The following is a 576,716-nucleotide window of genomic DNA, read 5'->3' on the forward strand; positions in this document are numbered from 1 at the left end:
GGTGGGCACTTTCTTCACAGTCATTTCATTATGACACTGGGTACACTGTTTATTTAAAGGCACCACTACTAATCACATTAGAAAATGTACTTATGCACACCTTCATATATGCTGGCAATATTACACTATTTTGTGGTATTCTTCTAATTTTCATACGGACCGTCCACGAAGTTAGTGGGAAAGCTCCAGGACCGACATCAGGAGAACTACGATCTATATCACATGCTTGATATCCACATGGGATGCGGTACGCATATAACTATTTAAGTTTTGCACTTGGAGTTTGCATAACACAGAAGGCGCTGGGTTCTACCATTTTGCATATATATATATATATATATATATATATATATATACTACTGTTGTCTTGCTATACTGTTAGTTTAACTATTTTGCCCAGATCTAACATTTTCTAAAACCGTCAAGCAAGCAAAGACAAAAAAAAAAAAAGATTTAAGTGTCCTGCCCATGTTATCAGATGGGTGGAGCAATTACAGACAAGTCTTACTGCACTTTGTGGTATGTGTCTTTCCTTCATGCTCCTGGTCCAGTGATCTGAGCTCTGGTGAGTTACTTACTGCATGTCTGTTCCTATAACCCTACAAAGTGCAAGTGATACACACAATAAGATAATGGAGTTCTGTTATGTTGTACACAATGAGGGAATAACTTCCTTGTAAACTACAGTATAGACAATTGATGGCCACCAGGACTACCTATTGGCTGTCTGATGTTATAGTTTCATTTCTGTTCAAAAACAGTGTTAAATTTTCACTGAGGTTTCTACACATATTAACAGCTACATGAATCCGCAAAACAAATTTTCAGAAGATTTATGCTCAGATAGTATCGATTAATTCTTAGGGATATACAGTATGTATTTATTTATGTTGGTGGTTTCAAAGTGCTGGCAAAACTATGGAATCTCACAGCCATCACGCACAATTAAATTTCTTCCTAATAATCCAATGAGGAATGTACTATTAATGAGGAAATTTAAAATGAATGTACAAGGCACCAGAATGTGGGTACTGAAATGTAAGAAATCCACCTACAAACTCTAAATGAATGTTTTCTGCCTTGTTAGACATAGAAAATGTCAGTTATATTTGTCATGTACGCAGTACACTATACTAGTGTTACACACTATTTATTGCAGTTTATTTTTCCTTGAATCTGTAATCTGAGTATTGTCGTTAATCTATAGATCTCTCATCGGTGTGTTCCCTTCCTGTTCTTTTCAAAGTGCCTTAATGAGCAATTAATAAATTAGGGGTCTATTTACTAAGCCTTGGATGGAGGTAAAGTGGATGGAGATAAAGTACCAGCCAATTAGCTCCTAACTGTCATTTTTAAAACCCAGCCTGTGACACGGCAGTTAGGAGCTGTTTCGCTGATACTTTATCTCCATCCACTTTATCTCCATGCAAGGCTTAGTAAATAGACCCCTACATGTGCATATTTCCCTGAACTCGTTCTCTCACCAGCTAGTAAAACTGTAAGAGCCCCATCCACCATGCTTAGGCCAATCATGATGTTCCCCCCACCATCATCTTCAACCAGTGATTCTCCTCAAATTGTTCAACTATATATGTAAAGAAAGACTTTCTGTGGATATGTTACATTTTTGAGTAATTGTGTCAGATCTTGGCAAAACATTCACATTCAGTGTTACTTTTATATTTCTTCATTATTCGTTTATTGACAGCATTGATGGCTTCACAGACATCTTTCGCTCCTATCTTTGACCCTCTGCTTGTATATTGCAGAAGACATGGGTCAGCGGCAAGCAGTCAGCTCAGCACCAGAAGAAATAGATGAGTCAGCTGTATTTGTGGGACATCTGGAAGACTTTAAACAATCCAAGAGGGTCCGAGCCCCAGTGAAAGATAGAGAAGTAGTAATATTTAATCACCTGGGGAAATTTCATGCTCTGGATCTCCGTTGTTACCGTAAGTGCATTCTATAAACATTGCCAATATTTACCGCAAGTTAAAGACAGAGGTAATGAAACAATCTTCTGTACTTTTATTTTTATTGCAGATGCTGGAGGCCCATTACATCTTGGAGAAATTGAGGTGAGTTTTTTGAGTGATGCAAGTATGTCTAGATTTTAGGTTTGATCAAATTAAGAAAAACATCTGAGATGGTGGGAGTCCTTCCCTTTGCATTAGCATATATTCATCTGAGAGCACTATGGGTGGGGGTGGGGGTGGGGGGTCTAAATTATCGAGAGCGATCTGCTCAAATTGCATTTTTCATGAGTTGGTTACACAGCCATGGATTTCTTAAAGTCAAAATTGCCAGAAAATTACTGAAAAATTGCAATGATCAAAAATAATTTGCTGCAAATTGCCATCCCTCTTTTTTGTTGCTGTTCTGAAATTGATTATGATGGGGATTCACAAACAGCCACCAAAGCACCCGAAAGCATAATCACCAGAAAAAAAGAGGTACCTCTGGCTGGGGATCCGGTCTGAAGATCGACAGTGTCTAGGTCGACAATGTTTAGGTCGACCACTATAGGTCGACAGTCACTAGGTCGACATGGATGGAAGGTCGACAGGGTTTCTAGGTCGACATGTGCTAGGTCGACAGGTCTAAAGGTCGACATGAGTTTTTCACATTTTTTTTCTTTTTTTAAATTTTTTCATACTTAACGATCCACGTGGACTATGATTGGAACGGTAAAGTGTGCTGAGCAAAGCGGTAGCGGAGCGAAGGCACCATGCGAGGGGACGCGGTGCACTAATTTGGGATCCCGGTCACTCTACGAAGAAAACGACACAAAAAAAAAAGAAAAAATCCTCATGTCGACCTTTAGACCTGTCGACCTAGCACATGTCGACCTAGAAACCCTGTCGACCTTCCATCCATGTCGACCTAGTTTCTGTCGACCTATAGTGGTCGACCTAAACATTGTCGACCTAGACACTGTCGATTTGATGAACCACACCCCTCTGGCTGATGGGATTGTTTAAACTGCAGAGGGAGAGCTGTCAGGCCAAAAACTTATAGGAAGCCATAGTCAGCACATGTTTCAAAGTGGTAATCATTAATATTTAATTAAGGAGCTAAAACAATCAAAATATTCATATGGGTACAATAATTGGATGGATTTATTATTGGGCCAATTGACTAAATAATAAAAAGGTAAGATTTTTGTCATTAAATGGACAATATCATGTTTAATAGTATCAATGTTATTAGTAAAATAATGAAAAGGGGCAATCATATATTTTTTAATTAGGGCTATAATTTTTTCAGTAGTAATGAAGTGCACCAGTTATATATATATTACACATGTGTGGCATTAATTAATTAAAATGGCCTTAGTTAACAAAAAAATATTATTGTCCCTGATAATGAATTGTTGACATTGGCCCTCATTCCGAGTTGATCTCTCGCTAGCTGCTTTTAGCAGCAGTGCACACGCTAGGCTGCCGCCCTCTGGGAGTGTATCTTAGCTTAGCAGAAGTGCGAACGAAAGATTAGCAGTTCTGCTATTAAATATTTCTCTGCAGTTTCTGAGTAGCTCCGGACCTACTCCTAGATTGCGATCACTGCAGACTGTTTGGTTCCTGGTTTGACGTCACAAACACGCCCTGTATTCGGCCAGCCACTCCCCCATTTCCCCAGGCATGCCTGCGTTTTTGGCTGGCACGCCTGCGTTTTTTAGCACACTCCCGGAAAACGCTCAGTTACCACCCAGAAACACCCACTTCCTGTCAATCACTCACCGATCAGCAGAGCGACTGAAAAGCGTCGCTCGGCCCTGTGTAAAATTGCATAGTTTTGTGTGAAAGTACTTAGCACGTGCGCCCTGTGGCCCATACATATGCGCAGAATTGCCGGTTTTTAGCCTGATCGTAATTCTGCTAAAAACGGCAGCGAGCGAACAACTCGGAATGACCCCCATTGTTCGTGAGGGGGGAGGGGGGGGGAGAAAGACGACATACTTCATTAAAGTCTTCCCAATTTCAATTGGTGGTATACTGCTGTGCTTAATAAAACCTGCATATTGTAGTATCTTATGTTGGACAGAATAAAACAAAGTGTACCTGTATTGTATGTTGAAATCATCTGGAAGGCAGAGCCATAACTAGATTTTTTGGGTGCCCTGTGCCAGAGAGAGAATTGCCCCCCCCCCCCCCCCCCCCCCTTCATTTTTTCAACATTTCTCAACATATTGTCATTAATAAGGTGCATGCTTTGTTGGAAAGGGGCATGACAAGATTGATCCCAGAGAAAGCCCATGATATGATGCCCCTTCCCAATTTGGACACAAAGCCTCTTTATACCACATTAATGAACTTCACTTGAGAGCTCGTTGTTATTCCAGTTACAGTACCCTTTATTAACATTTCAATATGGTGCCATATCCAGGATTCAAACCTACAATCAAACCTATATTGAATTCTAATCAAACACCCTACTCATTGAGCTATTTGATCCTGCAAAAACTATGGACACTATATGAAGCTACTGGTACTTTGTAAAAAAATAATCAGCATTGCAAATGAGCAGATCTACATAGTATGCAGCCACACATCCAATCTCTTGCAGCCACACACTGCATAGATCTGCTTAGCTGCAATGCTGATCATTTTTTCACAGAGTACAGGGTAAGCTTCAAATAGTTAGAATTCACTAGCTTAGAATTATCTACCTTTCTATGCAAGGGCAGATACTGTAGCTCAATGAATAGATTGTCTGACTGCAATGCCACAGGCAATGGGTTCAAATCCTGGGTATGTCAGCACCTTGAAATGTAATAAAGGACAGTGTGACTGATTAACAAAGAAGTCTCAAGTTAAGTTCATGAATGTTGTACAGGTATTAGCGACAGAAGGTGTCAGGGGTGGTCAGGAGATGCTGGGCTTCAAAAAGGGGGTAAGCTGCAAGTAAAAGTAATGAAAACAGATGATTGCCAAGTACTGCCAACAGCGCCACCTACCCTGCAGCGCTATGTGCGGTGCCCCCTCCGCACACACCTAGTTACAGCCTTGCTGGAAGGGTCCGTCATAAAAACTGTAAATAGCATTGAATTTGTTTTTTCACATACTTTTATGATACTCTTGTGGTGTTATACTGTTTCTCCTGTTTTTATTCTGTTTAGCTGTTTCAATATGATTTATTTCTTATAAACGGCATCATAGTTGGCAACTGTCAGTAGACAAACAATAAGCTCAAATCAACATCTTGCTTGTTGGTAACCATAAACTATTGAATGGTAAAATGAATACCATCTGACTGCAAAAATCACCAGACCCTCAGTTTTGTGTCCGTATAGGATTAGAACCCACGTATTTTTAGTTGACCTTGTTTTACCCACATATTGCTATAATTGTATTAATAGTGTGTTATTTAAAATGTTAGCAGTCAGTACATTTTATAGAATTGCCAGTAATTCACTGCACAGTACATGAAGCACCTGAGGTTAGTGCAGGCAGGGCCGGTTCTGGCGCTCTGTGCGCCCCGGGCGGCAATAGGGGGCGTGACTTCGTACAGGGGGCATGGTCATTTACGCCCCCTGTACAGACTGAAATTATGTGCGGTGCGCGATGACGTCATCGCGCACCGCACAGCAAAGGTCCTCTCCACGAAGGGAAACTAGACGCATATGCGTCTAGTTTCCCTTCACAGCGGCAGCGAGGGGGGGGGGGGGCAGCGGCAGCAGGGGGGCAGCGGGGGGCACACAGCAGCAGCAGTGGATCTTGCCCTGGTGCGGCGCCCTCCGGATGGCGCCCTGCGCCCTCCGGAAGGCGGCGCCCCGGGCAAAAGTCCTGCTTGCCCGTGGCAAGATCCGCTACTGAGTGCAGGACATCCTGTACACACAATATCAGTGAATTGGGAGATATTTATTAGTGCGAGATCATGTAGGAAATGTTATGTTCCAGTAATATTATGCAATCTGGATAGATAAGAGGTGGTGGTGAGGGAGATAAACACTTAACAGGAAAGAAAAGTAGGAGGGTTTCTTATCTCGCTGTACAGACTCAAGCAATGATGGCAATGTGTGTAATCTCTAGCAACATGCTTAGGCTGAGCATGTTCTACATGTGTACAGTAGCAGCCAATCACACAGGCGTGAGATGCTCTGACAAGTTCTGTACATGTGTGAGATATATTGTACCAACCTTTGTATTGAATATTATTAGGACCGAGTTGACCAACTTTACAAGTTTCCTTTTACAATTTGCTCTGCAGTCACATTTCACAAGATTTATATAATACTTTTCTATGTTAGTTTTAATAAAGACTTGAACACCAATGTCAGCACCTGATGTAAAAGAGGCTTTAAAGACAGTTAGCAATGCTGTCCATCTACCCTTTTCTATAGTTTCTTCTTATGAATACTTGAGCATCTGCCAGTATATTGTACAGTATGTTGTCAAAATTATCCAAAGATAGCAACTTAGTAAAAGCAAGTTGCAGATAAAAAAAATTCTGGCAAAATTAATATTTGTTTCCATTTTGTCTGCAAAATAGAGGAGAAAAAGAGACATCTGCTCAGGACTTATTTCACTCTTAACAATGCTACCACCAACAACAAAGATTCAAGTAGCGTACACACTAGGCGATATTTTAAACGATATCGCTTATTTTCACCTTTCTGGGCGATATTGTCTGTAATATTGCCCGGTGTGTACGCTATGAACGATGAATGTTGCACGCTCCTGCGTTAACGAGGTCTTCTGTTGTCTGTGCATGCAGCTCAATTTTGGCTATGTTGTTAATAATAAGGTGTATATCGTTTAGTGTGTACCATACAAACGAAGAACAATGAACTTCAAAAAACCCCTATGAAATTCCTACCTGATAAAACCTAGTATCGGATGACTCCTGTATATCATTGGTCGTTTGTAAAAATCGCTTAGTGTGTACGCTCAATATCTTTTGTCCGGGACTCTGGGAAGTTCAAGGGAAATCGTTCAACGATATTGCTCACAGAGGGTATCGTCTAGTGCACAGGTTCTCAAACTCGGTCCTCAGGACCACACACGGTTCATGTTTTGCAGGTCACCTGTAGATTTTTAAAATGTGACAGTTGGTGATACACAGTGCACCTGCCGGGTGACATGGAAAACGTGAACCATGTGGGGTCCTGAGGACCGAGTTTGAGTACCACTGGTCTAGTGTGTACGCACATTCAGTGTTTCAAGGTCTATGGCCTGGTAACTGTCACGTTGGTGGTGGTGCTCTCTGGAGTCAAAAACAAGTTGGTCAAAACTGGTGGTTTACTAGTAGGATGAAGAGAGAACTTCTTTTTAGGTGCACTCTTATTAGTGCCTCTCTGCACATGTTACATCTGCCCCACCTGCAGTGCAGCATGGTTTTGCCCATTTGTGTGCTTTTTTTGTTTGCTAACAAACCTGAATAACCCCCTAAGTTTGCATACATTTGAAAATCATAATTTCTAAAGCTACTGTATGATGTTGTGTTTTAGCAAGTGTACTTTATAGTTGGTGGTTATTTGCCTTGGCTGGTTTGGAATTATTACAAAAGAGTGACAATGACTGAGAAGTGACTGTTGTATCTCACAGATTTCTACAGGTGTAGTCCCAGAATTACCAAATGTACATTACTATCACCCTCATCGATATCAGCAAAACCAATAACACTAGGGGCAACTAGAATCAAATAGAAAAGGGAGCAATTTGCTCCCAGTGCAAACATAAGGCATTGTAAGGGGTGCAAATGCATTTATTGTTTTTGCATGCAGGGAAAATATGAATGTTGCAGATAAATACTGGGCAGCTTTGTTTTTAAACATACATTTAAAATGAAGCTAAAATACATCACTTCCAAATCTGCCCCATCCCCTGCAATGCAACAATGTTTATTCAAGTTGCAAATCAAATGTACTACTTTATTGATTTGCTACAAACTTTTCCTAAGTCCCTGGATGTACAATTTGTATGTATTTTAAATTTCCTTGGAATTTCCACTTTTGGTTTTATTTCTCCCATAGTAAACTGTGATGATTTTCCATATATACGATCAAGGCCGGAATTTTGTTCTCTGGCCAGCTGGACTGGCCCTTTTTGCACATGCTACTCCACTGATGAGGAACAGGTGACCCCAGGGCAGCATTCTGTCCTCCGAGCCTTCCTTTGCAGCCCCCACCTTTCTGCATTTGCAAGTTCCCATTGCCAGGTATAGGGTAACATGCCATCTCTGAATTGCAGTAATCCTTCATCTCCATTGAGGTCTATTAGTATGGAGCTAAGCAGCACAAATTAAGTGAGTACCAGAAAAATCTCTGATTTCTCAAGTGTTCATTTGTAAATAAATTGAGAAAAGCCCCTTCTCTTGTGAAAACATAGGAGAAAGGTATTTTCTCATTTTAATAAGTAAGAGTGATTAAGGTTTCATAAGCTCTTTTCTTATATGGACTACCGACTTGGGCCAAGTGGTCCATAATTTCATATATTTGACTCATCTACAAAACTACTGATTTTGCTGGGGGTGAACATACTGTCTGCTGATAGTGACATTTGCAGAAATAAAATATTTATGCACCAGTGAGTGCATTGTAAAAGATACACTAATATCACTAGTAAACTAGTGAAAAGGCAATGGGCCTGATTCATGTTTGTAAGTTATAAAAAAAATAAAAAAAAAAGACAAGTAACTGTGTCTGGAACAAACCATGTTGCCATGAAAAGGGAGCAAATATATTTATATTGTTTCTGTGCAGGGTAAATACTGGCTGCTTTTGCATGTAGTCCACAAATGATAGACAGCTTTATTTTTAAACATCAACTTAGATTTCAGTTTAAAAACAACCCATCTAAATCTCAGCTGTTTAAATTGCAAGGAATGTACTTCATGGGTATTTGACCACCCCTCAAAACAGATATTATTTCATACAGTGGGGGAGATTCAAATGTTTGAAAAGTCAGTTGGGTGTCTGTTTTTTCCTATCTCATAGACAGGAAAATGCAGACACCCAACCGACTTTTCAAATATTTGAATTCCCCCCATTAAGTCCAGAGAAAAGTTACAATCTTGATTATTGCTAATTGATATCTTTCAATTCTGTGTGCTGTGGTTGGTCCAATTCACAAGGGAATTACTCAGCAAATCTTTGGTAGTGATGTACTGATTTGCTCAAATTTTAAAATCACCAGGACGTACACTGCAACCTGTAGGACAAAAGTTCTTCTGACAATGAAGGTTGACTGTATTGTAGTATGCATAAATTGTTAGGAGAACTGGACTAGGGCTTTTAAATCAGAAAATAACGTTTCCATGATCTGTACAGACTGATAATGTGACTCTGTTTGTGTGCAGGATATCGATGGAAAGGCCTGTGTTGTTTGCCCTTGGCACAAGTATAAAATTGCTTTGGAAAATGGAGAGGGTCTATATCAAGGAGTCAATCCCCAAGACCCAAATAAAACCAAAAAATGGTACTCAAGAGGGGTAAAGCAAAGGACCCACAAAGTGACTGTGAGAGATGGTGCTGTCTATGTAACACTGTCAGATGCTACTGCTATCTTTGACTCTGATTTCTATGCAAAAGAAAAGTTTAATGATGCAGACCGCCCTAACCCAGAAACATAAGTTTATATTTGCCGTTATCAAAGTTAATTCTATTAATAGACTTTATCCATTCATTTGCTGCCCTGTTCTTTTATGTAATTATTCAGTACTAAAATATCCTGGAAATTTGCTGTAACTCATATAAATATGGTATAATGTCACCTGCCATCAGAATATTATTTTATCGATTTCTGAGTAAAAATATTTTTGTGGGACTTATTTAATAACATAGTGCAACATAATAGTGTTGTCTGGTTGGCTTGATGTTTGCTTTAATTTATAAATGGCTAGAAATGACAGGTATAATATGATAGATTACTGTTACTGGTTTATTAAAATCCTACATTGTAATATGTAGTTGACTGTTTACTAATACACTCATAGACATGTATTGTATGCTAATCAGCAGGGCTTAAAGTGGTCCTGGTGAGGTGGTGGAACTCATGGAGGAGGACCATGGAGGCACCAGGACCTGAGGAAGGAGTAGGTGGCTGCAGCTCATCAGTAACACTAGTGCCGCCTGTATCATTAATTGACGCAGATGATGGGGTGGGCTTTTCGATTGGAACTACTGTGCAGGGCAATGGAGATGGTGGAACTAGTTCCCCTTACCATTACAGGTGGTGGAACTCAGTTCTACCTCGTTCCCCCCCACTTTAACCCCTGCCAATCAGGAATCCAACATGATCTCTGTAAAATTAGTTTTTTTGTGGGTAGATCTTATTACATCCTACATTTTTTCCCCAGCTTTTTTTTTTTTTTTCAATACGGACAGCTACACTTACATTAGTAGTTCTGTATATAAACTCTTCATTGTAAAAGCACTGCTTTGCAGAGATGTGTAAGAAATGCTCCTTGCAGTTGAGAAGACAACTATTATGGGCCTAATTCAGATCTGATCACAAACGCAAAATCTTTCTCTAATGGGCAAAACCATGGCCCTCATTCCGAGTTGTTCGCTCGCTAGCTGCTTTTAGCAGCATTGCACACGCTAGGCCGCCACCCTCTGGGAGTGTATCTTAGCTTCGCAGAATAGCGAACGAAAGATTAGCAGAACTGCTACTAAATAATTCTTTGCAGTTTCTGAGTAGCTCCAGACCTACTCACAGATTGCGATCAGCTCAGTCCGTTTAGTTCCTGGTTTGACGTCACAAACACACCCTGCGTTCGGCCAGCCACTCCCCCGTTTCTCCAGACACTCTCGCGTTTTTCCCTGACACGCCTGCATTTTTTAGCACACTCCCGGAAAACGCTCAGTTACCACCCAGAAACGCCCCTTTCCTGTCCATCATTCACCGATCAGCAGTGCGACTGAAAAGCGCCGCAGGATCCACAGCAAAACTGCTAAGTTTTTAGTTAAATAACTAAGTGCATGTGCCCTGCATGCCTTGCACAATTAGCAACAAATCGCAGCATAGCAAAAATCAGCAACGAGCGAACAACTCGGAATGACCCCCCATGTGCAGTGCAGGTGGGGCAGATATAACATGTTCAGAGAGATTTCGATTTTGGTGGGTTATATTGGTTCCCTGCAGGGTAAATACTGGCTGCTTTATTTTTACACTGCAATTTAGATTTCAGTTTGAACAACCCCCACCCAAACGTAACTCTCTCTGCACATGTTATATTTGCCCCACCTGTAGTGCACATGGGTGGCCATTCCGAGTTGATCGCTAGCTGCATTTGTTCGCAGCGCAGTGATCAGGCTAAAAATTGCAGTTCTGCGCATGCATATGCGGCGCAATGCGCACGCGCGACGTACGGGCACAACAAACGATGCAGTTTTGCACAGGGTCTAGCGATGCATTTCAGTCGCACTGGTTGTCGCAGAGTGATTGACATGAAGTGGGCGTTTCTGGGTGGCAACTGACCGTTTTCAGGGAGTGTTCGGAAAAACGCAGGCGTGGCTGGGCGAACGCTGGGCGGGTGTGTGACATCAAATCCGGAACTGAATAGTCTGAAGTGATCGCAAGTGCTGAGTAGGTTTTGAGCTACTCTGAAACTACACAAAAAAATTTTGCAGGCGCTTTGCGATATAATTCGCACTTCTGCTAAGCTAAAATACACTCCCAGTGGGCAGCGGCATAGCGTTTGCATGGCTGCTAGCAAGCGATCAACTCGGAATGACCCCCATTGTTTGGCCATTAGAGAAATATGTTGCTGTTACGATCAGATCTGAATTAGGCCCTATGACTCCTCTCATAAATGGGACTGGATGTATTGGAATGCAAGATGGCTGGAGCTCTGATACTCCGGCCGAACTTGTAAGTTTTTTGAAAGCAGCAAACGTTTACAAGGCAAAACCAACCTGGTTTCCAGTTCTGATCATCCTGAGGTTCCTGTCCCGGCATTGGCGTTTCTCTAATGGGTGCAATGTGTACGGTGCACACCAGGGATGTGCAGCGAGCTAAATGGCTCAGGAGTCACTGGCAGGCGCCAGAGCCAGATTTACATGCAATATATGAGCCAAAGGGTACATCTGGGCATTATACACAGGTGCAGCACTATAAACTCCTGAAAATTTGGTGAGTTTTGATCAGAGATGGGCGGAATAGATAGGAGGGTGAGGCACTGCCTCATCTGCCATCAGCGCTTAAAGTGGTCCTAGAGAGGTGGTGGAACTCATCCCTCCCCCACGCCTTTGCAATAAAGGGATTGAACGCGCTGCTAAAAGAGGCATGGTATCAAAAAGAAAGGTGCACGGTCACCCAATAGCATCCCCAATTCAAATTATGCCGCACAGAAGCACAATCTTATTCACATTACACCACATAGTAGTGTCCCTTATTCGTATTATGACACACATTAGTGTCCCTTATACACAAAGCCCACAGTAGTAGCACCCCAAATACACATAATGCCCACAGTAGTAGTGCCCCTTATACAATGCCCTCAGTAGTACTGTCACTTATGCAATGCCCACTGTAGTGGTAGTGCCCAAGTTGTAGTGCCACTTATGTAGACCCCATAGTATTGGTGTCCCTTATACAGTGCCCCCAGTAGAAGTGTCCCTTATGTCCCCAGGAATGATGCTCCTTATTAAGTGCCCCCTATGCAATGCCCTCATTAGTAGAGGCCCCAGTAGTTATGCCCCAAGTGGTAATGCCCCAGTGTAGTTATGCCCCCAGTAGATATGCCCCCTGTAGTTTTAGCCCCAGTAGAGATGCCCCCAGTAGAGATCCCCCCAGTGGAGATGCCCCTGTAGTTATGCCCAAGTAGTTATAGCCCCAATCGAGATGCCCCCAGTAGAGATGCCTCCTGTAGATATGCCCAAGTAGTTATAGACCCAGTAGAAATGCCCTCAGTAGATATACCCCCAGTAGAAATGCCCCCGTAGTTATAGCCCCAGTAGAGATGCCCCCTGTAGTTATGCTCCCTGTAGATATGCCCCCTAGATATATTCCCTATAGTTATGATCCCAGTAGATATGCCCTCTGTAGTTATGCCCCCTGTAGTTATACCCCCAGTAGAGATGTCCCCTGTAGTTTTACCCCCAGTAGAAATCCCCCCAGTAGAGCTGTCCCCTGTAGTTATACCCCCAGTAGAGATATCCCCTGTAGTTATACCCCCTGTAGAGATGCCCCCAGTAGGTATGCCCCCTGTAGTTATGCCCCCAGTAGATATGCCCCCTGTAGTTTTACCCCCAATAGAGATGCCCCCCGTAGAGATGCACCCAGCAGATATGCCCCCTGTAGTTATGCCCCCAGTAGAGATGCCTGTCCCTGCATTGGCATTTCTATAATGGGTGCAATGTGTGAGGTGCACACCAAGGACGTGCAGAGAGCTAAATGGCTCAGGAGTCACTGGCTAGTGCCAGAGCCAGATTTACATTCAAGATATGAACCAAAGGGTACATCTGGGCATTATACACAGGTGCAGCAGTATACTGCAAACTCCTGAAAATTTGGTGAGTTTTGATCAGAGATGGGCGGAAAAGATAGGAGGGTGATGCACTGCCTCATCTGCCATCAGCGCTTGAAGTGGTCCTATAGAGGTGGTAGAATTCACCCCCAACCCCACGCCTGTGCAATAAAGGGATTTCGTGCACCACAAAAAAGCGGCATGGTATCAAAAAGAAAGGGGCACGGTCACCCAATAGTATCCCTAATTGAAATTACGCCGCACAGTAGCACAATCTTATTCACATTACACCACATAGTAGTGTCCCTTATTCATGTTATGACACACATTAGTGCCCCTTATACACAAAGCCCACAATACACATAATGCCCACAGCAGTAGTGCCCCTTATGCAATGCCCACTGTAGTGGTAGTGCCCACAGTTGTAGTGCCCCTTACGTAGAGCCCATAGTATTAGTGCCCCTTATACAGTGTCCCCAGTAGTAGTACCCCTTATGTCCCCAGGAGTGATGCCCCTTATTAAATGCCCCTATGCAATGCCCTAATTAATAGAGGCCCCAGTAGTAATGCCCCCAGTGGTAATGCCCCTGTGTAGTATTGCCCATGTAGTTATGTCCCCAGTAGATATGCCCCCTGTACCTATGCCCCCAGTAGAGATGCCTCCTGTAGTTATAGCCCCAGTAGAAATGCTCCCTGTAGATATGCCCACTGTAGTTATGTCCCCTGTAGAGATGCCCCCTGTAGATATGCCCCCAGTAGAGATGCCCCCAGTAGAAATACCCCCAGTAGATATGTACCCAGTAGATATACCCCCTGTAGTTATGATCCCAGTAGAGATGCCCCCTGTAGTTATACCCCAGTAGAGATGTCCCTTGTAGTTATACCCCCAGTAGAGATGCCCCAGTAGAGATGTCCCCTGTAGATATGCCCCATGCAGTTATGCCCACTGTAGTTATGTCCCCAGTAGAGATGCCCCTTGTAGTTATGCCCTTTGTAGTTATGCCCCTGTAGATATGCCCCCAGTAGAAATACCCCCAGTAGATATGTACCCAGTAGATATACTCCCTGTAGTTATGATCCCAGTAAAGATGCCCCCAGGAGATATGCCCCCTGAAGTTATGCCCCAAGTAGAGATGTCCCTTGTAGTTATACCCCCAGTAGAGATGTCCCCTGTAGTTATACCCCCTGTGGAGATGCCCCCAGTAGATATATGCCCCCTGTAGTTATACCACTAGTAGATATGCCCCCTGTAGCTATAGCCCCAGTAGAGATGCTCTTTTTAGTGATGACCCCAGTAGAGATGCCCCCTGTAGTTATACCCCCAGTAGATATGCTCCCAGTAGAGATGCCAGAGATGCCCCCAGTAGAGATGCACCCAGTAGATATGCCCCCTGCAGTTATGCCCCAGTAGAGATGCGCCCAGTAGATATGCCTGTGCCGGCATTGGCATTTCTATAATGGGTGCAATGTGTGCGGTGCACACCAGGGACGTGCAGTGAGCTAAATGGCTCAGGAGGCATTGGCTAGCACCAGAGCCAGATTTACATGCAATATATGAGCCAAAGGGTACATCTGGGCATTATACACAGGTGCAGCAGTATAAACTCCTGAAAATTATGCCCAGTGTAGATATGCCCCCTGTACTTATGCCCCCAGTAGATATGCCACCTGTAGTTATGCCCCCTGTACTTATGCCCCTGTAGATATGTGTCACTGACCTAGGTTGGGGGTGTTGTGAACTCGGGGGTTCTCCCGATGGTAGGGGAGAGGAACCACAGTTGGGTCGGAACAGGGATGGCTTGATATAGGTCTTCATCATACAGGACTCTGACAGAAAAGCTTGGTGAAAATATTAAAGGACTTTATTGCAGGAAGAGAGCAACACAATGTCACATAACAGAGAAGGAGTGTATGGAGAAATGTCCAGGAAGTACTTGTGAGTGACGGTAAAAGATACTGGTGACTGAAGAACTTGAGAGCGGTGGTTAAAAGACACTGATGATTTGAAGAACTTGAGAGCGGTGGCTAAGACTCTGATAATTTGAAGAACCCGAGAGCGGCGGTTAAAGACACCGATGACTTGAAGAACTTGAGAGCGGCGGTTAAAGACACTGATGATTTGAAGAACTTGAGAGCGAGGGTTAAAGACACTGAAGACTTGTATACCTTGAGAGCAAAGGTTAAAGACACTGAGGACTTGTATAACTTGAGAGCGAGGGTTAAAGACACTGAGGACTTGTATAACTTGAGAGCGACGTTAAACCTGCAGCCCACGCTGACTCCAAGAAGCCCTGGTGACTAGAGCGCAGTGGAACCCAGCAGCGGCTGGGAACGCTGGAAGCTGTGCAACATCTGACACCTGGAAATGCCGGAGACACTGGGGTATGCTGCAGAGAGATCCGCCGAGGACAGAAGCACTGGCATCCACTTCAGGGGAAAAGACGATACTCAGGCGCCGAGGCGCTGCCAGGCGTCTGCCTTTGAATCTCCCGCCTCCGCTGGATTGGCGGAATAGTCTGATGACGTCACCTGCTCCCCGCCCACGTGATGCCGGGTGTCATGGCGGCGCCCCTGCCCCGGAGAACCGCCGGGAGCTGCGCCAGCCAGGCCCTGGAGCCCGTGGACCAACGAAGGCGGAGGCCACAACACAGACCAGCAGGCACGCAGGGGTAAGCGCGGTGAACGTCGCCTATGGCGTGTGACAGTACCCCCTCCTCCAGGAGTGGCCCCCGGACACTTTCCAGGTTTTGTTGGATGTCTGGAATGGAAAATCTGCACCAGTCGGGGAGCCATAACTTCAGTAGCCTTGACCCAGCTCCTCTCCTCGGGGCCAAAACCTTTCCACTACACCAAATACTGTAGATTCTTGTGAAGATAACGAGAGTCAAGAATAGCTTTGATTTCAAAGTCCGTTCCAGCTTCAGACTCTGCAGAGGTTGGCCTTGGGGACTTTGAATGGAACCGGTTTAAAATAAGGGGGCGAAGGAGAGAAACATGAAAGGAGTTTGGTATCCGGAGGTGGGAAGGCAATCCCAATTTGCAGACAACTGGGTTCAGGACTTGTAACACGGGGTAAGGACCAATAAACTTTGGGGCGAACTTCATAGTGGGCACCCTTAACCAGAGGTTGCGGGTGGAAAGCCATACCCTGTCACCAACCTTGTATTGGGGAGCTGCTCGTCGCTTCCTATCCGCAAAGAACTTATAGCGGCTGGAAACTCTCTTGAGATTAGCATGAACTCGACTCCAAATTTGGCTGAAGTGCCGAAGAGTAGAGGCTGCAGCAGGAACCTCCTCCGGAGGACAAATGGGTAATTCAGGAACTTGAGGATGGAACCCATAATTAATGAAAAATGGGGACTCACCAGTCGAAGAGTGGTACAGATGATTATGGGCAAACTCGGCCCATGGCAACAGTTCCACCCAATCATCTTGCGAAGGAGAAAGATAAACACGGAGAAAAGTCTCTAAATCTTGATTGACGCGTTCAGTTTGCCCATTGGTCTGTGGATGGTAAGCGGATGAAAACTTGAGTTTTATTTGTAAGGCCGTAAAGAGAGCTCTCCAGAATCTTGCAGTGAATTGTACCCCCCGGTCAGAGACAATTTCCTGAGGTAAGCCGTGCAGGCGGAAATGTTCTCGGATAAATAACAAAGCCAACTTGGGAGCTGATGGTAACCCAGTCAAAGGTACAAAATGTGCCATCTTAGAGAAATGGTCGATAATTACCCAGACAGTATTGTGACCCTTGGAGAGGGGCAATTCGGTGACAAAGTCCATAGAGATATGGGTCCAAGGCCTCTGAGGAATGGACAGTGGATGCAATAACCCCGCAGGAGGCAAACGAGGAATTTTGTGCTGAGCACACTGAGGACATGAGTTGACATAATCTTGAATATCCTTCTTCATAGTGTCCCACCAGTAAGACCTTCGTAGAAACTCCCACATCTTTTGAACTCCAGGATGACCGGAAAACTTGGAAACATGAGCCCACTGCAACAACCTTGGTCGAAATTTAGCTGGCACAGACATTCTCCCAGGAGGAGGACCCAAAGCGGTGGGAGCCGCTGACATAGAAACTGGACTGAGAATCAAAGCCTTCTCAACGGAATTCTCCTCATCCGAAGCTGTTAAGGAATGGGATAAAGCATCAGCCTTGGTGTTAAAAGTCCCAGCCCGGTACTTAATAACAAACGAAAACCGGGTAAAGAAGAGCGCCCATCTAGCTTGACAGGGATTCAAGCACTCTCGAGCAAAGAAATAATGTATTCCACCTTGGACCGATCAGCAGGGAAGTCATGTGAAAGCAGTTCAAAATGTACCCCGCACTGATTGAGAAAACCACGGCAATTCTTTGGATTCCCATTATAGCGAGAAGGAGTAGGGAGCTGAAGGCGTGACCTGGTTCCAGAGGAGGATGGAATATTACTAGAGACAACCACTGTAGCGGGTACTGGAGCTGGGGCCGGTACTACTGAGGCCAGAGAAGTCTGTATTTGATCCAGCCGACCAGAAAATTCCTGGAGATAATGCATCACCTGGCCCTGTGCTGCTTCCTGACTTTGTACTCGAGAAATCAAGTCCTGGATGGTACTTGCCTCTGGGCTCCGATCCCCCGGGTCCATGAGGCCTGAGTATACTGTCACTGACCTAAGTTGGGGGTGTTGTGAACTCGGGGGTTCTCCCGATGGTAGGGGAGAGGAACCACAGTTGGGTCGGAACAGGGATGGCTTGATATAGGTCTTCCTCATACAGGACTCTGACAGAAAAGCTTGGTGAAAATATTAAAGGACTTTATTGCAGGAAGAGAGCAACACAATGTCACATAACAGAGAAGGAGTGTATGGAGAAATGTCCAGGAAGTACTTGTGAGTGACGGTAAAAGATACTGGTGACTGAAGAACTTGAGAGCGGTGGTTAAAAGACATTGATGATTTGAAGAACTTGAGAGCGGTGGCTAAGACTCTGATAATTTGAAGAACCCGAGAGTGGCGGTTAAAGACACCGATGACTTGAAGAACTTGAGAGCGGCGGTTAAAGACACTGATGATTTGAAGAACTTGAGAGCGAGGGTTAAAGACACTGAAGACTTGTATACCTTGAGAGCGAGGGTTAAAGACACTGAGGTATAACTTGAGAGCGAGGGTTAAAGACACTGAGGACTTGTATAACTTGAGAGCGACGTTTAACCTGCAGCCCACGCTGACTCCAAGAAGCACTGGTGACTAGAGCGCAGTGGAACCCAGCAGCGGCTGGGAACGCTGGAAGCTGTGCAACAACTGACACCTGGAAATGCCGGAGACACTAGGGTATGCTGCAGAGAGACCCGCCGAGGACAGAAGCACTGGCATCCACTTCAGGGGAAAAGACGATACTCAGGCGCCGAGGCGCTGCCCGGCGTCTGCCTTTGAATCTCCCGCCTCCGCTGGATTGGCGGAACAGTCTGATGACGTCACCTGCTCCCCGCCCACGTGATGCCGGGTGTCATGGCGGCGCCCCTGCCCCGGAGAACCGCCGGGAGCCGCGCCAGCCAGGCGCCGGAGCCCGTGGACCAATGAAGGCAGAGGCCGCAACACAGACCAGCAGGCACGCAGGGGTAAGCGCGGTGAACGCCGCCTATGGCGTGTGACAATATGTCCCTGTAGTTATAGTCCCATTAGAGATGCCCCCAGTAGAGATGCCCCCTGTAGTTATGCCCCAAGTAGTTATAGCCCCAGTAGATATGCCCCCTGTAGTTATAGCCCAAGTAGAGATGCCCCCTGTAGTTATGCCCCAAGTAGTTATATCCCCAGTATAGATGCCCCCCAGTAGAGATGCCCCTGTAGTCATACCCTCAGTAGAGATGCCCCCAGTAAATATAGCCCCAGTAGTTATGCCCCCAGTAGTTATGCTCCCAATAGATTTGCCTCCAGTAGTTATGCCCCAGTAGATATGACCCCTGTCATTATACCCCCAGTAGAGATGCCCCAGTAGAGATACCCCTAATAGAGATGTCCCCTGTAGTTGTACCCCCTGTAGAGATGCCCGCAGCAGATATGCCCCCTGCAGTTATACCCCCAGTAGAGATGCCCCCTGTAGTCATACCCCCAGTAGAGATGCCCCCTGTAGTTATACCCCCCAGTAGAGATGTCCCCAGTAGATATGCCCCCTGTAGTTATACTCCCAGTAGAGATGCCCCCAGTAGTGATGCCACCTGTAGTGATTACCCCAGTAGACATGCCCCCAGTAGAGATGCACCCAGTAAATTTCCCCCCTGTAGTTATGACCCCAGTAGAGATGCCCCCAGTAGATATACCCCCTGTAGTTAAGCCCCCTGTAGTGATGCCCCCAGTAGAGATGTCCCCAGTAGAGATGCCCCCTAGTAGCGCCGCTTACACACACACACAGAAAACCCCACACACACAATTCTCACTAGCCCTGCTCTTGTTTCTGGACTGCTGACCTCCGCCTGGCTGCCCGCCCGCTCCTTGGATCTATTGGAGAGATGTCAGGACATCTCTTCCATAGCGCACAGCCGCACACTGCCAGAGCCGGAAGCCGGAGCTCAGTAGTGAGCTCCTGCCTCCGGCTGCTGCTGTAAAGAAGGAGCCGGCGCCCGCTGCTAACACAATCTCAGCAGACGCCGGCATCCCATGCATCTCCCGGCATCTCCCTGTGTTAGGTGAGCTGGAGGAGGTGGAACTGCGTTCCATCTCCAAATGGAACTGATGGAACACAATTCTGCCCCATCCCGGCTCACTTTAATCTCTGCCCGCCATAGACTTTTTATTCCATAGTTATGGCTATAAAAGTTATTAGAATAATGCAAAGAAGATAGTTCAAACAAATTCTTTGTATTTTTCATATAGTTTATACAGTCAAAACTCTGGCACAAATGTTAGTATGACAGGAAAGGTTTTGCCTCACCCCACCGCACGTCACTGTTGCACATGGGCCCCTGGGTCCACGGCAGTGGCGTGCGGTGAGGTCAGTGTCTGGTGAGGCACTGCAGCCATAATGTTCGCTGAGTACTGCCGATGATGCGGAGCATGGAGGGCAGGATGGGAGCTGTGGTGCTGAGCACAGGGGTCAGGATGGGAGCTGTGGTGCGAAGCACAGGGGTCAGGATGGGAGCTGTGGTGCGGAGCACAGGGGTCATGATGTGAGCAGTTGTGCGGAGCAGGGGGGCAGCTTGGTAGTGAAAGGTACTCGCTCGCTAAGTTAAACAACAATCTCACCTGCTCCCTGTAGCTCTCGGGTCCCGGTTGCTGTCTATCCCTCCGTGGACCTCTCTACCAGGGCCGGATTATAGGAGGGGCGACAGGGCCCCCCACACATTAAGGGCCCCCACACTCTGCTATTTAAACTGGAGTACTCCACAGCCGTATAGCAAAGAGGGGAGTGGTGCCCTGCGCTACCCTACAATGGAGGGCAGGACTCCTGCTCCTGGCGCTGAGTGCAGTTACACAGCCTTACAGTCACAATGGGGGAGTGACCGTCACTAAAAGAACGGCATATCCTGGCGGACACACTACTCCCGCCGCCATCGTGGCTCACCTCTGAAGACGTGACTCCCTCCGTTCAGGAGGATGTGCCCCGCTGCCCGCGGATTATCACTGTCTGTCCACATGCTGGAAGCACCTGGCTGACCCAACCCTCTATGCTCCTGCCCGTTGATGTAAGTGAGTCACTGCCCCCCCCTCTCAATCCGCAGTGGCCGCCCTGTCTCCCTTCTCACTGTGAGGCGACGGACCCCATGCTCGCAGTGTTGGAGCTGTATGCCCCTGCTGTGTGTATGTACACAGGTGTGTTTGGGGGGGGGGGGGGAGGGGAGTGCTGTGTGTCTCTGTTGTACAGTATGTGCACAGATGCTCCTGCTGTGTGTGTGGGGGGGTTTCTGTGTGTGTGGGGGGGTTGCTGTGTGTCCCTGCTGTGTGTGTGTGTGGGGGGGGGGGTGCTGTGTGTCCCTGCTGTGGGTGTGGGTGGGGGGGCTGTGTGCCCCTGCTGTGGATGTATGTGTGTGTGTGGTGGGGGGGCTGTGTGTGATTAGTGAGGGCCTCCACAACTTTGTTACCCCTGGGCCCCCACATGCCCTAATAGAGCCCCGACTGCTCCCCACAGCGCCCAGCCATCTTGGCTCCCTCCGTGGACTGCTCCCCGCTCATGCTTGCTACCGGTCACTGTCGTTTAGGTGATAGTGCGTTATAGTGGAACCTAACACATGGGGCAGCAGTGAGTCTGCAAACTTGTCAAATGTTATCTTTTCAGACTGATGTGGGGTCGTACTACAATCAGGGATGTCCCACACAGGTGCTCACCTCTATTCTAGTCATTGATGCACTGGAGGACGTATTTCTAGGATCAACAAATCCAGAACGACAAGGCACAAGACACAATCCAGGAGGTCTAGGAGGAAGTACAATGTGCAAGTACGGTCCTACCTCTGAGACGATCGCAACACCATACTGGTATGATACGCTACAAAATAGGAATTTTGGGAATAAGTGGAAATAATTTCTGGCACTTTTGGCCTGAGATGTGAACTTCATCTATGGGTGCAGAGGGGAAATTTATTTTTCACCACAGTAAGGGGCCCACTACTGCCCAGAAGACATGAAAGAAAGGAAAAAGGCAGCAGAAACACAAAGGTTCTCACCAGCATTATTTTTGCAAGGAAACAGCACTACCATACAGGGCATTAACCTAAGCTAATGTGTCACAAGACTAACTGCACTACTAACAACAACATACAAGGCCCTCGACTCAGTGGCCTAACATAATATATCAGCACGTGCAATGCATATAAACATTAATACATTTATCCTGCAAGGACACAGCAATAAAATACTAAAATACTTTAACACGGTACAAGAATAACCCGAGAACCGACCAAGGTACTGTACTGTCACTTTAAAACCCTCCTGCCTACGCAGAGCTGGCCAGATCCTTCTTACTTTAAGGACCTTGTGTCAGTACAGCATCAAGGACCATATAAAAGGAATTTACTTTTTGCAGGAAGAAAGGTGCCATGTAGGCCAGACAGCCCTCCACTCCCTAGATGGGGCGCCAATGGTCATGGTTTCACCAGTGGGGTGCTGTTTAAGTGACCTGGGCCTAATGCCCAGGCTCACTAATGAGGGCATTGTTTATTTGGTCTGGCCCTAATGCCCAGCTTATTAATGGGGCCTTAAGCCTGATGTCTGCCTAATTGACAACAAAGAGTAACCTGGGCTTAATGCACAGAGTCACTTTCACGGGCTTAGGCCTTGTGCCTGCCTGATACTAAGTAATTTGGGTATAATGCCCAGGGTCACTTACAGGGCCTTGTACCCGCCTATTAGGTATCAAAGGCCTGGGGCCTGAATGTGCTCCCAATAGCCCTGGTAGTCTAGGGGGAGTTATAAATAAATACGGGTAGTCCAAAGCCAGGGGTGTCTGCAGTGGGGAGCTGCATTTGGCTCTTTTTCTTCCCACCACTGCAGGCCTCTATGGTTCCCTGCTTCATTCTTCTGCTTCTGCTGCATTCTTCTGCTGCTGGGTGGCCCTGGCCAGCAGCGCCTTTTCATTTCTTCATCCAGCCGGCACTGCTCAACTTCATTCTTCTGATGGGGCTTCTTGCTTGGCTGGCTCTTCTTTCTTTTCTTCTGGAGGTCTTCTCTCCTTCCTCTCTGCTGCTGAACTGCCTGCCCATTGCTCACACTTGCTAAAGAAAGCCAGTGCGAATGGATAGAGCGATAATGCAGTGAGCCATATTGGCTTCCGGTCTGCAAGCTGCAGTATGATTGGCTCTCGGCTGGTGCCAAATTCATAAGGCCGACATTGTTCCTTCACAGCTGCTGGTTCGCGAGCTGCGGATAGATTGTGGCTGACGCCAAATCCAAACTGCAGTGGCCACCGATATGTCCACAGCAGCACACATCTCCAAACAATGCTGTTGTTGCTTTTTTGGAGCTGGGATCCGACACTGGGTCGCTAGCAGGACATATCTCCCAAACGGCTATTTTAAAGCCACTTATTTTTTTTATTAGAGCCAGGGCCGGCAACAGAAATCTTGGGGCCCCATACACTGATATCTCTGGGGGCCCCCTACCCCCTCAACTCTTCCCCTCAATATAAATGTGTAAATATATATATATATATATATACACATATAAATATACAGTATATACATACACACGCACACATATACATACACATATACAAACATACATATATAAGCACACATACATGTACATATACTACACAGACACAAACATACATATATAGAAACAGACCCACAGATTGTCACAACGGTGAGGGAGATTGCAAGGACCCAGGAGGGACTGACCTTGTCTATAGGGACATCACATTGATAAAGCTGCAGTCGGCTGCTGTCTGATATTCCCAGTCAGTGTGCCTGGCAGTGCTGTGCCGCTCAGCTCCTCGGAGTCAGCGGCAGCAGCAGGGACAGGCTGGCGCGGGTTCATGCGTAGTGACGCCGTGACGCTGGCAACACAGCACGGGACCAGCTCAGACTAAGTGATGGGGTATGTGGCGGGGGTGGTGTTTGTATTGGGAAGTAATTGTCTGTTAATTGACGCATGGGCGTCCCGGAGTGCACGGGAGCCACAGCTTTCATAGGGGCTGCCTACACATTTTTTGTGCCCCTGATGCTCGGGGCCCCCCTGATCCTTGGGGCCCCATACGGGTGTCCCCTTTGACCCCCCCTGTCGCCGGGCCTGATTAGAGCATGTAGTAGTTTTATAAGTGTTCATCTTGTGTAAGCATGACCTTTACAAAAGAAAAGAAAGATACAAGAAGGTAAGTTTTAGGGAACAATTCCACATGATTCAGTACTCAGGTCAAATATAGTTTGCATAGAGCGTGTACTTTGAGAGAGTGGTTAAAATACATTTCAAAAGGGATTATTAATATGAAAGCTTTCTTTAGAAAAAAAAAAAAAGAGCTCTTAGTGGGAGTGCGCTGAGCAGTCTTGTACTGCGGCTCTGGGCTGCTGTTGATGTCAGCATTTGATGACAGAGTACAGTGTGAAGTATGACTACTTTCTCTACAAGTCACATCTGCATTGTTACAAAGCATCCTGTGGAGTTTAATGTTCTTGCTGTATTTAGTGGTATTGCTATTCATGGTTTGTTTTGTTTTTTGCCAGAGTTCACTTTAAACCTATTGTGATAAAAGTTGAAATAGTACATAATTTCTAGCCTTCCGCTGGGAACATTGAAGTACATCAGAATCAGAATCAGAATCAGCTTTATTGGCCAGGTATACTTGCGTATACTAGGAATTTGTCTTCGGTTTGCTATACAACAGCCAAGTAGGTAACAGGTAAGCAGGTGTGTGTGTGTGTGTGTGTGTGTGTGTGGGGGGGGGGGGGGGGGGGGGGGCAAGTAAAGTTACACAGATAGGTATACCGTAGGGACACAAGTTAGTTACATGTACGTCTAGTCAGTCAATGTTCAGGAGTTCAGCAGGCGGACCGCTTGGGGAAAGAAACTTTTGAGGCTTCTGGTGGATCTGGCGGGGACAGCCCTGTAACGCCTGCCTGAAGGAAGCAAGTTAAACATGCTGTGGCCGGGGTGTAGCTGGTCTTTTACTATCTTCATTGCCCGCTTTTTAGCTCTGGACAAGTACAGGTCCTGGACTGAGGGAAGGTCGGCCCCGATGATCTTCTCTGCGGTACTGACCACCTTTTGGAGCCTGCATCTGTTCCTCGCGCTGGCGGAGCTGTACCATACGAGTATCGAGGAGCACAGTACCGACTCCACAATCGCGGAGTAGAAGAGGAGCAGAAGCTTCTGTGGGATGTTGAACTTCCTTAGTTGCCTGAGGAAGAACAACCTCTGCTACACTTTCCCAACAGTGGCGTCAGCGTTGGACCCCCATTTAAGGTCCCTGGAGATTGTGGTCCCTAGAAACTTGAAGGAGTCCACTAGCGATACCACACTGTCAGCAATCGTTAGCGGAGGTGCACTAGATGACTTCTTCCTGAAGTCCACTATCATCTCGACAGTTTTGAGGGGGTTGAGCTCAAGGTTGTTGTGGATGCACCACTGGGCCAGCCGGTCTACTTCCCGTCTATAGGCCGATTCGTCCCCATCCTTGATGAGGCCGATGACGGTGGTGTCATCGGCGAATTTGATGATCCTTACTGATTGCGCCTCTGAGGTACAGTCATTTGTGTACAAGGAGAAGAGCAGGGGTGAGAGGACACAGCCCTGAGGGGCCCTGTACTAATGGACCGCGCTTGAGAGGTGAATTCCCCCGCTTTCACCACCTGTGTCCTATCTGTCAGGAAGTCTATTATCCAGGAACAGGTAGCTTCTGGGACCCCTAGGCGAAGTAATTTGGGGTGGAGGATGCTGGGGACGATTGTATTGAAGGCTGAGCTGAAATCGACAAACAGGACCCTCGCGTAGGTACCGGGAAAGTCTAGGTGCTGTAGAATGTAGTGCAGGCCCAGGTTGACTGCATCCTCGACACACCGATTCGAGCGATAGGCGAACTGCAGGGGGTCCAGTTGGGGGCCAGTCACAGTTTTCAGGTGATTCAAAACCAGACGCTCGAACGTTTTCATGACCACATACGTCAGTGCTATCGGCCTGTAGTCGTTCAGGTTCGTGATAGTGGGTTTCTTGGGGACCGGGACTATAGTAGACCTTTTGAGGCATGTACTCTATGGGGGTATCCAATTATCCTCAATGCTGTTTTGGTCAATAAAAACGGCCGGTTATCGTGATTAATGACCGATAGCCATTATCGCGGTATCCAATTAGAGGCTGTTTTTGTCTGCTGAAATTGTACCCGCGATTATGTGATATGGGAACAGAGATTAGTCCCCGATCCCATGTGTTATCGCAAGAGCAGTTTGTAGACATTTTGGCTCCCAGTGCGAAAAGACTACCTTACAGGAAAGAAAAAAATTCCACCATATTATGCTCCACACAGTAATGCTCCTTGTACCATATCATACATCACACAGTAATGCCCCTGCACCATAATATGCCCACACAGTAATGCCCCCTGCACCATAATATGCCCCACACAGTAATGACCATAATACAGTATGCCCCACACAGTAATGCCCCTGACACTTTATTATGCCCCACACAGTACTGCCCAGCACAACTTATTATTCCCCACAGTTATGCCCTGGCCTGCCCCAGTATTGGTACCATTTTGCTTGTTGCCAGGGGCCTTCACACCGTGGTCCATCTCCCGTTTGGCATCCGTGGTTACTGTAAAATCTCCCCAGCATCTACCCGGCGGCTCCCGGCACTTCCAGATTTCGGCGTCCTCTTCCCTGACAGATGCTATAGGTAGTAGCATCTGTCTCCTCTATGTGGCGGACATTTTGGATGGGACATGTCATCAGTATTCTATGTCGTCTGCTGGAATACTGCTGCAGACACCGGCCGCACCCCTTCCCCCAAAGAATGGTGTTCAAATGGGTGCACACTGCACACCCTGCCCTCATGTTCTTCAGTATTTACATCCCCGGAGTCCTATGCCAGCAGTTTCAGTGCTGCACAAATCACCTGGAAAATGGGCAGATGGCTATTTATTTCCCTTGAACTGCTTATGCGCAGTAGACAAATCTCCTGAAAATGGCACAGCGCCAGTGTCTACTTAATTATGCAGCATGCTAGGGAGAGGGTGACCCGGGCAGAGACTCCACACGGGCCCCCACTCTCTTAATACAGCCCTGTACAGAAAGCATTCTAGTGACCAATGGGGGTCATTCAGAGTTGATCGCTCGCTAGCAGTTTTTAGCAGCCGTGCAAACGCTATGCCGCCGCCCACTGGGAGGGTATTTTAGCTTAGCAGAAGTGTGAACGAATGGGTAGCAGAGTGGATACAAAGTATTTTTTGTGCAGTTTCAGAGTAGCTCAAAACCTACTCAGCGCTTGCGATTACTTCAGACTGTTCAGTTCCTGTTTTGACGTCACAAACCCACCCAGCCACGCCTGCATTTTTCCTGGCACGCCTGCGTTTTTCCTGGCACGCATGCGTCTTTCCGAACACTCCCTGAAAACGGTCAGTTTACACCCAGAAACGCCCCCTTCATGTCAATCACACTGCGGCCACCAGTGTGACTGAAATGCTTCGCTAAACCCTATTCAAAACTACATAGTTCGTTGTGCTCGTACGACGCGCGTGCACGTTGCGCCGCATACGCATGCGCAGAACAGCCGTTTTTTAGCCTGATCGCTGTGCTGCGAACAACTGCAGCGGGCGATCAACTTGGAATGACCCCCAATATACAGTACAAGGAGTATTCTAATGTACAATACATGATACACAGAGTATTCTAGTAACAAATATACATCAACACAGGGAGCATTCTAGCAAGATCTGTGCACTACAGGGAGCATTCTAATGACCAATATACAGAATATTCTAGTGATCAACATATGTAATATACACAGCTTTGTTTTTGGGCAGAAGGAATAAAGTGACTGCAAAGAATTAGTTCACATTGCCTCTACAGGTTCTATGCTTATAATGAGCTTTCTGATCTACAAATATAGGGCCTAATTTAAGGTTGATTGCAAAATAAATTATTCCCCTAATGGGCAAACCCATGTACAGTGCAGGTGGGGCAGATATAACATGTGCAGAGAGAGTAAGATTTGGGTGGGTTATATTGTTTCTGTGCAGAGTAAATACTGGCTGCTTTATTTTGACACTGGAATTTAGATTTCAGTTTGAACACACCCCACCCAAATCTAACTCTCTCTGTGCATGTTATGTCTGCCCCACCTGCAGTGCAACATGGTTTTGCCCATTAGAGGAAAATGCAACCAACCAACCTTGAATTAGTCCCATAATGTACTTGTACAATAATAATAATAATAATAATAATAATAATAATACATAATAATAATACATAATAATAATAATAATAATAATACATAATAATACATAATAATAATAATAATAATAATAATAATACATAATAATAATACATAATGTACTTGTACATAATGCACAATGTAATTATGGCAGGTACTTTCCTCCACATACTCTTAGTACAGAATGTAATGTAATGATATTGGGGGTTATTATACTATCTTAGCAAAATCTGTAGCCACTAAAATCACATGCTGGGGGTCGCCCAGCACAAGGCAAGGCCGTCCAGCATATATGGCACCACAATTCAATAGCAATTCAATTGTGATTGCATCACAAAAACCTCAAATAGAGGTTTACTATTGCCGCGTAAGCAGGGGCATCCCGCCATGTTTCTGATCACAGGAAATGCAGGCGACATCATTGGCCAGCCCCTGCAATTCCTACTCTCACACCCCCAATGCGCGTTGCTGCCCCTGGATGCTTGCTTCCTGTCAATCACTATGCTCTCTAATCCTTCCGATGTGATCGCATAGTGAAGGGTAGCGAGCGCGTATCGCTGTTTGCAATTTTCAGGACACTGCCCGGGGCAACTTAGGTAAAATAAAGCCAGTTGTGCAAGGTCCTTCAAATTGCCACTTTTTCCTGCCAGTATACATACGGACTGTCTGACATGCCTACAGTGGTGCTGTCACAGATATAAGCCTCCACCATTCTTTCAATGGTGAAAGCATCATATGCAGTGACAGTAGACATGTCAGTAATCGTTGGCAGGTCCTTCAGTCTGGACCAGATGTCAACACTTGTTCCTGACTGCCCTGCATCACCGCCAGTGGGTGGGCTGGGAAATTGTATTATTTTCCTTGCAGCCCCAGTTGCGGGAGCAAATGAAGGAGGAGCTGTTGACGGGTCACGTTCCGCTTTGAGTTGACAATTTTCTCACCAGCAGCTCTTTGCACCTCTGCAGACTTGTGTCTCCGGTTAGAAAGATACAACGTATGGCTTAAACCTAGGATCGAGCACAGTGGCCAAACTGTAGTGCTCTGTTTTCAACAGATTGACCACCCTTGAATCCTGGCAAAGCGAATAAAGGGCTCCATCCACAAGTCCCACATACTTTGCGGAATTGCTCCGTATTAGCCCCTCCTTCCATTTCTCTAGCTGCTTCTGCAAAAGCCTGATGAGTGGAATGACCTGACTCAAGCTGGCAGTGTCTGAACTGACTTCATGTGTGGCAAGTTCGAAGAGTTGGAGAACCTTGCACAACATGGAAATCATTCTCCACTGCGCTTGAGTCAGGTGCATTCCCGCTCCTTTGCCTATATCATAGGTGGATGTATGGGCTTTAATGGTCTTTTGTTGCTCCTCCATCCTCTGAAGCATATAGAGTTTTGAATTCTACTTTGTTACCACCTCTTACTTCAGATGATGGCAGGTCAGGTTCAGGAGTGTTTGCTGGCGCTCCAGTCTTTGGCATGCAGTCACTGCATGTCACTGTAATGCACGCACAATATTGGTGGCGTTGTCACTTGTCAGATATCACAAATCCCCAGGAGAGTCTAAGTGGGGTAAGCTATTGTGCGATGATGTCCCTTAGTTTCCGTAAGAGGTTGTCAGTGGTGTGCCTCTTACGGAAACCGGTGATACACAGTGTAGCCTGCCTAGGAACGAGTTGGCGTTTGTGAGATGCTGCTGCTGCTGCTGTTGTTGCTGCTGAAGGCAATACATCTACCCAGTGGGCTGTCACAGTCATGTAGTCCTTAGTTCGCCCTGCTACACTTGTCCACATGTCCGTGGTTAAGTGGACAGTGGGTACAACTGCATTTTTCAGGACACTGAGGACACTTTTCTTAATGTCCCTGTATAGTCCGGGAATCTCTTGCCTAGTGAAGTGGAATCTAACACCAGTTGTTAGTTGTTATGGCCTCAGTAATCTGCTTTGCAACAGGGTGGCTGCTGCCATATTTCATCTTCCTCGCAAAGGTGCGAGTAGAATCCCAGGTCGCACCTACAAGCCTCTGATTGGCCGATCGGGGCTGCCTGGAGGCACAATGGACAATTTTCTCTGTACCTGCTTTGTTACAGGTGATGTGTGGTTTAGTCACGGCCTGATTAAGTGTTCCAGTCACCATAGGCTAACACAGAAATTGCCCCTCCCCCAATTTATTTGCGTATTACAAAAAAACAAACAGGTGCCTGTGAGTGCTGCCGGTGTTTGAATTACGGAAGTGAGGTGCTTTGCTTAGTACTGTACCTTCATGAATGGCACCTGTGCATTACTGCATTTTAACAAGGAGTGCCGATCACTTGAGTGTGTGTGTGTGTGTGTGTGTGCGTGTGTGTGTATATATATTAGAGATGAGCGGGTTCGGTTTCTTTGAATCCGAACCCGCACGAACTTCACTTTTTTTTCCACGGGTCCGAGCGACTCGGATCTTCCCGCCTTGCTCGGTTAACCCGAGCGCGCCCGAACGTCATCATGACGCTGTCGGATTCTCGCGAGGCTCGGATTCTATCGCGAGACTCGGATTCTATATAAGGAGCCGCGCGTCGCCGCCATTTTCACTCGTGCATTGAGATTGATAGGGAGAGGACGTGTCTGGCGTCCTCTCCATTAGAATAGAGATAGATAGATTAGATAGAGAGAGATTGTGCAGAGTCGCAGACAGAGTTAGTTTACCACAGTCAGTGACCAGTGCAGTTGCTAGTTAACTTTTATTTAATATAATATATCCGTTCACTTCTCTCTGCTATATCCGTTCTCTGCCTGAAAAAAAAAACGATACACAGCACAGTCAGTTACACAGTGTGACTCAGTCTGTGTGCACTCAGCTCAGCCCAGTGTGCTGCACAGTCATCAATGTATAAATTAAAAGCTTATAATTAATTGTGGGGGAGACTGGGGAGCACTGCAGGTTGTTAGCAGGAGCCAGGAGTACAATTATATTAATTAACAGTGCACACTTTTGCTGCAGGAGTGGTGACCAGTGCCTGACCACCAGTATAGTATTGTTGTATACTACTAATATCTCTTTAAATATCAACCAGTCTATATTAGCAGCAGACACAGTACAGTGCGGTAGTTCACGGCTGTGGCTACCTCTGTGTCGGCACACGGCAGGCAGTCCGTCCGACCAGAATTGTATTATTTATTATTATATACCTACCACCTAACCGTGTTTTTTTTTTCATTCTTTATACCGTCATAGTGTCATCCTAATTGTTACGAGTATACTACTATCTCTTTATCAACCAGTGTACAGTGCGGTAGTTCACGGCTGTGGCTACCTCTGTGTCGGCACACGGCAGGCAGTCCGTCCGACCAGAATTGTATTATTTATTATTATATACCTACCACCTAACCGTGGTTTTTTTTTCATTCTTTATACCGTCATAGTGTCATCCTAATTGTTACGAGTATACTACTATCTCTTTATCAACCAGTGTACAGTGCGGTAGTTCACGGCTGTGGCTACCTCTGTGTCGGCACACGGCAGGCAGTCCGTCCGACCAGAATTGTATTATTTATTATTATATACCTACCACCTAACCGTGGTTTTTTTTTCATTCTTTATACCGTCATAGTGTCATCCTAATTGTTACGAGTATACTACTATCTCTTTATCAACCAGTGTACAGTGCGGTAGTTCACGGCTGTGGCTACCTCTGTGTCGGCACACGGCAGGCAGTCCGTCCGACCAGAATTGTATTATTTATTATTATATACCTACCACCTAACCGTGGTTTTTTTTTCATTCTTTATACCGTCATAGTGTCATCCTAATTGTTACGAGTATACTACTATCTCTTTATCAACCAGTGTACAGTGCGGTAGTTCACGGCTGTGGCTACCTCTGTGTCGGCACACGGCAGGCAGTCCGTCCGACCAGAATTGTATTATTTATTATTATATACCTACCACCTAACCGTGGTTTTTTTTTCATTCTTTATACCGTCATAGTGTCATCCTAATTGTTACGAGTATACTACTATCTCTTTATCAACCAGTGTACAGTGCGGTAGTTCACGGCTGTGGCTACCTCTGTGTCGGCACACGGCAGGCAGTCCGTCCGACCAGAATTGTATTATTTATTATTATATACCTACCACCTAACCGTGGTTTTTTTTTCATTCTTTATACCGTCATAGTGTCATCCTAATTGTTACGAGTATACTACTATCTCTTTATCAACCAGTGTACAGTGCGGTAGTTCACGGCTGTGGCTACCTCTGTGTCGGCAGTCGGCAGGCAGTCCGTCCATCCATAATTGTATTATTATTATAATATATACCACCTAACCGTGGTTTTTTTTTCATTCTTTATACCGTCATAGTGTCATACTAGTTGTTACGAGTATACTACTATCTCTTTATCAACCAGTGTACAGTGCGGTAGTTCACGGCTGTGGCTACCTCTGTGTCGGCAGTCGGCAGGCAGTCCGTCCATCCATAATTGTATTATTATTATAATATATACCACCTAACTGTGGTTTTTTTTTCATTCTTTATACCGTCGTCATAGTGTCATACTAGTTGTTACGAGTATACTACTATCTCTTTATCAACCAGTGTACAGTGCGGTAGTTCACGGCTGTGGCTACCTCTGTGTCGGCAGTCGGCAGGCAGTCCGTCCATCCATAATTGTATTATTATTATAATATATACCACCTAACCGTGGTTTTTTTTTCATTCTTTATACCGTCGTCATAGTGTCATACTAGTTGTTACGAGTATACTACTATCTCTTTATCAACCAGTGTACAGTGCGGTAGTTCACGGCTGTGGCTACCTCTGTGTCGGCAGTCGGCAGGCAGTCCGTCCATCCATAATTGTATTATTATTATAATATATACCACCTAACCGTGGTTTTTTTTTCATTCTTTATACCGTCGTCATAGTGTCATACTAGTTGTTACGAGTATACTACTATCTCTTTATCAACCAGTGTACAGTGCGGTAGTTCACGGCTGTGGCTACCTCTGTGTCGGCAGTCGGCAGGCAGTCCGTCCATCCATAATTGTATTATTATTATAATATATACCACCTAACCGTGGTTTTTTTTTCATTCTTTATACCGTCGTCATAGTGTCATACTAGTTGTTACGAGTATACTACTATCTCTTTATCAACCAGTGTACAGTGCGGTAGTTCACGGCTGTGGCTACCTCTGTGTCGGCACTCGGCAGCCCGTCCATAATTGTATATACCACCTAACCGTGGTTTTTTTTTCTTTCTTTATACATACATACTAGTTACGAGTATACTATCTCTTTATCAACCAGTCTATATATTAGCAGCAGACACAGTACAGTGCGGTAGTTCACGGCTGTGGCTACCTCTGTGTCGGCACTCGGCAGCCCGTCCATAATTGTATACTAGTATCCAATCCATCCATCTCCATTGTTTACCTGAGGTGCCTTTTAGTTGTGCCTATTAAAATATGGAGAACAAAAATGTTGAGGTTCCAAAATTAGGGAAAGATCAAGATCCACTTCCACCTCGTGCTGAAGCTGCTGCCACTAGTCATGGCCGAGACGATGAAATGCCAGCAACGTCGTCTGCCAAGGCCGATGCCCAATGTCATAGTACAGAGCATGTCAAATCCAAAACACCAAATATCAGTAAAAAGCCTCTTTTTTTCTTTGCGTCATGTGCTGTTTGGGGAGGGTTTTTTGGAAGGGACATCCTGCGTGACACTGCAGTGCCACTCCTAGATGGGCCCGGTGTTTGTGTCGGCCACTAGGGTCGCTAATCTTACTCACACAGCTACCTCATTGCGCCTCTTTTTTTCTTTGCGTCATGTGCTGTTTGGGGAGGGTTTTTTGGAAGGGCCATCCTGCGTGACACTGCAGTGCCACTCCTAGATGGGCCCGGTGTTTGTGTCGGCCACTAGGGTCGCTAATCTTACTCACACAGCTACCTCATTGCGCCTCTTTTTTTCTTTGCGTCATGTGCTGTTTGGGGAGGGTTTTTTGGAAGGGACATCCTGCGTGACACTGCAGTGCCACTCCTAGATGGGCCCGGTGTTTGTGTCGGCCACTAGGGTCGCTAATCTTACTCACACAGCTACCTCATTGCGCCTCTTTTTTTCTTTGCGTCATGTGCTGTTTGGGGAGGGTTTTTTGGAAGGGCCATCCTGCGTGACACTGCAGTGCCACTCCTAGATGGGCCCGGTGTTTGTGTCGGCCACTAGGGTCGCTAATCTTACTCACACAGCTACCTCATTGCGCCTCTTTTTTTCTTTGCGTCATGTGCTGTTTGGGGAGGGTTTTTTGGAAGGGACATCCTGCGTGACACTGCAGTGCCACTCCTAGATGGGCCCGGTGTTTGTGTCGGCCACTAGGGTCGCTTATCTTACTCACACAGCGACCTCGGTGCAAATTTTAGGACTAAAAATAATATTGTGAGGTGTGAGGTATTCAGAATAGACTGAAAATGAGTGTAAATTATGGTTTTTGAGGTTAATAATACTTTGGGATCAAAATGACCCCCAAATTCTATGATTTAAGCTGTTTTTTAGTGTTTTTGGAAAAAAACACCCGAATCCAAAACACACCCGAATCCGACAAAAAAAATTCGGTGAGGTTTTGCCAAAACGCGTTCGAACCCAAAACACGGCCGCGGAACCGAACCCAAAACCAAAACACAAAACCCGAAAAATTTCAGGCGCTCATCTCTAATATATATATATATATATATATATATAGATTAGAGATGAGCGGGTTCGGCTATCAGAGAACCGAACCATACCGAAATTCACAAATCGAGTCCGGTTCCGAGCCAGGCTCAGGTTCTCCCACCTGATTCGGAAACCCGAACGAGGCAAAATGTCATCATCCCGCTGTCGGATTCTTGCGGGATTTGGATTGCATATAAGGAGCCGCGCGTCCCCGCCATTTTCACTCTGTCATTGGAGAGTGTACAGAGAGGACGTGACTCCGTTCTCTCAGTGTCCTCAGTGTCCGTGACTTGTGCTGATTCTGTCCAGTCACAGTGCTTGTGTCCTCTGCTGCCATATGTCCAGTGCTGTCCAGTGGTGCTGTGTTGTACTGCATAAGATCAGTGGTGGTGTGTTGTGCTGCATCAGTCACAGTGGTGGTGTCCTTTGCTGCCATATGTCCAGTGCTGCTGTATAATAAGTCCCTTACAGTGTTGCTGTGTTGTCCTGCAGCAGACCAGTGGTAGTGTCCTGGGCATCAGTCAGTCCAGTGACCATTCACAGTGGTGCTGTCATCTGCTGCCATATGCCCAGGGGATCAGTACTAAAGGCCGGCGGTCAAAATACCGACGCCGGAATCCCGACCACACAATCCCGACAGGGGTGGTGAGCGGAACGCAGCACCTTGCGGGCTCGCTTCGCTCACCACGCTGCGGGCACGGTGCCTCGCTGCGCTCGGCACACTATTATATTCTCCCTCTATGGGTGTCGTGGACACCCACGGAGGGAGAATATGTCGGGATTGTGGCGGTCGGGATTGTGGCGGTCGGGATTTCGACCACCGGATTCTGGCCGGCGGCATCTTGACCGCAACCCATGCCCAGTGCTGTTGTATAATTATATGTGTTGTCTGGCATCAGACCAGTGCTAGTGTCCTGTGCATCAGTCAGTCCAGTGTCCATTCACAGTGGTGGTATCCTTTGCTGCCATATGTTCAGTGCTGCTGTATAATAAGTCCCTTACAGTGTTGCTGTATTGTCCTGCATCAGACCAGTGGTTGTGTCCTGGCCATCAGTCATTCCAGTGACCAGTCACAGTGGTGGTGTCCTCTGCTGCCACATGTCCAGTGCTGCTGTATAATAAGTCCCTTACAGTGTTGCTGTGTTGTCCTGCATCAGACCAGTGGTTGTGTCCTGGCCATCAGTCATTCCAGTGATCAGGCAGTCACAGTGGTATACGCTGCTGCTATATGTACACTGCTACAGAATAATAATAATAATAACAATAACAATCACAAGTCCCTCACAGTGTTGCTGTGTTGTGCTGCATCAGACCAGTGGTAGTGTCCTGGCCATCAGTCATTCCAGTGATCAGGCAGTCACAGTGGTATATGCTGCTACTATATGTCCACTGCTACTGTATAATAATAATAATAACAACAACAACAAGTCCTTCACAGTGTTGCTGTGTTGTGCAGCATCAGACCAGTGGTAGTGTCCTGGCCATCAGCCATCAGTCATTCCTGTGCCGCATATTGTGTTATATAACTCCAGAAACATAATGGAGAACAGTCACAGTGGTATACGCTGCTGCTATATGTCCACTGCTACTGTATTATAATAATAATAATAATAATAATAATAATAATAATAACAACCACAAGTCCCTCACAGTGTTGCTGTGTTGTGCTGCATCAGACCAGTGGTTGTGTCCTGGCCATCAGTCATTCCAGTGACTAGGCAGTCACAGTAGTATACGCTGCTGCTATATGTCCACTGCTGCCGTATTATATCAACAACAACAACAACAACAAGTCCCTTACAGTGTTACTGTGTTGTGCTGCATCAGACCAGTGGTAGTGTCCTGGCCATCAGTCATTCCAGTGACTAGGCAGTCACAGTAGTATACGCTGCTGCTATATGTCCACTGCTGCCGTATAATAATAATAATAATAATAATAATAACAACAACAACAAGTCCCTTACAGTGTTGCTGTGTTGTGCTGCATAAGACCAGTGGTAGTGTCCTGGCCATCAGCCATCAGTCATTCCTGTGCCGCATATTGTCTTATATAACTCCAGAAACATAATGGAGAACAAAAATTTGGAGGATAAAATAGGGAAAGATCAAGAACCACTTCCTCCTAGTGCTGAAGCTGCTGCCACTAGCCATGACATAGACGATGAAATGCCATCGTCGTCTGCCAAGGCTGATGCCCAATGTGATAGTAGAGGGCATGTAAAATCCAAAAAGCCAAAGTTCAGTAAAAAGACCAATAAAAATAAATTTAAATGGTCGGAGGAGAAGCGTAAACTTGCCAATATGCCATTTACGACACGGAGTGGCAAGGAATGGCTGAGGCCCTGGCCTGTGTTCATGACTAGTGGTTCAGCTTCACATGACGATGGAAGTCCTCATCCTCCCGCTAGAAAAATTAAAAGAGTTAAGCTGGAATAAGCACGGAAAAGAACTGCGTTCTGAGATGGTATCACAAATCCCCAAGGAGAGTCCAAGTGTCGGCGATTGCGATGCCTGAACTTCCCAACACTGGACAGGAAGACGTGGCTCCTTCCACCAGTTGCACACCCCCTGCAAGTGCTGGAAGGAGCACCCACAGTCCAGTTCCTGATATTCAAATTGAAGATGTCACTGTTGAAGTACACCAGGATGAGGATATGGGTGTTGCTGGCGCTGAGGAGGAAGTTGATGATGAGGATTCTGATGGTGATGTGGTTTGTTTAAGTCAGGCATCGGGGGAGACACCTGTTGTCCGTGGGATGAAGAAGCCCATTGTCATGCCTGGGCAAACTACCAAAAAAGCCACCTCTTCGGTGTGGAATTATTTCTCCACAAAAACAGGTGTCAAGCTGTTTGTTGCATCTGTCAATCTGTAAAAAGTAGGAGTAAGGATGTTAATCACCTAGGAACATTCTCCCTTATAAGTCACCTGCAGCGCATTCATCAGAAGTCAGTGTCAAGTTGTGAAACTTTGGGTAAGAGCATAAGCAGTCCACTGACACCTAAATCCCTTCTTCCTCTTGTACCCAAGCTCCTGCAAGCCACACCACCAACTCCCTCAACGTCAACTTCCTCCTCAGCCATGAACGGCAGTGTGATGTTAGTGTATTAGAATGCTTAATATTTGTAGACACTCCCTTACTAACATGTGTAAGCCTGAATCTTCAGTGATAGTCCCTAGGACCAGGGGGATGCTGGGAAGTGGGTGGTCCAGTGTGCAGTGTGCCTGGAGTTGGTGGTGGAATAAACAGCACAGCAGTAAACTCACATGTCTCTGTGTCCTGATGACTGGATTTACAAACATGAACAAAACATGGTGTCAGAAGAATTTTAACTTGGACTGCTAGTGCTCTCAGAGTGTGAAAGAATCTTGCAGAAGTCTGTAAGCCTGTGATACTCGGTGTCTGCAAAGCCTGCCGTGTGCTCCTCTCTTCAAACAGTGAGTAACCATGGATAAACTAGCTCCTCCAACCGGCATGCTGATGTCTGGTAACTTGTCTGAAAACTGGAAAAGATTTAAGCAAAGGTTTAATAAATATCTTGCTGCATGTGGAGCTGATACAGAGGCTGACAAAACAAAGGCATCCATTTTCCTTCATGTGATAGGAGAGGATGTGCTGGACATTTATAATAGTTTTCAGTTTGCTGAGGGGCAGAATATGGTGCTATCTTCTATAATGCAAAAGTTTGAAGATTACTTTGTGCCAAGGAAAAATGTGACATATGAAAGATATAAGTTTTTCACATGTGATCAGAAGTCTGTAGATGGATTTGATCAGTATGTTACAGAGCTGCAATCACTCAGTAAAACCTGTGAGATTGGTGATTTAAAGGATTAACTAATTAGAGATCGTATTGTCTGTGGAATACCTGATAATGGATTTAGAGAGAGATTGCTGAGAGAGCAAGACCTAACACTAGAAAATGCAGTGACTATGTGCAGATCTGCAGAAATAACTAGATTTCAAGCCAAAAAGTTACACAAGGAAGTTGATGCTGCTGTCCATGTAGTGCAGAACACAGAGCCAAGCAAACCTCCATTCTCAAGAATGAAGCAGTCTAAGCAACAGTCTAATAAGGAAATGTGCAGTAGATGTGGAAATGCTTACAATCCTAAAATGTGCCCTGCTTATGGTAAAACCTGCATGAAATGTGGTAGACTTAATCATTTTGCCAAATGCTGTAAAATGAAAAGGAAACAAGCAATGTGCATGCTGTTAAACAGAGGAATTCTTTGTGGATTGCATTGAACTTTGCAGTGCAGATAAGAAAGAATGGATTGTCCCTTTAACTGTGAACGAGATTGTCATTCCCTTTAAGCTTGATACTGGCGCGCAGGTGAATTTAATATCATTTCAAGACTATAAGACTTTTAGAGTAAAACCTAAAATTCATCCAGCCAAAGTGAAAGTTACAGGGTACACTGGGGAGGAAATTCCTGTGAAAGGTACATGCTTAGTGACACTGAAATATAAGGGACAACAGTTTAAAACATCTCTACTGATTGTGGATAAAAATGTGCAACCGATTCTAGGATTAAGTTCCTGTGAGAAACTAAGCTTGCTAAAGAAAGTTTTCATGGTGACATCACAAGTAGAAGATGACTGCAAATCAATGTTTACAGAATACAGAGACTTGTTTGAAGGTCTAGGTTGTTTGCCTGGAGAGCATAAAATAAATATAGACACACAAGTTTCTTCAGTGATACACCCCTGTAGAAAAGTTCCGTTTGCGCTGAGAGAAAAACTGAAACAAGAGTTAAATCGCATGGAAGCCTTGGGTGTGATACAGAAAGTTGATGAGCCTACTGAATGGGTAAGCTCCTTAGTAATTGTTGAAAAGAAAAATGGACAATTCAGAATATGTCTAGACCTCAGAGATTTAAACAAAGCTATTAAACGAGAACATTTCAAACTACCAACCAGAGATGAAATCATGTCGCAATTTGCGGGAGCAAAATGGTTCAGTAAATTGGACGCATCTTCAGGATTCTGGCAAATGAAGCTAGATGAGGCCAGCTCAAAGCTTTGTGCATTTAATACACCAGAAGGTCGATACAGATTTCTTCGACTACCATATGGAATATTGTCTGCTCCAGAAGTATATCACAAAAAGATACACATGATTTTTGAACATATTCCAGGTGTTGAAACAATGATGGATGACATTATTGTCTGGGGATCTACATAGGAAGAACATGATTCTAGATTGAGACAAGTAATGGAACTTGTCAAGAAAGTGAATCTAAAGCTAAACAAGGACAAATGTGAATTTGGCGTGAATACACTTACCTTTATGGGCGACTTGGTCTCGGATCAAGGTGTAAAACCAGACCCAAGGAAAATATCAGGCATAGTGAACATGGAACGTCCTAACAACAAAGACGACATCAGAAGATTCCTAGGAATGATTACTTACTTAGGAGAGTTTATTTCTCAACTCTCTGAACGAACAGCCTCTCTTAGATGGTTGTTGGACAAAGATAACGAGTGGATGTGGTCACATGAACAAGAAGAAAGTTGGCAAAACTTGAAACAGATCATTACAGAGCAACCAGTGCTAAAATTCTTTGATCCTGCGAAAAGAATAAGAATTTTAGCAGATGCTTTGCAATTTAACCTAGGCTCAGTGCAGTTACAAGAACATGAGGATACATGGCAACCAGTAATCTATGCATCAAGAGCACTGACAAGTGCTGAAACAAGGGATGCTCAGATAGAAAAAGAACTTCTAGCGATCACATATGCATGTGAGCGATTTCATCAGTTTGTGTTTATGGTCAAACATTTACAGTGGAAACTGACCACAAGCCATTGGTAGCTATCATGACTAAATCATTACATGACTGTCCCATGAGAATTCAACGAATGCTTATCAGACTACAGAAATATGATGTACACTTGCTGTATTGTCCCGGCAAATACATGTACATTGCTGATACACTTTCTCGTGCTGTGGACAAAAGTGAAGGTTCCAAAAGTCTGATGGATGAAGAGATAGAAGCCTATGTTAATTTGATCGTAGCTTCTCTACCAGTGTCTCTTGCAAGACAAGAACAGATTAGGAAAGAAACTGAGACAGATGACACAATGAAGTGTTGAAAGATATCATTCTGAAAGGTTGGCCAGCAGAAAAACATGCGTGCCCGCTGTCTATCCATGATTATTGGATGTACCGCAGTGACCTTACAGTTGTCGATGGTATTATTTACAAAGGCAATAGGTTTGTAATACCTGCACGACTAAGAAAAACTATGCTGTGCAAGATACATGAAGGCCACTTAGGAGAAGAAAAATGTAAGCGGAGAGCGCGTGAAGTTATGTATTGGCCAAGAATGAACCAAGACATAGCACAGACTACAGCTACATGTGAATTATGTCTTACGTATAGACCGAAACAACAAGTCAAGCCTCACGCAGTGCCAGAGAGACCGTACCAGAAAGTTGGCGCATATTTGTTTGATGGTAATGGGAAAACATACATTGTCATGACTGATTATTACTCTAACTACCCTGAGGTGAAGACACTACATACAGCTACTAGTATAGCTGTAATCAATTGCATGAAGTCAATCTTTGCAAGGCATGGTGTTCCTATGGAAGTGTTCACTGACAATGGTCCTCAGTTTTCCAGTGCTGAATTTAGACAATTTGCTGATGAGTGGGAATTTGTCCATACTACTGTACGTCAAGTCCCCACTATCCACGCTCAAATGGGTTGGTGGAAAGTTCAGTAAAAACTGTAAAGAGTCTCATGAAAAAAGCTCAAGAAGGTAAAGAAGATTTCTACAAAAGTCTTTTAATCTACCGCAGTACACCTTTACAGAATGGACTTTCTCCTGCACAAATGCTGATGGGAAGGAGGATTAGAGCAAATCTCCCGATACATGATTAACTGCTTAATACACATAACTCAGCGTTGATCAGCCTGAGTAAGGAACGTCAACAGGCGAAACAGAAACTGTTCATGACAGGTGAGCAAAAAGCTTATCTGATCTAAAATCGGGTGACCAAGTCCGTCTCAGAGATCACGAGAAAGGTATTTGGGTGCAGAAAGGTATTGTGCAAGCACAAGTAGCACCAAGATCTTATACTATACAAACAGAGCGTGGAACAGAAGTAAGAAGAAATCGGGTGGATTTAAGATCTCAACCTAACCATAATGAAGACAACATGACTGAAGAATACCCTTCATCTGACATGTATGATGATCCTGATAATGTTGAACAAACCACGATTCTAGAAAGGTCCAACATGGTCGATGAAACACAGACTGTGTATGAAAGACCCAAAAGGGAAATACGCAGACCTGAGAGACTCATTGAAACGTGAAGGATGATGTTCTTAATATGACATTGTTCAGTGGCGGAACTAGCGAGCGGTGGGCCCAGGTGCGACAAAATGCTTTGGGCCCCCCATCCCATCCAAGTCCACCCCCTCACCCCTGGAGAGGATCTGGTGAGGGGGACCTGCTCAGGGCCAGAGAAATGGATACCTAGCAACAGTGCCGTAACTAGACATTTTAGCACTGTGTGCAAGAAACGGCATCGGAGCCCCACCCCTGCATGCAAAACTAGGGCAGCGCGCGCCGTAGGCGCGCGCAAAAATACATAGTGGCGTGGCTTCGTGGGGAAGGGGTGTGGCCACAAAATAATACCAATTCATAAAACGGTGCACAGTAGTCTCCATTATTCAAATTATGCCGCACAGTAGCACTACTACACCAGGTAGAGACTCTTTTACACCTTACGGCGGACAGATGCCTCTTTTTACACATTACGGCAGACAGCGTCCCCTTTTTACACATTACGGCAGACAGCGTCCCCCTTTTTACACATAACGGCAGACAGCGTGCCCTTTTTACACATAGCGGCAGACAGCGTGCCATTTTTGCACATAACGGCAGACATCGTGCCCTTGTTACACATAGCGTCAGACAGCGTATACTTTTTACAAATAACGGCAGACAGCGTGCCCTTGTTACACATAGCGGCAGACAGCATGCCCTTTTTACACATAACGGCAGACAGCGTGCCCTTTTTACACATTACGGCAGACAGCATCCCCATTTTACACATTACGGCAGACAGCGTGCCCTTGTTACACATTACGGCAGACAGCGTGCCCTTGTTAGACATTACGGCAGACAGCATCCCCCTTTTTACACATTGCGGCAGGCAGATTCCCCCTTTTTACACATTGCGGCAAGCAGATTCCCCCTTTTTACACATTGCGGCAGGCAGATTCCCCCTTTTTACACATTGTGGCAGACAGTCCCCCTTTTTGTAGAAAGAAAGAAAGAAAAGAAAGAAAGAAAGAAAGAAAGAAAGAAAGAAAGAAAGAATGAATTAATTATACTTACCCTCTCCGCTGGCTCAGGCTCCTCGGTGCAGCTTCTGGTCACTCACGATTCCCGGGCAGGAGAGAAGGAGGAGGAGGGAGGTGGAGGAGGGAGCCGCAGCAGCGCTGTGTTATTGGTGGAGGCGCTGCTGCTGCTGGCCCTCTGCTTCACTATAGGCTGTTCTTGGAAGACAGCCTATAGTGAAGCAGAGGGCCAGCAGCAGCAGCGCCTCAACCAGTAACAAAGCACTGCTGCGGCTCCCTCCTCCACCTCCCTCCTCCTGCTTCTCCCCCGTACCGCTGCTCTTCTCCTCTCCTGTCCGGGCGGCTGTGTGCTGCGGGCAGCGGTTGCCCGCAGCACACAGCGGCATGTAATGAGTCAGTTTGACTCATTACATGCTTTGGGCCCCTGGACAGAGGCAGGCCCCAGTGCAACGCACTGGTTGCACTGGCGGTAGTTCCGCCTCTGACATTGTTAATTGTTGCATTGAAGTGTATATGGCTTATCTTTAAAGAAAAGAGGATGTGATGTTAGTGTATTAGAATGCTTAATATTTGTAGACACTCCCTTACTAACAAGTGTAAGCCTGAATCTTCCGTGATGGTCCCTAGGACCAGGGGGATGCTGGGAAGTGGGTGGTCCAGTGTGCAGTGTGTCTGGAGTTGGTGATGGAATAAACAGCACAGCAGTGAACTCACATGTCTCTGGGTCCTGATGACTGGATTTACAAACATATGAACTGTCACGATCCGGGTATCTGGACGCCATTTCTTACCCATCAGATGCCTCCTAAGGCTGGCTCAGCGCTCCAGGACCGGATTCCATCTGTTATCCTGATGTGTACATTCCTGTATCCTCTCCTGTCACTCTGGGACGCTGTCACAGTAAACGCCATATTACACCTGGCATGGCGTCTCCCGCGGCCTCCGCCGCCGTCCCTGAACTTCTGCATGCAGAGTGTCTGAGTGGCGATTACGTCAGCCGCGGCCTCCGCTGTGTCCGCGTGGTTGGATGTGCATCTGTCAGCCTGGCGCCTCCTGTCTCCGGTGGCCGGCGCCGCCATTACTGTTTTCATTACCACATGGATTACAAACCAAACTTCCCTCCAAGTGTCTGCATGGGCGCAGCCATCTTGGATTCTGTCAGCTGATCATTTCCACCAATCTGTTCTCAGTATTGATAATCTGCATAATTGCCTAGCCAATCCCTTCCTTGCTGCAGGTATAAATACACTGTGCCTGAGCAAGGAAGGCGTCAGTGCTTTGGTTGTCAAACCTAGTTCCTGTTTGTCTCTCTCCTGTGATTGTCTTCCAGGTTCCAGCTCCTGTCTCAAGACTTCCACCATAGAGACCCGCACCAGCATTCCACCTGCGGTGTAGCCTGACTCTCCAATCCATTGTGGATTCATCTGTTTCCAGCTACAACATTACCTGCTTCCAGCTCAGCTTCCAGCAGAGTACAGCTTCCCTTAAAGGGCCGGTGTCCTCTCTACACTTTACCACTCTCCACCGGTATTATTATTTCTCCGCTCTCAAGTTCTACATTTCAGTTCATATTTCATCGCTCCCAAGTTCATTTATTATTTAACTGGTTCCAGCCAGTATCCACTCCGTGCTAACAACAGTCTGGTTCCAGCCAGTATCCACAGCAGCTGTTTTATCTTCAGCAACCCAGCTTTTCCTGGAACACCAGCTGGCACAATCCTGGGTTATCTCCATTGCTACAGTCGGGCCTGGTAAGGACTTTCCATCTAGAAGATCATAAGAACTATCTCACACTACCAGTGCCCTGTGGCTCCTGCCATCCTGTAGTACCCAGGAACTGTATTTATTCTTTGCTGACTTTTACGTTTTCTTTTACTGCTGCTGTGTTGCGGAGTTGTCATAATAAACATCATTGACTTTTATCCAAGTTGTCGTGGTCACGCCTTCGGGCAGTTATTATTCATGTTACTTACATGTCCAGGGGTCTGATACAACCTCCCAGGTTCCGGTACATCTCAGCCCCTACAACTGAGGCTGCCTCCCGTCAGCTCAGGCCCTCAGTTGTGACAGTAAGCACTGACCTAATGAATCCAGCCGGAGACCAGGATCAAGCGGCCAGGCCGATGCAAGAACTGGCAGCCCGACTAGAACATCAGGAGGCTGCACAGGGCCACATCATCCGCTGTCTCCAGGATCTCTCTACTCGGCTGGATGGGATTCAGACAACTCTCCGTGGATCAGGCGCGTCTGGTGCGTCAACCACAGTGACTCCAGCTATAACCCCACCCACCTTACCCATTTCTGCTCCACGTCTTCATCTTCCAACGCCAGCAAAATTTGACGGATCTCCAAGATTCTGCAGGGGATTTCTCAACCAGTGTGAGATTCAGTTTGAGCTACAACCTGGCAATTTTCCCAGTGACCGTACAAAAATTGCCTACATTATTTCTCTTCTCAGTGGCTCAGCCCTTGATTGGGCATCACCGTTATGGGAGAGGTCCGACACCCTGCTATCTTCCTACACTGCCTTCGTGTCAACATTCAGGCGCATCTTCGACGAGCCAGGCCGGGTAACCTCAGCTTCATCCGAGATTCTCCGTTTACGCCAGGGGTCACGTACTGTAGGACAATATCTGATACAGTTCCAGATCCTGGCATCCGAACTGGCATGGAACGACGAGGCCCTGTATGCTGCATTCTGGCATGGCTTATCTGAGCGTATTAAAGATGAGTTAGCTACCAGAGACTTACCTTCTAAGTTAGATGAGCTAATCTCACTCTGCACGAAAGTTGATTTACGTTTCAGAGAGAGAGCAACTGAGCGTGGAAGATCATCTGCTCCAAAATCTTCTGCTCCTCCTCCTCGTCAACTGTCACCATCTAAAGATGAGTCCATGCAACTTGGCCGTTCCCGTTTAACTCCTGCTGAGCGCCGAAGACGTCTCTCCGAGTTTCTCTGTCTCTATTGTGCAGCTCCGTCTCACACCATTAATGCCTGTCCCAAACGTCCGGGAAACTCCAAATCCTAGCTCGCCAAGGAGAGGGCCGGCTAGGAGTAATGATCTCCTCTCCATCTCCTCAAGATTGTAATCTCCCAGTCTCGCTTCAAGTTGCTCAACGTTATCGGAACGTCATTGCCCTCCTTGATTCCGGAGCAGCTGCGAACTTTATTACCGAAGCCTATGTTAAACGGTGGTCCCTACCCACCGAGAGACTTCCTTCGTCCATTTCTTTAACTGCCGTGGATGGCAGCAAAATTTTTGATGCAGTTATTTCTTTAAGGACTCTACCAGTTCGTCTGAGAGTGGGAGTTCTTCATTCCGAACTTATTTCTTTTTTAGTGATTCCAAGAGCCACACATCCTGTGGTCCTGGGCCTTCCATGGCTCCGTCTTCACAATCCTACAATTGATTGGACGACTACGCAAATCCTGGCATGGGGTTCCTCCTGTGCTGAGACATGTTTGTTTAAAGTATTGCCTGTCTGTTCTTCCTCCCCCAGGTCGTCTGATGTTCCACCTCCTCCATATCAAGATTTCACGGATGTGTTCAGTAAAGCTTCTGCTGATATCCTTCCTCCTCATAGAGAATGGGACTGTCCGATTGATCTCGTTCCAGGGAAGGTTCCACCTCGAGGCCGAACTTATCCGTTGTCTCTGCCTGAGACGCATTCTATGGAGGAATATATTAAAGAGAACCTAGCAAAGGGGTTCATTCGACCTTCTTCTTCTCCAGCCGGCGCAGGCTTCTTTTTTGTAAAAAAGAAAGATGGTGGTCTGCGGCCGTGCATCGACTACAGAGGTTTGAACGACATTACCATCAAGAACCGTTATCCTTTACCCCTGATTACTGAGCTCTTTGACAGAGTTAGCGGAGCTACCATCTTTACAAAGCTGGACTTGCGAGGTGCATACAATCTCATCCGGATCCGTGAGGGTGACGAGTGGAAGACCGCCTTTAACACCCGTGACGGACATTATGAGTACCTCGTCATGCCCTTCGGATTGAGCAATGCTCCAGCTGTCTTCCAGCATTTTGTCAATGAGATCTTCAGAGACATTCTATACCGTCATGTCGTGGTCTATCTAGACGATATCCTCATTTTTGCCAACGATTTAGAGGAACATCGTTTTTGGGTTAAAGAGGTTCTGTCCCGTCTCCGTGTCAATCATCTCTATTGCAAATTAGAAAAATGCGTCTTTGAAGTCAAGTCCATTCCGTTTCTAGGGTACATTGTGTCCGGTTCCGGACTAGAGATGGATCCTGAGAAACTACAAGCAATCCAAAATTGGCCGGTACCCTTAACCCTCAAAGGGGTCCAGAGGTTCTTAGGGTTCGCCAACTATTACCGAAAGTTTATACGAGACTTTTCCACCATTGTGGCGCCTATTACTGCTTTCACTAAGAAGGGTGCTAACCCGTCCAAGTGGTCTGAAGAAGCCATGCAAGCATTTCATCTTTTAAAACAAAGGTTCATCTCTGCGCCTGTTCTGAAACAGCCTGACATCGACTCTCCTTTCATCTTAGAGGTGGATGCCTCCTCCGTTGGAGTAGGAGCGGTGTTATCTCAGAGGGCTAAAGATGGCCATTTACACCCTTGCAGTTTCTTCTCCCGGAAGTTCTCCCCAGCTGAGCGCAACTATGCCATTGGCGACCAGGAGTTGCTAGCCATCAAGCTCGCTCTAGAAGAGTGGAGGTATCTGTTGGAGGGAGCTTCTCATTCAATCACCATACTTACAGACCACAAGAACCTTTTATACCTGAAGGGCGCACAATGTCTCAACCCTCGTCAGGCCAGATGGGCACTTTTCTTTTCCAGGTTCGACTTTAAACTCCAGTTCTGTCCGGGCTCTCAGAATCGCAAGGCCGATGCCCTTTCCCGCTCATGGGAGCAAGAAAATGAGTCAGAATCTTCAGACAAGCATCCTATTATAAATCCGTTGGCATTCTCCACGGTAGGGATGGACTCTACGCCCCCATCAGGGAAAAGTTTTGTGAAGCCGATGCTAAGGAAGAAGCTCATGCATTGGGCCCATGCTTCCCGTTTTGCCGGACATACAGGTATCCAAAAAACCCTGGAGTTTATCTCTAGGTCCTATTGGTGGCCAACTCTGAAAAAGGACGTCTTGGAGTTTATTGCATCTTGCCCAAAGTGTGCCCAACATAAAGTATCCCGCCAGTCGCCTGCGGGGCAACTGGTTCCACTATCCGTTCCCCGTCGACCATGGACCCACTTGTCGATGGATTTCATTACAGACTTACCCATGTGCAACAAGTTCAATACCATCTGGGTGGTAGTTGACCGGTTCACCAAGATGGCACACTTCATTCCTCTCACCGGTCTTCCGTCAGCTTCCAAGTTGGCTCAAGTATTCATACAAGAGATCTTCCGACTCCACGGTCTTCCTGAAGAAATTATCTCAGATCGAGGAGTTCAATTCACAGCCAAATTCTGGCGAAGTTTATGTCAAGTCCTCCAAGTCAAGCTAAAGTTTTCCACGGCTTACCATCCTCAGACCAATGGTCAAACCGAGAGGGTGAATCAGGACTTGGAGGCCTTCCTCCGCATCTATGTGTCCTCCTCTCAAGATGACTGGGTTCAATTACTTCCCTGGGCCGAGTTCTGTCATAACAACCAGTATCATTCTTCATCTGCTTCAACACCATTCTTCACTAACTTTGGATTCCACCCTAAAGTCCCTGAGTTCCAACCGCTTCCAGCAACTTCTGTTCCCGCAGTGGATATCACCTTGCATCAGTTTTCCAATATCTGGAAGAGCGTACGATCAGCTCTGCTCAAGGCATCGTTCAGGTACAAGAAGTTTGCGGATAAGAAGCGTCGAGCAGTTCCTGCTCTCAAGGTGGGTGATCGGGTATGGTTATCCACGAAGAATTTGAGGTTAAGAGTTCCCAGTATGAAGTTTGCACCTCGCTATATCGGTCCTTTCAAGATTGAACAAGTCATCAATCCTGTTGCTTACAGACTCCAGTTGCCTCCCTTCTTAAAAATACCCAGGACATTCCATGTTTCCCTGTTGAAACCGCTGATCTTGAATCGGTTTCATTCCTCACTTCCTCCAACTCCGAAAGTCCAAACTCAACGAGGCGTTGAGTATGAAGTGGCCAAGATCCTGGACTCACGTCACCGTTACGGTCAACTACAATATCTTATTGACTGGAAAGGTTATGGTCCTGAGGAACGTTCATGGACCAATGCTTCTGATGTCCATGCTCCTGCCTTGGTCCGGAGATTCCATTCCAAGTTTCCTCAAAAGCCAAATAAGTGTCCTGGGGCCACTCCTAAAGGGGGGGGTGCTGTCACGATCCGGGTATCTGGACGCCATTTCTTACCCATCAGATGCCTCCTAAGGCTGGCTCAGCGCTCCAGGACCGGATTCCATCTGTTATCCTGATGTGTACATTCCTGTATCCTCTCCTGTCACTCTGGGACGCTGTCACAGTAAACGCCATATTACACCTGGCATGGCGTCTCCCGCGGCCTCCGCCGCCGTCCCTGAACTTCTGCATGCAGAGTGTCTGAGTGGCGATTACGTCAGCCGCGGCCTCCGCTGTGTCCGCGTGGTTGGATGTGCATCTGTCAGCCTGGCGCCTCCTGTCTCCGGTGGCCGGCGCCGCCATTACTGTTTTCATTACCACATGGATTACAAACCAAACTTCCCTCCAAGTGTCTGCATGGGCGCAGCCATCTTGGATTCTGTCAGCTGATCATTTCCACCAATCTGTTCTCAGTATTGATAATCTGCATAATTGCCTAGCCAATCCCTTCCTTGCTGCAGGTATAAATACACTGTGCCTGAGCAAGGAAGGCGTCAGTGCTTTGGTTGTCAAACCTAGTTCCTGTTTGTCTCTCTCCTGTGATTGTCTTCCAGGTTCCAGCTCCTGTCTCAAGACTTCCACCATAGAGACCCGCACCAGCATTCCACCTGCGGTGTAGCCTGACTCTCCAATCCATTGTGGATTCATCTGTTTCCAGCTACAACATTACCTGCTTCCAGCTCAGCTTCCAGCAGAGTACAGCTTCCCTTAAAGGGCCGGTGTCCTCTCTACACTTTACCACTCTCCACCGGTATTATTATTTCTCCGCTCTCAAGTTCTACATTTCAGTTCATATTTCATCGCTCCCAAGTTCATTTATTATTTAACTGGTTCCAGCCAGTATCCACTCCGTGCTAACAACAGTCTGGTTCCAGCCAGTATCCACAGCAGCTGTTTTATCTTCAGCAACCCAGCTTTTCCTGGAACACCAGCTGGCACAATCCTGGGTTATCTCCATTGCTACAGTCGGGCCTGGTAAGGACTTTCCATCTAGAAGATCATAAGAACTATCTCACACTACCAGTGCCCTGTGGCTCCTGCCATCCTGTAGTACCCAGGAACTGTATTTATTCTTTGCTGACTTTTACGTTTTCTTTTACTGCTGCTGTGTTGCGGAGTTGTCATAATAAACATCATTGACTTTTATCCAAGTTGTCGTGGTCACGCCTTCGGGCAGTTATTATTCATGTTACTTACATGTCCAGAGGTCTGATACAACCTCCCAGGTTCCGGTACATCTCAGCCCCTACAACTGAGGCTGCCTCCCGTCAGCTCAGGCCCTCAGTTGTGACATGAACAAAAACAGTCAGTAGTCCTGCAGGCCATGTCCCTGGCAAGACTGAGGAGTCCTCTCCTAACCGGGATTCCTCCAGAGGATCCTTGAGTGGTACGCCTGCTGTTGCTGCCACTGCTGTTGTTGCTGCTGGGAGTCGATCGTCATCCCAGAGGGGAAGTTGGAAGACCACTTGTACTACTTCAACTAAGCAACTGACTGTCCAACAGTCCTTTATGAGGAAGATGAAATATGACAGCAGTCATCCTGTTGCAAAGCGGATAACTGAGGCCTTGACACTTATGTTGGTGTTAGACGTGCGTCCGGATGCCCTTGCACTAAACAGGCTTTATTTTACCTAAGTTGCCCCCCCTCCAGTGTGTACTCCGAAAGAGTGTTTAGTGCAGCCGGTCACCTTGTCAGCGATTGGCGTAGGAGGTTACTTCCACAAAATGTGGAGAAGATGATGGTCATCAAAAGTAATTATAAATTCCTCCAGGAAGACTTTGACCAGCAATTGTCTCCGGAAAGTACACAGGGACCTGTGCTGGTGGATTCCAGTGTGGGCGAATTAATACTCTGTGAGGAGGGGGATGTACACAGTGAAAGGTGTGAGGAATCAGAGGATGAGGATGAGGTCGACATCTTGCCTCTGTAGAGCCAGTTTGTGCAAGGAGAGATTGATTGCTTCTTTTTTGGTGGGGGCCCAAACAAACCAATCATTTCAACTTCAGTTGTGTGGCAGATCCTGTCACTGAAATTATTGGTTTGTTAAAGTGTGCATGTCCTTTTTATACAACATAAGGGTGGGTGGGAGGGCCTAAGGACAATTCCATCTTGCACCTCTTTTTCTTCTTTGCATCATGTGCTGTTTGGGGACTATTTTATTTAAAATGCCATCCTGTTTGACACTTTTGTATATGTCCAGTGGTACTGCCATTTAATTCCAGTAATTTTGCCGTATAATTCCAGTGATTTTGCTGTATAATATCAGTGATTTGGACGTACAATTCCAGTGATTTGGACGTATAATTCAAGTGATTTTGCAATTTAATTCCAGTGATTTTGCCATTTAATTCCAGTGATTTTGCCATATAATTCCAGTGAATTGGATGTATAATTCCAGTGGGAATTGTTTGTGTCGCTTGGCTTAGTCATACAGCTACCTCATTGCACCTCTTCGACATCTCTGCATGAGGTGCTGTTTTGGGGCCTCGTTTTTGAAAAGTGCCATCCTGTCTGATACTCCTGTATGAGTCCAGGGGTACTGCTGTATTAGTCCTGGGGTAATGCTGTATAAGTCCACCAAATGCAGATTTTTTTAAAAATGACAGGGGCATACAGGAGATGTTGTCAGTGGACTGAACAATTGCGGCCCACTTTCGACATTCAGCCACTGCGTGACACTACTAGATGGGCCAAGTGGTTGTGTCGCTTATCTTAGTCATACAGCAACCTCGGTGCACATCTTTTTCTTCTTTGCATGATGTGCTGTTTGGGGCCTTTTCTTTGGATATCTGCCCTCCTGTCTGCCACTGCAGTGCCACTTCTAGATGGGCCAATTGTTTGTGTCGCTTGGCTTAGTCATGCAGCTACCTCATTGCACCTCTTCTACATCTTTGCATGAGGTGCTGTTTGGGGCCTAGTTTTTGAAAAGTGCCATCCTGTCTGACACTGCAGTGCCACTCCTAGATGGGCCAGGTGTTTGTGCCGCACACTTGTGTCGTTTAGCTTGGTCATACAGCCACCTCGGTGCAACCTTTTGGCCTAAAAACAATATTGTGACGTGTGAGGTGTTCAGAATAGACTGGAAATGAGTGGAAATGAATATTATTGAGGTTAATAATACCGTAGGATTAAAATTACCCCCAAATTCTGTGATTTTAGCTGTTTTCATGTTTTTTCCCCAAAAATCATCCCGATCCAAAACCAAAACCCAGCCAAAACCAAAACACAAAAGTGGAATTAGAACCAAAACCAAAACCCGCACATCTCTAGTAAAAGGGTGTGCAGTCCAGACCCCCCTTCATCCCCCCACCCCCTTTCCCCTCCGTTTTTTTTTTAACCATTGAAAGCACCAGCTCCATGTCAGGTGCAGAATCTCCATCAGAGCATGGCCCCCAATGTACACGATTAAGCATCTGTCTGCAACCACAGCTGCGGCATGCCCGCAACATTCCGAATACAAACGCATCAAGCAGAAGATCTGTGTTTGTGTGTCTGTTGAGCCATCTTCCAGTCACCATCCAGGAATGCCCAGTACAGTAGCAGTGTGGCTCAATCGGTATTGCAGTGGAATGCAATACTCCATACAACTTTTTGGGGGGATTTTGACACATGTGTAGCTGCAAAAAATACCAAACTTGCATTAATAGACTCAGAATCAGGCCCTTTCTATTAGTTTTATTTTTGCATGTGCATGTTTATGACATGTGTGGTGAACATTGGTAGACACAGCAATTGCAGCAGTTATAGGGGGGAGATGTATTATGCCCTGGAAAGTGATAAAGTGGAGAGAGACAAAGTAGCAGCCAATCCGGTCCTAACTGCCATGTTACAGGCTGGGTGTGAAAAATAACAGGAGCTGATTGGCTGGTACTTTATCCCTCTCCAGTTTAGCACTCTCCAAGGCTTGTAGTACGTATGCTCACAATAACATATAGAATATAAAGGTAAGTCGCTGCCATCTTGATGTATCAACCCATTTGTGATACCCACCCATTCACAGATGGAAACATAAGTGGTCTTAGGGCCTAATTCAGACCTGATCGCTAGGCTGCGTTTTCGTAGAGCGGTCGATCAGGTCTAAACTGCATATGCACCGCAATGTGCAGACGCGTCACACTGGTACAAAGTAGATCGCCGCTCAGTGATGGGTTTGTGGGAAGGATCCATTCGCACGGGCGATCGCAAGGAGATTGGCAGAAGGCATTTGTGGGTGGCAACTGACCGTTTTCTGTGAGTGTTTGGAATAACGCAGGCATGTCCAAGCGTTTGCAGGGAGGGTTCCTGACGTTAATTTCGGTCCCGGACAGGCTGATGTGATCACAGCGGCTGAGTAAGTCCTGGGCTACTCAGACTGCGCAACATCTGTTTGTACATCTCTGCTACACATGCGTTCGCACACTTGCAAAGTGAAAATACACTCCTCTATGGACAGCGACTATGCGAATGCAGGACTGCAAAAAAAGCCTAGCGAGCTAACAGGTCTGAATTAGCCCCTATGTACTAAGCCTTAGAAAGAGATAAAGTGGATGCTAACAAAGTACCAGCCAATCAGCTTCTAACTGATTGGAACAGCCTCCCATTAGAGGTGGTAGAGGTTAAGGTGGTCATTCCGAGTTGTTCGCTCGTTAGCAGTTTTTAGCAGCCGTGCAAACGCTATGCCGCCTCCCACTGGGAGTGTATTTTAGCTTAGCAGAAGTGAGAACTAAAGGATCGCAGAACGGCAACAAAGTTTTTTGTGCAGTTTCTGAGTAGCTCTAAACCTACTCAGCACTTGCGATCACTTCAGACTGTTTAGTTCCTGTTTTGACGTCACAAACACGCCCTGCGTTCACCCAGCCACACCTGCGTTTTTCCTTGCATGCCTGCGTTTTTCCGATCACTCCCTGAAAATGGTCAGTTGACACCCAGAAACAACCACTTCATGTCAATCCCTCTGCGGCCAGCAGTGCGACTGAAATGCTTCGCTAAACCCTGTGTGAAACTACATCGTTCGTTGACATAGTACGTCGCGTGTGCGCATTGCACCGCATACGCATGCACAGAAGTGCGTTTTTTTCCTCATCGCTGCACAGCGAACGAATGCAGCTAGAGATCAACTCGGAATGACCACCTAAGACTGTAGAGCAGTTTAAACATGCTTGGGATAGGCATATGAAAATTCTTACGAAGAATTAAGGTTCAAAAAGGGTTGAGATTACCTAAAGGATAAAAAAAAGGGGCAGACTAGATGGGCCAAGTGGTTCTTATCTACCACCAAATTCTATGTTTCTGTGTTTCTATGTAACTGTTATGTTACAGACTGTGGCCAGTATTTACTAAAAATCCGAGTTTGTCCGATTTGTGTGTTTTTTTTCTAAGTCCCAATCCGGGAATTCACTAAGCACAAAACTCGGCAGTGTTTGGACTATTCGTAATGGTTTGAATGACAACGTTCAGAAATACGAATGAATAGACCATTGGTCAAACGCAGCTGTTATTACATAGATCACGGTAATTCACTATTCATTCGTATTTGGGTGTTAGTCTCTGAGTGCTCAAATGCGGTCGTATTTTTTTGCGATTCGTTAAAAAAAGCGGAAAAAAAATAGACCTGCTTTTTTCAGGCGTGTTTACATGTGTTGCAAATGAAAAATCACTCACACCTGATTTAGGATGCCTATAAAAGGATCTTAGGCCCATTTCACTCCACCTACACTCAGAAATGGCAGCAGGACTGTGGGCCAGTGATATTTTGATTACTGTGGGATTCCTCAAACTCAGACATCAGCCTGTAAGTACCCAGGGCCAAGAAACTGAACATGGTTAGCAGGTTGTACAGGTTCCGCGGAGGCTGCGCAGGCCTCGTTTTTTTAGGGGGCGTTTAAACTTGAATGCATTGTCCGATGATAAGGTCATACAGATGTTCCGTCTAAATCGTAACAACATTTTCCGTCTGTATGACCTTGTCAAACTGGGCCTAGACCCTGAGACAGCACGCTCTCGCTCTGTCTCAGGCCTGCACAAACTCCTGGCTGTGTTGCACTTTCTGGCTACTGGCAGCTTTCAGGCTGTGTCTGGGGATGTCATAGGAATCTCACAGCCCTCATTTTCGAGAATATTAACCCAGGTGATGTATACCTAACTACCCACTCTGTTTTTGCTTGGATTTAATTACTTGGTAGCCAGTTCTGTGCTAAAATCTCATGTATAATTTTCTATCAAATATACACACAGGTGTTGGCTGTTTTGCAGCCCCACATCGATGCCTGAATCTGCTTCCCTACCCAGTAGTCTCAGTGGCATGCCGTCAGGGTAGATTTCTATGAGCTGGCTAGCATGCCCAATGTGCTTGGAGCCATAGATTGCACACACATTGAGCTGAGACCACCTCGGGGCAGGCAGCACAACTACACAAATAGACATCTAGAGCACTCCACAAATGTGCAGGTGGTTTGTGATGCAAGTCTCAAAATAATGAGTATTGTTGCTGGTTACCCTGGGGTCTGCCATGACTCCTTCATCCTCAGTCAGTCATCCCTCTTTGACAAGTTTGAGGACGGACAAATGCCAGATGGATGGCTGCTGGGTATGTAATTTGATATGTGTAGGCCTGTGTATACTTTGTCCAAATACAGGGGCAGATGTATTAACCTGTAGAAGGCATAAGGAAGTGAGAAACCACTGATATGTGCAAGGTGATAAAGGCACCAGCCAATCAGCTCCAATATGTAAATGATTATTTAGGAACAGATTGTCCGCTGCCTTTATTACCTTGCACATATCACTGGTTTATCACTTCCTTATGCCTTCTACAGGTTAATACATCTGTCCCACAGTGTTACTTATGTGTTGCTGTATCTAAACATGAATCACGTTACTATATCTGTCTTTTAGGTGATGGAGGATATGGCTGTTTCTCTTGGCTTCTAACTCCATTGTCCCGACCTTATACCCCTGCTTAACACAATTACAATCATGCACATAAATCCACGCGGAATGTGATAGAAAGATGTTTTGGTGTGCTGAAATCTAGGTTTCGGTGTCTGGATAAGTCTGGTGGGCTTTTGTTGTATAGTCCCTCGAAGGTGACTCAAATTGTGTTCTGCTGCTGCTTTCTTCATAACATGTGTTTGCAACAACATCTGCCACATGTTGAGGAGGAGGAGGATGAAGAAAGCAGCCAGCAAGCAGAGGAATTAGAGACATCTGGTGATACTTGGACTACAGATGTAGGGAGGCAGGTTAGGCAAGAGCTCATCACTCGCTATTTCTAAGGTAAGTTTGGTTTGCTTTTTTCATTTGTTGTGTAATCATAAATAGATGTTTGGCCATTTTTATTGTAAAAGCCATTACTCAGAATGTGTCTGTCTCCTTGAGACATACAAACATACCCTCGCTTTATGCAAAACAAATGTCGCATGTGTATTGTGTTTATTTTAAAAATCAAAACAACAGATTATGAGTGGCATGCATTAAGTCTGGATGACTGTTCCTAAACTTGCACTGAAAATTTATTACAAGCACACATAATCCACATAGTAATTTATTTAGTATTTTACTTTATGATTGTGTGTAACGTCCTAATGCACAGGTTCTCAAACCCGGCCCTCAGGACCCCACACAGTGCATGTTTTGCAGGTAACCCAGTAGAAGCACAGGTGTATGAATTACTCAGACACATTTTAAAAGGTTCACAGGTGGAGCTAATTATGTCACTTGTGATTCTGTGAGGAGACCTGCAAAACATGCACTGTGTGGGGTCCTGATGGCCGAGTTTGAGAACCTGTGTTCTAAATAAACACTCCTCAACATATAATATGTTAGCCTTGAGGAATACATGTGTCCCTATGTGTGATGCTCCATCATATTTAAGGGACACAAACTTACTGTCATCAAAAATAATTTATTTCGTAATGTTTGCTGCAGTAAACTTGCTGATTTGTAAGTAAATACACAGTTTGCCACAAATATACATTATTATACACATTCTTTTGTTTTTTGGTAAAAAATATTTTTTTGTTTTGTTTCTGCATCGTGTAATAACAGTATTAATAATTTTTAACACACACAAACATGTCCCAACAATAATGACAGTCATTTTGGCAATGAATTATCTCAATTCAATGCCAACATATTAAAAGTTTTTTACGCAACTCAATTGTCTTATTCTTGTAATGTTGTATAGAGAAGAAAGGTAAAATAGTGAACAATCACATTGTAATTTGGATTGGCTGCAGGATATGAGAATGATTGGAATCTAGAAAGAGTAATGATTTGAAAAAAATCAAGTGTTCTGGTTACTTCCTGCAAACATGTATGTGGCTGCCTGGCAATGATTGTGTGTGCAGGAGAGGAGAATAATTGGAATCTAGAAAGTGTAATGATTAGAAAAAAATCAAGTGTTCTGGTTACTTCCTGCAAACATGTATGTGCAACTCCATCAACATTTTCTGCCTCCAAAAATTTTTAAAAGATGTTAAAGAATAAATGTGCGTACAAATTTTATGTTGTTCTTTGTAGCACTTATAATTAATGATGTTGTATAAATTGTCAAGGAGCTAAGTGTTATATATATTTTGCCAAACATACACTTACTAACTAATTTTATTTTCTTATCAGAAATGTCTAATTTGTGTTTTATGTTATTTTTTTGGGGTGCCTGCTTGTCCTGCCCTTTGCCTTTAGCACTGTCATGTTGTCGTGCTCTGGTGGAGCGTCTTGGTGGTGATGAGACTGGCGTGATATTTGGAGTAGTCGTACCAGAACTGCTGCTTGTTTGCTGTTGGTGCATGGATCTGAGTGTTTCATTCAGGTTAGTGAGGGTGACATTGAGTTCACGTGTAGCAGCATTTTGATTGTCTACAATTCGGAATAAACTTTCATTAATCTTTTGATTGTTTAGAAAAATGTTCATATAACTTTGCTGTTGCCTGTGCTGTTCTTCCATTATTCTGTGCTGATCTTCCATTATGCGCTGTAAGTTGCCCATGACCTGTGTAATGTCTGTACGCATGAGTTCCATGGTATTGCCAATTCGGGTTGTTTGTTCATTTTGTCTACTCATATTTCTTGTTATTCTTCTGAGGTGACATGGTAGGCTTGCAGCTTGCAAACATTTGTGTCTGCCTACGCAGGCAATCTTCATTAGTGGCCTGCTGTCTAGCCCAAATGGTCCAAAACACCTGATCAGGGCCTTGTGTTACTGGTGTTGTTGGACTGTGTTGTTGTGGTGGTGTGCTTTGCTGTGGTGGGGTACTCACAGGTGCTGGGGGGCTGATTCCTTGGCTTAATGGCTGCATTTCTAAGATGATTGTCTCCTCCATGTCACTGTGTTGCTGTTGTTGCGGAGGGATGCTGTTACCAGGACTAGAAGCTGAAATGTTGAAAAAATCTCCGTTAGCTATCCATATGTTTGATAAATGTAAACAAATCACTACACATGGAACACATGTCATTCACTGTTCCTTTCAGATATTCTGCCTAGCAACATCTTCACTCATAACTTAAATACATACATATGCCTGTTTTTGGCAAATGTGTCTGGTTACTTAATTGTGAAAGCAAACACTTTAGTTTTATTGTAGATCAGACATACTCCACCATAAAAAAAAACATTGTAATCCATAATGTGTTACCTTAGAGCTTTTCTTAAAAAAACATAGTAATGTTTTTATATGTATTTGGCAATGTGAGCTCAAACACAAATGTGAAAATTTTAAAAACAACCTTACTATTTTCAAAAATTAAACATGATTTTCTGTTGCAGCATCTTACACACAATGTGCTACTGTATGGCTCAAGTGGACATACATATCTTTACTGGATGTGGACAAGGCCATTTTGCTTGGATTCCATTTCATGATTTACTTACTTCGGTAAGTATATAAGTTTTTGATGTGTTTTGACTTAATGCGGTAAAGAAAAAGTTGGATTACAATCTGAAATTGTTTACATTTATTTCAGTATGATACTCACAATCAAGATGAGGGGAGTGTGGATGACGTCTTGGAGGTGTGTCCAAAATTTGGAGTGGGGGGACCGAACATACTGTCGATAATCTTCGTGGTCGGGTAGCCTGCTGTGGTTGGCCCTGGACATCACACCTTGCTTTCTTTGCTGCCACAGGTTTTTTGTGGTGGTGTCTTACAGAAGTCCCACTTCTGCTGCTCCAGACTTCTTTTGATGGACATATTAATGAAAGTGAAATTTTGTTATGGACATTCCTTTACAAACATACCCTATACTACAATGGACACTTTGCCTGCTTCCGCAGCGTCATCATCATCAGATGTAATGGGAGTTACTGGACGACGAGTAGTACTGCTTTTTTCAAACACTGTAAAAAAAATAATAATAATCATGTCTTCATGCTATTGTTGATACATCCACCCATTATGCTTATAAACATTTATTCTTTAAGAAATGCTTGCTTTATTTATATTAAAAACATAAGGACCGGAAACAAAAAAAAACACTACATAAAACAATAAACATTGTCCCATAGCCATATGCACTATGGAATGTTCTACACAGGAAAACATGTACATGACACTGACATAGGCCACAAGTTAAAATACATACATTAACAACCAAAAACACACACATCTTCATTTTGTATTGAAAGGAAAAATATTACAGATGCAATATATAAATTGCTCTGTGATGTGGCACTCCAAACACACATTACCACTATATGAGCCAAACCAAACAAAAATACACATTAAAAAATTACACTGCAGTGTTGTGTCACGGTACAAATACAAACTCAAACTGAACAAACAAATAGTGGGATTTTTTTTTTTAAATATTACATTCTGTAATAATTACATTACACATGTAAGTGGTTACCAAACCACTTTCCACTACTCCAGCCTCTAACATGACAAACACTGTTTTAGAAACATTGCACATGGATAACAAAAATATAAAACATAGTCCAAATTTAAAAAAAAAAATGTCCAAAAGGAAAACATTATTGCAGGACAATTCAATGACACACCAAGTCCAAACTACACATGCAAAATATACTGGAAAAAACCTCATGACATACAATAAAGTAAGATGTTACATTGGCTTTTGTATAAAATATTAACCAAAACAATGTATTTGCTGATGCACACTTGAAACGGGAGTAATATGCAACGTGACATGACACACATTTAAAAATATTTAAAAAAAAAGGTCATAGAATGTTAATGCAAATACACGTGCTCACCATTCTTCCTGGGCCTATCTGAATCCCGGACATGGGTTGCAGAGACTACTTCAGGAGATATTACACTCCGCATGGGCTCCTCATACTCCAGATATCTTGCAATATAGGGCTGGCCACCACCGGTTTTTCTAGCCGACTTCGCCTCCTTGGCCATTTTGGACTTGACACGTCGCTTTATGTCATAGTACCGTTTGCGGCACGTGTCCTCCGTCCGCTTGACCACCCCCTCACTATTTACAGCAGCAACAACTTTCGCCCACAACACCGTCTTCCTCCGTGTTGGCACCTTGGCGGACTCAGGCCCAAATAGCTGCCGCTGATACTTCATCAGCTCACGCACCAATGCCACATTTTCAGCAAAACTAAACTTTACATTCCGCCCAGTCTTAGTAGTGGTGCGTGGCTGCGGAGCTGTCTGACTGTCACTATTACTTGAGGCTGCTGCAGCAACCTCACCCACCTCCTCCACCTCACTAACCTCACTCACCTCCTCCACCTGACCGACCTCCTCCCCCTCACTCACACCCTCCACCTCACCCACCTCTGAGTCACACATAATTGTGTGTCTAAACACTTAACACAGAAAAAACAATAGACAAACACACTCCTCCACTACCACTACACAACACACACACACACACACACACACACACACACACACACACACACACACACACTGACAAGGGACTATAAAGAAAAATAACTTGGACTAAAAATGAGACAAAACCACAAAATACAAGACTACAAGAATGACAAGACGACTTTCAAACACAATACCACACTCAGAAATCGCTACCAACACTCCTCACCAAACCACAAATTCACCTACCTCCACAGCACAACCTCCCTCCTCCTCACCACTAACTAAACCCACGAGGTGCGGACGGTTTGGGGCGTATTTATATGGTTGCGCACAGACACTCCTACATCTGAAACACAACCAATCACGAACGGAGATGAAAAACGAAACTAAAAGTGAAAATACGGCCGGGGTCTTAAAAAAACCCTGCCGCGTTTAACTTAGAAAAAATACCGGTAAAAACAACCAAAAGCCGTACGCAAATGACAATGACGGCCGAGAATGGTCCAAACAAAAACGACTGGCATCGACATCGGAAAACACGAACACAATAAAGTCGACTGCTTCGTAACTTTGCGTATATGGATTCAAAAAGTTGCATGAAAATGCACCCGATACAAAACGAGTTTAAACACTACACAAACCGACTCATACACGAATATTAGTAAATTTCGCCCTGTGTTTGAGAAATCACAGGTATGAGCTGATTGGCTGGTACTTTATCTCCATCCACTCTATCTCTCTTCAAGGCTTAGTACATAGGCCCAAATGTATTAACTCTTAAAAACAAATCAGCTCCTGTCATTTTTCAAACACATCCTGTAAAATGGCAGTTAGGAATCTGATTGGCTGGTACTTCATCACTCTTTACGTGCTCCACTTTATCATTTTTTAAGGTTTAATACATTTGGGCCAGAGACCCCTAAGAAATGACATGCCATCCCATAGGATATTAAATAGCAATGTGTACATGGTGACTATACACAGCTTGGCCCTCATTCAGCTTCAGTTGCAGTTATGCAATTTTAGCAAAACTGCAACTGGCTGCGATTGCATGCTGGGTGCCGCTCAGCACAGGGCAAGACCACCCAGCATGCAAATACCCGGCAGTGATGCGATCACAATCACTGACTTGTGGATTCCCCCCTGCCTCCACAGTCAGGCTGCGAAGGCAGGCACAGTGCCGTAATTTTCCAGGTCGCAGTGGCCGTGTGTGATTTCACGTGGCCGCCCCAAACCCACCTCCATTTTCCACACCATGCCCAGCCAGCCCTGCTTCATTGCCCCCGCAATGCCGCATCGCTGCCCCGTACCGCCCCACAAAGCCCTCTGCTGTCAATCGGGCGCCATGTTGCCAGAGACCTGCGCATGCGCAGTAGACTCTGGCACAATGCCCGAGTCTACTGCACCCAAAGAGAAGAGGGGGCCCAATCAAAGACTGCACATGAGCCCCCTCCTCTCTTAGAGTGCCAAGTGTCTCTACCCTTCCCTTACCTGCTTAATCCTCTCTGCCCTTTCCCTGTCTGTGCAGGCCTCTCTGCCCTTTTCCTGTGTGTGCCATCCTCTCTGCCCTTCCCATCTGTGCCAGCCTCTGTGCCCTTTTTCTGTCTGTGCCAGCCTCTCTGCCCAAACCTTGTGCCAGCCTCTATGCCCTTTTCCTGTTTGTGCCAGCCTTCCTGCCCTTCCCCTGTCTGTGCCAGCCTCTCTGCCGTTCCCATGTCTGTGCCAGCCTTCCTGATACACATACCATTGTGAAAAAAATCCTTTAACCACTTGCCTGTCATGGTCTCAGCAAGTGGTTTATCTGACCTGGTCACATAGGATGCGACCAGTCAGATAAACAGTGTTAGCAGCGACAGGGAAGGGAAACTTCCCTCCGCCGCTGCTGCCCTCTGCCTTCCTGCACTCTCCCCCAGTGTTTGCTGTGCTGTCGATCACTGCTGATCGATCAGCACAGCAGGACCCCCCACCCAGCAGCTGCAGACAAAGAGCCTAATTCAGACCTGATCATAGCAGCAAATTTGTTAGCAGATGGGCAAAACCATGCTGCACTGCACGGGGGGCAGATATAACATGTGCAGAGAGAGTTAGATTTGGGTGGGGTGTGTTCAACCTGAAATCTAAATTGCAGTGTAAAAATAAAGCGGCCTGTATTTACCCTGCATAGAAACAATATAACCCACCCAAATCTAACTCTCTGCACATGTTGCATCTGCCCCCCCCCCCTTCCTGCAGTGCGCATGAATTTGCCCATCTGCTAACAAATTTGCTGCTATGATCAGGTCTGAATTAGGCCCAATAGTAGCTGCCGGAAAAGTGTAACCCAACCCCGCCGCCTCAAGCAGGGCCGGTTGTTGCCCTTGTGGCGCCCCGGGCAAAAAATATAGGGGTGTGGCTTCATATGGGGGCGTGGTCAGTTACGCCCCCATTTTTCCCCCTTGAAGCACCGCTGAAAGAAAAAAAAAGAAAAATTTATACTTACGATCCCCGCTCCTGATTCCAGACCACTGCAGACCTCCGCCGGCGCCGCTCTTCTCCTCTCCTCTCCTCTCCTCGGATCTATGGGAACGTCTCTCCCATAGCACAGCATAGACACTAGAGGTCAATTATGACCCCTAGGGGTTTATTTACTAATATTCGTGTTTGAGTCGGTTTGTGTAGAGTTTAAACTAATTTTTTATCGGGAGCATTTTCATGCAACTTTTTGAATCTATTTACGCTCATTTCGAAGCTGTAGAGTTATTGGTTTTGGTGTTTTCCAATGTCTGTGGCAGTCGTATTTTTTTGGCCCATTTACGGCCGTCATTGATGTTTGCGTTCGTGTTTCTGTTGTTTTTACTTGATTTTTTTCAATGTTAAATGCGGCAGGGTTTTTTACCAACCACGGCCGCATTTTCACTTTTAGTTTTGATTTTCATCCACGTTTGTGATTGGTTGTGTTTCAGATGTAGGAGTGTCTGTGCGCAACCATATAAATATGCCCCAAACCATCCGTACCTCGTGGGTTTAGTTAGTGGTGAGTAGGGAGGTTGTGCTGTGGAGGTTGGTGAGTAGTTGGTTTGGTGAGGAGTTTTGTTAGCGATTTCTGAATGTAGTATTGTGTTTGAAAGTAGTCTTGTCATTCTTGTAGTCTTGTTTTTTTTTGTTTTGTCTCATTTTTTGTCCAAGTTTTTTTGCTTTTGTTATGAACCACAGGTAGTGGTTCATTCCTATTTTATGTTTATAAGTAGTCTTGCAGGCCAGGATTTCCCGTTGCTCTGGTTTAAGAAGATTCTTGTTTGCTGCCAGTGGTGAGTCTGTGTGATTGCAGCTTGTTCCCATGTGTTCAGCCTCACCTGTCTGTTGATTGCACCTCTCAGTTGTGCAGCAGGGCAGCTGCACGACATAATTAATTAAGACTCTGTTATATGCTGGCTCAGTGCAATTCACAGATGCTGGTGATATTTCCAGATTTCCAGGTTTCCTGGGTTTCAGAGTTCTTGAGTTCTGAGCTAGTCCCTGCCAGTTCCTGAGCTCCTGTCTAGCAGTGTCTGTCTAGCTGCTTTGAGTGTCGGTTCCTGTGTCGATTCCAGTGTTGATTCCAGTGTCTGATCCTGTGTCCTGCCGTGAAGCGTTCCTGTCCAGGAGTCCTGTGGCTTTGTCTGTGCCTGGTCGAATATCTGGCTTCTTGGTGTCGTTTGGGATTCTGCCTGTCCTCCAGTTCTGAGAGTCTGTGTCGGCTACATTGGGGGTTCCTGTCTGTTTGCCAGTATTTGTACCGGTTCCATGAGTAGCGGCTTTGCCGCGTCCGTCGGCTCAGGCCGCAGTATTCTTTGGTTATAATTTGTTTCTGGTGTTTTGCAGAGGGTTCTGCTTGTGCTGTCACCGCCGGTACACAACGGTATTGTGTCGGCGAGTGGACAGCATTTCCTTTGTTGTTCTTTTCCTTTGGCGGCGTGCCGCACATATATTTAGGTTTAGGGTTGTTAGTAGCCCCTAGCCTTCTGTTTGTTTTAGCTAGAGGTCCCCTTGTTTTTATCCTGTCTCGGTTCACGCCTTGTCTCAATCTAAGACCTGGGGGCATCGGAGTTGGGCAGACCTAATCCGCCCTTCAAACGCGGCTGCCGTGGGCCCAAGAAACCATAGTCACTCAGGCGTGAACGGACCACACGGGTGAAACAACGGAGGTAGGGTGCTAGGGGCTATTTCCACACCACACCTCGTTTCTGCGTCACGTTCTGGTGCTCAGGACTCACTACGCAACATCTCCCTTGTTCTGAGCACCAGGAACCTAACATTATCACCAGCCATACAACAAAAAAGAAATAAAACTTTTTCTTTTTTGGCCCAGTCCAGTGTGTTGTCTAGAATCTAGTCCTGTCTAGAATTCAGTGTGCAGAATCCAGTCCGGTGTTTAGAATCCAGTCCTGTCTAGAACTCAGTGTGCAGAATCTAGTCCGGTGTTTAGAATCCAGTCCTGTCTAGAATTCGGTGTGCAGAATCCAGTCCGGTGTTTAAAAATCCAGTCTTGTCTTGTCTAGTTTAAAAATCCAGTCCAGTCTTGTCTTGTCTAGTCTAGTCTAGTCTTGTCTTGTCTAGTTTAAAATCCTCCTATGCCAACTATGCAAGCCCTGCAGGCGTCTCTCTCAGCCCTGAACTCTACTTTCAGTGCTTTGAAACCTGAGCGGCTGGAAGTTTTGCAGCAATCCTTAAAGCAACTGCAAAACCTTCTGACCAAAATTTTGCTTATTTTTCCAGAAGTTCTTGAGAGTTCATTCTCTAAAGAGACTCTTGTTCACAGTATGGTGACAAGTGAATCCTCAGGTTTAATTAGAGAAAAAGTTTGAAAGTTTTCTGCGGCCCAGGCTCTCAGAAGAGGAGCGTCTGCGTCGCAGAAACTTAGATTTATGCCTATATTGTGGGGGTTTAGGCCACTATCTGCAGACCTGTGAGTTGCGCAAGCCAAAGTGTGGCGACAAGTCCTGCCCTCTGGCCAAGTTGAGTCAGGATACAAGACCTACTCCTGTCTCTACTGTGGCAGAGGTACTTGTCACACAACCCACATTAAAAAGCACTCTGTCCTATAATTGGGGTCCTTGGGCTAGGGAGCCCCATTATAGATTCAGGAACCAAAGGAGAATGTTTCTCTCCTCTCTTTATTTTCCTGTGAAAGCAGAGTTGCAAACCCCTGGAGTGGTGCTCGATGCCCAGGGTCCTGGAGTGGTGCCCGATGCCCAGAGTCCTGGAGCGGTGCCCGATGCCCAGAGTCCTGGAGCGGTGCCCGATGCCCAGAGTCCTGGAGCGGTACCCGATGCCCAGAGTCCTGGAGCGGTACCCGATGCTCTAGGTTATAGAGGGACATCGAATATTATTGCTCAGGTGTCAATACCAGAAGGGGTCTCAGAAGCTGTTACCCCAGGTAGAGACTTGAAAAGCGCAACTCCAGAGAAGGTGTCTAAAACCATAGTTCTAGAAGGGAACTCGAGAAGCAAAACCCCAGAAGGGATCTTTGAAGTAATATCCCCAAGTGGGGTCTCGAGAGACGCAGCCCCAAAGAAGGGTCTAGAGGTTGCTTCCCCAGGAAAGGACTCAAGCAGGCATAGCGTTAGTGGAGGTTCTGAAGGTTATAGCTTCAGCAAAAGTCCCGGAAGTCTTAGTCCCGGGAGAAGTTTTGATAATTATCGACTCAGACGGAGGCCGACGGCTCGGTCCCAGAGAGGGAGGCCGACGGCTCGGTCCCAGTGAGGGAGGCCGACGGCTCGGTCCCAGTGAGGGAGGCCGACGGCTCGGTCCCAGTGAGGGAGGCCGACGGCCCGGTCCCAGTGAGGGAGGCCAACGGCCCGGTCCCAGTAAAAGAATCCAAGGTGCTGGCCCCAGCGGGGTTCCCGAAGGCCACTGCCCCAGCGGGGTTCCCGGAGGCCACTGCCCCAGCGGGGTTCCCGGAGGCCACTGCCCCAGCGGGGTTCCCCGAGGTCACTGCCCCAGCGGGGTTCCCGGAGGCCACTGCCCTGGGTGGGGTTCAGAAAGTCACTACCCCGGGTGGGGTTCAGAAAGTCACTGCACCGGGTGGGGTTCAGAAAGTCACTGCCCCGGGTGGGGTTCAGAAAGTCACTGCCCCGGGTGGGGTTCAGAAAGTCACTAACCCGGGTGGGGTTCAGAAAGTCACTGCCCCAGGTGGGGTTCCGAGGGTCACTGCCCCAGGTGGGGTTCCGAGGGTCACTGCCCCAGGTGGGGTTCAGAAAGTCACTGCCCCAGGTGGGGTTCAGAAAGTCTTAGCCTCGAGTAAGGTCAATAGTGACCAGGTCCTAGCAAAGCACTCTAGTCAGTCAGATGGGAAGGAAGCAGATCCTGACTCTGTTGATATCTCAACATCTATAATCTTTGATGGGGACTTAGTCCAATTTCTGGCGCTTTACAAGCACTATTACACCATTTTGTTGTTTAGACCATTTCTGGGCATCACTTCAGAGAACCTTGTGCTCTATCTGATATATTCCTTTAGAGGAGAGCCTTTTGAGTGGGCAACCAGCCTAATGAAAGCTGAAGATCCCATTCTTCAGGATCCCCCGGCATTCAGTGATGCAGTTATTAAGAGATATGGTTCCAAAGAAATTGGTTCAGGTTCCTCTAGGTCACCCGTCTTATCTGCTGAGAGTTCACCGTATTCTGTAAATTCGGCACAAGAGTCTCAGCCCGTTGTTTTGACTGCAGGATGTGCTTTTCTCTCTTCTTCTAATAGTAGTACTTTGCCTGAAAGTTCAGCTCCCAAGGTTAAGAAACCAATCTCTGATTTGAACCCAGCCTTGCTGGGAGGTACCATCAGTTCAGACAATGTTTGGGGAATTACCTTGGTCAGACCTCAAGAACTTTGTAAAAATAAGAAGAAGAAGAAAAAGAAATGATTATTGACTCTTGCCTTGTTAAAAAAAAAGAAAAAAAAAAGATTTTTTTTTCTTTCCTTGTCTTGTGTCCAGTGGCCACCGTCAAGGGGGGGGGGGCACCGTTACAAGCTGTTATCATAGCTTGTTTCTGTTAGACCAGTGTGCCAGGTTTTTTTTGTATCCCTTGTTTTGAAAAGTCTGAATTTTGGGGTCCTTTGACCCCTCCTCAAGGGGGGGGGGGTAATGTTATGAGCCACGGCTGTGGCTCATTCCTGTTTTGCATTTTTGGTTATGTATTTTATGTTATACTTCTGTTTCTGTTCCCCGTGGGTGGCATGGGGTGTTCGGAGCCCACCCTTAAAGAGAGGGTACTGTTATGAACCACAGGTAGTGGTTCATTCCTATTTTATGTTTATAAGTAGTCTTGCAGGCCAGGATTTCCCGTTGCTCTGGTTTAAGAAGATTCTTGTTTGCTGCCAGTGGTGAGTCTGTGTAATTGCAGCTTGTTCCCATGTGTTCAGCCTCACCTGTCTGTTGATTGCACCTCTCAGTTGTGCAGCAGGGCAGCTGCACGACATAATTAATTAAGACTCTCTGTTATATGCTGGCTCAGTGCAATTCACAGACGCTGGTGATATTTCCAGATTTCCAGGTTTCCTGGGTTCCAGAGTTCTTGAGTTCTGAGCTAGTCCCTGCCAGTTCCTGAGCTCCTGTCTAGCAGTGTCTGTCTAGCTGCTTTGAGTGTCGGTTCCTGTGTCGATTCCAGTGTCGATTCCAGTGTCTGATCCTGTGTCCTGCCGTGAAGCGTTCCTGTCCAGGAGTCCTGTGGCTTTGTCTGTGCCTGGTCGAATATCTAGCTTCTTGGTGTCCACCGGTCTGTCGTTTGGGATTCTGCCTGTCCTCCAGTTCTGAGAGTCTGTGTCGGCTACATTGGGGGTTCCTGTCCGTTTGCCAGTATTTGTACCGGTTCCGTGAGTAGCGGCTTTGCCGCGTCCGCCGGCTCAGGCCGCAGTATTCTTTGGTTATAATTTGTTTCTGGTGTTTTGCAGAGGGTTCTGCTTGTGCTGTCACCACCGGTACACAACGGTATTGTGTCGGCGAGTGGACAGCATTTCCTTTGTTGTTCTTTTCCTTTGGCGGTGTGCCGCACATATATTTAGGTTTAGGGTTGTTAGTAGCCCCTAGCCTTCTGTTTGTTTTAGCTAGAGGTCCCCTTGTTTTTATCCTGTCTCGGTTCACGCCTTGTCTCAATCTAAGACCTGGGGGCATCGGAGTTGGGCAGACCTAATCCGCCCTTCAAACGCGGCTGCCGTGGGCCCAAGAAACCATAGTCACTCAGGCGTGAACGGACCACACGGGTGAAACAACGGAGGTAGGGTGCTAGGGGCTATTTCCACACCACACCTCGTTTCTGCATCACGTTCTGGTGCTCAGGACTCACTACGCAACATCTCCCTTGTTCTGAGCACCAGGAACCTAACAGCTTTATAGTCCATTGTCAGTGTTTGTGTTTGTGTTTGTGTGTGTGTGTGTGTGTGTGTGTGTGTTGTGCAGTGGTAGTGGAGGAGTGTTTTGTTTGCCTTATTTTTTTTCTGTGTTAATTGTTGAACCACACAATTATGTCTGACTCAGAGGTGGGTGAGGTGGCTAAGGTGAGTGAGGTGGAGGGTGTGAGTGAGGGGGAGGAGGTTGGTCAGGTGGAGGAGGTGAGTGAGAGTGAGGTTAGTGAGGTTGAGGAGGTGGGTGAGGTTGCTGCAGCAGCCTCAAGTGACAGTGATAGTGACAGTCAGACAGCTCCGCAGCCACGCACCACTACTAAGACTGGGCGGAATGTAAAGTTTAGTTATGCTGAAAATGTGGCATTGGTGCGGGAGCTGATGAAGTATCAGCGGCAGCTATTTGGGCCTGAGTCCGCCAAGGTGCCAACACGGAAGAAGACGGTGTTGTGGGCGAAAGTTGTTGCTGCTGTAAATAGTGAGGGGGTGGTCAAGCGGACGGAGGACACGTGCCGCAAACGGTACTATGACATAAAGTGACGTGTCAAGTCCAAAATGGCCAAGGAGGCGAAGTCGGCTCGCAAAACCGGTGGTGGACAGCCCTTTATTGCCAGATATCTGGACTATGAGGAGCCCATGTGGAGTTTAATACCTCCTGAAGTAGTGTCTGCAACCCATGTCCGTGATTCCGATCGGCCCAGGACGGATGGTGAGCATGTGTAATTGTCTTAACATTCTATTACATTACTTCTGTCTTAATGTTTTTTGTAAATGTGTGTCATGTGACGTTGCATATTACTCACATCTTCAAGTGTGCACCAGCAAAGACATCGTTTTGGGTAATGTTTTCAACAAAAGCCAATGTCTCATAGTACTTTATTGTATGTCATGGGGTATTTTTACAGTACATTTTCCATGTGTAGTTTGGACTTGGTGTGTCATAGAATTGTCCAGCAATAATGTTTTCCTTTAGCACATTTTACAGTTTGAAAGTAGGACTATGTTTTTTATTTCAGTTATCCATGTGCAATGTTTCCAAAAAAGAGGTTGACATGTTAGAGGCTGAAGTAGTGCAAAGTCAATTTGTAGCCAGTTACATGTGTAATTTCATTAGTACTGAATGTAATCTTGTTTAAGGCAAACCCACTATTTGTTGGTTCAGTTTTAGGCTGTATTTGTACCCTGACACAACACTGCAGACTTAGGGGGTAATTCCAAGTTGATCGCAGCAGGATTTTTTTTAGCAGTTGGGCAAAACCATGTGCACTGCAGGGGAGGCAGATATAACATGTGCAGAGAGAGTTAGATTTGGGTGGGTTATTTTATTTCTGTGCAGGGTAAATACTGGCTGCTTTATTTTTACACTGCAATTTAGATTGCAGATTGAACACACCCCACCCAAATCTAACTCTCTCTGCACATGATATATCTGCCTCCCCTGCAGTGCACATGGGCCCTCATTCCGAGTTGTTCGCTCGTTATTTTCCTTCGCATCGGTGCGATTTTCCGCTAACAGCGCATGCGCAATGTTCGCACTGCGGCTGCGTCAAGTAAATTTGCTAAGAAGTTTGGTATTTTACTTACGGCATTATGAGGATTTTTCTTCGTTCTGGTGATCGGAGTGTGATTGACAGGAAGTGGGTGTTTCTGGGCGGAAACTGACCGTTTTATGGGTGTGTGTGAAAAAACGCTGCCGTTTCTGGGAAAAACGCGGGAGTGGCTGGAGAAACGGGGGAGTGCCTGGGCGAATGCTGGGTGTGTTTGTGACGTCAAACCAGGAATGAAACTGACTGAACTGATCGCAGTGGCAGAGTAAGTCTCGAGCTACTCAGAAACTGCTAAGAAATTTCTATTCGCAATTTTGCGAATCTTTCTTTTGCAATTCTGCTAAGCTAAGATTCACTCCCAGAGGGCGGCGGCTTAGCGTGTGCACTGCGAAAAGCGGCTAGCGAGCGAACAACTCGGAATGAGGGCCAGGGTTTTGCCCAACTGCTAAAAAAAATCCTGCTGCGATCAACTTGGAATTACCCCCTTAGTTACCTCACCATTATTATGGGTTTTTTTGTTGTTTTTGTTTGTTTGTTTTGCTCATATTGTGCTAATGTGTGTTTGTAGTGCCACATCACAGAGCATTTTCTATATTGCATCTTTCATTAATTACATTACATTTGAAAATTAAGATGTGTTTGTTTTTGCTTGTTAGTGTATGTATTTGTAATTGTGTCCTATGTCTGTGTCCTGTACATTCTTTCCTGTGTTGCACTTACCATAGTGCATATGGCTATTGGCCAATGTGTGTGTTTGTAATTTTTGTATATATTTTTTTGTGCGTAATTGTTATTCCATAAATAAAGAACCATTTTTGTAAGATGTAATGTTTATAAACATAATGGGTGGCTGTATCAACAATAGTATGAATAAATAAGTTCTTTTATTTGTTTCATGATTTACAGTGTTGAAAAAAAGCAGTACTGCTCAACCTAAAGTCACTCCCATGACATCTGATGATGATGATGCACCGGAAGCAGGTAAAGTGTCCATTGTAGTATAGGTTATGTTTGTAAAGGAATAGCCATAAATTACACTTTAAATCCTAGGTCCATCAAAAGAAGTCTTCAGCAGCAGAAGGCGGACTCCTGTACCACACCAACAAATAATTCATGTGGCAACAAAGAAAGCAAGGTCTGATGTCCAGTCCCAACCACAGCAGGCTACCCCGCCACGAAGATTGTCTACAGTTTCTTCGGTCCCACCACTCCAAATTTTGGACACACCTCCAAGACGCCAACCACTCTCCCCTCATCTTGATTGTGAGTAAGAAACTGTAAATAATAAAAAAAATTAGTCATCTCGTAATAATCTATTAAATTAGACTAATTAACTCAAAATCCAACAACATCTGCTATACTTACCGAAAACACTAAAACATCAAATGGAATCTGAGCAAAATGGCCACATCCAGTAAAGATATGTATGTCCACTTCAGCCATACAGTAGCACACAGGTTCTCAAACTTGGTCCTCAGGACCCCACACAGTGCATATTTTGCAGGTAACCCAGCAGGTGCACAGGTGTATTAATTGCTCACTGACACATTTTAAAAGGCCCACAGGTGCAGCTCATTATTTCACTTGTGATTCTGTGAGGAGACCTGCAAAACATGCACTGTGTGGGGTCCTGAGGACCGAGTTTGAGAACCTATGCAGTAGCAGATTGTGTGGAAGATGCTGCAACATAAACACGTGTAAGCTTGGCAAATAGTAAGATTTTTATCCTCAATTTCACATGTGTGTTTGTACTAACATTGGCACCAACATGCAAAAACATTACTATGTGTTTGTTTTAAACACTATAAGGCAACACATTATAGTTTAAAGTGTGTTTTTATGGTGGAGTATGTCTGATCTACCATACAACTCATGTGCTTGCTTTAAGAATGAAGTAACCAGACACATTTGCCACAAACAGGAATATGTCTGTATTTAAGTTCTGAGTGATGATGGTGCTATGCTGGATATCTGAAAGCACCATTCAAATACATGTGTTCCATGTTTATTGCTTTGTATTAATTTCTCTAACATATGGCTAACTAACGGCAAAATTATTCTAATTCCAGATTCTAGTACTGGTACCAGCATCCCTACGCAACAGCAGCAACACAGTGACATGGATGAGACAATCATTTTACAAATGCAGCCAGTAATCGAAGGAATCAGCCATCCAGCACCTGTGAGTACACCACCACAGTAAAGCACACCACCACCACAACACAGACCAACAACACCAGTAGCACAAGGCCCTGATCAAGTGTTTTGGGACAGTTGGGCTACACAGCAGGCCACTAATCAAGATTGCCTGAGTAGGCAGACCCAAATTTTTCAAGCCTACCATCTCACCTCAGAAGAACCAGCAGAAATATCAGTCGCCAAAATGAACCAACCACCAGAATTGCCAATACCATGAAAATCATGCGTGCAGACATTACACATGTCATGGGCAACTTACAACGCATAATGGAAGAACAGCACAGACAACAGCAAAGCTATATCAACATCTTAGAAAACAATCAAATAATCAATTAATCTATCACCAGAATTTTAGAAAATCAAAATGCTGCAACACGTGAACTCAATGCCACCCTCACTAACCTCAATGAAACACTCAGATCCCAGCACCAACAGCAACCAAGCAGCAGTTCTGGTACGACTACTCCAATTCTATCGCCAGTGTCCTCACCACCAAGGCGCTCCACCAGAGCACGCCAACACGACAGTGGTAAAGGCAAAGGCCAGTCCAAGCAGCCACCCAAAAAAACATAAAAAATGTAGACACCGATTTCTGTATAGAGAAGAAAATAAACACAGTTAGTAAGTGTAGGATTGTCAGAATATATATAACACTTAGCACCTTGTCAATTTTTACAGCATCAGTAATTATAACTGTTACAAAAAACAACAGTATTTTTTGCATCACATTTAATCTTTAACATCTTTGTATTTTTTTGGAGGAGAAAAATGTTCTTTGAGCTGCACATTGATCTTAGCATGCAGAAACAATGCCACTTGATTTGATTATCTAATTAATATTTCTTGAATCCAATCATTCTAAGATCCTGCAGACACCCTAATTGGCAGCCATGCAGAATGTCTTTAGCATGCAGTAACAATACCACTTGATTTGATTATCTAATTAATATTTCTTGATTCCAATCATTCTAAGATCCTGCAGACACACTAATTGGCATCCATGCAGATTAATCCATGACCAATATAAATTACAATGTGAATTTTAACTCTTTTACATTTCTTCTCTAGACGACATTACAATTATAACACAATTGAGTTTGCAAAGAGTGTCCTAATATGTTGTCAACAAATTTAGATAATTAATTCCCCAAATGATTGACATTATTGTTGTGCCATGTTTGTGTGTGGTAAAAAGGAGTAATCAGATTCTAAAACATGATGCAGAACCTAAGTAATTGTAAATATTTGATTCCAAAAAATAATGTGTGTAATAATGGATATATGGTGAAAACTGTGTATTGACTTACAAATCTGCAAATTTACTCCAGCAAACATAACTAAATAAATTATTTTTAATGAGACTAAGTTTGTGTCCCCTTAAATCCAATGGAGCATCACACATAGGGACACATGTATTCCTCAAGGATAAGATATTATATGTGAAGAAGTGTTACATTAGGACGTAATACACATTCCTAAAGTAAATATCATATTCAATTACTATCTGGATTATGTGTGTTTTAATAAAAAAAATAAAACAATGTTTTTTAACACTTATCCAGACTTCATGCATGTCACTCATAATCTGATGTTTAGTCAATTTAATTAAACACAATACACATGCTGCATTTGTTTTGCATAAAGCGAGGTTATTATTACTAGGTCTGAAGGAGACAGACACATTCTGAGTAATAGTTTTTAAACGAAAAATTTACAAAATATATTTAGCCTTATTGAAAGAAGCAAAACATACTTATGAAAGAAGCAAAACATACTTACCTTAAAAATAAAAATTTATAAGGTCTTGCCTAACCTGCCTCCCTACATCTGTACTCCAAGTGTTGCCAGATGTCTCTAATTCCTCTGCTTGCTGGCTGCTTTCTTCATCCTCCTCATCATCAACATGAGGCAGATGTTGTTGCAAACACGTTATGAAGAAAGCAGCAGCAGAACACAATTTGAGTCACCTTCAAGGGACTATACAACAAAAGGCCACCAGACTTATCCATACACCGAAACCTAGATTTCAGCACACCAAAAGATCTTTCTATCATATTCCGTGTGGACTTATGTGCATTATTGTAATTGTGTTCAGCAGGGGTATCAGGTCGGGACAATGGAGTTAGAAGCCAAGAGAAACAGCCATATCCTCCATCACCTGAAAGACAGATGTAATAATGTGTTTCATGTTAAGATACAGCAACACATAAGTAACAGTGTATTTTGCTGTAGTATACAAAGTCCTACACATATCAAATTACATACCCAGCAGCCATCCATCTGGCATTTGTCCTTCCTTAAAATTATCAAAGAGGGATGACTGACTGAGGATGAAGGAGTCATGGCAGCCCCCAGGGTAACCAGCAACAACACTCATTATTTTGAGATTTGCATCACAAACCACCTGCACATTGGTGGAGTGGTCTAGATGTCGATTAGTATATATGTGCTGCCTGCCCCTAGGTGGTCTCAGCTGAATGTGTGTGCAATCTATTGCTCCCAGCACATTGGGCATGCCAGCAAGCTCATAGAAATCTACCCTGATGGCATGCCACTGAGACTACTGGGTAGGGAAGCAGATTGAGGCATCGATGTGGGGTTGCAAAACATCCAACACCTGTGTGTATATTTAAAAACAAAATTAAACAGAGATTTTATGACATAACATCATCACTGGCCACTGAGAGTAATTAAAACAAACAAAAATCAGAGGAGGTAGTTAGGTATACATCACCTGCATTAGTATTCTTGAAAAGGAGGGCTGTGAGATTCCAATTACATCCCCAGACATAGCCGGAAAGCTCCCAGTAGCCATAAAGTGCAACACAGCCAGGAGTTTGTGCAGGCCTGAGACAGGGTGAGAGCGTGCTGTCTCAGGGTCTAGGCCCAGTTTGACAAGGTCATACAGATGGAAAATGTTGTTATGATTTAGACGGAACATCTGTATGACCCTGTCATGGGACAATGCGTTCAAGTTTAAACGCCCCCTAAAAAAACGAGGCCTGCGCAGCCTCCGCGGAACCTGTACAACCTGCTGACCATGTTCAGTTTCTTGGCCCTGGTTACTTACAGGCTGATGTCTGAGTTTGAGGAATCCCACAGCACACAAAATATCACTGCACCACAGTCCTGCTGCCATTTCTGAGTGTAGGTTGTTTGAAATGGGCCTAAGATCCTTTTATAAGCATCCTAATTCAGGTGTGAATGATTTTTAAGTAGCAACACATGTAAACACGCCTGAAAAAAGCAGGTCTATTTTTTTGCTGCTTTTTTTAACGAAGCGCAAAAAAATACGACCGCATTTGAGCATTCAGAGACTAACACCGAAATACGAATGAATAGTAAATTCCCGTGTTGTATGAACAAACAGCCGCGATTGACCGATGGTCTATTCATTCGTATTTCTGAACTTTGCCATCAAAACCATTACGGAGAGCCCAAACACTGCCGAGATTTGTGTTTAGTAAATTCCCGTGTTGACACTTTGAAAAAAAAACACAAATCGGACAAACTCGGATTATTAGTAAATATAGGCCCTAGCGTCTGTGCCACAATGCTGTGCGGTGCGCAATGACGTCATCGCGCACCGCACAGCAAAGGTCATCTCCACGAAGGGAAACTAGATGCGTAGCGTCTGGTTCCCTTTGCAGCAGGGGACCAGCAGGAGGCACTGCGGGGGGCACAGTGGCGGATCTTCCTATGGTGCGGCACCCTCCAGATGGCGCCGGTGCCCTCTGGAAGGCGGCGCCCTGGGCAAAAGTCCTGCTTGTCCGTGGCAAGATCCGCTACTGCCCTCAAGCCACCCGCAGCACCCCCCCTATGTACCTGGCAGCTGTCTGGGGTGTAAAAAGTAACGTTGCGATGGCCGCAATGTTCGAATGTTACCGATCTTCCCGACCAATGTTCCAATGTTTGAGAAAAATAATAAAAAATAATTTTTTTTATGTAAAATCTTCTTCACCAATAGACATGTTTACAAAGTAATACCCTACTGTACATGGCTGTTGAACTTATATTTTATATACATCTCCTGGGTCTTAAGACAATGGTATTCAATTAAGAAGGGTATCTATAAAAAATAAAATAAAAAAAATCACAGATAAGCGTACTGTACTGTACTGTATGTTTTTTTTTTATTTGGTACCAGGACATATTTACCCTATATATAACTAGATGGGCCAAGTGGTTCTTATCTGCCATCACATTCTTTTGTCGAAGTCAAAAAATATTACATAGAGAGAACATACAGACTCCACACATTATGAGTCGCTATGCTTGCAAATACGCGCAGCGAGCACAGCAATATATGGTAACATAGACATTTACACAGACATGCCACAGAGATAGATTCGACACATATTTCATACAGCACATAATTATAATAATATCAAGCGCCAGACATCATAATGATTTAAAATTATATAATGGAGTAACGTCATGTATGTGTATTATTGGTACGAAGCAAGATAGACATGTCGTGTTTGGTATTACAGTAACCAGATTAATGTGTAGATTCATTTGATACTTGTTATTAAGTTGTAGGACATTGCTATGAGTAGTTATGATTAAATGTATGAAAGCCAAAGTCACTCTTATTAGAACAATGGACATTCCAAGCAGGTGGTGGACAGGAAACTCAGGCCAGCCCTTTTGATGTCTTCAAGGCTGAACCTTGTTAGCATATGAACAGACCAGTGACTCATCATGAATGCGAAAGTTCCCTCCCTTAGACTAGTCTGTGCACTTCCCCAAACTACATAGTACATTGCTGATCAGACACACAGGAGTTGCTGTTTTGTCCCAGACGATGGTGGAGGTGCTGCCAGTCCAGTGCCTACATGATTTTACACAGAGAGAGAGAGAGTGATATGGAGGGAAGACTTTATATGAGAAAGATATGGTGATGTATTTGCTGGCCTGTAACTGTATGTATTTGATTTAGTTTGTATTAACTGCTTACTGTATCAATTGTAACCATGTATATTACTGTTGTTCTAATTGTAAAGCGCAACGGAATATGCTGTGCTATATAAGAAACTGTTAATAAATAAATAAATAAATAAATGTAACTATATGTATACTGTACATTGTGATATATTGAATACATATCCTTTTAATAACAAATATATACATCAATGAGCTTTGGAACTCAGATAATGTGTGGGTGTATTGTTTTCTCTTATGGGATGCAGTGTTTTGCGACGTACAGCGCACTTTTATCGTATATGGTAATAAGATGCGCCTGGCTTCTACAGTATAAATTAGAGCGGGCATTTTAAATATTTGTTAGAAAGCAATTTGGTATTTACAGATGAGGGCTGCGTCCGCGATATCACGGTCTTAATGATGCACTGTACATTACAAAAGCGACGCTGTGGTCGATCAGCTAATGGTGGCCGCATCGTGACGCTGAGAAATCACATCCGTGTGTTCTGTTGTGTTATTAGTAAGCCGCTGATATGAAATTCAAGGGACAATGTGTTTCTCATAATATTTAAAATGCTAAAATGTATTTTTATTGTTGCAAAACAAAGTTCAAATAAGTCATATTGTGTTTGATTCAGATTGGATTGTTTATCTGTTAAGTAGAATTTAAAAGTACATTTAAAAGTTGCTGCATATCCATGATATGGCTGTGTTAGCATGCTGAGAAATTTTGTATACTTTTTAAACTCAGGCCTAAAGTAACTTTAGTGCCTGTATATGGTGTAATTTCTTTGTGACAAAGGAAGCCGCATGGTCTATCCTCCATTTTGGACTAACCACATGGCCTGTCCACCATCTTGTGTAAACCTCATGGGTGTGGAAGGGGGAGGAGCAGTGGCCATTTTAGGAAGGTCACTTTCTAAATAGCTGATTTTCAGTCTGCTCAGAACAATCAGTTTCCTTTGTCACATTCATAGCACCATTTATGAGTTACCAATGAATTTATTTAACCCATGCCATAGTCAATTACAAATAGTTTCAATTGGGCCTAGTGAGAGAAATGGTGAGATAAGTGTTTTTTTTCCTTCTTGTCTGTGAAAAAAAAAGAGTTTTTTTTTTTTTTTTTTTTTACTTTCTTTTCTTCCCAAGACTTGTGAAGGATAGCCATTGAAATGCAAATAAACCTTTTTTTAGTAGTGAACAGCAAATATCTTTGATATGCAAATTAGAGGCAGTGAAGAGGTAAGGTGTCTCATAGGAGGCCAGTGAATGGTACATATATATAATATTATTGTAATTATGTGTATATTTATATCAGTGTATGATCTGCAAGATAGCTATCCAATCTGAATCATAGCATTTAAATTATAGGTTAATAGTCATTATAGATCTGTGTGAAATCAGATACATTTGTTTGCTATATAGATAAATTTGAAGTAAATGTATTTAAGGGAGTAATTATAAAAACACAAAACGCAGTTCTAGCCCAGTCACAAAGGGTTTACATGGAACAAATGTGGGTTGTGTTGTGAGCAGTTATAGTTTGTATTGCTCACATTTATAGACACTGTATGATTTGTTTTATTGCAGGCGCACTTTGTACACGTGCTCCGGACAAAGACAGGTGAGCGCACGTGGCGTAAAAGACACGCTGGTCGCGTGATTACGCAAGGTTACATAGAAGTGCGGACGCTAAGTACAAAGCACACGATATTTGTTCAATTAAGGTGGGATAGTAGACATTTAATACAATAGCACATAACGATTTCAAAAGCAGGTTACTCTAAATTTAGTTTAAAAACTGTAACCATCTCTGGAATAAAGCTGCTGACTTAGGGGAGTAAAACAATTTTCTGTATAGAAAAACCAGGTATATTTGAGTGAGTGAAAGCGGAGTGAGTGGAGCTGATCCCGGGAATTCGGGATCCCGTCGTGGTACACTGGGTTAGTAGAGGCCCGGCGGCGTAGGGTTCGCTACCTTGTGTGATCAGAACTAGGTGGTCTAGATGATCTAGGTGGTCTAGGTGTCCCAAATCTAGGTGGTCTAGAGTGGACTAGGTGTTCTAGGTGGTCTACAGCAATCGTAGGGCATATAGATAACTAATATCTATAGGCTGTGTGATTGAATCGCACGTCCGTGTGTTCTACCCAGCACAATGTGATGCCATTGCGTCATAGGCGCTGTGGAATAGCATACGCAAACGTGATTGTATAAGACAAAGGCAGGGTCGGACTGGCCCACAGGGGTACAGGGGAAACCACCGGTGGGCCCCACTGTCTGAGGGCTCACTCCTTCCTCTAGGGATCAGGTTCCAGATACTTGCACTTGTATTATACATGGTAGATATGTTGCATTACACAGCACAAGACTATTGTGCATTTCAAGCCTCTGTGGAGGCTGGCCACACCCCCTTTGTAGGCTGGTCACACCCCTAAGTATGGGCCCCTATCACTGCATTCCCCCGGTGGGCCCTTCATACCCCAGTCCGACACTGGACAAAGGGGTTTTTCTTTGATAACGTCGGGAAATCTCCCTGGTGGACTTCCATTGGAAAGGGTGAACAATAGTTATCTAATTTCTCTGTTTTTCACCCTACAAAAAATTCCAGTGGAAAGATACCGAAAAGGAATTTTTCGCTGCCCCTCTCAGGAAAATATTCCAACAGAACCTCCACCGAAAGAAGTTACGGTGCTGTAAGGTCTTATAGGAGCCCTAAGTTGGGTACATTGTGATCCACTATCGACAGTATATCGTAGTACGGGCCAACGTGGGCGAGAGTGGGTGAAGAGCGCTCGGAGAACTTTCACTGTCTGCTTGCATTGAGTATTTTGGTGTTTGTGGGAACGGCCGAGAGGGCAAGACCAACAAATATGGGAGACAGTTGCTCAAGTAAGAGACGTATGGTAGCCAGGGATCAGGCTGAAGTTATTATGCTGAAGTTATTATGTGTGGGAAATATGGTCCACACGCAGAGACTTTCTGGTTCTGAATGGGTACGTATGACTGCGGAAGATAGGGCATCATTCCCTAGGATGGGCAGCTTTGAGCCAGAGGTACTGCAGAACGTAAAGATTAGAAGATGTCTGATAAAATCTAGAAAACAAAGGGTCAGACATACAAATTGTTTAAACCTGTGGCAGCAAGAGGGGTTGGTGAGTTTGATCCTAAGGTATTGCAAGTGGTATGTCTAACCAAAGTCATATAAGACAAGAATAGAAATATAAGAACTGTTTGAACTTGTAGCAACAATAAACAAGTAGGAAGAAAAAGAGAAAGCAAGTACACCGCCATATGTAGATGTGGAAGCAGTTACGGCCAGCATACAAACTATAGGAAATAATAAAAATATGAAAAATATGACTGTAACCTATATATGTACTAATGAATGTTGAAGTTTTATTTAGGAGGAGAAGGCGACCTGATTGGTTTCAGCCATTTGTCATGCACTCAGAGGAGTATCCAGCCAGTAAAAGAAGAGCAGTAGCCTGTGGGGGAAGTGGCTGAGACCAGTGGAACTGGTAAGTATGGTATCATTCGTGTACATATATAGTAAAACCAATAAAAATAAAATAAAAATCAAGAAAGTAACGTCAGAAATGGAGAAAAACCTGTCCGCACATTAGTATTTGCCAGTAGGAAAGCGGACAGAGACAGGGTAACCCCCGGGTATTTCTTTTAGTTACCATATAAGAAGTATTCATTCCTAGTAATGCCCCTAGTCAAGATGAGCTCGGAAATGTTTGTTGAACCATGTACAGACCCTTAAGAAGGGATGAGAAGGATTGAATGAATACTTTGCATGACCTAGAAGCGTGTTAATTTTTTTTTGTCTTTTGCAGTAATAGAAAACTCTCCTTCTGGATAAGATCACTTGTAAACACTAATTTGGCAAATGGGAGGTGGCTGTCTCTGTGCTAATGGACGGGCTCAATAAGGCATTGAGGGTCAGGGTGCAGACTTCTTTGCCAAATTGGAAAGGTGCCACAGTAGCTAATCTTAGAGAGTGCGCTATTGAACATCACAAGAATATTGCTAGGCGCAGAGAACAACAGGTGGAGAGGTTGAGGACGGTAAGTATACAGGCACATACAGGAAAGACCCATCAGTCCAAACCCCAGATCCCTAATGGTAAGTCAAGGTCAATAATATGTTACACTTGTAGGAAGGAAGGGCATTTTGCCAGAGATTGTAGGAGTAGTAGGACACATAGTCAATATAGACCCCCTAGACAGAAAACACAAGCCACATTATTAAACACATAGACGGGACCAAGGGACGGAATCACAAGTCATATAGAAAACACAGATTCGGCTAATGGGAAGAACAAAATAAATGCAACATTACCCTTTGACAAAACTTCCTGGGGTTAAGATGGAGCCTCTAAACTTTTGCTTCTTTTTCCTAGCAGAAATGGCCCCTGATTAACTTAACAGGAGCTTTGTTAGATATGATATACATATAATGTGCTCCCGCTCAGGAAGTAGAAAGTATGTTAGACACCCACGAAGACTAATGTTACATTTCACTGTTCTAGATGCATGTCCATCACAGGTAGAGGAAATTATCTCACAGATACCGGGTTCCCTATGAACTTAGGATGGACAGGACACTGGATTGATGGCTGGGATAATCCCAATAGCGATAGAACAAACACAGATTTTTTTTTAAGGGGAGTAGACTAAGTAGAGAATCACTTCCCCGTAGTGTCCAATCCAGTTGTCAAATTTTAATAAAATCTTCTCCACCTCTACAAACTCATCTGTCACCAACCTCTATTCTGTTTCTCCACAGTTTCCTCTTCATCTTTTGCGTTCACACAGGGTGGTACAATACATGGACCCGATTGCAGTTCAAACACTACATGCCTAATTGGTCCTTCAGAGTTCTACCCGAACCAGTATATCTCACCAGCATGATAACACCAGTATTACTGCAGTGTGCCTTGTCATGCACAAAGGGTGGAGGAAGGATGAGAATACTGGTAAAGGGAAATTTTGTATAGACACTGATATGCCTGTTGGTGAATGGCAAACCTGACATTTTTTTTTTTGACTTATGCTCATGGTACTCTACATTGCAAACACACAACGACTTCGTACAGTTAACACCCTTTAGGAATTATTGTTATGTGTTGGTGTGCACTGATGTTTTCTCAAACTGGGTAGAGGCATTTCCTGCTGCCACGGATGCTGCTGTGTTGCGCAGAAATTTGTGTGTAGATAATAATACCCCTAGAAGTAGGAGCAAAGCTTGGAATTGGACTATTGTGATCATAGATACTGCCACTAGTATTATGTAGCATCGGAACCACTCCCAGATCTTCACTTAACAAATCACCCTCTTCGAAATTTGTTTTTGTTTTGTTTTTGGTATTTGTGTTTTTTTTGGTTTTGGAAGACAACCTCATGTCATGATTGATCCGCACAATGATCAGAAATACACCAATGAGGTGACAGTACAGTACTTTATCGAGATGAGCCAGCATTTGAGAACTTGACAAAAGAACTTGAAACTGTTGATTGCTGGTATGCCAAATACTAACTGTCTTTATTTTGAACCAATAGACTGTGTGATTGTTCTTACGCTCAGGTTGCCTAATAGACAGGTGGAAAGGACCGTACCAAGTTTTGTTGACAGCACTATCCCAGTGAAAGTAGCTTGGATCCACGATTCCCATTGCAGGAAAGATGGTAGTCCGGAAGGAACTCGTAAATGGAGTGAGATCGCAAAAGTATCACCAGAGTCTGCTCCATGAAGACTGAGAGGCGGCACTGTTGAACACTACCTGAGCATGCCAAAGGATCACAGAAAGGCCAGTCGTTGCAATTGATTTGCTATGGACAAGAGTTGTTTTGTTCTATTTCTCTTTTCTCTCTTTCCCGCTGACAAACATTTTTTTTTCAGGACATTCTATTAATGCAAGGTTTTTCATGAGGAGTCAAGTGTGGGACTGAAACTGGTTCTGGAGGAAGGAGTGATTTCCTTATAGGATCCCAGGATTAGCCGATCAGTTTGTTAAAGCCAGAGAAAAATCAAAGGTCTAGTAGTTACGGAGTTCAGAGGTAACGCGATAGGCTATTGTCTGAGGAATACTGTATTTTGTAGTTATTGTGACACCATATTTGAAGATGATAAGCATCCAGAGATGTCAGTCTAGCAATAAGGTGACAGACATCCCTTGAGTGATTACCACTCACTAGTGGGTAAGGTCTTAAACCAAACGGAATGTTGGATGTGCTCACAGGTACCTCTAAGACGAAAAGATGCAGGATAAGTGCCATATTTTTTTTAGAGTTAGCTGAGGTACTTGAGTTACACGGAAGGGGGAGGGGACCGGAGGACAAAGAATATAATATAACTAGACCCCCTAGCCTTAAGATCCACCAGTACCATAGATAAATCCTTGGTATGTTTAAATCTCACCAATTTCAGGAAATTGGGAGGTAATCAGGAACAATCAGACAATGGCTATTCACACATTGCAGATAAAGAGCTCATTAATATATGTGGAAGAAAGGTTTATGAGTGGCTCTCCCCGAACTCCGAAGGTTTATGTTATTTAGGAAGGACACTACTTATAACCCTTGTTCAATGATTAAACAGACCTAGCATACGTTCCAGAAATGGACAATGTTCAGAAAATGATAGGAATATGTAGATCATGAAAATTTTATATGTCACTTTAACGATTTGTTTGTGTCTTCTTCATCTACCCAGCAGAACCTCAATCGAATCCGAACATCAGTGTACAAAGACGTAGGTACATGTATGTGTGAAATGTTCGTCCAAATCAGACGTTATGGGCCAAAGCACTGTCCCAGCATACTCTATAGGTTGAATGTTGTCCCACACCCAACCAGTGGTCCCGTGACCGCCGAGTGCATATAGAGGATGTCTCGTCCTCCTCCCTGTCTTCGCCAAATATAGTAAAATGTCTGATTTGTGAAATGAATACATACGTGTGTCTAGGTCACCGATTATTGTCTGAAATATTTTTCTTATGTTAATAATTGATGGCAATTCTTGTTTACTGCCAAAGGGTGGACTGTCGAAGTCAAAAAATATTACATAGAGAGAACATACAGACTCCACACATTAGGAGTTGCTATGCTTGCAAATACGCGCAAACGAGCACAGCAATATATGGCAACACACGCATAAGCACAGACATGCCACAGAGATAGATTCGACACATACTTCATACTGCACATAATTATAATAATATCAAGCGCCAGACATCATAATGATTTAAAATTATATAATGGAGTAACGTCATGTATGTGTATTATTGGAACGAAGCAAGATAGACATGTCGTGTTTGGTATTACAGTAACCAGATTAATGTGTAGATTAATTTGATACTTGTTATTAAGTTGTAGGACATTGCTATGAGTAGTTATGATTAAATGTATGAAAGCTAAAGTCACTCTTATTAGAACAAGTAGTTCCCTCCCTTACACTAATCTGTGCACTCCCCCAAACTACATAGTACATTGCTGATCAGAAACACAGGAGTTGCTGTTTTGTCCCAGACGATGGTGGAGGTGCTGCCAGTCCAGTGCCTACATGATTTTACAGAGAGAGAGTGATATGGAGGGAAGACTTTATATGAGAAAGATATGGTGATGTATTTGCTGGCCTGTAACTGTATGTATTTGATTTAGTTTGTATTAACTGCTTACTGTATCAATTGTAACCATGTAACTATATCTATACTGTACATTGTGATATATTGAATACATATCCTTTTAATAACAAATATATACATCAATGAGCTTTGGAACTCAAATAATGTGTGGGTGTATTGTTTTCTCTTATGGGATGCAGTGTTTTGCGACGTACAGCGCACTTTTATCATATATGGTAATAAGATGCGCCTGGTGTCTACTGTCAAAGTCGAAAAATATTGTAGTACATACACCACATACTAACCACACACACATGCCCGCTGCGTGTGCACTTGTTCCGCCGTGCGTGCACATATCCGCAATTTGCGTATGATCGCTACCGCGGTCCTGCGCGTGGTATGGGTATTTACGGAGGAGTTTGTGAGCGCATAGAGGGTTATCAAAACATTACATATTTAATCTAAATAGTGCACATTGTACACATAGCCCCCTGCACCACATCAGCAAGTATCAACAGTTTAAATGATTCCAGGACTAAGGGGTTCACCTTTGCATGATAGGAAGGGACAGACTAAGGTTATAAGGTGATGTCTAGTATCCAGCTGTAGGGTATTTTAAGGGTAACATTCCGGTGTTGGTTAGAGGAAGATCGAATGTTCCTGCGTATAGTTATGTGCAGAAGTAGAATATAGATATAAACTGTATTTACTGTATATTATGTATGCGGCGGGAATCCAGAGGAGACCACCTACAAGAGCAGTTGAGAAAGACATCGCCCACCTTTTCAAATCAACCTATGACCTCTCCTGTAATGTAAAGATGCATCTCTTTATCCAATGGACAAAGGGATTACAGTATCCATTGTATTGCTTTTGGAAGTAGTGTATAAAAAGCCTGTTGTTGCCTGGCCGGTCAGAAGACTCTTAACGCTATCTACCTGATTAACGGAGGACTGGACCAGGTTGCGCAAGTGAATATTCTCACGTATGTACATTGACTGTAGCCATTTACTCTGTTGTATATTGTAGTGTATAAATTGTATTGTTATCCCCTTCCAGATATATATGCTGAGGTGTCGGAGCCCAGTGTTTAACTACACATCGGTGTTGTGTCCTCTTTTCCCTGCTAGGGTTTAAAGCATATTACATTACCCAACTGTATAAGGTTTAAAAGTGTATTGATAAGTTGTGTACGCGCTGCGGGTACTTTGTACCGTCAGCGCTGCATAAGGTTTAAGGTGTAACATTATTGCAGTGCTTTGCTGCATAAGGTTTAGAGTGTAATAATATCATTGCATTGCATTACGAATAAGGTTTAAGGTATATCGAGAGTGTGTGCACGCTGTGTGTACTTTGTACCCCCAGCGCGGCGTTTGTACGCTAAGTCCATACAAGGTACGGGACTCTGTACGCAAATAGCATACAAAGTACGTAGCGTGTGTATTAAGTCTAGCGGCCGCAGTGGCTCCATGGTAAAAGTGTATTTAGAGGTATAGCTTTATGGTTTAAGATAATATCGACATTATCAATTGGGGACATCGTCCGGTTTTTCCTCATACCCGCAGCCTAGCAGGTTAAAGCAGACTTTATCTATCAGCAAAGGGCGGACAGGTATCCCACGTAAGCCTTCTCCTAGTTGGTGGATACACTGGTAAACCCTATCTCATTGTTGATAAGATGGCGTCTGCTCTGCATGGTTTGTAGGGATGCTGGTGGGATCCGTAAGGTAAATACGCAAAGCTATTTTAAAAGTCTGTGAATTTCTGTTTGGCGCCAAATACGCACACAACACAAGCATACACCTGTACTTTGTACTTTGTATACCTGCTCGCATTGTTGCCATAAGTATTGATTATTAGATTCATTTTGACCTGTGCTGAGAAATTTGTTGCTATTTAGTTAAAACATAGACTAAATATTAAGGAAGTAAACGTAAAACACAAATACAGTCTGGCCTAGTTAAACAGGTTTATACAGAAAGAAACTGTGTTGTGTTAAGTAAACGATTATAGGTAATATCGCTTACATTTATAGAAGTGTGGGATTTGTGCTATTGCGGACGTACGGTCTTTGTACACGTGTCTCGGACAAAGTAAGGGACTGCGTACGCAACGTAAAGACATACGCACGGTTGCGTGTTTACGCAACGTGCGTAAGGGTACGGCCGCTAAGTACAAATTACACAATAGCATTGTTCAGTTTAGGCGCGGGACGGTAGCCACGCGACAATAGCACAAATTGCTCAGATTCCAAGATTTAGTTTAAATAAAACCTTTTTTACTGTATTACCTCTGGTACTAAGGCTGTTTATCTGAATGAAAGTTAATTTTCTGTACAGAAAAACCAAAGTGTATTTGAGTGAACGAACATGAGTGAGCAAACATAATAAAGGTGTTGTGGACCCAGGGAATTCGGGATCCCGTAGAAGTGGTACATCGAGTGAGTGGAGGCTCGGTGGCATGAGGCAGCTGACTCATGTTAATATAAATTGAAGTACAAAGGAGCAAGGTAGCAGAGTACTGCAGGCCAGAAGGTTAGCGAAGGTTTAGAGTACCGCAGACCAAGGGTCAGCGAGGTTTTAGAGTACCGCAGCCCAGGGGGTTAGCGAAGATACCCATTTAGTTTTTTGATTGATACGCTCCGGCTGAGGTTTCGCAGCCTGAAAAAATCGATTCCATTGGTCGTACGGCGGATAAGTAACAGTTACCTATACGCTGTGCGATTGGACCGCGCGTTCGTGGGTGCAATACTTAGCGCAATGTGATACCCTTTTTACGAGCTTTGCGTAAAATCGCGGCATCATTAGCGCTGGATATAGCATACGCAAGCGTGATTTGTGCATAATAAAGGTTAAGGGAGGTTTCGCTGGTCTCTCTCAGGAAATCTCCAACAACCAATATTTACTGGAAAGGGTAAGTCACTCCCAGATACTTCCAGTAAATAGAGGTTACATAGGGGCCCTAGGTTGGGTACATTGCCTGCGCTATCAACAGTGTATGGTAGTACTGGCCAACGGTGGCGTGAGTGGGTGAAAGCACTCGGAGAACTTTCACCGTTGCCTTATATTGAGTATTTTTTTTTTTTTTTTAGGATTAGCCGGGACGGCAATACCTGCAAAATATGGGGGCCAGTTGCTTAAGTAAGGGACGTGCAACCAGGGTTCAGGTTGACATACCGCGACCCAAAGGGTCAGCGAGGTTCATAATGTGTGAGAAGCATGGACCACACACACAAATTTTGTGCAATGAATGGGAACGTATGACTGCGGAAGATAGGGAACCATTCCCTAAGGGTGGCAGTTTTGAACCAGAGGTATTGCAGAATTTAAGGATTAGGATATGTCTGATAAAATCCCGAAAGCAAAGGGTCAGACACACAAACTGTTCAAATTTATGGCAACAAGATGGAGATATGCAAGGGAAATTAACATATGCAGCCGGTTCCAAACCTAGCGGGAATGAGAACACAAACACACCATTGTCGACACAGGTCGAAGGGGAACAGAAGGCTACAGTCAATGATACATCCGTAAATTATAGTAATATGAAAGAGCAATGTATTAACCCTAACTTTTGCAAAATGTATCCTGTTTTGAAGTCTCTCCAAGGTTTTAAGTCACAGGGAGATGAAGGATTCAGCCAAATCGCAGCTCTCCTCCAAGCAGTCATGTTGCAGGAAACTCAGGTGGGACCTGTCCAACCAGGTAGTGCAGTAACAATATTCCCCAATGAAAGAACGGGTGAGGTCACAGCTACCGGTAAGTATGAGACAGTTCATTGCACAGAAACAACAACACCACACAGTAAACAGATTAGGAACGGAATGGTAGGATTACACCCTGTCTTGGAAATAGTAACTCCCAATGGGGGAACCGATAGTCAGGAAGTAGTCCTCACCAAGAATAATGCAATGTATTGCCCGTGGCCCAGAGATGAGCTGCGATCAATCATTTCAGAATTCCCCGACCCTCGGAAGCATTTAGCCAGATGTTAGAAATTTATCAGAGATCTGGGTAATGCGTATGAACCGACAAACAAACACTGGCGGATATTTCTGAAAGTGTGCCTACCCCCAAATATTGACACCAAAAAATTCACCACTGATTGTAGACTAGAGTCGGATAGTCCTATGACTGACAGAAACAATCAGGAAAATATAGAACGAATTAACAGACAACTAGAGTTGTATTTCCCCACAACTGCTAAGTGGAGGAAAATGTACTCCATAAAGCAGAGGGAAAATGAAATGGCATCTGAATATTTCCATCGGGCCCTGCACATAATGGATAGATACATAGGGGTATCGGATGCAGGGAACGATAAAAATTACAGAGAGGTGGCTGTCTCTGCGCTGATGGACGGACTCGATAAGACAGTGAGGGACAGAGTACAAACCTCTTTGCCTGGTTGGAGAGGGGTCACAGTAGCTTGCCTTAGAGAGTGCGCAATTGAACACCATAGGAATATTGCTAGGCGTAGAAAACTGCAAGAGGAGAGGCTGAGGATTGAAAGTATGCAGGCTCTTACACCAAAGTCTCATCAGCCCAAGCCCCAAAACCCTAGTAGTAACAAAAGACCGAGGATATGTTACATTTGTTAAAATAAAGGACATTTTGCTAGAAATTGTAAGAGTAGTACAGCACATAGCCAATATAGACCCCTAGACAGAGTAAATAAGCCACGTTATTAAACACATAGACGGGATCAAGGGACATATAGTAAGGAATCACGATACAGTATAGAAAAACACAGATTCGGTTAAATGGGAAGAACAGAATAAATGCAACTTTACCCTTTTGACAGAATTTACGGAGATTAGGAGGAGGCCTCTAAACTTCTGCTTCTCTCTCTAGCAGAAGTGACCTCTAAGTAATTTAACAAGAGTTTTGTTAGAGATGGTATACATATAGAGTGCTCCCACCCAGGAAGCACAAAATATGTTAAAATACCCACGAAGACTAATATTGCATTTCACTGTTTTAGAAGCATGTCCATCACAGGTAGAGGAAATTATCTCAAAAATACCGGGTTCCCTATGAACTTAGAATGGACAAGACACTGGATTGATGGCTGGGATAGTCCCAGTAGAGATATAACACACATAATTTTTATTTATTTATTTTAAAGGGGAACAGACCGATTAGGGAATCATTCCCCGTAGTGCCCAATCCAGATGTCAAACTTTGTAAAATCTTCTTTGCCTTTACAAACTTATCTATTACTAAACTCTGTGATTTGTCTTCAAAGTTTCCTCTTCATCCTCTTACGTTCACTGACAGGATTACAGTTCAAACGTCACATGCCTACTCGGTCTGTCAGAGCTCTGCCTAAATCCAGTATATCTCACTAGCATAGGGACACCAGTATCAGTGTGCCTGGTCATGCACAAAGGGTGGGAATGGGAATACTGGTGAACATAGACTGTGCATAGATACCGATATACATGATAGTGTGACAGCCTGATGGTGAACGCAAATCTGACAAATTTTCATTTTAGTATTCCCCCCCCCCCCTCTTTTCACTTTCCAAAGATGGTTTACTTGATACAACAGTTAAACACATTGAAATACAAGATTTATGTTCCCTACAGAAAGGTCGCTGACTCGTAGAAAACATCGTATCACTAACATCGTATCACTGGAGTGTCTGTTCCGGGAAGATTGAGAGGCAGGACTGTTGTCACGGCACCTGAGTGCAGAGAACAACAAGACCAAGAAGCGGTTGTCGCACCAGTTTTTCTTTTTTTATTATTATTTTCTCCATCTCCCACTACCCTCCTTATCTCCTTCCCTTTTCCTCCCCCCTTCTTGTTTCCTTTCTCTTCCCTTAACAAGATGGACTTACCCCAAGAGACTGCGTTCCGGGTTTTCCTGTTAACTCTGTTGTTGACCAGAACAGTCTGTTTCGGTGAGAGTCCCAGAGAGGTCGAGATAGGATCTGGAATGGGTTCTGATGGCGAGGATGGATTTGTAGAATTCCAAGAGCAACACATCACTCGAGCAAAGGCGAGTATCAGAAAACGATCTGGTAGTCAGGGAACTAGGAGGCACTGTGAAGGGTTATTGGCTGAGGAAAATTGCATTTGTAAAAATTGTGAGAACATAGTTGAGGATGGGTGCATCCAGAGATGTCAGTCCAGCCTTAATATCAACATGGACCGTCATCCATTGAGTGATTACCACTCACTAGTGGGTAAGGTTTTAAACCAAACAGAATGCTGGGTGTGCTCACAAGTACCTCAAGGTCAGAGCAAGTCAGGATTAGTACCGTACCCTTTAGCAATAGATGAGGTACTCGAATTACGGGGTGGAAGACCGGTGGACAAGAAATTTTATATTTCTAGGCCCCCTAGTTTGAAGCTCCACCAGTATCATGTAGATAGATCCTTATTATGCTTCAACATTTCCAATTACCGAAAACCAGGAAATTGGGAGGTGACATGGAATAACCAGACCATGGCCTTTTCGCATAGAGCTGATAAGATACCCATAGACTCGCAACTTGTACGCCAAATAGCCAACAGTGGAAGGTATTTTCGGTATAGATATACTCGGGAAGCAAGACCATGTGGGTTGGAGAAGTATCACCAGGGTACTGTGCTCATATCATACAGCCTGATACTTGTACTGAACAGATGAGAGAACTAGGAATTGGGTTTTTCACTTGGAAAGTTTGTAATATGGTAATGTCATATTCTGTCCCATATGTTCTCCCCGATGATGCCTATTTCATATGTGGGAGGAAGGCGTATAAGTGGCTTGCCCCAAACTCAGAGGGATTGTGTTATGTTGGAAGAGTGTTGCCAGAGGTCATGACCATAACCCATGATAAAATGAAAGACGTTCACCGCAGTGCTCAGGCTCCTTATACTCATACTCACTATGAACACATCGTTAAGAGACACCTCATAGATAGGACAGAGCACGTAGCCTCTGATTTGATCCACGAATCCACCGGGATTCAATTCCTTCTCGCATTAGACATCACCCGTACTGCCAGAGGAATTATAAATTATAGGTATATCCATGCGCTAGCGAACTTGACAGATAATATCACTGAGATGTATGATGACACCTTCAGGTATACGGGTAGGGAGTTGCAAGCTTACAAGACAGAACTGATCCAGCATAGGATGGTCCTCAATTATATCACAGCCGTGACGGGTGGGTACTGTGTCACTTTGGCAACTCAATATGGTGTGAAGTGCTGCACGTATATAACAAACAGCACTGATGACCCAACCGAGATCATCGATCAAAAGATGGACGATATCTTGCAGTTGAAGTGGGGGTTCCGAAGGAGACACAACCTTACCCTGACTGCTGTGAGTAATGAACTGACCGGCTGGGTCTCATGGTTGAACCCATGCAATTGGTTCTCAGGTTTAGGAGAATGGGCTCAAAATGTTATTATGAGTGTAGGGAAGTTTCTCCTTTGTATCCTGGGAGTCGTCATAATTATTGGTATGATATTTAGGTGTGTTCGAATTCTAACACGGCGCAAGCACGGCAAAAAATTGATGAGTCTAAGGAGCGGGGGCATTGTTACAGCAGCAGATTTAATTTATGACCCATCCATAGAGACAGTGTTATGATAAGGATTGCAAATGAATTCCATGGCCCGTTTCTTTCACCCGTTTTACCTTTGTCTCCCCCTTTGCCCAGATACATCGATCCGGAAAAGACATCGACTACACCCAAGAATGTTTATGAAAATGTTATGTAAATGTATTTTAGATATATGTCTTATCTTCATCTCTACAACCTTCAGTTAGTGACACACATAGTCGACAGGTGATATCCACATATATTAGCACTCACATATGTTCCCCCTCCATGTAACATCAACTAAATGTGCACCCCATTTGTTGGAACAAGAAGCCGAAAAGAGCTCGGTAGTGTTTGTTGGCCCACTTACAGACCCTTAATACGGGATAAGAAGGATTTAATGTATACTTCGCAATACCTCAAAGCTTATCTAGAACATATACGGCACGATGATACATGCCCCTCAGACATGGATTCATACATACATGCTTTTACTATCCCACTAGCTCATACATTTCCCGCCTACACCTCTCCTCCTACCATCCAATCATCTGTAGATATTGTATTGTATATTTTTCTGTTTAGTGTTTAGATAGTGGCAGTTATTGTTGACTGCCAAAGGGTGGACTGTCAAAGTCGAAAAATATTGTAGTACATACACCACGTACTAACCACACACACATGCCCGCTGCGCGTGCACTTGTTCCCCCGTGCATGCACATATCCGCAATTTGCGTATGATCGCTCCCGCGGTCCTGCGCGTGGTATGGGTATTTACGGAGGAGTTTGTGAGCACATAGAGGGTTATCAAAACATTACATATTTAATCCAAATAGTGCACATTGTACACATAGCCCCCCTGCACCACATCAGCAAGTATCAACAGTTTAAATGATTCCAGGACTAAGGGGTTCACCTTTGCATGATAGGAAGGGACAGACTAAGGTTATAAGGTGATGTCTAGTATCCAGCTGTAGGGTATTTTAAGGGTAACATTCCGGTGTTGGTTAGAGGAAGATCGCATGTTCCTGCGTATAGTTATGCGCAGAAGTAGAATATAGATATAAACTGTATTTACTGTATATTATGTATGCGGCGGGAATCCAGAGGAGACCACCTACAAGAGCAGTTGAGAAAGACATCGCCCACCTTTTCAAATCAACCTATGACCTCTCCTGTAATGTAAAGATGCATCTCTGTGTCCAATGGACAAAGGGATTACAGTATCCATTGTATTGCTTTTGGAAGTAGTGTATAAAAAGCCTGTTGCTGCCTGGCCGGTCAGAAGACTCTTAACGCTATCTACCTGATTAGCGGAGGACTGGACCAGGTTGTGCAAGCGAATATTCTCACGTATGTACATTGACTGTAGCCATTTACTCTGTTGTATATTGTAGTGTATAAATTGTATTGTTATCCCCTTCCAGATATATATGCTGAGGTGTCGAAGCCCAGTGTTTAACTACACATCGGTGTTGTGTCCTCTTTTCCCTGCTAGGGTTTAAAGCATATTACATTACCCAACTGTATAAGGTTTTAAAAGTGTATTGATAAGTTGTGTACGCGATGCGGGTACTTTGTACCATCAGCGCTGCATAAGGTTTAAGGTGTAACATCATTGCAGTGCTTTGCTGCATAAGGTTTAGAGTGTAATAATATCATTGCATTGCTTTACGAATAAGGTTTAAGGTATATCGAGAGTGTGTGCACGCTGTGTGTACTTTGTACCCCCAGCGCAGCGTTTGTACGCTAAGTCCATACAAGGTACGGGACTCTGTATGCAAATAGCGTACAAAGTACGTAGCGTGTGTATTAAGTCTAGCAACCGCAGCGGCTCCATGGTAAAAGTGTATTTAGAGGTATAGCTTTATGGTTTAAGATAATATCGACATTATCACTACAGTATAAATTAGAGCGAGCATTTTAATTATTTGTTAGAAAGCAATTTGGTATTTACACTATGTTTCTGTGGGGTGCAGGGGTCTACCTGAAAAATTGGGAGTCTCCCACAGCTTAAAGGAAAATAGGCAAGTATGTGCATATTGCATAATTGCCCGTTGCCACACCATCATAAGGGGCTACGCCCCCTTAACCCTTGCATGCCCTAGTGGCGTGCAATATTTGTATTATGTGGAGTATTACCTCCAATCATAAATGTGTGAGTGGTTAAATGTTGCACAGACAAAGGGCATGCAATGGTTAAGGGGTCGTAGCCCCTTGCAACGGCATGAACAGCGCACGCAGGGCCTGGTGCTGTGGTTGGTGGAGTGGTGGGGGTGGGGGAGATGCGGATGGGGGAAGGGGTCCAGGGGTGCCGCGGGTGGGGGATGGGTGGTTGCGGGGGTGCCGCGGATGAGAGAGGGAGGGGCTGGTGTGGTGGTGCCGCGGGCGAAGTAGGGGTGGGTGCTTGGGTGCCTCAGGTGGGGGTCCAGAGCCACCATGGGTGGGGGAGGAGCGGTTGTGGGGGTGCCGCAGGTGGGGGAGGGGCGGGTGCTGTGGTGCCGTGGCTGGGGGAGGGGCGGGGGTGCTGCGGGTGGGGGTGCTGCGGCTGGGAGACAGGGTCCTGAGCCACCGCGGGTGGTGGAGGGTGGGTGTGGGGGTGCCACGGATGGGGCCCGGAGGTACTGCGAGTGGGGGAGAGGTGGGTAATGCTTCTCCTGCTTCTCCTTCTGGAAGCAGCATAGCTGCTGTCCTCCCTTTGGCAGTGGCTCTCCTGGAGACTCACCAAGCAGCCAGTCAGTATTGTTAGTGCCGGTGTCCCAACGCACTGCATTATAGGAAGAAGATGCACTCAAACTACAGCTCCCAGCAGCCCTTAGCGCCGGAATGCTTCGATGCTAACGGCTGCCGGGAGCTGGAATTTATTTAGTGCGTCTACTTCCCTGTAATGTGGCGCACTGGGACACCGGCGGTAACAATAGTGACTGGCTGGCAGAACTGACTGACTCGCTGACTCAATGTAAAAGGTGAGAGTGCTGTTCAGTGTCAGTGACACTGTGCACCCACTGCACTGCACTGCACAGCACTGTCACCTTTTACAGTGATTCAGCGTCCAGACATTACCCTCCTCGATATCAGCCACTCTATCTGTTACATTAGCCATCTCGGGACTTCCAAGCCAGCAGCCCAGGTGGTGTGTTGCGAAATTAGGTCCTCGGGGGACCTGGGTGCGGCTGTGGTGGGGAGGCACTCCTGTGACATCATGCGTAGAGGATGATCCGGGGCTCAGAGAGTAGGGAGGGCTATGAAAGCCTTCTGCTGTGCCGCTTTCATACACATCTATGCTGGTGGCCACAGCAGCTTTTGTTCCACCTGCGCTAGGGAGTGGGGATTGTTGATGCCGTAGGGGGCAGACGGACTGGCAGCAGGACATAAGACGCTGCAGTAAAAGGATTCCCCCCCCCCCCTATCTACAGCGCAGAGGCATGCTGCACATGCAGTGGCATATCCTCCAACTGTACCTTTTTGGCAGGTACAGTACCTTTTTTTTATGGTCTGTACCGATTTTTGGTTCTCCAAACTTCCATAGAAAGTATAGGAAAAGGGGCATGGCCACACCACCTTACCCGTGGCCACACCCCTTTTTGAATTTGTAGCTATTTTTATATGTAAATTGTTGGAGGTTATGTTGCTGCAGATGCAGTGGGCCTATCTTGGGGTGTGGACCTGGAGCTGCAGCTACATCAGCCCCATTGTTAATCCTGCTTTGGGAACACACAGCAGCAAATGGGCAGAGCCTCCCATTGGATGTAACCTGTGTGGGAGGGCGTTTCTCGCCCAATCAGCGGTAGATTGGGTGTGATAGACCTGCTGCTAACCCAGTGAGAGCTCCTAGCCATGCCCAGCGTTAGCCCACAGTCCTAGCCCACAGTCACTCTGGGCTATTATATGGAGATGTGCACTTATGTGTGACATATACTAACTCTAGATGGCATATGTTTTGTACTATTTGATTTCAGATCATCTTAGCAAGATGTACAGCTGCCATCAGCGACAAAAAGCTGCCACCTAATGTTGAGTTAAGGTATTATCTTTCTGGACCATGGCATAGGAGAACTTTGTGTACACACAAACAATTTGTTATTTATTCATTATTTTATTTTGTATGCATTTTTTATGTTTGTTTAAATGCCTTGGCTATTCTCCCATTCTATATTATATATACAGTTTTAAGACTTTTTTTTGTCTGATACACAGGTATCACAAGCTTTATTTAATCAACATACACAACATTCTTCTGTTCTTTGTTTCTTTGTATCATTTATACTTATTTCATCAGATGTTATCACTATGTTACCAGTGTCGGACTGGGGCATGTAGGGCCCACTGGGGGAATGCAGTGGTAGGGACCCATGTTTAGGAGTGTGGCCAGTCTGCAGAGGGGTTGTGGCCTGCCACCTCATTGGTTTGACTAACCATTAGAGAGTGCAATGTCTGAGCCCCTTCATAAACATATACAGTAAATTCAGCTGCTGCATGCATGATAATGTGCCAGATTAATAACAGATTAATAACAGCAATGCACTGTCGAAAAAAGACCATAGTCCAGTATAAGATAACATATGTATAATGTATATGCACAGTCTGGAACCTGATCCTTAGAGTAGGAGGTGGGCCCCCAGGCAGTGGGGTCCACCGGTGGTTTCCCCTCTAACCCTGTGGGCCAGTCCAAGCCTGTATGTTACAGAGTTACAGAGAGTTTACACTGGCTCCAGCAGAAGCAGCTGTAGCTGTAGCCTAGATGCAGGGAGCTTGTTTACAGGACATATGTAAGCTATTTTTGGGATGCTGGGTACAGAGGTCACCTGTCTCAGGTCAGGTAGCTCTCGAGCCTATGATAGGTACAGCAGAATGAAACCACCACTAACTAAATTGTTGGCTGTGTTACATTTCTGTGTCTGTGTCATTACAGACCACAGTCACAGTGATGTCCCAGCGGATGTCACACACTATTCATCTAATAAAACAGGTCATATGATTATTCCTTTCACATATCATCCAGTTTATTAAATTGCAAAAAGATGAGGATTTTCTTTTACTGATAAATATGTTTTTTCATACAGTAATACTGCTCATTTTGTGCATGTTATAAAGGAAATGAAAGTACACGTGTAGCCCTTGTACCAATCTTTCACAATCAGAAACATTACCATTACATCAATGGGGGTCATTCCGAGTTGTTCACTCGTTGCCGATTTTCGCAACGGAGCGATTAAAGCAAAAATGCGCATGCGCATGGTACGCAGTGCGCATGCGGTAAGTATTTTAGCACAAAACTTAGTAGATTTACTCACGCCCGAACGAAGATTTTTCATCGTTGAAGTGATCGGAGTGTGATTGACAGGAAAGGGGCGTTTCTGGGCAGAAACTGGCCGTTTTCTGGGAGTGTGCGGAAAAACGCAGGCGTGTCAGGGAAAAACGCAGGAGTGTCTGGAGAAACGGGGGAGTGGCTGGCCGAACGCTGGGCGTGTGTGTGTGACGTCAAACCAGGAACGAAACGGCCTGAGCTGATCGCAATCTGTGAGTAGGTCTGGAGCTACTCAGAAACTGCTAAGAATTTTCTATTCGCAATTCTGCTAATCTTTTGTTCGCAATTCTGCTAAGCGAAGATACACTCCCAGAGGGCAGCGGCTTAGCGTGTGCAATGCTGCTAAAAGCAGCTAGCGAGTGAACAACTCGGAATGACCCCCAATGTACAATGTATATGTGTAGTGTGTCTCCACATCTGACTTCCCATGACTCCTTCATAATTCATGAAGCCAATGCTATGGCAAATATTACATTGGCACAGTGAACACAGCCAACATACCTGGTAAGTAAGGGGTAAATTTACTAAGGTGTGAGTTTTTTTAGAAGTGGAGATGTTGGCCATAGCAACCAATCACATTCTACTTATCAGTCATCGAGCACCTTCTAAAAGATAATAGTGAGAATCCGATTGTTTGCTATAGGCAATATCTGCACTTCTAAAAAAAACTCACACTTCTGTAAATTTACCCCTTAGTGTGCAGTGCACTCACTCGTGTTTAATTTCAGCAAAAGAAAAAAAAAACTGTTGAAGACAATAAGCAGAAGTTTACATTGTTACTTGGTGTGTAGAAAACATTTGTTGGCAAATATGGAGAAGAACATGTCCTCCTATCGCAGAAGCAAAAGCTCATGGTAAAGAAAAAACTAGTTTGCAGGAATCTATGACCTGCTAATTGGTTTTGTTCTAGGGGATGGATTGCTACCTAGCAACAGCAGGTGGGGTAGGAGCAAGCCTTCCCGGAATTTGCTGAGGCAGAGGGGATACGGTCACGTGCACGCTTGTAGCTACGTGCACGCGCACGCCGCGTCCGCTGATGAGATTTTTCCGGAAGCTCGCTGGTGGCAAACCCTTCCCCTACAGAGATAGTAGAGAAGAACAGTAAGTATTTGCCTGACTATTGACGCATACTGAGTGTGTCTATCAGGACCGAAGGAAGGAAAGGACACAGTTACTACCATGCATGCAAGCAAAAAACAAACGTTTATTAAACTTTGAATGCAAGCTAAAGAACTGAGATTGCATGTTTGTTCAAACTGGAAGGTAGAAGAACTGTGAAGACAACATTGGCTTTAAACTGCACAAAGTAGTCCCAATGCTGGGAAGTGAAGGTTACTTCTGCTCGTTACTGGTGGGTGGTTAAGGCTTCTTTTAGCCTTTCGTTGCGCCTCTAGGAGCAATAAAGAAGAAAGGTATTAGAGACTGACCCAGTCTTTTGAAAACAGTATAGTAGGGTGGCAAACGGGTGGGAGCTGTTGCTAGGTGGCAATCCATTCCCTAGAACAAATCCAGTTTGCAGGTCATAGATTCGTGCAAACTAGTTTATTGTTCTTCGGGAAGGCTTGCCACCTAGCAATGGCAGGTAGGTAGACTACCACATACGTGGTGGTTGCTCTGAGAAACTTGATCTTTTGCACATCGGTCACTCTCCAATAATGCTTAGCAAAGGTACGGGCTGAGGACCACCTTGCTGCAAGCATGATTGATTATAAAGGTATACCTAGAGCTGCCGCTTTTATGGCTACTGCCCCCCACAGGGAGTGGCATTTGAATTGGTTAGTATCTATTCCTGCCTCTTTCATGGATGCTACAATCCACCCTCTGATGGTAGAAGAACTTGTGGGGCGAAATTACTTTCTACAAGTGATGAAAAGCTGGGTGATCTCGTCTCTAACAGGGGCTGTGAGAGCCAAGAAAGAGGACAAGCAAGAGACTACACATAGATGAGGTTCTGTAAGATCCTGTACAATGTCGAATTCGACTATAGGATTATTAAATAAGGAGGTTTTAGTATGACCCTTGAGTATTATATGATAGCCTGTTGGGGTCTGTGACAACCATGGGTCAGATATGTGAATCAGAGCCAGTTCGGCTCCCCTGGCCGCTATGGCCAGAGCCAATAAGGACGTCAACTTGTGAGATAGGAGGTAAATGTTGGAATCTGCGTCCCAAGATGCTAGGAAGGAGAGGAAAGGCTCAATGTCCCATGTGTGGGTGTATTGGTAAAATGGTTCTGGAGAGGTATATACCTCTTAAAAGGTGGATATACAGTTTACTGTCTGTTAGGTTGGGGATCATGATGGCCAGAGCAGACCCATATGACTTAATAGTAGCTGAGGCTAAACCTGACTGGTATTTTGATGCTAAGAAGTCTAGTGCCATGTGTAGCAATGATGGTTGGCTGGTAGAAGGGATTTGTGATCGCCAGTGGTTAAACTTCTTGATGATTGTGCAGTATCTAGCTCTCATACGGGGCCTCAAGGAGGCATTGATAACAGCTTTTGTGGAGATGCTAGTGCAGCGCCCATTAGCAACCCAGTAATATTGCCATCCACATGCACTGGGGAAGTGTTTGAAGAATGTCCGGGGTTCCCCGGAAGCACTCTGTGGATAATCCTAGGGGAATTATCGGTTCTATGTGCAATTGGTTGATTAGGGGAAACCAGACCCTGGATGCCCACACTGGGTATACCAACACAATCCAAGGAACCTGGTCCTCCCTGATCTTTTGTAAGACCTTCAGTAGAAGAGCAGGAGAGGGAAAGGCATAGGGGCAGGATAGGTCTGTCCAGGGAAAGGACATTGCATCCATTTTCGAGACTCCCTTCGTCCATATTCTGGTTACAAAGCGAGGGGTCTGCGCATTGGTGAGGCTTGCAAACAAATCTATGTCCAAGGTTCCGAAGGTCTGGACTATTTTCTGGAAAAAAAAATGTGTTTTCAGTGCTAATGAATTCAAGGATATTTTTTCGCGAGATAGGGAATTCGCTAATTCATTGAGCTCCCCTGGTATATAGGTATCTGTCAGAATTATGTCCCTCTGAACTGCCCAACTCCAGACTCCTAATGCTTCCCTGCATAGAGATATTGACCTGGTACCCCCCAACTTGTTTATGTAGGATACTGCGGTAGTATTGTCCAAACATAGTTGGATGCCTACCCCTCTGAGATGTCTAGATACCAGAGCACTGAGAGCTAATTTCGCTGCTCATAATTCCAGAACGTTTATAAACAGTCAGGATTCTTGGTCTGACCAGGTGCCTCTGTCCGGTGTCCTGTGAGAACCCCCTCCCCCCCCCCCCCAACCGGTTAGGGATGCATCTGTTGTAATTATCATTGAGGGTGCATCGTCTATGAGGGGGTGAGGGTTAGGAATGGGAAGACTGTTCCATGTGGACAGTTCTTGTTTTACCCTTTGGGAAACACGTATTGTAGCTTTCCAGGAGTATTTTGAGTGAATTAGAGTCCTGAGAAGACTCTGCAATTCTCTGCAAAAGAAAGGAACATGCTGAAAGCCAGGGGACATTGCAATAATTTTTCCAATGATCCCTGCCAAAGTGCGGAGGGACATTCTGCATTTTTGGGAGATTGTATGTATGTAGTTTTTGTCTCTAGCCATTTCTGTATTGGTACTCTTGGTGAGAAAGAATGGGTATCTATATCGTAATTGTTTTGGTTGGTATCAGTACTGACTTTTGCACATTTACTATGAACCCCAAGCTGGTTAATATGGAAAGGGTTAAATCTCTATGCCTCGCTAAGGTCTCGAGATCTGAGTGCATGAGCAGCATGTCGTCTAGGTAGATAATGCAGTGAACGCTCTGTTGATGTAGGTGAAACACCACTGCTTTCATAACTCGTGTAAAGGTATAAGGGACGGAGGAAAGGCCGAATACCATAACCGTCCATTGATATATTCCGTCTCTCCAATAGAATCTGAGAAGACGTCTGTGATTGTGGTGTACCGAAATAGAATGGAAGGCTCTTTTAAATCTATTTTTATGCAGAACCAGTCCCTTGTGAGTAGATACTGAATGTCTGCTATCCCTTCCATACGAAACCTCTTTGTTTTTAGATAGCGATTTAACGCTTTTACGTTCAGAACCGGTCTTATTGAACCATCTTGTTTCGTAACCGGAAATAGGTGGCTGGTCCAGCCTTTTGCCACAGGGTCTGCAAGCTCTATTTTTCCCTGTTCTAGGGCTTTTGTCAGTACCTCATCTAACAGAGGACTGCAATTTCTTGAACCCGTAATTCGGGGTATTTGGTGTGGGAAGCGATTTAGGTGGAGACATAATCCGGATCGAATTGTTCTTAGTAACCACCTGTCTGTGATAATGTTCAACCATTCTGGATATGATTCCCTGAGAGTTCTGTGGGGAGAAAGGCATATGGGTAAACTTACCGTAGTTGTTGCCTTTTCTGGCGTTGTTTTAGGGTCCAGTGTGTGGAATACAATTTTAAGTAGAAGCTTTTCCTGCTAAAGCTACTCTAGCCATCTGTATTTCACTAAATTCTCCACGCTGGGATGAGGCAGATGTTCTCATGACTTCCTCTGATTCCCAGTCTACTGTGGAACTATGTTCAAGGGAGAGGTGTGACTCTCTGGTAGGTGACCCCATAATCTGACTACGGGCCCCTTTGGACTGTTGGCTATGGACAGAAGTGGTTGCCAGCTATGGGCAGAAAGTGTGTGCTTGCTCCGAGCACTAGATTATTGTCTGCTTCGGACAATACCAGGGAATGGGGGAATATCACCTGAACAGGTGTCCCTGGGGCAGTGGCGGAATTTGCGCCAGTGCAGACGATGCATTGCACCGAGGCCCGGAGCAGTGAAGGGGCCCACCGTCAGTGGCATATCAATGAGTCACACTGACTCATTTACATGCCGCCGCCAGCGCTGTGCCGCCCGCCACCAGTACCCCACACTTGGTAATGCTGCGCTGACATCCATGTCAGCAGCACAGCAGTCCAGCCCCACTGGAGGGGAGGATGAGCTGTTCCCCCTTCTCCTCTTAGCTCCTCCCCTTTCCTTTATTTCCCCGGTGCCAGCTTCCTCTCTGTTTCTGAGTCCGGCGGGAGAGGGGGAGAGAAGGAAGAAGGAGGAGGAGGGGTGATGTCATTATGCTGCGCCCGCGCTGGCCCTTCCCGTCTGTTCCTGCCACCATGGCCACCTAAGTAGAGCAGCAGGGCTGCAGGAGTAGGTGAACTTAACTGAGAACAAACAGCAAACTGCTGCACTGCACGCATCATACAGCAGCTGTAGGCACTGGAAGACACTCTACCCACCCATGAGGCAGCCGCAGCAGTCAAGAAGAGGGACAATGTGTAGCAAGTAACCTCTCTATTCTCATACTAATGAAATATATATACTTTGTACAGTAGATCAGGATGGATTACAGAAGTTTTAGCTGTAGCTACTACTAATATATATTTCAGTGTTTCCTTAGCTGTTTACCTTACCTTCCAACATTAAGTCACTTCCTAATTTGGGCTAAAATCCTTTAAAGCAGCTAGCAATAACATATGGGTCCAGTGGCGGATCCAGGGGGGGGGGGGGCACTCGGGCCCGTGCCCCCCCTGTCATTTCTGGCCTCCGTTCCCGTTCTCCCCCTGCGCCGCACAGGGAGATGACGGGCGCCCGCTGAGATTGTGTTACCAGCGGGCGCTCGTCTCCCTGCACAGCGGCAGCCGGAGGCAGGAGCTCAGTACTGAGCTCCGGCTTCCGGCGCTGTCACTGTGCGCCGTGCGCTATGGGAGAGACGTCAGTCATGACGTCTCTCTCATAGTGCTGAGTGACTGAGGAGCGGACGCCCAGGGAGGAGGAGGACTGCAGCGGCGCGGGAACGGGGCTCGGTAAGTATGTTTTTTTCTTCCTTAATGCAGCGGGGTCATCTCCTGGGGGCAAACTACGGGGGACATTACTACTGGGGGGGCATCAACAAGAAGCATTACTACTGGGGGGGCAAACTACTGGGGGCATTATAACTGGGGGGCATCTACTGGGGGCATCACTACTGAGGGGTCATCTATTGGGGGCAGCTACTGGGGGACATTTTTACTGGGGGCCATCTACTGGGGGTATTACTACAGGGGGGTCATCTATTGGGGCAAACTCGTAGGGGGCATTATTACTGGGGGGTCATCTATTGGGGGCAGCTACTGGGGCATTATTACTGGGGGGCATCTACTGAGGGCATTACTACTGGGGGGTCATCTATTGGGGGCAGCTACTGGGGCATTATTACTGGGGGGCATCTACTGGGGGCATTACTACTGGGGGGGTCATCTATTGGGGGCAGCTACTGGGGGACATTTTTACTGGGGGGCATCTACTGGGGGCATTATTACTGGGGGGCATCTACTGGAGGCATTACTACTGGGAGGTCATCTATTGGGGGCAAACTCATAAGGGGCATTACTACTGGGGCAAACTACTGGAGGACATTATTACTGGGGGGCATCTACTGGGGGCAAACTACTGGGGGACTATTACTGGGGGCCAACTACAAAGGTGCCAACTACTGGCGGCGTAACTACAGGGGCATTACAACTGGTGGCTTAACTACAGGGGCATTACTACTTGGGGGCTAAACTACAGGGGGGCCAAACTACTGGGGGCTTAACTACAGGGGCCAAACTACTGGGGGATAACTACAGGGGCCAAACTACTGGGGGCATTACTACTGAAGGCTAAGCTACAAGGGGGCATAACTACAGGGACTAAACTACAATGGGGCAAACTACAGGTGGGCATTACTACTGGGGGCATTACCACTGGGAGGCTAAACTAAAGGGAGGGGTAAACTACTGGGGTCATGACTGCAGGGGAATTACCACTGGGGGCATAATGACTGGGGGCATTACTACGGGCATTGCAAAAGGGGCACCACTACTTGGGGGTCTATATAAGGGGCACTACCAGTACAGTGGACATTGCATAATGAGCGCTACAACTGTGGGCATTGTATAAGAAGCACCACCTCACATGCACCGAAGCCGCACGCAAATGTACTTGCCCCTTCCATGGTGCCCCCCCTATCATTTTCTTCTGGATCCGCCCCTGTATGGGTCTGTACTGTACAACCGTTTTTTACATCTCAAGTACTTTGTATGTTCTCTCCCCACATTTTTAGTTATTCATTAATTATTCTAGATGTGTCACTTTTCCACGGAGTTTGTATGCACTCTCCATGAATTTATAGTCTTCCATCCATAAATTGTGGTGTGTCACCATCACTCTCTGCATTCTTTTAAATGGGTTGGAGCTGAAATGCGGTCAGAATACCTTCCACTGCATCTCCCTGTTTAGAATCCCAACAGGGGTTGGGAAGCAAGCTGCCCCTCACACCCTAACCCTCCCCCCTCCCGTAGCCTAACCCTAACCTTCCCCGGTGGTGCTTAACCCTACCCCCCTTCCCGCAGCCTAACCCTAATATACTATTATGTACTCCCCTTTCCTTCCTCTTCCCTCATTCCTCCCTGACTCTTCCTTCCACTCTTATAGACTACCTCTTTTCTTGCTGCCAGCGGTGAGGATCTGATGCAATCTCGATCCAAAGTGCGAAACCCCAACAAGAAGCCTCCCTGCACATGCTGCAGTTTTACCATGGTACAGTAGGTGGTAAGTAAATTAACTTATAATATGTCACCCACTGGCTGTCCCCGTCACCATCTTTCTCCCTATAACCCACAGACTCTCCCTTTCACCTCTCCATCACCCTCTGCCTCTACCTATCACCCTCTCCCCGTTACCCACAGCCTCTCCCTTTTACCCACTCACCGTCACCCTCTGCATCAACCTATCACCCTCTGTCTGTCACCCTCTCCCCGTCACCCTCTCCGCATCTCCAACAGGCTCTCCTCATCACTCTCTACCTCTACCTGTCACCAACTGTCTCTCCCTGCCACCCTCTCCCCGTCACCCTCTCCTCGTCCCTCATAGCCTCTTCCCATCACTCTCTACCTCGCCCTGTCACCCTCTCTTCGTCCCCCACAGCCTCTCCCCATCACCTATACCTCTCCCTATCACCCTCTGCCTGACACCCACTACCTCTCCCTATCACCCTCTGCCTGTCAACCCACTGCCTCTTCGTCACCCTATTCCTCTCCCTGTTACCCTCTCCTTGTCCCCAACAGCCTCACTCCATCACTCTCTACCTCCCTGTCACACAATGTATCTCCGTCACCTTCTGCCTGTTATCCTTTGCCTCTCCCCATCACAGTTTGCCTCTCCCTGTCATCCTCTGAATATCTCTGTCACTCTCTACCTCACCCGGTCACCCTTTGCCTTTACCCGTTACTCCCTTCATTGCCCTGTCATCCACTGCTTAGTGGCATATTATTACCTTGGGGTGGGCTGACGGGGGCCCAAAGCATATTTTCGCACCTGGGCCCACCACTCACAAGTTCTGCCACTGCCCTGGGGCATAGTTGCCGACTTTTGGGCTGCTCTCTCCGGGAGAGAGCAGCCGGTCGGCTCAGCAGGGGGGCGGGCAGTGAGGTGAAGTGAAGAGGGGGCAGGCCGGAGGCGGACCAGAGGTGGGATGGGGCGGTCAAGAGGCGGGACGGGGGCATGGCTGCTGGATCGCGTCATGTAAGCCATGCCCCCACTGTGTAATGCAGCAATTACCAGCATTATACAGCGGGGGGCGTGGCTATGTTGACGCGATTCAACAAGAATCGCGTCATCGCCTGCCTGGACCGCCCACTTCACTCGCTAAGTGGGCAGCCGGGCAGGGGGTGACCCCTGAAATCGGGAGACTTGCCTGCGCTTCCGGGGGGCCGGGAGGGTCACCCGATTTTCGGGAGCCTCCTGGCCATTCCGGGAGGGTAGGCAAGTATGCCCTGGGGTAAAGTTTAACTTTATTTTTACTTTAATCTTTCTCTTATGTATCTTCGGACTTCCAGAACTGGATGATGAGATGGTAACTTTCTGAGGTTTATTATTTACCTCAGACTCTAAAGAGCTGCAGGAGTGCAAGTCCGTAACTGGGAATACCTTTTTCCTTTTATAGATAATAATTCCATCAGAGGAGTCAGAAGAGGAAGGGGAAGACCTTGCCCTTTTATGGGCTCTCTTCCCCTTAACACTTCCAGCAGCAGAGGACATATTAAATGAATCTGTCGCAGTGACGGAAACTGTGTCCTCCATTCTGTGCGGACAGGAAAAATCTGATCAGTAGACCCGCGGGGAGTGAATTTATTTTTATTCACTCCCCACTGCCTCAGCAAATTCCGGGAAGGTTTGCTTCCTGCCCCACCTGCTGTTACTAGGTGGCAAGCCTTCCTGAAGAACAAAGAGGAGGACATAACCAGCTCTGACAATTAATTGATTAATACATAAAGCACAAATCCAGAAGCTGAAACTGATTCATGACAGATTGTGGAGAAACTAAACGTTTATTTAGACCCAATAAAGAGAAAATCCTTAGGGTTATTATGGCTAAAACCAAGTTGGAGAAAGGACCTCCAACGTCACCAGGTTGAGGAGCCATGTCACAGGGTTACTAAAGGCATACCTCCCAACTTTTCATTTTTCTAAAGAAGGATACACACACAGTAAAGCCGCGCTCTCTCCTGGAAAAGGGGTGTGGCCTAAGAAAAGGGGCGTGGCTTCACAGAGGGCCCACGGTCGCAAGCCACGCCCTGTTTTTGGCATTGAGGGGGCATGCCCAGCGCTCTGTGAGCCGCTGGCATGCCCCCTCTCCCTCTGACTCTGGTGAATAGACGCTGTGCGCATGCGCACAGCGTCTATTCATTGCTGCTCTGCTAAGCAGGGCAGCGAGTGCATGAGCCTCCCAACTGCCTCCCCTACCCCACCGCGGGACACTGCGGCCCGCGAGTGGGACAGCGGGACAGTCCCCAAAAAACTGGACTGTTGGGAGGTATGCTAAAGGGAGTAGTTAGTGGCTAGCTCCTCCCCCTAACATCAGAGGTGCTTTCTCCAACTTGGGGGGTATTTCAGACCTGATCGCTCGCTAGCGTTTTTTGCAGTGCTGCAATCAGGTCAGGACTGCGCATGCATATGCACCGCAATGCGCAGGCGCATCACACAGGTACAAAGCGGATCATTTCTGTGCGATGGGTTTTACGAATAATCCATTTGCACAGCTGATCGCAAGGAGATTGACAGGAAGAAGGCATTTGTGGATGGCAACTGACCATTTTCAGGGAGTGGTTGGAAAAACGCAGGCATGTCCAAGCATTTGCAGGGCGGGTGTCTGACGTCAATTCTGGTCCCGGACAGGCTGACGTGATCGCAGCAGCTGAGTAAGTCCTGTGCTACTCAGAAACGGCACAAGATCTTTTTGTACCGCTCGGCGGCACATGCGATCGCACACTTGCACAGCTAAAATACACTCCCCATTGGGCGGCGACTATGCGAACGCAGGATTGCAAAAAACAGCTAGCGAGCAATCAGGTCTGAATTACCCCCTTAGATCTAGCATCTACTAAATCCTTAGGGCACTGATGTGTACCGAGCAAAGTAAATACAAAATAAACAAGACTTCCCTTTGAGCATACCTCCCAGTGAAGGGGAGGTTGGAAAGGCCCCCTTTCACCCACTGCTCTGATTGGTACAGGCATGCCCCCAGTGTGATGAAAATGGGGTGTACTGTATGACTCACGTACACAGCATTTCGTCATAGGCCATGCCCCCTGCTGTGAGGCCAAACCTCTTTTACAGGTCGACAGATATTCTCAATTTTCAGAAAAATAAAGGGAATCTACACTAGTGTAACACAGTGCTACAGTATTAAAGCCTGTATTCAGGCCAAAATGGAACAGCAATCTATAGGTGATAAAATAATGTGTATAGGTTATAAAAAAATGTCAGAGGTGGTATTCAGGATTAATAGCCCCTTAGGCAATTTACATGCATATAGTAAGGATTCAAGATACAGTATGAATCAGTTATTACTTTGTAGACGGGAGACAAATCACATATAGGGCAGTGTGTACTGTAATGCAGTGCGAGATGGCTGGAGCTCCGAGATTCCATCCAAACTCATACATTTTTCTCTTACGTCCTAGAGGATGCTGGAGTCCACATTAGTACCATGGGTTATAGACAGGTCCACTAGGAGCCACTGGCACTTTAAGAGTTTGAGAGTGTGGGCTGGCTCCTCCCTCTATGCCCCTCCTACCAGACTCAGTTTTGAAAATGTGTCCGGAGGAGCCAGTCACAGATAGTTGAGCTCCTAGAGCTTCCTTAGTTTTATCATTTTTATAAGAATAAAGTTAGGTACAGGGAGGCTGCTGGCAACAGCCTCCCTGCTTCGTGGGACTTGGGAGGGGGGGGAGGGGGGGGGGAGTAGTGTCCGCCCTGAGGGGTTTTGAGCCACTATCTTCGCTGACAGGACATTAGCTCCTGAGGGTGATGATAGATAGCCGCCCCAGGCGACCGCTCACTCCCGCAGCATGCCGCCACCCCCTAACAGAGCCAGAAGAATTCCGGTGGTGAGTGAGTTACGGGCCCCCTCAGCAAGCAGGGAGTTGGTGTGAAGATGGCGGCAACAGGGTGGGCGGAGGCTCAGCGGTACATAGTGCGGCACTGTGAGGGGCACCCTGAGCCAACGTCGATGCCCTACACTCGTCAGCAAGTCTGTCAGGGACCTCAGTTACACTGCCAGCAGACATCCTCAGGCCAGTATAAAGAATTGAAGAGCGGGAAACAGCGCCATGTTCAGGGGGCGGAGCTTCTCCTCAGAGCGGACCCAGCAGCGTTCAGAGGATGGAGGAGCAGCAAAAGGCCATTCAAGCCTATACATCTGCCCACGATATAGGCAAAGGAGGTGGAATGCACCTGTCTCAAGCGCAGTGGAGAATGATTTCAACGTTGTGCAAGGTTCTGCAACCTTTTGAACTTGCCACACGTGAAGTCAGTTCAGACACTGCCAGCCTGAGTCAGGTCATTCCCCTCATCAGGCTTTTGCAGAAGAAGCTGGAGGCATTGAAGGAGGAGCTAAAACAGAGCGATTCCGCTAGGCATGTGGGACTTGTGGATGGAGCCCTTCATTCGCTTAACCAGGATTCACGGGTGGTCAATCTGTTGAAATCAGAGCACTACATTTTGGCCACCGTGCTCGATCCTAGATTTAAAACCTACGTTGTATTTCTCTTTCCGGCAGACACAAGTCTGCAGAGGTTCAAAGACCTGCTGGTGAGAAAATTGTCAAGTCAAGCGGAACGCGACCCGTCAACAGCTCCTCCTTCACATTCTCCTGCAACTGGGGGTGCGAGGAAAAGGCTAAGAATTCCGAGCCCACCCGCTGGCGGTGATGCAGGGCAGTCTGGAGCGAGTGCTGACATCTGGTCCGGACTGAAGGACCTGCCAACGATTACTGACATGTCGTCTACTGTCACTGCATATGATTCTGTCACCATTGAAAGAATGGTGGAGGATTATATGAGTGACCGCATCCAAGTAGGCACGTCAGACAGTCCGTACGTATACTGGCAGGAAAGAGAGGCAATTTGGAGGCCCTTGCAGAAACTGCCTTTATTCTACCTAAGTTGCCCTCCCTCCAGTGTGTACTCCGAAAGAGTGTTTAGTGCCGCCGCTCACCTTGTCAGCAATCGGCGTACGAGGTTACTTCCAGAAAATGTGGAGAAGATGATGTTCATTAAAATGAATTATAATCAATTCCTCCGTGGAGACATTCACCAGCAGCAATTGCCTCCAGAAAGTACACGGGGACCTGAGATGGTGGATTCCAGTGGGGACGAATTAATAAGCTGTGAGGAGGGGGATGTACACAGTGAAAGGGGTGATGAATCGGACGATGATGATGAGGTGGACATCTTGCCTCCGTAGAGCCAGTTTGTGCAAGGAGAGATTGATTGCTTCTTTTTTGGTGGGGGCCCAAACCAACCAGTCATTTCAGTCACAGTCGTGTGGCAGACCCTGTCGCTGAAATGATGGGTTCATTAAAGTGTGCATGTCCTGTTTATACAACATAAGGGTGGGTGGGAGGGCCCAAGGACAATTCCATCTTGCACCTCTTTTTTCTTTCTTTTTTCTTTGCGTCATGTGCTGTTTGGGGAGTATTTTTTTGAAGGGCCATCCTGCGTGACTCTGCAGTGCCACTCCTAGATGGGCCAGGTGTTTGTGTCGGCCACTTGGGTCGCTTATCTTAGTCACACAGCTACCTCATTGCGCCTCTTTTTTTCTTTGCGTCATGTGCTGTTTGGGGAGTATTTTTTTGAAGGGCCATCCTGCGTGACACTGCAGTGCCACTCCTAGATGGGCCAGGTGTTTGTGTCGGCCAGTAGGGTCGCTTAGCTTAGTCACACAGCTACCTCATTGCGCCTCTTTTTTTCTTTGCGTCATGTGCTGTTTGGGGAGTATTTTTTTGAAGGGCCATCCTGCGTGACACTGCAGTGCCACTCCTAGATGGGCCAGGTGTATGTGTCGGCCACTAGGGTCACTTAGCTTAGTCACACAGCTACCTCATTGCGCCTCTTTTTTTCTTTGCGTCATGTGCTGTTTGGGGAGTATTTTTTTGAAGGGCTATCCTGCGTGACACTGCAGTGCCACTCCTAGATGGGCCAGGTGTTTGTGTCGGCCACTTGGGCCGCTTATCTTAGTCACACAGCTACCTCATTGCGCCTCTTTTTTTCTTTGCGTCATGTGCTGTTTGGGGAGTATTTTTTTGAAGGGCCATCCTGCGTGAAACTGCAGTGCCACTCCTAGATGGGCCAGGTGTTTGTGTCGGCCACTAGGGTCTCTTAGCTTAGTCACGCAGCTACCTCATTGCGCCTCTTTTTTTCTTTGCGTCATGTGCTGTTCGGGGAGTATTTTTTTGAAGGGCCATCCTGCGTGACACTGCAGTGCCACTCCTAGATGGGCCAGGTGTTTGTGTCGGCCACTAGGGTCACTTAGCTTAGTCACACAGCTACCTCATTGCGCCTCTTTTTTTCTTTGCGTCATGTGCTGTTTGGGGAGTATTTTTTTGAAGGGCTATCCTGCGTGACACTGCAGTGCCACTCCTAGATGGGCCAGGTGTTTGTGTCGGCCACTTGGGTCGCTTATCTTAGTCACACAGCTACCTCATTGCGCCTCTTTTTTTCTTTGCGTCATGTGCTGTTTGGGGAGTATTTTTTTGAAGGGCCATCCTGCGTGAAACTGCAGTGCCACTCCTAGATGGGCCAGGTGTTTGTGTCGGCCACTAGGGTCTCTTAGCTTAGTCACGCAGCTACCTCATTGCGCCTCTTTTTTTCTTTGCGTCATGTGCTGTTTGGGGAGTATTTTTTTGAAGGGCCATCCTGCGTGAAACTGCAGTGCCACTCCTAGATGGGCCAGGTGTTTGTGTCGGCCACTAGGGTCTCTTAGCTTAGTCACGCAGCTACCTCATTGCGCCTCTTTTTTTCTTTGCGTCATGTGCTGTTTGGGGAGTATTTTTTTGAAGGGCCATCCTGCGTGACACTGCAGTGCCACTCCTAGATGGGCCAGGTGTTTGTGTCGGCCACTAGGGTCTCTTAGCTTAGTCACGCAGCTACCTCATTGCGCCTCTTTTTTTCTTTGCGTCATGTGCTGTTTGGGGAGTATTTTTTTGAAGGGCCATCCTGCGTGACACTGCAGTGCCACTCCTAGATGGGCCAGGTGTTTGTGTCGGCCACTAGGGTCGCTTAGCTTAGTCACACAGCTACCTCATTGCTCCTCTTTTTTTCTTTGCGTCATGTGCTGTTTGGGGAGTATTTTTTTGAAGGGCCATCCTGCGTGACACTGCAGTGCCACTCCTAGATGGGCCAGGTGTTTGTGTCGGCCACTTGGGTCGCTTATCTTAGTCACACAGCTACCTCATTGCGCCTCTTTTTTTCTTTGCGTCATGTGCTGTTTGGGGAGTATTTTTTTGAAGGGCCATCCTGCGTGACACTGCAGTGCCACTCCTAGATGGGCCAGGTGTTTGTGTCGGCCACTAGGGTCACTTAGCTTAGTCACACAGCTACCTCATTGCGCCTCTTTTTTTCTTTGCGTCATGTGCTGTTTGGGGAGTATTTTTTTGAAGGGCTATCCTGCGTGACACTGCAGTGCCACTCCTAGATGGGCCAGGTGTTTGTGTCGGCCACTTGGGTCGCTTATCTTAGTCACACAGCTACCTCATTGCGCCTCTTTTTTTCTTTGCGTCATGTGCTGTTTGGGGAGTATTTTTTTGAAGGGCCATCCTGCGTGAAACTGCAGTGCCACTCCTAGATGGGCCAGGTGTTTGTGTCGGCCACTAGGGTCTCTTAGCTTAGTCACGCAGCTACCTCATTGCGCCTCTTTTTTTCTTTGCGTCATGTGCTGTTTGGGGAGTATTTTTTTGAAGGGCCATCCTGCGTGAAACTGCAGTGCCACTCCTAGATGGGCCAGGTGTTTGTGTCGGCCACTAGGGTCTCTTAGCTTAGTCACGCAGCTACCTCATTGCGCCTCTTTTTTTCTTTGCGTCATGTGCTGTTTGGGGAGTATTTTTTTGAAGGGCCATCCTGCGTGACACTGCAGTGCCACTCCTAGATGGGCCAGGTGTTTGTGTCGGCCACTAGGGTCTCTTAGGTTAGTCACGCAGCTACCTCATTGCGCCTCTTTTTTTCTTTGCGTCATGTGCTGTTTGGGGAGTATTTTTTTGAAGGGCCATCCTGCGTGACACTGCAGTGCCACTCCTAGATGGGCCAGGTGTTTGTGTCGGCCACTAGGGTCGCTTAGCTTAGTCACACAGCTACCTCATTGCTCCTCTTTTTTTCTTTGCGTCATGTGCTGTTTGGGGAGTATTTTTTTGAAGGGCCATCCTGCGTGACACTGCAGTGCCACTCCTAGATGGGCCAGGTGTTTGTGTCGGCCACTTGGGTCGCTTATCTTAGTCACACAGCTACCTCATTGCGCCTCTTTTTTTCTTTGCGTCATGTGCTGTTTGGGGAGTATTTTTTTGAAGGGCCATCCTGCGTGACTCTGCAGTGCCACTCCTAGATGGGCCAGGTGTTTGTGTCGGCCACTTGGGTCGCTTATCTTAGTCACACAGCTACCTCATTGCGCCTCTTTTTTTCTTTGCGTCATGTGCTGTTTGGGGAGTATTTTTTTGAAGGGCCATCCTGCGTGACACTGCAGTGCCACTCCTAGATGGGCCAGGTGTTTGTGTCGGCCAGTAGGGTCGCTTAGCTTAGTCACACAGCTACCTCATTGCGCCTCTTTTTTTCTTTGCGTCATGTGCTGTTTGGGGAGTATTTTTTTGAAGGGCCATCCTGCGTGACACTGCAGTGCCACTCCTAGATGGGCCAGGTGTTTGTGTCGGCCACTAGGGTCACTTAGCTTAGTCACACAGCTACCTCATTGCGCCTCTTTTTTTCTTTGCGTCATGTGCTGTTTGGGGAGTATTTTTTTGAAGGGCTATCCTGCGTGACACTGCAGTGCCACTCCTAGATGGGCCAGGTGTTTGTGTCGGCCACTTGGGTCGCTTTCTTAGTCACACAGCTACCTCATTGCGCCTCTTTTTTTCTTTGCGTCATGTGCTGTTTGGGGAGCATTTTTTTGAAGGGCCATCCTGCGTGAAACTGCAGTGCCACTCCTAGATGGGCCAGGTGTTTGTGTCGGCCACTAGGGTCTCTTAGCTTAGTCACACAGCTACCTCATTGCGCCTCTTTTTTTCTTTGCGTCATGTGCTGTTTGGGGAGTATTTTTTTGAAGGGCCATCCTGCGTGACACTACAGTGCCACTCCTAGATGGGCCAGGTGTTTGTGTCGGCCACTAGGGTCGCTTAGCTTAGTCACACAGCTACCTCATTGCTCCTCTTTTTTTCTTTGCGTCATGTGCTGTTTGGGGAGTATTTTTTTGAAGGGCCATCCTGCGTGACACTGCAGTGCCACTCCTAGATGGGCCAGGTGTTTGTGTCGGCCACTTGGGTCGCTTAGCTTAGTCACACAGCTACCTCATTGCGCCTCTTTTTTTCTTTGCGTCATGTGCTGTTTGGGGAGTATTTTTTTGAAGGGCCATCCTGCGTGACACTGCAGTGCCACTCCTAGATGGGCCAGGTGTTTGTGTCGGCCACTTGGGTCGCTTATCTTAGTCACACAGCTACCTCATTGCGCCTCTTTTTTTCTTTGCGTCATGTGCTGTTTGGGGAGTATTTTTTTGAAGGGCCATCCTGCGTGACACTGCAGTGCCACTCCTAGATGGGCCAGGTGTTTGTGTCGGCCACTTGGGTCGCTTAGCTTAGTCATCCAGCGACCTCGGTGCAAATTTTAGGACTAAAAATAATATTGTGAGGTGTGAGGTGTTCAGAATAGACTGAAAATGAGTGTAAATTATGGTTATTGAGGTTAATAATACTATGGGATCAAAATGACCCCCAAATTCTATGATTTAAGCTGTTTTTTAGGGTTTTTTGAAAAAAACACCCGAATCCAAAACACACCCGAATCCGACAAAAAAATTTCGGTGAGGTTTTGCCAAAACGCGTTCGAACCCAAAACACGGCCGCGGAACCGAACCCAAAACCAAAACACAAAACCTGAAAAATTGCCGGTGCACATCACTATAACGCCACCTGAGCAGGTTGAGGAGGCTTACTTCACTGACAGTAAGAAAGCCTCGCTAACCTTCCCAAGGTTGCAAAAGAATTAAACGCTATATTTGAAAAATCCTGGGAAAACCCGGAGAAAAAATTCCAGATCCCAAATAGGGTTCTGGTTGCTTTTCCCTTCCCTGAGGAGGATAGGAAAAAATGGGAAAACCCACCCATAGTTGACTCATCTGTCTCCAGACTGTCTAAAAAGGTGGTTTTACCTGTTCATGGATCTACCACGTTAAAAGAACCGGCTGATCGTAAGATTGACACTATGCTCAAATCCATGTACACTGCTTCAGGAGTGGCTTTGAGGCCCACTATTGCCTGTGCATGGATTTCTAAAGCCATAGTAAAGTGGTCAGGCACATTACTAGAGGATTTGGATACAATGGATAGAAGTGACATTGAATTGTTTCTACGTAACATACAGGATTCTGCGGGGTTCATGGTGGAATCCATGAAGACCTGGGGACGCTGACTGCACGGTTATCTTCCAAGTCAGTCTCAGCTTGCAGGGGACTCTGGCTACGCCAATGGTCTGCAGACGCGGAATCCAGGAGAAGTGTGGAGTACCTACCCTACACAGGTCAGGCTCTTTTTGGGAAAGCATTGGATGCGTGGATTTTCAAGCAACTGCGGGTAAGTCACCTTTCCTTCCCTCTGCTACACCTTCTGCGAAGAAACTATTTCCTTCAGCTGTGTCGCAGTCCTTTCGCAGTCCTTTCGCAAAAAAGTCCAAGCCTCCTACCACTTTCTTTAGAGGTGGTCGTGCAAAATCCAAAAAGCCTGCACCCCCAGGCTCCCAGGACCAGAAACCTGCTTCTGGTTCCTCAAAATCCTCAGCATGACGGTGGACCGCACATCCTGGAGGATGGGCTGGTGGGTGCAAGACTCAGACATTTCAGACACATCTGGGTGTTGTCCGGCCTGGATCCTTGGGTACAGAATATTGTGTCCCAGGGGTACAAACCATATTAATTGCCATACTCCTGCATTTCCACAGAAAGCAATGGGGACTGTGCACGATCAATATTTATATTTATATAGATGACATAAGCAAAGCAAAGCTCCTTTCATCTTTTGTGTAAAACATAATGTCAACTCTGGATGTGTGGCTTAACAGCGTGCCTGGACTTTGCATTAGTAAAATCCTTGACTGAGCATTACAGATTACACATGTGCAGTCTGAAGAACGCTGATTGATCTTGCGCATGTAAAAGCAAATAAGTTTGCTGGTTCACACACGCACCATGCAGAAGGACTTGAAGTAGGGATGGATATCGGAAGCCCGGCATAGAATGGTTGCCGGGCTTCCAACATCAAATCCAGTGATGCGATGGCCCTAGCCTTCGCATCGCAACCATCCGACTTTGCACATTAGCAGAAGCAGTCATAGCTTTGCGCATGTGCATTAGCTGAGCTCCGGACACCACTTCCGGTTGTCCGCAGATGAAAAAAGAATAGTCAGCCATCAGATGTCCATCGGAAAGTTGCATCTGATGGCTGGCAACTATCGGATTCCCCCAATTCGATGGGAAAAGCTTTTTCATTGAATGTGAAACATCGATGGTTGCTAACCATGGGATTCCGCTATCATTCCCTGAATTCCTAACTTGAAGGGAAGGAAAAATTGGCTTCACATCAGCATTATTTTGATGCTGGGCTGCCAAAACCTTAAGTTTGAGCTAATACTTCAATTTAAAATAAAGCAAAGAACTTTTTTTTAAAAGTAGTGTGCTTTATACAAGATGGTTTAGGGCAACCTGACCTGTTATGTTTTGCTAGTGCTTTTACTGTGGAGAAACAGAAATCTGTAATGCAGTAACTTGATTCTGAAGCCATTTATTTGCAATGGTGTCCTTTGCTGAAGAGCAGCAATAAAATCTGTGAGTTAGAGAGAGTTGTGTTGAATTAAAATGTGGAGTGCATTCGAATGTTCTTGTGGCGTGAAACACCACATGGCGGGATGCTGAAATGTACATCGCAAAGTACATTTTGAATGCCCACAATATAAATCTGTACATTAGAATGCTTTAGAGTGCACAGAACCAGCCAGGGACAGACTGGGGCCCAAAAGCGGCCTTGGCATGCACGTGCATGTGAAAGGGGCATGTGTGCAGTGAAAGGGGGCACACGGACACTATTCACAGGAGTGTGCCGCGAGTCAGGAGGGAGCGAACTCACGGCATGCTCTCGTATTTCCTAGCAACCAGCACTTCGGGTGAGCCCCTTTAACACATTATGCCAGACAGAGCTCCCTTTTACACATTACGCCATACAGAGCCCCCTTTTACACATTACGCTAGACAGAGCCCCCTATTACTCCTTACGCAAGCAGAGACCCCTTTTACACATTATGCCAGACACATCCCCTTTTTACACATTACAGTCATGGTTTACTCACTCAGAACCTTTCAGGCTAATCCGCACTCTAGACAGAATTTTCTTTTGAAGTACAATACAGTGCGCACAGCAGCAGGCGGTGCAGGTATTAGAATAAAGGTTCTTCCCACCTCTATAACAATGTATGCAATTAACTGAATAATACCTCTCCACAAGCGGTTATATACCACAGGAGTAACTGCGGTATGTTCCACTTTCCATTGTCAAGGTTGCATTATTTTCTATTATAACAGAACAAGTTAGTTTACTGCAAACGCAAACTGTGTTCATTTGCGTAGCGCACCTCCGGTGCGGGTGTACGTACGCTAATACCTTAATAAACAGAACACGATAATATATATGTTCTGGTATTATGGTCCAACACACAATACGATTTAATTAGCAAGACAAAGAATGAATCACAGGTATAGATAATACACAAGTGCAGGTATAACAAACAATGGGGGTAATTCTGAGTTGATCGCAGCAGCAAGTTTGTTTGCAGTTGGGCATAACCATGGGGGTCATTCCGAGTTGTTCGCTCGTTGCCGATTTTCGCAATGGAGCGAGTAAAGCAAAAATGCGCATGCGGTTAGTATTTTAGCACAAAACTTAGTAGATTTACTCACGTCCGAACGAAGATTTTTCATCGTTCTGGTGATCGTAGTGTGATTGACAGGAAGTGGGTGTTTCTGGGCGGAAACTGGCCGTTTTCTGGGAGTGTGCGGAAAAACGCAGGCGTGCCAGGAAAAACGCGGGAGTGTCTGGAGAAACGGGGGAGTGGCTGGCCGAACGCCGGAGCATGTTTGTGACATCAAACCAGGAACGAAACGGCCTGAGCTGATCGCAATGTAGGAGTAAGTCTCGAGCTACTCAGAAACTGCTAAGAAATTTCTATTCGCAATTCTGCTAATCTTTCGTTCGCAATTCTGCTAAGCTAAGATACACTCCCAGAGGGCGGCGGCCTAGCGTGTGCAAAGCTGCTAAAATCTGCTAGCAAGCGAACAACTCGGAATGATTCCCCATGTGCACTGCAGGGGGGGCGATATAACATTTGCAGATAGAGTTAGATTTGGGTGGGTTATTTCATTTCTGTACAGTGTAAATACTGGCTGCTTTATTTTTGCACTGCAATTTAGATTTCAGTTTGAATACACCCCACCCAAATCTAACTCTCTCTGCACATGTTATATCTGTCCCCCCTGCGCTGCACATGGTTTTGCCCAACTGCTAACAAATTTGCTGCTGCGATCAACTCAGAATTAGGCCAGACTTGCTAACTCTCCCGCATTTAGCGGGAGGCTCCCGTTTTTTACTTTACCCTCCCGCTGCCCCGCAAACCCTGCTAGTCCTCCTGTTTTTTTTGTAGAGTCCCTCCATGAGATTTTGAACTGCGCATGTGCGAGCCACCTACTAGCACTGATCCAGCTTTCAGATCCAGGCTGTCTGGCTCTGGCCATATGCTGCAGCTCCACCGCGGCCCAAGCCAGTGCAGACTCTTACATCCCCCACATGGTAGAACCCCGTTAGAGAACCCTGGTAGTACCCGAGGGTGCCTCTAAGGCGCTGGACTGGAGTCAGACGCTGAGAGTCCGGCAATGATCCAGAGGCTCTAAGGAGGGGGCCGTCACCCACGGAGCAGGAGCATGCAGTAATCACTGGGAGCTGCTAGCAGTGTGAAGCTGATGCTTGACCGCCGGAATATGGAAGCAGCAGGCAGCAGGAGAGACCACGGGTCGCTGACAGGGTCCCGAACTGAAAACTCTGGACCCTGTGACGAGGTAGGCCAAACGCAGTACAATGACAGGACAGGCCCCTCATGGTCAACAAACAGTCCCCCGGGGTACAATCGGAGGAGAACCCACAGAAAGGCTCAGGTGAGGGGTAATAAGCCCCCCAAAAAGCAGGCACAAAGCTGGAGCCAGGCCATGCTCCCATAATTATTGCAATTTATTTATTTGTACTGTAAAAAATAATCTCAGCTTTTTACACCATTCTAGTGCAGTATTTTCCTGACCAAGCTACTGCCTATAAAGAACTTCCCTCTTAACAGATACAAGCTTGGGTTCCCATCTTTTTTTGGATAAGTATACCATATGGTACAATATGGTCTGGATGCCGGCACCAAAACTCCAATGCAGATGCCACAATACCAATAGGCATCCCCAGGGACAGTTAGGGTTTGGCTGTGGTTATGTTTAGGCTGCGGGAAGAGAGGGTAAGGCTTAAGGCCCGTACACACTTGCCAATATATATCGCGGGTCCGTCGGCCAGTGTGTACGGCCGATACGTCTGTGAACTCCGTCGTTCACAGACGTATCGCGTCGGCCCTGCAGCACAGCCGACGGCCAATATATCTAATGATATATTGGCGCGTCGCTGTGTGTGTACGGGCGGTCAGCCAACCGCCCGTACACATGCTGCGGCAGCTGGTGGTGATTGATAGCTGAACTGGGCGGCTGTGTGTACACGCCCGCCCAGTTCATGACGTCAGTCCCTGACAGATCGGCCAGTGTGTATGCTCAACACACTGCCCGATCCGTCCATAGATATATCTGCCGATCAATTGATCTGCAGATATATCTTTCCAGTGTGTACCCACCTTTAGGCTGTAGGGGGAGAGGGGGGGGGGCAGAGCCGGCCCTAACCAATATGATGCCCTAGGCAAGATTTTGGCTGGTGCCCCCTAGCAGGAGATGAGTCAGCTGGCAGCTCTGCTAACGTCGGGCGCTTTTGTTTATGAAAATGCATCTTATTTGCAGTACTATGTGGCTAGGATGCACAAGCAGCTTCTGCTGATTAAAATGATATGCTGCATGCCTTTATTCTGTGTTCAACTGCGGCTGTATCTGCATACGAAATGCTACATTACAGTAATTTCCAGGAATACACTGCAACGTAGCATTTCGTACGCAGATACAGCCAGAGTCACACACAGAATATAGGCATGCCGCATATCATTTTAATCAGCAGAAGCTGCTGGTGCCCCTAAGCATACCAAATGCCCTAGTTTGCCTATGCCTAAGGCCGGCTCTGGGGGGGGGTTTAGGCTGTGGGGATGTGAGGGTTAGGGTTAGGCTGTGGGGAGGGGTGGTTAGGTTTAGGCACCACCGTGGAGGGTTAGGCTGTGGGGGGAAGGTTAGGGTTAGGTTTAGGCACCACTGGGGAAGGATAGGGTTAGGTTTAGGCACCACTGTGGAAGGTTAGGGTTAGGTTTAGGCACCACTGGGGAAGGTTAGGGTTAGGTGGGTATCGGGGGAGGGTAAGTATAGTTACCTAGCCCCTGTCAAGATTCTCTCCAATGGGATGCTGCGGTTGGACTTTGTTCTGACCCCCAGCATCCTGGCCGCCAGTAATGCATATCATACCCTATAAAGAAATATAGGGAGCGCTAAGTGGGAATATAAATTTCAATTTTAACTTCTTTAAGAAATTACTGGCTATTAAAAAGAATATTTCTTTTTTTATTAGCAAAAATCAGGTAAAATTGTTTGGTCATGTAGAAAAGATAAAATATAAGTTTTCTAACACACAAGAACTTTGGATATAGTTAAATTATGATTCAAAGCAACCTGTGCTCATAAAAGCAAGGGGGCGGGATGTAATGCCGTCTGAGTTGACCGGAGGTGCGGGTTGCAGGCTGAACTCGGATGTTTTTTTAAAGTGCCAATCATTTACAAGGCATGGTTTTGCCTTGTAAATAATTGCCACTTTAAAAGAAAAAAAAAATTCCAAGCTCGGCCGGTCAACCTGCACCTTCGGTCAACTGAGACGGCATTACATCCGGGACCAGATCCTTAATGGGGAAAAAAAACATAGACAATATAGTTAGTGCTATGTCGGCTAGAAAACTTCTAACATCAAGGACTGTAATCCCTATGTATAAATGATTTACAAATAATCCTTAATAAAAGACACATATATGCAACAATGTATTATAGACAGTGAGGAGATACATAGGTAACTGTTTCTGTATTCTCTGTGGGTCTTTTGTAATACAATCAAGATGAATGGGATAGTTTTTCTATCAATGTGTCATTTTTCTTATAAACCAATCTAAAATATAAAATGTAACATCAGGCTGTTTGCTAGATGGAAACAAGTGTAAATTACCAGCAATCAAAAGCACATTTTTATTACCATTATTTATATAGCGCACACATATTCCGCAGCGTTATACAGAGAATACTCAGCCATTCACATCAGTACCTGCCCCAGTGGAGCTTACAATCTAATTTCCCTACCACATGTACAAGAACACACACATTCACGCTAGGGGGAATTTTTTGTTGGATGAACCTACCGGTATATTTTTGAATTGCGGGAGGAAACCAGAGTACCCAGAGGTAACCCATGCCAGCATGGGGAGAATATACAAACTCCACCCAGAGCCATGGTGGGAATTTAACCTATGACCTCAGTGCTTTGAGGCAGTAATGCTAACCATTACACTGTACGAGCTGCCCATAGATATGTAGACAACTAATTAGAAGAGAGGACACCTTAATGGGCCGAAAAATAAACAAAACAAGGATGTGTAAAATATAGTCCGCTCATTTAGGAGTTCTGCAGGGCAGCAAAAACACAAAACAATCACTATAAATAATAGTTTCAGCTGTGCCCCACTTATCTTTTTCTCCTACCGGTAAGGTTATGAGTGAACAGCCAAGAAAAACGTCTGCAATCCCAGTGCCCATCGGGTGAGTTTTGTCCTACTGCACTGATCCCAATTCCCGGGTGTGCTGACAGCAGCGGCAGGGGGGGGGCGCAGATGGCGGCGGCTGGTGGGGGGAGTAACAACGGCAGGGGTAAGCTGGGAGGCGGGGGTAGCTGAGATTGGTAGCCGGCGGGGGGAGCTGGTGGTGGGAGGACATGTCTGCGGTGGGGGGGGAGGCGCTGCAGGGAGAGAGGTGCCTGGCCAGGGGACGGCCAGGCAAGGTACCTCTCATCCCCGTAGCCCGCAGCACCGCTCCCCGTCTCCTCACCTCAATCCAACTTGTTTTCAAGTTGGATTGAGTTTGTCGGAAAGGGGGCCAAAACCTATCTGATTTGGCCCCATTTCCAACAGAAACTCGCGGATCGGCTGCTATTCCGCCGATCCACATGTTTTCTGACAAGTCGGGAATTCCCGTCTTGTTGGAAAAAACTGCCTCTAATGAATAGGACGGAACCCCTGCCGACCTTTTTCTGTCGGAAGCTGCCATCTTTCCGACAAGATGGCAGCTTCTGACAGTTATTAAATACACCCCTATATGGACAAAAGTATTCGGACACCTGACCATTTCACCAGCAGGGACTGTAATGACATTGTATTCAAATACATATACTTTAATATAGAGCTGGTCCCCCTTTTGCAGCTATAACAGCTTCCACTCTTCTTGGAAGGCTTTCCACAAGATTTTTGAGTGTTTCTGTGTTACCATTTACTCTGTAGAGAATTTATGAGATCAGGCACTAATGTTCGACGAGTAGGCCTGGCTTGTAATCTCCGTTCCAGTTCATCCCAAAGGTGCTCAATGGGGTTGAGGTTAGGGCTGTGTGTGGGCCAGTCAAGTTCTTCCACACCAAACTCCTCAAACCATGTCTTATAGTCCTTGCTGTGTGCACTGAGGCAGTCATTTTGGAATATAAAAGGGCCTTCCCCAAACTGTTGACATAAAGTTGGAAGAATAGCATTGCCCAAAATGTCATGGTATGCTGAAGCAGTAAGATTACCCTTCACTGGAGATAAGGGGCCTGGCCCAAACCCTGAAAAACAGCCCCATACCATTATCCCTCCTCCACCAAACTTCACAGTTGGCACAATGCAGTCAGGCAGGTAACGTTCTCCCCAACCCAGACTCGCCCATCTGACTGCCAAAAAGAGCGTGATTCGTCACTCCACAGAACACGTTTCTACTGCTTCACAGTCCAGTGTCGGTGTGCTTTAAACCACTCCATCCCACGCTTGGCATTGGACTTGGTGATGTGAGGCTTGCATGCAGCTGCTCGGACATGGAAACCCATTTCATTAAGCTCCCGCCACACAGTTTTTGTGCTTACATTGATACCAGTGGAATATCAGAATCAGCAGAGCGTTGGCGACTTTACTCACCACGCGCCTTAGCAGTTGTTGACCCAGCTCCGTGGTTTTACGTGGTCTTCCGCTTTGTGGCAGAGTTGCTGTTGTTCCTAAACGCTTCCACTGTCTAATAACATCACTTGCAATTGACTGTGGAGTATCCTGCAGGGATGAGATTTCACAAACTGTCTTATTGCAAAGGTGGCACCCTATCACAGTACCACGCTGGAAGACACTGAGCTCTTCAGAAAGACCCATTTTGTATCACTAATGTTTGCAAATGGAGGCTGCATGGCTAGGGGCTTGATTTTATACACCTTTTACAGCGGGTCTGATTGAAACACCTGAATTCAATAAATAACAGGTGTGGCTGAATACTTTTGTCCATATAATGTATTTTGTGATCCCTCTTCATATAGTGGCCAAAGTGGATATTAGAATATTGAAATATTGAAATATGTATAATAGACCATAGAGATATTGCAATATAGTAGGTATAGATAGAAAGCTTTCTATTATTGCCTTTATCTATTGTGGAAAAATATATACTTTTATGGGAAACCTGTTAGAGAACACTAAAAGAGTGGTTTTTCGTAATGGCAGGCATTTATTAAGTTATAATGATAATAGATTTATGGTCATTGGGGAGTGCATGAAGGATCAAATATAGGAGGTGTTTTACTACAGGCATCCTGGAAACCCTATATTACAGAAGAAAACAAGATCAAAATCTATATTCAGACCTAGGGGATGGAGAGTTTTAAGATGATAGATCCACTTGGATCTTCTTCCTTGGATATCTGGGCTACATAATCCCCTCCTCTCCATGGTTTTGATACCTTCTTGTTTCCAAGGAATTTCAAGGCAGTTACTCTAGGTCAATGTTGTGGACTTCTGCAAAATATTTTGACACATGCACCATGGGAGTGGTCTATTTGTTGGAGTGCCCTTGTGGCCTCCAATACCTAGGCAGCACAGTTAGAAAACTCAGTGTAAGATGGGCTGAGCACACAGTATTAGGTATGTCAAAAAAGACAGAGGGGAGAGAAGTGAAGGAAACCAATAATGAGGTAAGAAAAGTGTTGAAACAGTTGTAAAAAGGGGAGACAGGAAAAGAACCGGGGAAGATGGGAGGAATAGGTGGAAGAATAGGGGGAAACAGTGGAAGGGAAGACAGTAGGAATAGTGGGAAGATTTTACACAGGGTCTGCACAGGAATGTTACAACATCATGACATGTGATATCATGTTACTTAACAGCAAGCCACCAAGGGTTGTGGGTAGCAGTGGCCGCCAGCTAGCAGTGCACAGCAGAACAGTCTGAGCAGAGACAGCAGTGGTGGCCTCTTCTCCGCCACAGTGGACAGCTTAAATGTAAGGGAATTACACCATAACTGGGGTCCATGGTGGATGGGTAAGAGAAAGGGAAGAAAATGGGTGCTGAGTGTCACAGGCATTAACTGCACTCTGAAAGGGCACTCACTGATAGCCATCCATGACTCTCTCTGGGGGCAGGTAATGTCTGCGACACTCGGCACCCAGTTGCTTCCCTTTCTCCTGTCAGCATTTGGGTCTTGGGTTAGTGTAAAAGGAAGCCAAACTCTCCTTCAGTAGCCTCACTTAAAAGGAACAAATGTTATTTGCAAATTGTACACGCAACTTCATACTATAGTTTTCATGTGACGCTGCAGGACACACCCCTGAGTGGCAATAGATACGCCCATAGGTGGAGCTAGACCCACCCCATCAGTGGCACAGCACATTCTGCTAACACCTAAAATCTCCCTGAAACTACTTTTCAAAAGTAGGCAAGAATGAATTAGGCCAAATGAGAGAGATACAGTTACAGCCAATATACTGTACATACACATGCGCCCCTGGATCCAGGTGAACAGTCTTCAGCAAGAGGACTTCCGAGATAGGAGATCTGCCCTCTGTCTCCAGGGGCTCAGTATTTATACCCTTTATCCAAAGGCATACAATACATCAAGCAAAGTCTTTTTGCATTGGTCCAGGGGTGAGGCATCTCTATAACTAGACGGCCCATGCAGTAGGTCAGTCCACAAAAGGGAGAAGGCTTCGCTCCTTGAAGGAGACACACATGTTTGCTCTCAGGGTCCCGCTGTGAAAGTGGCTTGAACTGGCTAATATACACACATTGCTCTGCACATTTATATATATATCTATATCAAATATTTCTCATATCTTTCGATCTCTGTGTGCGACAGTTTGTTCGAAATGACTGGGTTACTGCTAATAACATGCTGATCAGTATGACACTAAATATGGGGCAATAATGTGATTTTAACCCTGTGATATGTGTAATGCTGGTTTACTGGTTTATTACTAATGTTGCTATATATTATAACAGTGCTCTGGATTTGTAGTGACTATGTGTACTTTATGTGATTTGTAAGAATGTATTTATGTGTAACATTATGACTTTTCTCAAGCATTTCGTATTCTACCGTAATGCGTGAAGTGCCGTAATACGCAGTGGGCTAATTCAGACCTGATTGCTGCTGTTGCTACACAGCTGGTAATCAGGTCTGAACTGTGCAAGCGTATGCACCGCAATGCGCAGGCGCGACGGTCCGCAGCGATGGGATGGTGCTAAAAATCCGATCGCACCGGCGATCGCAAGATGATTGACAGGAAGAGAGCGTTTGTGGGTGGCAACTGACCGTTTTCAGGGAGTGTCTGGAAAAACGCAGGAGGATTTGTGACATCTGCTCTGGACCCCGATCATCGCAGCGGCTCAGTAAGTCCTGGGCTGTTTGTGCAGCTCTCCTGCACAGGCGATCACACACCTGCACAGCAAATTCCCCCTCTCCCTGAAGGCAACGACTACCTGATCGCAGGGATGCAAAAAACGCACCCTAGCGATCAGGTCTGAATTACCCCCCAAAGTGCATACGTACGCAACCGCTAATAAATGCCACAATGTATTCTAATACAGAAATGCAATTCTGACTTTGACACCATATATCTCGTTTCTCTGTGTCCCCTCAGTGGATAGTTGACCAGGCAGTATTTATTAGTGATGAGCAGGTTCGGATCCTCGGAATCCGACCCGCCCGAACTTCACCTTTTTTTTACACGGGTCCGAGCGACTCGGATCCTCCCGCCTTGCTCGGTTAACCCGAGCGCGCCCGAACGTCATCATCCCGCTGTCGGATTCTCGCGAGACTCGGATTCTATATAAGGAGCCGCGCGTCGCCGCCATTTTCACACGTGCATTGAGATTGATAGGGAGAGGACGTGGCTGGCGTCCTCTCCGTTATAGTAGAACACAGAGTGACTTAGTTAGTTATAATTGTGGGGAGGATTGGGGACGGGGAGCAGCTGTTAGGGAGTACAGTGCAGGGTTTTGATTATACCACCAGTGAGTTTAATCCTTTGTTTCTCTGCCTGAAAAAAACGCTCCGACCACCATATCTGTGCTCACTCAGTGTGCTGCACTGCTGCATGATATATCTGTGCTGAGTGCACTGCTCAGTGTTCACACTGCCTAATTGTGGGGACTGGGGAGCAGTTATAACAGGAGTACAGTGCACAGTTTTGCTGACAGTGACCACCAGTCCAGTATACGTTTGTCTGCCTGAAAAACACTCCTGTGGTGGCTTATTTTTTCTTCATACTAGCTTAGCAGTCTGCTGACAGTGTCCACCAGGTCCGTTATACAGTATATTATATATATAATAATAATAATAATAATAATAATTTTTATTTATATAGCGCTCTTTCTCCAACAGGACTCAAGGCGCTTTACAGACATCAAAAACAATGCACATAATACAGAGGATTTGAGTAATACAACAATAGACAAGCAACACAGACATAAAAGAAAACCTTAAGCCCACAGAAAGCATAACGCAGGATTGGTGCAGGCATTTTGGGTAATAACTTCCAAGGGTTGTGTATTCCACCCTTATAGGTACCAAGTGCAGCAGCCGTCTTGGGCGCTAAGCGTAGGATTACCCAGGGTGGAATAGTCCACCCCTAGAAGAGATGACACAAAATGGGGGTGATTTCAGAGTCCTACAGTTTAGAGTAGGGTTCCAACAAAACCACAAGGTCCATGTATTTTTCATCCCATCCACAAGTGTACCATATGGGGCAGCCATGTTGGGCGCACTTTGAAGGTTACACTGTGGGAGGTGAGCCATACAAGGGCCAAGTTCATATATGGGAAAACTGATGCTTATGTAGTAGTATGATGTACCCTGCATGTAGGGCACAATGGCAAAGTGTGCAATCAGTGGAGGTAAACATTACAGGAAAAACACATGGTGGGGTGAAGCGAGCAATGGAAAGAAAAAAAAACATAATAGCAGGTAACTAGTGGCAGAAGTAGGAGTGGGATAACATTTTGATCAGATCTTAGTTCGGGTGGGTAGGAGAATGAGGGGGGCATACTCAGACGCAATGGGGATGTCCCTGCTGATCCTGGTCCTGGTGCTCTGCCCCCACAGTTCCCTGTTCATCTTGATGGTTAGGCCCAGGGGCAGACTTGATGTTCTCAGCCAGAGAGGTGGTAAGCCTGGTCTTGGTGTTCTCATGTTTGAGGCGAGGAGAGGCCACATAAAGTTCCAGAGTTTTTAGGTTGTAATGCAGTCCTTCTGTTAATTTGTAAGTTTGTTTGACTTCTGTTTTCCTTCGGTTTAACACAGGTATAACACTGCTATTGATATTAGCTGCCACTTAATAACTAGCCACTTTATACACTAGCCACTGCAACGTCCTTATAGGCCTGACGTCCTATACTATACTGGTTAAGTAAGTCTACAAACACATGCTCTTTGTGATTAAAACCCCCTCCCCCACACAGCAACCCTCCTCCAAAAGGTGATAATCAACTACCAAATGTGAAATCTAAGCCCCAGTCAATCACAAAGTTTTTGCTGACTACAGATATTAATCCACTTAACAATTTACCAAATATATCTTTTTAGCAATAAACACACAGTGATCAGCTCTCTGCTGTAGTTACCAAATATATCTTTTTAGCAATAAACACACAGTGATCAGCTCTCTGCTGTAGTTACCAAATATATCTTTTTAGCAATAAACACACAGTGATCAGCTCTCTGCTGTAGTTACCTGTTGGTGAAAAGGAGAGACAGGAGTCAATTCCAAATATCAGTTGAAGATGCAACCAATGAAACACAGGTATAACACTGCTATTGATATTAGCTGCCACTTAATAACTAGCCACTTTATACACTAGCCACTGCAACGTCCTTATAGGCCTGACGTCCTATACTATACTGGTTAAGTAAGTCTACAAACACATGCTCTTTGTGATTAAAACCCCCTCCCCCACACAGCAACCCTCCTCCAAAAGGTGATAATCAACTACCAAATGTGAAATCTAAGCCCCAGTCAATCACAAAGTTTTTGCTGACTACAGATATTAATCCACTTAACAATTTACCAAATATATCTTTTTAGCAATAAACACACAGTGATCAGCTCTCTGCTGTAGTTACCAAATATATCTTTTTAGCAATAAACACACAGTGATCAGCTCTCTGCTGTAGTTACCAAATATATCTTTTTAGCAATAAACACACAGTGATCAGCTCTCTGCTGTAGTTACCTGTTGGTGAAAAGGAGAGACAGGAGTCAATTCCAAATATCAGTTGAAGATGCAACCAATGAAACACAGGTATAACACTGCTATTGATATTAGCTGCCACTTAATAACTAGCCACTTTATACACTAGCCACTGCAACGTCCTTATAGGCCTGACGTCCTATACTATACTGGTTAAGTAAGTCTACAAACACATGCTCTTTGTGATTAAAACCCCCTCCCCCACACAGCAACCCTCCTCCAAAAGGTGATAATCAACTACCAAATGTGAAATCTAAGCCCCAGTCAATCACAAAGTTTTTGCTGACTACAGATATTAATCCACTTAACAATTTACCAAATATATCTTTTTAGCAATAAACACACAGTGATCAGCTCTCTGCTGTAGTTACCAAATATATCTTTTTAGCAATAAACACACAGTGATCAGCTCTCTGCTGTAGTTACCAAATATATCTTTTTAGCAATAAACACACAGTGATCAGCTCTCTGCTGTAGTTACCTGTTGGTGAAAAGGAGAGACAGGAGTCAATTCCAAATATCAGTTGAAGATGCAACCAATGAAACACAGGTATAACACTGCTATTGATATTAGCTGCCACTTAATAACTAGCCACTTTATACACTAGCCACTGCAACGTCCTTATAGGCCTGACGTCCTATACTATACTGGTTAAGTAAGTCTACAAACACATGCTCTTTGTGATTAAAACCCCCTCCCCCACACAGCAACCCTCCTCCAAAAGGTGATAATCAACTACCAAATGTGAAATCTAAGCCCCAGTCAATCACAAAGTTTTTGCTGACTACAGATATTAATCCACTTAACAATTTACCAAATATATCTTTTTAGCAATAAACACACAGTGATCAGCTCTCTGCTGTAGTTACCAAATATATCTTTTTAGCAATAAACACACAGTGATCAGCTCTCTGCTGTAGTTACCAAATATATCTTTTTAGCAATAAACACACAGTGATCAGCTCTCTGCTGTAGTTACCTGTTGGTGAAAAGGAGAGACAGGAGTCAATTCCAAATATCAGTTGAAGATGCAACCAATGAAACACAGGTATAACACTGCTATTGATATTAGCTGCCACTTAATAACTAGCCACTTTATACACTAGCCACTGCAACGTCCTTATAGGCCTGACGTCCTATACTATACTGGTTAAGTAAGTCTACAAACACATGCTCTTTGTGATTAAAACCCCCTCCCCCACACAGCAACCCTCCTCCAAAAGGTGATAATCAACTACCAAATGTGAAATCTAAGCCCCAGTCAATCACAAAGTTTTTGCTGACTACAGATATTAATCCACTTAACAATTTACCAAATATATCTTTTTAGCAATAAACACACAGTGATCAGCTCTCTGCTGTAGTTACCAAATATATCTTTTTAGCAATAAACACACAGTGATCAGCTCTCTGCTGTAGTTACCAAATATATCTTTTTAGCAATAAACACACAGTGATCAGCTCTCTGCTGTAGTTACCTGTTGGTGAAAAGGAGAGACAGGAGTCAATTCCAAATATCAGTTGAAGATGCAACCAATGAAACACAGGTATAACACTGCTATTGATATTAGCTGCCACTTAATAACTAGCCACTTTATACACTAGCCACTGCAACGTCCTTATAGGCCTGACGTCCTATACTATACTGGTTAAGTAAGTCTACAAACACATGCTCTTTGTGATTAAAACCCCCTCCCCCACACAGCAACCCTCCTCCAAAAGGTGATAATCAACTACCAAATGTGAAATCTAAGCCCCAGTCAATCACAAAGTTTTTGCTGACTACAGATATTAATCCACTTAACAATTTACCAAATATATCTTTTTAGCAATAAACACACAGTGATCAGCTCTCTGCTGTAGTTACCAAATATATCTTTTTAGCAATAAACACACAGTGATCAGCTCTCTGCTGTAGTTACCAAATATATCTTTTTAGCAATAAGCACACAGTGATCAGCTCTCTGCTGTAGTTACCTGTTGGTGAAAAGGAGAGACAGGAGTCAATTCCAAATATCAGTTGAAGATGCAACCAATGAAACACAGGTATAACACTGCTATTGATATTAGCTGCCACTTAATAACTAGCCACTTTATACACTAGCCACTGCAACGTCCTTATAGGCCTGACGTCCTATACTATACTGGTTAAGTAAGTCTACAAACACATGCTCTTTGTGATTAAAACCCCCTCCCCCACACAGCAACCCTCCTCCAAAAGGTGATAATCAACTACCAAATGTGAAATCTAAGCCCCAGTCAATCACAAAGTTTTTGCTGACTACAGATATTAATCCACTTAACAATTTACCAAATATATCTTTTTAGCAATAAACACACAGTGATCAGCTCTCTGCTGTAGTTACCAAATATATCTTTTTAGCAATAAACACACAGTGATCAGCTCTCTGCTGTAGTTACCAAATATATCTTTTTAGCAATAAACACACAGTGATCAGCTCTCTGCTGTAGTTACCTGTTGGTGAAAAGGAGAGACAGGAGTCAATTCCAAATATCAGTTGAAGATGCAACCAATGAAACACAGGTATAACACTGCTATTGATATTAGCTGCCACTTAATAACTAGCCACTTTATACACTAGCCACTGCAACGTCCTTATAGGCCTGACGTCCTATACTATACTGGTTAAGTAAGTCTACAAACACATGCTCTTTGTGATTAAAACCCCCTCCCCCACACAGCAACCCTCCTCCAAAAGGTGATAATCAACTACCAAATGTGAAATCTAAGCCCCAGTCAATCACAAAGTTTTTGCTGACTACAGATATTAATCCACTTAACAATTTACCAAATATATCTTTTTAGCAATAAACACACAGTGATCAGCTCTCTGCTGTAGTTACCAAATATATCTTTTTAGCAATAAACACACAGTGATCAGCTCTCTGCTGTAGTTACCAAATATATCTTTTTAGCAATAAGCACACAGTGATCAGCTCTCTGCTGTAGTTACCTGTTGGTGAAAAGGAGAGACAGGAGTCAATTCCAAATATCAGTTGAAGATGCAACCAATGAAACACAGGTATAACACTGCTATTGATATTAGCTGCCACTTAATAACTAGCCACTTTATACACTAGCCACTGCAACGTCCTTATAGGCCTGACGTCCTATACTATACTGGTTAAGTAAGTCTACAAACACATGCTCTTTGTGATTAAAACCCCCTCCCCCACACAGCAACCCTCCTCCAAAAGGTGATAATCAACTACCAAATGTGAAATCTAAGCCCCAGTCAATCACAAAGTTTTTGCTGACTACAGATATTAATCCACTTAACAATTTACCAAATATATCTTTTTAGCAATAAACACACAGTGATCAGCTCTCTGCTGTAGTTACCAAATATATCTTTTTAGCAATAAACACACAGTGATCAGCTCTCTGCTGTAGTTACCAAATATATCTTTTTAGCAATAAACACACAGTGATCAGCTCTCTGCTGTAGTTACCTGTTGGTGAAAAGGAGAGACAGGAGTCAATTCCAAATATCAGTTGAAGATGCAACCAATGAAACACAGGTATAACACTGCTATTGATATTAGCTGCCACTTAATAACTAGCCACTTTATACACTAGCCACTGCAACGTCCTTATAGGCCTGACGTCCTATACTATACTATATATAAGCTATATATAAGCAGCAGTACGGTAGGCCACGGCTGTACCTACCTCTGTGTCGTCAGTGCACTCGTCATCCATAAGTAATATAATACTATACTATCCATCCATCTACATTGTATACCTGTGGTGTTTTTTTTTTCTTCATACTAGTTTAGCAGTCTGCTGACAGTGTCCACCAGGTCCGTTATACAGTATATTATATATATAAGCAGCAGTACGGTAGGCCACGGCTGTACCTACCTCTGTGTCGTCAGTGCACTCGTCGTACATAAGTAATATAATACTATACTATCCATCCATCTACATTGTATACCAGTGTTGTTGTTTTTTCTTCATCCTAGTTTAGCAGTCTGCTGACAGTGTCCACCAGGTCCGTTATACAGTATATTATATATATAAGCAGCAGTACGGTAGGCCACGGCTGTACCTACCTCTGTGTCGTCAGTGCACTCGTCGTCCATAAGTAATATAATACTATACTATCCATCCATCTACATTGTATACCTGTGGTGTTTTTTTTTTCTTCATACTAGTTTAGCAGTCTGCTGACAGTGTCCACCAGGTCCGTTATACAGTATATTATATATATAAGCAGCAGTACGGTAGGCCACGGCTGTACCTACCTCTGTGTCGTCAGTGCACTCGTCGTCCATAAGTAATATAATACTATACTATCCATCCATCTACATTGTATACCTGTGTTGTTGTTTTTTTCTTCATCCTAGTTTAGCAGTCTGCTGACAGTGTCCACCAGGTCCGTTATACAGTATATTATATATATAAGCAGCAGTACGGTAGGCCACGGCTGTACCTACCTCTGTGTCGTCAGTGCACTCGTCGTCCATAAGTAATATAATACTATACTATCCATCCATCTACATTGTATACCTGTGGTGTTTTTTTTTCCTTCATACTAGTTTAGCAGTCTGCTGACAGTGTCCACCAGGTCCGTTATACAGTATATTATATATATAAGCAGCAGTACGGTAGGCCACGGCTGTACCTACCTCTGTGTCGTCACTCGTCGTCCATAAGTAATATAATACTATACTATCCATCCATCTACATTGTATACCTGTGGTGTTTTTTTTTCCTTCATACTAGTTTAGCAGTCTGCTGACAGTGTCCACCAGGTCCGTTATACAGTATATTATATATATAAGCAGCAGTACGGTAGGCCACGGCTGTACCTACCTCTGTGTCGTCACTCGTCGTCCATAAGTAATATAATACTATACTATCCATCCATCTACATTGTATACCTGTGGTGGCTTTTAGTTGTGCGCAAAATATGGAGAACAAAAATGTGGAGGTTAAAAAAATAGGGAAAGATCAAGATCCACTTCCATATGTCATAGTACAGAGCATGTAAAATCCAAAACACAAAAGATCAGTAAAAAAATGACCCAAAGATCAAAATTAAAAGCGTCTGTGGAGAAGCGTAAACTTGCCAATATGTCATTTACGACACGGAGTGGCAAGGAACGGCTGAGGCCCTGGCCTATGTTCATGGCTAGTGGTTCAGCTTCACATGAGGATGGAAGCACTCATCCTCTCGCTAGAAAAAAGAAAATACTTGCGGCAAAAGCACAGCAAAGAACTGTGCGTTCTTCAAAATCACAAATCCCAAAGGAGAGTCCAATTGTGTCGGTTGCGATGCCTGACCTTCCCAACACTGGACGGGAAGAGCTTGCGCCTCTTTTTTTCTTTGCGTCATGTGCTGTTTGGGGAGTATTTTTTGGAAGGGCCATCCTGCGTGAGATGGGCCAGGTGTTTGTGCCGGCCACTAGGGTCGCTTAGCTTACTCACACAGCTACCTCATTGCGCCTCTTTTTTTCTTTGCGTCATGTGCTGTTTGGGGAGTATTGTTTTGAAGGGCCATCCTGCGTGACACTGCAGTGCCACTCCTAGATGGGCCAGGTGTTTGTGTCGGCCACTAGGGTCGCTTAGCTTAGCCATCCAGCGACCTCGGTGCAAATTTTAGGACTAAAAATAATATTGGCCCTCATTCCGAGTTGTTCGCTCGGTATTTTTCATCGCATCGCAGTGAAAATCCGCTTAGTACGCATGCGCAATGTTCGCACTGCGACTGCGCCAAGTAACTTTACTATGATGAAAGTATTTTTACTCACGGCTTTTTCTTCGCTCCGGCGATCGTAATGTGATTGACAGGAAATGGGTGTTACTGGGCGGAAACACGGCGTTTCAGGGGCGTGTGGCTGAAAACGCTACCGTTTCCGGAAAAAACGCAGGAGTGGCCGGGGAAACGGTGGGAGTGCCTGGGCGAACGCTGGGTGTGTTTGTGACGTCAACCAGGAACGACAAGCACTGAAATGATCGCACAGGCAGAGTAAGTCTGGAGCTACTCTGAAACTGCTAAGTAGTTAGTAATCGCAATATTGCGAATACATCGGTCGCAATTTTAAGAAGCTAAGATTCACTCCCAGTAGGCGGCGGCTTAGCGTGTGTAACTCTGCTAAAATCGCCTTGCGACCGATCAACTCGGAATGAGGGCCATTGTGAGGTGTGAGGTGTTCAGAATAGAGATGAGCGCCTGAAATTTTTCGGGTTTTGTGTTTTGGTTTTGGGTTCGGTTCCGCGGCCGTGTTTTGGGTTCGAACGCGTTTTGGCAAAACCTCACCGAATTTTTTTTGTCGGATTCGGGTGTGTTTTGGATTCGGGTGTTTTTTTCAAAAAACACTAAAAAACAGCTTAAATCATAGAATTTGGGGGTCATTTTGATCCCAAAGTATTATTAACCTCAAAAACCATAATTTACACTCATTTTCAGTCTATTCTGAATACCTCACACCTCACAATATTATTTTTAGTCCTAAAATTTGCACCGAGGTCGCTGTGTGAGTAAGATAAGCGACCCTAGTGGCCGACACAAACACCGGGCCCATCTAGGAGTGGCACTGCAGTGTCACGCAGGATGTCCCTTCCAAAAAACCCTCCCCAAACAGCACATGACGCAAAGAAAAAAAGAGGCGCAATGAGGTAGCTGTGTGAGTAAGATTAGCGACCCTAGTGGCCGACACAAACACCGGGCCCATCTAGGAGTGGCACTGCAGTGTCACGCAGGATGGCCCTTCCAAAAAACCCTCCCCAAACAGCACATGACGCAAAGAAAAAAAGAGGCGCAATGAGGTAGCTGTGTGAGTAAGATTAGCGACCCTAGTGGCCGACACAAACACCGGGCCCATCTAGGAGTGGCACTGCAGTGTCACGCAGGATGTCCCTTCCAAAAAACCCTCCCCAAACAGCACATGACGCAAAGAAAAAAAGAGGCGCAATGAGGTAGCTGTGTGAGTAAGATTAGCGACCCTAGTGGCCGACACAAACACCGGGCCCATCTAGGAGTGGCACTGCAGTGTCACGCAGGATGTCCCTTCCAAAAAACCCTCCCCAAACAGCACATGACGCAAAGAAAAAAAGAGGCGCAATGAGGTAGCTGACTGTGTGAGTAAGATTAGCGACCCTAGTGGCCGACACAAACACCGGGCCCATTTAGGAGTGGCACTGCAGTGTCACGCAGGATGTCCCTTCCAAAAAACCCTCCCCAATCAGCACATGATGCAAAGAAAAAGAAAAGAAAAAAGAGGTGCAAGATGGAATTGTCCTTGGGCCCTCCCACCCACCCTTATGTTGTATAAACAAAACAGGACATGCACACTTTAACCAACCCATCATTTCAGTGACAGGGTCTGCCACACGACTGTGACTGATATGACGGGTTGGTTTGGACCCCCCCCAAAAAAGAAGCAATTAATCTCTCCTTGCACAAACTGGCTCTACAGAGGCAAGATGTCCACCTCATCATCACCCTCCGATATATCACCGTGTACATCCCCCTCCTCACAGATTATCAATTCGTCCCCACTGGAATCCACCATCTCAGCTCCCTGTGTACTTTGTGGAGGCAATTGCTGCTGGTCAATGTCTCCGCGGAGGAATTGATTATAATTCATTTTAATGAACATCATCTTCTCCACATTTTCTGGATGTAACCTCGTACGCCGATTGCTGACAAGGTGAGCGGCGGCACTAAACACTCTTTCGGAGTACACACTTGTGGGAGGGCAACTTAGGTAGAATAAAGCCAGTTTGTGCAAGGGCCTCCAAATTGCCTCTTTTTCCTGCCAGTATAAGTACGGACTGTGTGACGTGCCTACTTGGATGCGGTCACTCATATAATCCTCCACCATTCTATCAATGTTGAGAGAATCATATGCAGTGACAGTAGACGACATGTCCGTAATCGTTGTCAGGTCCTTCAGTCCGGACCAGATGTCAGCATCAGCAGTCGCTCCAGACTGCCCTGCATCACCGCCAGCGGGTGGGCTCGGAATTCTGAGCCTTTTCCTCGCACCCCCAGTTGCGGGAGAATGTGAAGGAGGAGATGTTGACAGGTCGCGTTCCGCTTGACTTGACAATTTTGTCACCAGCAGGTCTTTCAACCCCAGCAGACTTGTGTCTGCCGGAAAGAGAGATCCAAGGTAGGCTTTAAATCTAGGATCGAGCACGGTGGCCAAAATGTAGTGCTCTGATTTCAACAGATTGACCACCCGTGAATCCTTGTTAAGCGAATTAAGGGCTCCATCCACAAGTCCCACATGCCTAGCGGAATCGCTCCGTGTTAGCTCCTCCTTCAATGTCTCCAGCTTCTTCTGCAAAAGCCTGATGAGGGGAATGACCTGACTCAGGCTGGCAGTGTCTGAACTGACTTCACGTGTGGCAAGTTCAAAGGGCATCAGAACCTTGCACAACGTTGAAATCATTCTCCACTGCGCTTGAGACAGGTGCATTCCACCTCCTATATCGTGCTCAATTGTATAGGCTTGAATGGCCTTTTGCTGCTCCTCCAACCTCTGAAGCATATAGAGGGTTGAATTCCACCTCGTTACCACTTCTTGCTTCAGATGATGGCAGGGCAGGTTCAGTAGTTTTTGGTGGTGCTCCAGTCTTCTGTACGTGGTGCCTGTACGCCGAAAGTGTCCCGCAATTCTTCTGGCCACCGACAGCATCTCTTGCACGCCCCTGTCGTTTTTTAAAAAATTCTGCACCACCAAATTCAAGGTATGTGCAAAACATGGGACGTGCTGGAATTTGCCCATATTTAATGCACACACAATATTGCTGGCGTTGTCCGATGCCACAAATCCACAGGAGAGTCCAATTGGGGTAAGCCATTCCGCGATGATCTTCCTCAGTTGCCGTAAGAGGTTTTCAGCTGTGTGCGTATTCTGGAAAGCGGTGATACAAAGCGTAGCCTGCCTAGGAAAGAGTTGGCGTTTGCGAGATGCTGCTACTGGTGCCGCCGCTGCTGTTCTTGCGGCGGGAGTCCATACATCTACCCAGTGGGCTGTCACAGTCATATAGTCCTGACCCTGCCCTGCTCCACTTGTCCACATGTCCGTGGTTAAGTGGACATTGGGTACAACTGCATTTTTTAGGACACTGGTGAGTCTTTTTCTGACGTCCGTGTACATTCTCGGTATCGCCTGCCTAGAGAAGTGGAACCTAGATGGTATTTGGTAACGGGGGCACACTGCCTCAATAAATTGTCTAGTTCCCTGTGAACTAACGGCGGATACCGGACGCACGTCTAACACCAACATAGTTGTCAAGGCCTCAGTTATCCGCTTTGCAGCAGGATGACTGCTGTGATATTTCATCTTCCTCGCAAAGGACTGTTGAACAGTCAATTGCTTACTGGAAGTAGTACAAGTGGGCTTACGACTTCCCCTCTGGGATGACCATCGACTCCCAGCAGCAACAACAGCAGCGCCAGCAGCAGTAGGCGTTACACGCAAGGATGCATCGGAGGAATCCCAGGCAGGAGAGGAATCGTCAGAATTGCCAGTGACATGGCCTGCAGGACTATTGGCATTCCTGGGGAAGGAGGAAATTGACACTGAGGGAGTTGGTGGGGTGGTTTGCGTGAGCTTGGTTACAAGAGGAAGGGATTTATTGGTCAGTGGACTGCTTCCGCTGTCACCCAAAGTTTTTGAACTTGTCACTGACTTATTATGAATGCGCTGCAGGTGACGTATAAGGGAGGATGTTCCGAGGTGGTTAACGTCCTTACCCCTACTTATTACAGCTTGACAAAGGGAACACACGGCTTGATACCTGTTGTCCGCATTTCTGGTGAAATACCTCCACACCGAAGAGCTGATTTTTTTGGTATTTTCACCTGGCATGTCAATGGCCATATTCCTCCCACGGACAACAGGTGTCTCCCCGGGTGCCTGACTTAAACAAACCACCTCACCATCAGAATCCTCCTGGTCAATTTCCTCCCCAGCGCCAGCAACACCCATATCCTCCTCATCCTGGTGTACTTCAACACTGACATCTTCAATCTGACTATCAGGAACTGGACTGCGGGTGCTCCTTCCAGCACTTGCAGGGGGCGTGCAAATGGTGGAAGGCGCATGCTCTTCACGTCCAGTGTTGGGAAGGTCAGGCATCGCAACCGACACAATTGGACTCTCCTTGTGGATTTGGGATTTCGAAGAATGCACAGTTCTTTGCTGTGCTGCTTTTGCCAGCTTGAGTCTTTTCATTTTTCTAGCGAGAGGCTGAGTGCTTCCATCCTCATGTGAAGCTGAACCACTAGCCATGAACATAGGCCAGGGCCTCAGCCGTTCCTTGCCACTCCGTGTCGTAAATGGCATATTGGCAAGTTTACGCTTCTCCTCCGACAATTTTATTTTAGGTTTTGGAGTCCTTTTTTTTCTGATATTTGGTGTTTTGGATTTGACATGCTCTGTACTATGACATTGGGCATCGGCCTTGGCAGACGACGTTGCTGGCATTTCATCGTCTCGGCCATGACTAGTGGCAGCAGCTTCAGCACGAGGTGGAAGTGGATCTTGATCTTTCCCTAATTTTGGAACCTCAACATTTTTGTTCTCCATATTTTAATAGGCACAACTAAAAGGCACCTCAGGTAAACAATGGAGATGGATACTAGTATACAATTATGGACTGCCTGCCGAGTGCAGACACAGAGGTAGCCACAGCCGTGAACTACCGTACTGTACTGTGTCTGCTGCTAATATAGACTGGTTGATAAAGAGATGTCTATGTAACTATGTATGTATAAAGAAGAAAGAAAAAAAAACCACGGTTAGGTGGTATACAATTATGGACGGACTGCCTGCCGAGTGCAGACACAGAGGTAGCCACAGCCGTGAACTACCGTACTGTACTGTGTCTGCTGCTATTATAGACTGGTTGATAAAGAGATGTCTATGTAACTATGTATGTATAAAGAAGAAAGAAAAAAAAACCACGGTTAGGTGGTATACAATTATGGACGGACTGCCTGCCGAGTGCAGACACAGAGGTAGCCACAGCCGTGAACTACCGTACTGTACTGTGTCTGCTGCTAATATAGACTGGTTGATAAAGAGATGTCTATGTAACTATGTATGTATAAAGAAGAAAGAAAAAAAAAACCACGGTTAGGTGGTATACAATTATGGACGGACTGCCTGCCGAGTGCAGACACAGAGGTAGCCACAGCCGTGAACTACCGTACTGTACTGTGTCTGCTGCTAATATAGACTGGTTGATAAAGAGATGTCTATGTAACTATGTATGTATAAAGAAGAAAGAAAAAAAAAAAACACGGTTAGGTGGTATACAATTATGGACGGACTGCCTGCCGAGTGCAGACACAGAGGTAGCCACAGCCGTGAACTACCGTACTGTACTGTGTCTGCTGCTAATATAGACTGGTTGATAAAGAGATGTCTATGTAACTATGTATGTATAAAGAAGAAAGAAAAAAAAACCACGGTTAGGTGGTATACAATTATGGACGGACTGCCTGCCGAGTGCAGACACAGAGGTAGCCACAGCCGTGAACTACCGTACTGTACTGTGTCTGCTGCTAATATAGACTGGTTGATAAAGAGATGTCTATGTAACTATGTATGTATAAAGAAGAAAGAAAAAAAAACCACGGTTAGGTGGTATACAATTATGGACGGACTGCCTGCCGAGTGCAGACACAGAGGTAGCCACAGCCGTGAACTACCGTACTGTACTGTGTCTGCTGCTAATTAGACTGGTTGATAAAGAGATGTCGTAGTAGTATGTATGTATAAAGAAGAAAAAAAAACCACGGTTAGGTGGTATACAATTATGGACGGACTGCCTGCCGAGTGCAGACACAGAGGTAGCCACAGCCGTGAACTACCGTACTGTGTCTGCTGCGACTGGATTATAAAAAATATATATATATCACTACTGCAGCCGGACAGGTATATATTATATATTATATAATGACGGACCTGCTGGACACTGTCTGTCAGCAGAATGAGTTTTATTTTTATAGAATAAAAAAAACAACAACACACAAGTGAAGTCACACGACGAGTGTTTAACTTTTTCAGGCAATCACAATATAAGTATACTACTAACTATACTGGTGGTCAGTGTGGTCAGGTCACTGGTCAGTCACACTGGCAGTGGCACTCCTGCAGCAAAAGTGTGCACTGTTTAATTTTAATATAATATTATGTACTCCTGGCTCCTGCTATAACCTATAACTGGCACTGCAGTGCTCCCCAGTCTCCCCCACAATTATAAGCTGTGTGAGCTGAGCAGTCAGACAGATATATAATATATATAGATGATGCAGCACACTGGGCTGAGCCTGAGCAGTGCACACAGATATGGTATGTGACTGAGTCACTGTGTGTATCGCTTTTTTCAGGCAGAGAACGGATATATTAAATAAACTGCACTGTCTGGTGGTCACTCACTATATAATATTATGTACTCCTGGCTCCTGCTATAACCTATAACTGGCACTGCAGTGCTCCCCAGTCTCCCCCACAATTATAAGCTGTGTGAGCTGAGCAGTCAGACAGATATATAATATATATAGATGATGCAGCACACTGGGCTGAGCCTGAGCAGTGCACACAGATATGGTATGTGACTGAGTCACTGTGTGTATCGCTTTTTTCAGGCAGAGAACGGATATATTAAATAAACTGCACTGTCTGGTGGTCACTCACTAGTAAACTCTCTGCACTCTCTACACTTCTACAGTACTCCTCCTAGTCCTAAACTCCAGTAAATCTCTCTCTCTTATAATCTAAATGGAGAGGACGCCAGCCACGTCCTCTCCCTATCAATCTCAATGCACGTGTGAAAATGGCGGCGACGCGCGGCTCCTTATATAGAATCCGAGTCTCGCGATAGAATCCGAGCCTCGCGAGAATCCGACAGCGTCATGATGACGTTCGGGCGCGCTCGGGTTAACCGAGCAAGGCGGGAAGATCCGAGTCGCTCGGATCCGTGTAAAAAAAGCTGAAGTTCGGGCGGGTTCGGATTCCGAGGAACCGAACCCGCTCATCTCTAGTTCAGAATAGACTGAAAATTAGTGGAAATTATGGTTATTGAGGTTAATAATACTATGGGATCAAAATGACCCCCAAATACTATGATTTAAGCTGTTTTTTAGGGTTTTTTGAAAAAAACACCCGAATCCAAAACACACCCGAATCCGACAAAAAAAATTCGGTGAGGTTTTGCCAAAACGCATCCGAACCCAAAACACGGCCACGGAACCGAACCCAAAACCAAAACACAAAACCCGAAAAATTTCAGGTGCACATCACTAGATTTATGCAGTACCGGAAAATAAAGATAAAAATATATATAGTTCGATACCATTTAAAATAGCACACAATTTAATTCATTACATATAATAGATCAATAAAACATGTGCATAACATCCACACTAAAAAAGGAAAGAAAAGGATCTGCGAGCGGCTGGAAAAGAGGCCAGTTACCGGCTAATGGAGAGAACTGGCATGTAGGCCTGGCGCTAGCCGCTCAGCAATGAGATGCAAAGCAGGGAGGCGCCAGGCTAGAGAGGGGCTCTCCCTGCTCTTCATCCCCGTGCTGAGCTGATGTCCCTTCTGCTGCTGGCTTCTGCGCCTGTCACACTCAGACAGGCAGCGGCGTCGGCAGCATAAAGCCTCCTCTCCCCCTCCCCTGTGACAGTGCAGTGTGCACATTGGCCCTCATTCCGAGTTGTTCGCTCGCTAGCTGCTTTTAGCAGCATTGCACACGCTAAGCCGCCGCCCTCTGGGAGTGTATCTTAGCATAGCAGAATTGCGAACGAAAGATTAGCAGAATTGCGAATAGAAATTTCTTAGCAGTTTCTGAGTAGCTTGAGACTTACTCAGCCATTGCGATCAGTTCAGTCAGTTTCGTTCCTGGTTTGACGTCACAAACACACCCAGCGTTCGCCCAGACACTCCCCCGTTTCTTCAGACACTCCCGCGTTTTTCCCAGAAACGCCAGCGTTTTTTCGCACACTCCCAGAAAACGGCCAGTTTCCGCCCAGAAACACCCACTTCCTGTCAATCACAGTACGATCACCAGAACGATGAAAAATCCTCGTTATGCCGTGAGTAAAATACCTAACTTTTGTGTAAAATAACTAACCGCATGCGCTCTGCGAACCTTACGCATGTGCAGTAAGCGACTAATCGCACTATAGCGAAAATCGGCAACGAGCGAACAACTCGGAATGAGGGCCATTGTGGAACCCTAAAAGGGGGCGGAGCTACACAGGAAGAAGGGGTCAGGGCTACACAGGACCAAGCTGCAGCCTGCTACACAGGAGGATGAGCTGCTACAGGTCCGGCCTACTAGACTTCATTAGGTAAGTGTGTGTATTTATATGTATACAGTATCTGTGTATATGTACTGTATGTGTGACTGTGTATATGTGTAATATATGTACAGTGTGTATGTGGTGTGTATAAATGTGTGACTGTGCGGCATAATGTGTGTAAGCGTCATTGGTACAGGGGGCGTTACGTGTGTAAGCATCATTGGTACAGGGGGCATTATGTGTGTAAGCATCACTGCTACAGGGGGCGTTACGTGTGCAAGCATCTCTGGTACAGGGTGCCTTACGTGCAGAGCCGGATTATGGGAGGGGCGACATAGGCGGCCGTCCCGGGGCCCCCACACATTAGGGGCCCCCACAAACCCCTGCTATTTAAATTGAAACCCTCTCTCGCGGCCACCGAGGAGCTCTGGATACAGCCAGGGTCGGAATGGCCCACAGGGGTACCAGTGAAACCACCGGTAGGCCCCACTGCCTGACGGCCCACTCCTTTCTCTAGGGATCAGGTTCCAGACTGTGCACTTGTATTATACATGGTAGATATGTTGCATTACACTGCACTAAACTATTGTGTATTTGAAGCCTCTGTGGAGGCTGGCCACACCCTCTTTTTTAGGCTGGCCACACCCCTAAGTATGGGCCCCTATCACTGCATTCCCCCGGTGGGCCTTTTATTCCCCAGTCCGACACTGGATACAGCACACGCCGGCGGCAGCCGCTGTAGAGCTCTGTATACAGCACACTCTGGCGGCTCAATCAGTGTCTCTGGGATTTCCCTTCACTATCCCGCGAGACACTGACTGAGTCGCCGGCATGTGCTGCTGTCACCTGCCAGGCTGAGGCACGTCCAGGGTGAGTGAGAGTGTGTGTGTTGGGGGGTAATCTGTGGCAGCAATTGATGTGTGTGTATACGCGCTGGTTGGGGGCATTTCATTTACCCCCGGGGGTGGGGGGGTGCCTCCCAGGAATGTTAGAATTTTAGTAGTGCGGGGGGGGGGTGTCTCCCTGCAATTTTAGTAGTGGGGGCCCCCACACATTTGTCGCCTGGGGCCCCCACCTGCCTTAATCCGGCCCTGGTTACGTGTGCAAGCGTCACTGGTACAGGGTGCATTATGTGTGCAAGTGTCACTGGCAGAGCAGGATTAAGGGGGGGTTCCTGGTGGTAAGTACCCCGGGCCCCCCTTTCTAAAAGGGCCCCCTGTCAGCAGCCACAGCTGATCCGAGCTGCAGCGCTCCTGGATCCCCGCGGCACTGGCAGGCAAACTCGTACCCACCAGCGCCGCATAGAAGACAGGACAGGGCAGCTGAGCCCAGCAGGAGGCGAAGGAAATGGCCAGCCTTCTGCACTTATAGATGCTGCTCCCGTCCCTGCCGGAGACCCACCGGGTGCCCATGTGCGATGTGACCTGTGCACGTCCCTGCTGCCGCCAGGCTCCCACATGGGGTGCGCCCTGCTCCTGCCGCCACCGGGCTCCCACGTGGGGTGCACCTGGTTCCTGCCGCCGCTGGAGCCACGCAGTGCGCCCACTGGTAGGTTTTATTATTAAATCAAAATCATCAAGATGTTCCTCTCCCACCCTACACCCCCTCTCACCCTGCATTCTTACCCACCCTGCACCCTACACCCCCTCTCATCCTGTACACCCCCCTTTCACCCTGCGTTCTCTCTCACCCTGCACACACCCTCTCACCCTGCACATCGCCTCTCATCCTGCGTCCTCTCCCACCCTGCACAACCCCCCTCTCACCCTGCATCCTCTCCCACCCTGCACAGCACAAACCCCTCTCACCCTGCGTCCTCTCCCACCCTGCACAACCCCCTCTAACTCTGCGTCCTCTCCCACCCTGCACAGCACAGTCCCCTCTCACCATGTGTCCTCTCCCACCCTGCACACACCCGTCCCACCCTGCACAACCCCACTCTCACCCTGCGTCCTCTCTCACCCTGCAAACCCCCCTCTCACCCTGCGTCCTCTCCCAACCTGCACACCCCCCTCTCACCCTGCGTCCTCTCCCACACTGCACACCCCCCTCTCACCCTGCGTCCTCTCCCACCCTGCACAGCACAACCCCCTCTCACCCTGTGTCCTCTCCCACCCTGCACAACCCCCTCTCACTCTGCGTCTTCTCCCACCCTGCACAGTACCCCCCCTCTCACCTTGCGTCCTCTCCCACCCTGCACACCCCCCTCTCACCCTGCGTCCTTTCCCACCCTGCACAACCCCCTCTCACCCTGCGTCCTCTCCCACCCTGAACACCCCCCTCTCACCCTGCATCCTCTCCCACTCTGGACACCACCCTCTCACCCTGCGTCCTCTCCCAACCTGCACACCCCCTCTCACCCTGCGTCCTCTCTCACCTTGCAAACCCCCCTTTCACCCTGCGTCCTCTCCCAACCTGCACACCCCCTCTCACCCTGCGTCCTCTCCCACACTGCACTCCCCCCTCTCACCCTGCGTCCTCTCCCATCCTGCACAACCTCACTCTCACCCTGCGTCCTCTCCCACCCTACACAACCCCCTCTCACCCTGTGTCCTCTCCTACCCTGCACAACCCCCTCTCACCCTGCACAACCCCCTCTCACCCTGCATCCTCTCCCACACTGCACACCCCCCTCTCACCCTGCGTCCTCTCCCACCCTGCACAGCACAACCCCCTCTCACCCTGTGTCCTCTCCCACCCTGCACAACCCCCTCTCACTCTGCGTCCTCTCCCACCCTGCACAGCACAGCCCCCTCTCACCCTGCGTCCTCTCCCACCCTGCACAACCCCACTCTCACCCTGCGTCCTCTCCCACCCTGCACAACCCCCTCTCACCCTGCGTCCTCTCCCACCCTGAACACCCCCCTCTCACCCTGCATCCTCTCCCACCCTGGACACCACCCTCTCACCCTGCGTCCTCTCCCAACCTGCACACCCCCTCTCATCCTGCGTCCTCTCTCACCTTGCAAACCCCCCTTTCACCCTGCGTCCTCTCCCAACCTGCACACCCCCTCTCACCCTGCGTCCTCTCCCAACCTGCACACCCCCTCTCACCCTGCGTCCTCTCCCACACTGCACTCCCCTCTCTCACCCTGCGTCCTCTCCCACCCTGCACAACCCCACTCTAACCCTGCGTCCTCTCCCACCCTACACCCCCCCCTCTCACCCTGTGCCCTCTCCCACCCTGCACAACCCCCTCTCACCCTGCGTCCTCTCCCAACCTGCACAACCCCCTCTCACCCTGCATCCTCTCCCACACTGCACACCCCCCTCTCACCCTGCGTCCTCTCCCACCCTGCACAGCACAACCCCCTCTCACCCTGCGTCCTCTCCCACCCTGCACAACCCTCTCTCACTCTGCGTCCTCTCCCACCCTGCACAGCACAGCCCCCTCTCACCCTGCGTCCTCTCCCACCCTGCACACCCCCCTCTCACCCTGCGTCCTCTCCCACCCTGCACAACCCCCTCTCACCCTGCGTCCTCTCCCACCCTGAACACCCCCCTCTCACCCTGCATCCTCTCCCACCCTGGACACCACCCTCTCACCCTGCGTCCTCTCCCAACCTGCACACCCCCTCTCACCCTGCGTCCTCTCTCGCCTTGCAAACCCCCCCTCCACCCTGCGTCCTCTCCCAACCTGCACACCCCCTCTCACCCTGCGTCCTCTCCCACACTGCACTCCCCCCTCTCACCCTGCGTCCTCTCCCACCCTGCACAACCCCACTCTCACCCTGCGTCCTCTCCCACCCTACACACACCCCTCTTACCCTGTGTCCTCTCCCACCCTGCACAACCCCCTCTCACCCTGCGTCCTCTCCCAACCTGCACAACCCCACTCTCACCCTGCGTCCTCTCTCACCCTGCAAACCCCCCTCTCACCCTGCGTCCTCTCCCAACCTGCACACCCCCCTCTCACCCTGTGTCCTCTCCCACACTGCACACCCCCCTCTCACCCTGCGTCCTCTCCCACACTGCACATCCCCCTCTCACCCTGCGTCCTCTCCCAACCTGCACACCCCCTCTCACCCTGCGTCCTCTCTCGCCTTGCAAACCCCCCCTCCACCCTGCGTCCTCTCCCAACCTGCACACCCCCTCTCACCCTGCGTCCTCTCCCACACTGCACTCCCCCCTCTCACCCTGCGTCCTCTCCCACCCTGCACAACCCCACTCTCACCCTGCGTCCTCTCCCACCCTACACACACCCCTCTTACCCTGTGTCCTCTCCCACCCTGCACAACCCCCTCTCACCCTGCGTCCTCTCCCAACCTGCACAACCCCACTCTCACCCTGCGTCCTCTCTCACCCTGCAAACCCCCCTCTCACCCTGCGTCCTCTCCCAACCTGCACACCCCCCTCTCACCCTGTGTCCTCTCCCACACTGCACACCCCCCTCTCACCCTGCGTCCTCTCCCACACTGCACACCCCCCTCTCACCCTGCGTCCTCTCCCAACCTGCACACCCCCCTCTCACCCTGTGTCCTCTCCCACACTGCACACCCCCCTCTCACCCTGTGTCCTCTCCCACACTGCACACCCCCCTCTCACCCTGTGTCCTCTCCCACACTGCACACCCCCCTCTCACCCTGCGTCCTCTCCCACACTGCACATCCCCCTCTCACCCTGCGTCCTCTCCCACACTGCACACACCCCCCCCCCCCCCCCCTCTCACCTGGTGCTCCTCTCCCATCCTGTGTCCCCCCTCTTCCTCTTTCCCTGTCCCCAACATGTCCTATTCAAACCCTGCGTCCCCCCTCTCACCTGGTGCCCCTCTCCCACCCTGCAACCCTCTCCCACCCAGTGTCCCAATCCCCAATATGTCCCACTCCCACCCTGTGTCCCAATCACCGACAATATGTCCCTCTCCCCACCTGCATCCTTTCCCACCCAGCATCCCCCCCTTCCTCTGTCCCTCTCCCTATTATGTCCTCCTCCCACCCAATGCCCCCATCCCCCTCGGTCCTTCCTCCACCATGTGTCCTCCCTCTCATCCAATGCCTCTTAAGGACACGCCTCTTTTTCAGCGCGCGTGCCTTTGACGTGCGCAACAGTACACCCCAGAGTGGACACTATACCCCTTTAAATTTCCATACCCTCACTTCAAAATTCCCACTTCGACCACTATATACTTTATTAGGGGCCCCATTGTCTGAAGTGCCCCGGGCCCCCTATAGCCTTAATCCGGCACTGGTCACTGGTACAGGGGGCATTACATGAGCAAGCATCACTGGTACAGGGAACGTTACGTGTGCAAACGTCATTGCTACAGGGGGGGGCATTGCATGTACTAGCATCGCTGGTACAGGGGACATTACGTGTGCAAGCATCATTGGTACAGGGGGTGTTACGTGTGCAAGCGTCATTGGTACAGGGGGCGTTTGTGCAAGCATCACTGCTACAGGGGGCGTTACGTGTGCAAGCGTCACTGCTACAGGGGGCGTTACGTGTGCAAGCATCACTGCTACAGGGGGCGTTACGTGTGCAAGCATCACTGCTACAGGGGGTGTTACGTGTGCAAGCATCATTGGTACAGGGGGTGTTACGTGTGCAAGCGTCATTGGTACAGGGGGTGTTACGTGTGCAAGCGTCATTGGTACAGGGTGCGTTACGTGTGCAAGCGTCACTGGTACAGGGTGCGTTACGTGTGCAAGCGTCATTGATACAGGGGGCATTACGTGTGCAAGCGTCATTGGTACAGGGGGTGTTACATGTGCAAGCGTCACTGGTACAGGGTGTGTTACGTGTGCAAGCATCATTGGTACAGGGGGTGTTACGTGTGCAAGCGTCATTGGTACAGGGGGTGTTACATGTGTAAACGTCACTGCTACAGGGGGCGTTTGTGCAAGCATCACTGCTACAGGGGGCGTTACGTCTGCAAGCGTCACTGCTACAGGGGGTGTTACGTGTGCAAGCATCATTGGTACAGGGGGTGTTACGTGTGCAAGCGTCATTGGTACAGGGGGCGTTACGTGTGTAAACGTCACTGCTACAGGGGGCGTTTGTGCAAGCATCACTGCTACAGGGGGCGTTACGTCTGCAAGCGTCACTGCTACAGGGGGTGTTACGTGTGCAAGCGTCACTGGTACAGGGTGCGTTACGTGTGCAAGCGTCACTGGTACAGGGTGCGTTACGTGTGCAAGCGTCATTGATACAGGGGGCATTACGTGTGCAAGCGTCATTGGTACAGGGGGTGTTACATGTGCAAGCGTCACTGGTACAGGGTGTGTTACGTGTGCAAGCGTCACTGGTACAGGGTTGCGTTACGTGTGCAAACGTCACTGGTACAGGGTGTGTTACGTGTGCAAGCGTCACTGGTACAGGGTTGCGTTACGTGTGCAAACGTCACTGGTACAGGGTGCGTTACGTGCGCAAGCGTCACTGGTACAGGGTGCATTACGTGTGCAAGCGTCACTGGTACAGGGTGCATTACGTGTGCAAGCGTCACTGCTACAGGGTGTGTTACGTGTGCAAGTGTCACTGCTACAGGGTGTGTTACGTGTGCAAGCATCACTGTTACAGGGGGATGACAAGTATTTACAAGTGTGCAGTCAGCAGCACACTTTGTTTTTGGGGATAGCCAATACCCCCAAAAACAAATTAGTAAAGGATAATGATAACCAGCGCTGGCTGTATATATATATATATATATATATATATATATATATATATATATAATGTAGAAATGCCCGGCACTCCCAGTGTGCTATGGCAAAAACCGGATGCCCTCCGCAGTCAACAATAATGCAGGAAAGGAAAGAAGCAGCGGCACTCCGTCGTTGTAAACAATCAAATATGTATTCAAAAAGACATAACAGTGGTCACATACAAAACCAACGTTTCGGGGTCCTGAGACCCCTTTGTCAAGGCGTGAACAGTGATAGAAAGAGACCCACTTACCTTTATAGCACCCTGGTGAATCCCGCACGTGGAGGAAGACACAGGGCCGGCCTTACTATTAACCTCTCCCTCTATCTCCCCTGATAATTCTCTCCTGCTTTACCCTTGGCAATTGCTTCATTGATTATAGTGATCCTATAGATTTCACATAGTGTACTCATTATGCAATTTAACAACATGCTTCCGCATTACCCATGTATGGGGTTACATCTCTTCCTCCATCTACATTTCTTCCCCCCTCCGTCTACAGCTCTGCCCCCCTATGTGTTTATTTTACACTGTGCCCCCACTATTGCTGCTGCATCTTTAGTTTCACTGCTGCACTTTCTTTCTTTCACAGAGCCGGCGCGGGTGCTCCGGGAAGCGCCGCTGGTTGCTATGGCAACCACGCCGCATACCCGACACCACGTCATCTCCTGGAGACGCCGGAGGACTTCCGGCGACCCCCGTGATTGACGGCGCCCGGCCCTGTGTCTTCCTCCACGTGCGGGATTCACCAGGGTGCTATAAAGGTAAGTGGGTCTCTTTCTATCACTGTTCACGCCTTGACAAAGGGGTCTCAGGACCCCGAAACGTTGGTTTTGTATGTGACCACTGTCATGTCTTTTTGAATACATATTTGATTGTTTACAACGACGGAGTGCCGCTGCTTCTTTCCTTTCCTATATATATATATATATATATATATATATATATTAGAGATGTGCACTTGAAATTTTTCGGGTTTTGTGTTTTGGTTTTGGGTTCGGTTCCGCGGCCGTGTTTTGGGTTCGACCGCGTTTTGGCAAAACCTCACCGAATTTTTTTTGTCGGATTCGGGTGTGTTTTGGAATCGGGTGTTTTTTTCAAAAAACACTAAAAAACAGCTTAAATCATAGAATTTGGGGGTCATTTTGACCCCAAAGTATTATTAACCTCAAAAACCATAATTTCCACTCATTTTCAGTCTATTCTGAATACCTCACACCTCACAATATTATTTTTAGTCCTAAAATTTGCACCGAGGTCGCTGGATGACTAAGCTAAGCGACCCTAGTGGCCGACACAAACACCTGGCCCATCTAGGAGTGGCACTGCAGTGTCACGCAGGATGGCCCTTCCAAAAAACACTTCCCAAACAGCACATGACGCAAAGAAGAAAAGAGGCGCAATGAGGTAGCTGTGTGAGTAAGATAAGCGACCCTAGTGGCCGACACAAACACCTGGCCCATCTAGGAGTGGCACTGCAGTGTCACGCAGGATGGCCCTTCCAAAAAACACTCCCCAAACAGCACATGACGCAAAGAAAAAAAGAGGCGCAATGAGGTAGCTGTGTGAGTAAGATAAGCGACCCTAGTGGCCGACACAAACACCTGGCCCATCTAGGAGTGGCACTGCAGTGTCACGCAGGATGGCCCTTCCAAAAAATACTCCCCAAACAGCACATGACGCAAAGAAAAAAAGAGGCGCAATGAGGTAGCTGTGTGAGTAAGATAAGCGACCCTAGTGGCCGACACAAACACCAGGCCCATCTAGGAGTGGCACTGCAGTGTCACGCAGGATGGCCCTTCCAAAAAACACTCCCCAAACAGCACATGACGCAAAGAAAAAAAGAGGCGCAATGAGGTAGCTGTGTGAGTAAGCTAAGCGACCCTAGTGGCCGACACAAACACCTGGCCCATCTAGGAGTGGCACTGCAGTGTCACGCAGGATGGCCCTTCCAAAAAACACTCCCCAAACAGCACATGACGCAAAGAAAAAAAGAGGCGCAATGAGGTAGCTGTGTGAGTAAGCTAAGCGACCCTAGTGGCCGACACAAACACCTGGCCCATCTAGGAGTGGCACTGCAGTGTCACGCAGGATGGCCCTTCCAAAAAACACTCCCCAAACAGCACATGACGCAAAGAAAAAAAGAGGCGCAATGAGGTAGCTGTGTGAGTAAGATAAGCGACCCTAGTGGCCGACACAAACACCTGGCCCATCTAGGAGTGGCACTGCAGTGTCACGCAGGATGGCCCTTCCAAAAAACACTCCCCAAACAGCACATGACGCAAAGAAAAAAAGAGGCGCAATGAGGTAGCTGTGTGAGTAAGATAAGCGACCCTAGTGGCCGACACAAACACCTGGCCCATCTAGGAGTGGCACTGCAGTGTCACGCAGGATGGCCCTTCCAAAAAACACTCCCCAAACAGCACATGACGCAAAGAAAAAAAGAGGCGCAATGAGGTAGCTGTGTGAGTAAGCTAAGCGACCCTAGTGGCCGACACAAACACCTGGCCCATCTAGGAGTGGCACTGCAGTGTCACGCAGGATGGCCCTTCCAAAAAACACTCCCCAAACAGCACATGACGCAAAGAAAAAAAGAGGCGCAATGAGGTAGCTGTGTGAGTAAGCTAAGCGACCCTAGTGGCTGACACAAACACCTGGCCCATCTAGGAGTGGCACTGCAGTGTCACGCAGGATGGCCCTTCCAAAAAACACTCCCCAAACAGCACATGACGCAAAGAAGAAAAAAAGAGGCGCAATGAGGTAGCTGTGTGAGTAAGCTAAGCGACCCTAGTGGCCGACACAAACACCTGGCCCATCTAGGAGTGGCACTGCAGTGTCACGCAGGATGGCCCTTCCAAAAAACACTCCCCAAACAGCACATGACGCAAACAAGGAAAAAAGAGGCGCAATGAGGTAGCTGTGTGAGTAAGCTAAGCGACCCTAGTGGCTGACACAAACACCTGGCCCATCTAGGAGTGGCACTGCAGTGTCACGCAGGATGGCCCTTCCAAAAAACACTCCCCAAACAGCACATGACGCAAAGAAGAAAAAAAGAGGCGCAATGAGGTAGCTGTGTGAGTAAGCTAAGCGACCCTAGTGGCCGACACAAACACCTGGCCCATCTAGGAGTGGCACTGCAGTGTCACGCAGGATGGCCCTTCCAAAAAACACTCCCCAAACAGCACATGACGCAAAGAAGAAAAAAAGAGGCGCAATGAGGTAGCTGTGTGAGTAAGCTAAGCGACCCTAGTGGCCGACACAAACACCTGGCCCATCTAGGAGTGGCACTGCAGTGTCACGCAGGATGGCCCTTCCAAAAAACACTTCCCAAACAGCACATGACGCAAAGAAAAATGAAAGAAAAAAGAGGTGCAAGATGGAATTGTCCTTGGGCCCTCCCACCCACCCTTATGTTGTATAAACAGGACATGCACACTTTAACCAACCCATCATTTCAGTGACAGGGTCTGCCACACGACTGTGACTGAAATGACGGGTTGGTTTGGACCCCCACCGAAAAAGAAGCAATTAATCTCTCCTTGCACAAACTGGCTCTACAGAGGCAAGATGTCCACCTCATCATCATCCTCCGATATATCACCGTGTACATCCCGCTCCTCACAGATTATTAATTCGTCCCCACTGGAATCCACCATCTCAGCTCCCTGTGTACTTTGTGGAGGCAATTGCTGCTGGTCAATGTCTCCACGGAGGAATTGATTATAATTCATTTTAATGAACATCATCTTCTCCACATTTTCTGGAAGTAACCTCGTACGCCGATTGCTGACAAGGTGAGCGGCGGCACTAAACACTCTTTCGGAGTACACACTTGTGGGAGGGCAACTTAGGTAGAATAAAGCCAGTTTGTGCAAGGGCCTCCAAATTGCCTCTTTTTCCTGCCAGTATAAGTACGGACTGTCTGACGTGCCTACTTGGATGCGGTCACTCATATAATCCTCCACCATTCTTTCAATGGTGAGAGAATCATATGCAGTGACAGTAGACGACATGTCCGTAATCGTTGTCAGGTCCTTCAGTCCGGACCAGATGTCAGCATCAGCAGTCGCTCCAGACTGCCCTGCATCACCGCCAGCGGGTGGGCTCGGAATTCTGAGCCTTTTCCTCGCACCCCCAGTTGCGGGAGAATGTGAAGGAGGAGATGTTGACAGGTCGCGTTCCGCTTGACTTGACAATTTTGTCACCAGCAGGTCTTTGAACCCCAGCAGACTTGTGTCTGCCGGAAAGAGAGATCCAAGGTAGGTTTTAAATCTAGGATCGAGCACGGTGGCCAAAATGTAGTGCTCTGATTTCAACAGATTGACCACCCGTGAATCCTTGTTAAGCGAATTAAGGGCTCCATCCACAAGCCCCACATGCCTAGCGGAATCGCTCCCTTTTAGCTCCTCCTTCAATGCCTCCAGCTTCTTCTGCAAAAGCCTGATGAGGGGAATGACCTGACTCAGGCTGGCAGTGTCTGAACTGACTTCACGTGTGGCAAATTCAAAAGGTTGCAGAACCTTGCACAACGTTGAAATCATTCTCCACTGCGCTTGAGACAGGTACATTCCACCTCCTATATCGTGCTCAATTGTATAGGCTTGAATGGCCTTTTGCTGCTCCTCCAACCTCTGAAGCATATATAGGGTTGAATTCCACCTCGTTACCACTTCTTGCTTCAGATGATGGCAGGGCAGGTTCAGGCGTTTTTGGTGGTGCTCCAGTCTTCTGTACGTGGTGCCTGTACGCCGAAAGTGTCCCGCAATTCTGCTGGCCACCGACAGCATCTCTTGCACGCCCCTGTCGTTTTTTAAAAAATTCTGCACCACCAAATTCAAGGTATGTGCAAAACATGGGACGTGCTGGAATTTGCCCATATTTAATGCACACACAATATTGCTGGCGTTGTCCGATGCCACAAATCCACAGGAGAGTCCAATTGGGGTAAGCCATTCCGCGATGATCTTCCTCAGTTGCCGTAAGAGGTTTTCAGCTGTGTGCGTATTCTGGAAACCGGTGATACAAAGCGTAGCCTGCCTAGGAAAGAGTTGGCGTTTGCGAGATGCTGCTACTGGTGCCGCCGCTGCTGTTCTTGCGGTGGGAGTCCATACATCTACCCAGTGGGCTGTCACAGTCATATAGTCCTGACCCTGCCCTGCTCCACTTGTCCACATGTCCGTGGTTAAGTGGACATTGGGTACAACTGCATTTTTTAGGACACTGGTGAGTCTTTTTCTGACGTCCGTGTACATTCTCGGTATCGCCTGCCTAGAGAAGTGGAACCTAGATGGTATTTGGTAACGGGGGCACACTACCTCAAGAAATTGTCTAGTTCCCTGTGAACTAACGGCGGATACCGGACGCACGTCTAACACCAATATAGTTGTCAAGGCCTCAGTTATCCGCTTTGCAACAGGATGACTGCTGTGATATTTCATCTTCCTCGCAAAGGACTGTTGGACAGTCAATTGCTTGGTGGAAGTAGTAAAAGTGGGCTTACGACTTCCCCTCTGGGATGACCATCGACTCCCAGCAGCAACAACAGCAGCGCCAGCAGCAGTAGGCGTTACACTCAAGGATGCATCGGAGGAATCCCAGGCAGGAGAGGACTCGTCAGAATTGCCAGTGACATGGCCTGCAGGACTATTGGCATTCCTGGGGAAGGAGGAAATTGACACTGAGGGAGTTGGTGGGGTGGTTTGCGTGAGCTTGGTTACAAGAGGAAGGGATTTATTGGTCAGTGGACTGCTTCCGCTGTCGCCCAAAGTTTTTGAACTTGTCACTGACTTATTATGAATGCGCTGCAGGTGACGTATAAGGGAGGATGTTCCGAGGTGGTTAACGTCCTTACCCCTACTTATTACAGCTTGACAAAGGCAACACACGGCTTGACAAATGTTGTCCGCATTTCTGTTGAAATACTTCCACACCGAAGAGCTGATTTTTTTGGTATTTTCACCAGGCATGTCAACGGCCATATTCCTCCCACGGACAACAGGTGTCTCCCCGGGTGCCTGACTTAAACAAACCACCTCACCATCAGAATCCTCCTTGTCAATTTCCTCCCCAGCGCCAGCAACACCCATATCCTCCTCATCCTGGTGTACTTCAACACTGACATCTTCAATCTGACTATCAGGAACTGGACTGCGGGTGCTCCTTCCAGCACTTGCAGGGGGCGTGCAAATGGTGGAAGGCGCATGCTCTTCATGTCCAGTGTTGGGAAGGTCAGGCATCGCAACCGACACAATTGGACTCTCCTTGTGGATTTGGGATTTCGAAGAACGCACAGTTCTTTGCGGTGCTTTTGCCAGCTTGAGTCTTTTCATTTTTCTAGCGAGAGGCTGAGTGCTTCCATCCTCATGTGAAGCTGAACCACTAGCCATGAACATAGGCCAGGGCCTCAGCCGTTCCTTGCCACTCCGTGTGGTAAATGGCATATTGGCAAGTTTACGCTTCTCCTCCGACAATTTTATTTTAGATTTTGGAGTCCTTTTTTTACTGATATTTGGTGTTTTGGATTTTACATGCTCTGTACTATGACATTGGGCATCGGCCTTGGCAGACGACGTTGCTGGCATTTCATCGTCTCGGCCATGACTAGTGGCAGCAGCTTCAGCACGAGGTGGAAGTGGATCTTGATCTTTCCCTAATTTTGGAACCTCAACATTTTTGTTCTCCATATTTTAATAGGCACAACTAAAAGGCACCTCAGGTAAACAATGGAGATGGATGGATACTAGTATACTTATGGATGGACGAGCGACTGCCGACACAGAGGTAGCTACAGCCGTGGACTACCGTACTGTGTCTGCTGCTAATATAGACTGGATGATAATGAGATGAAATTAATATATATATAATATCACTAGTACTGCAGCCGGACAGGTATATATATTTATTATGTAATGACTGATGACGGACCTGCTGGACACTGTCAGCTCAGCAGCACCGCAGACTGCTACAGTAAGCTACTATAGTAGTATGTATCAAGAAGAAAGAAAAAACAAAAACCACGGGTAGGTGGTATACAATTATGGATGGACGAGCGACTGCCGACACAGAGGTAGCTACAGCCGTGGACTACCGTACTGTGTCTGCTGCTAATATAGACTGGATGATAATGAGATGAAATTAATATATATATATATATATATATATAATATCACTAGTACTGCAGCCGGACAGGTATATATATTTATTATGTAATGACTGATGACGGACCTGCTGGACACTGTCAGCTCAGCAGCACCGCAGACTGCTACAGTAAGCTACTATAGTAGTATGTATCAAGAAGAAAGAAAAAAAAAAAACACGGGTAGGTGGTATACAATTATGGATGGACGAGCGACTGCCGACACAGAGGTAGCTACAGCCGTGGACTACCGTACTGTGTCTGCTGCTAATATAGACTGGATGATAATGAGATGAAATTAATATATATAAATATAATATCACTAGTACTGCAGCCGGACAGGTATATATATTTATTATGTAATGACTGATGACGGACCTGCTGGACACTGTCAGCTCAGCAGCACCGCAGACTGCTACAGTAAGCTACTATAGTAGTATGTATCAAGAAGAAAGAAAAAACAAAAACCACGGGTAGGTGGTATACAATTATGGATGGACGAGCGACTGCCGACACAGAGGTAGCTACAGCCGTGGACTACCGTACTGTGTCTGCTGCTAATATAGACTGGATGATAATGAGATGAAATTAATATATATATATATATAATATCACTAGTACTGCAGCCGGACAGGTATATATATTTATTATGTAATGACTGATGACGGACCTGCTGGACACTGTCAGCTCAGCAGCACCGCAGACTGCTACAGTAAGCTACTATAGTAGTATGTATCAAGAAGAAAGAAAAAAAAAACCACGGGTAGGTGGTATACAATTATGGATGGACGAGCGACTGCCGACACAGAGGTAGCTACAGCCGTGGACTACCGTACTGTGTCTGCTGCTAATATAGACTGGATGATAATGAGATGAAATTAATATATATATATATAATATCACTAGTACTGCAGCCGGACAGGTATATATATTTATTATGTAATGACTGATGACGGACCTGCTGGACACTGTCAGCTCAGCAGCACCGCAGACTGCTACAGTAAGCTACTATAGTAGTATGTATCAAGAAGAAAGAAAAAAAAAACCACGGGTAGGTGGTATACAATTATGGATGGACGAGCGACTGCCGATACAGAGGTAGCTACAGCCGTGGACTACCGTACTGTGTCTGCTGCTAATATAGACTGGATGATAATGAGATGAAATTAATATATATATATATAATATCACTAGTACTGCAGCCGGACAGGTATATATATTTATTATGTAATGACTGATGACGGACCTGCTGGACACTGTCAGCTCAGCAGCACCGCAGACTGCTACAGTAAGCTACTATAGTAGTATGTATCAAGAAGAAAGAAAAAAAAAACCACGGGTAGGTGGTATACAATTATGGATGGACGAGCGACTGCCGACACAGAGGTAGCTACAGCCGTGGACTACCGTACTGTGTCTGCTGCTAATATAGACTGGATGATAATGAGATGAAATTAATATATATATATATAATATCACTAGTACTGCAGCCGGACAGGTATATATATTTATTATGTAATGACTGATGACGGACCTGCTGGACACTGTCAGCTCAGCAGCACCGCAGACTGCTACAGTAAGCTACTATAGTAGTATGTATCAAGAAGAAAGAAAAAAAAAAACACGGGTAGGTGGTATACAATTATATATATATTATATACAATTAAATATATATATATATATTAAACTGGTGGTGATTAATTAAACTGGTGGTCAGGTCACTGGTCACACTATCAGCAACTTGCAAGTAGTACTTCTAAGCAGACAATCACAATATATACTGGTGGTCAGTGTGGTCACAATGGCAGTGTGGCACTCTGGCAGCAAAAGTGTGCACTGTACGTTAAAATATATACTCCTGCTCTCAGACTCTAACTGCTCCCCACTGTCTCCCCCACAAGTCAGATATACAGTCACACTATCACTTCAGCAAGTAGTAGTACTCCTCCTAATGCTCCCCAAAATTACTAAAGTAAATACTGTGTCTCTCTCTACTCTAGTCTCACTCTCTTCTCTATAAACGGAGAGGACGCCAGCCACGTCCTCTCCCTATCAATCTCAATGCACGTGTGAAAATGGCGGCGACGCGCGGCTCCTTATATAGAATCCGAGTCTCGCGATAGAATCCGAGCCTCGCAAGAATCCGACAGCGGGATGATGACGTTCGGGCGCGCTCGGGTTAACCGAGCAAGGCGGGAAGATCCGAGTCGCTCGGACCCGTGTAAAAAAAACTGAAGTTCGAAGGGTTCGGATTCCGAGGAACCGAACCCGCTCATCTCTAATATATATATATATATAAAACGGCCTGTTTATAAAAAACACATTTATTAAAAAAGCATATTCAATTAAAAGAATTCACAAGGTACAAATCACATACCGGTAGTGTAAACATATGATACAGATAAGAATACCACTAAGGATGCCACTGGATTTTATCTGGCCAAGATTCGTAACATTTAGAGTATTGCACTTAATAGGAAGATTGATAATCAGTGGGAGTCAGTTTTTACTAGGTCCCAATATTCATATAGGAGGTCTGTTGGCTATAGTTGAATTTTCCCCATAAAAGGTCATTTTGCAGTGAATCCTTTCAATGCAGGTGGGGTGAACAAGTTCATCCAAGGTCTTTCATCATATAGCCATCTCCATAAATAGTTAGAAAAGTCCTTAGAATGGTAAATTAAATTTTTAGGACCAACCTTGATTATATCCAGAATCTAGAATACCCCCAATGCTGTCAGGAATAATTACCAGGCGGCACTCCGAGGTTAAGGAAAAGATGCCCTAAACAGCCGACTTGTGTCATCTTTTCCTTAACCTCGGAGTGCTGCCAGTGGAGGGATATATATATATATATATATATATATATATATGAATATATATAGCCAGCGCTGGTTATCACTATACTTTACTGTTACAGGGGACGTTATGTGTGTAAGGGTCACTGATACAGGGGGCATTACATGTGCAAGCGCCACTGTTACAGGGGGCATTATGTGTGCAAGCGTCGCTGCTACAGGGGGTGGCCTTTCGTGTGCAAGCATTGCTGGTACAGGGGATGTTACGTGTGCAAGCATCATTGGTACAGGGGGCGTTATGTTTGTAAGCGTCACTGCTACAGTGGGTGTTACGTGTGCAAGCATCACTGGTACAGGGGGTGTTACGTGTGCAAGAGACACTGGTACTGGAGGCACTACGTGTGCAAGCGTCACTGCTACAGGGGGCGTTACGTGTGTAAGCGTCACTTCTACAGCGGGCATTACATGTGTAAGCGTCACTTCTACAGCGGGCGTTACGTGTGTAAGCGTCACTTCTACAGCGGGCATTACGTGTGTAAACGTCACTACTACAGGGGGCATTACGTGTGTAAACGTCACTACTACAGGGGGCATTACGTGTGGAAGCATCACTACTACAGGGGGCGTTACGTGTGGAAGTATGACAGGTACATGGGCGTTACATGTTGAAATGTCACTGCTACAAGGGACATTACAACGTGTGCAAAATGTCATTGCTACAGGGGGCATTACGTATGTAAGCTTCACTACTACAGGGGGAGTCTTGTCCAAGCGTCACTACTGCAGGGGGCGTTATGTGTGTAAGCCTCACTGCAGCGGTGGGCGTTACGTGTATAAGCGTTACTGGTACAGAGAGCATTACGTGTGTAAGTGTCACTACTGCAGGGGGCGTTATGTGTGTAAGCCTCACTGCAGCGGTGGGCGTTACGTGTATAAGCGTTACTGGTACAGAGAGCATTACGTGTGTAAGTGTCACTACTGCAGGGGGCGTTATGTGTGTAAGCCTCACTGCAGCGGTGGGCGTTACGTGTATAAGCGTTACTGGTACAGAGAGCATTACGTGTGTAAGTGTCACTGCTACAGGGGGCGTTATGTGTGTAAGTGTCACTACTGCAGGGGGCGTTATGTGTGTAAGCCTCACTGCAGCGGTGGGCGTTACGTGTATAAGCGTTACTGGTACAGAGAGCATTACGTGTGTAAGTGTCACTACTGCAGGGGGCGTTATGTGTGTAAGCCTCACTGCAGCGGTGGGCGTTACGTGTATAAGCGTTACTGGTACAGAGAGCATTACGTATGTAAGTGTCACTGCTACAGGGGGCGTTACGTGTGTAAGCGTCACAGCTGCAGGGGGCATTACGTGTGTAAGCGTCACAGCTGCAGGGGGCATTACGTGTGTAAGCGTCACAGCTGCAGGGGGCATTACGTGTGTAAGCGTCACAGCTGCAGGGGGCATTACGTGTGTAAGCGTCACAGCTGCAGGGGGCATTATGTGTGTAAGCGTCACTACTCCAGGGGGCGTTACGTGTGTAAGCGTGACTGCTACAGGGTTCATTGTGTTTATAAGCAGCACTACTACAAGGTTCATTATGTGTATAAGCCGCACTACTACAGGGAGCATTATGTGTATAAGCCGCACTACTACAGGGAGCATTATGTGTATAAGCGGCACTGCTACAGGGGGCATATGTCCCTTTGTAAAGTATGAGAGGGTGCAAATTTATAGTTTGCATGAGGGCGCCGAACACCCTAGCACTGGCCCTGCCGGCATGTGTCAGTTCTTATAAGCATACAAAGTCCAGAAGGAACTCCCCAGCTGTAGCAAAACGGGTCCTCCTGGTCACAGTTCCCCTCCTCTTACAAAACCGGCTTGGTTCCTGGTTCCTGAATTCCACTGCCTGATGTCCTGGATCCACAAACACTACGAGCACTAACGCGTATCGATCCTCCCCAGGTCTTTTTCAAAGTAAGCTCTAAATTATGAATGTTTATTTCCCAGGCTGCGCATTTTATATTGCCCAGTTCCATTCCAATTGGCCCCTGCACAGCGTATTTCTAATAGCTTGTGATCCTGTGTGCTGGGTGACCACATAGACCCACCCCCGTTGTCACGGAAACACCAACCGTCTCTTCCTTCTCCTGGTCACATGATTACGCTCTTGTTGTTATTAGTCAAGGTGACTGATAAAGGACTACTCAATGTACTTCCTGATCATTCCGCACACGTGACTTAGCTTTGTATCTGTTCATCGTCACAGCGTGCCGGGATTTCTAATACTTTGGAGGAAGCACCTTAGATTTGAATAATGTTGCGGGTCTAAATTAGAGTAACCCAAATGTATTAACGTGGTATATGGAATATCTACAATTGACAAAAAAAAAATATATATATATATATATATATATATATATAATAAAAGCATAATAGGATGAATGTGGGGAAAGTTCCTATTAAAAATATATGAAGCAACCCTCACAGAATTTTACAAAAACTCTGCATTCTAGCTGGACATGTCTCAGCGGTATTTGGCTTCTCAAGATGGCTGCGGCGTCCGCACTTCTGCACAGGACTGTGATGTTCCGGCCTCCCGGCTGCGACGTCTCACACCCACTCTAACGGTTCTCTCATCTCCTGGAAGCACCCCACTGCTCTCACTCTGCAGTGCTGCTCTCCACCGCTTAGTGTGAAACCCGGTCTGCACCAATTCAGCTTTTCCCGCTCCGCTCCTCACAACGCTTCCAGCTTCCAGGGTTTGGGAAACTACCCGAAAAGTAAGGAGTCTTCTGCACATTCTGCGAGAGTAGGTCAGTATGCACTGGAAGTGTCGGCAGGGTTCCATATATAATATCGACATTCGCAATGTCAACAATTATAATGCTGATGTGAGAATGTTGACATTTTCATAATGATGACAGTGAGCATGTCAACCTGGTCAAAATGTCAACAATGTCTGTTTCAGGTAAACTTTACCCTTAGCTTGACCCTAATCAGGGGCGTCTTAAGAGAGGAGGGGACCCGCGTGCAGCCTCCGTCGCGGGCCCCCTCCTCTCCGGCAGCTAGTAGACTCTGGCTTAAAGCTCCGTGTCATGAAAGTGCCTGTGCAAGCATGTCTATGGGAGCGCTGGGATCCCGACAACCAGAAGATCGAGTGCCTCCCTTTTGGGAGACATTTGGGCTTATAGTGTTGGAAGTGAACACGCTCATATGTCACTGGCCACACCTGCGCAACATTAGCCATACCTCCTCAACTTCTCACAATAGGCCTTTGATCATTTTCAGCCCCAGTCCCATGTGGACCTTAATCCGGCCCTGGCCAGAGCACTGTGTGGACATGATGAGATAAATGATTTTGCCAATGGACATGCCTCCAAACTGTCCCGATTTTTGCGGGAGAGTCCTGTTTTTTTGGGACTGTCCCACGGTCCCACCCTTGGGCCGCAATGTCCCGCGGTGGGAGGAGGGGGTGGGCTGTTGGTGGCTCCTGTAGTCTCTGTGCATCTATTCATGGGTGACAGAGGGAGAGGGGGCATGCCAGCAGCTCACAGAGCGCCCGGCATGCCCCCTCAGTGATGATATATGGGGGGGGAGGGGGGTTGCTTGCGATCGCGGTACTCCCACGAAGTCACGCTTCCTTTCCTGTAGACCATGCCCCCTTTCTGTCCGGCGCATCTTTGCAAGTCCCTCTTCTCCATCTCCCAATGTTGGGAGGTATGCCAATGGATACTGAGGTGGAGAGGCAAAAATATACTATGTCTTGATAACCCAAGAAAATATCAAAAAGCTGAAGCAAATCTTTTCTATTGTTAACTCTTTAAAAGTAGCAAAGTTGTCCGTTTGTAATTATCAGCAGAACATGGTGTTACACTGACAACAGAAAACTGCCCTATACCAAGCTTCATCACAGCATGATACCAATAAATGTCAGTCAGCGCTTGCAGAGTGCTTTTTCCTGCGTAATTTACCTTCTTTGTCCTACAAATGACATGACTATTTGTATGAAATATCTGACAGCTGTGGGCTTATGATAAGCAGTACAACAGCACGGCCATACACATCACTGGATTCAACAAGTCAACTGGATTGAGTCACGTAATTGTACTTTTTTTTAGCTTATATTATATCTTTATTGGTATAAGTTATACAAACAATATGAATACAATGTAGTAACAGATCTTCTCTTATTATAAGCAAATAGGAAAAACAAAAATCTTTTATAAAGGATTTTTTCATCAAATATTTACAGTAATAGCCTATGTTGAAATAACATTAACGAAACAACATCTAACAAAGTCAAGGTTCAATTAAAGGTGTTCATTTACCTGGTCCTGGATATTCCTATTGATTGTTGCCCTACTGTATATAATGAGGTATCTGGACTATAGATCAGCACTAAAAAGGTCTACAGTAAATAGGTCTACCACTAATGGTAGACATGCATTAGGTCGACAGGGTCAAAAGGTCGACATGCAAAAGGTAGACCGTTCAAAAGGTCAACAGGGTCAAAAGATCGACAGGGTCAAATGTTCAACATGACAATGGTCAACACACATAAGTTAGACAAGTTTTTAATTTTTTCTTCATTTTTTTCTACTTTTTCCATCCACGTGGACTACGTTTGGGAATAGTAACCTTGCCTGAAGCATGGCAGGGTACGTGGTACGCTAATGGGGCTTGTCTGTGACAGAAAAGTGAGATAACACCCCCACTCCCGAAAAAAATATTTTGTCGACCATTTACACATCAACCTTTTGACCCTGTCGATCTTTTTACCCTGTCGACCTTTTCTACTGTCTCTCTATTCTATGTCGACCTTTTGACCCTGTCGACCTAATGCATTAGTGGTCAACCTATTGACTGTAGATCTTTTTAGTGTAGCTCCAATAATCCACACCCACTACAAAAGTAATTCCTGACTGTCAGTGCTTTGTTGTCTACACACCTGTCTACGACCTGCTGTGACCTCTGCTGAGTATCTCTCTGTCTAGCAGCTTGCTAGGGATGGCCATCAACCATCGATGATTCAAAATCATTGATGGTCTGTGACTGATGATGAATACTTTTACCATCGATGTGGGCGAACCAGATGGTTTCCCACCATCGATTGCTTCCCACCATCAATGATTCAGTGGTACAATTTTTTCTTCTCAAAGTGTCAGGGCACGGAGCTTAGCCACGCCCCACGATACCGCAAAGCCACGCCCCTGGGCTCTGATTGTTCAGTAATGCAGGGTGACCATCGATGGGTAAAACCCATCCCTTCCAGATGGTCTTACACCATTGAGGTTATCCATTAATTCTACCATCAATGGTGACTATCAATGGATAACCCACCGATGGCCATCCCTATAATTGACTCCTGTGCAGTTACAGATATGTGGTCCTACATGCATGCTGCAGTCACGTTAAATATGCCTTGCCGTGACTCAGTAGTGCAGTGCGTCTTTATGTGCGACTTTACAGTTTAAATGCATCTAAATTGTTATGTGAACAGGACGCACAAGCAGCTTGTGCTTATTAAAATGGAAATCACTGTAACATAGTATTTCATATCCAGATACAGCTGCATTCGCACACAGAATACAGGCATGCTGCATATCATTTTAATCGGCATAAGCCGCTTGTGTGTCCTAGTCACATAGCGATGCAAATAAGATGCATATTTTTGCAAAAAAAAAACCCCAACATTAGTAGAGCTGTCCAGGAACTGCCGGCTAACTCACGCCAGGCATCTCCTGCTAAATAGCGTATTAAGGCAAGATGTATGAGGACACATCTGTAACTCCTTAGCACCCACTGACTCCATCCAGCAATCCTGAGTAGCTGGTTGTGCTCCAGCAATCCTGTATAGCTGGTACTCCACTGCAACCCAGCATCCAGCAATCGTTAGTAGCCAGTCATTCTGATAGGTATGTGCAGCTAATTTTATTAGGGGGTGCGCCGCAGGAGGGGTGTGTCTAGCACTGTCCTTTCGGCATGTCTAGCACCGCCCACGGACATGTCTAGCACTATTTTACATTCTCTCAGTAAAATCACATGGCTTAATCTAATGTCTCCTTAGTTCCTAATAATAACATAGATATAATACACCCCAGAAAAATTTAAAAAAACACAATGGTACGACTACCGTCCGGTACTGCCTGTTACGGCATAACCCTGAGTCCTAGCTGCCGCTGCAAATTATTGATGTGTACACTTCCCCAACCTATCCCTGATCCAACGACAGAAGTAGAGAGTGGCGGGCCTAAATGCATATGTACCCCCCCCCCCCCCCCCACACACACACACACACCACTCCTTTCACCCCCAAGTACCTACCCTCTCATTTTGAGTGGGACATTCTGTAAAGTAAGGGAGTTTTTGGGGGCCGAAAATGTGAGTTTTAATTTAACACAAATACAGTTTAAAATGTACACTTATGCCATCACAGCCACATTTGCCTCTTTCTATGCCATTAGACTCCTCCTCTGTAAGACACCAGCATTTGTCACACATGTATCCATGCTCACCAACTACTGACAGTGGTGCCCCTTATTCACATTATGCCACACAGTATGAGCCGAAATCCACATTATGACACACAGTATGAGACAAATTCACATTATTCACACGGTATGAGACAAATTCACATTACGCCACACGGTATGAGACGAAATCCACATTATGCCACATAGTATGAGCCGAAATCTACAATATGCTACACAGTATGAGCCGAAATTCACATTATGCCACACAGTATGATACAAAATTCACATTACACCACATGGTATGAGCCAAAATTCACATTATGTCACACAGTATGAAACGAAATCCACATTATGCAAGACATCATGAGCCAAAACCACATTACGCCTCACGGTATGAGACAAATATATATATACAGTAGAGGTGAGTGACCCCTCCCCCTCATACTGACATCATGTCTGCACACTTCCCCCCCTGACCTGCAATACTGACATCCATGACTAAATACAACATTCCCCCATACTGACATCCATGTCTACTCTGCATATTGCACCCCTCAAATACTGACATACATGCCTTCATGCGGTGGGATGTTGGCCCTGCCGGCGGCTGTACGCAGGGGTGTAATGGTTGGTCTTTCTGAAATTCTGACTATATTTTGTGTCTCTTTCAGCCAGCAGCACAGATTGCCCCTGTCAGCCAGGCTCCGCTGTCACTCAGAGGCAGCGAGGAGGAGACGGGGTCGGAGAGAGATGAAAGAGGAAGCCTCCATTGCTCCTCCTCCTGACCCCTGGCTAGTTTGTGTCCACAAGGTACCGGGCGAGCATTTTCGTCTCGGCTCACATAGCGGCGCGGACCCCTCCCCTTACCCAGCAATACCCTGCTCACCCGACACTTCTTACGCATCTGAGTGTGGCAGCGCTCAGCAGACCCCTGGTGGTGGCCGGTGCAGCGGAGGGGAGATTCACACTGCCAGGAATGTGCAGCAAGCTGGGCTCGGCGGCGGGCCGCGATGATCATCACTGTGCAGGCGTGTCGTGCGGGGAGTGTCGGACATTAGGGGGTGCCTGTGCGCACCAGGCAGAGGAGGATTTACCACAAGGCAACCAAAGCAGCTGCTTAGGGCCCTGTTGGTCTGAGGGGCCCTGCTTGTCCCAGGGGGCCCACTGACAAGGCTGTATAAAGGGCATTTCTGGCAGACCACGAGCTTCACCGAAATTGTCAGAGAGCTGAGCTGGCTGAATACTCCCAGCAGGCTGTCAGTAATTAGACAGCTGTTGGGTGCCAGCTCCAGCGCATGTCTGTGTCCCCAGTACTGCAGTACGGTGCGTGTGACCAGTCATGACATGAGTTCATCCAAATTCCTATCAGGTATGAGTGGGGGATGTGTTATTTTAAGTAGAGATGAGCGCCGGAAATTTTTCGGGTTTTGTGTTTTGGTTTTGGGTTCGGTTCCGCGGCCGTGTTTTGGGTTCGACCGCGTTTTGGCAAAACCTCACCGAATTTTTTTTGTCGGATTCGGGTGTGTTTTGGATTCGGTGTTTTTTTCAAAAAACCCTAAAAAACAGCTTAAATCATAGAATTTGGGGGTCATTTTGATCCCAAAGTATTATTAACCTCAAAAACCATAATTTACACTCATTTTCAGTCTATTCTGAATACCTCACACCTCACAATATTATTTTTAGTCCTAAAATTTGCACCGAGGTCGCTGTGTGAGTAAGATAAGCGACCCTAGTGGCCGACACAAACACCGGGCCCATCTAGGAGTGGCACTGCAGTGTCACGCAGGATGTCCCTTCCAAAAAACCCTCCCCAAACAGCACATGACGCAAAGAAAAAAAGAGGCGCAATGAGGTAGCTGACTGTGTGAGTAAGATAAGCGACCCTAGTGGCCGACACAAACACCGGGCCCATCTAGGAGTGGCACTGCAGTGTCACGCAGGATGTCCCTTCCAAAAAACCCTCCCCAAACAGCACATGACGCAAAGAAAAAAAGAGGCGCAATGAGGTAGCTGACTGTGTGAGTAAGATAAGCGACCCTAGTGGCCGACACAAACACCGGGCCCATCTAGGAGTGGCACTGCAGTGTCACGCAGGATGTCCCTTCCAAAAAACCCTCCCCAAACAGCACATGACGCAAAGAAAAAAAGAGGCGCAATGAGGTAGCTGTGTGAGTAAGATAAGCGACCCTAGTGGCCGACACAAACACCGGGCCCATCTAGGAGTGGCACTGCAGTGTCACGCAGGATATCCCTTCCAAAAAACCCTCCCCAAACAGCACATGACGCAAAGAAAAAAAGAGGCGCAATGAGGTAGCTGACTGTGTGAGTAAGATAAGCGACCCTAGTGGCCGACACAAACACCGGGCCCATCTAGGAGTGGCACTGCAGTGTCACGCAGGATGGCCCTTCCAAAAAACCCTCCCCAAACAGCACATGACGCAAAGAAAAATAAAAGAAAAAAGAGGTGCAAGATGGAATTGTCCTTGGGCCCTCCCACCCACCCTTATGTTGTATAAACAAAACGGGACATGCACACTTTAACCAACCCATCATTTCAGTGACAGGGTCTGCCACACGACTGTGACTGATATGACGGGTTGGTTTGGACCCCCCCCAAAAAAGAAGCAATTAATCTCTCCTTGCACAAGCTGGCTCTACAGAGGCAAGATGTCCACCTCATCATCATCCTCCGATATATCACCGTGTACATCCCCCTCCTCACAGATTATCAATTCGTCCCCACTGGAATCCACCATCTCAGCTCCCTGTGTACTTTGTGGAGGCAATTGCTGCTGGTCAATGTCTCCGCGGAGGAATTGATTATAATTCATTTTAATGAACATCATCTTCTCCACATTTTCTGGATGTAACCTCGTACGCCGATTGCTGACAAGGTGAGCGGCGGCACTAAACACTCTTTCGGAGTACACACTTGTGGGAGGGCAACTTAGGTAGAATAAAGCCAGTTTGTGCAAGGGCCTCCAAATTGCCTCTTTTTCCTGCCAGTATAAGTACGGACTGTGTGACGTGCCTACTTGGATGCGGTCACTCATATAATCCTCCACCATTCTTTCAATGTTGAGAGAATCATATGCAGTGACAGTAGACGACATGTCCGTAATCGTTGTCAGGTCCTTCAGTCCGGACCAGATGTCAGCATCAGCAGTCGCTCCAGACTGCCCTGCATCACCGCCAGCGGGTGGGCTCGGAATTCTGAGCCTTTTCCTCGCACCCCCAGTTGCGGGAGAATGTGAAGGAGGAGATGTTGACAGGTCGCGTTCCGCTTGACTTGACAATTTTCTCACCAGCAGGTCTTTCAACCCCAGCAGACTTGTGTCTGCCGGAAAGAGAGATCCAAGGTAGGTTTTAAATCTAGGATCGAGCACGGTGGCCAAAATGTAGTGCTCTGATTTCAACAGATTGACCACCCGTGAATCCTTGTTAAGCGAATTAAGGGCTCCATCCACAAGTCCCACATGCCTAGCGGAATCGCTCCGTGTTAGCTCCTCCTTCAATGTCTCCAGCTTCTTCTGCAAAAGCCTGATGAGGGGAATGACCTGACTCAGGCTGGCAGTGTCTGAACTGACTTCACGTGTGGCAAGTTCAAAGGGCATCAGAACCTTGCACAACGTTGAAATCATTCTCCACTGCACTTGAGACAGGTGCATTCCACCTCCTATATCGTGCTCAATTGTATAGGCTTGAATGGCCTTTTGCTGCTCCTCCAACCTCTGAAGCATATAGAGGGTTGAATTCCACCTCGTTACCACTTCTTGCTTCAGATGATGGCAGGGCAGGTTCAGTAGTTTTTGGTGGTGCTCCAGTCTTCTGTACGTGGTGCCTGTACGCCGAAAGTGTCCCGCAATTCTTCTGGCCACCGACAGCATCTCTTGCACGCCCCTGTCGTTTTTTAAAAAATTCTGCACCACCAAATTCAAGGTATGTGCAAAACATGGGACGTGCTGGAATTTGCCCATATTTAATGCACACACAATATTGCTGGCGTTGTCCGATGCCACAAATCCACAGGAGAGTCCAATTGGGGTAAGCCATTCTGCGATGATCTTCCTCAGTTGCCGTAAGAGGTTTTTAGCTGTGTGCGTATTCTGGAAAGCGGTGATACAAAGCGTAGCCTGCCTAGGAAAGAGTTGGCGTTTGCGAGATGCTGCTACTGGTGCCGCTGCTGCTGTTCTTGCGGCGGGAGTCCATACATCTACCCAGTGGGCTGTCACAGTCATATAGTCCTGACCCTGCCCTGCTCCACTTGTCCACATGTCCGTGGTTAAGTGGACATTGGGTACAACTGCATTTTTTAGGACACTGGTGAGTCTTTTTCTGACGTCCGTGTACATTCTCGGTATCGCCTGCCTACAGCAGTGGAACCTAGATGGTATTTGGTAATGGGGGCACACTGCCTCAATAAATTGTCTAGTTCCCTGTGAACTAACGGCGGATACCGGACGCACGTCTAACACCAACATAGTTGTCAAGGCCTCAGTTATCCGCTTTGCAGCAGGATGACTGCTGTGATATTTCATCTTCCTCGCAAAGGACTGTTGGACAGTCAATTGCTTACTGGAAGTAGTACAAGTGGGCTTACGACTTCCCCTCTGGGATGACCATCGACTCCCAGCAGCAACAACAGCAGCGCCAGCAGCAGTAGGCGTTACACGCAAGGATGCATCGGAGGAATCCAGGCAGGAGAGGACTCGTCAGAATTGCCAGTGACATGGCCTGCAGGACTATTGGCATTCCTGGGGAAGGAGGAAATTGACACTGAGGGAGTTGGTGGGGTGGTTTGCGTGAGCTTGGTTACAAGAGGAAGGGATTTACTGGTCAGTGGACTGCTTCCGCTGTCGCCCAAAGTTTTTGAACTTGTCACTGACTTATTATGAATGCGCTGCAGGTGACGTATAACGGAGGATGTTCCGAGGTGGTTAACGTTCTTACCCCTACTTATTACAGCTTGACAAAGGGAACACACGGCTTGACAAATGTTGTCCGCATTTCTGGTGAAATACTTCCACACCGAAGAGCTGATTTTTTTTGTATTTTCACCAGGCATGTCAACGGCCATATTCCTCCCACGGACAACAGGTGTCTCCCCGGGTGCCTGACTTAAACAAACCACCTCACCATCAGAATCCTCCTGGTCAATTTCCTCCCCAGCGCCAGCAACACCCATATCCTCCTCATCCTGGTGTACTTCAACACTGACATCTTCAATCTGACTATCAGGAACTGGACTGCGGGTGCTCCTTCCAGCACTTGCAGGGGGCGTGCAAATGGTGGAAGGCGCATGCTCTTCACGTCCAGTGTTGGGAAGGTCAGGCATCGCAACCGACACAATTGGACTCTCCTTGTGGATTTGGGATTTCGAAGAACGCACAGTTCTTTGCGGTGCTTTTGCCAGCTTGAGTCTTTTCAGTTTTCTAGCGAGAGGCTGAGTGCTTCCATCCTCATGTGAAGCTGAACCAATAGCCATGAACATAGGCCAGGGCCTCAGCCGTTCCTTGCCACTCCGTGTGGTAAATGGCATATTGGCAAGTTTACGCTTCTCCGACGACAATTTTATTTTAGGTTTTGGAGTCCTTTTTTTACTGATATTTGGTGTTTTGGATTTGACATGCTCTGTACTATGACATTGGGCATCGGCCTTGGCAGACGACGTTGCTGGCATTTCATCGTCTCGGCCATGACTAGTGGCAGCAGCTTCAGCACGAGGTGGAAGTGGATCTTGATCTTTCCCTAATTTTGGAACCTCAACATTTTTGTTCACCATATTTTAATAGGCACAACTAAAAGGCACCTCAGGTAAACAATGGAGATGGATGGATACTAGTATACAATTATGGATGGACTGCCGAGTGCCGACACAGAGGTAGCTACAGCCGTGGACTATTGTACTGTACTGTGTCTGCTGCTAATATAGACTGGATGATAATGAGATGTAGTATGTATGTATAAAGAAGAAAGAAAAAAAAACCACGGGTAGGTGGTATACAATTATGGATGGACTGCCGAGTGCCGACACAGAGGTAGCTACAGCCGTGGACTACCGTACTGTGTCTGCTGCTAATATAGACTGGTTGATAATGAGATGTAGTATGTATAAAGAAGAAAGAAAAAAAAAACCACGGGTAGGTGGTATACAATTATGGACGGACTGCCGAGTGCCGACACAGAGGTAGCTACAGCCGTGGACTACCGTACTGTGTCTGCTGCTAATATAGACTGGTTGATAATGAGATGTAGTATGTATAAAGAAGAAAGAAAGAAAAAAACCACGGGTAGGTGGTATACAATTATGGATGGACTGCCGAGTGCCGACACAGAGGTAGCTACAGCCGTGGACTACCGTACTGTACTGTGTCTGCTGCTAATATAGACTGGATGATAATGAGATGTAGTATGTATAAAGAAGAAAGAAAAAAAAACCACGGGTAGGTGGTATACAATTATGGACGGACTGCCGAGTGCCGACACAGAGGTAGCTACAGCCGTGGACTACCGTACTGTACTGTGTCTGCTGCTAATATAGACTGGTTGATAAAGAGATGTAGTATGTATGTATAAAGAAGAAAGAAAAAAAAACCACGGGTAGGTGGTATACAATTATGGATGGACTGCCGAGTGCCGACACAGAGGTACCTACAGCCGTGGACTACTGTACTGTGTCTGCTGCTAATATAGACTGGTTGATAAAGAGATGTAGTATGTATGTATAAAGAAGAAAGAAAAAAAACCACGGGTAGGTGGTATACAATTATGGACGGACTGCCGAGTGCCGACACAGAGGTAGCTACAGCCGTGGACTACCACACTGTACTGTGTCTGCTGCTAATATAGACTGGTTGATAAAGAGATGTAGTATGTATGTATAAAGAAGAAAGAAAGAAAAAACCACGGGTAGGTGGTATACAATTATGGATGGACTGCCGAGTGCCGACACAGAGGTAGCTACAGCCGTGGACTACTGTACTGTGTCTGCTGCTAATATAGACTGGTTGATAAAGAGATGTAGTATGTATGTATAAAGAAGAAAGAAAAAAAAACCACGGGTAGGTGGTATACAATTATGGACGGACTGCCGAGTGCCGACACAGAGGTAGCTACAGCCGTGGACTACCGTACTGTACTGTGTCTGCTGCTAATATAGACTGGTTGATAAAGAGATGTAGTATGTATGTATAAAGAAGAAAGAAAAAAAAAACCACGGGTAGGTGGTATACAATTATGGATGGACTGCCGAGTGCCGACACAGAGGTAGCTACAGCCGTGGACTACTGTACTGTGTCTGCTGCTAATATAGACTGGTTGATAAAGAGATGTAGTATGTATGTATAAAGAAGAAAGAAAAAAAAACCACGGGTAGGTGGTATACAATTATGGATGGACTGCCGAGTGCCGACACAGAGGTAGCTACAGCCGTGAACTACCGTACTGTGTCTGCTGCGACTGGATGATAAATAATGATATAAAAAATATATATATATCACTACTGCAGCCGGACAGGTATATATTATATAATGACGGACCTGCTGGACACTGTCTGTCAGCAGAATGAGTTTTTTATAGAATAAAAAAAAAACACCACACAAGTCACACGACGAGTGTTTAACTTTTTCAGGCAATCACAATATAGTATACTACTAACTATACTGGTGGTCAGTGTGGTCAGGTCACTGGTCAGTCACACTGGCAGTGGCACTCCTGCAGCAAAAGTGTGCACTGTTTAATTTTAATAATATGTACTCCTGGCTCCTGCTATAACCTATAACTGGCACTGCTCCCCAGTCTCCCCCACAATTATAAGCTGTGTGAGCACAGTCAGATATATACATAGATGATGCAGCACACTGGGCTGAGCAGTGCACACAGATATGGTATGTGACTGAGTCACTGTGTATCGTTTTTTTCAGGCAGAGAACGGATTATATTAAATAAAACTGCACTGTCTGGTGGTCACTGTGGTCAGTCACTACTAAACTCTGCACTCTCTACAGTACTCCTAAGCTCCAGTAAATCAAGTGTCTCTGTCTCAAATCAATCTCACTCTCTCTCTTCTAATCTAAATGGAGAGGACGCCAGCCACGTCCTCTCCCTATCAATCTCAATGCACGTGTGAAAATGGCGGCGAATTATATAGAATCCGAGTCTCGCGAGAATCCGACAGCGTCATGATGACGTTCGGGCGCGCTCGGGTTAACCGAGCAAGGCGGGAAGATCCGAGTCGCTCGGACCCGTGAAAAAAAACATGAAGTTCGGGCGGGTTCGGATTCCGAGGAACCGAACCCGCTCATCTCTACTTTCAACCCCAGCAGACTTGTGTCTGCCGGAAAGAGAGATCCAAGGTAGGTTTTAAATCTAGGATCGAGCACGGTGGCCAAAATGTAGTGCTCTGATTTCAACAGATTGACCACCCGTGAATCCTTGTTAAGCGAATTAAGGGCTCCATCCACAAGTCCCACATGCCTAGCGGAATCGCTCCGTGTTAGCTCCTCCTTCAATGTCTCCAGCTTCTTCTGCAAAAGCCTGATGAGGGGAATGACCTGACTCAGGCTGGCAGTGTCTGAACTGACTTCACGTGTGGCAAGTTCAAAGGGCATCAGAACCTTGCACAACGTTGAAATCATTCTCCACTGCACTTGAGACAGGTGCATTCCACCTCCTATATCGTGCTCAATTGTATAGGCTTGAATGGCCTTTTGCTGCTCCTCCAACCTCTGAAGTATATAGAGGGTTGAATTCCACCTCGTTACCACTTCTTGCTTCAGATGATGGCAGGGCAGGTTCAGTAGTTTTTGGTGGTGCTCCAGTCTTCTGTACGTGGTGCCTGTACGCCGAAAGTGTCCCGCAATTCTTCTGGCCACCGACAGCATCTCTTGCACGCCCCTGTCGTTTTTTTAAAAATTCTGCACCACCAAATTCAAGGTATGTGCAAAACATGGGACGTGCTGGAATTTGCCCATATTTAATGCACACACAATATTGCTGGCGTTGTCCGATGCCACAAATCCACAGGAGAGTCCAATTGGGGTAAGCCATTCCGCGATGATCTTCCTCAGTTGCCGTAAGAGGTTTTCAGCTGTGTGCGTATTCTGGAAAGCGGTGATACAAAGCGTAGCCTGCCTAGGAAAGAGTTGGCGTTTGCGAGATGCTGCTACTGGTGCCGCCGCTGCTGTTCTTGCGGCGGGAGTCCATACATCTACCCAGTGGGCTGTCACAGTCATATAGTCCTGACCCTGCCCTGCTCCACTTGTCCACATGTCCGTGGTTAAGTGGACATTGGGTACAACTGCATTTTTTAGGACACTGGTGAGTCTTTTTCTGACGTCCGTGTACATTCTCGGTATCGCCTGCCTAGAGAAGTGGAACCTAGATGGTATTTGGTAACGGGGGCACACTGCCTCAATAAATTGTCTAGTTCCCTGTGAACTAACGGCGGATACCGGACGCACGTCTAACACCAACATAGTTGTCAAGGCCTCAGTTATCCGCTTTGCAGCAGGATGACTGCTGTGATATTTCATCTTCCTCGCAAAGGACTGTTGGACAGTCAATTGCTTACTGGAAGTAGTACAAGTGGGCTTACGACTTCCCCTCTGGGATGACCATCGACTCCCAGCAGCAACAACAGCAGCGCCAGCAGCAGTAGGCGTTACACGCAAGGATGCATCGGAGGAATCCCAGGCAGGAGAGGACTCGTCAGAATTGCCAGTGACATGGCCTGCAGGACTATTGGCATTCCTGGGGAAGGAGGAAATTGACACTGAGGGAGTTGGTGGGGTGGTTTGCGTGAGCTTGGTTACAAGAGGAAGGGATTTACTGGTCAGTGGACTGCTTCCGCTGTCGGCCAAAGTTTTTGAACTTGTCACTGACTTATTATGAATGCGCTGCAGGTGACGTATAAGGGAGGATGTTCCGAGGTGGTTAACGTCCTTACCCCTACTTATTACAGCTTGACAAAGGGAACACACGGCTTGACAAATGTTGTCTGCATTTCTGGTGAAATACTTCCACACCGAAGAGCTGATTTTTTTGGTATTTTCACCAGGCATGTCAACGGCCATATTCCTCCCACGGACAACAGGTGTCTCCCCGGGTGCCTGACTTAAACAAACCACCTCACCATCAGAATCCTCCTTGTCAATTTCCTCCCCAGCGCCAGCAACACCCATATCCTCCTCATCCTGGTGTACTTCAACACTGACATCTTCAATCTGACTATCAGGAACTGGACTGCGGGTGCTCCTTCCAGCACTTGCAGGGGGCATGCAAATGGTGGAAGGCGCATGCTCTTCACGTCCAGTGTTGGGAAGGTCAGGCATCGCAACCGACACAATTGGACTCTCCTTGTGGATTTGGGATTTCGAAGAACGCACAGTTCTTTGCGGTGCTTTTGCCAGCTTGAGTGTTTTCAGTTTTCTAGCGAGAGGCTGAGTGCTTCCATCCTCATGTGAAGCTGAACCACTAGCCATGAACATAGGCCAGGGCCTCAGCCGTTCCTTGCCACTCCGTGTGGTAAATGGCATATTGGCAAGTTTATGCTTCTCCTCCGACAATTTTATTTTAGGTTTTGGAGTCCTTTTTTTACTGATATTTGGTGTTTTGGATTTGACATGCTCTGTACTATGACATTGGGCATCGGCCTTGGCAGACGACGTTGCTGGCATTTCATCGTCTCGGCCATGACTAGTGGCAGCAGCTTCAGCACGAGGTGGAAGTGGATCTTGATCTTTCCCTAATTTTGGAACCTCAACATTTTTGTTCTCCATATTTTAATAGGCACAACTAAAAGGCACCTCAGGTAAACAATGGAGATGGATGGATACTAGTATACAATTATGGATGGACTGCCGAGTGCCGACACAGAGGTAGCTACAGCCGTGGACTACCGTACTGTACTGTGTCTGCTGCTAATATAGACTGGATGATAATGAGATGTAGTATGTATAAAGAAGAAAAAAAAAACCACGGGCAGGTGGTATACAATTATGGATGGACTGCCGAGTGCCGACACAGAGGTAGCTACAGCCGTGGACTACCGTACTGTACTGTGTCTGCTGCTAATATAGACTGGATGATAATGAGATGTAGTATGTATAAAGAAGAAAGAAAAAAAAAACCACGGGTAGGTGGTATACAATTATGGACGGACTGCCGAGTGCCGACACAGAGGTAGCTACAGCCGTGGACTACCGTACTGTACTGTGTCTGCTGCTAATATAGACTGGTTGATAATGAGATGTAGTATGTATAAAGAAGAAAGAAAAAAAAACCACGGGTAGGTGGTATACAATTATGGATGGACTGCCGAGTGCCGACACAGAGGTAGCTACAGCCGTGGACTACCGTACTGTACTGTGTCTGCTGCTAATATAGACTGGATGATAATGAGATGTAGTATGTATAAAGAAGAAAGAAAAAAAAACCACGGGTAGGTGGTATACAATTATGGATGGACTGCCGAGTGCCGACACAGAGGTAGCTACAGCCATGGACTACCGTACTGTACTGTGTCTGCTGCTAATATAGACTGGATGATAATGAGATGTAGTATGTATAAAGAAGAAAAAAAAAACCACGGGTAGGTGGTATACAATTATGGATGGACTGCCGAGTGCCGACACAGAGGTAGCTACAGCCGTGGACTACCGTACTGTACTGTGTCTGCTGCTAATATAGACTGGATGATAATGAGATGTAGTATGTATAAAGAAGAAAGAAAAAAAAAACCACGGGTAGGTGGTATACAATTATGGATGGACTGCCGAGTGCCGACACAGAGGTAGCTACAGCCGTGAACTACCGTACTGTGTCTGCTGCGACTGGATGATAAATAATGATATAAAAAATATATATATATCACTACTGCAGCCGGACAGGTATATATTATATAATGACGGACCTGCTGGACACTGTCTGTCAGCAGAATGAGTTTTTTATAGAATAAAAAAACACCACACAAGTCACACGACGAGTGTTTAACTTTTTCAGGCAATCACAATATAGTATACTATACTGGTGGTCAGTGTGGTCAGGTCACTGGTCAGTCACACTGGCAGTGGCACTCCTGCAACAAAAGTGTGCACTGTTTAATTTTAATAATATGTATGTACTCCTGGCTCCTGCTATAACCTATAACTGCTCCCCAGTCTCCCCCACAATTAAGCTGTGTGAGCACAGTCAGATATTATACATAGATGATGCAGCACACTGGGCTGAGCACAGATATGGTATGTGACTGAGTCACTGTGTATCGTTTTTTTCAGGCAGAGAACGGATTATATTAAATAAAACTGCACTGGTGGTCACTGGTCAGTGGTCAGTCACTAGTAAACTCTGCACTCTCTAGTACTCCTAAGCTCCAGTAAATCAAGTGTCTCTGTCTCAATCTCACTCTCTCTCTTCTAATCTAAATGGAGAGGACGCCAGCCACGTCCTCTCCCTATCAATCTCAATGCACGTGTGAAAATGGCGGCGACGCGCGGCTCCTTATATAGAATCCGAGTCTCGCGATAGAATCCGAGCATCGCGAGAATCCGACAGCGTCATGATGACGTTCGGGCGCGCTCGGGTTAACCGAGCAAGGCGGGAAGATCCGAGTCGCTCGGATCCGTGTAAAAAAAGCTGAAGTTCGGGCGGGTTCGGATTCCGAGGAACCGAACCCGCTCATCTCTAATTTTAAGTACAGTGTTCAACATTTGCCTGTGACAGTCATGGCTGAGGAGGAGGCACATACTGACTGGTGATATTAATATGCTATAATACTCTATTTTAAGTACTACCGTGTATGGGAGATGCCTGCTACAATCTGTGGGCCTGGGGCACTGATATATAATCAATACAGTCACTCTGACTGAGGGGTGTAATAATGGGTATTATAAGGGTTGGGGGACCTACTAGGCTGCTGCAATCAGTAAGGGGGGGGGTGTAGAGGCACTATAATGCAGTCAACACTAATGTAACTGGGTGTAATAATAATAAGTAATATAAGGTATGGGCACCTGCATCATATGTCAGTGACTCTGACTGTATTGACTATACATCAGTGACTTTAGTGTGACTCCATTATACGAGGTCTGACAATTAAGTTAGCGACCTGGCTACCGTGCAGTAGCGGATTCACCAGCAGGCATCCAAAGCAGCCGCAAGGGCCCGGCGGAACCCTGGGGGCTCGCCGACAGATTATGGAGTCAGGAGGTCATTTCTGATTTCTGTGAAAAATGTCAGAGTGCTTGTCTGGCTGAATACTCCCAGCAGGCTGTCAGTGACTAGATAGCTGCCAGGTGTAATTTTAAGGGCAGCACTGACGGTGTAATGGTTAGCATTACTGGCTCACAGCACTCAGGTCATGGGTTCAATTCCCACCATGGCCCTATATGTGTGGAGTTTGTATATTATCCCTGTACTTGCATGAATTTCCTCGGGTACTCCGGTTTCCTCCCACAATCCAAACATATACTGGTAGGTTAATTGGCTCCCAACAAAATTAACCCTAGCATGAATGTGTGTGCGTGTACATGTGGTAGGGAATATAGATTGCAAGCTCCACTGAGGAAGGGACTCATGTGAATGGGCAAATATTCTCTGTAAAGTGCTGCAGAATATGTGTGCGCTATATAAATAACTGATAATAATAATAATAATAATCAATACACTAGTACAACTATCATCTGCCTGCTATAATTGGCTATGGGCAGATTGGGGAGCATACATTGACTTGGGGGCAGCAGGACCTGGCTGCTACAATTGGTGGGGGGAGGGGCACACAGAGTATTGTTTGAGGAAGGGGGGCCTCAAATTGGTGTCTTGCTTAGAGCCCCATGAGGTCTAAATCCGCCTCTGGCACCAGGTACCCCCCGTGCGCATGCCTATGGTCATTCTCTAGCAATCCTGTATAGCCAGTACTGCTACACAGCAGCATCTAAGTCTAAGTAACTAGTTGCAACCCAGTAATCCTGAGAAACTAGTACTACTCTGCATCCCAGCACCTGTGTCTAAGTACCTGGTCATAACACAGTAATCCTGAGAAGCTGGTACTGCTTTGCATCCCAGCACCTGTGCCTAAATAACTGGTCATAACCCGGTTATCCTGAGTAACTGGTACTGCTCAGCATCTAAGTCCTTGGGGTAAATTTACTAAGATTCGTATTTTCCCGTTTCAGGTCAAAGTTCAATCACGAATGACATCGAAAGTGTAAAACTGCAACTTTTTGAATTTGTTACGATGGATTTACTAAGCTGTCGTATTCTGGTTTTTCTTTTCTTCCGATGTCGATGTCATTCGTGTTTTTTTTGTGTTTTTTACGGCAGTGATTAGCAAAACACTGCCGACTTTTTTACAATTAATCTCGGCCGGATCTGTGTGATCCGTGCTGGGGTTCTATTTTTTTTTTTTTTTTAATTAAACACTGTAAAATTTAAAAAAAAAATTGCGTGGGGTCCCCCCTCCTAAGCATAACCAGCCTCGGGCTCTTTGAGCCGATCCTGGTTGCCGAAATATGGGAAAAAAAATGACAGGGGTTCCCCCATATTTAAGCAACCAGCATCGGGCTCTGCGCCTGGTCCTGGTCCCAAAAATACGGGGGACAAAAAGAGTAGGGGTCCCCCGTATTTTTAAAACCAGCACCGGGCTCCACTAGCTGGACAGATAATGCCACAGCCGGGGGTCACTTTTATATAGTGCCCTGCGGCCGTGGCATCAAAAATCCAACTAGTCACTCCTGGCCGGGGTACCCTGGGGGAGTGGGGACCCCTTCAATCAAGGGGTCCCCCCCCCAGCCACCCAAGGGCCAGGGGTGAAGCCCGAGGCTGTCCCCCCCCATCCAATGGGCTGCGGATGGGGAGGCTGATAGCCTTTGTTGTAAAAGAAAAGATATTGTTTTTAGTAGCAGTACTACAAGGCCCAGCAAGCCTCCCCCGCATGCTGGTACTTGGAGAACCACAAGTACCAGCATGCGACGGAAAAACGGGCCCGCTGGTACCTGTAGTACTACTACTAAAAAAATACCCAAAAAAAGACAAGACACACACACCGTGAAAGTATAATTTTATTACATACATACATACACACATACATACATACTTACCTTAAGTTCCCACGCAGGTCGGTCCTCTTCTCCAGTAGAATCCAAGGGGTACCTGTTGAAGAAATTATACTCACGAGATCCAGGGGTCCAGGCTCCTCGGGAAATCCAGGGGTAATCCACGTACTTGAAAAAAATAACAAAACGGTGTCCCGACCACGAACTGAAAGGGGACCCATGTTTGCACATGGGTCACCTTTCCACGAATGCCAGAAACCCACTTTGACTTCTGTCTAAGTGGGTTTCTTCAGCCAATCAGGGAGCGCCACGTTGTAGCACTCTCCTGATCAGCTGTGTGCTCCTGTCCTCACTGACAGGCAGCACACGGCAGTGTTACAATGTAGCGCCTATGCGCTACATTGTAACCAATGCTGGGAACTTTCTGCCCTGCGGTTGACCTAAAGTGACGTCACCGCTGAGCAGAAAGTTCCCAGCATTGGTTACAATGTAGCGCATAGGCGCTACATTGTAATACTGCCGTGTGCTGCCTGTCAGTGAGGACAGGAGCACACAGCTGATCAGGAGAGTGCTACAACGTGGCGCTCCCTGATTGGCTGAAGAAACCCACTTAGACAGAAGTCAAAGTGGGTTTCTGGCATTCGTGGAAAGGTGACCCATGTGCAAACATGGGTCCCCTTTCAGTTCGTGGTCGGGACACCGTTTTGTTATTTTTTTCAAGTACGTGGATTACCCCTGGATTTCCCGAGGAGCCTGGACCCCTGGATCTCGTGAGTATAATTTCTTCAACAGGTACCCCTTGGATTCTACTGGAGAAGAGGACCGACCTGCGTGGGAACTTAAGGTAAGTATGTATGTATGTGTGTATGTATGTATGTAATAAAATTATACTTTCACGGTGTGTGTGTCTTGTCTTTTTTTGGGTATTTTTTTAGTAGTAGTACTACAGGTACCAGCGGGCCCGTTTTTCCGTCGCATGCTGGTACTTGTGGTTCTCCAAGTACCAGCATGCGGGGGAGGCTTGCTGGGCCTTGTAGTACTGCTACTAAAAACAATATCTTTTCTTTTACAACAAAGGCTATCAGCCTCCCCATCCGCAGCCCATTGGATGGGGGGGGACAGCCTCGGGCTTCACCCCTGGCCCTTGGGTGGCTGGGGGGGGGGACCCCTTGATTGAAGGGGTCCCCACTCCCCCAGGGTACCCCGGCCAGGAGTGACTAGTTGGATTTTTGATGCCACGGCCGCAGGGCACTATATAAAAGTGACCCCCGGCTGTGGCATTATCTGTCCAGCTAGTGGAGCCCGGTGCTGGTTTTAAAAATACGGGGGACCCCTACTCTTTTTGTCCCCCGTATTTTTGGGACCAGGACCAGGCGCAGAGCCCGATGCTGGTTGCTTAAATATGGGGGAACCCCTGTCATTTTTTTCCCCATATTTCTGCAACCAGGATCGGCTCAAAGAGCCCGAGGCTGGTTATGCTTAGGAGGGGGGACCCCACGCAATTTTTTTAGAAAAAATAAGCACTTTCCCACCCCTTCCCACTGATATACATGCACGGATCTCATGGATCCGTGCATGCCTATCCAATCACGAATAAAAAAAAAAGGTCTGTTTTTTTTTAGCACTTTTTTACGAGTTGTAATTTTTCACGGCAGTGTTTTTTTTTTTTTTGCTTTGCACTTCTTAGTAAATGACCGAGATTCATACTTAAACAGCCGCGTTTTGACCGATGGTGGGGTAAATTTACTAAGATTCGTATTTTCCCGTTTCAGGTCAAAGTTCAATCACGAATGACATCGAAAGTGTAAAACTGCAACTTTTTGAATTTGTTACGATGGATTTACTAAGCTGTCGTATTCGGGTTTTTCTTTTCTTCCGATGTCGATGTCATTCGTGTTTTTTTTGTGTTTTTTACGGCAGTGATTAGCAAAACACTGCCGACTTTTTTACAATTAATCTCGGCCGGATCTGTGTGATCCGTGCTGGGGTTCTATTTTTTTTTTTTTTTTTTAATTAAACACTGTAAAATTTAAAAAAAAAATTGCGTGGGGTCCCCCCTCCTAAGCATAACCAGCCTCGGGCTCTTTGAGCCGATCCTGGTTGCCGAAATATGGGGAAAAAAATGACAGGGGTTCCCCCATATTTAAGCAACCAGCATCGGGCTCTGCGCCTGGTCCTGGTTCCAAAAATACGGGGGACAAAAAGAGTAGGGGTCCCCCGTATTTTTAAAACCAGCACCGGGCTCCACTAGCTGGACAGATAATGCCACAGCCGGGGGTCACTTTTATATAGTGCCCTGCGGCCGTGGCATCAAAAATCCAACTAGTCACTCCTGGCCGGGGTACCCTGGGGGAGTGGGGACCCCTTCAATCAAGGGGTCCCCCCCCCCAGCCACCCAAGGGCCAGGGGTGAAGCCCGAGGCTGTCCCCCCCCATCCAATGGGCTGCGGATGGGGAGGCTGATAGCCTTTGTTGTAAAAGAAAAGATATTGTTTTTAGTAGCAGTACTACAAGGCCCAGCAAGCCTCCCCCGCATGCTGGTACTTGGAGAACCACAAGTACCAGCATGCGACGGAAAAACGGGCCCGCTGGTACCTGTAGTACTACTACTATAAAAATACCCAAAAAAAGACAAGACACACACACCGTGAAAGTATAATTTTATTACATACATACACACATACATACATACTTACCTTAAGTTCCCACGCAGGTCGGTCCTCTTCTCCAGTAGAATCCAAGGGGTACCTGTTGAAGAAATTATACTCACGAGATCCAGGGGTCCAGGCTCCTCGGGAAATCCAGGGGTAATCCACGTACTTGAAAAAAATAACAAAACGGTGTCCCGACCACGAACTGAAAGGGGACCCATGTTTGCACATGGGTCACCTTTCCACGAATGCCAGAAACCCACTTTGACTTCTGTCTAAGTGGGTTTCTTCAGCCAATCAGGGAGCGCCACGTTGTAGCACTCTCCTGATCAGCTGTGTGCTCCTGTCCTCACTGACAGGCAGCACACGGCAGTGTTACAATGTAGCGCCTATGCGCTACATTGTAACCAATGATGGGAACTTTCTGCCCTGCGGTTGACCTAAAGTGACGTCACCGCTGAGCAGAAAGTTCCCAGCATTGGTTACAATGTAGCGCATAGGCGCTACATTGTAACACTGCCGTGTGCTGCCTGTCAGTGAGGACAGGAGCACACAGCTGATCAGGAGAGTGCTACAACGTGGCGCTCCCTGATTGGCTGAAGAAACCCACTTAGACAGAAGTCAAAGTGGGTTTCTGGCATTCGTGGAAAGGTGACCCATGTGCAAACATGGGTCCCCTTTCAGTTCGTGGTCGGGACACCGTTTTGTTATTTTTTTCAAGTACGTGGATTACCCCTGGATTTCCCGAGGAGCCTGGACCCCTGGATCTCGTGAGTATAATTTCTTCAACAGGTACCCCTTGGATTCTACTGGAGAAGAGGACCGACCTGCGTGGGAACTTAAGGTAAGTATGTATGTATGTGTGTATGTATGTAATAAAATTATACTTTCACGGTGTGTGTGTCTTGTCTTTTTTTGGGTATTTTTTTAGTAGTAGTACTACAGGTACCAGCGGGCCCGTTTTTCCGTCGCATGCTGGTACTTGTGGTTCTCCAAGTACCAGCATGCGGGGGAGGCTTGCTGGGCCTTGTAGTACTGCTACTAAAAACAATATCTTTTCTTTTACAACAAAGGCTATCAGCCTCCCCATCCGCAGCCCATTGGATGGGGGGGGGACAGCCTCGGGCTTCACCCCTGGCCCTTGGGTGGCTGGGGGGGGGGACCCCTTGATTGAAGGGGTCCCCACTCCCCCAGGGTACCCCGGCCAGGAGTGACTAGTTGGATTTTTGATGCCACGGCCGCAGGGCACTATATAAAAGTGACCCCCGGCTGTGGCATTATCTGTCCAGCTAGTGGAGCCCGGTGCTGGTTTTAAAAATACGGGGGACCCCTACTCTTTTTGTCCCCCGTATTTTTGGGACTAGGACCAGGCGCAGAGCCCGATGCTGGTTGCTTAAATATGGGGGAACCCCTGTCATTTTTTTCCCCATATTTCTGCAACCAGGATCGGCTCAAAGAGCCCGAGGCTGGTTATGCTTAGGAGGGGGGACCCCACGCAATTTTTTTTGAAAAAATAAGCACTTTCCCACCCCTTCCCACTGATATACATGCACGGATCTCATGGATCCGTGCATGCCTATCCAATCACGAATAAAAAAAAAAGGTCTGTTTTTTTTTAGCACTTTTTTACGAGTTGTAATTTTTCACGGCAGTGTTTTTTTTTTTTTTGCTTTGCACTTCTTAGTAAATGACCGAGATTCATACTTAAACAGCCGCGTTTTGACCGATGGTGTATTCATTCGTAAATTTTTACTTGGACTTGCAAAAAATTACGAATGCCCTCATCTCTGCCGTGATTAGTGTTTAGTAAATTACCGAGATGACACTTTGATGAAAAAACGGCATCTCGGTCAAAATCGGGAGCTTAGTAAATTTCCCCCGGTGTATTCATTCGTAATTTTTTACTTGGACTTGCAAAAAATTACGAATGCCCTCATCTCTGCCGTGATTAGTGTTTAGTAAATTACCGAGATGACACTTTGATGAAAAAACGGCGTCTCGGTCAAAATCGGGAGCTTAGTAAATTCCCCCCCTTGTGTTACAGCAATCCGACATAGCATGTTGGTTCCACACTTCGTGGTAAGGCATATATTTATCAAGCCTTATAGAGTGATAAATTGCATGGTGATAGAGTACCAGCCAATCAGCTCCTAACTGCCATGTTACAGGCTGTGTTTGAAAAATGACAGATAGGAGCTGATTGGCTGATACTTTATCACTGTGCAATTTATCACTCCCCAAGGCTTGATAACTCTGTGCCTAAGCACTAAACCACCTTATCTTTCTTCACTCTCCTATGCTACATGAAGAAGAGTTATATTAAGCCGCCTAGCTTATGACCCAGTCTTCCACGCTCCACTCCCATAGCAATCCCTAGACCCACATACAAATCCTAGCCTGACATTGTAGTGTTAAGTAAATGTATTTTTTATAGCTGGTAATAAGATTCCACCAAAGGAATTATGTTATATCAGAAGACTACCTGTATAGTCAGTGTCACAAAGTGGGTACTTAAATCTTCTTACCCATGTTAGCTGGCCAGTCATGTAAGGATTCTCCTGTAGCTGCAGTCTAGAGCAGCAAGGGCATCGCCATCTTGCCTAAGGTCAACTGTAATTCCAGCCAAACACAGCGTTTCTACTCGCACATGACTTACACATGACAAAATACATTAACATTTTCAGTTTTTGTTACTTTTCAGGCTGATAGTACCAACACAAGCATCCAAGTGCCGCCCCACGTGCCTAATGGGAAATTTGCTACTGAGTCTCCTAGGATTCCTGGTTACAGTGTACAGTGACACACACACAGCTGCGCCCTGTGAGGGGGATAAGAGGAAGCTCTGACTTCCCCGCAGTCTGATCTGAACCTGCTGCTTAAGGTTACTGGCTCTAAGATGCGTCCTATTACTATATAGCGACTGGGTGGGATCAATTTACATATGCGTGGTTGGCTCTCCTGTCCTCTCCCCTCTGCTCCTGTGACTGTGGCCATGTCCTGCTGCTCCCCACCGACACCTGGAGCTTCATCTGCGCAGGTATTGTGTCTGCTCACTGCTCCATCCCTGGTACTCTCCACCCATCCGTCTCAGTACCTGGAGCTGTTCACATGGCAACTGCTGGGGAAGGTTCCATCCTCAGTGAAGGGCAGCAACTGGGGGAGAGGCAGTCACCCCTATACTGTGTGGGGTACAGCATGGTGGTATATCAGTTGGTAGGGGCAAGTCTCAGTGTCGCCCTCCCCAGTACAGTCACCTCTATAGTGTGGGGGTGCAGCTATGGGCTCAAGTTTAGAACATGGGATCTCTTGGCTAGCATAACTAAGTTGCCTCAGTACACTATGGTGGTCACTTTTTGCTGCTCGTGCGATCAACTTGACGCCACCTAATGGGGAGTGTGTTTTAGCATAGCAGGGCTGCGATCGCTTGTGCAGCCCTGCTATGCTAAAAAAACTTTCCTGCAAAACAAGACCAGGGTCAGATCTACTTACCCTGTGCGACGGATCCAGCGACAAAGGTCCCAGGATTGACGTCAGACATCCGCCCTCCAAACGCCTGGACACGCCTGCATTCGGATCTCCACACCCGGAAAACGGTACACCTCCCCGCCGTCATTCTTCTTGCGATTGCCGCTGCGATCACTTTCAGCGCTGGCAGAGTCACTGCCCGGCAACGACCGTCGCCAGGCAATGACCATCTCCAGGCAACGATGCGTGTGCGCATTGCGAGCGCCACGCAGCCGCAGTCCCGACCCATTCGCACCGCAGTGAAGAATCGATGCGTGCAAAAGGGTCGGAATGACCCCTTATGCACGTGAACATCTATTCGAAATAGTAACCTGTGGTGAATGAGGCTACACATTTAATGGGTATGTACAGTGCTTAAAGTGGGCCGGAACGGGGCGGAACTGCGTTCCGTCACTTCAAATTGAAGGCGGAACCAGTTCCGCCTCCGTCCGGCCACTAGCGTCTGCTCAGTGTACTTGGAAACTTGCAGCAGCCGCCAGCTAATCCTGGCTCATGGGCGGACCGGCTGCCAATAAAAAGAAAGCAAGGCTTTTTTTTTAAAAAAAGTGGGTGAGCATGTGAGCCAATCATGGCTCGCGCACCGCCAGCCAATGAGAAGCTGCCTAGTGGCACCTTCTCATTGGCTGGCGGTCCGCTAGCCGTGATTGGTGCACAATCGGCGCCATAATCAGATTCAAAGAGCGGCCTCTTCTTTTGATCAGCAGCCGGTCCGCAGGAATGGCTGACGGCTGCAGACAACGTCAAACCTCACTACAGCTGGGACCCACTGACGCACTCTGCTACTCCTCCGTCCCACTGACAGAGGTGTACTCCCTCCTCTCTCCCGCGTCTAGCAGTCCCCGGATAGCTGCCTCCCTCCAGTGCAGTGCCACCGGCTGTCCCCATCTCTATGATGCCGGTGGACAGCACATTTCACAGTTCAAGCTTGAGGCTTCTCTCACAAATAAATAAACAATAATCATTGCACTGCGATGCAGGAGGACTGCCAGGCAGACCCATCGCAGTGCACCGATTATTGTTTATTTTTTTGTGAGAGAAGCCTCAAGCTTGAACTGTGATCTGTGCTGCCGCGGCACAGCTCCGTGCAGCCCTTTCATTTCCCAAGCAGTGCAGGGGACACTCACTGCACTACTCATCGGCAGGAACTCCCGTCTTCCTCGGCTCCAGTCCACAGCTGCCAGTGCCTCCCATAATTACACTTACACAGGTCAGATGTGAGCTGCTGCTGTCACTGGGGAAGGAGGGAGAAGGGGGAGTGTGTGTGTACTATCTGCAGTCCCAGCATATGTGTGTGTGTGTAATTTGCAGTCCTATTGTGTATGTGTATGTGTATGTGTGTGTGGGAGGGGGGGGGGGGGATGAGCATGTGTGTAATGTATTCTGCAGTTTAAGTGTCTGTGAGTGTGTGGGGGGGACAGTCTGCGGTCCCAGTGTGTGTTTGTAATTTGCAGTCATGGTGTGGTGGGGCAGACTGCAGTCCCAGTGTGTGTGTGTATGTACAGTCTGCAGTCCCAGTGTGTGTGCGGGGGCATTTTATTTATATATGACACACACACACGCCCCCCACCCTTCCAAATCCTGTGTTTGCCCCTGCAGTGGACGATGAGGGTGCAGCTACAGGAGCTCGGAGTTGTTGCACTGCTGTTCGGGATCTTTCTGTGAGTACCGGGACTGAGACCCCCTCGCTGTGTTTATATAGTGATACTGCTCTGTATGTATCCAGCTGGGGTCCCCTACCCCCATCTTGGCTGTGCATTGGGTTAACTTATATGCTTCCCAGGTTGCAGGTGTAGTTTTAGGCTGGCTCAGTTTTTTCATTAATGTTAAAGTAACAGTGATGTAATTAGGTGTAATGGAGCTGATTTTTAATTGGGGGTACTATTGTGTGACCACGCCCCTTCTTAGTGAGGCCACACCCCTTTCTGCGGCGCGCGCCTACGGCGCGCAGGTGATAGTGGAGATGAGTTCCCCCACCTCTCCAGGACCACTTTAAGCCCTGGGTATGTAGTTGTGTGACCGGCGGTTAATGTTCTGAAACAGTTTAGTTATGCTAACCCAGGGGGTCCCATGTTCTGAACTTGAACCACAGGTGTGATTTACCAGTGGGGAAAGGTAATTTCCTGTATGCCCCCTTACCAGGAAGTGGTGCAAAGCAGAATCCATGGTCCCCATCAGAAGTGAAAGCTGTTGAACATCACATGATTCGGTTCATTGACTCATGAAAGGTGCCGGGAAAGAATGACTGCGATGCGTGCCTAAGGGCTGAACCACAAGCGCTGAAGGCTCAGAACTGGCTCTCGGTTAAGTTTTACATTACGAACCGAATTACTGCTATAATGAGAAAGAGCCTGTCCTGAATAAAATTTGTTCCGTTCCAGCATACATGTGTCCTCTATCTCTGGTCAACCCCAAAATAAATGAGTTATGTGGGTGTCCTCACGAGGCTGGTATTCCTGAATAGGTCCCCATGAGGTCCAGGGTCCTTCCGGTATTTGATATTGATTTATCGGTCAATTTAATATGGTGTAATGTGAATGTGATTCCCTCGGTAGGTGCGGACCCCCTGGTCATGCTTCTCGGGTGTAAGGAAAAGCGTGTCCCCATGAGGGGGGTTCCAGACATGTGTCCCGACGAGGTTAGAAAACAAGTATGTGTGTGTTTGTGTGTGGCTAGGGGGGCAGTGTATGTGTGAAATTGCATGCAATTGAGGGAGGGATGCCCCAAACTGATATCTTTCTTAGGGCCCCATGAGCTATAAATCACGCTCCGGGTACATTACAAACTCAGAATCTGACAGAACTATCAAATGATTTTTAGATTAAAATGTTATTCTTTACCATAGCTAATAGTGACATATATTGTTTACGTAAAGCTGGACTGGGGTGAAATTGATTGTGTTTGGTCCTTAGGTTGCACAGACAAATAAAGTGCCTGAGTCAGATGTGGTTGGAGCTATCACTACAGTTTCCTTGGAAGCAGCAGTGATAGCGCTGTATGGTGATGCAACAGGAGACATCTATTACAAGCAGACACCTCCTACTGCAGTAATGATCCCAGCTGCATCCTAGGATTCCGCACCGGATCTCTCACCCAACGGATTCTGCACATGTGCAAAGTACCGATAATCAGGTCTGAATTAGGCCCCATGTACGATTTGTACCATGCTCAAAAACAAACAAACAAAAAATTTAAATAGCGGGATTGGTATTACAGGATTGTGGGTGGCACCTTTTCACCAGGGATAAAAAGCAGAAACCATTATACTGTAAGTAAAAACATTGGTGGTCAATTGTTTTTAATTCTTACCAAAACTCAAGACTCCGGCTGCTGCTTGATGGCTTCCTTTCCTTCCTCCGCACAGTGTGAAAAGAGGAGGGGTCAGGGTGTGGCCGGGAAGTGGCTTGGGTGACGTAAATCGGGATCGCAAGGCTTTTCAGTACACACGGTTACTTGCGGTCTGATCACATCACATCTGATCACACGGAGGGACTGCACATCGGCATCGCAAGCCCTGTACACACAGTGCAATATGTACCATATTCGATGCAATTTAAACCATTTGGTTTACACCTTTACATGCTTGTGTTGTACCTGCATTTCCTTCTTAAAACAGCTTTTAATAACAACCATTTACATTATGTAACTTTAGTTTTTCTCTCCACTGAATTATTAATGTAACCATTGCCAAGCTGTAATGTTCCAGAACTAATGGTTGGGTTAATATTATAATTACTGTTTTTAAAATCCCACCTTACTCCAGGAAGCATATTTCAGCACAAGTGAAAGCATATATCCTATTAACCTCAGTCTTCTATTAACTTGGAATAAATGACCAGAAATATAACACAATCTTCAAAGCAGCAGAAATAGTCAATTTAAACTATTAAATTTATTCTGTGAGACTAATCTCTGACTGTTGATGAAGATTCTTCACATTGGTGCTGTTCTGTCAGTCTACAGACCAGTAATGGCAAGTCATGGTAGAGAGACTTTGGTGACACACAGAGGCGTAACTGTGGGAAGTAACAAAGTCACTGCCGCCGGGCTCCTGCTCTGAGTCTGTAGGGGTGCACCTCCATACCTCCCAACATGACCCTCCAGGAAGAACAAAATGCTCTGCTTCTGGACTTTTCTCTTTCTCTATTACCGCATTCAGACCGCAAATGCCGGATCCTACCCGGTAAGACAAACGTGTACTTACCGGGTGGGATCCGGCATTTGCGCTCCGCTGCTGGCTTTCCGACCCGGCAATATACCGGGTCGGTTGCCATAGCAGCGGAGGGAGCAGCAGCAGCAGGGGCGGGGGTGGAGGCGGCGCCGGGAGATGAGCTCATCTCCTGCGCCGCCTTTCCCTATGCTGTGAATGGGAACCGTGTCGCATCGACACGGCTCCCATTCACACCGCACCTGACCCGGTAATCAACCCGGGTAAAACCCTTCTTTTTTTACCGGGTTGAATTACCGGGTCAGGCGACCCGCTAAATCGTCAAAGGACCTTTCACATCGCACACTGACTCGGTTCGACATGGCAATATGCCGTGTCGATACCGGGTTATTTGTGCGATGTGAAAGGGGTGTTAGATTGCCGGCACCTATGTTGTACAGGTTACCGGATAAGAAAGGTGTTTCAGCACAGGTGATGGCAATCATAAATTAAGAGGAAAGTCCAGGAGCAGTGCATTCTGTCCCTCCTGGAGAGGGTCATGTTGGGAGGTATGCACCTCTCTGCCCGTTCCATGTGTTCAGCAACACCATTCAATTAAGTTAATTAATAGCCACTGCTATCTCTTCCTCCCTACACCTTACACCACACCCTCATTATTATAGATATACATTTACAAGTGTCATACCCAGGATTAGAACCCGTGACCTATTACACTGAAAGCAGACATCTTACTGATGGAGTTATTTGCTCCTGTAGAGGAAGCGTGAGAATTCTAACTATCTGAAGTTACGTGTAATTGTCAGAGAAGCAACTTCATATAGTTAGAATTATCATGTTTCCTATACAGAAGCAAATCGCTTCATCAGTAAGGTGTCTACTTCCAGTGTAATAGGTTGTGGGTTCTAATCCTGGGTACGACACTTATAAAATAATTGTCAGCAAAATAATCAGCATTGTGAGTGAGTGAGCAGATCTATGTAGTGTGTGTTTGCACACTACATAGATCTGTCTAAAGTGTCTGCTTCAGTGTAACAGTTCACAGGTTCTAATACTGGGTTTGACTGCTAAAAAATGTGTTATTTAAAATAAATGATAATGAAATATGTATGCTTTTTTTTCAGAACACTCTCTCTCTCTATCTATATATATATATATATATATCTATCTATATATATCTATATATATATATATATATAAAATTGTTATTATATAATATATATATATCTTTATATATAGGGGCGGCACCAATATTTATCTTGCCTCCGGGCAACTGGGATGAACTTATGCCACTGGTGACAAAGATATGATTTGTGTCAAAATGTATTCTGTCTAATTAATTACTATCAAAACTCAACATTTCCAGTCTCTAGGCAGTGAATGTTTGTCCATTATATATGGGTGATTCAATATGAATTAATTATCTTAATAGCGGTTAAGGTGTTTAAGGTTAAATGTCATTATGGGTAGTTTTAGGGTTATTTAAAAGCTAGCACGGTTTCAGCAATTTCTCCCTTGGAACCAGGTTATACTAACAGGGGAATGCTCTATGATTATGCTTTTCCCTGTCACACAGAAATGAAGCTCAGAAAAAGTTGCTTACACCCATGTGACGGTGAAGCATAATCAGCCTGTTACCACAGGAGCAATTAAGCATTTCTGAATGCTGCTGCTTTCTAATCAATAAAGAACCAGCATTTCCCTTCTTCACTTGTCTCTTAAGGGCCCCATACACTAGAACACAGGTTCTCAAACTCGGTCCTCAGGACCCCACACAGTGCATGTTTTGCAGGTAACCCAGCAGGTGCACAGGTGTATTCATTACTCACAGACACATTTTAAAATGTGTGCAGGTGGAGCTAATTATTTCACTTGTGATTCTGTGAGGAGACCTGAAAAACATGCACTGTGTGGGGTCCTGGGGACCGAGTTTGAGAACCTATGCACTAGAACGATATGTCTGATGGCTGAAGTCGGAGACGATTTCCCTTGAACTCTCCCGGGAGCTTCCCAGGAGTGGTTCCACATGATTCCATACGATTTGGTACATGTGTGACTTTTTTGCATGCGATATATTGTATGCGATGTGTCACGCGGCGACATATCGCATGTGATTTATCGCAAGGCATTCACATGTACTATAAGATATATCTGATGGGCTGGATTAGGGTGCTAGGGGGGCTGGCCCAAATAGGCATATAAATAGCAGCAGCCATTTTGCATTGCTTTGTTTGTTTTTTTCTGAACAAAGTGCTCTTTATCCTGTTCTGTGATGGATTCCTACAGTTATCAACGTCTGTTAGCCGGGTGGTCTTCAGTATGCCGACTGTCGGGATCCCGGCGCACAGTATACTGGTGCCGGAATCCCGAAAGCCGGCATACCGACACTTTTTCTCCCTCGTGGGGGTCCATGACCCCCCCTGGAGGGAGAATAAAATAGCGTGGCGTGCGTAGCGCGCCACCGTGCCCGCAAGGGGCTCATTTGCGCTCTCCACGCTGTCGGTATGCCGGCGGTCAGTATGCCGGTGGTCGGGCTCCTGGCGTCGGTATGCTGGTTGCTGGGAGCCCGGCCGCCAGCATACCATACTACACCCTTGTTAGCCTATGGCTATATGAAGCTGAAACGTGACAGGGATCCGAAACGGAAGAGGGTGAGGTCTGTTTGGAGCAAGGAGTGGCTGCTGAAGAGGGGGACTCTTTCTCACATGTCGCTCCTGACCGAGATTAGGGATAATAACTTATCGCAACTACCTGCGAATAGATGAAGATACGTTCCAGGAGTTGCTTGGCCTTGTGACTCCCTACATCGAGAGGCAGGACACCAAGATGCGGAGGGCCATCCCTGCTGAGGAGAGGCTGACTGCTATTCTGAGGTTCCTGGCTAGAGGGCGGTCGTTGGAGGACCTGAAATTCGGGACCCTCATCTCCCCCAGGCTTTGAGTCGGATAATCCCTGACACCTGCCAGGCCATTGTGAAGGTGCTGCAGGACCAGTATTTAAAGGTAATAAAATACACACCACACCTGTTTAGTTACTTTTAAACTGTTTATAGAAAAAATTAGTTTTTTTTTTCTTTTAAACAACTGTGCAAAAACTATGTAATGATTTGCCAATATGGCACATAGAAATATAAAACATGACATCACAATTTGGATATATATATATATATATATATATATGTAATAAAATAATGAAAATTATTAGATAACAGTTTATTTTAATTTGAATTCCCAATAAATATGGTGTGGTACTTTCACTCCTAAAATGGAGGGCTATATGGTGTTTTGGGCACAGATTTGATTAGGAGAATACACACATGCTGTAAAGTGCTGAATGAATGGGCCCGACCCCATTATTATGCACCTACAGCATGCGTGTATCCTCCCCAAAAAATCTGACCCCAAAACCATACTTGCCTACCTGACCCTCTCCATGAGGGAGAAAATGCTCTGCTCCTGAACTTTCCTGGTAATGTATGATTGCCATCACCTGTGGTGAAACACCTTTCTTATCAATTAACTAGCTCACCACAGGTGATGGAAATCATACATTACCAGGAAAGTACAGGAACAGAGCATTTTCTCCCTCATGGAGAGGGTCAGGTAGGCAAGTATGCCCAAAACACTGTATAGCCTATACCACACCATATTTATTGGGAATTAATAACGTTAAAACAAGACCCTTAACAATGTTCTAATTCCCAATAAATATGGTGCCGTACTTTCACTCCTAAAATGGAGGACTATATGGTGTTTTGGGCACAGATTTGATTGGGAGAATACACACATGCTGTAAAGTGCTGAATGAATGGGCCCGGCCCCACTATTATGCACCTACAGCATGCGTGTATCCTCCCTCAAAAATCTGTCCCCAAAGCACCATATAGCCTGTACCGCACCATATTTATTGGGAATTATAAGATGCCTACAAAATTTCAAACTGGGGCATTTCCTCCTCTGCCTCCAGCATAGCAGAGTATATGGCGGAGGAGCAGGTGGGTGAAGGAGTAGGCTGTGGTTGGGTGAGCGGAATAGGTTGTGGTTGGGTGCCGCGGAATGAGATGGGGTTGGGTGGGCAGAATAATATGGGGTTGGGTGGGCAGAATAGGATGGGGTTGGGTGGGAGGAGCAGTGACAGGAAGGCGGTCGAACATTATGACATTATCATGGAGTTTAGCTTTTCAGGCCTTGTTAATCATCTTTAAATTTAGACGCTCAATCTGCTCCGCTTGCCCAGGTGGCAGGTTGCACATGGCAGAGGCCAAGAATTCCCCAAATCTTGTGTAGTGGTTGGGGGGCTGGGCAAGTCTTGCCTTGATCTCCTCAAAGATGAGGTCTTCGCCCTCCTGGCCGGTGTTTTTTTTGGGGGGGTTCTCTTCCGGGGGTGCAGCGGAGGAACTGGTGCTGCAGAGGTATCAGGGGTAGCTGGTGCTTCAGGGGTCTAATCTTGGGTCTGGGATTCCTCGATATCCAGGATGAGACAGAGGTCTGGGGTGGTGGGAATCTCTACACTTCCACTCTGTAGTAGATTTTTTTTTAAATACACTATTTAAATACATGTTTTAATTTTGTATTTCTATATTTTATAGCTCCCTGCAAGTACATCTGAATGGCAAGCCGTGGCCAGGCCCACCATCAGGGGGGTGCTGCGGGCACAGCAGGCTCGGGCCCAGCCTCTCTACAGAGAGGGGAGGGCCCGGGCCACTCATGCCGCAGCCCGCCCGCTGCCATCCGTCCTCCTGACGCCGTCCGTCCTTCTGCCACCGCCGCTGCCCGGCTCCTACAGGCTATCAAAAAGTCCCTCTCAAGATGGCCGCCACCTCAGAGGAGACAGTTATTAAGGATACTAGAGGAGGAACAAAAACAAAAACAATAGAAAGCGCTGGCAAACCGTGTATTAAAAAGGCTTTTTTTATTATTTATTATTCCTTTCTATAACATCCTAAAATAGGAATTTCTATATTTCACACATAAACTCCAATATGGTTTTAACACATCATATACAGCAGTTGTTATAAAAAGCATACACTATTATTTTATTCCTCCAAGCTCCAGAGATCAAATTAGATCAAATAAATTCAGTAATGCTAACAGCCTCTGCTGAGCCTGGACAAATAATAACACATTTGTTGCAACTTATGTTCTAACCAAACATCCACATCTAAAAGAGATATTATTAACCACTTCATAAAAGATATATTGTGTCCCCAATACACTCCAGGGGAAATTAGCCACTCTGGGCAGTGTCCTATGCTAGGTGGTTTTTCTGTGCAAATAGTTATGCAGAACACAGCACACAGTCACCACCCAATCTATCTTCTCCACCTGCAGATTGATAGCCGTTAGGAATATGCGGAAGCGGCTAGACAGAATGCCAAAAGTGTTCTCTACAATTCGGTGTGTCCAGAATAGCCTATAATTGTAGATGCGCTTCTCCCTTGTCAGGTGCCTTGGGGGTACGGCTTCATAATGTTCTCGTGGAGTGCGAATGCCTCATCAGCCACGAAAACAAAATTGAGGCCGTGCTTAGTTTGCTTCCTAGATGGCAAGTTCAGGGTCTTTGTGGTGAGCCGCTTGTAGAAGGTGGTATTCTTCAGCGACCCACCGTCTGATACACATCCATTTTTGCCAATGTCAATGAAGATGAATTCATAGTTGGCATTCACTACTGCCATCAGCACGATGCTGAAATACCCTTTATAATTAAAATAAAGGGATCCTCTGTTCGCAGGAGGGTTGATGCGGACGAGTTAGCCATCTATCACTCCCCCACAGTTAGGGAATTGCCATCAGAAATTACGGGGCCCGGGACTGGCAAAATAGGCAGGGCCCTCCCATCAAAATAAATAAATAAATAATAATAATTAAATAAAATTATATACAGTTGTGCTCATAAGTTTACATGCCCTAGCAGAATTTGTGATTATCTGCCCATTTGTCAGAGAATATGAATGATAACTCACAAACTTTTCTTTCACTCATGGTTAGTGGTTGGGTGAAGCCATTTATTGTCAAACAACTGTGTTTACTCTTTTTAAATCATAATGACAACAGAAACTACCCAAATGACCCTGATCAAAAGTTTACATATCCCAGTTCTTAATACCGTGTATTGCCCCCTTTAACATCAATGACAGCTTGAAGTCTTTTGTGGTAGTTGTGGACGAGGCTCTTTATTTTCTCAGATGGTAAAGCTGCCCTTTCTTCTTGGCAAAAAGCCTCCAGTTCCTGTAAATTCTTGGGCTGTCTTGCATGAACTGCACGTTTGAGATCTCCCCAGAGTGGCTCAATGATATTGAGGTCAGGAGACTGAGATGGCCACTCCAGAACCTTCACTTTAGTTTATTCTGCTGTAGCCAATGACAGGTCGACTTGGCCTTGTGTTTTGGATCATTGGTGGTCATTCCGAGTTCGCTCGTTGCTGTTTTTTGCAACGGAGCGATTATGTAGAAAATGCGCATGTGCATGGTACGCAGCGCACATGCGCTTAGTTATTTAACACAAAACTTAGTAGATTTACACAAGCTCGAGCGACGTTTTTTCCTTGCTCGAGTGATCGTAGTGTGATTGACAGGAAGTGGGTGTTTCTGGGCGGCAACATGGCATTTTCAGGGAGTGTGCTAAAAAACGCAGGCGTGTCAGGTAAAAACGCAGGAGTAGCTGGAGAAATGGGGGAGTGGCTGGCCGAACGCAGGGCGTGTTTGTGACGTCAAACCAGGAACTAAACGGACTGAGGTGATCGCAATCTAGGAGTAGGTTTGGAGCTACTCAGAAACTGCAAAGAATTATTTAGTAGCAGTTTTGCTAATCTTTCATTCGCTATTCTGCTAAGCTAAGATACACTCCCAGAGGGCAGCGGCCTAGCATTTGCAATGCTGCTAAAAGCAGCTAGCGAGCGAACAACTCGGAATGAGGGCCATTGTTATGTTGGAACGTCCAAGTACGTCCCATGCGCAGCTTCCGGGCTTCAGTTTCTAGTGCCTTTGTAGCTCACACATCCCCAAAACATCAGCGATCCACCTCCGTGTTTCACAGTAGGAATGGTGTACCTTTCATCATAGGCCTTGTTGACTCCTCTCCAAATGTAACGTTTATGGTTGTGGCCAAAAAGTTAAATTTTGGTCTCATCGCTCCAAATGACTTTGTTCCAGAAGTTTTGAGGCTTGTCTCTGTGCTGATTGGAGTATTGTAAGCGGGATGCTTTGTTGCATTTGCGTAGTAATGGCTTTCTTCTAGCGACTCGACCATGCAGCCTATTTTTCTTCAAATGCCTCCTTATTGTGCATCTTGAAACAACCACACCACTTTTTTTCAGAGAGTCCTGTATTTCAGCTGAAGTTATTTGTGGATGTTTCTTTGCATCCCGAACAACTTTCCTGGCAGCTGTGGCTGAAATTTTTGTTGGTCTACCTGACCGTGATTTGGTTTCCACAGAATCCCTCATTTTCCACTTCTTAATTAGAGTTTGAACACTGCTGATTGGCATTCTCAATTGCTTGGATATCTTTTTATATCCCTTTCCTGTTTTATACAGTTCAATTACCTTTTCCTGCAGATCCTTTGACAATTCTTTTGCTTTCCCCATGACTCAGAATCCAGACACGTCAGTGCAGCACTGGATGAAAGATGCAAGGGTCTTTCAGGAGTCCAGAAACTCACTGACCTTTTATACACACACACTGATTACAAGCAAACAGATCACAGGTGAGGATGGTTACCTTTAGTAGCCAATCCAACCCGTTTGTGTCAACTTGTGTGCATGTTATCAGGCCAAAATCTCCAGGGTATGTAAACTTTTGATCAGGGTCATTTGGGTAGTTTCTTGTCATTATGATTTAAAAAGAGTAAACACAGTTGTTTGACAATAAATGGCTTCACCCAACCACTAACCATGAGTGAAAGAAAAGTTTGTGAGTTATCATTCATATTCTCTGACAAATGGCCAGAAAATCACAAATTCTGCTAGGGTATGTAAACTTATGAGCACAACTGTATATAATTTTATTTAATTATTATTATTTATTTATTTTGGTGGGAGGGCCCTGCCTATTTTGCCAGTCCCGGGCCCCGTAATTTCTGATGGCAATTCCCTAACTGTGAGGGAGTGATAGATGGCTAACACGTCCGCATCAACCCTCCTACAAACAGAGGATCCCTTTATTTTAATTATAAAGGGTATTTCAGCATCATGCTGATGGCAGTGGTGAATGCCAACTATGAATTCATCTTCATTGACATTGGCAAAAACGGACGTGCATCAGACGGTGGGTCGCTGAAGAATACCATCTTCTACGAGCGGCTCACCACAAAGACCCTGAACTTGCCATCTAGGGAGCAAACTAAGCACGGCCTCAATTTTGTTTTCGTGGCTGATGAGGCATTCGCACTCCACGAAAACATTATGAAGCCGTACCCCCAAGGCACCTAACAAGGGAGAAGCGCATCTACAATTATAGGCTATTCCGGACACACCGAATTGTAGAGAACACTCTTGTCATTCTGTCTAACCGCTTCTGCATATTCCTAATGGCTATCAATCTGCAGGTGGAGAAGATAGATTGGGTGGTGATTATGTGCTGTGTTCTGCATAACTATTTGCGCAGAAAAAACAACTAGCATAGGACACTGCCCAGAGCAGCGCCAGGAGACCCAGACCACCCAGAGGAGACTTCACCATTTCCCTCTGTGGAACCACCTCTACTCCATTCTAGGGTGAGTCTACGGGCAAAACAGGTCAGGGACGAGTACCTGGCCTATGTTAACGGGGTGGGTGCAGTCGATTGGCAGAAGGACCACATTTAAATGTACTGTGTTGGACTGATGATGGAACTTGCAAAAACTTTAAAACTTCAAAACAATATACTTACAGATACAGACAAAGATAGGTCACCATCTTCAGGCTCTGGTGTGGCAGTCCGAGGGAGGGACATGAAACCTGTCCGGGTAGCCTCCTGGTCTAGAACAAACTCCAGCATGGGGTGGTACCAGAGCAAGGTCTTGTAGACCTGGGAGGAACCTGCTCCAGATCTTTTGGACTGTTCCTTTTTTTGTGTTCGTTGAGGAACACCGTACGCGGTTCCGGTATGAATGGTCGACCATGTTATGGTCGACAGTCATTAGGTCGACCACTATTGGTCGACATTGACATGGTCGACATGGACACATGGTCGACACATGAAAGGTCGACACATGAAAAGGTCGACATGAGTTTTTTTACTTTTTTTGTGTCGTTTTTTGCGTAAAATGACTGGGAACCCCAATTAGTGCACCACGTCCCCTCGCATGGCTCGCTTCGCTCGCCATGCTTCGGGCATGGTGCCTTCGCTCCGCTGCCGCTTCGCTCGGAACAGATTACCATTCCAATCGTAGTCCACGTGGATCGTAAAGTATGGAAAAGTTCCCCAAAAGTAAAAAAAGTAAAAAAACTCATGTCGACCTTTTCATCTGTCGACCTCTCACGTGTCGACCATTTTCATGTGTCGACCATGTGTCCATGTCGACCATGTCAATGTCGACCAACAGTGGTCGACCTAATGACTGTCGACCATAACATGGTCGACCATCTGAACGGATACCCCGTACGCAGGTTCTGTATCTTTTTCTTTACCCAGTCCTTGTCAGCACCGGACACAAAAGGCCTGCTGTACTCCACTAGCTCCTCCAAGGCCGCATTCCGTCACACTTTATCTGAACAGCCCTTGGCTTGGATTTTCCATAAACATTCATGCCCACGGTACATTTCTAGTAGGCCAGTGATGAAGTCTATATCTTGATCCAGGGACCTATCTATAATGAAAAAAAAGTGGTGCACAAACTGTTATATATGTTGTGTTTAAAAATGGTTTTACTTTAGGTATATGGTTAAAATGGTTATATGATTAAATGGTTATATGGTTAAAAGGTTATATGGTTATGGTTATATGGTTAAATTTGGTTAATATATGGTTTTAAAATAAAGTGTTTTTTTTCTTTTTCAAAATGGTTTTACTTAAGTTTAAAAATATACTTTAAAATGTTTTGATATATGGTCTAATTTGGATTATATATGGTTTTAAAATGAAGTGTTTTTTTTTTAAATAGTTCCCTCATTACCCAAATATCAATGGTGCAGCATTGGGGTACAGTGGCAGTGATAACACTTGGCCATTTGGGGGTTAAAATGACTTTGAGACCAGAGAAACACAAGGTGCAGCATTGGGGTACAGTGGCTGTGAAAACACATGGCCATTTGGGGATTAAAATTACTTTGAGGCCAGAGAAACACAAGGTGCAGCATTGGGGTACAGTGGCAGTGAAAACACATGGCCATTTGGGGGTTAAAATAGGATTTTGGTTACCTATCAGTAAATCCTTTTCTTGTAGTCCGTATAGGATGCTGGGGTCCACATTAGTACCATGGGGTATAGACGGGTCCACCAGGAGCCATTGGCACTTTAAGAGTTTGAGAGTGTGGGCTGGCTCCTCCCTCTATGCCCCTCTTACCAGACTCAGTCTAGAAACTGTGCCCGAGGAGACGGACATCTTCGAGAGGATTTTACAGATAGTGGCGAGATTCACACCAGCTCACATATACAAAGCAAACCAAGCTAACTAGCTTGAAACGCAGCAACCGCAGAAACATTACTTACCAAGTAACAATGCAGTACTCAACTAATACAAAGCTGTACTGAACCAAATAACGATAGCAGGAAAACGAAGCGCTGGGCATGCGCCCAGCATCCTCTACGGACTACGAGAAAATAATTTACCGGTAGGTAACCAAAATCCTATTTTCTCTTACATCCTAGAGAATGCTGAGGTCCACATTAGTACCATGGGGATGTACCAAAGCTCCCAGAATGGGAGGGAGAGCGCGGAGGCTTCTGCAGAACTGATTGACCAAACTTCAGGTCCTCAGCGGCCAAAGTATCAAACTTGTAGAACTTTGCAAATGTGTTCGACCCAGACCAAGTAGCCGCTCGGCAAAGCTGTAAAGCCGAGACACCCCGGGCAGCCGCCCAGGAAGAACCCACCTTACGAGTAGAGTGGGCCTTAACAGACGTAGGACACGGCAGTCCTGCCGTAGAATACGCATGCTGGATAGTGAACCTGTTCCAACGAGATATTGTCTGCTTGGATGCAGGACACCCAAGTTTCTTGGGATCATACAGGACAAACAGAGAGTCCGATTTTCTGTGACGAGCAGTCCTCTTCACGTAGATTTTCAGAGCCCTTACAACATCCAAGGACTTTGATGAAATTGAGGAGTCAGTAGCAACTGGCACCACAATAGGTTGGTTGATATGAAATGCCGACACTGCCTTCGGAAGGAACTGCTGACATGTCCGAAGCTCAGCCCTATCTTCATAGAAGATCAAGTATGGGCTTCTACAGGACAAAGCCCCCAACTCCGACACACGTCTAGCAGAAGCTAAGGCCAACAAAGTGACAGCGTTCCACGTGAGAAACTTGATCTCAACCTCCTGTAGAGGCTCAAACCAGTACGACTGGAGAAACTACAACATCACGTTAAGATCCCAGGGCGCCGTAGGCGGCACAAAGGGAGGCTGGATGTGCAGAACTCCCTTCAAAAAGGTCTGAACCTCAGGGAGGGCAGCCAACTGTTTCTGGAAGAAAATGGATAGGGCCGAAATCTGGACCTTTTATGGAACCTAATCTCAGGCCCATATCCACACCTGCTTGGAGGAAGAGGGGAAATCGTCCAAGTTTAAAATCCACCATAGGAAACTTCTTGGATTCACACCAAGACACATATTTTTTCCAAATGTGATGGTAATGCTTTGACGTTACTCCTTTCCTAGCCTATATCAGGGTAGGAATAACCTTGTTTGGAATACCCTTCAGAGCTAATATCTGGCGTTCAACCTCCATGTCGTCAAACACAGCCGCGGTAAGTCTTGATAGGCGAACGGCCCCTGCTGCAGCAGGTCCTCCCGAAGAGGAAGAGGCCTCGGCTCTTCTAGCAGTAGATGCAGAAGATCCGCGTACCAAGACCTTCTTGGCCAGTCTGGAGCAATGAGGATCCTTTGAAACCTTGTTCTCCTTTATGAGCTTTTGCACTCTTGGGATGAGTGGGAGTGGTGGAAACACGTACACTGACTGGAAAACCCATGGAGTCACCAGGCCATCATGTCAATTTGAGGTACAGCCCAAAGATCTGTTACCTCCGTGAACACTTCCGGATGGAGTCCCCACTCTCCTGGATGGAGATTGTTTCTACTGAGGAAGTCCGCTTCCCAGTTACCTACTCCTGGAATGAAGATTGCTGACAGCGCCAATGCCTGTTTTTCTGCCCAGAGGAAGATTCTTGTTACCTCTGACATTGCCGCTCTGCTCTTCGTTCCGCCTTGTCGGTTGATGTAATCCACTGTCGTTACATTGTCCGACTGCACTTGAATGGCCCGGTTTCTCAGAAGATGGGCCGCTTGGAGAAGACCGTTGTAGACGGCTCTTAGTTCTAGAATGTTTATCGGCAGGACGGCTTCCAGACTTGACCACTTTCCTTGGAAGGTCTCCCCTTGAGTGACTACGCCCCAGCCAAGGAGACTTGCATCCATGGTTAGAAAGTTCCAGACCTGAATCCCGAACCTGCGGCCCTCCAGAAGGTGAGGTAGTTGCAACCACTAGAGGAGTGAAATCCTGGCCTTTGGTGACAGACGTATCCTCTGGTGCATATGTAGATGGGATCCCGACCACTTGTCCAGGAAATCCAGTTGTAAGGACCGAGCATGAAAACTCCCGTACTGTAGAGCCTCGTAAGAGGCCACCATCTTTCCCAGAAGGCGAATGCACTGATGAACTGACACCCGGGCTGGCTTCAGGACATCCCGGACCATTGTTTGTATCACCAACACTTTTTCCTCTGGAAGAAACACCCTGTGCACTTCCGTGTCGAGGATCATTCCCAGAAAGGACAACCTCCTTGTTGGTTCCAAATTTGATTTTGGAAGATTCAGGATCCAACCGTGTTTCCTGAGCAGGTGGGTCGTGAGAAGGATGGACTGTAACAGCTTCTCCTTGGATGCGGTCTTTATCAGCAGCTCGTCCAGATATGGAATTATGTTCACCCCTGTCTGCGGAGGAGAACCATCATTTCCGCCATCACCTTGGTGAAAACCCTCAGTGCTGTGGAGAGGCCAACTGGCAGAGCCTGGAACTGATAGTGACTGTCCAACAGTGCGAATCGGAGATAAGACTGATGCGGCAGCCAAATCGGAATGTGGAGGTACGCATCCTTGATATCCAGGGATACCAGGAATTCCCCCTCTTCTAGACTTGATATCACCGCCCTTAGAGACTCCATTTTGAACTTGAACTCCTTCAGAAAGGGATTTAGCGATTTTAGGTTCAGAATGGGCCTGACTGAACCATCCGGTTTCGGTACCACGAAAAGGTTCGAATAGAAACCTTGGTTTTGCAGATGAGTAGGGACCGGTACAATAACCTGTGGCTCCACCAACTTCTGGACCGCTGCCTGCAGGACAGCCCTGTCCGCCAGCAAAGCTGGCAAGCCTGATTTGAAGAATCGGTGAGGAGGAAGATCTTGAAATTCCAGCCTGTACCCCTGGGACATGATATCTTGCACCCAGGGATCCAGGCCGGATGACACCAAGACGTGACAGAAAAGCCTGAGTCTCGCTCCCACCGGCCCACCTCCGGGGCGTGCAGTCCACCGTCATGCAGAGGACTTCGGCGTACCTGAAACAGGTTTCTGTTTCTGGGAACCCGCCGCAGCCGGTTTCTTGGATTTTTGCCGGCCTCCCCTAAAGATGGTGTTAGACGGCCTGGCCTTTTGGGGCTTGGCAGCCCGAAAGGGCTGTGATGCAGTTGAAGAAAAGGGTTTCTTCGTAGCAGGTGCAGCTGAGAGAAGAAAAGGTGACTTACCCGCCGTAGCCGTGGAGATCCACGCATCTAACGCTTACCCAAAGAGAGCCTGACCTGTGTAGGGTAGGGTCTCCACACTTCTCCTGGATTCCGCGTCGGCAGACCACTGTCGCAGCCACAGTCCTCAACGAGCTGAGACAGACATGGAAGAAATTCCTGCAGTCATTGAACCCAAGTCTTTCATGGATTCTACCAGAAATCCTGCCGAATCCTGAATGTTATGCAAAAACAATTCAACATCAGATTTATCCATAGTATCCAAATCTTCAAGTAACGTGCCTGACCAATTTACTATAGCTTTGGTAATCCAAGCACTGGCAATAATGGGACGTAATATAGCCCCTGAAGCCGTGTACATGGATTTGAGCGTATTATCAATTTTACGATCAGCCGGCTCTTTCAAGGCGGTGGATCCTGGAACAGGTAAAACCACCTTTTTTGAGAGTCTGCATACAGACGCGTCAACAATGGATGGGTTTTCACATTTTTTTTCTATCCTCCACAGGGAAAGGAAACGCCACCAGGACCCTTTTAGGGATCTGGAATTTTTTCTCAGGGTTTTCCCATTCTTTTTTCAAAAATAGTATTTAATTCTTTTGAGCAAAGAAGGTTAGCGAGGCTTTCTTATTTTCAGTAAGGTAAGCCTCCTCAACCTGCACAGGGGTTGTATCAGTAATATTTAACACATCCCTAATGGCCTCTATCATCAACTGCACCCCTTTTGCAAGAGATACTGCCCCCCCAACAAAACCATCATCACCGTCCTCAGTGTCAGAATTGGTATCCGTGTCATTATGCATAATCTGTGCAAGAGCACGTTTTTGGGAATATACAGCGGGGGGCCCTGAGGTAACAGAACTGGGCCAGACTGCCATAGAGCATACTTACCTACTCTCCCGGAAGCTGCGGAAGGCTAACGTTTTTTGGGGTAGCCCCCCGCACCCCCGGAAGAGTGGGCAGGTCTCCCGCATCCTGCTCGCACCCTAGTGATGCGAGCAGGATGGAGAGATAACCTCCCGCATTCGCGGGTCCGTCGGGTGGAGAAGGGGTTAAAATGACGCAAATCGCGTCATTTTAGCCCCCCCCCCCTTCCCGCGGACCCGCGAATCGCGGCATTTCCCGATGCGGGGGGGGGGGCTTAGTGATGTCATAGTCCGCCCCCGCCCCCCGAAGACACCTGCAGCGTCTCCTCTCCGGGCTTCTCCCGGAGAGGAGACTTACAATGTAGGTAAGTATGCCATAGAGTTTTGTAAAGCCTGAGTTGCAGACTCATTCTGTGCAACCCTAGTATAAATCTGAGAAATCATAGATTTGATAGAGGATAACCACTCAGGCTCCCTTGCTGGTATCTGTGCTAAAACAGTGCAATCCTGATTACATGGAATGGGATCATCCTGAGAGGACATATCCTCTGCAGCATATGACACAGAGTCCCTGGACATATCTTAATGGAGACCACACACACACACACACACACACGCACACACACACACACACACACACACACACACACACACACACACGGGAGGGCAGACAGAGTTTCACCCCCAAGAATGGCAAGAGAGACATAGAGATTCGAGCCATCCCACACACAGCGCTTTTTAGGTAAAGGGAGACCCCCAACCAGTGCTGACTGTGCACCTTAATAGGTTACACAGCCTGTATACAGCCTCCCCCCCCTTCTACAACCCCCTGGTACTGTGAGAGATAGCTGGAGTTGTTCTGGAGGGACTTGCTCTTTACTGACAGCGTTGTGCAGGCAGGAAAATGGCGCTGAACGCTGCTAGGTCCGTTCTGAGGAGAAGCTCCGCCCCCAAAATAGCGCTGTCTTTCCGCTCTTCATAGGATTATACTGGCCTGAGGAATTATGCTGGCAGAGATCCCGGGACCCCGACAGGCTGTGTGACCAGTGTAGGGTGTAGGCGCTGGCTCAGGGCGCACCTCACAGCGCCGCACTATGCACCGCTGAGCCCCGGAGCGCAGTTAGTACTGCGTTCCATACCCTGTTGCCGCCATCTTCACATCGGCCCCCCGCTTGCTAGGGGGGTCGGTGACTCACTCACCACCAATCTTCTGGCTCTGTAAGGGGGTGGCGGCATGTGGCGGGGAACGATCGATCCCCTCAGGAGCTCAGTGTCCTGTCAGCGGAGATAGTGGTTCAGACCCTGCAGGGCGGACACTACTCCCCCCCTTAGTCCCACAAAGCAGGGAGGCTGTTGCCAGCAGCCTCCCTGAAAAATAACAAACTCTAAAAAAAACTTTTCTGTAGAGCTGCCCTAGCTGTGGTCGGCTCCTCCGGGCACATTTTCTAAACTGAGTCTGGTAGGAGGGGCATAGAGGGAGGAGCCAGCCCACACTCTCAAACTCTTAAAGTGCCAATGGCTCCTGGTGGACCCGTCTATACCCCATGGTACTAATGTGGACCCCAGCATCCTCTAGGACGTAAGAGAAAATGACTTTGAGGCCAGAGAAACACAAGGTGCAGCATTGGGGTACAGTGGCGATGAAAACACATGGCCATTTGGGGGCTAAAATTACTTTGAGGCCAGAGAAACACAAGGTGCAGCACTGGGGTACAGTGGTGGTGAAAACACACGGCCCTTTGGGGGTTAAAATGACTTTGGGCCCACAGAAATGAATAAAATGTGAACAATAATTTAGAATACATTGGTGGTCAGTGTGATTACATTGGTGGTCAGTGTGATTACATTGGTGGTCAGTGTGATTACATTGGTGGACAGTGTGCTAGGTGGACAGTGATATTGGTGGTCAGTGTAGATTAAATACATACTTGGGGCAATGTGAAATCCAATCAAATCGGATATAACAAGCTCTCCTCCTGCTGCGTTGCTGTGGCTGCTGATGGCAGTGTCATAAGAATGCTAGTCAAACTTCCTACGATATATCGCAGGCACAAAAAAACTCACCTTCTTCCATACGATTACATGCGATTACGATATATCACGAGTGCAGCCCTTGCGACCTAGGGGATCCGACACGACACTCACGGGAATGCGCATCCTATCGTATCAGATAGAATACACATACGATTTGACACTTTTCAACCGATATATCGGACCGAAAGGTCGAAATCGCAGGAAATCGGCCATTATCGTTCTAGTCAGGGGCGGTTTTTGGTGCGGGCAAGCAGTGCCTGTTCCCGGGGTGCTGCGGCCTGGGGGGCGCGGCCGCAGTCACCCCGCAGGTGCCCGCAGCCTACCCGCACCCCGCTCCCCGGCTGCAGCGGACGCCGTGGGCTGTGTGGGCGTCCGCTGCAGCCGGCGCACCTGTCAGACGCTAGAGGTAATTATTGACCTCTAGTGTATGTGCGGCGCTGCTATAGAGAGGAGCCGTGGGCGGCCAGACGGAGCTGCAGCAGCAGGAGCGGGGCAGTGGTAAGTATTGGTTTTTTTTTGTGTGATGGGGCCTAATGACGTGTTTAGCTCCACCCCCCATCGAAGCCCACCTGCTTCTCCTCTACGGGCATCTCCGAAGAGGAGATCATTGGTGCCACTAAGCACCCTTTTCTCCCCAGGTCCCATACAAGTATACCAACCTTTACCCCCTTGATCGCAGCCCTGAGCCTATATCTTGCATATACCATCTATAGCAATATGCTATAGGCCGCCTGGTATCAACGCATCTGATGAGGAATTGTTACTAAAGCAAATTGAAAGAGCAGCAGGAGTAGGAGACATAGTAGTGATGGGAGATTTTAACTATCCAGAGATAAACAGGAAAAACGATTCATGTGATACTGCTGGGGGCAATATGTTTTTAAACACACTTAATGATAACTACTTAGTCCAACTAATTGAGGAACCAACTAGGTACAATGCAATCTTAGACCTGGTATTAACAAACAATGGGGATTTGGTATCAGGTATTATAGTAGGGGAACCCATAGGAAACAGCGACTACAATATGGTCACATTCAATATCAGTTTCCATAAACAGCCCTATACTGGCTCAACTAGGACTCTAAACTTTAGCAAAGCAAATTTTGAAAAGATGAGGGTATTTTTCAGGGATATTGAATGGGAAGGTTTGTTTTTAGGAATAAATACTACGGAGAAATGGGAGGTACTAAAATTCCTGCTAGCTAAAAATACACTCAAATTTATTCCTATGAGTAGCAAAAAAAGGAATAAAAATCATAAACCGATGTGGCTTAACAAAAAGATTAAGGAACTTATGGGCAAGAAAAGGCGAGCATTTAAAAAATACAAATCTGACGGGGAAGCAGAGTCATTTCAGCACTATAAGGAATGTAACAAAATTTGCAAAAAGGAAATAAGAGCAGCTAAAGTAGAAACTGAAAAACTAGTAGCAAAGGAAAGCAAAGCGAATCCCAAAAAATTCTTTAAATACATTAATAGAAAGAGATTAAAGAAGGAGAGTATAGGCCCTTTAAAAGACAAGTTGGGAGTCTTAAGCAAAAATGATAATGACATAGCGGACACACTAAATTAGTTTTTTTCAACAGTATTCACTAGAGAGGACCCATTTCAGGGACTGACACACAATCTCAATAATGAGAATATCCCACTGATAGGTACTTATTTAAGCGAGGAAGTAGTCTGTGACCGATTAAAACATTTAAAGATTAATAAATCACCAGGGCCCAATGGTATTCACCCAAGGGTTCTAATGGAGCTTCACTCTGAACTGGCAAAACCGCTATCTTTGATCTTTAAGGATTCAGTTATATCAGGTATGGTTCCCAAAGACTGGCGTATAGCGGAAGTAGTGCCTATATTCAAAAAGGGAAGTAAAGCTGAACCAGGTAATTATAGACCAGTTAGTCTTACATCTATAGTGGGGAAAGTATTGGAAGGTATTCTAAGAGATAGTATTCAGAAGTTCCTTGAAGTCAATAAGGTCATTAAAAGGAATCAACATGGGTTTATGAAGGACAGATCCTGTCAAACCAACTTACTTGGCTTTTATGAAACAGTAAGCGCAAACCTAGAATCTGTCAACACCTTTCAGAATGTGTTAGATAAATTCCTAATGGATAAGGATATCCAGGGGTATGGTGCATAGTCATGCATTATAGTTACTATAAATAGGGATAAAATGCAACGGCTGACAGCAGCATCAGTCAGAAATTTTAGTCAAATCATCATGCATAGGAGACCACAAATAGGTTGAACTCGATGGACAATTGTCTTTTTTCAACCTCAGATACTATGTTACTAATACAGGAGAAATAAATAGGGACATAAATATTTAAATATAAGTAAAAAAAACACCTTCACATCCACAAGGGTTGTACTACTGTATATAGGACCTCATTCAACTTCAGTTGCAGTTTTGCTATTTTAGTGAAACTGCAACTGGCTGCGATCACATTCTGGGGTCCAGACTGCCCAGTATTGATGCGATCGCAATGCAATTATGATTGCATCGCTGAATTAAGGATGCCCCCTGTCTGCGCAACCAAGCTCCAGGCGCAGAGTCGCCATTTTTGGGGTCACAGCGCCCGTAAGTGACATCACGCATCCACCCCGAATCCGCTCCACATTTCCGACCCCTGCAATGCCGTGTCTCACATCTCACTGTGCGCAGTATGGCTGCTGCATGTGCGCACTGGGCATTAATAGTTCAGTATGTGAATAAGTACATCAACAATGTAAACAATACACATATACTGTACAACCATGGTGGGATGGAATGGGACGGAACCCACCCTGTTCTCCTGCTGGTGCAACTAGCCCTGCTCCGCCTCCTGCTCTCTGTGGGGAAAGATGTCCTTATGTCTTCCACAGTGCCATGCAAGGAGCCAGGGGACCAGTGCAGCAGTTTGGAGTGTACTCAGAACCCGCCGGGCAGTGCTGTAGTTAGGTGAAGGTGATCCAGCAGACCAACCCGCTTGAGATGCGACTTTAAGATGACATGCACTCTGGGGGTGGTTGCAGTAAACTGTACAAATGTACATGTCTATATTACGCAGCAGGCATTACTAAACAAGACATTCTGATACGAAATGAAATCTCTAAACAAAAATAATCTATATTCCTTACAACAGCAAACAAATAGAAAATAAGATTTTACTTACCGATAAATCTATTTCTCATAGTCCGTAGTGGATGCTGGGGACTCCGTCAGGACCATGGGGAATAGCGGCTCCGCAGGAGACAGGGCACAAAAGCAAGCTTTTAGGATCACATGGTGTGTACTGGCTCCTCCCCCTATGACCCTCCTCCAAGCCTCAGTTAGGTACTGTGCCCGGACGAGCGTACACAATAAGGAAGGATCTTGAATCCCGGGTAAGACCCAAACCAGCCACACCAATCACACCGTACAACTTGTGATCTGAACCCAGTTAACAGTATGATAACAATGAAGTAGCCTCTAAAAAAGATGGCTCACAACAATAATAACCCGATTTTTGTAACAATAACTATGTACAAGTAATGCAGACAATCCGCACTTGGGATGGGCGCCCAGCATCCACTACGGACTACGAGAAATAGATTTATCGGTAAGTAAAATCTTATTTTCTCTAACGTCCTAGTGGATGCTGGGGACTCCGTCAGGACCATGGGGATTATACCAAAGCTCCCAAACGGGCGGGAGAGTGCGGGTGACTCTGCAGCACCGAATGAGAGAACTCCAGGTCCTCCTCAGCCAGGGTATCAAATTTGTAGAATTTTACAAACGTGTTCCCCCCTGACCACGTAGCTGCTCGGCAAAATTTTAAAGCCGAGACCCCCTCGGGCATCCGCCCAAGATGAGCCCACCTTCCTTGTGGAATGGGCATTGACAGATTTTGGCTGTGGCAGGCCTGCCACAGACTGTGCAAGCTGAATTGTACTACAAATCCAACGAGCAATAGTCTGCTTAGAAGCAGGAGCACCCATCTTTTGGGGTGCATACAATATAAACAGCAAGTCAGACTTTCTGACTCCAGCCGTCCTGGAAATATATATATATATATATATATATATATATATATATATATTTTTAGGGCCCCGACAACGTCTAGCAACTTGGAGTCCTCCAAGTCCCTAGTAGCCGCAGGCACCACAATATGTTGTTTCAGGCGAAACGCTGACACCACCTTAGGAAGAAACTGGGGACGAGTCCGCAGTTCTGCCCTGTCCGAATGGAAAAACAAATATGAGCTTTTTTTTTTTTTTAAGACAAAGCCCCCAATTCTGACAATCGCCTGGCCGAGGCCAGGGCCACAACATGGTCCCTTTCCATGTGAGATATTTCAAATCCACAGATTTGATCGGTTCAAACCAATATGATTTGAGGAATCCCAACACTACGTTGAGATCCCACGGTGCCACTGGAGGCACACAAGGGGCTGTATATGCAATACTCCCTTGACAAACGTCTGGACTTCAGGAATTGAAGCCAATTTTTTCTGGAAGAAAATCTACAGGGCCGAAACTTGAACCTTAATGGACCCCAATTTGAGGCTCATAGACACTCCTGTTTTCAGGAAGTGCAGAAATCGACCTAGTTGAAATTTTTTCGTGGGGCCTTCCTGGCCTCACCCACGCAACATATTTTCACCACATGTGGTGATAACTAGAGATGAGCGGGTTCGGTTTCTCTGAAACCGAACCCGCACGAACTTCATGTTTTTTTCACGGGTCCGAGCAGACTCGGATCCTCCCGCCTTGCTCGGTTAACCCGAGCGCGCCCGAACGTCATCATGACGCTGTCGGATTCTCGCGAGACTCGGATTCTATATAAGGAGCCGCGCGTCGCCGCCATTTTCACACGTGCATTGAGATTGATAGGGAGAGGACGTGGCTGGCGTCCTCTCCATTAGAAATTAGATTAGAAGAGAGAGAGAGATTGTGCAGAGTCAGACAGAGTTTACCACAGTGACCAGTGCAGTTGTTGTTAGTTAACTTTTATTTATTTTAATATATATCCGTTCTCTGCTATATCCGTTCTCTGCCTGAAAAAAAACGATACACAGCAGCAGCCAGTCACACAGTGTGACTCAGTCTGTGTGCACTCAGCTCAGCCCAGTGTGCTGCACATCAATGTATAAAAGGCAAAGCTTATAATAATTGTGGGGGAGACTGGGGAGCACTGCAGGTTGTTATAGCAGGAGCCCCCAGGAGTACATAATATTATATTAATTTAAAATTAAACAGTGCACACTTTTGCTGCAGGAGTGCCACTGCCAGTGTGACTAGTGGTGACCAGTGCCTGACCACCAGTATAGTAGTATATTCATTGTTGTATGTATTGTATACTATCTCTTTATCAACCAGTCTATATTAGCAGCAGACACAGTACAGTGCGGTAGTTCACGGCTGTGGCTACCTCTGTGTCGGCAGTCGGAACTCGGCAGGCAGTCCGTCCATCCATAATTGTATTACAATATATACCACCTAACCGTGGTATTTTTTTTTCTTTCTTTATACCGTCATAGTGTCATACTAGTTGTTACGAGTATACTACTATCTCTTTATCAACCAGTGTACAGTGCGGTAGTTCACGGCTGTGGCTACCTCTGTGTCGGCAGTCGGCAGGCAGTCCGTCCATCCATAATTGTATTATTATTATAATATATACCACCTAACCGTGGTTTTTTTTCCATTCTTTATACCGTCGTCATAGTGTCATACTAGTTGTTACGAGTATACTACTATCTCTTTATCAACCAGTGTACAGTGCGGTAGTTCACGGCTGTGGCTACCTCTGTGTCGGCAGTCGGCAGGCAGTCCGTCCATCCATAATTGTATTATTATTATAATATATACCACCTAACCGTGGTTTTTTTTCCATTCTTTATACCGTCGTCATAGTGTCATACTAGTTGTTACGAGTATACTACTATCTCTTTATCAACCAGTGTACAGTGCGGTAGTTCACGGCTGTGGCTACCTCTGTGTCGGCAGTCGGCAGGCAGTCCGTCCATCCATAATTGTATTATTATTATTATAATATATACCACCTAACCGTGGTTTTTTTTCCATTCTTTATACCGTCGTCATAGTGTCATACTAGTTGTTACGAGTATACTACTATCTCTTTATCAACCAGTGTACAGTGCGGTAGTTCACGGCTGTGGCTACCTCTGTGTCGGCAGGCAGTCCGTCCATCCATAATTGTATTATTATTATAATATATACCACCTAACCGTGGTTTTTTTTTCATTCTTTATACCGTCGTCATAGTGTCATACTAGTTGTTACGAGTATACTACTATCTCTTTATCAACCAGTGTACAGTGCGGTAGTTCACGGCTGTGGCTACCTCTGTGTCGGCAGTCGGCAGGCAGTCCGTCCATCCATAATTGTATTATTATTATAATATATACCACCTAACCGTGGTTTTTTTTCCATTCTTTATACCGTCGTCATAGTGTCATACTAGTTGTTACGAGTATACTACTATCTCTTTATCAACCAGTGTACAGTGCGGTAGTTCACGGCTGTGGCTACCTCTGTGTCGGCAGTCGGCAGGCAGTCCGTCCATCCATAATTGTATTATTATTATAATATATACCACCTAACCGTGGTTTTTTTTCCATTCTTTATACCGTCGTCATAGTGTCATACTAGTTGTTACGAGTATACTACTATCTCTTTATCAACCAGTGTACAGTGCGGTAGTTCACGGCTGTGGCTACCTCTGTGTCGGCAGTCGGCAGGCAGTCCGTCCATCCATAATTGTATTATTATTATAATATATACCACCTAACCGTGGTTTTTTTTTCATTCTTTATACCGTCGTCATAGTGTCATACTAGTTGTTACGAGTATACTACTATCTCTTTATCAACCAGTGTACAGTGCGGTAGTTCACGGCTGTGGCTACCTCTGTGTCGGCAGTCGGCAGGCAGTCCGTCCATCCATAATTGTATTATTATTATAATATATACCACCTAACCGTGGTTTTTTTTCCATTCTTTATACCGTCGTCATAGTGTCATACTAGTTGTTACGAGTATACTACTATCTCTTTATCAACCAGTGTACAGTGCGGTAGTTCACGGCTGTGGCTACCTCTGTGTCGGCAGTCGGCAGGCAGTCCGTCCATCCATAATTGTATTATTATTATAATATATACCACCTAACCGTGGTTTTTTTTCCATTCTTTATACCGTCGTCATAGTGTCATACTAGTTGTTACGAGTATACTACTATCTCTTTATCAACCAGTGTACAGTGCGGTAGTTCACGGCTGTGGCTACCTCTGTGTCGGCAGTCGGCAGGCAGTCCGTCCATCCATAATTGTATTATTATTATAATATATACCACCTAACCGTGGTTTTTTTTTCATTCTTTATACCGTCGTCATAGTGTCATACTAGTTGTTACGAGTATACTACTATCTCTTTATCAACCAGTGTACAGTGCGGTAGTTCACGGCTGTGGCTACCTCTGTGTCGGCAGTCGGCAGGCAGTCCGTCCATCCATAATTGTATTATTATTATAATATATACCACCTAACCGTGGTTTTTTTTCCATTCTTTATACCGTCGTCATAGTGTCATACTAGTTGTTACGAGTATACTACTATCTCTTTATCAACCAGTGTACAGTGCGGTAGTTCACGGCTGTGGCTACCTCTGTGTCGGCAGTCGGCAGGCAGTCCGTCCATCCATAATTGTATTATTATTATAATATATACCACCTAACCGTGGTTTTTTTTCCATTCTTTATACCGTCGTCATAGTGTCATACTAGTTGTTACGAGTATACTACTATCTCTTTATCAACCAGTGTACAGTGCGGTAGTTCACGGCTGTGGCTACCTCTGTGTCGGCAGTCGGCAGGCAGTCCGTCCATCCATAATTGTATTATTATTATAATATATACCACCTAACCGTGGTTTTTTTATACCACCTAACCGTGGCAGTCCGTCCATAATTGTATACTAGTAAACTATCCAATCCATCCATCTCCATTGTTTACCTGAGGTGCCTTTTAGTTCTGCCTATAAAATATGGAGAACAAAAAAGTTGAGGTTCCAAAATTAGGGAAAGATCAAGATCCACTTCCACCTCGTGCTGAAGCTGCTGCCACTAGTCATGGCCGAGACGATGAAATGCCAGCAACGTCGTCTGCCAAGGCCGATGCCCAATGTCATAGTACAGAGCATGTCAAATCCAAAACACCAAATATCAGAAAAAAAAGGACTCCAAAACCTAAAATAAAATTGTCGGAGGAGAAGCGTAAACTTGCCAATATGCCATTTACCACACGGAGTGGCAAGGAACGGCTGAGGCCCTGGCCTATGTTCATGGCTAGTGGTTCAGCTTCACATGAGGATGGAAGCACTCAGCCTCTCGCTAGAAAACTGAAAAGACTCAAGCTGGCAAAAGCACCGCAAAGAACTGTGCGTTCTTTGAAATCCCAAATCCACAAGGAGAGTCCAATTGTGTCGTTTGCGATGCCTGACCTTCCCAACACTGGACGTGAAGAGCATGCGCCTTCCACTATTTGCATGCCCCCTGCAAGTGCTGGAAGGAGCACCCGCAGTCCAGTTCCTGATAGTCAGATTGAAGATGTCAGTGTTGAAGTACACCAGGATGAGGAGGATATGGGTGTTGCTGGCGCTGGGGAGGAAATTGACCAGGAGGATTCTGATGGTGAGGTGGTTTGTTTAAGTCAGGCACCCGGGGAGACACCTGTTGTCCGTGGGAGGAATATGGCCGTTGACATGCCAGGTGAAAATACCAAAAAAATCAGCTCTTCGGTGTGGAGGTATTTCACCAGAAATGCGGACAACAGGTGTCAAGCCGTGTGTTCCCTTTGTCAAGCTGTAATAAGTAGGGGTAAGGACGTTAACCACCTCGGAACATCCTCCCTTATACGTCACCTGCAGCGCATTCATAATAAGTCAGTGACAAGTTCAAAAACTTTGGGTGACAGCGGAAGCAGTCCACTGACCAGTAAATCCCTTCCTCTTGTAACCAAGCTCACGCAAACCACCCCACCAACTCCCTCAGTGTCAATTTCCTCCTTCCCCAGGAATGCCAATAGTCCTGCAGGCCATGTCACTGGCAAGTCTGACGAGTCCTTTCCTGCCTGGGATTCCTCCGATGCATCCTTGCGTGTAACGCCTACTGCTGCTGGCGCTGCTGTTGTTGCCGCTGGGAGTCGATGGTCATCCCAGAGGGGAAGTCGTAAGCCCACTTGTACTACTTCCAGTAAGCAATTGACTGTTCAACAGTCCTTTGCGAGGAAGATGAAATATCACAGCAGTCATCCTACTGCAAAGCGGATAACTGAGTCCTTGACAACTATGTTGGTGTTAGACGTGCGTCCGGTATCCGCCGTTAGTTCACAGGGAACTAGACAATTTATTGAGGCAGTGTGCCCCCGTTACCAAATACCATCTAGGTTCCACTTCTCTAGGCAGGCGATACCGAGAATGTACACGGACGTCAGAAAAAGACTCACCAGTGTCCTAAAAAATGCAGTTGTACCCAATGTCCACTTAACCACGGACATGTGGACAAGTGGAGCAGGGCAGGGTCAGGACTATATGACTGTGACAGCCCACTGGGTAGATGTATGGACTCCCGCCGCAAGAACAGCAGCGGCGGCACCAGTAGCAGCATCTCGCAAACGCCAACTCTTTCCTAGGCAGGCTACGCTTTGTATCACCGCTTTCCAGAATACGCACACAGCTGAAAACCTCTTACGGCAACTGAGGAAGATCATCGCGGAATGGCTTACCCCAATTGGACTCTCCTGTGGATTTGTGGCATCGGACAACGCCAGCAATATTGTGTGTGCATTAAATATGGGCAAATTCCAGCACGTCCCATGTTTTGCACATACCTTGAATTTGGTGGTGCAGAATTTTTTAAAAAACGACAGGGGCGTGCAAGAGATGCTGTCGGTGGCCAGAAAAATTGCGGGACACTTTCGGCGTACAGGCACCACGTACAGAAGACTGGAGCACCACCAAAAACTACTGAACCTGCCCTGCCATCATCTGAAGCAAGAAGTGGTAACGAGGTGGAATTCAACCCTCTATATGCTTCAGAGGTTGGAGGAGCAGCAAAAGGCCATTCAAGCCTATACAATTGAGCACGATATAGGAGATGGAATGCACCTGTCTCAAGTGCAGTGGAGAATGATTTCAACGTTGTGCAAGGTTCTGATGCCCTTTGAACTTGCCACACGTGAAGTCAGTTCAGACACTGCCAGCCTGAGTCAGGTCATTCCCCTCATCAGGCTTTTGCAGAAGAAGCTGGAGGCATTGAAGAAGGAGCTAACACGGAGCGATTCCGCTAGGCATGTGGGACTTGTGGATGCAGCCCTTAATTCGCTTAACAAGGATTCACGGGTGGTCAATCTGTTGAAATCAGAGCACTACATTTTGGCCACCGTGCTCGATCCTAGATTTAAAGCCTACCTTGGATCTCTCTTTCCGGCAGACACAGGTCTGCTGGGGTTGAAAGACCTGCTGGTGACAAAATTGTCAAGTCAAGCGGAACGCGACCTGTCAACATCTCCTCCTTCACATTCTCCCGCAACTGGGGGTGCGAGGAAAAGGCTCAGAATTCCGAGCCCACCCGCTGGCGGTGATGCAGGGCAGTCTGGAGCGACTGCTGATGCTGACATCTGGTCCGGACTGAAGGACCTGACAACGATTACGGACATGTCGTCTACTGTCACTGCATATGATTCTCTCAACATTGATAGAATGGTGGAGGATTATATGAGTGACCGCATCCAAGTAGGCACGTCACACAGTCCGTACTTATACTGGCAGGAAAAAGAGGCAATTTGGAGGCCCTTGCACAAACTGGCTTTATTCTACCTAAGTTGCCCTCCCACAAGTGTGTACTCCGAAAGAGTGTTTAGTGCCGCCGCTCACCTTGTCAGCAATCGGCGTACGAGGTTACATCCAGAAAATGTGGAGAAGATGATGTTCATTAAAATGAATTATAATCAATTCCTCCGCGGAGACATTGACCAGCAGCAATTGCCTCCACAAAGTACACAGGGAGCTGAGATGGTGGATTCCAGTGGGGACGAATTGATAATCTGTGAGGAGGGGGATGTACACGGTGATATATCGGAGGGTGAAGATGAGGTGGACATCTTGCCTCTGTAGAGCCAGTTTGTGCAAGGAGAGATTAATTGCTTCTTTTTTTGGGGGGGTCCAAACCAACCCGTCATATCAGTCACAGTCGTGTGGCAGACCCTGTCACTGAAATGATGGGTTGGTTAAAGTGTGCATGTCCTGTTTTGTTTATACAACATAAGGGTGGGTGGGAGGGCCCAAGGATAATTCCATCTTGCACCTCTTTTTTCTTTTCTTTTTCTTTGCATCATGTGCTGATTGGGGAGGGTTTTTTGGAAGGGACATCCTGCGTGACACTGCAGTGCCACTCCTAGATGGGCCCGGTGTTTGTGTTGGCCACTAGGGTCGCTAATCTTACTCACACAGCTACCTCATTGCGCCTCTTTTTTTCTTTGCGTCATGTGCTGTTTGGGGAGGGTTTTTTGGAAGGGACATCCTGCGTGACACTGCAGTGCCACTCCTAGATGTGCCCGGTGTTTGTGTCGGCCACTAGGGTCGCTAATCTTACTCACACAGTCAGCTACCTCATTGCGCCTCTTTTTTTCTTTGCGTCATGTGCTGTTTGGGGAGGGTTTTTTGGAAGGGCCATCCTGCGTGACACTGCAGTGCCACTCCTAGATGGGCCCGGTGTTTGTGTCGGCCACTAGGGTCGCTAATCTTACTCACACAGCTACCTCATTGCGCCTCTTTTTTTCTTTGCGTCATGTGCTGTTTGGGGAGGGTTTTTTGGAAGGGACATCCTGCGTGACACTGCAGTGCCACTCCTAGATGGGCCCGGTGTTTGTGTCGGCCACTAGGGTCGCTTATCTTACTCACACAGCGACCTCGGTGCAAATTTTAGGACTAAAAATAATATTGTGAGGTGTGATGTGTTCAGAATAGGCTGAAAATGAGTGTAAATTATGTTTTTTGAGGTTAATAATACTTTGGGATCAAAATTACCCCCAAATTCTATGATTTAAGCTGTTTTTTAGGGTTTTTTGAAAAAAACACCCGAATCCAAAACACACCCGAATCCGACAAAAATAATTCGGTGAGGTTTTGCCAAAACACGTTCGAACCCAAAACACGGCCGCGGAACCGAACCCAAAACCAAAACACAAAACCCGAAAAATTTCAGGCGCTCATCTCTAGTGATAACGTTGTGCGGTCACCTCCTTCCTGGCTTTGACCAGGGTAGGTATGACCTCTTCCGGAATGCCTTTTCCCTTAGGATCCGGCGTTCAACCGCCATGCCGTCAAACGCAGTCGCGGTAAGTCTTGGAACAGACAAGGTCCCTGCTGGAGCAGGTCCTTTCTTAGAGGCAGATGCCACGGTTCCTCTTGGAACAGACATGGTTCTTGCTGAAAGCAAATCCCATCTTAGCTCCCGAGGCCATTAGTCCTCTGTGAGCATCTCTTGAAGTTCCGGGTACCAAGTCCCTCTTGGCCAATCCGGAGCCACGAGTATAGTTCTTACTCCTCTACGTCTTATAATTCTCAATACCTTGGTTATGAGAAGCAGAAGAGGGAACACATACACCGACTGTTACACCCACGGTGTTACCAGGACGTCCACAGCTATCGCCTGAAGGTCTCGTGACCTGGCGCAATACCTGTCCCGTTTTTTGTTCGGGCGGGACGCCATCATTTCCACCTTTGGTCTTTCCCAACGGTTCACAATCATGCGGAAAACTTCCCGATGAAGTTCCCACTCTCCCGGGTGGAGGTCGTGCCTGCTGAGGAAGTCTGCTTCCCAGTCGTCCACTCCCGGAATGAACACTGCTGACAGTGCTATCACATGATTTTCCGTCTAGCGAAAAATCCTTGCAGTTTTGACCACTGCCCTCCTGCTTCTTGTGCCGCCCTATCTGTTTACGTGGGCGACTGCCGTGATGTTATCCCACTGGATCAATACCGGCTGACCTTGAAGCAGAGGCCTTGCTAAGCTTATAGCATTACAAATTTGCTCTTAGCTCCAGTATATTTATGTGGAGAGAATTCTCCAGACTTGATCACACTCCCTGGAAATTTTTTCCCTGTGTGACTGCTCCCCAGCCTCTCAGGCTGGCCTCCGTGGATACCAGCATCCAATCCTGAATGCCGAATCTGCGGCCCTCTAGAAGATGAGCACTCTGTAATCACCACAGGAGAGACACCCTTGTCCTTGGATATAGGGTTATCCGCTGATGCATCTGAAGATGCGATCCGGACCATTTGTCCAGCAGATCCCACTGAAGAGTTCTTGCGTGAAATCTGCCGAATGGAAGCGCTTCGTAATAAGCCACCATTTTTTACCAGGACTCTTGTGCAATGATGCACTGACACTTTTCCTGGTTTTAGGAGGATCCCGATTAGCTCGGATAACTCCCTGGCTTTCTCCTCTGGGAGAAACACCCTTTTCCTGGACTGTGTCCAGAATCATCCCTAGGACCAGCAGACGTGTCGTCGGAACAACTGCGGTTTTGGAATATTTAGAATCCACCCGTGCTGTCGTAGAACTACTTGAGATAGTGCTACTCCGACCTCCAACTGTTCTCTGGACCTTGTTCTTATCAGGAGGTCGTCCATTTTCTTTGAAGACGAATCCTCATTTCGGTCATTACCTTGGTAAAGACCCGGGGTGCCTTGGACACTCCAACGGCATCGTCTGAAACTGATAGTGACAGTTCTGTACCACGAACCTGAGGTACCCTTGGTGAGAAAAGCAAATTTTGGGACATGGAGGTAAGCATCCCTGATGTCCCGGGACACCATATAGTCCCCTTGTTCCCAGTTCGCTATCACTGCTCTGAGTGACTCCATCTGGATTTGAACCCTTGTAAGTGTTCAAATTTTTCAGATTTAGAATCGGTCTCACCTAGCCTTCTGGCTTCAGTACCACCCTATAGTGTGGAACAATACCCCTTTCCTTGTTGTAGGAGGGGTAATTTTATTATCACCTGCTGGGAATACAGCTTGTGAATTGTTTTCAATACTGCCTCCCTGTCGGAGGGGGACATTGGTACAGCAGACTACAGGAACCTGCGAGGGGGGAAACGCCTCGACATTCCAATCTGTGCCCCTTTGATACTACTTGTAGGATCCAGGGGTCCTGTACGGTCCCAGCGTCATGCTGAGAACTTAGTAGAAGCGGTGGAGGGCTTCTGTTACTGGGAATGGGCTGCCTGCTGCAGTCTTCTTCCCTTTCCTCTATCCCTGGGCAGATATCTTATAGGGACGAAAAGACTGAGGCTGAAAAGACGGTGTCTTTTTCTGCAGAGATGTGACTTAGGGTAAAAAACGGTGGATCTTCCAGCAGTTGCCGTGGCCACCAGGTCCCATGGACCGACCCCAAATAACTCCTCCCCTTTTATACGGCAATACATCTTTGTGCCGTTTGGAATCTGCATCCCCTGACCACTGTCGTGTCCATAAACATCTTCTTGCAGATATGGACATCGCATTTACTCTTGATGCCAGAGTGCAAATATCCCTCTGCGCATCTCGTATATATAGAAATGCATCCTTTAAATGCTCTATAGTCAATAAAATACTGTCCCTGTCAAGGGTATCAATATTTTTAGTCAGGGAATCCGACCAAGCCACCTCAGCTCTGCACATCCAGGCTGAGGCGATCGCTGGTCACAGTATAACACCAGCATGTGTGTGTATACTTTTTAGGATATTTTTCTGATAAGCATGTGAGCGCCTTATCCACCCTGAGGGGTGTTTCCCAATGCGCCTTAACTTCTGGCGGGAAAGGGTATACCGCCAATAATTTTCTATCGGGGGAAACCCACGCATCATCACACACTTCATTTAATTTATCTGATTCAGGAAAAACTACAGGTAGTTTTTTCACCTCACACATAATACCCTTCTTTGTGGTACTTGGAGTATCAGAAATATGTAACACCTCCTTCATTGCCCTTAACGTGTGGCCCTAAAGGAAAATACGTTTGTTTCTTCACCGTCGACACTGAAATCAGTGTCCGTGTCTGGGTCTATGTCGACCGACTGAGGTAAATGGGCGTTTTTACAAGCCCCTGACGGTGTCTGAGACGCCTGGACCGGTACTAATTTGTTCGCCGGCCGTCTCATGTCGTCAACCCACTTGCAGCGTGTTGACATTATCACGTAATTCCATAAGTAAGCCATCCATTCCGGTGTCGACTCCCTAGAGAGTGACATCACCATTACAGGCAATTTGCTCCGCCTCCTCACCAACATTTTCCTCATACATGTCGACACACACGTACCGACATACAGCACACACATAGGGAATGCTCTGATAGAGGACAGGACCCACTAGCCCTTTGGGGAGACAGAGGGAGAGTTTGCCAGCACACACCAAAATGCTATAATTATACAGGGACAACCCTTATATAAGTGTTCCTCCCATATAGCATTTAATATATATGTATATCGCCAAATCAGTGCCCCCCCTCTCTGTTTTAACCCTGTTTCTGTAGTGCAGTGCAGGGGAGAGCCTGGGAGCCTTCCCCTCAGCCTTTCTGTGAGGGAAAATGGCGCTGTGTGCTGAGGAGAATAGGCCCCGCCCCCTTTTCGGCGGGCTTCTTCTCCGGAGATTGTGAAGTCTGGCAGGGGTTAAATACATCCATATAGCCTCAAGGGCTATATGTGATGTATTTTTCGCCATACAGGTATTCTACATTGCTGCCAGGGCGCCCCCCCCCGCGCCCTGCACCCTCCGTGATCGCTGTGGGAAGTGTGCTGACAGACAATGGCGCACAGCTGCAGTGCTGTGCGCTACCTGAGGAAGACTGAAAAGTCTTCTGCCGCCTGGTTCCGGACCTCTTCAATCTTCAGCATCTGCAAGGGGGTCGGCGGCGCGGCTCCGGGACGAACCCCAGGGCGAGACCTGTGTTCCGACTCCCTCTGAAGCTAATGGTGTCCAGTAGCCTAAGAATCCAATCCATCCTGCACGCAGGTGAGTTGAAATTCTCTCCCCTAAGTCCCTCGATGCAGTGAGCCTGTTGCCAGCAGGACTCACTGAAAATAAAGAACCTAAAAACTTTTTCTAAGCAACTCTTTAAGAGAGCCACCTAGATTGCACCCTTCTCGGACGGGCACAAAAACCTAACTGAGGCTTGGAGGAGGGTCATAGGGGGAGGAGCCAGTACACACCATGTGATCCTAAAAGCTTGCTTTTGTGCCCTGTCTCCTGCGGAGCCGCTATTCCCCATGGTCCTGACGGAGTCCCCAGCATCCACTAGGACGTTAGAGAAACACACATAACACACCAGAGCTATATCTACTAAAAGTTGATTTTTGGATGATGTTTGGTCAATTTTTGATTAATTTTGTGTTTCAGGGTCTAAATCACACATTTACTAACAGAGGATTTTTGAAGTCTTTTAAAAAATTTTTTAAAAACTCATCTGTTAGTAAATGTGGATTTTAGGGGTATAGTTACTAAATTTGATCTGGGTAGATTTTGATCGATGTTTTATTGATTTGGTATTTTATGGTCTACATTCCACATTTACTAACAGATGATTTTTGACATTTTTATTTAAAGAATGTCAAAAATCATCTGTTAGAAAATGTATGATTTAGATCCTGAAACACAAAATCATTAAAAAAAATTGACCAAACATTGACCAAAAATCAACCCAAATCGACTTTTAGTAAATATAGCCCCAGGAGTTCCAACACCACTTAGGCCCTCAGTCCGAGTTGTTCGCTCGTTGCCGAGTTTCGCTATATTGCGATTAGTCGCTTACTGCGCATGCGCAAGGGTCGCAGAGCGCATGTGCTTAGTTATTTTACTCAAAAGTTAGGTATTTTACTCACGGCATAACGAGGATTTTTCATCGTTCTGGTGATCGGAGTGTGATTGACAGGAAGTGGGTGTTTCTGGGCGGAAACTGGCGTTTTATGGGAGTGTGCGAAAAAACGCTGGCGTTTCTGGGAAAAACGCGGGAGTGTCTGAAGAAACGGGGGAGTGTCTGGGCGAACGCTGGGTGTGTTTGTGACGTCAAACCAGGAACGAAACTAACTGAACTGATCGCAATGGCTGAGTAAGTCTGGAGCTACTCAGAAACTGCTAAGAAATTTCTATTTGCAAATCTGCTAATCTATCGTTCGCAATTCTGCTAAGCTAAGATACACTCCCAGGGGGCGGCGGCCTAGCGTGTGCAATGCTGCTAAAAGCAGCTAGCGAGCGAACAACTCGGAATGAGGGCCTTAAATCAACCATTTAGATTATGACCATCATAGTACTTGATGCAATTAAAAAGGTGGTATAAGGCTACAGATGCCTAATTCCTCTTCACACAAATCATCTGGTACTTCTGGGGCAAAGGGAATTTTGGAAATAAGTAAACTATCAAAAAATACACCACCTTAAAAAAAACAAATAGAAAGATATCAAACAAACCAATGCATAGTACATACCAAGAGCCCAGAGGCCAAATAGTTGTTGGTGCCTCCCATCCTACCTGCTCTCATTAACTACCAACACCCAAATCCCAGCAGCACTCATCAGAGTCGTAATTAGACTTTCTCTTACGTCCTAGATGATGCTGGGAACTCCGTAAGGACCATGGGATAGACGGGCTCCGCAGGGGACATGGGCACTTTAAGAAAGAACATTAGGTATGGGTGTGCACTGGCTCCTCCCTCTATGCCCCTCCTCCAGACCTCAGTTTACTACTGTGCCCAGAGGAGACTGGGTGCATTACAGGGAGCCCTCCTGAGTTTCCTGAAAGAAAGTATATTTGTTAGGTTTTTTATTTTCAGGGAGCCTGCTGGCAACAGACTCCCTGCATCGAGGGACTGAGGGGAGAGAAACAGACCTGCTTTAATGTTAGGCTCTGTTTCTTAGGCCATTAGCTCCAGAGGGATCGGTACGCAGGTCTCACCCTCGCCGTCCGTCCCAGAGCTGCGCCGCCGTCCTCCTCGCAGAGCCAGAAGATAGAAGCCGGGTGAGTATGAGAAGAAAGAAGACTTCAGAGGCGGCAGAAGACTTCAGATCTTCACTGAGGTAACGCACAGCAGTAAAGCTGTGCGCCATTGCTCCCACACAGCACACACAAACGGCAGTCACTGTAAGGGTGCAGGGCGCAGGGGGGGCGCCCTGGGCAGCAATAAAACCTCTTTTTCTGGCAAATGTGTATATATACAGCTGGACACTGTATATATAAAGAGCCCCAGCCAGGTTTTTCAATATTTGAGCGGGACAGAAGCCCGCCACCGAGGGGGCGGGGCTTCTTCCTCAGCACTCACCAGCGCCATTTTCTCCACAGCACAGCGCTGAGAGAAAGCTCCCCGGACTCTCCCCTGCTTATCCACAGTGAAAGAGGGTTTTAAAGAAGGGGGGGGGGGCACATACTTGACGCAATATACAGATTACAGCGCTATCTAGGTAAACATATTGTGTGTTTTTTCCTGGGTCATTAGCGCTGGGTGTGTGCTGGCATACTCTCTCTCTGTCTCTCCAAAGGGCCTTGTGGGGGAACTGTCTTCAGATAAGAGGATTCCCTGTGTGTGTGGTGTGTCGATACGCGTGTGTCGACATGTCTGAGGTGCAAGGCTCTCCTAGGGAGGAGGTGGAGCAAATGAATGTGGTGTCTCCGTGGACAACGCCGACACCTGACTGGATGGATATGTGGAATGTTTTAAGTGCTAATGTGAATTTATTGCACAAAAGATTAGACAAAGCTGAGGCTAGGGAACAGCCAGGGAGTCAACCCATGTCTGTCCCTATGTCGCAGGGACCTTCGGGGTCTCAAAAGCGCCCACTATCCCAAATAGTAGACACTGATACCAACACAGATTCTGACTCCAGTGTCGACTACGATGATGCAAAGTTACAGCCAAAATTGGCTAAATGTATTCGATATATGATTATTGCAATAAAAGATGTTTTGCATATCACGGAGGAACCCACTGTCCCTGACACGAGGGTACACATGTATAAGGGAAAGAAACCTGAGGTAACCTTTCCCCCTTCTCATGAGCTGAACGAGTTGTGTGAAAAAGCGTGGGAATCTCCAGACAAAAAACTGCAGATTCCCAAAAGGATTCTTATGGCGTATCCTTTCCCGGCAAAGGACAGGATACGGTGGGAATCCTCCCCTAGGGTGGACAAAGCATTGACACGCTTATCCAAAAAGGTAGCCCTGCCATCCCAAGATACGGCTACCCTAAGGGATCCTGCTGATCGCAAGCAGGAGGTTATTTTGAAGTCCATTTACACACATTCTAGTACTTGACTCAGACCGGCTATTGCGTCGGCTTGGGTTTGTAGCGCTGTAGCAGCGTGGACAGATACCTTATCAGCGGAGATGGAGACCCTGGATAAGGATACCATCTTATTGACCCTAGGACATATAAAAGATGCTGTCTTGTATATAAGAGATGCTCAAAGAGACATTGGTTTACTGGGTTCTAGAGTCAACGCTGTGTCGATTTCTGCTAGACGAGTCCTATGGACCCGGCAATGGACAGGTGATGCCGACTCAAAAAGGCATATGGAGGTTTTACCTTACAAGGGTGAGGAATTGTTTGGAGAAGGTCTCTCGGACCTGGTCTCCACAGCTACAGCTGGTAAATCCAGTTTTTTGGCTTATATTCCCTCACAGCCTAAGAAAGCGCCACATTATCAAATGCAGTCCTTTCGGTCACAGAGAAACAAGAAAGTACGAGGTGCTTCCTTTCTTGCCAGAGATAAGGGCAGAGGGAAAAAGCTGCACAACACAGCTAGTTCCCAGGAACAGAAGTCCTCCCCGGCCTCTACAAAATCCACCGCATGACGCTGGGGCTCCGCTAAGGGAGTCCACCTCAGTGGGGGCACGTCTTCGACTTTTCAGCCACATCTGGGTTCACTCACAGGTGGATCCCTGGGCAATAGAAATTGTTTCTCAGGGTTACAAGCTGGAATTCGAAGAGGTGCCTCCTCGCCGGTTTTTCAAATCGGCCCTGCTGGCTTCTCCCCCAGAAAGGGAGTTAGTGTTAAATGAAATTCACAAATTGTATCTTCAACAGGTGGTGGTCAAGGTTCCCCTACTTCAACAAGGGAGGGGATATTACTCAACCCTGTTTGTAGTCCCGAAACCGAACGGTTCGGTCAGACCCATTTTAAATTTAAAATCCCTGAACCTATACTTGAAAAGGTTCAAGTTAAAAATGGAATCGCTCAGAGCGGTCATCGCCAGCCTGGAAGGGGGGGATTTTATGGTATCCCTGGACATAAAGGATGCATACCTTCATGTTCCCATATATCCATCTCATCAGGCGTACCTGAGATTTGCGGTACAGGATTGTCATTACCAATTTTAGACGTTGCCGTTTGGGCTTTCCACGGCCCCGAGGATTTTCACCAAGGTAATGGCGGAAATGATGGTGCTCCTGCGCAAGCAGGGTGTCACAATTATCCCGTACTTGGACGATCTCCTCATAAAAGCGAGATCAAGAGAGCAGTTGCTGAGCAGCGTGTCACTTTCACTGAAAGTGTTACAGCAACACGGCTGGATTCTCAATATCCCGAAGTCGCAGTTGGTTCCTACGACTCGTCTGACCTTCTTGGGCATGATTCTGGATACGGACCAGAAAAGGGTTTATCTTCCGATAGAAAAGGCTCAGGAACTCATGACCCTGGTCAGGAACCTATTGAAGCCAAAACAGGTGTCAGTGCATCACTGCACTCGAGTCCTGGGAAAGATGGTGGCATCGTACGAGGCCATTCCCTTCGGCAGGTTCCATGCTAGGACCTTCCAATGGGACCTACTGGACAAGTGGTCCGGGTCACATCTACAGATTCATCAGTTGATCGCCCTGTCCCCCAGGGCCAGGGTATCTCTCCTGGGGTGGCTACAGAGTGCTCACCTTCTAGAGGGCCGCAGGTTCGGCATTCAGGACTGGGTTCTGATGACCACGGACGCGAGCCTCCGAGGTTGGGGAGCAGTCACACAGGGAAGAAACTTCCAAGGACTTTGGACAAGTCAAGAGACTTGTCTTCACATCAACGTCCTGGAGCTGAGGGCCATATACAACGCCCTTCGTCAAGCGGAGACCTTACTTCGCGACCTACCAGTTCTGATTCAGTCAGACAACATCACCGCAGTGGCTCATGTAAACTGCCAAGGCGGCACAAGGAGCAGAGTGGCAATGGTGGAAGCCACCAGGATTCTTCGCTGGGCGGAAAATCATGTAAGCGCACTGTCAGCAGTGTTCATTCCGGGAGTGGACAACTGGGAAGCAGACTTCCTCAGCAGGCACGACCTGCATCCAGGAGAGTGGGGACTTCATCAGGAAGTCTTTGCACAGATTGCAAATCAGTGGGGACTGCCCCAGATAGACATGATGGCGTCCCGCCTTAACAAAAAGCTACAGAGGTATTGCGCCAGGTCAAGAAACCCTCAGGCGGTAGCGGTTGATGCCCTAGTGACACCGTGGGTGTTCCAGTCGGTTTATGTGTTTCCTCCTCTTCCTCTCATCCCAAAGGTGTTGAGAATAATAAGAAAAAGAGGAGTACAGACAATTCTCATTGTTCCAGATTGGCCGCGAAGGGCCTGGTATCCGGATCTGCAGGAGATGCTCACAGATGATCCGTGGCCTCTTCCTCTAAGGCAGGACCTTTTGCAACAGGGGCCCTGTCTGTTCCAAGACTTACCACGGCTGCGTTTTACGGCATGGCGGTTGAACGCCGGATCCTAGCGGGAAAGGGCATTCCGGATGAGGTCATTCCTACTCTGATAAAGGCTAGGAAGGACGTGACAGCTAAACATTATCACCGTATATGGCGAAAGTATGTTTCTTGGTGTGAGGCAGGAATGCTCCTATGGAAGAATTCCATCTGGGCCGTTTCCTTCACTTCCTACAAACTGGAGTGAATTTGGGCCTAAAGTTAGGCTCCATTAAGGTTCAGATTTCGGCCTTATCCATTTTTTTTCAGAAGGAATTAGCTTCTCTCCCAGAAGTACAGACTTTTGTGAAGGGAGTGTTGCATATTCAGCCTCCTTTTGTACCTCCGGTGGCGCCTTGGGACCTTAATGTGGTGTTGAGTTTCCTTAAGTCGCACTGGTTTGAACCACTTAAAACGGTGGAGTTAAAATATCTCACTTGGAAGGTGGTCATGTTGTTAGCCTTGGCTTCGGCTAGGCGAGTGTCGGAATTGGCGGCTTTGTCTCATAAAAGCCCCTATCTGGTTTTCCATATGGATAGAGCGGAATTGCGGACCCGTCCTCAATTTTTGCCTAAGGTGGTGTCATCTTTTCATATGAACCAACCTATTGTGGTGCCTGTGGCTACGCGAGACTTGGAGGATTCCGAGTCCCTTGATGTGGTCGGGGCTTTGAAAATTTACGTGGCCAGAACGGCTAGAGTCAGAAAAACAGAAGCACTGTTTGTCCTGTATGCAGCCAACAAGGTTGGCGCTCCTGCTTCAAAGCAGACTATTGCTCGCTGGATCTGTAACACGATTCAGCAGGCTCATTCTACGGCTGGATTGCCGTTACCAAAATCGGTCAAGGCCCATTACACTAGGAAGTTGGGCTCTTCTTGGGCGGCTGCCCGAGGGGTCTTGGCACTACAGCTGTGCCGAGCTGCTACTTGGTTGGGTTCAAACACCTTTGCAAAATTCTATAAGTTTGATACCCTGGCTGAGGAGGACCTCCTATTTGCTCAATCGGTGCTGCAGAGTCATCAGCACTCTCCCGCCCGTTTGGGAGCTTTGGTATAATCCCCATGGTCCTTACGGAGTCCCCAGCAACCTCTAGGACGTAAGAGAAAATAAGATTTTAAACCTAAAATATTTCCGATATTGGTCAAGCATAAAGCTCCCACCAAATCGGGAGAGTAACCCGCACCGAGATAATATAATTTAATTTATACTGTTGGGGTGCCTTCCATAATATCAATTCCACCCTTATTTTGGGGTCTCATATATGTATATGTGAGACAGGGATTAAGGCTCACAATGTGCTACCAACTGGTTTAAACAGGGATATACAATCAAATCCCCATAGAGAGGGGAAAGGAAGGAGAAACCAGGTACAATTTAAGGTGCACTCAACCCAATTGGGTTGAGTGCACCTTAAATTGTACCTGGTTTCTCCTTCCTTTCCGCTGTCTATGGGGATTTGATTCAAGATTTTAAACCTACCGGTAAATCTTTTTCTCGTAGTCCGTAGAGGATGCTGGGCGCCCGTCCCAAGTGCGGACTACTTCTGCAAGACTTGTATATAGTTTTGCTTACTAAAGGGTTACGTTATAGTTTCATCGGTCTCGGACTGATGCTATATAGTTTTCATACTGTTAACTGGTTAGTATATCACAAGTTATACGGTGTGAATGGTGTGGGCTGGTATGAATCTTGCCCTTGGATTAACAAAAATCCTTTCCTCGTACTGTCCGTCTCCTCTGGACTCAGTTTCTCTAACTGAGGTCTGGAGGAGGGGCATAGAGTGAGGAGCCAGTGCACACCCATACCTAAAGTTCTTTCTTAAAGTGCACATGTCTCCTGCGGAGCCTGTCTATCCCACGGTCCTTACGGAGTCCCCAGCATCCTCTACGGACTACGAGAAAAAGATTTACCGGTAGGTTTAAAATCTTATTTTTTGGTGCCCTGTGCCAGAGAGAGAATTGGCGCCACCAAGGCATGAAAAGATTGACCCCAGAAAAGGCCTGTGCTATGATACCCTTCCCACATTTTCTCTCTCTCTCTATATATATATTATACTCACACATTTATAGACTACTGCAAGAACATGGATTTGGACACAAATCCTGTTTATATCACATTTATGCATTTAACTTGACAGCTCATTGTTATTCAGTAACAATACCCTTTATTAAATAACAAAATTCAATATACTGCCATACCCAGGATTCAAACTTATAAGCTGTTGAATTCTAATCAAACACCGTACTCATTGAGCTATTTGACCCTGCATAAAAACTATGGGGGTAATTCCAAGTTGATTGCAGCAGGATTTTTGTTAGCAATTGGGCAAAACCATGTGCACTGCAGGGGAGGCAGATATAACATGTGCAGAGAGAGTTAGATTTGGGTGTGGTGTGTTCAATCTGCAATCTAATTTGCAGTGTAAAAATAAAGCAGCCAATATTTACCCTGCACAGAAATAAAATAACCCACCCAAATCTAACTCTCTCTGAAAATTTAATATCTGCCCCCCCTGCAGTGCACATGGTTTTGCCCAATTGCTATCAAAAATCCTGCTGCGATCAACTTGGAATTACCCCCTATGAACACTATTTTTTTTACAAAGTACCAGTAGCTTCATATAATCAGTATTGTAATTGAGCAGATCTATGTAGTGTGCAGCCACACACCCAATATCTTGCTGCCACACACTAAATAGATCGGGTTCAGCCGCAATGCTGATAATTTTTTCACAAAGCACAAGGTAAGCTTCAAATAGTTAGAATTCTCTAGCATAGAATTATCTACCTTTCTATGCAAGGGCAGATAGCTCAATGAATAGATTGTCTGACTGCAATGCCACAGACAATGGGTTTAAATCCTGGGTATGTCAGCATCTTGAAATGTAATAAAGGACAGTATGACTGAATAACAAAGAAATCTCAAGTGGAGTTCATGAATGTTGTATAGGTATTAGCGACAGAAAGGGTCAGGGCAGGAGAAATGGGCGATCAGGAGATGCTGGGCTTCAAAATGGGAGAAAGCTGCAAGTAAAAGAAATTAAAACAGATAATTGAAAAGTACTGTCAACAACACCCCCTACACTGCAGCGCTATGTGCGGTGCCCCCTCCGCACACACCAAATTACGGCCCTGGCACTCATAGATATACTCCACCCAGCCCACACTCACACAAACACCCAAGCAGGGGTCTACTACGATATCCCGACTGTAGGGTTCCCAGCGCCCAGCATAACGGCGCCGGGATCCCGACCACCGGAATGTCGGCAGTGGGGTGAGTGCAAAAGAACTATTTATTCTCCCTCCAGGGGTGTCGTGGACACCCTAAGAGGGAGAATAGTTGTCGGTATTCCGGCTGTCGGGATCCCAGCACCAGTATGCTGAGCGCCAGGATCCCGACAGCCAGGATATTGAATGCTTCCAACCAAACAGCACCCACACACACACCAATCAGTGCTGTAGCTAGACGTGTTGGTGTCCTGTGCCAAAAAGAGAATTGGTAACCCCCTCCCTCCACATGCATTAAATGGATAGCTGAAAATAAAAGGGCGGGACTTCATGGGGAAGGGGTGTGGCAACATAATAGTACAAATTTACATTCCACCGCACAGTGGTGTCCATTATTAACATTACACTGCACAGTGGTGTCCGTTATTAACATTACACTGCACAGTAGTGTCTGTTATTAACATTACACCGCACAGTAGTGTCCGTTATTAACATTACACCGCACAGTAGTGTCCGTTATTAACCTTACACCACATAGTAGTGTCCGTTATTAACATTACACCGCACAGTAGTGTCTGTTATTAACATTACACCGCACAGTAGTGTCTGTTATTGACATTACACCGCACAGTAGTGTCCATTATTAACCTTACACCACATAGTAGTGTCCATTATTAACATTACACCGCACAGTAGTGTCCATTATTAACCTTACACCACATAGTAGTGTCCATTATTAACATTACACTGCACAGTGTTGTCCGTTATTAACATTACACCGCACAGTAGTGTCCGTTATTAACATTACACCGCACAGTAGTGTCCGTTATTAACATTACACCGCACAGTAGTGTCCGTTATTAACATTACACCGCACAGTAGTGTCCGTTATTAACATTACACCGCACAGTAGTGTCCGTTATTAACATTACACCGCACAGTAGTGTCCGTTATTAACATTACACCGCACAGTAGTGTCCGTTATTAACATTACACCGCACAGTAGTGTCCGTTATAAACATTACACCGCACAGTAGTGTCCGTTATTAACATTACACCGCACAGTAGTGTCCGTTATTAACATTACACCGCACAATAGTGTCCGTTATTAACATTACACCGCACAGTAGTGTCCGTTATTAACATTACACCGCACAGTAGTGTCCGTTATTAACATTACACCGCACAGTAGTGTCCGTTATTAACATTACACCGCACAGTAGTGTCTATTATTAACATTACACCGCACAGTAGTGTCCATTAGTCACACTACACCGCACAGTAATGTCTGTTAGTCACATTCCTTTAATATTAACAACAACCCTATGGGGAGATTTAAGGGCCTAGGGAGTTATTCAGAGATGCATGTAGATATTGCTTCCCGCAGCCAGATCTGCGTCCATCTACTCACATGCTGGGGGGCCACCCAGCACAGGGCATGGCCACCCAGCATGTGTGTGACGCCACCCCCCAATGCGTTCACAATTTAATTAGGTCACAAGGATTTTTCCAACCCAATCCTTGGGGCCTGATTCAGATGTGGAGTTCCTACTGCTGCTAGTTACATGGAAGCAGCAGTGATAACAGTAATATCTGCAGCAGGCGTTACACCTCCTGCTTGCTTCAGTAATCTGAGTCACATCCCTGGATGCAGCATCAGATCTTCTGGGACACCATCTGTGTGTATGTGTGAGTGTGGGTGGGAGAGGGGCATCAAACTCCTACCTGCCTCTGGGAGACTGGGAAGAATTTACGCCCCTGCCAATCACTGTTAGTGAATAGTTATAGTCAACTATTTAAAAACAAGAAAAATAAATCCGGAATAGTACGGATTATAATATTAGTGTGCTTTACTATTAGTTATGACGAGAGCTCCCTGTCACACACTAACAGCTGATGGTCTATGTAACCAGCATCCCCCGGCAGGCAGACACTAGAGCTGCACCAGCCTGTGTACGTCTCCGCCCCCAGCACTGCCTGTCAGTGTAGCCTGACCAGCACTCATGTCACGCACTCAGCAGTCCGCACACAGCTGTCCTGTTGCTGAGCAGGCAGAGTGAGGCTCAGTACAGCCGGGCATGTGAAGCGGTGCTGGGCTCATGACGCTGGGGAAGGCAGCGGTGGGTGCTGGGGCTGGTGCACACAGTGAGCTGAATATTAACCACCCAGCACTGAGCCCGCCTCTCCCGCACTGACACTGCACTCGGCACGGAGACATGTGAGGAGCTGCAGCCCAGCAGCAGGACTCAGAAATGTAGGTGATGTGTAGATGTGGGGTGGGGGGGGGGGGGGTTACTCCTGCTGTAAGCCATTGCTTCCTTTCTGGTGCAGAGCTTTGTGCTCCTGTAGGCATAAGACATTGGTACTCCACAGTCACTGCGCTGCTGTTTCCTTGCATGTCTGAGATTGTACATTGCGCTGTATGTACAGCAATATTCTGCGTGTCAGGCTGCAGTCACATGATCACTGTGGGGTCTTTCTACTTTCTGGGGTGTTCTGCTAGTGCAGTGTGATCAGCCTCATTATTACTTTATGACGATTTACACATTGCTGGGTGGTGTATATAAAACCATATAGGAGTGATCCAAGTCCATTGTATTCAGTTCAGACTTTATAAAGTACTGTATGAGAAGGTTGAACACTTTTGCCTGAGGGCACAAATGTCACAAAAGTCATAGAACAGAATCTAATATTTTTAGTCACATTAATAAATAAGCAACTTTTTATGAGTGACTTACCAGCACAGCAAAGGCCCCTCAAGTTTATAGTACTCTTAAAGTCCTAAGGGGTCTCTTTACTAAGCCTTGGAGAGAGAACGTGGAAGAAGATAAAGTACCAACCAACCAGCTCCTGTCATTTTTTCGAACACAGCCTGCGACATGGCAGTTATGAGCTGATTGGCTGGTACTTTATCTCTGTACACTTTGGGTGGAATTCAATTGTTTGAGAAGTCGGTTGGGTGTCTGTTTTTTTTCCAGTCTATTAGATATGAAAAAACAGGCACCCAACTGACTTTTCAAACAATTGAATACCCCCCATTATCTCTCGCCAAAGCTTAGTAAATAGACCCCTAAACTTCTCAAATGTCAGCATATAGGGGGTAATTCCAAGTTGATCGCAGCAGGAAATTTTGTAGCAGTTGGGCAAAACCATGTGCACTGCAGGGGAGGCAGATATAACATTTGCAGAGAGAGTTAGATTTGGGTGTGGTGAGTTCAATCTGCAATCTAAATTGCAGTGTAAAAATAAAGCAGCCAGTATTTACCTTGCACAGAAACAAAATAACCCACCCAAATCTAACTCTCTCTGCACATGTTATATCTGCCTCCCCTGCAGTGCACATGGTTTTGCCCAATTGCTATCAAAAATCCTGCTGCGATCAACTCAGAATTACCCCCCATAGATGTGTCCACATACATCTTTGCTATATCCCAACATGTATATCACAGTTTTGCATGCGATAGACTAAGACCCCTTTCACATCGCACAAATAACCCGGTACCGCCGTGTCGAACCGGGTCAGTGTGCGATGTGAAAGCACACTGGGCGATTTAGCGGGTCGCCTGACCCGGTAAATCAACCCGGTAAAAAAGAAGGGTTTTACCCGGGTTGATTACCGGGTCAGGTGCGGTGTGAATGGGAGCCGTGTCGATGCGACACGGTTCCCATTCACAAGATAGGGAGAGGCGGCGCTGGAGATGAGCTCATCTCCCGACGCCGCCTCCACCCCCGCCCCTGCTGCTGCTGCGGCCTCCGTTGTCATGGCAACCGACCCGGTATATTGCCGGGTCGGGAAGCCTGCAACGGAGCGCAAATGCCGGATCCCACCCGGTAAGTACACGTTTGTCTTACCGGGTAGGACCCGGCATTTGCGGTGTGAATGCAGCATTAGAGATTTAGCGATGTCTTGTGATTTTTCCTAATTTGCTTCTTTAATATGTTACATTATACATATTCTGTTATGGCAAGCAAAAATTTAAAAAGTCTATCCACTCGCTACTCATGAAAAACAGCTTAGCCGTGTTTTGCATGTTGTGCAAAATTTAGCAAAATTGCAAAGATGTAAGTGGACACATTGCTGTATGTTTATAAAGGCAATGCAGAAATAAAATAGTATTTGTGTGTGTCATATTGTTTCTTAAATATTTATGAATTAAAGATTAACAATTACCCTGACTCGGTGTAATGTGGTGCGTGGACAGGGGTTTGCATAAAGTGTTTTTATAATTATTATTTCATAATGATACACAAATAGGGAACGATACAAATACAGACATACCTATGAAACTGGCTTCTAGTTGCACAAATGGTAGAAAAGGGCAAGCATGCTTGTAACTGCGCCCATACATAACAGATATGTTTCAGTGATTTGCAGATCAGTTTCAGCAAATACACATCTGCCAATCTTGAAAGGCTCATCAGTTTACTAGAAACGCTCTGCAAATCTGCTGATCGCTACCATACACTAGCAATCTGCAGCCCCAATTGATTTGTGAAATCCGACATGTTGGACAACCTGATTTAACAATCCCAATGGCTTTTTGGTCTGAATCTGCCACCTGTGAACCCCATACATTGCAGATTTCTTTACACCAGGGGTGGGGAACCTTTTTTCTAGCGAGGGCCATTTGGATATTTATAAAATCCTTCGGGGGCCATACAAAAATTCTCAATTTAAAAAAATGACCCTGCCCCCCAGTAGGTCTGCCCCTTAGAGGTACTGTGTGTGTGCGCCCGAGGCGCGCGCGCCAAAAAAATGGGTATGGCCAGTTAAAATGGGACGTGATACACATATGCCCCCAATAGTGCAGTGCCAGATCCACAATTGCCCCCACAGTGCCAGGTATACAAATGCCCCTCACAGTGCCAAGTATACAAATGTCCCTCACTGTGCCAGGTATACAAATGTCCCTCACCGTGCCAGGTATACAGATGCCCCCCACCGTGCCAGGTATACAGATGCCCCCACAGTGCCAGGTATACAAATGCCCCCCACAGTGCCAGGTATACAAATGCCCCTCACCGTGCCAGGTATACAAATGCCCCTCACCGTGCCAGGTATACAAATGCCCCTCACCGTGCCAGGTATACAGATGCCCCTCACCGTGCCAGGTACACAGATGCCCCCCACAGCGCCAGGTACACAGATGCCCCCCACAGCGCCAGGTACACAGATGCCCCCCACAGCGCCAGGTACACAGATGCCCCCCACAGCGCCAGGTACACAGATGCCCCCACAGCGCCAGGTACACAGATGCCCCCACAGCGCCAGGTACACAGATGCCCCCACAGTGCCAGGTACACAGATGCCCCCACAGTGCCAGCTATACAGATGCCCCCACAGTGCCAGGTACACAGATGCCCCCACAGTGCCAGGTACACAGATGCCCCCCCCGTGCTGCTTACCGCTGCTTGCTGACAGGGAGGAGAGCGCGGCTATGTCGGGTGGCGGCGGCGGCGTGTAGGGCTTCAAACCAGCCGCTGGTGCGAGAGCCAATCAGAGCTCACGGGCCGGCAGCCGCGGCTCCTGATTGGCTGCCGGTCCGCGAGCTCTGATTGGCTCACGCTCCAACATCGCTGCGCTCTTCTCCCTGTCCTGACAGCTGAGACACGCTGCCGCCGGACTGAGCGGCGGCGTGTCTCACTGACAGAAGCGGGTGGGCCGGAGCAAACGGCTTCGCGGGCCGTATACGGCCCGCGGGCCGGAGGTTCCCCACCCCTGCTTTACGCAATCATTTGCACTATGCAAAATTACCCCAACTGATTGCAGATGTGCGGGGGCCTTAAGAGTTTACAGTGTAGAAAGGAGGTGGATCTCGTGACATTCCTAGAGATGATTACAGTATAAAATAATTAACATGGCCCAACAGCAAAGTTTTGTATATGAACAGAATGCCTAGACGTGTACTGGAAGACTGGGGCATAGCTGACCCCATACACTCTAGTCTATATAGTGAGCTTTTGCATTTTGGGTGGAGATATCCTGTAATCAGTAATACCCATACATGTATAATTGATCACAATATACTGTACATTTCTAGACATAACAATGACACAAGTCCTGGTAACAGCGTTTGTTTTCTCACTTTATTGACCATTATAAACTACTCAAATACTTGGGATGATAACTAACTAACTAGTGTATTTGTTTAAGGTCAGTGCGGATTGTATCTCTTGGGAATGAGGGCAATCCAGCCTGTGAGGATGAAGAGCATTCAAGCCTATTGTCTTTCTACCTTGGACACAAAGCTGATGGATTACATATAGAGGTCAGCCACCCAGTATTCAAGGTCTACCAGGCCATTGTTTTGCGTAGAGTCCAGATAGTGGTGTATGAATGTCCTGACTGGGTAAGTGCTCGGTAACTGTTTATATAACGTAGCTACAATATTAAAACCACGTGTGATTATTAGTATGTATGAAAATGCTTCATGAATGTGTTCTATGTACATATATTTAAGATAAGCCTTTGTTATGGAGGGAGCGTTGCTTTTTCGGCAGCACACCAGCATTTCTGATAGCGGAAGTACTGTATAAAAGTACCTTAGGAAAAGATTGTATACAATATAAAATACATTTAGTTTATGATGTTGGAATTTTATTTATTTATTAACATTTACGTATACAGCGCCGGCAAATTCCGTTGCGTTCTACAATTGGGAATTTTTTTAAATGTTTTCTGAGTGTAACCAAATGGTTCTTTATTAGAATACGGCTTATATTGCAATTTTGGGTTAATAAACTTGTGAATAAAGAACAGTGAAGTAACTTGCAAATAAGGGGAGACATTATATACACGCCCTTCAGATTATTCATTACTCTGTGAATGTTCTGTAATACACCGTAATAATATGGATTGTTAATATATTAAGTTATTTGTTTAGCACACACATTTCTCTGACGTCCTAGTGGATGCTGGGAACTCCGTAAGGACCATGGGGAATAGCGGCTCCGCAGGAGACTGGGCACATCTAAAGAAAGCTTTAGGATCACCTGGTGTGCACTGGCTCCTCCCCCTATGACCCTCCTCCAAGCCTCAGTTAGATTTCTGTGCCCGACGAGAAGGGTGCACACTAGGGGCTCTCCTGAGCTCTTTGTGAAAGTTTTAGTTTAGGTTTATTATTTTCAGTGAGACCTGCTGGCAACAGGCTCACTGCATCGAGGGACTAAGGGGAGAAGAAGCGAACTCACCTGCGTGCAGAGTGGATTGGGCTTCTTAGGCTACTGGACATTAGCTCCAGAGGGACGATCACAGGTTCAGCCTGGATGGGTCACCGGAGCCGCGCCGCCGTCCCCCTTACAGAGCCAGAAGAGCGAAGAGGTCCGTAAAAATCGGCGGCAGAAGACGATCCTGTCTTCAGATAAGGTAGCGCACAGCACCGCAGCTGTGCGCCATTGCTCTCAGCACACTTCACACTCCGGTCACTGAGGGTGCAGGGCGCTGGGGGGGGCAGCGCCCTGAGACGCAATAAATCGATAAAAAAACCTTATATGGCTAAAATAAATGCATCACATATAACTCCTGGGCTATATGGATGCATTTAACCCCTGCCAAAACATACAGAAAAAGGATAAGGACGCCGAGAAAGGGGCGGAGCCTATCTCCTCAGCACACTGGCGCCATTTTCCCTCACAGCTCAGTTGGAGGGAAGCTCCCTGGCTCTCCCCTGCAGTCACTACACTACAGAAAGGGGTTAAAAAAGAGAGGGGGGCACAAATTAGGCGCAGTATATAACAATACAGCAGCTATAAAGGGAAAAACACTTATATAAGGTTATCCCTGTATATATATAGCGCTCTGGTGTGTGCTGGCAAACTCTCCCTCTGTCTCCCCAAAGGGCTAGTGGGGTCCTGTCCTCTATCAGAGCATTCCCTGTGTGTGTGCTGTGTGTCGGTACGTTGGTGTCGACATGTATGAGGAGAAAAATGATGAGGAGACGGAGTAGAGTGTCTGAAATTGTGTTGTCACCCCCTAGGGGGTCGACACCTGAGTGGATGTACTGTTGAAATTGCGTGACAGTGTCAGCTTTGTATAAAAGACAGTGGTTGACATGAGACAGCCGGCTACTCAGCTTGTGCATGTCCAGACGTCTCATACAGGGGCCCTAAAGCACCCGTTACCTCAGATACAGACGCCGACAGGGGTACTGACTCCTGTGTCGACGGTGAAGAGACAACCGTGATTTCCAATAGGGCCACACATTGCATGATTGAGGCAATGGAAAAAGTTTACACTTTTCTGATAATATGAATACCACCAAAAAAAAGGGGTATTATGTTTGGTGAGGAAAAACTTCCTGTAGTTTTCCTGAATCTGAGAAATAAAATGAGGTGTGTGATGATGCGTGGGTTTCCCCCCGATAACAATTGATATTTTCTAAAAAGTTATTGGCAGTATACCTTTTCCCGCCAGAGGTTAGGGTGCGTTGGGAAACACCCCCTAGGGTGGATAAAGCGCTCACACGCTTGTAAAAACAAGGGCTCTACCCTCTCCTGAGATGGCCGCCCTTAAGGATCCTGCTGATAGAAAGCAGGAGCGTATCCTAAAATGTATTTACACACATACTGGTGTTATACTGCGACCAGCAATCGCCTCAGCCTGGATGTGCAGTGCTGGGTTGGCGTGGTCGGATTCCCTGACTGGAAATATGATATCCTAGATAAGGACAGTATATTATTGCCTATAGAGCAATTAAAAGATGCATTTCTATATATGCAGGATGCACAGCGGAATATTTGCCGACTGGCATCAAGTATAAGTGCGTTGTCCAATTATTCCAGTAAAGTGGTCAGGTGATGCGGATTCCAAACGGCATTTGGAAGTATTGCCTTAAAAGAGGGGATGTACCCCAGGTCGCCTCTCAAAATAAGACGCCGTATTATCAGGCGCAGTTCTGGTTGGCAAGCGGACAAAAGGGTTCCTCTTTTCTGCTCGTGACAGAGGGAGAGGAAAATGGCTGCAGAGATCAGCCAGTTCCAAGGAACAGAAACCCTTTTCCGCCGCTGCCAAGCCCTCAGTATGACGCTAGGGCTTTACAAATTCAGGCACGGTGGGGTCCCGTTCTCAATGAATTTCAGTGCGCAGTGGGCTCACTCGCAAGTAGACCCCTGGATCCTTCAGATAATATTTCAGGGGTACAAATTGGAATTCGAGACGTATTCCCCTCGCCGTTTCCAAAAGTCTGTTTTACCGACGTCTCCCGCTGACAGGGAGGCAGTTTTGGAAGCCATTCACAAGCTGTATTCCCAGCAGGTGATAATCAAGGTACCCCTCCTGCAACAGGGAACGGGGTATTATTCCACACTATTGTGGTACCGAAGCCAGACGGCTCGGTGAGACCGATTTTAAAATCTAAAATCTTTGAACACTTGCATACAGAGGTTCAAATTCAAAATTGAGTCACTCAGAGCAGTGATTGCAAACCTGGAAGAAGGGGACTACATGATGTCTCGGGACATCAAGGAGGCTTACCTTCATGTCAAAATTTACCCTTCTCACCAAGGGTATTTCAGGTTATGGTACAGAACTGTATCAGTTCGGACGCTGCCGTAGGGATGGTCCACGGCACCCCGGGTCTTTACTGAAGTAATGACCGAAATGATGATATTCCTTCGAAGGAAGGGAATTTTAGTTATCCTTTACTTGGACGATTCCCTGATAAGGGTAAGATCCAGGGAACAGTTGGAGATCGGTGTAGCACTATATCAGGTAGTGTTGCGGCAGCACGATTGGATTTTCAATATTCCAAAATCGCAGCTGGTTCCGACGACTTGTCTTCTGTTCCTAGGGATGATTCTGGACATAGTCCAGAAAGAAGGTGCTTCTCCCGGAGGAGAAAGCCAGGGAGTTATCCGAGCTAGTCAGGAACCTCCTAAAACCAAACCAAGTCTCAGTGCATCAATGCACAAGGGTTCTGGGTAAAAATGGTGGCTTCCTACGAAGCAATCCCATTCGGCAGATTCCACGCACAGTGGAACCTTCTGGACAAATGGTCCGGGTCGCATCTTCAGATGCTTCAGCGGATAACCCTGTCACCAGGGACAAGGGTATCCCTCCTGTGGTGGTTGCAGAGTGATCATCTTCTAGAGGGCCGCAGATTCGGCATTCGGGACTGGGTCCTGGTGGCCACGGATGCCAGCCTGCGAGGCTGGGGAGCAGTCACACAGGGAAGGAATTTCCAGGGCTTATGGTCAAGCCTGGAGACATCTCTTCATATAAACATTCTGGAACTAAGGGCCATTTACAATGCCCTAAGTCAAGCGAAACCCCTGCTTCAAGGTCAGGCGGTATTGATCCAATCGGACAACATCACGTCAGTCGCCCACGTAAACAGACCGGGCGGCACGAGAAGCAGGAGGGCAATGGCAGAAGCTGCAAGGATTTTCGCTGGGCGGAAAATCATGTGATAGCACTGTCAGCAGTGTTCATTCCGGGAGTGGACAACTGGGAAGCAGACTTCCTCAGCAGACACGACCTTCACCCGGGAGAGTGGGGACTTCACCCAGAAGTCTTCCACCTGATTGTAAACCGTTGGGAAAAACAAAAGGTGGACATAATGGCGTCCCGTCTAAACAAAAAACTAGACAGATATTGCGCCAGGTCAAGGGACCCTCAGGCAATAGCGGTGGACGCTCTGGTAACACCGTGGGTGTACCAGTCAGTGTATGTGTTCCCTCCTCTGCCCCTCATACCAAAAGTACTGAGAATCATAAGAAGGAGAGGAGTAAGAACTATACTCGTGGTTCCGGATTGGCCAAGAAGGACTTGGTATCCGGAACTTCAAGAGATGCTCACGGACGAACCGTGGCCTCTACCTCTAAGAAAGGACCTGCTCCAGCAAGGGCCTTGTCTGTTCCAAGACTTACCGCGGCTGCGTTTGACGGCATGGCGGTTGAACGCCGGATCCTGAAGATCCCTACCCTGGTCAAGGCCAGGAAAGACGTAACCGCAAAACATTATCTCCGCATTTGGCGAAAATATGTTGCGTGGGGTGAGGCCAAGAAGGCCCCTACAGAGGAATTTCAACTGGGTCGTTTCCTCCATTTCCTACAAACAGGACTGTCTATGGGCCTAAAATTAGGGTCCATTAAGGTTCAAATTTCGGCCCTGTCGATTTTCTTCCAAAAAGAACTGGCTTCAGTGCCTGAAGTTCAGACATTTGTAAAAGGGGTACTGCATATACAGTCTCCTTTTGTGCCTCCAGTGGCACCTTGGGGATCTCAATGTTGTGTTGAGTTTCCTAAAGTCACATTGGTTTGAACCACTCACCACTGTGGACTTAAAATATCTCACATGGAAGTGACGAGTTAGCCCTGGTTTCAGCCAGGCGGGTGTCAGAATTGGCGGTTTTATCATATAAAAGCCCTTACTTAATATTTCATTCTGAAAGGGCAGAATTGAGGACTCGTCCTCAAATTTTCTACCTAAGGTGGTTTCTGCATTTCACATGAACCAACCTATTGTGGTACCTGCGGCTACTAAGGACTTGGAGGATTCCAAGTTGCTTGACGTGGTCAGGACCCTGAAAATACATGTTTCCAGGACGGCTGGAGTCAGAAATTCTGACTCGCTGTTTATCCTGTATGCACCCAACAAACTGGGTGCTCCTGCTTCTAAGCAGACGATTGCTCGTTGGATTTGTAGTACAATTCAGCTTGCACATTCTGTGGCAGGCCTGCCACAGCCAAAAATCTTAAAATGCCCACTCCACAAGGAAGGTGGGCTCATCTTGGGCAGCTGCCCGAGGGGTCTCGGCTTTACAACTTTGCCGAGCAGTTACTTGGTCAGGAGCAAATACGTTTGTAAAATTCTACAAATTTGATATCTTGGCTGAGGAGGACCTGGAGTTCTCTCATTCGGTGCTGCAGAGTCATCCGCACTCTCCCGCCCGTTTGGGAGCTTTGGTATAATCCCCATGGTCCTTACGGAGTTCCCAGCATCCACTAGGACGTCAGAGAAAATAAGAATTTACTTACCGATAATTCTATTTCTCGTAGTCCGTAGTGGATGCTGGGCGCCCATCCCAAGTGCGGATTGTCTGCAATACTGGTACATAATTATTGTTACCAAAAAATTCGGGTTATTGTTGTAGTGAGCCATCTTTTCTAGAGGCTCCTCTATTATCATGCTGTTAACTGGGTTCAGATCACAAGTTGTACAGTGTGATTGGTGTGGCTGGTATGAGTCTTACCCGGGATTCAAAATCCTTCCTTATTGTGTACGCTCGTCCGGGCACAGTATCCTAACTGAGGCTTGGAGGAGGGTCATAGGGGGAGGAGCCAGTGCACACCAGGTGATCCTAAAGCTTTCTTTAGATGTGCCCAGTCTCCTGCGGAGCCGCTATTCCCCATGGTCCTTACGGAGTTCCCAGCATCCACTACGGACTACGAGAAATAGAATTATCGGTAAGTAAATTCTTATTATTCCACAGCGCTTTTACAGAGAGCATTTGACATCAGTCCCTGCCCCAGGGCAGTTCACTATCTAGGTAAAGCAAGATACTTTATAGTTTGGAACTGCCAGTTGATTAAAAGTCCCTAGCCAGGTTCATTCTAACAATAATAGAAGGAATAAAACTGTTCTTATACTGGGAAGTTCTGGATTTGGCACACCAAAAACGCTTTGAAGGTGTAAGAGAAAACCCACTGTGATCCACATGCCGACAATCTTTTATGATGCTATTTCCTTTGTGGAAATAGCTTTTAATATACGTTTCTTCAACGGAGGGTAACTCGCTTCCAATGATGCTTTCAGCCATTTTAATCACCTGCTGCGGTCTGATTCGGTGCTATTCCCATACATACCAAACCGCAATGCAGTAAGATAACACGCCTACTATTACGCAGTGGTAAACTTTTACTAAATTTATCTTAGATACTGTATATTCACCGCCCGCAGCCTCCGTCAAAAAATACAGTCACTGTTGGGCCTTCCTAACCATGGCCACAATATTAAAGATCCAAGACAAATCATCCCAGATAATGGTACTCGGTAACTTAAAATCATTTACCCTCTCCACCTCCAAATTATCAGTGGTTAGTGGCACTAGCACAGGGTTCACTACGATATGCCGGCGGTCGGGCTCCTGGCGACCAGCATACCGGCGCCGGGAGCCCGACCGCCGGCTTACCGACAGTGTGGTGAGTGCAAATGAGCCCCTTGCGGGCTCGCCACGCTACGGGCACGGTGGCGCGCGCCACGCTATTTTATTCTCCCTCCAGGGGGGTCGTGGACCCCCGCGAGGGAGAATAAGTGTCGGTATGCCGGCTGTCGGGATCCCGGCGCCGGTATACTGTGCGCCGGGATCCCGTCAGTCGGCATACTGAAGACCACCCCTAGCACAGACCTATTTGTCCCCCTAAAATCAGTAATTATTGGTTTAGTTTGTTTAGTTTTAAACTATAAAAAAAAAAAAAAAAATCTCGATCTTTGACCAAGTGATCCTCCTCATCACAAATCGTCTTCTCATCCCCATCAGAGGTGAGACCCACCATTGTTGTATCAACTGCGAATATCACAGTAGATCGGATTCATATGATGGGACACGGATATACTGTAAGTTAAAAACGAGTATAAAAGTGGACTTTAAGCACACACCTGTGGGGTACCAGGACTAGTCCTAATAACAGATTTCCCAGTCTGACTTGTTGCTATCTATTAATTAGAGAATCGAAAATCCATTTACATAAAGTAACAGGAAACCCCAAATTCAGTCATTTTACTTTTTGGAATAGTTGGGAGGATGGTACTGAATGCTGAACTAGAGTCAACAAAAGTACTCTAACATAAGTATTTGGCCTTTCCAGGGGGTACATTTACTAAAGCTTCTAGAAATGAAATGCAAAAAGGTGATGTTGCCCATAGAAACCAGTCAGAGTTTATAATTTTGTAGGATGCAATAGAGAAATGATAGACAGAATCTGATTGGTTGCTGTGGGCAACATCACCTTTTTCATGTTAAGAAGCTTTAGTAAATGTATCACCAGATGATTGTAGAATGAACTACAGAGATCAGTGCCTCCTCAGTTGACCTGTTATGCCTATAGGCAAATTGGGCGCTATCAAAGGCAGCAGGCAGATAACCTTTCTTATGCGTCAACACCAACTTCTCAAAGCATTTCATAATTAACCGGGTCAATGACATTGGTCTAAAATCATTGAGATTCATAACCTTAGAATTTTTGGGGACTGGAATAATCAATGTGTTTTGAAACATTCAAACAGTGCATCATGCGAAGGACAGATTAAAAATATAAGCAAAAATCTGAAAAATTCCTCCAACACAGTCTTTTAATACCTTCCCCAGGATACCATAAGGTTTTTGAACACTACTCCTAACTTCACCCTCCAAAAGAACTAATACAGGGTCCTGACACCCAAAGGTTTGTTTACAAACCACAGAATTCTTCTCACTATCAAAACGGGCATAGAAGTGACTTGGTCTTCCACCAATTCAGTATCTAGAAAGGCCGACAGATGGAATTTCAACCCCTTCTGTTGGCCTTGTTGATGCTGAATTGGTGGAAGAACTACATAACTTTATATTCTCTATCACACACACACACACACACACACACACACACACACACACACACACACACACACACAGTGTTCACTCTAGGTGTCTTTCACAGGGCGCTGCGCCCTGCCCCTTTTTTAGACACCTGAATGCCGCCCTGCCCATTTGTGTGCGCCCTCCCGCCCCGCACTTTGCTGCCCGCCGGACCCCGCCAAGACACCGGACACATTACTACAGTAATCCAGTGTGCTTAATCACAGTCACACTGTCTCCCTGCATGAGAGACAGAGACCTCCGCGGCCCGCCCCGTCTGTACCGCCCCATCTGTCCCGCCCACCTCGTCCGTCCCGCCCGCCCACCTCGTCCGTCCTTAGTTGTCAGCCGCCGCATCTCCCCTCCTCTGCGAGAGACAGGAGGGCTGGGTTTGCCTCTCCCGCCGAGGCAAACCCAGCCCTCCCTCCTCTCTGTGTGCATGGCCAGACACCCGGGGGCAGCCCCCATCTCCCACCAGCCAGTGCCACTGGCCAGCGTACCCATCTACCGGAGTGTGACCCTCAGCTGCCAGAGTGTGAGTAAGTAGATACACACAAAGTAATGAACATGTATTTTAATGCATTGCCATATCCTGCCCCCACCCCCTGCATGTGACCCCATTTACCCCCAGCCTTTGTGTGTGGCACACTTTACCCCCCTCACCCTGGTTTGTGCGCCCCCCCCCCCCCCGTGTGTGTGACACCTTGTGCCCTCCTGCCCCCCCCAACCCCCTGTGTGTGGCCCCACTACCCCTTGTCTTATGTGTGTGCGGAACCATCTACCCCCCCCCCCCCCCCTCCTCCTCCAATGTGTCTCAGTGCTTTCTACCTGGTGCAATGTTTCTCGGTGCTCTCTACCTGGTGCAATGTTTCTCAGTGCTCTCTACCTGGTGCAATGTTTCTCGGTGCTCTCTACCTGGTGCAATGTTTCTCAGTGCTCTCTACCTGGTGCAATGTTTCTCGGTGCTCTCTACCTGGTGCAATGTTTCTCGGTGCTCTCTACCTGGTGCAATGTTTCTCAGTGCTCTCTACCTGGTGCAATGTTTCTCAGTGCTCTCTACCTGGTGCAATGTTTCTCAGTGCTCTCTACCTGGTGCAATGTTTCTCGGTGCTCTCTACCTGGTGCAGTGTGTCTCAGTGCTCTCTACCTGGTGCAGTGTGTCTCAGTGCTCTCTACCTGGTGCAGTGTGTCTCAGTGCTCTCTACCTGGTGCAGTGTGTCTCAGTGCTCTCTACCTGGTGCAGTGTGTCTCAGTGCTCTCTACCTGGCGCAATGTGTATAACGTGCTCTGCCTGGCGCAAAGTGTAGAATGTGCTCTGCCTGGCGCAATATGTATAACGTGCTCTACCTGTCGCAGTGTGTATAGGAGGTTCTACCTGGTGCAGTGTGTATTAGCTGCACTATTGTGTGGTGTAATGTGAATTGCCACTATTATGTGGCCATGCCCCTAACCCCACGAAAAACAACGCCCCTAAATTTTCGCCTTTGGCGCGCACTGCCCATTCTTTATCATGTGGGAATGGGAGGACCAAGCATTATAGTATGTACCTAATTTTGCCCTTCTAATTGAAAAATGTGCCCTCCCGAATGAAAAATGTGCCCTACCCGTGATCAGCACCCTGCCCTAAAAAATTCCTAGAGTGAACACTACACACACACACACACACACACACACACACACACACACACACACACACACACACACACACACACACACACACACACACACACACACACACACACACCATATTGTATGACTATACAAGAACAATTGGTTTTACCAGGAAGAATGTACTGAAACATGCACTACATGGGCAAAAGTTTGTGGACACCCCTTCTAATTACTGTGTTTGGCCTTTGCAGCCTTATCTATTGCTAGCAGATGCATAAAATTAAGCACACAATCCTCATAGAGATGTGGAATGGGTCTCCCTGAAACCCAGTGACTTTTTTAACATGGAACTGTTCTAGGATGCCACCTTCTCAACACGCCAGTTCATTAAACGTCTGCTACGTTAGAGTTGGTCAACAGTAAGTGCTGTTATTGTAAAATGTTGGCATGTTGGAGCAACAACAGCTCAGCCTTGACGTGGCAGGCCACACACTATCTCAGAATAGGACCGCCAAGTGCTGAAAAAGACATAAGGCTGAAAAATTGTCTGTCCTCACAGACTGCACCTGTAAACAACATCAGCATAAGAACTGTTTGTCCAGTGCTCCATGGATTGAGTTTCCAGGGCTGAGCAGCCTCTCAAGACTCAGATCACAATGCTATACGTTGGCTAGAGCATTGTAATGTAAGGCACACTGCCTGGACTCTGGAGGAGGAATTCAATTACATTCCAAGTTATTGCAGCAAAGCAGGACCAATTTCAAATGATTGCATACTGTATGTAAGGTGTTTTTTTTTTGGAATGAGATGTTCAACAAGCACATATACAGGTGTCATCCGCATACTTCTGTCCATGTCTTGTTTGCCTCCCAGCTTTTTGAGTGAGGCAGTTCTGAAAATACTTTAGATGGTTGACCTTGCATGCAAACTTTGCATCGCTCTTATTGCAATATATTGTCATCAAAAAGTTCTGTAACACTGTATGTTTTCTTGTAGTCTTAAAGACAGAAAGTCTGCTGTTCATAGTAAAAGGAAATACACCAAGATCAATGCTTTATAAATTGCTTATAATGGCAATTTAAAGCTGCCCACTTTACAATATGGCCACTGTAATAAATACCAAAATAATTTTTACAAAATTAACCCAACTGACCACAATAAATTGTCGGTTTACTGACTGGACTGATAATCTGATTGAACTAGGTGGAACACATCCATCAAAAGTGCTCGTAATACTGGTGATCGAAAGTGTTTATTACAGGGTATAACCATATTGTTAAACCCTACTGTTAAGTACAGGTGCCCTGCAAGGTTGATTCTTTAGGCTGGGTACACCCCTAGCTTACTTGTCTGCTGACCCGCCGTCGCACCAACAAAGCGGCCGATTAGGGAAGCTACAGTAGACACCCTTATCAATCGGCTGCTTGATATGTCTGTCCAGGCATCACAGCTGGATGGACATTTCAATTTGCCTGCCCAGCTGTGACGTAAGTGTCGGCGGTCCTGCAGCCAGTGTATAGACGGTCAGTTGCATCAGCCTTGCTGATGTTCTGACTTGATCTATCGGTGATTGGCATCTTATGGTAATGCAGTAGGTGCCTCTTGCTTGCATTTGTGATCCGTGCTGTGTCCTAGGACGCAGCATTGTATTGTCTGTGACGCAATCAGCTGGCTGTGTTACCCATGGGGTCACATAAGCCGGCCGCGGCAATTCCTGCAAAGAGCCCAGGGAATCTCCGTCTTCCGAAGGAGATCCTGGCTTCATCACTCTGCAAAAACGGCAACCCACGCTGCCCCCTGCTTGCTCCCAAATGGCAGCAGACTGTCAGTCATTGACAGTCTGCAGACGTAGTGTGTCCAATGTCACAGGCCCTGTACTGCACATGCGCAGCACAGGTCCGACACATTGACGGCATTCACTAATTATCGAAGATCCAATGGGACCTGAATTAGGCCTAACCTGTCCACCAAACTTTGGTTGATATTGATCTAATCTGTTGAAGTTGTTGTTTTTAGTAAAAACTAATGTTCTAGCTTTATAGTCATATCCAAGTAAGTGGATATATATATGTGCTTTTTGTGAATGCTGTTTACGAATTGGTAACAATATCATTAAGAATGCATACTCATAACTGCAATAAAAGACCACAGTACTTAAAAATTTACAATAGTGGTCGCAATTAGTAGTGTAACATCTATATCTTATGTGCTGTATCGTAATAAGTAGATGCTTTGTCCGTCATATGAATGTCCTGTAACACACTGGTTATTTGAAATGCTTGGTGTGATCCTGCATACTTCTCTAACCACATATTCACATAAAAGTTTCATTGTACAATGTCTAAGTATTTCGCCAACGCCTGATTTTCATCAGGCAGCGTGTAATCAGATGAAAAAATCCCTTCAGTTGAAATATTATATACAAACTGCTGCTATAGAACTAGATTGTCTTCAGAATATCACTGCAAGACTTGTAATATATTACATATATGATGAAATGTACTAGCTTCATTTTAATGAATGATAACCTTTCAAAGAATCTGCACTAAATGGTTGTATGAAAACGTGCACCTCTAAATCTGCACCAGGTTTTTATTGCATTTACTGTATATATTTTTTATAGGGGAAATGACAATAAGGAATAGTATTGTTCATTTTAGCACCCTACGCCAGTCACAACCCGTTCAGTTCATTTTTCCTTTCTGGTGTGTTGCTCTTTGCTCTGATGCCTCTAGCACACTGGTCTGTATCTCAGTGCTGAGATACAGAAGAGTGTTCTAGAACCACCAGAGCGACACGCCAGACAGGAAAGAGGAACTGCCTAGGTTGTGACGAATGCAAGGTGCTAGAATGACCACTAGAATAGTGTGCCTATAACCTAATTTCTAGCTATCCCACTTCCGGCAGGACAGTCATGATTTTCGAAGGACTGTTGCACATTAGGATGTTCCTTCCATTTGTGGTGGTGGTAGTAGTTGGGAGGTGCTGCATATTGGACGTAGGCTATAATAAGTTATCTTAAGATGGTAATTTCAGGAAGAAGGTTTTAAGGAAGAACAACATGGTGGCAGTTCCCTTTTAGAAATCCACCTTTCTCTAACGTCCTAGTGGATGCTGGGGACTCCGTAAGGACCATGGGGAATAGACGGGCTCCGCAGGAGACTGGGCACTCTAAGAAAGATTTAGTACTACTGGTGTGCACTGGCTCCTCCCTCTATGCCCCTCCTCCAGACCTCAGTTAGAATCTGTGCCCGGACAGAGCTGGGTGCATTTTAGTGAGCTCTCCTGAGCTTGCTAATAAGAAAGTATTTTAGTTGGGTTTTTTTATTTTCAAGAGAGCTTCTGCTGGCAACAGACTCTCTTCTACGTGGGACTGAGGGGAGAGAAGCAAACATACTAACTGCGGCTAGGTTGCGCTTCTTAGGCTACTGGACACCATTAGCTCCAGAGGGTTCGAACACAGGATCTTAACCTTGGTCGTCCGTTCCCGGAGCCGCGCCGCCGTCCCCCTCGCAGAGCCAGAAGACAGAAGCCGGCGGGTGAAGCAAAGAAGACATCAAAATCGGCGGCAGAAGACTCCTGTCTTCATATGAGGTAGCGCACAGCACTGCAGCTGTGCGCCATTGCTCCCACACTACCCACACACTCCGGTCACTGTAGGGTGCAGGGCGCAGGGGGGGGCGCCCTGGGCAGCAATTATGATACCTCTTGGCAAAAGTAACATATATACAGCTGGGCACTGTATATATGTATGAGCCCCCGCCATTATTTTTACACAAAGCGGGACAGAAGCCCGCCGCTGAGGGGGCGGGGCTTCTTCCTCAGCACTCACCAGCGCCATTTTCTCTCCACAGCTCCGCTGAGAGGAAGCTCCCCAAGATCTCCCCTGCAGTCTCAAGGTAGAAAGAGGGTAAAAAGAGAGGGGGCACATAAATTTAGGCGCATTAATCATATATACAGCAGCTACTGGGTAAACACTAAGTTACTGTGTAATTCCTGGGTTATATAGCGCTGGGGTGTGTGCTGGCATACTCTCTCTCTGTCTCTCCAAAAGGCCTGGTGGGGGTCCTGTCTTCATATAGAGCATCCCCTGTGTGTGTGGTGTGTCGGTACGCGTGTGTCGACATGTTTGCCGAGGAGGGCTATGTGGAGGCAGAGCAGGTGCAGATGGATGAGGTGTCTCCGCCGACGGCGCCGACACCTGATTGGATGGATATGTGGAAGATGTTAAATGATAATGTAAACTCCTTGCATAAAAGGTTGGATAAAGCTGAAGCCTTGGGACACTCGGGGTCTCAGCCCATGCCTGATCCTACAGCGCAGAGGCCGTCAGGGTCTCAGAAGCGCCCACTATCCCAAATTGTTGACACAGATATCGACACGGATTCTGACTCCAGTGTCGATAGTGATGATGCAAAATTGCAGCCTAAAATGGCTAAAGCCATCCGCTACATGATTATAGCAATGAAGGATGTATTGCACATATCAGAGGTAAACCCTGTCCCTGACACAAGGGTTTATATGTTTGGGGAGAAAAAGCAAGAGGTGACTTTTCCCCCTTCACATGAGTTAAATGAGTTATGTGAAAAAGCGTGGGATTCTCCTGATCAGCACTTTCTTATTTCCAAAAGGTTACTTATGGCGTACCCTTTCCCGCCAACTGACAGGTTGCGCTGGGAATCCTCCCCTAGGGTAGACAAGGCTCTGACGCGCTTATCTAAGAAGGTGGCCCTACCGTCACAGGATACGGCCTCCCTAAAGGATCCTGCGGATAGGAAGCAGGAAGGTATTCTGAAGTCTGTTTATACACATTCCGGTACCATACTGAGGCCGGCAATTGCGTTGGCCTGGATGTGTAGTGCTGTAGCAGCATGGACAGATACTCTGTCTGAGGAACTGGATACCTTGGACAAGGATACTATTTTACTGACCCTGGGGCATATAAAAGACGCTGTCCTATATATGAGGGATGCCCAGAGGGACATTTGCCTACTGGGCTCAAGAATAAATGCAATGTCGATTTCTGCCAGAAGGGTCCTGTGGACTAGGCAGTGGACAGGTGATGCAGATTCAAAAAAGCACATGGAGGTTTTACCTTATAAGGGTGAGGAATTGTTTGGGGACGGTCTCTCGGACCTAGTTTCCACAGCTACGGCTGGGAAGTCAAATTTTTTGCCATATATTCCCTCACAATCAAAGAAAGCACCGTATTACTAAATGCAGTCCTTTCGATCACAAAAAAGCAAGAAAGTCAGAGGTGCATCCTTTTTTGCCTGAGGCAGGGGTAGAGGAAAGAAGCTGCACCATACAGCTAGTTCCCAGGAACAGAAGTCCTCCCCGGCTTCCACTAAATCCACCGCATGACGCTGGGGCTCCACAGGTGGAGCCGGGAGCGGTGGGGGCGCGTCTCCGAAATTTCAGCCACCAGTGGGTTCGCTCACAGGTGGATCCCTGGGCTATAGAGGTTGTGTCTCAGGGATACAAGCTGGAATTCGAAGTGATGCCCCCTCACCGTTACCTAAAATCGGCCCTGCCAGCTTCCCCCATGGAAAGGGAGGTAGTGTTAGCGGCAATTCACAAGTTATATCTCCAGCAGGTGGTGGTAAAGGTTCCCCTCCTTCAACAGGGAAGGGGTTACTATTCCACAATGTTTGTGGTACCGAAACCGGACGGTTCGGTCAGACCCATTTTGAATTTAAAATCCCTGAACATTTATCTGAAGACATTCAAGTTCAAAATGGAATCGCTCAGAGCGGTCATTGCAAGCCTGGAAGAGGGGGATTTTATGGTGTCTCTGGACATCAAGGACGCTTACTTGCATGTCCCCATTTATCCACCTCATCAGGAGTACCTCAGATTTGTGGTACAGGACTGTCATTACCAATTCCAGACGTTGCCGTTTGGCCTATCCACGGCACCGAGAATATTTACCAAGGTAATGGCGGAAATGATGGTGCTCCTTCGAAAGCAAGGAGTCACAATTATCCCATACTTGGACGATCTCCTCATAAAGGCGAGGTCCAGAGAGCAGTTGCTGATCAGCGTAGCACACTCTCAGGTAGTGTTGCAACAGCACGGCTGGATTCTGAATATCCCAAAGTCGCAGCCGATTCCTACGACGCGTCTGCCCTTTCTGGGCATGATTCTGGACACAGATCAGAAAAGGGTGTTTCTCCCGGCGGAGAAGGCTCAGGAGCTTGTAACTCTTGTCAGAAACCTCTTAAAACCAAAACAGGTGTCGGTGCATCACTGCACGCGAGTCCTGGGAAAGATGGTGGCGTCATACGAGGCCATTCCCTTCGGCAGGTTCCATGCGAGGATCTTTCAGTGGGATCTGTTGGACAAGTGGTCCGGATCGCATCTTCAGATGCATCGGCTGATCACCCTATCCCCCAGGACCAGGGTGTCTCTTCTGTGGTGGCTGCAGAGTGCTCACCTTCTCGAGGGCCGCAGGTTCGGCATACAGGACTGGGTCCTGGTGACCACGGATGCAAGCCTCCGAGGATGGGGGGCAGTCACTCAGGGAAGAAACTTCCAAGGGTTGTGGTCAAGTCAGGAGGCTTGTCTGCACATCAATATCCTGGAACTAAGGGCCATATACAACGCCCTGAGTCAAGCGGAGCCTCTGCGTCGCAACCAACCGGTGCTGATTCAGTCAGACAACATCACCGCAGTGGCTCATGTAAACCGCCAGGGCAGAAGCAGGGTGGCGATGGCGGAAGCCACCAGAATTCTTCGTTGGGCGGAGAATCACGTGCAAGCACTGTCAGCAGTGTTCATTCCGGGAGTGGACAACTGGGAAGTAGACTTCCTCAGCAGACACGACCTCCACCCGGGAGAGTGGGGACTTCATCAAGAAGTCTTCACGCAGATTACAGATCGATGGGAACTGCCACAGGTGGACATGATGGCAATCCGCCTCAACAAAAAGCTAAAAAGGTATTGCGCTAGGTCAAGGGACCCTCAGGCGATAGCTGTGGACGCACTAGTGACACCGTGGGTGTTCCAGTCGGTCTATGTATTTCCTCCTCTTCCTCTCATACCCAAGGTACTGAGAATCGTAAGAAAAAGAGGAGTGAGAACAATACTCATTGTTCCGGATTGGCCAAGAAGGACTTGGTACCCGGAGCTGCAAGAAATGCTCACTGAGGACCCATGGCCTCTGCCTCTCAGACAGGACCTGTTGCAACAGGGGCCCTGTCTGTTCCAAGACTTACCGCGGCTGGTGGCATGGTGGCAGTTCCCTTTTAGAAATCCACCTTTTTGATAGAAACTGTGGATTTATAATTTTACAATCTCACCAATAATGGTTAAAGTTACAAAATATGATGTTTTGTATGCAACTATCTAATTACAAGAATGTGCTGTCATTTGTGTAAGGCAAGAGAAGTGCAACATTTAATTTCTACCTCAGGCAGCACAAAGACGCCCTGTCATAGAAGTATGCGACCCAAGGTTGATGGAAGTGTTATATGACAGATCACCAGGAATCCATCTGCCTCAGGCCTGCTGAACCTCCACATTTCTTACATTGTGTGGAGAGGGGTCATGTGGGTGTCCTCATCTGTTCCTCTGGTCGGACTGTGAGTGCGGCGCTGGACTGTGATGTAATAGCAAATTCTTCAGTGATGCAATCAATGGGCAGGTGTCAAAATCTGTGAGACTCCGAACTCGGACCACTGAGCTAGACTGGTTGGTGCTGTAGTAATGAAGTAAAGTGGTTACATGAGGCTCGTCTACAACTGGTCCCTCTGAATTGCTTTCACTGGGCTTTTCCAGGGCATCACATTGTAATACAGTACTTACTTTAGCACCCTATAACATTGTTAATTGTTTTTTTTTTTTTTTTTATATATGTAACAATTTTCACACATTTTATTTTTTGCCCTTGTAACACTAAAGGTGAATAAACACGGTGAGATGCAGCAAATGCCCGACATTGACTATACGATGTGGCTGGAGCCCGGCACCACCAATATAGTCAATGTTGGGCTGCCTGGACAGTCTATTTTTATCTTGCGATGCCGACCCTGCGGGACTGCGCATTGACATCGCAAGCTCTATGCACACAGTGCGATATGCACTATATTTTCCTGCGATATGGACTGTATAGTCTATATTGCAACTAAAATCGCACTTTGTGTATGCACCTTAACACATGTAGTATCTGCTCTTATCTATCCAACTTTCTCACATACTTCACTTTCCTCACTAGTGTGATGCCTTGGGGTGGTTTTGGGAGTGTCCCATGCCTTAGACTTGAACCCTTAGAATGTGAGGAACTTACCCAAGAGGGTCTGAGAACCCACAGTGGGACAGCAGGTATCTGTACATACTAATACCTCATGTGCCAACTCTCACGGTGTCTGCCAAACCCACTGCACAAGGCCTCATAAAGATAATCTTAGATTGTTGATAAGGAACTAAAAACATACAGGGCAAATGGCAATCTCACAGGAGAGGAATGTTCACTGTCTGTATATGCCAGCGGTTCCAAGAGGAGGGCATGTGGTGGCATTCATGTTGATTTTCTTTCTAGACTGCACACTCTGCCAGATTTTCGCAACATCTCATGCTTGGGAGGTGCCCTGATTGCAACCGCAGCCTCGGAGGTTGCTTTTTGTCCCTGGAATTTAGTAGTTATTATATAGTATAAAGCAGGGAGAAGTGGAGGTTTCGGTAGAAGCTCTATAAGAACATAAAAATTATATAGGCGCCTGGAGCATTTAACTTTAAAGAAATGTGCCTAATTGTCCACATTACGCTAAACTAGGAACTGCCTGGTAACCTCAGTCTGAAAACTCAGTTTTGTAAACAGTTTCTTTCTCTGGTTGGGTCCCAGGTTATCCACAGGATAACATTGGGATATGCCGGAGCGACAGCGGAAATGGTACCAAACGGTCACAAGCTTTCTGGCCTCCCAGGATACATTGGGGCTTCACCATATAATCCCGCCCACTGACTCGGTCAAATCAGTTTTTTGTTTGGTGCGGCAGGAGCCGGACCATGGTCACAGGGCTGCTGTTAATAAAGCAGCCTGAAGCTTTTATTATGTTATTTTTATAGTCTTACTATGTTTTTTGAGTGACTTTTCTTAATAGCGTCTTAAACACATGCTAGAAAGAGTTGCTCCAACAACTCCCCAACGGGTCGCAACAACGCTTACCTTCGCGGTACAGTGCTGTCTCGACGGGCATCTGTCGGATGTTCTAGCAAGTCCAGCAGACGTAACCAGGCTGTGGCCGGAGCATGGGGAGAAGGTAAGTCTATGGATTTCCTCTTACTAGGGGTTCCGGACACAGCTACACTGTATTGGTGGAGACTACAAACAGTGTGTTGATGCGCCGAACACACTCTGGTGCGACAGCGCTACGCTCTAGGGATCATAGGCGCCAGGACTAGGTTGAGGCCGCGATCCTTAAAGTTTCAGTCAATGGGGGGAATTAGACGCTCTCCTGGCCGCCCCTCCCCCAAGTTCATGACCAGTTTCCGCGCGTCTCCCGTCCATGAACTAAATGACCTCACTTCCGTCTCAGACGCTACCACGAGGGTACTCTGTCGCAGCTTAGATGCTGCGGTTGTGTACACTAGATTGCCGGACCGAGTCGCAGGCCTTAGCGTCTGCATACACGTGGCATTCACTGAGCGTCCGTGTCCGTTAGTGAGCGACCGTGTCTTTCATCAGTTATCAGAACGGCAGTGTACACCAGTAGCGTCTGAATCCACTCAGCGTCTTGCGAGCGTATTTGATGGATATGGAAGTGTGGTGAGTCTCCCTGTATCCCGCTCTATGGAGGAAGGGCCAGTGGCGTAAGTTCACCCCAGTCGCCCGTAGGCATGATAAATGTTGGTGCCCCCCTACATATATACACACACACCATACGTAGCTATCCGGCATTCAGGGTAAACAGTAGCAGCGTGCTCAGGTGCTTTTTCCAATAGTAATATAGATACACAAGCAAAGTGGACGCTACATAACAAATATATTATGCTTGTACCATTTATACATTTTCTATAAAAAAGCTATGAATTAAATCCTGGAGTGCCGTGCTTTCAGCCAGCTCATGCAGCTGCCTGTACTGGATCTATGCAATTACAGTAAAGGCACCCAGGCAGAAGTCATTCTATATCTCAGAGTGCCGGATTTCTTGGATATATATATATATATATATATAAACACACATACGCCTTTCACTTAAAACCACACACACGCCTCTCTCTCACACAAACGCCTCTTTAACTTAAAAACACATAAACGCCTATTTCAATTAAAAACACACAAATGCGCGCCTCTCACACATGCCTCTTTCTCACACACGCACGCACGCCTCCTTCACTTAAAAACACACAAATACCACACACACACACACACACACACACACACACACACACACACACACACACACACACACATCTTTCACTTAAACACACACACGACTCACACACCTCTCACACACACATGCCTCTCACACACATGCACACACACCTCTCACAAGCTTCCTTCACTTAAACACACACACACCTCACTTACACACACACACACACACACACACACACACACACACAAAAAACATGCACACAAAAAACAGAGCTGCCAACATTTATTATATACCCCCCAGCATCCCCCCTCCCACTACTAACACCCCCTAGTGCAGCTTGAGACAAGTGCTGCCAGTGCCTACCTGCTGCTAGCCCAACAGAGGAACAGAGATGAACAGAGAGCTTCACTGAGGGAGGAGATGCGCTCTGTCTGGAGCTCCCCCTAGCTGCAGCCAGAGTCAGCTCTGTATATACAACGAGGAGGCAGCTTCCGTGTCACTGGCACAGCTCCTCCTCAGCGAACGATTTAGGCTGCAGAAGATAATGGAGGAGATGTGCCCTCTGGAGGTCAGGATCCCGGCGGCAGCCGACTCCACTGCTTCCCACAGTTCCGCCACTGGGAAGGGCTATACAGTACTAAAAATTCTCTCTACTTTTTAGTATGAATTGTTAATTTTGGTACATATTGCATATGAGACCTGTATATTACTGGGTGCTGACTTTTTTGTGTTGTCAGTCCTGTTCTGAACCTCAATTCAGGTGCATGGTTGTGGTCAGATTGATCTCACTTCTATATATCTATATATAGGTGATTTTCAGTCACAAATTGTGTAGTCCTAAACTGAATATTACCATGTCTGTGAGTGGCAAAAGTGACGAGGAGAATTTATCAGGCACTCCTACATCCCTAACATGTTTATCTTGTAAAACAGGGTTAATTGTTATAGGCCAGTTGGTCACTTATGAGGGGTTATGTGCAAACTGTTTTGCTTTTCAGCAAAGTAAAAAACAGGAATTGGTTCAACAACCAGCAGAGCCACCATGGAGTATGTTCGCAAAGACTTTGTCTTCAATAGCGGGCAGATTAACTCCGGCAGCGCCACCCCAGGGAATAGGTTACACTATTAACCCATACATGCAGCTCCCTTCCTACGGTTTGGTTCCAGTAGTCTCTACAAGTAACCAAGGTACAGGTAAGACTAAGACCGATACGTCTATGTTGCAGACTACACGAGATGATGATACAGTATATTCAAATACTCCGTATGATGATCAGTCAGAGTTTTAGTTCAGAGGATGTAGCTGAACTTATTGATGCTATGAAGGCTGGTCTCTCTTTGGAGGAATCAGCCAAAACAGTGTCAAAATCTAAAGCACCTGTGTTTAAACGAACAAGGACAGTTAAAGCTGAATGCCCAGTGTCAGATTATCTGACGAAAAGGATGGAAGAATCTTGGGCGACGCCCAGTAAAAAGTATAAGATTCCGAAAAAATGGGATTCTTATTATCCATTTCCAGCTGCGGATTGTTCGAAAAGAGAAGTTCCTCAGAAAGTAGATGCACATGTACTGCGACTTGTGCATAAATCTGCTTTACCACTGTCATCTACCTCACTAAACGATGTCACAGACAGAAGGGTAGATAGCTTCTTGAAAAATATATTTTCTCAGGAGCAGTGGTACGACCTGCTATGGCTTCGGCCTGGATAGCAAAGGCAATGGGCGAATGGATAGAGGAACTAGAGAATGGCCTCTCTCCTCCTAATAGGGAGCAAGAGTATAATTTAAGCCGTTTAAGACAAGCTGCCCAATATTTGGAAGAAGCAGCAATTGATATGGGTACGATGGCTTCTAAAGCATCAGCCTTGACAGTAGCCCCTCGCAGAGCAGTTTGGCTACGCACTTTGAAAGCAGATGCTGAATCCAAGAATGAATTGGAAGCATTGCCTTTCATTGGTAATGTATTGTTTGGAAAACAATTGTCCGATATTCTAGAATCGGAAGCGGAGTCCAAAATGGTCAGATTTCCGGCTAGTTATAACCCTAAGACAAGGGGTTCAAAGTTTCGGCCATTTCGATGGCAAGGCAAAGCGAAAGCTAAAGAGGAGTCTAAGCTACTCCAGTTCAATAGATCAGCCAGGGGTAAGAAGCAGTGGGCTAATAGAAAGCCAGCTTCCAAGCCTGAACAGGAACCCTCAGCCTGAAGAGACGGGCCTCCGCCTGGAGGATTCCAGGGTTGGGGGCCGACTCCTTCATTTTGCACACATATGCTTGGTTGCAGAAGGTGGTATCTATCGGGTATGGGTTCCCATTCAGGAGGCAACCTCCTCAAAGATTTATTTGCACCAGCCCTTCTCGTACAGAGTCAAAGGCCTGCAAGAAGCAGTTCAGAAATTATGGTGGTTATGGCAGCTTATCTCCGCAATCAGGGTATGAGAATATTTCCATACCTCGACGACCTGTTAATCCTAGCACATTCGCAGGAGTTACTTTTGAGCCATCTTCAACAGACAGTAGTTGGTTTACAGAGACACGGGTGGCTCATAAATTGGGAAAAGTAGTCTCTGAATCTGTCCCAGCGGATGGTTCATTTGGGGGCCATATTGGATTCAGGTCTACAGAGAGTTTTCTTACCAGAGAAAAAGATAGTCAAGGTGCAGGTCATGACTCAGGAAGCGTTGCACACTCAGACAATGTCAGTCCATGCAGCAATGTGACTGTTGGGTCTGATGGTATCAACCTTCGACATGGTGGAATATGCGCAATTCCACTCCAGACCATTACAGCACCTTATTCTGACCAAATGGAACGGAAATCATCAGACAATAAAGAAGCAGATGATAAAGTTTCCGGTAAACGTAAAAAGGTCTCTAGCGTGGTGGCTACAGACAGACCATTTAAACAAGGGGAGACCCTTTTGAATAATAGAATGGCAAGTCCTGACAACAGATGCCAGTCTTCAAGGCTGGGGAGCGGTACTCGAAAGCCTTTGGTTCCAGGGAAAATGGTCCATAAGGGAAAGTCGCCTGCCAATAAATCTGTTGGAAATAAGGGCCATTTATATGGCCCTAGTTCAGGCAAAGGACAGTCTGCAAGGAAGACCAGTCCAGATTCGCTCAGACAATGCGACAGCAGTAGCGTACCTCAATCATCATGGAGGAACTCACAGCAAAAGATTGATGGAGGAAGTAACTCCCATACTAAGATGGGCAGAGCTCCATCTTCCAGCATTGTCAGCAGTGTTTGTCCCAGGTGTACTGAACGGGGAAGCGGATTTTCTCAGTCGACACACCATTCAGGAAACCGAATGGGCATTACACCCAGAAGTGTTTCAGACTATAGTGAACAGATGGGGTCCACCGGAGATAGACCTCATGGCGTCTCGTCTAAACAACAAAGTTCCGAGGTATGAATCAAGAACAAAGGATCCCGGAGCGGTCCTTGTAGACGCACTGTCAGTAAAATGGAAATTTCTTCTGGCGTATCTGTTCCCTCCAATATCTCTGTTACCCAGAGTAGTGAGAAAAATAAAGCAAGCAAAGGGAGCCATAATTCTAATAGCTCCAGCTTGGCCAAGAAGGCACTGGTACACAGATCTACTGGGAATGTCCATGGAAGCACCAATACTGCTCCCTCAACGTCCAGATCTGCTAATGCAGGGTCCTTGTTGTCACAGCCATCTTGATCGTCTGTCTTTGACGGCGTTGCTGTTGAAACCTCTATCTTAGAAGCTAGAGGATTTTCAAAACAAGTAATCCAAACGATGGTTAGAGCAAGAAAGCCTTCTTCAGCTCGTGTTTATCATCGAATATGGCAAGCCTATATTCATTGGTGTAGTGAAAAAGGTTTGAATCCAAGATCTTTTAAAGTATCCAGGATTTTGGATTTCCTTTAAGCAGGATTGGATAAGATTTTGAAAGTAGCTTCCTTGAGAGTTCAAGTATCAGCGTTAACTGTATGGTTTCAGCGAAAGATTGCTGATTTACAGGATGTGCGTACTTTCTTTCAGGGAGTTGTACACATTCAACCTCCATTTGTTCCTCCTGCAGCTCCCTGGTATTTAAATCTAGTTCTTAAATTCCTTCAGGGTCCTCCGTTTGAACCACTTAAGAGAGCAGATCTTAAATGGTTAACGGCTAAAGTACTCTTTCTACTGGCAATGGCCTCAGCTAGAAGAGTATCCGATTTAGGAGCGCTGTCTTGTAAGTCTCCTTTCCTAAGTTTTTTTTTTTTGTTCCAGATAAAGCAGTTCTCAGTACTAGATATGGTTATCTTCCGAAGGTGGTTTCAAAGTTTCACCTTAATGAAGAGATTGTAGTCCCAGCTTTTCAGGTATCGGGACTTTCTGCGGGAGAAGCGTCGCTGGACGTAGTCCGAGCATTGAGAATCTACATAGATCGTACTAGTGCCATCAGAAAAACAGATTCTCTCTTCATCCTCTACGGATTTCATAGAAGAGGATGGACTGCTAGTAAACAGACGCTGGCAAGATGGCTCTGAATGGTAATATCAGAAGCTTATTCTCATGCAGATCTCCCTATTCCGGCTAATGTCTCTGCACACTCTACACGTAAGGTAGGTCCTTCTTGGGCAGCACAACAGGGTGCTTCAGCATAACAGATTTGTAAGGCAGCCACATGGTCTTCCATAAACACATTCATCAGACATTATGCCTTGGATACTTTTGCCTTTCATGATGCAGATTTCGGGCGAAAGGTCCTCCTGTGTAATCAGGAGCGTCCCCACCACTAAAACTGGCTTTGGGAATCCCAATGTTAGCCTGTGGATAACCTGTGGACCCAGCCAGAGAAATAGACGTTATGGTAAGAACTTACCGTTGATAACGTGATTTCTCTTATGTCTACAGGTACCCACAGGGGTCCCACCCTGACGCACCTGATTTGAGGATCTTGACAATCACTAAAACTCTTCCCCCTTGTATGGAAGGGTGTGCATGTGTGTTCTTATCGCCTAAATAGGTTTCTACCTGATGCTCCTGGCTAATCGCTGTGGAAAGAACTGATTTGACTGAGTCAGTGGGCGGGATTATATGGTGAAGCCCCGATGCATCCTGGGAGACCAGAAAGCTCGTGACCGTTTGGTGCCATTTCCGCTGTCACTCCGGCATATCCCAATGTTATCCTGTGGATACCTGTGGACATAAGAGAAATCACGTTATCAACGGTAAGTTCTTACCATAACGTCTATTTTTTTGTGTGTATGATACTGCTTGGAATAAACTTGTCTATAAGGTAAATTAATAAGAAGGGAGCAGGGATATTTAAACTGGCTATACTATCACTGTTGTATATTTGGATTTTACATTGGAAGACATGCACTTAGAATAAAGTGGCCTGTAAGATGCAAACATCTCAGAAAAGTATAGATTGAGGCTTTGTGTTAATAATCTCTGAGGGTGTGTTTAAAAAACAAGCGTTTAGAAAAATGTTCTGCCACAAGGAAATTGATGATTCCACAAAAAAGCACCTCTCCTCTTCAGCTTCATTAAATGCCTTCTGACGAAAAGTGGGGGGATTTCCCATAACAACCAATCCGATTATAGCTATCATGTAATAGAATAGTAAATACTGTATATGGGGTATATTCAATTGACAGCAAATATTAAAGGTGATTCGCAACAGCGCCAACTAGTTCAAATGCAGCTCTAGTGACCAAACAAGACCCTCCACTGGTCTATAAGGATATACAATAAACAAAAATATGTTCACTAATAGCGCAAACAAACAAATGTTCACATATACATAAGTGTGTGTCTTACATGAAAATAAATCCACATCATACAAAGAGATCTTTCTCTTAGGGGTCCTTCCAAAGTCCCAACAGTAACCAAACGGGTATAGCACTCCAGGGGGTATATTTACAAAGATTCGTGTTTTGGCCGTTTTGAAGGGTGTTTGAACTCGAATGGTATCGGGTGCATTTTACTGCAACTTTTTGAAACCTGATACGATCATTCACTAAGCTGCCGAGTTTTGCACAATCGTTTTTTCCGATGTCGATGTGATTCGTAATATCAGGCAGTGTTTTACGGGAGTGATGAGTAAAACACTGCCTGACAAAACACAAGGAATCCCGGCCGGATCTGTGAGATCCGTGCAGGGCTTCATTGTGTACCGTAAAAAGGTTTTTAAAGTGTTTAAGAATCTGGAAAAAAATGCGTGGGGTCCCCCCTTCTAAGCATAACCAGCCTCGGGCTCTTTGAGACGGTCCTGGTTGAAAAAATATGGGGAAAAAATTGACAGGGGTTCCCCCATATTTGATCAACCAGCACCGGGCTCTGCGCCTGGTCCTGGTGCAAAAAATACGGGGGACAAAAAGCGTAGGGGTCCCCCGTATTTTTTTGAACCAGCACCAGGCTCCACTAGTCAGAGAGATAATGCCACAGCCGGGGGACACTTTTATATAGGTCCCTGCGGCCCTGGCATTAAATCACTAACTAGTCACCCCTGGCCGGGGTAACCCTGACCTAAATCAAGGGGTCCCACCCCTCCAGCCACCCAAGGGCCAGGGGTGAAGCCCGAGGCTGTCCCCCCCCATCCATGGGCTGCTAATGGGGGGCTGATAGCCAAGTGTAAAATAAAAGAATATTGTTTTTTGCACAAGAACTACAAGTCCCTGCAAGCCTCTCCCACAAGCTGGTACTTGGAGAACCACAAGTACCAGCATGCGGGGGTTAAACGGGCCCGCTGGTACCTATAGTTCTTCTGTAAAAAAAAATACCCAAATAAAAACAGGACACACACACCTTGAAAGTACAACTTTATTACATACATTCCGACACACACATACTTACCTATGTTCACATGCCGACTCGGCCCACGTCTCGACGGCGATTCCAGGGTACCTGAAAATAAAATTTCTCTAACGTCCTAGTGGATGCTGGGGACTCCGTAAGGACCATGGGGAATAGACGGGCTCCGCAGGAGACAGGGCACTTTAAGAAAGAATTAGGATACTGGTGTGCACTGGCTCCTCCCTCTATGTCCCTCCTCCAGACCTCAGTTTGAATCTGTGCCCGGACGAGCTGGGTGCACCTTAGTGAGCTCTCCTGAGCTTGCTAAAAAGAAAGTATTTTGTTAGGATTTTTTATTTTCAGAGAGATCTGCTGGCAACAGACTCTCTGCTACGTGGGACTGAGGGGAGAGAAGCAGCCCTACTCACTAGAAGATAGGTCCTGCTTCTTAGGCTACTGGACACCATTAGCTCCAGAGGGATCGTACACAGGAACGCACCCTTGGTCGTCCGATCCCGGAGCCGTGCCGCCGTCCCCCTCGCAGAGCCAGAAGACAGAAGCCGGCATGAGAAGCAAGAAGACTTCGAAATCGGCGGCAGAAGACTCCAGTCTTCATATGAGGTAGCGCACAGCACTGCAGCTGTGCGCCATTGCTCCCACACTAAACCCACACACTCCGGTCACTGTAGGGTGCAGGGCGCAGGGGGGGGCGCCCTGGGCAGCAATTGGGAACCTCTTGGCAAAAAGCAGCATATATACAGTTGGGCACTGTATATATGCATGAGCCCCCGCCATTATTTTACACACAAAACGCGGGACAGAAGCCCGCCGCTGAGGGGGCGGGGCTTCTTCCTCAGCACTCACCAGTGCCATTTTCTCTCCACAGCTCCGCTGAGAGGAAGCTCCCCAGGCTCTCCCCTGCAGAATCACGGTAGAAAGAGGGTGAAAAGAGAGGGGGGGCACATAAATTTGGCGCAAAAACAGTATATACAGCAGCTACTGGGTTAACACTAAGTTACTGTGTGATTCCTGGGTCATATAGCGCTGGGGTGTGTGCTGGCATACTCTCTCTCTGTCTCTCCAAAAGGCCTTGTGGGGGAACGGTCTTCAAATAGAGCATCCCCTGTGTGTGTGGTGTGTCGGTACGCTTGTGTCGGCATGTTTGACGAGGAAGGCTATGTGGAAACAGAGCGGGTACAAATGAATGTGGAGTCGGTTGGATAAAGCTGAAGCCTTGGGACAGTCAGGGTCTCAACCCATGCCTGATCCTACAGCGCAGAGGCCGTCAGGGTCTCGGAAGCGCCCGCTATCCCAAATTGTTGACACAGATATCGACACGGATTCTGACTCCAGTGTCGATGGCGATGATGCAAAGTTGCAGCCTAAAATGGCTAAAGCCATCCGCTACATGATAAAAGCAATGAAAGATGTGTTACACATCACAGAGGAAACCCCAGTCCCTGACAAGAGGGTTTATATGTATGGGGAAAAAAGGCAAGAGGTGACCTTTCCCCCTTCGCATGAGTTAAATGAGTTATGTGAAAAGGCTTGGGAATCTCCAGATAGGAAACTGCAGATTTCCAAACGGATGCTTATGGCGTATCCTTTCCCGCCAACGGACAGGTTACGCTGGGAATCCTCCCCTAGGGTAGACAAAGCTTTAACACGCTTATCCAAGAGGTTAGCCCTGCCGTCACAGGATACGGCCACCCTTAAAGATGCTGCGGATAGAAAGCAGGAGGGTATCCTGAAGTCCATTTATACACATTCAGGTACCCTACTAAGGCCGGCAATTGCGTCGGCCTGGATGTGTAGTGCTGTAGCAGCATGGACAGATACCTTATCTGAGGAACTTGATACCTTGGACAAGGATACTATAGTACTGACCCTGGGGCATATAAAAGACGCTGTCCTATATATGAGAGATGCCCAAAGAGACATTAGCCTACTGGGCTCTAGAATAAATGCAATGTCGATTTCTGCCAGAAGGGTCCTGTGGACTCGGCAATGGACAGGCGATGCCGACTCAAAAAGGCACGTGGAGGTTTTACCTTACAAGGGTGAGGAATTGTTTGGGGACGGTCTCTCGGACCTGGTCTCCACAGCTACGGCTGGAAAGTCAAATTGTTTGCCATATATTCCCTCACAACCTAAGAAAGCACCGTATTACCAAATGCAGTCCCTTCGATCACAAAAAGGCAAGAAAGTCCGAGGTGCGTCCTTTCTTGCCAGAGGCAGGGGTAGAGGAAAGAAGCTGCACAATACAGCTAGTTCCCAGGAACAGAAGTCCTCCCCGGCTTCCACTAAATCCACCGCATGACGCTGGGGCTCCACAGGCGGAGCCAGGCCCGGTGGGGGCGCGTCTCCGAAATTTCAGCCACAAGTGGGTTCACTCACAGGTGGATCCCTGGGCTATAGAGATTGTGTCTCAGGGATACAAGCTGGAATTCGAAGTGATGCCCCCTCACCGTTACCTCAAATCGGCCCTGCCAGCTTCCCCCATAGCGAGGGAAATAGTGTTAGCTGCAATTCACAAATTGTATCTCCAGCAGGTGGTGGTAAAGGTTCCCCTCTTTCAACAGGGAAGGGGTTACTATTCGACAATGTTTGTGGTACCGAAACCGGACGGTTCGGTCAGACCCATATTGAATTTAAAATCCCTGAACATATACCTGAAAAGGTTCAAGTTCAAGATGGAATCGCTCAGAGCGGTCATCGCAAGCCTGGAGGAGGGGGATTTTATGGTGTCTCTGGACATAAAGGATGCTTACCTTCATGTCCCCATTTATCCACCTCATCAGGAGTACCTCAGATTTGTGGTACAGGATTGTCATTACCAATTCCAGACGTTGCCGTTTGGTCTGTCCACGGCACCGAGAATATTTACCAAGGTAATGGCAGAAATGATGGTGCTCCTGCGAAAGCAAGGAGTCACAATTATCCCATACTTGGACGATCTCCTCATAAAGGCGAGGTCCAGAGAGCAGTTGCTGATCAGCGTAGCACGCTCTCGGCAAGTGTTACAACAGCACGGCTGGATTCTGAATATTCCAAAGTCGCAGCTGATTCCTACGACGCGTCTGCCCTTCCTGGGCATGATTCTGGACACAGACCAGAAGAAGGTTTTTCTCCCGACGGAGAAGGCTCAGGAACTCATGACACTGGTCAGAGACCTCTTAAAACCAAAACAGGTGTCGGTGCATCACTGCACGCGAGTCCTGGAAAAGATGGTGGCGTCATACGAGGCCATTCCCTTCGGCAGGTTCCATGCGAGGACCTTTCAATGGGATCTGTTGGACAAGTGGTCCGGATTGCATCTACAGATGCATCGGCTGATCACCCTATCCCCCAGGACCAGGGTGTCTCTTCTGTGGTGGCTGCAGAGTGCTCACCTTCTCTAGGGCCGCAGTTTCGGCATTCAGGACTGGGTCCTGGTGACCACGGATGCAAGCCTCCGAGGGTGGGGGGCAGTCACACAGGGAAGAAATTTCCAGGGTTTGTGGTCAAGTCAGGAGACTTGCCTTCACATCAATATCCTGTAACTAAGGGCCATATACAACGCCCTAAGTCAAGCGGAGACCCTGCTTCGCAACCAATCGGTGCTGATTCAATCAGACAACATGACCGCAGTGGCTCATGTAAACCACCAAGGCGGCACAAGGAGCAGGGTGGCGATGGCGGAAGCCACCAGAATTCTTCGATGGGCGGAGAATCACGTACGAGCACTGTCAGCAGTGTTCATTCCGGGAGTGGACAACTGGGAAGCAGACTTCCTCAGCAGGCACGACCTCCACCCGGGAGAGTGATGACTTCATCAGGAAGTCTTCACGCAGATTGCAAGGCGATGGGAACTGCCACAGGTGGACATGATGGCATCCCGCCTCAACAAAAAGTTACAGAGGTATTGCGCCAGGTCAAGAGACCCTCAGGCGATAGCTGTAGACGCACTGGTGACACCGTGGGTGTTCCAGTCGGTTTATGTGTTTCCTCCTCTTCCTCTCATACCCAAGGTGCTGAGAATCATAAGAAAAAGAGGAGTGAGAACATTACTCATTGTTTCCGGATTGGCCAAGAAGGACTTGGTACCCGGAGCTGCAAGAAATGCTCACAGAGGACCCATGGCCTCTGCCTCTAAGGCAGGATCTATTGCAACAGGGGCCCTGTCTGTTCCAAGACTTACCGCGGCTGCGTTTGACGGCATGGTGGATGAACGCCGGATCCTAGCAGAAAAAGGCATTCCGGATGAGGTTATTCCTACGCTAATAAAGGCTAGGAAGGACGTGACGGCTAAACATTATCACCGTATATGGCGAAAATATGTTGCTTGGTGTGAGGCCAGGAATGCCCCTACAGAGGAATTCCAGCTGGACCGTTTCCTTCAGTTCCTACAGTCGGGAGTGACTTTGGGCCTAAAATTGGGCTCCATTAAGGTCCAGATTTCGGCCCTATCCATTTTCTTTCAAAAAGAACTGGCTTCTCTTCCTGAAGTTCAGACGTTTGTAAAGGGAGTGCTGCATATTCAGCCCCCGTTTGTGCCTCCAGTGGCACCTTGGGATCTTAACGTGGTGTTGAGTTTCCTGAAATCACACTGGTTTGAGCCACTTAAAACCGTGGAGTTAAAATATCTCACGTGGAAGGTGGTCATGCTATTAGCCTTGGCTTCGGCTAGGCGTGTGTCAGAATTGGCGGCTTTGTCACATAAAAGCCCCTATCTGGTTTTCCATATGGACAGGGCAGAATTGCGGACTCGTCCGCAATTTCTGCCAAAAGTGGTGTCATCTTTTCATATGAACCAACCTATTGTGGTGCCTGTGGCTACTCGTGACTTGGAGGATTCCGAGTTACTAGATGTAGTCAGGGCTTTGAAGGTTTATGTAGCCAGAACGGCTACAGTCAGGAAAACTGAGTCGCTGTTTATCCTGTATGCATCCAACAAGCTGGGTGCTCCTGCTTCAAAGCAAACTATTGCTCGCTGGATCTGTAACACGATTCAGCAGGCTCATTCTGCGGCTGGATTGCCACTTCCAAAATCAGTAAAAGCCCACTCCACAAGGAAGGTGGGCTCTTCTTGGGCGGCTGCCCGAGGGGTCTCGGCATTACAGCTTTGCCGAGCGGCTACTTGGTCAGGTTCAGACACTTTTGCAAAGTTCTACAAGTTCATTCGGTGCTGCAGAGTCATCCGCACTCTCCCGCCCGTTTGGGAGCTTTGGTATAATCCCCATGGTCCTTACAGAGTCCCCAGCATCCACTAGGACGTTAGAGAAAATAAGATTTTACTTACCGTTAAATCTATTTCTCGTAGTCCGTAGTGGATGCTGGGCGCCCGTCCCAAGTGCGGACTTCTTCTGCAAGACTTGTATATAGTTATTGCTTAAATATGGGTTATGTTATGGTTGCATCAGGGTTATCTGATGCTCTGTTGTTGTTCATACTGTTAACTGGGTAAGTTTATCACGAGTTATACGGTGTGATTGGTGTGGCTGGTATGAGTCTTACCCTGGATTCCAAAATCCTTTCCTTGTACTGTCAGCTCTTCCGGGCACAGTTTCCTTAACTGAGGTCTGGAGGAGGGACATAGAGGGAGGAGTCCTCTCCCCTCAGTCCCACGTAGCAGTGAGTCTGTTGCCAGCAGATCTCACTGAAAATAAAAAACCTAACAAATACTTTCTTTCTAGCAAGCTCAGGAGAGCCCACTAGGAGCACCCAGCTCTGGCCGGGCACAGATTCTAACTGAGGTCTGGAGGAGGGGCATAGAGGGAGGAGCCAGTGCACACCAGATATAGTACCTAATCTTTCTTTTAAGAGTGCCCAGTCTCCTGCGGAGCCCGTCTATACCCCATGGTCCTTACGGAGTACCCAGCATCCACTAGGACGTCAGAGAAATCTTATTTTTACTCACCTAAATCCTGTGTGTCGTGTCCTTTTGTAATAATCCACGTACTTGGCAAAAAAAAAAAACGGAAACCTGACCACGGACTGAAAGGGGTCCCATGTTTACACATGGGACCCCTTTCCCCGACTGCCAGGACCCCCCCTGACTCCTGTCAAAGAGGGTCCCTTCTGCCAATCAGGGAGCGCCACGTCGTGGCACTCTCCTGATTGGCTGTGTGCTCCTGTAGTGTCTGTCAGGCAGCTCACGGCACAGATACAATGTAGCGCCTATGCGCTCCATTGTAGCCAATGGTGGGAACTTTGCGGTCAGCGGTGAGGTTACTTTCGGTCAACCGCTGACCGCAAAGTTCCCACCATTGGATACAATGGAGCGCATAGGCGCTACATTGTATCACTGCCATGTGCTGCCTGACAGACACTACAGGAGCACACAGCCAATCAGGAGGGTGCCACGACGTGGCGCTCCCTGATTGGCAGAAGGGACCCTCTTTGACAGGAGTCAGGGGGGGTCCTGGCAGTCGGGGAAAGGGGTCCCATGTGTAAACATGGGGCCCCTTTCAGTGCGTGGTCGGGTTTCTGTTTTTTTGTTTTGCCAAGTACGTGGATTATACAAAGAATACAATATTCCCTGGATTATGTGAGTATAATTTTTTTCACAGATACCCCAAGGATTCTACATGGAGAAGAGGACCGAGCCTCGTGGGAACATAGGTAAGTATGTATGTATGGAGGTGTGCATGTATGTAATAAACTTATACTTTCACGGTGTGTGTCCTGTTTTTTTTGGGGTATTTTTTTAGTAGTAGTACTACAGGTACCAGCGGGCCCGGTTTTCCACCGCATGTTCATACTTGTGGTTCTCCAAGTACCAGCTTGTGGGGGAGGCTTGCTGGGACTTGTAGTACTGCTACTAAAAACAATATTCACATTTTTTCAAAAGGCGATCAGCCCCCCATCCGCCGCCCTTGGATGGGGGGGACAGCCTCCGGCTTCACCCCTGGCCCTTGGGTGGCTGGAGGGGGGGACCCCTTGATTTAAGGGGTTCCCACTCCTCCAGGGTACCCCGGCCAGGGGTGACTAGTTGGGTATGTAATGCCAGGGCCGCAGGGACCAGTATAAAAGTCCCCCGGCTGTGGCATTATGTACCTGGCTAGTGGAGCCCGGTGCTGGTTTAAAAAATACGGGGGACCCCTACGCTTTTTGTCCCCCGTATTTTTTGCACCAGGACCAGGCGCAGAGCCCGGTGCTGGTTGAAGAAATATGGGGGAACCCCTGTAATTTTTCCCCCCATATTTTTTCAACCAGGACTGGCTCAAAGAGCCCGAGGCTGGTTATGCTTAGGAGGGGGGACCCCACGCAATTTTTTTTTTTTCAGTTTTTACACTAGACAGACCCTTTCCCATAGATAACCATGCACAGATCTCACTGATCCGTGCATGGTTATCCAAACTCGACTGGAAAAAGCAGGTCTTATTTTTTTGCTGCTTTTTTTAACGATTCGAAAAAAAAAACAGACCCGCACTGGAGCACTCAGAAACTAACACCCAAATACGAATGAATAGTGAATGCCCGTATTGTATGAAATAACAGCCATGTTTGACCGGTCTATTCATTCGTATTTCGGTACTTTGCAAATCAAACCATTACGAATAGTCCAAACACTGCCGAGATTGGTGCTTAGTGAATTCCTGGATTAGGACTAATAAAAAAAAAAAAACACAAATCGGACAAACTCGAATTCTTAGTAAATATTGGCCCAGGTGTCTTATTTTCAAAAGATTTCCTTCTCTTCAATATATGAATGCTCAAACCAGATGAGGAAAGATCAAAGTACTTTCCTTTTCAATGTCTCAAAAAAGAAAAGAAGAATATAGTGCAATATAGCCAGATAAAATGACATAAAAATGTATTGCAATACACTCACAAACACAGATGATTAAAAGCATGTAACCACTTGAGTGGATAGGACATCAACCCAGGCATATACGGAGTTACCCTCCCAGATCTTAAGGGGAAATGTAGATCAGAGCTCCAGAACCGCTGAACCACCAAACACGGGCATCAACATCAGCCAGGGATCGTCCTTAGAACAGTCAGTCACCACGCCTGAAGCTTTTCGAACAAAGGTCCTTCATCAGAGGCATGGTGGCTGACAAAACAGTTTCCTCTTAAATACCCCTTGTTCAGACTACATCATAACAGTCAGGTGTGTCCATATTTCCCGCCATGTGGGCTCCCGCTTCTCCCGCGGAAATGACATTTGCGGAAGTCTAGCCGGAAGCGGAAGTACGCGTCGTGCGTTCCATAATGCGTACCACATACAGCCATAACGGAAGTGACCCTTTCGGACCTCCCGCCGGAGACTAAAGTCCGTAAACTTAGTTCCTTGATGTATTCCAGATATAGGGATCGCTGTACTTTCCTTGTCAATGCATTCCAAAACCTTAGTAGATAGGATCAAGGCGAGCTGTCCGTCTTCCAATGTTCCTTATATAGGTAAAGTGCATCGTGCTGAATAAATCCAATTCTTAAAATTCAGTATTAGTCCATAAAGTCCGTTAACAGAAAGACCCAAAAATAGAAAGAACATACAAAAGCAGTATTAAAAATGATTAAAAAACATCCATTAACAGAAAGACCCAGAATAGAAATCAAGTGGATTTAAGAGTATATAAATCACACGATAGGGAAAAACCCCAAGAAAGAAATCTTGGAAGACCCAAAAATAGAGTTACCGATGTAGAATGGCAGCAGGTGGAAAGGAGAACGATCAGGCGTGGTGACTAACTGTTCTAAGGACGATCTCTGGCTGATGTTGATGCCCGCGTTTGGTGGTTCAGCGGTTCCGGAGCTCTGATCTACATTTCCCTTTAAGATCTGGGAGGGTAACTCCGTATATGCCTGGGTTGATGTCCTATCCACTCAAGTGGTTACATGCTTTTAATCATCTGTGTTTGTGAGTGTATTGCAATAAATTTTTATGTCATTTTATCTGGCTATATTGCACTATATTCTTCTTTTCTTTTTTGAGACATTGAAAAGGAAAGTACTTTGACTGATCATTCCTCATCTGGTTTGAGCATTCGTATATTGAAGAGAAGGAAACCTTCTGAATATAAGACACCTGGAGTGCTATACCAGTTTGGTTACTATATTCAATTGACGTTGAAAGCTGCCGTCTGTCGAAAAGACGGCAGTTTTCGACTTTTTTTTAGGTCGGAAGGGGTTCCGACCTATTCAATATATTCGACAAGTCGAGGAATTTGACTTGTTGAAAAACACGTGGATTGGCGGAATAGCTGCCGATCCACGTGCTTGTGTCGGTTTTGGCCCCCTTTTCGTCCATCTCACTTCGACTTTAAAAAAAATCAAAGTGAGTGGGATGCGGGAGCAGTGACGGGGAGAGCCGCGGACAGCCAGACGGGGACAGCAGGAGGATGTCACAGCCGCCGCTCACAGCAGCGTCCACCCAGCTCCAGCAAGCGAGACCTCTCCCCCGTCTCAATGCCCCCTCCGCCCCCCCCTTCCCCCCCGGATCTCAATTCGACTTATTTTAAAGTCGAATTGATAATGCATTAAATAGCCCAGGTCGGATCCATTCCGACAAATGAATGTCGGAATGGATCCGACTTCTTCAATTGACTATACACCTATATATTTCCTCCTGTGCTCATGCTGCTCAACTAAGTATCGTTTTTTTTCTGTGTGGTTGTACAAACAAAAAGTGCAAAAATGGATTTAAGTAGGTAGAAAGGAATAGCCCTGATAAGCTTGCCAAAAACAATGTTACACACCACCCAACATTATGACAGCAGTAATCGTGACTCAGTGGTGTTACTTAGCCATAGCGGGCGTGACCATGCACCAGTGAAGTTCTTTAGTTTAACCTCTCTTTCATCCTCCTAAAACATGCTTGACTTGCACGCACAGGAGGAGCCTCCCTCAGCTGTGTGTGGCACCAGCTCGCTATGGTCTCTCCTCTCAAAGTCCCATGAGTCAGGATGTAAACATGCCAATGGTGGGTTAGTCCACTCATATCCGCGCTGTCCCTATAAAATTAGTATTGTTTGGAAGTCTGACATTATCCAGTTCTCAAACATTAGTGTCTGATATGTTGATAACGCATCTTGCAAAATCATCTCTAAAGTCCGCTAGTAAATCATTGTTCCCCAGAATGTGTGGCTAGTATATCAACAGCTGAAAACCAGGGCTGTCTAATGTTCTAAAGGGAGATGTGAGTTTAAAGACCAACGAAAATCTGCAGTCATGGACCATTAGGGCCAGCTTCTCATTGGTCCTCATACTCTTGTTCTCTACACCTTTTAAAGTGTCAGAAAAACTTGAGTCCAAGTCCACTCAGTCATGCCATAATCACATGGTTTTCTCAGATGTAAGGCATGAACACTGACTCTATGAGGAAGCTACAGTTGGAGCGAAACGCGTCAGAAACGTTGCCCATTGGGGATCCAGTGGACGTTTACCTGTCGCTGTAAAGATTTATGCTATTACGAGGACGTGTATACTATTACTGAGAAGATACTTCACTAAGAGACGGAGGACGCTGCATGCGGCAGCTACAAGACGGGAGCTCGTTCAGCTAAAGGCACCTGCGGTGTGCCGAGTCCCGGTGCCGGATAAAATCCTCCGGAGTCGAAGGACACCTCTCTCTTTCCTCAGAATAAATCACCTTGCTGGGAGTACACGTAGATACTCATATTAATAGAGATCAATATTCTCCACTGCAAAGTATTGTTTGTTTCACCTCACGGGACAAATACCTGCAAAACTGTGTGGGAATTATTATATAAGAGCTCGGACAATTTAGTTTTTATTTTTATGCAGCTGACAGTGAAGTCCTCTGTGGATAGTGGGGGCAATTCTGAGTTGATCGCAGCAGCAAGTTTGTTAGCAATTGGGCAAAACCATGTGCACTGCAGGGGGGGGGGGGGGGGGGCAGATATAACATTTGCAGAGAGAGTTAGATTTGGGTGGGTTATTTTGTTTCTGTGCAGGGTAAATACTGGCTGCTTTATTTTTACACTGCAATTTAGATTTCAGTTTGAATACACCCCACCCAAATCTAACTCTCTCTGCATATGTTATATCTGCCCCCCTGCAGCGCACATGGTTTTGCCCAACTGCTAACAAACTTGCTGCTGCGATCAACTCGTCTAGTGCACAGGTTCTCAAACTCGGTCCTCAGGACCCCACACAGTTCATGTTTTCCAGTTCATGTTTCCCAGGTCTCCTCACAGAATCGCAAGTGAAATAATTAGCTCCACCTGTGAACCTTTTAAATTGTGTCAGTGAGTAATTAATACACCGGTACACCTGCTGGGTTACCTGCAAAACATGCACTGTGTGGGGTCCCGAGGACCGAGTTTGAGAACCTGTGGTCTAAAGCAACCAAGGGGCAGTCTGGGCAGCACTACAGCAGCGATTCTAGCTTCAGGGTGGTGTTCCAGACACCCTGTTAGTCAGATGCAGCGACTGTTCCGCCACCAAAGCCTTACGCCTGGTGCGGTGGCACTGCTCGCAAACCCCTAGTTATGGCCCAGAGTCAGTGCGCACAGATGCGTTACGTACAATGGTGCCAGACACCCTGATTTTAATTTCTAGCCCCTTAGGGGTGAGATGAGTTGCTATGGTGCTACTGCCACCATTTGCATGCTGTTGCAACGGCACATCTCCCTAAGGAGCCATAGCACAGTATTTCCAGCACTCATTGCTGTGTGTACTTTTGATATACCCACATTATTGGATTTCACACTTTATTTGTATGCTTTGACGGAGGTACATATTCTGAATATAGGCATACATTCTATATCTGATGCTTAAAAGTTCCTGCTGCTAATTGTATCCTGATTCTAACACTGAACTCTTCGTGTTTGTCATATTTTAATAATTATGATGTTGTGGTAGTAAGTGTATTTTCTTATAGCTTCGGTGAATATTGTTATTATGCTTTTTGGCTATTTCTATTTTTAAAAGTCTGCAGTAATATCAATTCTTATGTAGAAAGTGTTGATTTATCCTTATTTATACTTTTAATCTTAATATTCCTTCTGTTTCTTTACCTTTTGTTAAGGACACATTTGAGAGTGATGCGCAGAGGTCTCAGGACAGGATATTAGAAGCAGATGTCTTTGTAATAAAGTTCGCTGTCAGTGATAAAGCTTCATTCCTGAATGTAAAGAACAATTTTGCTCCATTAATAAAACAGATAGTTAGCCAACGTCCTGTGCCGGTAATCATCTTGGCAATTGGTGCTAGACAAAATGGTGAGTACGAACATTTACTAATTATATGCTGTTATGTGTGTTATTTGTTTTTCTTGAAAATTAAACCGTGAAAGGTTAGCTATCTACAATACTTATTCCAAACCCTGATTTAGACTGTTTGCTAGCTAATGATAATGGGACTGGATCAATACGGAATGTTTTACAACTTTTAGAATGGTGTCACATGGGAAAATAGAGTGCATTAACTATTAAGATGCTGAATGCAAGTGAAAGAAAGGGACGGCACCCTAGTTTTCCAGTTCTCTCTCTTTTACTCTAATAACTATCAGGCTCACAAACAAACAATGTACTGTATTGTGATTTTATTTTATCCCGGGCAGGATTTACTAACCATGCACCATCTCATATCTTATGCTGCATTTGTGCAAACTCCAGTACACTGATTACCTCACAGGGGTAACATGTTCATCAGGGGGCAGTAATGAGCTGCGTAGTGAGTATTGTGGTGCCACCATCAGGCAAAATTAATAATTTGCCTACAGCATTAACATTTAGGAGATACTTAAAACATGAATGATAGTCATTATTTCACTCATTTATTTTTCCCAACACCCCTTCTGACAATGGGGAAGTGAAGTCGTGTATAAAAATGTACATGCACTTCAGCACCACCTGCTCACTTGTTACTTGTAAAGCTGCCGTCTTCTGCTTGGTCAGTGATGTGCCAGGAGGATAGCGCCATGCAGTGACATCGCAGCACAGCCTGACATAGGAGTAGTCACCTCTAGCTCACAGCACTGTCATCATAACCTCATCCAACTAGATCCCCAGCAGCTAAGAATTTTGTGTTGGGGGCTGGGCCGTGTGAGGAGCACTATGCCTGAGTAGGGGGTGTCTGAGGCGCTCACAGTGCTGTCACTGGTCCTGTTTGCATTTTCTACAAGTAGTTCGGTCTTCATATATTAGTATGGGATGCAGTCAGCAACTAGGCACTCGGGATGCCGCCGGTTATTGTTAACGACATCGGTATCCCGGCACTGGAATACCGACCGCAGACATCCCAAAGGTAAGTATCAAGGTGACGGTTAGAGTTGGGGCCCAGGAGGGGCTAGGGTTAGGCACTAGACGAGTGGGTTAGCTTTAGCCGCCACCTCCCTCTAGTCTTAGCCCTAGTCGCCACCCCCACTGCCTTAGCCCTAGCTGCCACCCCAGGCGGGTTAAGGTTAAGGTAGGGGACAGGGAGGAGTAAAATAATTACCCCGTCCCCTGTTGGCATTCTAATTGTCGGGATGATGGTGACGCTCAGGTGACCACCGGCTTCCCGACTGCCGGGATCATGTATCACACCCATTAGTATAGTGTTATATAATGTTTTTAATATAATGCCTGATCCCAGTCTTCTACAATGTATTAATCTGCGAGCTATCCATACAGGTGGTTGGGAGAGTCTCTCCTTTAAAGGACAAGACAAGTAACAATCTCAAAGTCTACAACTGGTGCACAGATATATTTTGTTAAAGAGTCACATTTATGCGAATTGTATTTGTATTATGTTATTTTATATTATATTATATTATGTCATGTGTGAGAAATAAGCAAAGCAGTTTTTAAAACCCTATCTTTATTTTCTTTTCACATTTATAATTTCTGTTTTTATTTCAGTTATTTCTCATGCCTGGCATAATATAATACAATTCAAATGAATGTGACCCTTCTTAATAATATATTAATATTTTATGTAATGCAGGGTGTTTCAAAAAGCTGGACCTGATTTGATATCACTATATCTCTGCAACCATGAACCGCCTATGGATTAAAGTCTTACCACGTGAAAGGCGGGGTGTAGAGTTTCAAATGACTGCTGCTAGATGCCTCTCCTAGTGCACCAACTGCCCCTAGTCTCAGTCGTTCACAAGATTCCAATCCCGCAACACAAGACGCTCTGCAGGTCATCAAGAATCTGCAATTGCGGAGCAGCATGCGTTTCAACAGCATTTTGTCATTGATCCGCCAATGCCAAAGAGCATTTGTTCCGACACTTTGAGTAAACAGGCTGTTTATGTAAGGGGAAGAGCACAGGGCGACCACGCACTTCAGAGGAAAATGTGATAAGAACGCAAGAGTTTTCTGTGTAGCCCGCGCAAGTCCACTTGTCGTGCCAGCTGAGAACTTGTGATCTCTCATTAAACAGTTTTGTTTAATTGTAACATGTGACCATCGTGAAATAGGTTGCTTTGAAATTGGTTCCATCTATTTGAAACACCCTATATAATAATAAAAGTTATGTTTTACCTATAAACAAATACATATGTGCAGCAGTTATACATATGTGGCCATTTGCTTTGTGGTTGCATTCTGCAGCATATAGGCCCTCATTCAGAGTTGTTCGCTTGCTAGCTGCTTTTAGCAGCCGTGAAACGCTAAGCCGCCACCCTCTGGGAGTGTATCTTAGCTTAGCAGAAGTGCAAACGAAAGGATCGCAGAGCGGCTACAAAATAATTTTGTGCAGTTTCAGAGTAGCTCCAGACCTACTTCTAGCTTGCGATCACTGCAGAGTATTTAGTTCCTGTTTTGACGTCATGAACACACCCTGCGTTCGGCCAGCCACGCCTATGTTTCATCCGTAACGCATGCGTTTTTATCTGGTACGCCTGCGTTTTTTCACTCGCTCCCTGAAAACGGTCAGTTGACACCCAGAAACACCCACTTCCTGTCAATCACTCTGCGGTCAGCAGTGCGACTGAAAAGCGTTGCTAGACCTTGTGTGAAACTACATCGTTTGTTGTAATTGTACAACGCGCATACGCATTGTGCCGCATGCGCAGAACTGCCGTTTTTTTGCCTAATGGCTGCGCTGCGAACGAATGCAGCTAGCGAACAACTCGGAATGACCACCATAGTAGCGGGAGCGCATTGCGGCAGCCGTGATTGCCACAGCCCCTGGCTTCCCCATTGCTGTTAATGACATAGCGGGATCATGTGTACACCATGCAGCAAGACTGTAAGGGGGCACAGCTGTAAACTGGAAGGACAACATGTTTACCTTTTGTCTATGGTAGCATCCCCTTCTTTTTTTAGTAATTAGATTGGATTATACCACCAATATAATTTGCTATTATTTTGTCAGGTTTATTATACTATAATTTACATTCAATAAACTTTCCAGTGCAGTACACTTCCCTCCTATATCTAAAAGCTAAGACAAGCCTGTCACCTGATATGGGAACTTTCAGAGTCCCTGAAACATCAATCAACCTCCAGTTAATCAGCTAATCAGCCAGGTCACAGAGCAAATTCCAACCCTCTCTGCACACCTGTATTCATGGCATTCAGACAGAAATGTTTGTTGGTTTACTCTATAAGGGATTATAAGGGATAAATAAGATGTAAAGAGCACTTATTTCTGCAAATGTCATATTCTCCTTATAACCTATTCATAGACACATGCAATATAATTATGCTGTAGAAATCAGGCCAGGGAAATCAATATGTAGTCATTTCTGCAGTCCTGCAGATCTTACTGGAAATGTGCATCCTGGAAAGATGCCATCCAGTTTCCAGCCTGCAAATAAGATCATCCCCTTCTATATTTGCAGTTTTTACCTATAACACTGCGCATTTATCAGGTCTTCGATTACATCAAATTGATCCATTTTATGTGCTTAAATGTTTTCTTTGGATTTCACAAACTGCACCTAAACATCATATATGTAGAAGTCAGATCTCCTTGTCGTCCTCTGAGGGGGATCTCATGAGCTGTTCTGGTTGGAGCCCTTCTGAAACTGAGGAATACATAAACTGGGGCCGCCATTATCTGCTCAGCCAATCACAGTCAGTTTTTCCATGTTAGCCACAATGTGATTGGCTGACGGTAAAGGGGAATGTGGACACTGTCTGCTTTGGTTAGACACAAAAGTAGGTTAATTGAGTCTCTACTAATGTGAGGGGGACAAAAAACAATTACCAGTGTTGTGCAGCCCCATTCTTTTTATGGCCTATTCGTTTCAATACGAAGAGAGGGGATACAGAATGTGTTTGGGAAGAGAGCATTAGAGCGGGATGTACTACGCATCGCATCTACGATGCGCTACATCCCGCACCTTAACGGGTACATACCTATCGGGTATGTGCTTAGAAATTTGATTAGTATTTCAAAGGATAACTCTCCAGATTAGAGCTGTTCTTTGTGATAGAAGGACTTCCAGGTTTAGGACCCAGGAGCCCTTCTGCGCATGCGCAGAGTGATACAGTGGCCATGGGGGGTGCTGGGAGGTATCCTGTTGGGTAACTCCAGCCACCAATTGCATTATCCACTGGGTCCAAGCTTGGTACATACATGCGTTTTTACCACATTTTTGGCTTTAGTACATCCCGCCATTGGTGAGATAGTGTCGGTGCGGCGTGAGTGGGGGGAGGGGGGAAGAGAGATGGAGAGGAAGAGATGATGGGTGCTAGTGCAGATAGAGACCAGACATGAATAAAAGCAAGCCAGCACATTACATGTAATGTTTTTTATACACCGTTTTGGATAATTTATCATCCATTCTACTGTAAAAGGCTACAGAAATATCTGAAAGTCTTTGGGCCAAAGTGTACGAGTGGTTAATGTTTAGCAAGCAACATGTCTCATTTGCAGTTATCTGAGCCCAGCTGTAAATCGCAAAAACTGTTGACTTAAAAAGAAGCTCTGTACTATACATTCCTGCTTCAACTGGCACGTGCTGTACAGTACATTCAGTAAGTAGGTGGTGGACTATAACTCCCCATGCTCTAGTTCAGGAATGGCAGTGACATAACGGTCACCTTTACCTACGTTCCAGGCACTTTCCCATATTTAACCATTTGTCTTGGGAACCTTTCTGTCCCTATTTTTTCAATTTTGATAACCTAAACAAAGCAATTCTTTGTTTCCTGTATGTTAGATACAGATTTTACCATCTATTTTGACTGTCTGGGTTTACAGTTTAATATATGTTGAAAAAGAGTATATCAAAAAAAGCAAACATGCACTGGGCCTGATTCAGAGATTTACAGAATGCCAATGTGCATAGAAATCTGCAAGTGATTTTTGTTCTGCGCTTGTGCAGATCTGTTTTTGCAACGCCACTCGCAATACCCGAGTGGGTTGGGTTGGGGGGGGGGGGCACACAGAGGGCCGTCTAATAAACACAGGATGTAATATTAAGTGGAACTTAACATTCTGACAACCAGGGGACATCAAAACAGTAGTTTATGGTCTCTGCTTGAAGACCTGAATCGCATGTACAGAAGTAGAACTCTTGAGTCCCAGATTGTCAAAGCACAGTGAGTGTCAACCATTCAAATACCACATCTGTATATACCCCTGCATGTCCATGGATATAGAAGTTTTGGGAGGAGGAGTTAGACATATAAAATGAGTACATTACTTAGGCCTGAGCACGTATTGTAGTCACTCTTCAAAATAGGGGAGACTCAGTTGCTAGAATCTGACATAGCAGGAGCTAGAGTATATCACTATACAACTACTGCGTGTACATGTGTTGGCAGGTTTATGGTCAGAGGGGCTATGTCTTTATACAGTATAGCAGCATTTTTCAACAGCGGTTCTGAAATGTTCTGCAAGAGATGCCTGCTGCTGCCGCCCTCATTTTGATTTATCTTTTCGGGCTCTTACTAACCTACTCAAGTATAGTAGGTTCCAGTATATATTTTTTATTAATTTTATTACTATGGGGGACAGTGTGTGCTGAAACTAGCGTGGGGGACAGTGAAGCAGATGTATTAAGTGTCCCATAACAATCGTTATTGGTGGTCTGGCACTTCACTGCATTATCGCGGTGATATGCTATTACTTTTTACCAGAATGTACGAACCCCCTCCTGCCGTTCTAGTGATGCGTTAAAACACACCTCAGTGATGCAGTCCTCCTATCGTCTTCGGCGTTCGTTGCAGCACTGTACCTGCGCTGTAATCTTCCTACCCAGCAGCCCCCACGCATGTGTGCCTGTGCATGCGCACTTGAAGTGGAAGGACGCAGAAGTTATAGGCCGCAGGGGACACTGTTATAGATCATCAATAAAGCTTTATAATTGAAGCAAAATAAACAAAAAAAGAAAGGGAGACAAAAAGGACCACAGCACCAGGCTGAAGCTGGCGATAGCAGGACAGGAGGATAACGAGTTGAAATCCACAGACGGCCCCTTCATACATCAGATGGCACATCGAAACTCCTATCTTCAGAACGGGAAGGCGGTAATTGACAGGGCGCGCACAGACCAGCCCACCGAACGGTAACCCGGCATTAATACATAAGGGGGTGCGGAAAGTGTAGCCCATAGCGTGCGCTATGGGCTACAAAGCCCATAGTGCACGGTCGTACATCTGCCCCAATGTTCAGTGTGCCGCGAATTGAAAGCAGATAAAAATCACTGCAGTATAGTCAATCCGTTTATATAAAAATCAGTAAGAGCCCAGGGTAATAGTGTGAGGATTTGTAAAAATGGTGCTGGAAGTTTTGTATAATTTTCAATTGGGAAACAGAAATCCATGTGACCTGACACCTCTGCAGGCTATAAAATCCACACCTTTCTGATTGCTAGGTCAAACTGTCTTCAAACATATCTTTATTTTTATTACTTTGGGAGGATCGCCAATTTGAATTATGGGAAAATAAGAGATGTGAGTGGAGGGTTCTAAGTGAGACAAAAGGGGGGATGTTGTTAGAAAACCAGTACACATAGAAGATTTATATTTCAAACATGTTCCCAGGGGACTATTGAAACATTGTAAGCCATGTTCAATCACTGGCTGTATACAAAAGAACACATTGTTTCAGTGCTGGCCAAGTGTGAACGCAGGGTATGCCTGATTCAGCTACTCTGCCTATGAATTAGTGGTCTAACAGACACAACTAGCAATTATGGAGTTAGTAAATGTCATTTATTTTTAGATGGTCCACCCTGCACTTGTCCCATGTGCACCTCAGACAGAGAGGTTTCTGTCACTGCTTTGGAAGGGATTCAACTTGCCAAGGACATAGGAGGTACTTACCTAGAGCTGCACGCTCTGAATGACTTCTACGTGGTGAAATACTTTGGAGGACTGGTAAGTGCATGGAATGTGCATTCATTTCCTGTTTTGGTTGCTCAGGTGTCTGTAGTGGAAAGCACTTTGATCATGTTATCATTCTTACCACATGTTTCTATTGTCAATATAAGGAATATATTATGTCCAGCTCAATGGCTATGTATGAGAATAATTAGATATGACTGTTCAATGATGCACTCATTTAATGACATCCGCTCCATCTGATAATTTGTACAGTAGTAATAATGTGCGTCACATAAATAAATGAGACACCCTGAATTAATTTCCATTAATCTCATGTTCGTTAAGTTCTGCCATTACAGTCCTGGTTTTAAGGTTATACATGCTTGACTCCAGATATTTAAATCAAATTGCCTGACTTACCATAAACGATTACCTGTGCTCAAGCATAGCTCTCCTTAAAACCAGATTTTGGGAAACTCTGCATTAAGTAATGATATTAGTACAAGATGAAGCAATTTTGTGCTTTTATCTTTTGTTTATTGTTGTGCTGATGGTTATAACCTACAACGTCTTATTTTTTTTTCTTTCTGAGAATGGATATGTGCAGGCTGAAATATCACTTAGCTGAAAGTACGTCTTTGCTCATTATATGTCTGTGTTTATCGAAGGCTACATCCAGCCACGTTTTTCTCCTATTTTTTAAAACACCATAATATTTTCTTGCTTTCCTTAGGCAGTGTCCAGGAGCATGATAATTAAGGGGGACATGTACTAAGCAGTGATAAAAGTGGAGAAGTGTGCTAGTGGAAAAGTTGCCCATGGCAACCAATCAGCATTGATGTAACATTTATAATTTGCATGCTATAAAAGTATACAGAACAGCTGATTGGTTGCCAAAGGCAACTTCTCCACTGGCTCACTACTCCAATTTTATCACTGCTTAGTACATCTCCCCCTAAGTCAGTACTCCATTTACATGCCCCTAGCAGTTTTCTAAGGAAAATGGGTCTTTATTTTTAGAATCTTGTTCTGAGGTGAATATTTATAATTTTACTCATTTTGCTCTGCTATTCATGGCAATAAGATGAAGCTTCTGGGCAATATGCCAAGAAACCACCAGCTGGAACACTGTATTAGAAAAGACACTGTCCTGGAGAAGGCACAATGCAAAAGTATAGTATCTAGACCCAGCACGATCATCTGGTAATTTATGCACACATCAAATACACAGCCTCTTTCAGGTTTGTTAGCAAACAAAATTTCTCTGACGTCCTAGTGGATGCTGGGAACTCCGTAAGGACCATGGGGAATAGACGGGCTCCGCAGGAGACTGGGCACTCTAAAAGAAAGATTAGGTACTATCTGGTGTGCACTGGCTCCTCCCTCTATGCCCCTCCTCCAGACCTCAGTTAGATTTCTGTGCCCGGCCGAGCTGGATGCACACTAGGGGCTCTCCTGAGCTCCTAGGAAGAAAGTATATGTTAGGTTTTTTATTTTACAGTGAGACCTGCTGGCAACAGGCTCACTGCAACGAGGGACTAAGGGGAGAAGAAGCGAACCTACCTGCTTGCAGCTAGCTTGGGCTTCTTAGGCTACTGGACACCATTAGCTCCAGAGGGATCGACCGCAGGACCCGTCCTTGGTGTTCGTTCCCGGAGCCGCGCCGCCGTCCCCCTTACAGAGCCAGAAGCATGAAGATGGTCCGGAAAATCGGCGGCAGAAGACTTCAGTCTTCACCAAGGTAGCGCACAGCACTGCAGCTGTGCGCCATTGCTCCTCATACACACTTCACACTCCGGTCACTGAGGGTGCAGGGCGCTGGGGGGGGGCGCCCTGAGCAGCAATAAAAACACCTTGGCTGGCAAAATAATCACAATATATAGCCCCAGAGGCTATATATGTGATAATTACCCCTGCCAGAATCCATAAAAAAGCGGGAGAAAAGTCCGCGAAAAAGGGGCGGAGCTATCTCCCTCGGCACACTGGCGCCATTTTCTCTTCACAGTGTAGCTGGAAGACAGCTCCCCAGGCTCTCCCCTGTAGTTTTCAGGCTCAAAGGGTTAAAAAGAGAGGGGGGGCACTAAATGTAGGCGCAATATTGTTTATACAAGCAGCTATTGGGGAAAATTCACTCAGTGATAGTGTTTATCCCTTCATTATATAGCGCTCTGGTGTGTGCTGGCATACTCTCTCTCTGTCTCCCCAAAGGGCTGTGTGGGGTCCTGTCCTCAGTCAGAGCATTCCCTGTGTGTGTGCGGTGTGTCGGTACGGCTGTGTCGACATGTTTGATGAGGAGGCTTATGTGGAGGCGGAGCAGATGCCGATAAATGGGATGTCGCCCTCTGTGGGCCGACACCAGAGTGGATGGATAGGTGGAAGGTATTAACCGACAGTGTCAACTCCTTACATAAAAGGCTGGATGACGTAACAGCTATGGGACAGCCGGCTTCTCAGCCCGCGCCTGCCCAGGCGTCTCAAAGGCCATCAGGGGCTCAAAAACGCCCGCTCCCTCAGATGGCAGACACAGATGTCGACACGGAGTCTGACTCCAGTGTCGACAAGGTTGAGACATATACACAATCCACTAGGAACATCCGTTGCATGATCCCGGCAATAAAAAATGTGTTACACATTTCTGACATTAACCCAAGTACCACTAAAAAAGGGTTTTATGTTTGGGGAGAAAAAGCAGGCAGTGTTTTGTTCCCCCATCAAATGAGTGAATGAAGTGTGAAAAAGCGTGGGTTCCCCCGATAAGAAACTGGTAATTTCTAAAAAGTTACTGATGACGTACCTTTTCCCGCCAGAGGATAAGTTACGCTGGGAGATATCCCCTAGGGTGGATAAGGCACTCACACGTTTGTCAAAAAAAGGTGGCACTGCCGTCTTAGGATACGGCCACTTTGAAGGTACCTGCTGATAAAAAGCAGGAGGCTATCCTGAAGTCTGTATTTACACACTCAGGTACTAGACTGAGACCTGCAGATAGTGCTGCTGCAGCGTGGTCTGTAACCCTGTCAAACAGGGATACTATTTTGCGAACATAAGTCGTTGTCTTATATATGAGGGATGCACAGAGGGATATTTTGCCGGCTGGCATCCAGAATTAATGCAATGGCCATTCTGTCAGGAGGGTATTAGAGACCCGACACTGGACAGGTGATGCTGACTTTAAAAGGCACATAGAGCCTTATAAGGGTGAGGAATTGTTTGGGGATGGTCTCTGGGACCTCGTATCCACAGCAACAACCGGGAAGAAATTTTTTTACCTCAGGTTTCCTCACAGCCTAAGAAAGCACTGTATTATCAGTTACAGTCCTTTCGGCTTCAGAAAAGCAAGCGGGTCAAAGGCGCTTCCTTTCTGCACAGAGACGAGGGAAGAGGGAAAAAGCTGCACCAGTCAGCCAGTTCCCAGAATCAAAATTCTTCCCCCGCTTCCTCTGAGTCCACCGCATGACGCGGGGGCTCCACAGGCGTAGCCAGGTACGGTGGGGGGCCGCCTCAAAAATTTCAGCGATCAGTGGGCTCGCTCACATGGATCCCTGGATCCTTCAAGTAGTATCTCAGGGGTACAGGCTGGAATTCGAGGCGTCTCCCCCCCCCGCCGTTTCCTCATCTGCCTTGCCGACAACTCCCTCAGGCAGGGAGGCTGTGCTAGAGGCAATTCACAAGCTGTATTCCCAGCAGGTGATAGTCAAGGTGCCCCTACTTCCACAAGGACGGGGTTACTATTCCACACTGTTTGTGGTACCGAAACCGGACGGTTCGGTGAGACCCATTTTAAATTTGAAGTCCTTGAACACATACATAAAAAAATTCAAGTTCAAGATGGAACCGCTCAGGGCGGTTATTGCAAGCCTGGAGGAGGGGGATTACATGGTATCCCTGGACATCAAGGATGCTTACCTACATGTCCCCATTTACCATCCTCACCAGGAGTACCTCAGATTTGTGGTACAGGATTGCCATTACCAATTCCAAACACTGCCGTTTGGACTGTCCACGGCACCGAGGGTCTTTACCAAGGTAATGGCAGAAATGATGATACTCCTTCGAAAAAAGGGAGTTTTTAATTATCCCGTACTTGGACGATCTCCTTATAAAGGCGAGGTCCATGGAGCAGTTGTTGGTCGGAGTAGCACTATCTCGGGAAGTGCTACAACAGCACGGATGGATTCTATACATTCCAAAGTCACAGCTGGTTCCTACCACACGCCTGCTGTTCCTGGGGATGGTTCTGGACACAGAACAGAAAAAAAGTGTTTCTCCCGCAGGAGAAAGCCAAGGAGCTGTCATCTCTAGTCAGAGACCTCCTGAAACCAAAACAGGTATCGGTGCATCACTGCACACGAGTCCTGGGAAAAATGGTAGCTTCTTACGAAGCAAAATTCCATTCGGCAGGTTCCATGCAAGAACCTTTCAGTGGGACCTCTTGGACAAGTGGTCGGAATCGCATCTTCAGATGCATCGGCTGATAACCCTGTCTCCAAGGACCAGGGTATCTCTACTGTGGTGGCTGCAGAGTGCTCATCTTCAAGAGGGCCGCAGATTCGGCATACAGGACTGGGTCCTGGTAACCACGGATGCCAGCCTTCGAGGCTGGGGGGCAGTCACACAGGGAAGAAATTTCCAAGGACTTTGGTCAAGTCAGGAGTCGTCCCTACACATAAATATTCTGGAACTGAGGGCCATTTACAATGCCCTAAGTCTGGCAAGGCCTCTGCTTCAAAACCAGCCGGTACTGATCCAATCAGACAACATCACGGCAGTCGCCCATGTAAACCGACAGGGCGGCACAAGAAGCAGGATGGCGATGGCAGAAGCCACAAGGATTCTCCGATGGGCGGAAAATCACGTCTTAGCACTGTCAGCAGTGTTCATTCCGGGAGTGGACAACTGGGAAGCAGACTTCCTCAGCAGACACGACCGACACCCGGGAGAGTGGGGACTTCATCCAGAAGTCTTCCAACTGTTGGTAAACCGTTGGGAAAGGCCACAGGTGGACATGATGGCGTCCCGCCTAAACAAAAAACTAGATATTGCGCCAGGTCAAGGGACCCTCAGGCAATAGCTGTGGACGCTCTAGTGACACCGTGGGTGTACCAGTCGGTTTATGTATTCCCTCCTCTGCCTCTCATACCAAAGGTACTGAGAATAATAAGAAAACGAGGAGTAAGAACAATACTCGTGGTTCCGGATGGGCCAAGAAGAGCTTGGTACCCAGAACTTCAAGAAATAATATCAGAGGACCCATGGCCTCTACCGCTCAGACAGGATCTGCTACAGCAGGGGCCATGTCTGTTCCAAGACTTACCGCGGCTGCGTTGGACGGCATGGCGGTTGAATTCCGGATCCTAAAGCAAAAGGGCATTCCGGAGGAAGTCATTCCTACGCTGATAAAAGCCAGGAAAGAAGTAACCGCAAACCATTATCACCGTATTTGGCGAAAATATGTTGCGTGGTGTGAGGCCAGGAAGGCCCCAACAGAGGAATTTCAGCTGGGTCGTTTTCTGCACTTCCTACAGTCAGGAGTGACTATGGGCCTAAAATTGGGTTCCATTAAGGTCCAGATTTCGGCTCTGTCGATTTTCTTCCAGAAAGAACTGGCTTCACTGCCTGGAGTTCAGACATTTGTAAAAGGAGTGCTACATATTCAGCCCCTTTTTTGTGCCTTCTGTGGCACCTTGGGATCTCAACGTGGTGTTGAGTTTCTTAAAATCACATTGGTTTGAGCCACTTAAAACTGTGGATTTGAAATATCTCACGTGGAAAGTGGTCATGTTATTGGCCTTGGCTTCGGCCAGGCGTGTGTCAGAATTGGCGGCTTTGTCGTGTAAAAGCCCTTATCTGAATTTCCATATGGATAGGGCAGAATTGAGGACTCGTCCCCAGTTTCTCCCTAAGGTGGTATCAGCTTTTCACTTGAACCAACCTATTGTAGTGCCTGCGGCTACTAGGGACTTGGAAGATTCCAAGTTACTGGACGTAGTCAGGGCCTTAAAAATTTATATTTCCAGGACGGCTGGAGTCAGGAAAACTGACTCGTTTTTTATCCTGTAGGCACCCAACAAAATAGGTGCTCCTGCTTCTAAGCAGACTATTGCTCGCTGAATTTGTAGCACAATTCAGCTGGCGCATTCTGCGGCTGGATTGCCGCATCCTAAATCAGTAACAGCCCATTCCACGAGGAAAGTGGGCTCATCTTGGGCGGCTGCCCGAGGGGTCTCGGCTTTACAACTTTGCCGAGCTGCAACTTGGTCAAGGGCAAACACGTTTGCTAAATTCTACAAATTTGATACCCTGGCTGAGGAGGACCTTGAGTTCTCTCATTCGGTGCTGCAGAGTCATCCGCACTCTCCCGCCCGTTTGGGAGCTTTGGTATAATCCCCATGGTCCTTACGGAGTTCCCAGCATCCACTAGGACGTCAGAGAAAATAAGATTTTACTCACCGGTAAATCTATTTCTCGTAGTCCGTAGTGGATGCTGGGCGCCCATCCCAAGTGCGGATTGTCTGCAATACTTGTATATAGTTATTGCCTAACTAAAGGGTTATTGTTGAGCCATCTGTTGAGAGGCTCAGTTATATTTCATACTGTTAACTGGGTATAGTATCACGAGTTATACGGTGTGATTGGTGTGGCTGGTATGAGTCTTACCCGGGATTCAAAATCCTTCCTTATTGTGTCAGCTCTTCCAGGCACAGTATCCTAACTGAGGTCTGGAGGAGGGGCATAGAGGGAGGAGCCAGTGCACACCAGATAGTACCTAATCTTTCTTTTAGAGTGCCCAGTCTCCTGCGGAGCCCGTCTATTCCCCATGGTCCTTACGGAGTTCCCAGCATCCACTACGGACTACGAGAAATAGATTTACCGGTGAGTAAAATCTTATTTCTCTGACGTCCTAGTGGATGCTGGGGACTCCGTAAGGACCATGGGGAATAGACGGCTCCGCAGGAGACTGGGCACATCTAAAGAAAGATTTAGGACTATCTGGTGTGCACTGGCTCCTCCCCCTATGACCCTCCTCCAAGCCTCAGTTAGATTTCTGTGCCCGGCTGAGCTGGATGCACACTAGGGGCTCTCCTGAGCTCCTAGAAGAAAGTATAGTTTAGGTTTTTTATTTTCAGTGAGACCTGCTGGCAACAGGCTCACTGCAACGAGGGACTAAGGGGAGAAGAAGCGAACCTACCTAACTGGTGGTAGCTTGGGCTTCTTAGGCTACTGGACACCATTAGCTCCAGAGGGATCGAACACAGGACCCGACCTCGTCGTCCGTTCCCGGAGCCGCGCCGCCGTCCCCCTTACAGAGCCAGAAACAAGAAGGTGGTCCGGAAAATCGGCGGCTGAAGACTTCTGTCTTCTCCAAGGTAGCGCACAGCACTGCAGCTGTGCGCCATTGCTCCTCATGCACACCACACACTGCGGTCACTGATGGGTGCAGGGCGCTGGGGGGGGGCGCCCTGAGCAGCAATAATAACACCTTGGCTGGCAAAACTAACACCATATATAGCCCCAGAGGCTATATAGGTGTATATTAACCCCTGCCAGAAACGATAAAATAGCGGGAGAAAGCCCGCCGAAAAAGGGGCGGAGCCAACTCCCTCAGCACACTGGCGCCATTATTCCCTCACAGCTTCGCTGGAAGGAAGCTCCCTGGCTCTCCCCTGCAGTCCTGCACTACAGAAAGGGTAAAAAAGAGAGGGGGGGCACAATTTAGGCGCAGTATATATAATATTATAGGCAGCTATAGGGGAAAACACTCTGTCCCTGTGTTATATAGCGCCCTGGTGTGTGCTGGCATACTCTCCCTCTGTCTCCCCAAAGGGCTTTGTGGGGTCCTGTCCTCTGTAAGAGCATTCCCTGTGTGTCTGCTGTGTGTCGGTACTGCTGTGTCGACATGTATGATGAGGATAATGATGTGGAGGCGGAGCAAATGCCTGTGAATGTGATGTCACCCCCTGCGGGGTCGACACCAGTGTGGATGGACTTATGGAAGGAATTACGTGACAGTGTCAGCTCCTTACATAAAAGGTTTGACGACATAGGACAGCCGGCTACTCAGCTTGTGCCTGTCCAAGCGTCTCAAATGTCATCAGGGGCTATAAAACGCCCGCTACCTCAGATGACAGATACGGATGTCGACACGGATACCGACTCCAGTGTCGACGATGATGAGACGAGTGTACCCTCCAATAGATCCACCCGTTATATGATTGAGGCTATGAAAAATGTATTACACATTTCTGATGATACCCCAGGTACCACAAAAAAGGGTATTATGTTTGGTGAGAAAAAACTACCAGTAGTTTTTCCTGCATCTGACGAATTAAATGAGGTGTGTGAGGAAGCGTGGTCTTCCCCAGATAAGAAATTGATCATTTCTAAACGGTTAATGGCTGCGTACCCTTTCCCGCCAGAGGATAGGTCACGCTGGAAAACACCCCCTAGGGTAGATAAAGCGCTGACACGCTTATCAAAGAAGGTGGCACTACCGTTTCCGGATACGGCCGCCCTAAAAGAACCTGCTGATAGAAAGCAGGAAAGTACCCTTAAAGCTATATACACACACACTGGCATTATATTGAGACCCGCATTGCATCAGCTTGGATGTGCAGTGCTGCTGCTGCGTGGTCAGACTCCCTGTCGGAAAACATTGATACCATGGATAGGGACAATATTTTGCTAACGATTGACCATATTAAAGACGCGGTCTTATACATGCGTGATGCACAGAGGGATATTTGCCGGCTGGCATCAAAAATAAGCGCTATGTCCATTGCCGCCAGACGGGGGTTATGGACTAGGCAATGGTCAGGTGATGCCGACTCCAAGCGGCACATGGAAGTTTTACCCTATAAAGGGGTGGAACTTTTTGGGGAAGGTCTTTCAGACCTCGTTTCCACAGCTACTGCTGGGAAATCGACTTTTTTGCCACAGGCTACCCCACAGCAAAAGAAAGCACCGTATTATCAGGTACAGTCCTTTCGGCCCCAGAAAAATAAGCGGGCTAGAGGCTCATCCTTTCTGCCGAGGGGCAGAGGAAGGGGGAAAAAGCTGCAGCGCACAGCTAGTTCCTAGGAGCAGAAGTCCTCCCCTGCGTCCGGTAAGTCCACAGCATGACGCTGGGGCTGCTCAGGCGGAATCTGGAACGGTGGGGGCGCGTCTCAGGTTTTTCAGCACACAGTGGGCTCTCTCACAAGTGGATCCCTGGGTCCTTCAAGTAGTATCTCAGGGGTACAGGCTGGAATTCGAGACGTCTCCCCCCCGCCGTTTCCTAAAATCTGCCTTGCCGGCAACTCCCTCTGCCAGGGAGGCAGTGTTGGTGGCTATTCAAAAACTGTATTCACAGAAAGTTATCGTCAAGGTACCCCTCCTTCAACAAGGAAAGGGTTACTACTCCACAATGTTTGTGGTACCGAAACCGGACGGTTCGGTGAGACCCATCTTAAATTTAAAAGCCTTGAACACTTATATCAAAAGGTTCAAGTTCAAGATGGAATCGCTCAGGGCGGTTATTGCGAGCCTGGAGGAGGGGGATTACATGGTATTCCTGGACATCAAGGATGCGTACCTGCATGTCCCCATTTACCCTCCGCACCAGGAGTACCTCAGATTTGTGGTACAGGACTGTCACTATCAGTTCCAGACGCTGCCGTTTGGATTATCCACGGCACCGAGGGTCTTTACCAAGGTAATGGCCGAAATGATGATACTCCTTCGCAAGAAGGGAGTTTTAATTATCCCGTACTTGGACGATCTCCTGATAAAGGCGAGGTCCAAAGAACAGTTGATAGGGGGGGGGGGGGGGCACTTTCTCAGGAAGTGCTACAACAGCACGGCTGGATTCTAAACATTCCAAAGTCACAGCTGGTCCCGACGACACGTCTTCTGTACCTGGGAATGATTCTGGACACAGACCAGAAAAGAGTGTTTCTTCCACTGGAAAAAGCCGAGGAATTGTCATCTCTGGTCAGAGACATCCTAAAACCAGGAAAAGTGTCGGTACATCAATGCACACGAGTCCTGGGAAAAATGGTAGCTTCGTACGAAGCAATTCCATTCGGAAGGTTCCACGCAAGGACGTTCCAGTGGGACCTGTTGGACAAATGGTCCGGGTCCCATCTCCAGATGCAACAGCGGATAACCCTATCGGCCAGAACCAGGGTGTCGCTGCTGTGGTGGCTGCAGAGGGCTCATCTACTAGAGGGCCGCAGATTCGGAATACAGGACTGGGTCCTGGTGACCATGGATGCCAGCCTTCGGGGCTGGGGGGCAGTCACAAAGGGAAGAAATTTCCAGGGACTGTGGTCAAATCAGGAGATTTCTCTTCACATAAATATCCTGGAGCTAAGGGCCATTTACAATGCCCTAAGCCAGGCAAGACCCCTGCTTCAAAACCAGCCGGTACTGATCCAGTCAGACAACATCACGGCGGTCGCCCATGTAAACAGACAGGGCGGCACGAGAAGCAGGATGGCGATGGCAGAAGCCACAAGGATTCTCAGATGGGCAGAGAATCATGTGTTAGCACTGACGGCAGTGTTCATTCCGGGAGTGGACAACTGGGAAGCAGACTTCCTCAGCAGGCACGACCTCCACCCGGGAGAATGGGGACTTCATCCAGAAGTTTTCCAAATGCTGGTCAACCGGTGGGAAAAACCACAGGTAGACATGATGGCGTCCCGCCTCAACAAGAAGTTGAAAAGATATTGCGCCCGGTCAAGAGACCCTCAGGCGATAGCGGTGGACACTCTAGTGACACCATGGGTGTACCAGTCGGTTTATGTGTTTCCTCCTCTACCTCTCATACCCAAGGTACTGAGAATAATAAGAAGGCGAGGAGTGAAAACCATACTCGTGGTTCCGGATTGGCCAAGACGAGCTTGGTACCCGGAACTTCAAGAGATGCTTACAGAGGACCCTTGGCCTCTGCCGCTCAGACAAGACCTGCTGCAGCAGGGACCCTGTCTGTTCCAAGACTTACCGCGGCTGCGTTTGACGGCATGGCGGTTGAACACCGGATCCTGAAGGAAAAGGGTATTCCGGAGGAAGTCATCCCTACCCTGATCAAAGCCAGGAAGGATGTCACCGCAAAACATCACCGCATTTGGCGAAAATATGTTGCTTGGTGTGAGGCCATGAAGGCCCCGACGGAGGAATTTCAACTGGGTCGATTCCTGCACTTCCTGCAAGCAGGGGTGACGTTGGGCCTCAAATTGGGGTCCATAAAGGTCCAGATTTCGGCTCTGTCGATTTTCTTCCAAAAAGACATGGCTTCACTGCCCGAAGTTCAGACTTTTGTCAAAGGAGTTCTGCATATTCAGCCTCCTTTTATGCCCCCAGTGGCACCTTGGGATCTCAATGTGGTTTTGGCATTCCTGAAATCACATTGGTTCGAACCACTTAAGACTGTGGATTTAAAATATCTCACGTGGAAAGTGGTCATGCTGTTGGCCTTGGCGTCGGCCAGGTGGGTTTCAGAATTGGCGGCTTTGTCTTGTAAAAGCCCTTATCTGATTTTCCATATGGATAGGGCAGAATTGAGGACTCGTCCTCAGTTTCTCCCAAAGGTGGTCTCAGCTTTTCACTTGAACCAACCTATTGTGGTGCCTGCGGCTACTAGGGACTTGGAGGATTCCAAGTTGCTGGACGTAGGATGGGCCCTAAAAATGTATATTTCCAGGACGGCTGGAGTCAGAAAGACTGACTTGCTGTTTATCCTGTATGCACCCGCCAAGCTGGGTGCTCCTGCTTCTAAGCAGTCTATTGCGCGCTGGATTTGTAGCACTATTCAGCTGGCGCATTCTGCGGTAGGCTTACCGCAGCCTAAATCTGTAAAAGCCCATTCCACATGGAAGGTGGGCTCATCTTGGGCGGCTGCCCGAGGGGTCTCGGCTTTACAACTTTGCCGAGCTGCTACTTGGTCAGGGGCAAACACGTTTGCAAAATTCTACAAATTTGATACCCTGGCTGAGGAGGACCTTGAGTTCTCTCATTCGGTGCTGCAGAGTCATCCGCACTCTCCCGCCCGTTTGGGAGCTTTGGTATAATCCCCATGGTCCTTACGGAGTCCCCAGCATCCACTAGGACGTCAGAGAAAATAAGAATTTCTCACCGGTAATTCTATTTCTCGTAGTCCGTAGTGGATGCTGGGCGCCCATCCCAAGTGCGGATTGTCTGCAATACCTGTACATAGTTATTGTTACAAAAAATCGGGTTTTGTTGTGAGCCATCTCTTTAGAGGCTCCAGTTGTTATCATACTGTTAACCGGGTTTCCTATCACGTGTTATATGGTGTGATTGGTGTGGCTGGTATGAGTCTTACCCGGGATTCAAAAATCCTTCCTTATTGTGTCAGCTCTTCCGGGCACAGTTCCTAACTGAAAAGGAGAAATTACCAAGGTAATAGGTTCGGCGCTTATTAGGTAAGATGCTTCTCGTTAAAGCTGCTGTAAGAAAGGGGTAGTGAGCCCCTTGAGAGTAACAAGAAAAAGCAATATATACAGCGCTTGAAAAACTGGATATGGAAAAAACAATTAGGTTTTATTAAATAAAATTTGTTGCAACAATTAATTTAAAAATCAATTCATAGATGTACATCGAATATAAAACGAAAAAAAGTGTTTGCAAAAAGTTAGGGCAAGCACAGCAATTAGTCTGGTATATTACCATACAAGAAGTTGAGCAATCAGTTGGTGTCTGTACTCCAAGGAACTTATGCCACAGTCCTGGGGGCAATTTGCAATGCCGGCAGATAAGAGTCCACAGATTTCTTAAGGACAGACCTTTGCTTTGTTCCGAGCAGCAACCCAGTCCTATTGGAAGCTTGGTCTCCTATGTTTTTAGTGGATATCTGTCAAATCCCCGCTTTAGCTTGTATACGGACTTCTAGGCTTGTTCCAAGTGTAGAAAGATGGAGTCTGTAGTGTCCAACTTCTCTTAACCAACGCGTTTCACTGTATCAACAGCTTTATCAAGGTATGAATGTCTGCTGTAAAGGTGCCCTTTTTAAAGGCTGTGCTAATTGCCCATTGTTAGCAGCTGACGATAATTTTAACATCATCAAAATACTTAAAAACAAAACCATATCCAGTTTAAAATATTGGTAAGTACAGAAGACAAATGTTTTTGTCTTCTGTACTTACCAATATTTTAAACTTGATAAAGCTGTTGATACAGTGAAACGCGTTGGTTAAGAGAAGTTGGACACTACAGACTCCATCTTTCTACACTTGGAACAAGCCTAGAAGTCCGTATACAAGCTAAAGCGGGGATTTGACAGATATCCACTAAAAACATAGGAGACCAAGCTTCCAATAGGACTGGGTTGCTGCTCGGAACAAAGCAAAGGTCTGTCCTTAAGAAATCTGTGGACTCTTATCTGCCGGCATTGCAAATTGCCCCCAGGACTGTGGCATAAGTTCCTTGGAGTACACACACCAACTGATTGCTCAACTTCTTGTATGGTAATATACCAGACTAATTGCTGTGCTTGCCCTAACTTTTTGCAAACACTTTTTTTCGTTTTATATTCGATGTACATCTATGAATTGATTTTTAAATTAATTGTTGCAACAAATTTTATTTAATAAAACCTAATTGTTTTTTCCATATCCAGTTTTTCAAGCGCTGTATATATTGCTTTTTCTTTTTACAGTTCCTAACTGAGGCTTGGAGGAGGGTCATAGGGGGAGGAGCCAGTGCACACCAGATAGTCCTAAATCTTTCTTTAGATGTGCCCAGTCTCCTGCGGAGCCGTCTATTCCCCATGGTCCTTACGGAGTCCCCAGCATCCACTACGGACTACGAGAAATAGAATTACCGGTGAGTAAATTCTTATTTTTTTTAGCAATTGGGCAAACCATGTGCACTGCAGGTGGGGCAGATGTAACATGTGCAGAGAGTTAGATTTGGGTGGGTTGTGTTCAAACTGAAATCTAAATTGCAGTGTAGAAATTAAGCAGCCGGGGGTGTGGCCACAGCGGCAATTGAGTAGGCAGCAGATCCCTGGAGCTCCCCGGGCTATAAATCCTGCCAGCCATCCTGAGCCCTTCCAGAGGCACACCTGGACAGCACATCCTCCGCTATCCCTCTGGGCAGCGGCGGGCATCTATTTCAGCCACCCCGACCGACTCCCTGACCGCGGCGGCTAGAGCCCGGTACTGTGGCCTAGCCTTTCTCTGCATACCCAGGCTAAATTTACAGCTTCCGGCAGCGCGGTCCCTGGCTGCAACGGTGTCCGGTGCCACCGGGTGCCTGGGGTGTGGATAATCCCCTGAAGCCCTTTGGGTGTCTCCACCTTGCCGCTCAGCGAGCCCAGTGTCTTGGATCTACATTCTTGCACAGGGGGAGTGGGAGCTGTGGGTCCGGCGGCCATCTTGGAAGCAGCTCCCACGGTCAGTGTTGCACAGATCTACAAGCCTGTGGAGACTGCTCAGCTGGGTTAGCTATTCATGTGCACTGTGTTTCTATATCCTGCAACTCTGATACAGACTGCCTTTTTTTAACACTGAATATTTGGGACTTTATTGCCACCTGCACCTGTCTGTACTTTTATTCTGTGACCCTGCCTGAACTCCTCTCCGTGTCTGACTGCCAGTTCATACTTGGTCACCATGGTGAAGGATGGGCAGCGTGCGGCTAAATTGAAGTAGTATGCTAGACAATCTACCAGCCAGCTGTCGCAGTCATCTCCTAAATCTTCCCCTTCTGCTCAACATGATCCCCCACCCGGGGCTGCCTCCGGTTCCTCTACGTCACCTTCTACTCCCTCCATTCAACAGGTATTAGAAGCGATAGCGGGCAGTGAACAACGTTTATCCGACAAATTGGAGAAAGTGCAATGCCTGAGAGAGAAAAGGGGTCTCATCCTGAGGATTTTCTGGAATCCTTGCTTAAAGAGTTGTATGGAGCAGACTCCTTTACCTCACAGTTCACGGTGGAACGAGCCCACAGAATACCCTCCAGACCTCTACCTCCGGGTGCCCCTCCACGAACTTTTATCGCAAAATTCTTGCATTATAAAGACCGTGACACAGTCTTTCGCCTGGGTCGCACGAAGGGTCCACTCCTCAGTAATGGTGTCCAGGTGTCAGCATTCCCAGACTTCGCTGCGGATGTTCAAAAAGACCGGGCCCAATTCATGCCTATCAAGCGTCATCTCCGGGACCTGAATCTCTCCTATTCTATGTTATTTCCGTCCAGGCTTCATGTTGTGGCGGAGGGGGATATTAAATTCTTCAATACCCCTAGATAGGCCGTTGCCTGGCTGGACAGATATGCACCGGGCGCCCGTCAGCTGGCTCCAGATTGACCTCCGGCATTGATATTTCCGAACTTCTATGCCTTGGTTATGCAAGTACAAGTCCGGGGAGCCTCCTTGCTTTGGTGGTTGGGCTTCATCAACTAACGTTACTTACAGGTTTCTCTTAGGAATTTAGATCTTAAGGGATTGGGGTTTTGTTAGGGGTACGAGTATTCCACAGTTTGGGGAGGTACATGGGATGGGGGGTTGTTGTTTGGGTACTGTTCGTTTTTGGATGTCTTTTTTTTTTTTTCTTTCTTTAGTTTATTGTTTTTCACACCTCTGTATTATACTCTGTGATGTGAAGGTATATTGTATTGGTTGGCACGGCCCACGACTCGGGGTAGGCGGACAGCATGGTTTTAGGGATATTAGTCCCTATCATTATTTTGGCCCATTATCTACGGGGCCTTCTGCAGGGGATGCCGAACCTTTATACGCCTTGGTAAGGCATCTGTATACCTGGCTGCTTTTGCTAAAGGGTCTGCCTAAACATCTTGTGTGGTATTTATCCGTTGTGAGCCAGATAATTTCACAGGTGCAATACCTGAACTGAAATTTCTTGCCTGGAATGTCCGAGGTATTAACAATAAAATAAAGCGTTCCCTCATACTTAAAATTATTAGGAAATATGACCCGGACATTGTTTGTTTGAGCGAGACCCATCTAGAGGGAAATAGATTGATGTCACTCCGTAGACCCTGGCTGGGATGAGCCTATCATTCCTCACACTCCTTCTCTCGAGGGGTATCGGTTATGATAATAAAAAACTGTGCAATTTGAGTTAATTACGATTAATACTGACCCGTATGGCAGATTTGTGTTTATGTAATGTAAATGGAGTTCCCAGCCCTTTTTTCTTTTCTGTCTATGTTCCTCCTCCATTCTCCTATGAAGTTTTGCAAAAGGCCGCCTCGTTCATTGCCTCTTCCCCTCACACTCCTGTTATATGTTTAGGGGACTTCAATAATGTCCTCGATGTTTCCCTGGATAGGTGGAAGTCTCCTCATGCTCGCGGGGTAGTTGGTGGCCCATCTAAATTTGCAGATTTTGTGAATAGCCTGCAGTGGTTAGATGCCTGGAGAACTCGATATCCCACGCTTCAGCAATTTTCCTGTTTTTCCAGCACGCATGGTTCCTTTTCTAGAATTGATCTGGTCCTGGTTTCTCCTGAACTATTGCCTAAAATCTCGGATGTTCATTATGAGGCACGGGGTATATCTGATCACTCACCCTTAATGATGTCACTTAATGTGGAGTACCAGAGGGGACAGTCCTATTGGAAACTACACCCATCTTGGCTGGTCCAGATGGGTGACTGATCGGACCTAGAAACTCAATGGTAGGGTTATCCCACAAATAATGTAGTTGGGATTCATTCAAGGCTGTTTTACGTGGCGCGTTGATTGGTCGAATTGCTGCACACAAACTGCCCAGTAGGGAGAAAGAGAAAGCCCTTGAAACTGACTTTAGGAATCTGGAGATCCGATACTTGGCAGAAGGCACCCCTGCGCTTAAAACACGTTGGTTGACAGCTCAGTCGGCATGGCTAACCCACGTCTCAGACAAAAACTCACGTTCTCTTTTGTTTCGAGCCACTAATGTATATATGCAAGCATATAGGCCTGGCAGCTTGCTGGCCCATTTAGTTCACTATGACTGACCTGGGACTACCATTACGCAAATGTCTGGTCCTGATGGCACCATGATTGATACCACACCAGACATTGCGCAGTTATTCCTCTCTTATTACAGGGATGTTTATAGGTCTCGCCTGGCATGCTCAGCAGAGGACCTAGGCTTTTACTTGAACAATATACCTCTTCCCAAACTCTCCTCCGAGGCTTATGACTTTCTAGACACACCTATAACTTTAGAGACAAGGTGACTGTGGCTATAGGTTTGTCTCCAAACGGCAAGTCCTCGGGTTGTAACGGCATTTCCACTGAAGTTTACAAACAACATATTGACTTCTTTGGCCCCAGGTTGCATAATATGCTTTCTCTTACGTCCTAGAGGATACTGGGGTCCATTTAGTACCATGGGGTATAGATGGGTCCACATGGAGCCATGGGCACTTTAAAAATTTGATAGTGTGGGCTGGCTCCTCCCTCTATGCCCCTCCTACCAGACTCGGTTTAGAAAATGTGCCCGGAGGAGCCGGTCACGCTGAAGGAAGCTCCTGAAGAGTTTTCTGCATTTATTTTATCTGTTTATTGTTTTCAGGCAGGACTGGTTGGCACCAGCCTGCCTGCTTCGTGGGACTAAGGGGGGATGGCCCAACCTCTTAAAGAGTTAATCGTCCCATTCCCTGCTGACAGGACACTAAGCTAGCCCCACCACAGCGAGCGTAGAGTCCTGCAGCACGCCGCCACCCCTAACAGAGCCAGAAGAATGAAGAGTGGTGAGTACTGAGCTGGCACGAGGGTACGGAGATGCATGGCTTCTAAACGGGGTGGAATGCGTCTCCGTACACAGTACACAACTGCGTCCCCGTACACTGTACACAGTACCCATACTGGCACAACAGTCTTAAAACGGTTCTCTCCATTTTAAGCACCAGATTCCTCAGCCAGTATAAAAAAAGCGGGAAGACCACGTGCCATTGAAGAGGCGGGACTTCACTATGAGAGGATCCAGCAGCTCACCAGTGCCATTTTCTCTCTGCAGTGGACACAGACGCTGACAGGACAGGGACGCGCAGCTCCTCCAGTGTGACTCCAGATTACCTCAGCGGTACCAGAGGGTCATAGTATGGGGAAAGCGACTATTAGTATACTAAGGGGGTAATTCCAAGTTGATCGCAGCAGGATTTTTTTTAGCAGTTGGGAAAAACCATGTGCATTGCAGGGGAGGCAGATATAACCTGTGCAGAAAGAGTTAGATTTGGGTGGGTTATATTGTTTCTGTGCAGGGTAAATACTGGCTGCTTTATTTTTACACTGCAAATTAGATTACAGATTGAACACACCACACCCAAATCTAACTCTCTCTGCACATGTTAAATCTGCCTCCCCTGCAGTGCACATGGTTTTGCCCAACTGCTAAAAAAAATCCTGCTGCGATCAACTTGGAATTACCCCCTAAGTCCCCTATCAGGGTACTTAGTCTGCGACCCGGCTAAGCTTGGCATTAGCGAAAACAGCGCGGTGGGGGCTGGCTCCAAACAACTCTGTGTCTCTCTGAAGGGCTCTTTGTGGGTTAGTTGTGCTTAACCTTTAACTGTGTGTGTGTGTGTGTGTGTGTGTGTGTGTGCTGTCACATTACAGTATGTCAGGCAAAGAGTGTGTTTCTTGTACAGCGGAGTGTTCCCCTTCATTAGGGGGCTCACTACTGGGTACTCAGGGTTCACAGGCTAACGGGGCTGAACTGGAATGGGTTAATTCTCTTAAGGGAATGATCTCAACTCTTTCTACAAAATTGTCCCACAATGAGAAAGAGACGCAATACTTAAAACAGACTGTGGATGAGTTTATGAACAGAGACTCAGTCCTTAAGACGGCGTCTCAATCCCCTCCCATTTGTCCGCAGAAACGATCTCTGGCCCATATCCTGCAGTCTGACTCTGACAGGTCAGACATGGAGGAAAGGGAGGTGGACTCAGAGGGGGGATGATGCAGCTCTGTCACAGGGAATAGAGGCTCTTACAGAGACTATCAGAGAGGTTCTGCAAATTCCTGATAAGGTGTCAGAGGAGTGTGAGGAATCTTATTTTAATGTAAAAAAAGAAGTCCACAGTCACTTTTCCTGCATCTAAGGAATTGAATACAATGTGTGAAGAACCATGGGTTAATCCTGATAAGAAGTTTCAGATCCCTAAAAGGTTGCTCTCATCTTTTCCTTTTCCTCTGGAGGATAGGAAAAAATGGGAAAATCCACCGATAGTGGACGCATCAGTCTCTAGGCTGTCACGTAAGATTGTATTGCCTGTTCCTGGTGCAGCCTCCCTGAAAGACACGGCTGATCGTAAAATTGAGACTACACTCAAATCATTGTACACAGCTGCTGGGGTGGCCCAAAGATGCACTATTGCATGTGCGTCGATCACTAAAGCCATTGCTTAATGGTCAGCTAACCTAATTGAGTGGTTAGATTCCTTGTCTAGGGGGGATGTTTTACTCCTGCAGCATATACAGGACTCTATGGTGGAAGCCATAAAGGAAATAGGCGTGCTTAACGCACGCACCACCGCTATGGCAGTGTCAGCATGCCAGTGGACTGCTGACGCAGATCCAGGAAAGGCGTGGAAGGCCTACCATTCACATGAGAGGCCTTGTTTGGAGATGAACTAGACAAATGAATCTCCACAGCTACTGCGGATAAGTCTACGTATCTTCCTTCCGCAGCTCCCCCAACCAAGAAGGCTTATTCAGCTTCTCAGTTACAGTCGTTTCTGACGCCCAAGTTCAAGGGCAATTCCAGAGGTGCTTTTACATCCTCCAGCATCGCAAGAGGTAAACCACGCAAGCCAGCAACTGCAGGTGCTCAGGAAAAGAGCCCAGGCTCCGATTCCTCAAAGGACTTTAGCATGATAGTGGACCGCAATGCCTGGAAGGCTGTCAGGTCGGAGCCCGACTACAGTTCTTCAGTCAGATCTGGTCAAGTTCGTGCCAGGATCCCTGGGTCATACTTCTTATTTCCCAGGGCTACAGACTGGAGTTCTAAGGGCTCCCACCTCACAGATTCTTCAAATCAGGCTTGCCAGTTTCAAGAGAGGCAAGTATAACTTTACAACATGCCATCCACAAACTGGTACAGACTCACGTCATTGTTCCAGTTCCACCTCATCCGCTAAACAAGGGTTACTATTCCAACTTGTTTGTAGTACCGAAACTGGATGGTTCGGTACGACCATTTTGAACCTCAAGTCGTTGAACCCGTACTTACGAGTGTTCAAATTCAAGATGGAGTCTCTGAGAGCGGTGATCTCAGGTCTGGAGGAAGGGGAATTCGTAGTGTCTCTGGATATCAAGGATGTGTACCTTCACATTCCAATCTGGCTGCCTCATCAGGCTTATCTACGGTTTGCACTGCAGGACTGTCACTACCAGTTCCAGGCCCTGCCATTTGGCCTCTCGATGGCACCGAGGGCGTTCAACAAGGTGATGGCAGAGATGATGTTTCTACTCCGCAAACAGGGAGTGAACATAATTTCGTACCTGGACGATCTTCTGATAAAAGCACCGTCCAGGGAAAGGTTGCTGGACAGCATTGCTCTCTCAACCAAACTTCTCCAGGATCATGGGTGGATTCTGAACCTTTCGAAATCTCACCTAGAGCCAACACTGAGGCTTTCATTCCTGGGAATGATACTGGATACGGAGTCGCAAAAGGTGTTCCTACCATTGGAAAAGGCATTAGTAATCCAGTCGATGGTTCGAGATGTCCTGAAGCTAACCTGGATATCCGTGCATCTGTGCATTCACCTTCTGGGGAAAATGGTGGCCTCTTACGAGGCTCTTCAATACTTAAGGTTTCACGCAAGACCCTTTCAGCTCGATCTGTTGGACAAATGTTCCGGATCGCATCTTGACATGCTCCAGAGGATCAGTTTGTCGCCAAAATCCAGGATCTCCCTTCTATGGTGGCTACAGACTTCTCACCTCGTCGATGATCGGAGGTTCGGAATTCAGAACTGGATTCTGCTAACAACTGGGAAGCAGACTTCCTCAGCAGATACGACCTGCACCCGGTGGAGTGGGGACTTCACCCGGAAGTGTTCAGGTGCTTGACAAGTCGATGGGGATATCCACAGATCAACATGATGGCCTCTCGTCTCAACAAGAAGCTCAAGCGGTATTGTTCCAGGTCGAGAGACCCACAGGCGGTGGTGGTTGATGCCCTGATGACTCCATGGGTGTATCAGATGGTGGTACGTGTTTCCTTCACTTCCTCTGATCCCAAGAATTCTAAAGAGAATAAAAAGGGAAAAGGTTCAAGCAATTCTAATTGCTCCGGACTGGCCCAGAAGGGCCTGGTATGCGGACCTTCTGGAGATGCTCCTCGAAGATCCGTGGCATCTACCTCTTCGCGAGGATCTTCTGCAACAGGGCTTGTTCGTCTACCGCGGCTACATTTGACAGCTTGGAAGTTGACCGGCTGATTCTAGCCAGGAGAAGAATCCCTAACACGGTTATCCCGACTATGATCAAAGCCAGGAATAGGGTAACGCTAAACATTACCATCGTATTTGGAAGACCTACGTCTCTTGGTGTGAGAGCAGAAAATTTTCTGCGGTGGAACTCCATCTAGGACGTTTCCTGCTTTTTCTACAAGCAGGAGTGGATGTGGGCCTTCGTCTGTGCTCCATAAAAGTCCAGATTTCGGCCTTGTCCATTTTCTTTCAGATGAGGACAGATCTGAACTCTGAACTCGTCAGCAATTTTTTTCCTAAGGTGGTGTCTGTGTTTCACATCAACCAACCTATTGCGGTCCCGGTCGTCACCGACACCTCTGCTACTTCAAAGTATTTGGATGTTGTGAGGGCTTTGAAGGTGTATGCGAAAAGAACAGCTCGTCACAGAAAATCGGACTCGCTGTTTTTTCTTTATGATCCTAATAAGATTGAGTGTCCTGCTTCCAAGCAAACTATTGCACGCTGGATTAGACTTACTATCCAGCATGCTTATTCCACATCAAGTTTGCCATGTCCAAATTCTGTACAGGCCCACTCTACTAGGTCGGTGGGTTCTTCCTGGGCGGCTGCCCGGGGTGTCTCTGCTTTACAGCTCTGCCGTGCAGCTTCTTAGTCAGGTTCGAACACATTTGCAAAGTTCTACAAGTTCGATACTTTGGCCTCTGAGGACCTTCAGTTCTGCAGGAACCTCAGCACTCTCCCACCTGGTTTGGGAGCTTTGGTACATCCCCATGGTACTAAATGGACCCCAGTATCCTCCAGGACGTAAGAGAAAATAGGATTTTAATTACTTACCGGTAAATCCTTTTCTCGTAGTCCGTAGAGCAGGGCTGGCCAAACCGGTCCTCGAGATCTACCAACAGTACACATTTTCCAGACCACCTAGCTGGTGCACAAGTGTAGTCATTACTAATTAAGATGTGCTGCATTCATTCCTAACTGACAATTCTACAGATCTCCAGGAGGCCTGGAAAACATGAACTGTTGGTAGATCTCGAGGACCGGTTTGGCCAGCCCTGCCGTAGAGGATACTGGTCGCCCGCCCAGTGCTTCGTTCTTCCTGCACTGTTACTTGGTTAAGTAATGTTGGTTCAGCCGTTGCTGTTCCTGTTTCAAATTTGGTTAGCTTGGCTTTCCTCTTGTGGTGTGTGCTGCTTCGGAATCTCACCACTATCCTTATCTGTCCTTCTCTAAAAGTATGTCCGTCTCCTTGGGCACCGTTTCCTAGACGGAGTCTGGTAGGAGGGGCATAGAGGGAGGAGCTAGCCCACACAATCAAATTCTTAAAGTGCCCATGGCTCCTTGTGGACCAGTCTATACCCCATGGTACTAAATGGACCCCAGTATCCTCTATGGACTACGAGAAAAGGATTTACCAGTAGGTAATTAAAATCCTATTTCTCTTACGTCCTAGAGGATGCTGGGGACTCCAAAAGGACCATGGGGTATAGACGGGATTCGCAGGAGACATGGGCACACTATAAGACTTTGAATGAGTGTGAACTGGCTCTTCCCTCTATGCCCCTCCTCCAGACCTCGGTTAGATTCTGTGCCCAGAGAGACTGGACACACACTATGGGAGCTCTCCTGAGTTTCTCTGAAAATACTTTGTTAGGTTTTTTATTTTCAGAGAGACCTGCTGGCTACAGGCTCCCTGCTTCGTGGGAGTGAGGGGAGAGAAGTCAGACCTACTTCTGAGTTAAAGGCGCTGCTTCTTAGGCTACTGGACACCATTAGCTCCAGAGGGTTCGATCACTTGGTGCGCCTAGCTGCTTGTTCCCGGAGCCACGCCGTCACCCCCTCACAGAAGCCAGAAGAAAGAAGCCAGGTGAGTATATAGAAGAAAGAAGACTTCAGTGACTGCAGAAGACATCAGTAACGAGGTACAGTGCAGCGGTCGTGCTGCGCCCCATGATCCCACACATACTTCCAACGGCACTTACAGGGTGCAGGGCGCAGGGGGGGCGCCCTGGGCAGCATGTTACTGTGGCAAAAAACTGGCTAAAGAGACATATTATAAGTGCCTAGGCACTAAATATAAGCCCCCGCCAGTATAAATTTTTGAAAATTGAGCGGGACTACAGCTCGCCGAGGTGGGGGCGTGGCTTAGCCCTCACAGCTTACCAGCACCATTTTCTCTCTTCACAGACTTGCAGAGACGCTGGCCCGAACCTCCACTCTCCTGATCAAGTACAGGGAGCAGTAATTTGGTGCTATTATTACAGCGCACACATCATATATTATTTTTCAGTATTATATGGGCGCTGGGGTGTGAGCTGGTATACTCCCTCTGTGTTTCTCTAACAGGCTTCCCTGTGGGTCTGTCCCCTATAGCCAGTGTGAGTGGGTGTGTGTCGGTACGGTGTGTCGACATGTCTGAGACTGGGTGCTACTCCCCGGAGGAAGTTACTGGGGGCGCAGAGAACATTTTGGAAGTGACTCTGTCGGCACCGCTGACTGCTGATTGGGCGAATATGTTGACTACATTGAATGCAAATGTGGCGTTATTGTCTAAAAGTCTGGATAAATCTGATTCTCAGACACAAACGTGGAGAAAATCCATGGAGGACGCCTTGTCCCAGGTACAGGTCCCCTCAGGGTCACAAAAGCGTTCATTTACCCAAATAGCTGATACGGATACCGACACGGACTCTGACTCCAGTGTCGACTATAGTGAGGCCAGTTTACATCCGAAATTGGTTAAGAGTATTCAGTACATGATTGTGGCTATTAAGGATGTTTTACATATTTCTGAAGTGCCTGCTGTTCCAGATACAAGGGTTTGATTGTATAAGGGAAAAAAGCCTGAGGTGACGTTTCCCCCCTCTCATGAACTGAACGCTCTTTGTGGAAAAGCTTGGGAATCGCCTGATCAAAGGTGGCAGATTCCCAAGAGAATTTTTATGGCATATCCTTTCCCCTCTGAAGACAGGGAAAAGTGGGAGTCATCTCCCAATGTGGACAAAGCTCTGTCACAACTGTCCAAGAATGTGGCGCTTCCGTCTCCCGACACTGCTGCCCTCAAGAATCCTGCGGATCGTAAGCAGGAAACGACATTAAAGGCCGTTTATGTCACTACGGGTGCAATCTTCAGACCGGCTGTGGCGTAGACATGGGTGAGTAGTGCTATTGTTAAGTGGGCTGATAATTTGGCATCTGACATGGATACCCTGGATAGGGATAACATTCTGTTGACTCTCGGTTATATCAGGGACGCTGCAGCTTACCTAAAGGAGGCAGCGAGGGATATTGGCCTCTTGGGATCAAGGGCCAATGCCATGGCAGTCTCGGCCAGGAGAGCGCTGTGGATTCATCAATGGAATGCTGATGCCGACTCCAAGAAAGCGATGGAAGCTCTCCCATATAAAGGTAGGGTCTTGTTTGGTGACGGCCTCGCTGACCTGGTGTCTACCGCTACAGTGGGTAAGTCATCTTTTCTTCCTTATGTTCCAGTGCAACAGAAAAAGGCACCCCATTATCGGGTGCAGTCCTTTCGGCCTAATTAATACAAAAAAGGAAGAGGCTCGTCCTTCCTTGCTTCAAAAGGTAGAGGAAGGGGAAAAAGGTCGCCTGCTGTGTTAGGCTCCCAGGACCAAAAGTCCTCCCCGGCCTCTGCCAAGTCCACCGCATGACGCTGGGGCTCTCCTACAGGTGTCCGTGCCGGTGGGGGCACGTCTCAGACTCTTCAGTCAGGTCTGGTTTCACGCGGGCCTAGATCCTTGGGTGTTAGACATAGTGTACCAAGGGTACAAACTGGAGTTTCAGGGTGTGCCCCCCCACCGATTTTTCAAATCAGCCTTACCAGTTTCTATCCCAGAAAGGGAAGTAGTGAGTGCTGCGATACAAAAGCTGTGTCAACAGAGTGTCATTGTCCCAGTACCCCCGTCCCAGCGGGGAGAAGGGTTTTATTCAAGCCTCTTTGTCGTACCAAAGCCGGATGGCTCGGTCAGACCGATCCTGAATCTAAAATCCCTCAATCTGTATTTGAAAACTTTCAAGTTCAAGATGGAATCTCTTCGAGCAGTGATCTCCAGTTTGGAACGGGGGGATTTTATGGCGTCAGTCGACATAAAAGATGCCTACTTACACGTCCCGATATATCTTCCACATCAAGCTTTCCTGAGATTTGCGGTGCAGGATTATCATTACCAATTTCAGACATTGCCGTTTGGGCTTTCAACGGCCCAGAGGGTCTTTACCAAAGTGATGGCGGAAATGATGGTGCTCCTACGCAAGCAAGGTGTCACAATTATCCCGTACTTGGACGATCTCCTGATAAAGGCGAGATCGAAGGAGCAGTTGCTAAGAAATGTGGAACTCTCCCTGACGGTGCTGCAACATCATGGTTGGATTCTAAATTTGCCAAAGTCTCAGTTGATTCCGACAATTCGGCTGCCTTTCTTGGGCATGATCCTGGACACGGAACTGCAAAGAGTGTTTCTTCCAGCGGAAAAAGCTCTGGAAATCCAATGCATGGTCAAGGAGATTCTGAAACCGGCAAGGGTTTCGATTCATCAATGCACTCCAGTGCTAGGGAAGATGGTTGCGGCTTACGAAGCCATTCCGTTTGGCAGGTTTCATGCCCGGGTGTTTCAGTGGGACCTGCTGGACAAATGGCCCGGGTCTCACCTGCACATGCACCGGAAAATAAGTCTATCTTCCAGGACCAGAATTTCTCTCCTGTGGTGGCTGCAAAGTTCTCACCTTCTAGAGGGACGCAGGTTCGGAAACCAGGATTGGGTCCTGCTGACTACGGATGCAAGTCTTCGAGGCTGGGGAGCAGTCATACGGGGAAAAAGTTTCCAGAGAAAATGGTTAAGCCAGGAAACTTGTCTCCACATAAACGTTCTGGAGTTAAGAGCCATCTACAACGGCCTTCTGCAAGCGGAACACCTGCTTCGAGGTCTACCTGTCCTGATTCAGTCGGACAACATAACAGCGGTAGCGTACGTAAACTGCCAGGGCGGAACAAAGAGCAGAGCGGCGATGGCGGAGGCCACAAGGGTTCTCCGCTGGGCGGAAAAGCACGTGAGCGCTCTGTCAGCAGTCTTCCTTCCGGGCGTGGACAACTGGGAAGCAGACTTCCTCAGCAGACACGATCTCCATCCAGGAAAGTGGGCTCTTCATCAAGAGGTATTTGCAGAAGTGACAAGGTGTTGGGGAATTCCTCAAATAGACATGATGGCGTCTCGCCTCAACAAGAAGCTTCCGAGGTATTGTTCCAGGTCAAGGGACCCCCAAGCCAGTGCAGTGGACGCCCTGGTAACTCCGTGGGTGTTCCAGTCGGTATATGTGTTTCCTCCACTGCCTCTCATTTCAAAAGTGTTGAGGATCATAAGACGAACAAGGGTTTCCGGATCTTCTGGAATTGCTCATAGAAGATCCTTGGCTGCTTCCGCTCAGAGAGGACCTGTTACTGCAGGGACCATGCGTATTTCAATACTTACCGCGGCTGCATTTGACGGCGTGGAGGTTGAACGCCAAATCCTAGCTCGAAAGGGTATTCCTGGGGAAGTCATCCCCACTCTCCTTAAGGCTAGAAAGGAGGTCACGGCGAAGCATTATCACCGTATTTGGAGAAAATATGTGTCGTGGTGTGAAGCCAAGAAAGCTCCAGCAGAGGAGTTTCAGCTGGGTCGTTTCCTCCATTTTTTGCAGGCAGGCGTGGATGCAGGCCTGAAATTGGGTTCCATCAAAGTGCAGATTTCGGCTTTGTCTATTTTCTTTCAAAAAGAATTGGCCGTCCTTCCTGAAGTTCAGACTTTCGTGAAGGGAGTGCTGCATATCCATCCTCCGTTTGTGGCACCGTGGGATCTTGACGTGGTGTTACAATTTCTTATGTCTCACTGGTTTGAACCTTTGCGAAAGGTTGAGTTGAAATTTCTCACTTGGAAAGTAGTCATTCTTTTAGCCTTGGCGTCCGCCAGACGGGTGTCTGAATTGGCGGTTTTGTCTCACAAGAGCCCATATTTGATTTTCCATGTGGATAGAGCGGAATTGAGGACTTGTCAACAATTTCTGCCGAAGGTGGTTTCTTCGTCTCACATAAATCAACCTATTGCGTTGCCTGTGGCTACGGATGTCGTGGCGGTACCAAAATCTCTCGATGTCGTGAGAGCTTTGAAAATTTATGTCGCCAGAACGGCTCTTGTTAGGAAAACGGAGGCTCTGTTTGTCCTGTATGCTTCCAACAAGATTGAAAATCCTGCTTCAAAGCAGACTATTGCACGCTGGATTTGTAATACGATCCAGCAGGCTCATTTTACGGCTTGATTGCCGTTGCCGAAGTCGGTGAAGGCCCATTCTACCAGGAACGTGGGCTCATCTTGGGCGGCTGCCCGTGGGGTCTCGGCACTTCAACTTTGCCGAGCAGCTACGTGGTCGGGTTCAAACACTTTTGCTAAGTTCTACAAGTTTGATACCCTGGCTGATGAGGACCTCATGTTTGCTCAGTCGGTGCTGCAGAGTCGTCCGCACTCTTCCGCCCGGTCTGGAGCTTTGGTATAGACCCCATGGTCCTTTTGGAGTCCACAGCATCCTCTAGGACGTAAAAATCATTAAACTGATATTGTTACCTAAAATCTTGTATATTATCTTGCAATCTCCAGTATATATTTTCCCAACGTTTTTTAGGAAATTGAATAGTATATTATCATCTTTGATTTGGGCCAACAAGAGACCTAGAATACAGTTGAATACCATCACCAGACAAAAAGCTGATGGTGGATTAGCGTTTCCCAATTTTCAATTGTATTACTACGCTGCTCAGTTGTCACATATTAGTACCTGGATACAGGGTGGGGATGTTGGCTCTCTACAATGGGTGTTTCTCCAATGTTACAGTTCTTTCTCCTACTCAGGTCCTGCTGAGCGGGAATATATCTCAGTTCTCACCTCCCATTGTCTTTCAGGCTATGAAAATTTGGCTTGCCCTAAGGGTTCTTCTTAAGTTTGATAGCCTGGACCCGGATACACCCCTCTGGTACTCTGCTTGGCTCCCTGAATTAAAATCTGTGGAGGGAAGGGAGGTTTGGGCTTCTCAATCAATAGTTAGCATATCCCGATTGTACAGTGATGGCACTTTAAAATCTTTCCAGCAATTGAAGGATGAGTTTAATTTACCTAATTCATACTTCTATAGATACCTACAACTTCGGCATGCCCTGCAGTCTCAGTTCAAGAATTCACCCCCTGTTATCCTCCCATTTCCCATTAAGAACTTTGTAAGCACACTGGGTCGAGTCAAGGCGATTTCCTTCACCTACTCATACCTTCTTACTAAATTTCATACAGACCCTCTCTCGTCTCCGTGAGAAATGGGAGGGTGATTTAGGCCCCATAGACGAAGAGGACTGGGAACTTGCCCTGTAGTAACCGTGCATGGTCACTAAGTCTCCTAGGTTTCAACAGGTACAGCTTTTTATTTTACATAGAATTTATATGACACCAGCCAGGCTGGCTAGGTTTGGAGCTGGCCACCTGGTTGTTTTCCCTAAATGCGGGTGCTGCTGGGAGTTCCTTTTGGCATCTTGTATCGGACTGTCTATTGCTACAAGTGTTTTGGTCTGGGATCAGGTCAATTCTGGAGGGGATGGGGATATCTAGAAGCGTGCTTACCCCAAGATTTTGTCTCTTGGGAATGGGAGGACCTGACTACTTGTCCAAATGGGAGAGCCTATATGCTTGCAATATATGCGCCTTGGCTTAGGTGTGTCTTGCGAGATTGTGGATGGCTTCTAACTGTCCTTCATTATTCACTTTTAAAGCCTTGGTAAATAATTTTGAGAAAATCTGGTCCCCTTGGATTGAATCTTCATACTCCTCTCCTGACCTTACACTATAGAGGCCAATGAGCTCCTATGACGATCTGTGCCCTGGGTTGATGCCGTGCTCGATATACTCTTTATATGCACTGCTACTTCACGTTCTCTCTTCCCTTCTCATTCTTAATGTTTGGGGATTCTTGTTCTTTTATTTTGTATTGTGTTTTATTTAGGTTTATTAGTTAATTTGCAAATGCAAAATAAATGAGGGGAAAAAATTTAAATGATGACTACTATAATGCTTGCAGATCTCACAACTTCTTTCTAGTGTATGTATTTGCCTCCCAACACGGGCAACTATAAATATGGTGCATATTTGTTTTTTCTTTTTGATATGGGATGATTTCCCTGGCACATTGTTTCGGATTTATTATTTTACACTTTATACAATGCTATATGATGGCTATGCTGTGTATATGTTCCGTAATGTTGTAATGCACTTGTGTGCTACATTTGTTTTCATGTGAAACTTGCGATATCTGTATATGACAATCTTTTTTGAATAAAAATGACTCTATTTAAAAAAGAAATTAAGCAGCCAGTATTTACCCTGCACAGAAACAAAATAATAAACACAAATCTAACTCTCTGCACATGTTACATCTGCCCCACCTGTAGTGTAAATGGTTTTGGCAAATTGCTATCTTTCTTGGTTTGCTAACAAACTTGAATAACCCCCACAGTACATTGTAAAGAGGAAGGGGGGATCTCTAGCCTACTGGAGAGGGATTGTAAGATAATTCTCTGGCAGGGTTTTCCTCATTTGTGAATGGTGCTCTCAAAGGCAAGCTTAGCTTTTTAAAGCTTGTTTAATAGTCTCGTATAGAGCATCATCAGGATTGCAGCTGCAAGTGCTTTTTGTAGGAAATATTGGAGATATCTCAGTTATAGTTCAATATTGGTGACTCCTTTTCTTTTTTTTTTTTTTTTTTTGTCTTTACTAAGCATATGGAAACGGCATTTCATCATGCTTTAACTTCAAAGGTCATTGCTAATTAGCCCCCTAAATGTTTTAGGAGCATATTAGAAGTGCATCTGAAGCCTCAAAACACTTGCAAACATGTTAATGCAATGGTTCTCAAACTCTGTCCTCAGTACCCCAAAAAGTTCACGTTTTCCAGATCACCTGGCAGGTGCACGGCTGTTTTCATTACTGACTGAAACGTTTTAAAAGATCCACAGGTGGTGCTAATTATTTCACTTGCAATTCTGTAAGGAGAGCTGGAAAACATGCAATGTTTAGGGTCCTTAGGACAGAGTTTGAGAATCTATGTGCTAATGAATTGTCTATCCTGACTTAAGATGGCCACCTGAAAATGTATTGTCCAATCTGACTAGTTGGAACGAAAATCTGGTAATGTATAGGAGCAAATGACAATTGACCATTTGCTCCGAATTGCCAGAAAAGTGACAAAAATGGTCAGTAAGGCATATTGGTTAAATCCATTTGATTTAACCTATTTGTCTGAATGATCGTTTTTGCTGGAGGAGATTCACCAATGCATTTAAATGGTATTGTTATGTACATTGAGTTGTTGCCACACAGCACTCCTAGGTCATGCTCGTGTGGAAGACTTCAGTGATAAATGTTTCATATTCTGCATTCCATATTCTCTAATCAGAGTCAGAGGGCAGGTAAACATGCATCCATCTAGTAGCAGTAACTGTAGAAGTGAGGTGAATTCAGTCACATCCCTCCATTGTAATAAAAACTTTTATAGCACTTCATGTCACAACTCAGATTAACAGCACAGAATGAAGAAGTAAAGATAAGTGTTGTAAAAGTTGGCCTTTTATGAGATATGTAACCAGATTATGGGGCATTATGAAGGCTGAGGTCATGGAGCTCTGTGGACAACAAAATGTTATATTTCAGACTGTGCAAGAAGTGTACACACAGCATTGTCCAAACATGTGTATAACTGTAACAAACAGTGTCAGAGTGTGCATTTCAGGGAGACAGTGAAAGCAACACCTGTAATCCCTGTAAACCCAGATCTATAAGAAACAAGACTGCAACAATTGCTGACCTTATTGAATCTGCAGATCTAGCTTGTATCACAGAGACCTGGCTAGATGAAAATGCAGCACCTATATTAGAGGCTGCTGTCCCAACAAACTACTCTGTCATCCACAACCCAAGACTGGAAGCTATCTGCTTCAAATAAGAACTTAAACTTAGGGTCCACCCTATTGAAATGACTCGCTCATTCGAGTGCATTGCTGCCCGGAGTTTGACAGGATTAGGTTTCAGAGTACTTCTCATTTACCAGCCCCCTGGAGATGGAAAGATATTTCTACAAGAAATTGCAGACACTGTTGCTGGCCTGGTTCTGGAACATCAAAGATGGCTCATCCTCAGGGATTTCAATGCATGGGGGGAAGACGAGCTCTCACGTCTTGGCTAAGACCTCCTGTGCACAATGAATGGTCTGGGCTTCACACAGGTCATTCCTTCTGCCACACATAAAAGTGGTCACACTCTTGATCTTGGATTGGATTAGAAGTTACTGACCTAAAAATAAACCCAGTCATCTGGTCAGACCACCACTCCCTTTGGTTCTCAGTTGCAACCCCGCAAATAAGATCTCTGCCCGCGGAGTTGACCAGGTATCGTCCAAGGAGGGGTATGACTCCCCAGGCTCTTGCAGCAAATCTAGATGTCTGTGCTATACTGGGCACCTGAGAAGAACCCTGTTCCCTAGTCTGTTATTATAATAGGGATGTAATGGTTGCAATTGATATTATTGCCCCTGCGCGTATAAGACCTCATAAACCACAACGCCGAGCTCCCTGGTTCGACAACTGTGTTAGTGAGCTGAAGAAAAGGGGGTGTAGACTAGAAAGACGATGGAGGAAGACTAACCTAGTGGATGACAAAATAAAACTAATAAAGCATAACGAAGAATATCAATCGACAATCACTTGTAAGAATTCACAGATCCTGTCAAATGAGATCACGGCAGCAAACAATAGGCCAGCTCAACTTTTCTGCACAGTGGAGATGCTTTGCAAGCCAGCATGCCTGCAGACTGATGAAACTCTCTCCCGAGTTTGCAAACTTCTTTGCAGATAAAATATCTACCATCTGGGCTGGATTATCCACAGTGCCATCAAAGGAGTGCCAAACTACAAAGCCTGCCAATATAAGCCACCTGCCTTCATGGACCAGCTTTGACCCAGTGGATGTAAAGGACACTGCTGAAATTTCTCAGATTTTGTGTCCCACCACCTGTGATCTGGACCCGGCCTCAACCAAGCTTCTAATTGGTTGTATGGATATAATTGGTCCTGTCTTTGCAAAAATTATTCAGTGCTCTTTGCAGACAGGCATTTTTCCTGGACGCCTAAAGGAAGCAATTGTTAGACCTCTTCTTAAAAAAAACTGATTTAGAGCACGACTGCATGACCAACTACAGACCGATATCAAACCTTCCTTTCCTAGGAAAGGTTATTGAAAAAGTGGTTGCAAATCAACTGCCTGACAACCCATGATATTTATGATCCATTCCGATCAGGATTCGGGAGAAGACATAGCACTGAAACAGCCCTAGTGTGTGTGTTAAATTATCTTCTGATGGCAAGAGACAGAGGTGACTGTTCAAAATGAATCCTTCTGGATCTCTCTGCAGCATTTGATACCGTGGACCATGGTCCATTGTCCTTTGCTCCGGGCACTGATAACCCAATAGCAACCCTAAATGGCTGCCTAGCTGAGCTCCAGGAGTGGATGAGCGCCAGTTGGCTGCGACTGAACCCAGATAAAACAGAGGTCATTATGATAGGACCGCAACATCAAAAGACAAGACTGCAGCATAGCCAACCAACTGGACTTACACTCGGGGATTCAGAATTACAAACCACTGATCGTGTGCGGAATCTTGGCATTGACCTGGATGGTGGCTTGACACTTAAACATCAGATATCAGCCACAATCAAATTCTCATTCTTTCACCTGAGGAACACAACCAGAATCAAGCACTTAATTCCCTCAGATGATCTGCCAAAAGTCATACATGTATTTGTGTCATCTCGATTAGACTACTATAATGCCCTCTACCTTGGTCTCCCAGCAAAAGAATTGCACCGCTTACAGCTGGTGCAAAACACAGCTACCAGGCTGTTAACCAACGAGCCCCGATCTAGCCACATAACACCCATCCTCTACTTCCTTCACTGGCTGCCTGTAAGATGACAAATTATCTTCAAGATTGGCTTACTGAGTTTCAAAGCACTACATGACCATGGGCCCAAGGTACCTGAAGCAGCTTCTGATCCCCATACTGCCCCATTCGATTACTGCGAACTGTAGATAAAGGACTTTTAGCAGTACCTAGAATCTCTCGTAATTCATCTGGGGGTCGAGCTTTTAGTCATGCAGCTCCGTCTCTATGGAACTAACTTCCCCGCACAGTGCGAGAGGCCCCAACTATAGAATCCTTCAAAAGTAGACTCAAGACTTTCCTGTTTACTCAAGCATTTCCATAATGTCCCTTTTTAGTATCTTCATGCTTCTGTATTTTATGAAAAGTTGTTCTGTACTTCATTATTTTCTGTACTATATTTTGCTATGTATCTGTTATGCGCCTTGAGTCCTATTGGAGAAAGAGCGCTATATAAATTAAATTATTATTATTATTATTATTATTGTAAGCAGTGTTTAAGTGGACATGTACTGCTACATCTGAGAATGACTTATATCCAAATGTAAAGTAGACCCAAAGCAGTTATTGAGATCTAATTGTTGATGAATAGACACAAACTTTTCAGGGCTTGCTCATATATTGTGTTTTACAAGTGATTTAATATAAGTGGTCACAAGAATCCTTATTTAAAAATGCATGTAGCCATCGGGATCATTGAGCCTAATTCAGATGCTGCCGTAAAGTGGCTATTGGGGGTCATTCCAAGTTGTTCGCTCGTTGCCGATTTTCGCTATCCTGCGATTTGTTGCAAAATGCGCATGCGCAAGGCACGCAGGGCACATGCGCTTAGTTATTTAACGAAAAACTTAGTAGATTTGCTGTGGATCCTGCGGCGCTTTTCAGTTGCTCTGCTGATCGATGAGTGATTGACATGAAAGGGGCGTTTCTGGGTGGTAACTGAGCATTTTCCGGGAGTGTGCTAAAAAACGCAGGCGTGTCAGGGAAAAACGCGGGAGTGTCTGGAGAAACGGGGTAGTGGCTGGCCGAACGCAGGGCGTGTTTGTGACGTCAAACCAGGAACTAAACGGACTGAGCTGATCGCAATCTGTGGGTAGGTCTGGAGCTACTCAGAAACTGCAAAGAATTATTTAGTAGCAGTTCTGCTAATCTTTCGTTCGCAATTCTGCTAAGCTAAGATACACTCCCAGAGGGCGGCGGCCTAGCGTGTGCAATGCTGCTAAAAGCAGCTAGCGAGCGAACAACTCGGAATGAGGGCCATTGTACGCAAATCGGTCGATTGTTTTCTTACTGCGCACGCCTCTGAGCCGCAGTGTGCACAGCGATTGAAGTGTGATGGAGGTCACTCAGAGGAATTAGTCGTAGAGTGAGTGACAGGATGGCCTCGTTTGGGGGTAGGTATGAGGAGTGGTCAGGTTAACGCAGGCGTGTCTTGGCCGTTCAGCCAGCATTTTCTGGGCGTGCATAAATTAGCTGTTGCGACTTTACCTGCTATTGGTGAATCCTCTGCGTCCCAGGAGAGCAGCTCAGCCTGCGCGTCTACAGAGGCACTCAGACTCTGCGACATGACCCAATGCGATGATTGTGCCAATGTATCAGCAGTTGTATGCCGTTAGAGGGAAATGAAGAGACCGCAGTGGTCTGAGACATATAGTCTCGATTGTGTACAGTAAAAGTTAGCAACAGCCATCGCAACAACCCCTCTGAATTAAGACTATTGTGTCTTATACCCAGTGTAGGGAAATGGCACTGATGATGCCATTTAAATGCAATTATCTCTGATTTCATTTTTTCCAAAAAAATTAACAGTTACACATTGTTGGTACTTGTGGAGATTGCTGGACTATTCATGGTTTCAGGCAGGTTGCTACTATTTTGAGGGAGTCTGCCCGACAATCAGATAATTTGCAAGTATGCCATTATGTTTGGGATGTTTGACAGTGCTAATGTGTGTGTCTGTGTACCAGTGTCTGAGAATATATGGAATATATGTGTGAAACGGACAGTGTAGATGTGTCAGCCTACCAGGGCTACCACCAGAACTTGTGGAGCCCGGAACTGACAAAATAGGCAGGGCCATACACACTCACATTGCACCATCCCCCACAGCTTACCATTCTGAGATGAATCACAGCAGTCCATGCATTGTGAGGTGGCTTGGGTAGCAGCAGCATTGTGAGGGACCACCAGCACACAGCTATGGACGGCTGAGCCGACGGCGGTATTTTGAATTCTGGGCCGACCACTAGCCAATTCAAGCTCGCGGACCTGCAGCCAATCGAGATCTGCCAAGTTGCAGGTCCTGATTGGCTGTCTGTCGGCGAGCTCTGATTTGCTAGCGGCCAACATTGAATTCTGAATTCTGCAGCCACCGGCTTAGTCTCTGTCTCTCCGTCCATAGTTGTCTGCTGGTGGTCCCGATCAACACTGCTGCCACCCAGGCCCCCTCTCGGGTGACAGGTGCTCTGTCATTTACATTCTTTACGCTTAATCTCTACCACATTCTTACTCCTCATAATCTCCTTTATACCTCACACATTGTAAGCCACCAGTCTTCCATCTCTGACATTATAAACCTCTTCTGTACTGTGGCCTACAGCACTGTACACTCTGTAACAATCTGTACTCATTTGGGTTAGAGATGAGCGGGTTCGGTTCCTCGGAATCCGAACCCGCCCGAACTTCAGCTTTTTTTACACGGATCCGAGCGACTCGGATCTTCCCGCCTTGCTCGGTTAACCCGAGCGCGCCCGAACGTCATCATGACGCTGTCGGATTCTCGCGAGGCTCGGATTCTATCGCAAGACTCGGATTCTATATAAGGAGCCGCGCGTCGCCGCCATTTTCACACGTGCATTGAGATTGATAGGGAGAGGACGTGGCTGGCGTCCTCTCCATTTAGATTAGAAGAGAGAGAGTGAGATTGAGACAGAGACACTTGATTTACTGGAGCTTAGGAGTACTAGAGAGTGCAGAGTTTACTAGTGACTGACCACTGACCAGTGACCACCAGTGCAGTTTTATTTAATATAATCCGTTCTCTGCCTGAAAAAAACGATACACAGTGACTCAGTCACATACCATATCTGTGCTCAGCCCAGTGTGCTGCATCATCTATGTATAATATCTGACTGTGCTCACACAGCTTAATTGTGGGGGAGACTGGGGAGCAGTTATAGGTTATAGCAGGAGCCAGGAGTACATATTATTAAAATTAAACAGTGCACACTTTTGCTGCAGGAGTGCCACTGCCAGTGTGACTGACCAGTGACCTGACCACACTGACCACCAGTATAGTATACTATATTGTGATTGCCTGAAAAAGTTAAACACTCGTCGTGTGACTTGTGTGGTGTTTTTTTATTCTATAAAAAACTCATTCTGCTGACAGACAGTGTCCAGCAGGTCCGTCATTATATAATATATACCTGTCCGGCTGCAGTAGTGATATATATATATTTTTTATATCATTATTTATCATCCAGTCGCAGCAGACACAGTACGGTAGTTCACGGCTGTAGCTACCTCTGTGTCGGCACTCGGCAGTCCATCCATAATTGTATACCACCTACCCGTGGTTTTTTTTTTCTTCTTTATACATACTACATCTCATTATCATCCAGTCTATATTAGCAGCAGACACAGTACAGTACGGTAGTCCACGGCTGTAGCTACCTCTGTGTCGGCACTCGGCAGTCCATCCATAATTGTATACCACCTACCCGTGGTTTTTTTTTCTTTCTTCTTTATACATACTACATCTCATTATCAACCAGTCTATATTAGCAGCAGACACAGTACAGTACGGTAGTCCACGGCTGTAGCTACCTCTGTGTCGGCACTCGGCAGTCCGTCCATAATTGTATACCACCTACCCGTGGTTTTTTTTTCTTTCTTCTTTATACATACTACATCTCATTATCATCCAGTCTATATTAGCAGCAGACACAGTACAGTACGGTAGTCCACGGCTGTAGCTACCTCTGTGTCGGCACTCGGCAGTCCATCCATAATTGTATACCACCTACCCGTGGTTTTTTTTTTCTTCTTTATACATACTACATCTCATTATCATCCAGTCTATATTAGCAGCAGACACAGTACAGTACGGTAGTCCACAGCTGTAGCTACCTCTGTGTCGGCACTCGGCTGTCCATCCATAATTGTATACCACCTACCCGTGGTTTTTTTTTTTTTCTTCTTTATACATACTACATCTCATTATCATCCAGTCTATATTAGCAGCAGACACAGTACAGTACGGTAGTCCACGGCTGTAGCTACCTCTGTGTCGGCACTCGGCAGTCCATCCATAATTGTATACCACCTACCCGTGGTTTTTTTTTCTTTCTTCTTTATACATACTACATCTCATTATCAACCAGTCTATATTAGCAGCAGACACAGTACAGTACGGTAGTCCACGGCTGTAGCTACCTCTGTGTCGGCACTCGGCAGTCCGTCCATAATTGTATACCACCTACCCGTGGTTTTTTTTTCTTTCTTCTTTATACATACTACATCTCATTATCATCCAGTCTATATTAGCAGCAGACACAGTACAGTACGGTAGTCCACGGCTGTAGCTACCTCTGTGTCGGCACTCGGCAGTCCATCCATAATTGTATACCACCTACCCGTGGTTTTTTTTTTCTTCTTTATACATACTACATCTCATTATCATCCAGTCTATATTAGCAGCAGACACAGTACAGTACGGTAGTCCACGGCTGTAGCTACCTCTGTGTCGGCACTCGGCAGTCCATCCATAATTGTATACCACCTACCCGTGGTTTTTTTTTCTTTCTTCTTTATACATACTACATCTCATTATCATCCAGTCTATATTAGCAGCAGACACAGTACAGTACGGTAGTCCACGGCTGTAGCTACCTCTGTGTCGGCACTCGGCAGTCCGTCCATAATTGTATACCACCTACCCGTGGTTTTTTTTTCTTTCTTCTTTATACATACTACATCTCATTATCATCCAGTCTATATTAGCAGCAGACACAGTACAGTACGGTAGTCCACGGCTGTAGCTACCTCTGTGTCGGCACTCGGCAGTCCGTCCATAATTGTATACCACCTACCCGTGGTTTTTTTTCTTTCTTCTTTATACATACATACTACATCTCATTATCAACCAGTCTATATTAGCAGCAGACACAGTACAGTACGGTAGTCCACGGCTGTAGCTACCTCTGTGTCGGCACTCGGCAGTCCATCCATAATTGTATACCATCTACCCGTGGTTTTTTTTTTCTTCTTTATACATACTACATCTCATTATCATCCAGTCTATATTAGCAGCAGACACAGTACAGTACGGTAGTCCACGGCTGTAGCTACCTCTGTGTCGGCACTCGGCAGTCCGTCCATAATTGCATACCACCTACCCGTGGTTTTTTTTTCTTTCTTCTTTATACATACATACTACATCTCATTATCATCCAGTCTATATTAGCAGCAGACACAGTACAGTACGGTAGTCCACGGCTGTAGCTACCTCTGTGTCGGCACTCGGCAGTCCGTCCATAATTGTATACCACCTACCCGTGTTTTTTTTTTCTTTCTTCTTTATACATACTACATCTCATTATCATCCAGTCTATATTAGCAGCAGACACAGTACAGTACGGTAGTCCACGGCTGTAGCTACCTCTGTGTCGGCAGTCCGTCCATAATTGTATACCACCTACCCGTGGTTTTCTTTTCTTTCTTCTTTATACATACATACTACATCTCATTATCAACCAGTCTATATTAGCAGCAGACACAGTACAGTACGGTAGTCCACGGCTGTAGCTACCTCTGTGTCGGCACTCGGCAGTCCATCCATAATTGTATACCACCTACCCGTGGTTTTTTTCTTCTTCTTTATACATACTACATCTCATTATCATCCAGTCTATATTAGCAGCAGACACAGTACAGTACAGTAGTCCACGGCTGTAGCTACCTCTGTGTCGGCACTCGGCAGTCCGTCCATAATTGTATACCACCTACCCGTGGTTTTTTTTTCTTTCTTCTTTATACATACATACTACATCTCATTATCAACCAGTCTATATTAGCAGCAGACACAGTACAGTACGGTAGTCCACGGCTGTAGCTACCTCTGTGTCGGCACTCGGCAGTCCATCCATAATTGTATACTAGTATCCATCCATCTCCATTGTTTACCTGAGGTGCCTTTTAGTTGTGCCTATTAAAATATGGAGAACAAAAATGTTGAGGTTCCAAAATTAGGGAAAGATCAAGATCCACTTCCACCTCGTGCTGAAGCTGCTGCCACTAGTCATGGCCGAGACGATGAAATGCCAGCAACGTCGTCTGCCAAGGCCGATGCCCAATGTCATAGTACAGAGCATGTCAAATCCAAAACACCAAATATCAGTAAAAAAAGGACTCCAAAACCTAAAATAAAATTGTCGGAGGAGAAGCGTAAACTTGCCAATATGCCATTTACCACACGGAGTGGCAAGGAACGGCTGAGGCCCTGGCCTATGTTCATGGCTAGTGGTTCAGCTTCACATGAGGATGGAAGCACTCAGCCTCTCGCTAGAAAAATGAAAAGACTCAAGCTGGAAAAAGCACAGCAAAGAACTGTGCGTTCTTCGAAATCCCAAATCCACAAGGAGAGTCCAATTGTGTCGGTTGCGATGCCTGACCTTCCCAACACTGGACGTGAAGAGCATGCGCCTTCCACCATTTGCACGCCCCCTGCAAGTGCTGGAAGGAGCACCCGCAGTCCAGTTCCTGATAGTCAGATTGAAGATGTCAGTGTTGAAGTACACCAGGATGAGGAGGATATGGGTGTTGCTGGCGCTGGGGAGGAAATTGACCAGGAGGATTCTGATGGTGAGGTGGTTTGTTTAAGTCAGGCACCCGGGGAGACACCTGTTGTCCGTGGGAGGAATATGGCCGTTGACATGCCTGGTGAAAATACCAAAAAAATCAGCTCTTCGGTGTGGAAGTATTTCACCAGAAATGCGGACAACATTTGTCAAGCCGTGTGTTCCCTTTGTCAAGCTGTAATAAGTAGGGGTAAGGACGTTAACCACCTCGGAACATCCTCCCTTATACGTCACCTGCAGCGCATTCATAATAAGTCAGTGACAAGTTCAAAAACTTTGGGTGACAGCGGAAGCAGTCCACTGACCAGTAAATCCCTTCCTCTTGTAACCAAGCTCACGCAAACCACCCCACCAACTCCCTCAGTGTCAATTTCCTCCTTCCCCAGGAATGCCAATAGTCCTGCAGGCCATGTCACTGGCAATTCTGATGATTCCTCTCCTGCCTGGGATTCCTCCGATGCATCCTTGCGTGTAACGCCTGCTGCTGCTGGCGCTGCTGTTGTTGCTGCTGGGAGTCGATGGTCATCCCAGAGGGGAAGTCGTAAGCCCACTTGTACTACTTCCAGTAAGCAATTGACTGTTCAACAGTCCTTTGCGAGGAAGATGAAATATCACAGCAGTTATCCTGCTGCAAAGCGGATAACTGAGGCCTTGACAACTATGTTGGTGTTAGACGTGCATCCGGTATCCACCGTTAGTTCACAGGGAACTAGACAATTTATTGAGGCAGTGTGCCCCCGTTACCAAATACCATCTAGGTTCCACTTCTCTAGGCAGGCGATACCGAGAATGTACACGGACGTCAGAAAAAGACTCACCAGTGTCCTAAAAAATGCAGTTGTACCCAATGTCCACTTAACCACGGACATGTGGACAAGTGGAGCAGGGCAGGGTCAGGACTATATGACTGTGACAGCCCACTGGGTAGATGTATGGACTTCCGCCGCAAGAACAGCAGCGGCGGCACCAGTAGCAGCATCTCGCAAACGCCAACTCTTTCCTAGGCAGGCTACGCTTTGTATCACCGCTTTCCAGAATACGCACACAGCTGAAAACCTCTTACGACAACTGAGGAAGATCATCGCGGAATGGCTTACCCCAATTGGACTCTCCTGTGGATTTGTGGCATCGGACAACGCCAGCAATATTGTGTGTGCATTAAATATGGGCAAATTCCAGCACGTCCCATGTTTTGCACATACCTTGAATTTGGTGGTGCAGAATTTTTAAAAAAACGACAGGGGCGTGCAAGAGATGCTGTCGGTGGCCAGAAGAATTGCGGGACACTTTCGGCGTACAGGCACCACGTACAGAAGACTGGAGCACCACCAAAAACTACTGAACCTGCCCTGCCATCATCTGAAGCAAGAAGTGGTAACGAGGTGGAATTCAACCCTCTATATGCTTCAGAGGTTGGAGGAGCAGCAAAAGGCCATTCAAGCCTATACAATTGAGCACGATATAGGAGGTGGAATGCACCTGTCTCAAGCGCAGTGGAGAATGATTTCAACGTTGTGCAAGGTTCTGATGCCCTTTGAACTTGCCACACGTGAAGTCAGTTCAGACACTGCCAGCCTGAGTCAGGTCATTCCCCTCATCAGGCTTTTGCAGAAGAAGCTGGAGACATTGAAGGAGGAGCTAACACGGAGCGATTCCGCTAGGCATGTGGGACTTGTGGATGGAGCCCTTAATTCGCTTAACAAGGATTCACGGGTGGTCAATCTGTTGAAATCAGAGCACTACATTTTGGCCACCATGCTCGATCCTAGATTTAAAGCCTACCTTGGATCTCTCTTTCCGGCAGACACAAGTCTGCTGGGGTTGAAAGACCTGCTGGTGAGAAAATTGTCAAGTCAAGCGGAACGCGACCTGTCAACATCTCCTCCTTCACATTCTCCCGCAACTGGGGGTGCGAGGAAAAGGCTCAGAATTCCGAGCCCACCCGCTGGCGGTGATGCAGGGCAGTCTGGAGCGACTGCTGATGCTGACATCTGGTCCGGACTGAAGGACCTGACAACGATTACGGACATGTCGTCTACTGTCACTGCATATGATTCTCTCAACATTGAAAGAATGGTGGAGGATTATATGAGTGACCGCATCCAAGTAGGCACGTCACACAGTCCGTACTTATACTGGCAGGAAAAAGAGGCAATTTGGAGGCCCTTGCACAAACTGGCTTTATTCTACCTAAGTTGCCCTCCCACAAGTGTGTACTCCGAAAGAGTGTTTAGTGCCGCCGCTCACCTTGTCAGCAATCGGCGTACGAGGTTACATCCAGAAAATGTGGAGAAGATGATGTTCATTAAACTGAATTATAATCAATTCCTCCGCGGAGACATTGACCAGCAGCAATTGCCTCCACAAAGTACACAGGGAGCTGAGATGGTGGATTCCAGTGGGGACGAATTGATAATCTGTGAGGAGGGGGATGTACACGGTGATATATCGGAGGATGATGATGAGGTGGACATCTTGCCTCTGTAGAGCCAGTTTGTGCAAGGAGAGATTAATTGCTTCTTTTTTGGGGGGGGTCCAAACCAACCCGTCATATCAGTCACAGTCGTGTGGCAGACCCTGTCACTGAAATGATGGGTTGGTTAAAGTGTGCATGTCCTGTTTTGTTTATACAACATAAGGGTGGGTGGGAAGGCCCAAGGACAATTCCATCTTGCACCTCTTTTTTCTTTTCTTTTTCTTTGCATCATGTGCTGTTTGGGGAGGGTTTTTTGGAAGGGCCATCCTGCGTGACACTGCAGTGCCACTCCTAGATGGGCCCGGTGTTTGTGTCGGCCACTAGGGTCGCTTATCTTACTCACACAGTCAGCTACCTCATTGCGCCTCTTTTTTTCTTTGCGTCATGTGCTGTTTGGGGAGGGTTTTTTGGAAGGGACATCCTGCGTGCCACTCCTAGATGGGCCCGGTGTTTGTGTCGGCCACTAGGGTCGCTTATCTTACTCACACAGTCAGCTACCTCATTGCGCCTCTTTTTTTCTTTGCGTCATGTGCTTTTTGGGGAGGGTTTTTTGGAAGGGACATCCTGCGTGACACTGCAGTGCCACTCCTAGATGGGCCCGGTGTTTGTGTCGGCCACTAGGGTCGCTTATCTTACTCACACAGCTACCTCATTGCGCCTCTTTTTTTCTTTGCGTCATGTGCTGTTTGGGGAGGGTTTTTTGGAAGGGACATCCTGCGTGACACTGCAGTGCCACTCCTAGATGGGCCCGGTGTTTGTGTCGGCCACTAGGGTCGCTTATCTTACTCACACAGTCAGCTACCTCATTGCGCCTCTTTTTTTCTTTGCGTCATGTGCTGTTTGGGGAGGGTTTTTTGGAAGGGACATCCTGCGTGACACTGCAGTGCCACTCCTAGATGGGCCCGGTGTTTGTGTCGGCCACTAGGGTCGCTTATCTTACTCACACAGTCAGCTACCTCATTGCGCCTCTTTTTTTCTTTGCGTCATGTGCTGTTTGGGGAGGGTTTTTTGGAAGGGACATCCTGCGTGACACTGCAGTGCCTCTCCTAGATGGGCCCGGTGTTTGTGTCGGCCACTAGGGTCGCTTATCTTACTCACACAGCGACCTCGGTGCAAATTTTAGGACTAAAAATAATATTGTGAGGTATTCAGAATAGACTGAAAATGAGTGGAAATTATGGTTTTTGAGGTTAATAATACTTTGGGATCAAAATGACCCCCAAATTCTATGATTTAAGCTGTTTTTTAGGGTTTTTTGAAAAAAACACCCGAATCCAAAACACACCCGAATCCGACAAAAAAAATTCGGTGAGGTTTTGCCAAAACGCGGTCGAACCCAAAACACGGCCGCGGAACCGAACCCAAAACCAAAACACAAAACCCGAAAAATTTCCGGCGCTCATCTCTAATTTGGGTGGGTTATGTTGTTTCTGTGCATAGTAAATACTGGCTGCTTTATTTTTATACTGCAATTTAGATTTCAGTTTGAACACACCCCACCCAAATTTAACTCTCTCTGCACATGTTACATCTGGCCCATCTGCTGTGCACATGGTTTTGCCCAATTGCTAACTTTTTTGGTTTGCTAACAAACTTGAATAAGGGACTATAATAATATTGGTGGTCTTGCGCTAATCTCAGTGTACATATGTCTAAATTAAACACACAATGCCTGTATTATATGGACTCCTGTATTTTATTGCTACAATTGCATGTAAATATAATGTTTCAGTTTTATAATAAAATATCTAGTTTAACAATAATAATATACACCTGAATAAGGCCCATAATACTGACAAATAGTCATATGGCCACCAAACAAAAACAAAAGCGTGCATTGGTAGGCTCACAAAGATGACAAAACAAGCAAGCACAAACGTTTGCCCACACTCCCTTCCCCCCATGTTCACACTGAAATTGGAGGGTCACCTAAATTGTCCGGCATCCCACAACTCCAGTAAACTCGGACCCTATTACAAAGTGTCACAAGCACTTGTGATCAAAGCCTAGGCTGGCGGGGTGGGGGTATAATTGGTGGTCGTTCTTGAAAAAGCCACTACCAGCACTAGGCTTTGACAGGCTGGACCAGGGACACTTTGGTTGAGCAAGCCCACAGAAGTTGTGGGGCCCAGTATAAATGAAATGGCCCCCCCTCGCCTCCAAAATTCCTCCACATGCTACTCAGATCCCATATTTATTTCCTAAGTCTGTTACATTCAATACTCCAATATTTCTACTTGCCCATCGGGTCTCTCCGAAAGCCCTTTGCATGAGCATAGGGGCTCTCCAAATTTCCATTTGCTATCCAAATATGCCATCTGACCTCCACAGATGCCCATTACATGCTGTCAGACCACCCCACATGTCCATCAAGCAACCCCAAATATCCCCACATGCCATAAAGCCTCCCATCGGTTCACTTACCTTGTTTCTCTGCCTTCTCCCTTTCTGATGTGATGTAGTCACTAACAGTCGGCTGTTGGATTGCCAAACAAAAGCAAAAAAGACTGTTCATTTCAATATGGCAAGGTAAGTAGTTTGTGGCAAGCTCCTTAGTCAAAGGCTACGGCCATACATAGCGGCTAAGCGGATCCCGTTTAGCGGGACCTGCTTGGCCAGGAGAAGAGTGCACACACATGTGCGGGAATGCCGCCGGGTCCGACCGCAAAATGCTGCGGTTGAGCTGGATGACAGGACAATGGGATTTCAATTTGAAGATAGACATTTCAATATATGTGTTCACAGCCGCACTGTGTTACATTGAAATCCTGTTTGTCACTAGCCGGATCCTGTTCTGCGGCATCCGGCAGAACAGTATCCGTGTGAACACAGAAGCCCCCTCCCAGCAAAGTGGGTCCTGTTCAACGGGACCTGCTTGGCCGCTATGTGTGGCCGCAGCCTAAGACCCTTACACTTACAATATTAGTGCTACAGAGGTGGTTCTCAACCTCAAGCCTCAAGTTTTCCTAACAGGTCGAGTTTTGAAGACCTCTGTCTGTGAAAGCAAGTTGGATAATTAGTGACCCAGCAAAATTAGATTACATCATGTGCATGAGTAAAGGAATCAAGAAAACATGACATGTTGGTGGTTCTTGAGGACTGGAGTTGAGTAACCTCAACCCACCCTCTACTACCTCATACAATGTCACCATGAGCCATTCCACAGTCATGTAGGGGACATTTGTACAAGTTTTAAGATGTCCATTTTTCTTTTAGATTTAACATAAGGAAATTGATATCGCATCCATCTTTTTAAAATAATAAAAGGTCTAACATGCTTATTTTTTTTAGGTAGAATTTTTTTCCCTCCGTTATAACCAACGCAATATAACAAAATTGAGTTATCACATATGGAACAAGCCATGTCCATGACCGTTTGTAAAGGAAACTTCTTGATAATTCAGCTCATCTCTGCGTTATTTATTTTATGAAAACATTGTCAACCTACGTTGAAAACTCAAATTATACACAGCTACAGTTTTGTTTTGTTTTTGTTTTTAAAATATTTTTTACAGTGTCATGTATTGCCCATTTTCCCTCATTATAATGAGTGGCCTTCCTAAAGAATTTTGTGGATCAGATATTTTGGCAACAGTTTATGGAAATTCTCTGTGCACAAAATGAGGTTCATCAAATATTCTTTGGTGACAAAAAACTTGACTATCCTACACAGATAATGAGAGCTCATTCCTGAATGGCTGGCCATCTATTACATAGGACGGCAAGGGATTACATCAGATCAAAGCAAGAACAGTGAAGGTTCTTCTTGTCTTGATCTAATGTAATCTATTGGGAATCATTTTCTAAGTGTTTTTTTTTTTAAATCTAAATCAGTTGTTTTCAAACCTCTGGAAATAGCACCACAAATGGTAAATTCCCATCCCACCCAATAGATGAGTGACCCACTGATCAGAGCCGGTTCTACACTTTGTGGCGCCCAGGGTGAAAGTTTCCACTGGCACCCCCAAGCCCCCCCCCTCCCCCGCCGCCTGGTAAAACAGTTAGTGCCCCTTCCAGTAGCTGTGCCCCTAGTAGCTGTGCCCCTTGTAGTTGTGCCGCCTGTAGTTGTGCCCCCAGTTGTTGTGCCCCCTGTCACTGTGCCCCCTAGTAGCCGCTTACAAACACAAAAAATAAACAAGCAACAATACTTACCAGCCCAGCTCCTCCTCCCAACTGCTGCTGCCGCTGCTGCATCGTCTGGCCGTCTGCTCCTCTCTATGGGAGAGACGTCATGACATCTCTCCCATAGCAGCGCCGCACAGACACTTAGGGCCAAATGTAACAGAATCAGAATCAGCTATTGGCCAGGTATACTTGCGTATACTAGAAATTTGTCTTCGGTTTTCTATACAACAGCCAAGTAGGTAACAGATAAGCAGGTGGGGGGGCAAGTAAAGTCATACAGATAGGTATACCGTAGGGACACAAGTTAGTTACATGTACGTCTAGTCAGTCAATGTTCAGGAGTCCAGCAGGCGGACCACTTGGGGAAAGAAACTTTTGAGGTTTCTGGTGGACCTGGCGGGGACGGCCCTGTAACGCCTGCCTGAAGGAAGCAAGTTAAACATGTTGTGGCCGGGGTGTAGCTGGTCTTTTACTATCTTCATTGGCCGCTTTAACAGAGTGAGAGTTTCAAAAAGTTAGAGATTTGGTAAGGTTTTGGAGTTTTTTTTAAAGTGGCAATTACACAGCAAGATCAGCCTGGTCTTGCAGTGTAAATGATTGCCACTTTAAAAAAAACAACTGAAAAATCATACCAAATCTCTCACTTTCTGAAACTCTCACTCTATTACATTTAGCCCTAGAGGTCAATTATGACCTCTAGTGTCTGACAATGGAGCCGGCTGCAGCGGGCGCCCACATATCCCACGGCGTCTGCTGCAGCCGGGGAGCCGGATGCGGGGTGCTGGTAGGCGGCAGGCACCGCTTGCCCGCGCCAAGAACCACTCCTGCCACTGATATATGAGTGAATAGTGCAGCCCCCCACCCCTTCCTCAATAGAGAAGGGAATATTGTATGGTGAATTCCGTGACTGATATTACTTATACAGGTTGAGTATCCCTTATCCAAAATGCTTGGGACCAGAGGTATTTTGGATATCGGATTTTTCCGTATTTTGGAATAATTGCATACCATAATGAGATTTCATGGTGATGGGACCTAAATCTAAGTACAGAATGTATTTATGTTACATGTACACCTTATACACACAGCCGGAAGGTAATTTTAGCCAATATTTTTTGTAAGTTTGTGCATTGAACAAAGTGTGTGTATATTCACACAATTCATTTATGTTTCATATACACCTTATACACACAGCCTGAAGGTCATTTAATACAATATTTTTAATAACTTTGTGTATTAAACAAAGTTTGTGTACATTGAGCCATCAAAAAACAAAGGTTTCACTATCTCACTCTCACGCAAAAAAGTCTGTATTTCGGAATATTCCGTATTTCGGAATATTTGGATATGGGATACTCAACCTGTATTATCATTATCACGTGTTGTTTCATAGAGAAAGTGACTATACATTACACTTGATGCTGTGATTAACATGCTTCTTAAATAGCACCTGTCTGCTGAGGTATTCATGTGATCTTCTCTGGACGCAAATATATGAAATGTGCTGATAAGGCGACGATCAGGATCTCTTTATAGTAACGGAGTTGATGTTTCAGATTCTTTTCAAGTACAATAGGCTCAGGTCTCCAAACGATTATAAAGATGATTACGATTATTCTCTTATTTGTATCTTTAGTTAGAATACTTCATACTTCAGACAATGAACCAGAGGTCGGCTGTAAGTGTAAGGAAAAAGAACAAGAATCAAGCCCTTAAGGTTAAACCTCCCAAACTGGGACAACCAGGTAATTATAATTATGTTTATTTTAAAACTTGTTTTCTTATTTATTGGGTCAGTGGATATTTTGATAGCTCAGATTTAATATTTAAACGTAATAAAAAATAAATAAAAAAAATCTAATTTGTAATGGCAATGTGTACTCTGCTTTGCTAAGGGGGGGTACTCACGGAGCGATAATCTAAGCAATCAGACTGGATTTCTTAGATTTTAAGTATGATCGCTCCGTGTGTACCCCCTACAGCGCTGCTGCTAGATTGACCTGCATGCAGGCTCAACCTAGCAGGTCGCTCATTTCACCCGCTGGGTGAAATGAGTGCCCCCCCCGTTCATCCCCCGCACGCTCAGCACACATCGCGCTGTGCTGAGCGGGGGGAGAGATGTGTGCTGAGCGGTTCGCTCAGCACACATCTCTCCCTAGATCTGCCCGTGAATATGGGCCTTAAGTATACATACACAGTAATAAAGGGGTCAATTTATTAAGCCTTGGAGAGAAAGGGGTCTATTCATGAAGCAGTGAAAAGTGTGGAGAAGTTGTCCATGGCAACCAATCAGCACTGAAGTAACATTTGTAATTTACATACTATACTATTGTATGGAGCAGCTGATTGGTTGCCATGGGCAACTTCTCCACAGGTTCACTTGTCCACTCTTTTCGCTGCTTCATGAATAGACTCCAAAGTACCAGCCAATCAGCTCCTAACTGTCATGTCACAGGCTGTGTTTGAAAAATGACAGTTAGGAGCTGATTGGCTGTTAGTCATTCTCCCCTTTATCACTTTTTAAGGCTTAGTACATCTGGCCCTAAGACTGTAACATGGCAGTTAGGAGCCAATTGGCTGGTATTTTATCTCTCTCCAAGGCTCTGGTGGTGATTATGCTGTGGATGGATGTAACCATGGTGTTTCATTAATCTCTCTGGTTAATTTAGTGATAGTATAGACTTACGCTGAATAAACTGAAAATCGAACTTTGAGTGCTCATGGTATGTTTAATGCTTGCAAAAGTATCCGTCTGTACTAACTGAGTTTTCTATGGAGATTGATAAAACTTAATAAATGCAGAGTAGAACTGGAGTTTGCTCGGACTGATTTTACAACCTGGTGAAATTAGTGCACACTGTATGTGTAAGCATATAGTCCAATAAGAAATTTGCTTCATTTGTGTAATTCATACATATATGTGCATGTATGTACATGTGTGTGTGTGTGTGTGTGTATGTATGTATGTATGTATGTATGTATGTATATAAATATATAACCGTTCAGCATCACTTGGAAGCGAGAATAAAAAAGGAGATGTTCCAGTGTTTTTATTGTTCTGGTAGTATTTATGGACCTGTACCTATTCTCTTGCCTCTAGCGCCCTCTATCTGTCATCAGCATACATTTGTTTTCTTATTTAGAGTGCTTCAATTCAGGAATGTTCAATCCAAATATATATGTACTAAAAAACATTTACAGAGCTGTATCAACTGCACATGAACTGTGATAGTCATAGGTAAATCACAAATGAAGTGTGAATGGAAATGGACACACACATATCAGTGAACCAGTGAAATAGAGCACACATGCAGGCAGTCCACCTATTTTAATGAACATAAGTGTTTTATCTTTTTTGTTGTTGTTGTTAGTTGGAATCCCTCTGGTGCTGCCATGTTTGCCCCCTAAATAATAAGTCTATCAATGTTTAGTACTTGGTATCCCTCTAGGGATGAGTCAGATAACTGTTTGATAGTCTGCTATATTCATAATCATTCTGCCCTTACTTGTCCATTGCAGTATCGCACTCCACAAAGGGATTCAGACTGCAATCACTGCCACTGCAGCGATCCAGTCTGAATCATCACCCATGTGCACTGCAGGGAAGGAGGGTGGGTTGCAGAGAGAGTTAGATTTGGGTGGGTTATTTTGTTTCTGTGCAGGGTAAATACTGGCTGCTTTATTTTTACACTGCAATTTAAATTTCAGTATGTACACACCCCACCCAAATCTAACTCTCTCTGCACATGTTCTATCTGGCCCACCTGCAGTGCACATGGTTTTGTCCATTTGTGCTGCTGCGATCAGGTCTGAATTAAGTCCTTAGCCGTGAATGTATGTAGGTTCCTGTATTGACCAGTAATTAATACTTATTGTACTGGCACATATGTTATTCTGTAGTAAAACATGCATGCAGTATATAACCATGTAAGATAATGATTTATGAGATGAATTAAATATTTTGACAGAAAAGATGCCTGTTTTGAAGGATGAGCCGTCGCAGTATATTACCGATGTACAAGATTTGCTGCTTCGCGGGCAGTGTGTGGATGTGATCTTTTTTACCACTGACATGAATCCGCTATCCGGCGCACACCGAGTGGTGCTGTGTAGCATGAGCTCAGTCTTTAAGCTGCTTTTTGGTGTGATGCCTACAAGGGAGATCTATAACTCCAGTATACGCAGGACAGCGCACACTCTGTTCTCTGTGTGCCCGGAACCCGCAGTATCCTCTCAGAACGCTCCAGTAAGAGTTATTGTTAAGGACTCCCAGTTCCATACATGTTTATCTGACATTCTCCACTTCATTTACTCAGGTACCACATCTGAACACGTCCTCTATTGTGTGTCATACATCGTGCACTTCATTTAGTCTTCTATAGTTTTATTTCATACATCAAAACTTATTTTTGGACATTATAGAGAATAAAGGTCATTTTAAATTAATGGTCGATATATAAAATAGTCAGTAGTGAGTGGGTCCAGAGGCAAACCAAGGAAATACTGCTCCCTCCCTCAGGAACAGTCAACGACCTATCTTGCAAGGGACCATTATACCCCTACTGAATGCTGTCTGAGACCTCCTCAGACAGCATTCAACGGAGGTCAGGGGCGGATTGGCCCACCAGGACACCATGACACCAGTCCGATGGGCTGGTCCCATATCCCTCTCAGCCAGGCTTATTCACACTCAGGCTGGGCTGGCTCACACTGCTTCCAGTATTTGCGGTTCATTGGAACGCAATCCGGAAGTTAGGCTAGCGGGCACTTCAAGGTGCCACTAGCCGTGAAAAGTGGTGAAGCTGTTCTACCAACGGGGACCTGGAAAAATTTAACCAGCCCAGCAGCATCCTCTCTCTGACCCCGGCCAAAGATCTCTTCAATGAGCCCGGCCCGGGAGCAGCAGCATAGCGATGGTCGGAGCTGTGTTTTCTATACCCGCCGCCACCTTAGTTCCTGCACTCTCAATGGATTGGCCAGAGCGGCAACTGAGCACTGAAGGATACCCGGCAGAGAGGTTATTTTTAATTACATTATTTGCATTATGATGATGGTGTAAGGGTTAGGGTGTCCCCGGTCACAGTGTAGGGTTTGGGGACTGGACAGGAGCAAGATCTACCTTGTTCTCAGGATGCCAGCTCATCAGGCAGCACTCACAGCCAGCGCTGGGACAATCTCTAATGCAAAGTCCTTCAGCCCTATAGCTGCCCAATGTCTGTCCATGATGATAGGCCTATTTAAGTAATGCAGTGGCTACGTATGTAATGCGGTGCTATTTGTATAATGCGATGCTAGACGTGTAATGTGGTGATATTCGTGTTATGTATACAATGTGTTATGTGTATATGTGTTATTTGTATAATGCAGTGCTATACGTGTAGTGTGGTGCTATACATGTAATGTGGTGCTATTTGCATAATGTGGTGCTATTCGTGTTATGTGGTGCTATTTGTATAATGTGATATTCGTGTTATGTGGTGCTATTTGTATAATGCAGCGCTATACGTGTAGTGTGGTGCTATACATGTAATGTGGTGCTATACATGTAATGTGGTGCTATTTGCATAATGTGGTGCTATTCGTGTTATGTGGTGTTATTTGCAGTGCTGCAAGTATGGCGGTACGGCGTACCAGTAAGAAATTCCCAGCCAGTACGCCTTACCGCCGGGCCGTCCACCATACCTGCAACCCGCTGGCTGCTATGTGAGGGGAGGAAGGCGCAGCGCAACGCCTCTCCTACCCCTCAATTCTCTGTGATGGCCGGTCTCTGCTCCGGTGGCTGCAGCGGCGGGGGGTGATCTCAATAAAGCACCGGCAGCCGCGGCTACTGATTGGCTGCCGGTCCGCAAGCTCTGATTGGCTAACGAACCAGCGCCTCATTTGAGATACCCGTCACCGTAGCTGCGGAGACCGGACTTCACGAGCATTGAGGGGCAGGAGAGGCGCTGTGCTGCCCTCTCCTCCCCTCACATAGCAGCCAGCGGGATTCAGCAACAGAGGCTGCGGTGAGCTGGGGTGGGGGCAATGCTTTTCTGGCACTGTGGGGGCATTTGTGTATCTGGCACTCTGGGGGCATTTGTATATCTGGCACTGTGGGGCATTTGTGTATCTGGCACTGTGGGGACATTTGTGTATCTGGCACTGCGGGGGCATTTGTGTATCTGGCACTGTGGGGGCATTTGTGTATCTGGCACTGTGGGACAACGTGTATCTGGTACTATTGGGGTCATGTGTATCTGGCCTCCTCATATGTGTATCATGCTCCCATTTTCATTGGCCACGCCCCATGTGGCATTTGGCCACACCCATTTTTTTGGCACACAGTACCTATAAGACATTTTTTCTACTTGCACCATTGGTTATTTGTGTAATGCAGGGCTATACGTGTAATGCTGTGCTATACATGTAATGCATTGCTATATGTGTAATGTGGTGCTATTCGTGTAATAATGTGGTGGCTATGTATGTAATCAGGGGCGGATTGGCCACTGGGACAGATTCCACTGCACTGATCCCCTGTGTCTGTATTTCACTACTTGTGTGTGCTCCCTCCCTGTACTGTGCTGTATGTAGTGTGTGCTCCCTCCCTGTACTGTGTTGTATGTAGTGTGTGCTCCCTCCCTGTACTGTGCTGTATGTAGTGTGTGCTCACTCCCTGTGCTGTATGTAGTGTGTGCTCCCTCCCTGTACTGTACTGTATGTAGTGTGTGCTCCCTCCCTGTACTGTATGTAGTGTGTGCTCCCTCCCTGTGCTGTATGTAGTGTGTGCTCCCTCCCTGTACTGTATGTAGTGTGTGCTCCCTCCCTGTACTGTGCTGTATGTAGTGTGTGCTCCCTCCCTGTACTGTGCTGTATGTAGTGTGTGCTCCCCCTCCCTGTACTGTGCTGTATGTAGTGTGTGCTCCCCCTCCCTGTACTGTGCTGTATGTAGTGTGTGCTCCCTCCCTGTACTGTGATGTATGTAGTGTGTGCTCCCTCCCTGTACTGTGCTGTATGTACTAGTGTGTGTTCCCTCCCTGTACTGTGCTGTATGTAGTGTGTGTTCCCTCCCTGTACTGTACTGTATGTAGTGTGTGCTCCCTCCCTGTACTGTACTGTATGTAGTGTGTGCTCCCTCCCTGTACTGTGCTGTATGTAGTGTGTGCTCCCTCCCTGTACTGTGCTGTATGTAGTGTGTGCTCCCTCCCTGTACTGTGCTGTATGTAGTGTGTGCTCCCTCCCTGTACTGTGCTGTATGTAGTGTGTGCTCCCTCCCTGTACTGTGCTGTATGTAGTGTGTGCTCCCTCCCTGTACTGTATGTAGTGTGTGCTCCCTCCCTGTACTGTGCTGTATGTAGTGTATGCTCCTCCTCCCTGTACTGTACTGTATGTAGTGTGTACTCCCTCCTGTACTGTACTGTATGTAGTGTGTGCTCCCTCCCTGTACTGTGCTGTATGTAGTGTGTGCTCCTCCTCTCTGTACTGTATGTAGTGTGTGCTCCTCCTCCCTGTACTGTGCTGTATGTAGTGTGTGCTCCCTCCCTGTACTGTGCTGTATGTAGTGTGTGCTCCCTCCCTGTACTGTGCTGTATGTAGTGTGTGCTCCCTCCCTGTACTATGCTGTGCGGTATGTAGTGTGTGCTCCCCCTCCTTTTACTTTGAAACATATAAGGTTATAAAAAAGGGGTTTGTAGAATGAAAAATCAATAAAATCAGAAGTAGATTAAAGGCATGACGGCAGTGTCAGTAGACACTGAAAGTGGGATATCAGTCCTTGTATATTCAGATGTATGGATGTACATCAGGGAAGGGCATTGTAGCAGTATATGCATAAAGGCGCAGGTAAACATTGGCATCGCGTAAAGCAAAGAAAGCCCCAACTATGTCTATCTCAGAATCAGGACCTCTGAGGAGGGACCCCGCATTTTGACAGACCCCTCCCCCTTAACAGACTGCGCCCCCATTAGGGCTGCTTCCATAAGTTTCCCGAGATGGGGTTCGATCCCAATCCGCCCCTGACAAAGGTATACTGGTTCTTTGCAAGAGTCTCTTCTCTCTGGGCTTCTCCTGGAAAGGAGCCTTCTAAGGTAGGCAACTAGTGAGAATACAAGTGGAACAAAATGCGTCTTTTAGGTTAATTCAACTGGATATTTAGTGCTAATACATCTAATAATAGAGTGCATGCCAGAATGAAACATACATAAGCTTATCTGTATCTTTGTGGTGTTCATCAAATTGTTATGGGGGGTACACACGTAGAGATCCTTGCTTAAATTCTAAGCAATCTGACTAGATTACTTAGAAGTTAAGCACGGATCTCTCCGTGTGTATGCCCCGCAGTGATAGCCGCACATTGAATCTAGCACATCGCTTAATTCACCGATGGGGAAAATGAGCACCCTCCTCCCCCGTCGTCCCCCCTCGCTCAACACACATCTCTGGGTCCATCTCCCCATGTGTACGGGGCTTTAAGCCCTGTACACACAGGGGAGATGTGTGCTGAGCGATCTAGCACAGACCGCTAAGCACACATCTCTCACCCTGCTGAGCGATGGGGGACGACTGGGGGGGGGGCGCTCATTTCACCCAGAGGTGAAATGAGCAATCTCACTAGATTTATGCCAAATCTAGAGCCGCCGACAGAGACGCCCACTGTCGTCGACGCCCTACACACTAAGAGATTTCTAAGCAATCTAGTCAGATTGCTTAGAATTTAAGCACGGATCTCTCCGTGTGTAACCCCCTTTACTCACCTCATGGATAACCCACTCTCCCGCTCTCCCGGAATGCCTGAGAGGCCCCCCTCCTCTGCAATCACTTGGGGAGATCAGGAAAACATTGGCAAGTATGACACATTGTAGTATATATCAAGAAGAATAAAAATCAATGGCTGACGGGATGCTGTTTGGTCATGTGACCGACGCTGGAATCCCGACACCACTCAGGGGACCGGCGGCAGATTACCGACAGGTGACATACCGAAGGCGAGTACTGGGGTTCTGGGATAGGGTTAGGGCCCAGGGTGGGGTGATGGGTGGGGCTATTGTTAGTCACTAGGTAGGTTAGGGTTGGGCACTAAGAGGGGAGGGTTAATGATAGCAGCCACTCTCTGATGGTTTGGGTAGGAGACCGGTGGTGGTGGTGTGTGTGTGGTGTGTGTGGGGGAAGGGGGGGTAGAAACACCCCCTCTTCTGTGTTGGTGTTGGGATGACGCTGTCGGTCATGTAACCGCTAGCATCCTGACCACCAAGATTTCGTATGTATTACAAATCAACTTATCTGTAAAGAGAGCCCCAATTGAGTATTCTTATAGAGCAGTTCAAGTGACAAGGTGTCCAAAACGCATTCCCATACTAGCTTGATGGGGACACTTGAGGACTGGATTTGAGAACCACTGTTTTACCCTAAGATAATGTAACAATGGCACATTAAAGAACTCATTTTGAACTTCAGTGCTTTGAAATAAAACTATAAGAAACTAACATTTCAGCACAGTATTTGCTATTCAGTATAATGAGCGAATTGGTCAGTGGTCTAACCAGGAGTATACAACGTGTGGCACTCCAGCTACTGTGGAACTACACATCCCAGCATCTCCTGCATCAGGTTTGCTGCTGGGACATGCAAAAACTTTGGAATGTTATGCTGACGTGTCGTTCAACAGCATCTGAAGTGCCACAAGTTGCCTACCCCTTGTCTAAATAGTTTTCCAAGACACTCTGGGGGAGATGTACTAAGCCTTGGAGAGAGATAAAGTGGAGTGATAAAGTACCAGCCAATCGGATCATAACTGCCGTGTTGCATGAAAAATGACAGGAGCTGATTGGTTGGTAGTTTATTTCTCTTCACTTTATCACTCCAAGGCTTAGTACATCTGCCCCTGTATGCTATATATCACTCACGAGTTGCACAGTAATATTCTAATCTTGCTTTAGGTGCAATGCAGTGGCAGCTGCTGGAGCAACATCTTAAGGAAAGGTTGGAAAATAGTGAGGTGGTGCGTGTTTTCCACATAGTACGATGTTTACTAAAGAAGCCAGGACAAGTAAGTATTCATTGTCACTCATTCTCAACTTTCTCACCTCTAGTGCGTGTAAAGCCTTCAGCCTTGAAATGTAATGTATATTGTATCACAGAACACAATCACTTTATCTGTAAAATTCACTCAAGGGTGATTGATTATGTATTTATCTGACAAAATTGCAGTCACACAGGGCGGCACATCAGATGCGGTGGCTATTTTCAGTAACTACTAGACATTTATTCTGTCTCAGTGCACAGTATGGATTTACAATAAATCCCTATTACTAGTGCCATATTCTTTAAAACCAAGTATAGAATATGTCTTTTTAAAATTGCATTGTTACTAGGCATGCACTATACCTTTTAGGCAAGAAAATATAGGAGAAAGCAATACAACTACAGAGGCCGGGTAACACAAGTGCTACTGGGATCTTGCAAAAATGTGTGTCCAGAGTATACTTATGTGACCTTGGTGTTATTTTGTAACATTACATGAATGCACCAGGATTCACTAGCAGCCACTCACATAAGTAGGAGAAACCAGTGCTCTGCAGTGGTTGGGGCTGGGAGACCAGCGCTCGGGATCCCGGAGGTCATCATACTGACCCCGGGATCCCAGCAGCAGAATACCAGCAGGGAGGGGAGCGCAACAAAGCCCCTTGCAGGCTCGCCGTGCAGCGGGATCGGTGGCTTGCTGCGCTCACCACAGGTTCTGTTCCCACTCTATGGGTGTTTTAATAGTCCCTGTGGGTTGGCATTCTATCTGCAGGCATTTTGATTGCTTAGGATCCCGGCGTCAACATGGCAGAGGCGGTCGCTGGGCGGGAAGGGGCTGGACGGCGGCGTTAGGCTGCCGTTTAGGGGGAGCGGTCCGGCCAACGCAGGCGTGGCCGGGCCGCTGGGGGAGCTAAAGCTGCGCTGGTCGGGAGCTACTCTTGAAGTGCAAAGGCATCGCCGCTGTGCGATGCCTTTGCAGTTCTGTGGGGGAGGGGGGGGGCGCACTGACATGCGGGGCGGACTAGCCCTGTGCTGGGCGTCACCCCGCATGTCGGTGTGAATGATCAACTCGGAATGACCCCCATAGTCCGTATGTGTAAGTTGAATGTAGCAGAATATAATTAACTTAAATAAAATTGCAGTATAAACAAGGTAGACAGAGATAGGGCAGGTATGAGACAGAAGGTAACTAGGGCTTAGCTTATGAGAGTTTACAATCTAGAAAGGAGTCTAGCACACAGGTGGAACCCAATCTTGTGTTATCTGTGACTAGAGCTCTGCCCACTCCCTCTCTCACCCTTCGCTCCTACCACGGAATGATATTGCATTGCTTAACCCACTCCCTGACAACCAGCAATACAGTACTTCTGAGCAGCTCACCTCTTAGTCATTGGTCAGCAATAAGAGATAGTAGGGTCACTCAGTCCCTAGAGTTTCCCTCATTGGTACCCGCAAATGAAAGAATGGGCTGGACTTTAGGAACAGCAGCTTTCTTGTGCAGCACTTGAAAAAGTTCTCGGTGAGCCACACTCTGGTGTAAAACATATACAGAGTGATATTTTGTACTACACCATGGTATCTGTATGCACCCAAGAATCTGACTGTCTACTTGCATTTAAGTTCTGTATAAAATAGGAGTTCTGGCAACACTACTTTATTGTTAGCTACATATAATCAGTCATAGCTGTAATATACACCAACCTCTCTTATGTGTTACAGGGAAAACAAATGTAGTATTCTAACTATACGTCGTGGTATTGATCTGTGGTATCCATGTTATCTCTGTGAGAAAGTTTCTGATTAGGTTAATGTTACAGAACACTGATACTGCTGACAGTGTGACACTTACACTGGATGCAGGCAAACATAGTATATCAATTCATCAAGGCTTGAAATACATGAAAAGACAAAGTGCTTGTGTGACTTTGGGCCTAATTAAGACCTGATTGCAGCAGCAAATTTGTTAGCAGGTGGGCAAAACCATGTGCACTGCAAGGGGGGCAGATATGACATGTGCAGAGAGTTACAATTGGGTGAGATATTTTGTTTCTGTGCAGAGTAAATACTGGCTGCTTTATTTTTACATTGCTATTTAGATTTCAGTTTGAACACACCCCACCCAAATCTAACTCTCTCTGCACATGTTATACCTGCCCCACCTGCAGTGCACATGGTTTTGCCCATTAGCTGTCAAATTTGCTGCTGCAATCAGATCTGAATTAGGCCCCTTAGCCCTTAAGAGAACACAGGCAGGTCCTAATTGCGGTTATAGTTATTTGGATATATAATATACACAGGATTTACTATTCCATTTGTCCACTTTTGTGCAAGTCCTGTCAGTCCCCCCAACATCACACATGTAGAAGTCGGAGAATGTCTAAAGCCCAAAGCTATCAACGGCAGTTCTTATTGTGTTGATTGGTTAGTAATTTATCTCTTTCTCCAAGCTTTGATAAATCTCCCCCGAAAATTCTATTTATACAGGTAGAAATGCCGTGGTTTTATGGCAGTTTGGTCAAAAGCTCATTTAAAAAAAAAAAAACACTACAAAACCATTGGAAATTGGGTGGACATTGACAGTGTTTTAGATAAAATTGTCAAAACTGTTGAATAGTGAACTCAGTAATTTGGCGTTTCAAGCTTTCATCGATGTTCTGGGGTTTCAAAACTCTATCAAACCACCTTTTGGAAAGATTCCCTAGGTATATCCAGAGATATTTCTCTTGAGTGGGCCTTTTGGGATATATATTCAACCTCCAATCTTCCCAAACCTCCCATGGGGCAGCGTATTTTATTAGCCAAAATTGCTTCAGGGAAGAAAACCATACTCTCACAATGGATCTTTTCTAATACCCTGACATTAATCTTGCTAATGCTCCGTATCTCCTATTTGTTTCATATGGATTGGTTGGAAATGTCCATTAACCTCTTGACTGACGAATATTTTTTCCAAAAACTGCTCAGAAATTGTTGGGGGTTTTTAATGATTGAATTAGGTTAAGAACATTTATTTAAAGTATGTCCAATACAATTTTCTTTAAGAAAAAAATCAAAAAAATGCATTAAAGTTTTTTTGGGGGAAAAAATCGATAGACACATCAGTGGCCGGAATATCGTGACCATTGATGACCGGAACATTGTGACCATCGCAACTTCAGTTTTACGGCATCAGATCCTCTTATTGAAGTGTCTTATATAATATATATTTATTATATCATATATTGATTTATGCTTTATGTATCTTACATCTGCAAATATATTATAATAGGCTTACAAATTAGGTTGGCTCATAGCTAAAGGGGCAGAGATTAGCACTAGTCCAATCACACAGCAATGTACATTATATGAACATTCCTATACATATGCATGTGATTGGCTCATTTGGGTTTAGGAATTATATATCTACTTGTCCAAGAGATATGTCAAGGTAAAGTGTAATTATACTTTACAGAGATATATAATCCTGGCTCATTGACTATGTGGGTATGAATATAGCTACTGAAAACAATTACTGTCCAAGCAATACATCTGTGCACATGGTAAATATACTTTATGCAGGGATGTATCCTTCTGGCTCATTTGATATATCAATGCTCTATACCTTAGGGGTATAAATATATTGTCCAACTTTGCAGAGCCTTATATAATATATGCAGATTTGTATGATTTAGAGATTCCAAAAAATGAGTTTGAACCATGGAATAATAGCTCTATTTCAATAACACTTTATTCTAGGTATACAAAATACAAGATATGAAAAACACAATGATAATAAATCCTATAATTATTATTAACTGCAGTACATATTAAACAAACACAAACAATATTACAAACTTAAACAATTAACACACATACTGTACACTTGCAAGAATTATTGAGGGTTAAATGCATAGCTACCTTCTTCTGATGTCTTAGGATCCTTCCTTGTCTCTTTCCCTCTGCACTAACTAAAGACTGCTCCAAACCCTGTCTTATATCCCAACTTTAACAATCCCAATTTACATATTCAAAGGTGTTGTAAAACATATCAGATAATTTGTTCAACAGTGACGAGCAGGGGGTGAATTCTGGAGTCATAGCGTCTGATATTTGTTTGTCTATCAAGGTTTTCCTTTGGTTATTTTGGAGTGTAAATACTGCTAGTGTTCATCAACATTTGAGACTTCGTTAATTCAATTGATCCTAGGAGTCATTGTCTCAAAGCAGAAGGCCGAATAACATACATTGCTCAGGATATGCAGATTCCTGATTGTAGTCTTAGGCACTTCCTTGCGCATGCCATTACCTGTGTGCCTTTGAAGTGACCTAAACCAAGTGGCTTGCTGATTTTATCTATCAGAATCAAATTATTCATTTGCTACAGACATATATCTGTATGCAGACATTGCATTACATTATTCCCTACTATGCATATACACACAAAAGCATACACATTACCTCATACATTCAAACTTATTTCATATCTATTCCTTACTATATATATATCCAGTATACTGCTCATTATGGTTACATCGCCTATTTATAATGAATTATATTTTGATTCAGACAACATCCATTGCCCTAATATTATATTGAGTGCGGACAATTACCTATATGTCAACAGTCGCCCCCTTGTGGCCATGAGAAATTATTTTGATTGGCCACACATTAAACTAGCGTAATTGCTTCCAAATACATTTCAAAATTTCTTCAAAACATAACTTTTGTTGTAACCATAATATATACCATAAGTGTAATAATAATAACCATTATGATTTTTAAAAATCTCTAAAAATTCTTAGCTTACCTAACCTTATTCTACTTTTTAACTAAAGCAGACAAGACTGAGGTTTTTATTCAGTATTCATGAGGAAAACTAATTTCTACAGACATTTGGAATACCATAGCCCAATTGTAGACCTTTTTTCTGTATCTGGATCAGTACGTTTGGACATTTTTGCTGTTCTTGGCTGTAGCAATTTACTGGGAGAGTAATGTCATCTGCGTGGTTTGCTTGCCATTGGAGACGTATTACGTTTGCATCATGAAGGCAGTTGAAGTAGAATTCTTCATAGCAGCTGCTCCTTTGCTTGCCATTTCGCTGTTTGAGGCAGAGGGCTGTGTACGTCGAGTGCTGTGTCTTGAACATTCAGTACTTGTGACGACCCTCAGTAATGGTCTTTAGCCTTGTGCGTCCTTTAAATGTTTTTCCAATGCCGCAGTTGTGACAAGTGTCCATATTGCTTTTGCACAAACAGGTTGTGATTTTGAATAGAACAGGCATATATGAAACAGTCTTTTTTTTTTCTCTTTCTTTCTTTCTTTCTTTCTTTCTTTCTTTCTTTCTTTGCTTGTTAATAGTAGGTCTTAATTGTCTTCGGGCAATAGTACCACAAATGGCTGTGAGTAGTACACCTACTCTGTTCTGTATTTCCTCACTGAATAAATTACCATGCAGTCTTAAGTCTCCTTATTCTACCTTGAACCTATTTATACATCTCAATCTTAAATAACCCTATACCAGTTTAACCCATATAAAGGCGTTTTCTATCCTACCTATATTTGAACTAATAATTATTTAAAATGCTTTTGATGTGTATATAGTAACATCCTATCAATACAATAAATGAATACAATTTTGCTTCAAACAGATATTAAAGATCATTTAGGAATGGCTTTGACTAAATCTAATTCCATCCAGTATTAGATATTTAATTACTTTTGAAGCTTTTACGAAGGAAGCATAGGTAGTATCTACTGTGTAATATATAAAAAAAACAAAATATTTACAAGGTATATATGCAATGATATAATATATATATATATATCAGACAAATGTTTACATATATTTGATTAAGGTATATGAAGGGATGAGACAGTTCTGTATAATCACAGTGATGAGATGTGCTGTACACTGTTGTGGGAGTGTACATGTAGTAAGTAATGATTACTTGTGATGAAAGGGTTAATGAAAACCTTCCCCTTTCTTGTGAAACTGGAAAACTCCTTGAGGATTTGTCCATATATCAGTCTTTAGGGATGCTATGTAGATTTTGCTGGATAGCAGCGATGAAAGGGTTAATGAAGACCTTTTGCCTTGTAAATTGGAGTCTTTTTGGAGTCTTGCACCATTCTGTATACAGGTTGCCAGGATTACTATGAATCAAACAAAAATACATACAATGAATATCACAGATATTTATACAGTGATTTAACATAGCTTGCTATGCATTCTGTCCTATCTGCTGCATGTTATCAGGTACAGAATTTACAAATGTGTCTTTAAAGATTGAAGAACAAACAACCAAACAATTGTTTCTGGCCTGTGCCAATCTTTCCTGTCACATTGTGTGTCAATGACAGCACAATTGTCGCTGCAGATATGATGCTGGTTTAATTTGGAAACTGTGGCTGTTTGAACATCAAAGCAAACAATGGCTACATTGGATCTAACAAGTAAAGGAATGATACTACCGTATTCACTTGTGACCATACTCCCTTGTGACGTAGCCTGGGCCCAGACTGTCTTCAACCATAGCGTTTGCTGCTTGGCATGGCTCCTTAGTCTGGAAGAATCTTGGAGCTTCTGAAAAAACCTACTTTTGTGGGGAGAGAAACTTGTTAGACTTTGCCAAATATGTATTGCAGGTCCCAGGGCTTTCTGTCTTTCCACACCTGTAATAAAATGGTTATGGCACCAGGGCATAAAAACATTTTCATCCTGGTGATCCTTTTTGTCATTGTTAATTGGTGTGTGGTTTGCAGAATGACACTCTGCATGTGGTCTCTCTGAGAGCATGCAAACATTTGCACCATCACTAGATGTCTCTGAGTGTTGTGTGGGGGTTACAAAAGTTTGGGAACCTTGTTTGTAAACATGCATTCCTGAATTAATTTCATGGATTTCCCCTTTAAACATGTTTCCAGGTAAATACATTTCAAGGTTTGCAACTCTGGTTGCCATGGGAGTTTTCACCATGGGGAACTTCTCCACCCCTGTGTGCACTGTACTGCAGCTATCAGTGTTTAAGTCTGCTGACAATTCACCTTTGCCTAAGGGCATAACAAATTCTTCATTTACATTGGGAACTCTGAGAGTGTATTCAGCAGAATACTCATAATCTGAATTACACTGATCTTCCCCCTTACTAGACACAGTATAGGGGACATCTCCTATTGCTGCTACCTCCTTTACATTAATGTGCTGTCTGATGATAGACACATCCTGCACATTGCTACTTTCTTCCTTTACCAAAGAGGCTGTTCTGCTGGTGGTCTGTGTGACCATAGCAGACTCTGTGTGCTGCACATGGACAATGCTGTCCTGAGTCTCACCTACATCTACAATGTTCTCCCTTGTACTTCCTTTTATCTCCTCCTGAGAGGTCATGACAGTTTGCTTACAATCTGCCAGGCTTTTTGCTTCTGCCCCAAACTTTTTCTGTTTATTTTTCTGTTTAAGGGACTTAAATAATGAATGCATTTTTGCATTAATGGTCAGGCACGCCTTACGAAGACGTGAACCTGATTCTTCTTTACATTTCTGTTTGGCTTCTAAAGCCGCAGTTCTGCGCATTTTTCTTAATGCTACAGAAAACTTTTGCATTTTTAACATTGCAATCATTCACAATGCTAAATTTTTATATTCTTTGTTTTTAGTACCCACGGTATCCTCTCCTTAAGATTGACCGGTGTCTTAAGGTTAAACTCTAATACCTGGGTACATTTATACATTTATTTGGAAATACTAATTTCCACTGTGCACATTTTCTATTCTAGGCCTTTAAATTCTTTATTCTCATTTGTAACCTATTCCACTGTGATCTTGTACTTTGCCAGCAGGCTTATAGCCATTGGTGCTGCTTCCTAATAGATATTATGTTAGTTTAAAATAGATACCAAATTATTCCATGGTCCCATCTGGGGTGCCAATTATTGAAGTGTGGAATCTTATATAATATATATTTATTATATCATATATTGATTTATGCTTTATGTATCTTACATCTGCAAATATATTATAATAGGCTTACAAATTAGGTTGGCTCATAGCTAAAGGGGCAGAGATTAGCACTAGTCCAATCACACAGCAATGTACATTATATGAACATTCCTATACATATGCATGTGATTGGCTCATTTGGGTTTAGGAATTATATATCTACTTGTCCAAGAGATATGTCAAGGTAAAGTGTAATTATACTTTACAGAGATATATAATCCTGGCTCATTGACTATGTGGGTATGAATATAGCTACTGAAAACAATTACTGTCCAAGCAATACATCTGTGCACATGGTAAATATACTTTATGCAGGGATGTATCCTTCTGGCTCATTTGATATATCAATGCTCTATACCTTAGGGGTATAAATATATTGTCCAACTTTGCAGAGCCTTATATAATATATGCAGATTTGTATGATTTAGAGATTCCAAAAAATGAGTTTGAACCATGGAATAATAGCTCTATTTCAATAACACTTTATTCTAGGTATACAAAATACAAGATATGAAAAACACAATGATAATAAATCCTATAATTATTATTAACTGCAGTACATATTAAACAAACACAAACAATATTACAAACTTAAACAATTAACACACATACTGTACACTTGCAAGAATTATTGAGGGTTAAATGCATAGCTACCTTCTTCTGATGTCTTAGGATCCTTCCTTGTCTCTTTCCCTCTGCACTAACTAAAGACTGCTCCAAACCCTGTCTTATATCCCAACTTTAACAATCCCAATTTACATATTCAAAGGTGTTGTAAAACATATCAGATAATTTGTTCAACAGTGACGAGCAGGGGGTGAATTCTGGAGTCATAGCGTCTGATATTTGTTTGTCTATCAAGGTTTTCCTTTGGTTATTTTGGAGTGTAAATACTGCTAGTGTTCATCAACATTTGAGACTTCGTTAATTCAATTGATCCTAGGAGTCATTGTCTCAAAGCAGAAGGCCGAATAACATACATTGCTCAGGATATGCAGATTCCTGATTGTAGTCTTAGGCACTTCCTTGCGCATGCCATTACCTGTGTGCCTTTGAAGTGACCTAAACCAAGTGGCTTGCTGATTTTATCTATCAGAATCAAATTATTCATTTGCTACAGACATATATCTGTATGCAGACATTGCATTACATTATTCCCTACTATGCATATACACACAAAAGCATACACATTACCTCATACATTCAAACTTATTTCATATCTATTCCTTACTATATATATATCCAGTATACTGTTAATTATGGTTACATCGCCTATTTATAATGAATTATATTTTGATTCAGACAACATCCATTGCCCTAATATTATATTGAGTGCGGACAATTACCTATATGTCAACACTCTCTACAGCTCCCGGAGCTCCTTGGGAAGGTGAGGGGCTGCTTTTTTTCTTTTTCTTTTAACATTTCCCCAGCTGCTGCTAGTGTCTGCAGCCGCTGGATGTGGGGTGCTGCCAGGCTGGCTGATCAACAGTGATCGGAAGCATGGCAGGTACTGGAAGGAGGGAACCAGGAAGCAGAGACCCTCAGTCCCTCTGACAGCGGCAACTGCAGGTAGCTTCTGTTCCTCCAGCCACACAGTGAGCTTAGGTCAAAACAGATGCAACCATGTCAGGAAAAGCCCAGCCTGGAGTGGTTGCGACCATGCCAGGCAAGTGGTTAATAAAGAAAAAAGGGCTGAGAAATTCTTTGCTACATGGTTCCCGTTTATCTGTACTTTACCCTCCTCTGTGAAAGACGCCCTCCGCCGAGGGGTGGTACTAACCTCCTGGCACAGCCTAGAAGTGATCTTAAAGTGCTGTCCGCCATTCTAGATTGCATACTCTACATTTCCTAATATCTTTATGGGTATAACCTCCTTGTCTTTTATGTGTTCCCTTATATTTATGAGTTAACGTGCAGTACTCTTTCTCTCTCTCTCTCTCTCTCTCTCTCTCTCTCTCTCTCTCCTCATGCTCTCTCCCAATGCCTTGCATATGTAGTTTATATTTCTGCTGATATTGTCAAGATTTTTTATTGCACACATTCCGACTTTGTACAATGTGATTGTTATTATGTGCAGTTCTCCAATAAAATATTTAAAAAACCCATCGTTTGGTAACTTTACCCCTATTTTGGATTTATTTGTTACTACACGAGACCTGCTGTTAATTAGGTATTGGAGGATTAGGATAAAGAAATGGCAGTAGATCTCTTTATTTATAGCATTTAAAATAAAACAAATCTGAATTATATTATATATAGGGGCCAATGTATCAAAGCTATGTTTTTAGTAGACAGACGATAAAAGGCTATTTTTTCCCGGTCTTATCACAATTTGGTTTCTGTCAGATGTACAGTATCATACATATATTTATCGCATTTTTATCACTTTTTTTGTCTTCATTTATAATAACAGAACAGTTCTGGCACAATAGGAATGAATAGAAGTGTTTTATATGTATTACAACTTTTCCTATTCACCTCATGGTTTCTTTACTTTTCGGCATGGTCTGAAGCAATAATTTACAACAGGAGATTTTTTTTTTTTTTTTTGTAACCGAATTCTGTAATGTTTAAAGTAATTATTATAAATAAAAAAAAAAATATATATATATATATATATATATATATATATATATATAATCTTTTATATGACTATTTGTAATAATTAAATTTTCACTTAGTAAACATTTTGGGATATATATTTTTTTTCATTTACTTCTATATAATATAGTGTTTACTCTAGGATTTTTTTAGGGCAGGGTGCTGATCACGGGGAGGGCACATTTTTCATTCGTGAGGGCACATTTTTCATTCGTGAGGGCACATTTTTCATTCGTGAGGGCACATTTTTAAGTTAGAAGGGCAAAATTAGGTACATACTATAATGCTTGGTGCTCCCATTCCTATAGGTGAAAGCATGGACAGTGCGCGCCTGAGGCGTGAAGCAAAAATTTAGGGGAGTTGTTTCGTGGGGAAGGGGCGTGACCACATAATAGTACCAAATCACATTATACCACACAATAGTGCTGCTTATACACATTGCACCAGGTAGAACCTCCTATACACACTGCGCCAGGTGTATACATATTGTGCCAGATAGAGCACGTTCTACACATTGCACCAGGTAGAACCTCCTATACACACTGCGCCAGGTAGAGCACGTTACACATATTGCGCCAGGTAGAGCACGTTATACACATTGCACCAGGTAGAACCTCCTATACACACTGCGCCAGGTAGAGCACGTTATACATATTGCGCCAGATAGAGCACGTTATACACATTGCACCAGGTAGAACCTCCTATACACACTGCGCCAGGTAGAGCACGTTATACATATTGCGCCAGATAGAGCACGTTATACACATTGCACCAGGTAGAACCTCCTATACACACTGCGCCAGGTAGAGCACGTTATACATATTGCGCCAGATAGAGCACGTTATACACATTGCACCAGGTAGAACCTCCTAAACACACTGCGCCAGGTAGAGCACGTAGTGTTCACTCTAGGCTGTTTTAGCAGGGCGCCGCGCCCTGCCCGTTTTTTAACAGGCAAAACCCGCCCTGCCCCTTTTGCGGCGCCCTGCTAGAACAGCCGCCCGCTCCCTGCCCTCCCGGCGTGTATAGATGCCGTGCGCATGCGCGCGGCATCCATTCACGCATTGGGAGAGGGCTGGGGGAAGCCCAGCACCGACGGAGGTGCTGGGCACGCCCCCAACAGTGACGTCGCCGGCCACAGACGCTCTCTATAGTAGCGTCTGTGGGCCGCACCGCCCCCTAAAATGACGGAGGCGTGGCCACGCCCCCTAATTTGCGTGGCCGCGCCCCCATTTCGGGCGCGTGCCGCGCGCGCACATGTGCCCCCGGAGTCCGGCGCCCTGCCCCTTTTCACTCCTAGAGTGAACACTAGCACGTTATACATATTGCGCCAGATAGAGCACGTTATACACATTGCACCAGGTAGAACCTCCTATACACACTGCGCCAGGTAGAGCACGTTATACATATTGCGCCAGGCAGAGCACTGAGGCACACTGCACCAGGGAGAGAACACTGAGGCACACTGCACCGGGGGTAGAGCACTGAGGCACACTGCACCATGGAGAGAACACTGAGGCACATTGCACCAGGGAGAGAACACTGAGGCACACTGCAACAGGGAGAGAACACTGAGGCACACTGCACCAGGGAGAGAACACTGAGGCACACTGCACCAGGGAGAGAACACTGAGGCACACTGCACCAGGGAGAGAACACTGAGGCACACTGCACCAGGGAGAGAATACTGAGGCACACTGCACCAGGGAGAGAACACTGAGGCACAATGCAACAGGGAGAGAACACTGAGGCACACTGCACCAGGGAGAGAACACTGAGGCACACTGCACCAGGGAGAGAACACTGAGGCACACTGCACTAGGGAGAGAACACTGAGGCACACTGCAACAGGGAGAAAACACTGAGGCACACTGCACCAGGGAGAGAACACTGAGGCACACTGCACCAGGGAGAGAACACTGAGGCACACTGCACCAGGGAGAGAACACTGAGGCACATTGCACTAGGGAGAGAACACTGAGGCACATTGCACCAGGGAGAGAACACTGAGGCACACTGCACTAGGGAGAGAACACTGAGGCACTCTGCACCAGGGAGAGAACACTGAGGCACATTGCACCAGGGAGAGAACACTGAGGCACACTGCACTAGGGAGAGAACACTGAGGCACACTGCACCAGGGAGAGAACACTGAGGCACATTGCACTAGGGAGAGAACACTGAGGCACATTGCACCAGGGAGAGAACACTGAGGCACACTGCAACAGGGAGAGAACACTAGGAGGAAGGGGAGGACGAGCACAGGGCAGATGCAGAGCGGCACTCACCGTTGCGGAGGAGAGCGCTGTGCCGGGTCAGCGGGGCCGGTCTCTTGATGCTGACGGCGGAGCCTAGGTCAGCGCCATGGTGAGGGGGAATCAAACCATGCCGGAGGACTGGCGGGAGACACCGCAGGCTCTGATTGGCTGCTCCTCTCCACTGCACGCTGACCCTGTCTCCGCCTTCAGCTGAGAGCTATCAGCGCGGCAAGGGGGGAGAAGTGACAGCGCGGCAGGGGGGAGAAGTGACAGCGCGTCGGGGGGGAGAAGAGCAGTCCTTAGCAGGGCGGGCACAAACGGGCAGGGCGGCATTCTGTCACTCAAAAAAGGGGCAGGGCGCAGCGCCCTGCGAAAGAAGCTTAGAGTGAACACTATAATATATACATAATGGTAAAGTTGGTTTTTGGGAAGCACCATCAGTTCTCCAGTCTTGAAATTTAAGGGCAGATCTAGGGAGAGATGTGTGCTGAGCGAACTGCTCAGCACACATCTCTCCCCCCGCTCAGCACAGCGCGATGTGTGCTGAGCGGGGGGGGGCTCATTTCACCCAGCGGGTGAAGTGAGCGACCTGCTAGATTGGCCAATCGCTATCGCTTAGATTTTAAGCAGCGATCACTCCGTGCAGGGCCGGCTCCAGGCCTACTAGCACCCTGAGCGAAAACATGTAAAAGTGCCCCCCCCCAATGCGCGCGCTCCAGGAAAAGTGGGCGTGGCCTCTTGGAAAGTGGGCGTGGCCTCATAACTTCATATTATTAGACTATAAATAAATATATTTTCACACACCCTCTACGCACACAATTAGCAGCCTCACACATAACAGCCACAGTAGTGTTCCTTACACACAATGTCTCCAGTATAGTGTCAGATAGACATGATATGCCCCCCAGCAGTGCCAGCTACACACAATATGCCCCCCTAGCAGTGCCAGTTACACGATAGTGTTCACTTTTTAGGGCAGGGAGGGCACATTTTTAAGTTAGGAGGGCAAAATGACGTACATACTGTAATGCTTGGTGCTCATCTACCTACATGGCAAAGCATGGACAGTGCGCGCCGAAGGCGCGCTGCAAAAATTTAGGGGCGTTGCTTCGTGGGGAAGGTGCGTGGCCACATAATAGTGGCAATTCGCATTACACCACACAGTAGTGCAGTTAATACACACTGCGCCAGGCAGAGCACGTTAGACACTTTGCGCCAGGCAGAGCACGTTAGACACTTTGCGCCAGGCAGAGCACGTTAGACACTTTGCGCCAGGCAGAGCACGTTAGACACTTTGCGCCAGGCAGAGCACGTTAGACACTTTGCGCCAGGCAGAGCACGTTAGACACTTTGCGCCAGGCAGAGCACGTTAGACACTTTGCACCAGGCAGAGCACGTTAGACACTTTGCGCCAGGCAGAGCACGTTAGACACTTTGCCTAGCCACAGACGCCTAGCGGGAACACTACATGATATGCTCCCCAGCCGTGCCAGCTACACATGACATGCCCCCCAGCAGTGCCAGCAACACATGACATGCCCCCCAGCAATGCCAGATACATAAATGGCCACACAGTGCCAGATATGTAGATACAGAAAAGCCCCCACAGTGCTAGATAAATGCCCCCACAGTGCTAGATAAATGCCCCCCCAGTGCCAGATAAATGCCCCCAGTGCCAGATAAATGCCCCCAGTGCCAGATAAATGCCCCCACAGTGCAGATAAATGTCCCCACAGTGCCAGATAAAATGATAAATGTCCCCACAGTGCCAGATAAATGTCCCCACAGTGCCAGATAAATGCCCCCACAGTGCGCCCCACAGTGCCAGATAAATGCCCCCAGTGCCAGATAAATGCCCTCAGTGCCAGATAAATGCCCTCAGTGCCAGATAAATGCCCCCAGTGCCAGACAAATGTCCCCACAGTGCCAGACAAATGCCCCCACAGTGCCAGACAAATGCCCCCACAGTGCCAGACAAATGTCCCCCACAGTGCCAGACAAATGTCCCCCACAGTGCCAGACAAATGTCCCCACAGTGCCAGATAAATGCCCCCACAGTGCCAGATAAATGCCCCCACAGTGCCAGATAAATGCCCCCACAGTGCCAGATAAATGCCCCCACAGTGCCAGATAAATGCCCCCACAGTGCCAGATAAATGCCCCCACAGTGCCAGACAAATGCCCCCAGTGCCAGACAAATGCCCCCAGTGCCAGATAAATGCCCCCACAGTGCCAGATAAATGCCCCCACAGTGCCAGATAAATGCCCCCACAGTGCGCCCCACAGTGCCAGATAAATGTCCCCACAGTGCCAGATAAATGTCCCCACAGTGCCAGATAAATGTCCCCACAGTGCCAGATAAATGTCCCCACAGTGCCAGATAAATGTCCCCACAGTGCCAGATAAATGCCCACAGTGCCAGACAAATGTCCCCACAGTGCCAGATAAATGCCCCCACAATGCCAGATAAATGCCCCCACAGTGCGCCCCACAGTGCCAGATAAATGTCCCCACAGTGCCAGATAAATGCCCCCAGTGCCAGACAAATGTCCCCACAGTGCCAGACAAATGTCCCCACAGTGCCAGATAAATGCCCCCACAGTGCCAGATAAATGCCCCCACAGTGCCAGATAAATGCCCCCACAGTGCCAGATAAATGCCCCCACAGTGCCAGATAAATGCCCCCACAGTGCCAGATAAATGCCCACAGTGCCAGACAAATGTCCCCACAGTGCCAGACAAATGCCCCCAGTGCCAGACAAATGCCCCCAGTGCCAGACAAATGCCCCCACAGTGCCAGATAAATGCCCCCACAGTGCCATCCTTACTGCTGTCCGGGCGGGTGCGGGGCCGGGTGCGGGCGGGAGGGCGGCCGGCCAGGAAGCGTCCAAGGCGCTTGTGTGCGCTGCGCCGGCGTCTGACGTAAGATACCGGCGCCGCTCAGCGCGTACAGTGCACACAAGCGCCTGCAGTGACCAGGGCCGGCTGCATGTTCGAATATGGCGGCGCCCATTAAGGGTGGCGCCCTGCGCGGCCGCTCTATTCGAACATGCTTAGAGCCGGCCCTGACTCCGTGAGTACCCCCCTTAAGTTTCATTTATGACAAAATGGGTTGGAAGACAAGATATCTGGATCACAAGTGGGTCTGACAGGCTGTAGCTTGCCCCTTCATAGGGAGACAGCAAGTGTTAGCATCCATCCCACAATGGTCAAGATGTCTGTGTATACAGTATGTGAGACTAAGTTTTAAATGTGATTTTTATTTTTTGTTAAATAAAATTGTGCATCAAAAAGAAAGAAAGGTATTAGCTGTATTTGGGTGAACTCAGGTTGAAAAGGTCTCATAGTAGGCCAGATAGGAGGAATAAAAACTCCACCCTTATCTCCTCACCACATTCTATATCAGCCGTGGCCAACCTGTGGCTCTTGAGCCGCATGCGGCTCTTTCTTTATTCAAATGTGGCTCACGACACTCAGTCACCTGACCACCACAGATCCTGGAAACTGGTGCACTCCAACCAGACACACACAGCAGCACTACGGCAACTGAAAACTGAAGGAGCCAGATACTGGGCTGTAGTGACATATGAGGGTGGGCTGGAGTGACACAAGGGGGAGCTGACTGAAGTGACACAGAAGAATCCAGGAGACATAATGGGGGAGCTGACTGGAGTGACACAGGAGGGTGCTGGCAGGAGTGACACAATGGGGGGAGCTGGCTGGAGTAACAAAGGAAAATTCTGGCAGGAGAGACACAATGGGGAGCTGACTGGAGTGACACAGGAGGGTACTGGCTGGAGTGACACATTGACACATGAAGGAGCTGAAGTGTATTATGTGAATATGGCTTTTTCAATATATTTTATGTGGATCTGGATTTTTTAATTATTTTATGTGGAATTGTCTTTTTCAATGTATTTTATGTTGATTCTGGCTTTAAAATGTATTTTATGTGGATCTGGCATTTTCATTGTATTTTATACCAGGGGTGTGGCCTAGCAGGAACAAGGTCACACACCATTTTTGCACATGTGCCTTCGGCTTGATGTCGGCTCTTTGACGTACCTAACAAGATTTTTTGGCTCTTTGTCTCTGACTGGTTGGCCACCCCTGTTCTATATAATAGGGACAAAAAAACTATACTATATTACAGAGAAATTGGATCCCGTATAGAGTTGTATAATTTCGTTTAGGTGCTTTCAAAATACCAACATTATCATTGTAAATACTGTGGGCTCTTTCTGGTAAATGACCTTTTTGGGGACTAGCAGCCTTTTTTTGAATATTAGAAAGTTATACGATCTGACGGTTGCCAGTCACTAGTGTAGTATAGGTATTTGTATGTAATGTATATATATATTATACAACATGAGGTGTAGCTATTAAATAACGAGACTGTACTTGCAAAAAAAAAAAAATCCGCGTGAGTTAAAAAACAGTGGGGGACATTGACTTTGGACTATCCCAAAACTGTTTTGCAAGTTTCACCCCTCTTACACAGATAGTTTGCTGTCACACATCGTTCGAAGAAGTTGTGTTTCTCACATGTTGTTCAAAAGTAGAGTAACATGTTAACTTAAAATGTTTAACTAAATTGAACAAAACACCCAAGGAATATTTCTGTATGCTAACAGAGGGTAACGGGGCAGATTGTATGTCAAGTGCACGTGTGTTTGAGTGGCACAAAAGATTTAGTTACTGTCATGAGGATATTGAAGATGAGCATCCTGGATGGCTTTGCATATCGAGCACAAACAAAAATGTGGAACAAAATTTTAAAAAATTGTTCAAATTGACTGTCCACTCCGCTTCTGAATGATATCAGAAATAGTAAACCTGGATAAAGAAACTGTTAGGAAAGTTTTATATCAAGATTTTTAACATTACAAAAGTTTGTGCCAAGATGGTATCAAGGCTTTTCACTGCCGAGCAAAAAGAAGATCAAAAACGAATTTGTGTAGACATTTCGGAGCAGATTCAAGCGGATTTGCGTTTTTTAGATAAAGTTATTAACTGTGATGAAATATGGATCTTTCAGTACAATCCTGAGACAAAATGCCAGTCCATGCACTCGAAAACCCCATCATCGCCAAGAATGACGAAAGCATGTCAAAGCAAATCCAAATTCAAAGCCACGTTAATTGTCTTCTTTGATTTATCAAGGGTGTCAGTTTGGCAGACTGGATTCCAGAAGGTGCAACAGTGAATCCACATTACTACAAAAATGTTTTAGAAACTGAGTTTTGAAAAATGGTTTCATCCTCCATCAGGACAACACACCAGCCCACACAGCTCTCTCTGTGCAGCAGTTTTTGGACGAGAAACAGATTGCAGTGCTAGAACACGCTCCATACTCACCAGACCTAGCACCATGTGACTACTTTCTTATCCCTAATTTCATATCTGTACACAAGGGAAGCCGTTTTACATCCGCTACCGAGGTAAAGACGAAAACAACAGAGCTGTTGAGACAGCTGACAGATAAGTATCTACAGCACAGCTTTGACCAATGGAAAATAAGAATGCAGCTGTGGTGGATGCAGAAGGGAAACGTTTTAATATAACTTGATCGTAAATTATAGCATCAGTCGCCTTATTTATTAGCCACACCTCGTATATGTTAAAAAAATGTATGCTTTGAACTTAGCTCATTGCTCAGTAATCACACTTATCACATTTGCCTAGAGCCAAGTGCAAAAAAAATTTGAGATGCAATAAGAGGCATTAAAAATCTGTCAATTACAGGTCTCTTTTGCGATACATCCCACCCATAGTCTGGATTCTAGAAAATAAGGAAAGTTATTGTAGATTTACCTTTGTTAAATCTTTCTTCGAAGTTCATAGGGTCCACAGAGAACATTGGGGTTGTAGGTGGTGGATGAGAGTCCGGGCACCAAACAGTTAAAGCTCTCAGCGTATCCCAGAATGCTTGGCTCCTCTCCCTTATAACACTGCCTCCATGCTCAGGCATTCAGTTTTGTTCACCAGCTCAAAGAAAGAAGGAAGAGGAAAGGAGAGAAGAAAGATGTTGATGACACATAAGAACACATTCTCGCAGACAGGAGAAGGGAACCAGAGTCCAATGTCGCAAAAACCCAGAGAGACCAGGTGTGTCTGGGTGGCCGCCCTGTGTACTCCATGCACTCTGAAGAAAGAGAGTTAATAAAGGTTAGTCTACCATAATGCTCCTTTTATTCATCAGGGTTCATAGGGGTTCCACAGGAAACATCTGGGCTGTCCTAAAGTAGTATCTCGAGTATCAAAGGCATAAAACCTAAGAAACGTGTGGACTGAAGATCACGTAGCAACCTTACACAATTGTTCTGTGGATGCACCACGGCGTGCTACCCTTGAGGGTCCTACAGACCGAGTAGTATGGGCAGAAAGTGAAACTGGTACAGGAAGGTCAGCTTCAATGTAAGCTTGTGCAATGACGATTCTAATCCATTTAGCCAGCGTCCACTTATTAGCAGGCCAATCACGCTTGTGAAATCCGAAAAGAATGAACAGAGCATCAGACCATTTAATAGAGCTAGTACGGCCCACATAGACATGTAGAGCACAAGCCACATCCAAAGAATGTTCTTTTGCAGATAAGTCCGGTGAGACGAAACCTGGAACCACAATTTCCTGATTAAGGTGGAAATGAGAAACCATATTAAAAAAATCAGGAAGGGGGGACGACAGGAGAGAGCTCCTAAGTCCGACACCGTCCTGGCTGATGTAGTAGCAAGCAAAAACAGCACTTTCGCCGTCAGCCATGTGAGATCGTCTGACTCCAAAGATTCAAAGGGTGACTCTTGAAGGGCGTCTAGTACAACAGAGAGATCCCATAGCACTGTTGGAGGGACATATGGAGGTTGTATGCAAATGACACCCTAAAGGAATGTACATACTTCAGCAAGTGAGGCAATTCTGCCTCGGAACCAAACAGACAATGCAGAAACATGCACTTTGAGAGAGGCAAGTCATAGGCCTAAATTTCAAACCTCTTTGAAGGAAGGCAAGTAGTTTTGAGATTTTAAATATAGATGCATTATTATGCTTGGTAGCACACCATGTGAAGTAAGCATGCCATACTCTATAATATATGTGTAATGGGGCAGGTTTACAGGTCTTAAGCATAGTTTGAATGACAGCATTTGAAAATCCATTAGTTTTCAGGATTGATGATTCAAGAGCCACACTGTCAAAGACAGACAGGCTAGATCTGGATGGAGACGGGCCCTAAGATAGAAGGTCCCGTCGTTAAGAAAGTTGAAGGGGTTGACCCACCGAGATGCCCTGGAGATCGGAGAACCAATGCCGTCTGGGCCTTGCTGGGGCTATCAGAATGAGGTTTCCTCCTTCTTGTTTGAACTTCTGAAGGACCCGAGGAGGAAGGGATACTGGAGGGAAGATGTATGGTAGACTAAATGTCCACTGAATGGACAAGGTGTCCACGAATGCTGCTTGAGGATCCCTGGACCAGGAACCGAATACCTGAACTTTAGTGGTTGTGGCGTGAGGCCATGAAATCCACGTCTGGAAGGCCCATCTGTCCACTAGGAATTGGAAGACCTCTGGATGAAGAGCCCATTCTCCGGCGTGAACATCCTGGCGACTGAGGAAATTCACTTCCCAGTTGAGTACGCCTGGGATGAACATCGCTGATATGACCGGAGAATCTTGGACAATTCTTACATCACCATTTTGCTGCGAGTGCCGGCCTGATGATTGATATAGGCCACTGTTGTGGCTTTGTCTGACTGAACTTGAACTGGTCTGCCGTGAAGAAGAGCGCGGGCTAAAGTCAACGCATTGTACACTGCTCTCCATTCCAACACATTGATTGGTAATTGAGACTCTGCCAGGTTCTATCGCCCCCGAAATGAGTGTTTGGTCACAACCCCCAAGCCGCAAAGGCTGGCATTCGTTGTGAGGAGCACCCAGTTGGGGATCCAGAAGGGTCGTCCTGTGTCCAGGTGCTGGTCATGGAGCCACCAAGTTAATGAGAGTGAAAACCTCCAGAGTCAAAGTTATCATTTGTGACTTGGGGGGGGGGGGGGTGTAATTCCAAGTTGATCGCTGCAGGACATTTTTTTAGCAGTTGGGCAAAACCATGTGCACTGCAGGGGAGGCAGATATAACATGTGCAGAGAGAGTTAGATTTGGGTGTGGTGAGTTCAATCTGCAATCTAAATTGCAGTGTAAAAATAAAGCAGCCAGTTTTTACCCTGCACAGAAACAAAATAACCCACCCAAATCTAACTCTCTCTGCACATGTTATATCTGCTCCCCCTGCAGTGCACATGGTTTTGCCCAACTGCTAAAAAATTTACTGCTGCGATCAACTTGGAATTACCCCCTTGATGTGATGAGGCTGACTGTTCCACTTGGAAAGAATCAGTCGCTGCAGGGGGCGAGAGTGGAATTGTGCAAATTGACCATGTTGAATGTTGATACCATCAGACCAAGAACTTGCATTGCCGAATGAACGGACACTCGAGGATGGTAAAGGAACAGTGGATTTTGTTCCTCAATTTCAAATTCTTGTCCGGGGATAGGAAAAGGCGTTGACTTTGAGAGTCCAATAGTGCTCCCAGATGTAACATCCTCTACGACGATGTAAGGGAGTACTTCTTCCAATTTATCAGCCATCCGTGACGTTGTAGGAAGGCTACTGTAGTTTGGAGATGACATAGGAGAACTATGTGAGTTCGTCAGAATCAGCAGATTGTCCAGGTACGGGAGAATTCTGATACCCTGCCAACGAAGGTGTGCTGCTATGACAGCCATGACCTTAGTAAATATCCTGTCCGTGGTAGCTAGGCCAAATGGTAGTGCCTGGAACTGATAATGGTAGTTGCAAATGGCAAACTGTAGGAATCGCTGATGCGAGCGTGCAATAGGAATATGCAGATATGCATTCTGTATATCCAGTGAAACCATAAAATCCCCAGGTTCCATGGCCAAAACTATAGGGTTTCCATGCAAACTTTGGACACTTTCCCAAACCTGTTTAGAGATTTGAGGTTGAGAATTGGCCGGTGTAACCCGTTGGGCTTTACCATATACCGTATAGGGTCGAATAGTAGCCTCTTACCCGTTGAGGAACTGGAACTATCACCCCAGAATGTAGAAGTGAGTCGACAACTTTTTGTAGTATTAGGGTCTTTCCTTGGTCTGATGGGAGGCGTAACCGTGAGAGACTACTTCTTGCACCCAAACGTCTGATGTGGTTGTGGCCCATACTTGTGCAAATTGCAGAAGTCGGCCTCCCACCCTGAATATCCCCTAGTAGGAATCCCTCCCCGTCAGGCTACAGGCTTGTCAGGCTTTGCTGTAGGTTGATGCGCAGCCTAAGATTGCTTGGACTTGGGCTTAGAGGTCTTTGTAGCATGTGTTTGCCTAGGAAACACCTGTCCTTTCGCTTTAACTTGTGGACAAAAGGTACGAAAAATGTAGCTTTTGACCTGCTGAGTAGGAGCCGGAGGCAAAAAGGCCGTTTTGGCAGCCGCCAATGATGCTACAATCTTGTTCATCTCTCCGGCCAAAGAGAATATCTCCCGTAAAGGGTAGAATTTCAAATGTTTTCTTGGAATCTACATCTACATTCCAGACGCTTTTGCTGCTAGAACTCCAGCCTCTGATAATGCTTCCCCAATGTAAGAAGTTGCTTTCTTAACATGATCTAGGTACATCCGGCATTCATCAGACATATCTGAAGGCAGTACCTCTTTAATCGCCTGTAACCATGCTTCGATAGCCTTTGCGGCCCATGAAGCTACCACTGTAAGTCTACGAATAGCCCCTGTGAGGGAATAAATAGACTTTAAACAAATTTCTTTTCTTCTATCCACTGGTTCCTTCAGTGAGGACACTGTTGTGACAGGCAAAGTGGACGTCTTTACCAGATGTATGACATGAGAATCCATTGGAGGCAAAGTTTCTTATTTTGCACACACTGCTGCTGGGAGAGGATAGCAAGATAACACCCGCTTAGACAAAGGGAACTTTTTACCGGGAGTGTTCCAGGGTTCCTGTCTAATATTCATTAAATGATCAGAATGTGGAAATTCTGATTTGATTATCTGTTGCCAACAGGTGTGGGTTCCTCTTCAGAAAGTTGAAGAAATTGTTTAATAGCATCAACTAGACCAGGCACATCTGCCAGAATGGGAGTGACCTCCTCTGCTACACAGGAATCTGTGACAGAAGGAGCTGTTTCCTCACCCTCTTCCTCAGATGACACATTAAAGTCTGATAAAACAGTGGATTGAGAGGAAGAAGTAGCCTTTCTAGAGGAACCAATTTATGCCCTGTCAGATTCTTTTGTCTAGTCAGAGCTTGCATTAGCTGCTGACCCTGAATAGAAAGGGTATCCACCCAAGGTGGATTCACTATTGGTACTGTATTGGGTGGTAGTGACATAGGAGGGCCCATAGCGGGTGTGAGCCAGTCCACCAGAGTACCTAATAGTTGAGAGAAAGCCACCCAAGGAGGAGTGGATTGACTAGGAGGTATATAACCATTAATGCAGAGGCCATCCTGAATAACATACTCCATAGATAACCCTGCAGAGTAAACTCTACATGAGAGCAACACAAGGGATTCTGCTTGTTTGCGTCCCATTTTGTTAGACATTTCAGCAAAACAATGTGGGCGCTTTTACACTCTGAAATATTATGATATAGATACAGTATGGTATGTTCCTAAATACAGCCAAGTATATACTGTGACAAATAGCCCTGAATGTACTGTGCACAGGGTATAGAAATAACAGAGACAGATATATATAATATAGCTGAAACAAAAGTCAGACAGCAGAAACTAGCACACAGTCACTTACAATGCAGATAAATATACAATATCACTACAATGAACGCTTGAATCGCCTACTCTGCTTGTTTTGGAAGCATGTAGGATATAAGTGAATGTAAAAACCTGGTGTGCTGCAGACGTTTTTACAGGTAGACTGAGCCCAGCGTTCCAGGAGACCTGCTTGCAGCGCTGAAGTCTGACAGCCCTGTAAAAATAAAACGTTTTTTTTTGGACTGCTTCAGCAGACCCCTGTCGTGATGCACCTGCTTCCTGCAGGCACCAACTAAAAACTGAATGCCTGAGCATGGAGGTGGGGTTATAGGGGAGAGGATCTGAGCATTCTGGGATACGTTGAAAGCTTTAACTGTTTGGCGCGCGCACTCTCATCCACCACCTAAAACCCTGATGTTCCCTGTGGAACCCCTATGAACCTTGATGAAGAAACAACATGTTTGTTTCAAAAGAATGTGTGGTTTGAAGTATTGATCATTAGAGATGAGCGGGTTCGGTTTCTCTGAATCCGAACCCGCCAGAACTTCATGTTTTTTTTCACGGGTCCGAGCGACTCGGATCTTCCCGCCTTGCTCGGTTAACCCGAGCGCGCCCGAACGTCATCATGACGCTGTCGGATTCTCGCGAGGCTCGGATTCTATCGCGAGACTCGGATTCTATATAAGGAGCCGCGCGTCGCCGCCATTTTCACACGTGCATTGAGATTGATAGGGAGAGGACGTGGCTGGCGTCCTCTCCGTTTAGACACTTGATTTACTAATTTTGGGGAGCATTAGGAGTACTCAGTAGTGTACAGTGCAGAGTTTTGCTGATAGTGACCAGTGACCACCACTTTTATTTATAATCCGTTCTCTGCCTGAAAAAAGCGATACACAGCACACAGTGACTCAGTCACATACATACCATATCTGTGTGCACTGCTCAGGCTCAGGCCAGTGTGCTGCATCATCTATATATATTATATATCTGTCTGACTGCTCAGCTCACACAGCTTATAATTGTGGGGGAGACTGGGGAGCACTACTGCAGTGCCAGTTATAGGTTATAGCAGGAGCCAGGAGTACATAATATTATATTAAAATTAAACAGTGCACACTTTTGCTGCAGGAGTGCCACTGCCAGTGTGACTAGTGACCAGTGACCTGACCACCAGTATATAATATTAGTAGTATACTATCTCTTTATCAACCAGTCTATATTAGCAGCAGACACAGTACAGTGCGGTAGTTCACGGCTGTGGCTACCTCTGTGTCGGCACTCGGCAGCCCGTCCATAATTGTATATACCAGTGACCTAACCGTGGTTTTTTTTTCTTTCTTTATACATACATACTAGTTACGAGTATACTATCTCTTTATCAACCAGTCTATATATTAGCAGCAGACACAGTACAGTGCGGTAGTTCACGGCTGTGGCTACCTCTGTGTCGGCACTCGGCAGCCCGTCCATAATTGTATATACCACCTAACCGTGGTTTTTTTTTCTTTCTTTATACATACATACTAGTTACGAGTATACTATCTCTTTATCAACCAGTCTATATATTAGCAGCAGACACAGTACAGTGCGGTAGTTCACGGCTGTGGCTACCTCTGTGTCGGCACTCGGCAGCCCGTCCATAATTGTATATACCACCTAACCGTGGTTTTTTTTTCTTTCTTTATACATACATACTAGTTACGAGTATACTATCTCTTTATCAACCAGTCTATATATTAGCAGCAGACACAGTACAGTGCGGTAGTTCACGGCTGTGGCTACCTCTGTGTCGGCACTCGGCAGCCCGTCCATAATTGTATATACCACCTAACCGTGGTTTTTTTTTCTTTCTTTATACATACATACTAGTTACGAGTATACTATCTCTTTATCAACCAGTCTATATATTAGCAGCAGACACAGTACAGTGCGGTAGTTCACGGCTGTGGCTACCTCTGTGTCGGCACTCGGCAGCCCGTCCATAATTGTATATACCACCTAACCGTGGTTTTTTTTTCTTTCTTTATACATACATACTAGTTACGAGTATACTATCTCTTTATCAACCAGTCTATATATTAGCAGCAGACACAGTACAGTGCGGTAGTTCACGGCTGTGGCTACCTCTGTGTCGGCACTCGGCAGCCCGTCCATAATTGTATATACCACCTAACCGTGTTTTTTTTTTCTTTCTTTATACATACATACTAGTTACGAGTATACTATCTCTTTATCAACCAGTCTATATATTAGCAGCAGACACAGTACAGTGCGGTAGTTCACGGCTGTGGCTACCTCTGTGTCGGCACTCGGCAGCCCGTCCATAATTGTATATACCACCTAACCGTGTTTTTTTTTCTTTCTTTATACATACATACTAGTTACGAGTATACTATCTCTTTATCAACCAGTCTATATATTAGCAGCAGACACAGTACAGTGCGGTAGTTCACGGCTGTGGCTACCTCTGTGTCGGCACTCGGCAGCCCGTCCATAATTGTATACTAGTATCCAATCCATCCATCTCCATTGTTTACCTGAGGTGCCTTTTAGTTGTGCCTATTAAAATATGGAGAACAAAAATGTTGAGGTTCCAAAATTAGGGAAAGATCAAGATCCACTTCCACCTCGTGCTGAAGCTGCTGCCACTAGTCATGGCCGAGACGATGAAATGCCAGCAACATCGTCTGCCAAGGCCGATGCCCAATGGCATAGTACAGAGCATGTCAAAACCAAAACACCAAATATCAGTAAAAAAAGGACTCCAAAACCTAAAATAAAATTGTCGGAGGAGAAGCGTAAACTTGCCAATATGCCATTTACCACACAGAGTGGCAAGGAACGGCTGAGGCCCTGGCCTATGTTCATGGCTAGTGGTTCAGCTTCACATGAGGATGGAAGCACTCAGCCTCTCGCTAGAAAACTGAAAAGACTCAAGCTGGCAAAAGCACCGCAAAGAACTGTGCGTTCTTTGAAATCCCAAATCCACAAGGAGAGTCCAATTGTGTCGGTTGCGATGCCTGACCTTCCCAACACTGGACGTGAAGAGCATGCGCCTTCCACCATTTGCACGCCCCCTGCAAGTGCTGGAAGGAGCACCCGCAGTCCAGTTCCTGATAGTCAGATTGAAGATGTCAGTGTTGAAGTACACCAGGATGAGGAGGATATGGGTGTTGCTGGCGCTGGGGAGGAAATTGACCAGGAGGATTCTGATGGTGAGGTGGTTTGTTTAAGTCAGGCACCCGGGGAGACACCTGTTGTCCGTGGGAGGAATATGGCCGTTGACATGCCAGGTGAAAATACCAAAAAAATCAGCTCTTCGGTGTGGAGGTATTTCACCAGAAATGCGGACAACAGGTGTCAAGCCGTGTGTTCCCTTTGTCAAGCTGTAATAAGTAGGGGTAAGGACGTTAACCACCTCGGAACATCCTCCCTTATACGTCACCTGCAGCGCATTCATAATAAGTCAGTGACAAGTTCAAAAACTTTGGGTGACAGCGGAAGCAGTCCACTGACCAGTAAATCCCTTCCTCTTGTAACCAAGCTCACGCAAACCACCCCACCAACTCCCTCAGTGTCAATTTCCTCCTTCCCCAGGAATGCCAATAGTCCTGCAGGCCATGTCACTGGCAAGTCTGACGAGTCCTCTCCTGCCTGGGATTCCTCCGATGCATCCTTGCGTGTAACGCCTACTGCTGCTGGCGCTGCTGTTGTTGCCGCTGGGAGTCGATGGTCATCCCAGAGGGGAAGTCGTAAGCCCACTTGTACTACTTCCAGTAAGCAATTGACTGTTCAACAGTCCTTTGCGAGGAAGATGAAATATCACAGCAGTCATCCTACTGCAAAGCGGATAACTGAGTCCTTGACAACTATGTTGGTGTTAGACGTGCGTCCGGTATCCGCCGTTAGTTCACAGGGAACTAGACAATTTATTGAGGCAGTGTGCCCCCGTTACCAAATACCATCTAGGTTCCACTTCTCTAGGCAGGCGATACCGAGAATGTACACGGACGTCAGAAAAAGACTCACCAGTCTCCTAAAAAATGCAGTTGTACCCAATGTCCACTTAACCACGGACATGTGGACAAGTGGAGCAGGGCAGGGTCAGGACTATATGACTGTGACAGCCCACTGGGTAGATGTATGGACTCCCGCCGCAAGAACAGCAGCGGCGGCACCAGTAGCAGCATCTCGCAAACGCCAACTCTTTCCTAGGCAGGCTACGCTTTGTATCACCGCTTTCCAGAATACGCACACAGCTGAAAACCTCTTACGGCAACTGAGGAAGATCATCGCGGAATGGCTTACCCCAATTGGACTCTCCTGTGGATTTGTGGCATCGGACAACGCCAGCAATATTGTGTGTGCATTAAATATGGGCAAATTCCAGCACGTCCCATGTTTTGCACATACCTTGAATTTGGTGGTGCAGAATTTTTTAAAAAACGACAGGGGCGTGCAAGAGATGCTGTCGGTGGCCAGAAAAATTGCGGGACACTTTCGGCGTACAGGCACCACGTACAGAAGACTGGAGCACCACCAAAAACTACTGAACCTGCCCTGCCATCATCTGAAGCAAGAAGTGGTAACGAGGTGGAATTCAACCCTCTATATGCTTCAGAGGTTGGAGGAGCAGCAAAAGGCCATTCAAGCCTATACAATTGAGCACGATATAGGAGATGGAATGCACCTGTCTCAAGTGCAGTGGAGAATGATTTCAACGTTGTGCAAGGTTCTGATGCCCTTTGAACTTGCCACACGTGAAGTCAGTTCAGACACTGCCAGCCTGAGTCAGGTCATTCCCCTCATCAGGCTTTTGCAGAAGAAGCTGGAGGCATTGAAGAAGGAGCTAAAAGGGAGCGATTCCGCTAGGCATGTGGGACTTGTGGATGCAGCCCTTAATTCGCTTAACAAGGATTCACGGGTGGTCAATCTGTTGAAATCAAAGCACTACATTTTGGCCACCGTGCTCGATCCTAGATTTAAAGCCTACCTTGGATCTCTCTTTCCGGCAGACACAGGTCTGCTGGGGTTGAAAGACCTGCTGGTGACAAAATTGTCAAGTCAAGCGGAACGCGACCTGTCAACATCTCCTCCTTCACATTCTCCCGCAACTGGGGGTGCGAGGAAAAGGCTCAGAATTCCGAGCCCACCCGCTGGCGGTGATGCAGGGCAGTCTGGAGCGACTGCTGATGCTGACATCTGGTCCGGACTGAAGGACCTGACAACGATTACGGACATGTCGTCTACTGTCACTGCATATGATTCTCTCAACATTGATAGAATGGTGGAGGATTATATGAGTGACCGCATCCAAGTAGGCACGTCACACAGTCCGTACTTATACTGGCAGGAAAAAGAGGCAATTTGGAGGCCCTTGCACAAACTGGCTTTATTCTACCTAAGTTGCCCTCCCACAAGTGTGTACTCCGAAAGAGTGTTTAGTGCCGCCGCTCACCTTGTCAGCAATCGGCGTACGAGGTTACATCCAGAAAATGTGGAGAAGATGATGTTCATTAAAATGAATTATAATCAATTCCTCCGCGGAGACATTGACCAGCAGCAATTGCCTCCACAAAGTACACAGGGAGCTGAGATGGTGGATTCCAGTGGGGACGAATTGATAATCTGTGAGGAGGGGGATGTACACGGTGATATATCGGAGGGTGAAGATGAGGTGGACATCTTGCCTCTGTAGAGCCAGTTTGTGCAAGGAGAGATTAATTGCTTCTTTTTTGGGGGGGGTCCAAACCAACCCGTCATATCAGTCACAGTCGTGTGGCAGACCCTGTCACTGAAATGATGGGTTGGTTAAAGTGTGCATGTCCTGTTTTGTTTATACAACATAAGGGTGGGTGGGAGGGCCCAAGGACAATTCCATCTTGCACCTCTTTTTTCTTTTCTTTTTCTTTGCATCATGTGCTGATTGGGGAGGGTTTTTTGGAAGGGACATCCTGCGTGACACTGCAGTGCCACTCCTAGATGGGCCCGGTGTTTGTGTCGGCCACTAGGGTCGCTAATCTTACTCACACAGTCAGCTACCTCATTGCGCCTCTTTTTTTCTTTGCGTCATGTGCTGTTTGGGGAGGGTTTTTTGGAAGGGACATCCTGCGTGACACTGCAGTGCCACTCCTAGATGGGCCCGGTGTTTGTGTCGGCCACTAGGGTCGCTAATCTTACTCACACAGCTACCTCATTGCGCCTCTTTTTTTCTTTGCGTCATGTGCTGTTTGGGGATGGTTTTTTGGAAGGGACATCCTGCGTGACACTGCAGTGCCACTCCTAGATGTGCCCGGTGTTTGTGTCGGCCACTAGGGTCGCTAATCTTACTCACACAGCTACCTCATTGCGCCTCTTTTTTTCTTTGCGTCATGTGCTGTTTGGGGAGGGTTTTTTGGAAGGGACATCCTGCGTGACACTGCAGTGCCACTCCTAGATGGGCCCGGTGTTTGTGTCGGCCACTAGGGTCGCTAATCTTACTCACACAGTCAGCTACCTCATTGCGCCTCTTTTTTTTCTTTGCGTCATGTGCTGTTTGGGGAGTGTTTTTTGGAAGGGCCATCCTGCGTGACACTGCAGTGCCACTCCTAGATGGGCCCGGTGTTTGTATCGGCCACTAGGGTCGCTAATCTTACTCACACAGCTACCTCATTGCGCCTCTTTTTTTCTTTGCGTCATGTGCTGTTTGGGGAGGGTTTTTTGGAAGGGCCATCCTGCGTGACACTGCAGTGCCACTCCTAGATGGGCCCGGTGTTTGTGTCGGCCACTAGGGTCGCTTATCTTACTCACACAGCGACCTCGGTGCAAATTTTAGGACTAAAAATAATATTGTGAGGTGTGAGGTATTCAGAATAGACTGAAAATGAGTGTAAATTATGGTTTTTGAGGTTAATAATACTTTGGGATCAAAATGACCCCCAAATTCTATGATTTAAGCTGTTTTTTAGTGTTTTTTGAAAAAAACACCCGAATCCAAAACACACCCGAATCCGACAAAAAAAATTCGGTGAGGTTTTGCCAAAACGCGTTCGAACCCAAAACACGGCCGCGGAACCGAACCCAAAACCAAAACACAAAACCCGAAAAATTTCCGGCGCTCATCTCTATTGATCATACTGCGAGAACAACACTCCTGACAGTCATAATTGTTGTCCCAGCACACTGAACAATATGCATTTGACTATTTAATGAATAAATTGTTAAGAGGCGTTTCCGTGGAACCAATGCTGTATAAGATGCTTTTTTGTATTTTTTTGGTTTGTTTGTTTGTTTGTTTTGTTTTTTAGTACGGAATGTTATATTTAAAGATAAAAAGCCAATACTGGAATTCAAATTTAGTAAAAAGTCCATTCCTTTAAATGATTTGGCTGACTCCGGCACAGCACTACCTATGTTAAATAGCCCACATTCCTCAAAGTCTGCCTCCTCTTTCAAATGATGTGCCCACTTAATAGTTATTGTCTGCTGATCATTAGACAATCACAACTTAAGGCCCCCATGCAACTACCACCGTTTCCCCAATAACTTGATGGAATCGGGGAAATTCTACACTTTTAATAATCCCTTGTTTGCTGATCCTGACCATTTTTGATTTGGGATTTTTAAACATGTTTACTATTCCAGATTCTCGGCTGTCGGGCGGGTGATTGTAAAATAGCAGCAATCCGTCACTAATGTATGGGGGGCCTTTACAATAAAGAAATTAAGAAGTCTAGAGATGGGTGGTTTAGAATATGCAGATCTCCCCTCATCCTGGCTTCAGCAATTTCAGAGATGCCTTCAGAATGGTATGCTTTGTTGGACTGTCCATACTGGTCCTCCACATATTGGGCCTGATTCAGACGTGGAAGCAGCAGCGATAGCACTAATACTGTAATGCAACAGGAGGCTGCATCCATTACTGATATGAGCTGTATCCTAGGACGCAGTATTGGATCATCTGTGACGCTATTGGCCATGTGCTTGACACATGGGATTGTGCAAGCTGGCTGCCGCAGCAACATATAAGAGACCAGGAACCTCAGACCGAGATCCTGGCTGTGTCCTTTCCACACAACAGCAGCTACACACCACTGTTTTGAGAAACTGAGGCAGTCGCCACCCCTAAATGTCACAGATACCTACTGAACATCAGTACTTTGAGGCATGTTCCGCGAATCAGGCCCATTTATGCATTATGGGGGTCATTCCGAGTTGTTCGCTCTGTAAATTTCTTCGCATCGCAGCGATTTTCCGCTTAGTGCGCATGCGCAATGTCCGCACTGCGACTGCGCCAAGTAAATTTGCTATGCAGTTAGGAATTTTACTCACGGATTTTTCCTCGTTCTGGTGATCGTAATGTGATTGACAGGAAGTGGGTGTTTCTGGGCGGAAACTGGCCGTTTTATGGGTGTGTGTGAAAAAACGCTACCGTTTCTGGGAAAAACGCGGGAGTGTCTGGGCGAACGCTGGGTGTGTTTGTGACGTCAAACCAGGAACGACAAGCACTGAACTGATCGCAGATGCCGAGTAAGTCTCGAGTTACTCAGAAACTGCATAGAGATGTCTTATCGCAATATTGCGAATCTTTCGTTCGCAATTTTGATAAGCTAAGATTCACTCCCAGTAGGCGGCGGCTTAGCGTGTGCAAAGCTGCTAAAAGCAGCTTGTGAGCGAACAACTCGGAATGACCCCCTATATTCTTGTCTGCAAACTAGACAAGAAAAGGGAAAAAATGCATGATCCTTTTCTAGTGCAGATGATGATATGAAAATCTACGTATGCTGTAGAATTCTGTTTTTGCTGTTTTGTAAAGATGAATTGATGCAAAAGAAAGAACTACAAAGTTTTTTGTTTTTTAGTGCTTTTTTAGATAACAAAATGCACACATTTAATTTATTTTGGTGTACTTCTTGCAATTTCAATAAAAACATTCTACTTTTTTATCTATATTGTGTAGACTTTGCCATAAGAGGAGTTATAAACAAACTTGGTATTTTCTGAAAAGTGAAAGTCTTTTGGATATATTATTTGTGTGGCTACTGCATAAACCAATTTCTGATAATGATGTTGGTATATAATAAGCCCAAAAAATGCCAAATAGGCTCCGCACACTGGTAAGAAAGGCCTCGGGTAACAAAGGGGTTTAATACATTTTATTTCAAAAATGCAGTTTACAAGTTTATTTATAACACTGTCATCACCTGAATCTTTCGTATATATGACATTGTATGCATATACATACAATACTGTAGGTTAATGTGATTTTAGCACTTAATACAAACACTGCCCAGCCATGTATAGGTCTGTGGTTTTCTATGCTGCAGTACAGGATGTGAGCTTACACCCTTGTTCATATGACGTGCACCTGGCCCAATTGCTACAGTGTGTGAGCAGGATGCAGCCAACTGAACGTGTATGTTTGTTTTGTGTCTATTTTTATGCTTTTGTTTAGGGCATAAAGGCATCTAACTATACATGAGATCTGTAGCCCATTATTGCATCGTTGGTAGACAACAATGTCATTTCAAGTTTTAATTTATTAATAAATCTGAGGCTGTACAACTTGTAAAGCTCCAATTGACAACTTTTACAGGCATATTGTGCAGCTGAACTTTTTCTTTTTTGTAGGTTCTGAATTCATCAGACGTGCCTTATTCACATGCTAAGAAGCCGTTGCAGTTATGCGACTCTCTTGGGCTATTTTTTAACACTCCATTGTTGGCGGATGTAATCTTCCAAGTGCAAGGTACTAATATGTACTACAGGTTGAGTCTCCCTTATCCAAAATGCTTGGGACCACAGGTATTTTGGATATGGGATTTTTCCGTATTTTTGAATAATTGCATACCATAATGAGATATCATGGTGATGGGACCTAAATCTAAGCACAGAATGCATTTATGTTTCATATACACCTTATACACACAGCCTGAAGGTAATTTTAGCCAATATTTTTTATAACTTTGTGCATTAAACAAAGTGTGTCTACATTCACACAATTCATTTATGTTTCATATACACCTTATACACACAGCCTGAAGGTCATTTAATACAATATTTTAATAACTTTGTGTATTAAACAAAGTTTGTGTACATTGAGCCATCAAAAAACAAAGGTTTCACTATCTCACTCTCACTCAAAAAAGTCCGTATTTCGGAATATTCCGTATTTCGGAATATTTGGATATGGGATACTCAACCTGTACTGCGTAGCCTTTACATGTTTCATTGTATAGCTTTGATTAGTCCGAGCATGTACTCTATTACTTTGTAGCCTCTGGATGAGTCAGTACATACTTGGATGACCATTTACCATATAGTCATAGATCAAAACAATAAATGTGCAAATGTAGTCATATGAGTGTATACAGTTAGCTCCGACAATTTCGGAACTATCTAATTCACTTCCCCCTGCGTATTCAGTTGCGGGCCGTTTTTGCCCGTTTTTAAGGCATTTTTGCCAATGCCTTTTCACGAAAGATGCCTCAAAATCGACGAAATTGGACAGCTTTTTTTTTTTCTTTTGCTGGCGCAAGTGCAAAAACACGTGGATTCGCTGATCCACATGTTTTTCGCTCCTGCTGAATTTTTCGTCTAGGCGAAATAACAGCCCTACTATTGAATAGGTTGAAGCACCATTCGCCTTAAATAATAGCGAAAAGTGCACTTTTTTTCTCCTAGGTGAAAAAACAGCCCTAATGAAATACCCCCCATAGTGCACTTCTCCTACACACAGTGAGGTCATTTTGTGAGTTGATCCTGTACTAACAATGCAACCTACTAATTAGTGTCATCCCTAATGCACAGTGTGATATCAGAATTACTAAGAATAGTACTCTAATATACCCATTGCTTATACGGGATGTAGTTATGTGACCGCCGGTCACAATACCGATGCCGGGATCCCGCCCCCTCACAATCCCGGCAGTAGGCATGCCGACTAACAGGGACTATTTCCACTCGGGGAGAGTGGGAATAAAACTTGTAGCGAGTGCAGAGAGCCCGCAAGGGGCTTTGTTGTGCTCACTCCCCCTGCCGGGCATTTAACAGCTGGGGACCCGGCGTCTATATGGAGACCGCCGGTCATGCGAACCCAACCCACTTGTACATGATATATGCAGAAGGTTAGTCTGTGATAAGATGGTTATCTTTTTCAAAGATGGCCCATCCTTTGCACCTCATGATACACACCTACCCTGTACCCTCGGGACTCGCCTCCGTCCTGTGCACACCGTGGTGCACACCTACTCTGTACCCTTTGGGCATGCCTTCACCCTGTGCACATCATAATGAACACCTGGGGATGGATGTAACAGAGTGCGAGAAGGCCGGAGCTCTGAGATAACAGTCAAACTCGTAAAAAAAAAATTTTTAAAGCAGCAATCATTTACAAGGCAAAACAAGGTTGGTTTTGCCTTGTAAATATTTGCTGCTTTAAAAAACGTACGAGTTCACATTCTGTTACATCTGGCCCTTACTTTCCAACTTCAGGACACTCCTCCAATCAGACTACATATCCACTCGGTGCACATCATGATGCACTGCTATTCTCCACCCTGTGCACATCGTGATGTGCACCTACTCTCCAACTTAAGGACATGCCTCCACCCTGTGCACATCGTGATTCGCACCTACTCTTTACCCACAGGACATGCCTTCACCTCATGAACATTATGACTCAAACCTTCTGTCCACCCTCAGGACACACCTCCACCCGATGTATCCATGATGCACACCACCAACCTTTGCACATCATGATGCATATCTACTCTCAGAATAAGCCTCCTTGCCTGGATGTACAGCTGTATAAATATCTGAAGTTGCACTCTGTGCAATTCTGTGATCCTCACACCAAACCACTGTATAACCCACCACTCTTCAACAGTATTTCATGTGGATAATTTATGTGGTTGAAGCTTTGTTATACATTGGGAAAAACCACCACAGGATCAGTACGAGATCCCGGCGGTCAGGAGATAGACGCCGGGATCCCAGCAGCGAGCGCAGCATGTCCCCTCATGGGCTCGCTGCACTTGCCACGGTTCGAGCCCGGTGGCATCCGGTTTCTATTCCCCTCCGGGTGGTGGCGTGGACCACCACCCAAGAGGGGTAACCAGCCGGCGGTCAGGACTCCGACCGCCGGTATTCAGCTGATGTCGGGATTCTGGTGTCTGTATCCTGACTGCCGGGATCACGACAGGCGGTCAATTGACTGCCTCCCACCACACCTACTGTAGCAATGTATCCAAATGCAACTGGAAGGCGCAAATCATGTACTATAAAATGTATGGCATACGACACAATCTCTGCCAGCTCAGTCCTTTGGATATGACCACTGCACCCCTTTGCAGAGTGTAGAATGCCCCTAAACTCTGCCCAGAATAATTTCTATTGGCTGATGCAAACTTCTTCTCCTCTGAAACGCTGCAATTTTACTCCATAAGTCTGTGCACTTAGCAATGATCTAGGTAAAAGGCGCAGCCTTACTAAAGAGGACTTTCTCTGTACTTGGGCAATGTTACACTTCATAAATGGGGTCCAAACTCTTGTTGGCATTTACGTGCATAACATTTTATGTACTGGTCAACGTTCTTACTCCGTATTGTAAATTAGCATTGTCTATAGAGCTGATTAATATGAAAATCTTGTAATTATACCCAGAGTGGTCAGTAAAGGTGATAAGCTAATTATCGATGGGCATGAAATCAACAGTTAGGAGCAAATCAAAGAAAAGAGCAATTTGCACCTTGGCAAAACTGCGCTGCACTGTAGGAGGGGCAGATTTATAATGTGTAGAGATTTACAGTTGGGAAGTGTGTAGCCTAATGTAATTCTAAATAAACACACTTTGCCTTGTATTTGCTCGTTACATGCAAAAGCAGAAAGTGTTTTCCCTGTATTCAAAGCATAGGTGTCTTTGCATCCCTTGCGTTGAAACATGGTTTGTGTGGTATAACATGTTGATTGTCATAATGTCAACATTCATCATGTAGACAGTGGTGAAATGTTGCATATCGTCATTTTAACGATGTTAACGTCATAACAGTCGAGATTGTGGTGTAGAGGTTATGGGGTATATGCAATTGCGGTCGAATTCGCGGCAATTATCGCCGTTTTTTAATTCGACCAAATTCGCCAGGTGAATCCCGGCAGGTGCCTGCCGGGATTCACCATATTCAATGAAAAACGGATTCGCCAGAATCGCGGGCGAAAATCGGCCGATTTGGCGGATTTTGCCGCGATTTAAAAAAACGGGAAAAAACGTGAAAAACCCGAAAAAAAAATGGCGTGGGGTCCCCCCTCCAAAGCATAACCAGCCTCGGGCTCTTTGAGCTGGTCCTGGTTCTAAAAATGCAGGGGAAAAATTGGCCAGGGATCCCCCGTATTTTTAAAACCAGCACCGGGCTCTGCGCCTGATGCTGGTGCCAAAAATACGGGGGACAAAAAGAGTAGGGGTCCCCCGTATTTTTAACACCAGCATCGGGCTCCACTAGCTGGACAGATAATGCCACAGCCGGGGGTCACTTTTATGCCGTGCCCTGCGGCCGTGGCATCAAAAATCCAACTAGTCACCCCTGGCCGGGGTACCCTGGGGGAGTGGGGACCCCTTCAATCAAGGGGTCCCCCCCCCCCCAGCCACCCAAGGGCCAGGGGTGAAGCCCGAGGCTGTCCCCCCCCATCCAATGGGCTGCGGATGGGAGGGCTGATAGCCTTTGTGATAAAAAAAAGATATTGTTTTTTCCATTAGTACTACAAGTCCCAGCAAGCCTCCCCCGCAAGCTGGTACTTGGAGAACCACAAGTACCAGCATGCGGGAGAAAAACGGGCCCGCTGGTACCTGTAGTACTACTGGGAAAAAAATACCCAAATAAAAATAGGACACACACACCTTGATAGTAAAACTTTATTTCATACACCGACACACACATACTTACCTATGTTGACACGCCGACTGCCACGGTCTCCGACGATCCGAGGGTACCTGTGAAAAAATGGTACTCACCTTCCAGCGTCCAGAGGTACATCCAGGTCCAGGGTATAATCCACGTACTTGGCAAAACAAAAAAACGAACACGATCCACCGGACTAATGAAAGGGGTCCAATGTTTTCACATTAGACTCCTTTCCCCGAATGCCGGGACATCACGTGACTCCTGTCACTGATGTCCCTTCAGCCAATCAGGAAGCGCTACTTCCGTGGCGCTCACCTGATTGGCTGAGCGCCGTCTGTACTCTGACAGCGCCTCGCAAAGCCGCTCCATTACTTTCAATGGTGGGAACTTTGCGGTAGCGGTGGGGTCACCCGCCGGTCTGCCGCTGACCGGCGGGTGACCTCACCGCTAGCCGCTAAGTTCCCACCATTGAATATAATGGAGGGAGCTGTGCGATGCGCTGTCTGAGTTCAGACAGCGATCAGCCAATCAGGTGAGCGCAACGAAGTTGCGCTTCCTGATTGGCTTATGAGACCTGTCAGTGACAGCTGTCACTGACAGGTCTCATTCGTGGAAAGGTGTCCCATGTGTCAGCATGGGACCCCTTTCAGTCCGTTTGGTCGGTTATTTGCGGTTTGTTTTTTTCTACAAGTACGTGGATTTATCTCTGGACCCTGGTTGAGGTGAGTATTTTGAACTTTTCTTTACAGGTATCCGTGGATTCTACATGGAGAAGAGGACCGATGTCGGCGTGTGAACATAGGTAAGTATCTGTGTCGGTAGTGTGAAATAAAGTTTTACTGTCGACGGTGTGTGTGTCCTGTTTTTATTTGGGTATTTTTTTCCCAGTAGTACTACAGGTACCAGCGGGCCCGTTTTTCTCCCGCATGCTGGTACTTGTGGTTCTCCAAGTACCAGCTTGCGGGGGAGGCTTGCTGGGACTTGTAGTACTAATGGAAAAAACAATATCTTTTTTTTATCACAAAGGCTATCAGCCCTCCCATCCGCAGCCCATTGGATGGGGGGGGACAGCCTCGGGCTTCACCCCTGGCCCTTGGGTGGCTGGGGGGGGGGGACCCCTTGATTGAAGGGGTCCCCACTCCCCCAGGGTACCCCGGCCAGGGGTGACTAGTTGGATATTTGATGCCACGGCCGCAGGGCACGGCATAAAAGTGACCCCCGGCTGTGGCATTATCTGTCCAGCTAGTGGAGCCCGATGCTGGTGTTAAAAATACGGGGGACCCCTACGCTTTTTGTCCCCCGTATTTTTGGCACCAGCATCAGGCGCAGAGCCCGGTGCTGGTTTTAAAAATACGGGGGATCCATGCCCAATTTTTCCCCGCATTTTTAGAACCAGGACCAGCTCAATGAGCCCGAGGCTGGTTATGCTTTGGAGGGGGGACCCCACGCCATTTTTTTTTCTGATTTTACCGTTCCAGCAATCAAAAAAAATTAAAATAAAAATAATATTTTAAAAAATATATAAATAATATTTGTGCCTCCCCCCCAAAAAAAAAAAATACCTAATCCCTTCTAATATAAATAGATCTGCTATTCCCAAAAAAAAAAACACAAAAAAAAACATGTTTAAATTTTTTTTATTTGTTTTCACCCTCCAAAGTGTGGCGGATTGAAAATGACGAATTTGCTGTCTAAAAGCACTGCTGTCGAATTTCCAAACTTGAATTGAATATGCTTTGGTCGAATTGCAGCACTTGTATCATTGCAGAAAAGTCGAATTTGCAAAAAGTCGAATTTCAAAAAGTCGAATTTTGAAAGTCCGTTTTTTGGTCGGAAAGCACTGGATTGCATAGGGGAATTGTTTTTTTTGGTCGAAAATGACCCGAAATTCGACAATTTCGGGAATTCGACCACAATTGCATATACCCCTATGAATGTTGCCATTGTCTGAGTCGACCTAATGACTACTTCCCGTTTCTTCCACCAGGAGCAAATAGCTCCTTGTTTTCTTCTGTTTTTGATTTGCTCCTATCTTTGAAAAAAGCCCAGACTCTCATACTTACTATTTGGTGCTGCAGTTTTATATTCTCCGGTGGGAAAAAAATGTTTAGAATGAAGTCTTTGCATAGTTTTTGGCAGAGGTTTCTCTCATTTTATTAAAAAGACATTTGCAAAGTTCCTTATGTCTTTATTTTGTCTTATAATTGAAGATGTGTATGTCAAAAGAACTGTCATCAATAGACCTCTTCCTCCTTATAGCAGAACAGCATGTTCCCCTTCCCAGCAATATGTTATTAAGGTCATTGCTCCACTGCACCTGAAGACATACGATGCTCCCTGGATGCTTGGAACATATATTAAAACTCCTGCAGATGTATATTGTGTATATGTTCTGTTGTGGCGACAAGCAGCATCTGCCAACATTTACATCATGTTTACTGCAGGCACCTGCAAGGGTGTCTTTGGTTTCCAGGCATGGGAATTCTGCATTTCTGCTAACTAAGGAGGGAAGCTGTTTATTGCCAGGATTTGTGTGATGAACTTATTTCATTACTGGCAGCTAACGTTCTAAGGACTGATGAACCTCACACTGCATTTGGACATTTTGATGTTAAACCTGGTGTCAAATTTTAGTCACTACAATTTGTACGATCACTTTTTTGTCATTTTCACTACACTGGTTATGATAAAGTGATGCTATAACATTTGTAGTGGATCTATCTTCGCTTTTGTAAGTTAAACCCAAAGTGTGGACTTCTCTAGTGAATAATCACATTTGATAAGAGACCCCCCAGAATGTTACTTTGTTCATCAGTTAAAGTCTAATTTTACAGTCTACAATATATTATGTGTGACATGAATGTATTACATATCACAACTGAGGAATTTGTTTTTTTGTATGATTGCAGATACTAAAATACCTGCGCATCGGGCTGTGCTGGTGGCCCGCTGTGATGTAATGGCTGCCATGTTTAGCGGAAGTTACATGGAAGCGAATTGTGTACTTATTCCAGTGTATGACCTATCCAGGGACACGTTCCTTGCTTTTCTGGAGTATATTTACAAAGATTCCTTCTACCCTGGTAAGATACGTTTTGTCTCGTTAACCAGGTTTTGAGGAAGTTATTGCTGTTCTAGAGACACATTCCATCTCTCGCCATTTATGCATATTAGTAATATATAATGTATATAACTCCCTACTTTAACTCCTTCAGGGATTAGGCAACATTCTGTTGAACAGTAACACATTTTCTGCAGCGGGGTACACTGGGGTTCCACAGGGGTAACATCGGGGTGTAGAGTTGGATCGTGATCCAAGGCACCAACAGGCTAAAAGCTTTGACTGTTCCCAGGATGCTTAGCGCTGCCTCCTCTATATCCCCGCCTCCAGGCACTAGAGCTCAGTTTGTAAGTTGGTGCCTGCAGTGCAGGCAGCTAACAGGGAAGGCTGCGCTGGGCAGCCCTGAAAAGATTTCAGCAGACAGAAGACTTCAAGGGCCGCAGCATAGGCACTTACAAGTGCTATATGTCATTCTGACACATCGTGCTGCAGCTCCCTCACCTCCCCCGGCGGCGCTGTATATTCCCGCGCCCTGGTTGCCGGGTACTTACAGTGGAGGGCTCCGGTTTCCACTAGGTCACACACAATTGCCGCTGCTCTCCGGGATCACGTGGCTGCATCAAATGAGAAGGTAAGAGGGTCCCCCAGGCGGGACGCACTGGAAATCGCGATCCAGCGCGGTCTTTAGGAGACGGACTGCGCGCGCTGGCATGGACACTGTGGCTGTACAGGGACCCCACTAGACCACCAGGGCAAGGGCACAGGTCGGATTACCTCATAATCCGTTTTGCTAAGGCCCGCAGTACCCGGTGGTGAAGTCCAGCAAGGGGATAAAGGCGGGTACTCACGGAGCGAAATTCTAAGCAATCTGACTAGATTGCTTAGAATATCAACATGATCGCTCCGTGTGTAGCCCCCTCAGCGATAGCGATGCGCGGCCCCGCACATCGCTATCGCTGCTGCTAGATTGGCCTGCATGCAGGCCAATCTAGCGGGTCGCTCACTTCACCCGCTGGGTGAAGTGAGCGGCCCCCCGTCTCCCCCCGCACGCACAGCACAGATCGCGCTGTGCTGAGCGGCGGGAGAGATGTGTGCTGAACGGTTCTCTCAGCACACATCTCTTCCTGCATCGGCCCGTCTATATGGGCCTTAAGGCTTTGACCTGTAGCCCCTCCCACAGCCCCAGGTGCCATTTACTGCTAATGTTTCCACAGCTCCAGGGTGGAAACATTAGCAGTAAATGGCACCTCTGTCTTCCTCACTCCCTGTCAGCGTTTGGCGCCGTTACACACATGCTGAGCTGACTTTGGGACTGCTGGGCAATGTCTCCTCTGTAAAGCCGTCTGCATCAGCGCTGACCATTTACAGGACACTTAAGTTTTCTACATGTCTTTTAGACAGTGTAAGTTAAGAGCAAGTGCATACGTTCAGGGCTATTTATATATATATATATATATATATATATATATACATCCAGTCTTTACTGTGCATTGTTATATCCATATACATATATAGCATTACTTTGTGGTGCAGTTACTTAGTATTGCTAGTCCAGTGCAGTTTTATTGTTGTTTGTAATAATTTCTGCATTGTACATGTGACTGTGTGTGTGCCAGTAGCTGCTGTGTGATTTCCTTTCCGTGTATCTCACATATACTGCTATCCCTATATTCTGTACCCTGAAGGGGGCTAAGTGCATCAGGGTTCTCATATAATATAGTGTTTTACAGGATATACTCGTGTGGTATTTTACTCTGTGTATTACAGTCACCATATACCTCTTAATTCCTCCGTGTGTGCTCTGCTTGCAGTCACACTATACAGGGGGATTTCTGCCAGGTACTTTGCCTGCTTATATTGTACTATTTTGCCCTACGGTTACGCTTTCATATAATATCAGCTAAACAGGGTGATAATTCTATGGCTGATCCTGCAACATGCAGTGCTACTGCAAAGGATGTCTCTGATCAGAATATTGCAGCTGAGGGTTCAGGTACTGGGGGTTTTATAACCCTCAGTCAGTCTACAGCAACGGGGGCGAATCATGACCCGCCATGGGCTACATTTTCTTATTTACAGACTACGCTGGTAACTAGAGGTGCGCCCCCTATGGGACCTCCTGTGCCATTACAGCCACATATTGGCCCTCATTCCGAGTTGTTCACTCGCTAGCTGCTTTTAGCAGCATTGCAAACGCTAGGCCGCCGCCCTCTCGGAGTGTATCTTACCTTAGCAGAATAGCGAACGAAACATTAGCAATACTGCTACTAAATAATTCTTTGCAGTTTCTGAGTAGCTCCAGACCTACTCCTAGATTGCGATCAGCTCGGTCCGTTTAGTTCCTAGTTTGACGTCACAATCACGCCCTGCGTTCGACCAGCCACTCCCCCGTTTCTCCAGCCACTCCTGCGTTTTTATCTGGCACGCCTGTGTTTTTTAGCACACTCCCTGGAAATGCCATGTTGCCGCCCAGAAACACCCACTTCCTGTCAATCACACTACGATCACTCGAGCGTTGAAAAAAACGTCGCTGGAGCTTGTGTAAATCTACTAAGTTTTGTGTTATAATAACTAAGCGCATGCGCGCTGCGTACCATGCGCATGCACATTTTCTACCTAATCGCTCCGTTGCGAAAAACTGCAACGAGCGAACAACTCGGAATGACCACCATTGTCCCTGCAGTTAATCCGCCATGGGCCAATGCTCTGTCCTCTCAGTTACAGCGATTAAATCAGTCTTTGGCTAAGCAAAATCATAACCCTCGCCCGCCTAAGACGAAGGGGTCATCTAAGCGGGCTATTACTTCCTCACAATCCACACATGTTTTAGATACTTCATCTGATGAAGATGGCGCATATACTGACCCCTCAGACACTGATGCAGATGCTTCTGGTGGGGAATATGACACAAGTGGATGTTCCTGACCTCTTGGAGGCTATCAGGCTGATTCTTCAAATTGATGATGATGAAGAACCTCCAGCAACCTCTAAGAAACCAGATAAGTTCAAGCGTCAGAAGGGTAATAAATTAGTTTTGCTCCACTCTGACCACTTAGTTGACATACGTCAGAAATCCTGGGAGTCTCCAGGAAAGAAATTCTCCCTGTCTAAAAAGATGCTAGGTCATTATCCCGCTGCAGAGTTAAGTAAAAATTGGGAAACACCGCCGCCAGTGGACTCACTCGCGCATCTGGTGGTGTCCTCTGCTCTGCCTGTCACTACCGTCACCTCTCTGAAGGAACTGACGGATAAGCGCGTGGAGGGTTGCTTGAAGGCTATTTACACTCTTGCTGGAGCTGTACACAGGCCTATTATTGCGGCCTCTTGGGCTGCTAAAGCTATTGAGGCCTGGGTTCAGGAATTTGAAGCGGAATTACCGTCTAATTTTCCTGATAATGCTAGACAGTGTCTTTCATACATTATTACAGCTTCTCATTATATTCAGGAGGCGTCATCTGATGCAGGTATCCTGGTGGCCAAAGCGTCTACTACGTCTATTCTGGCTCGCCGGATCCTCTGGTTGCGGTCATGGTCTGTAGCTCCTGACTCTAAAAAGACCTTGGAGATGATCCCTTTTAAGGGAAACATACTTTTTGGGGAAGACCTCAATAAGATTTTTGCTGACTTAGCATCCGCTAAGACTGCATACAGTATCTACCGAGTACTACACCTTCAGCACCGAAGGCTAAGAGTACTTACTTTCTTTCCTTTCAACCTCCAGGTAAAGCAAAGGGTCAGGCGTACCCGAAACAGGCTCGCACTTCCAAACCCCTGAGCTGCCCGTCAGCCTGCTTCCAAAACAGACAAAACAAAAAATTACCTGGCGCTTATATGGTCAACTATCCTGCTCGTTTTTTTCACCTTACATGAATAATATTAAAAATTATTGACACTGAGCTGCTCCCAAACGGTACTACTGAAATACCAAACTAAAAATAGAAGTGCAAAAAGGATATAAGGTATATCAGGAAGCGCTATAGTCAAAAGTAAAAATTTATTAGATAATAATCTAAAAACAATACAATAAGGTAGACATATGGTTCATAAACTATAGTAAATGCATCTCTCATAAGCGTCTCCAATATTATCCAGCCGGACCAAGACCCTTAATTGCAGTGTTCTTTATATTCGGGGATATAAGGTGCTTATATAAACCATGAGATCTTTAATGGACAGTGAGTGACCCGTTTGACATATAACTCCTTAGATCTTTATACTTATTGTCAGTCAAGCAGCAGCGTGAGGATTTTAGTGGCAGGCAAGCCAACATGAAGTCATTCCTCCGTTAATTAACGTTATATGATCACTGTGTGAATGGGCAGAGGGAGGGCGCCGTAGCGATGGTATCAGGCGCTGTGCTACACCTCAGTCCGACCAAGGCTGACAGTGTCCAGTTGTATGCTGTGCAGGACTAACGGGTCAATCTTACCGGACTTGTATTTCCCACACTCGCCGTAGAGTCTTTGCAATGGACTCACGTATCGGCGGCGGCTGTGTGCTGTCCGTAATCGGCTGTCCTTATATCAAGGCCGTGGATACAACTTGTCTGGATGGGGGTTTTTTTGGAGCTCCTTACGCGTTTCTCCACCCTTATCCCACGGCGGTTTCGTCAGAGGATATAACAACTGCCATACCTGGCTGTTTATTTAAACCTATACGGACCAAACAGAACTAATTGATTAATCCGAGCACCTGTTGTGTCAGCTACAGTAAAAATAAATACATATAAGAATCACGTCCACCTTTAAAAACACCCTTAATATAAACCAAAACGAGCAGAATAGTGACCTTTAAATTTTTATATCAAAAACAAAATACAATTTGTTTAATTTAATTTAAACACATATATATAATTCTAATAAATAATTCTCAATAAAAGCACTTGAAAATATCTTCTGCACTGATAGCATAATGGCAAGCATACAGAGCTAGCACACAATGAGACCCAAGTTCGAATCCCAATAGGATACCTCACACAATTTTATCGTTTGCTAGATAATAAATACTGTATTATGCCCCACATGATAATTAGCGGCATACAGCAAATTATATACAAAATTCATTAATAAAAACATCCTTATCAGTTCACACTAATAAATTCAATTTATATACTGTGCCTATATATAGCATAGTACTTTTTTCTCTCTCCTCCTACACTTCCCATTCATTTAATTACACTATACTTTAACCATAATTCAATTAATATTATACTAACTAATTGTCATATCTAGACCCTAACCTTTGGTGCAGAAAGATAATGCAAATCCAATAGATAGGAAAATAGGGATTACATTTCTATAAATATTATTTCTTATTTGGAGCTCTTTTATCTTATATTATTTAATTCAATATTTTCGTTAAGACCATCAGGAACCAATGTATCTAGAGTCAATATCCAGAATGCCTCTCTGGTACAGAGACGGCTATATCTGTTTTCAAAACAGACAAGCCTGCCGCATGACGGGGCGGGCCTCCCACTGGGGGATCCCAGGGTGGGAGGCCGACTTCTACGGTTTGCTCAGGTATGGTCACAGACCACTTTGGACGCCTAAGGGTAAGGTAAGTCGTCGCTCACAGATACGCCATCTCTTTCAAGAAACCTCCCCCTCGCCAGTTTTGCTTGACAAACGTCCCTACGGATCTGGTGAAAGCAAAAACTCCATCTGGTGGTGCAATCCCTCCTGGACACGGGAGTGATAGTGCAGGTGCCTCTGGCTCAGAGAGGCAGGGGGTACTATTCAACGCTGTTCCTAGTTCCGAAGCCGAATGGTTTTTCCCGGCCCATTCTCATCCTCAAGTCTTTGAACAAGTTTGTGAAAGTTTCCAAATTCCGTATAGAAACTCTTCGCTCTATTGTTCTGGCTTTGGAGCCCAAGGACTATATGATATCCCTGGACATACAGGATGCTTACCTGGATATACCTATTGCAGTGTCGCATCAGCAATACCTGCGGTTTGCTATTGGCAACCTCCATTTTCAATTCAAGACCTTACCTTTTGGTCTGACCACGGCTCCGAGAATTTTTACGAAGGTCACTGCGGTCATGACGGCTCTACTCCGCCGTCAAGGTATCAGGATTCTGCCATATCTGGATGACTTGTTGATCCTGGTGAACTCTCCAGGGGTTCTCCTCTGTCATCTGGAACTGACAGTCTAATTCCTGCACGCCCATGGGTGGCTCATCAACTGGAAGAAATCTTCCCTGGTCCCTGCTCAGAGTATGGTGCACCTGGAAGCACTATTGGACACCCGACAATCAGCGGTTGTTTTTGTCTCCGGAGTTGGTCCTGAAACTTCAGGACAAGATAAGATGCTTCCTCTCTCGCCCACGTGTGTCGATACACGGCGATGCAAGTACTAGGCCTCATGGCGTCTGCTTTCGACATGGTGGAGTGTGCTCAATTTCATTCCCACCCTCTGCAGAAGTTGATACTCTCCGAGTGGGACGGCCGGCCTCACCGGATCAGGACTCACATGGTCTCCTTGACTCCGGAGGTCCGCCTGTCACTGAGCTGGTGGCTACAGGACCAGCAATTGAGCAGGGGTCGTCTCTTCTGGATCTCAAACTGGGTCCTTCTGACGACGGATGCCAGTCTGTGGGGCTGGGCCGCGGTGTTGAAGCAACACTCTCTTCAGGGTCGGTGAACCAGGGAGGAATCTCTCCTCCCGATAAACATTCTAGAATTGCGGGCAGTGTTCAATGCATTGACTCTAGCCCTGCCTCTGATACAGAACAGACTTGTTCAAGTACAGTCAGACAATGCCACCACGGTGGCGTACATAAATCATCGAGGCGGCACTCGAAGCCACATGGCAATGATGGAAGTATCAAAAATCCTTTGTTGGGCGGAACGCCATCTGCCAGCCATATCTGCTGTGTTCATAACGGGAGTCCTCAACTGGGAAGCGGACTTCCTCAGTCGTCAGAACGTATGCGCCGGAGAGTGGAGTCTTCATCCGGAAGTCTTTCAACTCCTAGTGGACAAGTGGGGCCTACCAGATGTAGACCTAATGGCGTCTCGACACAATCACAAGGTTCCGGTCTTCGGAGCAAGGACAAGGGATCCTCAAGCAGCGTTCGTGGACGCACTGGCAATTCCATGGAACTTTCGGCTGCCGTACGTGTTCCCTCCGGTGTCAATTCTGACCAGGGTGATAAGGAAGTTCAAGCAAGAAGGAGGAATACTACTTCTAATCGCTCCGGCATGGCCCAGACTGCATTGGTTCTCAGACCTGCAGGGTCTCTCGATAGTGTCCTCTTCTACTTCCGCAATGCCCAGACCTCCTCGTTCAGGGCCCTTGTGTCTGCCAGGATTTGGCCCGGCTGGCTTTGACGGCGTGGCTCTTGAGGCTTCCATACTGCGGGCCAAGGGATTTTCTGAGGCGGTCATTCAAACTATGTTAAAGGCCCGTAAACCGGCGTCTGCTCAGATTTATCATAGGGTCTGGAATTCTTACTTCGCCTGGTGTGCGACTAACCATTATGACGCATACAAGTTCAGTACTGCCAATCTTTTGGCTTTCCTGCAACAGGGCCTGGACTTAGGCCTTCGTCTGGCCTCCCTCAAGGTTCATATTTCTGCCTTGTCGATATGGTTTCAGAGAAAAATTGCGACTCTGCCTGATGATTCACTCAGGGTGTTTTACGGATTCAACCTCCCTATGTCCCGCCTGTGGCTCCTTGGGATTTGTCGGTTGTTCTGGACGCCTTGCAAGAGTCTCCGTTTGAACCTCTTGAGTCTGTGGACCTTAAGTGGGTTACGCTTAAGGTCTTGTTCTTGCTGGCTTAGAACTATTCCTGGTTATCTGCCTAAGGTGGTGTTGTCTTTCCACCTTAACCAGGAGATTGTGGTTCCGGCATTTACCGCTCCAGGTTTGTCCTCCAAAGAACGGTCTTTGGACGTGGTAGTCTCTCCGTATTTATGTGAGGAGAACAGCTTCTCTTAGGAGATCTGATTCCATCTTTGTCCTTTTTGGCTTTCACAAACGTGGCTGGCCTGCTAATAAGCAGACCTTGGCCAGATGGATTAGAATGGTGATTGCACATGCTTATGTACAGGCTGGTCTGCCAACTCCTGCTACCATCAAAGCCCATTCTACTCGGTCTGTTGGACCTTCTGGGGTGCCCCGCCGTGGTGCGACCCTTGAACAATTGTGCAAGGTGGCTATGTGGTCCTCAGTGAACACGTTCATAAGGTTCTATGCCTTCGATACTTCCGCCTCCCAGGATGCCTCCTTTGGACACCGGGTTCTTGTGCCTGCTACAGTGCGTCCCCTCCCATGAGGAACTGCTTTAGGACATCCCCAATGTTATCCCTGTGGAACCCCAGTGTACCTGCAGAAAAGGAGATTTATGGTAAGAAGTTACCGTTGTTAAATCTCTTTCAGCAAGGTACACTGGGTTCCACAGGGCGCCCACTGTGACGCACTTAGCTTCTTTGGGTTTGTATGACATTAGCCATTGGTACCTTCTCCTGTCGTGAGAATGTAGTGTATGTGGCTACTAACTGTTGTCGTCTCTCTTACCTGCTACTGCATTGGACTGGTTAACAAAACTGTGCTCCAGTGCCTGGAGGCGGGGATATAGGGGGTCACTCTGACCCGATCGCTCGCTGCAGTTCGCAGCACTGCGATCAGGCCGGAACTGCGCATGCACCGGCGCCGCAGTGTGCCGGCGCATGCCGGACGGCAGAAGGCTGTCATTTCCTAGAGATCGCCTCTGCCTAATTGACAGGCAGAGGTGGTTGCTGGGCGGGAGGGGGCGGCACAGCGGCGTTTGGCTGCCGTTTTGGAAGCGTGGTCCGGCCAACGCAGGCATGGCCGGACCATGCGGGGGGCGGGCCGCAGCAGCTGCTTGACATCATACGCAGCCACTACGACCAGGGGCATCGACGAGCAACTCCCGGTCAGCCGCAGTAGCTGCGCTGGCCGGGAGTTACTCAACAAGTACAAAAGCATCGCCCTGTGCTGGGCATCCCCTGCATGTCTGGGAACATGATCATAGCTGTGCTAAATTTAGCACAGCTACGATCAACTCGGAATGACCCCCATAGAGGAGGCGGCGCTAAACATCCTGGGAACAGTCAAAGCTTTTAGCCTGTTGGTGCCTCGGATCAAAATCCAACTCTACACCCCGATGTTATCCTTGTGGACCCAGTGTACCTCTCAGAAAGAGATTTAACAAAGGTAAGTTCTTACCATAATACTCCTTTTTTTCATGAGATAATGGAACCCATAGAAGGGTATCTTTGTGACTGAGAGTGGGTGACCCAGTTTTTTGTTGCTGGGTAGTCGATCGGAATCCCCAAAACACATAATTAATAATTGGACCAATTTAGGCAGGACAGTCATGATTTGAGACCTCTCCTCCTTCCCGATCGGGAAGTCTTTGTCCTGGTCCAGTTGGGAGGTGTATTCCTCAGCAGTGTCTGTATTTCGACTGCCGGGATCCCGACCACTGTAATCCTTTTCTGCTCTGTATAATAATGGTGTTTCCAGGGCAGGCAAATGGGGGGTGACAATTCAGCATGTCATCAGTGCTAGTCATGCCCCAGTGCTGCATAAATTGTAATTCTACCATCCTTCGCTCTAATTCATCAGACCCTCCATAGCATCCATCTTCATCACCCTCTACCCTTCTTATTCATCACCCCTTTTATTGCCTCGCTTCTCAGCCACCCATCCCTGGCACTCCTGATCCCCTCATCTTACTGGTGGCTATATTCCTGCTATAAATCTACAGAACATTCTATTAATTAGGAGTCTGAAATCCTGTCATTCAGAATAAGGGTCCTGTACTGGCCAGTGGTTATGAAAGCTTAGTCCCTTGGGCACAAATGGAGCAGATTTACATACAGTATCTATAAATAACATTTATTTTGGGTATATTATTTCATAGGTTCATAGCACTTATTGACAAAGATCTACAAGAAGTTCTTTAAAGTATGGAAGCATTAAACCTAAAGGCAGGTTATTTATAGAAGATTCTATGAATTAATAATAGGCAAATGTTTCTGGAATCCAAATTAATGCTATATGGTGGAAATATATTTTCTATACATACCAGACTTCATGTCTGAAAGCCTGTTTATTGACAATAGAATGTAGTCAATTAGGTACCGTAAGTGAAAGCTGCAAGATGCCCTTGGATTTTTGGTTTAATGGATTGTTTAGGGTTTTGCAGTTCCTCTGAACAGACGTTTGATCAGTTGATAATGTGTTTACATTATGTACTGTTTCTGGCATGGTAATCATTTGAAATCAAATCGCTATACTATTAACTTTCTATATTTATTTAACCAGCTAGCATTCTGCAAGCCATGTCACTTCTCATTTGTTCTGAGATGTACCAAGTGTCAAGACTGAAACGTGTATGTGAACGTTATATCGTCACTCAACTGCAGAGCATGCCAAGCAGAGAACTGTCATCAACAAGTCTCAGTGTGGTCAGTCTGCTTAAGAAGGCCAAGGTAATGACATTCTTTAATGCTTAACTCCTTTAGTTCTGAGGACAAGTGGGACTAGTCATATATGACTCATGCATCAAAAGTACTCATTACTGCAGGAGTTCTAAGTAGAAAAACTTGGTTAGAAGCCTTGAAGGGGAGGGTTTAATTACTTTGGACATGATGAGTCCAATAAACCCTGTCACCTCATTTACCACACTGCACAGTATTGTAAAAATCCAAGCAATAAGTTGAGAGCTCTAAAATTGCACGATCTCTAGCATCTAGGAGTATATTTCCTAAAGGGCGGATTTATAGAAGTGGATGTTGCCCATAGCAACCAATCAGATCCTACTTATTTAATCTAGCATCTTCATGAACATAATGGCTAGATTCTGGTTGCTATGGGAAACATCTCCACTTTTATAAACCTGCACTTACGTACATATACCCCCTAGAGACATGGGGACACCCTCACTTGGACGAAGGGTTTTCCCTCTTTGAACTTATGTCCAGACTTGCTAGTTATTATCTGGTTATAAGTGTAATCGCCAAACAATAACCCCCTAACATCAGAAATCATTATGAAGTCTATGGATTGGTGAAGATCTCCCCTATCTTAGCATTGATAAACTCAGGGACACCATCATTTGAAAGAGTAGAATCTCTGGTTTCAAGTGATGAGGCCTCTTAGAGGTTAATGTTTGGAGATATCACTCTGCATTGCTAGTAGAACCAGGAGATGGAGTGACAGCACCTAAGGTGCCGCAAACATCAAGAAGTTTCATAAATGCAAAACTGGATAAGGAGGGCCGTGAGACAGTCTGGACAGGAGGTGTCCCGCAAGTCCCTTACAATAAACACCAAGCTTAAACAAACAAATATGTGACCCAGAAGTCCTTCCAGGCTCCCATATTCACTGCATTACCAAATCGTCCGGGTGAGTTATCAAACACATGTTCTCCTATTAACTGTACCAACCTAATTTAATGTCAACTGTTTTTTTATTTTATCTCTTCAGGATCAAAATTTATGTTAAACATATATAATTATTTTACTAGGGGAGTGGCTCTAGACTATACACCCCAGTTGCTTGTAATGAGAATTGCTATCTGCTGAGATTACTAGTACTATATATAGAAGAAATAGGTGCAGATGCACTATAATTTGAAATAAATATTGTAATTAAATATCATAAGAGGTTTGTTTGCATATATTTGGCCAAAGATACGGGCCTGCCCACCGCGTCAAGGTCACCTCTGTCGGGCAAGTCCCTAACACTCAGGGGGTTCATATCCAGGGCACCACCTGCCAAAAAGAAACCCAGGGCATCACACTGATGAAAGATAGCTTATAGAATATCAGGTATGCAATAGTAGTTACTCAGTGTAGGACATGTTGTAAGAATAAAGAGTATGTGAAACAATATATATGTTAAAAAAACGTACAAAAGTAGTTATATAAAATGTGAGTTTAAGTGTTAGGGTGTGATGCCCTGGAGTTGCCCAGACAGAACAGCTCAGGGGGCCCCACACCCAATTTTCAATGTGCCTCCAGGAGTGATGCCACTTATACAATAATGCCCCAAGTAGTAGTGCCACTTATACATAATGCCCCAGTAGTGGTGGTGCTTATACATAATTCCCCCCAGTAGTGGTGGTGCTTATACATAATGCACCCAGTAGTGGTGCTGCTTACACAAACACACACACACGGGTGTATCTAAGGCTCCAAGCGCCTCTGGAAAAGTAAGGGACTGGTGCCCCCCCATACTGTAAATATGGACAGCGTGGGCTGAAAAATGGGCGGGGTCTCATGGGGAAGGGTCGTGACCACACAATAGTACCCCTTAATCTAATTAAGAAATGTCTCTTATTCACCTTATGCCACACAGTAGTACCCCTTATACACGTTATTCCACACAGTAGCACACATTACGCCAACCGGTAGTATCCCTTATAAACATTAACCAACACACTAGCAGTCGGTGAGAAGGGGGGGGTATAATATACACATGGGGAGGAATAAAGCCGCTCTGCCGGGAGTAAACAGCAGTCAGTGTGGAGGGGGGAGGTGAAGGGTATAGTACATACATGGGGAGTAATAAAGTTCCCCCAGGAGGGAGCAGCAGTCAGTGAGGGGGAGGGGGTATAATACAAACACGGGGAAGACTATGTGGTGGGTAATATAGATTGTAAACTCCGCTGGGGCAGGTATTGATGTGAATGAAAAATGTTCTATGTATAGTGGTGTTGAATGTGTGCTATATAATTACCTTAATAAATATAACTCGGATAAACAAGAAACGCAAGTTATAGCCAAAGCATGAAAATCAGGTTTGAAGATTATTAACTTTTCAGGTGCAGTAGAACGGACTAATCAGCTAGGTCACATAAAACATTGCTATTGCAATATTAATGTAACAAACTGTCAAACCAATTTCCAAAGTATATAACACGGGAATTAGGGCAGGTTTTAGTAACATCAGAAAACTTCTGTTTGTCCAGGCGCTAAATAGCCACTCAGTATTATTATTCTATATACCATAAAGCTGCAGGTGTAATTATGCCTGTGATTGCATAAAAAATGTTTTTGTTTACACAAAGGAACTACAACATATGACTCCAATAGAACACCTTGCACTAATCACTAAATTGGATGCTGGTGTGGGTGAACACAATTAAGACAAATATATATTTCATTATTTTTATTTTATATTATGGTGTATAAATGAATTTAAAAAGACACATGACATTATAGTATTGCACAAATAAATAAAAAAAAATAATAATATATATATATATATATATATATAATCTCAACAGATCGCTGGTTGTAATTATATATCCTAGGAGATAGATATAGATAATTGTCCTAGTTTTTATCCGGATAGTATAACGGACAAATAGTGCATACAATCCCTAGATTCCAAGTTCTGGATATTGAATGGACAGATAAAGATTTATAGTGTAAAGAATCCACAATAATTAATACCTTTCTCCAGGTTATATACAATGCCGTCAATTACTCTCCAGTTCTCCACTGCGGTGTTGTGATGCTCCGTACAGCTGAATGTGCTCTGTTGCGCCCTAGTCCCCGGGCAGTGTGAGAAGCTGTAACAGACTCCCCCGCCATCTGCTACTGGGCTCCGAGTTCTGGCATGTCTAGCCTTAACGTGCAGCCGGATGTGTCTCCATGGACCGCCTGCCTTCAATGTCCGCTGGATAAGAAGGAGCTGGCTGGGAAGCGATGGATAACTAAGTCTTCCAATGATGACAAGACGCTCATCTTCCACTGTGTGCAGGTGCTGTAGAGGGAGTCTGACTTCCGAATGAACGCTGATAACAGGTGTTCTCTAAAGCATTTTCGCTTCGTAAAGGAGCTTTCTCAGAGAGTGAAACGTGTTAGAGGACACCTGTTATCAGCCTTCATTCTGAAGTCGGACCCTCTCTACAGCACCTGCACACAGTGGAAGTTGAGCGGCTTGTCATCATTGGAAGATGGAGACGTCCATCGCTTCCCAGCCAGCTCCTTCTTATCCAGTGGACATTGGAGGCAGGGGGTCCATCCCGCTGCACGTTAAGGCTAGATGGCCAGCACTCAGAGCACAGTAGTAGAGTGCAGGGGAGTCCGTTATGGCACTTACACTGCCTGGGGAGAAGGGCGCAAAGGAGCACATTCAGCTGTATGGAGCATTACAACACCGGTAATCTAGCTCCTGCAGTGGAGAATGGGAGAGTAATTGATCGCTTTGTATATAACCTGGAGAAAGGTATTAATTTTTGTCTATGCTTTACAATGTAAATCTTTATCTGTCCACTCGATATCCATAACTTGGAATCTAGGGATTGTATGCATTATGTATCCCAAATACCATCTCGATAAAAACTAGCACAATTTTCTCTGACGTCCTAGTGGATGCTGGGAACTCCGTAAGGACCATGGGGAATAGACGGGCTCCGCAGGAGACTGGGCACTCTAAAAGAAAGATTAGGTACTATCTGGTGTGCACTGGCTCCTCCCTCTATGCCCCTCCTCCAGACCTCAGTTAGAATCTGTGCCCGGCCAGAGCTGTATGCACCTAGTGGGCTCTCCTGAGCTTGCTAGAAAGAAAGTATTTGTTAGGTTTTTAATTTTCAGTGAGATCTGCTGGCAACAGACTCACTGCTACGTGGGACTGAGGGGAGAGAAGCAAACTTACCTGCGTGCAGCTAGCTTGTGCTTCTTAGGCTACTGGACACCATTAGCTCCAGAGGGTTCGAACACAGGGCCTGACCTCGTTCGTCCGTTCCCGAATCCGCGCCGCCGTCCCCCTTGCAGAGACAGAAGAAGGAGATCAAATCGGCGGCAGAAGACTCCGGTCTTCATTAAGGTAGCGCACAGCACTGCAGCTGTGCGCCGTTGCTCCCACTGCACACCACACACTCCGGTCACTGTAGGGTGCAGGGCGCTGGGGGGGGGGGGGCGCCCTGGGCAGCAATAAGTATACCTTTTGGCAATATATACACATAATACAGTCTGGAAAACTGTATATGTGTAAAACCCCTGCCATTTTTAGTCAGAAACAGGACAGAAGCCAGCCGCTGAGGGGGCCGGGCCTTCTTCCTCAGCACACCAGCGCCATTTTCTCTTCACAGCTCCGCTGGAAGGAAGCTCCCCAGGCTCTCCCCGGCAGTATCCTGGTACACAAAGGGTTAAAAGAGAGGGGGGGGGGGGGGGGGCACATAAATTTAGGCGCAAAATTTGTATATACAGCAGCTACTGGGTAAACACTGAGTTGTAGTGTAATCCCTGGGTTATATAGCGCTGGGGTGTGTGCTGGCATACTCTCTCTCTGTCTCTCCAAAGGGCCTTGTGGGGGAACTGTCCCCAAATAGAGCATCCCCTGTGTGTGTGGTGTGTCGGTACGTGTGTGTCGACATGTCTGAGGTAAAAGGCTCCTCTAAGGAGGTGATAGAGCGGATATGTGTGTGAGAGGGTGTCTCCGTCGACAACGCCGACACATGTTTGGATAGGTGTAAGTGCTAAGGTGAATTTATTGCACAAAAGGTTAGGGAACAGACAGGAAATCTACCCATGTCTGTCCCTATGTCACAGAGACCTTCAGAGTCTCTCAATGCTCACTATCCATAATAACAAACACTGGTATCGACATGGAGTTTAACTCCACTGTCGACTACGATAATGCAAAGTTACAGCCAAGATGGCTATAAGGTATTCAATATATGATTATTGAAATAATAGATGATTTGCATATCACTGATGACTCATCTGTCCCTGACACGAGAGTACACATGTTTAAGGGGAAGAATGCTGAGGTAAATTTCCCTCCTCTCATGAGGAAAAAGAGCGGGAATCTCCAGACAAGAGACGGCAGCTTCCCACAAGAGAATTCTCAGGCTGTATCCTTTCCCCACTAGGGCCAGGATATGTTGAGAATCTTCCCCTGGGGTGTCCTGTTTGCACAGACGGTAGCACTTGCTATTCTCAGGGATCCTGCAGATAGCGTGCACATTCTAGTATACTACCCAGACCGGCGATTGTGTCGGCATGGGTTTATAGCGCTGTGGCAGCGTAGACAGATACCTTATCGGCAGAGATGAGACCCTAGTATGCAATATAAATATATTAAAGATGCTGTCTTAAGTGATAGACATATAGTTATAAAGCATGCCCAAAGAGACATGAGTATACTGGGTCCTAGAGTCAAAGCTATGTCGATCTCTGCTTGACGTGTCCTGTAGAATATGCATTGGACAGATGATGCCGACTTAAGAGGCATATGGAAGGCTGAGGATTGTGTGGAGAAGGGTTCTCGGGCCTGGTCTCCACAGCTATAGCTGGTAATTCTGCTAGTTTGCCTTATATTCCTGCACAGCCTAAGAAAGCACGACATTATTAAATGCAGCCTTTCGTATAAAGAAACAAGAAAGTCTGAGGGGCGTCCTTTCTTGTCAGAGCCGGGCAGCTAGTTCCCAGGAACAGAAGTCCTCCCCGGCCCCTACAAAAATCCACAAATGTCGCTGGGGCTCCACAGGCGGAGCTAGGCCCGGTGGGGACACGCCTTCGTAAGTTCAGCCACAAGTGGGTTCACTCCCTGTTCGATCCCTGGGCAATAGATATTGTGTCTCAGGGATACAAGCTGGACTGTGAGAAGATGCCCCCTCACCGACGGCCCTGCGGGCTTCCCCCCAAGAGAGGGAGCCAGTGTTATCTGCAATTCACAAATTGTATCTTTAACAGGTGGTGGTCAAGGGTCCCCTCCTTCAACAAGAGGGTGTTATTATTAGACCATGTTGTAATCCCGAAACCAGACGGTTCGGTCAGACCCATATTGAATTAAAAATCCCTGAACATATACCTGAGAAGGTTCAAGTTCAAGATGGAATCGCTAAGAGCGGTCAGTGCAAGCCTAAAAAGGGGGAGACTTTATTGTGAATCGGGACATAAGGGATGCATACCTTCAGGTCCCCATTTATCCACCTCATTAGGCGTACCTCAGAATTGCGGTACGGGATTGTCATTACCAATTTCAGATGTTGCCGTTTGGTCTCTCCACGGCCCCCTTTGAATATTCACCATGGTAATGGCGGATATGATTGTGCTCCTGCGGAAGCAAGGTGTCACTATTATCACGTACTTGGACGATCTCCTCATAAAAGCGAGATCAAGAGAGCAGTTGCTGAACAGCGTATCACTTACTCTGGAAGTGTAACGGCAAAACGGCTGGATTCTATATATTCCAAAGTCGCAGTTGGTTCCTACAGCTCACCTGCCTCTCCTAGGCACGATCCTAGACACAGACCAGAAAAGGGTTATCTCCCGATAGAGAGAGCTCAGGAGCTCGTGACACTGGTCAGGAATCTATTAAAACCAAAACAGGTGTCAGTGCATCACTGCACTCGAGTCCTGGGAAGGTTGGTGGCATCATACGAGGCCATCCCCTTAGGCAGGTTCCATGCGAGGACCTTCCAATGGGACTTACTGGACAAGTGGTCCGGATCACCTCTTCAGATGCATCGGTTAATCACCCTATCCCCCAGGGCCAGGGTGTCTCTCCTGTGGTGGCTGCAGAGTGCTCACCTTCTCGAGGGCCGCAGATTCGGCATTCAGGACTGGATCCTGGTGACCACGGATGCAAGCCTCCAAGGGTGGGGTCAGTTACACAGGGAAGAAATTTCCAAGGTCTGTGGTCAAGTCAACTGACTTGCCTTCACATCAATATCCTGGAACTAAGGGCCATATACAACGCCCTAAGTCAAGCGGAGATCCTGCTTCGCGACCAACCGGTTCTGATCCAGTCAGACCGCAGGGGTTCATGTAAACCGCCAAGGCGGCACAAGGAGCAGGGTGGCGAGGGTAGAAGCCACCAGAATTCTTCGCTGGGCGGAGAATCAAGTAAGCGCACTGTCAGCAGTGTTCGTTCCGGGAGTGGACATCTGGGAAGCAGACTTCCTCAGCAGGCACGACCTCCACCCGGGAAAGTGGGGACTTCATCAGGAAGTCTTCACGCAGTTTGCAAATTGATGGGAACTGCCTAAGGTGGACTAGATGGCGTCCCACCTCAATAAAAAGCTAAAAAAGGTTTTACGCCGGGTCAAAGGACCCTCAGGTGATAGCTGTGGTCGCACTAGTAACACCGTGGGTGTTCCAGTCGGTCTCTGTATTCCCTCCTCTTCCTCTCATACCCAAGGGCTGAGAATTGTAATAAAAGGAGGAGTGAAAACAATATTCTTTGCTCCGAATTGGCCAAGAAGGACTCGGTACCCGGAGCTGCAGGAAATGCTCTCAGAGGACTCAGGGCTTCTGCCTCTCAGACAGGACATGTTGCAACAGGGGCCCTGTCTGTTCCAAAATTTACCGTGGCTGCATTTGACGGCATGGCGGTTGAACGCCGGATCCTAGCGGAAAAGGGCATTCCGGAGGCAGTTATTCCTACGCTGATAAAGGCTAGGAAAGACGTGACAGCAAGACTTTTTCACTGTATATGGCGAAAATAGGTTGCTTGGTGTGAGGCCGGGAAGGCCCTACAGAGGAATTCCAGCGGGGTCGATTCCTGCACTTCCTACAGTCAGGAGTGACTATGGGCCTAAAATTAGGATCCATAACGGTCAAGATTTCGGCCCTATACATTTTCTCTAAAAATGAACTAGCTTCACTGCCTGAAGTTCAGACGTTGTTCCAGGGGTGCTGCATATTCAGCCTCCTTTTGTGCCACCGGTGGCACCTTGGGATCTTAACGTTGTGTTGGATTTCCTGAAATCCCACTGGTTTGAGCCACTTAAGACCATGGAGCTAAAATATCTCACGTGGAAAGTGGTCATGCTATTGGCCTTAGCTTCGGCTAGGCGTGTGTCAGTATTGGCGGTTTTGTCATGTAAAAACCCTTATCTGATCTTCCATATGGACAGGGCAGAATTGAGGACTCAGCCCCAATTTCTTCCTAGGGTGGTATCATCGTTTCATTTGAACCAGCCTATTGTGGTGCCTGCGGCTACTAGGGACTTGGAGGATTCCAAGTTGCTGGACGTAGTCCGGGCTTTGAAAATGTATGTTTCCAGAAAGGCGGGAGTCAGAAAGTCTGACTCGCTGTTTATTCTGTATGCAGCCAACAAGGTTGGCGCTCCTGCTTCGAAGCAGACTATTGATAGCTGGATCTATAGCACGATTCAGCTGGTTCACTCTGCGGCTGGATTGCCGCATCCAAAATGGTGAAAGCCCATTCCACAAGGAAGGTGGGCTCTTCTTGGACGGCTGCCCGAGGGGTCTCGGCTTTACAGCTTTGCCGAGCTGCTACTTGGTCGGGGTCAAACAAGTTTGCTAAGTTCTACAAGTTTGATACCCTGGCTGAGGAGGACCTTGAGTTTGCTCATGCGGTGCTGCAGAGTCATCCGCACTCTCCCGCCCGTTTGGGAGCTTTGGTATAATCCCCATGGTCCTTACGGAGTTCCCAGCATCCACTAGGACGTCAGAGAAAAAAAGAATTTACTCACCGGTAATTCTATTTCTCGTAGTCCGTAGTGGATGCTGGGCGCCCGTCCCAAGTGCGGACTCTCTGCAATACATGTATATAGTTATTGCCTAACTAAAGGGTTATTGTTATGAGCCATCTGTTACTGAGGCTCAGTTGTTGTTCATACTGTTAACTGGGTATGGTTATCACAAGTTGTACGGTGTGATTGGTGTGGCTGGTATGAGTGTGGCTGGTATGAGTCTTACCCTGGATTCCAAATCCTTTCCTTGTTGTGTCAGCTCTTCCGGGCACAGTTTCCTTAACTGAGGTCTGGAGGAGGGGCATAGAGGGAGGAGCCAGTGCACACCAGATAGTACCTAATCTTTCTTTTAGAGTGCCCAGTCTCCTGCGGAGCCCGTCTATTCCCCATGGTCCTTACGGAGTTCCCAGCATCCACTACGGACTACGAGAAATAGAATTACCGGTGAGTAAATTCTTATTATCAGTTCTATACTGTGCGTGTATGTGTATATATAAAGATATATATAAATATATATATATATAGATAGATATATATATATATATATATATATATATATATATATATAGATAGATGGATCCACCTCCTGGGATTTATAATGACATCCAGTGATCTGTTGAGAGTGTGTGTGTGTGTGTGTGTGTGTGTGTGTGTGTGTGTGTATGTATGTATGTATGTGTGTATATATATATATATATATATATATATATATATATATAATTTTTTTCTGTTATTGTTTATTGTGCACTACTATAATGTCATGTATGTCTTTTTAAATTCATTTATAAGCCATAATATATAATAAAAATAATGAAATATGTATATTTGTCTTAATTGTCTTCACTCACACCAGCGTAACATACTGTACTGAAATGGGATACAGTCACGATGCTGGCTTTTGGGACCCCAGCAGTCAAAATACTGACGTCTGATTCCCGAAAAGGACTGGAGGCCAATGCCGGAATCCCGGCAGTCTTCATCCCGACCTTAAGTATAGTTGGAGGGTTAGGTTTATTGCTGGGGGAGGGGATTAGGTTTAGGCAACTCATGGGGAGGTTAGGGTTAGGCTGCCGTGAGAGGGTGGGGGTAGGTTTAGTTTAGACTGCGGAGAGGGAGAGTTAGGGTTAGGCAGCAGGGATGGGGGGTTAGGTTTAGCCACCTTCACGGGGTGGGGAGGTTAGGGTTAGACTGCGGGAAGGGTGGGTTAGGGGGGAGGTGGAGAGGGGGTAATAGCTGCTACTCACCCCTATTGGCATTTCATGCATCGGGATCCCAGCATTGGTATTATGATCGCCAGGATCCCGTTAGCTGGCATTTCATACTGAACCTACTAAACATTCCATTTGTTTAGTGTAGGAGTTAACTTTCATACTTGTCACCACACTTGCCTAAATATATATACAAGCAAATATGTAATTCTTAATAAAATGCTTTACAACTAAAACCAGAGTGACAACATATCTTAAAGGGTTTGAGATAATTTCAAACACTTTATAGTGCTGCTGTCATTGTATGCTATCATTACTTCATCCTCATAACACACCACCAGTAAAAGAGACTGTATTAATCTACATCAGAGTCCCCTTTACCAGAGAGGTGTGCTGCCTCCTGCACCGATTACACCACATGGAGGAGGATACAGGGCACTGCTGTGTGGGCTCTTCAGAGGACCTCAGCCCCGCACCGCTTCACTGATGCACGCAGAGGTTCCATCTCACCCGCAAACACATCCAGCACTGTGACGCCACTGCCCCAAACCCAAATCAATAGGTGGCTGGTTACAGGGCCCCGGGAGCGTAGGTCAGGCAGTGGCAGGTCAGCTCCATGTCACCAGGTACCCGTTCTCATTGCACACACCCCCTACGGTCTGAGTGCTGCAAACAATGCATCCAATGGCACAAAGCAGAGTACACTCACAGCAGGGACAGGAGCAGCCATCCATGGCTTTCCAGGGCTCTGCGCAATCACACAGGACGGAGTGGAGCTGGGAAGCGCGCCCTTGGCTGGCTATGCAAATTTCCCCCTTGACTACGAAGGGCACCCCTGGACTGTGCCCTCCCTCTGCTGGCACCCCTGGTTAGCGTCATCCTGGCCAAGTAGTAGATATGCCCCTGCATGCACAGATGCACACACAAATAGATACATAAACACACACACATACACTTTCTTTCACTCACTCACTCTTTCCAGCCACTTACCGATCTGGCTGGCTGTTAGGATCTGTACCAGCCTCATCCCGTGTAGCTCCGCCCCTTTAGGTCCCGTGTAGCTCCGCACCCTCAGCGCCGTGTAGCTCCGCCAACCTTTTCGGCTAAACTCTGCCGCTGTCACAGGAGAGGGGGGAGAAGGCTTCAAGCTGCTGGCGTGTTATCATAGTATGTGAATGATATATTTCTCTGACGTCCTAGTGGATGCTGGGTACTCCGTAAGGACCATGGGGAATAGACGGGCTCCGCAAGAGACTGGGCACTCTAAAAGAAAGATTAGGTACTATCTGGTGTGCACTGGCTCCTCCCTCTATGCCCCTCCTCCAGACCTCAGTTAGAATCTGTGCCCGGCCCGAGCTGGTTGCACACTAGGGGCTCTCCTGAGCTTCTAGGAAAGAAAGTATTTGTTAGGTTTTTTATTTTCAGTGAGATCTGCTGGCAACAGACTCACTGCTACGTGGGACTTAGGGGAGAGAAGCAAACCTACCTGCTTGCAGCTAGCTTGTGCTTCTAGGCTACTGGACACCATTAGCTCCAGAGGGATCGAACACAGGGTCCGACCTCGATCGTCCGTTCCCGGAGCCGCGCCGCCGTCCCCCTTGCAGAGCCAGAAGACGGAAGAAACCGGAGGAAATCGGCGGCTGAAGACTTCGGTCTTCATTAAGGTAGCGCACAGCACTGCAGCTGTGCGCACTTGCTCCCTATGCACACCACACACTCCGGTCACTGATGGGTGCAGGGCGCTGGGGGGGGGGGGGGGGCGCCCTGGGCAGCAATTAGAGTACCTTACATGGCAAAAAGCACATAATACAGTCTAATAAACTGTATATGTGCATAATCCCCCGCCATAAAAGTATATAAAAAAGCGGGAAAAGTCCGTCGAGAAGGGGGCGGGGCTATCTCCCTCAGCACACCGGCGCCATTTTCTCTTCACAGCTCCGCTGGAAGACAGCTCCCCAGGCTCTCCCCTGCAGTTTCCAGGCTCAAAGGGTAAAAAAGAGAGGGGGGGCACTAAATTTAGGCGCAAACTGAGTATATTAAGCAGCTATAGAGAAAATTCACTTTTGTTAGTGTAAATCCCTGTTTATATAGCGCTGTGGTGTGTGCTGGCATACTCTCTCTCTCTGTCTCCCCAAAGGACTTTGTGGGGTCCTGTCCTCAGTCAGAGCATTCCCTGTGTGTGTGTGCGGTGTGTCGGTACGGCTGTGTCGACATGTTTGATGAGGACGCTTACGTGGAGGCGGAGCAGGTGCCGATAAGTGTGATGTCGCCCCCTGCGGGGCCGACACCTGAGTGGATGGATATGTGGAAGATATTAACCGACAGTGTCAACTCCTTACATAAAAGGTTCGATTACGCAGCTTTGGGACAGCCGGCATCTCAGCCCGCGCCTGCCCAGGCATCTCAGAGGCCGTCAGGGGCTCAAAAACGCCCGCTACCTCAGATGGCAGACACCGATGTCGACACGGAGTCTGACTCCAGTGTCGACGAGGATGAGACAAATATACAATCCACTAGGGCCATCCGATGCATGATTACGGCAATGAGAAATGTGTTGCACATTTCTGACATTAATCCGGTTACCACAAAAAAGGGTATTATGTTTGGGGAGAAAAAGCAGCCAGTGACTTTTCCCCCATCTGATGAGTTAAATGAATTGTGTGAAGAAGCGTGGGGTTCCCCAGATAAGAAACTAGTAATTTCTAAGCGGTTACTAATGGCGTACCCTTTCCCGCCAACGGATAGGTTATGCTGGGAGACATCCCCTAAGGTGGACAAGGCGCTCACACGCTTATCAAAAAAGGTGGCACTGCCTTTTCAGGATACGGCCGCCTTAAAGGAGCCTGCAGATAGAAAGCAGGAGGCTATCCTGAAGTCTGTGTATACACACTCAGGTACTATACTGAGACCTGCTATTGCTTCAGCATGGATGTGTAGTGCTGCAGCAGCGTGGTCTGATTCCCTGTTGATAACATTGATTCCCTTGACAGGGATACTATTTTGCTAACCATAGAGCATATTAAAGACGTAGTCTTATATATGAGAGATGCACAGAGGGACATTTGCCTGCTGGCATCTAGAATTAATGCAATGTCCATTTCTGCCAGGAGAGTATTATGGACTCGGCAGTGGACAGGTGATGCTGATTCTAAAAGGCACATGGAAATTTTGCCTTATAAGGGTGAGGAATTGTTTGGGGACGGTCTTTTGGACCTCGTATCCACAGCAACAGCTGGGAAGTCGACTTTTTTACCTCAGGTTCCATCACAGCCTAAGAAAGCACCGTATTATCAAGTACAGTCCTTTCGGCCTCAGAAAGGCAAGCGGGTTAGAGGCGCGTCCTTTCTGCCCAGAGGCAGGGGTAGAGGGAAAAAGCTGCACCATACATCCAGTTCCCAAGAACAAAAATCCTCCCCTGCTTCCACTAAGTCCACCGCATGACGCTGGTGCTCCACATGTGGAGCCAGGTGCGGTGGGGGCCCGTCTCCGGAACTTCAGCGACCAGTGGGTTCGCTCACAGGTGGATCTCTGGGTTCTACAAGTGGTATCTCAGGGATACAAGCTGGAGTTCGAGACGTCTCCCCCTCGCCGTTACCTCAAATCAGCCTTGCCAGCTACTCCCAAGGACAGGGAGGTAGTACTGGCGGCAATTCACAAGCTGTACCTCCAGCAGGTGATAATCAAAGTTCCCCTCCTTCAACAGGGACGGGGTTACTATTCCACAATGTTTGTGGTACCGAAACCAGACGGTTCGGTGAGACCCATTCTAAATTTGAAATCCTTGAACAATTATATAAGGAAGTTCAAGTTCAAAATGGAATCGCTCAGAGCGGTTATTGCAAGCCTGGAAGAGGGGGATTACATGGTATCACTGGACATCAAGGATGCTTACCTACATGTCCCCATTTACCCACCTCACCAGGTGTACCTCCGTTTTGTGGTACAGGACTGCCATTACCAATTCCAGACGTTGCCATTTGGTCTGTCCACGGCACCGAGGGTATTTACCAAAGTAATGGCCAAAATGATGATACTCCTTCGAAAGAAGGGAGTTATAATTATCCCGTACTTGGACGATCTCCTTATAAAGGCGAGGTCCAGGGAGCAGTTGTTGGTCGGAGTAGCACTATCTCAGGAAGTGCTACAGCAGCACGGCTGGATTCTGAATATCCCAAAGTAGCAGCTGGTTCCTACGACGCGTCTGCTGTTCCTGGGTATGATTCTGGACACAGAACAGAAGAAGGTGTTTCTCCCGGAGGAGAAGGCCAAGGAGTTGTTATCTCTGGTCAGAGACCTCCTAAAACCACAACAGGTATCGGTGCATCACTGCACGCAAATCCTGGGAAAGATGGTAGCTTCTTACGAGGCAATTCCATTCGGCAGGTTCCATGCAAGGATCTTTCAGTGGGATCTGTTAGACAAGTGGTCCGGATCGCATCTTCAGATGCATCGGCTGATCACCCTGTCCCCGAGGGCCAGGATGTGATAAAGCTAATTATTTATCTTATAACATTCACTATGTGTGGGTAAGAGACTCAGTACGCAATTGGCGTATGGGGTACCGTAAGGGTACACACTTAGCGTAGCAGACGCTTAGCCGTGGTCGAGACCCACATGCGGCACGCTCTCTCACAGCTTAACGCTTGGTGTTGAGCACGCTATAGGCGGCCGACTACCGTAATGCTACGCTACCAGCGTAGCGAACGCTCGTGACCACGAGGGGAACACGAGCGGCGCAGACGCTCACAGGATGACACTCAGTAAACCTTGTATGCAACACACAGAAAGGATACGCTTATACTGTAAACCTTGTATTGAAATACTGTAGTGATATAACGCTGCTTAACCTTGTTAATACAAAAGCTGTTTGAGCGATTGAGATGCTCCGAATACCCTCAGTAATGTAATAAACACACAATACCTTGCTAAGGTTCCAACACCTTTACTAACAATATCTAGCTATGTAAAAAAAGGAAAACAGTTAACAGTTCATACACTACAGGCTAACATCAATATCTAAACATAATAACTACACATATACAATATACAATAGTTTAACAATAACAGAGAGAGAGAGAGAGAGTATGGCAAATACAGAGAATAAGTTGGTTACAGAGAGTACTTACACACATGGGAATGAAACGCAGGCGCAATCTGGAAATCCAGCCCTCAGTTAATCAGTGATGAAAACCTTGTCGAGAGTAGAGTCTTGTGTCCCCAAGCCTATTGCAAACTATATTTATGTACTAGCTCAAGACATACTACAATAGATACTGTTGTGCCCTCTTTCCATTGGTTAGGGGGTGGGACATGTACTGCACCTGGGATCATTGGTTAGTTCAAGAAGTGGGCGCTGGCTAGGACTTTTTAGTATTCTAAATTCCTCTCTGGTTGTATTGTGGAAACCTATTGTTTGGATCTTCCAAACAAACTCTGTCTCTTGGCTTTGTTTACCCCACGGTCACCTCTTTCAGTTGAGACAATGACATCTCAGCACTCATTATTCTGGAGAGAAACCTGGACCTATTCATAAACAAAGGTGTAAACCCTCTTCATAGAATCTCAAAGCTTAGTGTAAATAAGGCTATTTGTTTTCAGTCTGTGGGAAAGAGGTGACTGAATTCCAGTCACCTACCCTGCATTTATGTGTAATTTATTCTGAATGCAATTAATCTTATGTTCTACTTCTGTGCATAACCATGAGCAGGAACTATGCGAATCCCTCCCAACTGTCATAGACGCAACACCTCTTCAATACCCCACAGCTGGACACCATACACTACCCTCCAACCTTTGTCTGAACCCTCCCAGCATGCAAAGAGGAATCTCTCTGTCTAAGAGGTTTTAAACTTACCATACTTGCTGACATTATGAAGGGGGATATTAACTATAAAACGCATTATATTGGTTAAATATGTAGCGATCGAGTCGCTCGCTAGTCGCACACAAACACCGCCGTAAATACCCATCTCCATGCGCAGGCGACGTCAGAGCGTCCCCTACGCAACCTGATGGGATGCGTACGCACGGGGGAGTCGGTGCGCGAGCAGCGGGCACGTGCATTGGGGTTAGTACAAGGCATCATAGGTCGCTATATTTTTCGACTTTGACAGGTGTCTCTGCTGTGGTGGCTGCAGAGTGCTCATCTTCTCGAGGGCCGCAGATTCGGCATACAGGACTGGGTCCTGGTGACCACGGATGCAAGCCTCCGAGGTTAGGGGGCAGTCACTCAGGGAAGAAACTTCCAAGGACAATGGTCGAGTCAGGAGGCTTCCCTACACATAAATATTCTGGAACTAAGGGCCATTTACAATGCCCTAAGTCAGGCAAAACCCCTGCTTCAAAACCAGCCGGTGCTGATTCAGTCAGACAACATCACGACGGTCGCCCATGTAAACCGACAGGGCGGCACAAGAAGCAGGATGGCGATGGCAGAAGCCACAAGGATTCTCCGATGGGCGGAAAATCACGTGATAGCACTGTCGGCAGTGTTCATTCCGGGAGTGGACAACTGGGAAGCAGACTTCCTCAGCAGGCACGACCTCCACCCGGGAGAGTGGGGACTTCATCCAGAAGTCTTCCAGCTGATTGTAAATCGTTGGGAAAGGCCACAGGTGGACATGATGGCGTCCCGCCTCAACAAAAAGCTAAAAAGATATTGCGCCAGGTCAAGAGACCCTCAGGCGATAGCTGTGGACGCACTAGTGACACCGTGGGTGTACCAGTCGGTTTATGTGTTCCCTCCTCTTCCTCTCATACCCAAGGTACTGAGGATAGAAAGTAAGAGAGGAGTAAGAACTATACTCGTAGTTCCGGATTGGCCAAGAAGAACTTGGTACCCAGAACTACAAGAAATGATCTCGGAGGACCCATGGCCTCTGTCTCTCAGACAGGACCTGTTACTGCAGGGGCCCTGTCTGTTCCAAGACTTACCGCGGCTGCGTTTGATGGCTTGGCGGTTGAACGCCGGATCCTAACGGAAAAGGGCGTTCCAGATGAAGTGATTCCTACGCTGTTAAAGGCTAGGAAAGACGCTACCTGAAGTTCAGACGTTGTTAAGGGAGTGCTGCATATTCAGCCCCTTTTGTGCCTCCATTGGCACCTTGGGATCTCAACGTAGTGTTGGATTTCCTAAAATCACATTGTTTTGAGCCACTTCAGAACGTGGAGTTGAAGTATCTCACGTGGAAAGTGGTCATATATATTTGGCCTTGGCTTCGGCTAGGCGTGTGTCAGAATTGGCGGCTTTGTCATGTAAAAGCCCTTATCTGATCTTCCATATGGACAGGGCAGAATTGAGGACTCGTCCTCAATTTCTCCCTAAGGTGGTATCAGCGTTTCATTTGAACCAACCTATTTTGGTGCCTGCGGCTACTCGGGACTTGGAGGATTCCAAGTTGCTGGACGTAGTCCGGGCCCTGAAAATATGTTTCCAGGACGGCTAGGGTCAGAAAAACTGACTCGCTGTTTATCCTGCATGCACCCAACAAGCTGGGTGCTCCTGCTTCTAAGCAGACTATTGCTCGCTGGATCTGTAGCACGATTCAGCAGGCTCATTCTGTGGCTGGACTGCCACATCCTAAATCAGTAAAAGCCCATTCCGCGAGGAAGGTGGGCTCTTCTTGGGCGGCTGCCCGAGGGGTCTCGGCTTTACAACTTTGCCGAGCTGCTACCTGGTCGGGATCAAACACGTTTGCAAAATTCTACAAGTTTGATACCCTGGCTCAGGAGGACCTTGAGTTTGCTCATTTGGTGCTGCAGAGTCATCCGCACTCTCCCGCCCGTTTGGGAGCTTTGGTATAATCCCCATGGTCCTTACGGAGTACCCAGCATCCACTAGGACGTCAGAGAAAATAAGAATTTACTCACCGGTAATTCTATTTCTCGTAGTCCGTAGTGGATGCTGGGAGCCCGTCCCAAGTACGGATTTTCTGCAATACTTGTATATAGTTATTGCTTAACTAAAGGGTTATTGTTGTGAGGCTCAGTTGTTATTCATACTGTTAACTGGGTATAGATATCACGAGTTGTACGGTGTGATTGGTGTGGCTGGTATGAGTCTTACCCTGGATTCCAAATCCTTTCCTTGTAGTGTCAGCTCTTCCGGGCACAGTTTCCTAACTGAGGTCTGGAGGAGGGGCATAGAGGGTGGAGCCAGTGCACACCAGATAGTACCTAATCTTTCTTTTAGAGTGCCCAGTCTCCTGCGGAGCCCGTCTATTCCCCATGGTCCTTACGGAGTACCCAGCATCCACTACGGACTACGAGAAATAGAATTACTGGTGAGTAAATTCTTATTTTTTGTTTTTTTCTAATATATTTTTCTGTTCTTCTTGACAGTTTCATAACTCTGAATGTCTGTACACTTGGCTGCTTCATTTTATTGCTACTCACTATCTGATTTTCAGTCAGAAGCCAGAATTCCAAGACCTCTCAGGTACTCTTCAGACAGTAACTGTGTAAAGAGCAGCATCTGTAAATCCATATTAATATATAGCAAACAAATTGGCTTGAGTTTGCAGAATGAATAACATTCAGATCTCATAAAATTGGATGATGACCGAATAGACTTGTGTGAGTCTCACCTAAATATGCCGTATCTGCATGTGATCTGTACATCCAGCATGACTCTTAAATAACTTAGGGCCCGATTCAGACCTTATTGCTGCTGACGATTATCGATTGACTGCACATGCGTATGCACTGCAATGCGCACGCGCATCACCAAACAACAACAGGCATCGCAAACAGCGACAAGCTGGTGCAAAAACTTGAATAGCACAGGCGTTGATTGACATGAAAAGGGTGTTTGTGGGTGGTAGCTGACCATTTTCTGATAGTGTCAGGGAAAACGCAGGTGTTCGGAAGCGGTTTCAGGGAGGGTGTGTGACGTCAGCTCCGGCCCCGTTCAGCCCGTTCTCTTTGCACTGTAGGAGTGAGTCCTGGGCTGCGCACAGACTGCACACAGTGGGAATATCATTTGATGGTGAGTGAGATGCAAACGGATTTGCAGCTGTCCGCTGCCTGAGGGACATTTTCCCACAATGTACACATGCGATCGCACACTTGCATGGGTAAATTTACACTCCCCTTGGGTAGAGACTATCTGATCGCAGGACAACAAAATTAGCAGCACAGCGATCAGGTCTGAATTAGGCCCTTAATACGTAATTTAGGCTTTCATGTGTTTGGCCAAATTGGCTACAGGTCCCATTGTTTTCCTATTTGGTTTAACAAATAGATTATCAGTGTAGACCAGCCTAACAGACAAACTGTCTTTTTCACATTTACTTGCTCTACAACATGCAACCATAATGATACTCATTAAATTTTTTTACCAATGATCAATACAAAGTACTTGATTTAATATACATAAAATAAGGAGCATAAAACGTAAAATAAGTGATTGCATTATTATTCTTTATAATAAAGACATTGTAATATAGACATTGGAATTTGGAGATTGTTGAAGCTCCCTCAGGTTGGGTGTTGATCATTTGTAGAAAGCAGTTTTTGCCACAGATGCTGTGAGCTTTGACTCAACCACTTCAGGACATTAAATGCTTCTCCAGTGTGCCTTTTGCTTTATGCTTTCTGTCATTGTTGTGTTAGAAGACACCTCTTATTGCACGTCCCAGCGTTCTTGTAGACTGCAGCTGTTTTCCTCTAGGTTTTCTCTGTATTTATTAGGATTGTGCCAAGCATAGTGGTTACTATTGTGGGTGAAGAGTTCAGTTTTGGTTTCATCAGACCATAGAAACATCTGCTACATGGTCATGTCTCCCACGTTTTTCGGCAAGCTATCGCCAGGCTTGATGTGAGTTTGTTAATAATGGTTTTTCTTTCCACCCTCCCACAAAACCCACCTACTGTAGATTTACCCCTAGCTCAGTTACTTCTATCATTGTGTCATGGAAGACTAACTCCTTCGGAGTTGCCATTGGCCTCATGTTGGACTCCCATGCTACAGCTCTTCTCGTCCAGACAATCCATTTTGGAGAACTGCTTGTCCCAGTTAGGGTCACAATTGTTCCCAATGTTCAAATTTTTTTTATGATGGACTTAACTATGCTCCCGGGTATATTCAATGTCGTGGAAATATTTGTGTACCCTTTGCCTGATTGGTAATTCTCAATGACAATGTTCCAGATCTACCTGGAATGTACAGCTTGTAGTCTTGGCTTGGAAATACACTACCTGGGGAAGCTCACAGAGATAGTTATGCTATAATTGTGTGATACATCTCACCTGCACACAAGTGAGCTCCAATAAACTATTTATGTGGCTTTGGTTACTTCACAGGAAATCTACGTAGTATGGATATAACAAGGGATGAATACTAGTCACTTATTTAATTATTTTGGTTAATTCATTTTGACAAATTATGGGATTTAAAATATTTTTGTACATCATCAAGTACTTTGGGCTCCATCCTATTATCCGTAAATCTGCTGGCCACGCAAATATGCTGCAATTACGGTTCCTCCGGACTGCGGATTTTTGTTCAGAGCTGCATAGGACTGTGTACAAAAATCTGCGAGTCCAGGGCAGATTGCTCCCATTGCCAGTGGCTAAACACTGTTGTAATGGCAACTTGTTCCCTTTACACTTCATAGGATTGAGCTCTCTACGTTGATTAGTTGCAAAAAAGTTCTACTAAATACATCATGGTTCCATGTTTTAATACAGCACAATGGGTCTGATTCAAGTCCGATCGATATACTGGAAAAGTCGCAATGTACCGATGTTCGGTATACTGTGCATTCTCAGGACCCGTGCAGTATGGGTTCTGCCTCCTCGAACGCTGTAAAGCTGCAGACATTGGGTGATTGAAGTCTTCAGCTGTTTGAGGGGGCGGTGATGGTCACCTTTCCTTTGACCTGTAGGAGTGCAAAGGCCAGGGACTTATAGGCCCTACACACTGGCCGATCCGCCGCTGAGCTGCCCGACGGCGGATACGGCCGATGAGCGACCCGGCGGCGGGGGGGGGGGGCAGTGACGGGGGGAGTGAAGTTTCTTCACTCCCCCCGTCACCCGGCTGCATTGAAGTGCAGGCAAATATGGACGAGATCGTCCATATTGGCCTGCATGTACAGCCGACGGGGGACCAGCGATGAACGAGCGCGGGGCCGCGCATCGTTCATCGCTGGAGCCTCCACACTGCACGATATGAACGTTATCTCGTTTATTAATGAACGAGATCGTTCATATCGTGCAGTCATGTCGGCCAGTGTGTAGGGCCCTTTATCTTACGACGGATATTTCCTGGCTTTGGCTCTGCAGTCTGCTTATCCTCTGAGTTTCCCCGCTGGCTGATGGTGTCAGAGTGAACCGATGCTGTGTCTTCGGACGTAATGCATGCATGAGGATACCAAATGCCTCTTGCTGCATTACCATAATATATGTAAGCATTGTTGCTACTTCCAAGGAAGCTGCAGCAGTGATTTCAACTCTCCAGAACTCGCTATACGATTTCCCAGTGCCTGTTCATAATATATCTTTCAACCTGTTTGTGATCCAAATAAAAGGCCATTGTTTCCAATGGTTTAAACAGCAGTCAGTATATGTATTTCATTCACTTTGCTGTGTGATTTAAAAATATCCCTACAGCAGCGTTTCCATCTAACCATGTTTCTGTGTGTATGTGAAATCTCCTGTGTAAGCATGCTTTAGTTGTCTCTCTTTACATTTGTTTTATTATCGTAGCTGAAGAACTGGATTTTATTGAGAGTCACAAGTGGCCTTCGAATGTTTACTTGAATCAGCTTATGGAATATAGACGATATATCCACTCCCCGAAATACAGCTGTGCTGTCATGTGACCAGGGCATGCAACGGACTGGCTTATGAGACTCCTCACAGAACAATGAACCACCATCATTATCTTTATATCACTGTTTTTTAATTATTATTGCCGTGTTGACACTCATATTTAATAATAATGCTAAGTTTTCAAAATTCCCTACATTTTCCGTTATGATAAATAGAAAATATATGCGTAATTACATAATGTCTGTAATATTATTTTCTGAAGATTGCTTACTTGCTGATGTTTGGAACCTGTCCTCTTGGAGATTCCAAAGGGAGGCGTAAGTGGAAGGACCAGGTGATGTGGTTTGTGGCATCCTGGCATACTGTAAGGTTTCCAGCAAATCACATCATCCAATCTAGCCCCCACCCCCTTCACATGGGAACTGGGCTGAATCCGGGAGCGTTCCCTGCTCTCACCGAGTCACGGCCTTAAATGCGTGAGTCTTCCGGACAGTCCGGGAGGGTAGGCAAGTATGGATGATTGCCAGCTGATCGGATGCTCTGTCTCCTAGTGAGCAGTGTGGTATAGTTTATGTTGAGAACACAGAATTTCTGATACTAGTGATACATAAGCCAATCCTACTGCTGGACTGGAGGGCTGAGCAGTTGCTTCACTGCTAACTAAGGGTGTGTACACACTATGCAATATCGCATATAATTCGGCTGATATCGGCCGGCTCATTGCTATATTGTATAGTGTGTATGCATGATACTGGATACGATGCGCACTCTCGCAGGTCTTGTCCAGCTTCGCACGTCGGACATGCATGCAGATCTGACGTGCGATATTGCTTACGAGGGCCATGCAGCTTGGCCTTGCTCCCCCTCCTCCCCCCATCGCAGCCGACATTGGCAAGTGTGTATGCACTTACCGATGTTGGATCCCGTCGCGGACGACATTGCATGGTTTGCGATGTCATCCTAATGTATACATAGCCTTACACGGGGGTTGTTAAGTTACTTGCTTTATCAACAGGCACATTATGATAATGTGAATGCTTTCCCTGATTGCATAGAGCAACACATATGTATAAATGGGTTGAGTAGGTTAACAAGAAATTGCTATATCATACATTTTAGGATATTTAATTTATTGACTGAATCCTCTGACTTGAAATGTGGAATGGAATTTCACAAAAATGTATCAGAATGCAATGAGCAACTTTTCATTTTTTTGCGAGCTATTCTGACATTTGTGAAAAGTCACTAAAGTACAGATCCGCACCTTCATCAGCATACTGGCAATATTATCAGTTGGCTCACGTGACAATGCTACTTAGGTGTGTTTTATGCTTCTCTTAATATGGTGTAGAACCTGCTCAAAATGCTATTTATGTGACATTGACAAATACTGAAGTGACTTAGGGATACCCCAGGGTCAGTAACGTAAGGGCAAAACAGTCCCTAATATTCCTGAATAAATACATAAACATAATCTGCACACAGATAAGATAAATGAACCGCTGGGCAGTCTCTACTGAAGTAAATACACCAGTTAGAGCTGGAAGGAGATACACATCACATGGAATGTATGAAGAAAAATTATCTTAATTTCTTAAACTATGATGTGTAAATATTTTGCACATTGCGTATGATGTAACAGTGTATAGTTGTATAGCATTAATGACATTTTGAGATTCTTAAACTTTTTCTAAAATAACCTCTATGAATAGTGCATACTTTACTAACTAGAGCAGATCTAATAGCAAACCAGATATACTACAACTTTTGTATTGTAACATGTAAGATTAAAATGACTCCAAAACCCAATCTCTTTATATATGTCACGTGTCCTTTTTTTTTTTTTTTTAAATAAACCTTGTTTATGAACACTGATTTTACAAGTGCAATGACAACAACTATATTGCTTTGTATATTTTGCTGAAGATGGCCATAGTATGCGACCAACTCTGCCAGTACATGATCCCCATTGACAGCTGATGGCGGTTGGCATCAGTGATTTTTTGGGGCATATTCATGGCAAGATTTGCAGCTAACTGGGTGTGTACAGTTGTCCAGATTGCTATGTAAATAGCTATTACCTTACATTTGTTTTAGATGTAGTTTATTAATTGGATGTATATTATAATGAGTTATATTACATACTTGTGTTTTCTACACACTGACCATATGTATCAGGCAGCAAGAGAGAATCATTCTGCTTATTTTTGTGTTCCCTAAAATTTCCTGTCATTGTTTTTATTGGCGAACATAGCAGTGGACTACAGACCTAGCAGCCATCAGATTTTACTTTCACACTGTATTAACAATTGTCTCAGTTTATAAATATAAGATGAAAAGCGTTCTGTACGCTCACAAGAAACATGGCGTAAGTACCATATAATTACCAACATAAAATCATTGATTATAACTGTTTTGTACAATATACACATCCGCAGGGTAGTGCTGTAACATTATCTCCTATATCAGTGGTTCTCAAACTCGGTCCTCAGGACCCCACACGGCTCACGTTTTCCATGTCACCCGGCAGCTGCACTGTGTATCACCAACTGTCACATTTTAAAAATCTACAGTTGACCTGGAAAACATGGACCGTATGGGGTCCTGAGGACCGAGTTTGAGAACCTGTGTCCTATATAATAGCCCAGATCTGTGACTTTGTGATTCATTTGCTAACGCTGGGCGGAGTCACAACACTGGGCGGAGTTAGTCAAATGAGTTACAGATCTGGCCAAATCTATAGGAGACTAGGAGCAGAAGCAGATAGTATGGGCATGGCACAGGCAGGAGTGCACACCTCCCAGCTTTCTGCAGGAGCTTTCTTCAGGCAGAAGAAGGGACACACACTCGTCGAAAAGGGGGCGTGGCTTCACGGGAGGGCCCCCGTTTTCGTCAATGAAGGGGCATGCCCAGTGCTCTGTGAGCTGCTGGCATGCCCCCAGGGGCTGATTATGAGTCCGGGGGGCCCAGGGCACTTGTGACAGGGGAGCCCTATCTCATTGCTGTGCCTGCTGTGGGTTGGGGGCGTGGCCTAATCGCGGGCGCGAGGCCACGCCCCCTTACACAAATTCCGTGTGTTTTTTTTTTTTTTTTACATGGAATTTTGGCCCCTCAGCTAGGGGTAAATCCAGAGGGGGGGTGGTCGCTCCCCTCTACACACCCGCACAGGCAGAAGAAAGCAGGGAGACTGCTGCCTCCCTGCAACACCACAGACCTGCCAACACGCAGCAGCGTGTGCTGACAGTAGCACAATGCTGCCGTTGTTGCTGGCAGGACGGGGGGGGGGGAGCTTCTGAGCTGGGACAGAGCTACTCCAGCCGGGGGGCCCCCTAAAACTGTGGGGCCAACGGTACGTACCCCCTGCCCCCCCCCCCTTAATCCGGCTCTGCTGCTGGAACCCCCCTTAATCCATACCCCCTGATGCCCCCTCTCCCTCTGTCTCCACTATTCACCGCTGCTCTGCTAAGCAGAACAGCGAGTACAGGAGCTTTCCAACTGACCCCCCCGTTACCGCGGGACACTGCGACCCGCGGGTGGGACAGCGGGACAGACCCAAAAAAATGGGACTGTCCCGCGAAAATCGGGACATTTGGGAGGTATGGGGGTGTGTGAGGGGGTATGCCGTACAGACAGACGGGCACCGGCTCACTGTGTGCTTGACCCCCCCCCCCCCCCCCTCTCTGGCGCGGAGGAGCGTCACTTTCTGGCACACTCCACGCTTCTTAGCTGCAGTTTTGTGGGGCACCTGCCGCTGTGCAGGTTCCGTACTGCCTCTGTTATCTCCAGCCCCGGCAACCCCACCGCTAGCTGCAGCGCTGCCACCCACAGTGAGGTGCGCCCAGCTCCTCCACACACTTTAGCCGGCGGGTAACGCTGAAGAAGTCCGAGCTGCTTGCAGGCTCCGACCACCTCCTCCCTCCAGCCGCAGCATCTCCTGGGGGCTAACCAGTCACTCCCAGTCTCTCCTTACCACAGTGCCCGGCAGCTGCGCGAGGTCTGCAGTGTGTGACTGAGGAGGGGGGGAGGGATGCGGACGGGCAGAGGAAGCAGGACTCCAGCCTAAGAGAGTCAGCCATGCCAAGTCTCCACCAGCAGCAGATCCCAACAGGTTGGAGTGGAACAGCAGCAGCCAGCAGCAGTGACTCCGGTAAGACACATCTGTCTGTCACCACTGTTTTGTCCCTAATACCAATCTCTCCCATGCCCTGTGTTCTGTCATGTCCCTGGCCTTGCCCTGCCACCCTTATCCTGGCCCTTTCACCCTTATCCTAGCCCTGTCACCCTTATCATGGCCCTGTCACCCTTATCCTGGCCCTTTCATCCTTATGCTGGCCCTGTCACCCTTATGCACCCTTATGCTGGCCCTGTCACCCTTATGCTGGCCCTGTTACCCTTATGCTGGCCCTGTTACTCCTATCCTGGCCCTGTTACCCCTGTGCTTGCCCTGTCAACCCTATACTGGCCCTGTCACCCCTGTCCTGTTCCTGTCACCCCTATCCTGTCCCTGTCATTTCTGTCCTGGCCCCGTCGCCCCTGTCCTGGCCCTGTCACCCCTTTTCTGACCCTGTCACCCCTGTCCTGGCCCTGTTACTGCATACCCTCCAACTACCTTTTTGGCAGGTACAGTACCCGCAGCGCCTCCAGACCTCTCCCCAATGCACCACACCTCCGCACCTTCCCCTCCACCACATGCGGCACTCCACCCCTCCCCCACACGCTGTGCCTCCAGACCCCCTACACCACCCGCGGCTCCCACTCCTCCGCCCCTTCACCACCCACAGCACCTCCAGGCCCCCTCCACCATCCACCCCCTTTATATGTCTCCCCCCACACCTGCCCCCCTCCACCCGCAGCATCTGTAGACACCCTCCTTCATCCGCGGTCCCTCCCTCCCCCACCAATGGCACCAACGCACCTGCCCCTCCACCACCAGCAGCACCTCCGGACCTCCTTCCCTATGCGCCGCACCACCCGTACCTGCCCCTCCCCTACCCATGGCGCCTGCGGACCCCTACCCCACCCCCGGCACTCCCGCCCCTTCCCATCCCACAGCACCTCCGGAACCCTTCACCCATCCACAACATCCCCACACCTGCCCCTCTCCCACCCATGGCACCCCTGCCCCTCCCCCACCTGCAGTGCCTCCGGACCCCTCCCCAATCTGCATCCCCCACTCCTCTGCCCCTCCCCCACCCGCAGCACCTCCCGACTCTTCCCCATCCGGGCCCCACCCCCACTTTTGCCCCCCCCCCCTCCACCTGCAGCATCTACAGACACCATCCGCAGTCCCCCCCCTCCGACCCGCTACATTCTGTACATCGTGCCCTGCAGGTGCTGTTCACGCCGTCGCAAGGGGCTGCGCCTCCTTCACCATCGCACGCCCTTTCATTGTGCAATATTTAACCACTAACAAAGGAATGCAGGTAATACTTTATATAATACAAATATTGAACCCCAGAAAGGCATGCAAGGGTTAAGGGGGCGTAGCCCCTTGCGGCGGTGTGAAGAGCGCCCGTAGGGCGCGATGAAGCACCTAGTAATGTGATATTTCCGTACACTTTAATTTCTACAGCTGAGAGAAATTTCAATGAGAATTCTTCTTGACATCACATACCCAAGGTAATAATACCATGATCAGAATAATATTGTGCTTTTCTTCTTTATGACGGAAATAAAGCATTACTGTTACTAGTAGCCCATTTACATAAGGCACCATATATTTATTTTGTTTTTAAAAAATGTTTTTAATTAAATTACAGTATATAACAATAACAAAAAGAAAAATCTTCTCTATAGTCTCCAGAGACAGTTGGAAATGGATAGCAATAGGTGAGATGCATTCTGCAGAGATTCACTGTCGTGAATGGATAGCCTATTGCTCAAGTGATACAGTAGCCAGAAGTTAAATAAACTGTTAAGGGGGGTACTCACGGAGCGATATTCTAAGCAATCTGACTAGATTGCTTAGAATATCGGCAGGATCGCTCCGTGTGTAGCCCCCTCGGCGATAGCGATGCGCGGCCCCGCACATCGCTATCGCCGCTGCTAGATTGGCCTGCATGCAGGCCAATCTAGCGGGTCGCTCACTTCACCCGCTGGGTGAAGTGAGCGGCCCCCCCGTCTCCCCCCCGCACGCTCAGCACAGATCGCGCTGTGCTGAGCGGCAGGAGAGATGTGTGCTGAGCGGTTCGCTCAGCACGCATCTCTCCTTGATCGGCCCGTGAGTACTGGGCTTAACCCTATGGGAGATATTCTATTGGCTCCGATAATTGTTCTAGAGAAAAAAAACAGGAGTTTATCAGATAAGTTCCTGGACCTACAGTATGTGTTCTTGCAAACAATTGGGGCTGATAGGGCTGGTTATCAGGGATTTTTTTTTGCCTGCCTCATGCATGTGGAAAAAAATCCCAGATGATTGCTGGCATGGGGGGGGGGGGGGGGTATCCACGGTAAATTACCATGGCTACTTGAGTATCACTGCGTGGAGACTTCATCATTGACATAATGAAGAGTATTTCAATTTTGGCTGCTGAATTCGAATAAGCCACTAAACTTTCTTACCAAGTACAGTACATGGTATTGGCTTCCTTGCTTATTTGATTTGTTCAAAGCAAAGAACGGATGGGGTACCGCATAGTACTTGGAAAAGTAATGCATTATTGAATACAGTTTCCGAGAAAACTGACAGGTAGAGTTTAATCTCGTATTTATCACGATCTACCAATGGTATGCAACCTTTTGGGTAGATACTGTACAATAGTGATTGTCAGTGGTGCTCCCAAAGGTCAACAGACATAATTGAATATGAGAGTAAAGGAAGAAGAAAAAGTTATCTTTGTTGGGAGCAGTCACTCTCGGAAACACGTTTGAATAATAAACAATGTGGTCTATAACGTGATATAGTAATGTGTGAATTAAAACATAACTTTTAATAGAAAAAACTTTAATATAAGCAAACAGACAAGATCAAAAAAGAATAAATAACTGACTGAATTAGTCGTGAACCACAGAATAATCTGAGTCTGTGAATTTATTGATGAAGTTGTTGTCCATTAATTGCATATATGCTGAACATATATCCTAGTCCATGCAGAATCAACCTTTTACTAGTGTGGTACAAGAAGTAACCTACAACACCTGGTATTCACTGGTGGTCTCCCAATCGAGTACTGACCAGGCCCAATACTGTATTGCTTCCAAGATCAGACGAGATTGGGCATATACAGTATGGTATGGTAGTAGGTTGCATGTAACCATATGTTCAAGGTGTCGCTGTTTATAAAGGATATAAAAATGAGTAACCGGAAAAATGTTATAATCCGTGATCCTCACTTCACTGATTAGAGCAAGGCCCTTATAAGGTTACTAATATGACCATCATTTCACCAGTTTGTAGCCCTAGATTAGGAAAATACAAGGGATTAAATCATCTGGTCAATGCAAGATTGACTTAAAAAGCACGTATACTGGTTGGTTCGAAAGTGCCAGTATGAGATATAGGACAGTAACATCTCTGTTATCAGTCAAATGTCCTTATTGGAAGGGTGAGCACATCAATTGAAAAATGTAAACTGTCTCAAATGCTAATATGAAAAGTCACAATAAAAGTGTAACCATATAGTTTTAAAGAAGCTGGAACTGTAACAAACTAGCCCTTTTGCTGTTCTCCTGTCGTGCCTACATACTTAGTATAGGACGGGGAATGCCCTGGGCCAGGAGGGAGCGCCCTGGGCCAGCTCCGGACCATACACTGGTCGTTTCAGGCATGTCGGGGTCTGCGGATCCGGGTCAGCACAATCCTCCGGGCCAGTATAATCCTCATGTGAGCGTGAAGATGGCGCCATTGAAGGGGGCGGAGCTTCTCCTCAAAGCAGACCCAGCAGCGTTCAGCGCCATTTTTCCTGCCTGCAGTCACGGTTCACTGGATCCAGGTCCCTCCAGAGCTTTCTCCAGCAGTCTGTACGGTACCAGGGGGCTGTAGAAGGTAGGGAAGGCTGCTTAAGGGCTGTGTCACCTATTAAGGGACACAGTCAGCGCTGGAAAGGGACTCCCTTTACCTGAAAAGCGCTGTGTGTGGGTTGGCTCCAATCTCTGTGTCTCTCTGCCATTCTTGGGGGGAAACTCTGTCTACATAATACCCTGTGTGTTTGTGGGGTGTTTGTGTGTGTGTGACAACATGTCTAGGGACACTGTTTCATATGCTGCAGAGGATTTGTCTTCCCAGGAAGACTCCATTCCATGTAATCAGGATTGCACTGTTTTAGCACAGATTCCTGCTAGAGAGCCAGAATGGTTAGTCTCTCTGAGGGGGACTATTTCTCAGATATCTGATAGAGTTGCTAGGACTGAGCATGCCACTCAGGTCCTCCAGTCCTCTATGGTGGTATGGTCTGATTCTGCCTCCTCGGGGTCCCCTGCGGTACATTCTCATAAACGTGTGCTTGCAATTTTGCAGGATGACACGGACACCGACTCTGATGCTGCAGACGGTGATGGGGATGTGTTGAGGGGGACGGCATCACTTGCCAAGGGGGTGCAGTAGATGATTGAGGCTTTTAGGGATGTTTTAAACATTTCGGACACAGCTCCGGAACAGGTGGAGGAGGCCTTCTTTGCGGATAATAAGAAGCCCCCCTCACATTCCCGGCATTCAAAGAATTGAATGCTATCTTTGAAAAGGCATGGGAAACTCCGGAAAAGAAATTCCAGATTCCCAAGAGGGTCTTGGTGGCTTTTCTCTTCTCAGAGGAAGATAGGAAGAGATGGGAGTCCCCGCCGATAGTTGACGCCTCTGTATCCAGGCTGTCCAAGCAGGTGGTATTACCGGTCCCGGGATGTACCGCGTTAAAGGACCCGGCAGATCGCAAGGTGGATGCTACGCTAAAATCCATTTACACAGCTTCAGGGGCTATATTGCGGCCTACTATAGCCTGTGCTTGGATTGCTAAAGCTATTGGCAGGTGGTCAATCACTCTGCAGGAGGCATCGATTACGCTGGACAAAGGTGACATTGATTTATTTTTACGTAATATTCAGGATTCTGCAGGGTTCCTGGTGGATTTCATGAAGGACCTGGGTTCCATGGCTGCGAGGATCTCCTTCATGTCTCGGCTCGCAGAGGTCTCTGGCTGTGCAACTGGTCTGCGAACGCGGAATCCAGGAAGTGTGTGGAGGGCCTACCATACAAGGGTCAGGCTCTCTTTGGGGAGGCGCTGGATGCGTGGATTGCCACGGCTACCGTGGATAAGTCTCCTTTTCTCCCCTCAGCTACACCGGCTACGAAGCCTTTTACATCAGCCACATCTGTTACGATCCTGAGGCTCAGGACAGGGGAGATCTTATGTAGTGAGTCCTGAGCACCAAGACGGAATGCTGGGATTGGGAAATGGGAAGGAAATAGCCCCTAGCACCCTACCTCCGTTGTCTTACCCGTGTTATCAATTCACGCCTGAACGACTATGGTTTCTTGGGCCCATGGCAGCCGCGTTTGAAGGGCGGATTAGGTCTGCCCAACTCCGATGCCCCCTCAGGTCTTAAAGAGAGACAAGGCGTGAACTGAGACAGGATAATAACACAGGGACCTCTAACTGAAACAACCACGCTAGGGGCAATAAACTACCTAAAAACTAAACGTATGTGCGGCACGCCGCCAAAGGAAAAAGAACTGCAAAGAGACCACTGTCCACTCCCCTACACGGCACCGCCGAGTTCCGGGGAGGACAGTGAAAGCGGAAACCTCCGCAAATGCACCAATTCACAGTAAAGTAACCACTAAGCGGCATAGGCCGCAACATGCGGCAGAAGCCGCTACTCACAAAACCGGGCGAGAACCCCAGATGACAAACAGGTTCGCAAGGACTAGAAGGATTCCCAGGACCGGCTTCGGACCTCCAAAGTACCAAAGGGCAGGGAGCAAGATCCACCAAACACGGCTGACAGGAACAGAGTTCTGCAAGGCAGGAACAGCATACAAGAAGCTATCACCGGCGGGGCTGCAGTGTGCTGGCTCACATAAAAAGGCCCTGCTGGCCAATAACAGGAGGGCCAGCAGGACCAGCCCTCAGACCCTAATTACTAGTTGCCGTGCAGCTGCCCTGCTGCACGAGCAACCTAATTAACTATTCTTAGCAACGGGGAACGCGGTCCACCTGTGGCGTCCCCGTTGCTATGCACCCGGCGGCCCTGCACGCACGGCGTCCTGCGTTGCCAGGGACCCGGCGGCTATCGTGCGCACGGTGTCCTGGCGTTGCTAGGCGCCGTGCGGAGGACAGGGAAGGAGAGAGGCGCGGCGGCCGTGACCGCTGCTCAGTCAGGGCACGGCCGAAGGCCGCCGCGCCTAACAGTACCCCCCCTTGAGGAGGGGTTAAAGAACCCCTAGAGCCTGCTTTCTGAGGAAACTCCTGAAAGAAAATCCTCTTCAGCTTGGGAGCATGTAAATCTTTATCCAACACCCAAGATCTTTCTTCAGGGCCATAACCTTTCCAGTAGACCAAAAAATAGAGCCGACCCCGAGAAAGCTTAGAATCTAAAACCTTCTCCACCAAGAACTCTTGTTGCCCCTGAACATCCACCGGAGATCTACCCTGGGAATTCCTCCGAGGAAATCTCCTGGAAGAAAAATACTGTTTCAAAAGAGAACAGTGAAAAGTATTGCCAATTTTGAGAGATCTCGGCAAGCGTAGCCGAAAAGCAACTGGGTTGACCTTCTTAATGATAAGGAATGGTCCAATAAATTTGGGTCCCAATCTAGCCGAAGGTTGCCGGAGCTTGATGTTGCGAGTTGACAACCATACCTTATCTCCCACCTTAAAAGTGCAAGGACGTCGGAGCCTATCAGAAAATTTCTTTTCTCGGAAGGCAGCTTTTCTCAAGGCAAGGTGCACCTTTCTCCAAATTGTTCTGAGATGGGAGGTTAAGGTCAACGAGGAGACTGGAGAATGAGGAAAAAAAGAGTTGGCTCTAGGATGAAAGCCAAAGACTGAAAAGAATGGGGACTCCTTGGTGGAAGAATGACAAGAGTTATTATAAGCAAATTCGGCTAACGGAAGAAATTCAGACCAATCATTCTGGAGTTTGGCCGAATACAACTGTAAATACTGTTTTAATAACTGGTTAACTCGTTCGGTTTGTCCATTAGATTGTGGATGGTACCCAGATGTTAAAGAGAGTTTCATATTTAATGAGGCACAAAAACGTTTCCAGAAACGAGCAATGAATTGCGGACCCCGATCAGAGACAATATCCCTGGGCAACCCATGGAGCCTGAACACATGACGGAGAAACAAGACTGCCAACCCTTGAGCAGAGGGTAATCGGGGAAGAGCAATGAAATGAGCCATCTTACTAAAACGATCTACTACCACCCAAATGACTCGAAATCCGGCTGAAAGAGGAAGGTCCACCACGAAATCCATGGATATATGTGACCATGGCCTGAGAGGAACGGCTAAAGGTACGAGTTGCCAGATCGGCAATGAACGAGGAACCTTATGCCGTGCACTAACCTGACAGGAATGGACAAATTCCCTTACATCTTTAGAAAGACTAGGCCACCACACCGAGCGAGAGACTAACTCCAAGGTCTTAGTGATACCTGGATGACCAGAGACTTTGTTGTCATGAAACTCAGCTGAAACAGTGCCTCTCAGAAATTCAGGGACAAAGAGACGATCAGCAGGAGTCGGTTTAGGAGCCTGCTGTTGAAGCTGGACTAACTGAGTAAATAAATCCTGTGTGAGGCCTGCCCGGATGACAGATGATGGAACTATGGGGGTAGTAGCAGGATGGTTATTGTGAACCGGAAGAAAACAACGTGACAGGGCATCAGCTTTAGTATTTTTGGAACCGGGCCTGAAGGTGATAATAAACCTGAAACGAGTAAAAAACAATGCCCAACGTGCCTGCCGAGCATTAAGCCGTTTAGCTGACTCAATATACTGCAGGTTCTTATGGTCAGTAAACACTGTAATAGTATGCCTAGCTCCCTCCAGCCAATGCCTCCACTCGAAAGCCCATTTAACTGCCAGCAATTCTCGATTACCAACGTCATAGTTGGATTCTGCGGAGGAGAATTTCCTGGACATGAAGGCACAAGGGTGTAATTCCTAAGACTCCGGATCCTCCTGAGATAGGATAGCTCCCACTCCAACCTCTGAGGCATCTACCTCGACTATAAAGGGGAGCTCCGGGTTAGGGTGCCTGAGAACAGGAGCCGAGACAAAGGCCTGTTTTAAGGCCCGGAAGGCAGACTCTGCTGCAGGCGACCAATTGGAAGGGTCCGCTCCTTTTTTAGTCAATGCTACTATAGGAGCGACCAAATCAGAAAAGGTATGAATGAACCGCCTATAATAGTTTGCAAACCCTAAAAAGCGCTGAATTGCTTTTAAATTTGTGGGTTGCGCCCAATTAAGGATGGCCTGGAGTTTTTTCGGTTCCATGAAAAATCCCTGGGGAGAAATAATATACCCCAAGAAGGACACTTCCGTGATGTGAAAATCACATTTCTCTAGTTTTGTGTATAAATGATTCTCCCGTAGTTTTTGAAGAACCAGACGCACATGGGTAATATGTTGTTCCATAGACTCAGAATAAATCAAAATGTCGTCTAAATAAACGACAACGAACTTTCCAAGAAAGTCACGAAGAACATCATTGATGAGGTCTTGAAATACCGCAGGAGCATTTGACAGCCCAAAGGGCATCACCAGGTATTCATAATGACCCGACTGTGTGCTGAAAGCCGTCTTCCACTCATCCCCAGATCTTATTCGGATGAGATTGTAAGCTCCTCTAAGATCGATTTTTGAGAAGATAACGGCAGAGCGTAACTGATCAAAAAGTACTGAAATCAAAGGCAAAGGGTATGTGTTTTTAACAGAAATTTCTCTGACGTCCTAAGTGGATGCTGGGACTCCGTAAGGACCATGGGGAATAGCGGCTCCGCAGGAGACTGGGCACAACTAAAGAAAGCTTTAGGACTACCTGGTGTGCACTGGCTCCTCCCACTATGACCCTCCTCCAGACCTCAGAATCTTGTGCCCGGCTGAGCTGGATGCACACTAGGGGCTCTCCTGAGCTCCTAGAAAGAAAGTATATTTTAGGTTTTTTATTTTACAGTGAGATCTGCTGGCAACAGACTCACTGCAGCGAGGGACTAAGGGGAGAAGAAGCGAACCTACCTAACTGGTGGTAGCTTGGGCTTCTTAGGCTACTGGACACCATTAGCTCCAGAGGGATCGACCACAGGACCCGACCTCGATGTTCGGTCCCGGAGCCGCGCCGCCGGCCCCCTTACAGAGCCAGAAGCAAGAAGTGTTCCGGAAAATCGGCGGCAGAAGACTGCTGTCTTCAACAAGGTAGCGCACAGCACTGCAGCTGTGCGCCATTGCTCCTTATGCACACCTCACACTCCGGTCACTGATGGGTGCAGGGCGCTGGGGGGGGGGCGCCCTGAGGGCAATATAATACACCTTGGCTGGCAAATCATCACAATATATAGTCCCAGGGCTATATATGTGCTAAATTACCCCTGCCAGAATCCATGAAAAAAGCGGGAGAAAAGTCAGTCGAAAAAGGGGCGGGGCTATCTCCCTCAGCACACTGGCGCCATTTTTTCTTCACAGTGCAGCTGGAAGACAGCTCCCCAGGCTCTCCCCTGTAGTTTTCAGGCTCAAAGGGTTAAAAAGAGAGGGGGGGGGGCACTAAATTTAGGCGCAATATGTGTATACAAGCAGCTATTGGGGGAAAATTCACTCAGTTATAGTGTTAATCCCTGCATTATATAGCGCCCTGGTGTGTGCTGGCATACTCTCTCTCTGTCTCCCCAAAGGACTTTGTGGGGTCCTGTTCTCAGTCAGAGCATTCCCTGTGTGTGTGCGGTGTGTCGGTACGGCTGTGTCGACATGTTGGATGAGGAAGGTTACGTGGAGGCGGAGCAGAGGCCGATAAATGTGATGTCGCCCCCTGTGGGGCCGACACCAGAGTGGATGGATAGGTGGAAGGTATTAACCGACAATGTCAACTCCTTACATAAAAGGCTGGATGACGTAACAGCTGTGGGACAGCCGGCTTCTCAGCCCGCGCCTGCCCAGGCGTCTCAAAGGCCATCAGGGGCTCAAAAAACGCCCGTTACCTCAGATGGCAGACACAGAAGTCGACACGGAGTCTGACTCCAGTGTCGACGAGGTTGAGACATATACACAATCCACTAGGAACATCCGTTGCATGATCTCGGCAATGAAAAATGTGTTACACATTTCTGACATGAACCCAAGTACCACATAAAAGGGGTTTTATTTTTGGGGAGAAAAAGCAGCCAGTGTTTTGTTCCCCCATCAGATGAGTGAATGAAGTGTGTAAAGAAGCGTGCGTTCCCCCGATAAGAAACTGGTAATTTCTAAAAAGTTACTGCTGGCGTACCCTTTCCCGCCAGAGGATAGGTCACGTTGGGAGATATCCCCTAGGGTGGATAAGGCGCTCACACGTTTGTCAAAAAAGGTGGCACTGCCGTCTTAGGATACGGCCACTTTGAAGGAGCCTGCTGATAAAAAGCAGGAAGCTATCCTGAAGTCTGTATATACACACTCAGGTACTATACTGAGACCTGCAATTGCCTCAGCATAAATAGTGCTGCTGCAGCGTGGTCTGATACCCTGTCAGATAATATTAATACCCTAGACAGGGATAATATTTTGCTAACATAGAGCATATTAAAGACGTCGTCTTATATATGAAGGATGCACAGAGGGATATTTGCCGGCTGGCATCCAGAATTAATGCAATGTCCATTCTGCCAGGAGGGTATTAGAGACCCGGCAGTGGACAGGTGATGCTGTCTTTAAAAGGCACATGGAGATTCTGCCTTATAAGGGTGAGGAATTGTTTGGGGATGGTCTCTGGGACCTCGTATCCACAGCAACAGCTGGGAAGAAATTTTTTTTACCTCAGGTTTCCTCACAGCCTAAGGAAGCACCGTATTTTCAGGTACAGTCCTTTCGGCTTCAGAAAAGCAAGCGGGTCAAAGGCGCTTCCTTTCTGCACAGAGACAAGGGAAGAAGGAAAAAGCTGCACCAGACAGCCAGTTCCCAGGATCAAAAATCTTCCCCCACTTCCTCTGAGTCCACCGCATGACGCTGGGGCTCCACAGGTGGAGACAGGTGCGGTGGGGGCGCGTCTCGGGAACTTCAGGGACCAGTGGGCTTGCCCACAGGTGGATCCCTAGGTTCTGCAAGTAGTATCACAGGGATACAGGCTGAAGTTCGAGGCGACTTCCCCTCGCCGTTACCTCACATCAGCCTTGCTTGCTGCCCTCGAAGAAAGGGAGGTAGTACTGGCGGCAATTCACAAGCTGTACTTCCAGCAGGTGAAATCAAGGTACCCCTCCTTCAACAAGGCCGGGGTTACTATTCCAAAATGTTGTGGTACCGAAACCAGACGGTTCGGTGAGACCCATTCTAAAATTGAAATCCTTGAACACTTATATACGAAGGTTCAAGTTCAAAATGGAATCGCTCAGGGCGATCATTGCAAGCCTGGAGAATTTCATGGTATCACTGGACATCAAGGATGCTTACCTGCATGTCCCTATTTACCCTCTTCACCAGGAGTACCTCAAAATTGTGGTACAGGATTGTCATTACCAATTCCAGACGTTGCCGTTGGTCTGTCCCCGGCACCGAGGGTATTTACCAAGGTAATGGCCGAAATAATTATCCCGTACTTGGTCGATCTCCTTATAAAGGCGAGGTCCAGGGAGCAGTTGTTCGTCGGAGTAGCACTATCTCGGGAAGTGCTACAACAGCATGGCTGGATTCTGAATATTCCAAAGTCGCAGCTGGTTCCTACGACGCGTCTACTGTTCCTGGGTATGGTTCTGGACACAGAACAGGATCAAAAGGGTTTCTCCCGGAGGAGAAGTCCAAGGAGTTGTCGTCTCTAGACAGAGACCTCCTAATACAAATACAGGTGTCGGTGCATCAATGCACGCGAGCCCTGGGAAAGATGGTAGCTTCTTACGAAGAAATTCCATTCGCCAGGTCCCATGCAAGGATCTTCCAGTGGGATCTGTTGGACAAGTGGTCCGGGTCGCATCTTCAGATGCATCGGCGGATAACCCTGTCTCCAAGGGCCAGGGTGTCGCTGTTGTGGTGGCTGCAGAATGCTCATCTTCTAGAGGGCCGCAGATTCGGCATACAGGACTGGGTCCTGGTGACCACGGATGCCAGCCTTCGAGGCTGGGGGGCAGTCACACAGGGAAGAAACTTCTAAGGACTATGGAAAAGTCAGGAGACTTCCCTACACATAAATATCTGGAACTAAGGGCCATTTACAATGCCCTAAGTCAGGCTAGACCCCTGCTTCAACACCGGCCGGTGCTGATCCAGTCAGACAACATCACGGCGGTCGCTCATTTAAACCGACAGGGCGGCACAAGAAGCAGGATGGCGATGGCAGAAGCCACAAGGATTCTCCGATGGGCGGAAAATCATGTGTTAGCACTGTCAGCAGTGTTCATTCCCGGAGTGGACAACTGAGAAGCAGACTTTCTCAGCAGACACGACCTCCACCCGGGAGAGTGGGGACTTCATCCAGAAGTCTTCCAAATGATTGTACACCGTTGGGAAAGGCCACAGGTGGACATGATGGCGTCCCGCCTCAACAAAAAGCTACAAAGATATTGCGCCAGGTCAAGGGACCCTCAGGCGATAGCTGTGGACGCTCTGGTAACACTGTGGGTGTACCAGTCGGTGTATGTGTTCCCTTCTCTGCCTCTCTTACCCAGGGTAATGAGAATAATAAGAAGGAGAGGAGTAAGATCTATACTCATTGTTCCGGATTGGCCATGAAGAGCTTGGTACCCAGAACTCCAAGAAATGATCTCAGAGGACCCATGGCCTCTGCCGCTCAGACAGGACCTGCTGCAGCAGGGGGCCTGTCTGTTCCAAGACGTACCGCGGCTGCGTTTGACGGCATGGCGGTTGAACGCCGGATCCTGAAGGAAAAGGGCATTCCGGAGGAAGTTATCCCTACGCTAATTAAAGCTAGGAAAGAAGTGAACGCAAACCATTATCACCGCATATGGCGGAAATATGTTGCGTGCTGTGAGGCCAGGAAGGCCCCAAAGGAGGAATTTCAGCTAGGTCGATTTCTGCACTTCCTACAGTCAGAGGTGACTATGGGCCTAAAATTGGGTTCCATTAAGGTCCAGATTTCGTCTCTATCGATTTTCTTCCAAAATAGAACTGGCTTCACTGCCTGAAGTTCAGACTTTTGTTAAGGGAGTGCTGCTTAGTCAGCCCCCGTTTGTGCCTCCAGTGGCACCGTGGGATCTCAACGTGGTGTTGGATTTCCTGAAGTCGCATTGGGTTGAGCCACTTAAATCCGTGGAGCTACAATACCTCACGTGGAAAGTGGTCGTGCTGTAGGCCTTGGCGTCGGCCAGGCGTGTATCAGAATTGGCGGCTTTGTCATGCAAAAGACCTTATCTGATTTTTTATATAGATAAGGCGGAATTGAGGACTCGTTCCCAATTCCTTCCTAAGGTGGTATCAGTTTTTCATGTGAACCAACCTATTGTGGTGCCTGCGGCTACTTGGGACTTGGAGGATTCCAAGTTACTGGACGTAGTCAGGGCCCTGAAAAGTATATGTTTCCAGGACGGCTGGAGTCGGGAAAACTGACTCGCTATTTATCCTGTATGCACCCAACAAGCTGGGTGCTCCTGCTTCTAAGCAGACTATTGCTCGCTGGATCTGTAGCACGATTCAACTTGCACATTCTGCGGCTGGACTGCCGCACCCTAAATCTGTAAAAGCCCATTCCACAAGGAAAGTGGGCTCTTCTTGGGCGGCTGCCCGAGGGGTCTCGGCTTTACAAATTTGCCGAGCTGTTACTTGGTCGGGTTCAAACATTTTTGCAAGAGTCTACAAGTTTGATACCCTGGCTGAGGAGGACCTAGAGTTTGCTCATTCGGTGCTGCAGAGTCATCCGCACTCTCCCGCCCGTTTGGGAGCTTTGGTATAATCCCCATGGTCCTTACGGAGTCCCAGCATCCACTTAGGACGTCAGAGAAAATAAGATTTTACTCACCGGTAAATCTATTTCTCGTAGTCCGTAGTGGATGCTGGGCGCCCATCCCAAGTGCGGATTGTCTGCAATACTTGTTTATAGTTATTGCCTAACTAAAGGGTTATTCTTGAGCCATCTGTTGAGAGGCTCAGTTATATTTCATACTGTTAACTGGGTATAGGATCACGAGTTATACGGTGTGATTGGTGTGGCTGGTATGAGTCTTACCCGGGATTAAAATCCTTCCTTATTGTGTCAGCTCTTCCGGGCACAGTATCCTAACTGAGGTCTGGAGGAGGGTCATAGTGGGAGGAGCCTTTTTTCAGGCTTTCCTGGATATAATTATCCATAGCCGTGGTTTCTGGCCCGGAGAGGGCATATAATCTCCCCTTAGGTAAAGTGGCCCCGGGAACTAAATCTATAGCGCAGTCATAGGACCGATGGGGAGGCAGAACGTCCGCATTAACCTTGGAGAACACATCAGCAAAATCCTGATATTCCAGAGGAATAAGTTCTGGGGTAACTGCCACAACCCCGACAGGATGGGAAATACACTCCTTAACACAAAAAGGACCCCATTGGGAAATCTCCCCAGACCGCCAATCTATGGTGGGATTATGAAAGGCAAGCCAGGGGTGACCCAAAACTACTGGAACTGCCGGACAATGTGTAAGGTAAAATTCTATTTCTTCTGAATGTAGGGCCCCCACTGTCAGCAATACTGGAGGTGTGCGGTGAGTAATAACCCCATTGGAAAGCGGACCCCCATCCAAGCCGTGCATGGTGATACGTCTATCTAAGGGTATAAGTGGAACGCCTAAAGCCTTAGCCCAAGCTAAATCCATAAAATTTCCTGCAGCTCCACTGTCGACGAAGGCCGACACCAACGAACTGAGGCTGCCAAAGGAAATCTTTACCGGAACTAATAGAGAATTATTAGAGGAGATTAACTGCAGACCCAAGTGAACCCCCTCACAATTCACTTGGTCAGAGCGTTTCCCGGCTTGTTCGGGGAGTTACGTGCGATATGTCCCTTACCACCACAATACAAACAAAGACCAGAACTTAACCTTCTGGTTCTTTCCTCTGGGGACAGCCGGGAGAGACCCATTTGCATGGACTCCTCGACGTCCTCAGGAAAAGTATATACACATGGATTAGGCCTAAAAGTTGTTCCTCTTTCAGCCCTCCGCTCTCGGAGACGACGATCAATTTTAATAGCGAGCTACATGAGTTTGTCTAGAGTCTCAGGAGCGGGGTACTAAAGGAGACTGTCTTTAATCACTTCCGACAGTCCGAGGCGAAACTGACTGCGCAGGGCCGGGTCATTACAGCCACAGTCGTTCGACCAACGGCGAAATTCGGTACAATACACCTCTGCTGGATTTTTGCCTTGCTTAAGGGCACGCAGGTGACTCTCAGCTGATGCTTCTCTATCTGGGTCGTCATATAAGAGGCCTAAGGATTTAAAAAAGGCGTCTACTGATAACAAAGCAGCATCATCCGCTCTTAGCCCAAATGCCCAGGTCTGTGGATCACCCTGAAGTAGAGATATCACAATCCCAACCCGCTGAGACTTAGTACCAGAGGAACGGGGCCTTAAACGAAAATAAAGCTTACAAGCTTCCTTAAAATTAAAAAAATCCTTTCGGTTACCCGAAAAACGGTCAGGTAAATGCATCTTTGGTTCTGGAACCATACTCGGGGAGGCTCGCAAAAGATCTTCCTGCGATCTCACCCGAAGAGTAAGGTCCTGAACCATCTGAGTTAATTCCTGTATTTGGTTAACCAAAAGCTGACTGGGATTTGGCCCTAAACCTGCCGGATTCATGAGGACGAATTTCTAGGCCCACCAATACAACGGAAAAAATTAAACCCCCTTTTTTTTTTAATGTGAGCCGGTGATAATGTTACGATCCTGATGCTCAGGACAGGGGAGATCTTATGTAGTGAGTCCTGAGCACCAAGACGGAATGCTGGGATTGGGAAATGGGAAGGAAATAGCCCCTAGCATCCTACCTCCGTTGTCTTACCCGTGTTATCAATTCACGCCTGAACGACTATGGTTTCTTGGGCCCATGGCAGCCGCGTTTGAAGGGCGGATTAGGTCTGCCCAACTCCGATGCCCCCTCAGGTCTTAGAGAGACAAGGCGTGAACTGAGACAGGATAATAACAAGGGGACCTCTAACTGAAACAACCACGCTAGGGGCTATAAACTACCTAAAAACTAAACGTATGTGCGGCACGCTGCCAAAGGAAAAAGAACTACAAAGAAACCACTGTCCACTCCCCTACACGGCACCGCCGAGTTCCGGGGAGGACAGTGAAAGCGGAAACCTCCGCAAATGCACCAATTCACAGTAAAGTAACCACTAAGCGGCATAGACCGCAACACGCGGCAGAAGCCGCTACTCACGAAACCTGGCGAGAACCCCAGATGACAAACAGGTTCGCAAGGACTAGAAGGATTCCCAGGACCGGCTTCGGACCTCCAAAGTACCAAAGGGCAGGGAGCAAGATCCACCAAACACGGCTGACAGGAACAGAGTTCTGCAAGGCAGGAACAGCATACAAGAAGCTATCACCGGCAGGGCTGCAGTGTGCTGGCTCACATAAAAAGGCCCTGCTGGCCAATAACAGGAGGGCCAGCAGGACCAGCCCCCAGACCCTAATTACTAGTTGCCGTGCAGCTGCCCTGCTGCACGAGCAACCTAATTAACTATTCTTAGCAACAGGGAACGCGGTCCACCTGTGGCGTCCCCGTTGCTATGCACCCGGTGGCCCTGCACACACGGCGTCCTGCGTTGCCAGGTACCCGGCGGCTATCGTGCGCACGCCGTCCTGGCGTTGCTAGGCGCCGTGCGGGGGACAGGGAAGGAGAGAGGCGCGGCGGCCGTGACCGCTGCTCAGTCAGGGCACGGCCGAAGACCGCAGCGCCTAACAGTACCCCCCCCCCCTTGAGGAGGGGTTAAAGAACCCCTAGAGCCTGGTTTCTGAGGAAACTCCTGAAAGAAAATCCTCTTCAGCTTAGGAGCATGTAAATCTTTATCCAACACCCAAGATCTTTCTTCAGGGCCATAACCTTTCCAGTGGACCAAAAAATAGAGCCGACCCCGAGAAAGCTTAGAATCTAAAACCTTCTCCACCAAGAACTCTTGTTGCCCCTGAACATCCACCGGAGATCTACCCTGGGAATTCCTCCGAGGAAATCTCCTGGAAGAAAAATACTGTTTCAAAAGAGAACAGTGAAAAGTATTGCCAATTTTGAGAGATCTCGGCAAGCGTAGCCGAAAAGCAACTGGGTTGACCTTCTTAATGATAAGGAATGGCCCAATAAATTTTGGTCCCAATCTAGCCGAAGGTTGTCGGAGCTTGATGTTGCGAGTTGACAACCATACCTTATCTCCCACCTTAAAAGTGCAAGGACGTCGGAGCCTATCAGAAAATTTCTTTTCTCGGAAGGCAGCTTTTCTCAAGGCAAGGTGCACCTTTCTCCAAATTGTTCTGAGATGGGAGGTTAAGGTCAACGAGGAGACTGGAGAATGAGGAAAAAAAGAGTTGGCTCTAGGATGAAAGCCAAAGACTGAAAAGAATGGGGACTCCTTGGTGGAAGAATGACAAGAGTTATTATAAGCAAATTCGGCTAACGGAAGAAATTCAGACCAATCATTCTGGAGTTTGGCCGAATACAACCGTAAATACTGTTTTAATGACTGGTTAACTCGTTCGGTTTGTCCGTTAGATTGTGGATGGTACCCAGATGTTAAAGAGAGTTTCATATTTAATGAGGCACAAAAACGTTTCCAGAAACGAGCAATGAATTGCGGACCCCGATCAGAGACAATATCCCTGGGCAACCCATGGAGCCTGAACACATGACGGAGAAACAAGACTGCCAACCCTTGAGCAGAGGGTAATCGGGGATGAGCAATGAAATGAGCCATCTTACTAAAACGATCTACTACCACCCAAATGACTCGAAATCCGGCTGAAAGAGGAAGGTCCACCACGAAATCCATGGATATATGTGACCATGGCCTGAGAGGAACGGCTAAAGGTACGAGTTGCCCGATCGGCAATGAACGAGGAACCTTATGCCGTGCACAAACCTGACAGGAATGGACAAATTCCCTTACATCTTTAGAAAGACTAGGCCACCACACCGAGCGAGAGACTAACTCCAAGGTCTTAGCGATACCTGGATGACCAGAGACTTTGTTGTCATGAAACTCAGCTAAAACAGTGCCTCTCAGAAATTCAGGGACAAAGAGACGATCAGCAGGAGTCGGTTTAGGAGCCTGCTGTTGAAGCTGGACTAACTGAGTAAATAAATCCTGTGTGAGGCCTGCCCGGATGACAGATGATGGAACTATGGGGTAGTAGCAGGATGGTTATTGTGAACCGGAAGAAAACAACGTGACAGGGCATCAGCTTTAGTATTTTTGGAACCGGGCCTGAAGGTGATAATAAACCTGAAACGAGTAAAAAACAATGCCCAACGTGCCTGCCGAGCATTAAGCCGTTTAGCTGACTCAATATACTGCAGGTTCTTATGGTCAGTAAACACTGTAATAGTATGCCTAGCTCCCTCCAGCCAATGCCTCCACTCCTCGAAAGCCCATTTAACTGCCAGCAATTCTCGATTACCAACGTCATAGTTGGATTCTGCGGAGGAGAATTTCCTGGACATGAAGGCACAAGGGTGTAATTCCTGAGACTCCGGATCCTCCTGAGATAGGATAGCCCCCACTCCAACCTCTGAGGCATCTACCTCGACCATAAAGGGGAGCTCCGGGTTAGGGTGCCTGAGAACAGGAGCCGAGACAAAGGCCTGTTTTAAGGCCCGAAAGGCAGACTCGGCTGCAGGCGACCAATTGGAAGGGTCCGCTCCTTTTTTAGTCAATGCTACTATAGGAGCGACCAAATCAGAAAAGGTATGAATGAACCGCCTATAATAGTTTGCAAACCCTAAAAAGCGCTGAATTGCTTTTAAATTTGTGGGTTGCGCCCAATTAAGGATGGCCTGGAGTTTTTGCGGTTCCATGAAAAATCCCTGGGGAGAAATAATATACCCCAAGAAGGACACTTCCGTGATGTGAAAATCACATTTCTCTAGTTTTGCGTATAAATGATTCTCCCGTAGTTTTTGAAGAACCAGACACACATGGGTAATATGTTGTTCCATAGACTCAGAATAAATCAAAATGTCGTCTAAATAAACGACAACGAACTTACCAAGAAAGTCACGAAGAACATCATTGATGAGGTCTTGAAATACCGCAGGAGCATTTGACAGCCCAAAGGGCATCACCAGGTATTCATAATGACCCGACTGTGTGCTGAAAGCCGTCTTCCACTCATCCCCAGATCTTATTCGGATGAGATTGTAAGCTCCTCTAAGATCGATTTTTGAGAAGATAACGGCAGAGCGTAACTGATCAAAAAGTACTGAAATCAAAGGCAAAGGGTAGGTGTTTTTAACAGAAATTTTATTCAGAGCCCGAAAATCAATACATGGTCTGAGCGACCCATCTTTTTTCTCAACAAAAAAGAATACTGCACTCAAAGGAGATTTCGAAGGCCTAATGAAGCCTTTTTTCAGGCTTTCCTGGATATAATTATCCATAGCCGTGGTTTCTGGCCCGGAGAGGGCATATAATCTCCCCTTAGGTAAAGTGCCCCCGGGAACTAAATCTATAGCGCAGTCATAGGACCGATGGGGAGGCAGAACGTCCGCATTACCCTTGGAGAACACATCAGCAAAATCCTGATATTCCAGAGGAATAAGTTCTGGGGTAACTGCCGCAACCCGGACAGGATGGGAAATACACTCCTTAACACAAAAAGGACCCCATTGGGAAATCTCCCCAGACCGCCAATCTATGGTGGGATTATGAAAGGCAAGCCAGGGGTGACCCAAAACTACTGGAACTGCCGGACAATGTGTAAGGTAAAATTCTATTTCTTCTGAATGTAGGGCCCCCACTGTCAGCAATACTGGAGGTGTGCGGTGAGTAATAACCCCATTGGAAAGCGGACCCCCATCCAAGCCGTGCATGGTGATACGTCTATCTAAGGGTATAAGTGGAACGCCTAAAGCCTTAGCCCAAGCTAAATCCATAAAATCTCCTGCAGCTCCACTGTCGACGAAGGCCGACACCAACGAACTGAGGCTGCCAAAGGAAATCTTTACCGGAACTAATAGAGAATTATTAGAGGAGATTAACTGCAGACCCAAGTGAACCCCCTCACAATTCACTTGGTCAGAGCGTTTCCCGGCTTGTTCGGGCAGTTACGTGCGATATGTCCCTTACCACCACAATACAAACAAAGACCAGAACTTAACCTTCTGGTTCTTTCCTCTGGGGACAGCCGGGAGAGACCTATTTGCATGGGCTCCTCGACGTCCTCAGGAAAAGTATATACACATGGATTAGGCCTAAAAGTTGTTCCTCTTTCAGCCCTCCGCTCTCGGAGATGACGATCAATTTTAATAGCGAGCTCCATGAGTTTGTCTAGAGTCTCAGGAGCGGGGTACTGAAGGAGACTGTCTTTAATCACTTCCGACAGTCCGAGGCGAAACTGACTGCGCAGGGCCGGGTCATTACAGCCACAGTCGTTCGACCAACGGCGAAATTCGGTACAATACACCTCTGCTGGATTTTTGCCTTGCTTAAGGGCACGCAGGTGACTCTCAGCTGATGCTTCTCTATCTGGGTCGTCATATAAGAGGCCTAAGGATTTAAAAAAGGCGTCTACTGATAACAAAGCAGCATCATCCGCTCTTAGCCCAAACGCCCAGGTCTGTGGATCACCCTGAAGTAGAGATATCACAATCCTGACCCGCTGAGACTCAGTACCAGAGGAACGGGGCCTTAAACGAAAATAAAGCTTACAAGCTTCCTTAAAATTAAAAAAATCCTTTCGGTTACCCGAAAAACGGTCAGGTAAATGCATCTTTGGTTCTGGAACCATACTCGGGGAGGCTCGCAAAAGATCTTCCTGCGATCTCACCCGAAGAGTAAGGTCCTGAACCATCTGAGTTAATTCCTGTATTTGGTTAACCAAAAGCTGACTGGGATTTGGCCCTAAACCTGCCGGATTCATGAGGCCGAATTTCTAGGCCCACCAATACAACGGAAAAAATTAAACCCCTTTTTTTTTTTTTATGTGAGCCGGTGATAATGTTACGATCCTGATGCTCAGGACAGGGGAGATCTTATGTAGTGAGTCCTGAGCACCAAGACGGAATGCTGGGATTGGGAAATGGGAAGGAAATAGCCCCTAGCACCCTACCTCCGTTGTCTTACCCGTGTTATCAATTCACGCCTGAACGATTATGGTTTCTTGGGCCCATGACAGCCGCGTTTGAAGGGCGGATTAGGTCTGCCCAACTCCGATGTCCCCTCAGGTCTTAAAGAGAGACAAGGCGTGAACTGAGACAGGGTAATAACAAGGGGACCTCTAACTGAAACAACCACGCTAGGGGCTATAAACTACCTAAAAACTAAACGTATGTGCGGCACGCCGGCAAAGGAAAAAGAACTACAAAGAAACCACTGTCCACTCCCCTACACGGCACCGCCGAGTTCCGGGGAGGACAGTGAAAGCGGAAACCTCCGCAAATGCACCAATTCACAGTAAAGTAACCACTAAGCGGCATAGGCCGCAACACTCGGCAGAAGCCGCTACTCACGAAACCGGGCGAGAACCCCAGATGACAAACAGGTTCGCAAGGACTAGAAGGATTCCCAGGACCGGCTTCGGACCTCCAAAGTACCAAAGGTCAGGGAGCAAGACCCACCAAACACGGCTGACAGGAACAGAGTTCTGCAAGGCAGGAACAGCATACAAGAAGCTATCACCGGCGGGGCTGCAGTGTGCTGGCTCACATAAAAAGGCCCTGCTGGCCAATAACAGGAGGGCCAGCAGGACCAGCCCCCAGACCCTAATTACTAGTTGCCGTGCAGCTGCCCTGCTGCACGAGCAACCTAATTAACTATTCTTAGCAACGGGGAACGCGGTCCACCTGTGGCGTCCCCGTTGCTATGCACCCGGCGGCCCTGCACGCACGGCGTGCTGCGTTGCCAGGGACCCGGCGGCTATCATGCGCACGGCGTCCTGGCGTTGCTAGGCGCCGTGCGGGGGACAGGGAAGGAGAGGGGCGCGGCGGCCGTGACCGCTGCTCAGGGCACGGCCGAAGACCGCCGCGCCTAACAACGTCACAGCCCTTTCGGGCCACGAGGTCTAGAAAGAACAAGCCTTCGAACAACTTTTTCAGAGGTGGTCGTGCCAAGGGAAAAAAACCTGCTCCCGCAGGCTCCCAAGCCCAGAAGCCCGCTTCTGATACCCCTAAGTCCTCCGCATGACGGTGGACAGCTAGGCCTGGAGGAAGGTCAGGTGGGGACAAGACTCTGGCAGTTCAGCCATGTCTGGGTGTCGTCGGGCCTGGACCCCTGGGACCTGGATATAGTGTCCAGGGGGTACAGACTGGAGTTTCAGGATCCCCCACCTCGCCGTTTCTACAAGTCATGCTTGCCAGCTCTGCTGGCGGACAGAACAATTCTTCTGGAGGCCATCAGGAAATTGGTGGTGTCAGAGGTCATTGTTCCAATTCCACCTCCGCAGTGGAACAAGGGTTATTATTCGAACCTTTTTGTGGTACCAAAACCGGATGGTTCGGTACGGCCTATTCTAAACTTAAAATCTTTGAACCCTTATCTCAGGGAGTTCAAATTCAAGATGGAGTCTCTGAGAGCTGTCATCTCAGGACTCACGGAGGTGGAGTTCCTGGTGTCGCTGGACATCAAGGATGCTTACCTCCAAATTCCCATTTGGTCACTGCATCAGGCATATCTCCGGTTTGCACTGTTGGACGATCACTATCCATTCCAGGCGCTGCCGTTTGGCCTCTCCACAGCGCCAAGGGTCTTCACCAAGGTGATGGGGGAGATAATGGTTCTCCGCAAGCAAGGGGTGAACATAATTCCATATCTGGATGATCTCCTGATCAAGGCGTCGTCCAGGGAGAGGATGTTGCGATCCATCGCGCTCACGACACAGCTGCTCAGGAAGCACGGTTGGATCCTGAACCTTCCAAAGTCTCATCTGAAGAAACAAGAAGCTGGGGAGGTACTGTTCCAGGTCAAGAGACCCACAGGGAGTGGCGGTGGACGCACTGGTGACACCGTGGGTGTTCAAGTCAGTGTGTGTGTTCACTCCACTTCCTCTGATACCAAGGGTTCTTCAGCTGGTGAGAAGAACAAAGATTCTGGCAATCCTCATTGCTCTGTACTGGCCAAGGAGGGCTTGGTACGCGGATCTGCTGGATCTTCTGTTAGAATAGAACTGGAATTATTCGTTCTAATCAATGGTATTATTGTTCCAAATCACTGGAAGAAAATGGAATGGATGGATACTTGCAGTGACACAGAGCTGCAAGATACAGCAATGGCCTACTGTACACAACTATATACTGTTGGATCACCAAAATGCTGCACTGTAATACTATATATACTGCTCACAGAAATGCTGCACAGATATGGAATGGATACTTGCAGTGACACAGAGCTGCAAGATACAGCAATGGCCTACTGTACTGTACTACTATAAGTATAATTATATACTGGTGGTCCCCAGTCCCCACAATAAAGCACACTGAGCACAGATATTTGCAGCACACTGAGCACAGATATGGAGCGTTCTCAGGCAGAGAACGTAGATATTTTCAGCACACTGAGCACAGATATTTGCAGCACACTGAGCACAGATTACGGAGCTTTTCAGGGAGAGAACGCAGCCACGTCCTCTCCGTTCAATCTCCAATGCACGAGTGAAAATGGCTGCGATGCACGGCTCTTTATATAGAATACGAATCTCGCTAGAATCAGACAGCAGGATGATGACGTTCGGGCGCGTTCGGGTAAACCGAGCAAGGCGGGAAGATCCGAGGCTGCCTCAGAACCGTGTAAAATTGGTGAAGTTCGGGGGGGTTCGGATCTCGGAGAACCGAACCCGCTCATCTCTAGTTAAAACATGTTTCTCATACGTCCTAGAGGATGCTGGGGTCACATCAAGAACCATGGGGTATAGACGGGATCTGCAGGAGACATGGGCACTTTAAGACTTTCAAAGGGTGTGAACTGGCTCCTCCCTCTATGCCCCTCCTCCAGACTCCAGTTTAGAATCTGTGCCCAGTGAGACTGGATGCACTCTGAGGAGCTCTACTGAGTTTCTCTGAAAAAGACTTACGTTAGGTTTTTTATTTTCAGGGAGACTGCTGGCAACAGTCTCCCTGCTTCGTAGGACTTAGGGGAGAGAAGTCAGACCTACTTCTGTGAGTTTAAAGGCTCTGCTTCTTTGGCTACAGGACACCATTAGCTCCCGAGGGTCTGATCGCTAGGTACGCCTAGATGCTCGTTCCCAGAGCCCGCCGTCACCCCCCTTGCAGAGCCAGAAGACAGGTGAGTAGAAGAAAAGAAGACTTCAGTGATGGCTTCTGAGGTACCACAGTGCTCGCACGCTGCGCGCCATGCTCCCACACAAAGCGGCACTACAGGGTGCAGAGCGCGGGGGGCGCCCTGGGCAGCATATATGACCTCTATAAGTAACTGGCAAGAGCGGACATAGTGCCAGTGCACTGTCCGGACCCCCGCCAGTATAAAAATTTATTTGAAAAGAGCGGGTCTGAAGCGCGCCATTACGGGGGCGGAGCTTAGCCCTCACAGCACACAACCCGGCGCCATTTTCTCTACACAAGGCTGCAGAGACGCTGGTACTTCCCCACACTGCTGCATAAGTATCAGGGTGAAAAACGGGGGGGGGAGGCACAGTTATTTTGGTGCATTATATGTTAATTATAAAAGCGCTGCAGGTTTGGGGCATTTTCTGTGGTGTTTCAGACCGGGATTGAGCGCTGGGGTGTGAGCTGTCAATAACTCCCTCTGTGTCCCTCTGACAGGTTTTACTGTGGGTCTGTCCCCTATAGGCCCAGTGTGTCTGGGTGTGATTGGTGCACATGTGTCGGCATGTCTGAGGCGGAGTGCTCTTTCCAGTAGGAGACTGTTAGGGACACAAACGGCTGTGGGAGTGGCCCTGTCGGCACCGCTGACACCTGATTGGGTGAATGTTTTGAGTGCTTTGAATGCAAATGTGGCTCTGATAAATAAGAGATTGGATAAATGAGTCTCAGAACCAGGCATAGAAGAAATCCGTAAAGGATGTGTTATTACAAGTCCAGACCCCCTTGGGGGTCACAAAAACGTTCATTTGCCCAGCTGGCAGACACGGATACCGACACTGACTCAAGTGTCGACTATAGTGATGCCAGATTAGATCCAAAACTGGCAAAGAGCATTCAGTACATGATTGTGGCAATAAAAGACGTATTACATATCACTGAGGACCCTACTGTTCCTGATACTAGGGTCTGTATGTATAAAGGAAAGAAACCTGAGGTAACGTTTCCTCCCTCTCATGAACTGAACACGCTTTGTGAAAAGGTTTTGGAAAATCCTGACAAAAAGTTTCAGATTCCCAAAAGGATTCCAGTGGCGTATCCGTTTCCCCCTGGGGATAGGGAAAAATGGGAGTCACCCCACATTGTGGACAAAGCTCTATCACGGCTGTCCAAAAAGGTGGCTCTTCCGTCCCCTGACACGACAGCCCTAAAGGATCCTGCGGATCGTAGGCAGGAAAATACATTGAAATCCATTTATGTCACCACGGGTACGCTACTCAGACCAGCCATTGCATCTGCGTGGGTGAGTAGTGCTATCGAGAAATGGGCAGATAACTTGTCATCTGAAATAGATACCCTGGTTAGGGATAGCGTTCTTTTGACACTAGGTTATATCAGGGACGCTGCAGTCTACCTAAAGGAAGCTGCGAGGGATATTGGCCTCTTGGGATCAAGGGCCAATGCCATGGCAGTCTCAGGTAGGAGAGCATTGTAGATTCATCAATGGAATGCTGATGCTGACTCTAAGAAAGCTATTGAGTCTCTACCATATAAAGGTGGTGTATTGTTTGGTGCTGGCCTCGCCGACTTGGTATCTATGGCTACTGCGGGTAAGTCATCATTTTTACCTTATGTGCCTGCACCACAAAAGAAAGCACACCACTATCAGATGCAGTCCTTTGGGACCAATAAATACAGAAAAGTCTTCCTTCTTTGCTTCTAGAGGAAAGGGAAAAGGTAAACGATCACCGGCCGTGGCTGGTTCCCAGGAGCAGAAGTCCTCCCCGGCTTCTGCCAAATCCACTGCATGACGCTGGGGCTCCTCTGCGGGAGTCCGCACCGGTGGGGGCACGTCTCAGGCTCTTCAGTCAGTTCTGGGCTCGTTCGGCCCTGGACCCATGGGTTTTAGAAATAGTGTCCCAGGGGTACAAACTGGAGTTTCAAGACGTTCCCCCTCACCGATTTTTCAAATCGGCCTTGCCAGCTTCTATTCCGGACAGGGAGGTGGTATGCGCCGCAATACAAAAATTGTGTCACAATCAAGTCATTGTCAGGGTTCCCCCGTCGCAACAGGGAGAAGGCTTTTATTCGAGCCTGTTCGTGGTCCCGAAGCCAGACGGCTCAGTCAGACCAATCCTGAACCTCAAATCCCTCAATTTCTAACTGAGAAAATTCAAATTCAAGATGGAATCTCTCCGGGCAGTGATCTCCAGTCTGGAGGAGGGGGATTTTATGGTGTCGGTAGACATAAAGGATGCCTACTTACATGTTCCCATTTATCCTCCACATCAGGCTTACCTGAGGTTTGCAGTTCAGGATTGTCATTACCAATTTCAGATGTTGCCGTTTGGTCTGTCCACGGCTCCGAGGGTTTTCACCAAAGTAATGGCCGAAATGATGGTTCTCCTGCGCAAACAAGGAGTCACAATTATCCGTACTTGGACGATCTCCTGATAAAGGCGAGATCCAGGGACCAATTACTGCAGAACATTACGCTCTCCCTGACAATTCTGCAGCAACATGGTTGGCTCCTAAACTTGTCAAAATCACAGTTGGTTCCTACGAGACGGCTGTCGTTTTGGGAATGATTCTGGACACAGAATTAAAGAGAGTTTTTCTTCCAGTGGAAAAGGCTCTGGAAATTCAGAACCTGGTCAAACAAATTCTGAAACCATCAAGAGTATCGATCCATCAATGCACTCGGTTGCTGGGGAAGATGGTGGCGGCCTACGAGGCCATTTAGTTTGGCAGATTCCATGCCAGAGTGTTTTAGTGGGACCTGTTGGACAAGTGGTCCGGGTCCGATCTGCACATGCACCGAAAGATAATCCTGTCTTCCAAGACCAGAATCTCACTCCTGTGGTGGCTGCATAGCTCTCACCTCCTAGAGGGACGCAGGTTCGGGGTCCAGGACTGGATCCTAGTGACCAGGGATGCGAGTCTCCGAGGCTGGGGAGCAGTCACAGAGGGGGAAAGCTTCCAGGGAAGATGGTCAAGCCAGGAAATTTGTCTACACATAAACGTTCAGGAGTTAAGGGCCATTTACAACGGCCTTCTGCAAACGGAACATCTTCACAATTGGGCCGTCTTGCTTCAGTCGGACAACATAACAGCAGTAGCGTACATAAACCGCCAGGGCGGAACAAAGAGCAGAACGGCAAAGACAGAGGCCACAAAGGTTCTCCGCTGGGTGGAAAGGCATACAAGCACTCTGTCAGCGATCTTCATTCCAGGAGTGGACAACTGGGAAGCAGACTTCCTCAGCAGACACGATCTCCATCCAGGAGAGTGGGGTCTTCATCAAGAGGTCTTTGCAGAAGTGACAAGTCTTTGGGGAATTCCTCAAATAGACATGATGGCGTCTCACCTCAACAAGAAACTTCAGAGATATTGTTCCAGGTCGAGAGACCCTCAAGCAATAGCAGTGGACGCCCTAGTGAAACCGTGGGTGTTTCAGTCAGTGTATGTGTTTCCTCCGCTTCCACTCGTTCCAAAAGTGATAAAGATCATAAGACGAACAAAGGTTCAAGCGATCATCATTGTTCCAGATTGGCCAAGGAAGGCTTGGTATCCAGATCTTCAGGAATTACTCATAGGAGATCCCTGGCCTCTTCCTCTGAGGGAGGATCTGTTACAGCAGGGGCCGTGCGTGTTTCAAGACTTACTGCGACTTCGTTTGACGGCTTGGCGGTTGAACGCCGGATCCTAGCCCGAAAGGGTATTCCCAAGGAAGTCATCCCCACTCTTATTCAGGCCAGAAAAGGAGTAACGTCTAAACATTACCACCGTATTTGGAGAAAATACGTGTCTTGGTGTGAATCCAGGAAGGCTCCTACGGAAGAATTTCAGTAAGGACGTTTTCTCCATTTTCTACAAGCTGGTGTGGATGCGGGCCTAAAGTTGGGCTCAATTAAAGTACAAATTTCAGCCTTAGCGGTTTTCATCCAAAAACAATTGGCCTCCCTTCCAGAAGTTCAGACTTTCGTGAAAGGCGTGTTGCACATCCAACCTCCCTTTGTGCCCCCAGTGGCACCGTGGGATCTTAACGTGGTGTTGCAATTCCTTCAATCTCATTGGTTTGAACCTTTACAGAAGGTAGAGTTGAAATTCCTCACTTGGAAAGTGGTCATGCTGTTGGCCTTGGCATCCGCAAGGCGGGTGTCTGAATTAGCGGCCTTGTCTCACAAGAGCCCTTATTTGATCTTCCATGAAGATAGCGCAGAGTTGAGGACTCGTCAGCAATTTCTGCCGAAAGTAGATTCGTCATTCCACTTGAACCAACCTATTGTGGTGCCAGTGGCTACTGACGCCTTGCTGGAATCGAAGTTTCTCGATGTAGTCAGAGCTTTGAAAATTTATGTCGCCAGAACGGCTCAGTTTAGGAAAACGGGGGCTCAGTTTGTCCTGTATGCTCACAACAAGATTGGGGCTCCTGCTTCCAAGCAGACTATTGCGCGCTGGATCTGTCATACGATTCAGCATGCTCATTCTACGGCTAGATTGCCGTTACCGAAATCGGTGAAGGCCCATTCTACCAGAAAGGTGGGCTCGTCCTGGGCGGCTGCCCGGGGGGTCTCGGCATTACAACTTTGCCGAGCGGCTACTTGGTTGGGTTCAAACACCTTTGCGAAGTTCTACAAGTTTGATACCCTGGCTGATGAGGACCTCTTGTTTGGTCAATCGGTGCTGCAGAGTCATCCGCACTCTCCCGCCCGTTCTAGAGCTTTGGTATAACCCCATGGTTCTTGATGTGACCCCAGCATCCTCTAGGACGTATGAGAAAATAGGATTTTAATACCTACCGGTAAATCCTTTTCTCTTAGTCCATAGAGGATGCTGGGCGCCCGTCCCAGTGCGTACTGTATCTGCAGTTTTTTGTTACGTTTCAACACATGTTGTGTTACGTTTTTAGTCAGCCTGTTGCTGACGTTGTTCATGCCGTTGACTTGCGTTATGTTGAATGCCATGTTGTACGGCGTGTTTGAGGTGTGAGCTGGTATGTATCTCACCTTGGTTTAACAATAAATCCTTTTCCTCGAAATGTCCGTCTCCCTGGGCACAGTTCCTATAACTGGAGTCTGGAGGAGGGGCATAGAGGGAGGAGCCAGTTCACACCCTTTGAAAGTCTTAAAGTGCCCATGTCTCCTGCGGATCCTGTCTATACCCCATGGTTCTTGATGTGACCCCAGCATCCTCTACGGACTAAGAGAAAAGGATTTACCGGTAGGTATTAAAATCCTATTTTTTTTTTAACAAATACCACAACACAAAATATATAATATAAAATCATTTTGGATAAGATTAAATACATGTTCTTCACCTAATTCATTCATAAAACAAACGACAATTTCTGAGCGGTTTTTGGATAAAAAAAATTGTCAGTTAAGTGGTTAAAGAAAATTCATATAAAATTTATACCTGATGGTATATGGTCCCCGAGAAACGTTATTTACCCGCAGACATCGGATCTCTGTTGGCATCATTGTGGGCACAAAGACACTTATTTTCCATATATGGTGGGACTGTCTTTCAATCTCTATATACTGAAATGTAGTCCTGTTATTTGTGGGCGGTTTGATTAAAGCTGGGTACACACTAGAGCGATGTTGGCACGAGATGCCATTTCGTAAAAACATTATGTCTACATCGCTCAGTGTGTATGCATGTTTGCGCACTCCCGCTGCTGCTAGTGATGGACACTTGGTCCTCTGCGCTGCACATAGAACCAACTTTGCTGCTAGCGGTTTTTGGCCTATCGTGCAGTGTGTACTGAGGACCAGACGAGAGAGGATATTTTGGAACGATGTGAAGTCACCTCCTTGCCACGCCTGGAGCCAAATTTGAGATCAGCAAGGCCAGGAAGCGAAGGATTACCACAAGTCTCTCCTGAGCAGGGATAGCCCTACGTAACTTGGGGTCTTGCTTCTCGATGTAGGGAGTCACCAAATGTAGCAACTCCTGAAAGGTAGCATCGTCCATCCGCAGGAAATTCCTGTAGTCATCTGGATTGTTCTTCCGGATCTCGAGAAACAAAGGCATGCGAGACATGGAATCTCTTTGAAGCAGCCACTCCTTGGTCCAGCATGCCCTCTCAGCTCTTCTCCTCTTGCAAGCTTTCTGGGTAACACGGAGCGTAGCCAAAACAACGGAATAGTAAGCCACAGCTTGGAAGTGACAAGCATCCATGTCACAGAGCACTTTGTAGAAAGAAACCTGACCTGCACAGCTATGTAACGCATTCAGGAAGTTTCCTCACAGCTACACAAAGCAATAAGGAGATTTATGGTAGACTTACCATTGTTAAATCTTTTTCTGCGAGGTACACTGGGTTCCACAGGGAATACATTGGGGGGTTTAGAGATGGATCTTGATCCAGGCACCAACAGGTTAAAGCTTTTTTTCTGTCCCAAGATGCATTGGGGCCTCCTCTATAACCCCGCCTCCAGGCACTGTGAGCTCAGTTTCGTTAACCAGTCCAATGCAGGAGCAGGTAAAAGAGAAGGCAGATGTTAGTCACATAGAACGACTTTCTCACAACAGGAGAAGGGACCAGCGACTAATGCCATACAAACCCAAAAAGGTGCGTTGGGGCGGGCGCCCTGTGGAACCCAGTGTACCTCGCAGAAAGAGATTTAACAATGATAAGTCTACCATAAATCTGCTTTTCTGCAGCGGGGTACACTGTGTTCCATAGGGAATACATTGGGGATGTCCCAAAGCAGTACCTCAAGGGAGGGGATGCGCCTTAGCGGGTATGAGAACCCGGTGTCCAAAGGAAGCATCCTGGGAGGTGGTAGTATCAAAGGCATAGAACCTAATGAATGTGTTCACTGAGGACCACGTAGCCACCTTGCACAAATGTTCTGTGGACGCAACACGGCGGGCCGCCCAAGATTGTCCAACAGACCGAGTAGAATGGGCTTTAATAGCAGCAGGAGCTGGAGGTCCAGCCTGTGCATAAGCTTGCGCAATCACCATTCTTTTGCTTAGTCGCAGGCCAGGTACGTTTGTGAAAACCAAAAAGGGAATCTGACCTCCTGATAGAGGCAGTCCTCTCCACGTATATACGGAGAGCCTGTACCACATCCAAATACCGCTGTTTGTAGGACAAACCAGAAGAGATGAAGGCCGGAACCACAATCTCTTGGTTAAGTGAAAAGATAACACTACCTTAGGCAAATAAACAGGGCGAGTTCTAAGAACTGCCTGGTCACGGTGAAATATCAGAAAGGGTGGACGACAGGACAGAGCACCTAGGTCCGACACCCTCCTAGCAGAGGCAATAGCCAGTAGGAACAAAACCTTGACCGTGAGCCATTTAAGGTCCACTGACTCAACAGGTTCAAATGGAGACTCTTGCCGGGCATTCAGAACAACAGACAGATCCCATTGAGCCACAGGAGGGACATAGGGAGGCTGAATCCGGAAAACACCCTGAGTGAAAGTATGAACGTCAGGAATAGACACAATTTTCCTCTGAAACCATACCAACAAGGCAGGGATATGAACCTTGAGGGAGGCCAGACGAAGGCCTAAGTCCAGGCCTTGTTGTAGAAAAGCCAGAAGTCTGGAAGTTCTGAATTCGTAAGCCTCGTAATTCTTAGCAGCACACCAGGTGAAGTAAGAATTCCAGACCTTATAATAAATCCGAGCAGATGCCGGTTTGCGGGCCTTCAGCATAGTTTGGATTACCACCTCAGAGAATCCTTTGGCCCTCAGAAGTAAAGCTTCAAGAGCCACGCCGTCAAAACCAGTCTGCCAGGTCTGGATAGACACAAGGGCCCTGAACGAGGAGGTCTGGGCATTGAGGAAGTAGAAGAGGATTTTCTATCGATAGACCCTGCAGGTCTGAGAACCAATGCCGTCTGGGCCATGCTGAACCGACTAGAAGTAGTATTCCTCCTACTTGTTTGAACTTCCGTAGTACCCTAGGCAGGAGTGACACTGGAGGAAACGCGTAGGGCAGCCGAAAGTTCCATGGAATTGCCAGTGCGTCCACAAACGCTGCTTGAGGATCCCTGGTTCTTGATCCGAAGACCAGAACTTTGTGATTGTGTCGACATGCCATCAGGTCTACATCTGGTAGGCCCCACTTGTTCACTAGGAGTTGAAAGACTTCCTGATGAAGACTCCACTCTCCGGCGTGAACATCCTGACCACTGAGGAAATCACCTTCCGAGTTGAAGATTCCCCTAATGAACACTGCCGATATTGCTGGCAGAAGGCGTTCCACCCAACGAAGGATTTTTGACACTTCCATCATTGCCATGCGGCTCCGAGTGCCGCCTTGATGTTTTCTGTACGCCACCATGGTGGCGTTGTCTGACCGTACTTGAACAGACCTGTTCTGTATCAGGCAGGGCGAGAGACAAAGCATTGAACACTGCCCGCAATTCCAGAATGTTTATCGGGAGGAGTGATTCCTCCATGGTCCACCGACCCTGGAAAGAGTGTTGCTCCAACACCACACCCCAACCCCTCAGACTGACGTCAGAAGTCTGTAGGACCCAGTTGGGGATCCAGAAGGGACAGCCCCTGCTCAACTGGTGGTCCTGTAGCCACCAGGTCAGTGACAGACGAACCTCCGAAGTCAAGGAGATCATGTGAGACCTGATCCGATGAGGCAGGCCATCCCACTTGGAAAGGATTGACCTCTGCAAAGGACGGGAATGGAATTGAGCGTACTCTACCATGTCGAAAGCCGACACCATGAGGCTTAGTACTTGCATCGACGAGTGTATCAACACTCTTGGGCAAGAAAAGAAGTATCTGATTCCATCCTGATGTTTCAGGACCTTCTCTGAAGACAGAAACAGCCGTTGACTGTGTGTGTCCGGTAGTGCCCCCAGGTGCACCATGCTCTGAGCAGGTACCAGCGAGGACTTCTTCCAAATGATGAGCCACCCGTGGGCTTGTATGAAGTTTACCGTCAGTTGTGGATGACTGAGGAGGACATCATGGGAGTTTGCTAGAATCAGCAAATTGTCCAGATACGGCAGGATCCTGACTCCCTGGCGACGGAGATGAGCCGTTATCCCGGCCATAACCTTGGTGAAGATCTGAGGGACCGTGGCCAGTCCAATCGGCAGAGCCTGGAATTGATAGTGAAGGTTGCCAATAGCAAACCGCAGATATTGCTGATGCGATATGGCAATAGGCATATGCAGGTAAGCATCTTGTATATCCAGGGATACCATATAGGCTCCGGGTTCCATGGCCAGTACAATTGAGTGCAGTGTTTCCATACGGAACTTGGACACTCTCTCAAACTTTTTCAGTGATTTGAAGTTGAGAATAGGCCGGAAAGACCCATCAGGTTTCGGGACTAGAAACATGGTCGAGTAGTATCCTCTGCCACTCTGGGACAGAGGTACCGGCATTACCACTCCTATATCCAGGAGGGAATGCACAACCATCTGTAGAGCTTGCGCCTTTAACGGATATGAAGGGATAACCATTGTGCAGAACTGGCGAGGTGGACGTCTCTTGAAAGAGACTGCGTACCCATGAGAGACGACTTCTCGCACCCATGCATCTGAAGTGGTCATTAACCAGACCTGGATGAATCGTAGAAGTCGGCGCCCAACCCTGGGATCCCCCAGGGGGAGGCCTGTCCTGTCATGCAGCAGGCTTGTCATGAGAAGCAGGCTGACGAGCAGCCCAGGATAGTTAGGCCTTGGGCTTAGTGGTTGTTGGGAGCACGAGACAATCTCTGGTATGTCTGACCTTCACTTTCCCTTAAGGCCGAAAGCAGGGAAAAGTGGTAACCTATGCCTTCTGTGCAGAAGGAGTAGCAATTGGGAGAAAGGCAGTCATAGTAGCAGCCGATTCCCCAAATAAGATGTCCCCAGGAAAGGGGAATACCTCCAAGGACTTTTGGAGTCCAGATCCACCTTTCATGACCTCAACCACAGAATACAGCAAGCCAGGACAGACGTATTCAACGCCTTGGCAGCCAACACACCCGCCTCATGGACGCCTCCTGGTGTAGAAAAAGGTGGCGGTGGTATTGTGAGACAGGGAATGTCTGGCATTGTCAGATATATCCTCAGGCAGCTCTTCCTCTAATGACTGATCCAGTCATCAATCTATTTTGCAGCCCCAAAAGGACGCAATCGTGGTCTATGTACAACACCCGTAAGGTAGTAATAGACTTCAGGCATCCCTCCACACGCTTATCTGTCAGTTCCTATAGTGAGGGGACAGTGGTGAGAGGCAGAGTGGATGACACCCGATGGGTGACACATGAGTTCACTAACAGTGAATTACCTTCTTGTTATATAACTCTGCAGGGGGAGGATATCGAGCTAATGCCATTGTAGACATGGGGAATGTCTTCCCTGGATTAGACCAGGGGTCTTGTCTGATGTACACATAATGGTCAGATTGTGGTAACAGAGTTTTATTTACCCTCTGATGTGTGAACGTATCAGTTTGTTTAACCACAGTAGGGGACTCCTCTTATCATTAGTGATTTGTTTCCCAGTAACCACAAGGGCAGTGGTATAATTTAGCAATGAAAAATCCTTTTCAGAAACACCTAATATAGGGACTGACAGGACAGCATGACCCCCCTCTCTTCAGATAAAATATCAGAGAGATTAATGGATAGGGAGGAGGAGGGAGTAGCCCGCTTAGATGACCCAGAGACACAAGAGTGACCTGGAATAGGGTTTTGCCTGACCAAGGAATGAGTCATATGCTACAACCCGTAACGATGGGGACATCAGTGACTGTAATGTTACAGGTGGTCCCATAGGGGGCATGAAGCGTTCAACTAGAGTACCCAGTAGGTTTGAGAACGCAGCCCAGGTTGGCTCCAGATTGATTACAGGAGCTGTGGACTGACTGGGAGATGTATGAGACATAGAGGGTCATTCCGAGTTGATAGTAGCTGTGCTAAATTTAGCACAGCTACGATCAGGCACTCAGACATGCGGGGGGACGCCCAGCACAGGGCTAGTCCGCCCCGCATGTCAGTGCCGGCCCCCTCTTCAGAAATGCAAAAGCATCGCCGTTTTTGCATTTCAAGAGTAACTCCCGGATTGGCACAGCTCCTGCGGCTGGCCGGGAGAACCTCCTCGCTGCCCGGGTTGCAGTGGCTGCGTGTGACGCCACCGCGGCCCCCCCCCCCCCCCCAACGGTCCAGCCACGCCTGCATTGGCCGGACCGCGCCCCCTAAATGGCGGCTTAACGCCGCCGTCCAGCCCCCTCCCGCCCAGCGACTCTCTGCCTGTCAATCAGGCTATCGCTACGATACAACGGCCTTTGGCCATCCAGCATGCGCCGGCGCACTGCAGCGCCGGCGCACATGCAGATCCGACCCGATCGCTGCACTGCAATAAACTGCAGCGAGCGATCGGGTCGGAATGACCCTCATAGTACACAGATCATCACACAAAAACTTCCCCCTCAGGTAAATCCATTGCGCATGCTCTGTAGGATGCAGGAGTGTCCCCAGATTTACTGCCATACATGTTAAACATTATACACAAATGCAACAGAGAGCGGTTTAGTACGATGAAGCCAGACAGAGTACAATACCTGCAAATAAGTCCGTTCGCATGTGACTGAGTTCACAGTACACAACAACTGCGAATAAATCCTGTACACTGAGTACACAGTAGATTACGTGTAATAGGTAAATATTGTGACACACTATATATTGACCCAGACGCACCTAGCCCCTAGGGTACAGTATACAGTTATGATATATCTGGAATACACCGCAGTGAAATCACATAGCAGATACAGGCACACATAGTCACATTTGCAATGCAGATAATTCTTTTCATGACAATAAAATTGCATTGGATTATTTATATGAACACATATAAAAAAAAATAAAAAATATATATATATATATATAATCCAAATACCTTGTACAAGCAGCGGCACTCAGAGACTTTTAGAAGTGAAAAAAATATGAAGATTTAATCCATGTTACAATGTGTCCAGGCCAACGTTTCGGGGCACACCCGCCCCTTTGTCAAGGTGAACCAAAAGTGACTAAAACAAACAAACACAGTACCTTATATTGTGAAGAAGCCCCGCTGGCGGGAAGCAACGCGGCCGAAGGCGGACTGTGCGTCTCGCCCGGCCGTCTCAGGTGCGGTGATGTCATCAGTGCGCCGTAGAGTCCTCCGTCCATGCGCCGTCGGCCTCCTGCGTTACCTAGGGAACCAGGACACCGTCGTAGCCCCTGCTTCCGCTGCATCGCGTCTCCATGGAAACCCGGTTTACACTGGTGCCCGGCTGCCGGACTGTCCTCCATACTCGCCGCACTGACGACCCTGTGCAAAACACATAAATGCAAACATATCTGGCACTATTGCAAACTAATAAACTTAAAAAATGTTACCTTGCACCTGAACATTCTATTTGTATGAATAGTTACCAAGTTCCACGTTGCTAATACTGTTAATATTGCAGAATGCTTATATTAATCTGGCATATATATACTCCTATTGTATCATAGTATTCAACTACTGTATATACTAAAACATATAGGTATACTTATAAACTAGAGTGCATTCCACTGTATCATGTCATTTAGGCCTTTGGGCCTTATGGTGTCCAGTTTGTACATCCATCTAGTCTCCATACGCAGTAATTGTCCATGTCTGTCACCCCCTCTGATCCTCTTTGGGACGTGGTCAATAATGGAAAAGCTCAGATCCCTCAGATCATGTCCACTCTCCCTGAAGTGTTTGGCCACGGGTTGGTCCGAGGGTTTCCCAGCTAGCGCAGCTTTTATTGAAGATTTGTGCATAGCAAAACGCTCCCTGAAGGTGCGTATGGTCTTACCTACATATTGAAGCTTACACGGGCACGATATTACGTATACAACATACGTTGTTGTGCAGGAGAGGATATGATTGATTTTAAAGGATTTTCCTGAGACACAAGATGTGAACATGCTACCCGGATTCATGAACTTGCACGTATCGCATCCCAGGCATCTGTAGCAGCCCGGGGACCTAGATAAAAACGTGGACGTTGTTACTTTATCGAACCCCGTGATGTCTGTGTGCACCACCATATCTTTGATGTTCTTACTCCGGGTATAACATGCCAACGGTTTCTTTTGCCGGAATGTGGATAAACTTTTATCCGTTGTAATTATGGGCCAGAGAGCCTTAAGCGCTCTAGGCACCACCGGGCTTGAAGTGTTGTATTTGGTAACAAATGGTACCACTTGGGTATTCTCCCTGTCTCGTTGTTCCAGTAACCTTGCCCTAGGTATTTCGGAGACGGCTTGCTTACATTCCAGTAATTCCCTCCGGTCATATCCTCTATCCGTGAAGCGCGTCACCACTTTAGTTAGTGCTGCCTCTACTCCGGATGCTTCGCTGGTAATCCTAGCTGCTCTAATAAGCTGCGACTTGGGTAGACCTTTCTTCAAAGCCCTGGGATGATGGCTGTTATTTCTTAGTAGCGTATTTTTGTCTGTGGGCTTATAATATACTTCAGTGCAGATTTTGCTCCCCTTGATGGATACCAAAACGTCCAGGTAGTTAAGGGCCTCATAGCTGCTCTGTGCCGTGACTCTGATGGATGAGTCTCTGTTATTAATAAAAGTTATCAACTCATCAAACCGGTCCTGCCCCCCAGCCCATAAGATGAACACGTCATCTATGTACCTGCAGTATTGTATAATGTACTGGGCAACCTCCTGGTTATTGAAGAACATTTGTTGTTCTTCCTGCAGCATGAACACGTTTGCGAACGATGGCGATACATTGCTGCCCATCGCACACCCACTCGTTTGTCGAAAGAACTTACCATCGAAAAGAAAATAATTTCTTGTGAGTGTCAGTTCCAGAAGTCTAAGAAAAAGGTCCACATTGAACGTGTCGATCTTTGTCCTAATTAAAAATTCTTTCATTGCTGCCAGGCCCTGGGCCTGAGGTATGCAGGTGTACAGACTACAGATGTCAATGGTGCATATCATAGTTCCCGTTGGTACCTCTGAAACTGATTTTAACATGTTTAAAAATGCGGTGGTATCCTTAATAAAACCCCGCTGCTGAATAATCAAGGGCTGGATGATGCTGTCCAGAAACATAGATATCGGTTGGTAAAGTGCTCCTTGTGCAGATATAATAGGTCTTCCCGGTGGTTTTGATGGATTTTTATGTATTTTTGGTACTGTAAATAGTACTGGTACCACCGGAAACTCCTGTTTAAGAGCCATGCATAACTTGCTGGTAATTATGCTGGACTGGCATGCCTGATCCAAGATGCCATCTAGCTCCTCCTTAAATCTCATCGTGGGATCCGTGAATAACTGCTGGTAAACTGAGGTGTCCGAAAGCTGACTATATATCTCGGATTTATAGTCCTCCAGATTCATGACTACGATCCCGCCCCCTTTGTCAGCGGGGCGGATCACAATGTCCCTATAGGCCCCCAGTTGTTTCAGGGCCCTAAATTCCGCTTTGGACAGGTTGTAATGTGTTCTTGTAGTCGCTGCTGTATACTTGGAGACGGATTCATCCAATAATCGGGAGAACGTCTAAAATCAGTTTCAGAGGTACCAACGGGAACTATGATATGCACCATTGACATCTGTAGTCTGTACACCTGCATACCTCAGGCCCAGGGCCTGACAGCAATGAAAGAATTTTTAATTAGGACAAAGATCGACACGTTCAATGTGGACCTTTTTCTTAGACTTCTGGAACTGACACTCACAAGAAATTATTTTCTTTTCGATGGTAAGTTCTTTCGACAAACGAGTGGGTGTGCGATGGGCAGCAATGTATCGCCATCGTTCGCAAACGTGTTCATGCTGCAGGAAGAACAACAAATGTTCTTCAATAACCAGGAGGTCGCCCAGTACATTATACAATACTGCAGGTACATAGATGACGTGTTCATCTTATGGGCTGGGGGGCAGGACCGGTTTGATGAGTTGATAACTTTTATTAATAACAGAGACTCATCCATCAGAGTCACGGCACAGAGCAGCTATGAGGCCCTTAACTACCTGGACGTTTTGGTATCTATCAAGGGGAGCAAAATCTGCACTGAAGTATATTATAAGCCCACAGACAAAAATACGCTACCAAGAAATAACAGCCATCATCCCAGGGCTTTGAAGAAAGGTCTACCCAAGTCGCAGCTTATTAGAGCAGCTAGGATTACCAGCGAAGCATCCGGAGTAGAGGCAGCACTAACTAAAGTGGTGACGCGCTTCACGGATAGAGGATATGACCGGAGGGAATTACTGGAATGTAAGCAAGCTGTCTCCGAAATACCTAGGGCAAGGTTACTGGAACAACGAGACAGGGAGAATACCCAAGTGGTACCATTTGTTACCAAATACAACACTTCAAGCCCGGTGGTGCCTAGAGCGCTTAAGGCTCTCTGGCCCATAATTACAACGGATAAAAGTTTATCCACATTCCGGCAAAAGAAACCGTTGGCATGTTATACCCGGAGTAAGAACATCAAAGATATGGTGGTGCACACAGACATCACGGGGTTCGATAAAGTAACAACGTCCACGTTTTTATCTAGGTCCCCGGGCTGCTACAGATGCCTGGGATGCGATACGTGCAAGTTCATGAATCCGGGTAGCATGTTCACATCTTGTGTCTCAGGAAAATCCTTTAAAATCAACCATATCCTCTCCTGCACAACAACGTATGTTGTATACGTAATATCGTGCCCGTGTAAGCTTCAATATGTAGGTAATATGTAAGGTAAGACCATACGCACCTTCAGGGAGCGTTTTGCTATGCACAAATCTTCAATAAAAGCTGCGCTAGCTGGGAAACCCTCGGACCAACCCGTGGCCAAACACTTCAGGGAGAGTGGACATGATCTGAGGGATCTGAGCTTTTCCATTATTGACCACGTCCCAAAGAGGATCAGAGGGGGTGACAGACATGGACAATTACTGCGTATGGAGACTAGATGGATGTACAAACTGGACACCATAAGGCCCAAAGGCCTAAATGACATGATACAGTGGAATGCACTCTAGTTTATAAGTATACCTATATGTTTTAGTATATACAGTAGTTGAATATTATGATACAATAGGAGTATATATATGCCAGATTAATATAAGCATTCTGCAATATTAACAGTATTAGCAGCGTGGAACTTGGTAACTATTCATACAAATAGAATGTTCAGGTGCAAGGTAACATTTTTTCTCTATCGTCCTAAGTGGATGCTGGGGTTCCTGAAAGGACCATGGGGAATAGCGGCTCCGCAGGAGACAGGGCACAAAAGTAAAGCTTTTACAGGTCAGGTGGTGTGTACTGGCTCCTCCCCCTATGACCCTCCTCCAGACTCCAGTTAGATTTTTGTGCCCGGCCGAGAAGGGTGCAATTCTAGGTGGCTCTCATAAAGAGCTGCTTAGAGAGTTTAGCTTAGGTTTTTTATTTTACAGTGATTCCTGCTGGCAACAGGATCACTGCAACGAGGGACAGAGGGGAGAAGAAGTGAACTCACCTGCGTGCAGGATGGATTGGCTTCTTGGCTACTGGACATGAAGCTCCAGAGGGACGATCACAGGTACAGCCTGGATGGTCACCGGAGCCACGCCGCCGGCCCCCTCACAGATGCTGAAGCAAGAAGAGGTCCAGAATCGGCGGCTGAAGACTCCTGCAGTCTTCTTAAGGTAGCGCACAGCACTGCAGCTGTGCGCCATTTTCCTCTCAGCACACTTCACACGGCAGTCACTGAGGGTGCAGGGCGCTGGGGGGGGGGCGCCCTGGGAGGCAAATGAAAACCTTTAAAAAGGCTAAAAATACCTCACATATAGCCCCAGAGGCTATATGGAGATATTTACCCCTGCCTAAATGTACTAAATAGCGGGAGACGAGCCCGCCGAAAAAGGGGCGGGGCCTATCTCCTCAGCACACGGCGCCATTTTCTGTCACAGCTCCGCTGGTCAGGAAGGCTCCCAGGTCTCTCCCCTGCACTGCACTACAGAAACAGGGTATAACAGAGAGGGGGGGCAAAATAAATGGCAATATATTAATATAAAAGCAGCTATAAGGGAGCACTTAATCATAAGGCTATCCCTGTCATATATAGCGCTTTTTGGTGTGTGCTGGCAGACTCTCCCTCTGTCTCCCCAAAGGGCTAGTGGGTCCTGTCTTCGTATAGAGCATTCCCTGTGTGTCTGCTGTGTGTCGGTACGTGTGTGTCGACATGTATGAGGACGTTATTGGTGTGGAGGCGGAGCAATTGCCAAATATGAGGATGTCACCTCCTAGGGGGTCGACACCAGAATGGATGCCTTTATTTGTGGAATTACGGGATAGCGTCAACTCGCTTAAGCAGTCGTTTGCCGACATGAGGCGGCCGGACACTCAATTAGTGCCTGTCCAGGCGCCTCAAACACCGTCAGGGGCTGTAAAACGCCCCTTGCCTCAGTCGGTCGACACAGACCCAGACACAGGCACTGATTCCGGTGGTGAAGGTGACGAATCAACCGTATTTTCCAGTAGGGCCACACGTTATATGATTTTGGCAATAAAGGAGATGTTACATTTAGCTGATACTACAGGTACCACTAAACAGGGTATTATGTGGGGTGTGAAAAAACTACCAGTAGTTTTTACCGAATCAGAAGAATTAAATGACGTGTGTGATGAAGCGTGGGGTGCCCCGATAAAAAACTGCTAATTTCAAAGAAGTTATTGGCTTTATACCCTTTCCCGCCAGAGGTTAGGGAGCGCTGGGAAACACCTCCTAGGGTGGACAAAGCGCTAACACGCTTATCAAAACAAGTGGCGTTACCCTCTCCTGAGACGGCCGCACTTAAAGATCCATCAGATAGGAGGATGGAAAATATCCAAAAAGGTATATACACACATGCAGGTGTTATACTACGACCAGCTATTGCGACTGCCTGGATGTGCAGTGCTGGGGTAGTTTGGTCAGAGTCCCTGATCGAAAATATTGATACCCTGGACAGGGACAATATTTTACTGTCGTTAGAACAAATAAAGGATGCATTTCTTTATATGCGTGATGCACAGAGAGATATCTGCACACTGGCATCACGGGTAAGTGCTATGTCCATTTCGGCCAGAAGAGCTTTATGGACACGACAGTGGACAGGCGATGCGTAGAGGAGTTATTTGGGGTCGGTCTATCGGATTTGGTGGCCACGGCTACGGCCGGGAAATCCACCTTTCTACCTCAAGTCACTCCCCAACAGAAAAAGGCACCGACCTTTCAACCGCAGCCCTTTCGTTCCTTTAAAAATAAGAGAGCAAAGGGCTATTCATATCTGCCACGAGGCAGAGGACGAGGGAAGAGACAGCAACAGGCAGCTCCTTCCCAGGAACAGAAGCCCTCCCCGGCTTCTACAAAAGCCTCAGCATGACGCTGGGGCTTCGCAAGCGGACTCGGGGGCGGTAGGCGGTCGTCTCAAGAATTACAGCGCGCAGTGGGCTCACTCGCAGGTAAATCCCTGGATCCTGCAGATAATATCTCAGGGGTACAGGTTGAAATTAGAGACAGAGCCACCTCGCCGTTTCCTGAAGTCTGCTTTACCAACGTCCCCCTCAGAAAGGGAGACGGTTTTGGAAGCCATTCACAAGCTGTATTCTCAGCAGGTGATAGTCAAGGTACCTCTTCTACAACAAGGGAAGGGGTATTATTCCACTCTTTTTGTGGTACCGAAGCCGGATGGCTCGGTAAGGCCTATTCTAAATCTGAAGTCCTTGAACCTGTACATAAAGAAGTTCAAGTTCAAGATGGAGTCACTCAGAGCAGTGATAGCGAACCTGGAAGAAGGGGACTTTATGGTATCCTTGGACATCAAGGATGCGTATCTCCACGTTCCAATTACCCCTCACACCAGGGGTACCTCAGGTTCGTTGTACAAAACTGTCACTATCAGTTTCAGACGCTGCCGTTTGGTTTGTCCACGGCACCTCGGGTCTTTACAAAGGTAATGGCCGAGATAATATTTCTTCTTCGAAGAAAAGGCGTATTAATTATCCCATACTTGGACGATCTCCTAATAAGGGCAAGGTCCAGAGAACAGCTAGAGATGGGTTTAGCACTATCTCAAGAGGTGCTAAAGCAGCACGGATGGATTCTGAATATTCCAAAATCCCAATTAATGCCGACAACTCGTCTGCTGTTCCTGGGGATGATTCTGGACACAGTTCAGAAAAAGGTTTTTCTTCCCGAAGAAAAAGCCAAGGAGTTATCTGACCTGGTCAGGAACCTCCTAAAACCAGGAAAGGTGTCTGTACATCAATGCACAAGAGTCCTGGGAAAAAAAAAAAAAAAAAATGGTAGCTTCTTACGAAGCAATCCCTTTCGGCAGATTCCATGCAAAGGGATCTGTTGGACAAATGGTCAGGGTCGCATCTTCAGATGCACCTGCGGATAACCCTGTCGCCGAGGACAAGGGTATCCCGTCTGTGGTGGTTGCAGGAGGCTCATCTATTGGAGGGCCGCAGATTCGGCATGCAGGATTGGATCCTGGTGACCACGGATGCCAGCCTGAGAGGCTGGGGAGCAGTCACACAGGGAAGAAATTTCCAGGGAGTGTGGTCGAGCCTGAAAAAGTCTCTTCACATAAGCATTCTGGAACTAAGAGCAATCTACAATGCTCTAAGCCAGGCGGAACCTCTGCTTCAAGGAAGACCGGTGTTGATCCAGTCGGACAACATCACGGCAATCGCCCATGTAAACAGACAGGGCGGCACAAGAAGCAGGAGGGCAATGGCAGAAGCTGCCAGGATCCTTCGCTGGGCGGAGAATCACGTGATAGCACTGTCAGCAGTATTCATCCCGGGCGTGGACAACTGGGAAGCAGACTTCCTCAGCAGACACGACCTTCACCCGGGAGAGTGGGGACTTCATCCAGAAGTTTTCCACATGCTATTAAACCGTTGGGTAAAACCAATGGTGGACATGATGGCGTCTCGCCTCAACAAAACACTGGACAGGTATTGCGCCAGGTCAAGAGATCCGCAGGCAATAGCTGTGGACGCGCTGGTAACACCTTGGGTGTACCAGTCGGTATATGTGTTTCCTCCTCTGCCTCTCATACCAAAGGTATTGAGGATTATACGGCAAAGAGGAGTAAGACTAGTGGCTCCGGATTGGCCAAGAAGGACTTGGTACCCGGAACTTCAAGAGATGGTCACGGACGATCCGTGGCCTCTACTTCTGAGAAGGGACCTGCTTCAGCAGGGTCCTTGTCTTTTTCAAGACTTACCGCGGCTGCGTTTGACGGCATGGCGTTTGAATGCCAGATCCTAAAAGGAAAAGGCATTCCAGAAGAAGTCATTCCTACCTTGATAAAGGCAAGGAAGGAAGTCACCGCGAAGCATTATCGCCGTATTTGGCGAAAATATGTTGCGTGGTGCGAGCAGCGGAGTGCTCCGATGGAGGAATTTCAACTGGGTCGTTTTCCTACATTTCCTGCAATCAGGATTGTCTATGGGTCTCAAATTGGGATCTATTAAGGTTCAAATTTCGGCCCTATCAATATTCTTCCAAAAAGAATTGGCCTCAGTCCCTGAGGTCCAGATTTTTATCAAAGGAGTACTGCATATACAGCCTCCTGTGGTGCCTAAGGTGGCACCGTGGGATCTAAATGTAGTTTTAGATTTCCTCAAATCCAATTGGTTTGATCCACTAAAGAATGTGGATTTGAAATATCTCACATGGAAAGTGACTATGTTACTGGCCCTGGCTTCGGCCGGGAGAGTATCTGAACTGGCGGCTTTGTTTTATAAAAGCCCTTATTTAATTTTCCATTCGACATAGGGCAGAGCTGCGGACGCGTCCGCATTTTCTCCCTAAGGTGGTATCAGCGTTTCACCTGAACCAGCCTATTGTAGTGCCTGCGGCTACAGACGACTTGAAGGACTCCAAGTTGTTGGACGTTGTCAGAGCCTTAAAAATATACATTTAAAGGACGGCTGGAGTCAGAAAATCTGACTCGCTGTTTATACTGTATGCACCCAACAAGTTGGGTGCACCTGCTTCTAAGCAGTCGATTGCTCGTTGGATTTGTAACAAAATTCAACTTGTACATTCTGTGGCAGGCCTGCCACAGCCTAAATCTGTTAAGGCCCATTCCGCAAGGAAGGTGGGCTCATCTTGGGCGGCTGCCCGAGGGGTCTCGGCATTACAACTCTGCCGAGCAGCTACGTGGTCAGGGGAGAACACGTTTGTAAATTTTTACAAATTTGATACCCTGGCAAAGGAGGACCTGGAGTTCTCTCATTCGGTGCTGCAGAGTCATCCGCACTCTCCCGCCCGTTTGGGAGCTTTGGTATAATCCCCATGGTCCTTTCAGGAACCCCAGCATCCACTTAGGACGATAGAGAAAATAAGAATTTACTTACCGATAATTCTATTTCTCGGAGTCCGTAGTGGATGCTGGGCGCCCATCCCAAGTGCGGATTATCTGCAATACTTGTACATAGTTATTGTTAACTAATTCGGGTTATTGTTTAGGAAGCCATCTTTCAGAGGCTCCTCTGTTATCATACTGTTAACTGGGTTTAGATCACAAGTTGTACGGTGTGATTGGTGTGGCTGGTATGAGTCTTACCCGGGATTCAAAATCCTCCCTTATTGTGTACGCTCGTCCGGGCACAGTACCTAACTGGAGTCTGGAGGAGGGTCATAGGGGGAGGAGCCAGTACACACCACCTGACCTGTAAAAGCTTTACTTTTGTGCCCTGTCTCCTGCGGAGCCGCTATTCCCCATGGTCCTTTCAGGAACCCCAGCATCCACTACGGACTCCGAGAAATAGAATTATCGGTAAGTAAATTCTTATTTTAAGTTTATTAGTTTGCAATAGTGCCAGATATGTTTGCATTTATGTGTTTTGCACAGGGTCGTCAGTGCGGCGAGTATGGAGGACAGTCCGGCAGCCGGGCACCAGTGTAAAATAAGATTTTACTTACCGATAAATCTATTTCTCGTAGTCCGTAGTGGATGCTGGGGACTCCGTCAGGACCATGGGGATTAGCGGCTCCGCAGGAGACAGGGCACAAAAATAAAGCTTTAGGATCAGGTGGTGTGCACTGGCTCCTCCCCCTATGACCCTCCTCCAAGCCTCAGTTAGGATACTGTGCCCGGACGAGCGTACACAATAAGGAATGATTTTGAATCCCGGGTAAGACTCATACCAGCCACACCAATTACACCGTACAACTTGTGATCTGAACCCAGTTAACAGTATGACAAACGTAGGAGCCTCTGAACAGACGGCTCACAACAATAACAACCCGATTTTTTTGTAACAATAACTATGTACAAGTATTGCAGACAATCCGCACTTGGGATGGGCGCCCAGCATCCACTACGGACTACGAGAAATAGATTTATCGGTAAGTAAAATCTTATTTTCTCTGACGTCCTAGTGGATGCTGGGGACTCCGTCAGGACCATGGGGATTATACCAAAGCTCCCAAACGGGCGGGAGAGTGCGGATGACTCTGCAGCACCGAATGAGAGAACTCCAGGTCCTCTTTAGCCAGGGTATCAAATTTGTAGAATTTTACAAACGTGTTCTCCCCCGACCACGTAGCTGCTCGGCAGAGTTGTAATGCCGAGACCCCTCGGGCAGCCGCCCAGGATGAGCCCACCTTCCTTGTGGAATGGGCCTTGACAGATTTAGGCTGTGGCAGGCCTGCCACAGAATGTGCCAGTTGAAATGTGCTACAAATCCAACGAGCAATCGTCTGCTTAGAAGCAAGAGCACCCAGTTTGTTGGGTGCATACAGGATAACAGCAAGTCAGTTTTCCTGACTCCAGCCGTCCTGGAAACCTATATTTTCAGGGCCCTGACAACATCTAGCAACTTGGAGTCCTCCAAGTCCCTAGTAGCCGCAGGTACCACAATAAGCTGGTTCAGGTGAAACGCTGACACCACCTTAGGAAGAAACTGGGGACGAGTCCGCAGCTCTGCCCTGTCCGAACGGACAATCAGATATGGCTTTTGTGAGACAAAGCCGCCAATTCTGACACTCGCCTGGCCGAGGCCAGGGCCAACAGCATGGTCACTTTTCATGTGAGATATTTTAAATCCACAGATTTGAACGGTTTAAAATGTGATTTGAGGAATCCCAGAACTACGTTGAGATCCCACAGTGCCACTGGAGGCACAAAAAGGGGGTTGTATATGCAATACTCCCTTGACAAACTTCTGGACTTCAGGAACTGAAGCCAATTCTTTCTGGAAGAAATTTGACAGGGCCGAAATTTGAACCTTAATGGACCCCAATTTGAGGCCCATAGACACTCCTGTTTGCAGGAAATGCAGGAATCGACCGAGTTGAAATTTCTTCGTGGGGCCTTCCTGGCCTCACACCACGCAACATATTTTCGCCACATGTGGTGATAATGTTGTGCGGTCACCTCCTTCCTGGCTTTGACCAGGGTAGGAATGACCTCTTCCGGAATGCCTTTTTCCCTTAGGATCTGGCGTTCCACCGCCATGCCGTCAAACGCAGCCGCGGTAAGTCTTGGAACAGACCTGGTACTTGCTGAAGCAAGTCCCTTCTTAGCGGCAGAGGCCATGAGTCCTCTGTGAGCATTTCTTGAAGTTCCGGGTGCCACGTCCTTCTTGGCCAATCCGGAGCCACGAGTATAGTTCTTACTCCTCTACGTCTTATAATTCTCAGTACCTTGGGTATGAGAAGCAGAGGAGGGAACACATACACCGACTGGTACACCCACGGTGTTACCAGAACGTCCACAGCTATTGCTTGAGGGTCTCTTGACCTGGCGCAATACCTGTCCAGTTTTTTGTTCAGGCGGGACGCCATCATGTCCACCTTTGGTCTTTCCCAATGGTTCACAATCATGTGGAATACTTCCCGATGAAGTCCCCACTCTCCCGGGTGGAGGTCGTGCCTGCTGAGGAAGTCTGCTTCCCAGTTGTCCACTCCCGGAATGAACACTGCTGACAGTGCTATCACATGATTTTTCGCCCAGCGAAGAATCCTTGCAGTTTCTGCCATTGCCCTCCTGCTTCTTGTGCCGCCCTGTCTGTTTACGTGGGCGACTGCCGTGATGTTGTCCCACTGGATTAATACCGGCTGACCTTGAAGCAGAGGTCTTGCTAAGCTTAGAACATTGTAAATTGCCCTTAGCTCCAGTATATTTATGTGGAGAGAAGTCTCCAGACTTGATCACACTCCCTGGAAATTTTTTCCCTGTGTGACTGCTCCCCAGCCTCTCAGGCTGGCATCCGTGGTCACCAGGACCCAGTCCTGAATGCCGAATCTGCGGCCCTTTAGTAGATGAGCACTCTGCAGCCACCGCAGAAGAAACACCCTTGTCCTTGGAGACAGGGTTATCCGCTGATGCATCTGAAGATGCGATCCGGACCATTTTTCCAGCAGATCCCACTGAAAAGTTCTTGCGTGAAATCTGCCGAATGGAATCGCTTCGTAAGAAGCCACCATTTTTCCCAGGACCCTTGTGCAATGATGCACTGACACTTTTCCTGGTTTTAGGAGGTTCCTGACTAGCTCGGATAACTCCCTGGTTTTCTTCTCCGGGAGAAACACCTTTTTCTGGACTGTGTCCAGAATCATCCCTAGGAACAGCAGACGTGTCGTCGGAAACAGCTGCGGTTTTGGAATATTTAGAATCCACCCGTGCTGTCGTAGAACTACTTGAGATAGTGCTACTCCGACCTCCAACTGTTCTCTGGACCTTGCCCTTATCAGGAGATCGTCCATTTTCTTTGAAGAAGAATCATCATTTCGGCTATTACCTTGGTAAGGACCCGGGGTGCCGTGGACAATCCAACCGGCAGCGTCTGAAACTGATAGTGACAGTTCTGTACCACGAACCTGAGGTACCCTTGGTGAGAAGGGCAAATTGGGACATGGAGGTAAGCATCCCTGATGTCCCGGGACACCATATAGTCCCCTTCTTCCTGGTTCGCTATCACTGCTCTGAGTGACTCCATCTTGATTTGAACCTTTGTATGTAAGTGTTCAAATATTTCAGATTTAGAATAGGTCTCACCGAGCCGTCTGGCTTCAGTACCACAATATAGTGTGGAATAATACCCCTTTCCTTGTTGTAGGAGGGGTACTTTGATTATCACCTGCTGGGAATACAGCTTGTGAATTGTTTCCACTACTGCCTCCCTGTCGGAGGGAGACGTTGGTAAAGCAGACTTCAGGAACCTGCGAGGGGGAGACGTCTCGAATTTCCAATCTGTACCCCTGGGATACTACTTGTAGGATCCAGGGGTCCACTTGCGAGTGAGCCCACTGCGTGCTGAAACTCTTGAGACGACCCCCCCCCACCGCACCCGAGTCCGCTTGTACGGCCCCAGCGTCATGCTGAGGACTTGGCAGAAGCGGTGGAGGCTTTCTGTTCCTGGGAATGGGCTGCCTGCTGCAGTCTTCTTCCCTTTCCTCTATCCCATGGCAGATATGACTGGCCTTTTGCCCGCTTGCCCTTATGGGGACGAAAGGACTGAGGCTGAAAAGACGTTGTCTTTTTCTCCTTTATACGGCAATACTTCCATGTGCCGTTTGGAATCTGCATCACCTGACCACTGTCGTGTCCATAAACAACTTCTGGCAGATATGGACATCGCACTTACTCTTGATGCCAGAGTGCAAATATCCCTCTGTGCATCTCGCATATATAGAAATGCATCCTTTAAATGCTCTATAGTCAATAAAATACTGTCCCTGTCAAGGGTATCAATATTTTCAGTCAGGGAATCCGACCAAGCCACCCCAGCGCTGCACATCCAGGCACAACCAGTATGTGTGTATATACTTTTTAGGATATTTTCCAGCCTCCTATCAGCTGGCTCCTTGAGGGCGGCCCTATCTGGAGACGGTACCGCCACTTGTTTTGATAAGCGTGTGAGCGCCTTATCCACCCTAAGGGGTGTTTCCCAACGCGCCCTAACTTCTGGCGGGAAAAGGTATACCGCCAATAATTTTCTATCGGGGGAAACCCACGCATCATCACACACTTCATTTAATTTATCTGATTCAGGAAAAACTACAGGTAGTTTTTTCACACTCCACATAATACCCTTTTTTGTGGTACTTGTAGTATCAGAAATATGTAACACCTCCTTCATTGCCCTTAACAAGTAACGTGTGGCCCTAAAGGAAAATACGTTTGTTTCTTCACCGTCGACACTGGAGTCAGTGTCCATGTCTGTGTCTGTGTCGACCGACTGAGGTAAAAGGAAGTTTTAACGCCCCTGACGGTGTTTGAGACGCCTGGACAGGTACTAATTGGTTTGCCGGCCGTCTCATGTCGTCAACCGACCTTGCAGCGTGTTGACATTATCACGTAATTCCTTAAATAAGCCATCCATTCCGGTGTCGACTCCCTAGAGAGTGACATCACCATTACAGGCAATTGCTCCGCCTCCTCACCAACATCGTCCTCATACATGTCGACACACACGTACCGACACACAGCACACACACAGGGAATGCTCTGATAGAGGACAGGACCCCACTAGCCCTTTGGAGAGACAGAGGGAGAGTTTGCCAGCACACACCAAAACGCTATAATTATACAGGGACAACCTTTATATAAGTGTTTTTCCCTTATAGCATCTTAATATATATAATCATATCGCCAAATAAGTGCCCCCCCTCTCTGTTTTAACCCTGTTTCTGTAGTGCAGTGCAGGGGAGAGCCTGGGAGCCTTCCCACCAGCATTTCTGTGAGGGAAAATGGCGCTGTGTGCTGAGGAGAATAGGCCCCGCCCCCTTTTCGGCGGGCTTCTTCTCCCGTTTTTCTGAGACCTGGCAGGGGTTAAATACATCCATATAGCCCCAGGGGCTATATGTGATGTATTTTTTAGCCAGAACAAGGTATTCTCATTGCTGCCCAGGGCGCCCCCTGCAGCGCCCTGCACCCTCCGTGACCGCTGGTGTGAAGTGTGTGACAACAATGGCGCACAGCTGCAGTGCTGTGCGCTACCTCATGAAGACTGAAAAGTCTTCTGCCGCCGGTTTCTGGACCTCTTCACTTTTCGGCATCTGCAAGGGGGTCGGCGGCGCGGCTCCGGGACCGGACTCCATGGCTGGGCCTGTGTTCGATCCCTCTGGAGCTAATGGTGTCCAGTAGCCTAAGAAGCCAATCCATCCTGCACGCAGGTGAGTTCACTTCTTCTCCCCTAAGTCCCTCGTTGCAGTGAGCCTGTTGCCAGCAGGACTCACTGTAAAATAAAAAACCTAAAAACTTTTTCTAAGCAGCTCTTTAGGAGAGCCACCTAGATTGCACCCTGCTCGGACGGGCACAAAAACCTAACTGAGGCTTGGAGGAGGGTCATAGGGGGAGGAGCCAGTGCACACCACCTTATCCTAAAGCTTTATTTTTGTGCCCTGTCTCCTGCGGAGCCGCTAATCCCCATGGTCCTGACGGAGTCCCCAGCATCCACTAGGACGTCAGAGAAACCGGGTTTCCATGGAGACGCGATGCAGCGGAAGCAGGGGCTACGACGGCGTCCTGGTTCCCTAGGTAACGCAGGAGGCCGACGGCGCATGGACGGAGGACTCTACGGCGCACTGATGACATCACCGCACCTGAGACGGCCGGGCGAGACGCACAGTCCGCCTTCGGCCGCGTTGCTTCCCGCCAGCGGGTCTTCTTCACAATATAAGGTACTGTGTTTGTTTGTTTTTGTCACTTTTGGTTCACCTTGACAAAGGGGCGGGTGTGCCCCGAAACGTTGGCCTGGACACATTGTAACATGGATTAAATCTTCATATTTTTTTCACTTCTAAAAGTCTCTGAGTGCCGCTGCTTGTACAAGGTATTTGGATTATTGATTATTTTCAGAGGGCACCGGAGCAAAGTTTCTATGAGAGGAGAGTGCCGGTCCTATATGCTATATATATATATATATATATATATATATATAAAGCAATGCGCGGTCTGGTGCCGGATGTATTTATCAGAATACTCGTACAATAAATTCTGGTACAGGTACACTTGTTCTTAACTAACGCTGTCTTAATATTGACATGTAGAATACTTAAGTGTTTGTAAAACCACGGCGCTGATGTACAGGCGGGTTTACAAAGGAGACCTTGCCCTGCAGTCCCGGAGACCAGTCCCATCTATTTTAGAAAATGGCGCCCAGCGTCTCAGGGAGTGAGGGACAGTGTGAGGCAGCTCCAGGGCGGGAACACCAGCAGTAGATGGCGCCCTGGGCCGGGGGATGGGCTACAGGTCAAGCGCCGGCTCTCCTAGGCTGGACTTCACTACCTGGTACGGTGGAGTCTTATTAAAACAAGTGGACATTAGTATATGCGACCTGTACTTCTATGCCCTGGCGGATATAGTGGGGTCCCTACTCGGTCACAGTGTCCACGCCAGCGTAGAAGTCCGTCTCCCTAGACTGTGATCGGAACGTGATTTAATGGCGGGTTCCGCCTGGGGGACCCTCTTACCTCTTCCCCATAGCATCCACGCGAACCAGGAGAGCATCTGCAACTGTGTACCTAAGCCGGAGCGCAGGGTCGGTTCGAGCCCTCTGCGCCCCGGGCAGGAAATGGAGGCGTGGCTTAATACAGGGGGTGTGGTCAGTTACGCCCCCTGTACCGTAGTAGCGCGCTGAAATGCTGAGCGATGCGCGATGACGTCATTGCGCACCACACAGCAAAAGGTCCTCTCCACGAAAGGAAACTAGACGCGTAGCGTCTAGTTCCCTTCGTGGAGAGGACGTCATCGCGCACCGCATAGCAAAGGTCCTCTCCACAAAGGGATGGGGACACAGCCGGGGGACACAGCGGGCAGCGGAGGGCACAGCAGTAGCGGATCTTACCATGGTGCGGCGCCTTCCGGGCAAAAGTCCTGCTTGCCCGTGGCAAGATCCGCTATTGCCGGAGCGTCTCCACCGCAAGTACCCGGGAACTGAGCCAGCGGGAGTATGCGACGCCGCCTGGGAGGTGATGGAGCTGCAGTACTGACGTGTCACCCTGACATACAGCACTGACAGCCCAGTTTTGAAGAAATTTTCTGTCAGAAAAATCTTTTTTCAGGGCTGCCCAGTGCAGCCAACCTATTAAGTGACCTGCTTCTGCAGACACCAACTGAAAACTGAGCTCACAGTGCCTGGAGGCGGGGTTATAGAGGAGGCCCCAATGCATCATGGGACAGCTAAAGCTTTAACCTCTTGGTGCCTGGATCAAGATCCCTCTCTACACCCCCAATGTATTCCCTGTGGAACACAGTGTACTCCGCTGCAGAAAATTTTGATTTCTCCTTTTTACAGTACAGCCACAGCCCACTGTACAGCCCATTATTCAAATTTCAAGAGAACCTAATCGATGGGTGCTATAGTGTGTACAGGAGCAATGAAAGGTCGCTAGCGACTATACGATGAAAAATATTGCATGGTCGTTAGCAATATTGCAGTGTGTGTACACTTTATCTAGTTTGTTGAGAGATCAAAGAAAATTGTCAGTAAAGTCGGAATGACTGCTGGTCGCTCTAGTGTACAGCCAAAGGTCCCTCTACATTTATTATTATGTCTCCCGATTCCCAAACTAATTACTAATGCTGATAATCAGACCAACTTTCCTCCAACCATCCAACTTGTGTGTCCAACTAAAACACTGTCCCACACACCTAACCAACTTTTCATCAGAACAGCCAACCTGCCCACTTTTTTCATCAGACCAGCCAACTTTTCTCCAACTTGTGATGTCACAGAAGTAGTGGGACAGTGTCTACCTATGTTTGCTGTTTTCAATATTGTTTTTCCTCGAAAAATAGAGGGAAAATATGACATGTCTGTTTATTTCAGTATTTCAATGAAACTGGGCTTTCCTTTCACCACCAAACATTTTTTAATGAAATGTAGTTTTATTTTATAGTAAGCTACAGATCCAATCATTGGTGAAGTCTGGGAGGGCAGTGCGGAGATCAGAGCAATGCAAGGTGCAGAGGGAGCCGAGCAAACAGTGCACAAAGTGCATCCCATGCAGATGGCGTGATAAGCATGGGGAGAATGTATCTTTTCCACTCAGTTGGGGCAGTGGTACGGATCCGACCCATGGCCTCGGTGCAGTAATGCCAACCATCTATCCATTCATTACTATTATTTCTCATTCTATGCCTTCCCTGCTGTCTCTCATTCTATACATTTCTTCCTATCATTCCAACTACCCCCTCCTGTCTGTCATTCTATCTATCTCCTCCTGCCTTTCATTCCATCCATCCCGTCCTATTTTATTCCATCTATACATTCAATGTCCTTTAATTCTAACCATGGCACTCTTATCCATCATTCCATCCATTCACACTTGCATTGTACTTGTCTTCTATTGTGTGTCATTCTACTCCTGTTCTATCTCCATCACGTCTTGTCTTTTATACTATACATTAGTCCCCCACCTCCCCTCTATCTGTCCCCTCCTGTTTCTCCTTATGTATGTGTGCATTTTAAAGTTTACCGGGCTGATAGGGACAGCCCTGTTCCTTCTCCCGGCACCACCAACACGGATCCCAGGGTGACAGGGGCAGCCCGGCAGCAGTGATGGACTGCCGCAGCTGCCCCTGAACCGGCTCCCGCTCCTCTGCCACTGCTGCCAGGGTAACAGGGACAGCACGGCAGCATTGATGGACTGCTGCAGCTGCCCCTCAACCTCTTCCCACTCCACAGTGCCGCTGCTGCCGGAGATCCTGGGCTGACTGGGTCGTCGACATTGAGGGTAAAGATGTTGACGGACACTGCCGGCCAGTGTCCACCTACTTATCGTTCAGTTGGGGGGAAAGTTCTCCCTACGCCTCAGTGATTGGGAAAATCAAACAGGTTTGATTTTCCCAGCTAGTTGGACCAACCGTTTTTCAGCGTTTGGGAGCAAACGGCTGATAATTGTTTGATTCCACACACTGCCAGATCATCATTCCAACCGTCCCATCTCCATTGTCGGCTGGAACTATTAGATTAATAAAGCTCAGCATGTATATTATATTGCAGTGCTAAGTGATTATGGGGTATATTCAATTGAAGTCGAAAGCTGCCGCCTATTGAAAAGACGTCAGTTTTCAACTTTTTTAGGTCGGAAGGGGGTTCCAACCTATTCAATCTAACCCCAAGTTATTCGACAAGTCGAGGAATTCGACTTGTCGAAAAGCACGTGGATCGGCGGAATAGCTGCCGATCCACGTGCTTGTGTCGAAAACGGTTTTGGCCCCCTTTTCGACCATCTCAATTCGACTTTTAAAAAAGTCGAAGTGAGATGCGGGAGCAGAGACCGGGAGAGTCGCGGGCAGACGGGGGGATAGCAGCACCGGAGTATGTCACAGCCGCCGCTCACAGTAGCGTCCACCCGGCTCCAGCAAGTGACACCTTGCTTGCTGGAGCCGGGTGGACGCTGCCGTGAGCGGCAGCTGTGATGCGGGGACGGGGAGAGACAGGGGGAGACAGGAGAGAGCAGCGGCTGTAGCGCTGCTCTCCACCGTCTGCCCGCGGCTCTCCCCTGTCTCAGCTCCCGCATCTTAATTCAACTTTTTTTAAAGTCGAATTGAGATTACATTGAATAGCCCAGGTCGGCCCATTCCGACAAATGAATGTCGGAATGGATCCGACTTCAGTTGAATATACCCCTATACAATATAGTAATTTTAATAAAATTGTGGTTTGGTTAAATACATGTTTATTTATAATGTGTTATGTTCACTGAACAATCATGTGTCTTTCCCATCAAACACACAAGTTGTTTGATTGTACTCTATTGTTATATAATATCTACATGCTAAGCATTAGCTTTACTCAGTACTTTGGTTACAAATCTCTATGTATGGCTTAAACTGTTCACCACTGAAGGAGATTTTGGTGCTGCATAAATCTTTAATTATAATGATATTTGTCACTTCTGCACAGCAGAGGAAAAATACTTCACAGAATCAAGATAGCAATAGTTTTATTATCTTAGCAAGCAAGGTATCAGACACAATTTTCACTTTAGTGTAAAACGCCTCTTATAAATATTCTGGATGGTGAGGTTCTGCTCGATGGAACATGGAATCGGCTCTGGACTATTGCACAAGTCCCTGAAATTAAACAGAAACAAAATCAGATTGTGAATTAAAGCGCCATTTGTTTGCTGATTTATTCCATATTATAGCAAACTGACTATGTGACGTACAAAAAATCAGATTGTATCAGGTTTGTTTAACAAAGATCATGTATACCAGATAATTGAGTAATATTCTAAACGGAAGATTTAGCAAAGCTTGGACAGTGATCAAGTAGAGAGTGAAAAAGCACCAGCAAAAATGACAGGTGCTGATTGGTTGGTACTTTATCTCTCTCCACTTTATCTCTTTGCATGCTCAAAGTTTTATCTTGTTTTATCAGATTTAAGCAAAACTGTAAACACATTAGAAACACTTTATAAAGAACTTTTGAAAATGAGAAACTTTATTTATGGAGCGATGTGTCCCAGAGATATGTGCTCAGTGATCTAGCACAGACTGCTCAGCACACATCTCAGGACAGGTCTGGGACTCCAGGTCGACAACAAAAAGGTCGACACACCTTAGGTCGACGCCAATTGGACGACATACCTTAGGTCGACAGGAACAAGGTCGACATGGAAAAAGGTCGACATGATTTTTTTTTTTTTTTTTTTTTTGGTGTCGTTTTCTTTGTAGAGTGACCGGGAACCCCAATTAGTGCACCGCTTCGCTCGCCATGCTTCGGGCATGGTGCCTTCGCTCCACTCCGCTCAGATTACCGTTCCAATCGTAGTCCACGTGGATCGTTAAGTATGAAAAGGTTCCGAAAAAGAAAAATTGTGAAAAACTCATGTCGACCTTTTTCCATGTCGACCTTTTGTCCATGTCGACCTAAGGTGTGTCGACCTTTTTGTTGTCGACCTGGAGTCCGGATACCCTCAGGACGCTCAGCACACAGCGTGATGTGTGCTGAGCAAGGGGTGGAAAAACAAAAAATGCTCACTTCACCCAGCGGTGAAGTGAACGATCTGATTAGATTTGGCGTGCATGCAGGACAATCTAGAGTCAACGCTAGCGCCACGCATCGCTATGGGCTATACAAACGGAGCGATGTGTGCTTAATTTCTAAGCAATCTAATCAGAAAGTCAGAATTACCAGTTTGCTACTCCAAGGCTCCAATTGCCACCAGCATTTTATCCAGCTCCCCACTGTCAGCCAGGGGAACAAGGTCAGAACAGCCACCGATACTGTTCTCTCCAATGAATATCCGAGGTACCTAAATATTAAAAAGTAAAGTTTCAGTATCAGATTATTTTGTTGTTCAAGTCACATGCATGTGTAGTGTCACAGGTTACTTTACATTAATGACATTGTATATAGGCCATACTGCAACTGTTGTGCTACTTTCTGAAAGTTTCCAGTCATGTCTGTCTATCCGCTATTTACTTTTGTTGTTATGGATACACTCAGAGCTGCTCCCCAGTAAAAGTATGTCCAGAGAGCAGCAAGAGGGTGAGACAAGTCTGCCTGGTGACACATAATAACTATATACGAGACGCAGTGCCGTAACTTGACGTTTTAGTGCTGTGTGCAAGAAACTGCATCGGCGCCCCCTCCTTATATAAAACAGGGTCAGTGCGCGCCGTAGGCGCGTGCAAAAAATATATGGCTGTGGCCACAAAATAATACAAATTCATATTACGGTGCACAGTACTCTCCACTATTCAAATTACGCAGCACAGTAGCGCCACTACAGCAGGTAGAGCCCCTTTTACACATTACGGCAGACAGCGTCCCCCTTTTTACACATTACGGCGGACGGCGTCCCCATTTTTACACATTACAGCAGACAGACAGAATAGATAGACAGAATACATGATGAATACTTACTCTCTCCCCGCTGGCTCAGGCAGTCAGGCTCCTCGTGAAGCTTCTGACAGATCCCGGGCAGGAGAGGAGGAGGGATGGTGACTCAGGAGCTGCAGCAGCGCACTGTAATTGGTGGCGCCACCGCATGCAGCTGTCCCTCTCCTTCCTTTGACTGTGAATGCTGGGATGAGGGAAGCGCATCCGAGAATTCACAGCAACGGCGGTCAGCCTATGTGGAAAGAGAGGGACAGCTGCATCGGCGCCGCCACCAATTACAGTGCGCTGCTGCGGCTCCCTCCTCCCCCTCCCTCCTCACCTGCCCCCGGAGCTGCTGCTCTCGTCGATCCGGTACACACATGTTACTTGTAATGAGTCAATTTGACTCATTACAGTGCCACTGACTTTAGGGAATGCAGGCAGTTGCGCCCTCAGGGAGGCTGCGCTGTGTGCCAGGCACACCTGGCACACAGTTACGGCCCTGACGAGACGATTCGCCAAATGGCGCAATTCCTGTACTTTAAGTACATATTCCTGAATTACTGTCTTTTGCATCTTGGTCATATTATAGCTACATACAAATTCATATAGGGGCAGGTTCCATAAACACTGTAGCTAACTGTCAGCCCTGAGCTATACTATTAAGTGTCGCTATCCTGCGCTTTCAGTTCTAGAGGGTGCACTTAATGTAGGATGTACACCACATTAAATGCAACCTCTGGGACTTAATGCAGCGTGTAACCCATAAATTCAGGCACGTAACACGGGAACTATGGGTTAACACGTGTGACTAGCGTGTGACTGGACATTACACCTAGAGTTTTCTCCGCAATGTAAAGGTATGTTTGAAGCAAAAGATCATGATACCTGGCACCCAGCATGGTGCCACAACCACTTCCAGTCTTTTGCCAATTTACCCAGCTTGGCGAATGATGCGCACACAGAAGTACATGAAAGGCCAGCGTCAGCAGTCAGGGTAGAGGTGCCCTGTACTTGTCGCAGACATGATACAAATACAATGAATATATCTTGAATTAAAAAGGCTCTGGCAGGGCTCTTGGGGTGATTTGAAGCTAGGTGTACAGTATGTGGACACATCTATATACTGTATAATGCATAGAATGGGTGGGACAAGAGGAACCTACATTGGCTTATGGGCCCTACTCACTGGCCGAGGTGCCCGACGGCCGATACGGCCGACGAGCGACCCGGCGGCGGGGGGGGCAGTGACGGGGGGAGTGAAGCTTCTTCACTCCCCCCGTCACCCGGCTCCATAGACGTGCAGGCAAATATGGACGAGATCGTCCATATTGGCCTGCATGCACAGCCGACAGGAGACCAGCGATGAACGAGCGCGGGGACGCGCATCGTTCATCGCTTAAGTCTCCACACTGAAAGATATGAACGAGATCTCGTTCATTTATGAACGAGATCGTTCATATCTTTCAAAATATCGGCCAGTGTGTAGGGCCCATTATACTGTATTTCCTTCTTTGCTCTATAGCTGAACCACAGGCAGCACAAACGCTGTCTCCCTGATCAGCATTGTTTTATTGCTGGGATGGATATTAGCAGATGACACTGCAGGGTGACAGTGAGTCAGCCCCAGTTCCAGTTAGCACTCAGCAGAAGGGAGCAGCTGCGTTATAGAGCGGGGAATGGAACTCACCGTCCGCTCTCCAGTGATCTGTAAGAGGTAATCCTGGACGCTGCTCACTATATCCAGGGAGGCGATATTAATGAACTCCAGATGTCCCTGCTTAATCTTGTATTTCTGCAGAATCTGCTTGGCCCGGGCACAGTATGGGCAGGAGATTTTCTCAAACACGGTGACTTTGGAAGCGGTCAGCTTACTTTGCACAAACTTCTCAGCCATTGCTGCTCACAGAGGGATCTGTCCTTTGTTCTAATGAACAGGAAAGTAAAGACACGACTTAAATGAGAGAGGGGGAGACCTGAGTTGTGTAACTGAGAGTCCTGGAGGAGGGGCGAGGGCTGAGGGCGTATATGATAGCCTTTCAGCTTAACACTGTCCCTTCCAGGTCCAGGCAAGCCAGCAGTATACATACACAGCTCACAATGCTGCCCTAATACAGCTGAGTCACTCTACGCTGTATGTAAGGATAGGCATTCTGTGGCTCTCTAGTTGTTGTGGAACTATAAATACTAGCATGACCAGCCAAAGCCTAGTGGGGTAGGCTGGACAGGGTCATACTTACAGGTGTGCCGCTGGTGCAGTCACTCAGGCTTCAAGGCCAAGGTGTCGGCACGGTGACGGTTGCTACATAGAAGTTACCCTGATGAGGCACTCTTTTAACTTGTGGAGTTCCTGGAAAGCTGCAGGGTACATCCTTAAAAGCTATCTGCCTGCTCCCAGTGCTTATCTGGCGCTTGCTGTGTGACGTCATGACATCACGGGCACTGATGGACAGGATTATGCCAGTCCAGGACACAGCGGCAACTTGCTATAGGGGATCTGGTCACCACAGTGGCGTTCGCTCTGTGCAGGGTACAGCTCTGTACCCTGCACTGGCATCGGTGCCCGTGATGTAATGACCGAGGCCGGGATTCCAACATGGATCACAATGCCGGTACTGGAATCCCAACTGCCGTCATCCTGGTCATAAGTATGCCGTGCGGGTTTGGGGTGTTATGCTGCGTGAAGGGAGTGTTAGGGATAGGCGGGGGGGGGGGGGGGGGCGGGATGGGGGGTAGGCTGCGGAAAGGTACGGGGTTAGGGTTAGACCACTACTTACCTACCAGGTGTCAGGATCTTGCGCGTGGGATGCTGCTGTCTGTATCCTGACCGCTGGCATTCCAAGCGCCTGGATCCCAATACCATCCTTGCTACAGCACTGATGCTGAACAGGAATGGGTTACCTGGACTTCTGATACAGCAACCTTCTGCCTACTAGAATAATTGTCTGATTTCAGACACATTTTCATATTTCATATTCTGCAATTTAGATTATTGTAGACTGATAGTGATATCTGTGTGAAACTTTGGCATTTTGAATTGTACACAAGCAAATTAAAAATATGCATGTAATTCTGTAAGAAAATGTGTGTGTGTGTGTGTGTGTGTGTGTGTGTGTGTGTGTGTGTGTGTGTGTGTGTGTATACATACATATATATAAAAAATACGAGGCGGCACCATTTTTTCATATAGTGGAGCATACACTACCCTGTTGGATTGCCGGGCATTTGGACTTGATTTTATATATATAAATGAAATAAGGCATCACTCCACAGGCTTGAAAAATTATTAAATGAAGTCCTTTATTCTTACGTCGTTTCGGGGTAAAACCTCGTCGTCAGGAATAAAGGACTTAATTTAATCATTTTTCAAGGCTGTGGAGTGACGCCTTATTTCCTTTATTATATTGGACTTTTTCAAGTTCTAAGGAGGGCACCCCAGCAATTTACCTGTGTTGCACAAATTGATGAGTGCCGGACTACCTGTTCTATATATATATATATATATAGCAAAAAAGGAGATTGACTCACTGATACCGCATACACATCGCAAATGCCGGATCCTACCCGGTAAGACAAACGTGTACTTACCGGGTGGGATCCGGCATTTGCGCTCCTCTGCTGGCTTTCCGACCCGGCAATATACCGGGTCGGTTGCCATAGCAGCGGAGGGAGCAGCAGCAGCAGGGGCGGGGGTGGAGGCGGCGCCGGGAGATGAGCTCATCTCCTGCGCCGCCTCTGCCTATGCTGTGAATGGGAGCCGATTCGCATCGGAACGGCTCCCATTCACACTGCGCCTGACCCGGTAATCAACCCGGTAAGAACCCTTCTTTTTTACCGGGTTGAATTACCGGGTCAGGCGACCAGCTAATTCACAATTGGACCTTTCACATCGCACACGGACCCGTTTCGACACGGCAATATGCCGTGTCGGTACCGGGTTTTCAGTGCGATGTGAAAGGGGTATGACTTATCATGAAATCTCTTAAATCACAAGGCCTAGAATCTTGAAACTTGGGAGGTCATTCCGAGTTGTTCGCTCGCAAGCGGATTTTAGCAGATTTGCTCATGCTAAGCCGCCGCCTACTGGGAGTGAATCTTAGCATCTTAAAATTGCGAACGATGTATTCGCAATATTGCGATTACACACCTCGTAGCAGTTTCTGAGTAGCTCCAGACTTACTCGGCATCTGCGATCATTTCACTGCTTGTCGTTCCTGGTTTGACGTCACAAACACACCCAGCGTTCGCCCAGACACTCCTCCGTTTCTCCGGCCACTCCTGCGTTTTTTCCGGAAACAGTAGCGTTTTTCCCCACACGCCCATAAAACGGCCTGTTTCCGCCCAGTAACACCCATTTCCTGTCAATCACATTACGATCGCCAGAACGATGAAAAAGCCGTGAGTAAAATTACTAAGTGCATAGCAAATTTACTTGGCGCAGTCGCAGTGCGAACATTGCGCATGCGCATTAAGCGGAAAATCGCTGCGATGCGAAGATTTTTGCCGAGCGAACAACTCGGAATGAGGGCCTTGGCACGTAGCTTCTCCTTATGTCCCAGGTGCACACTAAGAACCAGTTTTACAAATTTCACTGTCCATCCACGGTAATCGCCAAAAATGTATGTATGTATTTATTTATTTATGTATGTATGTGTAAATGTATTTTCCAGCATAACTCTGGAATGCCTGCAGCAAGTTACATATGACTTACAATCTGGGAACAAACACTGTGGGGGTAACACACCCCTAGGGGTGAGGCAGCAGCGCAGAGTATTTCAGCAGACAGCATAACTCTGGAATGCCTGGAGCAATTTACACCAAACTTGGTACACAGATGACTTACAGTCTGGGAACAAACACTGTAACACACCCATAGCACACCTAGGGGTGGCCTAGCAGCACAGACTATATCAGGACATGCATGATATGTCAGTGACGACAGGGCTGCATGTGACAGTGGTAGTAACATGATGTGAGGAGGGGATTGGGGGTAGCAGTAAGCCACACACTGAAAGTTATATAGTGGGAGGAGCAGGATCCCCAGCAGCACACAGTATATTAGGAGATGCATAATATGTCAGGCAGGACAGTGCTGAATGTGACAAGGGCAGTGACATGATGTGAGGAGGGGATTGGAGGTATCACGAACCCACACACTGAGAGTTATATAGTGGAAGTAGCAGGGTTCCCCAGCAACAAAGAGTATATCAGGAGATGCATAATGTGCGCGCTATATAAGAAACTGTAAATAAATTGATAATTTCACAGGGGCACTGACATGATGTGAGGAGGGGAATGGAGGCAGCAGGAAGCCATAGACTGAGAGTTGTATAGTGGGAACAGCAGGGTCCCTTGGGGGACCAAAAAGGGGTCCGGCCACTACACAAAGTGGGTCAGGGAAGAAAGATATGCCTACATACTAGATCTCCAACCAATGTAAATTAACGAACAACTATAATTCTAATTTACCATCCTCATCCCGTAGCTAGGCATGGGAATTCAGCTAGTGTATGTATGTATATACACACACACACACACACACACACACACACACACACACACACACACACACACACACACACACACACACACACACACACACACACACACACACACACACACACACACACACATTTCTCCATCTTACAATACATTTCTCACCTGTAAAGATTACTACAGGTTAATAGTCTATGTGAAAAGCCTAATGATGCAGAATTACAGGAGCTACATGTCACGCCTTGTTTTATCATCTTATCCTTTACATTTTGGTATGCACAATATGCCAGTTGGCATTAAAGAGTAATGGTAGAACTGACAGGTGAAGACTAGAGCAGTGCAGAGGAGGAGATGGGTGCAACATAGCATAAGCAGGTGGACAATAATTGTTAACCTGGCCAAGGTCCAAAAATATAACCTTATGTCAACTTGTTTTTGACTAAATTTGTCACTCCATGTTTTTATGTATGTAATGAGGAAAATAGGTCTTAATTTTGCCTGCAGCATTAATAATATTAAACTGTTAAGTAATATGTATGAAAGCACATTAACACAACAGTAACCATTGCTGCCTCACAGCGGGTTGGGATCGTTTGACCGGCGGTCTGGATCCCAGCAGTCAGCATACCAACGCCGGGATCCCAGCTGCTCGTATGCTGGCAGGGGAAGGGGGGTTGTGATCGCAATGGAGCCCCTCTCCTTATTTATTGTTACGCCCCACAGTAGTGCCCTAGTTCACATTATGTCACATTGTAGGGATGCCAGTACACATTATGCCACACTGTATCCCTAATTCACATTATGACATACAGTGCCCCAGCCCATATTATACCAAATTACGGTGCCCCCATTTCATATTATGCACACTATAGTGCCCCAGTTCATAATGTGCCATATTACAGTGCACCAGTTCGTATTATGTAACATCATAATGCCCTGCAGTTTATTTTATACCATATTACAATGATCAGGTCCAGGGACATAAATAGCTTATGCTGTAGACCCTAAGGCAAAAGTCTGTAAGGGCCCCTATGTACGAATGGTGAAAAATGTATATAACACATGTAACTTTGGCAGGGAAGGTGGGCCCTGTCAGCTCTGGGCCCTGTAGCAACTGCACTCCCTGCACCTATGGTAGCTACGCCCTTGTATACAACACATGTAACTGTGACAGGGAAGGAGGCCCATCTGAGCTCTGGGCCCGTAGCAGCTACACCCCCTGCAGCTATGGTAGCTAAGCCCTTGTACATAACACTTGTAACTGTGACAGGCAAGGTGGGCCCCTCTCCGCTCTGGGCCCCGTAGCAGCTGCACTCCCTGCCCCTATGGTAGCTACACTCTTGTATATAACACATGTAACTGTGACAAGGAAGGTGGCCCCACTTAGCTCTGGGCTTTTACGGGGTCATTCAGATCTGATCACTAGGCAGCGATTTTTGCTGTCCTGTGCTCAGATAGTCGCCGCCTACAAGGGGAGTGTATTTTCACTGTGCAAGTGTGCGATCGCATATGTAGCAGAGCTGCACAAACTGATTTTGTGCAGTCTCTGCGCAGCCCAGGACTTACTCATCCACTGCGATCACATCAGGCTGATCGGGACCGGATTTGACGTCAGACACCCTCCCTGAAAACGCTTGCTCCCACCTGTGTTTGTCCGGACACTCCATGAAAACTGTCAGTTGCCACCCACAAGCGGCCTCTTCCTGTCAATCTCCTTGCGAACTCCCGTGCGAATGGATCCTTCGCCCAATCCCGTCGCTGACCGACAACCTGTTGTGCCTGCGCATTGTGGTGCATACGCATGCGCAGTTTGGATCTGATCGCCCGCTGTGCGAAAACGTACAGCAGCGATCAGATCTGAATGACCCCCATAGTCCTTGACTGGTTAGCCACCCCTGATCTTGCCCACCCTACCCCCAGCCAGCCCAACATTAAATTAACAGTGAATTTTGTGTAAAATAGACCAGCTTCCTCAACCATCCCCAAAATGAATAGCATTCACAATTAATAAAGATGCCCATATCCCCAAACCAGCATTCTCATTTAGTTTGTAGACCTACTTATTTCTATACATTTTCTGCTGCGCTTTACAATTATTATCCCATGTAGCACAAATATCAAATGAATAGCATTCCATTTAATTAACAGTCCTGTTTTTTTACCACCAGCTCTGACATTAAAGTGGTAGCATTCCCATTTAATAAAAAGGCTTATTTTCTCCACCAGCCTGCATATCAAATGAATAGCATACAAATATCTCCACCTTGCTTTGCATTAATAGCACCAGATTTTCATAGGCCAAATTTCAGTTTGCATTCACTCATTGCATTGTCCTTCATACATCCCGGTCATTTGCACAGTCATTTTTCTTCTTGTACAAGCCACAGTGCACACCGAAATGCCCAGGTACTGTAGGTGATGGCAGCTGCAAAGATGATCAGAGACCTAGGAGTAGATGTATTAAAATACATGCTTCAGCCATTATAAGTAACCTCGAGATCGCAGTGAAGCAGGTCCACATATCGCCAGCATGTATTAAACACATGTGTGCCAAAGAGGGAGAGTGTTAAAGTACCTGTGTGTCGAAGTACATTCCTTTCAGCTGTCTCTTCTCCCACTGACCGGTGCTGCATACTGCATGCGTATGTGCCAGCGCCGATATAGACAGGGGATCATAACGACCTTGTCACCTTGCTCGCACCGCCACAGTCTTACATGGGGGAGAAGCAGTATCAGTGCACATAACGTGCGCTGATACCACTTCTCCCCCATAACAAAGCAAAATACATTTACCCCCTGGTTCTCTAGTATAACCAGAAAGCTCAGGGTGGCTGACTCCTTGTCCCACCCAAAACATCTCTTTTCTTCTGCTAGACTGACCCCTTTGTGGGCTGCACAGGTGTTGAAACTATCAGACAAAAATCCCCCCCTTGGCACCCCTGACAGCTCTCAGTGATCCTGAACCATGGTTGCTGACTTTCTGGCTGCCCCCTCCGAAAAGGAAGCAGACAGGTTGGTACAGCTGGGGGCGGTGTGAGAGAATGGCTTTGTAATAAATGTATAGTTGGGGCTGTCATGTGGAGGCGGAGTGTGAGGCATCGCAACATCGTGGCCACTCTCCGGCTATACAATGCCGAGATTACTGTAGTAGACCGGGGGGAGGCAAGGCTACAATCATATGATTCAGCGTTAAATTGCGTCATTGGCTGCCCAGTCCGCACACTTCATTTGGTAAGTGGGTGGCTGGGTGAAGGTTGTGACAGAATCTGGGAGACTTGCCCACTCTTCCGGGCGGTTGGGAGCACCACCCTGATTTTTGGGAGCCTGCTGGTTTTGCCGGAACAGTAGTCAAGTATGTCCTGAACACATCGTATTGGTGAGCAGCAGACAGTGTCAGACCTGCTGAAGGAGAGAAGAAAACAACATACAAAGATCACTGGTGGTAAGGATAGTGCAAGGGAAAAACAAGTGGGAAGAGGGTTAGGTCCGGGAGCTTACATCCGACATAGAGGATGGCAGAGGATGAATTGGGAACTTTGTTAAATAGTTGCTATAAAACTGCAAAATTATTTGTTATTTATTAGGGAAAACCCCTAATAAATAATACATTGCCTTCTTTCTCACTAGGGGCTAGATGTATCATTGCTTGGAAAGTGATTAAATGGAGAATGAAAAAGCACCAGCCAATCAGCTCCTAACTTCCATGTCACAGGCCGTGTTTGAAAAATGTCAGTTAGGAGCTGATTGGCTGGTACTTTTTCACTCTCCATTTAATCACTTCCAAGCAATGATGCATCTGGCCCTAGACCGTTTTAGTTAAGTGTACTTGATATGCACTGCCAATGGCCATGTTCCAGCACTACTGCACCAAGCAGTGCAGTGCAAGGCACGTGCCTACTTTCCGCTCTTTGAAGGCGCGTCTTTCCCCCTAGATATTTAGGCCGAAAAATCTGTTTGTTCATAAATGCTGCACCATATAAACGGGATCAGTACGTATTACTGCCGGACGGAATCCTGGCGGTCGGAATACCGACACCGGGATGCCGACCTGCACAATCCCGACGGGGGCGAGCGCAACGCAGCCCCTTGCGGGCTTGCTATGCTCGCCACGCTGCGGGCATGGTACCTCGCTGCGCTCGGCACACTAATTTATTCTCCCTCTATGGGTGTCGTGGACACCCACAGAGGGAGAATATGTCGGGATTGTGCCGGTCGGGATCCCGGTGTCGGTATTCCGACCACCGGGATTCCATCCGGCGGGATCTTGACCGCATCCCATATAAACATAGGAGTTTTGCCAGATACCGTGTTACAGATCTAATCAAGACATGGCGTTTATTACATAGGATTGTGTGCTACGCCTCCGTTATTTTGCACGTAATAAATAAGATCTGCTGTGTTTGTCAGGGCACCGTTTTCACCCCCATCTCTCCTATCAGTATAAACTATTATATTAGCTGCTGCCTGATCCAGGGAATTGGTTACCTGTGCGTGAGTGTGTATAAAGGAGGTGATACAGGGAAAAGCAGGTGTAGAACTTTGATCCCATTTCTGGGGTATAACCCAGTGTCCAAGATCACATAATGTGTCACTGGTTATTAGTAATTTTCGTGAACACGCTAATAAAATGTAGTTCTTTCTATAAGGAGCCGAATGGAGGAACGTAAGGTGTAAACCCATGCAAAGTAATATATCATGTAGAAAGACTTTGGGGTAAATTTACTAAGATGGGAGTTCTATTTAAGATGGGATGTTGCCCATAGCAACAATCAGATTCCAGGTATTATCTTCTAGAAGATGCTAGGTAAAGGAGAAATAGAATCTGATTGGTTGCTATGGGCAACATCCCATCTTAAATAGAACTCCCATCCTAGCAAATGTACCCCTTTGTCTCTGTTTCCGGCTTTGCAATGATTTACAGGTGACTTGCCGTTGTTTTGTATGACCCAACATATACAAAAATAGGGTCTTCTTAGAAAAGTAAACTTGCAATGCACATACCTGAAGGCACATGCTGGTTATCCATCAATGGTACAGTACATCTTCCTTTAGGACTAGCTCTATGGGCTTCAGCTGATATTTGCACAATTCATATTTATGTATATCTATAATGAAAACATGCCCTGAGCTCATATCACGGCACAGTGAGGACATCAGTATGGAGTTGCTGTTGACACTGGACCTTCTATGTAGGCAGAGAGCTTTGCCAGCAAGAGCTCCCTGCACTGCAGCGGTAGCTGCGATCGCGGTCGCGGCTTTCCTTGAGATGGAGACACAGCTGTCTCCATCTCTAAAAAAGGAATTTAGTCCATGGGGGGGGGGGGGGGAGAGAGGGGGGTTCTGGGTACCCAGAACACCCCCCCCCCTGCTTGCGCTACTGGCCCTAGTATTAAAATGGTGTGGCCGCACTCTACTATGAATACCAGCCCTTCTGTAGATTCTAAGAGGGAAATTCAATTAGCTGCAAAGGGGACAAATCAGCCGTGCTGCAGTGTTTCAAGGCTGGCAACGGCAGCCCGACTCACTCCTTTTGCCTGGCTGGCCGAATGCTGGATTTGCCTAAACGTAGAGATGGTTCAATTACCTTAAATCTGAACTACTCTAAGCTTGGGAATCCGAGTCACATCCAAGTTCTGGCTCAGGTTTTCTCGCCCGGCTCGGATTTCAAATTGAGGCCGAACGTCATCTTCCTGGCATTGGATTCTAATGGGTTTTGGATTCTGTATAACTGCGCCGCGGATGGGGTGCCATTTTACTCTCAGGCACGCTGATGTATGCTGCTCTGTACTCTACTGTATTGGATGTGCCATGTCCAGACTCACAAGCTGTGCTCTATAGTCAGTGTGTAAAGGGGCATGCTGCTATATGCAGCACTATATTGTGTATTGTCATTGCAGGGGAGTAGCGAGTGGAGCTTGAGCTCCAGGCGCCGGCGGTGACAGAAGGCGTCGGGACTCAGGGTAGGAGCTGAGGAATTGAAGAGAGTGAAAGGGTGACCACAACACTGCCTGCATGTTCCATGTCACATAGAAACTCCACCCATCCAGACTAGACCGAGGAGCTGTTGCCCTCTTCTTGGTGAGAATTCATATGTGTATACTGTATGTGTGTATGTATATATATATGTATGTATATATGTGTGTGTTTGTGTGTGTGTAAATGTGGTGTTTATATTTGTATATGTCTGTGTGTATATGTGTACATGTCTGTGTATATGTGCGTGTTTATGTGTGTGTGAGTGTGTGTGTGTGTGCCTATGTCTGTGTATATGAGTGTGTTTCTGTGTGTGTGTGTGTGTGTGTGTGAATCGTCGTGTGTGTTTGTGTGGGCGTAACATGAGCCTGCTCTGCGTGTCATTGCTCTGCGCTAAGGGGTTCATTCCGAGTTGATCGTTTCTGTTCAAAATTTTGCACAGCTATGATCATTCACACTGACATGCGAGGGGATGCCCAGCACAGGGCTAGTCCGCCCCGCATATCAGTGCCGCCCGCCCCCCCCCCCCCCCCCGCAGAAGTGCAAAGGCATCGCACAGCGGCGATGCCTTTGCACTTCAAGAGTAGCTCCCGACCAGCGCAGCTATAGCGTGCTGGCTGGGAGCTACTCGTCGCTCCCCAGCCCGCAGCGGCTGCGTGTGACATCACGCAGCTGCTGCGGACCGCCCCCCCCCCCCCCCCCAACGGTCCAACCATGCCTGCATTGGCCGGACTGCGCCCCCTAAATGGCGGCTTAACGCCGCCGTCCAGCCCCCTTCCGCCCAGCGACCACCTCTGTCTCAGAGGTGATCGCTAGGCAACGACGGCTGCCATGCGCCGACACACTGCGGCGCCAGCGCATGCGCAGTTCCGACCCGATCGTTGCGTTGCGAGAAATTGCAGCGAGCGATCGGGTCGGAATGACCCCCTAAGCCTCTAGTCGATGTCAGTTGCGGAAAAAAAGATGTAAAAAAAGTAAAAAGATTTAAAAAAAGATTAAAACATTGATTATTTTATGCTTACACAACCTGTGTGCACTTTACCTCTGTGCAGTTATTATTCACATATATAATAAAATTAAACCCTTTTGAATTGCCACAGTAAAAGTTAAGCTACGAAGTGAAAAATAAATATATTCTTCTATTGGTTGTACTGTTTGGTGCATGCGCTTTGTTCAGCTTTGTGCATCTATAAGCCCTGTGACTCTACGCAGTTTGAATTAGGCTGCGAACTTTAAAAAATAATAATATACACACAGTGTGTATATATATATATATATATATATATATACGAAGAAATAATCCGCGGCACTCAGGGTCTTACAAAAAATCGATGCTTGTATTTAGAACATCAATGAAATAAACATCAACGTTTCGGGGATTTTAACCCCTTTGTCAAGATGTGCAAAGGGGTTAAATTATTTCTTCGTATTACAACCATACACTGAGGGCACCTGGGCAATCATTTAATTCTACCAACAGGAGTGCCGGGCTGAATCTACAAGTTATATATATATATATATATATATATATATATATATGTTATCACAGAACAAAGTCCCGGAAAGCCGCACTGACACTCTCAGAGCTAAATCACAGGTGTCCGGTTATAAATCAAATTGATATGAAAACATGTCCATTCCCCAGCATCCGCATGTAGGTTTGAACAGAACCAGCACACTGTTCTATATTTGAACAAACAATTTAATTGAAGAAACTTGGTAAGATCCAGCATATACTCATCATGGTGCAGCAGAAGCAAAGCATGGGTGGCATCCCAAACAGACGTTTTCGGTTTCAGACCTTCATCAGGGGAATTACCAGCTAAAGTGCCATGTGCCAAAGAGAGTAAAGTGTCTGCGTGCAGTGCAAATATTGCTCAACAATGTGGGCTATATTTATCCCACTGACCATACTTACCAATTACACCAGTGGGCGCAACACAGCTGCGGGGGTCAGTCCCACTCAGTCGTGCATTGCAGAGGCAATCCGGCGTGGAACGCACACCATGTGCTCCACGCGACCGGAAGTTCCGGCTCGTGGAACGCACGCCGCGGTCCAAAGACAGGAAGTCACCCGCGTTCTGCGCAGCCGATGGAAAAACTACCCGGAAACTGGTGCACTAACAGCTAAGTGCAACGGTTGTCATGGTCACCACATAGCGAATGCTTAAATCATGTGAGAGGCAACATGTGGGGTCATATCCAGTAAGCATAAACAGGAATAACAATCAAATCCCCACTTTCATATATACTATGCATTCTAAACATGAAGTATATAACATAGATGAAAAAAAAACCAAAATAATAAAAAATAATAATGATACACAGTATTGAAAAACACCATCACTCAAAGCGAATCATAAGGCTTCAGCCATATTGTAAATTATTACGAAAGATACGGAAATATTCAAGAATCATAAATACTCAAAAAGGGTCCATCGATAGACCAGTATCACAGCTCTACAGAAAAGGAACAAAAGAACATTCCTCATTTAGTCCTTGTGGGGCCATTGCTTCCAGTCTATGGATCCACCGACATTCCTGTTGGAGTAATAGTCTATGTCTATCGCCACCCCTCCTCAGAGGTGGCACATGGTCAATAGGCATAAACCTGAATTCACTCAATTTGTGATTTCTAGTGACAAAATGCCTAGCAACAGGGGGAGTTCCACCATCCATTTTCGTGTAGGCCTTTTTAATGGAGGACCTGTGCCTCGCTATTCTTTCTTTCAGCATGCGTATGGTCTTCCCAATATATAGTTTCTTACACGGACAGACAATCATGTAAGTGACAAACTTGGTATCACAAGTCAACCGATGTTGTATGGGATACTGCGTCCCTTTCGTCGGATGTGAGCAGCTGTTACCACTCATCATAAATGCACAATTGACACAACCATGGCATTTGAAGGCACCTTTACGTAACTGCAACCAGCTGGTTCCCCTGCCCACTCGTGGGCCAATATCTGTGCAGGAAATTTGTTCCTTTAAATTACGACTTCGCCGATAGCAGAATAATGGCGGTTGAGCACAATATTCTTTCATCACTGGGTCTGTTTGCAATATATGCCAATGTCTTAAAATTACTTGACAAATTTTCCCAGATGCAATGGAATATGTACTTGCAAAGACCAGCCGGTCTGTATCCACCTTTGTCTGAGGTTCCAATAATTCCTCGCGGGAATGCTGCTCACATCTTATGATGGCCTGTCCAACCTCATTCCTGTCAAAGCCTCTGGCGATAAATCTGTCCCCCATTTGTGCAAGGGCATCAGATAATTGTGTGCGGTCTGAAATGATTCTGGACACACGGACAAGCTGCGAATATGGTAACCCCCTTTTTAACGCAATCGGGTGGAAACTTGATGCTAATAGTAGAGAGTTTTTGTCAGTCGGCTTCCTATAGATCCCTGTGGTTAAAAGTCCGTTTTCTAGTCTCACAAGGACATCCAAATAACTAATTTCAACTGTGCTGTGAATACTGGTAAAGCGAATGGACCCTGGCAACGTATTCAACTTATCAATAAAGCTCAGCAATAATTCCTCGCCCCCAGTCCACAGCATAAACAGATCGTCAATGTAACATACGTAAAACGTAATGTACCCTGAAAATACAGGATCTCCCATAATGTGTTTTTGCTCATACTGGTACATAAATAAATTGGCATACGATGGGGCCACATTGGACCCCATCGCTGTGCCACGCAATTGTAAATAAAATGAGTTGTTGAACAAAAAATAGTTCTTTTGAAGAACCAACTCCAGTAATAGAATAATAAATTCCAAAGGGGGACCCGTATACTGTGGACTGTGGCGGACAACAGACCTGATGGCTGCAGGACCCTCAGTTTGTCTTATATTTGTATACAGGCTAGCCACATCTAGGGTCACCATCAGGCAACCAAACGGTAACAAACCAACGGTATTCAACTTGCATAGAAAGTCAGTGGTATCTTTAATGTAGTACGGAGTGGATTGAACCACTGGTTGTAAGAGGAAGTCGAGGTACTGTGAGATGGGTTGGCCTAATGACCCTCTGGATGATATGATGGGCCTACCAGGTGGAGCAATCAGGGACTTATGTACCTTCGGTAGAATATACATCAGTGGAATTAATGGAAACTCCTGTGTGTGAAATTCAACTGCAGGTGTATCAATCCAGCTGTTAGTAAGGCCCATTGAGATCACTAAATCTATTTCCCTATATATATATATATATATATACACAGGGTTTTATGAACAATTTCATCGGCACAAACTGAGTTGTATTGTGGTCGGTGTAAAACTATTTTAATGGATATTATATTATGATATGCTGTTAAATGACATACCTGTTTTAAATAAATCATTTATACTAAGTTCTGTTTTCTGCTGGTCAAAAGTTTGGGAAAAACAATAACACTGTGTGCCCTCATAATATTGTCTATATTGTCTCTATTTGACCCTCTACTAGTGGGAGGGTATTTGTGAGGTGCAGCCATACCACAGCGCGGGATAAAAGGTAAAACGTGTTGTTATACATATATTTATAGTTAGTTAAGTACTATTGTTTGGTGCGCTTTGTTCACGTGCATCTATAAGTCCTGTGAATCCACGCAGTGATCTGCAAATTGAAAAATGGATAACGATCAGTTTAGAGAAGACCAAATACTGTCGCTGCAGCTGCTGCCACCAGTCATTATGATAGCGCTAGTCCTTCAACGCCGTCTACTAAAGCCGATGCTCAAGGGCATAGAGGGTCTAAGTCAGGGCATCTAAAATGAAAAAAAATCTGTACACTGGTAAAGAAAAAACACCTCTAATAAAGGTAAAATTTGGTGCAGAAAAACAAAATTGTCAACATGCCATTCACCACACACAGTGGTAAGGAGAGACTCAGGCCTTGGCCTTTATTTATGAGTGGTGGTTCTGCTACTGTCAGTAAAGCATCTTTTTTTGCCTCTCATGATGATTCAAGACCATTTCACTCAGAGTCTATAAGAGGTGCAAAAAAACTGAAGTCCTGCATCCAATTTGTTAAGGGAGGATACCTCAGAATAATTATTTAGCGCTAGGCCTGCTGCTGCTGTTGGGCATGGATCTTCAGCCCAGAAGGGGACCAAAAAGTAGTATCTAGTACTGTAAAAAAAATAATTGACTGTGAAAGAACCCTTTGCAAGGGGAACCAAGTATGACAGCTCTCACCCAGTCACACAGCGGATCACTGACAACATTATGGCTATGCTAGTATTAGATCTTTGTCCAATATCCACCATTAATGCAATGGATTTTACATAGTTAATTAAGACCCTTTGTCCCTGGTACCAAATACCATCTCAGTTCCATTTTACCCGAAAAGCCATTCTTTGGCTGTACCAGGATGTTAAAAAACCTAATTATTGGGGGTGTGGCTTGGATGCTTAAGAAGAAGGTTGCAGCACCACAGAGCTCCTGGACTGGGGCTCTTTCTTTATTCCACCCTGTGAGCTCCTGTTCCCCCCGGCTATCCTTCCTCAATAACATCTCCAGCACCGGGATATTGTGGCGCCCAGTGATTGACTCCTATGTCACCGGTGTTCCTCTACCGCTGAACACTGGCTGGCCTTCCACTTGAGACTTAATCCATTGCTGCCTGGCTTACCCACAGTGCTGCTCGCTCCCGGTAGTGCTGGTCCATTGCCAGGGAAGTCTAACTGCGGGTCCCTGCAGAGCTGCCTAGCTAATACCGACGCCAGCCACGTACCCCTTATTGAGCTCCGCTATTTGATGGGATCACTTTAATACAGCCTGAGAGGCTTGCAGGCAGTTATCTTTTTGTGACTACATCAAATATCCCTGCACAAGTAATAGCTGCCGAAATCCTTAACTTACATTCCATGTTTTACACCTCTGAGTATTTTTTCCTATTTGACTGCCTTATAGAAAATTCTGAGCAACTAAACACTGAGTGGATACCTGCCACCTGTATGTAGACCCACATGCTGCAACCTGGTTGGGGACAATGCCCAAACCAACCCCCCCTGGTGTTCTGAGTCTCATAGCGCTGATTCTCACTTCAGCATTATGAGACTCCTAACATGGGGGTAATTCTGAGTTGATCGCAGCAGGAACTTTGGTAGCAGTTGGGCAAAACCATGTGCACTGCAGGGGAGGTAGATATAACATGTGCAGAGAGAGATAGATTTGGGTGTGGTGAGTTAAATCTGCAATCTAAATTGCAGTGTAAAAATAAAGCAGCCAGTATTTACCCTGCACAGAAACAAAATAACCCACCCAAATCTAACTCTCTCTGCAAATGTTATATATGCCCCCCCTGCAGTGCACATGGTTTTGCCCAACTGCTAAAAAATTTCCTGCTGCGATCAACTTGGAATTACCCCCACGATGCAGTGAAACAAAGATTGAGGCTGCCTGCTGTAGCTAATGTCCATTTTGACTACATTAAAGCATTTTATTCCTACTACAGTCTTTCTCCTTTTGCTGACTTCATAAGTAACACTTCCACATTGTTGCTGCCATCTAGTGGCCTTGGATACGTCTGTTAAAGCTACTACATCCACTCATACTCCACACACTAATGCTGGGGGAAAAGGAGACAGTGCTGAACTGGATCCTTGTCATTCGGACCCATGGTCAGGGCAGTTCTATGGATTCTGCCAGCCCCCACACCTGTGAGGATGTAGTCCGAGCCATAAGGGTCACCATCACCCCTGTTCTGGAGCAGCAGGCTGTCAAATTTGCTGATTCCCTAAAAGAAGTTAAAAAGCAGTTGGAATCCACTGACATTCAAGTGGTGCAGAACCAAACTGAAGAGCACGACCAAGCACTCTTTGACATGTAACAACTTGAGAAAAATTTACGGGCACCTTCTGAATAAAGTAGATGATTTAGAGAATCGCTCCAGAGGAAACAATCTTCAAATTATTTGAGCTGCCAGAAAGCGTAAAAGGCCCTGATCTATATAAATTTCATAGCTGCAGCTTTTAAACCTTTCTTCTGAGCTTTCTAACTTTGATATTGAACAAGTTCATAATTGGGTTTGTTATGAGACACCAAACGTCCTCGCCCAGTGTTATTCTGCAGCTTCAATTTCGCTCATAAATCGGCAATATGGTCTGCAGCCCGCAGAAAAGGTAATCTTGAATAGCAAGGGATATGCCTACTTATGTGTCAGGATTATTAGGCAGAGGTTTCCTGTGCTCATAAGGATATGGCTGGCACCAGTTTGTACTCAACAGAAATTTGCATTGAAATATCCTGCTCGTTATAAGGACTTTATCTCAGTTGAAGATGCAACAGCTTTTCTGGAGGACGAATGGTCCAATGCCTCTACTCCTACTGAATGCTCATCTTTCTGAATATGGCGCATGTTCAATATGTTTTTTTCCCCTCTATTTATTATTTAGTGTTCCTAATACCCGCAATAGCCTTGAAGGTTAGTTATGTCATACCCCCTAAGCCTATGATTGTTATTTCCAATTAGTTTTTTTCCTATTTTACTTGTGACAGCATAAGGCAACCCTTCTGGCTATTGTGCATAGGGGGTAATTCCAAGTTGATCGCAGCAGGAAATTTTTTAGCAGGTGGGCAAAACCATGTGCACTGCAGGGGAGGCAGATAAAACATTTGCAGAGAGAGTTAGATTTGGGTGTGGTGTGTTCAATCTGCAATCTAATTTGCAGTGTAAAAATAAAGCAGCCAGTATTTACCCTGCACAGAAATAAAATAACCGACCCAAATCTAACTCTTTCTGCACATGTTATATCTGCCTCCCCTGCAGTGCACATGGTTTTGCCCAACTGCTAAAAAATTTCCTGCTGCGATCAACTTGGAATTACCCCCATAGTTACATGTGGCTGTATGCCTCATATATTTTTTTCTTTACCTGTATGATTACTTGAATTATTATTTTAGTCATGTTTCACCATATCTGGGATATTTAGTTTTTTCATGACACAGTATTAGAGTGTTAGCTTACTCTCTGTATTGGGGTAAGGGATCGTTAAACCCCGTCATATCTAAGTACACCTATGCCTGCAAGGGTTACATTCTTGATACTCTCTATTTTCTTTCTTTATCTTCTTTCCATTCACCATTTCCATATGTCAATTGTTTGCTGCAATTTTCACATGAGTCATAATTATCCTTCTCAAAATGTATTATCTCCAAATCGTATGTTGTTCTTGATACTAGTGCCATTTTTATTCTCAGGTATAAAGGTCGGCATGTTACGGGTGTGACTTCTGCTGGACTTATTACTTGGATATTTACTTAGAACTAATCTTAAACTCTGCTCTTGGAATGTCCAAGATATTAATACCCCAGGAGAATGCTGCAAAATCATCTCTTATCCCATTTGACAGATGCATAATGTGAGAGGCACTATATGTTAGTTCATAGGGTCCTTGCTTATGCTTCTTACAATTCCAGATCTCGTGGTGTTGCCATCCTGATTTGAAAAAATATCCCACACACAATTATCCAGCAGACCCTGGCGACCATTACGTCTTTTTGGTGATCAAATTACTAGGAGGGGATTTTTAACTTAATTGGCTCCCAGTTTATGGATAGACAATCTTCTGCTACTACCCCTTTTAAAGCATGCAGAATTGATATACCTTACCTCCTGAAATGCCTGCATTTGGCTGATGTATGAAAGCTACATCATCCTATTGATAGAGAGTACACTTTCTATTCTGCCCCACACTCTGTGTTCTCCAGAATCTATTACTTTTTACCGTCCTCTTCTCTAACATCAAGAATTTCTGACTCCAGTATTGAGACCTTCGGACTGATGGATCTTGTTCTTATTTGGATTCACCTTTCCCCTCTGACCCCTTCTGGTAACTGCAAATTGTGGTGTTTCCAAACTTATTTATCCTCCTCCCAAAAGTTTAAAGACACCCTTCAGTCGACATGGTCTGATTATACTCTGACTAAATCCCAACAACAAGCAGGATCCTGCTCTGTACTGGCAGACAGCCAAAGCTATTTTGAGGGGCAAGATTTTGTCATTTGTGTCTCATTTTAACAGACACCAGTCCGAGATGATTAAGAAACTCAATCTGATTTGAACCCATGCATATGAATGTATACAGCAGTCCTCTTTGGACCTTCATAGAGCTAAATTCAAGGAGTGCAAAATAAGTTTCTGCTGCGGGGTACACTGGGCTCCACAGGTCTGGACAATGGGGCGTAGAGTAGGATCTTGATCCGAGGCACCAACAGGCTCAAAGCTTTGACTGTTCCCAGAATGCACAGCGCCGCCTCCTATATCACCCCGCCTACCAGCACAGGAGCTCAGTTTGTAAGTTGGTGCTGCAGTAAGCAGGCACTTAACAGAGGGGCTGCTCCAAGCAGCCCTGAGAAAATCTTTTTATGAGGTAAAAAGTGAAGACTTCAAGGGCAGCAGCGGTGGTAAATGTCTTGTGACATTTACTGCTGCAGCTCCAGCTCTCCCCAGTGGCGCTATACACTCCAGAGCCCTGGTTGCCGGGTACCTACAGCGGAGGCTCCAGTTTTCTTCATGTTAGACACACATGGCTGGGGCTCTCCAGGATCGCTTGGCCGCGCTTCGGGAGGTGGTAAGTGGGTCCCGCTCGTGGGACCCGGTCTTTATCGCGATCCGGCGTGGTCAGTGGGAGGCGGGCCGCGCGCTGGTGGTGGACACTGTGGATACAGGCGATCCCGCTAGATCACCAGGGCATGGCCGCAGGTCAGGTTTTCTCTTAAAACCAATTTTAATATCTCCCACAGTACCCGGTGGTTTTGCCAGCAAGGGGGATAAGGCTTAGACCTGAAGCCCCTCCCCAGCCCCAGGGCGCCATTTCCAGCAAGTGTTCCCGCCCTGGAGCTGCATCTCTGTCTTTTCCTCACTCCCTGTCAGTGTCTGCGGCGCCATTACTCCTCAGCTCACTGTTCCAGGGACTGCTTGGGCAAATCCTCCTATGTAAAGCCACCTGGTTGTCAGCACTGTGCCTTTACATGACACTTAAGTATTCTACCTGCCTTTTTAGTCAGTGTTAGTAAGAAAGAGTGCATTTAGTCAGGGGTTTATAGTAGTGATGAGCACCGGAAATTTTTCGTGTTTTGTGTTTTGGTTTTGGGTTCGGTTCCGCGGCCGTGTTTTGGGTTTGAACGCGTTTTGGCAAAACCTCACCGAATTTTTTTTGTCGGATTCGGGTGTGTTTTGGACTCGGTTTTTTTTTAAAAAAAAACAGCTTAAATCATAGAATTTGGGGGTCATTTTGATCCCAAAGTATTATTAACCTCAATAACCATTATTTCCACTCATTTTCAGTCTATTCTGAACACCTCACACCTCACAATATTATTTTTAGTCCTAGAATTTGCACCGAGGTCACTGGATGACTAAGCTCAGCGACCCAAGTGGCCGACACAAACACCTGGCCCATCTAGGAGTGGCACTGCAGTGTCACGCAGGATGGCCCTTCCAAAAAACACTCCCCAAACAGCACATGACGCAAAGAAAAAAAGAGGCGCAATGAGGTAGCTGTGTGAGTAAGATAAGCGACCCAAGTGGCCGACACAAACACCTGGCCCATCTAGGAGTGGCACTGCAGTGTCACCCAGGATGGCCCTTCCAAAAAACACCCCCCAAACAGCACATGACGCAAAGAAAAATGAAAGAAAAAAGAGGTGCAAGATGGAATTGTCCTTGTGCCCTCCCACCCACCCTTATGTTGTATAAACAGGACATGCACACTTTAACCAACCCATCATTTCAGTGACAGGGTCTGCCACACGACTGTGACTGAAATGACGGGTTGGTTTGGACCCCCACCAAAAAAGAAGCAATTAATCTCTCCTTGCACAAACTGGCTCTACAGAGGCAAGATGTCCACCTCATCATCATCCTCCAATATATCACTGTGTACATCCCCCTCCTCACAGATTATCAATTCGTCCCCACTGGAATCCACCATCTCAGCTCCCTGTGTACTTTGTGGAGGCAATTGCTGCTGGTCAATGTCTCCACGGAGGAATTGATTATAATTCATTTTAATGAACATCATCTTCTCCACATTTTCTGGATGTAACCTCGTACGCCGATTGCTGACAAGGTGAGCGGCGGCACTAAACACTCTTTCGGAGTACACACTTGTGGGAGGGCAACTTAGGTAGAATAAAGCCAGTTTGTGCAAGGGCCTCCAAATTGCCTCTTTTTCCTGCCAGTATAAGTACGGACTGTCTGATGTGCCTACTTGGATGCGGTCACTCATATAATCCTCCACCATTCTTTCAATGGGGAGAGAATCATATGCAGTGACAGTAGACGACATGTCCGTAATCGTTGTCAGGTCCTTCAGTCCGGACCAGATGTCAGCATCAGCAGTCGCTCCAGACTGCCCTGCATCACCGCCAGCGGGTGGGCTCGGAATTCTGAGCCTTTTCCTCGCACCCCCAGTTGCGGGAGAATGTGAAGGAGGAGATGTTGACAGGTCGCGTTCCGCTTGACTGGACAATTTTGTCACCAGCAGTTCTTTGAACCCCAGCAGACTTGTGTCTGCCGGAAAGAGAGATCCAAGGTAGGTTTTAAATCTAGGATCGAGCACGGTGGCCAAAATGTAGTGCTCTGATTTCAACAGATTGACCACCCGTGAATCCTTGTTAAGCGAATTAAGGGCTCCATCCACAAGTCCCACATGCCTAGCGGAATCGCTCTGTGTTAGCTCCTCCTTCAATGTCTCCAGCTTCTTCTGCAAAAGCCTGATGAGGGGAATGACCTGACTCAGGCTGGCAGTGTCTGAACTGACTTCACGTGTGGCAAGTTCAAAAGGTTGCAGAACCTTGCACAACGTTGAAATCATTCTCCACTGCGCTTGAGACAGGTGCATTCCACCTCCTATATCGTGCTCAGTTGTATAGGCTTGAATGGCCTTTTGCTGCTCCTCCAACCTCTGAAGCATATAGAGGGTTGAATTCCATCTCGTTACCACTTCTTGCTTCAGATGATGGCAGGGCAGGTTCAGGCGTTTTTGGTGTTGCTCCAGTCTTCTGTACGTGGTGCCTGTACGCCGAAAGTGTCCCGCAATTCTTCTGGCCACCGACAGCATCTCTTGCACGCCCATCTCGGCACACACAATATTGCTGGCGTTGTCCGATGCCACAAATCCACAGGAGAGTCCAATTGGGGTAAGCCATTCTGCGATGATCTTCCTCAGTTGCCGTAAGAGGTTTTTAGCTGTGTGCGTATTCTGGAAAGCGGTGATACAAAGCGTAGCCTGCCTAGGAAAGAGTTGGCGTTTGCGAGATGCTGCTACTGGTGCCGCCGCTGCTGTTCTTGCGGCGGGAGTCCATACATCTACCCAGTGGGCTGTCACAGTCATATAGTCCTGAGCCTGCCCTGCTCCACTTGTCCACATGTCCGTGGTTAAGTGGACATTGGGTACAACTGCATTTTTTAGGACACTGGTGAGTCTTTTTCTGAGGTCTGTGTACATTTTCGGTATCGCCTGCCTAGAGAAATGGAACCTAGATGGTATTTGGTACCGGGGACACAGTACCTCCAACAAGTCTCTAGTTGGCTCTGCAGTAATGATGGATACCGGAACCACGTTTCTCACCGCCCAGGATGCCAAGGCCTCAGTTATCCGCTTTGCAGCAGGATGACTGCTGTGATATTTCATCTTCCTCGCAAAGGACTGTTGGACAGTCAATTGCTTGGTGGAAGTAGTAAAAGTGGTCTTAGAGTACGACTTCCCCTCTGGGATGACCATCGACTCCCAGCAGCAACAACAGCAGCGCCAGCAGCAGTAGGCGTTACACGCAAGGATGCATCGGAGGAATCCCAGGCAGTAGAGGACTCGTCAGAATTGCCAGTGACATGGCCTGCAGGACTATTGGCATTCCTGGGGAAGGAGGAAATTGACACTGAGGGAGTTGGTGGGGTGGTTTGCGTGAGCTTGGTTACAAGAGGAAGGGATTTACTGGTCAGTGGACTGCTTCCGCTGTCGCCCAAAGTTTTTGAACTTGTCACTGACTTATGATGAATGCGCTGAAGGTGACGTATAAGGGAGGATGTTCCGAGGTGGTTAACGTCCTTACCCCTACTTATTACAGCTTGACAAAGGCAACACACGGCTTGACAAATGTTGTCCGCATTTCTGTTGAAATACTTCCACACCGAAGAGCTGATTTTTTTGGTATTTTCACCAGGCATGTCAATGGCCATATTCCTCCCACGGACAACAGGTGTCTCCCCGGGTGCCTGACTTAAACAAACCACCTCACCATCAGAATCCTCCTGGTCAATTTCCTCCCCAGCGCCAGCAACACCCATATCCTCCTCATCCTGGTGTACTTCAACACTGACATCTTCAATCTGACTATCAGGAACTGGACTGCGGGTGCTCCTTCCAGCACTTGCAGGGGGCGTGCAAATGGTGGAAGGCGCATGCTCTTCACGTCCAGTGTTGGGAAGGTCAGGCATCGCAAACGACACAATTGGACTCTCCTTGTGGATTTGTGATTTCGAAGAACGCACAGTTCTTTGCTGTGCTTTTGCCAGCTTGAGTCTTTTCATTTTTCTAGCGAGAGGCTGAGTGCTTCCATCCTCATGTGAAGCTGAACCACTAGCCATGAACATAGGCCAGGGCCTCAGCCGTTCCTTGCCACTCCGTGTGGTAAATGGCATATTGGCAAGTTTACGCTTCTCCGACGACAATTTTGTTTTAGATTTTTGAGTCCTTTTTTTACTGATATTTGGTGTTTTGGATTTTACATGCTCTGTACTATGACATTGGGCATCGGCCTTGGCAGACGACGTTGCTGGCATTTCATCGTCTCGGCCATGACTAGTGGCAGCAGCTTCAGCACAAGGTGGAAGTCGATCTTGATCTTTCCCTATTTTTGGAACCTCAACATTTTTGTTCTCCATATTTTAATAGGCACAACTAAAAGGCACCTCAGGTAAACAATGGAGATGGATGGATACTAGTATACTTATGGATGGATGAGCGACTGCCGACACAGAGGTAGCTACAGCCGTGGAGTACCGTACTGCGTCTGCTGCTAATATAGACTGGATGATAATGATATAAAAAATATATATATATCACTACTGCAGCCGGACAGGTATATATTATATAATGACGGACCTGCTGGACACTGTCAGCACTGCAGACTCCTAAAGTAAGCTACTAGTATCAAGAAGATAGAAAAAAAAAAAACCACCACAGGTAGGTGGTATACAATTATGGATGGACGAGCGACTGCCGACACAGAGGTAGCTACAGCCGTGGACTACCGTACTGCGTCTGCTGCTAATATAGACTGGATGATAATGATATAAAAAATATATATATATCACTACTGCAGCCGGACAGGTATATATTATATAATGACGGACCTGCTGGACACTGTCAGCACTGCAGACTCCTAAAGTAAGCTACTAGTATCAAGAAGATAGAAAAAAAAAAAACACCACAGGTAGGTGGTATACAATTATGGATGGACGAGCGACTGCCGACACAGAGGTAGCTACAGCCGTGGACTACCGTACTGCGTCTGCTGCTAATATAGACTGGATGATAATGATATAAAATATATATATATATATATATCACTACTGCAGCCGGACAGGTATATATTATATAATGACGGACCTGCTGGACACTGTCAGCACTGCAGACTCCTAAAGTAAGCTACTAGTATCAAGAAGATAGAAAAAAAAAACACCACAGGTAGGTGGTATACAATTATGGATGGACGGGCGACTGCCGACACAGAGGTAGCTACAGCCGTGGACTACCGTACTGCGTCTGCTGCTAATATAGACTGGATGATAATGATATAAAAAATATATATATATCACTACTGCAGCCGGACAGGTATATATTATATAATGACGGACCTGCTGGACACTGTCAGCACTGCAGACTCCTAAAGTAAGCTACTAGTATCAAGAAGATAGAAAAAAAAAAACACCACAGGTAGGTGGTATACAATTATGGATGGACGAGTGACTGCCGACACAGAGGTAGCTACAGCCGTGGACTACCGTACTGCGTCTGCTGCTAATATAGACTGGATGATAATGATATAAAAAATATATATATATATATATCACTACTGCAGCCGGACAGGTATATATTATAATGACGGACCTGCTGGACACTGTCAGCACTGCAGACTCCTAAAGTAAGCTACTAGTATCAAGAAGATAGAAAAAAAAAACACCACAGGTAGGTGGTATACAATTATGGATGGACGAGCGACTGCCGACACAGAGGTAGCTACAGCCGTGGACTACCGTACTGCGTCTGCTGCTAATATAGACTGGATGATAATGATATAAAAAATATATATATATCACTACTGCAGCCGGACAGGTATATATTATATAATGACGGACCTGCTGGACACTGTCAGCACTGCAGACTCCTAAAGTAAGCTACTAGTATCAAGAAGATAGAAAAAAAACAAAAACACCACAGGTAGGTGGTATACAATTATGGATGGATGAGCGACTGCCGACACAGAGGTAGCTACAGCCGTGGACTACCGTACTGCGTCTGCTGCTAATATAGACTGGATGATAATGATATAAAAAATATATATATATCACTACTGCAGCCGGACAATTATATATTATATAATGACGGACCTGCTGGACACTGTCAGCACTGCAGACTCCTAAAGTAAGCTACTAGTATCAAGAAGATAGAAAAAAAAAACACCACAGGTAGGTGGTATACAATTATGGATGGACGAGCGACTGCCGACACAGAGGTAGCTACAGCCGTGGACTACCGTACTGCGTCTGCTGCTAATATAGACTGGATGATAATGATATAAAAAATATATATATATCACTACTGCAGCCGGACAGGTATATATTATATAATGACGGACCTGCTGGACACTGTCAGCACTGCAGACTCCTAAAGTAAGCTACTAGTATCAAGAAGATAGAAAAAAAAAAACACCACAGGTAGGTGGTATACAATTATGGATGGACGAGTGACTGCCGACACAGAGGTAGCTACAGCCGTGGACTACCGTACTGCGTCTGCTGCTAATATAGACTGGATGATAATGATATAAAAAATATATATATATATATATCACTACTGCAGCCGGACAGGTATATATTATAATGACGGACCTGCTGGACACTGTCAGCACTGCAGACTCCTAAAGTAAGCTACTAGTATCAAGAAGATAGAAAAAAAACAAAAAACACCACAGGTAGGTGGTATACAATTATGGATGGACGAGCGACTGCCGACACAGAGGTAGCTACAGCCGTGGACTACCGTACTGCGTCTGCTGCTAATATAGACTGGATGATAATGATATAAAAAATATATATATATATATCACTACTGCAGCCGGACAGGTATATATTATAATGACGGACCTGCTGGACACTGTCAGCACTGCAGACTCCTAAAGTAAGCTACTAGTATCAAGAAGATAGAAAAAAAAAAAAAACACCACAGGTAGGTGGTATACAATTATGGATGGACGAGCGACTGCCGACACAGAGGTAGCTACAGCCGTGGACTACCATACTGCGTCTGCTGCTAATATAGACTGGATGATAATGATATAAAAAATATATATATATATATCACTACTGCAGCCGGACAGGTATATATTATATAATTAATGACGGACCTGCTGGACACTGTCAGCAGAATGTGTTTATAGAATAAAAACACCACACGACGAGTGTTTAAATTTTTCAGGCAGACAATCACAATATACTGGTGGTCAGACAGTGGTCACTGGTCAGTCACACTGGCAGTGGCACTCTGGCAGCAAAAGTGTGCACTGTTAAATAATATGTACTCCTGCTACTGCTCCCCAGTCTCCCCCACAATTAAGCTGTGTGAGCACTCAGCACTCAGCACAGTCAGATATACATAGATGATGCAGCACACTGAGGCTGAGCACAGATATGGTATACTGTTACTGTGTCACTGTGTATCGTTTTTTTTCAGGCAGAGAACGGATTATATTAAATAATAATATAATAAAACTGCACTGGTGGTCACTGGTCAGTCACTAGTAAACTCTGCACTCTCTGAGTACTCCTAAGCTCCAGTAAATCAAGTGTCTCACTCTCTCTCTTCTAATCTAAATGGAGAGGACGCCAGCCACGTCCTCTCCCTATGAATCTCAATGCACGTGTGAAAATGGCGGCGACGCGCGGCTCCTTATATAGAATCCGAGTTTCGCGATAGGATCCGAGCCTCGCGAGAATCCGACAGCGGGATGATGACGTTCGGGCGCGCTCGGGTTAGCCGAGCAAGGCGGGAAGATCCGAGTCTGCCTCGGATCCGTGTAAAAAGGCTGAAGTTCGGGGGGGTTCGGATTCCGAGGAACCGAACCCGCTCATCACTAGTTTATAGTACAATTACACTGTGATATACATCCAGTTTCTTACTGTGTAGTGTTATATCTATTGACTATATAGCTGTGTAAGCTAGTCCAGTGCAGTATTATTGTGTGTAATAACCTCTGCATTGTACAAACTGTGACTATTTGTGTGTGCATTGATAGCTGAGTGGTGTCGATCTCGTGTCTTTCACTCAACTTGCTATCCCTATATTCTATAACCTGAGGGGGCTTGGTGCGTCAGGTGTTATTTAATATAGGATTTTACAAAGATTTACGTATTTTTCTCTGTGATTTAGTCACCATATCTCTCCTTTATCTCTGCTGGTGCTGACTACACTGCGCAGGGGTTTGGGTTTAGGGATATAGTGCTGCTAATAATTGTACTGTGTTACCTCATACTGCAAGTTATATCATGTCTGCTTCTGAGGGTAACGGTTCTGGGGCGGAACACACTGCTGGTGTTGCTGAAGCCACAGGCACATATGGGGAGAATATAGCAGCTGTGGGCTCTGGTTCTGGGGGCTCCTTGCCCCCCAGTGGGACTGTGGCAACGGAGGCACATACTGACCCTCCGTGGGCTGCTTTTTCCACGCTTCTGCATACGCTAGTTCATAAACTAACACCCCCTATGGGACCCCCAATGCCGGTACAACCGTATGTGGTCCCTGCAGCTAACCCGCCGTGGGCGGATGATTTAGCTGCTCAATTAAAGAAGTTGAACCAGTCCCTGACTACTAAAAAGTCTGACCATCGCTCGCCTAAGTCCAATAGGTCCTCTAAGCGAGCGCTCGTCTCCTCACAATCCACTGCTGTCACTGACACCTCGTCTGATGAAGACAGCACATACACTGACCCCACAGGTTCTGACTCAGATACGGCTGATGGGGAGGGTAGTTCACATGTGGATGTTCCTGATCTTTTGGAGGCTATTAAGTTAATTCTGCAGATTACGGATGATCCCGAGCCATCTGTTCCTCCTAAGAAACCAGTTAGGTTCAAGCGTCAGAAGGTGATTAAACAAGTTTTACCTCACTCTGACCACCTAGTGGATATACGTCAGGAACCCTGGCAAAGCCCGGGTACGAAGTTTGTGCCTCAAAAGAAGATGCTGGTTCGCTATCCCCTCGCGCCAGAGCTGTCTAAGAATTGGGAAACGCCTCCTCCAGTAGACTCACATGTGGCTAGGATGGTGGTTTCCTCAGCTCTACCTGTCACCCGTCACGTCTCTAAAAGAGCCTACGGATAAACATGTAGAGGGTTGTTTAAAAGCGATTTACACCCTCACGGGTGCTGCACAAAGGCCCACTATTGCAGCTACATGGGCGGCAGAGGCTATTGAAGCATGGGCCTTGGAGTTAGAAGCTGAAATCTCCTCTGACCATGCTAGACAATGCTTGTCATATATTGTCACAGCTTCTCGCTATATTAAAGAGGCGGCTTCTGATGCCGGTCTCCTAGCAGCCAAGGCCTCTACTACGTCAGTCCTGGCTCGCAGGATATTGTGGCTGAGATCCTGGTCTGTGGATCTGGACTCTAGAAAAACCCTGGAGGTACTCCCTTTCAAGGGGGATATTCTGTTTGTGGAGGACTTAAATAAGATAGTGGCTGACTTGGCTACTGCCAATACTGCCTGTCTGCCTAAAACAGCTCCTTCTATGTCGAAGGCCAAAGGCACGTCCTTTCGCCCCTTTCGTCCTTCAGGTAAAGCAAAAACTCAGGCGTACCATAAGCAGGCCCGCACTTCCAAACCTGTTAAGCCGAAGCCCAAAAGAGCCTGGGCTGCCCGTCAGCCAGCAGCCAAGACCGATAAGCCTGCCGTATGATGGGGCGGGCCTCCCCCTGGGGGATCCCAGGGTGGGGGGCCGGCTTCTAGGGTATACCCAGGAATGGTTGAAGACCACTTCAGATGCCTGGGTATGGGAAGTCGTCACTCGAGGTTACGCCATAGCCTTTAAAAACCGCCCCCCTCATCGATTTTGCCAGAGAGACGTCCCGTCGGACCAGACAAAGGCAAACACTCTGCATTCGGTGGTACAGACCCTCCTGGATATAGGAGTCGTAGTACAGGTGCCTCTTGCTCAGAGGGGCCGGGGGTACTATTCTCCGCTGTTTCTAGTCCCGAAACCGAATGGGTCCTCCCGGCCCATTCTCAACCTCAAGGCACTGAACAAGTTTGTGAAAGTTTCCAAGTTCCGTATGGAAACCCTTCGCTCTATAGTTCTGGCCTTGGAACCTGGGACTACATGGTCTCCCTGGACATACAGGATGCTTACATGCATATTCCTATAGCAGTTTCACAGCAACAATACCTGAGGTTCGCTATTGGCAACCTCCATTACCAGTTTCGGGCGTTACCTTTTGGTTTAACAACGGCTCCGCGAGTCTTCACCAAAGTCATGGCGGTGATGATGGTGGTACTTCGCTGTCAAGGGTTCAGGATACTGCCGTATCTGGACGACTTGTTAATCCTGGCAAATTCCCCAGATCTTCTCCTGCGTCATCTGGATATGACGGTCCGGTTTCTACAAGCCCACGGGTGGCTCATCAACTGGAAGAAATCCTCCCTCGTCCCTGCTCAGAGCATGGTGCATCTGGGAGCGCTGTTGGACACTCACAACCAGAGGTTGTTCTTGTCGCAGGAAAAAGTCCTGAAACTTCAGGACAGGATTCGTTGCTTCCTTTCTCGTCCGCAAGTGTCGATACATTCGGCAATGCAGGTGCTGGGCCTCATGGTATCAGCATTCGACATGGTGGAGTATGCTCAATTCCATTCTCGCCCCCTCCAGAAGCTGATTCTAGCCAAGTGGGACGGCCTGCCTCACCGGATCAGGTCTCAAATGATCTCTTTGACTCCGGAGGTCCGTCTGTCGCTGCTCTGGTGGCTCCAGGACCGACAATTGTGCAGAGGCCGTCCCTTCTGGATATCCAACTGGGTCCTGTTGACGACAGATGCCAGTTTAAGAGGTTGGGGCGCAGTGCTGGAGCAACACTCCTTGCAGGGTCGGTGGACCAAGGAGGAATCTCTCCTCTCGATCAACATTCTGGAATTGCGCGCGGTCTTCAATGCGTTGAACCTAGCCCAGCATTTGATTCAGAACCATCCTGTTCAAGTACAGTCGGACAACACCACCAACTCGAAGCCGTTTGGCAATGAAGGAAGCCTCACGGATTCTACGTTGGGCAGAACGCCATCTACCGGCAATATCGGCAATATTCATTCCGGGAGTCCTGAATTGGGAAGCGGACTTTCTCAGTCGTCAGGACGTGCATGCCGGCGAGTGGGGCCTCCATCCAGAAGTGTTTCAACTCCTCGTGGAAAGGTGGGGTCTTCCAGATGTGGATCTGATGGCGTCTCGACACAATCACAAGGTTCTGGTCTTTGGAGCAAGGACAAGGGATCCTCAAGCAGCATTCGTGGATGCGCTGGCAGTGCCGTGGAGGTTTCGGCTGCCGTACGTGTTCCCTCTGGTGTCACTCCTGCCCAGGGTAATTCGGAAGTTCAAGCAAGAAAAATGAAATCTGCTTCTCATAGCTCCGGCGTGGCCCAGACGGCACTGGTTCTCAGACCTGCAAACTCTATCGTCAGAGCGTCCACTTCTACTTCCACAACGCCCAGACCTCCTCGTTCAGGGCCCCTGTGTCTACCAGGACCTAGCCCGGCTGTCTTTGATGGCGTGGCTCTTGAAGCTTCCGTCTTAAGAGCTAAGGGTTTTTCTGAAGAGGTCATTAAAACTATGTTGCGGGCCCAGAAACCGGCCTCTGCTCGGATTTACCATCGGGTCTGGCATTCCTACTTTGTATGGTGCGCATCTAACCATTATGACGCTTCCAAGTTTAGTACAGCCAAACTTTTGGCTTTTCTACAGCAGGGCCTAGATTTAGGCCTGCGTCTGGCCTCCCTCAAGGTTCATATCTCTGCCTTGTCGGTGTGGTTTCAGAGAAAAATTTGCGACTTTACCTGATGTTCATACTTTCACTCAGGGTGTGTTGCGTATCCAACCTCCCTATGTCCCGCCTGTGGCTCCTTGGGACTTGTCGGTGGTTTTGAAGGCGTTGCAGGAGCCTCCAGTTGAACCTCTTGGTTCAGCTGACCTTAAGTGGCTTTCCCTTAAGGTGGTGTTCTTGCTGGCTATTGCCTCTGCTAGAAGAGTGTCAGATTTGGGTGCCTTGTCTTGTAGTTCCCCATATCTGATTTTTCATCGTGACCGGGCGGTTCTTAGGACTCGTCCCGGATATTTACTTAAGGTGGTTTCTTCGTTCCACCTTAATCAGGAGATTGTGGTTCCAGCTTTTGTCTCTCCTGATTTGTCTCCCAAAGAGCGGTCTTTGGATGTGGTACGGGCTCTCCGTATCTATGTGAAGAGAACTGCTTCTATTCGAAAGTCTGATTCTCTTTGTTTTGTTTGGATTTCACAAACGTGGCTGGCCTGCTCACAAGCAGACCCTGGCCAGGTGGATTAGAATGGTGATTGCGCATGCTTATGTGAAGGCTGGTCTGTCAGCTCCTGTTCACATTACAGCCCATTCTACTCGGTCTGTTGGACCTTCTTGGGCGGCCCAACGTGGTGCGACCCTTGATCAATTGTGCAAGGCGGCTACGTGATCCTCCGGGAACACGTTCATAAGGTTCTATGCCTTCGATACTGCTGCTTCCCAGGATGCTTCCTTTGGACGCCAGGTTCTTGTGCCCGCTACAGTGCGTCCCCTCCCATAAGGAACTGCTTTAGGACATCCCCATTGTCCAGACTTGTGGAGCCCAGTGTACCCCGCAGCAGAAAACGAGTTTTATGGTAAGAACTTACCCTTGTTAAAACTCTTTCTGCGAGGTACACTGGGCTCCACAAGGCGCCCACCCTGACGCACTTAGCTTCTTTGGGTTGATATGGCATTAGCCGCTGACACTTCTCTTGTCGTGAAAGTGTGGTGTATGTGGCTACTAACCGTTGTCGTCTCTTTTCCTGCTACTGCATTGGGCTGGTTAACTAAACTGAGCTCCTGTGCTGGGAGGCGGGGTGATATAGGAGGCGGCGCTGTGCATTCTGGGAACAGTCAAAGCTTTGAGCCTGTTGGTGCCTCAGATCAAGATCCTACTCTACACCCCATTGTCCAGACTTGTGGAGCCCAGTGTACCTCGCAGAAAGAGTTTTAACAAGGGTAAGTTCTTACCATAAAACTCGTTTTCAATGCTTTGATGCCGCAGATTGGTGATAGGAGGGTTCATAGCAACAAGCATATTTAACAATTAAATAGAAATAAGAACAGTATATTTATTGTCCAACTTGCTTCAGGGAGATAGAGCGAGTTCCTCTATTACGACTTTAATGGTTGATATGGTAATCTATGTATCACTGGCCCTGATATCTTAAAAGTACTACATACTCTCTATTCTATCCTTTACTCTCAAGAACCTATTAATTATCTAACTAAACAAACTTTCTGGAATTCCCGATGTTACCATGTTTATCAGAGGACCAGACTGACTCATTGAGGGTCATTCCGACCAGATCGCTCACTGCAGTTTGTCGTAGCGCAGCGATTGGGTTGGAACTGCGCATGTGTCGACGCCGCAGTGCACCGGCGCATGGCAGCTTTCGTTGCCTAGCGATCGCCTCTGAGACAGAGGCAGTCGCTGGGCGGGTGGGGGCTGAACGTCGGCGTTAAGCCGCCATTTAGGGGGAACGGTCCGGCCAACGTAAGCGTAGCTGGACCGTTGGGGGGGGGCGGGCCGCGGCGGCTGCGTGATGTCTCACGCAGCCGCTGCGGCCAGCGGCAGCGACAATTAACTCCTGTCCAGCCGCAGGAGCTGCACTGGCCGGGAGTTACTCCTCAAATACAAAGGCATCGCCGCTGTGCGATGCTTTTGTATTTGTCCGGGGGAAAGGGGGGGAAGCGGACTGACATGCGGGGCGTCCCCCCGCATGTCAGGGAAGATGATCGTAGCTGTGCTAAATTTAGCACAGCTACGATCAACTCAGAATGACCCCCATTGGTGGCTCTGGATTACTGAATCAGAAGTACTCACAGTGATCAAAGGCTTAAAACCTGGCAAATCTCCTGGCCCAGGTGGTTATACGGGGGAATTCTACAAACTTTTACAGTCTCATATTGCACCCAGTCTATAACTCTTTCTTATCAGGAAATGCCGTATCCACTTATTTTAAAGATGCTATCATAAAATGATTCCCGAAGCCTGGTAAGGACCCGATTCTTCCAGCTTCCTATCGCCCTATTTAGCTCTACTCAATGCAGACTATAAAATCTTCTCTAAAATACCTGCGGACAGGCTCAAATGGGTGGTCCATGCCTTGGTGCATACGGACCAAACGGGATTTGTCTGGGGACAACTGCTGCTTCGAAATGTTTTGGCTGTCTTTCCTTAGTTACCAATGACTTCCTGCTGTTTGTTCCCTCCCCCTCTGTCTCCACCCCAGCTATAGTAAATCAGATCTCTATTTTTGGGTGGTATTCATGTGACCGCCGGTCAGCTGACCGACAGTCACATGATCTCCTCCACGAGCCCGACGGCTCACTATCCCGATGGTCGGCATGTTGACCAACAGGGACTATTTCCACTCATGGGTGTCCACGACACCCATAGAGTGGGAATAGAACCCGTGGCGACCGCAGGTCGCCACCGAGCCCGCAGCGTGGCGAGCGCAGTGAGCCCGCAAGGGTCTTGATGCACTTGCCCCTCCCCGCCGGGATCCCGGCGTCGGTATGCTGCCGAGATCCCGGCGTCGGTAAGATGACCGGCGGTCAGGAGACCGCCGGTCACCAGTACTACACCCCTATTTTTAACTCGTTTGCAGGATACAGGGTTAAAGTTGATAAATCTGAACTATTACCCTTAACTAGACCTGGGGGTATATTTACAAAGATTCGTGTTTTTGCCGTTTTTAAGGGTGTTTGAACTCGAATGGTATCGGGTGCATTTTACTGCAACTTTTTGAATCCTGATACGATCATTCACTAAGCTGCCGATTTTTCCAAATTCGTATTTTCTGATGTCGATGTGATTCGTAATGTCAGGCAGTGTTTTACGGGAGTGATGAGTAAAACACTGCCTGACAAAACACAAGGAATCCCGTCCGGATCTGTGAGATCCGTACAGGGCTTCATTGTGTACCTTAAGAAGGTGTTTAAAGTGTTAAAAATTCAGAAAAAAATTGTGTGGGGTCCCCCCTCCTAAGCACAACCAGCCTCAGGCTCTTTGAGCCGGTCCTGGTTGACAAAATATGGGGGGGGAAATGACAGGGGTTCCCCCATATTTCATCAACCAGCACCGGGCTCTGCGCCTGGTCCTGGTTCAAAAAATACGGGGGACAAAAAGCGTAGGGGTCCCCCGTATTTCTTAAACCAGCACCGGGCTCCACTAGCCAGGTACATAATGCCACAGCCGGGGGACACTTTTATTGTGGTCTCGGTGGCCCTGGCATTACATACCCAACTAGTCACCCCTGGCCGGGGTATCCTGGAGGAGTGGGAACCCCTGAAATCAAGGGGTCCCCCCCTCCAGCCACCCAAGGGCCAGGGGTGAAGCCCGAGGCTGTCCCCCCCATCCAAGGGCGGCGGATGGAGGGCTGATAGCCAAGTGTAAAAAATTAGAATATTGTTTTTACTAGCAGTACTACAAGTCCCAGCAAGCCTCCCCCGCAAGCTGGTACTTGGAGAACCACAAGTACCAGCATGCGGTGGAAAACCGGGCCCGCTGGTACCTGTAGTACTACTACTAAAAGATTACCCAACATAAAACAGGACACACACACCGTGATAGTATAAGTTTATTACGTGCATGCACACCTCCAAACATACATACTTACCTATGTTCACACGAGGCTCGGTCCTCTTCTCCATGTAGAATCCTCGGGGTACCTGTGAAAAAAATTATACTCGCATAATCCAGTGTTGCTTGTCTTTGTATAATCCATGTACTTGGCAAAACAAAAAAACGGAAACCCTACCACGCACTGAAAGGGGTCCCATGTTTACACATGGGACCCCTTTCCCCGACTGCCAGGACCCCCCCTAACTCCTGTCAAAGAGGGTCCCTTCAGCCAATGCGCTCCATTGTATCCAATGGTGGGAACTTTGCGGTCAGCGGTTGACCGAAAGTAACCTCACCTCACCAATATGTAGTACAGTACACCCTATTCATATTATGACATACAGTGTACCCAGTTCACATTATGCCACATTACAGAGTCTCCAGTTCATAGTATGTAACATTATACAATGCCCTGCAGTTCATTTTATACCACATTACAATTATCAGACCCAGAGGCATAACTAGATATATTGTAGGCCCCAAGGGAAAAGTTTGTAAGAAGCTTTATGTACCACCCAATGGTGAAAAATGTACACATGTAACTTTGACAGAGAAGGTGTCCCCTTCTCAGCTCTGTGCCCCATAGAAGCTGCACTCCCTGCACCTCTGGTAGCTATGCCCTTGGTTGCACATGTGCAGAAGGGACCGTAACTGGTGGACAAAGCTATACTGTAAATCTCTTATTACTGCTGCCAGCCAGTAGCACCAGGGAGCTGAGCATCGCTCATCTGTCCTGGCATAGTTTTAATATTAAGTTGCATTGATAAAACATTTTCTATCTCTGCAATAAATTTAATAGCGGTAGAATTTTTTTACTATTGTCTAAAATAATAAATATACCCCTGAGGTGGGGTCGGAGTGGAAGGCCTTAAACTAGTACCATGTCTGGCGCCCTTTGGGGCCCTAATCCGGCTCTGCATAGATATTTATCACATATTGGGCCTAATTCAGACCTGATCGGTGCTGTGCGTTCTCGCACAGCAGCCGATCAGGTCTGAACTGCGCATGCACCGGCGCTGCAGTGCACCGACGCATGCCAGATCGCCTCTGATTGACAGGCAGAGGCGGTTGTTGGGTGGAAGGGGGTGGGCCGCCGCCGTTTAGGGGGCAAGGTCTGGGCAACGCAGGAGTGCCCGGACCGTTGGGGGGCGGGCCATGGAGGCTGCGTGATGTCACACGCAGCCGCTGCGACCCTCACAGCAACGAGTAGCTCCTGCCAGCGTGCAGGAGCTGTGCTGGTAGGGAGCTTCTCTTACAGTACAAAAGCATCAACGCTGTGCGATGCTTTTGTACTTGTGCGGGGCGTCGGGCCTGACATGCGGGGTGGACTAGTACCCCCGCATGTCTGTGTGACTGATCGTAGATGTGATAAATTTACTACATCTACGATCAGGTCTGAATTAGGCCCATTGTGCTGTAAGAAAACTGTAAAACTGAAAATAAAGTATAGGCCACATATGCTTACTATTATTATTTTAAAACTAGTTCTTACAATTACAGTGTAGAGTAGAGTGGAGGACGGATCAGAGCCAGTGCATGTACTAAGCTGCACATAAACAGAATAGGAATTCCCTCTGGTCTTGGAGAGCTGAGTAGAGGCCCAATGATTCTCTCTCCCCATCATCCCTCTAACTTTCTCCATACCCCCTTTCCCCTATGCCTCTCTCTGTCCCTAAGCCTCCCCCCATGTCTCTCTCTCTCTCTCTGTATATATATATATATATATATATATATATATATGTAACCCTGATTTAGGGTTTAAACAACACTTATACTGAGGTAGTTATAATATGGTGACTAAAATGGAGTATAAGCATATATATTATTCATATAAAAGTTAATGGATGTTGCAATACTGTATGCATGTTTTGAGGTAAATAATAAGAATTTACTCACCGGTAATTCTATTTCTCGTAGTCCGTAGTGGATGCTGGGGACTCCGTCAGGACCATGGGGAATAGCGGCTCCGCAGGAGACAGGGCACAAAATTTAAAAGTTTGACCACTAGGTGGTGTGTACTGGCTCCTCCCCCTATGACCCTCCTCCAAGCCTCAGTTAGGATACTGTGCCCGGACGAGGAAGGATTTTGAATCCCGGGTAAGACTCATACCAGCCACACCAATCACACCGTACAACTTGTGATCTGAACCCAGTTAACAGTATGATAACGTAGGAGCCTCTGAAAAGATGGCTCACAACAATAAACAACCCGATTTTTTTTGTAACAATAACTATGTACAAGTATTGCAGACAATCCGCACTTGGGATGGGCGCCCAGCATCCACTACGGACTACGAGAAATAGAATTACCGGTGAGTAAATTCTTATTTTCTCTGACGTCCTAGTGGATGCTGGGGACTCCGTCAGGACCATGGGGATTATACCAAAGCTCCCAAACGGGCGGGAGAGTGCGGATGACTCTGCAGCACCGAATGAGAGAACTCCAGGTCCTCCTTAGCCAGGGTATCAAATTTGTAGAATTTTACAAACGTGTTCTCCCCTGACCACGTAGCTGCTCGGCAGAGTTGTAATGCCGAGACCCCTCGGGCAGCCGCCCAAGATGAGCCCACCTTCCTTGTGGAGTGGGCATTGACAGATTTAGGCTGTGGCAGGCCTGCCACAGAATGTGCCAGTTGAATTGTGCTACAAATCCAACGAGCAATCGTCTGCTTAGAAGCAGGAGCACCCAGCTTGTTGGGTGCATACAGTATAAACAGCGAGTCAGATTTTCTTACTCCAGCCGTCCTTGAAATATATATTTTCAATGCTCTGACAACGTCCAGCAACTTGGAATCCTCCAAATCGCTAGTAGCCGCAGGCACCACAATAGGCTGGTTCAGGTGAAACGCTGATACCACCTTAGGCAGAAAATGAGGACGCGTCCTCAATTCTGCCCTGTCCGAATGGAAAATCAGATATGGGCTTTTATACGATAAAGCCGCCAATTCCGACACTCTCCTGGCTGAAGCCAGGGCCAGTAGCATGGTTACTTTCCATGTAAGATATTTCAAATCTACAGATTTGAGTGGCTCAAACCAATGGGATTTGAGAAAATCCAAAACTACATTGAGATCCCACGGTGCCACTGGGGGCACAACCGGGGGCTGTATATGTAGTACTCCTTTTACAAAAGTCTGGACTTCAGGAACTGAAGCCAATTCTTTCTGGAAGAAAATCGACAGGGCCGAAATTTGAACCTTAATGGACCCTAATTTGAGGCCCATAGATAATCCTGTTTGCAGGAAATGTAGGAATCGACCCAGTTGAAATTCCTCTGTCGGGGCCTTCCTGGCCTCACACCATGCAACATATTTTCTCCAAATGCTGTGATAATGTTGTGCAGTCACCTCCTTCCTGGCTTTGACCAGGGTAGGGATGACCTCTTCCGGAATGCCTTTTTCCCTTAGGATCCGGCGTTCAACCGCCATGCCGTCAAACGCAGCCGCGGTAAGTCTTGGAATAGACACGGTCCCTGCTGAAGCAGATCCCTTCTTAGAGGTAGAGGCCACGGATCTTCCGTGAGCATCTCCTGAAGTTCCGGGTACCAAGTCCTTCTTGGCCAGTCCGGAGCCACTAGTATCGTTCTTACTCCCCTTTGCCGTATAATTCTCAGTACCTTGGGTATGAGAGGCAGAGGAGGAAACACATACACTGACTGGTACACCCATGGTGTTACCAGAGCGTCCACACCTATTGCCTGAGGGTCTCTTGACCTGGCGCAATACCTGTCCAGTTTTTTGTTGAGGCGGGACGCCATCATGTCCACCATTGGTCTTTCCCAATGGACTACAATCATGTGGAAGACTTCTGGATGAAGTCCCCACTCTCCCGGGTGAAGATCGTGACTGCTGAGGAAGTCTGCTTCCCAGTTGTCCACTCCCGGGATGAACACTGCTGACAGTGCTATCACATGATTTTCCGCCCAGCGAAGAATCCTTGCAGCCTCTGCCATTGCCCTCCTGCTTCTTGTGCCGCCCTGTCTGCTTACGTGGGCGACTGCCGTGATGTTGTCCGACTGGATCAACACCGGCTGACCCTGAAGCAGAGGGTTTGCCAGGCTTAGAGCATTGTAGATTGCTCTTAGTTCCAGTATATTTATGTGAAGAGACGTTTCCAGGCTTGACCACACGCCCTGGAAGTTTCTTCCTTGTGTGACCGCTCCCCAGCCTCTCGGGCTGGCATCCGTGGTCACTAGGACCCAGTTCTGTATGCCGAATCTGCGGCCCTCTAACAGATGAGCACTCTGCAACCACCATAGCAGAGAGACCCTTTTTTCCAGGACTCTTGTGCATTGATGCACAGACACTGTCCCTGGTTTTAGGAGGTTCCTGACGAGTTCGGATAACTCCCTGGCTTTCTCCTCCGGAAGAAATACCTTTTTCTGAACAGTGTCCAGAATCATCCCTAGGAACAGCAGACGTGTCGTCGGGATCAGTTGGGATTTTGGAAAATTCAGAATCCACCCGTGCTGATGGAGCACTACTTGAGTTAGTGCTACTCCGACCTCCAGCTATTCTCTGGATCTTGCCCTTATCAGGAGATCGTCCAAGTAAGGGATAATTAATACGCCTTCTCTTCGAAGAAGGATCATCATTTCGGCCATTACCTTGGTAAAGACCCTGGGTGCCGTGGACAATCCAAACGGCAGCGTCTGAAACTGATAATGACAGTTTTGTACCACGAACCTGAGGTACCCTTGGTGTGAAGGGCAAATTGGGACATGAAGGTAAGCATCCTTGATGTCCAAGGACACCATAAAATCCCCTTCTTCCAGATTCGCTATCACTGCTCTGAGTGACTCCATCTTGAACTTGAATTTTTGTATGTACAGGTTCAGAGAGTTCAGATTTAGAATAGGTCTTACCGAGCCGTCCGGCTTCGGTACCACAAATAGCGTGGAGTAATACCCCTTTCCCTGTTGTAGAAGGGGTACCTTGATTATCACCTGCTGAGAATACAGCTTGTGAATGGCTTCCAATACCGTCGCCCTGTCTGAGGGAGACGTTGGCAAAGCAGATTTTAGGAACCGGCGAGGGGGAGACTTCTCGAATTCCAACCTGTAACCCTGAGATACTACCTGCAGGATCCAGGGGTCCACCTGCGAGTGAGCCCACTGTGCGCTGAAATTCTTGAGGCGACCCCCCACCGCCCCTGAGTCCGCTTGTAAGGTCCCAGCGTCATGCTGAGGCCTTTGCAGAAGCCGGGGAGGACTTCTGCTCCTGGGAAGGGGCTGCTTGCTGCAGTCTCTTACCCTTTCCTTTGCCTCGGGGCAAATATGAATGTCCTTTTGCTTGCTTGTTCTTATGGGAACGAAAGGACTGCGGCTGAAAAGACTGCGTCTTTTTCTGCTGGGAGGGGACTTGAGGTAAAAAGGTGGACTTCCCGGCTGTTGCCGTGGCTACCAAATCCGATAGACCGACCCCAAATAATTCCTCCCCTTTATACGGCAATACTTCCATATGCCGTTTGGAATCCGCATCGCCTGACCACTGTCGTGTCCATAGACTTCTTCTGGCAGATATGGACATCGCACTTACTCTTGATGCCAGAGTGCAGATATCCCTCTGTGCATCTCGCATATAAAGGAATGCATCCTTTAATTGCTCTATAGTCAATAAAATACTGTCCCTATCCAGGGTATCAATATTTTCAGTCAGGGAATCCGACCAAGCCACCCCAGCACTGCACATCCAGGCTGAGGCGATTGCTGGTCGCAGTATAACACCAGTATGGGGGAAATTTACTAAGCTCCCGATTTTGACCGAGATGCCGTTTTTTCATCAAAGTGTCATCTCGGTAATTTACTAAACACTAATCACGGCAGAGATGAGGGCATTCGTAATTTTTTGCAAGTCCAAGTAAAAAATTACGAATTAATACACCATCGGTCAAAACGCGTCTGTTTAAGTATGAATCTCGGTCATTTACTAAGAAGTGCAAAGCAAAAAAAAAACAAACACTGCCGTGAAAAATTACAACTCGTAAAAAAGTGCAAAAAAAAACAGACCTGCTTTTTTTTTCTGTGATTGGATAGGCATGCGGTGACGTCACTTTAGGTCAACCGCAGGGCAGAAAGTTCCCATCATTGGTTACAATGTAGCGCATAGGCGCTACATTGTAACACTGCCGTGTGCTGCCTGTCAGTGAGGACAGGAGCACACAGCTGATCAGGAGAGTGCTACAACGTGGCGCTCCCTGATTGGCTGAAGAAACCCACTTAGACAGAAGTCAAAGTGGGTTTCTGGCATTCGTGGAAAGGTGACCCATGTGCAAACATGGGTCCCCTTTCAGTTCGTGGTCGGGACACCGTTTTGTTATTTTTTTCAAGTACGTGGATTACCCCTGGATTTCCCGAGGAGCCTGGACCGCTGGATCTCGTGAGTATAATTTCTTCAACAGGTACCCCTTGGATTCTACTGGAGAAGAGGACCGACCTGCGTGGGAACTTAAGGTAAGTATGTATGTATGTGTGTATGTATGTAATAAAATTATACTTTCACGGTGTGTGTGTCTTGTCTTTTTTTGGGTATTTTTTTAGTAGTAGTACTACAGGTACCAGCGGGCCAGTTTGTCCGCCGCATGCTGGTACTTGTGGTTCTCCAAGTACCAGCATGCGGGGAAGGCTTGCTGGGCCTTGTAGTACTGCTACTAAAAACAATATCTTTTCTTTTACAACAAAGGCTATCAGCCCCCCAATCCGCAGCCCATTGGATGGGGGGGACAGCCTCGGGCTTCACCCCTGGCCCTTGGGTGGCTGGGGGGGGGGACCCCTTGATTGAAGGGGTCCCCACTCCCCCAGGGTACCCCGGCCAGGGGTGACTAGTTGGATTTTTGATGCCACGGCCGCAGGGCACTATATAAAAGTGACCCCCGGCTGTGGCATTATCTGTCCAGCTAGTGGAGCCCGGTGCTGGTTTTAAAAATACGGGGGACCCCTACTCTTTTTGTCCCCCGTATTTTTGGAACCAGGACCAGGCGCAGAGCCCGATGCTGGTTGCTTAAATATGGGGGAACCCCTGTCATTTTTTTTCCCATATTTCGGCAACCAGGATCGGCTCAAAGAGCCCGAGGCTGGTTATGCTTAGGAGGGGGGACCCCACGCAATTTTTTTTTAAAATTTTACAGTGTTTAATAAAAAATAAAAAAAAAATAGAACCCCAGCACGGATCACACAGATCCGGCCGAGATTAATTGTAAAAAAGTCGGCAGTGTTTTGCTAATCACTGCCGTAAAAAACACAAAAAAAACACGAATGACATCGACATCGGAAGAAAAGAAAAACCCGAATACGACAGCTTAGTAAATCCATCGTAACAAATCCAAAAAGTTGCAGTTTTACACTTTCGATGTCATTCGTGATTGAACTTTGACCTGAAACGGGAAAATACGAATCTTAGTAAATTTACCCCTATGTGTGTATATACTTTTTAGAGTATTTTCCAGCCTCCTATCAGCTGGATCCTTGAGGGCGGCCGTATCAGGAGACGGTAACGCCACTTGTTTGGATAAACGTGTGAGCGCCTTGTCCACCCTAGGGGGTGTTTCCCAGCGCGCCCTAACCTCTGGCGGGAAAGGGTATAACGCCAATAACTTCTTTGAAATTAGCAGTTTTTTATCAGGGGTAACCCACGCTTCATCACACACGTCATTCAATTCCTCTGATTCAGGAAAAACTACAGGTAGTTTTTTCAGACCCCACATAATACCCCTTTTTGTGGTACTTGCAGTATCAGAGATATGCAAAGCCTCCTTCATTGCCGTGATCATATAACGTGTGGCCCTACTGGAAAATAGGTTCGTTTCTTCACCGTCGACACTAGATTCGGTGTCCGTGTCTGGGTCTGTGTCGACCGACTGAGGCAAAGGGCGTTTTACAGCCCCTGACGGTGTTTGAGACGCCTGTACAGGTACTAACTGGTTTGCCGGTCGTCTCATGTCGTCAACCGACTTTTGCAGCGTGCTGACATTATCACGTAATTCCATAACAAAGCCATCCAGTCCGGTGTCGACTCCCTAGGGGGTGACATCACCATTACCGGCAATTGCTCCGCCTCCACACCAACATCGTCCTCATACATGTCGACACACACGTACCGACACACAGCAGACACACAGGGAATGCTCTGATAGAAGACAGGACCCCACTAGCCCTTTGGGGAGACAGAGGGAGAGTTTGCCAGCACACACCAAAGCGCTATAATTATATAGGAACAACCTTATATAAGTGTTGTTTCCTTATAGCTGCTTAAATATATATAATATCGCCAAAAAATGCCCCCCCTCTCTGTTTTTTACCCTGTTTCTGTAGTGCAGTGCAGGGGAGAGCCTGGGAGCCTTCCTAGTAGCGGAGCTGTGTAGGAAAATGGCGCTGTGTGCTGAGGAGATAGGCCCCGCCCCCTATTCCGGCGGGCTCTTCTCCCGGTTTTTCTGAGACCTGGCAGGGGTGAAATACATCCATATAGCCTCATGGACTATATGTGATGTATTCTTTTTAGCCAGAAAGGTATTAACATTGCTGCCCAGGGCGCCCCCCCCCCAGCGCCCTGCACCCTCAATGACCGCCGGTGTGAAGTGTGCCTGAGCGCAATGGCGCACAGCTGCAGTGCTGTGCGCTACCTCATGAAGACTGAAAAGCCTTCAGCCGCCGGTTTCTGGACCTCTTCTTACTTCGGCATCTGCAAGGGGGTCGGCGGCGCGGCTCCGGTGACCCATCCAGGCTGTACCTGTGATCGTCCCTCTGGAGCTAGTGTCCAGTAGCCTAAGAAGCAAATCCATCCTGCACGCAGGTGAGTTCACTTCTTCTCCCCTAGGTCCCTCGTTGCAGTGAGCCTGTTGCCAGCAGGACTCACTGAAAATAATAAAACTATCAAAACTTTTACTCTAAGCAGCTCTTTATGAGAGCCACCTAGATTGCACCCTGCTCGGACGGGCACAAAAACCTAACTGAGGCTTGGAGGAGGGTCATAGGGGGAGGAGCCAGTACACACCACCTAGTGGTCAAACTTTTAAATTTTGTGCCCTGTCTCCTGCGGAGCCGCTATTCCCCATGGTCCTGACGGAGTCCCCAGCATCCACTAGGACGTCAGAGAAAATACAGTTCACATATATGTAATTGTATGTACATTGATGTAAATGTAGTGGTGAATACAATTAAGGCTTATTTTATGGTTTCACAGTGTATCTAAAGGGTTAATGTCCTTGTGCTCCTAACTGTCAATCATCTAGTGGGGTGATTGCCAGTGGGCGGGGCATCACCTCAGAGTGGGTCATGTGACTACTAGAGAGGGGTGGAGAGTGTGCTGTGGGTTCCTTCCTACCTATTACCAGGCACAGACTTTGACAGCCACAACAAAGAAGCCAGGACCAGCAGCAGAGGCTCCATTCTATGTGGCTGTAAGTGTAAGGGAGGAGTTGGGGAAGCATCCTGCAGCGGCACCACTAGATCGTAGAAGTGTGAGTGCATAATCCAGCCATTTATATTACCCCTACACGAAGCACAGCAAGCCATAGATGACTATGGTACATAGTCAATTTCATATTGGGACTAAGGACTCCAGGGCTAGGCCGCAATAATGGCTATTAAGCAGGAGGATAGTAATGGGTCACAGTAGTCAGAGTGACCTATAATTACAGTTCCATGTATGGCTTAATCATAGTGCTAAGGAGAAGGTAGAAAGCACTGGGTATATATATGTAACAGGAGGAGTGGAGTGAAACTTGAACTGTTTAACGCTTCATAAATAGTTTTAAATAGTTTTAAAGCTCCCCCATATATCAGCATCACATCAGTCAAAGGAGAGCCAGAGACATTGTTCCGCAGCGCTAAATAGAAAGTAACACCCTAAAGCTGCCACCTAATGTGTGTATTTATGCCACTGAATTAGCAGAATTAGAATCAAGGACATTAAAGGAAGCCATACTACAGTGACATTGGATGGATGTTAAAGCCTCTTAGCCACAAAGGATTAGAATATCATCCCGATTCAAGGACTAGCTTGTGGCACTTTAATACAACTGTGTTATATGTATATTCGTGAACCCGTAAGAAGGACTGACACGTAAGAGACTATTAGTTTTAAAGTTAAAGGATTTGAGCTCGCTGTGACTATGATAAGAGAAACCATCTCTTGCAGATATATTTAATATAGACTCATCCTAAGAGACAACAATAATTTGAGGCATACAGGAATCGAAAAGCTATATATGCTCTGAAATATAGAAAGCATCAGCTACTTCAAATGGACACAAGGACGCAGCATAACAAAGGTTTATCATACCAGTTTCTTAGGAGTTTAGTTTAATACTGGACAACTACGGTGACATTTTTACTGAGGAAAGGATACAGATTCCTTGGTAATCAACTGTTGATGTTACTATCTATGAGCTAAATAGATACTTTCTGTTATCTGCCAAGGAGGAACTATAAGTAACCTTATAGGAGAAAGTAATCGCTACCATAAGTAGACTGAGCCAAACATCTTTCTCTTTAACTGAAGGGAGAACTGATAGTTGATACTAAAACATAGTGTCAGACATTCTGTATTAACTGCTGTTATTTTTAGGAAGTTTATGGGCCCTTATAGTGCACTATCATATTAAGAGTACCCGGGTCACTCTAACACCTAAGGGTGTCTTGAAAAGAAAAAGGATTTGTTGTATTGCATGCAGGTACTGTGTATAGGCCTAATTGACAGGGGGTTAGCATGGATTAATGACTTAAAGGGAATGTGTAATTGATGAAATGTTAATGTATACTTAATCCATTTGGTACTGGTCATTAAAGTGTTATACTTTCCATGTGTGTCTGGTCCGTCTGGAAGTTGATCTGAAGATCCTGGAAGAAAGAGACAGGTATATTAGATAATATATCTATGATATAAGGGAATCATCCCCTAAGGATATAGATCAGGCTTACTCAAGCAAGCCTTAACGGTAGTTAAATACTACACATAGCTTGAGTGGAGGCACAGCTATTAGGTAACCATCCCTTAATAGAATACATAGACAGCTCTCGTTCAAGGTATTGAGGGTAGGGTTACATTTGGAGGCACCGCGTGAGATAGAAGTTACACTCAGGCCCTGTTACACCACAGGTGTCAGCTGCCATTAATTATTATTGATAAAGTCCTCACATCCCTAAAAATAAAATACAAATATGAGAAAGAAGCAAAGGAACAGGGAGAAGGTTGGACATAAAGCCATTGCTGTATCAGTTGGGAGAGTTGAAGCCAATAGAGAATGTAAAAGTATGGACAAACAAGAGTACCATAAGGGACCAGGCTTAAAGGAAGAGGTGACATGCAAGTTTGTGGGAACTTTTGTAAATAACCTAGGTGTGAAAAATGAAAAAATATTAGATGTCCCTGTAGAGTTGGAGAAGAGAAAGAAAAAATCAAAGGACAAGAAAGTCAGACTTGATCCCCACCTAAAGGATAGTGAGGGAGGTGTTAGTGACAACCTTGCTCATACTTTGGTCGCTAACATGGATTATGGAATGAAAGGAGATAAGAATGTTCTACCACTGAAAGAGAGAGTTCCAGGGGAAGTGAAGATAGATGTAGGTATACAGAAATTAGAAACTGTGGTAAAGCAAATAGCTGAGGATTATAAGAAACATGGACAATTAGTATTAGCTCTGCCAAAAGATCAACAGAAGGACCTGCTTTCCCTGTTTCCAACTTCCATTGAGGAACCAACAAGAAGAGATAGCCCAGTGGATCTACAGACCCCGATAGAGGTGATAAGACATATAGCACTGGACAGGTCTAAACATATTTATCAGTTGTTGGAGGTTCTAGATGAAACCCGATGGAAGCTAAAAGAAGAACAGATGTTTAACACCAAAATTGATGAGAGGAACAAAGAGCTTGAAAGAGAACTTTGGTTTATACAGAGAGAGATGGAAACCATGGCATCTGATGAAAGACAAACCAGAGTGAATCAGGAGCAACAAAAGTTGATAATGTACCAGCAGCAGGAAGACAATATTCATTCTCTGAAATCAAAAATAACTGAGTTGTCTGAATTATTGGAAGTGGGTAAAGAAACTGAAAAGGAGGATCATATTCGTCTGAATGAAATGAAAGAAAGACTGTCTCAGCTAGAATCTGAGAATAAAATACTCAAGGATGCCAACTTCCTAAACAACTGTCCTGAAGACCGTATCCATGAATTTTCTATGCGACCGGATACTAAGGACATAGCATTACAGACTGAGGTAGTGGATGGTATATTGCTGAGACAATCTTCTATGAATAAAGTTGATAGTAAAGGGACACAGTATATGTCTCTTAAAATGACTGGCACAGTAATATGGTTCCATGTGAAGAAAGGCTATGGCTTCATTAAAAGGCATGACACCGGAGAAGACATATTTGTACATTGGACAGCCATAACGAAGAATAACCCCCTAAAACTGTTCTACAGTGTAGGAGATGGAGAGAAAGTAGAATTTGAAGTGTTGGAAGGGGAAAAGGGTGTACATGCAGCAAATGTGACTGGCATAGGTGGAGTACCAGTGAAAGGGAGTCGATTTGCTCCAAACCGACAAGGATCATACAGTTATTGTTATCAACCACGAGAAAAAGCGGTTGATGAAGGAAGTGCATATTCAGAACAAAGGCAAGGGAGAGATCCAGCTCCATGTCATCCTTCTACAACCTTACATTACCGACCTCTCTCGAGATTCAATGGTAGATTAAATCAGTCCCAGGATCAAGAAACGGAAAATTCAGATGCTAAAGACTTGATAACTTTAGATGCTTCGTCAGAGAAAGAAACTAGTCTCAGTGACAATCGTAGTGAGGTACATGATAACTTTACCCTAGCACAATCTCTTAAATCTTCCATCCGAAGTCCAGTATTAAAAGAAGTCAATAAATCAGTGTAGAAGAGCAAGGGAAACCAGCACGATCAGAGAACACTATCCCTGGGAGGCATGAAGGCTATGTAGTTCCATCCCTCCCTATTTGGCCAACAGTTAAAATGGTTGAGACGAGGTGGCTTGCTAATGGATGTGAATGAATATATACTATTTTAGCATAGTGAGTAACGTAGATGGTGCATTGGCACCTAAAGATGTTAAACAGTGACAATGCACCAGGGGGAGAAATGTAACCCTGATTTAGGGTTTAAACAACACTTATACTGAGGTAGTTATAATATGGTGACTAAAATGGAGTATAAGCATATATATTATTCATATAAAAGTTAATGGATGTTGTAATACTGTATGCATGTTTTGAGGTAAATAATACAGTTCACATATATGTAATTGTATGTACATTGATGTAAATGTAGTGGTGAATACAATTAAGGCTTATTTTATGGTTTCACAGTGTATCTAAAGCGTTAATGCCCTTGTGCTCCTAACTGTCAATCACCTAGTGGGGTGATTGCCAGTGGGCGGGGCATCACCTCAGAGTGGGTCATGTGACTACTAGAGAGGGGTGGAGAGTGTGCTGTGAGTGTAGCTGGGGGAGAGACTGCATATCCCTTGGTGAGAGGACATAGTTTTTTGCTGCTCCGGCCGTCGCCCGCATTACAGCTGAGCGGTATACATTGCGGCGGCCGGAGGGGGCTTAGTGTGTGTAGCCAGAACAGGGCTTCCTTACTGTAAAGGTGGTGACAGCAGCATTGAGACTCAGCACTGTTCATAGAACCCGGCATCAGCGCTAGTCAACTCACCCAGCAGTATTGGAAGGGCGCATCTATGACAGGGAGACAGAGAGGGTTCCTTCCTACCTATTACCAGGCACAGACTCTGACAGCCACAACAAAGAAGCCAGGACCAGCAGCAGAGGCTCCATTCTGTGTGGCTGTAAGTGTAAGGGAGGAGTTGGGGAAGCATCCTGCAGCGGCACCACTAGATCGTAGAAGTGTGAGTGCATAATCCAGCCATTTATATTACCCCTACACGAAGCACAGCAAGCCATAGATGACTATGGTACATAGTCAATTTCATATTGGGACTAAGGACTCCAGGGCTAGGCCGCAATAATGGCTATTAAGCAGGAAGATAGTAATGGGTCACAGTAGTCAGAGTGACCTATAATTACAGTTCCATGTATGGCTTAATCATAGTGCTAAGGAGAAGGTAGAAAGCACTGGGTATATATATGTAACAGGAGGAGTGGAGTGAAACTTGAACTGTTTAACGCTTCATAAATAGTTTTAAAGCTCCCCCATATATCAGCATCACATCAGTCAAAGGAGAGCCAGAGACATTATTCCGCAGCGCTAAATAGAAAGTAACACCCTAAAGCTGCCACCTAATGTGTGTATTTATGCCCCTGAATTAGCAGTATTAGAGTCAAGGACATTAAAGGAAGCCATACTACAGTGACATTGGATGGATGTTAAAGCCTCTTAGCCACAAAGGATTAGAATATCATCCCGATTCAAGGACTAGCTTGTGGCACTTTAATACAACTGTGTTATATGTATATTCGTGAACCCGTAAGAAGGACTGACACGTAAGAGACTATTAGTTTTAAAGTTAAAGGATTTGAGCTCGCTGTGACTATGATAAGAGAAACCATCTCTTGCAGATATATTTAATATAGACTCATCCTAAGAGACAACAATAATTTGAGGCATACAGGAATCGAAAAGCTATATATGCTCTGAAATATAGAAAGCATCAGCTACTTCAAATGGACACAAGGACGCAGCATAACAAAGGTTTATCATACCAGTTTCTTAGGAGTTTAGTTTAATACTGGACAACTACGGTGACATTTTTACTGAGGAAAGGATACAGATTCCTTGGTAATCAACTGTTGATGTTACTATCTATGAGCTAAATAGATACTTTCTGTTATCTGCCAAGGAGGAACTATAAGTAACCTTATAGGAGAAAGTAATCGCTACCATAAGTAGACTGAGCCAAACATCTTTCTCTTTAACTGAAGGGAGAACTGATAGTTGATACTAAAACATAGTGTCAGACATTCTGTATTAACTGCTGTTATTTTTAGGAAGTTTATGGGCCCTTATAGTGCACTATCATATTAAGAGTACCCGGGTCACTCTAACACCTAAGGGTGTCTTGAAAAGAAAAAGGATTTGTTGTATTGCATGCAGGTACTGTGTATAGGCCTAATTGACAGGGGGTTAGCATGGATTAATGACTTAAAGGGAATGTGTAATTGATGAAATGTTAATGTATACTTAATCCATTTGGTACTGGTCATTAAAGTGTTATACTTTCCATGTGTCTGGTCCGTCTGGAAGTTGATCTGAAGATCCTGGAAGAAAGAGACAGGTATATTAGATAATATATCTATGATATAAGGGAATCATCCCCTAAGGATATAGATCAGGCTTACTCAAGCAAGCCTTAACGGTAGTTAAATACTACACATAGCTTGAGTGGAGGCACAGCTATTAGGTAACCATCCCTTAATAGAATACATAGACAGCTCTCGTTCAAGGTATTGAGGGTAGGGTTACATATATATATATATATATATATATATTATATACACACACAATATGGAAACCCCCATAAAAATCCTGCATTTGCCCCTGAAGGTGGCTCCCTCCCAGCTTTGGGCCCCATAGCACTCCCTGCACCTATGTTAGTTACACACTTGCTACCTGAAGATCTGTATCACTGCTTTTCACAGCAATGCAGATTTTAGTAGCACCCAGGGGCATATTAAGAGAGAAGGGGGCCCGTGTGCGGTGTCTGTCTGTGCCCCTTCCACTGTAGCCGGCAGCGCAGAAATTAGATCTAGAAGACTTTGGCGCATGCACAGGTCCCCGGAAACATGGCATGGTGGGCATTTCCCTGCCGATTTTCCTACTGCACCTGTGCAAAATGCGAGAAACCTGGTCACCATGCTATTTTGCTGATGATTTTGCAGTGCTGCAGCTGCTGATGTGGAAATTCTGAGAGGGTGCAGGGTGTGCGGTGTGGGACCCCTGGCTCCCCTGCATGCAGGGTCTGCTCTGCACACCCTCACCCATTATAAATATGTCACTTGTAGCAGTTCTATTTATAAAGAGGGTTTGGTCTGCTTTACTGGCTGCCTAGCACTACAAGGGACATGTCACTGTAAAAGGCGCATATGTGGTCACTTGGCACGTACGTGCACACTACTTTGTCCTGGTGGGGACGAAGCAAGACCTATACATGTCCCCCATTGGCGAGTATAGGTTATGACATCTTTAGCTTTTCAATACTAGTTAAATTGTGCAGACACCACAGGCTATGTGGTAATCTATGAATATACAGGGACTGCTAGAGAAGAAAGTGATGCATGTTCCTAAATAGGAGGAATTGGTGATAACCCATTTCTCCAGAAGAAAAAAACATATAAATTGGTTATCACTGCTTCATAAATAGCCCGTAAGTAGTTACATATCATTATTTAGCTGCTACCTATAGCTTATTGTACTTTCTCACAGGATATTTCGCATCCACTCCTCATGTGTTGCCCTCTGGATTTTTTATGTTCAAAACATGAACTCTTGTGAAACTAGTGTAGTGACCAATAGATCACAAATGATAGCAACACCGTGTATAATGACACTTCCTTCTGCAATTTCTCCATCTTATATTTACCAAAGCTACAGTGAGTATTGCAAAAATGGTAACAGTAATTAGTTATACAGGTTGAGTATCCCATATCCAAATATTCCGAAATATGGAATATTCCGAAATACGGAATTTTTTGAGTGAAAGTGAGAAAGTGAAACCTTTGTTTTCTGATGGCTCAATGTACACCAACTTTGTTTAATACACAAAGTTATTAAAAATATTGTATTAAATAACCTTCAGGCTGTGTGTATAAGGTGTATATAAAACATAAATGATTTGTGTGAATGTACACACACTTTGTTTAATGCACAAAGTTATAAAAAATATTGGCTAAAGTAACCTTCAGGCTGTATGTATATGGTGTATATGTAACATAAATGCAATCTGTGCTTAGACTTAGGTCCCATCACCATGATATCTCATTATAGTATGCAATTATTCCATATTATGGAAAAATCCTATATCCAAAATACTTCTGGTCCCAAGCATTTTGGATAAGGGATACTCAACCTGTATTTATACTAACAGACAAAATGTGATATTTTGTTGGGGCAGCCCGCCCACAACTGGTGAGCAGCTATCAGAGTCTAATAGGGTTTGTGTATATTGTGGAGCGCCGATTCAACAGCTATTTCCAATTTATACTAAGAAGCGTAAAATCTGAAAAAAAAACCCAACATCTGCATTTTATCCAAGGTGGGTGCCCGTGTGCACGTTATCCCTGAATGTCATTAACGGAAGGGGTTTGTTTTTATCTTTGTTTTTGTTGCCAGCGTCTCCATGATTACGTGGCTGACTCCCGCGACGTCACTTCCGGATGCGGCTGACGCGCACGGAGGCGCCGGGCGGAGGGACTGGCGGCGTGACCAGCTGGAGACGCCAGGTGAATGGCTGTTTGTTGGGGGGTAAGTACTACCTTGGGGTATTTAAATGTTTGTTGTGCACTGTTAACACTTATCCTGAAAAAGGGGAACTGATCTCCGAAACGTTGATGATTGCTTTTTGCACCAATATATGATTGAATCACAGACTCCGAGTGCCGCCTTTTTCTTTGGTTGGATATTCCAGGGGGTGAAAGCAAAGCCCTCTGTTGAGGAGGGCACCGGAGCAGGACATATCCCTCAGCGGATACCAGGAGTGCCGGGGCAGCAAGGAATGTGTATATATATATATATATATATATATATATATACACACACACACACACACAACCAGATGGTGCGGCACTCCAAGCGACTAGAAATTCAGAAGAGTAGTCCATATATTGTATATATTGTGGTTATTCTGCTTACATACCCATGCTGTAGGTGTAAGTAAATAATTATTGTATTTTGGTGTCTAATATGCTGTTATTAGTGCTTACTGTGGTCCTTCATGTTGTCAATATGTATTGCAGACTGTTTGTATACGTTACCATGGTGATGGACACTACCGGATGACGCAACCTGTGTTGACATCACTGGGAAGCGCGGAAGGAAGCGGGCAGGTGATCCGACTTCGGAAGCAACGCTACACCTGGGTGATGCATTTGGTATTTAGGTGAGTTGTTTGTACACTGTATGTTGACCTGATGAAAATGGCCAAATAAAGGCATTGAAACGTTGTCTTTACAATATATGGACTACTGCTTCTGAATTTCTAGTCGCTTGGAGTGCCGCACCATCTGGTTGTGTATATCTTTTATACAGTGAGGGCACCCGGCATAGTTTAATGGGAGAGACGGACCTACAGTTGTTTATATATATTATCTATCTATCTATCTATATACAGTATATATATATATATATATAAAATCTGAGGGGGCCCCAGAGATATCATTGTACGGGGCCCCAAGATTTCTGTTGCCAGCCCTGATAATACCTATTGTGAGCGTTACTCTACACACAAGTGTTTGACTGGTTATACTGTTTTTTCCTGATATGTGATCTTACTATCTGTGACACTTAAAGGTATCTTTGCCTGTGTTTTATGGGAATGGGTATGATATACCGGCTGAGGGGATGCCGGCTGTCAGTATTCCGACAGTGCTATCCCGTCTACCGGTATATCATCAGCGAGTCCCCTTGCAGGCTCTCTGCGCTCGCCATGCTTCAGGTTCTATTCCCACTCAGTTGGTGGCGTGGACCCACCAACCAAGTGGGAATTATGGGAAGGATTCCAGGGTTGGGCTCCTGAACGCAGGGATCCCAAGCTAATAGACAACTGCTTTGTCTCTGATTACCAGTATTGGTATAACTTGGAATCTATTGTCTATGGACATTTATATGTATTGGGATGCAGGATGGGTTTTTTTATCATATGACTGCATTCATTGTCATACCATCTAGAATAATGATATGCACCTACTGTCCATGAATAATGCCTACATTGAGCTTAGCTACCGTTTGAACCATACTTACTTACTTTAAGGTGCAGCCTGGTCGACACATAGGACACGTGACGGGCGCAAAGGGGGGCTGTGCGGGGGGCATGGCTGCACGATTGCGTCATTGTGGCTCTGCCCCGCTATACAGTGCAGATAAAACAGGCATTGTGTAGTGGGGGCGGGGCTATGATGTTATATGAGTTATAATTAACTCTTCCTCAGGGCAGTATATCTAAATGTATCATATACTGCCCTGAGGAAGAGTTCATTATAACTAGAAACGTATTGGCGGCATTCTTGTCCATCTACCTGCATCCAAGAGGAACACATCATGTCCGGTTGCTGGTGAATAACTTGGAGAGAGAAAGGAAGGGTTCCGGAGCCTCCCATTAATTGCTCTTTCCATTGCTCCTTGCTGGGAGCTTGGCACGGTATGGTTCCATTTTTCACCTTAAACCCATGGTGAACATTGTATTGAATGAAAAATATTTTTATAAATGTATTTTATTTCTGGAAAATAAACTGTGACCTTTTAAAGAATTACTACACTATATGCACTATTCTTCTTTTTTTTACATATATGCCATTGTTAGCTATGCAAAGAGGAAATTGAAGAAAGCTGAGGACATGAGCCCTCATTCCGAGCTGATCGCTCGCTAGCTGCTTTTAGCAGCAGTGCAAACGCTAGGCCGCCGCCCTCTGGGAGTGTATCTTAGCTTAGCAGAAGTGCAAACGAAAGGATTGCAGCGTTGATGCAAAAATATTTTCAAGCAGTTTCTAAGTAGCTGCAGACCTACTCCTACCTTGCGATCACTTCAGTCTATTTAGTTCCTGCTTTGACGTCACAAACACGCCCTGCGTTCGGCCAGCCACTCCCCCGTTTCCCTAGGCACGTCTGCGTTTTCATCTGACACACCTGCGTTTTTTAGCACACTCCCGGAAAACGGTCAGTTACCTCCCAGAAACGCCCCATTCCGGTCGCTTGACCTTGTGTGAAACGGCATAGTTTTTTGTGAAAGTACGTCGCGCGTGCGCACTGCGGCCCATACGCGTGCGTAAAAATGACGATTTTTAGCCTGATCGCTGCACTGCGAACAACGGCAGTTAGCGATCAACTCGGAATGAACCCAATACGTCTTTAAAAATCTAGTTATTGAGAATATATCTGGACATTTACGTACTTACACTCTATACCCTTTTTTCTTTTGTGTGATAACTTTATTTATGGTGGTATCGCCCAAGGTGCATTCAACCCCTATTGTAAATTTCTTTTTCATCCACTAGTGGTCACTGGAGTACTCTTGGGATATGGACGGTTCCACAGAAACTAGGCACTGAATAGTTAAAATTTGACTATACCTCCCCTCCATATCCCAGAGTACCTCAGTGTTTTTTCGGTGCTCACCGAGCACAGGGCCGGCTCCGGGGTTTGTGGCGCCCCGGGCGGCTTTAGAGGGCGTGGCTTTGCACAGGGGGCGTGGTCATTTACGCCCCCTGTACAGCTGAATTGATGTGCGGTGCGCGATGACGTCATCGCGCACCGCACAGTAAAGGACCTCTCCAGCAAGGGAAACTAGAAGCGTACGCGTCTAGTTTCCCTTCCCAGTGGTGGCGGCCGGGGGCAGCGGGCAGCGGGCAGCAGGGGGCACACACCAGCAGCGGATCTTGCCCTGGTGCGGCGCCCTCCGGAGGGCGCCCTGCGCCCTCCGGAAGGCGGCGCCCCGGGCAAAAGTACTGCTTGCCCGTGGCAAGATCCGCTACTGACCGAGCAACTAGGCTTGTGGAAGTTGGTCCACAATTATTGATTTTTTATTTTTTATTTTTTTTGGAAGCCACATCCCTTTGCCCCTTCCAGGAAGGCGAGGGTCCGGGATAGTGGAAGCTGCTGAAGCAGCTGTGGGTGTCGGACCTCTCTAGAAGAGCTCCCTCACTACCACGTGCAGGACGCCTGCAGAAAAAGGCTGACAGTGCTTACAGAGAAGCCCCGTCATTGCCCTCACCACAGGGTCCAGGTATGTTGATCGGGGCGGTCAGCTCATGCTGCCGCCCCGCTGTGTGGGATTACTGTGTGTGTGTGTGCCGCCCGCCGCTGCCCTCAGCCGCCCGCCGCCGCTTCCAGCGCCGCTGTGTATGTGCCTCTCCCGCCGCTCTGAGCCACGCCGGTCATTTGATTTTGCATAGGCCGCTCCACGGCTCTATGCGGCACGTTCCCCTGCTCCGATGCGCTTCCGGATAGGCGCAGTGTCATAGCCCGGTCTCCGTGTACAGAGAGCGGTACACGGAGCACGGGGGAGGGGGGAGACACACTTAATATCGAGTAGTGTGTATGGTATTAGCCTAGCACAAGGCCAGCAGCGCTGCATAAATAGGTTTTTAAGCCTTTGTAACAGGATATATGTGCATAATGCATATAAAAGAATTATAAATCTGCTACATAAGTTATAAGTCTGCACTTTTGTGATATACTGTGAGCATGGGGACATATTAACCATGCTTCCTGTTTTTTCCTGTTTTCTTTTCCAGAATTTCCTGTATTACATCTCTCCACCATTGAAGGCGCAGGGGTGTTAGGGAGAATTTGGGATCAGGCATATTGCTGGCATGCACTGCACTTGGCCAGAGATATAGAGACACCTTAGTGCTATTTACTGAGTCGCGCAAGTTGTTTGTCTTTGTATTTTGTATTGTCTGTTTGCATAATGAGTAAAACACCAGCAAAGTCCAAAAAGCAGTTTTACTGCCATGTCTGTAAGGGTGTATTACCTGATGGATTTACCACATGTAAAGTATGTTTTGTAAATTCAGAAACAAATACAATTTCTGCTCCGGTTTCAAATCCAATTTCAACCCCGGACCCGCCATGGGCTATATTAGCAGATGTCTTAGCTGGATTGCAATCAGAGTTGTCCGCCTCTCGGCAAGAGCGAGAGGCGGCAAGATCTGAATCTAGGGTGAGACTGCTAGAACTACCAGAGGGGTCTCAGCCTTACCAAAGGTCCAAATCCTCTTTGGCTAAGGGGGATAAGTTTCATTTTTCTTATAAACTACCGGTTTCTGCTATGTTACTGTCTGACGATTCTACGCCAGACCTCACTGTACAAGATGTGGTTGAGGAGGGCGAAGTAGACCAGCAGTCAGATGGTGACGATTTTGACAGCCCGGGCATTGATAATCTCATCAGAGCGGTGCGTCAGTCTCTGAATTTTACAGAAACTGAGGAGCCTCTGACAAATGATGAGGTCGTTTTTACTAAACGACAGAGAACTCCAATGTGTTTCCCTGTTTCAGAATCTCTTAATAAAATGTTACTAGAAACAAGGAAGAATCCGGATAAACGGTTTTCTGTACCTCACAGATTTAGGTCTAGTTATCCGTTTCCAGATTCTGTGACAGCTACATGGGAGAATCCGCCGTTGGTGGATTCATCTGTGTCTAAACTTACAAAGAAATTAACCAGTACCAGTTGCAACTACACTCAAGGACCCTTCGGACCGTAAAATAGAAGCTATGCTAAAATCCATGTATACAGCAGCAGGAGTGCTGCTTAGACCTGGGTTGAGTGGCATTTGGGTAACTAAGGCTCTAATGGTATGGATAACAGAACTCAAGTCTGCCTTAACTGATGATCATCTTATACTTCTCGCTGATCAAATCTGGGAAGCTGCTGACTATTTATGTACAGCTTCTACTGACGACTGTCAGCTCACTTCTCGCCTTTCATCATCGCTAGTCACAGCACGACGTGCGCTCTGGCTACGTTCTTGGCGAGCGGAGACAGAGGTCAAAAGAGGAATAGAAGTGTTACCTTACGAGGGCGAGAAGTTATTTGGTCCTGAATTGGACAAATGGATTTCTGAGGCCACGGGAGAAAGTCGCTTGTCTTACCATTTCCTCCAACAGTACCTAGAAAAAGGTATTCTGGACCGGCGTTCAAATCCTTTACACCTCAGTCCTTTCGCGGGCGTGGCAGGGGAACGGCCACACCTGGTAGACGAGGTCGGGGACGTAGTTTCCAACGAACCAATACCACTCGTCAAGATACTAAAGTCACCGGCAAGCCAGTGGCATGACGGGCTCCCAGCCCATCTCGGATCTCCTATTGTGGGAGCACGCCTTCCAGTCATTCCAGTTCCTCCAACAGTACCTAGAAAAAGGTATTCTGGACCGGCGTTCAAATCCTTTACACCTCAGTCCTTTCGCGGGCGTGGCAGGGGAACGGCCACACCTGGTAGACGAGGTCGGGGACGTAGTTTCCAATGAACCAATACCACTCGTCAAGATACTAAAGTCACCGGCAAGCCAGTGGCATGACGGGCTCCCAGCCCATCTCGGATCTCCTATTGTGGGAGCACGCCTTCAGTCATTCCAGTTGGCGTGGCTTCAGACGTCCACAGATGGGTGGATCCGCAATTTAGTTTTAACCGGTTACAAAATAGAGTTCGACTGTCTCCCGCCAATGCGGTTTTCAGGACAGGACTGCCTCTGTCGGACGACAAGAGGGCGATTCTGCAGACTGCCATTCAGTCTCTGCTGGACGCAGCAGTTTTGATTCCGGTCCCTGTGCACCAACAGGGTCAGGGTTATTATTCCAGTCTGTTTGTGGTACCGAAGCTGGATGGCTCGGTCAGGCCAATATTGAACTTAAAGGGCCTCAATCACTACGTCACTTACTACAGATTCAAGATGGAATCTCTACGGTCAGTAATTGCAGGCCTAGAGCCACAGGAATTTATGATTGCGCTGGATCTCAAGGATGCGTACTTACACATTCCGATTTGGCCTCCTCATCAAAGGTTTTTGCGGTTTGCAATACGATAGAACCATTACCAGTTTTAGGCTCTACCGTTTGGCCTCTCGTCAGCGCCTCGGGTATTCACCAAGATGATGTCTGTGATGATAGCTCATCTCACATCCCTAGGAGTGATAATAGTTCCGTACTTGGGCGACTTACTCATCAAAGCTCCATCTCAACAAATCCTCCTTCAACAGGCATTGCTGACATACAATGTACTGGTTCACCACGGTTGGATTGTCAACTTCAAGAAATCACATCTAGTTCCGTCTCAACGACTTCAATTCCTAGGTATGGTTCTCAATACGGTAGATCAAAGAATTTACCTACCCGAACAGAAAGTACAGGTCATTCGTCCTCTGGTACAATTAGTGCTCAAGCCACGCACGGTCTCGGTTCATTTGTGCATTCGCCTCTTAGGCACAATGGTGGCGGCTTTCGAAGCGCTTCAGTTCGGAAGACTTCACTCACGTCCTTTTCAACTGGATGTGCTCGCACAGTGGTCGGGCTCGCATTTGCAGATTCACCACAGGGTGAGGTTGTCTCCAAGGACCAGAGTGTCTCTACTCTGGTGGCTCAAGGTACAGAATCTAACCGCAGGGAAACGGTTCGGCGCCTGGAATTGGATAATTCCCACGGCGGACGCAAGTCTCAGAGGTTGGGGAGCTGTAGTTCAAAATTTTCAGCTCCAGGGTCTCTGGGCGGATCACGAAAGATTGCTGTCTATAAATGTCCTGGAACTCTGGGCAATTTACAATGCGTTGCGACAAGCAGTGCACATGCTGCAGGCTCAGGCTGTTCAGGTGCAGTCAGACAATGCGACGGCGGTCGCATACATTAACAAACAAGGCGGAACGAGAAGCCGCATGGCAATGCGGGAAGTAGCTCGAATCCTCAATTGGGCCGAATATCACCAAGTGATATTGTCGGCAGTGTTCATTCCGGGAGTGGACAACTGGGAAGCGGATTATCTCAGTCGTCGGGATTTTCATCCAGGAGAATGGGCATTAAATCCAGAAGTGTTTCACATGCTGGTCCAGAGGTGGGGTTACCCGCAGGTGGACCTGATGGCATCTCGCCACAATCATCAAACGCCCCATGTTGTGTCCAGAACGAGAGATCCAAAGGCAGTGGCGGTGGATGCTCTCACAGTCAGGTGGCCATACAGTCTAGTGTATCTGTTTCCACCGTTTCCGCTGCTCCCTCTATTGCTAAAACGGATCAAAAGAGAGTCCGTCACAGTCATACTAGTGGCGCCTCATTGGCCTCGGAGAGCTTGGCTCTCAGATCTTCGCGGACTACTCGCAGACGATCCTTGGCCGCTACCACTACGTCCGGACCTATTACAACAGGGTCCGTTCCTTTACCCCGATTTACCACGGCTGCGTTTGACGGGGTGGCTGTTGAGACCGCCCTCTTAAGAAGAGAGGGCATTCCAGAATCAGTCATTCCAACCATGTTACGAGCCAGGAAGCTGGTTACGGCAGCTCATTATTACATAATTTGGCGTGCCTATATAGGTTGGTGTAAAGCTCGGAAGTTTCCGACATCTTCTTTCAAGTTATCCCGTCTTTTGTTATTTCTACAGATGGGGTTAGATGGAGGTCTACGTTTATCCACACTAAAAGTGCAGATATCTGCGTTGTCACTTTATTTCCAAAGAAGATTGGCTCTATTGCCGTCGGTACACACCTTTATGCAGGGTGTCCTAAGAGTACAGCCTCCATTCACTCCACCTACTGCGCCATGGGACTTGAATCTGGTTTTAGATTTCTTACAGTCTTTTCATTTTGAACCCTTACAACAAGTGGATATTAAGTTTCTTACTTGGAAAACAATTTTTCTCCTAGCCTTGGCTTCGGCAAGGCGGGTTTCAGATTTGGGTGCCTTGTCTTGCAAGCCACCGTATTTGGTGTTTCATGATGACAGAGCGGAACTTCGGACGAATTCCGCTTTCTTACCAAAAGAGGTGTCATCTTTTCACATCAACCAACCAATAGTAGTTCCTGTGTTAACAGGACATTCTGAAACTCTGGATGTGGTACGCGCATTACGCGTTTATGTATCCCGAACGTCTACAGTTCGTAGGACGGATACGTTGTTTATTCTCTATGATGCTGCCAAGAGGGGTTGGCCAGCTTCTAAGCAGACCTTATCCAGATGGATAAAACTGACCATATGTCAGGCTTATCTTCAGGCTAGGTTACAGCCGCCTACATCGGTAACAGCTCATTCCACACGTTCGGTAGGAACGTCATGGGCAGCTGGTCGTGGAGCTTCTACGACACAGCTTTTCCGTGCGGCTACATGGTCGTCAGTGCACACGTTTGTGCGCTTTTATAAGTTTGATACTTTTGCGGCATCAGCATCTAGCTTTGGCCGTTTAGTGTTACAGGTGCCAAATAGCTCTCCCGCCCACGGGGGAAACTTTGGTACGTCCCAAAAGTACTCCAGTGACCCCTAGTGGATGAAAAAGAAAATAGGATTTTGGTACTTACCAGGTAAATCCTTTTCTTTGAATCCATAGGGGGCACTGGACGCCCACCCAGAGCAGTTGTTTACCTGGTTGTGGTAAGTGCAGGGAATATTATGGTAACACACTCTTACCGACTGTTTCAAATTAGAAATTCTATCGGGTTGGTGTCAACTGTTAGTTGTCAGTTTCGTTTTGTGTCAACTTTATTGTTGTCCGTTTTGGTTATATGTATTTCTCCATTGTCAACCTCTATAGCTCCAGTTCGGCTCAGTAAAAAAACACTGAGGTACTCTGGGATATGGAGGGGAGGTATAGTCAAATTTTAACTATTCAGTGCCTAGTTCCTGTGGAACCGTCCATATCCCAAAAGTACTCCAGTGCCCCCTATGGATTCAAAGAAAAGGATTTACCTGGTAAGTACCAAAATCCTATTTTTAAACATGTCAACAATGTGGACTTTGTAACTGTTAACACGGGTGTCAACATTATGACTGTCAACATTGTTACTGTTGTCATGGTGACTGCATCCCGTTTTCATGGTAGGAATAACAATGCAAGACACAGATCATCCAAAAGAGAAGGAAGATATAGACAGTGGTACATAACTCTGAGCTCTTAGCAGTCTGTCGCCACCTATAGACCAGTTAAGGATATGCAGGAGATGTTCAAGGAAGTTGTCACCCTGAATTCCAGGCAACATGTGGGTTCTTCTTCTTCCCTAGTTCATCTTCTTGGGAAAAGGATTGTACTAGTGTTTCAAGTCCAGTGCTAGTTGGCTTTTGATATCATTATCCCAAGGTAACTCTAGGAACTGATTCTGAGCCAGCTGCTAATGCGGAAGTCTGAGGCAAATGTACGACCTTATACTAATGGAAGAGTCCATCTGTCTATGGGGTCTATTTACTAAACCTTAGATGGAGATAACGTCAGTGGAGATAAAGTACCAGCCAATCAGCTCCTAACTGTCATTTTTCAAACCCAGTCTGTAGCATGGCAGTTAGGAGCGGATTGGCTGGTACTTTATCTCTGCTGAATTTATCTCCATCCAAGGCTTAGTAAATAGACCCCTTAGTGAGCATCTGTGCAGCTTCTTGCCTATGGTCACAACACCACTGTTTTTCTGACCACAGCTGTGACCACTTCTACCTGCGTTTATACCCACCTCTCATGCTGGGTGCAAAACATGTTTGCACACCTCAAACAAGCATTGAAGTCAGGCTACACACTTTCATGATAACAATTTATTCCATGCGTGCGCCCAGGTGCCACCCTGGAATGCCCATCTCATGGAAAGAGAAAGTCAAGCACCACAGGCACAGCTATAACATTGAAGGCCCCATAGAAAAATCTTGAAAGGGCCCTCTCAACCCCCCCCCGCCGCCCATCCACCAGAGAGAAACAACTAGTGTGTCAGGGAGAGAAAGAGAGAGAGAGGAGCAAGAAAGAGGGAGAGAAGGGGGTCACGATACTAGAAGGAATAAGAGAAAGAGAGAAAGAAGCAAGAGAGAGGGTGGCGGCGAAAGAGATAAAAAGGGGTGAGAGGGGAAGAGAGAGAAAGGGCATCAGGGAGAGAGAGAGTGTCAGAGGGAGAGAGAGTGTCAGGGAGGGAGGGAGAGCAAAAGAGAGGGGGAGCAAGAGAGAGTGAGAGTGTCAGGAAGAGACAGCCAAGGAGAGAGAGCACGAGAGAAAGTCAGGGAGAGAGAGAGAAACACACACACACTGGGGGTAACTCAGACTGGATTGCTACTGCGGCAGCGATCGCAGTCTGAATCCCTTTGTGGAGTGCGTCCGCACCCCTGGAGCCCAGTGGGATGCTAACAGCATCTCAGGGCTGCGATCGCCTCTGTCTGATTGACAGGCAGACGTGGTCCCGGGGGTCGGGAGGTGGCGTGCCAACGGCTATAGAACGCAGCTGGCGGGATGCAGTCTGGACAACGCAGGCATGTCCGTACCATTGCGGGGGTAGGCCGCGGCGGCTGCGTGATATCACATGCAGCCGCTGCGACCCGGGTCGTGGCAGGTAGCCGCCTGCCAGCGCAGCTAGGCTGCACAGACAGGGAGCTACTCGCTTAGTGCAAAAGCATCGCCACCATGCGATGCTTTTGCACCCGTGCGGGGTGGGGGGGCAGAGCCATACATGCAGGGTGGACTAGCCATGTGCTGGGTGTTCCCCCACATGTCTGAGAAAGTGATCATAGATGTGTTAAATATAGCACACCTGCGATCAGATCTGAATTACCCCCACTATCAGGGAGGAAGAGAGACAGTATCATGGAGAAAGAGATAGTGTTAGAGAGAGAAGGTGCAGTATATTCATTACCTGCTTCAGAAGAGATCTCTGATGGGGGCGTGGGTTCACAACATTAGGCCCCACCCCCTAAATCCCTGTGAATCGCGGCACAGCACTGCTCTGATGCAGGTACTCGGAGCCTGCCAGGTAGGGCCTCCCAATCTCCCTGCCTCATCCTCAACGCTGCTGCAGGGTGGTGTTATCAGCAGGGCCGCAACTAGGTGTGTGCGGAGGGGCACCGCACATAGCACTGCAGGGTAGGGGGCGCTGTTGGCAGCACTTGTCAATTATCTGTTTTAATTACTTTCACTTGCAGCTTCCCCCCTTTTTGAAGCCCAGCATCTCCTTACTGCACCTGTCTCCTACCCTGACCCCTTCTGTCTCTAATACCTATACAACATTCATGAACTCAACTTGAGATTCTTTGTTATTCAGTCACACTGTCCTTTGTCACATTTCAAGATGCTGACACTATTATTATCCTTTATTTATATGGCGCCAGAAGGGATCCGCAGATCCCATTACACAGTACATAATCAAATGAGCAAACAAGAAAACAGCACTTACAGTTCAAGACAATATAGGACAGGCATGGAAAACCAGAGGTTTGCTGCCATCAAAGGAAGTATGGAGCATAAGATAGTGTAAGTAAGAAAAGACATACCTGGGATTCTAACCCATTGCCTGTGGCATTGCAGTCACACACTATTCATTGAGCTATAAGCCTTTACATAGAAAGGTAGATAATTCTAAGATAGAGGATTCTATTTGAAGATTACCTTGTACTTTGTGGAAAAAAAAAGATCAGCATTGTGGCTAAGCAGATCTATGTAGTGTGTGGCTGCAAGGGATTGGATGTGTGGCTGCACACTACAATGCTGATTTTTTTTTTTTTTTTTTTTACAAAGTACCAGTAGCTTCATATAGTGTCAATAGTTTTTATGCAGGATCAAATAGCTCAATGAGTAAGGTGTTTGATTAAAATTCAACAGGTTATAGGTTTGAATCCTGGGCATGACAGTATATTGAAATGTGTTATTTAACAAAGGGTATTGTAACTGAATAACAACAAGCTCTCAAGTTATGTTTATGTAAGTGGTATAAATATGATTTGTGTCCAAATCCATTTTCTTGCAGTTGTCTATAAATGTGTGTGTGTGTGTGTGTGTGTGTGTGTGTGTGTGTGTGTGTGTGTGTGTGTGTGTGTGTATATCTGCCTGTGTTAAAGCAAATTTATATGCCATAATAGGCTGTGATATTGTATTATTTTATTGCTACAAATGTTAAAAATAGATTGCTATATATTTTAATTTAGTTTTACTTGGTTGTACTCAATGATATGTATGATATCCTCATCATTAGCATACAAGATGTTTGCAAAATAAGTATTTAAAAAATAAGTAATAAAAATAGGCACCCCCTGAGAAACACCATTTAGATACCTTTTCAAACAGGACCATTCTTTGGGACCTTGCTGCCGTGTTGACTTAAAGCTAACAAACTAAAAGGAATGCTCCTTTCAGATATCCCTGTAAAAGACCCAGATCCAGGAGGAGAAAGTGTCCTCATGCCTGAGGAAGTCTGGAGGTGAGGAGACTTGCTCCACCTGGACAAAACGTGTTGGATATTCGTGGCTGGATGCTAACCTTCAGATAAGCGGAACATTTTTTTAACTGATGTACGGGCAACTACTAGCAGTCTTGAAGTGCTGTTGTGGCTGTTTTACACTACTGTATGTGTGCTTTTTATGTTTTTATGTATTTTGGATCTTCATTACATATATATGAAAAAAAGTCCTGGTGGTGTTAGTAACACCGTGAGGATCACAAGGGAAAGAGTGTGAGATAAGATGTTTTTGGTTGATCACATGGCACGGGTTCACTTATATCCCCCATTTCACACTTCTGGTGACTATACTACGTTATTTACACTAGGAGACACTCTTGTTTATTTTCTGTTACACATATACAGTATATAAATATATATATAAGAATTAATTATGTGGGAAGGGGTATCATAGCATGGGCTTTATGTCCCTATTGGAAAAATGGGGGGGGGGGATTCTCTCTCTGGCACAGGGCACCAAACAGTCTAGTTACGGCTCTGGTTATCGGTAGAGATGAGCGGGTTCGGTTCCTCGGAATCCGAACCCCCCCGAACTTCACCCATTTTACACGGGTCCGAGGCATACTCGGATTCTCCCGTATGGCTCGGTTAACCCGAGCGCGCCCGAACGTCATCATCCCGCTGTCGGATTCTCGCGAGATTCGGATTCTATATAAGGAGCCGCGCGTCGCCGCCATTTTTCACTCGTGCATTGGAAATGATAGTGAGAGGACGTGGCTGGCGTCCTCTCACTTTGTTTCAGGGGGCTGCATATCTTTATTCTGGGGACCAGCAGTATTATAGGAGGAGTACAGTGCAGAGTTTTGCTGACCAGTGACCACCAGTATTATATGTTGTCTGCCTGAAAAACGCTCCATATCTGTGCTTAGTGTGCTGCATATATCTGTGCTCACACTGCTTTATTGTGGGGACTGGGGACCAGCAGTATTATATAGGAGGAGTACAGTGCAGAGTTTTGCTGACCAGTGACCACCAGTATACGTTGTCTGCCTGAAAAATGCTCCATATCTGTGCTCAGTGTGCTGCATATATCTGTGCTCACACTGCTTTATTGTGGGGACTGGGGACCAGCAGTATTATATAGGAGGAGTACAGTGCAGAGTTTTGCTGACCAGTGACCACCAGTATTATACGTTCTCTGCCTGAAAAACGCTCCATATCTGTGCTCAGTGTGCTGCATATATCTGTGCTCACACTGCTTTATTGAGTGGACTGGGGACCAGCAGTATTATATAGGAGGAGTACAGTGCAGAGTTTTGCTGACCACCAGTATATAATATATAGCAGTACAGTACAGAAGGCCACTGCTCTACCTACCTCTGTGTCGTCAAGTATACTATCCATCCATACCTGTGGTGCATTTCAGTTTTGCACAGTTTGCTGACCACCAATATATAATATATAGCAGTACGGTGCAGAAGTCCACTGCTCTACCTACCACTGTGTCGTCAAGTATACTATCCATCCATACCTGTAGTGCATTTCAGTTTTGCACAGTTTGCTGACCACCAGTATATAATATATAGCAGTACGGTACAGTAGGCCACTGCTCTACCTACCTTTGTGTCGTCAAGTATACTATCCATCCATACCTGTGGTGCATTTCAGTTGTGCGCAGTATATATAGTAGTAGGCCATTGCTATTGATACTGGCATATAATTCCACACATTAAAAAATGGAGAACAAAAATGTGGAGGGTAAAATAGGGAAAGATCAAGATCCACTTCCACCTCATGCTGAAGCTGCTGCCACTAGTCATGGCCGAGACGATGAAATGCCATGAACGTCGTCTGCCAAGGCCGATGCCCAATGTCATAGTAGAGAGCATGTAAAATCCAAAACACAAAAGTTCAGTAAAATGACCCAAAAATCAAAATTAAAAGCGTCTGAGGAGAAGCGTAAACTTGCCAATATGCCATTTACGACACGGAGTGGCAAGGAACGGCTGAGGCCCTGGCCTATGTTCATGGCTAGTGGTTCAGCTTCACATGAGGATGGAAGCACTCATCCTCTCGCTAGAAAAATGAAAAGACTTAAGCTGGCAAAAGCACAGCAAAGAACTGTGCGTTCTTCTAAATCACAAATCCCCAAGGAGAGTCCAATTGTGTCGGCTGCGATACCTGACTTTCCCAACACTGGACGGGAAGAGGTGGCGCCTTCCACCATTTGCACGCCCCCTGCAAGTGCTGGAAGGAGCACCCGCAGTCCAGTTCCTGATAGTCAAATTGAAGATGTCACTGTTGAAGTACACCAGGATGAGGATATGGGTGTTGCTGGCACTGAGTAGGAAATTGACAAGGAGGATTCTGATGGTGAGGTGGTTTGTATAAGTCAGGCACCCGGGGAGACAGCTGTTGTCCGTGGGACGAATATGGCCATTGACATGCCTGGTCAAATTACAAAAAAAATCACCTCTTCGGTGTGGAATTATTTTAGCACAAATGCGGACAACAGGTGTCAAGCCGTGTGTTGCCTTTGTCAAGCTGTAATAAGTAGGGGTAAGGACGTTAACCACCTTGGAACATCCTCCCTTATACGTCACCTGCAGCGCATTCATCATAATTCAGTGACAAGTTCAAAAACTTTGGATGACAGAGGAAGCAGTCCACTGACCACTAAATCCCTTCCTCTGTAACCAAGCTCCTGCAAACCACACCACCAACTCCCTCAGTGTCAATTTCCTCCTTAAGACTAGACAAAGGGCGATCGGGCACCGGTCAAATTAGTGCTGTATTGATACTATAGAACCAAAATTTGGACAATTAAACACTCCAAAATAGGAAAAAGAAGAAAAAAACGTGTTTTTTTACTTCGATAGATAACGTTGTCCTACTTGGTGGTGCGCCCAGAGCCAGAGAGTACATGTACTAGAAAGAAAGGGAGAGAAAGAAGGCTCTTGTGTGGGCGCACTCTTGGAAGGAAAGGAAAATTCCTATAACATGTAGGAAAAGATACTTAAAACATAACTTTTAATGTTAACGTTTATAATGAAATTACCCATATAAATGATCCATATCAGAGAAAAAATGTGATAATTAGAGTTATTTTTAAAATGTTCTGGTCTGTTTAATCACAGTTAGTGATTGGAATTAGAGATGTGCACTTGAAATTTTTCGGGTTTTGTGTTTTGGTTTTGGGTTCGGTTCCGCGGCCGTGTTTTGGGTTCAACCGCGTTTTGGCAAAACCTCACCGAATTTTTTTTGTCGGATTCGGGTGTGTTTTGGATTCGGGTGTTTTTTTCAAAAAACACTAAAAAACAGCTTAAATCATAGAATTTGGGGGTCATTTTGATCCCAAAGTATTATTAACCTCAAAAACCATAATTTCCACTCATTTTCAGTCTATTCTGAATACCTCACACCTCACAATATTATTTTTAGTCCTAAAATTTGCACCGAGGTCGCTGGATAACTAAGCTAAGCGACCCTAGTGGCCGACACAAACACCGGGCCCATCTAGGAGTGGCACTGCAGTGTCACGCAGGATGGCCCTTCCAAAAAACACTCCCCAAACAGCACATGACGCAAAGAAAAAAAGAGGCGCAATGAGGTAGCTGTGTGAGTAAGATAAGCGACCCTAGTGGCCGACAGAAACACCGGGCCCATCTAGGAGTGGCACTGCAGTGTCACGCAGGATGGCCCTTCCAAAAAACACTCCCCAAACAGCACATGACGCAAAGAAAAAAAGAGGCGCAATGAGGTAGCTGTGTGAGTAAGATAAGCGACCCTAGTGGCCGACACAAACACCTGGCCCATCTAGGAGTGGCACTGCAGTGTCACGCAGGATGGCCCTTCCAAAAAACACTCCCCAAACAGCACATGACGCAAAGAAAAAAAGAGGCGCAATGAGGTAGCTGTGTGAGTAAGATAAGCGACCCTAGTGGCCGACACAAACACCTGGCCCATCTAGGAGTGGCACTGCAGTGTCACGCAGGATGGCCCTTCCAAAAAACACTCCCCAAACAGCACATGACGCAAAGAAAAAAAGAGGCGCAATGAGGTAGCTGTGTGAGTAAGATAAGCGACCCTAGTGGCCGACACAAACACCTGGCCCATCTAGGAGTGGCACTGCAGTGTCACGCAGGATGGCCCTTCCAAAAAACACTCCCCAAACAGCACATGACGCAAAGAAAAAAAGAGGCGCAATGAGGTAGCTGTGTGAGTAAGATAAGCGACCCTAGTGGCCGACACAAACACCTGGCCCATCTAGGAGTGGCACTGCAGTGTCACGCAGGATGGCCCTTCCAAAAAACACTCCCCAAACAGCACATGACGCAAAGAAAAAAAGAGGCGCAATGAGGTAGCTGTGTGAGTAAGATAAGCGACCCTAGTGGCCGACACAAACACCGGGCCCATCTAGGAGTGGCACTGCAGTGTCACGCAGGATGGCCCTTCCAAAAAACACTCCCCAAACAGCACATGACGCAAAGAAAAAAAGAGGCGCAATGAGGTAGCTGTGTGAGTAAGTTAAGCGACCCTAGTGGCCGACACAAACACCTGGCCCATCTAGGAGTGGCACTGCAGTGTCACGCAGGATGGCCCTTCCAAAAAACACTCCCCAAACAGCACATGACGCAAAGAAAAAAAGAGGCGCAATGAGGTAGCTGTGTGAGTAAGATAAGCGACCCTAGTGGCCGACACAAACACCTGGCCCATCTAGGAGTGGCACTGCAGTGTCACGCAGGATGGCCCTTCCAAAAAACACTCCCCAAACAGCACATGACGCAAAGAAAAAAAGAGGCGCAATGAGGTAGCTGTGTGAGTAAGATAAGCGACCCTAGTGGCCGACACAAACACCTGGCCCATCTAGGAGTGGCACTGCAGTGTCACGCAGGATGGCCCTTCCAAAAAACACTCCCCAAACAGCACATGACGCAAAGAAAAATGAAAGAAAAAAGAGGTGCAAGATGGAATTGTCCTTGGGCCCTCCCACCCACCCTTATGTTGTATAAACAGGACATGCACACTTTAACCAACCCATCATTTCAGTGACAGGGTCTGCCACACGATTCTGACTGAAATGACGGGTTGGTTTGGACCCCCACCAAAAAAGAAGCAATTAATCTCTCCTTGCACAAACTGGCTCTACAGAGGCAAGATGTCCACCTCATCATCATCCTCCGATATATCACCGTGTACATCCCCCTCCTCACAGATTATCAATTCGTCCCCACTGGAATCCACCATCTCAGCTCCCTGTGTACTTTGTGGAGGCAATTGCTGCTGGTCAATGTCTCCACGGAGGAATTGATTATAATTCATTTTAATGAACATCATCTTCTCCACATTTTCTGGAAGTAACCTCGTACGCCGATTGCTGACAAGGTGAGCGGCGGCACTAAACACTCTTTCGGAGTACACACTTGTGGGAGGGCAACTTAGGTAGAATAAAGCCAGTTTGTGCAAGGGCCTCCAAATTGCCTCTTTTTCCTGCCAGTATAAGTACGGACTGTGTGACGTGCCTACTTGGATGCGGTCACTCATATAATCCTCCACCATTCTTTCAATGGGGAGAGAATCATATGCAGTGACAGTAGACGACATGTCCGTAATCGTTGTCAGGTCCTTCAGTCCGGACCAGATGTCAGCATCAGCAGTCGCTCCAGACTGCCCTGCATCACCGCCAGCGGGTGGGCTCGGAATTCTGAGCCTTTGCCTCGCACCCCCAGTTGCGGGAGAATGTGAAGGAGGAGATGTTGACAGGTCGCGTTCCGCTTGACTTGACAATTTTCTCACCAGCAGGTCTTTGAACCCCTGCAGACTTGTGTCTGCCGGAAAGAGAGATCCAAGGTAGGTTTTAAATCTAGGATCGAGCACGGTGGCCAAAATGTAGTGCTCTGATTTCAACAGATTGACCACCCGTGAATCCTTGTTAAGCGAATTAAGGGCTCCATCCACAAGTCCCACATGCCTAGCGGAATCGCTCCGTGTTAGCTCCTCCTTCAATGTCTCCAGCTTCTTCTGCAAAAGCCTGATGAGGGGAATGACCTGACTCAGGCTGGCAGTGTCTGAACTGACTTCACGTGTGGCAAGTTCAAAGGGCAGCAGAACCTTGCACAACGTTGAAATCATTCTCCACTGCGCTTGAGACAGGTGCATTCCACCTCCTATATCGTGCTGAATTGTATAGGCTTGAATGGCCTTTTGCTGCTCCTCCAACCTCTGAAGCATATATAGGGTTGAATTCCACCTCGTTACCACTTCTTGCTTCAGATGATGGCAGGGCAGGTTCAGGCGTTTTTGGTGTTGCTCCAGTCTTCTGTACGTGGTGCCTGTACGCCGAAAGTGTCCCGCAATTCTTCTGGCCACCGACAGCATCTCTTGCACGCCCCTGTCGTTTTTTAAAAAATTCTGCACCACCAAATTCAAGGTATGTGCAAAACATGGGACGTGCTGGAATTTGCCCATATTTAATGCACACACAATATTGCTGGCGTTGTCCGATGCCACAAATCCACAGGAGAGTCCAATTGGGGTAAGCCATTCCGCGATGATCTTCCTCAGTTGCCGTAAGAGGTTTTCAGCTGTGTGCGTATTCTGGAAACCGGTGATACAAAGCGTAGCCTGCCTAGGAAAGAGTTGGCGTTTGCGAGATGCTGCTACTGGTGCCGCCGCTGCTGTTCTTGCGGCGGGAGTCCATACATCTACCCAGTGGGCTGTCACAGTCATATAGTCCTGACCCTGCCCTGCTCCACTTGTCCGTGGTTAAGTGGACATTGGGTACAACTGCATTTTTTAGGACACTGGTGAGTCTTTTTCTGACGTCCGTGTACATTCTCGGTATCGCCTGCCTAGAGAAGTGGAACCTAGATGGTATTTGGTAACGGGGGCACACTACCTCAAGAAATTGTCTAGTTCCCTGTGAACTAACGGCGGATACCGGACGCACGTCTAACACCAACATAGTTGTCAAGGCCTCAGTTATCCGCTTTGCAACAGGATGACTGCTGTGATATTTCATCTTCCTCGCAAAGGACTGTTGGACAGTCAATTGCTTACTGGAAGTAGTACAAGTGGGCTTACGACTTCCCCTCTGGGATGACCATCGACTCCCAGCAGCAACAACAGCAGCGCCAGCAGCAGTAGGCGTTACACGCAAGGATGCATCGGAGGAATCCCAGGCAGGAGAGGAATCGTCAGAATTGCCAGTGACATGGCCTGCAGGACTATTGGCATTCCTGGGGAAGGAGGAAATTGACACTGAGGGAGTTGGTGGGGTGGTTTGCGTGAGCTTGGTTACAAGAGGAAGGGATTTACTGGTCAGTGGACTGCTTCCGCTGTCACCCAAAGTTTTTGAACTTGTCACTGACTTATTATGAATGCGCTGCAGGTGACGTATAAGGGAGGATGTTCCGAGGTGGTTAACGTCCTTACCCCTACTTATTACAGCTTGACAAAGGCAACACACGGCTTGACACCTGTTGTCCGCATTTCTGTTGAAATACTTCCACACCGAAGAGCTGATTTTTTTGGTATTTTCACCAGGCATGTCAACGGCCATATTCCTCCCACGGACAACAGGTGTCTCCCCGGGTGCCTGACTTAAACAAACCACCTCACCATCAGAATCCTCCTGGTCAATTTCCTCCCCAGCGCCAGCAACACCCATATCCTCCTCATCCTGGTGTACTTCAACACTGACATCTTCAATCTGACTATCAGGAACTGGACTGCGGGTGCTCCTTCCAGCACTTGCAGGGGGCGTGCAAATGGTGGAAGGCGCATGCTCTTCACGTCCAGTGTTGGGAAGGTCAGGCATCGCAACCGACACAATTGGACTCTCCTTGTGGATTTGGGATTTCGAAGAACGCACAGTTCTTTGCGGTGCTACTGCTTTTGCCAGCTTGAGTCTTTTCATTTTTCTAGCGAGAGGCTGAGTGCTTCCATCCTCATGTGTATGCTGAACCACTAGCCATGAACATAGGCCAGGGCCTCAGCCGTTCCTTGCCACTCCGTGTGGTAAATGGCATATTGGCAAGTTTACGCTTCTCCTCCGACAATTTTATTTTAGATTTTGGAGTCCTTTTTTTACTGATATTTGGTGTTTTGGATTTTACATGCTCTCTACTATGACATTGGGCATCGGCCTTGGCAGACGACGTTGCTGGCATTTCATCGTCTCGGCCATGACTAGTGGCAGCAGCTTCAGCACGAGGTGGAAGTGGATCTTGATCTTTCCCTAATTTTGGAACCTCAACATTTTTGTTCTCCATATTTTAATAGGCACAACTAAAAGGCACCTCAGGTAAACAATGGAGATGGATGGATACTAGTATACTTATGGATGGACGAGCGACTGCCGACACAGAGGTAGCTACAGCCGTGGACTACCGTACTGTGTCTGCTGCTAATATAGACTGGATGATAATGAGATGAAATCAATATATATATATATATAATATCACTAGTACTGCAGCCGGACAGGTATATATATTTATTATGTAATGACTGATGACGGACCTGCTGGACACTGTCAGCTCAGCAGCACCGCAGACTGCTACAGTAAGCTACTATAGTAGTATGTATAAAGAAGAAGAAAGAAAAAAAAAAAAAACGGGTAGGTGGTATACAATATTATATATATATTATATACAATTATATATATATATTATATATATTAAACTGGTGGTGATTATTAAACTGGTGGTCAGGTCACTGGTCACACTATCAGCAACTTGCAAGTAGTACTCCTAAGCAGACAATCACAATATATATTATACTGGTGGTCAGTGTGGTCACAATGGCAGTGTGGCACTCTGGCAGCAAAAGTGTGCACTGTACGTTATATGTACTCCTGAGTCCTGCTCTCAGACTCTAACTGCTCCCCACTGTCAGTGTCTCCCCCACAAGTCAGATATACATTATACAGTCACACTATCTATCACTTCAGCAAGTAGTAGTACTCCTCCTAATGCTCCCCAAAATTACTACTGTGTCTCTCTCTACTCTAGTCTCACTCTCTTCTCTATAAACGGAGAGGACGCCAGCCACGTCCTCTCCCTATGAATCTCAATGCACGTGTGAAAATGGCGGCGACGCGCGGCTCCTTATATAGAATCCGAGTCTCGCGATAGAATCCGAGCCTCGCGAGAATCCGACAGCGGGATGATGACGTTCGGGCGCGCTCGGGTTAACCGAGCAAGGCGGGAAGATCCGAGTCGCTCGGACCCGTGTAAAAAAACATGAAGTTCGGGCGGGTTCGGATTCCGAGGAACCGAACCCGCTCATCTCTAATTGGAATGGTTGTAGACATTTGATCGTCTTACCCCCATTTCCCCTGACCAGTACAGAATATCTGTATTGATGGAACCAAGGAGTGGTCATAAGAATTATTTGATAAGTACGTCCCACTAGGGCTACTTATTTCAAAGATAGGTAGTCTCCTGCATTGAACAGAACCTGACTTTCTGACGTATGCCACAAAAAGTAGGTCGTAAGCCTCAAATGAAGAAAGGGAAGTGAGAGTTAGTGGTGATACTGCTGTTGGCGTCGCAACTCACATATGGAGGGAAATGGTCCCTGCTCTACAACACCGGGTATTCGCAGGAAGTCTCCTCTCCTGGTACTAACTCGGCCCAACACTGTTTGGCTTCCAAGATCGAACGAGATCGGGCATTGGCAGCGTGGTATGATAGTAGAGAATTTATATGATAGTACACCAATGAGAGTGCACCTATGTAGGAAAATGGAAGAAAGAGGAAGAAAAGAGAAAGATAAAAGAAAAATGAAAACAGTATGCACAAGAAAAAGGATGAATAAGTATAGTACAAATAGGTGGATCTGCTTTCTGCGTTAGACACAGCTCATCAAATCCCACATCTGTGGTATTGTGCTCCGTGAATCGCAGATGAGAGTCCACGAAAAAATAATAATAATGGGTATGAGCAAGAGATATGAAAATTATGATTGGTTAAATTGTCAAAGAAAAGTTGTCACAAAAGACTAGTAGGAAATTGGGGTAAAATGAGATTACATGTGTCCTCAGAGAAATCCTCATGATATTTTAAACATTAATTTGAAAAATCACATCAGTAATCATCATACATCCTAGGCTAAATATAGCAATTCAAAAAACATGCTGAGGCTCACAATGAGTAAAATAATCTTAGGACAATATACTGGCCTCTGCTGGTAAAAACTCAGCATACCAGTATGAATTCTTTACCAGATATTGGTTTAGGAAAATCAGGGAAGAAGGAAAGAGATGAGAAGAGGATTTTGTGCTATATATGTTTTGTTTTTAGACAGTAGCACTATAGCAAAGAACTGTGGGGTAGATTTATTAAGCTCGGTGAAGTGATAAAGTGGAAGGTGATAAAGGACCAGCCAGTCAGCTCCTAACTGTCATTTTTCAAACCCAGCCTGTGACATAGCAGTAAGGATCTGATTGGCTGGTCCTTTATCACATTCCACTTTATCACTTCACCGAGCTTAATAAATCTGCCCCTGTGTGTGTGCTACACAGGTCCAATCACATATGATAGAGTAAAGCAAAATAAATGCGCATCAAAGGTTGCTGTCTGTGCAGAATATACACAGAACAGCAGAGGACTTACGGTCACCAGCACTCTGACAAAGATATGTATGTGTTCTACACAGGTCTTAACCACATACTGTATAATCAAGCATATTAATAAATGCACATAATGTGTTGCTGTCTGTGCACGCTGTACATAGAGCAGCAGTGGGTCCAATCACATATGAAAGAATAGAGTAAATTAATAAATGCGCATCAAAGGTTGCTGTCTGTGCAGAATATACACAGAACAGCAGCGGGCTTACGGTCACCAGCACTCTAACAACGATATGTATGTGTGCTACACAGAACTAATCACATATTGTCTAATAAAGCATATGTAATAAATACACATAATGTGTTGCTGTCTGTGCAGGATGTACACAGAACAGCAGTAGGCTTACGGTCACCAAAATTGGAGAGAGAAAGGCAGGTTAGGGCATGTCATATGCCCAGGCAGGAGCTGAAAATTCACTCCGTGTGTGGTCCCCCTCGTGGAAAACGCGTTTCGCCCTATGCGGGCTTGTTCACTTCCGGGTTGGAGGGGTGAGTTCCTCCTTACACAGGAAAGCCAATAGTCCTGCAGGCCATGTCACTGGCAAGTCTGACGAGTCCTCTCCTGCCTGGGATTCCTCCGATGCAGCCTACTGCTGCTGGTGCTGCTGTTGTTGCTGCTGGGAGTCGATCGTCATCCCAGAGGGGAAGTCGGAAGACCACTTGTACTACTTCCAGTAAGTAATTGACTGTCCAACAGTCCTTTGCGAGGAAGATGAAATATCACAGCAGTCATCCTGCTGCAAAGCGGATAACTCAGGCCTTGGCAGCCTGGGCGGTGAGAAACATGTTTCCGTTATCCACCGTTAATTCACAGGCAATACAGACTTGATTGAGATACTGTGTCCCCGGTACCAAATACCATCTAGGTTCCATTTCTCTAGGCAGGCGATACCGAAAATGTACACAGACCTCAGAAAAAGAGTCACCAGTGTCCTAAAAAATGCATTTGTACCCAATGTCCACTTAACCACGGACATGTGGACAAGTGGAGCAGGGCAGACTCAGGACTATATGACTGTGACAGCCCAATGGGTAGATGTATTGCCTCCCGCAGCAAGAACAGCAGCGGCGGCACCAGTAGCAGCATCTCGCAAACGCCAACTCGTTCCTAGGCAGGCTACGCTTTGTATCACCGCTTTCCAGAAGAGGCACACAGCTGACAACCTCTTACGGAAACTGAGGAACATCATCGCAGAATGGCTTACTCCAAATGGACTCTCCTGGGGATTTGTGACATCGGACAACGCCAGCAATATTGTGCGTGCATTACATCTGGGCAAATTCCAGCACATCCCATGTTTTGCACATACATTGAATTTAGTGGTGCAGAATTATTTAAAAAACGACAGGGGCGTGCAAGAGATGCTGTCGGTGGCCCGAAGAATTGCGGGCCACTTTCGACATTCAGCCACCGCGTGCCGAAGACTGGAGCACCAGCAAACACTCCTGAACCTGCCCTGCCATCATCTGAAGCAAGAGGTGGTAACGAGGTGGAATTCAACCCTCTATATGCTTCAGAGGATGGAGGAGCAGCAAAAGGCCATTCAAGCCTATACATCTGCCTACGATATAGGCAAAGGAGGGGCAGGGCCGAAACTAGGATTTTTGTCACCCGGGGCAAGGTAGTCATTTGACACCCCCCCCCGCAAAAAAAAAAATATATTTTACAATAAATAAATAAAAATAATAAAAAAAAATAAAAAAAATAAATGAATAAAAATATTATATATATATATATATATATATCTCTCTTTCAGAACTTTTTTACCTGAGAAACTGCCTTTTCTAACATAAATTTCATATCCAGGAAAAAGTGTCCCCATTTTACACAGTACGACAGGCAAGTGTCCCCATTCCCCATTTTACACATTGCGGCAGACAGGTATCCCCATTTTACACATTGCGGCAGGAAAAAGTGTCCCCATTTTACACATTGCGGCAGGAAAAAGTGTCCCCATTTTACACATTGCGGCAGGCACAGGTCCCCATTTTACACAGTACGCTGGCAAGTGTCCCCATTTTACACATAGCGGCAGGCACAGGTCCCCATTTTACACAGTACGCTGGCAAGTGTCCCCATTTTACACATTGCGGCAGGCACAGGTCCCCATTTTACACATTGCGGCAGGCACAGGTCCCCATTTTACACAGTACGCTGGCAAGTGTCCCCATTTTACACATAGCGGCAGGCACAGGTCCCCATTTTACACAGTACGCTGGCAAGTGTCCCCATTTTACACATTGCGGCAGGCACAGGACCCCATTTTACACAGTACGCTGGCAAGTGTCCCCATTTTACACATAGCGGCAGGCACAGGTCCCCATTTTACACAGTACGCTGGCAAGTGTCCCCATTTTACACATTGCGGCAGGCACAGGTCCCCATTTTACACATTGCAGCAGGCACAGGTCCCCATTTTACACAGTACGCTGGCAAGTGTCCCCATTTTACACATAGCGGCAGGCACAGGTCCCCATTTTACACAGTACGCTGGCAAGTGTCCCCATTTTACACATTGCGGCAGGCACAGGTCCCCATTTTACACAGTACGCTGGCAAGTGTCCCCATTTTACACATAGCGGCAGGCACAGGTCCCCATTTTACACAGTACGCTGGCAAGTGTCCCCATTTTACACATTGCGGCAGGCACAGGTCCCCATTTTACACATTGCGGCAGGCACAGGTCCCCATTTTACACAGTACGCTGGCAAGTGTCCCCATTTTACACATTGCGGCAGGCACAGGTCCCCATTTTACACAGTACGCTGGCAAGTGTCCCCATTTTACACATAGCGGCAGGCACTGGTCACCATTTTACACAGTACGCTGGCAAGTGTCCCCATTTTACACATAGCGGCAGGCACAGGTCCCCATTTTACACAGTACGCTGGCAAGTGTCCCCATTTTACACATAGCGGCAGGCACAGGTCACCATTTTACACAGTACGCTGGCAAGTGTCCCCATTTTACACATAGCGGCAGGCACAGGTCCCCATTTTACACATAGCGGCAGGCACAGGTCCCCATTTTACACATTGCGGCAGGCACAGGTCCCCATTTTACACAGTACGCTGGCAAGTGTCCCCATTTTACACATAGCGGCAGGCACAGGTCCCCATTTTACACAGTACGCTGGCAAGTGTCCCCATTTTACACATAGCGGCAGGCACAGGTCCCCATTTTACACATAGCGGCAGGCACAGGTCCCCATTTTACACATAGCGGCAGGCACAGGTCCCCATTTTACACATTGCGGCAGGTGGTGGAGGGAGAGAGAGAGAGAGGAAGGGAGAGGGGCTGACTTACATTTGAAGCGGTTCTCGCCGCTCTTCAGCCGCCTCTCCCTCCTCGTCTGCGCGGCTCCGGGCTCCCCCTTCTCCCTCCTCCGGCGGGGTTTCGTGGAATGACGCGTTTGCGCCGTGACGTCACGACGCAATCGCGTCATTCCGCGAAACCCCGCCCCCCGAGCTGGGCACTCGGGAGAAGGGGGTTTAAAAGTATGTGCCGCGGCGGGTGTTAGGGGGTCTCGGCGCCCCCTCCAATCTGGCGCCCAGGTCGCCTGCCCCCCTAGCCCCCCCCTAGTTTCGGCCCTGGGAGGGGGAATGCACCTGACTCAAGCGCAGTGGAGAATGATTTCAACGTTGTGCAAGGTTCTGCAACCCTTTGAACTTGCCACACGTGAAGTCAGTTCAGACACTGCCAGCCTGAGTCAGGTCATTCCCCTCATCAGGCTTTTGCAGAAGAAGCTGGAGACATTGAAGGAGGAGCTAAAACAGAGCGATTCCGCTAGGCATGTGGGACTTGTGGATAGAGCCCTTAATTTGCTTAACCAGGATTCACGGGTGGTCAATCTGTTGAAATCAGAGCACTACATTTTGGCCACCGTGCTCGATCCTAGATTTAAAACCTACGTTGTATCTCTCTTTCCGGCAGCCACAAGTCTGCAGAGGTTCAAAGACCTGCTGGTGAGAAAATTGTCAAGTCAAGCGGAACGTGACCCGTCAACAGCTCCTCCTTCACCTTCTCCCGCAACTGGGGTTGCGAGGAAAAGGCTAAGAATTCCGAGCCCACCCGCTGGCGGTGATGCAGGGCAGTCTGGAGCGAGTGCTGACATCTGGTCCGGACTGAAGGACCTGCCAACGATTACTGACATGTCATCTACTGTCACTGCATATGATTCTCTCACCATTGAAAGAATGGTGGAGGATTATATGAGTGTCCGCATCCAAGTAGGCACGTCAGACAGTCCGTACGTATACTGTCAGGAAAAAGAGGCAATTTGAAGGCCCTTGCAGAAGCTGGCTTTATTTTACCTAAGTTGCCCACCCTCCAGTGTGTACTCCGAAAGAGTGTTTAGTGCAGCCGCTCACCTTGTCAGCAATCGGCGTACGAGGTTACTTCCAGAAAATGTGGAGAAGATGATGTTCATCAAAATGAATTATAATCAATTCCTCTGTGGAGACATTCACCAGCAATTGCCTCCAGAAAGTACACAGGGACCTGAGATGGTGGATTCCAGTGGGGACGAATTAACAATCTGTGAGGAGGGGGATGTACACAGTGAAAGGGGTGAGGAATCGGACGATGAGGAGGAGGTGGACATCTTGCCTCTGTAGAGCCAGTTTGTGCAAGGAGAGATTGATTGCTTCTTTTTTGGTGGGAGCCCAAACCAACCAGTCATTTCAGTCACAGTTGTGTGGCAGACCCTGTCGCTGAAATGATGGGTTTGTTAAAGTGTGCATGTCCTGTTTATACAACATAAGGGTGGGTGGGAGGGCCCAAGGACAATTCCATCTTGCACCTCTTTTATCTTTCATTTTTCTTTGCATCATGTGCTGTTTGGGGACTATTTTTTTGAAGTGCCATCCTGCCTGACACTGCAGTGCCACTCCTAGATGGGCCAGGTGTTTGTGTCGGCCACTTGGGTCGCTTAGCTTAGTCATCCAGTGACCTCGGTGCAAATTTTAGGATTAAAAATAATATTGTGAGGTGTGAGGTGTTCAGAATAGACTGAAAATGAGTGGAAATTATGGTTATTGAGGTTAATAATACTATGGGATCAAAATGACCCCCAAATTCTATGATTTAAGCTGTTTTTGAGGGGCTTTTGTAAAAAACACCCGAATCCAAAACACACCCGAATCCGACAAAAAATTTTCAGGGAGGTTTTGCCAAAACGCGTCCGAATCCAAAACACGGCCGCGGAACCGAATCCAAAACCAAAACACAAAACCCGAAAAATGTCTGGTGCACATCACTAGTTATCGGCGGTGGTTCATCCCTGGGCGGGGGTGAAAGGGGAGCTGCGGGCATTGGAGGCAGCCTGTGAATGGGTGCAGGTGGAGCTGCAGGTCCTTTGAGAGTCTCGGGTCCCATAGCAGCTGCACCCCCCGCACCCACGATAGTTACGCCACTGTCAAGCACATATGGACCAAGCCTCCACTTTTGTATCTTTCATGAAGGTGTGTGTTCATGGTGAAATCTGTAATTGTTTCTTGTGGCGCATTTGCAGCAGTGATGTGCGGCGAGGTGAGACAGAGCCTTTCCTGTCATACTCCATTATACCAAGAGTTTTGGTTATGTAAAGTATATGAAAAATACAAAGAATCTGGCTCTGGCACTGACCAATGCCTCCTCAGCCACTTACCTCACCACACATCTGTAATACCCTGAAGTTATTTAAAAAATGGGGACCCCCTTGTTTTTTTTGTTTTTTTATTTTTACATTGTGGAACTACAAGCCCCAGAGTAGATCATGGTCTGACCTGTGATGTTCCCTGTCAGATTGGGACAGGGATTTTGCCGCCAATTCTCTGGTGTGTCACCTCTTACCCAGCAACATAAAAAGTCCGGGAAAGTATGGCGCAGCTGATTGGGTCCCCTGGGTTGTAGGGCAGAGTGGCCAGGGGGTGGTCTGTTGCTGGGGCCCTGGGAGCCAGTCATCATAGAGGAGAGGGGAGGTGGAGGAGCACCAGGACCCTTAAAAGAAGCCTCACAGCACAGGAGAGGAGCCCCCGGAGGAATGGGACTGAGCCTACCTGGGGATTCAGCTATGTAGTGCCTCGCAGAAAAGAGTGCTGCCCAGATGCTGCAGTGTGGATCCACTTACTGGGAGCCATAAGTCCGGTTGTGCCCGCCGGAGAACCAAGCTGCCCAGCCGCAGGTGAAATGGTGATGCGCAGAGAAGAGCCGAGGGGAGAACCATCAACCGCAGCACCAGAGCCAGGAGAATGCCGGAGAACCTGCCTGGGGAGAAGAGCTGGTCGTGTCAGTGCCAGCAGGGACGGAGCGCGGAAAAGTGCCGCCGCTGGCTAAAGACTGGAGCGCTGAGCCGGAGGGACCGCAGCCTGTCCAGTGCAGCAGCGATGACCTCCGTCCCCTGGATCCCATGGAGTGGCAGCTGGCGTCAGGTGGTGGGAGTGCAAGCATCGCAGAGGACGTCCCTGGAAAAAAGACCCCCGGCAAGGACCTTTGGTGACTGGGAGATGAAAAGGGGTAGAAAGGGGGTAGGCTCCCCTAAGCTCCCCGGTGTCCCTTCATTTAACCCCTTCCGCTGCCAAGACTCTGCAATTTGGGGGTAATATACTGTATTCCAGGGGGAGAGGCTTCCCACTAGTGCTGTGCCCCGCATATTTGTTTTGGAATGTTGTTAAAAGGGGGTAGGCTTTCCAAATATATTGGTACCCACATCTGGGATTGTTTGGTAGGGGGCAGGAGTGTAGACACCCCTTGGTAAGTGCTGCGGAGATATTGAAAAAGTATTGGTTATATGTGCTCCAAGCAGCTTACATTACAGTTAAAAGTTTAATGTATTGATCTGCTACTAAGGAATGCTGGTACTGATAGTTCTTTTATGCAAGCTCCGCCCAGCAGTGTGAAAGCTAATGTTAATGCATTTATCTGCTACTAAGGAATGCTGGTACTGATAGTTCGTCTATGCAAGCTCCGCCCAGCATTGAGAAAGCTAATGTTAATGCATTTTTTCGCTACTAAGGAATGCTGGTACTGATAGTTCTTTTATGCAAGCTCCGCCCAGCAGTGTTAAAGCTAATGTTAATGCATTTATTCGCTACTAAGGAATGCTGGTACTGATAGTTCTTTTATGCAAGCTCCGCCCAGCAGTGTTAAAGCTAATGTTAATGCATTTATCTGCTACTAAGGAATGCTGGTACTGATAGTTCTTTTATGCAAGCTCCGCCCCGCAGTGTTAAAGCTAATGTTAATGCATTTATCCGCTACTAAGAAATGCTGGTACTGATAGTTCTTTTATGCAAGTTCCGCCCAGCAGTCTGAAAGCCAATGTTGATGCATTTATCTGCTATTAAAGAATGCTGGTACTGATAGTTCTTTTTATGCAAGCTCCGCCCAGCAGTGTGAAAGCCCATGTTAACGCATTTATCTGCTATTAAGGAATGCTGGTACTGATAGTTCTTTTATGCAAGCTCCGCCCAGCATTGAGGAAGCTAATGTTTATGCATGTTTTCTGCTTACCTGCCACTTGTTAATGCCAACGCTGGTTACCTGAGACTACAGTAAAGAAGCCATAACCAGCCTGTTTCAACTGTGTACCTGTTTCCTGCTTACCTGCCACTTGTTAATGCCAACGCTGGTTACCTGAGACTATAGTAAAGAAGCCATAGCCAGCCTGTTTCAACTGTGTACCTGTTTTCTGCTTACCTGCCACTTGTTAATGCCAACGCTGGTTACCTGAGACTGTAGTAAAGAAGCCATAGCCAGCCTGTTTCAACCGTGCACCTGTTTTCTGCTTACCTGCCACTTGTTAATGCCAACGCTGGTTACCTGAGACTGTAGTAAAGAAGCCATAGCCAGCCTGATTCAGCTGTACACCTGTTTCCTGCTTACCTGCCACTTGTTAATGCTAACGGTGGTTATATGAGACTATAGTAAATAAGCCATAACCATTCTGTTTCAACCGTGCACCTGTTTTCTGCTTACCTTCTGCGAATCCTGTTAATTTTGTTATAATAATAAAATGGAGTTGGATCCTGTAATATGTGTTTGTCATTGTGTCTGAGGGGTAAAGCAGGTCTGCCGCTCTGATCACCCGAACCTGATTTATATTAGCACCCCACAATTTAGTTTAAGTTTCCAGCACCGGAATTGTGGGTGTTTCAGTTTGCTACATTTACAAAAAATGGCGTCACGAACAGGATCAGAGAATTTCAGGCGGGCCTGTACTCCAGACACAATGGGGTAAATTTACTAAGATTCGTAATTTCCGAAAAAAGGTCAAAGTTCAATCACGAATGACATCGACAGTGTAAAACTGCAACTTTTTGAATTGATTACGATGGATTTACTAAGCTGTCGTATTCGGGTTTTTCTTTTCTTCCGATGTCGATGTCATTCGTTTTTTTTTACCTATTTTTACGGCAGTGATTAGCAAAACACTGCCGTTTTTTTTTACAATCAATCTCGGCCGGATCTGTGTGATCCGTGCTGGGGTTCTTATTTTTTTTTTTTTTTAATTAAACAATGTAAAATCCCAAAAAAAAATGCGTGGGGTCCCCCCTCCTAAGCATAACCAGCCTCGGGCTCTTTGAGCCGATCCTGGTTGCAGAAATATGGGGGAAAAATTGACAGGGGTTCCCCCATATTTAAGCAACCAGCATCGGGCTCTGCGCCTGGTCCTGGTCCCAAAAATACAGGGGACAAAAAGAGTAGGGGTCCCCCGTATTTTTAAAACCAGCACCGGGCTCCACTAGCTGGACAGATAATGCCACAGCCGGGGGTCACTTTTATATAGTGCCCTGCGGCCGTGGCATCAAAAATCCAACTAGTCACCCCTGGCCGGGGTACCCTGGGGGAGTGGGGACCCCTTCAATCAAGGGGTCCCCCCCCCCCCAGCCACCCAAGGGCCAGGGGTGAAGCCCGAGGCTGTCCCCCCCCATCCAATGGGCTGCGGATGGGGAGGCTGATAGCCATTTGTGATAATGAAAAGATATTGTTTTTAGTAGCAGTACTACAAGTCCCAGCAAGCCTCCCCCGCATGCTGGTACTTGGAGAACCACAAGTACCAGCATGCGGCGGAAAAACGGGCCCGCTGGTACCTGTAGTACTACCACTAAAAAAATACCCAAAAAAACACAAGACACACACACCGTGAAAGTATAATTTTATTACATACATACACACATACATACATACTTACCTTATGTTCTCACGCAGGTCGGTCCTCTTCTCCAGTAGAATCCAAGGGCTACCTGTTGAAGAAATTCTACTCACCAGATCCATGGGTCCAGGCTCCTCGGCAAATCCAGGGTTAATCCACGTACTTGAATAAATAAAAAAAAACGGTGTCCCGACCACGAACTGAAAGGGGACCCATGTTTGCACATGGGTCACCTTCCCACGAATGCCAGAAACCCACTTTGACTTCTGTCTAAGTGGGTTTCTTCAGCCAATCAGGGAGTGCCAGAAGTCAAAGTGGGTTTCTGGCATTCGTGGGAAGGTGACCCATGTGCAAACATGGGTCCCCTTTCAGTTCGTGGTCGGGACACCGTTTTTTTTTTTTTATTCAAGTACGTGGATTAACCCTGGATTTGCCGAGGAGCCTGGACCCATGGATCTGGTGAGTAGAATTTCTTCAACAGGTAGCCCTTGGATTCTACTGGAGAATTGGACCGACCTGCGTGAGAACATAAGGTAAGTATGTATGTATGTGTGTATGTATGTAATAAAATTATACTTTCACGGTGTGTGTGTCTTGTGTTTTTTTGGGTATTTTTTTAGTGGTAGTACTACAGGTACCAGCGGGCCCGTTTTTCCGCCGCATGCTGGTACTTGTGGTTCTCCAAGTACCAGCATGCGGGGGAGGCTTGCTGGGACTTGTAGTACTGCTACTAAAAACAATATCTTTTATTTTACAACAAAGGCTATCAGCCCTCCCATCCGCAGCCCATTGGATGGGGGGGGGGGACAGCCTCGGGCTTCACCCCTGGCCCTTGGGTGGCTGGGGGGGGGGGACCCCTTGATTGAAGGGGTCCCCACTCCCCCAGGGTACCCCGGCCAGGGGTGACTAGTTGGATTTTTGATGCCACGGCCGCAGGGCGCTGTATAAAAGTGACCCCCGGCTGTGGCATTATCTGTCCAGCTAGTGGAGCCCGGTGCTGGTTTTAAAAATACGGGGGACCCCTACTCTTTTTGTCCCCCGTATTTTTGGGACCAGGACCAGGCGCAGAGCCCGATGCTGGTTGCTTAAATATGGGGGAACCCCTGTCATTTTTTCCCCCATATTTCTGCAACCAGGATCGGCTCAAAGAGCCCGAGGCTGGTTATGCTTAGGAGGGGGGACCCCACGCAATTTTTTTGGCAAAAATAAGCACTTTCCCACCCCTTCCCACTGATATACATGCACGGATCTCATGGATCCCTGCATGCATCTCAAATCACGGAAAAAAAAAGCAGGTCTGTTTTTTTTTAGGACTTTTTTACGAGTTGTAATTTTTCACGGCAGTGTTTTGTGTTTTTTTGCTTTGCACTTCTTAGTAAATGACCGAGATTCATATCTAAACAGGCGTAATTTGACCGATGGTGTATTCATTCGTAATTTTTTACCTGAACTAGCAAAAAATTACGAATGCCCTCATCACTGCCGTGATTAGTGTTTAGTAAATGACCGAGATTAACCGAGATGACACTTTGAAGAAAAAACGGCATCTCGGTCAAAATCGGGAGCTTAGTAAATATACCCCAATGACTTGTTTGCCAAAAGAGCTGTACCCAGTTCAAGGCTTATGTTAACCGATGTATAGTGTTAAGGTGTATACGTGAGGACACGTATAATTTTAGGGGGGAAGAATGAAATACCCTGAAGTTATTTAAAAAATGGGGACCCCCTTGTTTTTTTATTTTTTTATTTTCTCTTACGTCTTAGAGGATGCTGGGGACTCCGTAAGGACCATGGGGAATAGACGGGCTCCTCAGGAGACATGGGCACTATAAAGAAACTTTAGAATGGGTGTGCATTGGCTCCTCCCTCTATGCCCCTCCTCCAGACCTCAGTTAGATCCTGTGCCCAGAGGAGACTGGGTGCTTTCAGGGGAGCTCTCCTGAGTTTCTCTGTAAAAAATAATTTTGTTAGGTTTTTTATTTTCAGGGAGTCCTGCTGGCAACAGGCTCCCTGCATCGTGGGACTGAGGAGAGAGAAGCAGACCTACTTCAGTGATAGGCTCTACTTTTTAGGCTACTGGACACCATTAGCTTCAGAGGGATCGTAACGCAGGTCTCACCCTAGCCGTTCGTCCCAGAGCTGCGCCGCCGTCCTCCTTGCAGAGCCGGAAGATAGAAGCCGGGTGAGTATACGAAGAAAGAAGACTTCACAGGCGGCAGAAGACTTTGGATCTTTACTGAGGTAACGCGCAGCGTTACCGCTGCGCGCCATTGCTCACACACACACACACACAGACACACACACACACACACACACACACACACACACACACACACACACACGATACAGGCACGGATGGGTGCAGGGCGCAGGGGGGGCGCCCTGGGCAGCAATAATCCTCTTGGCTGGCATAAATAATTGTATATTAAGCTGTGGCATTATTACAGGTTGAGTATCCCTTATCCAAAACGCTTGGGACCAGAGGTATTTTGGATATCGGATTTTTCCGTATTTTGGAATAATTGCATACCATAATGAGATATCATGGTGATGGGACCCAAGTCTAAGCACACAATTCATTTATGTTTCATGTACACCTTATACACACAGCCTGCAGGTCATTTAATACAATATTTTTAATAACTTTGTGTATTAAACAAAGTTTGAGTACATTGAGCCACAGAAAACAAAGGTTTCACTATCTCACTCTCACTCAAAAAAGTCCGTATTTCGGAATATTTGGATATGGGATACTCAACCTGTATATACAATCCCCCGCCAGGTTTTTTGTATTTTGAGCGGGACGAAGCACTAACCAGTGCCATTTTCTCCACAGCACGCTGCTGAGAAGCTGGCTCCCCGGACTCTCCCCTGCTGAACACGGTGACAGTGGGCTTTAAAGGAGGGGGGGGGGGGCACATCATTTTGGCGCAGTCAGTATATATATTAAAAAAAAGCGCTATATATATGTGGGAATTGTGTTTCCAGGGTCATTGGCGCTGGGTGTGTGCTGGCATACTCTCTCTCTCCGACACCTGATTGGGTGGACATGTGGAATGTTTTAAATGCAAATGTAAATTTATTATACAAAAGGTTGGACAAAGCGGAGTCCAGGGAAAGTACAGGGAGTCAATCCCTGCCTTTCACTATGTCACAGGGCCCGTCTGGGTCTCAGAAGCGCCCACTATCCCAAGTAGTAGACACTGATACCGACACGGATTCTGACTCCAGTGTCGACTACGATGATGCGAGGTTGCAGCCAAAATTGACGAAAAGTATTCATTATATGATTATTGCAATAAAAGATGTGTTGTATATGACAGATGACCCCTCTGTACCTGACACGAGGGTCCACATGTTTAAAGAAAAGAAACCTGAGGTTACTTTCCCCCCTTCACATGAGCTAAATGAGTTGTTTGAAAGGGCTTGGGAAACTCCAGGCAAGAAACTGCAGATTCCCAAAAGGATTCTTATGGCGTATCCTTTCCCGGCTAAGGACAGGATACGGTGGGAATCCTCCCCCAGGGTGGACAAAGCGTTGACGCGCTTATCCAAAAAGGTGGCGCTGCCGTCTCAAGATACCGCAACCCTCAAGGATCCTGCTGATCGCAGGCAGGAGACTACCTTGAACTCGATATACACACATACTGGTACATTGCTCAGACCGGCGATATAGCGTCGGCTTGGGTTTGTAGCGCTGTAGCAGCGTGGACAGATACCTTGTCTGCTGAAATTGATACACTGGATAAGGATACCATTTTATTGACCTTGGGTCATATTAAGGATGCTGTCCTATATATGAGAGATGCTCAGAGAGACGTTGGCCTACTGGGTTCCAGAGCCAACGCCATGGCGATTTCTGCTAGGCGAGCCCTGTGGACCCGCCAATGGACGGGTGATGCCGACTCAAAAAAGGCATATGGAGGTTTTGCCTTACAAGGGTGAGGACTTATTTGGGGAAGGTCTCACGGACCTGGTTTCCACAGCTACTGCAGGTAAATCCACTTTTTTACCTTATGTTTCCTCACAGCCAAAGAAAAAGCCACATTATCAGATGCAGTCGCATAAATCCAAAAGAGTACAGGGATCTTCCTTTCTCGCCAGAGGTAAGGGCAGAGGGAAAAAGCTGCCAACTACAGCTAGTTCCCAGGAGCAGAAGTCCTCCCCGGCTTCTACAAAATCCACCGCATGACGTTGGGGCTCCGCTGAGGGAGTCTGCCCCAGTGGGGGCACGTCTTCGACTTTTCAGCCACGTCTGGGTTCAATCACAGGTGGATCCCTGGGCAATAGAAATTGTTTCCCAGGGTTACAAGCTGGAATTCAAAGAGGTGCCTCCTCACCGGTTTTTCAAATCGGCCCTACCAGCTTCTTCCCCAGAGAGGGAGGTAGTTTTAAATGCAATTCAAAAACTGTGTCTTCAACAAGTGGTGGTCAAAGTTCCCCTGCTTCAACAGGGGACGGGGTACTACTCAACCCTGTTTGTGGTCCCGAAACCGGACGGTTCGGTCAGACCCATTCTGAATTTAAAATCCTTAAACCTATACTTGAAAAGGTTAAAATTCAAGATGGAATCGCTCAGAGCGGTCATCGCCAGCCTGGAGGAGGGGGGATTATATGGTGTGCCTGGACATAAAAGATGCATACCTTCATGTCCCCATATATCCTCCTCATCAGGCGTTCCTGAGATTTGCTGTACAGGATTGTCATTACCAATTTCAGACGTTGCCGTTTGGGCTTTCCACGGCCACGAGGATTTTCACCAAGGTAATGGCGGAAATAATGGTGCTTCTGCGCAAGCAGGGAGTCACAATTATCCCGTACTTGGACGATCTCCTGATAAAAGTGAGATCGAGAGAACAGTTGCTGAGCAGCGTATCACTCTCCCTGAGGGTGTTACAGCAGCACGGCTGGATTCTCAATCTAACAAAGTCACAGTTGGTTCCAATGACCCGATTGCCTTTCTTAGGCATTATTCTGGACACGGAACTAAAAAGGGCTTTTCTCCCGTTGGAAAAGGCCCAGGAACTCCAGAACTTGGTCAGGGACCTGTTAAAGCCAAAAAGGGTGTCGGGCCATCAATGCACTCGAGTTCTGGGAAAGATGGTGGCGTCTTACGAGGCCATTCCCTACGGCAGGTTCCATGCGAGGACCATTCAGTGGGACCTTCTGGACAAGTGGTCTGGGTCACATCTACATATTCATCAGATGATCAGCCTGCCCCCCAGGGCCAGGGTATCTCTCTTGTGGTGGGTCAGAGTGCTCACCTTCTAGAGGGTCGCAAGTTCAGCATTCAAGACTGGGTTCTGGTGACCACGGACGCGAGCCTCCGAGGATGGGGAGCAGTCACACAGGGAAGAAACTTCCAGGGACTGTGGTCAAGCCAGGAGGCTTGTCTACACATCAACGTACTGGAATTGAGGGCCATATACAACGGCCTGCGTCAAGCGGAGAATGTTCTTCGCGACCTCCCGGTTCTGATTCAGTCAGACAACGTCACAGCAGTGGCTCATGTAAACCGGCAAGGCGGAACAAAGAGCAGAGTGGCAAAGGCAGAAGCCACCAGAATTCTTCGCTGGGCGGAAAATCATGTAAGCGCTCTGACAGCAGTCTTCATTCCGGGAGTGGGCAACTGGGAAGCAGACTTCCTCAGCAGACCATCCAGGAGAGTGGGGACTTCATCAAGAAGTCTTTACAGAGATTGCAAGTCAGTGGGGACTGCCTCAAAGAGACATGATGGCGTCACGCCTCAACAAGATGCTTTCGAGGTATTGTGCAAGGTCAAGGGACCCTCAGGCGGTAGCTGTGGACGCCCTGGTGACACCGTGGGTATTTAAATCGGTCTATGTGTTCCCTCCTCTTCCTCTCATCTCAAAAATATTGAGAATCATCAGACGAAAAGGAGTACAGACAATTCTCTTTGTTCCAGAATGGCCTCGAAGGGCCTGGTATCCGGATCTGCAGGAAATGCTCACAGAAGATCCGTGGCCTCTTCCTCTCAGTGAGGACCTGTTGCAACAGGGGCCCTGTCTGTTCCAAGACTTACCGCGGCTGCGTTTGACGGCATGGTGGTTGAACGCCGGATCCTAGCTGGAAAGGGGATTCCGGATAAGGTCATTCCTACTCTGATAAAGGCTAGGAAGAAGGTGACAGCGAAAAATTATCTCCGTATCTGGAGGAAGTATGTGTCTTGGTGTGAGACCAAGAATGCTCCTCTGGAAGAATTCCATCTGGGCCGTTTTCTCCACTGCCTACAGACTGGAGTGAATTTGGGCCTAAAATTATGCTCCATTAAGGTACAGATTTCATCCCTGTCCATTTTCTTTCAGATGGAATTGGCTTCTTTCCCAGAAGTCCAGACTTTTATGAAGGGAGTGCTGCATATCCAGCCTCCTTTTGTGCCCACAGTGGCACCATGGGACCTTAATGTGGTGTTACAGTTCCTTAAGTTTCACTGGTTTGAGCCTCTTCAAACCGTGGAATTAAAGTATCTCACTTGGAAAGTGGTTATGTTGTTGGCCTTGGCATCTGCAAGACGAGTAACTGAGTTGGCGGCTTTGTCTCACAAAAGCCCCTATCTGATTTTCCATGAGGATAGAGCTGAGTTGCGGACTCGTCCTCAATTTTTGCCTGAGGTGGTTTCCTCTTTTCATATGAACCAACCTATTGTGGTGCCTGTGGCTACAAGGGACCTGGTGGATTCGGAGTCCCTTGATGTGGTCAGGGCTTTGAAAATTTATGTAGTCAGAACGGCTAGGGTTAGGAAAACTGTTTGCAGCCAACAAGGTTGGCGCTCCTGCTTCTAAGCAGACTATTGCTCACTGGATCTGTAACACAATTCAGCAGGCTCATTCTACGGCTGGATAGCCATTACCTAATTCGGTAAAGGCCCATTCCACTAGGAAGGTGGGCTCTTCTTGGGCGGCTGCCCGAGGCGTCTCGGCATTATAGCTTTGCCGAGCGGTGACTTGGTCGGGTTCAAACACTTTTGCTAAATTCTACAAGTTTGATACCCTGGCTGATGAGGACCTCATGTTTGCTCAATCGGTGCTGCAGAGTCATCTGCACTCTCCTGCCCATTTTGGAGCTTTGGTATAATCCCCATGGTCCTTACGGAGTCCCCAGCATCCTCTAGGACGTAAGAGAAAATAAGATTTTAAACCTACCGGTAAATCTTTTTCTCCTAGTCCGTAGAGGATGCTGGGTGCCCGTCCCAGTGCGGACAACATTCTGCAACACTTGTATATAGTTATTGTTTGCATAAGGGTTATGTTACAGGTTTGTTCAGTCTGTGACTGATGCTGTTCTGTTTCATACTGTTGACTGGTTCGTATATTCCAGGTTATACGGTGTGGATGGTGTGGGCTGGTGTGAATCTTGCCCTTGGATTAACAAAATCTTTCCTCGTACTGTCCGTCTCCTCTGGGCACAGTTTCTCTAACTGAGGTCTGGAGAAGGGGCATAGAGGGAGGAGCCAGTGCACACCCATTCTAAAGTTTCTTTATAGTGCCCATGTCTCCTGCGGAGCCCGTCTATTCCCCATGGTCCTTACGGAATCCCCAGCATCCTCTATGGACTAGGAGAAAAAGATTTACCGGTAGGTTTAAAATCTTATTTTTACATTATAGAACTACAAGTCCCAGAGTAGATCATGGTCTGAACTGTGATGTTCCCTGTCAGATTGGGACAGGGATTTTGCCGCCAATTCTCTGGTGTGTCACCTCTTACCCAGCAACATAAAAAGTCCGGGAAAGTATGGCCCCAGCTGATTGGGTCCCCTGGGTTGTAGGGCAAAGTGGCCAGGGGGTGGTCTGTTGCTGGTGCCCTGGGAGCCAGTCATCATAGAGGAGAGGGGAGGTGGAGGAGCACCAGGACCCTTAAAAGAAGCCTCACAGCACAGGAGAGGAGCCCCCGGAGGAATGGGACTGTGCCTACCTGGGGATTCAGCTATGTAGTGCCTCGCAGAAAAGAGTGCTACCCAGATGCTGCAGTGTGGAGCCACTTACTGGGAGCCAAAAGTCCGGTTGTGCCCGCTGGAGAACAAAGCTGCCCAGCCGCAGGTGAAATGGTGAGATGACGTCGCTTACCGGATACTGCAGCAAGAAGAAGACCCCAGCGGTGAGATAGGACAGCGCGGTGCGGAGGATGGCGCTGAGAGGAGAACCCGGTGATGACTGCAGACGGATAAGACCCTGATGGCGAGGACAGCGCAGAGCGGAGACCGAGCAGCGGACATCTGGTAAAGGGTGCATCCCCGGTGCGGTGCTTGGCATCCCGGGTGGCGCCGAAGACAAGTAGCAGTTCCGAGGTGGCAGAAGCGCCGCAGCCTCAAGGGTGAGATCACTCCATTCCCTTTCGCTGCAAGACTCTGCCCTGCAATTCACCTTCCGCTGCCATAACTCTGCTTATTGGGGACACATTCTTAGAAAGGGGGTAGGCACCCCTAAGCTCCCCAGTGTCCCTTCATTTAACCCCTTCTGCTACCAAGACTCTGCAATGTGGGGGTAATATACTGTATTCCAGGGGGAGAGGCTTCCCACTAGTGTTGTGCCCCGCATATTTGTTTTGGAACGTTGTTAAAAGGGGGTAGGCTTCCCTAATATATTGGTACCCACATCTGGGATTGTTTGGTAGGGGGCAGGAGTGTAGACACCCCTTGGTAAGTGCTGCGGAGATATTGAAAAAGCATTGGTTATATGTGCTCCAAGCAGCTTACATTACAGTTAAAAGTTTAATGTATTGATCTGCTACTAAGGAATGCTGGTACTGATAGTTCTTGTATGCAAACTCCGCCCAGCAGTGTGAAAGCTATTGTTAATGCATTTATCTGCTACTAAGGAATGCTGGTACTGATAGTTCGTCTATGCAAGCTCCGCCCAGCAGTGTGAAAGCTAATGTTAATGCATTTATTCGCTACTAAGGAATGCTGGTACTGATAGTTCGTCTATGCAAGCTCCGCCAAGCATTGAGAAAGCTAATGTTAATGCATTTATTCGCTACTAAGGAATGCTGGTACTGATAGTTCTTTTATGTAAGCTCCGCCCAGCAGTGTTAAAGCTAATGTTAATGCATTTATTCACTACTAAGGAATGCTGGTACTGATAGTTCTTTTATGCAAGCTCCGCCCAGCAGTGTTAAAGCTAATGTTAATGCATTTATCCGCTACTAAGAAATGCTGGTACTGATAGTTCTTTTATGCAAGCTCCGCCCAGCAGTGTGAAAGCCAATGTTGATGCATTTATCTGCTATTAAGGAATGCTGGTACTGATAGTTCTTTTATGCAAGCTCTGCCCAGGATTGAGGAAGCTAATGTTTATGCATGGTTTCTGCTTACCTGCCACTTGTTAATGCTAACGGTGGTTACCTGAGACTATAGTAAAGAAGCCATAGCCAGCCTGTTTCAACTGTGCACCTGTTTCCTGCTTACCTGCCACTTGTTAATGCTAACGCTGGTTACCTGAGACTATAGTAAAGAAGCCATAGCCAGCCTGATTCAACTGTGCACCTGTTTCCTGCTTACCTGCCACTTGTTAATGCTAACGGTGGTTACCTGAGACTGTAGTAGAGAAGCCATAGGCAGCCTGTTTCAACTGTGCACCTGTTTCCTGCTTACCTGCCACTTGTTAAGGTAGATGCTAGAATCAAGTGGGCTAACGCTGGTTACCTGAGACTATAGTAAAGAAGCCATAGCCAGCCTGATTCAACTGTGTACCTGTTTCCTGCTTACCTGCCACTTGTTAATGCTAACGCTGCTTACCTGAGACTGTAGTAGAGAAGCCATAGCCAGCCTGTTTCAACAGTGCACCTGTTTTCTGCTAACCTGCTGCAAATTCTGTTAATTTCTCTAACGTCCTAAGTGGATGCTGGGGACTCCGTAAGGACCATGGGGAATAGCGGCTCCGCAGGAGACTGGGCACAAAAGTAAAGCTTTAGAACTACCTGGTGTGCACTGGCTCCTCCCCCTATGAACCTCCTCCAAGCCTCAGTTAGATTTTTGTGCCCGAACGAGAAGGGTGCACACTAGGTGGCTCTCCTGAGCTGCTTAGTGAAAAGTTTAGTTTTAGGTTTTTTATTTTCAGTGAGACCTGCTGGCAACAGGCTCACTGCACCGAGGGACTAAGGGGAGAAGAAGCGAACTCACCTGCGTGCAGAGTGGATTGGGCTTCTTAGGCTACTGGACATTAGCTCCAGAGGGACGATCACAGGCCCAGCCATGGATGGGTCCCAGAGCCGCGCCGCCGGCCCCCTTACAGAGCCAGAAGACTGAAGAGGTCCGGGAAATCGGCGGCAGAAGACGTCCTGTCTTCAATAAGGTAGCGCACAGCACCGCAGCTGTGCGCCATTGCTCTCAGCACACTTCACACTCCGGTCACTGAGGGTGCAGGGCGCTGGGGGGGGGCGCCCTGAGACGCAATAAAAACACCTTAGATGGCTAAAAATACATCACATATAGCTCCTGGGCTATATGGATGCATTTAACCCCTGCCAGTTTTTCCTTAAAAAAGCGGGAGAAAGGCCGCCGAGAAGGGGGCGGAGCCTATCTCCTCAGCACACAAGCGCCATTTTCCCTCACAGCTCCGTTGGAGGGAAGCTCCCTGGCTCTCCCCTGCAGTCCTGCACTACAGAAACAGGGTAAAACAAGAGAGGGGGGGCACTAAATTTGGCAGATTAATAATACAGCAGCTATATAAGGGAAAAACACTTATATAAGGTTATCCCTGTATATATATATAGCGCTCTGGTGT

At 46.7% G+C, this 576,716-nt stretch overlaps 3 protein-coding genes and 2 pseudogenes across 7 annotated transcripts; 2 read left to right on the top strand and 3 right to left on the bottom strand.

Moving 5' to 3' along the window:
* Positions 1-533: 533 nt before the first annotated feature.
* On the top strand, positions 534-9,873 carry RFESD (Rieske Fe-S domain containing). 2 transcript variants are annotated; one of them, XM_063957218.1, is made up of 4 exons: positions 534-565; positions 1,709-1,952; positions 2,044-2,078; positions 9,301-9,873. In XM_063957218.1, exons 2-4 carry the CDS (start codon positions 1,775-1,777, stop codon positions 9,571-9,573), a joined length of 486 nt encoding a protein of 161 aa, XP_063813288.1. In that variant the 5' UTR covers positions 534-565; positions 1,709-1,774; the 3' UTR covers positions 9,574-9,873. The 2 variants fall into 2 exon arrangements, with proteins under 2 accessions (XP_063813288.1, XP_063813327.1); XM_063957257.1 differs by having other exon boundaries at positions 544-565; positions 1,770-1,952.
* A 180,203-nt stretch (positions 9,874-190,076) lies between these two features.
* Positions 190,077-419,033, top strand: RHOBTB3 (Rho related BTB domain containing 3). Of its 4 annotated transcripts, XM_063964040.1 has the most exons (13): positions 190,077-190,240; positions 190,630-190,691; positions 241,100-241,295; positions 280,162-280,354; positions 287,247-287,401; positions 335,871-335,979; positions 338,203-338,550; positions 344,149-344,258; positions 377,480-377,597; positions 384,654-384,827; positions 395,109-395,275; positions 413,793-413,889; positions 417,159-419,033. In XM_063964040.1, exons 2-13 carry the CDS (start codon positions 190,636-190,638, stop codon positions 417,272-417,274), a joined length of 1,839 nt encoding a protein of 612 aa, XP_063820110.1. In that variant the 5' UTR covers positions 190,077-190,240; positions 190,630-190,635; the 3' UTR covers positions 417,275-419,033. The 4 variants fall into 4 exon arrangements, with proteins under 4 accessions (XP_063820110.1, XP_063820112.1, XP_063820108.1 ...); XM_063964038.1 differs by lacking the exon at positions 190,077-190,240 and having other exon boundaries at positions 190,403-190,691; XM_063964041.1 differs by lacking the exons at positions 190,077-190,240; positions 190,630-190,691 and adding an exon at positions 236,537-237,199.
* A 5,316-nt stretch (positions 419,034-424,349) lies between these two features.
* On the bottom strand, positions 424,350-424,468 carry LOC134934976 (5S ribosomal RNA; annotated as a pseudogene).
* Positions 424,469-477,629: 53,161 nt separating this feature from the next.
* On the bottom strand, positions 477,630-482,130 carry GLRX (glutaredoxin). Its single transcript, XM_063957356.1, has 4 exons — positions 481,770-482,130; positions 481,220-481,456; positions 478,840-478,960; positions 477,630-477,776 (listed from the first exon to the last, which is right to left on the bottom strand). Exons 2-3 carry the CDS (start codon positions 481,424-481,426, stop codon positions 478,847-478,849), a joined length of 321 nt encoding a protein of 106 aa, XP_063813426.1. The 5' UTR covers positions 481,427-481,456; positions 481,770-482,130; the 3' UTR covers positions 477,630-477,776; positions 478,840-478,846.
* A 73,658-nt stretch (positions 482,131-555,788) lies between these two features.
* Positions 555,789-555,907, bottom strand: LOC134939591 (5S ribosomal RNA; annotated as a pseudogene).
* Positions 555,908-576,716: the final 20,809 nt, after the last annotated feature.

The sequence above is a fragment of the Pseudophryne corroboree genome, chromosome 1, assembly GCF_028390025.1.
Source record: "Pseudophryne corroboree isolate aPseCor3 chromosome 1, aPseCor3.hap2, whole genome shotgun sequence".
NCBI classification, from domain to species: domain Eukaryota; kingdom Metazoa; phylum Chordata; class Amphibia; order Anura; family Myobatrachidae; genus Pseudophryne; species Pseudophryne corroboree.

Coding starts and splice junctions, on each gene's coding strand:
- RFESD (XM_063957218.1), top strand. CDS start 1,775: ATGGGTCAGCGGCAAGCAGTCAGCTCAGCACCAGAAGAAATAGATGAG. Junction 1,953..2,043: donor TCTGGATCTCCGTTGTTACC/GTAAGTGCATTC, acceptor TTTTTATTGCAG/ATGCTGGAGGCCCATTACAT. Junction 2,079..9,300: donor TACATCTTGGAGAAATTGAG/GTGAGTTTTTTG, acceptor GTTTGTGTGCAG/GATATCGATGGAAAGGCCTG.
- RHOBTB3 (XM_063964038.1), top strand. CDS start 190,528: ATGTACAGTCTGCAGTCCCAGTGTGTGTGCGGGGGCATTTTATTTATA. Junction 280,355..287,246: donor AATTGGTGCTAGACAAAATG/GTGAGTACGAAC, acceptor ATTTATTTTTAG/ATGGTCCACCCTGCACTTGT. Junction 287,402..335,870: donor TGAAATACTTTGGAGGACTG/GTAAGTGCATGG, acceptor TTGTATCTTTAG/TTAGAATACTTCATACTTCA.
- GLRX (XM_063957356.1), bottom strand. CDS start 481,426: ATGGCTGAGAAGTTTGTGCAAAGTAAGCTGACCGCTTCCAAAGTCACC. Junction 478,961..481,219: donor AGATCACTGGAGAGCGGACG/GTGAGTTCCATT, acceptor TTTAATATTTAG/GTACCTCGGATATTCATTGG.